This window comes from Balaenoptera physalus (genome assembly GCF_965194825.1).
Source record: "Balaenoptera physalus genome assembly, chromosome: 1".
Lineage (NCBI taxonomy): Eukaryota > Metazoa > Chordata > Mammalia > Artiodactyla > Balaenopteridae > Balaenoptera > Balaenoptera physalus.
The window spans coordinates 182,359,880-182,880,673 of NC_138882.1; the positions used below are offsets into that span (position 1 = coordinate 182,359,880).

At 49.8% G+C, this 520,794-nt stretch overlaps 1 protein-coding gene and 2 long non-coding RNA genes across 4 annotated transcripts; all 3 read right to left on the reverse strand.

The window, feature by feature from the left end:
• Positions 1-14,821: 14,821 nt before the first annotated feature.
• LOC309655882 lies at positions 14,822-28,109 on the reverse strand. Its single transcript, XR_014261037.1, has 3 exons — positions 28,084-28,109; positions 15,446-16,601; positions 14,822-15,100 (listed from the first exon to the last, which is right to left on the reverse strand). It is a non-coding gene; the product is annotated as an uncharacterized lncRNA (long non-coding RNA).
• A 2,718-nt stretch (positions 28,110-30,827) lies between these two features.
• Positions 30,828-278,599, reverse strand: IGSF21 (immunoglobin superfamily member 21). Of its 2 annotated transcripts, none has more exons than XM_082451740.1 (10): positions 276,874-278,599; positions 170,741-170,853; positions 112,186-112,307; positions 72,746-72,864; positions 45,509-45,624; positions 42,105-42,579; positions 32,813-32,898; positions 32,212-32,404; positions 31,756-31,794; positions 30,828-31,058 (listed from the first exon to the last, which is right to left on the reverse strand). In XM_082451740.1, exons 1-10 carry the CDS (start codon positions 276,947-276,949, stop codon positions 30,985-30,987), a joined length of 1,413 nt encoding a protein of 470 aa, XP_082307866.1. In that variant the 5' UTR covers positions 276,950-278,599; the 3' UTR covers positions 30,828-30,984. The 2 variants fall into 2 exon arrangements, with proteins under 2 accessions (XP_082307866.1, XP_082307867.1); XM_082451741.1 differs by lacking the exon at positions 276,874-278,599 and adding an exon at positions 276,179-276,613.
• On the reverse strand, positions 96,063-103,366 carry LOC309655884. Its single transcript, XR_014261038.1, has 2 exons — positions 101,952-103,366; positions 96,063-101,645 (listed from the first exon to the last, which is right to left on the reverse strand). It is a non-coding gene; the product is annotated as an uncharacterized lncRNA (long non-coding RNA).
• Positions 278,600-520,794: the final 242,195 nt, after the last annotated feature.

A 520,794-nucleotide genomic window follows, 5' to 3' on the forward strand; every position in this document is an offset into this window, starting at 1 on the left:
GGGAGCTGAGAGTTGCGTGAATAATGACCACAGCTAGAAATCAATACAGGACAGGTCGGGGTTTAAAAACAGGCTTGAGAGTTGAGTCATTCACTTAGAACTGAATGGTATGTAAATTATTCCTCAATAAAGCTCTTAAAAGAAAATCGAAATCAAAACCAATAAACAAAGGCTCTGTTGGCTTTTCAGAGTAAGAAACATTTGTTACGGCCAGGGACATGGTGATCACGGAAGTCTTCCAGGAAGAGGCGGCATTTGAATTGGCCCTCCAGGAACAGGGAGAATGTGGACACTGGAGGTGATGGGAGGCAGGGACCCTGGGCAGTGGGCCTGGTGTGAAAAGCCTGGGTTGATATCCACATTCTGCTATTCTCAAGCTGTGTGACCTGGGGCAAACGGCTTTACATCTGAGCCCCAACTTCCCTCATCTGTAAAGTAGGAAGGGTCTGTGGGGAGTGCCCAGAACAGGCCCACAGAGCACCTGACACACAGGAGACAGTTTTTCAGGAACAAGATAGGCAGAGCCAGGGTGGGGCGTGGTGGTGGTATGTGGAAGGTCCTCCGTTCAGTCAATAAACCGTCACGGAACCCCTGCTGTGTGTAGGAGTCGCTATGGTTCGTGGAGCTGAAGTTCGAACGGGGGCTCCCCAAAGAGGACCAAATGGAGATGTGCAAGCAGCTCGGACTGGCTGGAGCCAGGGGTGTATGGGGGGGTGGTAAAGGGAATAATATTAGGGAGAAGTTGGGGTTTAGTGGAGGCCTTGCTAGGTAGCTTTGATTTCTCTGCTTGCACTGGGGAAGCGGTGAAGCCTGGTGTAGAGAAAGATTTGTAATCAGCTCACGGTTGACTCCCTCCCTCCCTCCCTTCCTTCCTTCCTTTCCTCCCTCCCTCCTCTCCCCCTCCCTTCCTTCCCTCCCTCCCTCCTTCTCCTTCCCTCTGTCCTTCCTTCCTTCCTGACATGCTACTGTGCTGGCCCTACAGTTGCCGGACACAGTCTGTCTTCACGACACCCCCTCCTAACAGGGAAGGCAGACTTTAATCAAATCACCCCTGAAAAAAAAGTGAAATTTGTGAAATCACAGCTCTCGATTAGCAGTAAGAGGAGAGGGGTCCGGTGCTATGAGAATTGATGAGAGAATAGATCTAACCTCGTCAAGAGGGTCAGGGAAACTTCTGGCAGACACCACCGCTGGGTGAGAGCTGAAGGACGAACATGAGCTACAGATCAAAGGAGGCGGGGCAAAGGGCTCCAGGCAATGGGCACAGCGTGGGCAAAGGCTCTGTGGCAGGATGGTCATGGTGAACACGAGGGTCGAGGGTCCAGTAAATGACGGGGGACAGGGTGGGAGGAGTCAGATGATTCGGGGTCTTGGGGACCACGCTTGGGGGCTTTCTTTGATCCTGAGGGTACTGGGAAATCTTGGAGGATTTAAGAGGGAGGATGACATGATCAGATGTGTTTGTGAAGATCATTAACATGGTGGGGAGAACAGAGAAGAGGGCGCCAGAGCGGAAGCAGGATGTCTTAGCTTGGGATCCCTAGCAAGCAGAGCCAAGACAAGGACTTGGGGGCAGGTAGTTTATGGGGAGTGATCTCTGGGAGCAGGAGTGATGGATGAACCAAGGATGAGACAGGGCTTGTTGGGACACTGCTCTCGGCCACAGGGGCTCCATTCAGCTGGGACCTCCTGAGCGCAAGGCCTCCCAGAATTGCCCACCCACCTCAGATAGGAGGCTGGGACAGCATCCATCAGGGGTGCTGATGTTCCCACACTTCTGAGCTGGGCATGAACACAGCACCCGCCCCTCCCTCCCCTCCCTGCAACATCAGAGGAGCCCCGGGGCCGGCAGGGAAAACAATGATGGCGCACACCTGAGACCAGACTATGTCAGAGGGCAGGGAATCACATCTCACAGGAACAGTCCACTCCAACCACAGGTGAAATCAGAGAGGCTGAGAGGATGAGGCAAGAGGCCAGAAGTATCTGATACCTGTGAGGAGGCTACGGGTGTCATCCAGGTGAGAGAGGAAGGCGGTGCGGGCTAGGGTGGTGGGCGAAGGACATGGAGGGAAGTGAGTGCATTCCAGAAATGTTCGGGAGTTAAACCAACAGGTCACGGTGATAGATTTGGTTAAGGGTGGTACCCTTCATTAAGAAAGAGGACCTGGGGGAAGACAGGTATGAAGGTAGGGAGGATAGGGGATGGGTGGGCGATCCTTTGAGTTGGAGGTGCCTTTGAGATAGCCCAGAGAAGGTGTTGAGAAAGCAGCTGAATACATGGATGGGAGCTCTGGGGAGAGGTCCAGGCTGCAGCCATGGATGTGTGAGTCATCGGAGTCTAGGTGGTAATTGAAGCCATCGGTGAGCATGGATCACCTGGAGAGAGGACAGAGAGGAAGGAGCCTCCCAAGGGCGTAAAGAGTCAGGCCAGGCTCCCAGAGACACCCCCCTACATCCACCTGCAGCCCCTCCCTCCTGGACCACCCCGTGCCTGCCTCCCAGGAGGGAGTGACATTTCAGCACGTGATGCTAATTGAATTTAATTGTCTCCTCCAAGTTGCCTAAAACCTTTTCAAAGTCCCCTGAAATTAGGGAACATCGATAGATAACACCACTCCTCGGGGTTTGAATCTGTGTCCTCCCCAAGAACAGTGATTAATTTTTTACAAGCTAATCATATCTCTTAGGCAGGCTGTCAGCAGAGGACCCGTCATCTCTCATCAATAATGAAGCAATCCCAGCTCTGCATCTCCCACAGCCTCCTGCATAATTCACCAGGAGGACTTAAAACAAAGAAGCCCAGGGGCTGGGTCCTCTTAATCGGTGTCCGATGCAATTATTCACAGGGGCTGGGAGGGGCGGGGAGGGTGGGAGGGAAGGGCAGGGGATATAAAAGCTGATTGATGAGTCCACATCGAGCTCCCGTTTTCAACACGCTCTCACCTGTCTCGCCAACTGTCTTCTCCACCCAGCTGGGCGCCCTCCTCCGAATACCTCATCTGTAGCCCTGTCACTGCTCCCGGCCCTTCCCCTTGCCCTCGTTTCCTCCTGTCTGTGACACTACCTCACATCATCTTTTGGCCAGACTCTGACCTTGGACCCCGCAGCCAACGTCCCATGAGATGCTATGGGCCTATTTGACAGATGAGTAAACTGAGGCCCAAAGAAGGGAAGCAACTTGCTCGGGGTCACAGAGTAAGTCAATGGCTGTACAAGCTAGACCTACAGTTTGGGGTCTTCTGGCCCCAGCTGACCTTTGCACCCTCCAGTGCCCGTCTCCCCCCGTCTCCTGTAGGTGCCACCTAGGGTCAGTCTTGCTGGACAACTGCCCATTCCCTGACCCCTGACTCACATTCTCTAGCTGTTCCCTTCCCTGCTTCCCTCCCCTGTCCACCCCCAAGGTCCATTACAAGGACTGCCTTTTCTAAGAGGCTGTCCCTGATTTCACCCCCAGGGTATGAAATCTATATCCCCTCGAAATCCCCACAGTGTGTAGTCTGTGCCTCTCTTAGGGCTGGGACTTTCTGAGTGTAGAGTAATTAATAACTGTTGCTAATATTTGTTAAGTTCTTTCTATGCACCAGATACTGGTCCCAGTTCTTTGATTCATACTAACTCCCTCATTAATCCCCAGATCCAAGGTCCTATGAAGTGGATACTATTATTAGACCCATTTTAGATCCAGAAAAACAGAAGCCCAGAGAAGTCAAGTCACTTGTCAAAGGTCACACAGGAGCTGAATGGCAAAGCCTGGAGAAGTGGTTAGATCTGGGAATCAGCTAGACTTGGGTTCAACTTCTCCCCCATGAGTGACTCCACAGGCCCCTCACCTCCCTGAGTCCCTCTGAATTTCCCCCTTTAGAAATGAGGATCCTAAAACCTACCTCATAAGGTCTTGGGAGGATGAAATGGTTCCTTCTCTGCCTGGCACATAGTAGGTACTCAATAAAATGGCCCCTGTTGCTATTAGCTTAACCTGAGTGGTAGGTTTTTCTTTGCTTTCACCTCAATGACTATTTCCTGGGCCCCTTGCCCAGAGGACCCAGGTGGTGTGACTCGACACAGAGTCTGGCCTTCCTGAGGCTCCAGAGCCAGGCAGGCAGGGGATTGAGTCCTGGTTACAGGATTTCCCAGCTGTGTGTGTGACCTAGACAAGGTCAGCCCGGCGGGCTGGAGATTAACATCTGAGCTCCTGCCAGGGCCAGGAAAGGCAATGATGGTTGAAGGAAGGCGAGGTGTCAACTCGTGTGCATCTCTGCGGGCCCTGTCCCCTGTCCCCCCTGGTTCCAGCGGGTGTCCGCAGCGCCCCTCAGATTAAATGGGGGCCCGAGGTGGCCCAGCGCAGCGGGAGCGAGGGGACACGGTGACTTTATGGCTACTCAGACCCATGGTTCCAGGCAGACGCTGCATTTGCATTTAAATGGAGGTTTGGAAGTCTGTAAATCTCCATTTCCCAACAGAAAAGGCCTAATGGTTGTTTAATCATGTTTAGATGAACCCCTGGAGCACTGAGGGTTGGTGCATCTTAAATCCACGCAGCAGAGACAAAGATCTAATGAGGGGCGTGCAGGCAGAGGGTTCTTCCCTCATTGTCCAGTGGCTGGGCCAGCACTGCCTGGGAGGCTTGAGGGCTGTTCAGTGCTCTCCCGGGACCTGGGTAGGCCTCTGACCCCCACCCCTTCCAAGAAGGCCTCTGGGATTGCTCAGAAGTAGCTGTCACTCAAAACTCCTGCAGTCTTCCCTTTACACTGCAAAGTGGAGAAGCAGTGGCAGAGAGTTGGTTTCAGAGAGACCTGGATTGGCAGCCTGATCTACCCCTGATTTACTGTGGCCAAGAGCAGATCACTCAACTGTTCTGGGCGTCCCCGTTCGTATCTAGAACCTGAAGGGCATATACTTCCAAATCATTCATGTGAAGTAGGTGGCACACAGTAGGGGCTTTCAAATGATAGTTAATATAACTCCAAATTGCCCTTAAACTTGAGAAAGAATTGGCCTTTGGGGGTCTGCTTCATGGCCATAATTCTCAGACTTCGTGGTGAGTTACTGGAAGGCGATGGGGTTTGTCTAAACTGCTGTCCCCACCCCGTTCTGATTCAAACCCCAGGAGTTGTGAGAAAGGGGGCTTTACAGTAAGAGTTAATGACGTGCATTTGGCCACTTCCGCATCCTCTGAAGTGCACCAGCTGCAGTGACTTACCCTACCACGCGTAAGTGAATTCAGGTGGTACCCTACTGTGTGTGTATGAATTCAGGTGGTACCCCATGTGAGGGGCTGTGTGCTGAGTGCTTGAAAGAATACCTGATGTTTCTGTGGCCCCTGACACCGCACAAAGCCCTGTACTGTTAACAGGACATGGCCACATCCACAATCTCGTGAGACCCTTGTCAGAACCTCATGATACATATGCCACTATCCCCTCATTGTGGCTGAAGATCCAGGCTCAGAGAGGGAGAGTTGCTTCTTGAGATCCCACAGCTTTGGAAGCAGAGCTCAGGCCGTGAAGGCTTTACCGCCCACTACAGGGTTGTTAACTGCGTCCTGTGCCGCCTCTCACAGGTGCTAGACGGAGCATTTCCTGGTCTGTGTTTGGAGGCTCTGCCAGGGGCAAGGTGCATTCCTGACCTGGCTGGATCCCAGGCTTTGGGACAGGGCAGGTGACCTTTTCAAGGTGGCATTTCCAGCCTTCCTTGTCCCCTGGAATTCAGGCCAGGCCTGCCAACAGCAACCAGGTCAGTAGGAAAGTCTCCAGTTTCAGAGAAGATATTCAGATGCTTGCCGCAGAAAGCAGTAAAGCTTGGCCTTGGGGTCTGGCCCTGCCACCTGCCCTGTCCTCGTAGCCCAGAAAGGGCTGGGGGAGGATGCTGGAGGTGGGGTGGGGTGGGGTGTGAGTGAACACGGAGCTTTTATCACCTTCCTCCCATCGCTTCCACCCCACACCTCCCAGAACCTGCCTCATTAAACACACTGGGAACTCTCTGCCTGCAGACTTTCGCCCCAGTTTCCAGCTCAGGTCAGGCCCACCTCTTTGAAGGAGCTTTCCCTGGCGAAATTCATTTCCTTCTCCTGTGATTTCACAGTGCTTTATTTGTTCCTATTTCTCCTACCTGGAGCTCCCAGGGGAGGGCGGAGGGAAAGTTCTGCAGGTGAGCTCCAGGGCTCCCACCCCCAGTTCTAAATTTGGGGATTTGACATCAGCTTTTTTTTCTTTTTTTTTTAAAGACTATTTTCTTTTTTTTTTTAGAGCAGTTTTCAGTTCACAGGAAAACTGAAGGGAAGGTACATAGATTTCCTACACTTTCCCTGCTCGACACACACAGTCTTCCCCACCAGAGTGGTACATTTTTTATAATTTATGAACCTCCACCTTATAATCAGCCAGAGTCTGCAGTTTACATTTAGGATTCACTCTTGATCTTGTACACTCTGTGAGTTTTGACAAATGTAAAATGACTTGTATCCACTTTTGTAGTATCACACAGATTAGTTTCACTGCCCTAAAAATCCTCTGTGCTCCCTCTTTCCCAGACTCTGGCAACCACTGATCTTTTGACTGTCTCCATAGTTTTGCCTTTTCCAGACTGTCATATAGTTAGAATCATGCAACTTTTTCAGACTGGCTTTTTATGCGTTTAAGTTTACTGCATGTCTTTTGATGGCTTGAGAGCTCATTTCTTTTCAGTGCTGAATGATGTTCCATTGTCTGGATATGCCACAGTTTCTTTATCCATTCACCTACCGAAGGACATCCCGGTTGTTTCAAGTTTTGGCAATTATGAATAAAGCTGCTGTAAACATCCATGTGCAGGTTTTCGTGTGGACATAAGTTTTCATCTCCTTTGGGTAAATACCGAGGAGCGTGATTGCTGGATGGTATGGTAAGAGTATGCTTAGTTTTGTAAGAAACCGCCAAACTGTCTTCCAAAGTGACTGTACCATTTTGCATCCCGCCAGCAGTGAATGTGAGTTCCTGTGACTCCACATCCTCACCAGCATTTGGTGGTGTCAGTGTTCTGGATTTTGGCCGTGTTAATAGGTGTGTAGTGGTATCTCATTGTCTGGCTTTTCTTTCAATCAGAGTTTGGGAGACTGTGTGATTTCCAAAGTCACTTCTGCTCAGGAATTATGTGATCAGAGCCTCCAAGAGGAGCGGGATTCCTGACAGCCAGGGACTGACTCTCCTCTCACACCCTCAGAAGCCCCTTGTGCAAAACGGGAGTCTGGAATTGTTTGCTGAATTGGATTGACTTGACTTTGTCATTTTAGAAATGATGCAGTCCCCATGAAGGGTAGAGGAGCTGGCACCTTGAGACTTTTTCCTAAATGAGAAAGAAAGACTCCTTTCTCACGTCATCCTGATGTAGGATTGGGGTCTTCCCTGCAGACTGGAGCTACAGTACGGGGACAGCTCTGGGGCCTCAGGGTTTGGCGGACTGGGGTTTGAATCCTGGTTCCTCCACCCACTGATAGAGAGATCATAGGCAAATTCCTACTTCCCTGTGCCTGAGTTTCCCCATCTGTAAAATGGGAATAATAATAGTATGACAATTTGGTGAGATGGTACACAGAGCACTTAGGCATGGGGCCCAGCTCAGGTCATGGCAAGTGCTCAGTTAATGTCGGTTACTATTACTATTATTATTGCCATCCTCAGGTTGCAGGCCTCTCGGGGCTTGAAGACACGGGAAAGAGCAATGGTCACATGGCCTTCCCCTGTCACCGCCCTGGCTATGGCACTCAGAGATGTTTCCTGAAGTGTTTGTCCCTGGAATGCTGATCACAGGGGGTACTCATGGGTCAGACGAGGCATCTGGGGTCAGATAGGTTTGGGGGTACTAGGCTCAGCAGAAATAAGCAGCTTTCTTTTCTTTTTATTTATTTATTTTTTAATTGAATTATAGTTGATTTACAATGTTGTGTTAGTTTCAGGTGTACAGCAAAGTGATTCAGTTATGCATATATTTATGTGTATATATCTTCTTATACATATATATAAGAATAAGGCTATGTATATTCTTTTTCAGATTCTTTTCCATGATAGGTTATTATAAGATATTGAATATAGTTCCCTGTGCTGTACAGTAGGACCTCGTTGTCTATTTTATATATAGTGGAGTGGCAGCTTTCTTTACTACAAGGTTTCTCAGACACCCATGCAGCTTCTGGAAGGAACAAAAGTGTGTGGTGCTTCCCAAACTTCCTTGGCCACGGAATCTCATGGTTCTGGGAGCATCCTGTCAAACCAGATGACACTTGAAGGAAGGCTAGCACTGGGGATTAGGGGCGGCCTTCCGCTGGCTGCTAAGGCCCATCATGATGTGATCCTGCCACCTTCTCACCATGGTCTCCTCGTCCTGCTTGACAGCCCCCCTGTGTCTTGGTCACAGCAGGCTGTTGGCTGATCCAGAACATGCTAGCTACTGCCTTACCTGAGGACCTTCTACATGCTGTTCTGCTATCCCTTTCTTGGCCTGTCCAGTGAAATCCAACTCATCCTTTTAGCCTCAATGCAAATGTGGCCTCCTCTGCAAAGCTCGTAAAGCCTAATCCTGTAACCTCTGCGGGTAGAATTAGGGGCTCCCACCCCATCTTGTTCACCTTTTCAAGCCCTTATCACTGTAATGTTCCATGTACGTGTTTCTCTTCCTCATTAGATCATGGGCTTCTCAAGGGCAGGGGCCATCTCTCATTCCTAGCCTGGCATGTAGGTCTGGGGGCCTAGCACAGAGTGACAACAAATGGGAGTCATTACTTTGATGTGTGCAATAGTATTTAGGGATGTTGCCAGCTTTGTGGTTAAAGGTAGAGTCACTGGCATCAGACAGACCTGGGTTTGAATCCCAGACTTACCCTTTATTCATTATATGAACTTCCAGTACTTTTAAAACTTCTCTAAACTCAGTTCCCTCATTTTCTTATCTGTAAGATGGTAATGCTATCACAGGGCTGCTGTGAGGATTAAGTGATTAATTCATGTAGAGCGCTTAGCTCAGTGCCTGATACACAGTAAGTTCACAGTAAGTGTGAGATACCATTCTTCTTGCTGTTGTTGTTAAAGATCCAGGTGAGAATGCTTCTCCCCACTCCAGTGGCACAGACTGCCCTGCCCTTGACCTGAACTGACCTGAAGGGCAGAGAGCCTGCCCTTGCTGCTGCCTTCCCCGGGGGTACTTCCAAGTCTCCAGCTCTTCCTCTCAGCTGCCTGCCTCCTCTCTCCCCAGGGTGAGAACCCACGGTTCTCAGCTCAGAGCCCCCGCCACCAGCTCAGCAGCCCTGACACAGCCGATTGGGAAGTTGTTTTATTTCTGAGCCTGCCCCCTCCCTCTCTCCCCTCTGAAAAAGCAATTAAACTTGTGTTTACTAGAGTGGGCGGCTGTAATCTGTCGTTTGCCCATCTTATCCTGTCGAGCTGCCCCACTTCCAGCCTGCTTTGCTTAGGCAGGGATGGGAGAGTTTGCATAATCAGTAAAAACGGAACTTGGAAAAGGGTGGATTGGTTTCAGACCAGCAAAGTGTGAGTACAGCTCTGGGGACCCGGATGGACCGGGGTGGGGGTGGGGGTGGGGGCTGGTGATGGGCCGCGTCTTCCCTAACTTGGACATGCCTTTGCAGGGTCTTGTCTTTCTGTCCCTATTGGGCAGGTCAGGTCCCCACCCCTGACGCAGCCTGGTCCATCCCTGAAGTCAGGCCAAGGCTCAGAGGGGCAGGAGTTGTCTGCTGATCACGCCCCTCTTTGCATACAGCTTTCGGGGGCTCCCCAGCGCCCCAGAAACCGTGTTCTCATTCACTGTGGCTTCTCCCCACCTGTCCCTCCCAGGGGCCAGTAAGGCAGAATCAAACACATGCTGGGGATTCTGATTCCTGGCTGTGCTACGGTCCCCATTTAGGTTTCCCCAAAGCTGACCTTGACACAGGGACTTGAGTGCAGGTGGGTTATTTGGGAGGGGATTTCGGGAAGCTCAGTGAGGGAGTGGGAAGAGTGAGCCAGGGAAGAAAGAAAGTCTTAAAAAAACGTGTTTGTGAGTGGGCTGCAGCTGGGGACACCTGGGCTCGAGCCCTCTGGGGACTCCGAGAGACTAAAAAGAACACACCTAAGAATTGTCCCACTGAGGGCTGAGGAAGCCAGCATCCTTACCCACTGGGGTAGATTGCTTGTTAACAGCCCCCTGTGAACCTCACCTCTCTGTGTCCGCGCCCTGGCTGAGGCCCTGCTCCCAGTGGCACTGGGCTGGGCCATGTGACTTGCTCTGGCCAATGGGGCTGTGAGCACATGTGATGCAAGCAGAGGCCTGGTGAGCACTTGCACTTAGGGGCCGGCTTTCTGGGAACACGGCTGCCATCATAAACGCAGCCTGGACTCTCCTGACAGGGGACGCCGAGGCATCCAGCCCGCAGCTGCACCTAACCACCAGGCACCTTGAGCCACCTGGTCCAGGGCAGCTGCCAGATGACTGCAACTCATGAGTGACCCTGCGAGACCATTCCAGCTGAGCCCAGCCCAACTGCAGAATCACCAGCAGATAAACAACTGTTAAGCTCCTGAGTTTGGGGTTGTTTATTATGCCGCAGTAGATAACTGATACATCCACGAACTCTCATCCTTCATTGTTGTGGGTTGCTAGGGTGGGTGGAGAACTAACTCCCCGACACTCCTGGCTGGCCCTGACACAGATTCCTGTGGCCAGAGAAAGCCTGCAGTCAGAGACATGTCCCGTTGGAGGCAGGATGGCCTCTCAGTGTAGGGAACCTGTCCATCCGAGCGGCAGGCAACTTCCAGGTAGGCCAAGGCGATGGGGCAGAGCCCCCATAGCATCTGCTACAGCACCTGGCTCTGAAAATGATCCAGGGAGCTGCTCTGCAAATTCTGGAAGGCGCACCTTCAGAATTCAACTCCACATCTACACTACACTACAAGGTAAATGCTACCTTCCCTCCCTCCCTCCCTCCCTCCCTCCCTCCTTCCTTCCTTCCTTCCTTCTTCACTGCACCTGGCACCCAGCTCCCCTACCATATTAAACACCCACCCCCCGCCCACATAACAAAGAGATGTTGTGGAAAATGGGAAAAAACACAGTATTTGGGTTCAGATGGGTCTGAGTTGGCATCTAGCTCAGCTGGTGTTACTAGCAGTGACTTTCTGTCTGGCTGAGTCTCAGTTTCCTAGCCTGAAAGATGGTATATGCACCGACAGAACTGATATGAGGAGAGGCATTTTCGTAAGTGTGTAGCCCATAGTAGATCCCCAGCCAGAGAAGCCTGCTTTAGACTTGACCCCCTCCTAGGCTGAGAGGCAGGTTTGATGGGGCAGGAAGGAAGCAGGCCTTCTGCCTCTCTTTCCTCTTGTAAAATGTGCAGCCTGGCTTTCTGTGGTGGTGGAGTGTCTCCTTATTAAATAAGGAGCTCGAGTGATTAGGCTGTTCTCTGTGGCCTGGTTTATGTCTCATTTTCAACTCTTTTCATTTGTGAAGCCAGTTAGGAAGAGGCAGTTTTGTTTTTTTTTAAATTAAATTGGAAAAGTTCTACTGGAATCTTTGAAATGTTCAGAGCGGTGGCTTTTTAAAATAAAAGGGAAGATAAAGGAAGCTGTCTCAGTCCTTGGGTCACACAAGAATTGTGCGGCCCCAAAAGTTGTTGGAAATGACAACCATCTGCCCTTATCCAGGGACCGGCTTTGTTGTAGAGAGAATCCTAGGGTTTGTTGTAAGGGGTTTGCCCTCCGAGTCCTCTCTGGAGAGCACTTCCAAGGAGCCGTGCATTTTATAACTATTAAGAGTTTCACTTGTCACATCAAGGATGTAATAAAACCAGTCTCCGATGCTTCACAGGGAACGTTATGTGAAGATGATTTGATAAAGTTAAAAGTGTTCTGCACATGTAAGGTATTATTAGTGGTGGCTGGGATGTCCTGAGAAGGAAGGTGATTTTCCCAAGGTCACAGAGCAAGTTGGTGGAGGAGCCAGAAAAAAAAGCAGAGCCTCTTCAACTGGAGCGTTGGGACCTTGACTCATTTTACTGACATGATATCCACAGTACTGAGAAGAAAGCCCAGCATACAGTAAGTGTGCTGTGAATGTTGTTCAATGAACAAATGAATGAATGAATGAATGATGCTCTCACAGTCCTAGGAGCATGAGGGACCACCATGACCCATCCCTGCAGGACCTTCCAGCCCCATAACAGGCATCCTGGACTGGCTTCTTTGTCTGGTTATTCCTCTGTCCTCCCACCCCACAGAGCAACCCCTTTCCCCACCTCCCCTGTGCCCACCGGTGAGAGGTTGTGATTTAATCCCACTACCTCAGCCCTCCCTTTGCTGTGTGACTCTTCAGTTTCTCCCATTAAAAGGCAGAGGGTATTTCCCACCCTCTGACTTTGAGTTGGGGGATAGGACTTGCTTTGGCCAATAGAATGAGGTGGACATAACAGTGAGCCTAATTCTCAGCACGGGTCTTTTTTTTTTAGTTTATTTTATTGAAGTATAGTTGATTTACAATGTTATGTTAATTTCTGCTGTACAGCAAAGTGATTCAATTATACATATATATTCTTTTCCATTATTGTTTATCATAGGATATTGAATATAGTTCTCTGTGCTATAGAGTAGGACCCTGTTGTTTATCCATTCTATACATAATAGCTTACATCTGCTAACCCCCAAGTCCTACTCCATCCCTCCCCCACCCCCCTCCCGCTTGGCAACCATAAGTCTGTTCTCTATGTCTGTGGGTCTGTTTCTGTTTTGTAGATAAGTTCATTTGTGTCATATTTTAGATTCTACATATGAGAGATATCATATGGTATTTGTCTTTCTCTGTCTGACTTACTTCACTTAGTATGATAACCTCTAGTTGCATCCATGTTGCTGCAAATGGCATTATTTCATTCTTTTTTAATGGCTGAGTAGTATTCCATTGTATATATGTAGCACAGCTTCTTTATCCATTCATCTGTTGGTGGACATTTAGGTTATTTCCATGTCTTGGCTATTGTGAATAGTCAGCACAGGTTTCAAGAGGCTTTGCATGATTCTACCTCTCCCCTTGGTCCTCTGCCAGTCTCAAGAAGAACACACCTGAGCTAGCCTGCTGTCCCCAGGAGAAGGATAAGAGACCTGGGGAGCAGAGCCCTAGCTGAGCCGCCCCAGTACAGCCCAGCTCATCCCAGAGCCCCAGCCAATCTGCAGTGAGGAGCTTGATCAATGCTTTCTGTTGTCCGTCACTGAGGTCTGGTGCTTGCTTGTTCCACAGCATAACTGAAGCCATAGTTAACTGATATACCGTTCAAATCTTCCAAATCTTCTCCAGCCTGGATCAGTATTTATCTCCCCTTGGAAGCCTTCCCTGACCTCCCCAAGCTCCTTAATGCATGAGTTCATTCATTCACTACAGTTGACCCTTGAACAACATGGGTTTGAACTGCGAGGGGCACCTAACATGCAGATTTTTTCCCGTAAATACTATAGTACTACACGATCTGAGGTTGACTGAATCTGCAGATGCAGAACCATGAATATAGACGGTCGGCTATAAAGTTATATGTGAATTTTCAACTGCACGGGGCAGGGGTGATAGACGCCCCTAGCCCCCATGTTATTCAAGGGTCAACAGTGAATGCCTACTTTATGTCAAGCCTAATGGTAGAAGCCAGGAGCAATAAAGAGATATAATACGGTCCCCCTAGGATCTCCAGTCTAGCGGGGGAGACACATGCCAACAGATGTCATTGTTATTACTCTAATTATTAATGTTCCTAATATATTAGCTTATATTTGTTGAACATTTCCTGTATGAAGCACTCTGTATACATTACTTCCTGTAATCGCCACAATAATTCTAGGAGAATATTTTATACTCATGTTACAGCTGAAAATCCTGAAGCTCAGAGAAGTTGACTTATTTGCCCAAACAATATATCCGTAGAGGATCAGGGATTCCAGCTGGAGTCAGCCTGAGTCCGGAGCCTGGATTCTGCTTTGGGGATGAACGTGGTCCAGGTGTGCCCAGGTGGTGGTGACAGGGAGGGTGTAATTGGCTTTTCCGAGGCTGGTCCTGAAAGGTGCACACAGAGAAAGCCAGGCAGAGAAGAAAGAGCCCTGAGGTGTGGAACACCGCAAATGCAAAGGCCTGGAGGTGTGAGGTCAAATGGTCCAGGCCTGGGAGCAGAGGGAGGGCAGGTAAGATTGGAAGCGCCACCTGCAGCCATACCCTGGGGAGCTTGCTGAAGGAAACTGCCTGGGCTCCTCTCCAGGATGGGTTGCGGTGGAGACCAGGCACCTGAAGCTCTGGTCATGCTCTGCCTTTGGTGAATCTGATACTCCCTCCCATTAAAAAACCTCTACCTGGCTGAAGCCTTTCCGTTCTCCCTACATCAGCTCTCTCTCCCTCCTCTGACCTCTCATGACTCCTTGTCATCAACCCCCAGCTTGGCACGGATCTGCCCCCGACTGTGTGCCATGAGCCTCTTATCTGTAGCCAGACCGTGGGTCCTTGAGGGCAGCTGGGAGAATGGTACTTTTTGCAGCCCCAAAGTACTTGTACCCAGGATGGGTGGCCCACCAGATTTGTCAATTGATTACAGCAGTGATGGAGTTGGAAATGACGATCTGGAAGCCCCTTGTGTGAGGCCTAGAGTCTGTATAAGCATATCATCATCATAAACAATGTATTGTAATTACAGAACACATCTTTCCCCGTTGCTTCGTTAAGTGCGTTTTATTCTTGACTTCATTCCATCCTCGCAGAAACCGTATGAGGCACGTGCCAGTTTCCTCATCTCTGAAATGTGGATGACGAGGCCCAGCGAAGGTGAGTCACTTGCCAAAGGGCTCAGACAGAGCTGGCAAACCAAACACCAGAGCCCCCTTAGCTTCAACTACCTTCCTCTTTGGTGGGGGCTCAGAGGAGGGGCTCCAAAGCAAGGAACGTTCTGAGAAGCCTTCAGGGTCAGGCGCAATCAGCCTCAAAACCAGCTGGGTTGGTGGGTAGCAGGCAGGACACCTAACCAGGGTCAGGGCCCTGGGTTGCAGTCCTGCCTCTGTCACTAAGCAGCCTGGGATCTTGAGAAGCCCCTCTCTGCTCCGTGCCTCGGTTTCCAAACCTGGGATAAGGAAGGGGATGAATCTATCTTCTGTGTTGACCTTGCAAAGTGCAGGGGTGATGTTCACAGTTCCCGGGAGCACCTGGCAATCGGAGAAGTGGGGTCCCCTCCCCTGGGCTGGGGTGGCCCTCCCCTGGTCCACCCAGGTCCCTGCTCTGGCCAGGTCAGTGTCGGGGGCACCATGAGTATGGAGCCAGCGACTCTGCCAAGGACATCACCCCCAGCCCACCTTCCTGGTTCTACAAAGGCCCGTGCTGAATGTTTGGCTGCTTCCAGGTAACGTTGTGAAAACCCTTCGAAAGACGAGGAGCTAATTGATGCTCATGGGGACAGGCAATCACTTACCTTTGTTATGTCAGCAGCCTCTGCGTGGGCCGTGCAGAGAGCGGTCCTCCTGTACTCTCTGCAGGGCAAGGGCAGAGTGTCATGGTTTTGCTGCCATTGTCACCTCTGTTTGCTGAGCTTCTTTGCAGGCCTGGACTCAGTTTACCTCTTGGTGTAATCACCTCTGCCTTCTCAGCTTCTCCAGGGGAACCAGGCTGCAGGCTGTCTGTCTTTCCTGGCTTGATTATCGGGCCAAACCTGGGACGTGAGCTGCTAGGCTCACAGATTATCATTAGCAGAGAGGTTTGACTGCCTGGAGACCATAATAAATCAATGTGCTTGAATCATCCCGAAACCATCCCCGCTCCGTCCCCCGGTCTGTAGAAAATTGTCTTCCACGAAACCGGTCCCCAGTACCAAAAAGGTTGGGGACTCTTGCTTTATAGAATGTATTTTCTAAGGCATATTTTACTTAGTTACTTTGCTTATTGTCTGCCTCCCACGCTAGAATGTCAGGTTCACAGGGGTGGGGATTTTTGTCTGGTTTGCTGACTGCTGCATCCCCAGAGTCTAGAATAGTGCCTGGCATGTAGTAGGTGCTCAGTGAATATTCATTGTATTAGCATGGCTCTGAATCAATTCAATGAATCCGCGCAGCTCTGAAAAAAAAAAAAAGGCATTGATGCTGGAGCCCACTAAACTAAGGCACACTGAAGATGACTTAATCTTTTTAAGCTGGAGAACTGGGAGGAATTTGGGCGTGCACAGAGGTCAAACTGCCGGCCAGTGTAGATGCAAAAGCAGACAGTGACATGGCCGAGTCAGGACGATTGGGCATTTCTATCAGCCGCCATTAGCACCTTGAGAATGATGTTTATTTGGCCAGAAATGGCCTTTGATTGCCCCTGCCTCTCCAGCCCGGGCAGGGAGAGCCACCAGATAGGAGGCTTGAAAAGGCACTGCCATCCCAGCGTCCAGTTTCCCCTCATCAGTCCCATTTCTTTGGCAGCCGGTTAGACCCCTCTTCCCTCTCCCCCAGCGCTCCTCTGAGCCTCTTCATCTGACAGCTTCCAGGCTGTGATTAGGGAAGGTGCTCTTCCCACTGGCCACGATGAAGTGCAGTCAGGACACAGAGGCAGTGCATGAAAATAGCTTCAGGCTCACGCTCTGGGCTCTCCTTCGGAAGAAGAGAGGAATAAGGTGAAAAATGGGAATAAGCGGAATAAGGCAGAAAATAGGTGACGCAGTATCTCAGAGATAACTCCAAAGTTTTCTGGTCCATTCCCCTGCCCCATGGTCCTCCTTCCCCAGAGAGCTGCGGAGTTTTCAGAGAAAGGCTCCCCAGGCAACACTTTCCTTAATGAAATGGCCACCCTAGAACCAAGAGGTGGTGTTTCTCTAAGCAAGGTTTGCAGACCCCTGGTCTCAGAGCCATCCAGAGTATGTGCAAGTGTGCAGATTCCCGGGCCTCGTTCCCAGACCCACTGATCATAACTCATGGAGCCTGTGACCCGGAATCTGCATTGTAACATGTCCCCGTGGCTGGGCGGTGGGGGCAGGACCACCTCCAGGTGTGATGGTTCATTAGGAGGACTTACAGGACTCAGCCTACCCCGGCTCTGATTTACTACAGTGGAAGGAAACAGCAAAATCCGCAAAGGGAAAAGGAGCCTGGGAGGGTTGTCCAGAGGAAACAAGGTGCAAACTTCCAAGAGCCTTTCCCTGGAGTCCCTCAGGGCGAGCTAATGCCCCCAGTACTGGGTTGTGAGAACACATGTGAAATGCTGTCTCCCAGAAGAGTTCCTCAGAGACTGGGTGCCCAGGGATGGTACCAGGGGCTGGTCATGCAGGCATCTTCTGCCTGGCATATTCCAAAGTTCCAGACTCCCAGAAGAAAAGCAGGGGTTCAGCCTAAAGCACGTAGTTTGCACGACAGGTCAGGTAATGTGAGCTGCTCTTATCAGCTGGAACCTTCTCCAAACCCAAGTTCCCAGAGGCCAGCCAAGGGCCAAACCTGCAAGCAGGCCTTTCAAAGGACAGCAGTCTCAGGCCTACTATGTGAATGTTTGTCTGCACCACCTACTTCCTTCCAGAGGATTCCTAGGCACTGTAAATTATGATGGATAAAGCTCAGTCGACCAACTCCATCTCTGGTTACTGTGTGACTCATGGTAAGTTAATTGCTCACTCTGAACTTGGCTTCCTGATTTAAAACAGAGAGGATACGTTTCCTCCCAAGGAAGTGAAATTCATATCTCAGGTAACCTCCTCCTTAACTAAGCAGAAAGGAGAAGCCCCCTCTTTTAAGGAGTCCTGCCATGCCCAGGCTGCTGGACCAGGATTTGACCTTGGCTGGGACGTAATGAGGAAGAAGGAGAGAAGTAGCTGGGAGGGGCAGTTCCTTGGACGCACGAAGATTTGGACCCCAAGTTGCCCCTTTAGTGCCCTCCCCTGGGGGACTCTGCACCAAGAGCCGGGGCTTCCCCCTGGACAACTTGGCACTTGGGGTGGGAGTGGTGGGACCACTGAATTGAGCAAGACCCAGGTCCTGCCCTGGAGGGCAGGGGCCAGAGTGTGGATGGGGAGCCGGCCAGGGCTCAGGATCTTGGGACACCGGGAGGGACATCCCTGCTCTGGCATCAATGGGACCTGAGACCTTGGACAAATCACATCGCCTCGTTGAGGTCCATGTGCCTTCTCTTTAAAATGAGGCTCTAATGCCTAAGATTTAAAGAAAGGTTGTAAAGATTAAAAAAGATAATGACAAAATTTTGTTAAAGAAAAGATAACGAATAGTTTTGAAAGAGCTTTGGAAATGTTACAGGCGAGTTATACATGATGTAGCTCTGCTGATTCCTCCTCCCAGGCCTGGTACACAGTTTGGACACTACATCATTCCCACCAAGGAACCCTGAAAAATCTTCTCTGAGTAGATTTCCACCCACCTGACCTTGGCCCTGGGCAGTGGAAAGAACACTTTGCTGAGACTGAGGGCTGGCTCTGGCACGAATTTGCCTGCTGACTTGGCAAGTCTCTCTCCCTCTCTGAGCCTCAGTTTTCCCCCTCTGCAAAATGGGAACAGTAGTACTCCTGCCCATTACCTTACCACCACTGCAAATTCTTTCCTTTCTCATCTTGTTCCAGAACTGCCCCCGAGACACATCTGTGCTGAAGGCCTGGAACCAGCATTTCTCTGAGGGACTGTCCAAAGGAGAGCAGAGAACACTGTCTTGGATGGGTCCATCTTGGAGACTCTGCAGCATATTAGCACCATAAGGGCTCTGAGAAGACCTTCAGTAGTGGAAAATTTCTCCAGCCTGTAAGCTCGCAGACCTCCTTTGGGCAGAGCACATGTCAGCATCCTGCAGAACAGTCTATGGCATTTTCTGGGTGGTTGCCAAGCCAGGAGGACCCAGACAGGTTGAGTGCCGGGTACCAAACCCGGAGCCACCGGCTCCCCAGGTCAGCGGCGGCTCATCTTCGCCCTTGACCTCAGTCCATCTTGAGGGACGAACTTTGAGGCTGGAGTTATAATCACCAGCTCCCATTCCTCCAGCTGTTCTTTGGCTCCCAGGTGCCTGAAAGTCCCTAAAAGTGCTGCTTGAGCCAAAATTCAGAGGACGTGCTAAACCAGGTTAATGTTAGGACCCATGACAATGAGAAGGAGTCCTCCCTACTGGGTTGGTTGGATAAATGAGTTAATTTTGTTCAAGCTCCAAGGGTCTCGGGGACTTCGGTGCTGAGGGCGTACAGATGTGTTGCAGGGAGGGGGCCCAGCATGCAATGGGCTTCAGGGTCCGCGGGGACCCGAGGAAAGAGAGCTGCATACTCAACACTGCAATTAATGGAGCTAATAAGGGTCCGAGGGTCAGTGCCAGCCAGGGTGCTTGGCAGGTGGGGCGGACATCCCTTGGAAAACTCTACATCGGCATCTTTGTGAGTCGGAGTGGAGGGCGTTTGGGGGGGGGGTTGCCCCACGGCAAGGCTGGGCAGGGCAGTCCAGGGCAGCAGAGCAGGGAGAGGTGTCCTTCTGAGTGGCCCAAGCACAGGCAGGGACAAGAGCAGGGGTCTTGAAGCAGCCAGCATTGGGTGTGAACCTCCGCTGAGCCCTGAATGAGCTGTGTGTCATTGGGCAGCTTCCCTTGCCTCTCTGAGCCTCAGTTACCTCATATGCAAATGGACACAACAGTGACCGCCCCCCAACTCAGAGTAATGAATGGGTTAACTTGGGTTAAGTGCCTAGAAATATCCAGCACGTAAAATGTACTCCATGAATGCTACTTCTCTCCTCTCCTTTTAGAAAAGCTCAGAGACTGGCAGAAGCTTTTTTTCTTTTTTTTTTTTTAACTTTTAATTGAACTGTAACATACACACGGAAAAGTGCATAACTCTTTTGTTTGCTTTTTAATTTAAAATTTACTTCAACTCCTCTGGGGCTGGAAGTGTTGCAAAACCTTAAAATAAACCTAAAATGTCTTGCTTTTATCATTTTTACTTAGAGCACTAAAAAAAATGATTTTGAAATAATTTGAGACCCACAAGCAGTGGTAAAAATAGTACAGGGTTCCCACGCTTTACTCAGCCTTTCCCAATGATATCTTACATAACCACAGAGCATTGTCAAAACCAGGAAGTTGACACTGGCACAATACTATTCACTAAACTGAAAAGTGCATACACCTTCGGTGGATAGCCCAGTGGGTTTTCACCAACGGAACTCAGCCCTGGAACCAGTGCCCAGATTAAGAACCAGAACATGACTGGCACCCTGGAAGGGTCTCTCATACCCCCTCCAGTCACCTCCCCTTCCTCCAGGGTAACCACGGTGAGGCCTGACTTCCAACAGTATAGACTTGCTTTGCATGTTTTGGGACTTTGTGTGTGTGGACTCAGGGCATGTTCCTTTGTGTCCGGCATCCTCTCCTCACCTGCACGTCTGGGGCCTCCATCCACTCTGTGGCCTGTAGCTGTAACTGGCTTGTTCCTATCACTGTGTAGGCAGAGTTTTATCAAGGAAACAGCCCTGCATGAACAGGACAGAGCCCCTCCCCGCTGTCCCCAGGGCGGTCCTTTGCTGCCTTGCTTCAGGGGGGCCAGAGGAGTCGGTCTCATGGCCTCTCAGTCTGAGCGGTGCTGTTATGGGCTGAGTTGTGTCCCCCCAAATGCATATGTTAAAGTCCTAACTCGCACACGACTGTGTTTGCAGATAGTCTTTAAAGAGACAGTTAAGTTACAATGAGGTCATTAGGGCGGGCCCCAGTGCAACTTGATTGGTGCCCTTATAAGAAGAGATTAGGATATAGGTAAGGAGGGATGACCACGTGAGGACACAGGGAGAAGGTGGCCACCACAAGCCAAGGATAGAGCCCTCAGAAGGAACCAACCCTGCCGATACTTTGGACTTCCTGCTTCCAGAAGTGAGGAAATAAATTTCTGTTGTTTAAGCCCCTCAGTCTGTGATGCCTTGTTACAGTAGCCCCTGCACAGCAATATAGATGTCTCCTCCCTGGTCCTCTCCTCTCGATTTGTAAGCCCCAGGCTGCTGGGCTGGTGCCCAAGGTGACTGGGACGTGGTGTTGCCTGCTCCCAAGATATGGTCTCTCTGCCCGTCCCCAGGCCTCATACCAGCTGAGCCCAGAAGAGGTTTAAGCGGTTCTTTTATTGGAAGTTTAGCACAGCACAGAGGCTAAGGAGTGGGAGTTGCTCAGAGGCTCCGGCGGCCCCACAAGGCGGGCAGGGCCGGCCTGTTCAGGCCTCTGCTGGGGACCCCTGAGCTGATCTCTGATTTTCTCCCCATTACACTCCTCCCTCTGTCTCCTCGTGACACCTGCTCCTGCCCAGGCCTGGCCCCAACCTTCAGGTCACATCTCTCTCCCCGAGCATAGCTCAGTCCCAGCACCAGAGCGCCCCAGGCCACCGGGGAGAATGCGTGGCTCAGGCTTTCTGTGTGGCTCCATTGGCCACCGTGCCTCTCTGGGCCTCCCCTTCCTCCTGTGGGATTGGGGCTGGGGGCAGGGAGTTGGTCCAGCTATTGGAGGAAAATGTGGAAGGCGTCTGGGGACACAGGTGCGACCCTGTGCAGGGAAACAGTAGGAGTGTGGGGTACAGAATGGTACAAGCAATTCAGGAGGCCTCTGTCCACTTTTCATCCCCTTCCCAGCCAGCTGGCAGAAGGTAAAAGAGCCTCAAAATTGGGCAGGGTGGAGGCCAGGGGCTTCCCAGAGGAGGTGGCTGATGAGTATGGCAGGTCCCAGGGCCCTACTGAGTTTGAGTGTGTTTTGTGGGAGGCAGAGTGGGTGATGGGGGAACCGGAACAGAGGCGGGGCGGACGTCCAGAAGTGATGTGTGGCCAGGGGCTGGGGCTGAGGGACTAAACCAGCTGAAGCAAAGCATTTGATGACAATGTTAGAAATAAGGCTGGTGATGATGGAGGGGGAAGGGCCTGTGCGGTGAGAGCAGGACTCTGTCCTGTCTCTTTGCTTGATCGGGATAGCTTGCTTTTCGTCTTTTTCACAATGGCGTCCCGGGTACATCAGTCAGCTCTTGCTGTGTAACAACCACCCAAACCTCAGTGGCACTTAACAAGAAGCCTTCACTTCTTACTCATTGTCCACGGGGCTGTCGCTCAGGCTGGCCTTGCTGGACTTGGCTTCAAGCTGGGCCTTGGGGCCAGGTCTGCTCCATGCATCCCTCATCCTCTTTGGACCTCGGCTACCCAAGGTGTGTTCTCCTGGTGATGGCAGATGTGCCAGGGGGAAGGCCTAACAGTCAAGCATATTTGAAGTCCCTGCTCCTGGTTCATCCACTAACATCCTGTTGGCCAAAGCAAGCCACATGGCCATGTCTAACATCAATAGGGCGTGGAAGGGGAAGTACACCCCATCCTGAAGGTGGTGGGGAGGGAGGCAATATTTACTGCGCAGTCATCTAATCTGCTACATTCTATTAGCTTTTGCACAAAAGAAAGATTTTTTTCCCCTTTAAAAAATTAAAAAACCATTGATTGGGATGATTGCATTCAGAAAATCTCCATGGAGCATCATTTTGGGGTCTTATTCTGCACCTGGAATATCCCCTGGTGACCTTGTAGCTGACATTAATACATCCATGAACACATCCCACTCTGCCAAGGCTCCCTACTCTTTCACTGCCTCCCCCTGCTGGCAGCGGAGGGCATGGATCAAGCTTGACCTGGACCTGACAATGGACCTCATTCATTCTGGCAACGAGTTGTTAGGAGACAGAGCTTTAAAAAAACAGTCACCTGTGTTCAAACGCTGATTCTGCCACTTAGTGGCTACATGATCTTGAGAAAATTCCTTAACCTCTTTAAGCCTCAAGTTCTCTGTGTATAAAATGGGCACAATACTGGAACTTTTCTCTTGGAGTTCTTATGAGGATTGAGAACAAGAAAGTAGGCCTCGCTGTAGGAGCCCAGTAAGTGTTTTCTGTTCCTGGGCCAGGGGCTTTCTAGGTCCGAGGAGATAGCAGTTAGGTCCTCACATCAGGACCCACCATGCCCTTAAGCCCAGGGAAGGATCCATCTGTGATGCTAGCTTTCAGCCCCGAAGCTAACTGCCCGCAGGGGCTGCCAAAATCACTCCCCATCCTCTTGGCCCAGAGCCCTGACCCCAGAGCACCCTGTGTTAGCCACAATCAAAGATGCTTTTCCTTGGATTCTGGCCACTCATCTCAACCACGGACAGAGCCTTGAATGTCATGTCCAATTTCGGAGCTGGCCCTGTCTGTAGGCATGGACCATCTGGTCCCCAGCTTAGGAAGAGAAAAGCTGCTCAGGGTCCTCCTGACACGCCCCTGGGTGCCATGGGCAACGTGGCCCGCATGCCAAAGTGGGCAGTGAGTCCATGTGCTGGGCCGGCACCGCTCAAACCTGCTGGTGCACTGCAGTAAAACAGCCTTCAACTTAATATATGCTAATTAGATTTTAATGGGATTCAGATTTCCAACAGTAGTGCTGTGTTAGCCATGGCAAGTTATAATCATATCTAATTGGTAATTCTAACATAACAAATTTCTTGGCTAAATTATTCTTAGTTAATAGTCTCCCAGGAACAACCTCAAAGCACACACACACACAGACACACACACTCACTCATATATATATTTTAGGGGAAATTGAGAAAAAAGGACAAGATGGAAGCAGGTGCCCAGTGAAGCAAAGTTGTTATTTCAAACCTGGACTCCTGCAGGACCTCAGCCAGAGCCTCCAACAAAAGCCCTTGGAGTTGTTAGAACCTGGAACAGAGTCCTGAGCCTAGGAGGGTTCTGGGTGGGATAAAGGTCACTGCCTTTGAGGGTGGGGTACCCCCCGAGGTAGACGGCTCCCATCCCAGGAGGTGGCAGCAGGAGGGGCCACCAGGCTCAGACCTTAGCCCCTACTCAGCATGGTCCGCATCCCTTGGGGAAGCCCACCCTGGCTGCAGAAGCTTTTTACCCTCTCTCTGAGACTGGCCCGCCCTGGAACTCCTCCCTGGCACAGATTCCTAGGTCCCCAAAGAGGTAAAAGGGGCACCTAATGGCTGAGTTAATATTTTCTTTTTTTTTTTTTTTCTTTTTTAAATGGCACTGCAATGATACCATGCTTGAGAGTGAGCTGCTTTTTCTTCATTTTATTTTATTTTTATTTTTATTTTTGGCTGTGTTGGGTCTTCGTTTCTGTGTGAGGGCTTTCTCCAGTTGCGGCAAGCGGGGGCCACTCTTCATCGCGGTGCGCGGGCCTCTCACTATCGTGGCCTCTCTTGTTGCGGAGCACAGGCTCCAGATGCGCAGGCTCAGTAGTTGTGGCTCACGGGCCCAGTTGCTCCGCAGCATGTGGGATCCTCCCAGACCAGGGCTCGAACCCATGTCCCCTGCATCGGCAGGCAGACTCTCAACCACTGCGCCACCAGGGAAGCCCATATTTTCTTTACCAGGCAGAATCACTGAGTATAATTCCAGAAAAAGGGATGGGGGGGTGAGTCAACCCAGTTTCTGATCTTCACGTCACCACTAAGCTGCTGTAACCCCGGATGAGCTGCTCGGGGCCTCTGTTTCCCAGCTGGGATATGGGTTGAGACTCAACATACATTTCTGCTTTAGCTGGAAGGAAGCGGTCTTTTCTCTGGAGTTGGGGTCAGGACCTTAATGTAGCACCCAGAGGGTCTGGAGTGCAAGCCTGCCCCTTTCCTTTCTCCCTTTTCTGTTGGTCACTCTCTGTCCTCTGAGGCTGCCACTGGAAAGTGTGTCTGTCTGCGTGCACTCGTCCCCCTGCTGGCAGTACCCTCAGAGGGCGGGTGGTGCAGTGGCCCTGTCCTCCCGCTTGGGAGGGGAGGGGAGACGCGTGTAAAGAGGATAGGATTTCCAGCTGGGTCACCACTTTACCCACGTGATTCTGGGCAAGTCCCCCTCCCCCTTGAGGCCCCCTTCTTGCTCCATTTATTAAACGAGCATGATAGGTCCTATCTTATACGGCTTGTAAAGAATCTGAGTTCGTAACTCTAAGTTTCTCTCCCTTTGGTTCTCTTCCTTCTTCTCCATTCCCCTCCCCTTCTGCTGGCTTGATTTAAAGGCACAGAATGACCTTGTGGGGGAAGGACCACGTGATCTCTTTTATCTAGTACTAAAGGAGGGAGATTAATGTTAGCATCTCGTGCCAAGTGAATGATAATGACAGGTGACATTTACTGAGCATATACTATACGCCAGACATTTTTCTAACTACTTTATATGCGCTCTCTCATTCAGCCCTAAGAGGTGAGTACAGTTATGATACTCATTCTAGAGACAGGCCACCCAAGCACAGAGAGGTTATGTAAATAGCCTGAGGTCACACAGCTAGTCAACAGCTAAGCCAGAATTTGAACCCAGGAGAGTTTGGCTCTAGAGCTCACCTCTTTAACCACCTACCACACAGTCCTGCATCTTGGACTGACCAGCTTGAGATCAGTAGACTATCTAGGAGAACCATCTGCCTTGGAGGAGCTTCCAGGAAGAAGGAAGGAAAAGGAATTGAATTCACTGAGTTTCTGGTCTATACCTGACTCTGTGCTAGGCTTCTGACCTATGGAGGCAAAATTACCTAGTGCATCAAGCCTAGGTCCAGATCTCTTCTCCAGGACTTATTTGCTGTGTGACCTTCAGCAAGTTACATAACCTCTCTGAGACTATTTCTTTACTTGTAAAATGGATCTAATGCTTCCTATACGGCAAGGTTGTTGTGAAGATCAAACTAGATGATACATGCAAAGTGCTTAGCACAGCCCTTAACACGTAGAGAAGATCTGGTATATGGTAAATTCCTAAATATAGGAATGTTGATATTTATGCAAATTCTTGCATATGGAAACATTGCTATTTAATTTGTTACACACATCCTGTAAGTTGTGTAATTATCCCCATTTTATAGTTGGAAAAACTGAGTTCAGATGGGTTAAGCCACTTTCCCAAGATCCCACAGTGGGAATGTGGTAAAGCTGCAATCTGAACTCTCAAACACTTTCAACCCCAAAGCCTTTCAAAACTATGGCTGTCACTGGGGAAGGACTGTCCCTGTGGTCAGAGAAGGAAGGTCTCTGGGGGAGGTGGAGTTTGAGAAGGCGGGGGTAGGGGTACCGGTTTAGGGAAGGGCTCCTCCAAAATGCTTTTTGTCTGTGGCCCTGGGATCTCCAGGATCGATGGAGGAAGAGGTGGGAGGGAATGGGAGCCTGGGGTGGGGACCACAGCTGCCTGGGGCAGTAGGAGAGGGGGAGGGGAAGGAGCAGAGGGGAGGCGAGCCTCCTGAGAAGCTCAGCCCCAAGGTCAGATGCAGCTGGCAGCCCAGGGCTCCGCTGTGTGTGCTGACATTTAGGCCTGTCGCTGATGATTGGGCCCATTTGGAAAAAATGCATGTATTTTGCACATCTATTTCCTTCCACCCATCACTCAGGGCTGTCTTCCCTAGAGGAAACCAAGGGCATAATACCTGACATAACGGCTTAAGCGCTTTTTGGAAGACTCCCCAGCTCTGGGCTGGGCCGCAGGGCTAGTCTCTCTAGCTCCATCTCTGTCTCTGTCTCTGTCTCTCTCTCTCTGTCTCTATTTCTCTGTCTCTGTCTGTTTCTCTGTCTTTATCACACTCTCTGTTTCTCTCTCTTTGTCTCTCTGTGTCTCTGTGTGTGTCTCTCTCTTTTTTCTGCTTTTTTCTGTGTGTCTGTCTCTCTGACTCTGCGTGTCTCTGTCTCTCCTCTATCTCTTGTCTCATTTCTATCCACTCCCCACTTTTTCAACACTTCTCTTCATCTCATTCAGTCCGAATCTTGGTCTCTTTCGAAAGTTTCACAGGAGCCCAATTGGATTGGAGAGTTCTCTTCCAGAATCCCTTCCTCCAGGGACCCCCTTCTCTGTCCCCTCCATCCCTCATCTCCAAATGCCTCCAAGGAGACTCCTGTCTCTCCAGGATTTCCGATCCCAGTGTGAGCCTGACCTCTAGCACCCCAAACAGCTCTCCTCGGATGGCTGTCCCTATTCCCTCTCTCCTTCCTTTCCCTGCCCCCTTCTCCAAGCCAACCCCATCCTCGGTTTCCCTCTCTGCTCTCTCCAGATCTCCCTCCCCACTCGACCCCCGACCCACCTTCTCATCACTCAGAACCACAGCCCTCTCCCTTTCATTTTCATCAGCTGCCAGGGCTGCTGGGGGCGTCAGCCCCGACACTGGCCTTCCCATCCCTGCCCCCCATCCTGGAAATGTAAAAGTGCGCATCCAGATCTGGGCGTCATGTGGGGCTGTCAGCTTCCCTGCAGGGGCAGAGCCCGGAGACCCTTGTTTTTGGTTTTGTTTTCTCTGCTCTGTGTACATGTGTGCACTTCATAAAACGTATAGCCTTCCTGGGGTCAGGATGGCTACTCTGAAGCCCTGGGTCCTCGTGTAGGAGCCATGGTTGACGATTCCATGTCTCCCCTCAGCAAGGTGGCTGTGACCCCTGGTGGAGACGGCTGCTGGCATCACAGTAGCCTGCACGGTGGGCAGGTCCCCAGATCTGTTCCTGCTCAGCCAAGAGCCCAGCTGGGGTGGAAGCAGGAGGGCTGGACGCCTCCAGCCCCATGAGGTGGGTTGGGGTAGAGGAGGCATGTGACTCCTCTCGGGAGTGTGTGGGGCCCCGAGGCACAGTACCCCAAGGCTGAGAAGACGGTGACCCCAGACCTCGCTCCTCTCGCGGGTGCACAGGCGGAGGGAAGAGGTACAGCAGGCGCCGAACCCCCGCCCTGGAAGCGGCAGCACTGGGAGAGCGGCACGTGCCTCCTCCACTTCCTGTGACCAAGCGTTCGTAGCTCGGGACCCCAGGCCAGGGAAGGGTGGTCTTGCCTTGGGGCCGCTGCGCATGGGACTGCCAAGTTCTCCTTGATGAGCCCAACAGCGAGGGCTCGGCTGACCAGGAGGGGGATGGAGGTGGCCCCCTGGAGGCCTAGCATGGGTCTCTGCACGGACCGACAGCTGGACTGACTGACCTGGAGCCAAATGGTGAAGGTGGCAGAACTGACTTTGATGCCCCTTCCTCTCCTTCAAGACCTGGCTGTGAAGTCACCACCTCCTGGAAGCCTCCCCTGACCTGTCCAGTCAGGACAATCTTTCACCCCTTCTGTGACCCTATTGTATTCTTTCACGTTTTTGTTCCAATACTTACTACATGGCATTTCAGTTGTTCTTTTCCTCGAATCTGTCGTTCTGGATGGATCAGGTGCTCTTCACAGTAGGATCTGCTCAGCTTGCCTTGGTGTTTCCCCTGCCTGGCGCAGAGCCCGAAGAGGGGGATGGTCAGAGTCTGTCAGATGAGTGAGTAAGCAGGTGGGCAAATAGATGAAGGATCCGCCTCCCTGTCAGGCTGGGCTCGGTGTCACCCAGCCCTCCTTCCATCCCTGCAGTCCTAGGTTGAATAAACCATCAGGCTGGGCTCGGTGTCACCCAGCCCTCCTTCCATCCCTGCAGTCCTAGGTTGAATAAACCATCCTTTTCAGCCTGCTCAGGGCTCAATGTCCTCAAACTCAGACCCCAAAGCAGACGGCCACCCTACCCTCTATGGACCTCAAGCCTCCCAGTTGGCTCTCTCTGGGCACGTCCCCTGCCACTTTCTGTGGTTCATCCACTTGCTGCTGAGATATTAATGCACTTTAGGGGTCAGTTGAGCCCAAAGACCACACTGTTAATAAGGGAAAGCAATTCCAATTTCATGCCTACATGGGCTTCCCTCTATTAAGACAAAAAGAAGGAACAAATCTTTTTTTATTCCTTCCAGAAAACAGGCAGAGGCATTGTGTAACATTGGCCTAGGTAGGATTGCTGGCAGGTAACAGAAGGGGGGTCAGCTGGCTCATGTGAGACAGAGCAGGGCTTTGGGGAAGAAGGAAGTCGGTTGAGGAGGCAGGTGGTGCAATGTAGTTGTTGCTGCTGACCTGGCCTGGATGTTTATATTAATCGATATGATAGAACTTTCAACACTTGAAAATCATCTTCTTTACTGTTGCTTGCAAGATGCAGGCAGGCAAATATGTATCAAATGAATGGATCGTTTAGTTGTTACATTTTTGAAAGAGAAATTGCAGTGAAGAGCCATCTGGGCTTCCCAGTTGAAATGAGAGCATGTCATGGTGTATGGGAAACCACAATTCTAGAACATCAAGTTCAGAATGTGGGGTTGTTGTAGATTGTAAACATGGCCCTAATTCCGCCTCCTGACCTGTATCTGCACATTATACAGTATGGCTTTGCAGTTCTTCTCATCTAAAAGTGGAATAGATTCCTGCACCCCTTGGATCTGGGCTGGCCTTATAGCTTGTGTTGGCCAATACAGTGCAGTGGAAGTGACAAGAGGGCAAGTTCCCCTAGGTCAATGGGGTGTGACAGAAGTGGTCTATGCCACTACGAGGCCTGACCCTTAAAATCATCCTGTGTGATTATATGAATTTCTTTTCGCTGCTGTTAACAAATTACCACGAATTTAGTGGCTTAAAACAAGGAAAATTTATTCTCTTAAGAGAGTCCTGGAAGTCAGAAGTCTGAAATAAGCCTTATAGAGCTCAAAGTGTTGGGAGGGCTGGTTCCTTCTGGAGCCTCTGGGGTTGAACCTGGTTCTTTGCCTTTTTCAGCTTCGAGGCTGCCTGGATTCTTTGGCTCATGGCCCGTTCCTTGCATCATGACAATCTCTTGCTTCTGTCATCACATCTCCTACTGCTTTCTTGCCTCCCTCTTTTAAGGACCCTTGTGATTACATTAGGCCCACCTGGACAACCCAGGCCAATCTTCCCATCTCAAGATCCTTCAATTAATCACATCAGCCAAAATCCCTTTTGCCAGGTAAGGTAACATATTCGCAGGTTCTTGGGATTAGAATGTGAGCATCTTTGGTGGGGGGGCTATTATTCTGCCCATCATTCTGATCCTCCAGCCCTCTCTTTCCCTGCCCTGCAGATCGTAGAGGCCACATATTCCAGTTGGTCTAGCTACAGGATAGAAGAGGACTACCCAACCTGCCTTGGGCTTTTCATGAGCCCCAAATAAGTTTTTATTGTGTTAATCCAGTAAAACTCTGGGGTTAGTGTGTTACTGCAGCCTAGCTTCTCCTATCCAGATTAACCCAGTCTTCCAGGGCTCTCCTTGGTGACCCTCAGGTTTTGGCCACAGCTCAGAGAGGCCAACCCCACCCATCTCCAGACACTCTCAGCCCTTCCCTCCAATAGCTGAATGGCATGGGGAATATTCTAGTAGTTGAACAGGAAGTTCTGGAACCTCTACCATTGACTTACATGTGACCTTGATTGACGTTGGCCTTGGCCATGTGACTTGCTTTGGCTAAAGGAGTGTTCAAGGACCTGATAGGCAGATGCCTTAACTGCGCTTGCATGGTTTGAATTTTTTTTCTTTAGCTATGATGATCTACCATAAGAGGATCAACTGTCAGACAGCCACAGCCCCTTTAGCCTGGGCCCCAGAACAAACAACCATGGATGAGACCTGTGCCCAACCCATACCCTAGAATTCAGCCCAGATAGCCTGTTGCCTGAAGCAGAGCTGCCCAAGTGAGTCCAGACTATATCAGCTGAACCACTTTTTCCTAAACGTAAACACAATCATAAATGCTTGTTGTTGCATGCCACTGTGATTTGGGTCCCTTTGTTATGCAGCATTATTGTGGCAAGAGCTGACTATTACACTTGGCCCTGAGGGAACTTGAATTTCCTGAGTAGAGTCTCTGGCCACTTCCCACAACTGGATTTGTGTGAAACAAGGAGCTGCCCCTCCACCCCTCCTCCAGGGAAGAGCATGCCCTCCATGTCCTTCATCACCCCCCTCAGTGCCCGTCCCAAGGCTGCAGGTCCGGAGGTGCCCAGTTGCTGCTATAGAACAGGAAGAATACAGAGGCACAGACCAAGGTGGGGAAAAGTGTTCTGTTTTAATTAAACTGACCAAAGAAGCCAAGACATGGACAGAAAGAGACTAAGAACAAGACTGGAAATAGTTTAGAAAAGAAATGAAAACCAATTGCAGAGATGTCAGTGCCAGATGGAATGGAGGGAGCAGGGCTGAGCCTTCACGTCAGCTCCAGGACCACTGTCAGGGCGAGCACCAAGGTGAGCCGGATGCCAGCAGGGCCAGACGTGGAACCTGTGCAGGGAGCAGCGTCAGGGCCTGTGACCCACTCGCTTTGCTTTCTGGCGGGGGGCATGGGTGGGTGTGGAGCCTGGGGACCGCAGAGCTTTGAAGGGCCCCAGCCAAGAGTCTGGACTTCAATGTTGGGATGGGCTGGGTTCAAATCGTAGCTCTGCTATCTGTCCCACCTGATTGTGCGTGATCTCTTCCCTGTCCCAGGCCTGCTGGGTGGAGGTCAGGCTCCCTGGTGGCCATCAGGACGCTGCGGTGGGGATTAGGAGTGGGGGGCCTCCATCATAAACTGTGAGATTGGCTCACTGTGGGAAAGGGAGGGCTGGCAGGCCTGGGAGGAGTGTCTGTGTCCCATGGGGTGGTGCCCAGCTCGGGGGCAGCTGAGGGAGGGCAGTATAAAGGGCCCCACCATCCTATGAAGTGGTCAAGGGCCCCAGATCACAACCCCACAGTCAACGCTAGACACATCTTGGGACCATGGCAGCTGAGCTCTCTGAGAGAGACTTGGTCCCTAGAAATCCCTGGCAGCTGCTTAGGGATGCTTAATTGGTTTAGGGCCCACTCCTGACCTTTGACCCAGACTCTGCCCAACTAGAGGTCAGTTATGTGCCTACGGCATGAGGGAGGGGCAAGGTCATACAAAGGGGCTGTTTGGGGGACCAGAGCTTTTAAGCTAGAAGCTCTGAGAGTGGAGACTTACCATTGGAGTCCTCCGTTCCTTTTGGGATATTTGGGTTTTCTGTTGGGAAGAACAGAAAGAGAACTAGAGCGTGGATGGCATTTGGAACTCGGCAAAGGAGGCCCCTCATCCAGCACCCGCTGTGGGTGTCATGTGCACCCTCTCAGGGCAGCCACACAGCCTCTGCGGGCTGGGTGGTATCAGCCCCATTCTACAGATGGAGAAACTGAGGGAGGGGAAACAGTTTGCCCAGCGTTGCCCAGCTGCGAAGTGGTGAATCTGGGATTTGAACCCAGGGTTCTCTAGCTCCAAAGCTGTTATGGTTTTAACCACTGGACTGTTGTGCTTCCCTGTGGGGCATCCTCTCAGGACAAATTTACGGGACTTGGGCCCCTACTGCTCCCTCCTCCTTGGGAAAGCTCCAGCCCGGGGCCTCCCCGGGTAGCCCTCCCGATCCCCTAGTTGGGCGCAGCGTACCAAACACGATGAGCCGGGTGTGTGTGTCGGTGGAGCCCAGAGGGTTCTGGGCCATGCAGCGGTACATGGAGCCGTTGAGCTCAGCGGGAACCCGCTCCAGCACCAGCTCCCTCCCATCAAACTCAGCGCTGCCATCCAGGAGGCGGCTCCCGACCCGCGTCCATGTGAACATGGGCTCTGGGAAGACTTCGTTCTGTTGGCCAGAGCAGGAGAGAGTCGGGTCACAGGAGGGACCATTCTGCCAGAGCAGGAAGGGGCCAGAGGCATGGCCTGGCCAGGGTGGGTGACACATTTTCATCTGATGGGCTGGGACTGGCTGCCCAGACCCCAGGAAGGAAAGGACTCTAGGGCTGGAAAGTATGTCAAGATCCATGTGCCATGTCTGCTCTAAGTTGTAGGTGGGCGAGCAAATCCATGCGTGCACCCCGTGCCATTCCTCGTGGAAGCCAGTTCTGCCATTACACAGATTAGGAGACTGAGACCAGCTGGCTGTGCTGGAGGTCAAGGGGAGGGTCTCAGAGCATGCTGCCAGGGATGCTGGTGCCCCGCTGGTGCCTGATGACCTCCCGCCACCCTTGCAGATGCTCAGAGAGAGGCTGACCTGAAATCCATGGACCAGAATCCTCACTGTGTCCCCGACCCGGGCTCTGCTGGGCGTCATCATGATTTTGGGTCCTTTGGGGGCAACTATAGGGAGAGGAAGGCCAGGTCAGAGAGATGTGTGTTTGTGCGGGGGAGAGGAGACTAAGCAAAGAAAAGAGGTGCTGGGGGAACGGGAGAGAAAGCTCCCATCCAGATCATTCATTGATGCCTGCATTCATTCATACACGTTTCCCGAGCCCTGGCTGGGACCTGGGGATTTAATTGTGTACAGAGCACAATTCCTGTCCTTGTGGGGTTCACTCTCAGTGGGGTCAAAAGACAAGCACAAACCGGTGTAACAAGGGGTCAGATTGGAGAAACCCAGGGGACAGTGGAGTCAGGGACACCCAAGGGAGGTGCCACCTGGGAGACGACTCAGCAGCTAACAGGGAGAAACCTGCTCCAGCAGCCAGTTCTACTCAAAACACCCACACTCCTACCTGCACTAAACCCTTGTGAGGTGGGGTCCTGCCATTATCATCCCCATTGTATAGCTGAGTTAACTGAGGCTCAGAGAGGGGAAGTAACTTGCTGAAGTTCACACAGTGAAGAAGAACTGGGATGAAATTTCTGGTCTCATTACTCCTACTCCAGAGAGCCTTCTACCAGGTGAATATGCCCAGTGGGGTTTTTCTGGAATCTCTGGGTTGGAGGTGAGTGGAAGGTGGCAAAATGTGGGGGGAACCATCTCCCTCCTTGGACCTGGCCTGTGTCCTCCCTGCCTCTCTTCCTCACCTGCTTGTATCACTTCTTTCAAGCCCCTTAACTTCTCTGAATGTGGGAGACAAGATGCCCAAGGGTGCTGCCCTGCTATGAACCAGAGAATATCGGGGATGGAAGAGCCCCTGGGATCACTGAGTCCATCCTCTCAGGTTTCAGATTGGGAAACTGAGGCCCAGGGGTAACGAAGAGGCTTATCCAAGGTCACCCACGGAGCCAGTTTCTCCTGTCCCATGACTTTTGTGCCAGGCTTCTTTCTGCCAGATCCATTCATCACTCATTCATTCATTTAACAAGTAATTATTGAGCCAACTGTGTGGCAGGCTTTGGGGCAGGGCTGGGGACGCAGTGGTGATGGAGACACATGCCTGCCGACACACAGCTTACACTTTAGTTGGGGAAACATTTGATACACAAATAAGTACATGAATAAAAAACTACTGGAGAGCCATGGCATTGTGTGGAGAATTGGACAAGTGGGGAGTGATGGTCTGAGTGTCTCTTCCAACGAGCTGACATTTCAGCTGAGATGAAGCTCCTGAAAAGGGTTCCACGTGGAGGGAACAGCCAGGGCGTGGCGCTGAGGTGGAAGGTCAGGGGTGATGGGGGTGGGGACGGGGCCAGACCCCATAGAGCTTCCTGGGCCAGGGGAAAGCGATAGGGTTTGGATCAGAGTGCCATGCTCTGTGCCACTCTCTTTGGACATCTTCCAGGGGTGGCAGCAGGAGAAAAGCTTTGTCCCCAGGCCCTGGGGCTGGCCTGGGTTCTCCCCATCTGCCCCACCTGCTACCCGAGCCTCTCCTTCCCACTCAGAGCTCTCAGAGCAGAAATCAGAGCAGCTGGCAGATGTGGGTGATTTCCTAGGCACTGCCAACCAATTTCACTCTCTGAGAATGAAACCAAAGGACTATTAATTAAACCACAAGCAAGACACCTTAAGGGCCGTGTGGGGCGGAGGGAGGCATCAGCAGGAAAAGTCGGGCCTGTGCGAGGGGAGGGAATGGCAGGGAAGGCGCGGGCAGCTTCCGCTGCTGCGTCCACCCACATGAGAAAGGAGTCTAGCCTATGTGCCCCTGGACCAGTCACTTCCCCTGGCTTTCCCCAAACACAGGGTGGGAACAGCCAAGGCAACCCTTGCCCACCCACCACACTGGGTCGTTAGGAATATTGGGAGATGGTGGGTTTAAGGGCTAACATTTGTCCAGAGCATCCTAAGTGCCAGGCACTCTGTGACACACTTTATGCATGACCTCATTTACACTTCCAACCTCTTGAGATTGTCCCCATAAGGCAATGAAGGCTTGGGGAAGTCAAGTAACTTTCTCGTCTTTTTAATGAACATTCAAGTGCTGTCAAGGTCCCTTTGCAGGTGAGAAGCGCTGCATAGGGCCGTCTGGCCCTGGGTTATTCTGTCTCCTCTTCTTGTCCTGCTGGGATGGCACTGTCCTGCTGCAGCCAGCAGGGGGCGTGGAAGGGCATCCCTGTCCCGGAGAAGCGTGAGCCGGAGGACCAGGGCAGACAACTTCCTCTCCTAGGTCAGATTCCTAACTGTCTCCGTTTCTAAAGGTCCTGCCCACCCCCTTCAGGCCGCGCCTGGGTCTCCTGGCCCCAAAGGGAGGGAACTCACATTTATCAGGTGCCTGACATGTGCTAGACCTCATTCTAGGACTGTCTCACCCATCTTGGTGCTTACGAGGCAGGTTGCCATGAAACCCATTTTGCAGGCCGTAAAACTGGCTCCCAGGAGGGCAGTGACTTGCCCGAGGTCACACAGCAAAGAAGTGGCAGGGGCGGGACCTGAAGTTACATAGGTCTTTAGAGCGAAGCTTGGAACCCAGGGGTGGAGGAGGGGGAAAGCTGGATGCCTTCTTCCACGTGGGCAGCCAGACCCCTCCCCTACTGCCCTGAGCTGCCAGGTCCAGAGGCTCCTGTGTGAAGGTGACCCTGAGAGGCAGAGGGTGGGTAGGCAAGGGGTCTGCTCTGCCCTCACTCTTCCAAGCTCGATCCTGGCAGCTGCCGACCGGCAAGAACCTTGGTGGCAGGTGGCCCCTCTGACTCCTGCCCTCACTGCTGCATCAAGATGCTTCTGAAAGCCAGGCCAGCTGGTATCACCCTCACGCTTCCACCACGTGCTGACACCCATTAGCAGCTCCTGGCAGTCAAGTCCTGGCCCCTCTCTCCTGCCCCTAGAACACATCACTGAAAGTACCTGAAGGGAGGTTCTCAGCCCCTGGGACTTCCCTCCCCTCAACCCCTGGACATATGGAAAGAGTGGGAGTCAGGAGACCCAGGATTGAGGCCTGTCTTCTACTCTCCAGTTACGTGACTTGGATGAGTCAATTCAACTTGTTGGGCCTCAATTTTCTCACCTGTAAATGGGGAGAATAGACTGCTATCCTACTATTTGAGAAGTTGCTCTGAAAATGACAAAGGGGGAGAGATATGAGATGGAAATGTGAAATGTGAAGTGGTGTGCATCTGTTCAGGGGTGTACAAAAAATCCTGATTATATAACTGCTCTCTTTACTCTCCTTAGCATTTTGCTGCAAGGAGAGCCTTGTGAAATCTCACGGAAAGCTCCTCTAGGCGCCCCACCACAGGAATTCTAGGTGTTCACTAAGACAACCACTCACTCATCTACCCACTCAGCCACCCACTTATCCATCCATCCATGCATCCATTCATTCATCCAACCAAGCATTCATTCTATCCATCCATTCATCACTCTATCATATTATTCATCCCTCCATCATATCATTCAACAATCCATCCATCCATCCATCCATCCATCCATCCATCCATCCATCCATCCATCCAAGCATTTGTTCTATCCATTCATCTATCATTCCGTATTATTCATCCCTCCACCATATCATCCATCCATCCATTTATCCATCCATATACCTACCCATAAACCTACTAATCTGCTCACGCACCCATTCATTCATCTACTCTAACCATCTAGTTCTTTATGCCTAATCTGTGTCGATCACTATGCAGGGCAATGTTGGGGACACAATAATGAATAACAACAGTAGCTTATATTTACTGAGTACTTACTCTGTCACTATGCTAAGCACTTTGTATGCACGCCTTGTTTAATCTTCACAACAACCCAGAAAAGTATTAACTAATTGATTATTAGGGAAGTGTTTATTAAGTCATAGGTTACAGATTGTGCTGAGCCCTGCACCATGTGAACAAGGCAGGTAAAGACCCTGCCCACGTGCAACTTAAATTCTAGTGGAAGGTCCAGGCAATCAGAAAATATATCATATACTTGCACGTGGAGCTAAACGCAATGCCAGAAAGCAAAGCAAGGTAAGGAATTGATGGGGCCAGGAGGAGGCGGCTGAAATAGGGAGTTCAAGGAGAGAGCCTCTGAGTAGAAGATTTGAGCAGGGATCTGATGAAGGAGGGATTGAGAATACCTGGGGTAAGATTAATCTAGGCGGAAAGGAAGGACAGTGCAAAGTCACAGAGGTGGGTCTGAGCTGGGCATATTCAAGGAAGAGTAAGGAGAAGCCTGTGGCTGGAGCAGATGGGGCAGAGACGAGTGTGAAAGATGAGCACGTGGGGAGGTAATTTTAGATGTGATGGCAGTCTAGAGGATTATTTTGTTTTGTTTTGACTTTCATATATTTTTAAATTGTGAGGAAACTCACATAAGGGGAATGCGCTGTTCTTAAGAACACAATTTGACAAATCTTCATAAATGTGAACATCTATGTAAGCACTATCCCAACCAAATTCGAGAACATTCCCATCCCTCCAAAGGTCCCCTGATGCCTCCTTCCAGTCAATTTCCACCCTCCATAGGTAAACACTGTTCCACTTTCTATCCTCAGAGGTTTGTTTCATGTTCTAGGAGTTCATATAAATGGAAGCGTGCAGTTTGTACTCTTCTGCCTGACTACTCTCACTCAGCACAATGTTTCTGAGCTTCATTCACGTTGTTGGTGTATTAGGAGTTCATTCATCTGTATTGATGAGAAGTGGTTCATTATATGAATATATCACAGATTTGTTCATCCATTTTCCTAGTTACGGACATTTGGGTTTTTTACAGTTGTTGTTGTTGTTGTTATGGGTAAAGCTGCTGTGAACATTCAGGTCTTTGTGGACATGTTTTCATTTCTCTTGGGTAGATACTTAGGAGTGAAATTGCTGGGTCATAGAGTAAGGAGGGGTATTTTTATCTTTGTAAGAAACTACTAGTTTTCCAAAGCAGTAGTACTGTTTTATACTCCCAGCCCTGTATGAGGGTTCTTATTGTTCTATGACCTTGCCAACATTTGGTGTTGTCCGTCTTTCCCATGTTAGGCATTTTAGTGGTTGTGAAATGGTATCTCACTGAGGTTTTAGTCTTCATTTCCCTAATGATGTTATATATCTTTTTATATGCTGATTAGCCATTTGTATATCCTATCTTTAAAATTTGAGTTGTCATTATTGATCTGTAGTAGTTCCTTATATATTCTGGATACAAATCCCTCATCATATATCTGTACTGAGAGTATTTTCTCTGTTTGTAGTTTGCTTTTCCATTTCACCACATTTCACTTTCTTAAAAGTATCTTCTTAGGAGCAGAAGATTTGAATTTTGATTAAGTCCAATTCACCAATTTTCAAATTTGCATTTAGTGCTTTTTGTGACTCTTTAAGAAATCCTTGCCTACCTCAGTGTCACAAAGATATATTCCTGTGTTTTGCTCTAGAAGTTTTATGATGCTGGGTTTTACATTGAGGTCTGTGATTCATCTCAGGTTAATTCTTGTGTGTGTGTGTGTGTGTGTGTGTGTGTGTGTGTGTGTGTGTGTGTGTGTGTGTGTAGGGGTCAGGTTCATTTCCTCCTTAAGTGTATCCAGTAGTTCCGGGGCCATGTGTTAAGAAGCATTCTCTTTTCCCATCGAACAGCCTAGGGACCTTTATCGAAAATCAACTGACTATATGTGGGTCTATTTCTGGGCCCTTTTTTTGTTCTATCAATCTGTCTACCATTGGAGGGTTTTGGGTGGGTGTGTATGTGGATTTATATTTTAGATCAATCAGAGTGGAGAACAGAAATGCACACAAGTGGAAGCAGAAAGGCCAGTTTTGGGGCTACTGTAATAACCCAGTGTGAACTGCTGGTGCTTAGATTGGGTGGTCGGAGAGGAAACCATGAGACAGGGTAGATGTGGGATATATTCTGAGGTTGAGCTGCCAGGGCTTAAGAATGGCTTGGCTGTTGGGTAGGAGAAAAGAGGGGGATAGTGGGTGACTCCAAGGGTTCTGGCTTGATCAACGGGAAGAATGTAGTTGCTGTCTACTGAGATGGGCTCTAGGATCACCAGGCGTCTGTCTTCTTAGGGGCAGTGGCGTCTGAGCTGGGGAGGGCATCCCTGGCGGCGGGAACAGGAGGAGCAAAGGGCCATCACAGGGAGGCATGCCCCAACCCTTGTTGGCCTAACTTTTAAAGTCCTGACCAGATGACTGGATTCTGTGCCCCGGGGTCATCTCGTGCAGCCCTCTGTCTCACCCCCATGGCCAGAGTGCAAGTGCAGGGTGCCTTGATTGTGTGAGGTGCAAGCACTCACTCAGGACCCCTCTGGTTCACACCACCCTCCACCAGCTACACCCACGGGCTCCACAGGTCCTCACCGCAGCCCCACCGGATGGGCAGTAGAGCACAGTGGTTAGGAGCGTGGCCTCTGGGGTCAGACCTGGCTGGGTGACCTGAGGAGGGTTGCTCTAAGCTTGGGTTCCCTTACTTATAAAATGGGGAGAATGATGGCATCTCTCAGCTGCCTGATAGGGTCACTGCAAGGAGATCTTGGAGAAAAGCATCTTGCATAGAGCCTGGCTGCCAGCACATGCTCCAAACACGTATGAGGTTACTATCATTCCCCCACTCAGCAGGTCAGAGAACACGGCTCAGAGACCTAAGAGGCTTGAGATCTCACCAACTGACAGCAGCTGGGGTAAGACGGGAAGCCAGCCTGGGGGTCTCTTCACTCACCCACCCAATTTGGCCCCTTCGCCTGGGTGACCCTGCTGTGTCCCCCAATTCCCCGTGGGCACACACACATCGGTCATGCCCACTGGCTGCGAGTGGGCCTTTCTCTTGCTCTGATGATGGAGGTTGGGGGCGCACACCAAGGTGGCTCCGGTCAAGGGAACAATCTGGAATCTGGGACAGGGCAGGCAAGTGCTTTACTACGGCTTGGGATAGGGGATGGCAAGGGGGTGGAACAAGCCAGCGGCAGCACCCCGTCCATCACTGGGAGATGTGAACCGCAAGCTCACCTTTCCAGATGTTCGGAAGTCCTTGTCTGGTCTCGTCTTTCTCATTCTCTGTGGGTGTGGGACAGGGAGCCCTCCCAGCGGAAGTTGAGCCTTGGGCAAGAGAGGCTGGGGGCGGCTTTCATGGGCAAGGCATCCCCTTGAAGCGCCGAGGCTGCTCTGCCTCCCAGCCTGGAAGCAGACTGTATCTTGGGGACAGGGAGGTTCAAATGAAAGAAGGAGCTCTGGGAAGGATGGAGGGTCCAGAGAAACTGGGGGCGGGAGTTCTGGCAAGGTGGGAAGGCTGAGAGAGGGGTCTGGGCTGGCTCTGCGTGGGGATCATCCCAGCGCCTGGCACAGGGCCTGGTCATAAGGGGTACTTGTGAAGTTTCTATGGCATGACGAGCAAATGGTACTCAGGGGGCAGGCACCATGACAACAGATGCCCTGAGGCAGCACAGTGAGTGGAGGCGAAGGGCAAGACACTGGGGCCACACTGTCTGGCTTTGAACCCTCCCCCACTTACCTTGGGCAACTTACTTAACCTCCCTGCGCCTCAGTTGCCTCGTCTGTGATATGGGATACTAATAATGCTGACCTCACTGAGTGACCATGAGGATTACCAATTGGGTAACTGGATTATTAATTGTGTTCATATGAGAAAAGCAACGGTCCATGGTACATAGTAGGTGTTCAGTAAATGTTAGCCCTTATTATTATTTTCTGTGTGGGCAAGTGGCCTGTGGGAATCAAAGGGCCATTTTCATCAGACTTCAGACAACTAACCCCATAGCCAGCAAGGGTGCCCAGTCCTGGGGCTGGTAAGTTCAGTGGTTGGCATAAGGGAATTGGAGAAGGCACCAACAGACCTGGCTGGAAATCCCAGCTCTGCTACTTATAAGTTGGTGACTCAGAGAAAGGGACCCCACCAAACTGAGCCTCAGTTTTGCTCACCTGTAAAATGGGACTGCATGGTAAACTTCTTGTGAGGAGTGAATGAGAGAATCCTTGCGTATATTCCTGGCACAGAGTAGGTGTTATATGTACATGAAATCCTTTTCTTGGTGTTTAGTGCAGAGTTGGTGCTGGGTTTTCTGGTGGACTCGTTAAAAACAGAGACAGCCTTTGGACCCCCAGGCACAGGCTGGGGTCTCAACCCTAGTCAGTCATTGCTATCTGTCCTCGGTCATGAGGGGCCTGGGTTAGGGGCTGTGTATGTTTCCATGCAGCTCTTCACCACTGCAGGAGATGCAGGGGACAAGCCCCGGCATCTTGGGCTCTGGGTTGAGCTGCTGGGTACTGAAAACCAAGGTCCAGAGGGTTGTGGGCAAAGAGGGCCAGTACTGGGTCAGTGTGCCCATCTCCTTGCCCCACCCCATCCCACCCCAGTCAATACAAATCCTGGTTCTGAGAGCCTCATATTTCTAATAGAGAAGATTCCACATGCCCCGTCTCCCTGCCTTTACTCAGCTGGGAGGAGATGTACAAGGGGAAACAAGGATCTGCTCTGGGGACATGCAGAGTTGGGGCTCTGTGGGAAGAGGAAGCAGGTCCCAGATGGGGATTGGGTTCTCGGGCTGAGCTATCCCTGGGTGTCCAGTGTCCTGGTTGTGCCCACATCCCACATCCCTGCAGATGACAGGGTTTCCATTTTACTTAAAAGTGTAAGCGAGAGCAGTATCCTCCCGCGTCCTGTATGTTCCCTACCCCAGGCCGGCAAAACTACCTTCAGTATTCCTGACCCTAATCCGAAAAGCCTCCGACCTGCCACGCTCATGATCCTTACCCAGTAAGTGTCCCTGCACTCATGGGTCTCTTATTCCAATCGAGAAAACCCCTTTGTCACCTCCTATGTTCCCATCCTTCCCTGGATGTTTCCTGACCTGACTCAGCAACTCTCCCCTATGAGTCCCAACTCCTGTGTCTTCTTCACTCACCCAGCAAAGTTCCCTGGGACTGTCCCGTTCCATCTTCAATCCTGAAAACCTCCCATGTTCCTAACACTGATCTAGCAAAACTTCCGTGACTTCCATATCCTTGATCCTGCTGGACCAAACTCCCCAGATCTCCCTGTAATTTCCCATGTCCTGCAACACAGCTCAGCAAACCTCCCAAACAGCCTGACTCTGGCCTCCGTGCCTAACCCCGACCCCGGCTTGCTCCAACTCCTTCCCATCTCCGTGGTGGCCGGCAGCCCACCCTATTCCAAGGCTCCCCACCGCCCAGCTCTGCAGGGGCCCTGCAGAGTGGCTTCCATCGAGCCTCACCCAGCGTGACCTCTGCCTGCATGGGCATCGACAGTGCCGGGTGCTTGACCTCACAGCTGAAGAGGGCTTCGTTGTCGATCTGCGGGTTGAGCGTCCAGGTGAGCAGGGCGCGCACCTCCACGGTGCCGTCACTGCCCGGCGTACGGCTGTGGCTCAGGAAGTAGACAGGCTCGGAGCTGTGGACCCAGCGGGGGAACTCGCGGCTCACCACCGTCTCGGGGATGTTCTCGGTGGTTGGCTGGAGGAGGATGCTGGGATCCGGGGTCAGGCTGCGGGAGGGGCGCTCTGTGTAGGAATGCCCGCCCCGGCCCTCAGCGTCCAGCAGGGACAGTGACCTCTGCATCTTGGTGTCGTCTAGGTCACGGTGCAGGAGGCCGCGGAAGGGCCTGCTGTCCTGGAGGGGGCCAGAGCTAGCAGCCGGCGGCTCTGACAGGGGCACTGCGTCGATGGGTTCCCCATCTCGTTTGAAATAAACCTGAAATTGCAAGGAGGGTGTGGGAAAAGATTTTGCCCCAATGACATGGATCTCCCAATGGGCTCTCAGAGGAACTGGCCACAGGAGTCCAATCCTTCAGGAGCCTCCTCCTCCTAGTAGCCCTCCAGATGGACCACTCTCTGTCCCTCTCCCTCCAGCACCCCAAGCGCTCTGAGTCAGCTCGGTTTAATGGGGACACGCAGGCTTGGGTGGCAGAGACTGAACTGGCGAGCCTCTTTGAGCCTCAGTTTCCTTACTGAGAACACCTACTTCATGAAGGGAATAAGAACACTTACTTCACGAGGCTGTTGGATGCTTAGAAACAGTGTGTGGAAAAAGCACCCTGGATGCGGCCCTGGCAGCCCCCCTGGGCTCCAAGGGGGTGGTCCGTGCCCACCTGGGGAGAGCAGGTGGGTGAGAGCGAAGGTGGAGGAGCACCAGAGATTCAGTGAGATGTCAGGAGGAGGAAAAGATCTGTGTGTGTGTGTGCACATCTTGGAGGTTTTGGAGAGGAAGGCAGGAAACAGGTGCGCGTGTGGGAAGGAGCTAGGTGCGGGATGAAGCGAAAAGCCGCATCTTCTCACTTCCTCCGCTAATAGGGAATTTGAGTTTTGAGAGGTGGCATTTAATTTAATTTGCTGTCTTTTTATTTTGGTACATACGCCAGGGGCCTGTGGGGATTCGGTGTATTTTTTTTTAATTTTTTAAATAAATCGATGGGAGACAGGGAGAGAGGAGGCCAGGAAGCAGCTCTGGGGACGCTGGTGCCAGCGGGGAAAGGGAGACGGAGGAGGCGGGGGAGGACCGGGTGGGGGGAGGGGAATGAAACATGGGATGTGCAGAATCTGTCAGAGTTTATAGCTCCAACGAAGAATCTCTTATGCACATAATAGCGTGCTTTGGGGTTTTTCTTTCTTTCTTTTTTTTTTTTGTTTGAAAAATGCTTCAAAAGCAGGTTTGTAATTTATGTCAAAGGATTCTTTCAAGTTCTGATATCCCAGGCAAACGTAAGGTACCTGGAATGTGGGGAGATGAGGACCTTTCAGATATATATATATATTTTTTACATATATATATTTGAATATTGTACTGCTATGTCTTAAATGGCAGGAACTGGCCAGCTGGGGGAGGAGGGGGTCTTCCTGCAGCCCCAGGGGAGGTGAGGAGACTTTCTTTGTGCCCTGCAGAAAAGGAGTTTTTCTTTGGGGAAAAAGACCAGCTTGTCTCATCTTTGAGAGGACAGACCTCTTTCTGGGCTCCAAAGGGAAATCTTGGGGCCATGCTCTTCTTTCACCAATTGCTGGCTTTGAAGCTGCTTTTTGGTCTGTGTCCTCAGGACTGTAAAGTGCAGGTGGAGGGAGATGGGCCTCGTCAAAGGCTCATCTCTGCACCCCTGCCTACTGCCCCCCTGTGCCTCTGAGCACCTGCTTACTGCCCTGTCTTGGTTCTCTCCACTCCTGCCCTGTCCTGGACAGCTGGTCCTGGGGTGGGGCTGGCCCAGTCCCAAGGTCACCCCACTGGACCCTGCCTGTGAGACAGTCAAGGGTCTGGAAGGAGGAGAGCCCCTGCCTCCCCACCTTGAACTCTAATCCCCCTGCCCAAGGCTCCAGCCCCACCCCAGTGATGTGTGAAACTCACAAGGTCAAGACTCAAAGTATCATATAAGGTCAAAATTGGCCTTGGGAGCATGTAGCCCATAGGTTCTCAGTATGGTTCAGGGAACTCTAAGGGTTCCACAGAGGTGCCTCAGGGACCCATTAGGGCAACTTGCCCTTCCTTCACTTTTAAATGTTTTCAACATGGGGCTTCTGTGTATTTGAATCAGACCAAACAGGTCCTGCTGCTTCTAAAAATGCTGAAAAACTATAATGGTGCCCACGCCCTAAACCTCCTCAAAGAACCTGAGAAGCAGAGGGGAGGTCTTCCTGCTCAGGGTCATTTGGTGCATGTGACATTAGGGGCTAGAACCCGGCTCTCCACATGCTCTCCCATCCTACCCCCGCCCCTTACAGCAGCCATGACAATAACTCGTGAGCTGCACTGACAGACCCCAAAGTGGTTAGGGTGGGTCTAATAAGGAGTTGGCCCAAAAAGGGATTTCTCCCTCTTCCCTGCTTCCTTCCTCCCCCTTTTCCTCCCTCCTTCCTACTTGGAGCTGGACTTGGAGCTGGAGGACATGACCTTGAGTCCCAGCCCTGTCAAGAACACAGTGGCGGGCTTCCCTGGTGGCGCAGTGGTTGAGAATCTGCCTGCCAATGCAGGGGACACGGGTTCGAGCCCTGGTCTGGGAGAATCCCACATGCCGCGGAGCAACTGGGCCCGTGAGCCACAACTACTCAGCCTGCGCGTCTGGAGCCTGTGCTCCGCAACAAGAGAGGCCGCGATAGTGAGAGGGCCGCGCACCGCGATGAAGAGCGGCCCCCGCTTGCCGCAACTAGAGAAAGCCCTCGCACAGAAACGAAGACCCAACACAGACAAAAATAAATAAATACATAAATAAATTTTGAAAAGAAAAGATGACTACTAAAAAAAAAAAAAGAACACAGTGGCTGACTCCCTCTATATCCCTTGCCTTCTCCGGACCTCATCTGTCTCCATCCTGTTCAATAACTGGGGTGGCGGTGTGCTTGAGGCTGGGCTCCCCTGAAGACCACCCTCACTGTGCAGTTCAAGGATTTCAGGGTCCGGGAGAAGTGGGGGTTCTCAGCACCAGGGGGCTGGGAGCAAGAGGGGCATATGGACGCCTGGGTAGGTCAGATGAGTAGACGGGGTCAAACCAAGGCAGACGGGGCAGAGTTAATTTATGCAAGCTGTGGCCTCCATCCTTCATTCTGCAGAGTTGAGCACTGTGGTGACAGGGGCAGCTGGACGAGCCACGAAGGAGGGGCGCCCAGCGGGGACGAGGAGGGACGACTCCAGGGGTACTCACCATGGGAGCTGGTTTCCCTCCCGACACGACGCAGACCAGCGTGAAGTTCTGGGCTTGGTAGCGGCTGAAGGGGGCTGGTGTGTCAGCGGCCACCACCTCAATGGAGGTGGGAGGAGCTACCCAAAAGAGAAGCACAGGAAGACCAACGCTTAACCGGAAGGTTCGGGAAGAGTTCACTGATTACCTAGGATGGGCCAGGTCCCACAGTGGGCATTGGGGGGGGGGGGGACAGATATTGCACAATTCCAGGGCGTGCCACTGGCAGCAACGACAGTGAGAAGGATGTCCCTACTAGGCATACAGACGAGGCCCTGCCTCACGGGGCTTACAGCCTGGCACGGAAGACAACCATGAATCAAGTGATCTCACGGTCAACTGTGCTAAGTGCATCAGATACCAAGGGGTATAACAGGGTGTAAAGGGACCCACTCAAGCCTGAGGAAGCGACGCTGTGCCGTGCCTGAGGACGCAAGAGTAGGCAGAGGACAAGTGTGGCAGGTGGAGGGAACAGCATGTGCAAAGGCCTCGTGACAGCTGGCTCAGGGCAGGGGGGGTGGAAGGCAGGCTGTGCGGTGGGAGGGCAAGGAGGGGCGGTGTGGTGCCTGCTGGGGCTGGGGAGATGTGCAGGGCACCGCTGGTGGGTCACCACTTGCAGCGGTGTGCTGGGGCTGGTTCCTACCAGCTCCTGAGAGCCGACTGTGACATTACTGGGAATTTTGTGAACCAGTTCTTAAACTGCTGCTAGATCGAAACAGGCCACGGTGGGCATCTTTACGCCATGGAAATCAGCCACCACTGCAAATCAGGGCTTTCTTGTTTGTTTCCTTCCCCTGTCCCCACCCCAGGCCCCCAGAGAGCAGGTTTACCAGCCCACCGCTGGTTGTGAGTTTTTCTTCTTTGTCCTGAGAGCAGGAGGAAGAAGGCTTCAAACAAGAGCAGAGACATGATCTGAGCTGCATTTTGAAGAGACTGGAAACACAGAGTGCTGTTTAAGCCAGAGAGATGGGTCGCTTAGACCGTGGTGAGGGCAGAGCGGGAGAAGTAGATGACTTTGAGAGATATTTAGAGCCAAGAGTCTTCCCTCTTTCTTCCCCACCCCCCAAAGTTGGCTTATTTTGACCCCGCTTCCCACCAGCTCCCCTTTCTGTTCTCCTCACCGCCCACCGCTGGCTGCTTTGCCAAAGCCGGCGTTCCCAGGCACTGTGGGTTATTGAGAGGTCAAATGTGGAGCCATCGGGCCCTCCTGGGTCCAAGTCCCAGCGAGGTCACCACCACCTCCATGTCCTTGGGCAAGTTACCAAAACTGTGAGCCTCAGTTCCCCGATTTGCTAAGTGGGATTAATCCTTGGCAGACACATTTGAAGGATGAACCAGCTAATCGATACGAAAGGGCTTAGCACGTGCTAGGAATTCACTAGTCTTGTGATTCTTGAGATTATGTCCCCAACTGCCTTGTCATCAGCAGGACAGGAGCCGGAAGCTTACAGTTTTGCTTAGAAAAGCTGTCAGCTCTGGCTTCTTGTAGCCTTAGGTCAAGTGCAGTGGGGGACGCAGAGAAAATGAAGAGGGGTGGCCTTTTCTTCCTGCAAGGGGTTTTCACTCCAGTTAAGTTTAATTAAATCCGACAAACACTTCCTGCCACCTACTAGGTGCGGGCATGGTGCCAGGTGCTCACCACAGGCGCCCAGTGATGAAATGGATACAGCGCGTCGAGAAGCTCACAGTCTGGCGGGGGCGACAGACGCCTGGCAGCTCTATTTTAAGGTCTAGTGAAACGAAGCCAGGTGTGAACCATTCATCCACTCAGACAGCCACCATGTGCTGTCGCAAGGGAAGCAGAACAAACGGGAAACAATGGGAGAACAATAGATGGAGAACTGTAATTAAGTGTGAGATGGTAGGAAACAGATGGGAAGTGGGGTAAGGAATTCCGAGGGGGGAAAAACTACACCAGAACACTTCAATTATCCACAAGTCACAGTCTGCAATCTAAATTTTCTAAAACTCACTGAAAGCCTGGATCCCACGGCAAGAACCAACAATGACCAACAGTTAGGAGCCAGGAGCTGTTCCAAGCCCTCAACGTGTGTTAATTCATTTAATCCTCACCATGCGTCTACATGGGTTTATTTATTCCCATTTTACAGATGGGGAAACTTAAGAGGTGAAGTGACTTTCTGGGGTTCACAGAGTTTGGATTTGAACCCGAGCGCCCTGGCTCCAGGGCTCAAACACCGACACTAAGCTGGAACACTGACATATCTTTGGAAAGAAGAAAGAAGTTCGTACCTATTAGCACCTTTAGCCCTAAGTGCATATCTTAGCTGCTGGGGATGCTCATTTACCTGACACATCTCAACTCTCATGGATACCTTTAATCCAGATCCTTGGAGGAACTCTTCCTGTGGGTGGCTCTACTTAACTCGGATGCCCCAAAGATCAAGGGACCATGCCAATTAGAGCCTAGAATAATTCTCTGTCACTGCTCATGGTGGCTTATGGGTAGGGATAAGTATACCCTCCAAGAATCCTAGGCAGCGGTCCTCAACCATTTTGGCAGCAGGGACCGGTTTTGTGGAAGCCAATTTTTCCTCGGACGGGGTGGGGGGATGGTTCAGGCGGTAATGCGAGTGATGGGGAGTGATGGGGGGCAGACGAAGCTTCGCTCCCTCGCCCACCGCTCACCTCCTGCTGTTTGGCCCAGGTCTTAACAGGCAGAGGACCAGTACCGGTCCACGGCCTGGGGGTTGGGGACCCTTGTACTAGAGGCTCAGGGCTAGTCAGGGGGCACCTTTAAAATCACTCATTCCTTCTTTCTTACTTTTACTGAGCAAACAGGAATTAGACACCTAGAACCTTCCTTATAGGATTGCTTTGAGGAATAATTGAGATGATGTTTACAAGATGCCTAGCACATAGTAAGCCTGCAATGCAGTTCAGCAATTTTAATTAATATTATTTGTCTCACTATTATAAAAGAGATAGTGTGGGACAATGGTTAAGAATATGGGCTCTAAATCACACTACCCAGGGTTTAAAGACCAGCTGTACCATTTACCAGCTATGTGACCTTGGGCAAGTTATTTAGCCTCTCTGTGCCTCAGTTTCCTTATCTGCAAAGTGGAATTATAGAGTACCTGGGAGGATTCAATAAGGAAGTACCTGAAAGTGTTCTGAAAGTGCGTATCAGATGCATTTATCAGCAGAATTTATTAACTTCTTTCTTTGAGGCGCCTTGCTACCGTCTGGGAAAATAAATCATCGTCTCTGCCTTTGGGGCATTCACGGTTTAGCGAGGAGACCAGAAATGCTCTGGACCTGCACTGTCTAATACAGTAGCCGCCCACCCCTGTGGCTCTTAAGCACTTGAAATGTGGCTTTTTCAAGTTCGTATGTGCTGTAAGTGTAAAATACACATTGAATCTGGAAGACAATTTTTTAAAAGCGTGTTAAGTATATCGTGACTATTTTTATATTGGTTACTTACTGAAATAATACATGGGATACATTGGATTGAACAAATATACTATTCCAATTCATTTTAACTTTTTAAAGCCTTTTCTTAATGTGGTCTTTAGAAAAGTTACAATTAAATATATATATATTTCTATTGGAGAGGGCCAGTCTAGACCTTCCATTTTACAGGTAAGCAAACTGAGGTCAGAGAGAGGGAGAGATTTGCCTACAGTCACACCGTCACACTGGCACCCAGGCCTTCCAAATCCTGACCAGGGTTCTTTGTACAGCACGAATGCTCCCCCCAACACACACACACACACACACACACACACACACGCACACACGCATACACACACACATCCCCGTTCTGGAGATCTGCACCCAAGTCACGCACACCGCCCACACAGACCCTGATTGGGAGCTGTGTTCTTGTCCCTCGTTGTATTTCTGAGCAGGTGTTAGCAATATGTACAGTTAATCAAGCTCATAAGACAATAACGGATTTCAGTTGTATGGACCATGACACAGCAGAGCTGCTAATATCAGCGTGGACAGCCCAGGCTTCCCGCACTCTCCATCAACGTATTCCTCAGTTGCTGTGTCCTAGGAAAATGTCACTCTGCATCTCGCCTCCTGTTGCCCGCCGGAGGGCTCTGAGTGCGGGTGGTCAGGGAGCTGTCTACACCCGGGAGTCCCTGGCTGCCTCGGGATGCTTCACTCCACACGACATCCTCTCCCCCTTCCTCCTCCCTTCCCTTCCGTTGACTACGTGCAGCACTCTTTCCCCCACAAACTGCTGCTTCTTAGGCTCATGGTCTAGAACCTTCCCTTACTCTTAGTCTTCCCCATGCCCATCTTCTTCTCTACTTCCATCTCTCCCTCCTTTTCCAGTCCCATTCTCACCTGTATCCCCACATCCATCCCCATCTCCATCCTTTTCCTTCTCCAACTCCAACTCCATCCCCATCTCCATCCCCACCTCCATCCCCATCTCCATCCATCTTTTTTCTTCTCCACCTCCATCCCCATTCCCTTTTCCATTCCTATTCCCACTTCTATTCCCTTCCCCATCCCTAACTCTGCTCCATCTCTATCCCCATTCCCAACTCAATGCTCATATCTGTCTCCATCGCATCCCTCCTCCAAGCCCAACCCCGTCTCCATTCTCATCATCCCCATCCCTGCTACAATCTCTGGCCAAGGTCAAAGTGAGCAGCCCCCTTATGACTCTATGCCTGGACTAGGTCCCGTGGCCCCAGAAGCAGTATCCAGTCAAAGACAGATGGCCAGCTGCAGTCACGGGTATAAAGGCCCTGGACGAGAATAACCCCAATTCAAAGCTGGGCCGCAGAATGAGCCGTATGGAGCAAGGTCACCTGGCTATGATCCAGGCGGCATATAATGGCACAGAATCATTAACAGAGACCCCTAGATCTCCAATTTCTCCCCACTCTTCTGAAACAGTACCCAATGCACCCAACATAAGTGCCTCATTCCTGTGGACTCTGAGAGTGTGTCTTCAGGGATGTCCGTGCTAGTGCAACACTCTCCTGGGGCGAGGGTGGGTACCATGTACCTGAAATGACCCTCCTCAGAGACACTGAGCAGGCATATTTGGCCTGGGCAAGGGAGAAATAGTAGTAGTCATAGCAGTAAGACCCTAGACAAAGGCAGAGCTTCAGAATTTACAAACCACTCGTGGACATACCACGGCACTTGTGTAACCCCAGCCCTGTGTGTTAGGAAGAGCCCCTCAGTTCTACAAGTTCACCATCATGGTCAAACAGAGGCCACTGCCATAGAACTCCCCTGAATCCACTGCGCCCAAGTCAAGCCAGTGGACTTCCCAGTTTATTTTTGACTTTGCCTTAAGCAGAGAGAATTGCTGCTAGAAGTTTCTTCGACTGATTTTGTCCAGCATCCGGGAAGGTAAAGCAGCTTCACATCTGACACAGCCACACAGCACAGCACGCCTCTGTTCCAGGCCATTGGGTGGGGGGTGGGGGGTGGGCAGGAATCGAAGTTATTTTAGACTCTACTGTTAACATCGACACAGTGAGGCAATGGTTGGGTGATTGGTTTTATGAAATTAACTCTGAAATATTGCCTGTTTTTCTCTTGAAAGCAGAACTTTGTTTCAGTCATCGTAACTCACTTTACAGATAATGTGATGGCTCTTAGCTCTGTAAATCCTCCTGTGGCTTTTGCAATTCAGGAACACAAACCTGTTGTGATATAAACCGCAGCAGATCTGGGTCTAACAGTATCTACTAGAGTTAAATTCTCTCCCCACATGAGGCTCCCCCAACTTCTCCCAGAGAACCAGCTCAAATAGAATCAGGCCAAGGTTCCAGCCCAGGCTCTGTTACCAACATCCCATGGGACCTTGGGTAAATCAACTGACCCACACGGGCATCAGTCTTCCTATCTATAAAATGGGTTCAATAAAACATATCCTGCCAAACTTTCAGCTTCCAAGATTTTGAGAGAAGAAGCAAGTGAGAATACGGACATAAACCTTCTACAAGGATGGTGAAGTAGAAAGGGATTATTTATATTACCTCTTCAATTGCTCTCACTTCTCCCTGGGCTGGGAGGGACATAGAGGGGAAGTTCATCTTCCCCTCAGGGGTGGCCACTGTCTGGAGGAAGGGATAGTCTCTCCTTTTCCTTGGGTATCTTGTGCTAAATTGGTCTTAGCACACTCCTGCTCTGGGTGTCATTTATCAAAGGGCGGTAATCAATTAGATTTTGGAGAGGAGTGGGGGAGGGAAAAGACAAGTTCAAAATTATATTATTTGCAAAAATCCATTCTTTCCTCTCAGCATGCCTGCTCTATTGACTGCCTTCTGTTTCAATCAGCTCCTAGTCATTATACCATATTTAAAAAAAAGAAAGAAAACCACCCTCAATATAAAAGTGTTCATGAATATAAATATTCCTCCATGCTTCCTATTTTAATCTTTCTTTCTTTCTTTTTCTCTTTCTTCCTTCCTTCCTTCCTTCCTTCCTTCCTTCCTTCCTTCCTTTCTTTCTTTATTTCTTTCTTTCTTTCTTTCTTTCCTTCTTTCTTTCCTTCCTTCTTTTTTGTCCCACATCTCTGTGTCTTTCCCATCCTCTCTACCAGTCTCTCTCTGCTTCTTTAAGATGCTACTCAAAACAGCATCTCTTCCAGGAAGCCTTCTCTGCTCCAGCCACACTGAAATGCCCCAGGTTCCTTCCTCACCTTGCTCACCTCCTCTGTGCCCCGGACATATTAGTCCTTCTGCTGGTTAATTCAGCTTCATCCTTCAGGTCTGCCCTTAAGTGTTGCCTCTTCCAGGCAGCCTTCCAGCACTTTGCCAGACTGGGTTAGGGCTCATCCTCTGGATTCCTGGAGCATCCTGTTCTTGTCATACCCATAGGTGCTTGTCATTCTGTCCCGGGCCCACATCTGTTTCTCCACTAGGCTGTGTGCTTTCTGAAGGCTGGAGCTTTGTCTTTCTTTAACCTCAGAGCTAGTGCAAGCCTGCCACGCAGGGATTCAATTTCAATTCCTGTTTGCTTTCTTCCTTCTTTCACTTCTCCTAGTACAGACAAGCACACAGCCTGTGGAAGGAATCCCGAAAGACCTTGCAATGCCGTGGGCCCTGCCACCACCTCTAGCCTTGTCTCGACCCTCCCCCCAACACCATGCTCCAAACATACGGAGATTTTTTTGGTCTATAAACACCCTAAGCTTGTTTCAACCCCGGGGCCTTTACATCTGCTCTTTCCTTTGCCTGAAGTCCTTCACTCAGCTTTGAGCAAGGCTGGGTCCTGCTTATCTTTCAAGTCTCAGCTCAAATGCCACCTCCTAATCTAAGTGAGGTACCTCTTCTATTCTCTGTCACAGCACCTTGTTATTTCTTCATAGAACTCATCATACGGTATAGTTATTTCATATACTGGTTCTCACACTTGTCTTTTTTTCCAACACACCCCACTAGTATGTAAGCACCATGAGGACAGGAATTCTGTCTACTGCTACATCCAAGGGCCTGACACACAAGGATTTGCTCAATAAACATTTGTCAAATGAATGAGCTGGGAGGAGGGACTTAAGTGCCCTCCCATCCCTGACCAATTTGGAAGGGCTGAAATCTTAGCCATGTCCACGCCCCTCTCTCCCAGCAGAAGCCTGTGGAAGCAAGAGTCCACCAGCAGAAGGGGGACTCCAGCAAGAAAAAGAGAGAAGGAAAAGCACAACACTTTGGTTTATGGGAAAATTAAATATTGAACTGAGTAGTAACGGCAGCCAAGGGGAAAAAATACTGACAAAAAGCCCCCAAATGGAGCCGCCATCAGGGACAGGAGAGATAAACGCAGTGTCTGTACTTATATGAGCTGCAATGGGGCCCTTTTATGTGGCATCTGCCGAGCCAACTCACAACCCCCAACCTTGAAAGCGAGTGGGAGCCCGCGTGCTGATGCACCGGCGAGGCGTGGGAATCTGGGGTCCAGGTCATTGCCAGTGTCGGTGGCCACTGCCCAGACCCTCCCTGCCTGGAGACGGGGTCCTTTCTGAGTGGAGTGGGGTCACAAGGGTACCCAGTGGCTGCGGGCGTAGCCCATTCACCCCGCCTTCCTCTCCGAGGAGAGCTGGCTGGCAGCCCCGTTCACCCGTTCACCCGCCTCGCCCCTCTCCTGACAGCTGTTGTGCTTTCCCAGTGGTGGGAGATAAAATTAACAACCCCAACTGAAGGCCCTGGCTGGCTGCTCTGGGGGGAGCAGGGGAGTGCGAGGCGGGTGGTGCAGCGTGGGAAGTGGTGAATCGGTGAGGCTGGGCCGAGCAGGATGCAGCTCGGGTTACTGCTGATGCAGAAATAAAATCCTGTGAGCGCCTGTGCACACACACAGACACACACACACACATATATGCACACACATATATATGCACACACAGACACAGACACATACACAGACACATAAACACACACAGACACAGACACACATAAACACACACATATGTATACGCGCACACACACACAGAGACACATAAACACACATACACACAGACACACACACGTATATATACACAGACACACACATATACATACACACACAGACACACACACATATATGCACACACATATATATGCACACACAGACACAGACACAGACACAGACAGACACATAAACACACACAGACACACACATATGTATATGCGCACACACGCAGAGACACATAAACACACATATGCATACACACACACGTATATATACACAGACACACACATATACATACACACAGACACACACACACATATATGCACACACATATATATGCACACACAGACACAGACACAGACACATAAACACACACAGACACACATAAACACACACATATGTATACGCGCACACACACACACAGAGACACATAAACACACATACACACAGACACACACATGTATATATACACAGACACACACATATACATACACACACAGACACACACACATATGCACACACATATATATGTACACACAGACACAGACACATACAGACACATAAACACACACAGACACACACATATGTATATGCGCGCACACACAGAGACACATAAACACACATATGCATACACACACGTATATATACACAGACACACACATATACATACACACAGACACACACACACATATATGCACACACATATATATGCACACACAGACACAGACACAGACACATACAGACACATAAACACACACAGACACACACATATGTATATGCGCACACACAGAGAGACACATAAACACACATACGCATACACACACACGTATATATACACAGACACACACACAGACACACACATATACATACACACACAGACACACACACATATATGCACACACAGACACAGACACATACAGACACATAAACACACACAGACACACACATATGTATATGCGCACACACACAGAGACACATAAACACACATACGCATACACACAGACACACACGTATATATACACAGACACACACATATACATACACACACAGACACACACAAACACACACATAGGCATACACACAGACACACACACACAAAAGGGTAGTGAGGAGGCCAGGCCCAGGTCTTGATGTTGGATCTGAATCTGCATGCTAGTGCTATTTTGTACCTATGCCTTTAACCTGGAAGTTCTCAAAGTGTGTTTCCCGGGCCAGCAGCTTCAGAACTTGTTAGAAATGTAAATTCTTGAGCCCAATTCCAGACCTGCTGAATCAGAAACCTGGGAGTGGGGGTCCAGCCACCCAGGTTTTAACAAGCCTTCCAGGAGGTTCTAATGCAAGTTCCATAGGGGAATTACTGCCTTGACCTTTGTAAGCTTCAGTCTTCTCGCAGGGACAAGAAGACCCACTGCAAGGCAATGTTATGTGAGCTAACGATTAGGTCCGTAGTGGGTGCTTGGTAACAGTTGTGAAAATTATTACCAGCTGGGAGGACAAGGCTCAGGGGGGCTGCAGAACCTCAATCCGGCTTCTCCCGGCCTGGGCAGACAGGGCACAGGCGGAGATCCCTGGAGGCTTTCCGGCTGTATGCACTGATTCGATCAAAGGACCTCAAATCCCCAAACTACCTGCCCCTACAAGTGGAGCAACCTTCTGCTTGTGCCCTGATTGGCTGCTTGCCCACGTTCCAGGTCCTCTGATTGGCCTCCTAGGCTGCCAGCCCCAGGTGGACCCTCCCCACACCTGGGCTTCACTGTCTGGAGGCAGCCTGTCCAGCAGCCTGTACTGCGGCTACCACGTGTGACTGCCCCAGCCCTGCCACGCCACTGTAGTTTATGTGGCAATAGAGTGAATGTGTTCAGGCCCACGATAAGTGCCATTTCCGCAGAGATGAAATCTATGGGGTGTGACACGAACCCATTTTAAATAGCAGCAAGGCTGGCTATTTGGGGGATGTTTTCAATGTATCCCAGAGGTATATATTATACGCATGGGCGATTTCACCAGGTGCCATCGTTTTAGCTTTATGAAAGAAGTCTCCAGAAGCCTGCGGAAGCTTGGGGAGGCCCTGGCAAGTGGGCAAGCACATTTGAGATCTGGCCAGTGGCAGTGACACTCAGCTCAAGTTCCTCCTGCTCAAGTTCAACTTCAAGTTCAGGCTACTCTATTATCCTCCTCCCCCCCCCCCCCCGCCGCTCCCCTCCCAAGCCCCTGAGAACAATGGGCTGGAGCTTGGAGGTTCTGGGTGGGTCTCACGCCCTCTTCCCCAACCCTGGAAGACCTCTGTCCCTTCCAGCAGAACTGTATCCCTCTCAAGCATCGGGTCCTGGTGTTCTGGGGCTTAGAATAGAGCTCACCCCTGGCCTTCCCCACCCAGCCCCTGGGGCACCTGGCTCCCAGGTCACAGGCTTTCTGCTCACAGGCAATGTGTCCCTTAGGCAGGTGCTAGCTTCCTGGGCCTCCCGCATAGGACAAGGGTGACACTGGTGCCTGCTGGTGCCTGTGAGGACTGAAGTACTTGGCTGGGCATACTCCCACCAGCCTCCCAGCAGAACTTCCCAAACCCCCAACCCCCCAGCTCAGAGCCCTCCCTTCCCATAACGCTCTGAAGCCATAGTCTTTCCTGTCCCATCAGCCATTTAGGATTGATTTCCTGAGTCAGAGGGCAAGTAAATCATTCTTGCTGCTCACTTCTCACAAAGCCATTTCCAGGGGAAGCAAGTGGGGGGTAGTGGGGAGGGGAAGAGCCGTGGAGAAGGGGCGTTTTGTGGGAAAAGGATTGTGTAGTTTTTCCTCCTTGACATTTTACTATGAAAATATTCAAACCTATCAAAAAGCTCAAATAAATGTACAATGAACACTCATGAATCCATCACCCAGTTTCATCGATGAACATTTAACTCTACTGGCTTTATCACACATCTATTGGATTGTGTCTTTTTCAAGAGCAGGGCGAGGCAGAGCCAAGCTCATTCCTCATGGGATCCAACTCCTGGCCAGGGTGGTAGGGCTTGATTTGGGGGTGGGGGAGTCTCAGAGATCCAGCCCTCATGATCTCTCCCCCTGGTCTTTCCATGGCCCATGTGCTGAGGCCTTGGCCACCTGTCTCATCTCTGACCTCTCTAACCTCATCCCTCACCAGGTCCGCTCCAGCCTCAGTTCTCTCATCTGTAAAATGGGCATCACAACAGACCTATTGCATAGGGTTCATGTTTGTGGCACGCTTTGCAGGATGCCTGGTACTGGTAAGTCCCTGTACCTACTGGCCATCATATTTATGAACAGTAACCGGACTTTGCCGACACCACTCACTCTGGCCGCTGGCCTGGGAGCTTCCTCAGGTAGAGACATTGGGTCATCCTGCTGACGAGGGCCGCAGCTAAGGGCAGCACAGAGCAGATCTCAGCGAGCATGGGCTGAGCTGATGTTTGAGGGGGTGACTGGGGGGGCTGGATTTACTCAGTGAGTATCCCCCTCTGCACCCTGAGTCTGGGGTCCATGGGGTCCCCAGGCACACAGTGGGTGGGGTGAGGCGGGGGAGGGCCCTTGACCATCACTTCTGCTCACTGGTCACTCTGAGGCAGGTTCCATGCTAAATGCTTTAATGCATTAGAGCCTTACAGAACCGAGAAGCAGGAATTATTATCTCCATTTTACAGAGGCAGAAACTGAGGTTTTCAAACGCACCGGTCCATGGCTACTCAGCCCATAAGGACCAAGGCTAGGCCTTGAACCCATGTCTGGCTTAAGCCCTCATCCTGGCCCTGCTTCTCGCCTTCAGTGGGGTCTCTCTCCAGGCATCGGTTTCCTCTGTGGTCTGGTGAGGGGGGCTGGCCTAGGTGGGTCCTAAAATCCTCCTCCAGTTCAAAAAGTCTATGGCTCTATGTGGGAGCTCCAGAGGCAGCAGCAGGAGGGTTCAGTGTTAGAGAAGAGGAAAACCGTCCTAACCAGCTGTCAGACAGCAGGACTGTTCAGCAGAGAAGGGCCCAGGCTCTTCCTGAGCTTCAGGAGTTGGGATCTCTCCTCTGATGGGCCTGGGATCCACGGGAAAATCAGCTGGGAGGCATGCCTGGCACCAGAGTTCCGCAGTGAATACACTCTCTACCCTCACAACTGCTCCCAAGTCCCCCGGCTGCCACGGGGAGTTTCCCAGGCCCATCCTGGCTCCCATGGCATCCCTGGACAGACGTCACTGGATTCAGGGCCCCGCCCTCACCTCACTTTTCCTCTCTGCCTGTGACCAAGCCCGGTGGACAGAGGGCAGGCAGGACCCCCAGCAGCTTGGCATGCGAGAAGAACTTTCCCAGGAGGCTCTTACCTCACCTCCCCAGCTCCCACCTGGAGCACAGCAGTTGGCCTTCTATGGGCTCAGGAGCCAGCCTGCCCAAGTTCACATCCTGGCTCTGCCACCTGTTAGCTGGGTGACCTTGGCAAGTCACTTACCCTCTCTGTGCCTGTTTTCCTCAGTATCTACTTGATAGGGTTCTTGTGAGCATTGTATAAAGTATTTAGACCTTTAGATCCTGGCCTGGCACCCAGTAAGCACTGAATAGATGTCAGCCATTGTTGTTATTGTTGCTGTTATTATTATCGTTTCTTACTACCTGCTCCTTCCTGTGCCTTGGGGTCCCGCCACACAGCAGTGCTCTCTACTTGCCATGCTTTCCTGTTCTCACACCATTGCTTACAGGGCTCCTTCTGCCTGAAATTCCTCCTGTCCTGTCTGCCCCAGCCTACTCGGCCCAGCTCTACGCCACCTCCTCCATGAAGCCTTCCTGCTGCCAGCCCCTGGGGGAGAGCCTCCGTCCTGGGAGCTCCCACATCCCTCACCTTGCACCCTAGTCCTCCCCCATCGTTCTTATTTTCCATCTGCTGGGATTCTAGAAACCTGTGCCCTTCTTTGTCTCCCCATCATTCAGGGACTCCTTCAGGGCAGACACTGGGTCTTATATCCCTCTCATTATCCCCGGAGCATACAGGTCAGGGTCTGGATTCAGAGAGAGGGGCTGAGAATTTCCATTTGGTCACTTGTTAGCCATGCAATCTTGGGCCAGTTGCTTCATCTCTCTGAGCCTCAGTTTCCTCTTCTGTAAAATGGGAATAACCATGATCACTCTCTCACCAGCTGAGAATTAAACAAGAGAACGCTCATAAAGAACTTAGTACCATGCCTGGCACATAACAAGCACTCTGTCAGTGTTAGCTTTTGTTATTAAGATTATCTGTTATGAAGATGATCACTCCTAGGCAGTGAGCAAGGTAATCCTGCCTCCTTGTGTACAGATGGGGAGACTGAGTCCAGGGCTCACTGCAGGCTGGCAGCAGAGACACCAGTGCTGACCCCAACACCAACTACACTTGGAGCGTGGTCCTGGTCTGCTTCCCCTTCTGTACGTGAGGCGGTGGGATTACTTCCCTTTCCCCAGGAGCGGCTATAGGCAGCAGACGCTTTTCCAGGGACCGGCTCACCACCTCCCACAGCTGCCATCCCTGCTCTCCCAGCTCCTGATATAGCTCTGTTAACACCTGTAACTTTAGCCTTGTGCCTGTTCCTTAAATCACTGGGTCTGAGGCACGACAGTTTCGGCGGCCACATATCCCTTGTAATTAAGGGGCCTGTCCCAGGGAGGGGAAGTTTACCTTCTGCCAGAGACACTAAATCCAGCTCCCAGTGGTGGAAAGGATAAAGCATCGCATGGACCTAACACTTGTCACGGTTTAATGATGCACCTGCAGGCCCGCTCTGGTGGGGTCGGGAGGCTGGAGCTGAGATGGGTGGATAGTAGGTGGAGAGAGGAAACCCTGGAATGAGAGGCGAGCCCTGGTCTGTGAGATACAGAAGGTCCAGGGAGTTGGTGAGAGCCTTGGGGGACTGTAGCCACCTGCTTGGACAGTTCCAGGGAGCAGATGAATTTCTAGCTCAGCTCAGGAGGGCATGACAGGCCATTCCATGAGAAGCTGTAAAGTGGCTCCTTAGCCAGGCGGTCTGGGTTTGAAAACAAGCTCTGCCACTCACTCGCTGTGTGACCTTGGGTGAATTACTTAACCTCTCTGGGCCCCAGTTTCCTCATTTATTAAAATTAGTAAGTACCTACCTCCTAGGGTTGTGAGGAGTAAATCAATTAGTACATTTAAAGTGCTTAGAGCAGTGGTTGGCCCCCTGTAACTAGAAAATTCACCACTAACATTAAGATGGATCTCTCTCGGTCCTTCCCCCATGGCAGGCACATAATAGGGGCTTATAAATATTAGTTGAAACAAGGACTTGTAAGTGTGATGAATGAATAAGCAAATGGTCTGTCTGTTTCCCTCAGAGACGAGCTGGTGACATCAGCTCTGTGGCCCCAGGGAAAAGATGCACAAAACAGTGCATATGCTGCTTGACTAAGCACTGCACCTTCCAGCCATGATCACTGGTCAGAGGGGTTACATAGCTTTCCAAATCAAGCCCTTTGTGTGGATGTGCTTCAAAGGCCCTGTTTCCATCCCCAGCTCAGGGACTCAGGTCCCCATGGAGGGAGAGTGGTAATCAGAGAACATTCAGGTTCCTACTCTAGGCTTCCCTTTATTAGCAGACTCAGTGTTCTCTGCTGTAAAATGGGGACACTGATATTGCTGACTTTCCAGACAGCTAGGAGGAGCAGCTGACAGTGCAGCCCAAATATTCCATGCTGTCCCTATCGAGAGGAGCTTTGGTGTCTGGCCGAGGCCCAAATGGCTGCCCACACTCAGAGAGGAGCCATGTCCCTGAGTGTTCCTGGAAGCCTTGTGTAGGGGAAAAATTGGGGGCTCTGGCTTTCAGCAGACCTGAGCTCAAAGCCCAGCCCACTCACTGCTGTGGGACATCAGGCAAGTTCCCTGCCCTCTCTGAGCCGTCTGTAGTTTGCCCCCGTAACGGAGGCAGCATAGGGCCTGCCGAGGAGTGGGTAGACGAGACGGAGGACTAGTGAGCTAATGGAGTGTGCTGGGCCTGTCGCTGAGCACACAGTGGGCTGCAGTCAAGCGCACTCCTCCTTTGCGGGGCTGTGTTCAGAGAGGCAGGGACAGAGGATTCTAGAAGCCTGTCCAGGAGGCAGTCAGCAGGCTCTGGCCTTTGAGGCTGAAGCTGGGAAGTGACCGTCCTTGATACATGACCCAGTTAGCTGCAAAGAGCTCCCCTGAGCCCCAAACCCATCTGTTTGGCCCCTCTCTGAATGAGCTCTCAGCCAGTGACCTCAGCTGGCTGAGGGCCCGTGCGCGGGCAGGTGGGCAGAGCGAGCATCTTTCCTCCAGGTCCCTGGCCAGGTCCAGGCACTCAAGACGGCAGTGTTCAGTCTCCGAACAGGCTTTATGTCCATCCTGGAAGACCCTGGCCACTCTGGCCTCAGTCCTCTGGGCTCCAGCCCCACCTCTGGCAGCCAAGCCCAGCCAGCTGCCGCCGGCCCCCGATGCCCATCTAGAAGCTCTGACTGGTGGGGAGGAGGTCTTCAGAGGTCCTGAGGACTGCAGCCCTGGCCTCTTCACTCCAGCGGCCCATTTTCTGCGGTCGCCGTCTGCTGAGTGAAGTCACGTGGTTTCACTGGTACCTTCCCAGGGGAACATCTCCAACCTGTGCCAGGTCCTGTCATGTCCTCCACATCTGCCCCCGTCTTTCCAGTTGGTCCCCACGCCCTGTGGCTTCTGTCTGGAAACGCCTCACATGTTCAGCCTCCCCTGACTGAACCCTGGGCTGGCTCTTGTCATCTCTCCCCTCCTAACTGCCCTCCCTGCCTTCAGAACCTGCCAGCAGGCCAGGCTGAGCATGATCTTCTTTAGTTCCCACAACAGGCCTATGAAGTAGGAACCTTCATTACCCCCAGTTTCTAGTTGAGGAAACTGAGGCTGGGAGAGGATAAGTCGCAGTAAGACTGTGGAGAGATGGGATTGGACTCAGGGCTGCTGGGTCGGTCCCTTCCTGATCTCCTCCACCAGGGCCCAGGGTAGGAGGCCACAGTTGTCACTGCCTGGCTTATAAGGCTCCCACTGGGCTGATGTCACTTCCTGCAGCTCTGACCCTATTCCCTGGCCCTACTGACATTTCCAGGGTGAAGGTTAGGGCAAAATGCGTGAGAAGTAAGAACAACTGCTCTTTTCATGAGTGCCCAGTGTGGGCTTGGGACATAAACCTTTACATTTCATGCCTCAACAGGGGAGATGCTACTGCAGCCCCCATTTAGCAGATAGGAAAACTGAGGTTCAAGGAGATTAAATAGCCTGTCAGTGTAGCATAGCGGTTAGGCCTCTAACCACTGCTTCTGGAGCCAGCCTGCCTGGGTTTGAATCCCATTTCTAGCCTTGCTGGACCTGTGCCCTCAGGTGACATTTTTAACCTCTCTATTTTCACACCTGTAAAACGGGGAAAGTAACCGAACACCCCACCTGAGAGGTCTGCTCTGACAATTAAATGTGTTAACAGGTGTAAAGCAGGGCCGTGCCTGGTGTGTAGTAAATGCTCAATAAGCATTTCCTGCTTTTATTACTCATAGTTGCAGAGCTGGGTTTCAAATTCATGGCTGAATCCAAGGCCTATACCCTTAAACACCCATCAATTCTCTAAGGAAGTAAATGCTGTTTCTAGCCCACCTACTGAACAGAGGTGTAGTTCTTCAACTGGGGGTTACCCAGCTGTCTGTTCCCAGTTTGGAGGACCACGGGCATTTACTGTCACTCACCCAGGGTGGGTGGGAAGGGTGATGGGGGAGGGGAGAGGGCTTGGAGGTACCCAGATGTTTGCCTGGGGGACAAAAGGCCCAGGTCTGGTCTTCAGGACCCTGGGGGCTTCTGGGGTGGGAGGTGGAGATTTGGGTTTGCACCCTCTTCCCCTCAGCGCCCCAGGACTCCTCGGCAGCTCTGGCCGGGATCCCAACCCGCCCTTGCCTCCTTGCCCGTGGCCACTGCAATCGCCTGGGGCCGGTTCAAGCCCAGCAGGTGGCTCATCCTCTCCTGCTCCAAGACAAGGGAATGAGTTGATCATTTCTCACCCAGCAGGCGTCCTGGGCTACGGAGAGGGCTACAGTGGCGGCTCTGAATCTTGCCTCCCAGCTACCCTGCCTGGGGACCCCCAGGGATTCTCAGACCAGCCGTCTCCCTCCAATGACTAACCTGTTCCCTGGACCACACCATTTACACCAGCTGTGCGCTGGTCCTGCAGACAGCCTCCCAGGCCCCCACCGCTGTCCTGCCCCACAGGCAGGCTTTGAATTCTACCAACTGAAACCCACTTTCCCACTGGCATCCTACAGAGAGGCAGGACTGTGCTTCTCCTGCTCTGCTCAGGCCTGGGGAGAAGCAGCAGGTCTTTGAGGGATGCAGGGTCTGCCCTCAGCCCTCACATCTCCCCGTCCTACTTGGAGCCAGAGACATTTCTCCTGCCCAAGTCAAGAGAAGTCCTCAACATTCCAATTACTGGTCCTGGGAATGTGCTCCGCTTTTAGAGAGGAGTACTGGGCTGGGAGTTCAGAGACTGGAGTTCCAGAATCTGGTCTTACTGTTTTCCACTGTGGCTGTACCCATTTACACAAAACTAAAAACAGAACTACCATAGAACCCAGCAATTCCACTCGTGGGTATGTATCTGAAAAATCCCAAAACAGAAATTCAAAAAGATACATGCACCCCAATGTTCATAGCAGCATTATTTATAATTGCCAAGATATGGAAGCAAGCTAAGTGTCCATCAACAGATGAATGGATGAAGAAGATGTGGTATATATATATATATACAATGGAATACTACTCAGCTGCTAAAAAGAATGAAACTTTGCCATTTGCAGCAACATGGATGGACTTGGAGGGCATTATGCTAAGTGAAATAAGTCAGACAGAGAAAGACAGGTACTGTATGATATCGCTTATATGTGGAATCTGAAAAATACAACTAACTAGTGAATATAACAAAAAAAGAAGCAGACTCACAGATACAGAGAACAAACTGGTGGTTACCTATGGGGAGACGGGCAAGATAGGCGTAGGGGAGTAAGAGGTACAAGCTATTGGGTATAAAATAAGCTATAAGGGGTAGGGGGAGGGATAAATTGGGAGGTTGGGATTAACATATACACACTACTATATATAAAATAGATAATCAACAAGGACCTACTGTATAGCATAGGAACTCTACTCAATATTCTGTAATAACCTAAGTGGGAAGAGAATTTGAAAAAGAATAGATATACATATATGTATAACTGAATCACTTTGCTGTACACCTGAGACTAACACAACATTGCAAATCAACTATAGCCCAATACAAAATAAAAATTTTTTAAGAAAAGAAGAAATAAGCTACAAGGATACATTGTACAACATGGGGAATATAGCCAATATTTTATAATAACTATCAATGGAGTATAACCTTTAAAAAATAAAAGAATCTGGTCTTAGAAAGCAGAGCTTCAGAACTCTCCAGAAATCCTAGATTCTGGCCTGGCCTCAAGGAAGTGGGCTCAGCCTTCGTCACCCTGCCAGGAATGCTCTTAGCCCTCACCAGCCCCAGGGTGAGTTTCTTCTAATGGGAAAGGTCCAGGAACTGGCCATGGGAGAACTTCCCATGAACTTGTGGCCCAAAGTCACACAGCAGGGGAGCAACCAACTCACACTGGAGAAAGACAGACCAATAGAATCACAATCACAATTTTCTCCTGTGTGTTTCTTCTAAGAGTTTTATAGTTTTAACTCTTATATTTAGGTTGATGATGGATTTTGAGTTTAGTTTTGTACATGGTGTGAGGGAAAGTCTACCTTAATTATTTGCACGTGGCTATCTGGTTGTCCCAGCACCATTTTTTGGAACAGACTCTTCTTTCCTCATGGAATTGTCTTGGCATCCTTGTCGAGAATCAGTTGACTATCAATGTGAGGGTTTATTTCTGCACTCTATTTTATTCCATTAGAAGAAACTCACTCTGGGGCTGGTGAGAGCTACAGGCAGGCTGGGGGATGACAGAGGCTGAGCCCATTTCCACAAGGCCAGGCCAGAAAACCACTGAATCGTGTACTTTAAATGAGTGAATTATATGTTATGTGAATTCTATCACAATAAATATCAATTTAAACAAAAACAAGGGGGAAAAAAGCACCAGATGCACTTAATAAAAATTCAGTAAAACACACTGAAAAAAAAAAGACAAGCTATGCAAAGTTTATTAACAACTGTTCTCCGTGTCCCCTGGCCTCAGGTTTAGAAAAGCATAAAGTGTGGTTTGGTGCCATTGTGGCCTCGGGTTGCAAAGTTCTACCTTTATCTGCCAACCTCACTTGGAAGCCTCCAGAAGAGACACAGGGATCCCAAGACAGAACATTTTATTAATGCCTAACAATACTCTGTGACCTCTAGTAGAGTGGAGTGGTTAAGCGTATAGGATGCATTTACCCCTGCTCTGGCACTAGCTGGCCGGGTGGCCTGGGTAAGTGATGTAACCTCTCAGATTCTTCATCTGTCAAAAGGGAAGTGGTGGTACCTTCCTTCCAGAGCTGTCGCGACTGTTCAATAAGTTAACTTATGAAAAGCTTAGCACGGTGCCTGGCAGGTGAGCAAACACACAACGAAGAGTTACTCTTGTGGTTGGGAGCCAAGAGTATGGGCTTTGGAATCAGACAGTGAATCTGCCCTGCTCCCTCCTGAGTCAGTTACTGTTGTGGGTTTAATTGTGTCCCCCCAAAAGATATGTTGCAGTCCTTACCCTGTGAATGGGACCTTATTTGGAAATAGGGTCTTTGCAGATGTAAAGTTAAAATGAGGTCATAATAGATCAGGGTGGGCCCTCATCCATTGTCTGGTGTCCTTACAAGGAGAGGGAAATTGGGACACAGGGACACAGACGCACACAGGGAGAACGCCAGGTGAGCATGGAGGCAGAGATGGGAATGATGCGTTTACAAGTCAAGGATGCTGAGAATTGCTGGCAACCACCAGAAGCTGGAAGAGGCAAGGAAGGACCCTTCTCTAGAGCTGTCAGAGGGAGTATAGCCCTGCCGACACCTTGATTTTGGACTTCTAGCCTCCAGAACTGCGAGAGAATACATTCCTTTCGCTTTAAGCCCCCAGATTATGATCACGTGTTATGGGCGGCCCTGGGGATGCAGCACAATCCCCAAACCTTGCTTCTGCATCTGTACCATGAGCCACCTCCCTCAATGGGACGTGTCCTCAGCACCTAGAGCTCTGCTTGGCACGGGGGAGATGATGAATAAGTAAGTAGCCGTTGAATTGGTTTCATGAAGGCATGAAACCCACAGGGCTCGGGCCTCACCTTCTTTGAGTGTCACCTTCTTAAAGAGGCCTTGCTGTCCACCTTGTTTACAATAGCCCCACTTCCCTCTGCTTTGCTTGACTGCCCTCTGACATATCACAGGTCCCAGCTGTCTACTTGTTCGTGTCTGCCTCCCTTCCTGCACTGACCGTTCCTTGAGGACTTGGAATTTTGTCTGTCTGATTGCCGAAGCTGAGTTCCCATGCATACGACAGCACCTGAATGTACCAGGTGCTCCATAAATATTTGGTAAATAAATGAGTGAATGAAAAATGAATGAATAAGTGAGATTTAGAATGCCTGTGTGTGTGGACAGCCAAGTCACCTTCTAATATATCTCAGCCAAAAAGACATTCTGATATTGTTTTCACCAGACAGGAAACTTCAATACTGGACTGTCCATGTCACACGTGGGCACTGACCTGGATTGGGACCTAGGTCGGCTGGACTCCAAGTTCAGGGCTCCGTTCACAGGGTCTAAGCAGTGAGGGGGCGCTGGGTAGGCGCGGATGGGGGAACCACTCACGGGGACTGGGGCACAGGAATGGAGAGTGGGGGGCACTGATGGACGTGCTCTTCCTGCCCCCAGACTCCTGCCAGCCCCCTAGAGGGACAACAGCCCCACTGGCTATCTGAGTTTTGAGTGCCAAGCGCTCCCAGTTGGGGCTCAGTCTCCCCAAGGTCTGCACTCTCTCTACTCTGCACTGCTCCCCCCCCTTTCCCCGCATGCTTGCTTGACATTTGTTTCACTAACAGCTTTTGTGCCAAAGGTTGGGATGTTTCCCCTTGGGAGCTCGGAGATGCTGTTAGGAACAGCAGCTCTGGTCTCAGGCAGACCTGCTGGGAGCCCCAGCTCTGGCACTCATGTGGGTGAGCCCCTTAAACTCTCAGAGCCTCCGTTTCCTCATCTGTAAAATGGGGGTGACAATGCCTACTTCCGGAGGTGCTCCTGAGGGTCACATGATGAACCATGGATTGAATACTCAGCACACAAGGCTGGGCAGATAGCCGTGCTTGATGGCTAGTGACCTTGATTATTAGCTCTGGGTTAAAGGCCCCCTCAGTGGCAACTCTGCACGGCGAGGGTGGCGGAGAAACCCTGTGCCTTGCTTGGTCTTGCGGCGAAACCAGAACAGCCTCTTTTGGCTTCAGCAGGTGGGAGTGTCTGGGCCTCTCAACATTTAAGTGATGGTAACGTCCCAGCCTGAACACGCTCCCCCGCATAACCTACACCCCCAAGAAAAGCCTCCGAGAGCCTTCCGTGACTGTGCACAGTGTGTTCCCAGGGCCCAGCACGCAACTTTCAAACTGGCTTACAATTTATCTGCTGCGCAGATAAAAACATTTTAATGACCGTGTGCAGCACGAACCCTTGGTGTCACCCATGGGGCTCCCAAATGTCTTTCCCCACCACGCAGCGGGGATGTTATAGGCGTGAAATTACAGCTGCGCTCGCATTTTGACATCCACCCAGAGGCCTCTGGAAACAGCGCGTTAGAATGTTCTGGATGGATGCAGGCTTGGCGAGAGCGGGCTGCGGTGCCCGGTTCTCCGGCGGACCTGCTCTGTGCTTTTGATGTAGGTGGGGGCCTGGGCGCTGCCCACCCTCTCGGCTGCCCTCTCCCCACTGTCCTGGGAAGTTTCCCTTTGACCCCCAAATTGGACAGGGGCCGTCTTGCCCCACTGTTCCTTGCACAGACCTTAGGGTCCCTTAGGAGACCTCAGGGCTTAGGCCCACAGGAGACCCCAGCTTTCAATGACCTCCACTTACCTGGAGGGAAGGTCTCTGTGTGCGTGTGTGTGACAAGAAAGGGTCTTTCTATGCAATGCCACAGACAGGCCAAAACAATGAGTTGACTTTAATTTTTGAAACCTGCCTTGAAATATATTTAAAGGAGACAGTCATGGGGGAGGAAGGGGGAGGGGGGGCAATTTTTAAACCTTTCTAATTGTGTCTGATTTTTAACTGACCCGATCACTATTTGTTGTGAGTGATATTATTATTCATTTATTTATTTTGAAGTATAGTTGATTTTCAATGGTTTTTTAGAGATTTATTTATTTTTTAAAATTATTATTATTATTATTATTATTTTGGCTGTGTCGCACGGCTTGTGGGATCTCAGTTCCCTGAACAGGGACTGAACCCAGGCCCTGGGCAGTGAAAGCATGGAGTCCTAATCACTGGACAGCCAGGGAATTCCCTGATTTACAATGTTGTGTTAATTTCTGCTGTACAGCAAAGTGATTTGGTTATACATATATACATATTCTTCTTCATATTCTTTTCCATTTGGTTTATTACAGGATAGTGAATATAGTTCCCTGTGCTATACAGTAGGACCTTGTTTTTCATCTCTTTGATATATAGTAGTTTGTAGAGAGATACTATTTATGGGTCACTCGGACTGTGCGTGGGCTCAGAACATTCTGTGCTGTGGATCATCTCATTTAATCCTCCCAACCTTGGCTAAGTAAGCCACTTCCTTCTCTGTGCCTGGGTCTATGCAGTGGGCACAGTGCAGTTTCTGCCTCATGGGCTGATGTGGCTGCCGGGGTTATGGGAGATACTACACGGGAAACTGCCTTACACTCAGCCCCACTGTCTCTCCCAGCCCTCCCCTCACCAGTCCGGACCTTGCTGGGCCTCAGAAGCCACGCTGCTCTGGGACAGGGACAGCCACAGCCCTGCGGGGCCCAGAGCCAATCCTTTCCTTTCCCTGAGCCTCAGTCTTCTCATCTGGGAACTGCGGATAATGGTTATTCTGCCCCTGAGGGGCCGTGGTGAGGATCAGGCGACATGCTCTATGGGAAGCACCGTGGAACTGTCACAAACTGGCCAAGATTGAGGTGTGGCTGTCATTTTCAAACTTGGTATGTATCCTGGCTCCTCCCCTGGACATGGGATGCCTGGATAGGCAGACCCACAGGCGGATGGTCACACAGAGGCCGGCCACCCTGACAGCCAGAAACAGGGCAGGACTGAACACCCTTTCCAAGGAGCCAGTGGGCACAAAGCTGTGAGCATTCATTTCTCAGACTGGCTTAAAGCTCCCTGGAGGCAGGAATGGTGGATGGGACTTCTCTGCGCCAGGGCTAAAACCAGGAGCAAGAAAGAGGCAGCCACAGCCGTGCCCAAGAGCAGGCAGGCCGGAGACAATGTTAATAAAGACAGTAAAATCTGACCTACTGAACCTCTTAGCTGCCTCGTGCTGGGCCAGATGTTTTGCAAACCTTTTCTAATTTAAACCTCACAATCATCCTAGGAAGGAGGCATCCTTACCCCTATTTTACAGATGGGGAGACAGAGGCCCAGGGAAGCTAATGAATGCACGGTTGCATGGTGGATCTGGGACTCAGCTCCAAACCCGCGTGTCCTTAACTTGTATGCAGATGGGGCATTCTCCTGTGTCTGGGGTGAGGTGAGAATCGTAAGGAGGAAGGAGAAATACATTCGCATATAGATAAGAGTATAGATACAGCTGTTGATGCATGTATTGATATAGATATCAATAGAGATATATACAGAATTGGTATTTTTTGAAGACTTAGAGGTTTAGACCAGTGGTTTAGACCAGTGGTTCTCAAAGCACGGTCCTGGCACCTGTAGCATCAGCATCATCTGGGAACTTGTGAGAAATGCAGATTCCTGGGCCCCGCCCCAGATCTGCTGAATTAGGAGCTTTGGGGGCGGGACCCAGCAATCTGTATCTTCACAAGCCCTCCAGGCAATTCTGATGCTCATTCAAGTTTGTGAACCACTGGTTTAGACCACGGGCTTTGGCCTCAGATGGCTGTTATGACCCTAGACAAGTCATTTCCCCTCATATAACAGGGATTATAACATCTCCCAGCTCACAGGCTGTCGCCAGGATTCTGTCGGAAAACGCGCATGAAGCTGGAAGCTCACACACTGTCAGGCACATGCCGTGGTGGGGCAAGGCATCAGGTCCTGCCCACGTGGCAAGCACCGGTGGACTTGACCCATCACGGGACAGCTAGGCTGTAGGGACCAGTGACAAGCACGGTGACCTCTGAGCACTGGGGACAGTCAGAGGATTGATTGAGATGGGGGGGTTGCTATTCCAAGGAGAATCCCACCCCGGGATGCGCTGAACTTCTAGGGGTCAGAGCCTTCCTGGGGGCACTGGGGCGGGTGAGGGTGGGACTCCTGGCCCTGCCCCTCTCTGGCCCCTCCTGGTAGCCTCAGCCTCCTGCTCAGTAAGTGGGATCCCGGGAGCTGTCTGCCCCATCCCTGGATTGACTGCCACCTCCCTCTGGGAGGAGCCCAGAAGTACAAAGTCCCTTGCTCCCCAGAGCCTACTGGGAGCACAGCACCTTCGTCAGCTGGGAGTGTCAGGCCAGCTGTGCAAGCCGGGCTGGTCCCACGAGACCTCTTTGTGCCTCAGTTGGAACTAGCAGAGGAGGTTTAGGGTTATCTGGTTCTACCACCTCATTGTACAGATGAGGAAACCGAGGCCACAGAGGGACAGTCACCTGCTCAGGAGCCTTTGGTGAATGGGTGAGGGGCATGAACCTCGTAGCCGAGGTGGCTCTGAGGACTCTGGCCTTGCTCACAGGCACCAGAGAGCAAAGCCTCAGCTGGACCGTCCACACTGCCTCCGTCAGTGCAACAGAGCTGGCCCAGGAGTCAAGACACCTGGGTTCTGGCCTCAACACTAAGCAGCCTGGTCTCACAGGAAGGTTTTGTGATCCTTGCTGTGTGACTTCAAGCAAGTTGCTTGCTTTCTCTGTGCCTCTATATCTATGTCTGCAAAATAGGGATAATAGTACTAGTACCTCCTCTTGGGTTGGCTGTGAGGACTAAATGACCTAAGGTCCGGAAAGCACTTAACCCCGTGGCCTCCAGGGGCCTTCCCTGAGCCCCCTCCCTAAACTGGCTGCCACCTCCCCTGTAGTCACTCGTGACCCATTACCCTGCGTGATTTTCTTCCCAGTATTTATCACTCTCCATAATCACCTCACTTACCCATCTGCACATGTGTTTTATGCTTGTCTCATGCACTGGATGCAAACTCCCAAGGACAAAGATGTTTCCTGTTGAAAGTATATGGCCATTTCCTGGCACGTGGTAGGTGCCCAATAAATATCTGATGAATAAACATTTGAGTACACATCCCTCATCAGACTGGGAGCCCCTTGATGGAACAAACCGAGTTTCATCTGCACCGGCCTCCCTGGTGTGACCAGCCTAGGGCTGGGTACCAAGAACACTCCTTGCCCAAGTATTACAGAAGCCGTTCCGTGGGCGGGCGACTGCAAGAGGGGAGGTTTTCCTGGCACTGCCACCTCCTGGCCATGGCCTGTCCCCCAGGAAGCCAGAACACACCGCGTGCTGCTGCTTCTACAGGATTCAATGTCCCTCTGGAGGTTGGGCCTTTGGAGGTTTTCCATTTCCCCAGAAGCAGTGGCTTCCACGAGGCCTTTATGCTTTCACTGACTGCCCGAGTATGGCAAGCTTTGTTTCCCTGATAAATATCATTTGATAAGAAAATCAGGGAACACAGAGTCCGGAGTCAAGGCCAAGTGCCTAGAATCCTGGCAGCAGAGCTGACCCAGAACCCAAGATTGTGCCCGGCAAGAACGTCAGCGCTGGAAGGGGCTTCTGAGACCGCATGGAGAAAGGCTTTGTTTTATAAGTGGGGAAACCGGGGCTGGGTAGGGGACACAGCCAGCCAGAGACAGGCACTAGTATTCTTATCCCCATTTTACAGATGTAGAAGTGGAGGCACAGACACAGGGTGGGAACCCAGGAACCCTGACATCCAGTCCAGCACGCTTTCTAACTTGTCCCCTGATGCTTCAATGTCCTGGAAAAGGCTTGGGAGGCACAGGGAGGGAACGTTCTCTCTGCAGTAGGTAGGCATCATCACTGAGATGCTGTCTCAACCCCCTCCCCCACCCTGGAGCCTCCTGGATTGTCCTCCCCCCGGGGGAGTGCCCACCCCCACTGCACTTTGCTACAGGTGTTTCCATGAACGTGGCTCCTGGCTTTCACCTGGGAAAGGTGCCCATACAACTCAGTATTTTCTCCCCGTGACCTCACCAGGTCGCAGAGCCTGGGGCTAGGAGATCCATGAGTGATCCACTAGGCCTGCATCCCACCCCCATCTTACAGAAGGGGAAACTGAGGCCCAGAGGCTGCGGCAGGCTGCTGCCCCTCAGGAAGTCTCAGTACCCCTCATCCATTCCAATCAACATGTCGGAGCCCCTTCAAAGTGCCTGGTCCATGAGGCTGCAGGGATGAGGCACAGCCCTGCCTTCCTCAGGTCCGGGTGTCAGTGCCGGTAGGAGAAGGGGTTCCTGAGAGGCCACACCAGTCACACCTCAGCATGGCTGGCCTCCTGCCCTCGAGGGCAAGGGTGGGAGAGAAGAGGGTCCACTGCCAGCACAGCAGGCATTTTGGCAGGTGGTTCCCAGGACAGCCCCTCTGTGTGCGTGGGTACGCGTGCACACACACACACACACAGGCACACGTGCACGCACACAGTGACGCCAGTGCCAAGAGCCCTGCACTCACCCATGACGTTGAGGAAGATGTTGCCTGATGCCAGGACCACCTTCTCCCTCGTAGCGCGGTCGTAGATGCCCACGTGGCACTCGTAAGGACCGTTGTCAGAGATGCGGACCTCGGGCAGCCTGCGGGGAGGCAGAGGAGCAGGATGAGGGTTCGTTGTCTGGGGCTGGCAGTCACAGCACTGCAGTAAACCAACCCCAAAGCCCCACCATCCAGCCTTCTCTCAGCAACGCTCCTGGACCCACCATCCAATGCCCACATGCTGTGCTGGGCGGAGAAGAAACGTTTATGGAACACCGACTGTATGCCAGGCCCTGTGCCCGATGCTTCAGAGGATGAAGGTGTGGGCTGTGTGTTCAACTAGAGGAAAATCTGTGCTCCTTTCAGCTGCTGGACCAGGGATGGTGACGTGCCCACTCCCAGGGGCCCCTGAGGATGACATGGACTGAGGCGCCTGTCATGCGGTTCAGGCTCAAAACTGTCACCTAGTCCATCAGCTCACTCATTCCTCACAGCTGCCCCCCGCCACAGGAATCGCTCTTCCCATTTCATAAACATGGAAACTGAGACTCCAGAGGGGATGTAATTGCCGCTCCCCCCCCGAATATGGCTATTAAGAGCCAGGATGGGAATCTGAACTCCTCTCTCCACACGGCCATGCTATCACTTTATGCGTGGCCCTGGAGACTTGAGAAGAAACACAGTAAAATTCTTGTCTCCAAGGACCATCCCCCATCCCAATGGACAAGGAGGCAGGGAAGCTATCAACGCCCCAAATCCCATGGGACTATGGAGAACAGGATGGAGGTTCCTTAAAAAAGTAAAAATAGAGTTGCCATATGATCCAGCAAACACAGCCTTGGGCATATATCCAGAGAAAAATATAATTCAAAAAGATATATGCACCCCAATATTCATAGCAGCACTATTCATAATACCCAAGACATGGAAGCAGCCTAAATGTCCATCAACAGATGAATGGATAAAGAAGATGTGGCACATATATGCAATGGAATATTACTCAGCCATAAAAAGAAACGAAATTGAGTTATTTGTAGTGAGACGGATGGACCTAGAGTCTGTCATACAGAGTGAAGTAAGTCAGAAAGAGAAAAACAAATACCGTATGCTAACACATATATACGGAATCTAAGGGGAAAAAAAAAAAAAAAGGCCATGAAGAACCTAGTGGCAAGACGGGAATAAAGACACAGACCTACTAGAGAATGGACTTGAGGATATGGGGAGGGGGTGGGGTGAGATGTGACAGGGTAAGAGAGTGTCATGGACATATATACACTACCAAATGTAAAACAGATAACTAGTGGGAAGCAGCCGCATAGCACAGGGAGATCAGCTCGGTGCTTTGTGACCACCTAGAGGGGTGGGACGGGGAGGGTGGGAGGGAGGGAGATGCAAGAGGGAAGAGAAATGGGAACATATTGTATATGTATAACTGATTCACTTTGTTATAAAGCAGAAGCTAACACACCATTGTAAGGCAATTATACTTCAATAAACATGTTAAAAAAAAAAAAAAAAAAGTAAAAATAGAGTTGCCATATGATCCAGCAAACACAGCCTTGGGCATATATCCAGAGAAAAATATAATTCAAAAAGATATATGCACCCCAATATTCATAGCAGCACTATTCATAATACCCAAGACATGGAAGCAGCCTAAATGTCCATCAACAGATGAATGGATAAAGAAGATGTGGCACATATATGCAATGGAATATTACTCAGCCATAAAAAGAAACGAAATTGAGTTATTTGTAGTGAGATGGATGGACCTAGAGTCTGTCATATAGAGTGAAGTAAGTCAGAAAGAGAAAAACAAATACCGTATGCTAACACATATATATGGAATCTAAAAAACAAACAAAAAAATGGTCATGAAGAACCTAGGGGCAAGACGGGAATAAAGATGCAGACCTACTAGAGAATGGACTTGAGGATACAGGGAGGGGGATGGGTAAGCTGGGACAAAGTGAGAGAGCGGCATGGACATATATACACTACCAAATGTAAAATAGATAGCTAGCGGGAAGCAGCCCGCACAGGGAGATCAGCTCAGTGCTTTGTGACTACCTAGAGGGGTGGGATAGGGAAGGTGGGAGGGAGACGCAAGAGGGAAGGAATATGGGGATATATGTATAGCTGATTCACTTTGTTATAAAGCAGAAACTAACACACCATTGTAAAGCAATTATACTGCAGTAAAGATGTTAAAAAAAAAAGAAAATGTGATATACACACACACACACACACACACACACACACACACACACACACACACAATGGAATATTACTCAGCCATAAAAAAGAAAATAAAAAAGAAATAATGCCATTTGCAGCAACATGGATGGACCTAGAGATTATCACACTAAGTGAAGTAAGACGAAGTCAAATATCATATGGTATTGCTTATACGTGGAATCTAAAAAATGATACACAAATGAACTTATTTACAAAACAGAAATAGACTCACACAGAAAACAGATTTATGGTTACCCAAGAGGAAAGGTGGGGGGAGGGATAAATTAGGAGTTTGGGATTAACATATAACACTTCTATATATAAAATAGATTACCAACAGGGACCTACAGTATTGCACAGGGAACTATATTCAATATCTTGTAATAACCTATAATGGAAAAGAATCTGAAAAAGAGTATCTATATATAAATATATATAGATATATATATATATAACTGAATCACTTTGCTGTACACCTGAAACTAACATAACATTGTAAATCAACTATATTTCATAAAAAAAAACCCAAATCCCATAGGAAAGGGTGAGCTTATCCGTGCATAGAGTGAGCGGGTAGCAGCTGGTTCTGCCCAAGGTTGTCAAGAGGCCTTCTCAGAGGAGTCGACCCACGAGGACAGGAGATGCTCCCTCAAACCTTCTTCCAGACATGTCCTATAAAGAGTAAAATATTGGGACTTCCCTGGAAGTCCAGTGGTTAAGACTTCACCTTCCAATGCAGGGGGTGTGGGTTCGACCCCTGGTCGGGGAGCTAAGATCCCACATGCCTCACGGCCAAAAAACCAAAACATAAAAAAAAAAAGCCAAAACAAAACAGAAGCAATATTGTATCAAATTCAATAAAGACTTTAAAAATGGTCCACATAAAAAAATCTTAAAAAAAAAAAAAGTAAAAATAAAGAGTAAAAATTTTAGGCTTTGTTGTTTTTACAGTCTCTGTCACAACTACTCAACTCTGCTCTTGTAGAGCAAAAGCAGCCATGCTTAGTAAGTGAACCAGCGTGGCTGTGTTCCAATAAAACTTTATTTATAATCATCAAATCTTGCATTCATACAATTTCATGTGCCATGAAATCTTATTCTGTTTCTCCATTTTTTTCTAACCATTTAAAAATGTAAAAAAATTCTTGGTTTACAGGCTGCAGGCTGTAGTTTGACGATTTCTGTTCTAGATCCTTCTACAGGGTCTACAGGGTCAGACCACGATAAAATGAGTTGGTTTGTTGTTCTCTCTCCCCATGGAAGTGTCACCGGGGAAGCTCTTTCCTCACTCCTCTCTGACATTGGGTTAGAGAGAGCCAAGTTCAAATCCTGCCCCCACTGTTGGTACGCTGTGTGACCTTGTGTAAGCCATGCTGTCTCTGAGCCTCCACTTCTTATCTAAAATATCGGGCTGATGCTTTGCAGGACTGCAGTGAGGATTAAATGTGACGATGTTACTGCAAGACCTCTGCGAGCAGGAATGTCACATTAAAATGGTCGCAGGACCATTACCTGTTGTTCCTGGATCCTGTGATGCCCTATGAGGGAGAGGGGATTCCTGGGAAGTGAGATCTGGACACTTTGAAGGGGAAGAGCCTTGACCTGGAGTTCAGAAGCTATGTTGCTGCTGCACCAGGGAAATCTGTGTGTCCTCCAGCAAGTTCTAGCCTTCTCTGGGCCTCATCATGCAGCCGAAGGGGAGCCTATTCTGGCCACAACTTAAAGAAAGTGGGGTCTCTGGGTTTGGGTCTTGGAGGTTCTCACGCCACAGCAGAAACCCAGGGGAAGAAGCTCATGTTCATAGAATCCTAGTAAATGCCAAGCATAGTGCTCTACCCATCAAACTGGCCCAGCAGTCCTATCAGAACCCCGGTGGAGGAAGAGGGCGTTGGCTGAGAGCACAGGCTCTGGGTGCCTGGATGCCTGCACCAGCCCTGCCGCCAAGAAGGGGGGTCCCTTCAATTCTGCTCTTCGTGTCCATCCCCGAAGCTAACACATTTCCCTCTCCATCAGCTAAGCCTCTCTCTCCATCTGTTTCTACTGAGCAATCTAACCTCAGAGTCACTCCTCTCTCCTCTCCTTTCAGCTGTCCCCACCCCCATCTTTGTCTTCCAGCTACTTTTTCCTGTGACTCACTGTCCCCCACCCTCCGTGCCCACATGCACACACCTGGGCGCCCAGCCTCTCTCTCCATCCCCGTGTCTCATGGAGGAAGCCAGCCCATCTAACAGAGTCTCCTTCCCTCCCATCGCCCAGCCCACATTAGCATAAACAAACACCTTCATTTACATAGAATACACAGAGGCTGACATCTGGTCTACCGACTGTTGCAAAAGGACTTAAAGAACGGGGAGCTTTTGATCAGGGAAGCTTTGTGGGAAAGATGTTGCCTCCCATCTCAGAAGAAAAGAACACTGTGAGCGCGGAAGCAGCAGGGAACTGTCTCCCCTCTGGGAACTATTTTCTTTGTTTGTAACTCAGCTAGACTGAAAAAAAATAGCCTCTCTACTGGGCAGGTTGCTGAATGACAGTCATCTAGAGTGACATGTTTAGGTGACACTCATAGGTGCCTGTTATAGAGGCAACTTTCTTAAAGGCCTTGTGTAGGGGACATGTGTACAGGTGACATGCTCAGGTGACAGCTCTGTAAAGAAACAGGCTCGAGGGACACATGGAGCTGGCAGCTACAGATAATAACGACACGGTTGACACACAGGTGGAAATGCACAGGTAACCGCCACATAGGGTGATATACGCAGAAGATGTATTTCTGTGCTAGGGACACAGGTGACGTGTTTAGGCAATCACTACACTCGTGTTCAGGTGACAGTAACACAAGCAATATGTTTGGGTGACACAATACGGGTGGTATAGAAGACAGCTCAGGGGCCATCTGGATTGGTGCTTTATGAAGGAGGCGGCTTTTTGCTTAGGACTGTTTCTACAGCCTCGGATGTTTCTTCCTCCACGAATGGTCCTGTTCTCTGCCAGAGGTCCAAGTCACACTTTGGGCACCATCCTTGATATCTCCCATTTCTATACTCCCCAAACACAGTCAGTGACCGAGTCCTGGATGTTCTGCATCTTAACTATGTCCTGAACCATCCTCTCCCCTGTATCTCCACTGTCAACATCTTTTCTCACCTGGAATATGGGATGAATAGCTAACTGGTTTCTCTGCCCCTGCTAATCTCCCTCCTGATCTGTGCACCAAGGTAGAACCCAGATCTTTTCAAATGCAAATGGGATTAATGGTACTCCCCTACCTAAGGCCCTTCAAAAGCTTCTCTCTGCTCTTTGAATAAAGACCAGAATCCTTATCTGGGCCAACAAGGCTCAGCACAGTTGGTTCTTGCCATATCCCAGCTCCCCCATCCTCCAGTGACAATGGCATTCTTTCCATTCCTCCCATGTGCCAAGTTTCTTTTTTTCAAAAAGAAACTTTTAATTATGAAATTATTTTAGATTTACAGAAAAGCTGCACAGAGAATACAGTCCCCAAACACCTCTCACCCAATTTCTCCCATTGCTAACTCTTACAAGACCATAGTACTGTTGTCAGACTAAGAACCAGTGTTAATACATCGCTATTAACTCAACTCCAGACTTTATCCAAATTGCACCAGTTTTCCCACTAATGTCCTTTTTCTGTTCCAGAATCCCATCCAGGATCCCTCATAGGTGACAGTCCTAGGTGAATTGAGTCAAGTATCTTTTTTGATTCAGCACTTTTGATTGCAGCAGTCTGTTTTCCTGAGAATATTGCATTTTCTTCCCCTGGCTACATCCTTCAAGTTACAAAGGTCACTTAGAAAGTGACCACCAGGTCTAGGTGGCTGTGGTAGATCGACTGCATTGATGGCCTGGATTAACAGCCTCCCTGTATCCTGCGAAATGCCTTTATAGTTCCTCTCACCTAGAAGTGGAGTCTATTCCCCCATTCTTGGCCTTGTGACTTGCTTCGACCAATAATATGGGGTGAAAATGATGGTGTGCAAATTCCAAGTTTCAAAAGAATTCTCTCTCTCTTTCCCTCTGCCTCTGTCCTGAGAACAAGCCTCTGATGGAGGCTGAGAGCAAGTGGAGGGAGGCCCCACTTGGCCCAGCTGGTCCAGCCAAGGCCACACTCAGGATTGAACCTAGCCAACTCCAACCTCGTGAGCTATAATACATTGCTTTAAACCATCCTCATTTGGGACTGCTTGTTATGTATCCATAGCTGACTGATACAGCAGGTCTCTGCGTGCCTCTCCTGAGCAGTTCTTGTCTACATTGTAACTTAATGACATGTTTGTAACTCACGAATGTCCTCCTCCCCCACACCATGCACAATAAAATCCATGAAGGCAAGGTCTGCATCCAGCTGGCTTACCAGTGTATCCCAGGGCCTTGCACAGTGCTTGCCATCATGGTTGGTACTCAATCAATAGTTGCTAAATGGGTAGATGGTGAGACCTTCCAGGAGGCTATGGTGTGAGCCTCCCTCTGCTGCAAGCCATGCAGCACCCCATCCCCTTCCCCACCCCAAGGCAGATTCTGGTTCTTGTCTGCAGATCCAAGAGCTTCCAGTCACAGCTTTGATTTGGACCAATCCGCCTCTTCTCAGCGCCTCATCTGAGCTTGTGCCTTCAGTGTTATCCTTCTAAAGTGGATTAAGTGGCCCAGAGACCCCCTTTCTCCAGATTTGAGTGGCATTGATCTGCATGCTGGCTAGAAGGCCTTCCGCAGATAGCAGGGCCCCAAGGGGGCTGGGGGTGAGAAGTTCTGCTCTCATCAGCCATGGGCTGCAATCAATAAACTATTAATAATGGCAAAGGTTTCCGGCGAGTTCAGCGTAATGCAGTTTAGCAGCTGGAGTTTACCAACACTGACAGTGGTTCCGAAGGGCAGGCGAGTAATTGTGATTTTGAAAAGCTGGGCACAGAGATAGCGGAGACCCCACTGGCTGTCCCTGTGGCTCCAGTGAGGCCAGGCAAGAGCTGGTCACTGGGGCTTTACAAGGCCCAGGGCCAGGACTGTAGGCTGTCCATATTCAGCGCAAGTATTTACACCTACTGCGTACCAGGCCCTGTGCTGAGCCTTAGGGGTGGGGGAAGGGGTAGACACAGAGATGCCAAGGATTTGTCTCCTGCCTCTGTGCCTCCTTGCCCAGGCTGTTCCCTCTGCTTGGACCACTTTTCCTTTCTTATCTACACAGCAAGCCTCTAGCCATCTTTCAAAGCCTAGCATTTGAGTCTCACTTTCCCCATTTATGATCCCTCCCCATCAGATAATTGAGAAGATTACGTGGGATACTTCAAGGACTTAGCGCAAAATGGCGTGGCTTGAAAGTCCAATGGACTAGAATCACTAGATACATCGTGGTCCTAAGGCTTTACATTCAGATGCTGCCTCTGCCAGGCAGGCTGCCCTGACTGCCCGCTGCTCCCTGTGCAGACAGAGTCCCTCTCCACCTCCCCAGGGCTGTGTCTGTCTGGGAGCACCTACCTATCCATATCATGCTACGTTGGTACCCTTTTGTCTTCCATCCTAGAGAAGCATATGAGCTACTTGAAGGCGAGCCTGGCCATGTGGTAGGTGCTCAGGGAATATTCACTGTATGAATGAGGGCGGCAGAAGCTACCAGGGCCAGGAGTTAGGTGCCCTGGGCTCTGGTCTGGGCTCTGCCCCTGACTAGCTGCGGGAGGTTGGGTAAGGCCCTTTGGCTTCTTTGTGCTTCGGTTTCTCCATCTGATAACCGGGTGTTATAATATCTGCCTTGTGGGATTACAGCCTTTGGAAGGAGCTGGTATTTATAGAGATTTACAATGAGAGGCGTTGTGCTAAGCATTTTACCCTATCTCCCTGGATCCTTGACACTACCCTATTACAATGCAGTATATAAAACCTGCTCTGGTATGTATTATATAGCAATAATAATATTATTATCCCCATTGTATAGATGAGGAAACTGAGGCACCCAGAGAAGAGGGAATGTGAGGAGGTCACAGAGTGAGCAGGTGGGTGCTGTGATTCGAAACCAAGCCTGATGGATGCCAGAGCCCGTGAAAGGTCTCTGGAACCCCACTGCCATCCCCACACTGTAAGTCAGATCTTCCTTTCCCAGCAAATTAATTTGAGCTCCTTGGGACCGGAATTTGCCTTCACTGCTCTTGAGCATATTTCTGTTTTGAGCCTTGCCACCTCTCCAGGTTTTGAGAGCCATCTGTTTCCTCCCTGCTGGGAGAAATGGGATGGTCTTTTATTTTCCTAAATTCCCTTCTTCCAGCTTCCAGTGGGCCCCTTAATTCTGATGCCTGGAGTTTGCTGAGCCAGTTGTATTCACATTCTGCACACCTGATAACGACTCTACAGCCTCTGATCATCTTTCCTTTCCTGACTTTGTCTTTCCACTGGGAAGAGTCCTAGATTCTCCCAGACTGGAGATCGTGGACTTGGGAGCAGAGGGTGGGGCTGGGATGAAACAGGGAACAGATCTCTGAGTTACTTTTCCTGTACTGTTGGCAAATCAGATGATCCAGTAAGTGACTTTTGCTGAGACCTGAAACCTAAATTAATGACATGCAAATGCACTTAGAGCAGAGCCTGGCATGCTGTAGGCGCTTGTCAGATTTTTTCCCCCTGCACCATTAATGTATTAAATTTTTAAAACAAACTATTAAGCGTCTACCATGTTTACGGTGTTGAGTACATAACATGGAAGAAGACAGAACAATAGTGATCTTCCTCAGTTTACAATGAGGTTACATCCTAATAAACCAGTTGAAAATTAAGAATATCCTAAGTCGAAAATGTATTTAATACACCTAACCTACTGAATATCATAGCTTAGCCTCACCTACCTTAACTGTGCTCAGGACACTTCCCTTAGCCTATAGTTGGGTAAAATCATCTAACACAAAGTCTATTTTACAATAAAGTGTTGAATATCTCATGCAATTTGTTGAACACTATACTGAAAGTGAAAAACAGAATCGTTACCTGGGTACAGAATGCTTGTAAATGTATCGGTTGTTTACACTCGTGATCCTGTGACTGGTTGGGAGCATGCTGTCCTGCTCAGCAACATAAGAGAGTCTGGTACTGCGTATGGCTAGCCCGGGAAAAGACCAAAATTCAAAATCTGAAGCCCGGTTTCTACTGAATGTATGTCGCTTCTGCACCATTGTAAAGTTGAAACATGGTAAGTCGAACTATCGTAAGTTGGGGACCGTCAGGCATCACTATAAAGGTGCCTTTTTTTTAGTTGAGTCTACATATATGCCTCCTCCTTCCTAGGAGAAATCAGCTGAACATTAGTTAAGTTGACCCTGGATCAAGGTCATCATAACAAGCACCGATCTCATCCCGCCATGGCTTAGGGGTAGTGCAATGTGTTAGGTTAGTTTGCCCCTGCACTATGTCTCCTGGGATCCTTGCCTTTAACCAAAAAATTTATTGACAGCTTTATTGAGGTCTGATTGACAAACAATAAACTGTGCATAAAGTTTACACATTCGATGGGTTTTGCCACATGTATACACCACCGAAACCATTTGCCACAATCAAGATAATGAACATATCGCCCCCAAAAGTTTCCTTGTGTCCTTTTGTAATCCCCCCATTCTGCCCCCAATGCCAGGCAACCATTGATTCACTTTCTGTCACTGTTTCCTAGGATCACGTTTTCAGGGTTTCATATAAATTGAACCATGGAGCATGTCCTATTTTTTGTTTGGTTTCTTTCACTCGTCACTGTTATTTGAGATTCATTCATGTTGTTGCCTTTATCAATAGTTCATTCCTTTTTAAGGTTGAGTGGCCTCCCATTGCATGGATATACCCCCTCCTATCTATCCACTGACCTGTTGATGGATGCTTGGGCTGCTCTCTATTTGACTATTACAAACAAAGCTGCTATGAACATATGCGGACACGTCTTCGTATGAACGTATGCTTTCATCTCTCTTGGGTTCATACCAAGGAGTGGCACGGCTGGGCTTATTTTAACATTAAGACGTTGCTCAACTGTTTTCTACAGCCAGGACTTCTCCACTTTTTATGGCTTTTTGCCTTTGCACACTCTGCTTGGGGGTGCTTCCTTGAGAAGCAGCTCATTCTACATTACGTTATTCCTACTATTAAAATGCTCCTCTCAATCCGCGGTGAGCTCCAAGCCCAGATAACAAGTCCTGTGGGAATCGTGTGGCCACGTGGATAAAAAGGTTGGGGAGGAAGGGTGGGGGCTATGGGATTTCTCAAAGAGAAAAGTGTGCATGACATTTGCCTCTGACCCTCTTTTCTTCTAATCTTCTTTCTGGGGATGGGAGCTGGCAGGACGGGTGACACAATGGTCAGTTCCTTCCCTCCACTCTACTGATTCTGCTCTGTCTGGAACTGCTCCATTTTTGTCTTCATTCTTGCCGTGCCTCCCTGCCCGAGGCCCTCCAGTTTGTCCCCTCCCCACCCTGCTGCCAGAGTGACCTTCTCACAGTGAGGATCTGGCCTGTCCTTTCCCAATTTAAAACCTTCCCGTGGCTTCCATACACTGGAGGATCAAGCCCAAACTCAGTGTGACTGTAGGTCCCTCCTTGATCTGGCCCCAAACCCAGAAAGGAGGAAGGGAGGGAAGGATGAAGGGATGGAGGGAAGAAAGGGGTGTGTGGCCTCACATCTTCTGCCAAAATTCAGCAAGTGAATTTGCTGAAGAAGACTTGTCAGAACCAAACTTTTATAATCTACCCTATTTAAAAAACATTTTGTCATGCAAAGGTCTTCATTTATATAGACAGTACCTCATTCTGGGCTAATGAAAAAGATTCAGGTAGCAATTGGCCCTTTGAGGCTCCGCTTCAATGAAGAGATGAGAGCCTTTCATTTGTACAACCATTGTTTGCATAGAAACGGAGCTTCTAAGGGGCCTGGGAATAGTTCATTCTTGCAAGTAGGTTAAGCACACCCCCTGCAATCCTATTAGCCTAATGCTTGCCCAGCTTTCCGTGATGCCTGCTGGAAAACTCTCAAGTGGAAAGCAATGAAGTTTTACTGTTCCTGCGTCTGCCATGGTTCCTTGATTGGCGGCACATTCCCTGAGGCCTGGCTCTTGTTTCTCCCTCCCTCCAACACCTGCTTACTCTCCAAGTTCAAATGTCATGGCCCCATGATGCCAGGGCAACTATTACAGAAAGCCCACTCCACTTCTGCAGAGTCTTGAGACAGAATTAATAAAAATGGCCGTGAAGTCTGGCAGCCGTGGGTGCTATTGGGATGTTTGCTAACAAGACACTTGAAAAAGGTTCGCTATTCTCTGACAAAGGATGGGGGTGGGGGCTGAGGCATCTGCCCTGCCCCCTCCCTCGCACCTGTGCAGTTTGCAGAGCCTGGCTGGGAGCCCGTGGGCAGCTCAGGTCTGTTTGTTTGGCCCAGTTGCCCAGGTGTGCACCTGCTCAGCTAGCCCCAGCTGCTTCCCCTCCCTGGCTGCCCTTTTCCTTCACAGGCCCTGGATGGCTGCACGAACGCCCCCAGCACTCAGAAATGGACTGGCTACTGGGGGTAGCATTTGTGGCAACTAGTAGGTCTGGGAAAGCACCTGGGGACAGGCAAGAAAGGGTCTGTCTAGACCTAGACCCTATCTTGGGATGGGATCCTCTATAGGAGACCCTGGGAAGGTGCTGGGGTATAAGGCTCAAACTTGAATGTGTTCAAGAATCCCCTGGGGATCTAGTTCAAATGCAGGTTCTAGTAGGTTTCTGGGGCGGGACTTGAAAGTTTCGAACAGGCTCCCAGGCGATGCTACTGCTGCTGGTCAGCAAGCCCCGAGCGTCAGGTCCTCAGCGCTTCTCCCTCGCCTTGGGTCCATCCATCTGTTTAACCTTGCCCTCCCCCACCAGACACACTGGGAGGTCCTCTTCCATTGGCTTCACCAAACCAACCAGAACCTAGAGCTTGGAAGGCCTTGACACATGGCATGTCCCTCATGAATATTGTTGAATGGAATTTGCTTGAGATGGATAGATTTTGCAGCTCTGCATGGGTCCTTGAAACCCCCAGGGCCTGCCCCAAAGCTGGCCACGTGGCCTCCATCGCCCTCACTCTACACTGACTTGATGCTGAATCTCACTCTGCCCTCCTGGACCACACCTGCACCTGCTCCCTGTGCCCCAGCTTCTGAAAGAGATGATGTGTTCTCAGTCGTTCCTGGCCTCCTGGAAGTGAGTCTACCCTCAAGATCAGCTCAGAAAATGGGACCCAGAGACTAGACTTAGATCCAGGGCAAATGGTTTCATCCCATTTGGCGTGAACTTGGCTAAAGTCACCTGAAATGGTAAGACCTGCGCCTCCCCTGGTTAATACACTCCTGGGGAAGCTGCCTGTGAAGAGAAGCCTCAACCCCAAGTGGTCAGAAATGATTCCCTCGTTTCCTTTGGGCCAATCCCTGGATTTTCTCCTCCAGCAAGCCCTTTCCAGGAGCAGACTGGGGAGACATTCCCCCGGCAGGTGGGCAGCTATGGGGGCTGCACCAGGCAGAGATGCTGGCGGAGGAAGGAAACTCTCCCTTGAATGAATGGATTCGTCCTATGGGCACAGGGTGTGCATGGAGGAGGCTGGGAGTTTTGCTCCTTTAATATCAGATCTTCCGGTCCAGCCTGGTCTTAACTAGGGCGACCAGCTAGCAAGTCCTGGTTTGTCTAGGACTTTCCTGGTTTTAGCACTGAACATTTCTTGTCCCAGGAACCCTTCAGCTCCAGGCAAATCAGGATGCTGGTCACCTTCCATTTAACTAACGAACATACTAGAGAGAGGAGTGACTTGCCTTGGTCCAGAGAGCAGTCAGCAGCGGGTCAAGGATGGAGAGGCCAGGCCACCTGTGCCAGGTGACCCAGAAAGGGCCCCGGGAAATAGACCCAGATGGTCCCCTGCAGCGTGGTTTGAGGATTGGTGATGGTGTTACAGAGCCCCTCAAATGGGGTGGGGATGGGGGACACATAATAGGTGTTCACTGAACTATCGCTGTGATCGCCATGAGCCAGAGTCTCAATGAGTCAGGGTCTCATAGAGCCAGAAAAATCTGGTGTTATTTTTACAACACAAAGCTGGAGAGTGTGGGTCCAACTTCTTCCCCGAGCCAAGCAGGAGAAGGACATGTCAGAATCTCTCGATGGGGCTGGGAGCCCTCAGCTGGGGACCCCACCACCTTCCAGACATCCTCTCTGGCTGGGGAACCAGTCAAGGGTCTGGCCAGTCTAACTGTGGTGGGCTCACCTGAGGACACATGAGCAGCACCCATTAGAGGTGAACAGGCTGTCTCGAACCAGGCAGGGGACGGAGGGAGAGGGAGCTCTGGGCAGGGGACCTGGGGCAGCCGAAAAGCCCCCTTACCTAAGAGCTGAGCCCCTCCCTCAGCGCTGAGAGCTTTATTACCTTCTTCTTTGTGTGTTTTTCCCCTTCTTTTCAGAAACTGCCTGAACTCTTTTTTTTTTTTCCCCCAGAACCTTTAAAAAGCCATTAGCGTGGGGACTTCCCTGGTGGCACAGTGGTTAAGAATCCGCCTGCCAATGCAGGGGACACAGGTTCAAGCCCTGGTCCGGGAAGATTCCTATACATGCCGCTGAGCAACTAAGCCCGTGCGCCACAACTACTGAGCCCGTGAGCCACAACTACTGAGGCTGTGTGCTGCAACTACTGAAGCCCGTGTGCCTAGAGCCTGTGCTCGACAACAAGAGAAGCCACCGCAATGAGAAGCCCGCGCACCGCAACGAAGAGTAGCCCCCGCTCGCCGCAACTAGAGAAAGGCCAAGGGCAGCAATGAAGACCCAACGCAGCCAAAAAAAAAAAGTTCAAAAAAAAAAAAAGCCATTACTGTGATTTTCATCCCCTTTTCAACCTGAAAATGGTTTCCATCATGAAACCACTCAGTGGGTATGAAATATCTGTGGCTTCCAATCAAATGCGGGGCTGGTAGTTGGAGGGGAGATAACAGAGAAGAGCGGCCAAGGGGGAGAAGGTCCAGAACAGGCTAGCGCCCTTCCCAACCCCCTCCCTCCATTGGTCTTCCCCTCCCCCATCCAGGGAACCTCAGACTCATCTCAGGACTTGCTCCTGGCCCCAGATTTGTGGATTGGCGATTCTGGCCCATGAGCATTAAGGTGTTGTAATTGGGGTCCAATTACTCACTACACTGACAGCTAGGGTGAGGACAAGGTGAGACCCCATTCTGCCCCTCCATTGACTTTCTGAGGGAAGGGGCTTGCTTCCCACTGGCCCACCACTGAGCTGTATCCTCCTAGGTCCTAGAATTTCATGCTGACAAGGGACCCTCTGTGCTGGATGGGAACTTACTGGGGAGGGGAGATGCTCATCCAAATCTAGCTCAGCCTCCTAGGACTGTGTGACCTCAGACAGGTCCCTTGCCTCTCTGGTCCTTAGCTTCTGCATCAGAGCCACAGTGAGTCCTTTGTTCTGAGGCTCAAACAATATCACTGTGGAAGGCCCCCCTCATTCCTGCCCAGAGGCGTGCTCCAGAGATGGCAGCTGGGATTTCCCAGTGGGCAAACAGGGAGTGACCTGTTTCGAATGTGGGAAAACGCCCCTTGGAAATCAAATTTTATCTTCCAAAGATGAATTCCTAAGAAATCATCTAGCTCTAGGGATCCTAATGTGGGATCCCTAGATTACCCAAGCCCAGGAAGTTAGTAACCAGGATGCTGGATGACGACATTTAGAATCAGTTGTCCCTGCTGCTCTGGCCTCGTTGATGCCCGGTTGATGCAAGATGGGGGTCACTGTGCCATCCATCCTGGCCCTCCCCACCCTGTTCAGCTGCTACACTGAGCCTCAGGCCCCGAATCCCTATCCCACCTCCCCGTCTCTCTGTTGACCCCATTCCCCTGCCCCTCTGGCCAGCTACTTCCCCCTCCCCTGCTCCTCCCATGGTGACCCCTCCCCCTCTCTCCCCCTCCCCTTCCTCTCCTGGCTTCTCTTCTCTAGACTCTTGCCGCTGCCATGGAAACCGCTTTCTCCTCCACATCCCGATTGATCCATTTAGCACCTCACAGTCAGCCTGCTCAGCTCAGGGTCTGGGCTGGGAGGTGGGCAAGGGCGGGAGGGGCCAAGGGTTCGTTCCTTCCACCTTGTCTCCACCCCATGCCACCCCAGGCCCAGCAGGCACATGGCATGCGGCATGTGCCCCGTGGAGAAAGACACTGGGCAGTGGGGAACTAGAAACCAGGCAGCGGGCCAAAGGGAACTCGGACAAGGGAAGCTGGGCAGTGAGCCTACTAGAAGCAAGGCAGAAAGGCTGAGGGCGCGAGGCTGTGCCCGCTGCCTCCTTTCTAACCCTGGGGGTGCTTTGCTTTTTAACAAGAATCTCTGCCTCTCCGTCTTTGCTTCTGTACTTGGCAGTGGGTGAGAGTTGGCATCAGGAAGACGCCAAGCCCACTGGAACCAAGCCTGCCTTCAGCAGGAGAGGGAAGGTGTGAACTGTGGCTGTCCCAGGGCTCCCTGTACTTCCCGGCACCAGTGACCACTCTGATCTTGTTCAGTGAACACAGCCGTGCCCCTACTGTGTGCAAGGCTAGGGTTAGGCCACAGGACCAAGAAATTCTAGGGGACAATTCGTGCCTTGCTCATCTCTGCGTGGCAATTGAACACCTACTGTGTGCAAGACCCTGTGGGAGGCACGTGGAACACTGATCTCTTTCCACCCTCACAGAAGCCCTCTGAAGTAAGAAAAATAATAGTAGTAATAATAAATAATAGAGCTTCCTGGGTCAGATGCTCCCAGCTTTAATGTGCTATGGTCGAGGGATCTGGGACAAGTAATTTCACATCCGTGCCTCGGTTACCCCATCAGCAAAGATCAATCTTCACAACCACCTCATGAGGTAGGTATTAGTATTATCAGCCCAGTTCACAGAGGAGGAAACTGAGGAACAGGGATGTTGTCTAGAACTTGTTGATGGTCACTCAGCCAGAGGATGTCAGAGCTCAGGCTTGCACCCTGGCAGTCGGGCTCCGGAGTGGATGCCTTGGGCCCCCGTGCTCGGTGCCTTTCTAGGTTCTGGGCTTCTGCAAGTTCCCTCCCCCGGTCAGCGGTCAGTGGCTGGATGGAAACACACTCCCACAGGCTGTAGAGTCATAGAGGGGAAGCAGAATGCTCAGGAGCTCTAAGGCTCTAGAGCAATGATTTCTGCTCCAGGCCTCCTGTCAGCTGAGGGCGGCAGCATGGGGCCCTGGGTGCATAGCCTGGCTGTGCCTTCTGGTGACCAAGAGCAGACTGCATCATCTGCAGGGACCACTTTTTCCTGGAAGCGAACTCCAGCAAGAATCTATCACCTGGGTCCCTTTAATATGGGACCACAGTGGCCCAGAGGCCAATCTCTTCAACCACAGTTTGACAAAAGGATCAAAAAAGAGGCTCAAAGAAATGGTTCTTTACCCTTAGAAAAGCAGACAGCATGCCAAAGCATTGCAACTCGGAGAAGCCTCACCTGCTGGGGCCGGAGCCGGCCTGCCCCTCCAGCGTGGCTGTCAATCAGCCTGGCTTCCCGCAGGGAGAGAGTCGGGGGAAATACCCTCAAATTCTGAGATGGACACGGCAGCCAGCCGACATTCTGTCATTTGTATCTACAATCACCCAGCAAGATGAAAATGACGAACCTCCTTGAACAGATTAGGAAACTGAGGCCCAGAGAGGCCAAGCAATTTGTCTAAGGTCACACAGCTAATGCCTGAAAGAGCAGGGGTAGAGACTCAGGTCTGTCTGGCTCCTGGAGCCCATCAAGAAGGCCACGCATCTGAGTGTGGCCTAGTGTTCCCTCTCTCCTTTGGGATGGCCCCGGGGCTGCTTCGGAGCAGGACCAATTACCCCGGTTGAATAAAGCATACCTTCCCTCTCCCTGCAAACCTGCAGCTCAGCCTGGAGCCCCTCAGGAGGCCTTTCCCAACCAGGTCAGCTGATGGGTGACCCAGGGCCGAACCTGATTCCTGCTGTTTCATCAAAGCTGAGCTAAAAACAGCCTTGCTTTGGCAGTGGAAAATTGAAACTCCCAGCGTCCTCTTAAGGCTCTTAAACAGGTCAGCGCATCAAAAACCCAATCCTTCAATCTGGGTTCTCTTAAAAAGTAGGGCAGGCCAATTATGTTTTACTGTCCTGAGCAACGTGGGGCTGGGAGGGGGAAGGTCAGGCCAGGGCACTCAGGGCTGCCGGCAGATGGGAGACAGAAAAGCCAGGTAGCCTCTCCCATCAGCCTCTTTGTCAAAACAAAATTAAGACTCCTGGACTCTCATTGGCACCGAGATCCCATCCAAGGTAACAGGTATTTATCTTAGTGTGTTCAGCTTTGGGCTCGATGCCATGGGGATATGAAACCTGAAAGGCATCTTGTTCCCCGCTCTCTCTCACACCCAGCACAGTGCCTCGTACATAGAAGACATTCAAGAAATATCTGTTCATACCGTCATTCATTCAATATATTTTTACTGAGTACCTATTACGTGTCAGGGCCTGCCCTAGGTGCTAGGGATACAGCTGTGAACAATACAGACAAAAATCACTGTCCTCATGGAGCTGATGTTGTAGTTGAGGGAGACAGACCATAAACAAAGCAATCTTACATTCATCATCTCCTTGGGAATTCCTCGGAGCAACTCTATGAGATGAACAACAGTATGTAAATTACCAATGCAGTAACAGAAGCTGAGAGACAAAGTCAAAGACAAGGTCTCCTCTTCATGGGCTTACTTATGGTCTGTGTAAGGAAGTTCAACATTTCAACAGTTATTCTCTTTTCATAGTAATAGAAGCCCTAATGGCTGGACACATGACTACATGAAATAAAGACTACATTTCCCAGCCACCCTTGCAGGAGGGGTGGCCATGTGACTACATTCTGGCCAATGGGATGTAAGTAAATGTGTTATGTACAACTTCCTGAAGGGTCCTTAAGGGAGGGGGTGTGTCCTTCTCCTTCCTCTTCCCCCTTCCTCCTGGCTGGAATGTAGTCCCCAGGGCTGGAGCTGGAGCAGCCTTCTTAGACATTGAGGCAACCTTGAGAATGGAGGTCACACACAGTAGACCATCAAAAGTGAAGGAGCTTGGGTCTCTGACACCATGGAATACCCTACATGCTCTGGAGGTGTTACATGGGACTCTTAGGAGAAAGAAGACTAAATTTTTAACTAATTTAAGACACATTTATTTTGAGTTTTTGTGGCTTGTAGCCACAAAACTAATTCTAATGGATACAGCTTCAGACACCAGAGAGTGGTGTGGACTGTGGGGAATAGAGAGGTCATTCTCTGGTTTAAATCCAGCTACTACTTAAGGCAGTCAATTGCTATAATTTGGAAATAACTGGTAAAAAGGCCACATCATCGTTTTTTGAAGAGAAGCCAAAAATAAAGATCTGTATGTGAAATTTCAAAAGTTTGTCATTGATTTAATTTTAAGCTTTTTTTTTTTTTAAATTATAAAAATCCCTCAGGGTCAGTCAAACAGAACTTGTTTATTGCTGGCTTTGGCCTGTGAGTCCTGGTTTGTGAGTGAGGCCCCATGAGAGGAAGGACTTACAGGGGAAACGGAAGGAGCAAGGGAGGGGCAGAGCTGGGACCGTCAGATGCTCAGAGTTGATCCTGCCAGGGAAGAGTTGGTGTGGCAGCCACCTGCAGGGTGAGCCCCCACTTCAAGCCCCCTGGGTTTAAGCTTCTGAAATAAGCATGCTGGATTCTCAACAAGGCTGAAACAGAAACAGCGCTGTTTAACGAAACACACACACACACACATTCTCACACCCCTTATCAGCAGAAGCAAGGCCCGCAAAAGTGAGCAGTGGCCGGACAGCCTGGTGAATGTTCACGGACACATCTCTTTCAACCAAAGCCTCCACCATCTGTTCCTTCCGCTAATCACCAGCGTAAGGAGGAGGTGAGTTCTTGGTGGTGGTGCTGGGAAAGTGGGGATGAAGAAAGAAGCAACTGTCCACCCACCTGTGTTTGGGAGGGAGGGGCAAGGGCTCTCCCTCATGTCCACAGCAATGTCATGTAATAGTTACGCTCACCCAAGGAAATGCCAACAACTGGGTGTGGTGTGACCCACAGTCCTGGTTTTGGAAGAGCCATCTATGGTCAACATGCCCGCCCCCTGGCTCTGAGGAAGTTCTTCCATGTTACAGGTTACCTTTCCCCATGCACTCTCCAGACCCACCACGGGTCCCTGCCTGAATACTTCAGATGCCAAAGATGGTGATGCTAAGAGCACGGACTCTAGCCTGGCTTTGAATCCTGACGCCTCCACTGACTAGCTGTGTGACCTTGAGCAAGTTACCCTATCACTCTGTGCTTCTATTTCCCCACATTAAAATTCCCCACTATGGAATGGAGGGGCAGGGCTCGCACACAAGATAGTAAGAGAATTGCTCATGCCACTGTTCAAGGTCAGAGAGGACAACTGACAAAAAGGAGAGTTTGTGCAGAGCTCTGAGCAGGAGAAGGACCCTCTCGGTCTCTGAGCAAGGGGTAGGAAGGCAGCTGTGGTTTCTGGAAGGCACTGGGGTACCATCCCCAGCAGCAGCAGGAGAGACCCCATTCCTCAGTGTTCAGCTTTGGAACTTACACTCTATGGCTCTGGCAGGATCATGTCCCTGCTGGGAGGGAGAGGACAGATGACAGCTCTGCTCTGACAGGGCCCAAGGTCTCCAGGGCATCCTAGCCCCTTGCTCTGCATCATTGCCTGGCAGAGCCCAGGCCCAGTGACTGGCACAGGATGAGGACCCCAATTGCCCTCTGTCATACTTCTGTCTCAGACTGGCTGTGGGTCTTGGTTTCCCATCAGGGACTCTGCCTTCCAGAAAGTGAGACTGAGAGGCAAGCGGGAATCCCTACACTGGAGCGTGGCAGAGATTTGTGTTTCCAACCTAACAAACACTGAATGACTTTTCTGTGCCTGGCACTATGCTGGGGGCTTCTACACAGGATCTCCTTAAACCTCCGGTGCATCCATCCATTTGCACTTGTCTATCCATCCATCATCTATCCATCTACCCTTCTGTTTATCATCCATCCTTCTGTCTATCCATCCATCCAACTACCCATTCACTCATCCATCCAACCATTCCTCCATCCATTTGTCCATGCATCCAACAATTCTACATTGGGTGTCTACCGTGTTCCACTCAATGGCACATAGAGTAACTACTAGAGAGACAACAGTGAACAAGACAGGCGTGATCCCTGCCCTCATGGAGATTACTTTCTAGCGCTCCAGACAGGATTGGAACTAACCACCTAAATACGTGTTTAATTAACAGTGTGATGAATTTCACGAGACATCCAGGGCACTCCTAGAATTGACAATGGGAGGACCTGACTAAGCTGCACTGGAACATCAGGAAAGGTTTGCTGAAGAAGGGACATGAACACAGAGGCCAGAAGAAGGAACAGGACTTGGCAGGTGAGGTGGTGGGGGGAGGGCAGGTGGAGAGGGTTCCAGGTAAAGGGAAGCAGATGTGCAAAAGACTGGGGAGGACAGAGGAGTGATGGTCACTAAAGAAGTGAGGGAAGATCCAGGGAGCGAGGGGCAGTAATACAAGATGTGGAAGGTGATGAAGGTAGGGTCGGGCCATGACCTCCTGGGTCATGTTAAAGAGTTTGGCTTTTTTCTCAAGAACAGTGGCAGTCACTGAAGAGAGTAGAGGGGGAGTGAGAATGGAGGCATGACATGATTCGTCTGCATTTTCCACTCTGCCGAGTTAGACAGTGGGAAGAGGAAGGTCAAGAGTGGGGATGGACAGACTACTTTGGAAGCTACTGCAATGCTGTCAGATGAGAAATGCCATTGGCTTGGTCTAGTTGGGGAAATAGAGAGAAATGAGCTATCTTGGAATTGATTCAGGAGGTATAAGGGATGGGACACAGTGGCTGATTGCACGTGGAGACTGAGGGAGACAGAGGCACCTGGATAATTCCCGTTTCTAGCAGCTGGCAATGGTGGGGTGCTTCACTAAGCAGGCAGCAAGGAGCAGCTGAGAGGGGACCACATGAGTCCAGTTTGAGTTTAAGTTGCCTGAGAGACATCCAAAGAGCAAAGTCGGATAAGGGGCTGGATGTGCAGGTCTGGAAAGAATTCAGGCTGAGGATAAAAGCCCCTTGATATAGGCATCACCACTCCTGTTTCACACTCGAGGAGCTGGCCTCAGGGAGTTGGCATAATGTGCCCAGGAGCTGGGCCAGTCCCAGTTCATCTCTGGGGAGGACAACATCATCAAACCCTGGATTCCAGTGCAGCTACACTTCCTGCCCGGAGCCAGAGTTTCCCTCTTTTCTTGGATCCAGTGGCTCCAGATGGGCCAGCTTGTGCCGGCTTACAGACAGCTCTCAGCTGCCAGTGGTGTCATTTCTTTGGGGCCGAGTGGAAACAGCCTGGGAGATGGTGGATGGACCAGGGCACATGCTACCTGATGCTAAGATTCCCCCCAACACGGCACTCCTGCACTCCCCACCCTCACTCCAGCCACAGGCCTCTGGATGCACCCCTGGCCTTTGGTCCTGCTGTGCCCTCCACCCAGGATGCCTTCCCCCTGTGTCTTTGTTTGGCCATCTCCCACTCCCCGACCCATCATGGTCTCTGATAAACCGCTCAAGCCCCTTACCCTCCTGCACCTCCATCAAGAAGGCCAGGTAGATACCTGTGCACTCCTGGGGTCCACAGTAACCATTGTCTGTTTGTCCAGATCTTCCCCTTCACCAATCCCCACCCCCCAGGCTGTGAGTACCTCCCACAGCTCAAGAAGTGTTTTCTGTTGGTGGGAATGTAAATTGGTGCAGCCACTGTGGAAAACAATATGGAGGTTCCTCCAAAAACTAAAAATAGAACTACCGTATGACCCATCAATTGCACTCCTGGGTACATATCTGAAAAAAACAAAAACACTAATTCAAAAAGATACATGCACCCTAATGTTCATAGCAGCCCTATTTACAGTTGCTGAGATACAGAAGCAACTAAGTGTCCATCAGCTGATGAATGGATAAAGAAGATGTAGTATACACACACACACACACACACACACACACACACACACACACACACACACTGGAATACTACTCAGCCATTAAAAAGAACAAAATTCTTCCATTTGCAGCAACACAGATGGACCTGGAGTGCATTATGCTAAGTGAAATGAGGCAGACAGAGAAAGACAAATACTGTATGATATTGCTTATATGTGAAATCTAAAAAATACAACAAACTTGTGAATATAACCAAAAAAAAGCAGACTCACAGATGTAGAGAACAAACTAGTGGTTACCAGTGGAGAGGAATGGGGAGGGGCAATATAGGGGTGAGGGAGTGGGAGGTACAATCTATTGGGTGTAAGATACGCTCAAGGATGTATTGTACAACGTGAGGAATAGAGCCAATATTTTGTAATAATATATAGCCAACGTTTGTAATAAATGGAAAGTAACCTTCAAAAATTGTCTAAAAATTTTTTAAAGTTAAAAAAATTAAAAATTAAAAAAAATAAAAAGGCATCACAATTAAAAAAAAAAAAAAAGAAAGAAATGTGTCTTATCGCAGCCAGAATTCCTAGCTGCCCTCCCAGGCCTGATGTCTCCTCAGCATTGGTGCCAGTTTGCTGAGACGTGGGAGAGGACAGTGGTTAGGACCAAGGCTTGGCCTCAGACCACCCTGCCTGGGTCCCAGCTCTGCTCCAAGTCATCCCCTCTGTGGCCTCAAGCAAGTCACTTCCCTTCTCTGATTCCCTGTTTCCTCATCTGCAAAGAGAGACTCATGAAGGACGGCCCTCGCAGGCTTATTTGACGATTAAACGAATTCAAGTGTACGGAGGTCATAACAGAGGGCCCAGCACATGGTACCCACATCATACACACTCCATAAACGTTTGCACTATTATTATTATTAATTAGGCACGAATCATCTTTCTACGTAAAAGATGACCTCCGCTAGCCTCCGGGGAATGAGTCAAATCTCTAAAGCTGGAATCGTGATAAGGGAGGATCAGCCAGGCTGGGCTGGAGGATGGAGAGGGCTGAAACAGACTAGATATTTTCTTCGTTAAAAAAAAAAATGTTGGTCCATGTTCATGAGAAGGCAGACGCATGAGGATAGGTTTATCAAGGTGGTTTTCAGTTCCACTGCAATTTAAAATAAATAAGTCAATTTAATGTTTATAGAGTGAGTTATGCCTTATTAGGGACACGGTGAGCTAAGGAAATTTGGCCAAGGAGAAATTTGAGAAATTGACCCCGGCCGTGAGAGTAATTACAGCAATGCTTTAGTGTGCAGACTTGCCCAATGATATTTTCATTCTGTCTAATTTATTAGCTTATTAGCTTTATGGTGAATATAGAAAGCTATACCACAACATGGGCCTAATTTGATCAGAGCCAAATAGTCATGTCTTCCCGAGGTGGTCTTAATAAAGGAAGAGACCCCTGTTTTGAAATTGTTTCCAAGTTTTCTAGAAAGATTCAGGGCAGAGTTCCAGGCCTCTGGGTCCTGGGGCTGTGAATTAGAAAGGCAATAAAGGACAGTGGTCCAGAGTGCAGACCATCTGGTTTTAAACACCAGCTCCTCTGCTTTCTGGTTATGTGGCCTCAAGACCTTAGCTTGTCCAGGGCTCAGTTTTCTCACCTGTAAAATGGGAGCAATAAATATTCCTACCCATATGGTAATCCAGAGCCCTATGGAACAGGGCCTGGCCAGATTGCTCACCACTGTCTCCCCAGAGCCCAGCACTGTGCCTGGCTTGTCACAGGTGTTTGGTAAGTATTGTTGGATGAACGTGGCAAAGGCCAACATCCACGTAAGGTGCTTAGCACATAATCTCCACTACCCTCGTATCTCATGTGCATTGTGCCAGTTCTGAGGGCTTTACTAACTCATTTAAACCTCACAAACACCCTACGAGGTGGGTACTATTATCATCATCCCCATTTTAGAGATGGGGAAGCTGAGGCACAGAGAGGTAGTGACTTGTCTAGGGTCCCACAGCCAGTAAGTGACAGAGCTGGGATTCAGACACCAGGACCCTAGCTCCAGGGTGACTCTATCATGTCACCTTCTGTCTTAAGCGTTCTTTATGTTGTAGCTTTATTATTCATAACAAAGTTTCAGGTGACACCTTAATTTCAGATGTCTAACCTCTAGAATTGTGTGAGAATACATTTCTGTTGTTTTAAGCCCCTCAGTTTGTGGTATTTTGTTACAGCAGCCCAAGCAAACCCATATGGGCAGCCTCCACACCAGCTGAGCATTTGCCTTCCTGAGGCTCTAGCACTGCCTCTCCCAGGAATACATCCAAAAGAAATGAATGCTCAAGTTCAAAGCAACTTCACTTGTCATTGTGAAAAACTGGAAGCAACTCTCTGCGATGTCCCTCCATGGGAGAATGGGTAAATAAACTGTAATCGAGCCAGGCAGTGGAGTACTATGCAGCAGTGACTTGCTGAGTGAGAGAAGCTTGACGTGGAAAGTGTGATCCTATTTGTGTGCAGAGCAAAGGTAGGAAAAACTAGTTTAAGTTGATTCAAAAGTCAGAATCACGTTTCCCTCTTGGTGGATGGAAAGCTCGTGGGATGCTGGAAATGCTTTATATCCTGATCTGGGCGGTGGGTGGGCAGCAAGGCGTATGCCTGAGTAATGATTCCCTAAGCTGGGCCGTTTAGATGAAGCACTTTCCTGTGTGTATGTTATACCCTAATGTAAATAAAAGGGAAATACATAGATGAGGAGCCCCCACTGGAGACCTCAAAAGTCTCACACAGGCATCTGGAGTTGCTTCTGTTCGTCTCCAAGAGGCTGAGGATGGATGATTGTTGAGCAGCGGAGGAGGTGCGTATAGCCATGAGCAGGACGGGGGGCACTTAGTGGCATCTAAAGAGGATTTATGACCAGGGGCCCCCTTGGTCCCTCAGCAGCTGGAGCAGCTGGCAGGGCCTCCACGTGCCCCTCCCCACCCTAGATCTCAAGGGCTGGCACCACAGCCTCGGCAAGCAGGGGGGAAACATTGCGGGGAGAGCTAATGGCGCAGAGACGCAGCCCGGGTTCTCTCTCTTCCCGTGCCAGCCTCTCCTTATCAGCTCCCTCTGCTGGGCCCTGCTCTGTTCCCATCAACTCCATCATTCCTAGGACACCCTGGGATTTTCCCCATCAGACTTCAGCACCTCCAAGCCCTCATGGCCTGTCTCCTGCACTGGTACATTGCAGAGGCAAAAAGGAGGCAGGCCTTCAGCAGCCAGCTAGAGGCAGTGCAGGGAACGGCCACCCAGGGTATACCCCAGCACCACAGGAAGTGTGGCGCAGAGGCTCAGAGATGCTGAGTGATCTGCCCAAGGTCCCACAGCTCTCAAGGGACACATCTGGGCTCCCCACTCCAGTCCTCTTGACCCCAGAGGCTGGTCCCTTCCTCCATACTCCCCAGACTCCTGCAACAACCAAACAAGTGAATGAACTTCCAGGCCCATGGTGATTGGTGGTGTGGTCTCGTGGAGAACAGGTACCCTCGCTGCAGACTGCCCAGGTTCAAGACTTGGCTCCACCCCTTACCACATGCTTAACCTGGGGCAAGGCATTTAACCACTTGGCCCCTCAGTTTTCCCATCTGTAAAATGGGACCAATAGTGGTTATCTGCCCCATAGCTGTGAGTTTTTACCTGGCACATAGGAAGTCCCAGACAAATGTTTGCTATTATAATGAGTTGGTGTTTTTATCATTGGTGGCTACAAAGATGAAAGCAAAAAAGGTCACATTTCTGCTTGGGAGCCCTTTGAGGGCATCAGACCCACAGAGAGATCCTTTGTGGGCACTTCCTGTTCTTTCTCAACGACTCTGGTGGAGAGAAGCCAGGGGTGGCAGAGTCCAGATCCCACCCAGCCACAGCTTCTCCAACGTGGCAACGTGACTGTGGGCTCCTGGGGCACCAGGCACCAAGTAGGATCCTGCCAAGACGGCTCCAGGCAGTGTTCATGAGCACTTGGGCCTGAGCTCTGGCCATTCCCAGCTGCTCTGATCCAGCTTGATGCCTGCTTCAAATCCCAGATCTGCCCCGCAGGCTGCATGGGTCCTGGGCATGGATTCAAGCTCTGCTGGGCCCATAGACCTCACAGGGTCATCTGGGCCATCCCCCTGCCTTCCTATCACACTCACATCAAGCCAGAAAAGGGGGGGCTCCTGCCCCTTGTCTGAACCTCCAGAGGAGGGCCCCTGGGGGAGGTGGGAAGTGGGGAATCGGGGGTTGTAGGTGGGGCACCAAGTGGTCAGGCTTGTCTGGTTGGTGAAGGAGGCAACAGGACAAGCACGGAGATGAAGACTCTGGGTTCTGGGCCTCTGACCCCTCAGGGAAGAGCCCACAAAGCAAGTTACCACCTCCCCAGCCCCCCGGCCCAGGATGCCCACATAAGCCCATGCTGCAACCTTGGCATATGGGCACCTGGGCATGGAAAGTCCCCACCCGCATGCCCTGGACCCTACAGTCCATCCCACAGCACCACACACTGTACTGCAACTGTCCCTTTATGCATCTGTCTGGGCCTCAGTTTCTGCATCTGTAAAATGGGATGTGAGGCTTGGCCTACCTCATGGGATGTTGTGGGGATTGAATGACACAACCCATGTAAAATGTTTAAACCACATCAGTGCTCAGCAAATAGCCCTTCCTTTGGGGGATGGGGAGGGGTTTTTTTCTGCCCTCGTGTCATCCTGCTCTGCTTAACTTGGCATCTGGCTCATCAGAGGCGCTCAGAAATGTTCATTGAATGAACAAGAGAACACAGTGTTCAGAGATTCCTTTCTCCACTCACTCCCCAAAAATCTCCAGGCCAGACTGGGGGTAGGAGCTGTACTCAGGAGGGTCACCTGGGAGGAGGGGCCAGGGAAGAGTCCCTGAAAAGCAGAAGGAAAAGCCAGATCCTTCATTCATTCTTTCCACCCTTCCTCTGTGCTGAGCTCTGCCGGGCCCAGGTGGGTGTGGGTGGGTGCAGACCTGGTCCCTCCCTCCAGGAGCGACAGTCAAGGAAGGGTGATGGGAGAGACCCTAGGGAACAGCGGTCCTTGCTGGGGCAAATGGAGAGGGCCTCTTATGAGCCAACAACATTTCGCCTCCATTATTATTATTATTTTGCATTATGGTATAAAATTTGTCTCATACAGAAGTATAATACGTTATGAAGCATATTATAGACATGCACCTGTGATTCAGCCGTCTTTTACTTAATACCACCACGTGCTAGGTGTTAGGCATTTTGATGGTAAGAATTCCTGCAACACTCACCATAGCTCGGGGTCGGGGGTGGAATCATCATTCTTCTCCTACCAATGAATAAGCTGAGGCTCAAAGTCCTCCCCAGTGTCACCACAGATAGCATCTGATAGAGGCAAACCATAGTTGCATATCTACCTGCATCATAGCCAAGAGTGATGGGGGTCCCATATCCTGGTACCCTGAGCCTGCTGGAGCACTTACATAGCAGTGGCTGAGAGCCTGTATTCTGCCTCTGACCTCTCCCGTAGCTGGTGGGTTTGAATCCTGGCTCGGCCACCTTCCGGCTCTGTGACCTTGGGCAAGTCACTTAACCTCTCTGAGCTTCATCTTTTCACCTACCAGTGGGGCTAGTAATAGCCCCAACAGTGCAAGGATTTATGAGTCAATGTGTGTAAAGCACTTCCAGCAGGGCATAAGAGCTTGATAAACACTGGCGTTGGCATTTTTGTTAGTTCTCAGATCTCAGGGCTCTGGCTATAGCATCACTCTCGTGGGGGAAGCAAAGATCCGGTCCATCAGTGAGTCCTGCCCGCTCTGCTTCCAAATTCTTCTCCCATCACTTCCCTCCACCTCCACCCTAGCCACCTCTCCTCCCTGGTCCCTCTGCCTTCACTTTCACAACCTCTCCAATAGCTAAGGTGGGTCTTTTAACAACACACACGTAGAAACAAGATCAACCTCGATGGCTCCACATCACCCCTAGAATACAATTCAAACTCTCTCTAAAGACCCAGAATGATCTACAACAGCAGTTCTCAAACCTGCCTGCATATTGGAATCACCTTGGTGACTTTGAAAAACTGATGTCCGAGTCCCCACCCCCTTGCCCGCAAAGTTCTAACTTAACCAGCGGGGCTTGGCCTGGGCATCAGGAGTGTGTAAAGCTCCCGGATGTTTCTGATGTGGACCATGGATGACGGCATTGGCCTCACCTGGGGGATGATTGGAGTCATAGGCCCTGGGCCCCTCCCCCAGACCCACGGAATGAGAATCTGTATTGTAACAAGCAATTCCTGGGTACGGTCAGGTTCAAGAGGCCTGCACCCTGAGATCTGGCCTCTGCTGACTCCTCCCCTCATCTCCCACGTTGCTCGCGGGGCCTGTCAATTCCCCAGCCTCTCTGGGCTTGTTTCTGCTCTTCCTTGTCACGTGGAGCTTGCTCCCATCCCAGGCCCTTGCTTCCTCCTCTGCCGGAATGCTCACTCCCTGGCCTTGACGTGGCTGCTTCATCTTGCCATCCAGGCCTCAGAGAGCCCCCTGTCCTCTCCCTGTGTTGCCAGCATAACCCCAGGAATGTCAGCTCCGTGGGGACAGGGTTCTTGTCTCCCTTGCTCACGCTTGTCCCCCGAGGTCTTCAGTTAACAAACACTTTTTAGGGCTTCCCTGGTGGCGCAGTGGTTGAGAATCTGCCTGCCAATGCAGGGGACACAGGTTCAAGCCCTGGTCTGGGAAGATCCCACATGCCGCGGAGCAACTGGGCCCGTGAGCCACAACTGCTGAGCCTGCGCATCTGGAGCCTGTGCTCCGCAACAAGAGAGGCCGCGATAGTGAGAGGCCCGCGCACCGCGATGAAGAGTGGCCCCCGCTCGCCGCAACTAGAGAAAGCCCTCGCACAGAAACGAAGACCCAACACAGCCAAAAATAAATAAATAAATTAAAAAAAAAAAAGAAACACTTTTTAAACAACGAGTGAATAATTAGGGCAAGCCCTGACCGTGGTGCATGGGACCTGTCATCAGAACTTCATTCCACACCCCCCTACTCAGGGTGCCGCCTGACACTGGGCTTGCAGTTCCTCGGGGTTGATTCTGGGTGAAGACACTGTCTCCGAAAGGCCCCTGGTAAAAGGCAAACTGCCAGAACCCCCTCCCCACCCCATCCCATCGGCATAGGGGCTCAGCCCCATTCACGGGGGAGGCCCCCAGAGGAGGAAAGTTCTGTGTGATGGGGAAGCTCTCCCAGCTCTTGCGATAGTCACTTCCTCTCTCTGTGCTGAGCTTGGTCCCCATAAATAGGGTCTAAGATCTACACTCCATAGGGTTTAAGCAAATGATGGATGGGAAAGTTTTGCTGACAGTTTGAAATAATAATTCTACATTTGGATAATCTGTCAGCTCATCGGTTTAACAGATCTCTACTGAGACCTTGTGCTGGACGCTGAGGTCCTAGAGATGAAGAGAGGAAGGTCCCTACTCTTGAGGGACAAGACCCATCCTTGGTGATTGAGCGGGCACAGGCAGAGGGCTCCCTAGTTGCAATACCCCAGGGTATCACCAGAGGGCGGCAGACAGCTTTGCAAGCACTTCCCTCCCCTGGGAAGAAACTGGCGAGAAGGGTGCGTTCTGGGAGTCCCAGTGGCCTCCTAGTGGGCCTGGGGACAAATGCAGAATGGGGGTGGGTGGGTGCAGTGTGCTGCTCTGTGCCAGCTGTGGACTCAGCAGAGTACACACATCTCAGTCACTGTGTCTAAGGTCTCCACTAACCCAAGACCCAACCACAGAGAAGTACCCAGGATCCCACCCCCAGTGTGGAATGGGGACCCACCTGGAGCCTCGGGATCCAGGGTCTGTGCTGCTGGGGAGATTCTGGGGCCATAGAGGGATTCCAAGCCAAGAGATGCAAGAATGTGCAGGGAGAAGAGAATGAAAAGCATCATGCTTGTGTGTGTGTGTGCACGTGTATGTCTGTGTGCACAGAACAGGAGGGCAAAGCCCCTGCACGGGGAGGGGGAAATGAAGGAAAGATGAAGATCGCACTAAGAAAGGGAAACCATAGGAAACACTGAAATTCAAGGAACAAAAGTAGAAGAAGGTCGACCTTTACCAGTGGGAAGTGAAGGGAGGCAGGACCCACCAGGACCGGTCCTTCGGGAGGGTACCGAGTTCCAGCCTGTGCCACCAGTACTGGCCCACCTGGGCTGCTCATGGCCTGGGTGGGGGCAGATTTGGGTGAGTGAAAAATTGCGACCTGGCATGAGAAGAGCTGAATGCAATGCACAGGGTTCTCCTGGAGCGCGGTCGGTAGCATTGATTCTGCGCGGAGGCAACAGGGTCGGGGAGGACCGGGCCTGGACTCGCTGCTGGGCTTCAGAAAGGTAGAGAGGGAGGAGAGAAGTGGAAACTAAGACGTCAACACCAGGCGGAGGGGCAGGGAGAGGAGAGGGCAGCAGGGGCAGGTGGAAAGTGGGGGGACAGGGGACGCCATCGCGCTCAGTGAGCACTTAGGCAGAGCAGCGGAAGCATGTTCGCCTAAATGGATTTCTCAGCAGGTAAATGGAATTGATGCCACCAGCGGAGGCAGCCAAGGAGACCTGGGAGTCGCATTTCTAGGGCCAGAATTGGACATCACTTGGTCTCCTTGGCCAGGGAGTCCAGGGGCCTGGAACTGCCAGGCAGTGTCTATTTTTAAGGTGGTGACTAACTCTGGCAGCTTCCTACCTGGAGGCATCGAGCATAGGGGGCCACAGATCCACTGCGTGTGTGCGCGTGTGCACGTGCGCTCACGCGGGGGCATGTCGGGATGAAGACACAAGGTCACGTACTCTCACTAAGTCACTTGAGTCTCCAGCGCCTGGCAGAGGTCCTGGCACGGGGTGGTCACTCATGACTGCTTGTTGGATGAGCCTGCCCCTGATGGCCCAGAGACCCAATATGACTCCAGTGGCCGTTTGAACGCCACGGCTTGGGTATGAACCCAAGCTTCCCCATGTGCAAGCTGTGTGACCTTGGACAAGTGACTGTACCTCTCTGTTCTTTCGTGTCATCATCTATATAACAGGATTCAATGAGTCTGAGATCTGCACTCCACGAGATGGTTGCTCGGGTTAAACCGATGATGGATGGAAAAAAGCTTTGCTGACTGTTTGAAATGATAATTCCATATCTGGATAAGCTGTCAGCCTATTGATTTGAGAAACCTTTAATGAGGGCCTGGGCTTCCATCCCAGGCCTTGTGTCAGGCGCTGAGGACCTAGAGATGAAGAAGGGAGGGTCCAGTTCTAAGAGACAAGACCCAAGAGTGAGAGCTGAGAGCAGGCGTCTCTGCAGAGCACTTCCTGCAGGCCCGACTCAGAGGGTGGGTCCAGGAACTCTTCCCTAATGGAGGCTCTGGGGGTGGGAGGCTGGGGATGGGGTCCAGTGAAACTTCTGGCCCAGAAAGTGTGGGTACACTCCACCTTTGGGGAGAATTCCAGGGGGCTGTGGAAAGAACATCTTGCTCCTGAGCCCCCTGCCCCCCAGTCAAGGCCCTACATCCTGAGAAGCTTAGCACGGGGCCCAGCATACTGTTATTGTTCCATCGGCTGATAACTCGTGGTATTTGGTGTGGGGACGGCCCAGGCTCCTGAAACGGCTGGTGCCTGTGAGGTCGCCCTGGACTGGGAGGTCACTGGCTGGTCCAGCTGTTTTGTCATCTTTAACCCAAACGAGTCTGGCCCCTGGGGGGCCTTAGGACATCGTCTGTCGCCCACCGGCTACCACCGGCAGCAACGAGAATTATCTGTGCCTTGCAGCTTCCCGCTGAATTCTTTGGCCCCATCTGCACATCGGAGCAGATGGGAGGTGCTGTGTGCAGAAGAGCTTTCCAAATCTCGCTGCCAATATCTTTACCTGGAAGACGATTTTAAAAGACTGCTTCCCCAGGCCTTGCTCCGGGATGCTTGAATCAAATTCCATCTTGGTGGGGCCCAGGAATTGATATCTTTAAGCAACTCCCAAGGTGATCCTAACGCAGGTGGTGCACTGATTGGCTTGCGGTGTAGACACCACGGAGGGTAGCTCGTGCTCAGGTGGTGTAGCTGGCAGCCTCTCCTTCAGGGCGCGGTGGGCTGTGAGGGGAGCACTCAGCCGAAAACTTCCTGGGAGGCAGACTGCAGCCCCGACTCCTAAAATAATCCCTGGTTTTGATTTGGGGACCAGCTGCCACTCGGGGTTGGAGACCTGGGGTGTTCAATTCTGATGCTACTCAGAGGCAGCTGTTACGAACAAAGCGCTGAAAGGGCTCACGGGTATCCTTACAACGTCACTGGCTCATTCGCTTCCTGGGTGGGAGAGAGAGGAGTGGGTGTACAGTGGGTCGAGGACTGGGTGTAACCTTGATAGTTCCCTGTGGGCAGGGTCTGAGCTCATCCACTCTCCCAGCACCCAGCACCAGCTGGGCACATAGTAGGTGTCCAATGTCTGTTTGCTGAGCGCTCAAATAAATGAATAAATGAAGGACCATGTCCTGTGCAAGCAGCACGGGTTATGTACGTTCTGGAGACAAAAGATGTATGGTCCACTGTAACGTGCAGAGGGAGGTGAGCTGTGGAATTCACACTTGCAAATCAACAAGGGTCAGAGGGCACTTTTTTTTGTACCAACGCTGGAGAAGGAGTTTGCCCTGCCCGCTAACAGCTGACACTACAGAAGGGACACGGAACATTTTCAAAGGGAAACAAACCCCTCTCTGATCTTTGGACCCAACAGTGAATATGTCTATTTTAAAACCAACCCCAGTTTTCCTTTTGAACGGATTCCAGAGAGCTGTGACTTTGAAACCTCCGTCTGCCTACCTGGAGCAGCCTTGCTACTACTTCAGCACTTCCCTACCTGCCTCCGTGCCTTTGCACACACAGTGTCCGCTACCTGCAGTATCCGCTCCCAGGCTCCTCTTTGTCTAAAACTTACTTATGCTTCTAGGGCCGCTTCAAATGCCACCTTCTCCACGATTTGCCCGGGCTCTCCATCTCTGATTCATCATTGCGTTACCTCTGAATCCTCCCATGATAGCCATCACTTGATTACCTGAATTGTTAGCTATTTATCTCCATGTTTTATCTCCTCTTTCCTTTCATCCCACAAATATTTAGAGTTCCTCTCTAAATGCCAAGTAGGTTCTGAGGTCACTGAGATGAAAACGATAGAGCAGAGCCTTGGAGGAGCTTATGGGCTGGTGGGGTGGGGGAAGAGGGAGAAGGCTTTAAGCTCCATGGTGGCAGGGGCTGCGTCTTGCCCACCTCTGGGCACTGTGCCCCCCGCCCCCCAGCTCTGTGCCTTGAATGCAGCAAACACTCAATATGAGCTATCAAGAGACTACATGAACGGATGCATCTCAAAGTAATAAAGGAAGTGGCATTTCTTTCCGTGTCCTCAATCCTCCAGGCTCTTTTTTCGTTTACTTGATTTCTCCCACATCTCCCTCCCCTGATAAATATGAATTAGGAAGGTGTGTAACTGTGCACTCACATTCTCCACGAATCCCCCAGGCTCTGCCCCATTCCCCCCCACCCTCTCAGCTGTTCTCAACCTCCTGCAGGTTTGGGGGCGGGGCGAAATGGAGCATGGTCATATGTTCACAGCCTATGGAAATCAGACCCGGGTGAGAGAGCCAGCTTTCAGGCTTCACCTTTGCCTCCTGGCCCCTGCCAGCCCGAAGCGGTGGTCCAGTTCCCCCTCCCAGCTTCACTCAGGTTTGGAATCTAAGTCCTGAGACCTATGAAGAGACCTCTCTCTCCCTCCCCAGACCCCTCTGAGGAAAGCTTTGTCTTCCTTTCCTGACCCCTCCAACCCATGCTCCGCTTGGTAACCAGGGTGAGCTTTACAAGACACATCACATGAGACCCCAACCTTCAGTGGCTTCCAGGACGTTGAGAATAAAAGCCAACTTGTTTCCTTGCTCCCTGAACTCTGGCCACGCTGGCCCTCTGGCAGCTCCTAGATCATGCCAAGCTGTTTCTCACCTCAGGATCTTTGCACTTGCTGTGCCTTCTACCTGGAACGCCCTCCCTACCTCCAGCCTGGTCTGTCGGGCTTCTTTTATCCTATAGATCCCTGCTCAGATGTCTCCTACGAGAAACCTCGAGCACGCTCCCCCTTCCCCCCACCGCCACCACACATACTCCATGACTCATCATCTCCGTCACATTCCCTTATTTCCTTCATCACCTACTGAAGATATTTTCCCGTATTCTTTCAAACACATTTTTATAGTCTGTCTCTCCTCACCCCCTACATCGTAAGACTCACCAGAGCAGGTCTGATTATGTCTCGTTCACCATTTTATCACCAGCACCGTCCCTGACATACAGCAATTGCTCCATTCCTTTGTGATAAATAAATGATGCCCGGGTTGGGGGAAGGTGCGGAGGCCTGAATTCCTTCTTCCAAAGTTTATCCCGCAGCCGTGAGAGCGTCAGTGGAAGACATCCACCAAGCCTTCTACCACTAACTCATCCACTCCACAATTATCTACAAATTGTCCACATTGGGCAGGGGGTGCTGGGCTGGGCAGCTGGGGAGATGGCAGTGAAGACATCACCCCCAATCCCCATCCTCGTGGGGCTTCTGGTCGAGTGCAGGAGGCACTTTGAATACCCGGTGTCAGGGCAGTGAGTGTGGGAGGGGAAGGGCACTGGGGTGCCTGGCCCAGTCTGGGCCGTCAGGATGGGCTTCCTGGAGGAAGCAACATTTAAGCTGAACCTGAAAGGATAAGCAGGGCCTTGGCAAAGAGAGGTGGGCAAGGCGTGGGAGGGGCTCACTCTTGAACCCTTGAGTCTAGATTTCCCTCACCACCAAATGAGGGCCAGTGAAGCCTGCTTGGTGTTCCTAGGGACACCCTGGGCTGATGGGATGGGACATGGACTGCAGAGGACTTCGGGAAACGGAAGGCACAACGTGTGGGGGTTGGGGGGGGACAGGGGCTGGTGAAGGCTCGCTGTGATTCACCCTGACCTCCAAGGAGGTCACAGCTGCCATTTGGGGATGGCCACGTTCTGCAGGGATTAATGAGTTTTGCCCACACAATCTTCCCCTCAGTGAGGGGGATCCATCCATCTGGTCCACTTGCGCCCGGCCTGATGGAACAGGTGAACGGGGCCCGAGGCAGGGCCTGAGAGGGCAGGGGTAGAGGATGGCAGATGTGCAGGTGGGACTGTTACTAATATCCTATGTCCCCACTTAGGGGCCCCTGAGAAACAGAACCTGAGACAAGGAATCAATTGGGAGCCAGTGGCTTATTTAGGAGGGTATCCCAGGCAGCTGGAAAGGGAGTGGGGATTGAGCGGGAAGTCAAGACAGGTGCATCCTGGAGGTTATTCAGTCCCGCTGGGGAACTCGGGGACAGTGGAGAAGACACATCTGAGTTGCCCCACTGGAGGGACGAGGGGACTGGGGTTTCATCTAACACCTCCCATCAGTCATTGGCCGAGGCTGCTCCCAGACATCAACTCCCTGGCACTTGGGCTCCGATGTCTGCCACACCTGCCTTTTCCCCGCCATGGATGGCTCCTTCCCAGCCCACAGGTCTCAGCCCAGGGCCATCTTCCTGGGAGGCTCTGCCTGACACCCCAGCACCTTAGTCCTCCCGGCACTGCAAGCTGCTCGCCCCTCGTTACGTGATCACCATCGGACTCACATCTTTGTGGAATGTGTCATGATAAATTTATTGATGTCTTGCTTCCCTTGCTTCCTCTCTGTCTCCCCCACGAGAGTGTAAAGCCCTGTCTTTCTTGTTCCCCACTGGATCCCCGGCACCTGCATCATACCAGGCTCCTAGTTGGTGCTCAGTTAAATATCCTTTGAAGGAATAAATTATTGTCAATTCCAAACTGGGAGTTCTGGGCTCTGAGGCTCAGAACTAGAAAGGCATTTGATCGATGGAATCTTTGGGGTGCGTGGAGGGGCAGTGACCTGCCCAAGAGGTCATGAACTGGGGCCCCACCAAGAGGTCATGAACTGGGGGGGGTCATGAACCGCACCCCCCAACCTGGGGACAGAAGCCCTGTCACCCCACCTGACTCCCATCCCTCCGGGAACCCCACTAGTGGGAGGAAAGGCTCTGGGAGTCCCTAGGGCTCCCCTGGCTGCCCAGAAAATTGCTCTCTGCCAACTCTTGGTAATCTTCTCAGCCTCATTCTCTTCCCACTTTCCCCAGCTGAAGAGGAAGCATCCCAGACAGCTGTGGAGCTGGGACTCTCTCTAGATGAGATGCATTAATTTGTAAACATCTTCATTTATATGTAAATGTGGAGTCCGCACCCCTCACCAGCCCTAACGAAGCCCTGCAGCTGCTCCTGCGGCTGCAACTCTCCGTGACTGGATCAGACTCTCCAAGAGGGTCTGCTCCTTCCTTCCCTTCTTCTGTGGCTTCCCCGAGGCCCCCTGCCCTGCTGCTCTCTGCCTGGGAGACCCCCCCATGGTAACCAAGTTTCCAGGAGAAGGCTGGGGAAGAAAAGAGCACTGGCCGCAATTGAGCTGCTGTGTGACCTTGGACTAGTCTCTTACCCTCTCTGAGCCTCGGTTTCCTCAGCTGTAAAATGAGAAGGGCAGTGTGGTGGAGGGGTAGGATGAGGTGGGCTGAGGTCCAACCAAGTTGATGTTGTTATAGCAGGGGACCCTTGGGCAAGTCCCTTGACCTTGCTGAACTTTGACCCCATCTGTAAAATCAGGACTACAGAAAATAATAATAATAATACCTGCCTGCATTCCAGGTGTTGTTAGTGAGGATCAAGAGAAAGAGTGCACAGGGAGGGTTTTATGAGATTTGGGAAAAGGTGAGGGCTTTTTTTTTTTTTTATGATGAGGAAAGGAGGGCTTTTCTAGGCAATAACAGCGTGCACGCACCACTCAGCAACTGTGGCTGCACTTTACACAAATTATTAACTCAACTCACGAGGTTGCAGTGAGCTTCTTCCTGTTGTCATTCCCTTTTAGAGACTGGGAAAATCAGACACAGAGTTACCAACCCAAGATTACACTAAAGCAAGGGGGTGGAGGAGCCAGGATTAGAACTCAAGCCATCAGACATAAGTCTCATCAAACCCCACAACGATTGTTTAAGCCAATCATATTAAGCCTGCTTTACAGGTGAGGACACCAAGGCAGAGAGAGGTCAAGGTCCTTATGGTCCAAGGTAACTCAGCAGGAAGTATCTGAGCTGGGATTTGAACCAGGTCTTTGCGTACCAGGGCCGTGCTCTGGATACATGAGATGGTGGGGGTCAGAGCCAAGGAACCACCCTGGAGACCATACCTGCAGCCACGGGTGGGGGACTGAAAATGATGGTATGTGGGGAGCTGTTGCTTCTCAGAGACCTTGGTAACCAGGCAGAGGTGTGGCAGGCGGAGACGGGTTTCTGGGAAGCCGGAGGTGATCTAAATGTCCACTTGTGCAAAATCATCTGTGGCTCCCAGGATAGCTATTTTCTTCTCCAAAATGAGTTTTTACCTTTTTTTCGTTTTGATGGTAACTGGTGGGTCTTAGGTGTGCTTTAAGGCACCCCAAATCATTTTTGGAAGTGGGTATAGGAGAAATCATAAATAGATGGATGAAGGTATCTGTGTGGCCATTTGTACACCTCTTCGGAGCCCCTTCACATCCACATTCTCACCAGATTCCCCCAACAAGCGCTGGGTCTGAGCTCCTAACACAAAGCCCAGAGAGACGAGCACCCAGGAAGGTCCTCCAGGGGAGCACATCCACCTTCCGTTCTTACCAAAGTGGGCACGGAAGGACCACCGGCCAGATTCCCTATGCGGGGCTGGATTTACCCTTTGCAATCTTCTTGTCCCATTTTCTACTTTTATCCACAGGGAAACTGACACCCAAAGGGCCAAGGAGGGTGCCCAGGGTCATCCACTCAAGTTGCAAATTTTCTTGTGTACCTACTGTGTGTCAGGCCTCGTGTTGAGAGCTGAGGATGCCAGGTGAAGGGGGAGTACGCATTCTGTCCTGATGCTCATGGTCACAGAGAGAAGGACCAACCTGTGTGTGGACAGTGGGGCCTTATCCTCCTGGCGGGTCAGGGGTAAAGGCATAAGCGGGGACGCGGCAGGCACCCCACGGAGCGAGCCAGCTTGTCTCCTGCAGCATCTCCCTGCGTGCCTGGTGTAGCCAGGCTGTCCTCTAGCTTTGGAGCAGACTGCCACTTTCTGCCTGGCCACCAGGCAAAGCATTTGGCTGTGTAGTGTGAAAAAGCATGCACACGTGTGTGTGTGTGTGTGTGTGTGTGTGTGTAAAGCTGTGCAGGTCCAGTGCCTGTGTGAAGCTACTCAAGCTATTAATGCAGTGAGACCCCCCTCTCTCACGGTGGGGGGAGGTTCTGGAGGAGCCGCAGCCGTTGGCTTTGGTGGAGGTCAGTTCTGCTGGGGTGACGGGCTGTCTAAAGAAGGTGTCCCACAGGAGGACCTGCTCGATTGGGTTCTGAAGGCTGATGAGGAGTTTACCAGGTGATCAAAGGGAACAGCACCTATCAAGTGTAAAGGGTCAGAGCAATAAAATAGGATTGGGGCCTTTCAGGCAGCGGGTGGGAGGGGAGTGGGGCCGTGGGCGCCCACACGCCTAGAACACAGCAGGGCCTAGAATGGGATCCGCTACCTTAAAGTCTTCTAGGAAAGGGGTAGGGGTAGAAATATTAAGTATCTCCATCCCCAAGGGCTCTTCCTTCCCCATCCTGTTGCTGCTTTGAACCTAGGGTCCGGTTGTTTAGGGTCTGTTTTCCTTCCCAGGTTTAGAGCCCGTGGGGAACAATAGGACGTGTTCCACAGGCTTCTGAACCGGGTGGAGCTGGTTTACGCCCCACCTCTGGCATTTCTGGCCGTGTGACTTTCGGCATATGGCTCACCCTCTCTGGACCTCAGTGTCCTCACCTGGAAAGGGGTTTGGAAAACCCACTTTGCGGGACTGTTGCAGGAGCCGTCTGGAGAGGCCGACATAAAGGGTCTGCTCCATGTGGCAGAGCTGCAACTTGACCCCTTCCCGCTTCTTCCCTCCAGGGGGTGATTCCCCTTGGGAATGGGTCCCCCTCCTGCAGCAGAGCCCCAGCTCTGCCTTCCAAGCCCATGGAGGGTGATCCTGAACCCCCCCCCACTCCAAGAGCATTGCGTGTGGGATAGACATGAAAGGGCTGGAGAAGGGGCCCCCCGGACCCCGCCCGGCCCTCACCTCACGGTGGACTGGTACACCAGGTCCTCTCGCTTGCGGTAGTTCTCCATGTGGGAGAAGTTGGTGGAGAACATGGCGTCGAAAGTAAAGATCTTCTGCTTGATGGTGCCGCCATCCGTCACCTGCAACAGAGCACAGAGGAGTCACAGGTGAGTGCTCAGCCTGCCCTGCCACGCCTTTCCTCCAGGCGGTGAGTGGGCTCCTGGTATGCTGGGGAGATGCAGGCAGCCCCAGGAGAAGCCTCTGGGGGGAGATGTCACAACCATCACTATTATCCTCCCAGGTCATCCCCACATTACTGATGTGCAGGCTAAGGCTCTGAAGTCAAGTGCCTTCCTGAGGTCCTACAGCCAAGAAGGAGTAGGGCTGCCTCTTCTTCTGGCCCTTTCCGATGCACCAGGCGGTCCCACTTCTGCATCCCACTTGTTGGCCTTGTGAAAATGACGAGCAAAACTTGGGGAGCCGCAGACAGGGCCAGAGAATGTGAATGTGTTTTGCAGAGTCAGCCAGAGTCCCAGAGCCATCCCCGCCCAAGGAGAGAGGGAATGGGGGAGCAGGCCGGATAGAAAGAGAGAAGAACTGGGGCCAAGGGCAGTCACCTGTGCCAAGATCTCATACGGATTCAAACAAGCTAAATTGCAATAGTTTCCGATAAGTTCTTCAAGGGAGAGGACCAGAATAGCTAGGGAGCCCAGAGGAGGGGCAGGTCCCATCCTAGGGATAGGGTAATCATGGAGGGCTTCCTGGAGGAAGTAATATGTAAGTTGTCTTCTGAAGGAAGAGTAGGAACCAGCCTGGTAAACAGAGGGAGTGCTTTCTAGGCAGAAGGGACAGCAGGAGCAAAGGGCCTGGGGTGGGAAAGAAGCATCTGTGCTCAGTGAAAGGAGGCTGTGTTCAGAGTGCCTGGGGCAGAGAGGAGGTGAAGAGAGTAGACTCTAAGGAGTGAAATGGGAGCCACATCAGGGAGGGCCTGGTGGGCAAAGGAACTCAACTCGCCCGAAGGCCAAGGAGGTGCAGTTTCAAGATCTATTTACAAGCTCCCTCTGGCCTTAGAAGAGATTGAAGGGACTTGTCTGGAGACAGGGGAACCTGGGGAGGCTAGGGAGAACCCAGTCTACTGACACCAGTGATGGAGAGAAGAGGACCGTGTGGGGGACTTGCCTGCCTCTGGCTGCCCTTGGGACAGGCCAGGAGGGGGGTCAGGAAGTCCCCGTTTCACATAGGAATACGAAGGAGGCCCGGAGAAGGCAGGGGCTCTCAGGAGGTGGTAATAAAGCCCACGCTGGAAGACAAAGGCTGCTCAGGTGCCCAGCTGTTCACAGCTGATTAGAAGCCGGACCCAAGTGTGCCCTAAGCCCGCCTGCCGCCTGTCCGCATCCCCATCCCCACGGCTGCGCTGCCTCCCGCTAATGAACGTGTTACTCCACAAAGCAGCAAGGTATGTGTTGTCACTCTTTCAATTATTTATCTGTTTACCCGGCTGCAGTTTTCCGCTTGTCTCAGCAACTCTATTACAGAGTTGCAGCCTCTTGCCGCTCAGCTGGGCTCCTCGCTAACAGCCTGCAACAGGGAGGCCTCCACTTCCTGGAGAAATGGAATTAACTCCCTGTGGCTCTGTGTGCTGGAGGCAGGAGAGGGGGCTGGGGCTGGGGTTTCTCCAAGGAGGTTGGGGGAGGGGGGAGATGCTGGGGTGGGGTTTCTCCAAGGGGCTTGGGGGAGGGGGGAGATGCTGGGATGGGGTTTCTCCAAGGAGGTTGGGGGAGGGGGAAATGCTGGGATGGGGTTTCTCCAAGGAGGTTGGGGCAGGGGGGAGATGCTGGGATGGGGTTTCTCCAAGGGGCTTGGGGGAGGGGGGAGATGCTGGGATGGGGTTTCTCCAAGGAGGTTGGGGGAAGGGGGAGGTGCCAAGAGGTGCTTCCCCAGCCCAGCAACGGGGGCCCTGGAGCTCGGGTCTGCCACCTTCTTGGGAGGACTGGCCCCCGGGGCAGCTGGCCTCCTTTGGGCACATCGGGACCCCAGCTGACTTGGACCACGTCTGTCTGGCCAAGGTGGTAGTGCTGCTGGTTTAGGGAACACAGATTCAGTGCAAGCCAGCCAGCATTTATTGAGTGCCAGCTGTGTGCCAGCTGTGTGCCAGCTGTGTGCCAGCCACGAGCTACAAGAGCATGGCTCACGCTCCCCAAAACGCAAGCTCATGAGAGTAGGAGACCTCTGTTAGCACCGGGGTCCCCGGGAAGCCCCGGCTGGTGAGGGTTAGAGTGATGACAACACACTCACCAGCTCCAGGACCCTGAGAGGGATCAGCGGTGGGACTTCCCACTACATGGTGTCTCCTCGCTGAGCTCACACCTCTGTGTCTCCAGCAGGCTCACTCACCGCTCATACACTTCACTTGTTCCTTCTCTGAGGGCTTTGCGCTTTTCTGACTGTGCGTGGGTGCAGTCAGAAGGCAAGACATCTCATCCTCTGGTCCTCTCACATTGCCTCTCACCCGCTTCCCAAACAGGGGATGATGAGAATGGAGGAAGAGTGAGGAAGAGGAGCAAAGTACCTTTAAACCAGGCCCCTGAACTGGGGGACAGTTTTGCCCCCTCCTCCTCCTGGGGACATTTAACAATGTCGGGAGCCAGTTTTGGTTGTCACAACTCAGGGGCAAGACGTGGTCCTCGTATCTACCAGGTAAAGGCCAGGGATGCTATAACCATCCTACGAGGCACAGGACAAGCCCCCAAAGAATTATCTGGCCCCAAATGTCAACAATACCAAGGTTGAGAAATCTGCTTGAAGCACATCTCTTTGTATAGAGCGGAATAGACAATAATCTCCCATTTTGCAGATGAAGAAACTGAGGCTTGGAGAGGCAAAGTGATTCATCCGAGGTCCCACAATGGGCTCTTGGCAGAGCTCTGGCTCCCAGACCAGGGTTCACATCCCACCCACTAGGCTGAAAAGCGCTGAGGATGAACTAAGTGCCTCTCAGGCCCTCTCTCTCTACACTCAGCGGCTGCCTCATTAGGAGGCAGGATGCCAGAAGCCCAGTGGAGGTTTGAGTAATTTTCCCCTAAAGTCCTAAAAGTGGAAGGCATCCTGCCTGTTTGACTTGCAGCCTCGCCTCCCTTCAGGTACTGCTTTTTTATCTCCTCCTAAAATGCGGCAGCCTTTATCGTCCCAATTTCAAATTTCACTCCTTTTTTTTTTTTTTTTAATACAAAGGAGGAAAAAAAATCTGTCAGTAAAACTGTCTCCTCAAATTTATTCTCCGGGACTGAGGTTTTTATTAGTGGGAAAATACACCCACACCCCACACGTACTCACACATACCAACACACCCCAGATAAAGCACCGAAGAATTATCTGAATCGTAAATCACTGTTTCAGGCCCAGGGACAGGGGAGTTTCAAGGACGCACCTAGTTTTACTTTGGTTTTATTTACATCTTTTTCTCTGGGGCCCGCCTCTGGCTGCTGTGGTTAAACTGGCCTCGGGCAGCCCGAGACAAGCACTGATCTCCTTCCAGTCAAGGCATCCACTGTCCCAGCTCCCTGCAGCTGGCTCTCAGACCTCCCTCAACCTTAGGGAAGGTAAAGGAAAGTAACAGACTCCAAATTCACTCTCAGGCCCCAGGCCAGTGGGCAAGTGGCTATTTGCAAGGAGGTTATTCTGTAGTTCTTGGAGGTTTGAACCCCTCAAGACAGAGGCTGGGAGGGGGTGGGGGTAATCACAGGCTGTGGGCAGAGGGCATGGTGTAAGCCTGAGAAGATGCTGGAAGACACCTTCCCTTTAGTTCTAGGAACATGTCGCCAGGCCTAAGACACGCAGGCACAATTCCAGGCCCCATGGGAGAGAAAGAAATGAATGTCAGACACCGTTGCAGCCCATCACGAGCTTATTCACAGTCTGGTGGGGGAGATAACACCACTCACAGTTAAGTGAGAGGCCAAAGTCTGGGAGATCATGGCTGTAGCAACAGGTATTTGCCAAGTGTCATCTGAGGCTCATGGCGGAGCCAAGAATTCCTTTGGAGGGAGGGGTGATCACGGGAGTCTTCCTGGAGGAGGTGGGCCCTTTTCAGGGCGTATCTAGTCTCAGGCTGCTTCTCCCTGCCTATGGGAGGCTTTTGAGCAAGAAGCAATACTGATTTCCCATACCCCAGTCGAATTCTTGATTTTTGGTTACTACTTTGTGCTTTTGAGCAAGCTATTTCACCTTTCTAAGCCTCAGTTTCCTCATCTGTAAAATGGGGACAACTCAACCCATCTTCTTGGGAGGATTAAATGAGACAAGGCTTGGAAAGATTGCCCAGTGTGCGGTCAATGCTCAGTGGAGACAGCTATTTTTATGAATACTGACACTTCTCTGAACCACCTCTTTTTCTGTGTCCCTTCTCACTCTTCAGGGCTGGAGAGCAGAGTATCTCTTGCTGAAAAGCCAGAGGATGCAAAAAATCAGTAAATGAAAGAAGGGGGTCCATTTCTGGGGAGGGAGGCGGGTGGGAGGAGCCAGAAGCCAGTGTGGGCAACTGAGAACTGGAGGGCTGGGGGTTGTGTGTGGGGAAAGCAGAGGCCCAGGAACTTGCTGAATTATTAAATTATTATATCAGCCCAAAGAAGGAGCTCGAGGAGGCTCAGATCAAGGACGTGGTGGCAGGCTGGTCTCGGGGGCTCCAAGACAGCCCCCCGGTGCCCATAGTGGGTTGGGACCAGGAGATCAGGGCAGACAGAGAATGACAAAGCTAGCGGGGGCAGTCAAGGTGCTGTTGGAGAGCCAAAGATGTGTGGGTTTTCCCTTCCCCAGAGGGAGATGTGCTTGTGTGTTCATTCACTCATTCATTCATTCAACAGATTTTCAGTGAATCAATAAACAGGGCTTGAATGTGAGCTACTTCTAGAACATAAGCAGGGCAGGGTCTTTATCTGCCCTGTTCATGCTCTGCCCCCAGAGTTGGGCACGTGGTTCTTACTCTGTAAATATTTGTTAGAGTGAGTTGAATCCTTACCACATTCCAGGCTCTGGGGGCGCCATAAGGAACAAGAGAAGCCATTCCTGCTGCTCTACAACACAGACCTGCCCCCAGAACAGCCTGCTGCACCCACGCCCCAGTTTGATGGGGCTTCCCAGTAGGACCAGGCCCGGGGGGGAAGGTGGAGGGACCATCCAGGCAGGGACGCTCCAGAAGGAACCAGCATGGATCTGAGGTATTTTTTCTCAGAGGTCATTCTGAGACAGGCTGGGACCTGGGACCCTTTGCTGCAGTGCTTGCACCTGGACAAATTTCTCCTCAAGCAACCAAATACAAAGAAACTATATGGGACTAAAAATAACTGAATGCATGCACAGTTGGGGCAAATTCTGGACCAAAAGATACAAAAAGATCAAAAAAAAAAAAACCCTATCTACCACTTCTGAAGAGCCCAGAGCAAAAACTGGGTGTCGGGAGCAAAAGCAGGGTACTGTGCATGCCCCCTGCACACAGAACACCACAAAGGGACTGGGGCAGAACACCTAAGCCACCTATCTGGACACACCCCTACCCTCACCCCATCTAAGGAACCAGCTCGCCCCCTCCCCCCCCCCACCCCGCTCAGAGAGCGAGCAAGGGAACCTCTTACTTGTTCTCGCTCCCCCCTGCTACAGCAGGGGCCCCAATAAAGCCTTGCCGGAATTTCTTGTCTGGCCTCTAGTCAATTTCCATTTATTGGGAAGGTCAAGAACCCTGGTCGGTATCAACTCCCCCGACTGTTCAGCTACACTGGATGGAGACCTGGGTTCTAAATCTCTCTGCACGTCTCCCTTCTCCAGGCCTCAGTTGCCCTAAATGCTCAATGAAGAGACGTGGGGCAGGGTGACCTCTGAGGGCCATTTCTACCCCGAATGCCCAAATGTTCTGATTCTAGAACAGCTGGCCCTAGAGGCCACACCTATTCACGCTCTGTTTGCCCAGCCAAGGCTCAACAGCTGCCCACGGGTCCCAAGCCTGCCTGACCGTGTCCCAGGGCGCCGGCTGTCGCCGACCAGCAAATCTGGCTTCAGCCAGGCTGGGTTGATTTTCAAGTGGAGCCACCAAAGCGTGGCAAACGGACTGAGTCCAGCCAGCAGCGTGAGAGCCTGCAGGGCCGACCGGGGTTTTCCATTTGAAAACCAAATAAGTCTCCAACTCTAGCCTCCTCCCAATGTCCCTGGGTGCCCTCATCCGGAAGAGAAAAAAAAGAAGGGGGGAAAATCAGCTCCCCCATCCCCCAACCTCCTTCTCTTTGTGTTCCACAAAACCAATTACAGGTTGGAAATAGCTGTAATAAACGTGATATCCCACTTATGGGCCAATCCCGCCACGGCTGGAAAGTGTAATAGTGGCAGAGAGTGAAAACTGCTGGTGTATTTTGCTGGAGCTGTTTAAATTGCCTGCCTACATCATCCCAACTCCTCTCCAGCCAGGAAGGAATTTGCTCTCCTGGAAATGGAACAGCTGAGGTTTCTGTGGCTGGGCAGTGAGAGGGAGAGTTTGCAAGGAGGGTTTTTAATGAACTGATTAGACATGGAGGAGTGATGGCGCCTGGGCTCCAGAGTCAGGCCAGCCCAGGTTCAAATCCCAGCACCGGCAGGTTCCAGGCGGCTCCCAGGCTATTAAAATGGGCAGCTTCCCTGGTGGCGCAGTGGTTGAGAGTCTGCCTGCTAGTGCAGGGGACACGGGTTCGAGCCCTGGTCTGGGAGGATCCCACATGCCGCGGAGCAACTAGGCCCGTGAGCCACAGCTACTGAGCCTGCGCGCCTGGAGCTTGTGCTCCGCAACAAGAGAGGCCGCGATGGTGAGAGGCCTGCGCACAGCGATGAGGAGTGGCCCCCACTTGCCACAACTGGAGAAAGCCCTCGCACAGAGACGAAGACCCAACACAGCCATAAATTAAAAATAAATAAATAAATAAATAAATAAAATGGGCAAGAGCGGGCTTCCCTGGTGGCGCAGTGGTTAAGAACCCGCCTGCCAGTGCAGGGGACACGGGTTGCAGCCCTGCTCCGGGAAGATCCCACGTGCCGTGGAGCAACTAAGCCCGTGCGCCACAACTACTGAGCCTGCACTCTAGAGCCCACGAGCCACAACTACTGAGCCCGTGAGCCACAACTACTGAGCCCACGTGCCACAACTACTGAGCCCGTGCGCCTAGAGCCCACACTCCGCAACAAGAGAAGCCACCGCAATGAGAAGCCTGTGCACCGCAACGAAGAGTAGCCCTCGCTCACCACAACTAGAGAAAGCCCGCGCCCAGCAATAAAGACCCAACTCAGCCATAAATAAATAAATAAATAAATTAATTAATTAATTAATTAATTTAAAAAAATGGGCAAGAGCCGTGGCTGCCTTATAGAGTTGTAGTTGCAGAGAAAGGGACACTGAAAATGATGAATGGTGGCTGGAATGCTGGGCCAAGTGTGAGGAGGCTCGGTTCCTCCTTGGGGGCTGTCACTTCCTGGCTCTGTGTTCTCAAGCAAGTCACTGATAGTCTTGGAGTCTCAGTTTCCTCATCTGTAAAGTGTTCATCGGACCTATGCCCCAGAGTTGTTAGCAATACTTTTTAAAAACCCAAATATATGTGAAAGCTTCTTGTAAAATGTGATAAGCACATCTAAAAACTTCTGCCATGCAATCGTCACCTAGAAGTCTCTTCCCCACCTCACTCAACCCCGAATGCCTAGCATGGGACTGGCACATAGTCTGTCCTTATAATGTACGTTTGTGTAGTGAATCAACAAGTCAGCGAAGGAAGGAATGTTCTAAAGTCTACTTAGATGTGTCTCCATCCAACCACTCAGAAATTACGCTGAGAAAGTTGCCTCCGAGGCCCAGTGCAAAAGATCAACTAGTGTTAGAGAAAGGCTTAGATCAAGTCACCCTCAGCATAGGGCTCAAGCCATTTGTGCATTCAAGCATTCACTTACTGATTGAGTTCCTTTCATGAGCTGAGTTCAATTCCGGGAGGACAGCCATGGACACAGCAGATGAGACGGGGAAGAAACACAATCACCTCACTTAAATGTCTGCAATGGGTGTCTTCCAGCTCCTCCAGCAGAACCTGAAGCCCAGGTGGGCTGCGACTTTGTTTTGTTCAGTGTTGTATCCCCCACTCCTAGGACAGAGCCAGCTACAGAGGGGGCTCTCAGTCAATATTTTTATAGAAATGAACATGTCTTCTATAGATGCAAAAACTGAAGCCACTGAAGGGCTGCCACTCACCCAGGCTGCCCAGTCTGTCAGTGGAGGAGTGAAGATTTGAACGTGGGTCTGATTCTGAGGTCCAGAGTGGAAGTGGCCCAGGCAGTAGGGATGATGAAGTATTGGGTTGGGGCAAGGAAGGGAGCAGGTATTCTAGGCAGAGGGAAACCAGGGTGGGGTGCAGGGCACCTGCTCAGAGAGGAGCAAGGCGAATAAAAGTGGAGAGGAAGAGGGGACAGAGCTGCAGCCTCCCCCTGGCTTACTGTGTAGCAGGAGGGGCACAGGGTTCCTACCTTCCTTGTTGCCATGGTGACCCTGGACCACTCTTCCTCTAGAATCCCTGCCCACCTGTTCTCCACCCTGAGTCTGCTCCTGCATCTCCTGGGCCTGGGAGCTGGGCCAGGGGAGCAGTCACAGAGAGGAGAGGGCAGGCTCCCCTGGAACCTGGGGGAGGAGGATGCCGGATTCCCAGGGATAGCAGAGAGGGGTGGGAATCATCAAGTCAGGTGCCACTCACCACTCCGGGTGGCCAGATTCCACCCCCACTCCATCTCCCTTGTGAGTCCTGGCTTCTGGCAGGGCTGGGCTTGGGGTAATTGGTTTCCCCTCGTGTGTGTGTGGGAGATCCGGTTTTTAACAGGGACAGCTGGTGTCATAAATTGCTTGTCTCATCTGGTTACCGCGCAAAGGCAGACAGCAGCTCAGGGATGAGGTGTGGGGAGGCCCGGGGGCCTGGGGGCTGGTAAGAATGGCAGGCAGAGGCGCAGCGGCTGGCTTTGTGGGCACACACATGGGCAGAGCCTATGCAAGTGTGAGGAGGTGCGTGTGCAACAGGAGTGAACACAAGGGGGTCCCAGGGGCTGCCGGCGGCCAGCTCATGTGGATGAGCATGAGTGCAGATAAGAAAGCCTGTGTTCAGGGGGTGTGGGGATGGGCATCTGTCAGCAGGGGCGAGTGGACAAGTCTACATGCCTCTAGGCTGCATATAAGGATGCATGTGTGTGTGTGTGTAAAGCAAAGTGATGGTGAGAATATTTAGTGTCGTTCTAGATGTTTGGGGAAGAACGTGAGGGTTTGTGGGTGTATAAGAAAGATTGTGCGTGTGCACAATCAAGGTTGTGTGTCAGCTGTGGATTCATGGTGTGTGTGCACGTGTGTGTGCATGAATGATGCCTGTACCCACGGAGTAAGCCCAGTTTACACAACCTGTTCCCTGCTCTGGGCCGGGGGATAGGGGGCATCAGCTGGGGTGGGTGTGTGGGGGGCATGTGTCTGAGAAATGCCAGGCTGGGAGACACCATCACGCCAACGCTGTCCTCTTGCCATTGTCCCCCCCCGGGCAGGCTCCCACCAGCAAATGCAAAACCACAGTCAGGACCCAACCACCTGAGCCCCCAAACTCCGCCAGACACAGGATGCTCTGAGACCTCCCTCGCCATCTCCTGTGTACCCCCCAAAAGCCACGCTGCAGGGGCTGGCGGGCAAGAAGCAGGGGAGACTGGAAGGACCTGGGTAGATGCTAGACACTCAGACTTCTGTGCACAGCAGAATCACCTAGCCAGGTGGGAGTAGGGTTTGAAAATGTCAACTTCCCTGGAAGCCCATCCCAGAGGTTCAAATGCAGTGAGTCTTGGGTTGGAGTCGGGATTTGGGATTTTTAACAAGCCGCATGGAGTCAGTTGAAAGCAGGCGTTGCGGACCACAATGGGGAAACACTGCCCTAACTCCCATGGACCCTCCCCCAACCAAGGCCTCTGCGCGGCTTTCCCAGGTTCCATACCCTTGGCGCCTGAGAGGCCCGGCCACTCAGCGCAGGAGGGACCCTTGACTGTCTCATCTAGAACCTGCACGTGATAGAAGGCCAAACCAAGGCCTTCTGTGAGGGGAGAGACAGGCCCAGGGCCACACAGGAAGGAGGTGACAGGGCTGGGAGCCAGGTCCTTGGCTCCGAAGCACCTCCTCTTTGCACCACACCCCACTGATGCTTGGGACCCCAGAAACCAAGGTTCACCATCAAGTGCTGTACCGACGCGGCACCAGGGATGTTCTTGTCCATCCTCTGCCTTTGGGTCAGGGTGGTCACACCCCAATCCCTGCTGTCTCTTCCCTGCCTCCTGATAATGATCCCCAGCATTAGAGATGGGCCCCATGGTCATGTAGTCCCCCCCAAAGACAGGGCTCTCCCCAGTATGGCTAAAGCTCTCCCCTGCCATGTTCTGGAAGCAGTGGGGCAGGGAAGCAGGAGGAAGGAGGAACTTTTTCAACCATCTTATGTCTCCCTGACATACCTGCCCTCAGCCTTCATTCCTCGAACCCAAGTGACTACACTTCTCATTCATTCATTCATTCATTCACTTTGTTCATTCGTTCAGCACCTCCTGGCGGCCAGGCCTGTGGACAGAGGGTGCATCAGACAAGGTCCTGGCCATCAAGGAACTCCTAGAAAGGGCAGGGTAGGGGAATCACGGAAAGAAACATCAGCAGCACGTGCTTGCCTGCCATGGGCTGCTCGGCGTGGAACGGAAGTGGCACAGGGCAGACAAATAGAGAGCTCTGCCAGGGAGAGCTCAGGCAGTACCCACAGAAGAGGGTACACTGAGCTGTGCCTTGGAGGAGGGAGAGGAGTCTGCAGGGCAGACAAGAGGACGCAGGAGGGCACTCCAGACACAGAGGATGCCAGACAAAAGTAAGAGAAAAGGCCAGGCATGGGTGAAAAGTGATGGGGAGTTTCAAGGTGGATATTGCGGGATGCTCTGTGGGATGCCGGGATGTGGAGTGTGGCCGTGGAGCTGGACCCCGTGTGAAGGGTCTGGGTTTGGTCAGAATGCTAGGTTCAAATCTAATGCAAGATCTTGGGCAAGTCACTTCACAGCTCCCTGCCTCAGTTTTCTCATCTATAAAATGGGGATAACAGTAGTACCACCTCATAGATGGCTGCAGGATGATTTTTGTTCTTCCACGTAAATTGCTTAGAAAGGAGCCTGGAATACAGTAAAGGCTCTATAATTGTGTGCTATTTTATTAGTTCTAAAATGCTCAGCACGGTAGATATTACGTACTAGATATTATTATTGATATTATTTTGTCAGAGGGAGATGGGGAGACACTGAAGACTTCAAGCAGGGGAGTGACGGCTCCCACCAGGGTCAAAAAGATCCCTTTATCTGCAATGTGGACAACACAGCTAGGGGCAAGCAGGTCTGGATTGGGAAGAGGCCTTTGGAACAGAGAGAAGAGATCACTTTTCCAGCCCCCTTTTCAGGGCTGTGACTTGATTTTTGGATCCCCCAAGCTGCCTGGGCAGGTGTGGGTGTGGGTGGGGGCGTGGCAGAGTCTTGTCTGATCCCAGCATCTGCGTGTCTGTGTGCAATCCCCTGCCTGTGACACCCCAAACAGCGTCCCGCAGTGCCGTGCTCAGCGCTCGGTCCCCATGCCACCCCCTGGGCTGCCTGTCAGCGAGCACACCTGTCTGGACAGGTTGCGTCCAGCAAGGGCTCATCCTTGGGACGGATGCCCAGTTTGTGCCAGTCTGGTTGACTGACACAGTCAGGAGGGGCTGCCCGTAGTGTGGAGGGACCTCGCTGTGCCAATCTGCAGGCCCTCCACACTCGGCAGGCGCTGCAGATGACCAGGCTTCTGTCAGCGTGATTGGGCGCTGGCAGACCAGTGGACATGACCCAACAGCCGCCTGCGCCAGGCTGCCCACCTGCTACCCAGGGGGCGGGGCGCGCCAGCGAACACTGCTAGGCTGGCACATCCTGCCCACTGTAATTAGCACACGGCATGCGGGCAGCCGGCCCAGTGGAGCCTGTCTGTCTGTCCGTCTGCAGCTGCTCCGGTCAGCCCCAGCAGCCTGCCGGAGAGAAAGAGTAAGAGCCTGGGCCCCCTCTTGGCTCAGCCACTAAGTGGCAGTGGATGCTGGGAAATTTGCATTCTCTCTCTGAGCCTCAGTTTTCTTATCTGTTAAATGGGGCGGAGATGGCTATCTTTAAATTCACTCCCTGCTATTTCGTGCAGGTGGTGTTAGCAACAGGCAAACTCCGAGTAGCATAATTCTGCTATCTGAGGGGTGACACTAAGCTTATCCAGCCCTGCTCATTTATTTCTTCCTTCAACAAAGATTCACTGTGTCTCTACTATGTGCCAGAGACTGTTTCAGGTGCAGGGGATAAAGTCATGAACAAGCCAAAGACCCTCTTCTCCTGGAGACCTCATTCTAGTGGGAGGAGACAGATAATAAACCAAATTAAGGAATATGGAAGAAACACATCAGATCAGGACAAGTGTCCTACAGACAATGAAAACAGAGTGATGGATGGAGGAGGTGGGGACCACAGCAGATTAGGCGGCCAGGGGAAGCCCGTTTCTGGAGCTTAAATTTTGTATTTAAGCTGAAATCCCAGTGAGGAGGTGGGGTCAGGCTGCTTGGAAAGAATCAAGTTGCTTTCTGCCAGCTCCTTATGAAGTCATGTTTGTTCAACGCTTCTGGCTTCTCATTTAGTCCCAGCAACACCCCTGTGGGCAGTGCTGTCTGCATTTTGCAGATGGGGACACAGAATCACAGAGTGACTGCATTTGCCTATGTGCCCACAGTCCAGATTCAGCTCGGGGAATACAACCCTTTTTCTACTGCGTCTTCACAACTGACTTCTACTTTCCTGAAAACCAGCCTTAATGTTTGTCAAAGACTGTGTGACCTTGCACTTGTCGCCCCCCACTACCCCAGCTTGGTCTTACCAGCATCATATTTTATTCCCCCAACATTTAACTATGAACATTTTCAAACATAGAGAAAAGTGCGAAGAATGTTAAAGCAAACATCCATATTCCTACTGCCTACCTTCTGCAATGAACTTGACCATGTTTGCTTTATCATATAGTTCTCTCCCTCTATCCATCCATCCACTTGTATTTATTTGGTTCATTTCGAAGTAAGTCGCAGACACCAGTACACTTTACTCCTACGTGCTTCAGCATGCATATCATTAATCAGAGTTACACTTATTTCTAATTCTCTTTTGGTAAAATTTACATAAAATGAAATGCACAAATCATAAGTGCACGACTCAATGAGTTTTGGCAAATGCATCTGCCTGTGTAACCCAAACCTCTCTCACGATATAGGACATCACCATCACTCCAGAAAGATCCTCTGCCCTGCCCAGTCAATCCTTGCCCCCAAAGGCAACAATTATTCTGATTTTTCTCACACCAGTTTTTGCCTGTTTTAGAATTTCGTATAAGTGGAATCATACAGTTGGTAGTTTTTAGTGAAGGCTCTTCTCTCCCAGCATAATTTTTTTGGGATCCACCCTTGCTGTTGTGTGTGCCCTTAGCTCATTCCTTTTTATCGCTGAGTAGCATTCTATTGGAAGATGAGACCAGTTTGTTCAGCTGTTCTCTTGTTAATAGACACCTGGATAGTTTCTGGTTGGGCTCTACTATGTATATAGCTGCTAAGAACATTTTCATACATGGTTTTTTAATGGATGAATGTTTTTATTTCTCTTGCTACTGCTTTGTTTGCCAAGCAGCCAGTTCGTTTCAACAAATGTTTTCTGAGCACCTACTATGTGTCAGACCCTGTGCTAGACATGGAGGTGAGTGATCCCAGCTCAGACTGGGGTCTTGGGCTCTGAAGGCTCCAAGGAGGCACAGAAAGTCAGGAGTGCCTGCTAGGAAACAAGCGATCTGCATGTCACCGTGTTTTATCCTCACAATAGCTCAGTGGGATGCTCATTGCGACCCCGGTTTTCAGAGGAGGCAACCGAGGCCAGAGTGTTGAAGTGACCTGTCCAAGACAAGTGGCAGAGCTGGGCTTCAAACTAAGGGTGACTCCAAACCATGCTCTTTCCTTGTCCTGCATGATGCAGAAGCAGCAACCCAGGGAGGCTGGTGATCTGCTCAAGGTCACATAGGCAGTGTAGTGACGAGAACACAGGCTCCTGTTCTCCCAGTGCAGGGCTCTTTCCTGACACCATGGTGGCTTCATCTTGGGACTCTTAACAGATAAGTTCTCGGTGTTTGTTGAACCAGCATTCCCTCCTAGAAATAAAGCTGGGAGAGCTGTGTTATACAAAAGCCTGGGTTATCTGTGTGTATCTGTGTCCCAGTGCATGAGCCCATCAGACTAAACTTGTCCCCTGTGCTTGCTAATCTAGGACAACAGAGTGACAGGCCCCAGAAACCAGGCAGAAGCCTGAGTGTGAGCCTCTGGCAGATAGTGAGAAGTGGTGGGACCAGTGTTGAGATGGATAAGCTATGTGGGTCCGAAGTCATTTAATTAAAAAAATAAAACACCCAGTGTATATCAAATTAATACAATCTTCAGGGTGAATTTGGCCCCAGACAATGGTCTTGTGGGCCCAACATTAAGCAAATGAAGACGGTGATGACAATTGTTGGAAGGATAATTGTTGTGTAGAGGATTAAAGATGGCGCCACATTCTTTGACACTCCCACATTGAGAGACAGGAGTTTATGCTCTCTCCTTCCGAACGGGGCATGTTCTGTGACCGCTTTGACCATCGGGATACGCAAAAGTGCCAAAGCATACCAGTTTCCATGCCCAAGCCTTAGGAGACTGGAGACAGCCACTCCATCTGTCCATGGTGCTGGACAGACCACGTGGAGAATGAGAGGGACCCAAAGCCCAGCCTTGCCTGCACATGAGTGAAGCTCCCTTGACCCCTGCAGACCAGACCAGCCGCCAAACTGAACATGACCCAGTGACCCCTGGTGATGCCATTCAAAGCATCAGAATCACCCAGCCTAGCCCTGTTTGAATTCCAGACCCACACAATCATGTGATGTAATAAAATAGCTGGTGTTTTAAGATGCTGCATTTTGGTGTGATTTGTATGCAGCAATAACCACAGCTGCATGCTTCTCCTCTTGTCAAGGAGGAATTCCATCTCAGCCCCCACCTGCACACACAGGAAATGCCAGTGCCACCTCCATCACATCGTGAGAGCCTCTATTTGATTGGAGCAACATTTGGGTGTGCAGGGGAAAAGGTTGTATCAGGTGGGGTCCAGCAGGAAACAGATAGCCCATGCAAAAAGGGTAAATGAGGAGGGTTCAACACCAGGTTTATTTACAAAGGTGTGAACAGAGCTGAGGGATCCCAGCAAGGCATGGGTGGTGGCACCTGGGGCAGGGACCAGTGGGAGCTGCTAGTTTTTTAAGGAGCAAAGGGAAAGGGGCAAAGGAGTGGGAGTTTTACCTGCACCTGAGAGAGTGGCAGATGAAGGAAAACGCCACCCAACAAGAACTTAGGTAGAGGGACACAGGGAACCAGGAGGGAAGAGCTGGAGAATAAATACACTGTCCTCTCAATTTCACCTGTCTACCCCCATCTCCTGCAGGTGCCTTCCATTAGCCAAATACAACTGGGAGTCAGCCGGCAAGAAAACCCATTGATGCTACTAGTACAGGTCAGCTTTCAGGCACAAAGGATGGAGAAGGTAAGAGTGGGTCTAGGGGGTGGGAGAAGACGTCCAGTGGACCAGGAATCCAGGGAGCCAAACTTGAGTGGCTACCTAGCTCGGCAAATTTCCATTAAACCCTGTTCCTTGTCTGGTTGACCCATAGCTGCATAAAGCATGGTCCCGCCCTCCACCCCACCACTGCTCTCCCATCAGACAGTTCAGATGAGTTTGTGGGAAACAGCGGCATCAGAGAGGCTCCCATTCAACTGTCATGTTTCTTCCCACAGCTGCCTCATGTCTGATCACCAAGATGCAGCTGGTGGGGGAGAGAGAGCTGAGCCCGTCTCTGCTTCCTCATCACCACCAGGCGCCGTGAAATAGGGGTGCAGGGAGCTGAGAAAGGAAGGCTGGTCCTCCACCCCCTTGCCCTGTGGAGTAGGTCCCGCCTGAGACAGGTTCTCCTGGGAAGCTTGGAACTTGGAGACTCTGAGCCCCAACATAGAGCCCTGGGTCATGATTTCTCCCTATAACTCTGCTCCCAGGGCAGTTCTCCAAGAAAGAGCATGAGAGGGGCCTCTAACTGACCCCACGGCTGGCTCCACAGCCTGCCACCCATGCAGTCATACGGGGCCCTGTGCTGAGAAGGTCTCACTCTTGGTTTAATGCTTTGCTGTTGCCATCTTGAAATTTGTAATCATTTTCAAAGGAAGGACCCCATATTTTCATTTTTCACCGGGCCACACAAGTTAGATAGCCAATCCTATTTCCAAGCAAGCAAGAGGTCTCTGGGACTGATTCCTTTGTCTTGATCAAGACCCAGCGAACTTTCTCTGATTGTAAATATTTTAGGATTTGCAGGCTATACAGCCTCTGTTGCAACTAACCAGCCCTGCTGTTATAGTGTAAAAGCAGCCATAGACAATCTGTAAACAAATGAAAGGACATAGCTGTGTTCCAATAAAACTCTGTAAAAAAAAAAGATGGTGGGCTGGACATGACCTATGAGCTATAGGTAGCCAACCCCTGGTCTAGATTGTAAGCCCCTCCTCTCCGTGTCTGCCTGTCTGATTCTGGCTCATTCTTGATGACTCAGCTCAAAAGCTTTTCCTAGCATCTCCAGGGAGAGCTCAGCTGCTCCTCTTCTGCCCTCACCCACACCACACCTGTACACGTTTATTTATTGAGCCTGAGCTAAAAGGCAAGTTTTGTGCTGAGCACAGGGGCTACAGTGGTGAGCAAGAAGGCATGGTTACAGCCTTCATGGAGCTTTGTGGTACACACCCAGGTGGGAGTCCTAGGCTAAAACCTACAGAAGGGCAGGGCTGGGATCGTTTTGTTCAATACCATTTTTCCCCAATCCTAGTGTAATAATGTGGTGACAAAATACACAAAGGCAAGGTCTTATGCTTACAACTTTTTTTTTTTCTAGTTGGACCACTTGAGCCCCTGAATCGTCTTTGAGGTGGACCTGGTAGGTGTCTTTAACAGAGAGGTTGAGCAACTTGCTCCAAGACACACAGCAACAGACTAATGACAGAGCTAGATTCAAACTCCCAGGCTGGGCCCATTTCAACCATGCTCAGGAATTAGCACTAAGCCCTGATGTCCTAACAGAGCCAGGAGGGATGCCATGGGCAGCTGGAGTCATGGGTCCCAATGAGGGGTGTGTAGATATTCTCACTCTACACTGGCTCAGCAGGGGAGGGGTGGCTGGTTTATTTCCTCTGGGGGAGAGAACATTGAAAAGTCTGGTGCTGGTTCCTATCACAAGGAAACTGTTCAATAAAAATCACCCAATATATTTAAAAAACATCTTTACCTGGCTTTGAACAAACACTTGGTGTTATTACAACGAAAAAAAAGTCCCATTTGCTTTTCATTATAGATCTGGTTGTATTTTGTTTTCTTGTCCCCAGAGAGTGAGGATTTCACTGGCAGGGTGATTAAAAAAAGAAAAAAAGAAAACAGTGGGCTTTGGAGTCCAACAATTTTGGGTCCAAATCCCAGCTGGACCACTGACTAACTGAGAGGCTGAGACCGTTCATTAACTTCTCTGAGCCTCAGTCTTCTCATCTGTAAAGTGGGTATATTGCTACCTCCTTCCCAGGGTTGTGGCAAGGATGAAATGATGATGTTGCCAATAGTTACTACTCTGTGTTAAGCACCTTCACCAGACACGTGGCCCCTGCTCTCAGGGAGCATGCCTTGTACTAAGAGAGATCAATCGTGCACAAATAAATAGAAAATCAAAAGAGAAAGATGATTTCAAGTGATCATTGCTATGAAGCAAACAAACCAGAAAGTGAGGGGCTGGAGAGGGACCTGGGGATTCAGTAAAAGGCCAGAGGAGGCTTCTCTAAAACCCATATGAGGACGGACCTAGAGATTGTCACACTGAGTGAAGTAAGTCAGACAGAGAAAGACAAATACCATATGATATCGCTTACACGTGGAACCTAAAAAAACGATACAAATGAACTTATTTACAAAACAGAAATAGAGTCACAGATGTAGAAAACAAACTTATGGCTACCAGGGGGTAAGGTGGGGGAGGGATAAATTGGAAGATTAGGATTGACATACACACACTACTCTATATAAAATAGATAACTAATAAGGACCTACTGCATAGCACAGGGAACTCTATTCATTACTCTGTAATGGCCTATATGGGAAAAGGATATTAAAAAGAGTGAATATATGTATATGGATAACTGATTCACTTTGCTGTACACCTGAAATGAATGCAACATTGTAAATCAACTATACTCCAACAAAAATTAAAAAAAAAAACCCCAAATGATAAAGCACCAGCCTTGGAAAGGCGTTTTCCAGGAGGAAGAGGTCAGAGCAACTGCAAAGGCCCTGAGATGGTATGGAGCTTGTTATGTGAGAGAAGAGAAAGGCAGCTAATGTGGCAGAAGTGGAGTGAGCAAGGTGGAGAGTTGTGGGCCCTCAATCCAGAGAGTTACCTGGAGCCAGATCACACAAGGTCTTAAAAGCTGGTGCAAGGAGGTTGAATTGCTGCAAAGGGAAGGCGTTGTTGGGTCTTAAGCAGGGGAATTCTCTGACTTGATTTACCTGTTTAAAAGATCCCTCTGGCTGCTGGTGGAGAAGGAATTGTAGGGCCCTATGGGGGCAGGAAGACCTGGCCAGAGGCTCCTCAGTCATGGAGGGAGACAGCGGTTCCCACTGGGGCATGAAGTAGATAGAGGCTTGGCCCCTGATCTATTTCCTCCCGCATATCCCTGCCATCGGAGGAGTTTTAATGCACGTCTAAAGGTCAAATGGGGAAGATTCTAAAGGATTTTCAGACCTTGGGCAACTTTGAATTAAAATGCCTCTTTTGTCCAGTGGGCAAGGCTGTGAAAGGCTTGGGAAGCCCCCTTCCCCCACTGCCCCTGGGCAGCCGGGCCCCCCGCAAGAAACAGGGGACGTGCTTAGTCCACCAGAGATCCAGTTCCTTCCGAATCACTCATTTCAAAGCCAGAAAATGCTAGAAGGGGCTGTCATGGTCATATAGGCAATGAGTCAGCAGCGTCAATGTAACAGTGACACGATAGCAGTAATGACCACAGTGATGATAAGAGTATGTCCTGAGAGCTCCCTCGGTGCCAGACATTGTACTAAGTGCCTTATATGTGTTTTCTCACCAGATCCTCCCAACTACCTTATGAAGTAGGACTCTTACTATTCCCACCTTACAGATGAGGAAACTGAGGCCATGAGAGGTAAATCGACTGGTCCAAGGTCACACAACCAGGAAGCGGCAGAGCCAGGCTTGGAACCCAGTTGTAACACCAGTCATGTTGCCGCATCTCTCACTGGGGGCCTTTGAGTACATTCATCAGCCATCTCCCCTCCGAGCCTTGCCCCTCCAGCCTCTCAAGAAGCCCTCCTCCATTGCAGCGACTCACCGAGTGAGAGCCTACCAGGAGCCAGCATGGTCTTGGAGTTTCCCAGACCTGATCTCCTTGAAACCTCTCCACATCTGTGAGCAAGGATACAGCAATCTTTGTGTAAGTCAGAGAGGTTGTGGCCACCTAGCTGAGAAGTGGCACAAGTGGGTTTGAGCCAAAGACTGCCCGGTCCCTCCACCATCCTGCTCCTTCTAGAGACTGGACCAGCCATTATTGCCCCTGGTTGGTCATTCCCCACCTCCCACAGTGCCTGGGGGCACCGTGACTGCGTTTGAGCCTCGGGAAGGGGGTCTGGTGGAGGAGGAAAGTGGACAGAAGCTTTTCTATGTAAGGTGGCCAACTCTCTGGGTTTGCTTGGGATTGAGGGGCTTACCAGGATGCAGGACTTTTGGTTTTTGCACCTGGATAGTCACAGGCCAATCACAAGTTGGTCTTCCTAAGTGGAGGCCTTAGATGTGGGACATACAGTGCTAAAACTGGGAAAGTCCTGGGCAAGTAGGGATGAGTTGGTCACCTTAACTCTATGTCACCCATGAAACAGATTGAGGTTATAGGGTGACAGAGTCCATCAGTGTCAAGATATTGCACTTCTTAACTGTGAGAGATACTCAGTGATGGACCAGGTATCTAGCTATAGAGGGTAGTGAGCTCCCCATCATCAGAAGCATGTAAGCAACAGTTAGACGACGCTTGGTGGAGAGCCACTGAAACTCCATCCTCTGTCCCTAACTCTGTGAGGTGAGGCAGAGGAAAGGTCTCTCTGAGCTCAGGTGGGTTGTTAAGACCCCTTCTCACCATATTTTAGCTCCTTTTGGGCCTGCTGTCTGAGATGCACTCCATCCCTGCTTTCCTCTACACCCCACTGGTCCACTAAGTGAGGCCTGAAGATTACTTGCACGGTTAGGTAAGTATTACAGCAGTCAAAAGTGCAGCTTTGATGGGGGAGAAAAATACGTAATTTGCAGAAATACCAGTGCATCAAACTACACGTGGCCTGCGAGTGAGTAGCAGTGACTGACAGCTTCAGTGGCGCTGGTTCGGGTAGTTTTTTTCTTTTTGAAATCTCTGATAGACACCAATAGGAAGGAGCCTGAGATTCCCTCTCTGGTGGTGGGGACTGCCTGGAGGGCAGGAAGCCTGTTGTCACTGAGCCTGGCCTGTTTCTAGGGCGGCTATGGTCATGGTCAGAAATCTGGTCTCTAGTCAGTGGTGAGAATTGAGCAAGCTCAAGGGGGGCCTGGTTCAGGTTCTCTCCCTGGGGAAGAGGGCCTGCCTCTGCAGACCACCTACTGGGAGCCAGCTGTGTGCTAACGTGTCTCTATCTGAGTTATGGTACAAAGGGCGCCCTCCGGCACGCAGCTGCCCCGAGAGGGATGAAGTAGAGGCCACGTGTTGGCAGAACCTTGGGGGGTGTGAGTCATCCAGGGTGCCCCCCTCCCCAGTCCTCTGCCCATTCTTCCTAGAATATCTGGGGCTGGAGAAGAAGTAATTATGAGAGACGGAGCCAAGTGAACGGGACGGATATCTCAGCATTGTTTTCTCTCTTGTTTGAATTGAAGTCTTCAAAGAGCCACTTCCCTGAGCTTTGGGGGTGAGGGGAGAGAGGGGGTTTGGAATCTCTTAATTTTGGTTCCCTGCAGGGCTGGCAATTCAGCCACCAGGAATGCTCCGAGCTCAAAGAGGTGGGAAATGAAGCTGCCAGCAGCCAGCACCAGGGCAAAGACGCGGTCTGGCTCAGCCTGGGAGCGGGTCCTTGAGGAGGAGACGCATGAGGGTGGAGGATGGGGGCCGATGCTGCAAGAAGGATCCCTCTGGAAGGTGTGTGGCAGGAGTTCAGAGAGCCAGAAGCATGCTTCTGAAATGCTGGAAAGCCTCTTGGTTTATGTTGAGGGGAACTGAGCTCCAGAGAGGGGAAGGGACTTGCCTAAGGTCACTTGCAAATTACAGTTGCTAAGTCCGTGGCTGTCTTTGCCTTCTTGGAAGCCTCTGTTCTTTCTCAATGCTGCCCTGCAGGGAGGTGAAGGCCTGGGATCATCAGAGGAGAGCAAGGAAGGCCTCCCCTTGCTGCTAGAGTGATGGGGGAGACATATCCTCTGACTGGGGAGATTCAGCACCTGCCCTCCGGGACCTGCTGGTCTAATGGCACACAAGTACTCCCTAGTCTGAGGGGAACTGGCAGACTGATGGTGGAGACACAGCTCCGACCCTAATGGAGCTCTCAGTCTGATGTGGGAGACAGCTCTGCACGAAGAGGTGCAGTCTCTGGACTTGGGGAAGCTTCCAGGCTGAGAGGGGACTTTCTGTTCAGGCCTGCTCCTTGGCTGAGGGGAGCCCATGATCAGCTCTTTCCCGTGAACTTGCTGACACTCCTCTTCCTCCTTCAGGAAGTCCTCTGGCATCCCACCCCAGGACACAGGACCATAGCCATCTGGATCCTCCTTCATCCACTAGGAAGGGACTGACAGTCACCCCAAAGCCTCGGGTAAATGTCCAAGCGGTCCCTCAGGGCATCCCACTTACCCCAGGCCTGTCATCCCATCAGCATCATGCAGCCTCTCTCACCCGTAAAGGATATCAGAGCCCATCAGAGGCTGCAGTCACCCCAATTCCATTGGACCCTCCCTTCTCAGCGCTGCTCCAGCCTCACTTGCACCTTAAATAGCCATGCCTTTCACGTCCTGACATGTTTGTTTACAGCTCATTTGCTCCTGGACTAAGAGGTTGCATTCAGGAGCTGGAGACATTAAGAACAATTGACCCACTCAGGAAAAGATTGCCCTGAAATGACAGTGGTGGAGGATTCTCTGTACAGAAGGTCCTGGAGCTATTGCAGAGGAAGGCAAACCCGTGTGTGTTTCAACCTGTAGAAACTGCCATCAACAGGGCTGAGGGGGATTCCTGCCTTGGGTGGCACGTGTGTGACAAATGACTATCTTCCACCCAGATAAGCCTGTGGGACAGTTGTCCGGCTGCTTCCCTTGCCCCCTGCCCTGGAGCCCCCAAGAACGGAGGCCAGTTGCAGGTCTGATGCCTCCTGTCCTTCCATCTGCTTCTAGCTCTGGGAAGAACTAATTGGCTTTGGTCTCACAAGTTGGTGACAAGTAATTTCCTCCACTCCCAAGCCATGTGTGTGATCACCCTGAGCCGGGCTGGAAGAGAGACAGGCAAACCACAGCCACAGCCTCCAGCCTCCCACCTGAGTGCAGGTGTTCTTCTGGAGGTGCCACAGGTAAGCCATATCTCTGGGCCCATTTCTCCTTCAGCTGCATCCCCTGGGGACCCAGGAGTCCCTAATACCCCATCCACAGCCCCAAAGTACTTACATCACCTGGGAACCTCCTACAAAGCACCAAAGAAGGAAACCTCAATGCTGATGACTCAGGGGACCGCAGGGAGAGAGGCTTTGGGGTGTATTTTAGCATTTTAGAAAGACGTCTGCACTGCAGGTCAGGAGACCTGCGTCTCAGAGCTGGCTCTACTACTAACAGGCTGGAAGATTAAGGCTGTTCGCTTTGAACTCAAGTTCTGTTTTCTCAACTGTAAAATGACCAGCTGAGGCAGAGTAAACAAAGGGACGGAGTGACGGTGGGAAAGGGATTCCTTCCTCCACCACTGGGCTGCACATGTTTGGAATCATCAGCAGGCATCCTCTCCTCCTTTCTTCATGTTTCACAAAGGGGCCCAGGGCCTTCTTCTCCAAACCCCCCTGCACTTTCCCTTTCCCCACAGTGGCTGCTGTGGAGGAGGAAGGCAGAGGGAATCCAGAAGACTCTCAGAGAGTGGGTTCTGAGCAGGAGGACAGGACAGGGTAGATAGGAAACTCACAAAAGGCCAAGGAGGTGGAAAATCAGCTCCCCGCCTCTTCTCCTGAGCTTCCTGATTCCACTTTCTAACCCTTGTCCAGCTGAGAGCTTCCTCTGCCTTCCTGACTGTGGCCAAGCGTCACCTCCTCCTGGATGCCCACCCAGGTTGACTCTCTTGGATCAGGTTTTTCCAGTATCTCTCCAAATCTTCTGGCCCTCAGTGCTCAGTGGCATTTGTTTTCTCATGACATGGGTGTTCCACCTTACCCATTAAACGACTCATTCCCATTAGGCTGAGAGCAACGTCTATGGCAACCAACAGTCAGCCAACCCCCAGACACATACATGTGTCTAAACAACCAAGAAAACAGAGCTGCCTAGTTCACCACTCCAGACATGTGAGCGAAAAGTGCTTATTGTAACCACTGTGGTCATTTTGTGCTCATCTGTTATACAGAATTACCATGGCAATAGGTAACATATATATATGGCTAAGAATTTGGGCTCCAATTTCCTGGGATCAGCTCCTGGCTCCACCATACACTAGCTGTGTGACCTGGAGGAGGTAACCTGGTCTCTCTGACCCTCAGTCTCTTCATCTATAAAGTAAGAGTAAAAATAGAAGTCACCTCATAGGGTGTTGTGAGGATTAAATGAGACGCTTCATATAAAGTGCTTAGAACAGAGCCTGACACATAGCAAGTGGTCAATAAACATTCACTCAATATTGTGTTCCAGGGCTGATCCAGAGCCTGCAAGGATAAATTTCTGGGTCATTCCCACCTGCTCATAGTCTGATAGAAAGAAACTCTCACCCCCTGTCACTCTTGGCTCCACCATGGTTACACTAAATTGCTGAAAACCCTTTCTTCAGTGGCCACTTCCAAGCTCTTAATCTCTGCGGCTCAAAAGAAAAACCTATTGAAGAAAATGCCTGCGGAAGGTCCGGGACCTTGGACAGAGTCGACAGGCTGGGCGTCCGGCTGCTCTTCTGTCTGGGAGCTTTAGGAAGGAGCAGGCCTGCCTGGGAAACGCATGCTTTTGTTTTGAGATCCTGGCTGTGTGATCCTGGTGCCAAAAATCTGTGTGAAGAGTGGAGACTTCAGGCAGCCGCGCAGCATGGGGGTAGGCAAACATGTGGACACCGGGCAGGGTGGAGGCCTTCCTTGCAGCTGCCCGGTGGGCACAGACATCAGCCTGGAAACGGGTGACGCTGCTGCACGTTAAAATGGAGACTCAGGGGCTTCCCTGGTGGCGCAGTGGTTGAGAATCTGCCTGCTAATGCAGGGGACACGGGTTCGAGCCCTGGTCTGGGAGGATCCCACATGCCGCGGAGCAACTAGGCCTGTGAGCCACAATTTACTGAGCCTGCGCGTCTGGAGCCTGTGCTCCGCAACAAGAGAGGCCGCGATAGTGAGAGGCCCGCGCACCGTGATGAAGAGTGGCCCCCGCTCGCCGCAACTAGAGAAAGCCCTCGCACAGAAACGAAGACCCAACACGGCCCAAAAATAAATAAATAAATAAACCCAAAAGTTAAAAAAAAAAAAAAAAAAAAAATGGAGACTCAGCACCCCAAAGGAGGGGCTGACAGGGTAAAGGGATGCTGAGAGAAGTTGGGGGGCGGGGCATGGTAAGAAGGTGTGCCTGGGTGGGTGGGTTTGAACTGGATCTGTGTGCCTGGGAGTAAAAGGATAGCATATAAACAATGATTTTCCAAGAGTGGGAGGTACACGGAGGACACATGGGGGTGAGAATCTGTGCCTGACAGTAACACTGGTCCCACAGTCCACATCCAGAACCCTGAAGCCAGATGTGTTCTGGAACTCAGGCCTCATTCTCCTTCTGGAAGGTTGATATGCTGCTTGTTCAGTATATTATATAACCCACCCAGGAGGCCGAGGAATCACTCCGTAATCACCTACATCAATATTTCTGCAGTGAAACGTCTGGATAGTAACACTAAGTAAGATAAATAGAGACCATAATAAGCTCCCATTGGCTCAGGCTGGGTTTTGCCACCAAGACAGTTCAGATCAGGTCCAGTTTGGCCACCAAATGGATTACCAAAAAAAACCTTTCAATTTTCAGATCTTTTTGGATTTCTGGGTTACAGGTAAGGGGTTGTGGGCTTGTGAAAATAGAGTAAGAATTATGACGTTCTGCTCAATAACCACTACAATAGCTGCTGTGTATAGGGTGCCCACTGCGTGGTTGGCCCTGCTCTTGGGTCAGCTGGACGATTCACCATAACCCTAAAAAGTGAGCATGGCCTTCTCCATTTGATGGAGAAGGGGAAAGGTAGGTTAAGGGAGTATCTAAGTCAGCACAACTGGTAAGAGGAAACAGAAGCTCATAAGAGGCAAATTGCACTCTGAGAAACATCTGGAATAAAGTGCCTAGGAACAGAGAGGTTTAGTTTAAACCAAATGGTCCATCAGCTGAATTTGCCCCTGCTGGCCTGTGTGTTTCTGTTTATAAATAGAATAAGAGCATGACGGGGCCTTAAAGGTCTCTGACTCTTTGCCCAAAGCCTATCATGGTGTCCTCCTGGAGAGGGATGTCAGCATTCTGATCCCTGCTCTGGGCTCACTCCGTCCACACCCTCTCTCTCCATTTCACAGCCGGAGAAACTGAGGCTGGTGCACAGTGATGTGCCTGAGGGCACATACTGTCTTTGTGACAAGAATCATGGGATTCTGGGAGTTCCCTGGTGGCCTAGTGATTAGGATTCTGGGCTTTCACTGCCATGGCCCGGGCTCAATCCCTGGTCAGGGAACTGAGATCCTGCAAGCCCCGTGGAATGGCCAAAAAAAAAAAAAATCATGGGATTCAAATGCACCCTATACAATATTATTATTAATGGCATTATACATTAGTTGGGCACTTACTATACGCCAGTCCTCATTCTTTGTGCTTTATGTATATTATCTCATTTAATTTAAGTGCTGGGGGTTAGGCTGGAAGCAAGCTTGCTAAAGGTGGTTCTTAAATGCTGGGCTTCTTGCTGGTGGGTTTCAACAGGAAGCTTGTAAAGTGGAAGAGGCCTCAGAGATTAGAGACCCACTTGGAGACAATAGGAGATGGGAGAGCAGGACAATCCCTTTATTCAGAGGGAGGGAGGGTGATGTAGGTTCCTGGGAATTTAAGTTAATGAGCAAGGAAAACAATCGCTTTATTTAAATGAATTGAAAAATATTTGGCTTCACTCTGTAAGAAGAAGCAGTTAAGGGGTTTTATTTTATTTTGGCCCTAGTAATATTACAACCTCCAGGCTGGTTATTATGTGTCACTTCCCAGGGAAGATTGAAAAGAAAATAGTTTCATCCCAGGCAATTGTAAACCGTTTGATTTGATGAGTTGCTGTTCCCACTTAGAAATTACAAGCACCAGTGTCAGGTGACCTGGCCCGGCTGGGCGGCTTTGTTTAACTGGTTACAGAAAAGAGGGAAGAAGAGAACATTTTCTTGTCTTTTCACCAGGAATTCTCAAAATGCAGTATATGTGAGTCCTGGGGGGATGGGCAGGCAGCGAAAGACAAATTTCCAGGCCGCTCAGCGGTAAAGCCTTCCTAAGACAGCAGCAGGTGGAATGGACTTGGTTCTCTGCAGAAAGGAAGAACCTCCCTTAATACGTGACTATTCCTCAAGGCGATGAGGAGCCAAGCAGGGGGCCAGGCAGGGCTTGTCCGCAGCTTCCAACTCTCTAGGGCCCACCCCTCTCTCATTCCAGTTCTGGAAGAGTGCTGCTACAGGGTCAATACACCCGCTGTGTGCCAGACGCTCTTACTGCATTAATCTCATTAAATCCCCATAATGACACTGACCCCCATTTTACAGTTGAGGACAGCGGGGTGCAGAGGGGTGACAGACTTGCCTGAGTCCCGCAGGTCTTAGGTGACATGGCCAGGATTCAAACTCAGACTTGACCTTGTAGCAGATGTCACTGGTGCCCATCCCCTCGGCACCTACAGCTACACGCCCGCTTGCTGCCATCCCCTGCCACTCTCTGCCTCAGGCTGTTTCTTTGGTGGCCAGGACGGCAGTGTTTATAACCCAGACGCAGTCCTCACCAAGGGCAGACAGGGCGTCGGTGGACAGATACCCCAGTGTCCTTACCCCTTTGTGGAGGAAAGGATGGCTCCGAGTGTGGTCTACACCGCTATTCCAAGTCTGGTCCCTGCAACATCAGAGCCAGCATCACCTGGGAGTTTGTTAGAAATGTGAATTCTTGGGCCTCGCCCCAGACCTACAGAATCAGAAGCTCTAGAGGTGGGGCTCCGGAGTCTTCTTTTAACAACGTCTTCGGGTGACGCCATGCACACTAAAGTTTTAGCAGCTCTCCTCTATACCATCACCCAGAGCTCCCTGGGGGACTGGCCTCATTTCCCACCCGCTCAACAGCACATTCTTTACTGGCTGTCTTCCCTTCCCTGTGTCACTTCCCTACTCCCCTACAACACTTCCTGGGATCACCTCTGATAGAAATGACTTGTAGTCAAATCTTTGTCTTGGGTAGGGGGATGGGGAGGTTTCGGGGAAACCTCCTAAGACAGACACAAATCCCATTTCTTTCTGCAGCATCTTCAAGGCTTAGGTGGGGAGACACTCTGGGTGCTGACGCTGAGGATGACTTCTGAGGGGTACCAGATCATTCCGTTCTGGCCCTGGCCACCAAGGTCTAAGACCCCTAACTGACGCTTCTTCTATTTCTCCTCCTCCATCTTCATGCCTGACATTTATAGGACACTTTTTCTGAGCCAGCCAATGTGCCAAATGCTTCACATGTGTCATCTCATTTAATTGTTATGACGATCCCCCTGGAGTAGGTACAGTGATTAGCTGCTTGATCTGATGGAGGAGCGAGGCTAGCTTGCCCAGGGTCAAGCAGCTTGGTGCCCCTGGCTTCCAAGCCCCTATCTGAATCAGTACGTAAGAGCTATGATTTGACATTGGGGTGCCTCTGGCTGTTTCTGGCCTAAAGGCAAAGAAATCACCCCAATCCTTTCACTCTGGCTCCACCTGCTGACCCGTCACCCTCCACATCTTCCCTCATACAGGTGAGCCTCATCACCTCCACCTGGACAAGGCCCATGCCAACCGAGACCAGGATGGATTCCTGTGGCAACCGTATGGAAGTCCCAAGGATAAGGCAGAGCCCCCAGCGAGCAGCTCTGGGTCTCTTGGTTCTTTACCTGCTTAGGTCCTGGGACCAGCCATCTGGCCTTTCCCTAGACTTGGACAGGGAGTCATTGGGGAAGGGACATTGGACTTTCATTCCCCATTAATCACCCTCAGTGTCTCTCCTTTCTACCCTTTCTGCCTCTTCCCTCATCCTCTCTTGATTCCTCCAGCTCAGAGGGTAAAGGGAGCTAAAATTTATTAAGAACGTTCCAAATGCCAAGCACCATACTAGAGCTTTCTCATAAATCCACCCTCCCTAGATTGAAAGATGGAAGCCTTTACATCCATTTGAGAAGAGAGGACGCTGAGCCTCCAAGGTGAAGGGGACTCACCAAGGCCATGCATCTAGCAAATGACAGAGCTGGAGTTTGAACCCAGGTTTGCCTGCACCAGTCTATACATTGTCCAGCCCCCCATCCTGTCCTAGCACATGAGCACGCCCATTCCCTCTGGCGGTGAGCCCGCTACTTGAGCGCTTGAGCCCACCCTCTCCTCCACGCGCTGGGGCCTTCTGCCTCTTCACCTATTTCCCATCTTCAGCTCCAAGATCTCCCCAACCCCTGGCTCTGGCTCTTCAGCCTAGACGTGTGTACAGCTCCCCATCCTAAACACTCTCACACAAACACACACACACACACACACACATACACACACACACCCCCACACACACCCACACCCCCCCACACACACATACACACACACACACACATACACACACACGTACACACACACACATCTTGAAGCTACTCCCTCACACTCTTATCCTTTCTCTTCTTGAATATGAACTTGTCAGGAGAGACAGTCCCTACCCAGTGGCATGGGTGAAGACTAGAATGTTCTGGGAGGTGAAGATGGCATGAAGGCCACTCCCAGTGGACTTCCATCAGAAGCTTCATGGGCACCAAGCCCACTGGCCTTTTTCAGACCTTCTCTTTGTCCTCTTACGTGGATGACTACTTGATTTGTGAAAATCTCCTCTTCTGTTCCACGGCCTTGGAGGAGGGTAGAATAGTCTATATTAGGCCTCTACTGGATGCCATGAACTTTGCCAGACACTTTCTCTCTAATCCTGACAGTTAGGAGGTGGGTATGGATCTTTCCATTTCACAGATGAAGAAACTGAAGCTCTGAGTGTCCCCATGCAACATCACAGAGACGCCCCAAAGGAGAATCAAGACAAAAACCCAGTTTGGCTTGGCACCAAAGTACCTGGTCTTTGCAGTAAACCAAGCTTTCCCTCACAAACCAGCCTCAGGGGATCTGGCAGACACCCATCCCAGGGTCAGTCTTTTCCCGTTTGCTGTTTTATTCATTCATCCAAAGGCTCAGCCGCCAAATCTGTTTCCTTTCTTTTAATATTTATTAGTGTTTTACCTGCTTTCAAAAGGATCCCATCAGAGGCTAAGGGAAGAGGGAGGGACGAAGGAGCTAGGCCTGGCTCCTTGCCTGATTCTGTTCACCATGGAACTCAGATGAGCATTCAGGCCTGGCCCTGCCTTGGGATTCAGTTGCAGAAAGCTTCTCTGGAACCCAGATTTATGGGAAGGGGAGAGATGAGAACTATTGAGTACTTACCAGGTGCTGAGCACTGTACCAGAAATTTGACCTGGGTCTCACAAAATCACATGGAAGGAAGTATCTTCCCATTTTACAGATGGGGAAACTGAGTCTCAATGGGGTGAAGCAAACTCCTAAGGTCACCCAGCTGGCAAATGTGAGGGCCAGGGCTCGAATGCAGGTCTGAGCTCTATAACACCTCCACCCTAAAGAAGGGTCCTCTCCTTAAACTTTTGCACTGGGGTCTTCATTCTACACATGGGGAAACTGAAACTCAAACAAGCCCAAGATCAAATCTTGTACTCATGACAAAAATCAAGACTAGACCCCAGGTTTCCCGGCTCCCATTACAGTGCTCTTTCCACCCTCCTGCCTGGCTTTGCCAAGTGCCAAGGTCAAGGTTACTGGAACCCCAAAGACTACAGAGTCCACCTCACCCTTAGAGGTCATGGAGTCCCTTCTCCTGCCTCTGGGACATTCTGTTCCTTAATCACCCTGGACATAGAAGTGGGGAGGATGGTGGGGAGAAATCCTTTTAATTCTCAAATGTCCCCTAGAAAACATTTTGGGGAGAGCAAAGCCCAATCCAGGAAGGAAGTCCCTTCAGCAGACCCACAGTCCTGCCTCAGCTCAGTAAAGAGTGCCATTCACTTGTAAGTGAGCAGGAGACTGCAGTGGGAGCCTCCTCTCCCAGGGGCCCCTCAGAAGACACCCATGGCAAGGGCTCATAGGGAGGGGAGGGAAGGCTCCCATGTCCTGGTACCTGTCTTGATACTGAGCAAAGAGAAGAGGCCTGTAAGGAAAGAATGGCTTCTTTTTAACTATTCTTCCATCCCCTTTTCTGTAGCAGTCTGCGGTCTGTGCCAAGTCCCCCCAGGCTGTAATGTGTGGGTTGACACACAGTAGTCACTCAACAAAAGCTTTGCTGGCCTGAAGGCTCAGTGCCTCTGCCACTGGTAGTTGGTGTTTGTTGATTGGAATTGAGCTCAGTGAGTTCGGCATCATAGAAACTGGAATCGGGAGCTTTACTTCCAATTCCCCCCATGACTCAGCATATGATCTCTCCAAGCTTCAGCAGTCTTGACTGTCACTTGGGGAAGAGGCCTGTCCTGGCTATAGTGTTTCATGGGGAAAAAATTAGATGACAGATGGAAATGTGCTTCATATATATAAAGTGTAATGCACTGTCATTACAAGCAGCTTTCATATGCATTATCTCTACTGACACTGTTAGGAAGTCCTTCCTTCGGTCTAACTTCCATCTTGCCTGCTGTGGTTTGGTAAAGATCTATGTATTCCAGGCCAGTACGCCCAAAACTGGGATGGCACTACTGGTCAAAAAGAATATAGAGATAAGAATAAAGTGTGTGTCTTCTTTAAAAAAATAACTTCCTCCACTTTCAACGTTGTTCAGAGTAAAGAGTATAATTTGCTTGACTGCCCCAGCCCATCAGCTTATCACTGAGGGCCTAGCAACTCCAAGAGGGGAGGATTATGCAAATAGAAATCAGCTTTCAAGAAAGTGGGCTAATCCAATATTACCAAAAGGGCTGAATTTGAGAGAAAAGGGAAAGCAACTAAGATATGTGTGCCACAGAGACAGTGAGCTGGTTCCTGGTGTGATATGGAGCAAAGAGCCCTGACTGGCACCTGAGCCAGGGTTGTCGGAAAGGGGACCTGGTCTCCATTTTCCTGATACTCAGAGAGGGAAGGAAAGGGAATTAGGTAGTGGACAGAGAAACTCTTTATTACATTATTTGCTTCTGGAATAGCCCCTTCTCCTTCTCAGAAATCTGGCCAAATGCCAAGAGGTAGGTGTGGTATTAGAAGGCTTGAAGCTTTCCCATTGAGCTTTTCACATAAAGGCAAACTCAAATCCACCAGGTAGAGCATATTGTAGATTCATAAGGTCAGACCAAGGCCTTTCCTGCCCCCTTGGGAAATATCCAAGAGCACAGGTCACCCCCAAGATGGTGTCTGACCGAGGGCACTTGTCAAAGAAAATGGGAGCCGGCAGCACCATGGACAGCTCCCAGGGATGGCCCTGGGAACCTGGCTCCCTTGGTGACCTGGGATTGTGACTTAGGGATCCAGCCTTAGGTTTTCTTTTGGGAAACTGGAAGCCTATTGGCCTCTAAGCCTTTGTGGCTCCAGCACTGAAGGCAGCCAATTAAACAGGCAATTCAGATGCACTTTGATAAATGCTATGATTTAGAGGAAGTGGAGGGGACCATTGAAACTCAGAGCAGAAACACCTAACCCAGATTTAGGAGTGGAGAAAAGATTTCCAACCTGAAGGATGAGTCAGAATAACCCTGGTGAGAGAGGAGAGTGAATCTGTTTCAGGGAGAGAAACAGCACAGGCAAACGCCCGGAGGTAAGAGAGGGTGTGGCTTATTCGAAGAGCTGAAAGAAGCTCCTTTGTATGGCTGGAGCATCCGGTGGGAGGGTCTGGGTGAGGACTGTTGAAAGATGAGGTGGAGAAGTGGGCAGGGCCCAGATTCTGTAGGACACGGAACAGAGCAAGACTCCATTCTGAGGCCAATAGCGGGTTGCTTCAGGGTTTTGTGCAGTGAAATGACTTGATTATATTTACATCTTGCAAGTTCCCTCTAGCTTCAGGATGGAGACTGTATTGGGGCCAGGTAAGCCCATCACACTGGGCAGGTCAGGAGGTGACAGACATCCTGATTAGGGTGATGATGAAGTGGGCTAACAGGTGGGGGCTTCAGCATAGAGGGCAGTGGACACATTTGAGAGAGATTTAAGAAATGGAATTGGCAGGACTTAGATGGAGATTGCTTGGGAATGAGGAGTGAGGAGGAGGGAGGGCTTAAGGATGACTCTTGAGGTATAAGAAGCAGGGAGGAAGAAAAGGAATACAGGGTGGAATCAAGAGGAATTACAGAAAAAGGGAGAGGGAGTGACTTAGAACAGAGAGAGACAGAGCCACAGAAATGAGGGCGAGGAGCGTAGGAAAGGGGAGGGGCACGATAGAAGGATCAGAGTAAGGAATTCAAGTCTTTATTCTGTCACCCGTGTGTCCTGCCAGGGTGTGTCATTGTCTGTCCACAATCACAGCCTTGCAGCAGGACTGCACCAGACTGTGAGCAATATTGAACTTGACAAAAGCGACTCTGCTTGGATGGATGAGGAAATCCTCACAAGCCCAGCAGGAGCACCAAGTGGGTGGGCGCCGAGCGGGCAGCCAGGGAAGTGAGAGTGAGTTTGGCTCCTGATTGCCAGGCACCTGGGGCAGGTGACCCTTCCTCCAAGCCTCAGTTTCTCACCCTGTAATTCAGAGGCTGGGTCACTTCTCCATCCACTTCTCTACAGTGGAAGGGGCCGGAGACTGGAAGAACACGTCCGGGCAGGGCCAGGCCTGTCACTTGTCCCAGGGTTAGTATATTTCACTTTGTGGATTCAGAGCATCTATCACTTGACAAAGCCTAAAGGGAGATGGGTTGGATAAACTAACTTCTCCATTTTCCAGAAAATCCCAGCCTACAGTACTGAGTGCCCAGTATAAGGAGGACAAGGCCACTAGCTCAAAATAAGTACTGGATGAATGAGTGGGTGGATGGATAGATGAGTAGGTGGATGGGTGGGTGGATGGATAGATGAGTAGGTGGATGGGTGGGTGGATGGATAGATGAGTAGGTGGATCGGTGGGTGGATGGATAGATGAGTAGGTGGATGGATGGATGGATGGGTGGGTAGATGGATAGATGAGCAGGTGGATGGATGGGTGGATGGGTGGGTGGATGGATAGATGAAGCGAGGGATGGATGAATAAATGGATGGGTGTATGGATGTATGGATGAACAAACACCTGAATGATCACCATGTTCTTATGGGCTCTAGGCACAGGCAAAGCATCTTTGAAGGTTTCAGAAGTGGTACAGAGCCACCAGCCTTAGGCAGCCTATGTCCAGGAGCAGTGTAGGCAACAGCCTACTTTGTGGTTGATGAGAAATTCCAAGGCCATTAGCCACAACCTGACAAGGTCGCCTGACATAACATTCCTTTGGGAGTAACAGTTTCCAAAGGCACCTGCTAGAATAGAAAGGAAGAAGAAAGCTGATAAGAGGAACCGGGGCCTAGGCCAGGTCAGTTTACGTGGTAAGTCTAGATCTGGTGAATGGGTAGATGGATGGATGAATGAATGGATAGATGTCCTTGGGAGGCTCAGAAAGAGGGACATGGGGACCTTTGGGCTTCAGGTAAAGACAAACGCTACCACCTTCACAGCCCCCGTACTCCTAATCCCTCCGCATCTCTTCCCCCACTTTTCAGCCTAGGGGTTAAAAGCAGAAGTACTGAGACCATCTGTCTGGTTCTAATCCAAGGTCCAGTACCTTCTCGAAGCATGAATTGGACTGAAATACCTAAGTCTCAGTTTCTGTATCTACAAAATGGTGACAACAAAAGAACCTGTGTCTTCGAATTGGAAAGATTAGAGATCACTTATAACGTGTTTAGCACAATCCTGAGACATAGAAAGTGCCCCCCAAATATTATTTATCAGCTCCCATGAACCCTGCTTTGCTCCTGCAGGGCCCCTTGCCCACCATGCCCTCTCCTTTCTCTCCACTCTCCCCTAACTTTGCTTATCTTTCACAGCCCAGCTTAAAGTCTGCCCCTTTCAGGAAGCCTTCTTTGACCAACCTCACGCCATTGCTTTGCGAGCTCCTAAGGGTAGGGAAAAAGTCAAGGAGTCCTTTGGCTTCTCCCTGGAGCCTTCAAGGTGGGAGGCGCACAGTTTCTGTAGATGACTGTCCCTGTCAAAGGAAGCTGGGAAGGCTGTCCCAGAGCCTTCACTGCCCGCACCGCCCCCCGTGCCTCCTCCTCCAGATAAAATGCTAGTGATAAAGTCATATTGAACTGGCCCGTCCTCTTAACTGGTGATTTGGCAAAGGACAGACTCCCTGCTAAGCATTAAAAGGCTTTAAAATCCTCTTTATTGAACTACCTCTGAGAGCCCATGTTGGATCCTAGGTACTGACACGATCCAACCTGGAGTTTCCCTGGGCAGGACCGTGGAGAGATAAAGGCCCCCCTGCACCTTCTAAGAGGCTGACGGGAGGTGGCCAGAAGCCTGGGGTCTGGCCCGATTCTCAAGGGTGTGGGTGTTCTCTCTCCCTTCCCCTCTTGATTTGACCCAAGGCCAACAACAGAAGCCTATTTAAGGACATTTGGGTGCCAGGAAATAGTGCAGCCCCTCAGGGGACTCAGGAAAGTCTGGGTTTGCTGTGGCCCCTTTGATCTCTGGGTAAGGTGGCAAGGATACTCGGTGGCATCTTACGTAAAGGCAAGGTGGACCATACATGGTGGATGAGGTTGCAAGGGAAGGCCATCTGCTTCTTGAAGGGAGAAGCATTCATTATCGAGGAGTGGAGTGACTTCCTAAACTTGTCCTGATCCTGGAAGAGTTTTGACAAGATGCTACAGAGTTAGCATGCAGGGTCGTGGGCACAAGGGGGTTGGAATGGAAGGTGGCTTGGTAATTCTTCCCAGCAATTATTCCCATTGGTTGAGCACCTCCTAGATGTCAAGCTCTGGACTTAGGACTTTTTACCTACACTATCTCACTCAGTCCTAATAACCCCGTGTGGCCGGTGTCATGAGCCTCCTTTACTAAGAAAGGAAGTCTAACATTCAGAGAGGTTAAGTAACTAACTCAAGATGTAATGGCAAGAAAGTGGCAGAGGTAGGATTAGAACCCACGATCTTTCTCACACCCCACACATTGTTTCTCGGGAGCTTGGAGACAGGCAAGAGTGCGGCAGCTTTGGGTGAGCAAGCCCCAGTCCCCTCTCCTCCCTTCCTCCCGTTCTGCTTAGATCTCACCAGATATGACCAAGAGAGGAGCTTTGCCCCAGGCACTTCCCCAGCTGTTTGTATCTTGGACTTGCTGGGGAAGGAGAAATCCAGAAGTCACTTGATCTGGATTTCGATAGAGAGGCACGTGTGGTCCTGGCTCTGGCCCCTGGCCTCTGCTTAGCTAGTGATAGCTGGGGCAAGTCCGTGGCCTCCTCTGGACCACTCCTTCCACCTGATAAGTACAGAGGGTGGTCTTGGACATCTCTAAAAGCCATTCTAAGGTTAAAACTCCAGGGTCTTATGACCGTGTCTTTTAAAAGCATTGGTTAGAGAGTATCTCAGCATATCGACTTTATGGAATCAGAAAAAAAGCCATTTGGGGACTTTGACTTCATCCTGTGAAGGAAAATTTAAATGTTTTCATTGCAAGGGATTATAATAAGAGAGATTATTTAGTAGAGGCCTCCTGGTCTGGCATAGTACCAGGTGCGTATCAATGTTACAATCTCTGTCCGTTTCTCTGCATCCCCGTCACTACCATCCATGCCTAGGCCACCATCATCCCTCATCTGGAAGACTGCAGGAACCTCCTAACTCTTCTCTCCACCCAACTCCTGTCCTTAGCAGAGACACTGCTGGGTGATCACCAAACCTCAGTGTTATCCTCTTCCTGGGCATCTGGTCAAACTACATTTCCCAGGTTCCCTTGCAGTTGCAGCCATGTGGCAGGGTTCTGGCCAGCAGAAGATGAGCAGAAATGGCCTAAGCCACTCCCAGACCGGCCCATAAGAGCAATCACATGACTCTCTTGCTTTTGTTACCCCCATTTGGTGGTAACCATGCACAACGTGAGAGTAGAGCCACAAGATGAAATGAGCCTGGATTCCTGAGTCACTTCATGGAGGAGAGCTGCCCAGAAGAGGCATGACCCACATTCAACTTCTTGTGAACAAGAAACAAACCTTTGTTGCATCAAGCTACTGGGATGTGGGGGTTATTTTGTTAATGCAGCACAACCTAGGCTATCCTGACTCACACGCTCTCCTGTGGTCCACTTTCTGCACAACAGCTGGAGAATTATTTGCAAAACATACATTTGAATTATCTTCAAAACATGTCGTTCCCTACTTAAAACCCTCTACCACATCTGACACTACACAATGAATAAAGTCTACAAAGCCCTGTGTGAGATATGCCTGTCTCCTCTCTGGCTCATGTGTTCCAGGCACACGTCTGATCTCTGGATGGTGTAGCCAAGCTCAGCCCGTCCGTAGATACCCTTTTTGCCTGGGACACTCCTCTTCAGACCTTTGCCTGGCTCCTCCTTGTCATACAGAGCTCAGTTTCATTGTTACTTCCTAAAAGGCACCTTTTCTGACCAGCCAACCTCAGAAGCCCCAGTTACTCTCTGTCACAACATCCTAAATGATCTACACCACACTTATCACTGTCTGATACTTTCTTGCTAATTAATTAATGAATGGTCTGTCTCCCCACCCCACTGGAGCAGGGAGATTGTTTGTCTTATTCACCACTATATTTCGGTGTCTAGAACAGTTCCTGGCATAGGGTAGACACTTTGTGAGTGCTTGTGGACGGGGAACACGAGCTTATAAAAGCTATAACTTTTATAGCTCTGTGAGGTGGGAATGACTATCCCCATTTAGCACAAGAGGAAACTGAGGCCCAGAGAAGTCAAAGCCAGTAAATGGCAGAGCTCAGATTTCAGCCTGGCTCTGTCAAACTCCACAGACATCCTCTTTCTACTCTATAATTTTTTGCCTCTTTTGAAGGTATTTTAATTACATGGGGTTTATGATCCACCACAGAGAAGGGAAGCTACTCTGTCTTTGGTAACTTCTTTTTACTCAGCCCTTGCCCTCAGGGCTTCCCTGTCTGACGGGGGAGACATGGTCCTTTTCTCCTGAAAGAACACACAGGCTGAGGCTGAAGACAGAATCCCAGCACCTGCGAGAATCACAAGGGCATTTATAAAGTAACCTTTAGGTGAGCGCCAGTGGTCAGAGCACTTGCAAATTCACCAGGAGAGGGAGAGAGGGAGGGAATGAGAGGGAGAGAAAGAGAAACAGAGACAGAGACATAGAGACAGAGTGCTGTGATCAGGGGACATCCACACCTCCCTCCCCAGTGAGAGGAGGAGAGCAGACTGTCCCACGGACCAGCCGGCAGAGGACTCAGATGCTGCTAAAGTTCCCCCGGCAACAGGAAATGAGTCTGAGGACACACAAAGGGGAGGTGGTGGGGAGCCAGGGCCAGGGGTGCAGGTCCTGACCGTTGCCAACTCCTGCACCAGTGGGTTTCCACTGCTGCATCAGGCGCCCCGACCTTTCCCTTGTGTGCCAGTGGGGGGAAGGGAGGCAAGATCTAGAAAGAGAACAGGTTTTGTTTTTTAAGGCTGGAACTTCTTCTCTTGCCACATGGCTCTTGGCCATTCCTCTGGTCTCAACCAGAGAGACATAGGATACAGGGTGAGGAGAGATGCTGCTAGCACAGAACTGGGCTTGGGTTGTGAAGTGGCAATCTGTCTGGCCAAGTTCTCCAAGCTCAGAAAGGCTGCCCAGGATTCCCACGCTGCTTTTGCACAGAGAGCTGCCCCTGCCAGGACCACCTTTGCATCTCCCCTCACCTTCTCCATCTGGTGAAATGATGCAGGCATCCGTGCCTCCAACCTACCTGGATGTCACCTCCTCTCTGAAGTCTCTTCATATCCCACCACTCAGCAGCTTACTCCCTCTGCTGGGCCTCCAGCAAGCCCCTGGCCACTAATCTATGCCCCGCACTCCACCCACCACCGCCAACTCCCTAACTCGGCTGCCATCTTCGATCTCTTAGATTGCTGCAGCGGCCTCCAGCCCAGAGCCCCTGACCCACTCTGGGGCTCCCCAACCTGCACCCAGTCCCAGTTCATTGACCTCACAGCTGCAAGCGATCACATAGACCGTGCCTGCCCTTCCTCTGTGTAAAAAAGCGTTCCCTTCTTTGCCCTCAGGGTTAAGTTCAAGCATCTTATCAAGATGAACACCTGATCTAGTGCCTACTCATCCCTCCAGGTGCTTTCTGCTTCTTTGCCTCTTCCCATCTAGACCCCAACTAGCTGGCCCACTTTAATTTTTGGGCTTGCCACACTCTCTCCCATTTTAGGGGGCCTGCACAGGCTTTGGGCTAAGTCTGCCTCATTCTTCAAACCTTAGCTCCTACTTTCCTTCCTTGGGAAGCCAACCCTGACCACTCAAGTCTGGGTTGGGCATCCTCGCTACATAACCCCTTCATCATTTGACAAGAAGTTCTGATCTATGCCTTCTGCATCCCCCAACAAGATGTAAGCTCCTTGCGGGCAGAGAGAACCTGTCTTGTCCAGTGCTGTGCTCTCAGCATCTACCACAGAGCCTGGCAGCCCCGGGTGTCCAAGAAATAGTTGTTAACTGAATGAATGATGTGGGGATGTTGGATGAATGAATGAGTTTCACCCAGGGCACCTTGCCCGAGAGAACTCGCCATGTGGCATCATCAGACCTTGTCTAACCTATATCTGTGTCCTAAGGACCATGGTGGGCAAAAGCAAACATACTGAGTCATTTCTCAAGGCCCCAAGAAGGAGGCTGGCTGTCTGCTTTGCTAGCATTTTCCCAGCCTCCTCCCCTCTAATCGCTCAGAAAGCCACGACTGCAAGTTGCCCTGGTCTAATGGAAAATCCCAGCATCGCTCTTCTACAAAAGCAATCTAGAAATCACACTTGACAACTTTGCCAGCACCACAGAAGCCAGGCTCCGACTATCTGCCCAGAGCCTCCCACATTGTGCAAAGTTTTGAGCTATACAGAGGGGTTAATTCCGGCAGCTTGAAATGAATCACAGTGTCTCCCTTCAAAGTCAAGTCAGCCAGCACTGGCCCTGCTCCCACTGTGTGCACAGCCCCGTGCGGGAAGCGTGGAAGGGACGGAGGGAGGGAGAAAGCCTAGACTCAGCTTGCAGGAAATCTGCAATCCCAACAAGCTGGTTGCCTCTCCTTTGGCGTGTTCTGCGGGCATCTCTCTTCAGGGCTAGGGAACCATCCGTGCCCTGTAGACACCTCTGTGCCTGGGCTTTTTCCTTTTAGCTCATGGTCTATTGGCCTGGGCAGACCGTGAGTGCATGAGAAGAGGAGGAGAGGCTTGGGGAAGGAACTAATATTCTGAAATACTTAATAGGAGTGTGGCCACTGAAGCCAAACCTCCAGGGTTCGAATCCCACTTCTTTAATGTACCAGCCGTATGATCTTGAGCAAGCGGTTGCCTCTCTGTGCCTCAGTCTCCTCATCTGTAAATGGGGACGAGGACAGTACCTTCCCAGAGGGTTGCTATGAAGATTAAATGAGCCAACATATGTGAAGTGCTTAGACAGCGACTGGCCTAGAGTCAGTGCTCAATAAACATTCGCTCCTATTGTTGTTGTTATTGATATTATTTGCCAGGCACTATGGCATGCACTTGCCAGAATGATCTCATGTTATAGCCACAGTACCTCTTAGGGGGGTATTATTCACTTCATTTTCCAGGCGAGAGAACAGAGGCTCTAGACACCAGTGACCTGCCACACCCACCGCAGGCTCCTTCCAGCCGAGGCTCACTGGCCAGAGCACTGGGGCAGCTGCAGGGAACTCGCCATCCCCTGAAGAACCTCTCTGCCAAGCGCTCTGGAAGCTCACACTCAGAGGACAATGCCCTCCTTCCCCGCTACTACCCAGGATGACAAAGACAGGTAGTGGGTGGGACTGCGGCGGCCCGTCCCAGGTGGGGTCTTGATGGCTCAGAGGAGGAAGGGGGTGCACCTCCCCCAGCATAGGTCAGAGCCCCAGTCTTGTCTCTGGAAGCCTAACAGAGCTGGCCCCATCCTCGGGTCCTCAAGGCTGGCAGCCCTGTGAAGTGGAGGATTCACATCAACTGACCATCTCAACAGAAGAAGAAAACGGCTAGCGTGGGGCTCGGAGTCAGAAGGACCCGGGTTCGAGTTCCAGCCCTGCAACTTGTGGGAAATCCCATCACACATCCGAGCCTCAGTTTCCCCATCTGTTCGATGGAGCTGCTCATAGCTCCTGTTTTGGGTGGTGCATGGACAACCCTTAGCTTAATGCCTGGCATGATATGAAGCATCAAGAAGGATTCGTTCTCCCCTCCTTGAGTCCCAAGCAGCTTCCAGAGGGCCTCGGCAGCTGAGGAATTTCCTATAATATTCTGAGAGCCTAGGGTGGGGGCTGAGCCTCAGGGTGACCTGGGGCTCCCGGAGGCGCTCAAGTCTGTGACTTGCGTGGGCAGAACGGCTCTCTGGTGCCACAGTGGCATGCTAGACAGGCTGCCACAAACCCACACAGTGGTTTGGTGTGAATGAATAAGAGATGTCCCAAGAGTGAGGCTCGGTAACTAGGGCATATGCTGAGTCAGTCCTCTTTGCCTTCTCAGTCAGGCATAACTCCAGGGACGTCACAGCAAGACACCCGCTGCCATCTTTGCAGGAAGCCCAAGGTGACGAGACCGCAGAGGGTGAGCCTGGAGGTTGCAGGCCTGAGCTCCACAAGGATAATTAAGTTGACTGGTGTTAGATGGAGGGAGATTACAAGGTACATGTTCCCAGGGGTGCGAGACGCTGGGAAGAGGGAGGGGGCCTGTCTGCAGAATGATGAGATGGTGTAATTAGCTCAGAAAAGCCAAGAGCAGTACTGCAGGCGGGAAGACGTGGGGCCTGATGCAGCGGAGCGCCAGGCAGAGTGGAGCCTGCTGGGGACTGGGATGCCAGCGGTCTCTCGAGACGCTCACTCAGGGCGCACGAGAGCATCGTCCACAGGCTCGGGGGGAGCGTCTGGGAGCACGGCACGCTGCAACTCCATCCCAAGCCCCTCAGAGCTGAGATGCTGCTTGGAAAAAATATGAACTGAGATATTTTCTCCTTTTTATTTCAAGCAAGTCCCAGATTCAAGGGCAGAAAGAGGGACAGAGAGCTGGCCAGAGCTGGACAGTTCAAGGCCAGATTTCAGAATTAGGGCATCAATCTTCACTTTCCCTGCAAGAAATAACCCTTGCATTTCAGAGGTCTGGCTCCCCGTTGGGTTCAAGGCTAACTACTCCTGCCCCTGAAAGGGGAGAGGCATCAGTCAGGAGGCGGCTTGGCCTGAGGGTTAATGGTGCTTGAATCCCAATCAGAACCTAAGTGGCTTTGGGAACCTGGTGGGATTCCTTCCCATCTTCAGGCTGCTGTTCTCAATACGTCTGCAGAGGACGGTACCCCAGCCACCTCACCCTGCCAAACACAACACGAGTAATCGAGGAAGCAGAGCCTGGCTCAGTGCCTGGCACATAGTAGGAATGCATCGCATACTTGTTCGCTGATAAATGCAACCTATCCAAAAAATACAGAAAAGAAAGAAATAAAAATGTCAGCTGAGGAAATTGAAGGCCTAAAGAATACAAGGAAAGCCACCACATGCTTATTAAAGAGAATAAATGAATTCACCTAATTTGTAGGATGTAAGATAAAGCCACAAAAAAAATCAATTGCTTTGCATTCTTACATCCCAGAGACCCACAGAAAATCCAATGAAAAAGATTCCATTTATAGGGCTTCCTTGGTGGCGCAGTGGTTAAGAATCCACCTGCCAATGCAGGGGACACGGGTTTGAGCCCTGGTCTGGGAAGATCCCATATGCCGCGGAGTAACTAAGCCTGTGAGCCACAACTACCGAGCCTGCGCTCTAGAGCCTGCGAGCCACAACTACTGAAGCTTGTGCACCTAGAGCCTGTGCTCCGAAACAAGAGAAGCCACCGCAGTGAGAAGCCTGCACACCACAACGAAGAGTAGCCCCCACTCGCTGCAACTAGAGAAAGCCCGCGCGCAGCAATGAAGATCCAACGCAGCCAAAAATAAAGTAAATAAAATAAATAAATTTTTAAAAAGATTCCATTTATAATAATAAAAAATAAATACTTGAGAGTTCTTTTCATTTGGGACACAAGATATTTGTTCAAAGAAATTGTAAAAACCCAATGGAGGCTCAATATTAGGAAAACCATCAACATAATTCATTATGCTAGTAAATTAAAGGAGAAAAACCATATGATTATTTCAATAGATTCTTAAGAAGCACTTAATTAATTTTTCTTTATAAAAACTCTAGGTGAAATTAGAATAGAACTAAACTTCCTTTACATGACAGAAATAGTATTTATTGGAAACCAGCAGCAAATACCATATGCAATGTTAAATGCAATTCTACGAAAAACAGAAATAAGACAAGGAAACATATTACAAGCATCCTGGAGATTTTAGGCAATGGAATAAGGCAAGAAATTATAAGAAATTCAATGAGTAACAACAACACCAACATTTACATAGTGCCAGACACTGTCTTAAGTTCATTATGTGAGATGAGAAAACGGACATGGAGTTTCAGTAACTTGTTCAAAGTTACAAAGCTTCTAAGTGGCAAAGCTAGGATTTGAATCTCAGTGATCTGGTCCCAGGACATGTGCTTTTATACATTATGAGATACTGTCTCTCGGGTGTTAGAAGAGAAAGGTTATTATTTGCAAATAATATAGTTACATAACTTTTAAAAATCCAAAAGATTGAAATTAAACAAAAAGCCTATTAGAAGGGACAAGTGTCAGTAAGATGCTTGCGTAAAAGACAAACACGCAAACATCACCAGCTTCCTTTATTCCGCTAGGCAGAACCTCTACAGCAGCACCTTGCACCTTGCCTGGGACATAGTGGACACGTGATAACTATTTGTTGAAAGATGAATCAATAGAGAGTACAGCGTCGTTTGGAAAGGCCAAAATGGTTCAGCAATGCGGTTGGATTTCTTCGAGGGATCCACTGAATGATTTCCCTTCAGCCTCCATCTGGTCCCCCTCTAGCACGTGCTCTCAGATGCAGAGGAAGGCCTCCAGCATCACCTGCAACAACCCCTTCAAAGCAGGGACCCCTGCCCGTCCCATCTCAGCCTGACACTGTGGGATCATGACACACTGTGTTCACAGAAAACTAGAGCATCATCATGCTCTAGTTAACATATGAAAAGCGCTTCCTGCAAGCTGGGAATTGGCAACAAACAGTGTAATTGATTGTCCAGATTGGGATGATTTTGAGAGGTTGGTGCTATTATCATCAGCCCATTTTACAGGCACTGACGTGGAGGCTGAGAGAGGTGACAGAGGAAGAGGCAGAGCCTGGAATCGAACTCAGATCTTTCTGCTTCCCGCATCCCTTTTGCTAAACGGCCTCTTCACCACTGGTCCACACACTCCTTGGGGCACAGGCTGTTCTTCTTTGGAACACCACCAGACACAGGGTTCTGCACATCAGGAATCGGGTCGGGTCAACTTGGACTTTTAGGAAGAGTGGACTTGTAGGGTATTTACGGAACACTAACCAGGCTGGGTGGTAGAAGGCAGCAGAGGGGAGACTGCCACCTCTACGCAGTGATAGAGGCTCCTGGTGGCCAGGAGATGGGAAGAAGCGAGTGGAGTCAGGGCATGTTTTGAGGGCTGACTCAATGGAAGAGCTGTAGGCTGAGGGTGGGGCACGGGAAGGGAAGAACAGAAAAGATCCCTAGGTTTCTGGCTGAAGTAACTGGCTGGATGGTGGTGCCACTTACTGAGATGGGGAAGAATGGGAATGGGTTTGGGGGAGAAATACAGAATTTTGCTTTGGCGGTGTCAAGTCCGAGATGCTTATCAGGTGTCTCTGGGAGGGGTCCAGAGGTTTGTAAAATTGGATGCTGCTGCCCTTTTGCTTAAAATTCTTCGAACGCTCCCTGTGGATCCAAGCCAAGCGCCACTGCCTGGAACCCCAACTGTAGCTCGCTGGGTCCCTGATTGCCCTCAGCCTTCTCTTCCTCCATCCTTCACCAGCGCCCGATGGCATTTCCATGGGCCACCCTCAAGGCCTTTGCACGTGCCCTTGGCTCTACTGGCCATGCCCTTTGTCCCCTCCTCATTCCGGAACAGCCCCCAGACTAGGGTGGGGCTCCTGCCCTGTGGCTCTGTGACATCCCGTCTCTCCCCACAGAGCGTGAGCCGGGGTCGGCATCTCAGTGTTGCACCCACAACTCCGCGCAGGTTTCCTGTAGGTGTTTGTTCCGTACGTGAAGGAAAGAAGGCATGAAGGGATGATCTGGAGATCTCACTAAGTCCGAGCCCGCACATTCAGACAGGACTCACTCCTCTCCATCTCCAAATATCAGGCCTGGCGTGATTTGATATTCACCGAGTACACCTGGTTAAAGGGGCATGTTTAAACCACGTAAGGAAAGCAACGACTTTCCCACGCCCTCAATTATTTTGGCAGCATCTGCTCATGTATAATTAATGTGCCAATTGAAGTGATTATTATAACCATGAAAGCAGGTCCCCCAAGATCCACTACTTGACAACACTTGTTTTGACTCATCTGAGTTACTCCACTGTATTGCAACATAATAATAATAATAGTTAATAATAATAATCAACAAATTCATTTCTTGAAGGATAGTCTCCAGTTCAGACTTTCCACTAATCCAGGTCACCCTTCTCCCTCATTGTTGCGATTCCTGAGGGCTGTGTCCCAAGACCCGGCTCTGGACGGTAGCATCAAACGTTTTCCCAGGTTCATCCAAGGGACGTGGGCAGAAGCCCTGTGTGAGGGGGGCGAGCAGGGAGGGGCGCGGGAGGGGAGGGTCCTGTCCTTTCCACCTGTCTGCTCTGCTCTGCGTGTTTGTCTCAGGGTAGGTGAACCATGCTGTCTGCGTCATCTCTGCAGGTGGAAGCTGTGTTTTCCCTTGGGTCCTCCTTTGGTGTTGACAGCCCCTGCCTGGATCTGTACCGCTGCCTCTGCAGACAGGTGGCTCTGGCTGTGCGATGATGAGAACATCCTGAGGCAGCCCGCCCCGCCCCGTCCCCTGACCCTCTCTGTCTCACTCTGTGCCAGAGCTAAGGAGCTTCCCAAAGGAGGATCTGGAAGGCCTCTGTCAGTTCTGTGGACAAGCCTGGATGCTGAGAAGGTCTGGCTGTAAGGGGAAGTCAGGCCAGTGGATAGATCCTGAGCCATCTTACTGTCTGCAAGGCTTGGGGTCGGTTACTTTACCTCTCTGAGCCTCAGTGTTCCCACCCCTAAAATGGACAATAATGCCGGCGTCACATGGTTTCTGTGAGGAGCCAGTGGGATGATTTTGTAATGGCCCTGACACAGCACCAGACCTAAACCACAGCGATGGCATTGATGAGGGGGAGGAGGAAGAAAGAGGCTCCCCAAGCCAGAGGGGCTCAGCCCTTCTGAGGCTTCAGCCCTTGGGTTGCCTGTCACTCGGGTGGAAATCCTTCCCACCCCCCAGGATGGTATTTACGACCTTCAGCGGAGCCTAAAGAAAGAGCATTGTTTTGGAGTCAGAGAGTGGGTTCAAAGCTTGACCCAACCTCTCTTTAGTAGCACAACTCACAGCAAGTTGCTTAACCCCATCTAACCTCAGTCTCCCAGGCTCCGACATGAGAATTAGCGGATCCAGCTTGCAGGACCCTTTCCGCCCTTCCCCAGTCCTTCCTTTTCCTTTGGTCAAGGCTCCCTGAGGTCTCTGAACGCCCGCAGCTTCTTCCGTCACGGGAGCCCACGGGAGATGAGCCTGGAGAGGCAGGCAAGGGCCGGACCCTGTAAGAGGACACCAGGGTTCGGGTCTTTGTCCCAACAGCAACAGAGAGGCCTCGGTGATGAGTTTCAGGCAGGGTGACATGAATGGAGATGCATTTTACGACACCTTCAGCTGCGGACTGCTCTTCTGTATCTGGTCTTGCTAACTCCCTTCGCATTCTCCCCCCACCTCTCTGCCCCCAGGTGTCTGAAGCCTCCTCTCTTTTGAATGTTCACTCAAGGGTAGGGCACCCACATGAAGCAGATTCCCAGAACATCCACAATCACCCCTCTCCTGGGGAATCTAGAACTTTCTGGATACCTGTTGTCCCACACTTGATGTGTGGGCTAGCCAAGCTGGCTGGAGGCTCCATCCCTACCTTGTCATGATGTCATCGCTGGGTGGCTGAACTTGACGTAGCACAGAATTCCACAGCTGAAATGGACAGTGTCACCCTGTTCTGGGCTCCCTTGGGCCAGGAAGCCAGAAATTCTTTCTATTGCATTTGTGATAGGAGGCAACTCTAAAATTTGCTTAGACACTCTCAGGGGTAGGGAACTCACCAGTCCTCAGGTCATGCCATCCATTTTTCTAATTGTGAGAAAATTACTCACCTCATCAACTAAGGGTTTACTTCCATGTCACTCGTTCGCTCATTCATTTATTCATTCTCTAAGCTATGTGCTCAGATACAAACAGGACGCCTGGTCTTTACCAACAAGGTGCTTACATTCTGGAAGGGAGACATTCAACTATTAGAATTAATCCCCCTGTTGTGAGCTCTCAGCTAGCAGGCACCTGTCCTTTTGGGGGCAGTTACCACAATTTCAAAGAAATTTGACAGTCTTCCAGGCCACGTCTGTTTCCCTGCTTAACTACAAGATCCATAAAGACAAGACCCCACTGTTCTTACTCAGTGCTCTAGTCCCAATGCTTGGCACATAGTAGATGCTCAAGAAATATCTGCTGCATAAATGAACATGTGTGTCCAGTGTGTTAAGTCCTAGGGTAGAGTTCTGAGTATTTTAAGATGCCTGGGTCATGGTGATTGCATGAAGAAGAAGATGGAAGGGAAAAAAAGGATGGGGAAATGTCTCTGGGGGTGACACTGCAGCTGACTTTGGAGGGCAAGTTGGAGTTTGCCAGATGGAGCGGGGAAGGGCGTCGCGGGCAGAGGAAGTGGCATTTACATTAGCACGGAGGTGGGAAAGAGCGTTGGCATGTTCCAGGAACTGCAAATAGGCCGTATGATTCCAGTGGTGGGCCCATTTGGGAACGTGGTAGGAAGCATGGCTGGAGAAAATCAATCAATGGAGCTTGAATCAAGAACCTTGCATGCTGGGCCAATGACCTTGAACTTGGTTCTTAAGGCAATGGGGAGCTTTTGCGAAGCGTGGGGCAGCCGTAGTGTGTTTTAGAAAAGGGCCAGGCTGTGCCTGTCTGCATCGGGACGACTGTGTGATGACCCTGGGGACATCTCTGAGCCTCTTGGGAAGAGGACACAGTCACTCTTCATATAAAGACGACACACCCAACCCAGAAAAGGTGAGGAGAGGAGGAGGAGGAGGAAGGACTTAGGAGGGAGAAGCGTCCTGAGCTGGTTTTCTGGGAAACATCTCTCATTTCAGTCATGTTCTTTTACGTCACTGGTGTGCTGGAGCGGAAGTTCACCTTTAATCCTCCTCCCACAAGTTAAGTCAGCCTCCTTGTCATTTAAACCCAGCAGGGCTCAACTAGGCAGAGTCGGCTGGAAATCACACTCTGGGATTAATACAGCTCTGGCTTCCACTGGCTCAGAGGGCCCGACAGCAACTCGGGCCGGGATTTCCGCCCTGATGAAGAATTGCCCAAGCCCCACCCCAGGGAGCACCTGGCCGTGAAGCGCCAGCCTCTGCCACCACCCCAGGTCTGCTGGGGGAGAGGAAAGGAAGGGGGGGGTTGGCTGTAAAATGGGAAAGAGCACATCCTATAGAGACCATCTCACTTCATCCTGTCATTTTACTGATGAAACTCCTGAGGCTCAGAGAGGGCAAGTGATTTGCTCAAGGTCACACAGCAGGACATTTTGCCCCAAGGCCCCTGCTCTTTTCTTTTCTGTGCATTTGGTAAGTGCGGACAAACTCCCCATCAATGCGTCTACCTTGGATCTGCCAGTCTACCCTGTCTTCTTTTCATGACCATCCAGTGGGACGGCCTGTGACAGGTGGAGTCCACATGTGCTCCAATAGGACATCTGTTATTCGGGCATCCACTCCAACTGTTGGTACTCTCCCCGTCACCCCACCAACAGTCTGGGAGCCAAGAGCTCTTATAAGCCTTGTATGAGCACCTCTAGGCAGAGAAACGGTCTCATTGCCAATATCAGAAACCTGATCTTAATTCCCCAAAGAGGATCGATTTCTCTGGTCAAAACACCTTCCCTCATGCCAGAGTGAGCGGTGAATTGCTGCCAAAGCAAGCCATTCCTTTTCCCCCTCTTATCTCCTTCTCCCGTCCCAGAGTGTCTGTGCACACATCCGGGTTGGCTGGTCTGTGGCATCTGGACTAAGCCCATCCCCCCCATCGCTCTTTCCATCTAAAGCTGAATGCAGTACCCCTCCCCGCCAGGTCCCTGGAAAGCTCAAGGACCACAGGCTTCCTGTCACAGCCTTGCAGCCCCTTGGTCTCCGAGACCCAGCCTGAGTACCACCTTGGTGACCCGCAGGTAGAGGTAATGACGCCCTCCATGTTTCACCCTCACAAGCCCTGGACACCTGCTGTTGCCATGCTTGAGCCTTTTAGGGGGTGTCACAGACCCTTTTGAGAATATTTGGTCCCTTTCCACTAAAAAAATGTACACAACATATTAGGCATACTTTCTGCACCTCCAGAAGCCTATGCACCCACTCTCTAGGGATCCAGAGATGCCACGTAAGGACTCTGGGCCAGGGCCTGTGGGTACCAGCACATGTGGGAGAAGCAGATAAATAAAACTCAGCCACAGACACAAAGACAAGACGGGTAACTAAAATACCAGGTGATACATCTCTAATCGAAGAATGTACAAAATGCTGAGGGAACATAAGCTGGAGGATCTCTGAATTCTGCTTGATGCACAAGGTCAGAAGGCTTCACAGAGGAGGGAATGAGTAAGACTTGGCCAGGCGGAAAGGAGGATAAAGGGACATGAGTGAAGCCTATTTCTCCTGCACTGAGGGTGATGGAAATGGCTTTTCTGTAGGCATCTCCTTTGTTTCACACAAACCCCTGGGAGATGCTTAGGGGGTGCCAATCAAGCCCATTGGCTAGATGAGGAAACAGATCTTTACAGTTTAATGACACCTGGACTTGGAAGCTCTCCCCTGGAGGGAAGAGGGTCCTCCTTGGCATCTCCAGCCTCGTGTACCACGCACTGGGCAGGGTTATGTGAATGGCTGTCATCCACAGGCCACGGAGTTAATTGGACGGTTAGAGCTGGGATCTTTCCTCCAAATACCAAATGCACTGCTGAATCACCCTAGACTCCCCTAAACTCTCTGGGCAGCCACTTCCACATCCTTGAAGAGGAGAGTGATGCTGCCATCAGTTGCGGATTGCAAGACAGGGCAAGTGTGGAATAGATAATGCACTTGGTAGCTTATGAACGACATGCAAACGGAGATGGGCCAAATAGAAGCAACGGTGTCTTTATGTTATCTGCAAGGTTTGTCCGGAAGTTCAAGGTCAAATCCTTTTAATACTCAAGACCTCAAGGCTATGCCACAGCTGGTCTTAGCGCTTCCCTCAGCCCACTGAAGCCAGGCTTCTGCCCCGACTAACTCTGAGGAGGCTGCTTTGGTCCAGAACATTCCTTGGTTCTTTTAAGTCCTCTCACTGCAACATTGGAGGCAGCTGACTATTCTCTCTTTCTTGGATTACTTTCTTCCTTCGGGATCTGGGCACCCCACTCTGCCAGCTTTCTTTATATCTTGCTGGCTGCTACTTCTCCAATCTCTTCACCGGTTTATGTTTCTGTCTCTAAATCTTGAGTGCCCAGGGCCCACACTGGGTGCTCGTCTGTGGCCGCCTCCCTGGGGGGATCACCTCATCCAGGCCCGTGGCTTTGGATCCAGCCATAGTCTGATGATCCTCAAGGGCAAATCTCCTGTCCTGACCTCGCCCCAGGATCCCGGATTTAGCTTCCCCTGCTGCTTTGACCGCTCCATCTCCATGTCTTAGAAGCACTTGGAACGTACCATGACTGATAAAGAACTCCTTCCATCCTTCTCCTCCGCCTACCCTCCCAATTTCAGGAAACAGCGCCATCCCTCACATCTAGCTGCGAAAGCTCGAAAGCCAGGAGCCATCCCGAATCTTCCCTTACCCCTCCCCACCCCCCCCCACCAACCCCGCCACATGTCAGCAAGCCCTTGGGACTCTACCTGCAAGTCACAGCAGAATTCCTTTGCCCTCCTATCATCTCCACCACCGCCCTCCTGGTCCTCACCAAAGCCACTGCCACCTCCTGCCTGAACTGTTCTAATAACCCTGCTTCCAGCCTTGCCTCCCATGGTCCATTCACCCAGAAGTGACCTTTTAGTAAAGTTAACCAGGTCCTGTTACTTCCCTGCTTAAAGTCCTCCAAAGTTTCCTGCTGCCCTTAGAATCACTCCAGACCCAGTCCTCTGGAGCTCAATGCCTGGCATGAATGGGCCCGCTCATCTGTCTCACCTCATCTCTTAACTCTCCTCTGTTCACTTCATTCCAGCCATGCAGTAGGCTCTCTTTCTGTTCTTTGAACATACAAAGCTTGTTCCCAACATAGGTCCTTTGCATTTGCTCTTTCCTTTGCCCAGAATACTCCATCTCCTCCCTTTGGCATGGCGGAGTCCTTGTTGCCTTTGAGGTCTCAGCTTAAATGAGAGTCTTTTCCTGACCATCTAATCCCTTTCCAGCCCATCATTCTATTATAATTAGATGTACTGCCCTTATCATTATCCGGTATTTTCTTGCTTGTTTATCTTTTTAACCTGTCTCCCCCCCCCCCCACCCCGGCCAAGGTAAACTACATGAGTTCAGGATCTTCTTCTCTTGTTCCTTGATGCGTCCCCCCAGTGCCTAGAACCATCTGACTCAGTAACCACGTGCTGAATTAATGTTGAATGGATGAATGGAGCAGCTCCCTCTAACAGTTTCCCAAACACCAGGACATGGTCCCTGCCTGAGCCAAGCGCATTATAATCACCTGAGGGAGCTTGTTAAACGTACAAAGGCCCTGAGGCTCCAATCCTGGGGGTTCTGATTCAATAACTGTAGGGTGAGGCTCAGCTATCAGTATGTGTTTACAAGTCCCTCTGGAAATTCTAAGGAGCAGTTAGAGTGGGCAACTCCTGCCTCTTTGCAACCAAACTTCCATTAAAAACCAAGGATTGGGGATGCAATAGTTGCAATTCACACTCTGACCTCTAGAGGGAGCTTAAAGTTGCTCCCATCACTCCACCCCCAGAAGGAGGAACTGTCTGACATGGGATGGATACAATCTACGGTTGAGGGTGGAATAAAAAGATTGCAATGGAACTAGACTCAGAAAGATGTTTGTTCCCTCCTTATGTGTCACTACATTTATTGTACAATCCGCTGTCCTTTGGTGGGCCTTCTCTCTGGTACTTTCTCTTTCCTCTTATGTGACTGGTGTGATAAAATTAGGTATGGGACATTCCTCATCAGGGAAAGCCTGCTCCTTTGGGAGGCTAGGGGCAAGAATGGAGAACTGGATAAGGCAGCTCAGCCGGCTTAGCCCTGGCTCAGGGAAGAAGGCTTCTTGTCTTCCTTAATCCCTTCCTCCTCCAGATCTTGGAGCTGCAAGACCTGTGAGGGGGTAGCAAGGAGCAGCCAGGTTGAAAGGCTGCCAGGATGGGCTCCAAGCCAGAGGGGCCAAAGGAGTGATGCAGCCCAGTTCTCTGGGACTTGGGCCCTAGTCTCTACTCATCACCAAGACTGTACCTGCCTTCTTGCCCTTATGATATCATTAGACTGTAATGTCCCTTTATGATCATCATTTTCCATTTTGTTTCAGACAACAAAACATTGTGAAGGACTGAGACTAAGAGAGAGCCAATGCCAGTAAAGCCATTTTGAAATAGCTTCTGGCTTCAGGGAGAGCTAAGATCCATTGAAAGGGCTTAGCTGTGTGATGACCTTCCAAGAATTAAATCCAGTGAGTTCACCAGCAGAACCACATAGTGACAAAGAGGGTACAAGCTTTAAGTATTATCTCTGCCTGTCTGTGCTGGCAAGGCAGGTGGTAGGATGGATCTCAAGGAATCCCATCTTGGTGATCCTCCCACAACACATTCCACTCTTGTTCTATAATCTCCCTCTCTGGATCCCTTGTTACCAAGAGACATGAGAGGACAATGGCTGCCATTTGTTCAACAGGTCCCATCATGAGTTTTTGTTGAGCGGAATAAAAGGATTGCAGTGGGACTGGGCTTCTTTGGTTGCAGACATTATCTCATTTATGCCTACAATGTAGGTGGTTTCATGCCCAATTTCAGATGAGGTTTCTAAAGCAGAAAGATTAGGTCACTGCCTGAAGTCGCATGCCCTGAACACGTATGCAGGTATTCTGACGCTGAAGTCCTCTCTCCCTTCCATACCCTTCCCAGCCTCCAGGCTTCATCCTTTCTCTAATGGTTCAGAGCAGCCATAAACCCTCACTGCCGAGGCAACCAGCAGAGCCCTAGGGCGGGAGCTCGCCCCGGCCAGGTAGCATCATGGAGGAGGAATCTCCACCATTAAACAAACACTCAGGCACACGTTCCCCACAACGTGAAAGAGACGAGATAAGGGGCTCCTGAAAGTGGTGGCGTTATCACTCTCCTTCTCTCTCTCCTTGCTCTGTGGCTCTCTTTTCTGTGGCCTTGTAACCTGAGCCCAGCGCAGCTCTTGGGAACAAATGGTGAAGGAAAGAGACGAAACAAAGGAAAGATGATAAAAACTGCTGTGAAAGGTTAAATTCCCAGGATTCTCCGTGGCTGTTTAATGGGTTTCTATGATATAAACAGACCTTTGGCTTTGTCTGTTGGGCAGGTGACCTCCAAGTAAATGAGTTTAGACAGTGTTCCCTAATAAGAAATGTTCCTTTTTTTCCATACTCCACAAAGCCCCCTGAGTATACAAGGACTCACACTCACTCCCCAAGCAGACAGATACGATCAGCTAGACACAGATGCCCACCTGAAATGGCAGTGGGCTACCTGGCATGGTCTGTCAAAACGTGTGTCTGTACTTCCACCTCTAACATTTGTTCATGCAACAAATATTTACTGAGATGACTCTCCACTAGGCGTTGTTGATATAATGGGGGAAAGACGTGGCCTTTGTGCTTGAGATGCTCATGGCCCAGTGGGCAGACAGATATTTTGACATAATGAGGTAAGAGCTGGAGTATAGACCCGCAAAGAGGAATCATGGAGGAGGAAGTGTCTAGAACTTTCTGTGGAAGTCAGGGAAGGCAACATGAGCTGACACAGTCTTTTTGGATGGCCTCAGTGTCTTCATCTGAAAAACAGGCTTAACAATACTACCAACCTCAGTGCCAACATGAAAATGAAATGCAGCCATGTATGTACAGCCCTGAATCCAGTGCCCGGCACAGAGTAAGGGCTCAATAATGTTAGTCATTCAGATTAGTATTAGCAGAATTACTGAATGAGTCCCCAAATTTAGGTGTAAATGGATAGAAATGATTAAGTAGAGGATATTATTTATCATTCGTTTTCTATAACCAGGTCCCAACCTTAATGCTAGAATAGTTTGGTTGTTAGGCGACTGCCTCCTACTGGCCAAGTGTGGAATTGCATCCCTACTCTATTAGCTGCTGTATATTTTCTAGGGAAAAAGGAAAGGTATGTGCCTGAGCTCTGAAGAAGCCCGGGAAACTCAGATCTGGGAGGGGAACCCACGCAACAGTGAAGAAAACGTGGGAGATGGTGAAAAGGCTGTGAAGCATCCTTAAGTTGAACAGGGCTTTGATAGATGACTATGATACCAGCACCTCAGGGGCCTGAAAACTTTCTTGACATCTTCCCTATGTTTTCAAAGAAATCTTTTGAGAATGATAATCCCTCTTCCAGCCCCCAATTCTCCGCAATCCAATGATGGCAGGTTACACAACAAATAAGATTCATTTTTCTGAAATTCACTTTACAGTGAATTTGCCTAGAAAGCTGGCTCAGTGAGCAGTCACTTTCATTCCCTTGCCAGGAAAGTACAGTACATTCCAGGGAGGGGCCATAACATTTTTTTTCAAATATTTACAGCAGGGTGTCCAATAGAACTTTATGTGATGATGGAAATATTCTATACCTGCTCTGTCCAATACGGTAGCCACTAATCATATGTGGCAAGTCTGACTGAGGAAACAAATTTCTAATTTAATTCAATTTAATTAAATTTAAATAGCTATATGTGACAAGTGGTTACCATATGGGTCAGCACAGACCCAGGGGCTCTGATCATGTCCACTTTCTTGAGTCTCTTCTAGAATTTTGTCATCTTTTTCTATAATTTGGCCTGACCATGGGGCCAGGTGTCCAAGGTGCAGGCCCTGACCACTTCCTCCTATTTCCCTGCCCACCTACCCCATCCCCAAGGGGTCCATAGGCCAAGACCTTCCCAAATGTTGAGACAGTGTTCTTGTTAACCCTGAGGGGGTGATCCCTTTTGCTTCACACAATTCCATCAGCTCCCCCAATTTACCCAAAGAATCCAATCCACTTGCTTCTGAAAGCTTCTGAAAGCTTAGGATGACCCCATTGCTAAGATAATGTCTTTAGGACCAGAGGGGAGGCTGCTGGGCTTGACACATGTTTTGGGTCATTTTGTGCCCACTGGGCTGAGTGGGCAGAGGCGGCCTCATCACAATGCCCTGCTTTTCCCTGCTAAAGGGATTGGCGACGCAGCCCTGGCTGGACTTGTGTAATCTATTCATTTCCTTCCAAGCCGGGCTCTGTAAGCTCTTTCATGAAGGACGGGCAAAGGAAGCCGGGGAGGGAAGCAAACACACGTACAGAAAACAAACAACGCTCGGCAGCTCCCTGTTTGGGAGGGTGGGCAGCTGGGGAAGACAGAGATGGGGGGACGAAGCTGTGGGGGCTTGTCTGGGGGGGATCCAGCTGGAGAAGGAGACTGGGGTTTCCACTGCTGCTTCTCCCACACCCTCCAGAAGCCCTGCCCTGGCTTTGGCTCCTGGAGCCCCCGTCTCGGTAAGCTCTTATCTCTCCATTCACCTGGCTCCTTGGGAAAAGAGGTGATAGGTGTCAGAAGGCCAGAGTGGCAGCAGGCAAAGAGAGAACTGGCAGCATGGAGCCATTTCCCTGCAATTTGCTTCCGTCCTCTGCCCCATCCTCACCATCAGAGACAGGGCATGCAGGGCTCCCCTGGTCCCAGGGAGAGTACCAAGTCGGCTGAGCCCACTTCCTCAGTCCAGCTACAGAATGAAAAGGGCCCAAGTATTTGGCTCCAGTGGGCAATTTGCATGTGATTTGCATACATCTGCATCCCCACCCCCACCCCCCATTCCAGACGCTCTCAGTCAAAGGATGTGAAATGAAATAAAATAAATTAATTAGTGCAGCCTACCATAGCCTGATATGCAGGGCCTGACACCCGTAAGAGACTTAACTGACGCTTAAAGCGATCAATGTGATCGCAGGCCAGGATGGAGACGGGCGGGGGCGGGGCAGTGAACGAGAGTGTTCAGCACTGGGGCAGAGAAGGGGAAGGGGAATCTGTCTGCACTGGAAGCTGGGCATCTCGTCCTGCCCCAGCCACGTCCCTGGTCTTCAGAGAACACAGACGTGAGCCATGCGGAAGCCTGCTCTTGGTTTCCTACACCTCGGTCTGGCACTGCTGTGGCCCCAACCCTGATAGCTACTTCTGCAGGGAGATTTTCACCACTGATGAGGGAACATTTGATTTCAAACAAGAGTGAAGAGAGTTGCTTCAAAGGATGGGAAGGCAATGAGATGCCTATTGGTATTTTCCTGTTTCCAAGCTCCCTCCCACCTTCACTCCTATCAACTGTTCCCATTGGGTCTCTGTATTTCTCTCAGCAGGTCTCTCACTACCCCTCACTCAAGGTTGAGGAAGAGACGCAGTACCATCCTCAGCAGTGAGCTGGAGTTAATTTATCCCAGTCCTTCTGCCAGGTGCTAATGAGAAGCTCACAGCGTGTGTCAGCCAAGCAGTTCCCGTATCATGTACATACACCTCTTAGTGATTCAGTTCATGGCACTAGTTAACATATGCCTTGACTTTCTCTAGGCCCATTGATTTATCCAGGGTGGAAACCTCTTCTAAAGCTGGGGCCCTGTGGGGATCCGAATGTCGGAGGTGATTCTAAGTAGGAGGGGCTACAATGCTACGATGGAGAGCAATGATGTGGGTTAAAAGGAGCCCAGGTCACCGCACCCAGCAAAATGGCAGCGACCAGCAAATGATGAATCAAAGGCCAAGAAAGCAAGAAGGAACGGTAACTACCGGATGCTTCAAAGCAAGACCGGACCAACAGCAAGGAGGCTGAGGATCCCAGGTCCGAGTCAAGGCGTTGAACGGTGAGCGCGCCCCAGCGGGATCCTCGAACACTGGGTTTCCCTGCACTGCACCGCGGGCATGAATAGCTTGAAGGAGCAAAGGAACCAGTTCTAGATGCCTCATCACCAAGCTGCGCCCACCCAACCCCCCAGCTTCCACCTCCTCTCCCCACCCCCCACCCCCTACTTCCACGCTCCTTCCAGAGCAGTTACACTTGACTGTGTCACCCATTGGTTTCACTTGAAGAAAGGGCAACACAACTTACAAAGCTTAGGGAAGTGTTGGTTTTAGATCAGGGGCCGGCAAACTAGGGCTGGTGGACCAAATCAGCCTACAGCCTGTTTCTGTATGACCCGTGAGCCAAGAACGTTTTTTTTACCTTTTTCAGTGGTTGAAAAAATAAAAAAGGAGAAGTAGATTTTGTGACACGTGAAAATTACATGAAATTCAAGTGTCCATGAGTAAAATTTTATGGGAACCCCGCCATGCCCTTCCAGTCTGTGGCTGTTTTCACACTATAACAGAGCTGGGTAGTTGTGACAGAGACCATATGGTCCCCAGAGAGGAAAATATTTACTATCTGGGCCTCACAAAAAATTTTGCCACCCCCTGTTGTAGCTCATGGAAGAGGAGCTCTCCGCCTAACCCGTTCCCCAGATGGAGGCGGTACCTTGCTCTGTGCAAACCTGAGTGCGGCATTGCAAGAAAGTCAATGCCAACTGGACCTTCTCCTGAGCCCAGCCAGCCCCGACTCCCTTGCGGCAAAGGGAGACCAGGCTGGGATGCCCAGTCCAGACACATAGAAATGTCTATTGGTGGCTAAAAAGGCCAACACTTGTTTCCGTGACCCAAAGCTGGTTCTCCTGTTGCCAACACCTGGGCCTTGGGCAGGCGGGCATCTGCTCATCTTTATCAACATCCCATCTCAGACCTCCTTAGACCTTGGGGTGCCAGACACCTGGACTAATCCTATGGGTAATTGGATTAGAAGGAAGACTATGTCTGTAATTTGATTTTTAAGATGGCAGGAAGCTGTCCTGTTCTCTCTCCTGCGAAAAACATTACCCAAATCCTCATGCCCCAAATTCCACCCTTCAGTGCTCTTTAGTTACACTGTAATCAGGGCCTGCAGCATTCTTAGTAACTAATACTAGGTACTACTGGGGTTTCCTGAACATAAGGGCATGTTGGCGACACAAAAGATGCCAGAACGAGATAGGTACTGAGGGCAGAAGAGAAGACTGGGCAAAAGGATCTTCAAGGAGGGTTTCAGCAGAGGATGGGGACCTGGCCGAGAGCACAGGACAGCTCAGGGCTGGTTAAGGCTGAGTACATAGCCAAACCTGTGAGGGTCTCCAGAGAGGCTCTGGGGACTCTACCCTCAGCCCTGGCCATACGTATAGAGGGGACAGTGGGGGTGACTTACCCGGTACCACACGACCTCACGCATGCGGCCATCTGTCTTGAAGTTACACTTCAAGGTCACAGCATCACCAGCCACCACGGGTGGGAGAGGCTCAATGTTGACAGTCAAGTAGCCTATGGAAGAAAGGAGATGGGGTGGTGAGGGCACGAGCTGATCTGGAGGGTTGGGCTGACAGGTGGGGTGGGGGAAGGAGCCGGCACAAAGGTAGGGGGCGCTGTTCGCACTGTAGTCTGTGTGAATGGTGATGGTGGGCCTGAGTGGGGCTCATCACCCTCTTCTACCTTCTCACTGATGCCTCCCTTTTCGAGAAACTTCCTGGCTCCCATGGATCCCTCCAATCCTGAAAACACTTCTTCTGGGGATGAACTGTCCCATGAAAGTAGGACCGGTTGGCACCTGGAGGAAGCGCCTCAATGTATTTCTACAAGATATCCCAGAGAAACGGGTCTGTGGTCCAACATTGCACCTCCATCCCCGCTTTTAGAAAGTCGCAATGTGCATAAGCTTTGTCGGAAATGTACATGCTGAAATGCATCTAATCCAGTGCCTCCAAATGTATTTGAATATGGGTGCATGGCCATCCCTTAAACCCCATCAGCATCTCACGCAGCCAGGGTCCCTGGAACATCAGGATATGGTGTTCTAGGCACCCATACCCCTCCACTCCCAGCCTCATAAAATTACTCCTGGTGAGAAAGGAAGAGAGAGCTGGGAAACTGGTGTTTGCTTCCTGAACCCCCAAATCTCCCATCAAGCACACCCTGCCGCCCAAAAGGATATGTAGTTCCAACCCTGGGCCATGGCGGTGGTGATGGTGGGGGGGGGGGCGGTGATAACGGGCTGACTGCCTGGGAAGGAGTCTCAGTTGTCTGCAAGCACAGATGATGCTTCTCACCCACCAGCTGTCCCCGGAATCCCTGCCCAGCTCCCAGGAGCTGGGGCTGTTCTCCTGGTAGATACACCCCGGGCAACACTGATGCCTTCACACCAAAGTCCAGCCTGCTGAGTCCTCTGACCCACCCCCTCTGCCTCCCAGAGCCCCACCCTCAGGGCGTGGTGCCCACTCCAGCTCAATGGGGGACCTCATTCTTGGGCTGATCATCCAGGCTCATTGGATGGGCTTCCTGCTGGCTGATGTCCAGCCATTGATCTAATGGATCAATCCAGTCTGATTGTCTTAATGAGAAAACTAGCCAGAATGGATTTGGGGATTTCAGTTGTGCAGGCAACCTAAGCAGATGGAGCCCAGGGGTCTGACCCCTGCCTGGAACTTAATGGTTACAACACTCTACGGAAAAAGAAGAAAGAAAGAAAGAAAACAGAATCAACCTAGAGGGGGATCAATTTGGAAGCGGGAGGCAGACTTGACCTGTGCGATCCAAGGCTTCAGGTCCCAATACCCAGGGTAAGGGGGTAAACTCGGGGCTCAGCCCTAGGGGGCCTCTAACTTAGACCGAAGGTCAGGCTTGCAGGGAGCCCCACAGAAAACACGTGGCCCATGAGAGCAGTGATCAAACGAACCAGAAGGAAGGACCCATCTTCTGCCCCCTCCTCTCCTCATTCATTCTGCCCCAGAGTTTGCTCCCACCTGCTCTGAGCAGGCCCCGGGCAGGAAGCAGGATGGCTTGAGCATTGCCCTGCCCTCCAGGAGCATACAGTGGAGGGACAGATTCACAACACGATCACACTAAGCCGGCGAGGGTAACGGTAGGGTTACGGTGAGGGACTGGGGGAGAGGAGAGGGGAAACCTGGCCCAGCCTGGATGATCAGAGAAGTCCCCAAGCCCAGCCAGTGCCGAACCATGACAAACAAGGAGGCCACCTGCAGGGGGATGAACCCCAATGGGAAGGGGGACGCTGGGGAAAGCCAAGTCAAGTGTGAAATAGTAATAATGGCTCACATTTCCATGGCGCCCACTGTGCCAGACACTGGGCTCCGTGCTTAATACACACTCACTCACTTAATTTTCACAACAATCCTAGTAGAAAGGAACTAGTACTATTCTGACTTTCCACGGGGAAACAGAGAGGCGAAGTAACCTGCCAAGATCACACAGCTGTAAGTGGCAGAGCTGGGATTCAAACCCAGACCTTCTGGTTCAGTTATGACCGCCATGCTACACACAGCTAAGGATGGAAGAGGCGAGAATGGGCCAGCAAACATATCCCATCCAGCCCTGGGAAGGATGGGAGTGTGTTGCTGGGGGATCATGGCAGGAGACCAGGACCTGATCCCCTCTGCTACGGTTCCCAGCCTTGGGATGACCCCCCTGCCGCCGCCCACCTTTCCAGCAGGGCTGGGAGGCGTGTCTCACCTTTGGAGCTACAGCTAAGATGAGCATCCAGATGGCTGAGGAGCTCACAAACAGAGAACGGCCCCTCCCACCAGAAGGAGATGGGAAGGACACATTTTCAGATGTATAAATCTTCCAGCCAGCCCGAGGCAGGTGCAGATGGTGCGTGTATGTGAGGCGGGCCAGGGCGGGATGCCAGCTTGCAGGATCACCGTTTCTTGGCGAGCCCTGAGGGAATCACAGGTGTGAGTCTGGTGGGCATTGGAGAAAGTGGTGGAAACTCCAGTGACTGGTGGTCGTGCTGGGAGAACCAACAGGTGTAGCAGGTGCCTGCGGCACAGGCTTCACAGGGGCAGGCCTGGGTGAGAGCAGAGAAAGCCCACTGCATAGCAGAGAGAGGAGGTCCTCGGGATACCGGCAGAGGAGAATTAAAAGGTGGGGGCGTGAGGGTGGTTCTGATGCCTTAAGACAGCATTTTCTGGGTTGTTTAGAGAATGAGCTGCTAATAGATGTATCAGGCAACAAGATTTCCATTATCAACTAAGTGTGAGAAATTTTGGTTTAAACAAAATTAAACATGGTCCTTCCCTTCAAAATGTCTCAGAAACTTTCTCTCCTTCCTTCTATCCATCTTGCCTTCTTCCATACAAATTATTGAGAATCTATTAGGTACCAGGTACTGTTCCAGGCACTAGGGATACAACCGTGAAAACAGGCAGGTCCTGTTCTTTGCAGCCGATGGTCCAGCAGAGGAGATGATAATCAAAGGAACAAACGATGGGAAATATGTCAGGTGGTGATAAGTGTAATGAAGAAAAGCAAATCAGCGTAAAGCGAGGGAGAGTAATGGGGGAGGGGTTGCTCTGGACAGGGCATGACCCAGGAGGCTCCCTTGAAAGGGCCAGAATAAAGGAAAGTGTGAGCCACGTGTGACTCTAGAGGGAGAGAATTCCAGGTGGAAGACGCCACATGTGCAAAGGCCCTGAAGCTGGAGTGTGCTTGTGAGTCTCCAAACTTGGGCAGTGGTGGGAAACTTTTCTGTAACATTGTACACTCTGGAGCCCATTGTAGGATTAGAACCAGGGCCAGCACGAGGGTGGGGCAAGCGAGATGCCTCAGGTGCCAGGTTTAAGGAGGCCCTCACTCCCACTGTGTCTCTCATTCCCGAGGTCCCCTTACTTGAAGTCACAGAGGGAGGGGGATGGGGGTGAATCTGCCAGGCCGCAGAGCAGGCAGGAGACCTCAGCTTTAAGGACTAAAACCTCCTTCCCTGGGCGCATGGCACTTTCTAGTTTTCCCAGAACTTTCACTCCCATTTTTCCATCGGCTCTTGGAACAGCCTGCGCGTGACTTCCTCGTAAGATGCTGCGATTACTGCGTATGTCGCACTGGCGTATAATTGTCTGTTTGCACATCTGCCTCTCCTTCTGGGATGTGAGTTTCATTAATATCAGTAGAGCATTAAAATAAGAATATGAGTGCTGCTTTTTTGAGCTTTCTTCTGGGCGGGCAGTCTCAGTGCTCATGTCACCCTGTGAATATTTCTGTCACAAAGGAGGAATGGCAGTTCATTGGGGTGAAGGGCCTGGCTCAATACTGCTGCCATGTAAGCAGCAAAGCCGGGATTTGAACCCAGATCTGTCCGAGTTCGAGCGAGGCCAAGCTGCCCACCACGTTTGCTATCGTCGGAGCAGAGTCATGGGACTTGCTGAGGTCATGTGAGGATTCTGGGGGTTGCCCGCCATTGGCCGCTGCATTGATTGTATCTTCATCAGACGCCTGGCTCTCAGATGGGGTAGATGATGATGGAGAGATGGAGACTGCAGACACAGAGGTCCGGGGTGGGATCAGGTCCCAGCGAGGGATGTGGGCAGAGGGGAGACCCCACTCCCTCCAGGCTCGAGAGCCTCACAGTGAACTGTGGGATGCCTGGACCTTTCCTACCCAAGGCCAGGACAAGCCTCAGGCAATGCATGGGCTCTAAGTCTTGGGTTTGGAAGTAGGATCACTGGCCGGGGTAGGGAGGGAGAAGCAGGTGGCAGGGTGATTTTCTGACATACGTACCAGGCAAGGATTGCATCAGCCCTAGTCAACACCTGGATCACAGGTGAGAATTCACCTTCCCAGAAACAGACACACAGGAGAGGGGATAACAAGAGTTCATGGCCAAGGAGTTTTTTGCAAAAGAAAAACACAGGGAAAGTTCTCCTCTAGGTCTAACATTCCTCCAGCTCCTTTTTCACAAAATCCCATCATCTTCTGAAGATTCCGTGTTGGTTCTTTCTCTGAAAATACCCTCCCCCTCACTTTCCTTGCTTCTCCCACCCACATGCTTCCAACAAATCTGAAGTCAGTTATCTGGTTCAAGTTACTCGCCCCACCACTCAGTCTTGACCTGGGCAAGTTATGTGGCCTCCACGGGACTCCGTTTCCCCATGTGTAATGTAGACATGGGAACGGTCACAGGGTCCAACATGGTGAAGCATGTTCTAGGAGTTTGTTCATCCCGAGCCCTGCCCACAAGGGGGCACCCCTGAGCAGGGTGAGGCATCCCCGTGCGTCCTCGTCCCCAAGTCCCCTGATTTCCTCCGAGTCCCCACCGTCCAGCTGAGGAAGGACGGTCCTGGGATGGAAGTGGGAAGAGTGGGGTCTGACATTCGAAGCTGGTCAAGGAGTAGGAGATTCAGAAATGTCCAGCTCAGCCAGACATCCCATCTGGACTGGGACCAGAGCCAAAACACCCACCAGAAATCCTCTCTACAAAGCAGAGGACAGAAGACCAAAGGGAGGAGATCCAAAAAGCCCCCTGCTGCCAGGATCCCTGAATCAAGCCCCTGGGCTGGTGAGGAGGGGCCGCTGTGCAGGCGGGGGTGGGGAGAGATGGGCTCATCCACCAGCCAGGAGGCAGTGAATCCAGTCGGAAGAGCACAAGAAACGTGAGCTGCGGGCTCAGCTGTGCTGCCAACCAGCTCTGGCACCTCCGGCAGGTTGCCCCTCTCTCTGGGCCTCAGTTTTCACATCTGCAAAATGAGGGGTGAACTGCATTTTCGGGGTCTTCCAGCTCTGATCAACCCCGTGTCGGATGTTAACTGAGCCTGAATCCCGACGCCATCGTTGCCTATACAACTCAACGCCATTTCTCCGGGAAGTGAACTTGTCAATGAATCAGCCACCAGTTAAAGATGGAGCTCTGTCTTTCTCGGCATTAAATTTGCCACCAATCAGCCGCGATGCATGAGCCCCGCCCCCCGCCCCCACCAAGCGCCCTATCGAGAAGCAGGATCAGGAGTGGAAACGGATTCGCCTTAACTAAGCAGTTCGTTATCCTGAATGGGGCCATCACTCTCCCCCTCTATCTCTGACAGCAGTTACACCGCTCCTGTTAAGATACCTTTAGCAAAATCGCAGGCAATATTTAGGAACCAGGAACCCTCCCAATGTGGTGATGACAAATAGTTCCTCTATCTGGAAACTCTCTTTGCAATATCCCAGCATCACTCCTTTCCCTTTTTCCAGCTCAGGGAGGGTGTTTCTAGAGGGTTGGCTCATGTCTGGCCCCAGGCTAGACGGGAGTCAGAGAGGGTTTCCATGGGAGGGGTACAGGTAGTGAAAAGAGGCACGAGTTATATTAGGGTGACCAGGTGTCTCAGTCTCCCCTGGGACCAAGGGGTTTCCCGGGACAAGTGCTTTCAGTGTTAAAACTAGAAAGTCCCTGGCAAACCAAAACAAGTTGGTCACCATAGTTACAATTCCACCATGGTCCACGATGGCTAAACCACTAGACCTCTTCACCTATTTCAATCAGAAGGTAAGGATAAAAATCCCTCCCCACTATAAGGATTAGTGAGAGTAAATGCTGCCCTCCCCACTGGTACTTGCCCCCTCGTGGGTGTTCAGTAGATGATGGTGCTACCTGAGGATGTAACTTGTGAGATTAGGATTTGTCTTGGGCTTCCTGCACCCATGGATGCCCTTCAATCATCTTCCACCAGCAGCCAGAGGGCTTTCTCTAAAAGGCATGCCATGGCCTTCATAAGGGCCTTCAGAGCTTCTCACTGCTCCACAGAAAGAGGTGCAGATGCTCTCTGGGCTGATCTGGCCCAGGCTTGGCCCTCACCCCCTATCCACGTCCTGCTGTGTTCTGCTCTTCCTCATGTGCGGCCTCTGTCTCCCCTCTGAGCCCCAGCACAGGCTGTCCCTTCTTTCTCAAGCCCTTACTCTTTGCTTGGGCAACTCTGTTCATCCTTCAAGGATTCATGGAAATCTCACTTCCTCAAGAAAACTATCCTGGACTCCCCAGGTCATCACAGTTCCCCAAATACCCCTCCCTTCCTACCACTTAGGACACTGAAATTTACTTGTAACGATGTGTTCATTGTACATTCTCAGTACACAAGGCCACTAACTCTTTCTATTTGCCATGTTACTTGTGTGCCTAGAACAGTGCCCAGATCCGAGCATGTGTTGAACAAAGAAACAAATTAATTCTGCCCATCCTCTAGGCTGTTCTATAATTAGAGTGGGTGGTGTTCCCAGGAGGTCCTTCTCAGTAGCACCTCTTCCCTGTGGTGCAGCCCAAGCTCAGGGCCGCCGTGACCCCAGGTGCCTTCTGAACCTGCCTCTTGGATCACATCTGCTTGGATCGATGTTGGTTTTCCTGCAGAGTGTCCCCTAAGGCTCCTCACAGAGGTCAGGAAGAACTCCGTCCAACAGAGGAAGTCACCACTGGGTGGTGAGCGGCAGCCCCATCAAGGATGGTAGGACATAGGACCTAATGAGTGAGTCAGCAGAAGGCACAGGCGTAGAGCAAAGACCACAGGCAGCGGGAGCCATGAGTAGAGGCAGGAGAATCTGTGGACAGCAGCCCTGGCTGAACCAGCAGGGCCCGGGAGCAGGAAAGTGGGCGTTCAGCTGAGCAGGGTGACTGCCAGAGCTGGAAGACTCAGTATCCGGGCACCGAGGTGCTGCTGCTGCATCTGAACAATGCCCTGCTTCTCCTGGGAACACTGGGCTGAGCTGGGGTCTCCCTCGCTTCCCCCAGTAGCCTCCCCACCAGCAGAGGTAACCAGGTAGCTTGTAGCAGATGGGTTAGGAACCCCTAACATAGAGCCCCACGTTACTGCTTGATGCACCACTTGGATGTCCTTTGGCCTCCCAAATGAACAGGTCCAACACTGAAGTGATGTGTCCCCTTCCTTCTCCCCACTTCAGGGAACACCAGCAAGGCCCACAGGCTCTACAGAATAAATCCAGAATTGAACTCTACACTACCTTCCTGGGCCCAGCCACCGTTGACTGCTGGTCTATTGCCCTGCCTCCTAGATGGTCCACCCACACTCACCTTTGTCCCTGCCCACCCCTCTGATTTCATCTCCCCTCACCCTCTCCCTCATTCACCCCACCCACACACAATGAACCCTGCTGATCCCTGAATACTCTGAACACATCCCCACCTCAGGGCCTTTGCACCGGCTGCTCCCACCTCCCAGAACGATCTCTCCCCAGACACCCACTTGAATTGGCTCAAGTCCTCAATTCTTTCTCTGCTCAAATGCCTCTGCTGTGGAGAGACCTTTTCTCATTATCCTATCTATATAAAACAGCATCATAGTGATTCTCTAACTCTTTACCCTGCTTTATTCTTTTTAAAATATTTATTACTGCCTGATACATGTTTATTTGTTTATTGTCTGCTGATATATCTCCCCCCCCCCCACTCCCATACCCAACTGGGTCGCAAGCTCCATGAGAGCAGAGACTTTGTGTGTGAATATATGTGAGTGTTTCAACCTTTTTCTTTTTCCTGTTGTTCAGATTGGATAATTTCTATTGATCTATTTCAAGTTCACTGACTCTTTCCTGTCATCTCTATTCTGCTACTGAGTCAATCCAGTCAGTTTTTAAGTTTCAGTTATTGTATTTTTCATTTCTAAAATTTCCATTTGGTTCTTCTTTATAGCCTTTATTTCTTTGCTGAGTCTTTCTATTTTATTATTTTTTTCGAGATGATTTGTGATTGTTTGTTCAAGTATTTTTGTTACTTTAAAGTCCTTGTTAGATAATTCCAGCATAGGTGTCAATCTCATCATTGGAGTCTATTGATCGTCTTTCCCCTTGTGAGTTGAGATTTTCGTGGTTCTTTGTATGTCATGTGATTTTAGTTTGTATCTTGAACATTTTAAGTATTACTTTGTGAGACTCTGGGTCTTGTTTATATTAATTCTTTTAGTAGTTCTTTTAATTCTGATGTTCTTCCCCAAACTGCCTGCTAGTATTTACATATCAGATTTTTCAAATAGGTGTCCATACATTCTGTCCAGGTCTCATAGTTGAATTAATGGAAGATAAAGGGAGGCTGTTTATCTCATCATAGCCAGAAGTCCTTGAGTTTGTGGTTTTTAATCACTACTTTATCTCTTAGAAATTAGAACAGGTCCTGGCACTTAATAATAGCTCAATAGATATGTATTAGGGACTTCCCTGGTGATCCAGTGGTTAAGAATCCATCTTGCAATGCAGGGGATGCTGGTTCGATCCCTGGTCAGGGAATTAAGATCCCACATGCTGCAGGGCAACTAAGCCTGCATGCCGCAACTACTGAGCCCGTGTGCTCTGGAGCCTGCACGCCACAACTACAGAGCCTGCACACTGCAACTAAGACCTGATGCAGCCAATAAATAAATAAATAAATAAATGTTTTAAAAATAAATATGTATTAAATGAACAAAAAAAAATGAGCAAATGAACATGTGGTCAGTGTTTGGCAACTTTCGAAGTCTATCTATAATTATTATCTCATTGATCACCATTGCAACCCTGGGGGATAGTGTCCCCATTTTAGAGGTGAGGAGACTGAGGCTCAGAGATACAGAATGACTTCCTCGTGATCACTCAGAACCAGGCTTGGCAAGCAGGTCCTTTGATTCTGTTTTTTTTTTTTTTTTTTTGAAGTATAGTTGATTTACAATGTTGTGTTAATTTCTGCTGTACAGCAAAGTGATTCAGTTCTTGCTTGGGGTGTAGTGGAATCACACACCAGGTTAGACCAGCAAGACACAGCACTTCCACAAGGGAGCAGCAGAATGACTGTGGTTGGGGCCATTTTCAAGTTCAAAGCCAGCAGAGGATCCCAGGAAGGCCAGGGAGGTGTGTCTGAGACCCTTTCTGGGACTGTGAGAGACCTGAGGCTGGATGGATAAATTTGTCCCATCACATCCCTGACATCTGAACCCAGCTCTGGACAGTTCCCTTGGCCCAGAAGTGCCTATCTTGTGTCACCCAAGTTATCACTTGCTGATACAAAGTAACTAGAGAAGAATCAAAAGCAGTGGACCACCGTCTTTCTATCAGAGGGCAGGGCTGTTTCTGCCATCAGACTAGGAGCTCCCTGAGGACAGGACAGTGTCTCACCCTCTTCTGTGTCTGAGCGTGTAGAAGTGGTGCAGAGAACTCAAGGACCCCTCTTCCCTGGGAGAACCAGCTTGGACCACACCAAGACTTGACCTGGGGCAGACAGACAGTCAGGTGGTGGCAGCAGCTCCACCAGCTTTGTTCCACCTGCCGGAGTGGACCGTGGGAGTCAGGGTCACATAACTTCCTCATGCCACCCTCCCCTTTCTGTGGGGCTCGGATTTATCTCCACGTGATAACAGGAGCTCCATGCACCACCACTCAGGAAGAAAAGAGGTCACCCCATCTCATGAAGATAAATACCATAGCGTGGTATGACAGCCTCCCTGGGCACCCCGCACCGTGTACTTAACTACCATAATAAATATTATTACAACAACCAATTACTGCAACCATATCTTTCAGGCAGGTATAGAGGGTTCTGTGAAATACACCCTTCCATGCTGGGCTAACAGGTGCACCCAGCCATCACCTCCTTGTTAGCAGAAATGGGGGCAAGAGGTGGGGCAGAAGATGGAGGGGGGCCTTTTAAGAAAAGAAAGCTTCTGAGCAAAGAGGGGAGGTTAATAGCTCATCTGTCTCTAGGATGGATCAATTCTTCCTCTCCAATAGCTCTCAGAACTGTGACTGCCCTGCACCAGCCCTGCCTTGGTTCGGGCCCTTAAAATCCCCACCAGGACCCTGCACGGCCGCCTTGCTATTCCCAACCCTCAGGCTTTGTCCCTCCAATTCACCCACAACATTGGAGTCACAGTGATATTTCTGAAATGCAAATATGATGACGCCACCTCTCTGGTTAATGCCCTGCAATTTCCCCACCCCATTGCCTTCCAATTCAGGATCAAGTTCAGCCTCTGTCATGGACAACCGGGCCCCTAATGATCTGGTCTCTCTCAGCCTCTCCGACTCAATCAGTCTCTCACTGCGTTTGTGCTACCCATCCACCAGCCCTCCCAGATATCCTCAGATTCTTCTTTTTGCCTGTGCCACTTCCTCTTCCTGGAATGCCCTTTTGCTCTGAGTTCACCTAGGGAAATTTGTACACGTCCTTCCGGGTTCAATGCCACGATCACCCCCTCCTTGATTTTCATGAGTCTGACACTCTCTCTTATAAGCACACAGCCCCCTGTAAACATCTCAGTCATAGCCGGTCCACATCGCTCTGTAATATAACATATGGTTCTTTGCGTATGTCTCTGCAATCAGGCTGGGAGCTTCCTAAGGTCAGGGACCTGGCATTCATCCCTGTAGGATATTTGGCACGTGGTGTGTGCTCAGCCTGTGTGCTGCATGCATGAAGTAACGAATGAACCAACACACGAGCACTGCATGGGACAGGGCTTGGTGAACCGTGTAGCCCTGGAGCAGTGTGGATTAGGCTGCAGCCCAGTGTACTGATGTCACATCTCGGATCCAAATCCTCCTTTGTCTCCTCACTGCCTTTGGGATGAAGTCCAAACCCCGTCCCCCACACTCATGGCCTGCCTCTTGTCCCTCTGCCTTTTGCATGCTGAGCCTCAGTCATCCTGAATTCCTTAGAGCTCCTTAAATATGCTTTGTCTGGCTACTGGGTCCTGGCACCTGCCATCCTTTTGCCTGGAACACCTACCATCACTTTACCCCCATCGCTTTGATATACCCCTCAGGTCTTAGTTTAGACATCACTTACTTTAGAGGCTGCCCAACATACACCCTAACTTCACCTACCCTGCGCCCAGAACCCCCAAATCATGGTTAAGTGCCCCTCTCATGGCATCTAAAATAACCTTAACACGTTGCATGGGGTGACCCTTTATTTTGCCGGTCTGTCTCCCAACATTGCGAACTATGAGCTCCTGGAGTGCCAAAAACATGACTCAGTAACTGCATGCTGGCCATGCTGTTGGTACTGAAGACATATTTATTGAATGAATGAACGGATGAATGAATGAATGAATCTACAGATGAACAAATAAATTCTACAGATATCTTCAGCTAGCCTCGCCTTAGCAATAGCATCAAATTCTGTTGGGGCTGGAAGGCTTCTTTGTTTTTTTGCCTTATTGGGTTATGGATTTCCACTCTAATTTGAACCATGGAAAGACATCTAGACAGGAAGGCCCCACCCTCAGACTCCTGGTTCTCACCTCCCCCAGCAGAAGGTCAGGTCAGTTCTGGGCCACCAAAGACCTCAAACATTTTACACCTCTGCAGGGAGACGTGCCTGCCACTTTCAGGTGTCCAACCCCTGCCCCAACCTCCCAGACTCTTCTGGAATATTCCCCCTCTGTGTTCTCCAGCCAGCTAATCAAATTCCCCTCTGTCAGAGGCAATAGATGCTCAAAAGCCTTGTAGTATTAATGTATTATTCATGACATATGTATTATTTATCATTAGTTTGTTTATTTATTATTAATTTGTGTTTCATTATTGATAATGTTGTGGTTCTACTATTAATAAGAAGGATTGGGAAGGCTGTTCTGTGGCCCTTTGAAGACACCTGATGCTTCTCTGATTGATTCTCCGGAGAGCCAGGGTCGGTCAGTTTTCTTCCCAATTCATGGATGGGAGACACTGAGGCCAGAGAAGGACAGGGCTTGTTCAATCATTCCTCTTGCCTCTGAGATGTAGGCAAGGGAAGGTGATGGGACTGGGGAAATGCTTCATTAGGCAGCATGTCCTGGGCTGACAACAGGGCCAAGTGCATAGGCTCCTGCAGGATACTGATGCTGGACCTGCCAGTCAAGTCTCCATCTGGACCAGCTTGTCCCAGGCTCCTTTGCCCAAGTTCACATTGGGGTCTGAAGGTGTCTTTGCTATGCTTGTACACAGTGCTGCTCTGTGCTCCCCAAACCCCATTTTTTTTCCTTTTCCTCCCAGGGATTCAGCTGGACTACATTTCCCAGCCTCCTGTGCAATTTGGTGGGGTCATGTGACTAAATCCTGGCAGGGGAATATGGCTTCCAGGCCCGACCCCTAGAAACCTCCTGTGCCATCCTCCACACCCTCTCTCTATATCAGCTGCCTGGATGGACCCAGACGAGAACAGAGCCAGAAGATGGAAAAAACCTGGGTATTTGAATGACAGTATGGAGTAATGTCCTCCTACAGCCCCTGACAGACAGTAATATGAGTGAGAAATAAAATGCTATTGTGTTAATTATAAAATAATTTTTATAATAAATATATTTTATATAATAAACACAAATTATTAAAAACAAAATCTCTGAGATTTTAAAGTGATTTGTTACAGCAGTTATTCTACTAATACTTTCCATTAATATATTGCACATAGTAGGTACTCAGTAGGTTCTTCGTGAAAAAAAAGTGAACAGGCAGATAAATGAGTAAGTAACAAAATTAATCAGTGAGTCCGGCTATACTGTCACTGAGTTGGATTCCCAAACCATAGTTCTCCATCACAGAGGATCACAGGAAAGTGGCTTTTATGATCTTGAATTGAAATCTTTTTGTTATAAAGATGGTAAACTGAGGCCCAGAGAAAGGAAGGGCCTTGGCCGAGGTCACAAAGACAATTAATAAGCAATTTAAGACCAGGATTCAGGTCTCCCGAAGCATATCACACCATTGTCTTTTCTCCCATGACCTTTCATCTGATAGCTTGCCATCACCCTCTAGAACTTTCTCAGTGCCTGTGGGGGTTGGTGAGGGGAATCATCATTTCTTTATCTCTGGGTCAGTCCAGCATCCAAAGAACAGCTGCAACTGCCAGAAGGGAAGAAGGATGAGAGACTGATGGGATACAGGATGCTCGTGAGATGCCCGACCAGCCACGGCTGTCTCTGTAGTGCCCTCTCTGGTCCAGGGCCACCAGGTCAGGGCTGGCTGTGCAGCCAACCACAGGGAAGCTACAGGGGGTGCAGGAGGAAAAGGAAATAGCTCCAGACCTTGAAGCCAAAAACCCAGGTCTAGCTCTCATTCTGCCATGGACACAGAGGGCAAGTCCCTCCCCTTCTCTGGGCCTCAGTCATCTCATCTGAAAAAGGGGCTCATGGTGATTATTACTGAGAGTAATGGTGATGCAAGATGAGACAATAGAGGGGAAAGAGATCTGAAGAGCACAATTGGGAAGGCCTCCTGCTGTGCATGAGGATATTGTCAGGGACCACCGGTGCCGAGAGGTTATGACCTTGGGCTTGGGAACCAGATAGACCTGGGACAGCTTCTGACTCTGCCACAGGCCACCTCTGCAGCACTAAGTTGTTTCATTGCTCTGAGCCTCAGTTTCCAACTGCCAAATGGGGATAATTATCCTTACTTCTTAGTGCTGGAAGGGGTGGGGGAGAGGGAGGGAGATGGCCCAGGCAAGGGGCCCAGTGCAGTGCCTGGCGTATGGGGACAGTGCTGACACAGATATCCTGGCCATCACTCCCCTGCCTTGACTGCCCCACTTCTCCACACCCTCAATCCTCTTTTACCAGCAAGACTCCTTTAAGGAGTTTGCTAGAAAGCTTTGGGGCCGATGACCCATGTTTCTTTTTTGTCTGTTTCAGATCAGCCTCAGGAGCACGGAGGCTGAGAAGTCACCATCTCCTAGTCAATGTTTTTTGTGTCCTCTACGGAGATTTTTGAAGCAAAGTGCACAGAGGGCCTGGCAGCCCTGCATCCTCTGACATCACTCAGCACCACGAGGACAGATTTGTGAACAACAGGGAGGCTCTTCCGACTTAGAATAAAATTTAAAATGGATGAGAGGTTATTAAGGAATATTTTAAAAGAAAAATAGTTATTACTCAAGGAACACAGTCTAAGCTAGGTTATAAACTGGCCTTAATCAGTAAAATGAGGCAACTTAATGAAAAAATTACAATTTAAAATAGGCCTACATTCAATAATAATGTCTCATAAACACAGAAGTCCTTTAGCACGTAAGAATTAATTGCTGGACTCAGAAGCTAAAGGCACAATAAAGGAACCCTTAATTTTTTGATCTTTTATTTTTCTCTTCCAAAAGGCAACCAAAAGGAAGACTAGACTTCCTCGCTTCGACACCAAAGGGTCTGGAAATTTGCAAATGGAATTTGCTCGGTAACAATTCTGTTTCCTTCAATCTATTAGTTTAAGACACGGTCTGAATGAAGTGTCGCTTTGTTCTCTGGATCTGAATCAGTTTTAAATAAATGCATGTGACAGTTTTACCTCTGATGAATTAGGGAATGAACTCATTTTGCAGAATCAAAGCCCCTGAGTTTAGACCCTTCAGGCTGGGCAGCTCAGCTATCAGGGTAACAGCCTTACTGGTCCAGCGAGATATTGCATCTCTATTACAGCAGCCGTTAGAAACAGTCCAATAAAGCAGAGTGGTCTCATCCAGGGATGATTTTTGCCCCCCAGGGGGATATCTGGCAGTGTCTAGAGACACTTTTGGTTGTTACAACTGGTGGAGGTGGGGACTGCTACTGGCATCTACTGGGTACAGACCAGGGATGCTACCAAACACCCAACAATGTACAGGACGTCCTCACAACCAAGAGTCGTCCAGCCCCGGATGGCAACAGTTCTGAGGTTGAGAAACCATGCAGCGAAGGGAGAAAAGCAAAATTCTGGAAGGAATGAATGTGCCCTCAGGAGTTCCCAGGCACAGGAGACAAAGAGAGTCTCCAAACATCAGGACTGGCTATCTGAAGCTGGGAATGTAGGCTGCTGGAGAATTTTCCCTCAACATGACCCCAGCACCAGCTGTGTCTCACATCTGACCTTCACCCAAACCTCTTTTCCACCCAAATGGATCAACTCTCTCCATCAGAGCGTCTTTCTTGCCCTCTGGAACCTATTTTGATTTTGTGATAGGAGAATCCTAGGAGAAAGTTTTTGTTTTTGTTTTTGTTTTAATTTATTTATTTTTACTGATTTAGTTTTGGCTGCGTTGGGTCTTCGTTGCTGCACGCAGGCTTTCTCTAGTTGCGGCGAGCGGGGGCTACTCTTCGTTGCGGTGCGCGGGCTTCTCATTGCAGTGGCTTCTCTTGTCACGGAGCATGGGCTCTAGGCTCGCAGGCTTCAGTAGTTGTGGCACGTGGCCTCAGTAGTTGTGGCTCGCAGGCTCTAGAACACAGGCTCAGTAGTTGTGGTGCACAGGCTTAGCTGCTCCGCGGCATGTGGGATCTTCCTGGACCAGGGCTCGAACCTGTGTCCCCTGCATTGGCAGGCAGATTCTTAGCCACTGCGCCACCAGGGAAGCCCAGGAGAAAGTTTTTTCACAGTCACCCTTGGCGAAATGGATTTATTCTGCAAAGCAAGAATCCTAGCTCATAAAGGTGAGAGTCTTGAGGGCTCCTTCCTCAAAGGGTAGCACTCAGCGCTTCCCTCCTTGCTAATCTGGCTCTCCCTGCTTGGCAGGAGAAGCAATCTGGTCTTCATGTTAATACTTTATAAACGCAAACGTCCTACAAGATAAACATCAGTCTATTACACCTGTTCGGTTGTAGAGTGCCTGCTTGTCACCGAAGGCTATTTGGGCCTGATTCGCTCACGATATAACTTCTTCCTGCTGGAGGCCAAGGTACAGATCGTAGACATCTTATTGAGTGGAGGGGTTAGGTGGGGAGCAAGTGGGTTAGGGTGGGATGAGCAGGAGACATTTTATTCCCATCCTCCAGGGCTCAAGTTTTCTGCTTCCTAGAGGGGACAGAAAGGCATGGGGTCCCTCAACAAGAGTTGCATGGACCATGGGCCAATTTGCCACCAGGACAAGAATTCAGGAACAAGGCAGGGCACACTCCAACAACTGGATAGTTTTAGTTTAAGTTATGAAAGAATGCTGAGTCTACTGTGGGCAAGTATTAGGTAAGTCCTGCCCAACCAGCCAGTCTTTCTGAAAACAGGCTGGAATCTTGCTCTGCCACTTCCTAACTCTACGCTTTTGGAATATGACACATCAGTCTTTTTATCTATTAAGTAGGAATCCTGACGCCGACCTCCCAGGGCTGGAGATGATAGATGTACCGAGCTAACGTATCACTGAATACATGATTGATGTTACTACTGTTAGAACAATTCTATTTCTTTTTATAGGTATAATTTATAGTAAAATACTACAGTAAGATACAGTAAAACCTCAAGCAAACAACTTGATGCATTTTTTACTTATCACACACCCAAATGAACCATCATCCAAATGAAAATATAAACAATTCCCAACACCCCAGAATGTTCCCTCATGCTCCTCTCCAGTCACTCCCCCCAACCCCAAGGATAACCTCTATTCTGGCTTTTCCATCCTAGATTAGCTTTGCTTCTTCCTGACCCTCCTATATAAGTAGAATCATGCAAGAGGTGCCCTTTTGTGTCTGGCTACTTTTTTCTCAGTACAATGTTTTTGACATTCATCTATGTGTTGCCTTTATCTGGAGTTTACGCTTTTAAAAAATGTTTCCTGGGTAGTATTCTGTTGTATGAAATACCACAATTCATTTATCCATTCGACCATTGAGGGACATTTAGGTGGTTTCTAGTTTGGGGATATTATAAATAAAACCTATGGTTGTCATTAAAATATTAATCCTAGACCCAAGGGACAACTGGTCAACCCCTTTCTTCCCCAGGGAACTGATCCCCACCCTTGGCCAGCTCCGGGCAGAGAGGCCCTCTGTTGTGTTATGAAGAAAATGAGTTCGCCCTCAGCATGCCCACGCAGCCCTCTGCACCCTTGCCCTTCCTCCCAGGGGCACTCGGGGCATCCCTTAAGAATCTTGGCCACTTACATGCCTTTGATGTGAACACTTTTCCCCCACTGTTCTCCTAGGGGCATGTTGAAGACAATCTCTGACACCCCCCATGATAAATGACATGACATTTGATCCTGCTTTGCTTTTTACAAATGTACACATCCTTCTGATCTGGCGGGAAGGACAATAGCCCTATTTTTCTGGTAGGAAAACTGAAACAAATGGATTCATCCACTTTTTCACTCACTGGACAAATACTTACTATTTTGGATGAAACCCTTGCTAGTTACTGGGCCAGGCATGAGCCATGAACTGATCTGGTGAGAGATGCGTAAACATAGGATCACACCCCCTGCCAGATTCTTCCCACTTTTGCATCTTCTAGCACTGAGTGCCCTTGTATTTTACCAAATCCACTGCTTGCTTTCTGCATTATTAATCTCAGCTTCCTGGTGAGATGAAGTTTTCTGTTGCTAGTTGTTTTTTTTTTTAATCCTTCCATAACACACAACACTCTTAGGAATACAGAAGTGCTTAATAAATGCTCTGAAAGAGTGCAATAGAGACTGGTATTGTCGACTTGACTTCATAACTCCAGACTTACAAGTTCCACATTAGAGAGGCTTGCACATACCCAAATAGCTTTCTGGCAAGTACAGCTAAATCATACATCACATGTGTGTAGGTCAAGGAGATTCAAGGTCCAAGAAGGACTCAACATGCCCTTGCTGGGTGTGAAGAAAACATGCCAGCAGCCTTTAGGAGCAGAGAGCAACCCCCATTGACAGCCAGCAATCAAACACGGACCTCAGTCCTACACCCACAAGGAAATGATTTCTGCAACATCCCTAACAAGTTTGGAAGTGGATTCTCCCCCTGAGCCTCCAGATGAGAGCCCAGTTAACTAACCCCTTGGTTCTGACCTTTTGAGACCCTGAGCAGAGAACTGAGCCTGGCCCACAGGGACTTCTGACCTACAGAAATGTGAGGTTAGAAATGGGTGTAGTTTTAAGCTGCTGAGTTTGTGTAATTTGTTATGTAGCAATAAAGGCTAATATAACATGTTTATCTGAGATTGCAGTAGCCAGGAATCCTTATGAAGCATCAATCAAATTATGCCACTCCCCTGCTCCAAGCATGTTAATAGCTCCCATCACACTGGACAGCCAGAGCCAAAGCTGTCTCATGGTCCAGAGAAGTCTGGCCTGGCTCTCGCTACCTTGCTTCTTACCACTCCCTTCCTCTCACTCCATTCCAGCCAAACTGACCTCTTTGCTTTTCCATAAACATTACAAGCTCACTCCTACCTCAGGACCTTTGCACTTACTGTTTCTTCTTCCTGGAATACACTCATCCCAGCTATGCACATGGTTTGCCTATTCATTTCAGTTTGATCTTTGCTCACTGTCCTATCCCCATGGATACCTTCCTTGACCACCCAGTCTAAAATTCTCTAAAATTCCCACTTAGCATCTCTCTCTATCCCTAAAATTGCTTTATTTTTTATAACACTATTTCTCTGCTTAACAGTATATTTTAATTTATCCCTTTGTTTATTACCAATTATATAGACCCTCCTACCCCACTGAATAGGATGTCACCCCTAGGAGGGGTTGGACTCCCTCTGTTTTATTCAGTGCAGTGTCTCCAGTACCGAGAACAGTACCTGGGAATCATCAGTATTTAATAGGGTTTATGATGAGCTAGGCATTGCATTAGGTACCATCTATTGCTTTAATGAAAACAACAAATCAACACCGCCATTCTTTAACATTGATAGGCCATCTCACAGAGCAAGATTTTAAAGAACTCCCATAGATAGGATTTTGTACCTTTCTCACTAGTCCTTAACAGAATTCATAGTTTCCCTAGCTCTGATTCTGGGCTACATTTTGATTAGAATCCTGCGTATAGGTCACCTTGATTCACTTGTCCCCTGGTTCCAATTGGACTGTAGGGTTTCAGGGGAGCTTGGAATCAAAATGCTCAAGCATCATCTCCTGGCTACAAGACCTGGAGTTGTATTTTATTTCCAAACCGATTCTTTTGATTACTTCCTTTCACAATGGGCTGCTTGAGTCATGCTCCCATAGGCTTCAATTGCTCAGAGCCCCCATCTCCATCCTTCTCCTTGTCAGCAAGATAAGAGGGAGTTGGGGGAAGACCTGGATGACAAATGTCCCCTGTATAAACTGGATGGTTCCTCCACTGAGAAGGTAACTTCCCACTGGGTTCTGGAAGAAGAGACACAGCCCTATTCTTATCAATATTTTTATCTTTAATGACTTCTCCCTTTGGTGATTTCAAGAGTAACATTTGCTTATTGTAGGAAATAAATAATACAAGAAATTGTACAGAAAAAAAAAAATCCCCTCTTGTAAACAACCACACAGAAAAAGCCATTGTTACTATTCTGAAATTCTCTCTCTCTCTCTTTAACATGACTCCGAGATCCTAGTAGCACTTGACATGAAGATGCAAATCCTCTTATGCCCAATTGTGAAGGTTAATTTTACGTGTCAACTTGAATGGGTCATGGGGTGCCCAGATTACACATTGTCTCTGGTTGTGTCTGTGAAGGTGTTTCCAGATGAGATTAGCATTTGAATCAGTGGACTCGGCAAAGGAGATCACCCTCCCCAATGTGTGTAGGCATCATCCAATCCCTGAAGGGCCTGAACAGAACAAAAGGCAGAGGGAGGAGGAATCTGCCCCTTTCTTTTCCTGCCTCACTGCTTGAGCTGGGACATCTCACCTATCTTCTCTTGCCCTGGGACTGGGATTTACATCATCAGCTCCCCTGCTTGTCAGGCCTTTGGACTTGGACCAAATTACACCACTGGCTTTCCTGGGTCTCCAGCTTGCAGACAGCAGATCGTGGGACTTCTCAGCTTCCATTATATATATATATATATATACATATTCTGTTTCTCTGGGGAACCCTGACTAATACAGATTTTGGTATCAAGAGTGGTTCTAGAGGAAGAGCATTTTAAAGACGAGTTTTCTGAATTCGTTCTGGGGTTTCTGGAATTGGCTCTCCAATCTGATTAGATTTAAAGATGCTAATGACTCTATTTGCGTCCTAGTCAGTTCAGGCTGCTATAACAGAATACCACAGACTGAGTGGCTTACAAAAACCAGAAACTTATTACTCACAGTTCTGGAGGCTGAGACGGCCAAGATCAAGGTACTGACACATTCAGTGTCTAGTGAGGGCCCACTTCCTGCTTCATAGACAAATGTCTTCTCTCTGTGTCCTCGTGAGGGTGAGGGAGCTCTCCGGGGTTTCTTTTATTAGGGTGCTAATCCCATTCATGAGGACTCCACCCTCATGAACTAACTACCTCCTAAAGGCTCGACCCCCTAACACATTGGGGTTTAAGATTTCAACATATGAATTTTGGGGAGACACACACATTCAGTCCATAACACCAACATCATAATAATCTAAAACTTTTCCAGACTAGCCGAGAGAACGAGAGATTTCGTAAATCCTCTCAGATCCTGTATCTCCAACCTCAGTCTATATTTTAAAAAATTTAAAAGGGGTTTTTGAAAACCCAAACTGTAAGGAGAACATCTGCACCTATGAAGTAGTTTCCGCTGTGGGCTATACACTCCCCAGCTCAACAGGGAGGCAGGATGCAGCCCTGAGAGATCACCTTGTCCATCCCCCTGCTTCCAGGCTGAAACCAGGCCATGAATTAGATGTGAATTCCATTTTTTAAAGGACTTCCCTCTAGTTCCTGTTCTGGCCCCCGCCCCTCCGTGTCTTTCTTTTCAGAACTGAGAGAAACCAACTCATGCTCCAAGGGCAATCAGACAGATTGCCTTGTCTGCATGTTTGTAAACTGGATGTCTCTCCTACTTGACTCAACCATCCCCAGTTCTCCTCCCCTTCATCTCCCCTCCGTCCCCGAGCCTGTGCTCAGAGATGTCAAACCAACAGGCCCAAGCAATTGTAACTCAGGGAGTAAATCAGTGGCCAAATAAAAGAAACACATACACACCATAGCCAAATAGGGACGCTTGTGTGTCATTCATTGTTCGGAGAGGATCCGTGTGCTGGCTCACTTTAGATGACCTTAGGATGATTGAGAATGAGTTAATAGCAGCAACAAGGACTCCTAGAGCAGTTGACCATGGTTGTTAAGTGCAGGTACTCTGGAGCCCAACTACCTGGGTTCATATCCCAGCTCTGCCTTGGGCAAGTGACTGTACCACTGAGCCTCAGTCTTCTCTTCTGTAAAACAGAGATCATAATAGAACCCACTGACTTCATAGGGTCAGAGGAGTTCATATTCTCAGAGCAGTGCTGGGGACCTGGTAAGCCTTCCACATCATAGGGCTTTTAGGATTGTGTTGTTAACATGTACTAAAGGCTGCCAGACACCTTACCTCTGGTGTACGGACTCTCTCCAGTCCCAACAAGACAAGGGTTGGTCACAACTTGCAGATAAAGGAAACAAGGAGCAGTACTCGCCGAACCGTGGCCCCAGGGTGAAATCCTGCCCATCACCTGTTTCTGTAGGGCCCACCAGCTAAGAGGATTTTTATATTTTTAAATAGTTATATTTTTATATTTTTAAACGGTTATGTAAGTGCTCACATAGTATGTTCGATTTTACCTCTTGGCCTGCAAAACCATCTGGCCCTTTACAGAAAGTTTGCCAACCCAAGGCTTTGAAAGGGTTAAAGGCTGGGAATGGGATTCTGACCCCCAAACTTGTCCTCTTTCATATAGCCTCTGTTGCTTCACTTCGAATGAATGTATGTCTTTCAGCTCAGACTGAAGGATATTCAAATACTATTCATTCATTCATTCATTCATTCATTCATTCAACAACTACTTATTAAGGGTGAGAGGCAGAGGAGGAGACACAGGCCAGCTCATTGCTGGATGCCTGGAGCCTCACCCCGCTTAGCCTTGTAACAACCAGGAGGAACAAAAGGTCTCTAGTAAAACTAGATTGATCAGAAAACACCTCCAGTGACTGACATCTGATGTCCTCCAGAGAAAGCCCACCTACCACCCACCCAGAAGCTCAGTAGCTTCCAAATCCCACTGTCACATGCCTGGCCACAATGCATTCTGTTGCTTCTCAAATTCTCTGGAATCCTGAAGGGCATCAGGAATGGTGTCTCTGGTCCAAAGCCCAACCCAGTAGGTCCACCAGATCAGGCCCAAAGTGCCTCTCCCTGGGGTGATGAGGGCTCGGGTGATCCAGGCTCTACACCCTCCCTGGGTACCATTTTTGGTGTTTGTCCATTTCTTTGGCTTTATAGTAGTCTAGCAGGTGTGACAACTCCAATCAGAAATAATATAGTCATTTAGGCATGGAGAAGGGCCACCTAAAAGTAATGAAAGTGGTCATTCAGTGAACAGTAAAGCCAACACCTGTGAGTTTTGGTTCCTAGCGCTGGCCTTGGGCCATCTTCGCCCCCAGCCTCAGCCACCCTGGGGTGTGAGACGGCGCAGCTCAGCTATTTTGAATACTTGGAGGACTATAATAGGCTTCGGAAAATATGGGTGTTTACAGCCTTATTCTCATCATGGGAAAACTGACATTAGGAAAGTACATGACAGAAATCTTATGTACTTTCCAGAATGTAAATAGAGTTAAAAGTGAAATTGTCAGGAGGCAGCGGGGCACTCAGCAGTGGGAAATGAGCTGGGCAGGCCCGGAATGGAATTTTCCAATCGGTCGGTGCTCTCCTGGACTACATTGGCCGCTCTTGGGGTGAAAGGAGGGAGGGAGGGGTCAGAGAGGGAGGGAGGTTTGAGGTCATGGATTTAGTATCTGGCTCATTTGCAGGTGAGTTTAATCAAAATTGGAGGACAGAAATAAATGATTCTACTTACTTACAGGGCACAGAAATGGATGCCTGGGCCTTCTGGAGCCCTCTCGCTGCTGATTGCTAGGAGGTTCTAACAGAAAAGCTTAGACTTAGATGTAAAAGTTAAAATCTTGGGGGTGGGGTGGGGGAGGGGTGCCAGTGAAAACGGGCACATTCTCATGCCTTGATCAGGGGAGAAGGGGGCCAGGCCCCAGGTACACGGCCCCCTTGTTATTTCCTTGAGAGTCTCAGCGCCTGGATACCCTGGGCCAATTCTGATGTCCATTGTCAGTCAATATGAAGAAGTAATTAGGACCAGAAGGCTGAGTCGTTGCGGCTGCTGCCTGCCCAGCTGGGCTGAAGATCCCACTGGGAAAGTTCTAGCTGACAAATTTCTCTAGCTCTTTAAAATTCCAGTGACAATCGTGTGCCTAAGTGGGAAAGCCTTCCCTTCAGCAAAATCCTTAAAATGTCCTTGTTGCTGGATTAGCCCTGTGAGCCACAGTTTTGATTTCACCATTCCCTCTGCTCTACAACCTTCACTGGCTCCCCAGTGTCTGCAAGATCAAGTCCGTACACCTTAGCCTGGCCCTTCCAGGTGTCCGTCCAGCTGCCCTTAGAGCCACATCTCCAAAGAGCTCCATCCCCCCAGCACACGCTCAGTCGCCGACCCAGCCACCCAGGGCTGCCCACCCACTCCAGGACGGCTCAAGAGCACTTCTTCCTCCAGCCCTTTGCTCAAGCTGCTTCCTCTGCCCACAATGCCCTTCGCATCCTTCTGCATCCTTCCAGGCTCAGCAACTGGTCCCTTGAGAGCTTTCCTGATTACGCTTCTCCCTAGTGTGGAAGAGACACTCTATCTTTGCTTCCATTAATGTTCATCTCTCTGACATGGCCCCCGGTCTCATGTGAACACTATTATCTATTTACACACCCATCTCGGGCTTAGAACAGGCTGAAGCAGCAGGGGAGAGAATGGGGTTATCCATTTACTGCACATCCCTCACGTGGGCCATGCTAAGACATGAGATGACGCACGTGCAACTGAGCAGGTGAGCTGAGTGACAAAAGCTGCTTCCAAGGACAGTGGGGTCCTCATCACCTGAGTCAGGAAGGCTTGGCCGAAGGGTGGTACTGTGGGATGAACTGTGTCCCCCCAAAATATATGTTGAAGTTCTCATCTCCAGGACCTGTGACCTTATTTAGAAAGAGGCTCTTCGCAGACACAATCAAGTTAAGATGAGGATGGGCTCAAATCCAATATGACTGGCTTCCTTAGAAGAAGAGGAAAATTTGCACACAGAGACACAGATGTACAGAGTGAGGATGCCAGGCGAGGATGGAGGCGGGGATGGGAGTAATGCTTCAACAAGCCAATGATGCTAAAGATTGCTGGCGACCACCAGAAGCGGGAAGAGGCAGGGGAGGACCCTTCCCTAGAGCTGTCAGAGGGAGCGTGGCCTGGACAACACTTTGATGTTGGACTTCTGGCCTTCAGAACTGTAGAGAATAAATGTCTGCTGTTTTAAGCCACTTTGTTATGCCAGCTCTGGAAAATTAATACAGGTAAGATGGAAAGGAGGAAAACCGTTTACCTGCTAGGCTCCAGATAATTCATGTCCATAATCTCATTTAACCTCATTTTGTCTGGGAGGCAGATGGCTTTTTTATAACAAGCTGACCAAGACCCAGAGAAGGGACGTGACTTGTGCACAAACCCACAGTTAGGAAGAGGCAGAGGTGGGATTTGAACCCAGAACCAATGCGAGCCTTCCCCCTGCCCCACACCTGACGGAGTCTCAAGGAGTCCCTGGCCAGGAGGGGAAGCAGCAGAACCCGTGAGTGTGAGTGGCCTTTGCCTGGGTCCCTGGAGCCCCCTAGAACTGTCCTCACCTATCTCTCCTGTTCTCCTGCAGCAGACAACGCAGTTACCTGGGGACCAGTTCCTGTGGGATCTGCTGCCCAAGTATGAGCCCAGGAAGCTCGAGCATCTTATCTGACGAAGCAGGGAGGGGCGGCTGGCTCCCGATAAACTTTGCCCATTTGTTAACATGTGTTCCAAGCTGAGATTACCCGGTGTGGAGCAGACAATGGAGACAATTAAATAAAGTCGGGAGTGTTGTGGCTGTGACTGCCTGAAGTGAAAGATAGTGAAGGAGGGGGATCTAGGGTGCTGGGGAGGGGAGAAGGGGGGCCGCTGCCCGCTCCCTCTGGGCTCTGTTACCACAACCACAGGGAAAGTGGCACAAGGCACAGTTTCCCATCACGCAAAGGCAACATCGTCAAATAAGGGACCCAGGGAGTCAGTGGGTCCAGGATGCTGAGAACTTCAGAGTCAGAGGATGCGCTACGTGACAAGCCTTCTGGGAGATGTCTCAAGGGGTGGTGCCCAAGCTGTACTCAGCAGACCTAAGGGATCTGAGGGGGCGGTCCCGGGCACAAGGGAGTCCCATAATAATCACTGCCGTAACGGGGATCTTTGTGGAGGTTTTACTCTGTGTCAAGCACATCTTTTGTCTTATTTAATCTTCACCGAGTTCCAGCATTATCCCCATTTTACAGATGATGAAACAGAGGCTTGGAGAGGTCAAGTAATTTAAACCCATCACCTGACAGGTAAGTGGCAGGAGCAGATTTAGGGGCATCTCGTAGATGGGGTGCAGGTCCCAAACCCGCTCTTTAACCAGAGAAGCTCCCTTTTTATCTGTTTGATATATTCGGGTGCTTCTCAAGTTGTATGTAAAAAAAGTTTGCTTTAGAACAAAGGTCTACATTTTTCACCTCATTTACAGGCTTTGAGACACAGAGCATCCACATTGGGTCTGGCATCCTTCCTCCCCACAGCTGAGCTGACAGGCACCCCAAGAAAGCTGCTGCTGGACCCCGGCGATGCCAGAACCTTCCGTCTTCTGCTTGTATTGTCTGTCTGCTTCTCTGCCCCGCGTGCTGCTGCCTCACACCCTGCTTAGCCCCTCGGGATTCTCCGCCTGCATCAGGCTTCTGTTCACTCCGAGATGCTCCTCTCCCCCTACACAGGCCACCAGCCTTGCATGCGGCCCACACCTGATATGGCATCCCAGCCTCAGTCCATGACCCCCTGGGGAGGGGATTAGGCAGACGGAAAGGGAAGAATGGACCAGTCAAGAGCCCTGCCCACACTGTGCCACGGAGCCTGTCACCATCACAGGCTTCTTCTTGCGGTGGGCGTCTGGGCAGAGAGGGAGGAGGACAATCTTCCCGTTGTCATTTTATGCCACTTCTCGGCAAAGAGCAAATCTTTTTCCCTCCATGATTTCATTAGATCCTCACAGCACCCCAGGAGTTAAGTGGGGCCGGGAGAGAGGTGACAGACCTGGGGTCACCCAGCTATCAAGTTATGCCTAGGCTGTGTTCTGCCTGGCACCCATTCTTGGACTCTTTCTTTAATACTCTGCTCTCTCTTTTGATCCCGTGCATTTTGTACTGCCCACCTGCTCCCTAATTTTAGAATATTTCCCGGCTGGGGAGGGCTGTTTGTTTTGCTACAGCATGAGGACAGCTCCTGGCAGGCCTTGTCTAGTGTCACAAACTCATCTGGAGACTGTCTGTATGTTTAAAGGCCTGGCTCTATGGTTTCTCTGTGTTTTCGAGCCAGAAAAATAAAAATGGGGGTGATGAGTGACGAATGTCCCCTGGAGCCTGGATGACCGGCTGCTCCCCCATCTCTCAGCGATTGCTCTAGTGGTCACTCCCCTCCGCGCGGGCAGGGGCCACCCTGCCCCAGCCCACCGGCATTCCAGGAAGCAGGGCAGGCAGGACCCCGGCCCCAGGGGCACTGGAGCTGGCATCTGAGACCAGGACACGTGCTACCTCCTGGGGCCTGCTCTGGGCGTTCTCTCGGAGTCCTGACCTCCACGGGGCCCTTATTCTGGTGGAGTTTCCCCCCGGCAGGGGACCCTCATCATGGCCACTTGGAAACAGGGACCTTTTCGTCAATCCAGTGATGATACTGAGATAGATGCCATTAGACATTTCTTCATTATAAATGTTCAAAGGATCGCAAAGTATCAGCTACACTTAAAAACTGAAATTTTAATCCTGCGATAAACCATCATGGAAAGGAATTTTAAAAAGAACATATATATATGTATAGCTGAATCACTCTGCGGTACAGCAGAAATTAACACATTGTAAATCAACTATACTTCAATTAAAAAAAATTGTTAAAAAAACCCACAAAAACTATTTTTCTGTAAAGAGTCAGAATAATGTGTGTGAGTGATTAAGACCCTACAATGTGCCAATCATTGTAAGTACTTTGGATTTTTAAATCCTCGTCCTCTTTTTACAGATAAAGAAACCAAGGCCTGAAGATGCTAGTAGACCCGCCCCATCAGCACGGCTAAGAAGCAGCCACTGTGACAATACCGACACTGACTGAGGATGGACCCACGTGCCAGGCATCGCTCCAAGCCCTTTGCTTCACCACAGTCCCCTGGTGAGGTAGTCTTGATTATTTTCCCAGCTGATAGATGAGGAAATAGGCTCAGAGTGGGAAAGCCACAAACCCAAGGTCACACAGCTTGAGTGGCAAGACCAGGATTGGAACCCAAGCAGGCCACCCAACCCAGAGCCTGGATTCAAGCCCTCTCCAGTGTGTTCCAGAGTCCATCCTCTTGCCTTACACCCAGTGGCCTCTCAGTAAATTCCGCTGCACTGAGCACCAGTAGGCATAAGGCAAACCCAGTTATTAGAACATCCGGCTGGATGAATGGCAAAGTTGAAGACAGAATTTGTGGGGCTATATACACAGGGGGATTCCCAAGGTCCGGAAAGGTTAAGTAACTCATCCAAGGTCACACAGGTCACCGTGGGCAGATGGAGACCTGGAATCCCAGGCCAGCCTTCCTCCCGGACTCTTGCATCTTCTGCATCCGAGGGACTCCTCTTGGGCCCAGAGCCCCACAGGCTTGCTGTCCAGGGCCACCTCATCTCTCCTCTCCGGGCCTTGCTGCCCTCCAGGTGCTGACAAGGTTGGGTTGCCTGCCCATGACCTTGGGAAGGGACAGGAGTGATTTTAGCAACCTAAACACACTCGTTCCTTGCCTCGAGACACCCGAGCACTGAGTGATTTGTATGCTCTGAGCACGTCACCTCCTTTCAGGAGACAGAGAGGCTGCCTGAAAAGTCATTTTTCAGCATTTGACACAAAGTCTCTTTTGCTCTCTCGTGAAGCCAGATAACCATCAGCAGCCAGGCCGATTAGAAAAAATATATACTTGGTGTCGGGAAGCCAGGGAAAGAGAGGAAGCCGGCCCGTCAGTCTTCCTTCCTTCACTCATTCGGACGGGGGCGTGGGGCGCTTTCCCACCCGACTCTGCAGCTCAGGGAGAAGGTTATCTTCTGGAGAGATCAGCATCCTGGGTAAACAGCATCTTCCTGGGGTTGGCGGTACAGGTCTGGGCTTGGGAGTCAGGAGAACAAGTATTCAAGTCCAGCTCTCCCACTTCCTAGGGGTGTGACCTTGGGCAAGTCACTTCCCTTCTCGGAGCCTCAGTTTTTGCATCTGACAAATGGGTATAAGAGTACCCACCTCATGGGGCTGTGATGTGGCTCAGATGAGATACTGCATAGAGCCACAGGATAGGGTAAACAGTGAGCTGTCCATATATGTCAGCCCTGACATGGATTGTTTCGGGTGGCACCTCCAGGACCTCATGGAGCCCCCTGCTAAACTTTGGCTGTGAAGACAGAGCCTGGGCTCTCTTGCTGGCATCTAAGTATATTGGTTGTTAAGCTCTTGGCCATGCAGTGTGTGTGGATTCTGCAGACACACCAGCCCCTGTCCTCTGGGGGCTTTTGGCCACAGGAGGGAACCTACCACATGGGGAATGGGCAGTCCAGCTCCATCACTAAGCAGTGGCAGACAGAGACTGTTTCTCTTCCTTCCCCAAGCAGGCCATACGCCCCACCCCACCCCCAGCAGGAAGGACCCTCCCACACTCAGCAAGGACTCAGACGGTACCCAAGACATGGCCCTTCCTCCCTGCATTGAGATTGAATTGAGTCCTGCAGGTCTCGATTATAGAATTCAGTTCATTGAGCATTTGGTGATATCCAAATCTCCCCCTTCTTTTCCGCCTGACACCACCAAATCCATTCAGCCCACTGGCATCTTTCTCCTGGATCACAGCATGGCCTCCTTCCTGCCTCCCTGCCTCCAGCTTCACTCCACCCTGCTACTAGGAGAAGGCTTCTACCACACTCAGTCCCTTGCTTAAAACTCTTCGATGCCTCCTCCCACCCCAGTGTGTCTGTTTCAAGGGAGGGATAGCCCAACCCCCTCACCTTGGACACCTCCATCAACACTTCCTCTTCCCACCTGCTCTCTGGACACACCTGCCAGCTTCATCAAGCTGCCTGCAGGTCTGGAAAGCTCTGAGCTCTTGCTCCTGCCTGCAGGGCTTTGCACCTGCTGCTTGATCTGGCCACAGTGACCTTCCCTCTCCTTTCCATCACTGCACTGCTCACCTGTCACGGTCTGGGAAGCATTCTCTGCCTCTGGGCTCCCCGCTGAGCTCCCACAATCCCCTGCACTTCTCCGGTGGCCAGTCTGTTTGCCTGTCTGTCGCCCCACCAGACTGTCTCTCATTCCAGGCTACATTTCCAGTTTCCAGCACAGAATCGTGCACGATAACCCACTGTGGGATAAATGAATTTACAGTGCACCGACGATGTGCCACTCCCCGTGTTAGGTGCTGAAAACACAGAAGAATAAAGCAGGGTGCCTGGCCTGTAGCAGGTCAAGACTAAGCACTGAGGAGAATGAGACTTATTGTCAGAGAATAGAAGGTGCAAAGAGAATGGAATTGGTTCCAGAGAGAAACAAGCACCAGGGCTGAGGCAGCTCAGAGCAAGGGCTGACATCTTAGCAGGGTGAGGGGATTGGGGAGGATTTAGAGGGAAGGTGGTCTCTGAGGCAGGTTCAGAAGGATGGAGAAGGAGGGGCTCGTCTGGCCCTCCCAGCCTGTTCTGATCCTCTTTCCAACTCCATCTCAGCTGATCTCCCACCACTGCACGCTCCAGCCACCCCCATCCATGCGTGGAGCCCCAGCACCTCAAGCCGCCTTGCGTCACTCCGCTGGCTGACATGCCAGTTCTTCCACAGGAGGCTGCCTGGTGGTGTGGAACAGAAGTGAACCTTCATGAAGATGCTCTTGGGTTAGAACCCAGCTCCCTTCCTTTGCAGCTGTCTACCCTCAAAAGAGTGGGCAAATTGGGTTTAAGAATGCCCCCCCCTCCGACAACATTCATGTCCACCTGGAACATCAGAATATGAGATCTTATTTGGAAATTGGGTCTTGGAAGATGTCATTAGTTAAGATGATGTGTCCTTTTAAGAAGAGGAGAGATAGAGACAGACACCCACATGGGGAATGCCACGTGGCGATGATGGAGGTTGAGACTGGAGTGATGTGTCTATAAGCCCAGGAACACCAAGCATTGCTGACAACTACCAGATGTTATAAGAGGCAAGAAAGGATTCTTCTGTGGAGCCTTTGGAGGGAGCCTGGCCCTGCTGACACCTTGATTTCAGACTTCTCGCTTTCAAAGCTGTGAGAGAATAAATTTCTGTTGTTTTTAGCCACCCAGGTGGTGGCAATTTGTTAGGGCAGCCCCAGAAAACTAATACAGTGGGTGTAACAGCCAAAAGATGGAGTTCATGTAAAATGGTTAGCACGGAGCCTGCACGTAGTAAGTGCTCAAAACACGTTAGCCCTCACTGCTTTTTATTAATTCAGTATACGTATCTGCTTTCTCTTCCCTCCGCAAGAAGCAGAGACCTCGTGTTCTGCAGAAACAGGAATTCCTACGGCTTTCCCTACTGCCCTGTTTGCTACATCTTTCACATCCAGCTTCATCCTAAATTCCTCCTATTAGTTTAAATTCACTTATGGTCTGGGGACTTGGAAAACAAGCCACTCGACTGTTTCTTCATAAAATCAGAGTCTCTGGGTCAAAAGAAATCTCAGAGGCCACTCCTCCAATCCTTCTCCAATTCCTGATCGTCCTCTAAACCACAGCACTCTCCCCACAAATAACTTACACACACACTTTTCCCTTCAGCTCGCCCACGGTAGGCTAATTAGTATTTGTATATTGCAAGAGTGTAATAGACAAACATCCTGCCAGATCATGTCCCTCCCATATTCAAACCCCACCGTGATTCCCACCTCCCTTGGAACAGATTCCAGACTCTGAGCCTGGCCCACAAGGTCCCCAGTGGCTGGCCCCCGACCACAGCTCCCTCCATGTTACCCACGAGCCTAAGCAGACCCTCTCCCCCCACCTTAAGGCTGCATTTCCTTCTGCCTGTCATTCCCTTTCCTCGTATGTCTGCGGGCTTGTCACCACTTTGTTCGGCTGTCATGTCAAATGTCGCCTCCTCACACTGCCCCCCCGGACGGCCCCCTGACACAGCCCTCTGCCCCTCCCGTGCTGAACACTTATCTTAGCCCCATGAACTTGGGGAGTTTTTTCCTCTAGAGTGAAGGTTCTTCGAGGATTGGGATCCCCAGTACCAGGACAGCACCTCCCCCTCAGGAGATGCTCAATAGATAGACGGGTATTGAATAAATGAATTGAGTCAGTCCCCTGCACTTCGTTTTTCAAAACATGATCACATTTATTTTCTTGCTTGGTTTTCACAAATGCTTTAGGAGGGAGATTATCCCATTTTTCTGGCAAAAGTAGACAAAACCTGAACTTGTAATGGAATTTGGTACAGAGGTAACCAGCCAGAGTCTACCCAGACAATAGCAAGGGGAGAAACTCAAATCCAGGTCTTCCGATCCTTACCCATCCCACGCCCCGGCCCCACCACACACATTGATTCAAACCCTAATTGATCAGTGTGACCTTACCCAGGTGCTGAACCTCAGTGTGCCCCACTGCTGACTGAGTGGTGGCCTCTGTCCTCTCTGTGGCCCCAGGGCAGCCACAGGGCAATGCTCCTGGATGCTAAGGATGCTGGTGATGATGATGATGAGGAGGAGGAGGAGGAGGAGGAGGTAGCACCAGCAGTGCTGACTGCATCAGGCAGGGGTCTAGGTGCTTTATAGACACACAAATTCACTGACTACTCCCATCAGCTCTATGAGGCAGACCTTGCTCCCATCTTGTGGATGGGAAAACTGAGGCACAGACAGAGGTTAACTAACGTGTCCCGGGAAAATCAGAATGCAGCCTCCCGAGGCCCAGCCCAGAGCTGTGCTCAGGCCCTGTGTGCTCATTCCAGGCAGGGCAGCACTGCAGGAGCCGGATTCCAGCGCACTCACAGAAGCCCCAGGCAGGGGGAACTATCCTCATTTTGCGGAGGTAGAAAATGGGCTCCTGCAGTCTGAGCTAAGAATTCTCAGCTGGTAAATGACAGAGCCAAGGGACAAAGTCAGGACTGTTTGGTTCCAAAGCGAGTGCTCAAAATGGCCGGGCTTTTCTGCCCCTGAAACCTGGGGGAGGAGAGACAGACACACAAGATGGAAAAGGGAAAGCCTCAGGGGCCCCGGGATGCAGGGGAGGAAGGCAAGCTGCTCCCTGGACTCTCAGAGAGGCAGGTACCACATGCCCGGGTCAGGCAGGGCCACCGTCTGTCACACAGGCCTTCTGCCCTCGCCCCACCATCCCCCACTCCATTTCCAAGACCCGCTGAGGAAGCCGGAACCACCTACTGCCCTAAGCCCAGATGCCCAGGTTGCAAACAGATCTGAGCCTCAGAACACAGGAGGCAGGGACCGGATAGAGCCCCAAACAGATGCCAAGTTCAAAAGAGAATCTCAGGGAAACAGTGACAAATGGGAGATTCAGCACAAAAGCTTCCAAATGACAGGAGAAAAACAGAGCCAGATGGACCTGGCCTCCCCAGCCAGCAAAGCTGCCGCAGGCGCGCTCTGCTCAGCCTGTCTGCTCCTGCATGACTGGTGAGGGCCCACCCTGAGTGCCCTCTGCCCAGCCAGCCTCTGTGGGCACCACTCCCCTTTGCCTGGAATGCCCTCTCTATTTTACACCAAGTCCTCCCCAGGGTCTTCAGCAAATTCTAGCAGAATCTGTTCCCACTTGTGAATCCTGCTCTGGTTCCTGGGACTTCCCTCATCCTTCTCTTTGCTATTCCTCTAGGCATGTCATCCCCACACAAGCTTACCCTTCGATCACATCTTTCCTATGGGCACAAGACTTCGCAGTTTGTAAGGCAGCTCTTTCACATCTACTGTCTCCAGGGACCCCGATAATAACCTGGTGAAATGGTTACTGCTATTCCCATTGGACACATAAGGCTCAGAGAAGGCAAGTGACTGGTCCAAGGTCACACAGCTAGAAACCATGCGAGGCAGAACTAGAAGTCTGAGACTTCACTCTAAGTCCAGCTCTCTGGCCAGCGCCTGGCACACAGTGGGTGCTTAACAAGGAATGGGTGAATGAAAGGGGTCCCTGAGGTTGATGCAGCCCTCCTTTTCTTCCCCCCAGAATTTTCTCCTTCTTGGCTCCTGGAGACTCTCGGGGTCACCCCACGGTCTGAAATCCCTCTGCAGGGAAGAGAAGAGGGAAAGGGAGTTGTGTGCTCTGCTTGGCCCACTCCAATGTCACATCAGCCTCCGGCAGGCCCGCCCCGATGCCCCCACCCCAGCTTTCCCAGCGGACTCGGCAGCCATCCGTCCAGCTCTCCCCTCAATCACAGGCCAAGATCGCCCCATGATAAGGCCCAGCTGGGAGCACCTTCACCCAGGGAGCTGGCATGATAGCCGGCCATGTTTTACAAGCTCACAAATCCCCGATAAGAGCTGGTCAGTCAGCTGGCTCCAGCGAGATAAGGAAATGCCCCCCTCTCCCTCCCTCGGCCCTCACTGAACACCCGTGCCAGGGAAGAAAGATGGCGCCAGAACACATCTGATGAGTATCGCTCTGGCTCGCAGGGACCCGCCCCCCACTGCCCTATACAGATGGACATTACAACAACCCACAGGACAGGCTTTTGGTCCCACTGTGCAGATGAAACGAGGCCAAGTGAATTGCTCCTTGGTAAGGTCCTCAGCCGGGGATCGCCCATGAGGGACTTCAGCGAATGTTTACCAAATACTTACTGTGCACCGGGACTGAGCTAAGCCCATCACACACACACACCATCGCACGCCTGCCTCCAACTATCCTGGGGTAGGTGAGCTCACATCCCCATGCTGTGGATGAGAAACAAGGTACAGAGATGCGGACAAGTGTCTGCTGTAGGTTGGGCCCTGGGGACCAGACCATGAGACGGAGAGTTGTGTGCAGTTCTTGGGGGTATTGGAACTGGCATCTGTGGCGGTGGGCGGGGTGTGTGTGGGAAGAACAGGCAGAGGGGAGTGGGGCTGTGTGGGTCTGCCAGTCCCACTGGGACTCTGGAGCCGAGATGACCCTTCAGAGTTGCTCTGTATTGAGGCAAGAAGACAAGGCTCTTATATCCATCAAGGAGCCATTGGACTGGGTGGTCTCTGGGGAGGCGTGACCTTGGGTTAGGTGGTGGCCTTCAAGGGCAATTCCTGCAGAGGCTCGGCTGTGAGTGGCACCTGGGGGCATGAGTGCCGAGTCACATGGTTACCAGGTGTGAGCCTGGAGTCAAACCCAGGTCTGCCTGACCCCGCCAATCCTCAGAAGGATTACACCGGAGCATCTTGCTGAATAAACTCAGCATCCAAATTTAGTTTTCTGCTCCTTTCAGGAGATTTCTAGAGTAAGTAGGAGCTAGTTGCCTCAAAGTTAGAAGACGTTGGCTTCTAGGCCTGGCTCTGCCACTGCCCAGCTCTGGGCCTGAGCTTCTGGTTAAATCGGGGGATGAACCCCAATTCACGGATGGACCCCATGTCTCTCTGGGCTCTGACCTTGAAGTTCTCTGTTCTGCTCCTCACCTAGGGTGATCCAGGGTGACCCAGCTCGTCTCTGACTCTTGCAGGGACCCCCACCCCCCATCCCTGCAGCAGCAGCTAGCCCATGGGGGCCACGCGTCCCCAGCCCCACAGGCCAGGCCGGGAGAGGCATCAGTTCGCCCAACCAAAGGGCAGTGGTTAAAGGTTAGGGTTAGTCTCGAGGGGCAGATGCCCCAGGTTCAAATCCCAGCTCTGACATGTTCTAGCTGTGTGTCCTGGGGTAAGTGACTTCACTTCTCTGTGCCTCAGTTCCCACCTGTAACTGGGAACTGTAATAATGTCACCTCCTTCTTGGAAACTGGAGGAGCTAAAACTCATAAAGCATTCAGCATGGTGCCCGGCACACAGGAAGCCCCCGTGCATCAGCTATCGCCACCACACTGTCACCAGCTGAGGATGGTGCCAGCTCAGCAGGCTGTCTCCATGCCTGGCTCTGTCCCCATCTCCTCCCCTCACGCTGACAACCTCCAAGGAAGTCCAAGTTCCAAAATGTCGCCGTTATTCATTTACCTTCACTGCTTTCTCTTCCTCTCCATATATTTATATTTTACTTTGTGAGGATGTGGTAAAAGGCCCCACTCCCAGCTAGCAACTCAGCTTTCCCTGCAGTGATCTAATCAAAGGCCATATATTACTGGCATGCACTAACCCAAAGGCCATATTTCATGGGGGCGATCTCATCAGCAAACTGTATTTCTAAGGCAGGGATCTAAATTCATGGGTATATTTCATGGCTTGAGATCTAATCATGGGGCGGTATTTCACAGCAGGGATCTAATCCCAGGGGTGTGTTTCATGGTTGGGAGATCAGAGCAGTTCAATGTGACTTTTTCCTCCTCTTCTTTTTTTTTTTTAATTTATTTTTTATGTTTCGGGAAAAGTGAAAGTACCCTAGCCAGCCACAACTTTGCCAACAGTTAGGTCACTGCTAATAAGAAGTAGAGTGTTTGCTAAATGGTGATTCATCCAGCCCTCTCTGGTGTCACAGAAACCTTTTGGGACATGATTGGGTTTGCAAGTTTCCTCTCAAATCTAGGCTGGACCTCCAGATTCAGTGTCCAAGTAGCACTATAATTCCTGATTCCTTTTTTCCTTCCTTCCTTCCTCCCTTCTTTCCTTCCTTCCTTCCTTCCTCCCTCCCTCTCTCCCTCCCTTCCTTCCTTCCTTCTTTCCACAAACGTTCTGAGTGCCTGCTTAGTGCCAAGAACTGTGCTTGGAATCGCTGATCCAGCAAGATATACACCACCTGTTTTGAACTGAATGTTTGTGAACCCCCAAAATTCATATGCTGAAGCTCTAACCCCCTAATGTGATCATATTTGGAGGTGGACCTTTGGGAGGTCATTAGGTTTAGATGCAGTCATGAGGGTCGGGCCTCCAAGATGAGATTTGTGCCCTCCTAAGAGGAGAAAAACCAGCGCTCTCTCTCTCTCTCTCTCGCTGCCATGTGAGGATACAGCGAGAAGGTGACTGAATGCGAGCCAGGAAGAGGGTTCTCGCCAGGAACCGAACCTGTTGGCACCTTGGTCTTGGACTTCAAGACTCCAGAACTGTGAGAAATGAATGTCTGTGGTATTTTGTTAGAGCATCCTGAGCTGAGACACGACCCTTGCCATCATCATATTGCTCTATTAGGAGAGACATATTCAGCAAAGAGTCATAAGAGAGAAGATAGTTACAATTAGGATATGTGCACTGAAGAAAGAGAGAGTGGCTCTGAGTGTGTAGACCCCAGACCCAGCTGGGGAGGCCTCCCTGGGCAAGTGTCATGGAGACGGTGACCTGGAGGAGGAGCAGGAGTTGCCCAGATGACGTTAGGTGGAGTTTGGGAGGCAGGGAGAGGAGGGAAGAGAATTCTAGGTGCTGGGAAAGGCATATGCAAAGGTTATTTGGAACCTGTTCAATCAGAGGGACAGAGAGAAGACCAATGGCCTGAGAGGAGGCTGGAGAGGTAGACGAACTCAGGCTGCTGGGATCATGATACCAATCCTGAGACTTCTGAGCTGGGGGACCTGGGGCCAGAGCTGCTTACCTGGATTGGGCTTCAATGTCTTCATCTGTAAAATGGGATAATAAAGCATAATCTATAAAAACATTGAGTCACTATGTTGTGACACCTGTAACTAATATAATATTATAAATCGGCTATACTTCATTTTTTAAAAGGGGATAATAATAGTACTTACTTCAGAGGATGTTGACTTTTTTCTGTAAGCAAAGGGAAGCTACCAAAGGATTTGGGGAAGGATTGGATTAACACTTTTTAAAGACCATGTAGCAGCTACTTGTAGAACAGATTCCAGGAGGACAAGAAAGGAAGCAAGGGGGTCCAGCTAGGATGCTGGTGAACACATTCAGGGGGAAAGGCGCTGGACTCTGTGGCTGAGGAGGCGGACAGCAGGGGGCAACTCTGTGTGATGGTAGGGAGAGATCTTTACAGGCCTTGGAGAGTGAGGGGAGGGAGGTATGGAGAATGACTTCCAAGTACCCAGCTTTGAGACAGATGGTATCCATCTTATTCCTCAATGGTTCTATGGGAGGGAGGGAAGGATGGAGAGAGGGAGAGAGAGATTGAGATTCTACAATCCATTTCCCAATCCTCTAGCAACTCACTGTTGGGGGAAGATTTACAAGTCCCCCTCCCTTCATGCCCTACCCCTAATAGCTATGTCTTCCCCAAGCCAATTTCAAGCAAATCAGTCTCCCAGGTAGAGCACAGAAAGCTGTGAGATGTTCCAACACAATAAGTGTTTGGAGACAGAGAATAAAAGGCTTCTGGGAGGCTCAGAAACTCTCATTTAAATATCACAGCTCACTTACCTTATTGCCAGTACATCTCTCTAACAATCTTTCAAAATGTACAATGCTTTGCCATTTTGCGAAGCACTTTCACCCACTTTATTTCACCTGATTCTCACAACAGCCCCTGGGAGACACGTAGACAAGTAGCAGCATGCCTATTTTGTAGATGGAGAAATTGAGGCTCAGAGACCAGACATGGTTCATGCAGCTATGGAGACAGGGTAGGAGTGACAACTATAACAGTAGCAAATGCATACCGAGCCCTTGTTCTGTGCCTGGTACTCTCAGAGGCACTTTTAGACATTTTGATGTATTCACCCTTATAGCAACTCTATGAGATAGGTGTTATGCCCATTTTTCAGAGGGGGAAATGGAGGCACAGAGTGACAGCGTGACTTGCCCAAGGTCACGTAGCTAGTAAGTGGGGGAACTGGGATCCTGACCCAGGAAATCTCATGCCAAAATCTATCTTTAGCCACCAGGTTATACATCCTCCCAGTTAGGAAGGAGGAATGCAGCTCAGGTCTGCTCATGTCCGTGTAACAATACTTCAGCTGTCAGTGGGCAACACAACCTGTGAGTTAAATGCCTGAGAAATGCCATTAGGAATTACAAATCCACGTAGATCCTGCTGCCTGGAGGAACTCGGGTCTGGAACATGCTTTGTTTCTGTGTTTCTCTCGATCATTGACTTTTATATTTAGAAACCATTTCAAAGCTCAGTCTGGGGAATATTTCCTAGAAGGTCATAGAAATAAGCAGCCAACTTCTAAACCTACATCCCAGAGACTGACAGAAGGATGGGCAGGGCATGTACCTGGCATTCTGTGAGTCCCAGATCATGGGTGCAGCCCCCAGGTGGGCCTATTCATCCCACTTATTTTTCAGTCTGTGGGGACGCCTTGCTCCTTCCCGCAAGGGTGAGCCAGGTAGGTGGGACCACCCCAGACTTTGGAACTCTACAAGTGGATGGGTTCTCATCTCTTAGAATTAAGATGGAGGATTAACCCCATTGCGTACAAGACAGGACATACATCCATATAAGGGATTAAGGGTGGCCAGCTGCCACAGAGGGGCTGGGTGAGGGGGCACACACGCGTCCGACCACCCATGCCCCTTGCAGAAAACACACAGGTACAGACGGTCCTTCCACCTGTAGGCAGGACACCAGCAAAAACTTGGGCTGGCTTCTGGTTTAGGGTCAGGTTTCCAATGCCCGAATCTCCTTATCTCTGGGGCAGCTTGCTGTGCCTTCCCTGCAGGACAAGAACGCTGTGATCATGACAGCCTGTCACCAGGCTGCCACCTGTGTGTGGTGGGAGCCCAGAGATGTGTCTCATTTGAATCTCGTTCGAGGAAAATGATTAAAGGTTCAGAAGGATTAATTTACGAGGAAAGATTAAAGACACTCAATCCGTGTAGCTTGGCCGAGCCATGACCAAAGATTGGGGACTTCGGGGATGTTTCCAAATATTTGAAGAGAGTGACGACCCTGGGGAGGGGGCGAGTGGGGTGATTTGGTCCAGAAGAAGGAAATAAGGGGGAGGGGAATCAGGGATGATGACAAAGATAAAACTGGAATATCTCTCGGCATCTTTGAAACAATGGCTGACATAGGTGCTCATTCTGTGTGAAGCCCGACCTGATGTAATTTAATGGGCTATGTCTGATGGTATCTGCTTTTCAGATGGGAAAATTGAGGCACAGAGAGGGTCACGAGGTTGATGAGTGTCAGAATGTGAACGCACGTTGGCCTGACTCTTAACTCTCACGCCAAATTACCTTGTGATCACTTGGACTATTGTTCGGCAAATACCCATCCTTTCTCCCTTTCTCTGTGGGCAGAATGTACTCCCCACCCCACCCATCTAGGGCATGGTCCTGTGACTGGTTTTGGCCTATGGGGTGATAGATGCCAGGAAAAGCTTGAAAGGGGCTTGCACAGTGGGATTTGCCCCTTGGATTGGCAGAAATCCAAGGAGAAGGCAGAGTCTCCTTGAGAAGAGCTTTCCTCTGGAGCTGCTGTTCTCTCAGCTGGGACCCCAGAGTGAACACACATGAGACAGAATTGAACTCAACTTGCAACCCAGAGCCAAGCCCAGCTGGACTCATAGCTTAAACAAAACTGCCCAGCTGAGCCCAGCGCAGATCAGCCAACCGCAGCTCCATGGTCATGAGGGTAAATGATTGTTTTAAGCCACTAAGTTTGGGGTTGGTTGTTACACAGTGATAGCTATTGCATATCTCATGATATTTGAATGCTGCTCAAGGCCCTCCAGCACGGGGCTTATGCCAGCTTTCCAGGCTCAGCTCTGATCTCACGCCCATTGGTACCATATGCACAAGATTCTTATTATTCCTAGAATATTCTTTTGATTGCCATATGTCTTGCTCACGCACATTCATTTTTTGCCAGCTGTATTGAGGTATAACTTAACATAAAATAAAATTCACCAGTTCACAGATATGGCCTGTTCTCATCAGGTTTACCTTAATGGGGAAGAGAGAATCCCCAAATCTCAGAGATAGACGGTACTGCAAAGTTCGTGGAATGAAGCCCCTTTATTTTATTTTCACCGGGGAAACTGAGTTTCCGAGAGGAGGCAGTGGTAGAGCTGGGCCACTTGCCTCCTAGCTTAGCGCTCCGTCCACCAGCCCAGCAGCATCCTCAGACTGGGCGGCAGGTTCTGACACCGAGTGTAAGGTAAAATCATGCCTCAGCTGGGGCAATTACCCAGCCCCCTCTCGCGGGGGCCTCTGAGGCTGCTTTTAGAACAGCACACACGGTTCAGGTTACTCTATTAGAAAAAAGATATTACCGAGGCAAGGGCAGCCCGTCTGGGGAGGGCGGGGGTGGCTTCCTGCAATGCTTGGGCCTCCCTTTTGCAGCGGGTGAAGAAGGGCGATGTTGTGTCTGCAGGATAAGGACAGTGATGGCGGCTGGATCACAGGGACTCAAGTGATTCATCAGGGGAACAAGAGAGGAGGGCATGGGGGCCCAGAGCCCGGGTCTAGTGGATGGACACGGAGGTAGAATCCACGGGCAGCTTCCCCAGGTGGAAAGGCCTCCAACCCCATTTGGCACATTGGCCCCAATGCCACCTATTTGTACTGATGCCCCCTCCCTGGCAGTAACCAAGGGGACAGCTTGGGGTGGGGTGAGAGAATGGAATTCAGGAATGAGTCTCATTTTCATTCATTCATTCATCCATGCATTCATTCATTCATTCATTTATTCATGCAACAGTGGTTACCAAGACAGACACAGAGCCTTTTTTCTCATGAGACTCACAAGTTACCTAGTTCCAGCTCTGGACCTGCTCCAAGAGAAAGGACGGGGGTTCTGGGATGGCCTGCAACAGGCGAACGGGGCCCAGGCCATGGGTTCAGGAAAAGTAGTATCAAGTTACCCTTGAGAGACACCCTCTGGAAATTGTGGTGAGCCTTCCACTTTCTGATGGAAAGGAAGCGTGTCCTGCCGGAGGTTCAAGGCTTTCTCCCCATCAAGAAAGGGTTCAGACCCGACTTAAAGGATAACAAATGAGGTACCTGGCGTAGGCAGATGTCCAGATATCTGCATCTCAATCCAATTCTGGAACTTTCCAGCTGGGAAACTTTGGGCAAGTTTCTGAACTTCTCTGAATCCACTTTCCTTATTTATAGCTGAGCTCACCAGATACAAAATGAACCTAAGTCTCCATCACGCTCCATGTCTGGTCTAATGACAGCAGTGGGTTCAAGATATGCTTAACAGAGGCCTTCACACTGGCCTAGATGCTGCCTGGGCCCAAGGACCCAGCCCAGGTGGCCCAGAGACGCTGCCAGGCCAGACATGCCCCTGGGTCGGGGTGGGATAGGGAAGGTCAGTGTCTTCAGAAGGCTTCCCCCACCACCAACCTCTGCAAATACTTGGAAGACGAATTCAAGAGAGAACAAGCTGACATTCTGCCCTAATGGGGTGGAGGGCACCTTTCCAGGGCATGGTGGGGCCTCGGGAGCAGGGAGGGGCTTGCGATGGAGGGCGGGTCGCTGGCTGCCCCCGCCCTCTGAGAGATTCCTGCATCATCCATCTAATCCGCGCCATAACCCAAAGGTCCTTATTGTCACCATCACACGCAGAGAGTGAAAGGGTGGGAGGGGTTATTGGGATAGAAAGGTCAGGAAGGACCCCACTAGGGGTGGTGACATTACAGAAGAGATCACCCAAAGGAGGTGAGGGAGCGAGGCACGTGGATGCGGGGGAAGAAGGTTCCAGGTGACGGGAGGGAAACACCAAGGCCCTGAGTCTGCGGCATCGTTGGCAGTTCTAGGGCGCCAAGGAAGTCAGGGCGGCTAAAGCCGAGTGAATTACTTGTTACTGTCATCATTATTATTGCTATTAATTTATTATTATTGCTTAATATAAATATGATATTTGATCTGGGCCTGAGAGATGGGGGCCTAGCTTCCAAATCCTCACAACCCTAAGGACCCTCACCCCCAGGACGGCCCCTCTTCACCAGTCCCGGCTTCCCCAGGTCAAGCAGCAGTCCCCACCCAAGGCAGGGCGAACTGATTCATCCATCCGGGCCAGTAGGCACAGTGCCCAGGGCCCACAAAATATTCTCATTTTGATTCCTTTTACCATCAGGGGGAAAAAGAATATAACAATAATGAATATAAAATCTTCAATCCAGCCTGGATTATATTTGCTTTTATACCAGTGTGGTCATAAAATAGACATTTTAATACTTTCACATTGAGGAAGGGGGTCACAGGGACAATCGTGCTAGACTCATGCATCAGTGTGGTCCCCCCTCTGAGGAGTGGGGAGATGCTTCGGCTGCCCGTGGGTGGCCCCTTGGTGCCTCCAGGGCCTCAGTCAGGGAAGGCTGGAGTTTGAACGCGCTGCCTGTTGAGCTGCCATGAGCCCCTGCCACCTGTCCGGCTCCCTGACAGATGGAGCCCCTGCCCGGCTCGGACAAGAATGGGTGACCGATGGCCTGCTTCTCCCGACTCCTGCTCCTGTGTTTCACTTCTCCAAACCATACGTAGTAGCATCTCTGAGAGAGCTGCTGTCTCCATTTCTTGCTGAGTCCCCCTTCCTTCCCTTTAAATCTAGAGAAGCAGTGATTTAATATTAATATTTATTCATGTACTCAATCCTTTCCCTGTTAAATAATTTCTCAGCTGTCGGAGGCTTCTGAAGGCTAATTTAAAGCAGATGTCACGGTTATCTAACTTATGCCCTCAGATTCTCAGAGAGAAGGGGGGGGGGTGGGGGCATCTGCATCCCTGCCCCCATCACCCACACCGCTCCGCCTGCTACGAGGGGTCTGGGTAACATGGACGGATCTGTCCCCCAGGAGCCAAGCCCTCAGGCTGCGAGGTGGGGAGGCGCCCACATCTCTAGCTCGCTGGGGAAGCTGACACTAGGACTTAACTCTAAAAGGGAGAGGGAGCTGTCAGGAAGGGGGAACTGGGGAGAAGGAGAGAGGAAAAGGACATTCCAAGTGGTGTTAAATAAACTACCCACTTAGAATAACAATAATAGAATAATAGTTAATACTTGTACAGAATTTAATATGCACCTGGCACAGTTCCATGCATTTTACATATATTAACAGATTTAATGCTCACATAACCCCAGTGAGTTCTGTAGTATTGTCCCCACTTCACAGATGAGGAAATGGAGGCAACATGAGGTTAGATAACTTGTCTGATATCACGTGCTAGTAAGAGTAGGATCGGGTATTTGAACCCAGGAAGACAGAGGTGGGGCTGAAACCTGAGTTCCCTTTTGGTCGCCAAGAGACATCTGCAAGGTTCCACTTCCTCATCTGTAAAACGGAGGAAATACAGCTTGCTCACAAAGGTTATTAAGGGGGTAGTAAGATGACCTGGGCAACACCTGACTGTAGCATCTTTGGGCTGACCTACAGCTGGTCAGCAACAAATGGATGGATAATTGACACACCAGGTATTCAGGAGACATCCTCCTTACTGTCTCCTTCCAGCCTCCATCTCTCTCTCTCTCTCTCTCTCAATGCCTTCTTTTCTTCTCTTTCCCCAAAACCTCACACTTCAAGGTTATGTCTGTTACAGCTGATTGAAATCTCAGTGATTGCATCAGCACCAGCCAACGAGAGCTGACAAAACAAAAGAAACGTGTCCCATTGTGGCTACCTTCACGACCCACCAACCTGCAATCCCGGCATGTTGACTGGGAGGCTCCCCAGCCTCAACCCCTGCCCCTTCAGGTAAACCCACTGACCTCAAAAACTCTCCATTCAACCCCCAGGAGGTTCAAATTCAGATTTTTAATCCCTTCTCCACCCACCAAGAAGCTTGGTTTGCTATAGGATATACTTTGAAGACAATGGGCATATTGGACATTGCTTTTAAAAGTACATGTGCCACCTCCCCAGTTCAGCCTCTAAGACCCAAGCATCCTCCCATGCACAGGGTCATTGCTCTAAATGGAGGGAATTCCCAGCTTGAGTGACGACGAGACAGGAGTAAGACAGTCAATCATTTCTCCGGCACTGTGCAAACTCATGCAAATTAGCAAAGTGCAGACCACATCAGTAAGTGTTTTTGTGAACAGAGATGAGGGGACGCGGCAAGGTAGTAATCAGCTGGAAAAAAAAACTTAGAGAAATACACACACACACACACACACACACACACACACACACACACACACACAGAGTTCTTGCCCGCCATCTCTGGGCACGTGCTCAGAGCTCTGTATGGACTTTTCTGGGCAGAGGCAAAATCTCGAGCACTGGACCTCCTGCCCTGTGGCTTGGACCCTTGAGAATGTGCCCACTGATTGGATTACTGCTGGCTCTTGATCCTCCAGGCCTCCAGAGTCCGTGGCATCCTTAGTTTATGGAAGGGTCTGTCCTGAAAGTTCACTTACAAGTCAGCTCCTTGGATCAAGTAATATATCTCCCCAGAGAAGCAGTGTCAGTGGGCGCGATAAAAAAAGTCGTGGAGAAAGGCACAGCCTGTGAGGCTGGCACACTTCAGCAAGTCATCGACCCGCTCTGCTTCCTCATCTCTGAAAGGGGGAAGAAAAATACCTGCCAACCTCAGATGAGTCTAGAAAAGTTAAAGGATGTAATGCACTTCAAGTGCTCACACCCAATAAGCTCTCAGTAAGCCGTGGGCGTGGCTTTGGTATCATCACTGCTAATGTTGTAGCTGCATTGCTGTCATTACTGGTGGTCGTTGGAGCCCCAGGGTAAACCCCCAAGCCCCCTGCATGCTGGGTGTAGCTGACAAAGTTTTTATCTGTAATGGTGGCTGCCCAGGATGGGAAATTGTTTCCTTGGGGAATTGCTCTGTGTTCTAAATCCTCTACTGGGACCACGGAACTCCTCCTGCCTCAGCCAGGAAGAGGAGGAAAGCCCTCCTGAGCTGGTGTGGTGAAGTGCGGGGAGGGGAGAAAGATGGGGGCTGGGAAATACTCCTAAACCCCAGTACAAGGAGACTCTCCACCTCAATGGAATAAAGCATTTCTCCTTGGGAAATTCATTCCTGGGAGCGTCCACCGTGTGCCGTGAGGGACCCTACTTACACCGTAACCCTCAATCTCAACAACAGTTCTGAGGGGGCAGGCATCATTGCCCCATTTTCCAGATGGGGCCTCTAAGGCTCAGAGAGGTAGAACCAGTCACTGTCAAGATCACCCACGTAGAGCCTGGTGAAGGCCAGGCTGGAATTCAGGTCTTTGGCTCCAGAGTCCATGTTCTTCCCTTCCCTTTGCCACGAGGCCTCCAGGTGTCTAAAAACTGAAGCCCCAGGGGTCTAGTGTTCACAGCTCAGGTATTTGTAGGCTGAGGATGCGCCCAACCCCCTCTCTGGCCGTTATTTGGCCAAATGAAGAGCTCTGTCTTTTTTAAAGTTGCTGCCCCATGTGACACTGCCTTCCAAACCCTCCTTGTCGCCGCCCTCCAGACACAGCCCGTGGCCCAGGGAGCAGGAAGCCTGCTTCCTAACCAGGCTCATTGCTGTGTGTCCATAGTTAAGTCCTTCGACATCTCTGAGCCTCATTCTGCAGGTTCAGAAATCCAGGCCAGTCAGGGGGCCCTTCCTGCTCCACAAGGCGGGGGGCACACACCCAGGGGGATAAGCCTACACCCGGGGGTGCACCGGGACTGGCGGAGAGCCAGCACCCTACAAACACGCCCGTCCACTGGGCATGATGTAGCACCAGGAACGGGGAACGAGCACTGGCCCCCACCAGGGGCCCATGTGCCTCTCCTCCGAGCGGGCTGGGAGAATTACTATTAGCATGATCATTTTAATCAGGGTGTGATTAACAGGCGCGTGCATAATTCACCGGGCTCTTCCCTCTGCCCTGCTCTCTGCCTTCAGACGTGGAGGGGACACAGCACGGGCTCCGCAGCTCTCCCTGCACCGCATCCCCCCTCCTTTGTCCTGGGTGAGGGGCTGGGCGAGAAGCGGCCCCTGGAGAGTGGGCCCTCTCGGGAAGCAGAATTTGGAGCAGCCTCTGCTCAGGGGACCCCACATAAGGGATCAAACCAAGGGAGCCTCCCCCAGGTTCTCCCCAGGTTCTCCCCAGGGCACCTCCAGCCAAGAGGGAGAGATCCAGGCTGACTCTCCTGCCCTTAACCTTGGGCGTCTACCTCGCCCTCCCCAGCCTCCCACCCCCATTGTCTCTCTAAGGGGCTGCTTTGTTACTTCATGGCCAACTTGCCCTGAACCCTTCAAAGACTCTCTCTCTTCTACAGGGGCTGACTCTACACATTGACTCCACACTGGGTGAAACAGGGGGGCCCATTATTTGTCCTAAAACCACCTTCTTCAACCTTAGATTTCACCAAGTGTCAGAGCTAGAAGGGCCTGTTTACATCAAGCAATCCAATCCCTCCAGGCTCTAATGGAGAAATAGAGGCCAGAAGGACAAGTGACTTGCCTGAGGCCACACAGTACATCTATGGCTGAGCTGGGACAGCACCCCAGTCTATGGGCACCCAAGATAGAGAGCTTCTCTCAAACTCACACAGATATTCAGGGGCAGGGTGGGAGGTAAGTGCTGGGAGGTGGAGACCTGGGTTGGCCACTTGACTTGGGATAAGTCACTCACCCTCTCTGGGCCTCAGTTACGTCATCTGCAAAATGACGGTGATAGCACGGGTCCCACCTCAGGGGACTCAGTGATAAGATAATACAGAAAGCATCTAGCCCAGAGCCTCACAGACCCTAATTGCTCAATACATGGTCCCCAGAAGCAGAACCGGGTCAAGGATTTGCATGCATGCAGTTTATTTCGGGGGGGAGGTGCACAATTCCAAGGACCACAGTCAGGAGCCTGGAGAAGCCGAAGTGTGTTTTCAGGCAGCTTACCTTGGAGGGTGACTGGGGCTCAGTCCCCTGGGAGAACTCTGGGAGCTGGTGTAAATGGAAGTCTCAAAGTTATCCTGCCCGAGGGGAGAAGCAGACGGGGATGGGGTGGGCAAAATAGGTCCTGCAGGCAAAGATAGCCCTTCGGCAAAGAAATGCAGGAGCTGGCAGGTGAAAAGTGGCCGGCGCACTCTGATGTGAACAGAGCCTGAGCGAGGGGTATGAGTGGGTACCACTAGCATCTGTACACTATTGAACAGCTTTTTATATAACCAGGGACGTGGGGAGGGACTGCTGGGTCTTCTTATCAGTTCTTCTCCTCCTGCCTTCAGAACTGTACATTTCCCTCACTTCAAAGCTTCCATTTCATCAGCAGCAGGAAGCATGGTAATGAAGCAGGAAGGTTTGGGACCAGATAAAAGAACTGCCCATCTGTGAAGATGCTTAAACCCTGACTACAAGGATTGGGAGGACATGTGGAATCCCTTCCCTGGAGCGTCTCAGAGGCTCACTGGTGATACCAGGGAACTAGAGAGGTTTAGACTTAGGGCCTCAGCAGAGCCGACGGAGAGCAGCTCAGACCCCATTGCCCCGGGCCTTTCTGCCTGTGATGTGTATTCCCTACAGGAGCTCGGTGGAGAGGGGTATCCAGGAAGCCACAGGACAAATGGGGCTGAGCTGCCTGCAGCATCCATGGGTGAAAGGCATTATTTTTATATTCAAATAAACCCAGAGGTAGTGGATCCTTATAATAAACTACTACTCAGCAATAAAAAGGAATGCACTGTTGATACATGGAACCACATGGGTAAATTGCAAAAGCATTATGCTGAGTGAAAGATACCAGATCCAGGAGACACAAACTGTGGTTCCATTTACATGAAATTCTAGAAAAGGCCAAATTACGGTGGCTGAAAGCAGATCAGTGGTTGCCTGGGCCTAAGGCTGGGAATGAAGGGACGGGGTGTGTGTGTGTGTGTGTGTGTGTGTGTGTGTGTGTGTCGGAGGTGGGGGGAGTGATGGATTTGTTCTGTATCTTGATTGTGGTGGCGTTTACACAACTGCAAACGCTTGTCAAAATTCCTCTAACTGGACGGTTCAAGTTGATGACTTCTTTTTGTAGGTAAATTATACCTCCACTGAAGCTGATTTAAAAAATAAGGAAAATAAGTAAATCCAGTGTATCTCAGAGTGGGATGGCTCATGGGTCAAGACACACACAGACCCCCAGCCTCCTCAAAGGCACTTGACTGGTACAGACAACACCTACCTTGGAATCCAGACAGGTTTACGTTCAAACCCCAGCTCTGTCCCCTTGCAAGCTGTGTGACTTTGGGCCAGCCACGTCACCTCTATGAACCTAAATGTTCTTGTGTGCGTAACGGTGCTATGGACTGAATTGTGTTCCCCTGAATTCACACATTAAAGCCCTAACCCCCAGTGTGACTATATTCAGAGACAGGGTTTTTAGCAGGTAATTAAGGAAGTAAGGTTAAAGGAGATCATAAGGATGGGGTCCTAAATAGGATTAGAAGAAGAAGAAAAAGGGATTTCTCTTTCTTTCTCCATCCACAAACGTGTACCGAGGAAAGGGCACGTGAGCACACACCGAGAAGGTGGCTCTTTACAATCCAGGAAGAAAGTCCTCAGCAGAAATGGACCACATTGGCATCCTGATCTTCCAGACTCCAGACTGTGAGAAAATAACTGTTTGTTGCTAAAGCCACCCAGTCTGTGGCATTTCATTATGGCAGCCCAAGCAGACTAAGGCAAATGGGGATACCTATTTTGTTGTATTATTGTGAGGATAACATGAGATGATATGTACATAAGTGCCTTGCTCTGGGCCACTTAGGTGCTTAATAAACTTTAATTATTTAACACAGGTGTTAGGTAGATACCTCCAGTTCAGGTAACAAGAAAGGTCAAGTTGGCTAAAACAATATTGAAAATGTATTATCTCACATAAGAAGGCCTGAGCTAGGGGAATTCTAGGGCTGGTTAATTCAGTAGCCCAGGCCTTCATCAAGTTCCCAAGTCTTATCTATCTTTCTTCGCTGCCCTCCTCAGCCTGTCAGCCTAGCTCCCCTCACGACTGCAAGATGGCTGCAGTGAATCCAGCCATCAACTGCAGACACAACTCTGCCTTGGGAAGAAGAGGGATCATTTCTTTCCATGTGCTTCTTTTTAAACTTTCTTTCCATAAACTTTTCCCAGAAGCCCCCTTGCAGACATCCTCTCATTGGCCAGAACTGTGTCAAGTGCCCATGACTCCACTAGTCACTGGCAGAGGGAATGGGATAGCTGAGATTGGCTTAGCCTTAGACCAATCGTGACTCAGTCCTTGGGGCTGGAGGTGGTGCCGCCTCCCATGTCCACATGGAGGAAAGTGAATTCCTGCACAATATTAAGCTCTTGCTAGAAAGGAGAAATAAGCAAGGACGATCGTTAGGTACATGACCAAGAGAGTTTGTGACAAGAAATCACAGTAATGGCTTTTGTTTATTGAGTGCTTGTGATGTACATTGTGCATCATTTAACCCTAGCAGGAAATATGAATTCCCATTTTGCAGCAGAGGAAACCAAGGCTCAGAGAGGGAAAGTCACTGGAACATGGCTAGTGAGTGGCAGAGCCAGAACAAGACCTTCTCATTCCTGAGGACTGGGCTCTGAAGCACTCTGCTCAGCATGGCTATTACCTTATCCATGATTATTTTTACCCTTGCTGGGAATTCATGGACCATCAGGCGCTTCCTGGTCCAGAGCAGAGAGGAAAGTGATTTCCCCTCCACTTACTGTAAAAGCCTCAGTTCCTTCACCCTGTCCCACAGGCCCCTGACTCGAGGGAGTCTGGACAGCCCTACCGATGAGTCTTTGGTGGAGAGAATTGTTTCTAAATAAAGCGATGGGTGTTCCTTTTTCGGACTGGTCTTTGTACCAGGGACAGATTCTCCCTGAGCCTGGGGAGGTTCTGGAACAGAAGGGGTCTTGAGGGCCTAGAACCCAGTGACTCCTCCTCATGCTACATGTGGACAGAAATCTCTCCAGAGCCTTTCAAGTCCACTCTATGCACCCAGCCTCACCTCCCCAGGGTCTTCCTCCCCATTGGCCTGCATCTCTGTCCTCCCCTGGCTTTTGTTCATGTTCTGCCTCTTACCCAGAATGCCCTCCTCCCTGATTCCCTGCATCCACCCGAGCCTGGCACCCTTAAGTCCACCTCCTCCAGGAAGCCCTTCCTGATGGTGCTACCTACTCCGTCCTCTCCCCTCTCTGAATGCAAGGACACTCATAGACAATGCCAATGGGGTCCAAGTCTGTAGCCTGTCAGAATCATCGTGGGTGGGTGATGCCAGTAAATAAGATTTCCCTAGGTTACATCAGAGCTAGGATAGCCGTGTGGTTAAAATCATGGGCTCTGGAGTCAGGCAGCCTGGGTTCAAATCCCGGTCCTGGCAATTGCTGCTGTGGAACCATGAGCAAGTTACTAATCTCTCTGTGCCTCGCTTTCCACACCTGTAAAATGGGAATAATAACAGTACCTACCTCAATAGGATTGTTATAATGATCATATGAGGTTAAAAAAAAGTAAAGCACATAGAATAAAGTGAAGCAAGTAAAAGCCTTTTGATACACATGAGGTTTCTCTACCTATTGAATCAGACTCTTTAGAAGTGAGACTCTGGATTCTGTATTTTTATGTATCACCCCAAGTGGGTCTTTTGTAGCCAGCCAGCAAGGATTCAGGAGCCATGGATCTGTCTTACTCTAGAATCCCTACTCAAAAATGGTTGTTGGCTCCCTTTTGCCAATAACATAAGACCTCATTGCTCATCTAGATGCCTGGTCCCCAATATCCTTTTCTCACCTCACCTCCCTGCCTTGTCCCCTGACATTGCATCCTTTAAACCTGTGTATGAGTCCCCAAATGCAGCATCTACGTTCAGGTATGCCTTTGCCCACGCTGGTCCTTCTAACTGGAATGCCTTTCCCTGACTTTTCCAGCATCAGCACTACTACTACAGTACTACTACAGTACAGTACTACTACTACAGTAGGTACCAGGTGCCTACTGTATGCCGGGGGTTGTGACAGAACCTGGGTTTCAACACAAGGCCTGTTCCCTTAACCACTCCCTCAATGTCTTATTGGCACGGCTGCTCGATCGAACCCCTCCTGATTCCATCTCCTGCAGAGTAACATACCCCCCAACCCACACTCGTAAAGACCCTGCCCCACTCCTGGCTTAGAGCCCACACATTTTCAGATTCGTCTGCCACCCCCACCAGACTGTCAGCTTATCTCCAGCACCAAGCACCCACATGTGGACCCCAAACTCTCTAGTACCAGGAACCCCATTTCCAATCCTTTCCCTTATCCCCAGGACTCTGTGATTTGAAAGCTCGCTCTCCCTACCCGACAAGCAGTTGGCAATAAGCTCATCTTCCAGTTTTATTAATCAGGCATAACTAACTGCCCGGGAAAACTCCTTACCCTGCGCTGGGGGGAAGCCGGGGCTCCAGCCGCAAGCAAAAGTGCTCGCTAACTTGGCCGCCTGTGCCATGGTCCTCAGGCTGGGGGAAGCAGCAGAGGAAGTGTATGATTTCCCTGAGGTCTCATGACAAAATGGAATTAGCCCTTGAACCCCTGGGCTGCCTTTGTAAATTGGAAAGAGCAGGAGATCCCTGTATAATGGCTGGCATCTCGATCAGCATTGCAAAGGGAGGAGGGGGAGGAGGGTCAGAGGAAAAGAAGAAGGAAGAAGTACTGCCTGGGCTGTCTTTAGCTGCTACGGAGCAAAAAATAGAATTCCTCAAGCAAGGCGATTTGACTGCGCGGTTCTCTGCTCTTCCCCACCCCCAGGACCTAACACTGGACTAGGCGCACTCAACGTGTGTCTGAGAACATGCCTTTATGTGAGTCCTGCCCAGGCGGACCTGAGCCGCGGGGTGGGGTGGCTCTGCTTGGGCCATCAGGGCCCTACCTGGGTCCTGAGACCCCAGCTGCGCGAGGATGGGGAGAATCGCTGCGTAAACAGCAATTCCCCCACAGCCTCCTTGCTCATTAAATATTAACGCTGTCCATTTGCTCCTACGTGAATGCACCGCCCGGCCGAGCACCCCGGCACCCTCGCCTGCAAACCCGGAGAAAAGCTCGGGAGCCCTCGCTTCCCTGCTCTCTCATCGCCATTTTTACAACATCTACCGGGCTCCTAGGCCCCTCAGAGCCGTCCCCCAGCACCAGTCCCTGCCCCCTGCCCCAGCTCCCGCCCCAGAGCCTCAAGTTTCTTGCAGATGACCTCTACGCAAGGCACAGAGGAAGGGTTCAAATCCCAACTTTGTCACTTGCCAGCTGGGTGACCTTGGGCCTGTGACTGGTTTCTTCAGCTATAAATGGGCGAACTTTTACTACTGTGGACCTGATGTGAGCATACCTGTAGAGTGCCTGGCACATGGTAGGTTAATTCCCATATAAGGCAATGCCTCTCCTCTGCCATCCTCTGCCCCTCCGAAACATGAAAGAGTAGTTAGAGAAAAGACTGAGTTAAAGGAAGAAGGAGGGGATGGGGAGATAGAGTGACACAGTCTCCAGCTGTGGCAACATTGTGGGGATCCAGTGGTCCAGTTCTGGGTCAGTCCCTTTGTCCTCAGTGCCCCTCGTCAAGTGGTGATGACTGCGGATGCAGGGAGGGGGTTCTGTGCCACTAGGAAGCCCAGACATGGAGCTGAGTGGTGCTTTGATATCACAGCGATTCTTATTTATGCAACAATGTGTGCGTTCAGCGTGCCACTAAGTCCTTAACCTGCCCAGTACCAGCCATAATGGCCTCCATATATCACCCTGAATTCCCTTCCTGGGTAGTTTAAAAGAATGAGAGGTGACTTAATGGCAGTGTTTAAGGGTTATTATATATAAGTTAATGGCCAGATGCTCTTCTGTGGCGGGTAGAGCGGCGCGGAGGGGGCTCTGGCAGCAACGGAGACCCTGGATGGAGTTCAGAGGGTTTACTGCATCTTCACCCCATCCCACCCCAAAGTCAGCAGGTTGGACCACTGAACTCTCAAGGTCTCCTCCAGCCCCCAGGAGACATTTTGGACCATGACGCTAAGCTTGTTGGTCTCTTCCAACCAGCAATGAATGCAATCTTTAAAAGGAGAGCAGATATCCCTACAATAGACGAGATTAATGTGTTTGGCTGAACTGGAACAGAGAGAAGAGTGAGGGTCCTATGGGAGGAGACCTGGCTCCGGGATCCACAGTCACACAAAATAATTTAGAATGGCGCCTGGCGCCCTACAGAGAGTCATTGGCCTGGCCACCCAGCCCCTCCTGCTATGGGGAACCGAGAGAGAGCGTTCGCTGGGGGACCCCTCCTCTCCTCTGTATCAGCAGGGATGGGGTCAAAGGTGAGGCCCAGTATATGTTCACCGCCATCAGATCAAGAGGGGGAAGGTACCAAATGAGGTTCCAGCAACAGATGGAAAGGAAGGTGTCCTTTTCTCCTAAGAAAAGAATCAGAGAAGGCACACCATAACCCCACGCTGGCTTTGCCAAGTCCACGCTCTGCGGGAAAGGAGGGGATTTGGCAATGCAGATGGTTGGAGGGCACTGAACCCTGACACGGGGATTGACTTCGCTAGGACGACCCCCATCTGAGACCCTTCCCAACCAGCACGAGGGTGCACGGAGAGGAACGCCGGCGCCCTGGGTCCTAAGCCCAGCTCCTGCACCCAGCCCCTAATTCAACTATGGGAAAACTGTTCCACCTTGTTGATCCTCAGTTTCCTCCCTGGTACAATGGGGTCAATAATAAGCACTTTGCAGCTGTGAAGCAAGAATTAGATGAGATAAAGTGCCGGGCACTGAAGTTCTTTCCTTCTGTTGTCTTGCTGAGCCACCTGGAGCCAATAGGGGCTCTTGGACCAGTCTTCACCATCTTGCGATGTCTTTGGTCATCCTTTACTCTGGCTTAAGACCCAGCCCTCCAGGGTCCTCAGCGGTCTATGCCAGGCTGTGCTCTCCCTTTCTGCAAGCTCAGTCTCAGCCCCAGGCTGCCTATGATTGACCCTGTGGCCACTGATGTGGAACTTGGACTACCTTTGCTTGCTCATGTGGCCGTTCGTTCCCTCTGCAAGCACTTACAATCTCACGGCCACGCTCCAGCAAACACTCGTGTGGTCTGCTTGTTTCAGGTGAGGGGGTTCTATTTCCCCAACAGATGCTCCACGCCACCTCCCACTTCCAACCACTCCCATTCCTTCCAGATACCCCCCAGATGGAAGGAGACACCATCAATGAAGGTGGTCTCTGCTTCCTGCCCTTGCCCTTGAGCATACCGGGCCCTCCCCTGAGCAATGCCCTCCCCCCGGCTCCTGCCACCTGCAGAAATTCTCTTCCACTTTCAAGACTCAGATATGTGCCAGCACATCCATGAGTGCCTCCCTTCCCCATTTTGGCTTTGGAAGACAGCAGGGCCTGGCGCAGGTATTCCAGCCACCCCTCTAGACTGTGAGCGCCTGAGAGCAAAGACCCAGACACACTCACCTCTGCATCCCCCTCCCCTAATGCCCTACATGTGCCGGAGGCTTGATAAATGAGCCGTTATTCAGAAAGAAAATTACAACAGCTACAGCACACTGAGCCCCTGATATGGGCCAGATGTTTTATAGACATCATCTCATTTTATCCTCAGAGCCACCCTGCCAGCTTGCTATTATTAGCTTTATTTATAGAAGCAAGACTGAAACCCAGGTACAGTGACTGGCCCAAGGTCACCCTGCTGCTGTGTAAAGTGCCCAGACTTCAGCCCTGGTCAAAGTGACCCCAAAGTCTGCCACACCCTTCCCCCTGGACCACACTATCTCAGAAGACAAATTAGAGGACCATGGCAAAGACAAACACTCAGTCTTCTAGATCACACCTGATTGTAGATATTCAAATTCAGGGATTTGAGGAGGCTTTAGGACATAGTGAGAAAAAATATACAAGTAAAGCTTTAGAAAAAAAAGATAAAGTGAAAAAAAATATGTGGGACTCAGTTATGGGCTGAATTGTGTCCCCTTAAAATTTATATGTTGGGGCTTCCCTGGTGGCACAGTGGTTGGGAGTCTGCCTGCCAATGCATGGGACACGGGTTCGAGCCCTGGTCCAGGAGGATCCCACATGCTGCGGAGCAACTGGGCCCGTGAGCAACAACTGCTGAGCCTGCGCGTCTGGAGCCTGTGCTGCACAACAAGAGAGGCCGCGATAGTGAGGGGCCTGCGCACCGCGATGAAGAGTGGCCCCCGCTCGCCACAACTAGAGGAAGCTCTCGCACAGAAATGAAGACCCAACACAGCCAAAAATAAATAAATAAAATAAATAAATTTTTTAAAAAATTTATATGTTGAAGCCCTCACCCCCAGTGTATCAAAATGTGACTGTATTTTGGAGACAGGACCTTTAAAGAGGTGATTAAGTTAAAATAGAGCCTTTAGGGTGAGTTCTAATCCAATCTGACTGGTGTCCTTATGAGAAGAGGAAATTTGGACTCACAAGAGACGCCAGGGATGTGTGTGCACAGAGGAAAGACCATTTGAGGACATAGGGAGAAGGCAGCCATCTACAAGCCAAGGGGGGAGACCTCAGAAGAAACCAAACATACCAACACCTTGATCTTGGACTTCTGGCCTCCAGAACTGTGAGCAAATAATTTTCTGTTGTTGAAGCCACCCAGTCTATAGTATTTTGTTATGGCAGCTCTAGCAAACTAATATAGTTTCCTATTATAAATTTTATCCTTAATATATAAAAATTTCCTAGAAATCAATAAGAAAAAGGCCACCAAGCTAATATTAAAAACAGGCAAAGCAAATGATAGATATTTCCAAAAAAGGAAATGCAAATGGCTCATAAACACATGAAAAGATGCTCAACCTCGTCCATGATAAAACTGCACTGAGATATTATCTTTCACTTATCAGATGGACCAAATTTCCAAAGGTTTGCTAATGTTTGGCAAGACTGTGGGGGAATAGGGAGGGACTCTCCAACAAGGCTGGTGGGAGTGTAAACTGGACAACCCTATAGATGGTGATCTGGCATATTCAACTGAAAGAAAGAAGAAAGGAAAATGAAGAAAGGAAAGAAAGAGGGAGGAAGAAAGGGAGTGAGGGAGGACAGAAAAGGAAGTACGTGTGCTCTGGAGTCAGTCAAATCTGCATTCAAATCTCAGCTCTGCCACTTTTTAGCCGTTTAACCTTGGGCAGTTACTCACCCTGTCTGTGCCTCCGTCTCCTCACCTATCAAGGGACTAGTAATGGTACATCCCACATAGAGTGCTATAGAGATGGAGCTAACGTCATTCTACTGTTATTATTGTCATCGTCGTCCTTCAATGTTCCAGCCACAGGGGGTCTCATACTGATGGATTCTGTCCTTTTCATGTTCTCCACTTCTTTTCAGTAAAGTGATTCACCGAATCAGCAACTCAACTGGATTGATACAAACAATGGCTATCACTGCATTTCCCTTTTCACAGACTAAATACATTTTCAGGAATCGGAAAACATGTCTTGTTGGATCCTGAGCCTGACATTGGGTGTGGGAGGTCTGATCTCCATACTTAACCCAGGAAGCGCCCCAAGCTGTCATCAGGTTATACAGGCAAAGAAGACCTAGGTGGACACTTCCATCACCTCTGTCCCTTCCCCTCTCCCACCCCAAAGTAGAGGGGGATGCACTTCTCTACCCATCAAAGCTGGCTGCACCAATGGTGTTTCGGAGAGAAACTGGCAAAGTGCAGGTCTTCAAAATAAAGCTGAGTGGATGGCAAATATAGGCTTGTCTCAGGAGACTTGCCTCCTGCTGGGGAAACCTAGGCCAATGTGCGTGAAAAGAACGAGGCTTGTCCAGAGCCTTAGAAAGCTGCCCCAGCCCTGGGTAAATGTGCCAGGTCCATATCAAAGAATCTCTTCCCCAGGGCCAAGGACACGAAGGTTTAGGTACAGACCCACCTAGCCTCCCATCCTGCACCCAGCTCTTCCCTCTGCCCTCTGACCCGCACTCATTCCTTTTGCCACCTCCACCTCATTCCTGGACCTCCTCCTGTGACATCAGCACCAAAAACAGGATAATAATCACTATTTGCTGAGTACTTACCACCTGCCTGGCACTTAACTTTTTTTTTTTTTTTTGGCAACAACCCTACAAGGTAAGTGTGGTGATCCTCTGTTTATAGTTTAGGGAACAGCTTCGGAGAAGTGGTGTAATCTTGTCCAAGGTCAGCAGCTAGCACTCAGCAGAGCCAAGCTTGGCCTCAGGACTTCTGACCCCAGAACATGGGGCCAGCCTCTGCCACAGTGCCCCAAACCCCCATGGAGACCTCTTCAGTTTAGAAGTCACCCCAGGGTGATCAGGAATCTAATTTAACCTCCCCAAATCCACATCCTGCCAACCAACTTTAATTCACCCTCCACGTACTGCCCTGACAGGCCCCTTCTACAGTGTGACACCATCATGGGTCTCCCCAGGTCCCTGACATTTCCTGTCTTGGTCTCCCCCACCCAAGTCCAAAGACTCCTCTGGGGTATAGCCCTCCTGCCTTCAGGACCTCACTTTCTGTCACCCTTCCCTGAAAGCAACCCCTCCTATGCACCTGGGCAGTAGGGCAAATACTGGTAAGTTTCATATCCTTAGCTTGCTAAAGCTTCTATAGTAAGGGGAATGGAATGAACATTTATTGAGTACCTACTATATGTCAGGACCTATGCCATGTCCCTAATATATATTAATAAACCCTATAAGGTGGGTCTTTTGCAGCTGAGAAAACTGAGGTTCAGAGAGGTTAAGGGATATGCCCAAGGTCACACAGCACTCAGGAGACGCTGGGATGCAAACCCAGGCCTGCTTCATCTGCTTGATTCCAAAGCCTCTGTGCCTTTGGCCCCATCACTCTGCCTCTGGCAGTAAATGCTTAATAAATATTTGGCTCCTGAACACAAGGACAAAGCCTCTTTCTACCCCATTAGACTGTTGTAGCATGAGTTGGGAGCACATCTGTCTGGCGTCTGCTTTCCATTCAAACAAATGTTTTGTTTTTCTTTTTTTAACTTTGTTTCCTAGCTTTTCTATTCTTTAAAATGCCTGGCAGGTCTCTCAGCCAGGGAATTTCTGAGGGCACAGATTTGTTTGTTCTCCTGTCACTGGCGGGGCATTTGGAAGAAGCTCTCGAATTCTGAGCAGCTGCCTCTGCCCAATAAGCCCGAGGAATGTGGGCTGGGACGAAGGTAAATAAGGCTTTGGGTGCCCTGGGTACACTTCTGGGAATCGAGCAGGTGTCTGCAGGCCCCAAGGAGAGAACACAGTGCTGGAGTCACAAGGGCCCGGGCTGGCATCCCAGCTCGGACATTCACTCATGGTGCCATATCCCATAATCCACCTCAGTTTCCTCATCTGTAAACTGGGGATGATAGCAGTGCTTAGAGGAGGACCTGCTGTAAACAGCAGGTGTTCCATAAATGCTGATTGTCCCTCCCCCCTCAGCCCAGTGTGGTTGGGAGGACCTCATAGGGACTCTGGGTGGAGAAAAGGAGGGCAGCAAGGTTGAGAGTGGGGAGGACAGAGTCTTTTCCTTATCTTCATCCCCGAAGTTGAGGAGTTTGCTGAGCTCAAGAGCAGGCCCATGAGACATCCCCGCCAGTCCCTGGTAGACCCAGAGGCCCAAGGTTTATGCAGCTGGTCTCCTGTGCTCATGATTGCTTCCTGGTTTCCACATGAGTGCAGGGGATGCATGAGGTCATAGCCGCCGCCCACCTGGCCCAGTGCAGACAGCCCATAGAAATGGCCACCTCCACCCCACAGACCTCACCCACCACGCCCTCTGTGATCCCAACCCTCTGAGCCTGCATTTGCCTAGCACTTTACAGTTTAGGAAGACTGCCCATAGACCCTTTCTGCTGGTTTTGCAATGATTCTGGGAGAGCGTCTGTGCAGGAACTGCGATCCCGGATAGAGCGGGAAAGCAACTTGCTTTTTCCCCTGTAAGTGGGTGATAATCACCAGGGCAGCAGCAGCTGTCAGCTCGCTGAACAGCCTCACTCTGAGTGCCAGGCGCTTCCCATGTGTTTCCTCATTCAAACCTCCCCAGGCCCTGCGAGTAGGTACTATATGAGTCCCATTTTGCCAATAGAGAATTTATGACTTAGAGAGGGACATTTAGGCAAGGTCACCCAGCCAGAAAGTGGCAGAGGCAGATGTGTGCTTTAAGTCACAAACACCTGTGCTTCTCCTCAGGAAGCTGCACCAAGGAGAGCAAGCCGGGTCTCCCGGGAATTAAGCCGGCACTCACCTCTTCTCTCTCTCATTGTGGGAGATTTAATAAATATAATATCTACCATTTGTTGAACACCCACTATGTGCTGAGTACTATGCTGACTGTTTGAAATACTTTGTCGTTTATTCTCTCAATCTATCCTGTAAAGTAGGTTGAGCCCATTTTACAGCTCAGTCTACTGAGGCTCAGAAAGACTACAAAGCTGATTAAGTCTCAAAGGTACGTTCAAACTCCAGTATGCTTTTCTGAGGAGATGGGTCTGCGTATTAATAAAAACTCAGGCTGCAGCTTTTCTACCTGTTTATAACGCTCCTCAAGCCAGTTTGGTGAAATTCCTGGTGAGAAGGAATTTCTTCTCTCCCTCTAGTCATGCCCTTCCCAATTCTTCCTCACACCCTGCCCCTCCTAGAAGATCCATAAATGCTTCTACATTTGTCATCTGGTGACCTGGGATCATGTCAAGATTTGGATGTTCAAAGGGGAGGGGAGTGCGAGAGGAGGCACAGGGGACCCACGAAGATGCCATTTATCACAGCATTTCATCAGCTCCCTGTTTGGAGTCCTCCGTGGCACCCTATTACCTACCTTCTCCAGAATCTAAACTGCAACCTGCCTTGGAATGTCTTCAAAAGACAGATCCAGCCTGAACCTGGCCCTACTTACTAATCGTTCTTTCACAGGACAAATTCATCTTGGATGAATAGAGAGTCGCAGAACTGTGCTGGACACCAGCATACAGGACAAAGAAACAGACTAGCCCTATCCCCCATGGAGCTGGCAGTCTGATGGGGTGGTGGGGGGGAAGGATGCATGCTAAATGTGCAGTGACAGCACCAAGTGACAGATACTATGATGGGAGGTGGTCACAGAGAAGCCATCAAACCCAGCAGTCCTCCATCAAACCCAGGGTAGGGACCCTCAATCCAGGGATCCCAGGGGGCAGAGGAAGTTCTGAGAGGAGGAGTCACCCAAGTAGAGCCCTGGGGAATGAGTGGGAGGGGATTGTCCTCAGCAACCCCTAACTCTGAGGTTGCGCCCATCTCCCAGCTCTCCAAACTCCCCGCATTCCTCTCTCCTCCGGACTCTTTTCCTGGGCTGCCCTTTCTTCTGCCATCTCTTGATGCTAAGTATCTTTCAGGACTTCCCCGCTCTGAACATTCTCTCCTAACTGCCCAAGCCTGACAATTTCCCACTGCCCCTAATTCATACTCTTCAGCACTTAACCTGAAGAACACAAGGCTCAGAGAGGGGAGGTGACTTGCCCAAGGTCACACAGTAAGCAAGCAGCACAGTGGGGATTTGAACACGAGCCTCAGGGCCCTGCAAAAGGCAGAGAGGAAGAGAGAGAGAAATTGCAAGCCTCCATAGGAATTCCAAAGGCAAAGGCGGAGGAATGCCCAGCATGACCCTTGAGCAAGGGCAGGCGGGAAGGCTCCCGGAGGTACTGTTAGCCTACGCTGCCCTGTGTTGGGTCAGCAGGCACCTGGGCCTGGGTCAGTGGGCAGCTCCGGCTCAGACCACCCATCAGGAGGATATTAACAAGCCGTCCAATCAATTAGGAGCCAATAATTAAAATTCATCTTCCTTCCTACCGCACAGTATTAAACCACAAACACTTCATTATATGCCTCTTACCTCGCTGATTTGCATAAATGGGAAGAAACACTTAACGGTGGCAACACTAATCAATGCCCCGGGGTGCACTGTGGCTTTAGCGGCCTGTTGGCAGCTTCTGCTTGGGCTGAGGGTGAGTCCTGTGCAGGACGCAGCCAGGGTCAGGGATGCCACAGGCAGGGCGTCCTCCGGTTGGAGCTGGGGTGCAGTGGAGGGCACACAGAGAGACAGAGACACTTCAGACTCACCCCTGCCCTCAGGGAGCTCCCAGTCTGATGGGGGAGGCACTGAGCTTCTCCTTAAGGAGATCCCAGTCTGATGAGGGAGAAAAGGGCCTACAGAGGATACTCCTAGTCTGATGGGGGAGACACAGGTTCTACCTTTGGAGGGTCCCAGGCAGATGGGAGATGCACAGCCTCTGCCCTTGGGAAGCTCATGGTCTAGTGAGAGAGACAGAGTTCGCGCTCTGAGCAAACGCCTACTCTGATGGAGGAGACAGAGCTCTTTCCGTACAGGAGCCCTGAGTCTGATGGGGTATCAGCCCGTGCCCTGGAAGTGCCATCCATCAAAGAGGCAATCTGATGAAGGAAAATCTTGGTGTTTGGAATCAGGCAAACCAAATATGTGACCCCGGGAAAGTTACTCTTAATTGCAATTTCCTCATCTGCAAAATAGGCACTTAGCATCCCATTAGCGGCTACAGCCCAGGAGGAAGAAGGGCCTGGCTTGCAGCGTTTCTAAAGTCCTGGCTGGGAGGCAGGAAGCCAAGGGCAGGCGCTGGGAAGATGATGATGGTGCCTAGAGAGGAATGAGTCCCCTGCCTGGGGAGTCCCCATGTTGAGGCTGCACGGTGAGGTCCAGGGACCTGGAAGGATGTGGTGAACCAGACTTGCCTGGGCCCACCTTGCAGGTGAGTCACCGTGATGGGGGCCTGCTTCAGCCCCGCCTGGGGACAGACAGTGAGGCAGCATTAGAGCTCCCAGGAGCTAGAACCACCCCCTCACCCTCAAAATGTTCTCGAGGGGCAGAGAAGGTGGAGGGCTGGGAGCCTGGGTTCTGGACTGGGAAGGCATAGCAGGTAGCCAGGGCTGTTGAAAGTTATTTGGAATCTTGACTCCAGGTCTCAGTCCCACCTCTGCCCCACTTCTGGCCTCACACCCACTGCCCCTTACACCCATGTTACCTCCTGGCCATGCTCTGCTTCCTGGGCTACATATACTCAGAGACAAAAGCCACGTAGCTGGCTCTTAGGGAAACCTAGAGTTGCTTGGGGTCTTCCCCAAGCTCTCTTTATGAAACCGGGTTACTAAATTTTAAGTGACATTAGGGAGAGAAACTCAGGATGCTATAGACCTCCCTGAGGACCCTCATTACAGTGGATCACAGGGTGGGACTGGTGGCCTTGGTCTTGCCTTCTAAGCAGCAACACTCAGGCTTGGAGTCAGGTGGGCCTGAGTTGAATCCCAGCTCTGTCACCCATTTGCTGTGCATCCTTAAGCAAGTTACTTACCCTCTCTGAACTTGTTTCCTCATCTGCCAAGAGGAGAGGATGAGATGTAAATAGGAGCATGAAGTGGGAGGGTGTATGCACAACACTCGGCCCATCCTGGTCTCCTTCCTTCCCTGGCTACCACCTCTTAAAGGTCTAGGGTTCCTGAAGGCCCTGGAAGCAACCCCCTCCCACCAGCCAGAACAGTCCCCCGGTAGTGGGCAAAGCCAGGCAGAGCCCAGCCCCTTCCAAGAGGGCGGAAGCTGTTCTGCTGTGTCCGAGAGGGGCATGCAAGCAGCCCACTTACCTGGATTAGTTCCCAGCTGGGTAACTATTTACACAGATTGCCAGGCCAGTGGTACATCATAATTATATGTATTAATACTTCACCTTTTGCCAGCACTGCATCCGAGCCCGTCAAAACACGTACCAACATTAATCAGTTAAGCTCGCAGCCTCCTTGACCGCCCACAGTTATTAGCTTCCCTTTCCTCACCCTGGAGGGGGCTGGGGGCCAGGTTCACCCAAGGTCACTGCCCAGGCCTCAGGGAAGGCTCGGCCGGGTCTGGGCCTTTAGTACTGGCAGAGGGACACCAGCTCGCCCTCCTCCGGCCTGTCCCTTGCCTGTCTCTGGCCTGTCCCTGCCCCATTCAAGGTGCTCCACTACCTCCTCACCAGCACCCAAGGCTGGGTCACTCTTTCTTGATTTCAGGGTTGCCAAGCTGGTCTCTGTGTCCCTATAACTTGTTTCGGGGAGAGACTGGGTCCCTCTTTCAGGCACCCAGCTCTTTGGAAACCCTGGACCCCACGTGCCCTGTGCCCTTCCCCTTTGGGGGCTCAGCAGAATTGCCCTTGGAGGGGGTGGGTGAGCTGGCCCGGGTCAGGCCCCCCTTTTGTCTGCTCTATAGCTATGTTTGGTGAATCCTTAACAAATGCCAAGCATACACAGATGCCGGGTTCTTATTCCCATAGCAACCCTACAGAGCAGGTATTATTATCCCCATTTTACAGACGAAGGAGCAGAGGCCCGGAGACTAACGGCTCATCCAAGGTCACAGGGCCACAAAGTGGCAGAGTCCAGACTGAGACTCGGATCAGCCCTCAAACAACTTCCACGCACGAGTGAAGGGTGTCTCTATGCCGCCGCCTCTGCGGGGTGCTGGCGCAACGGGCAACCCCCTCCAGGCATCACAGTGTGGGGGGCAGTGCCGATGACAAAGGCAGGGGGTGAAATCCAGGCTCATGCAAAGTGCCATGGGGCCCAGGGAGCCGGGGGGAGGGGAGCAGGGAGGCAGAGCAGTGGCTTCTGGGCTAAAACTTGAAGGACATAAGGAGGGGTCGGGATGGGGTGCATTCCAGGTGGGAACAACATAAGCTAAGCCATTTAGGGTCAAAGAAAATGGAGCTGTCTTGTGTAGCCAAAGTTCATCCTCTCCCCTCCCCTGCGCTCACTTTTCCCCCTTTGTTCCTGTCCCCTTGTTTCCTTTCCTCTTTCCTCTCCCTTCCTTAGAGGAAGAATTCCCTGGAGACCCTTGAGACTGGCTAGAATCAGGAAAGGTCCCGGAGGGTTGCCTGGAGGAAGAGCGAATCTAGTAGTCCTGACCTCTTGACTCTGTCTGCTTCAGCTGGGACCCCCAGGTAGCATGAGTGACACCTCCCTCTGCCAGCCCCTACCCATCACCAGCCCCTCACAGCTGACCCTCCCTGGGGACAGAGCCCCTCTCTCACCTCTGACGTAGCCCTCCCTGCCATGAAGGGAAGGTTTCTCAGCACCAGATGCATTGTGGTCAGGAACACACATGCATTGTCTCCAGGCAGGACCCAGCACAGAGTCAGGGAGGTGACAGGGCTGAGCCCAGCCTGCTCCTCTCCTTTGCTTTCCTTCAGCACCAAGCAGAGTCAGAGGAAACAGAGCGAGTGGACTTTGAATGGGGAAGTTTTCATGAAGGAGGGAAGTTTGAAAAAAGGTGTAAAATGGGAGTTGGGACTGGCAGGTCTTGAAAGGGGCAATGGTGTGCTCAAAATAGGGGGCAAAGCAGCAAGGTCGGGTTCTATCAAAGTCCCTGTAAGGGGAGCCCAGGCAGGGAGGCACGTTTCGATGGTATCAGGCAGGATATATGAACGGGAGAATCAGTCCAGGTGAAGGCAATAGGGAGTGATGGGGACTGAGCTGAAATGGGGAGTGTACGCCCTGCCTAAAGGCATGAAAACTAACACACACAACACAGACAGGTGATAAGAAACTGACCTGGAACCTAGAAACTGATGGGCACCTACAATTAACTCACTATGAGACAGTGGAAGGCTTGTCCCGGCTCTGGGCCTCAGTGTGTCCATCTGTTAAATGAACGCATGGGCTTGTTCCTACAGGAGGGCTCCCGATCTACCAGCAACCAATGAAATGAGATAAAGCACCGGCGGTTCTGGGTAAATGGTGATGGATTACACAGACGCTGTGCCGGACAGCGGCAGCAGCACACATCTGGGCCTCAGACCACCTGGCACTCAAGCCCTGGTCCCTCCTCCTCCCCCAGCCACCACCCCGTCCCCATCCCTAGCTGTCCCACCTGGAAGTTTGCTTCACTTTCCTGACCCTCGGTCACTGCATCTGTACAGAGGGAATCATAACACGTAATCCACAGGGTGATGAGAATTACAGGAGGAAATTCCCGGTCCACACCGGGCTCAGAGTACACACCGCCCTCCTCCCTCCCCCTGGGCCCCACGGCTGCTGCTGTTGCACTGGCAACTGTACCTTGTTCTTTCCTCCCTGTTAGTGAGCCAAGTCACCAGGGCTTGGCTGAGCAGGGATGGTGTGTCCAGCCCCACGCTGGGGCTTTTTGATTCCCAGGGACTGTGGATTCCTGAGCTGCTCTGAGCCCCGCCCCAGCCTTCTGGCTGAGTCTTCTCTGCTGAGAGGATCTCTCTCAGGACGATGCTGGTGGAAGCCTTCTCAAAGCCCGTTACAGCCATCTGCGGACCATAATGGGACGAACAGCTCAAGAGGACAAAGCCATCCATAACTGCTCCGCGGTTTACGCTGAAGCTGAAGCAAGGCCCGGGCACGTCTCCATCACTCTCCCAGCCTCCTCGCCATCGGCCACCTGTTCTAAACAGCAGAGCACAATAGGAACAAACCTCAAGACACGCTTCTTCCTTCGGTGCCATGGAGCCCCGTGACCACTGCTGCGGGGTGGGACCTGGGTGCCCTTGGGGGCTCACACCCGGAGCCCCCGAACCTCGGGATGTCACCACTGTTGGCTGGCACACTGAGAGCAAGCAATAGATGTCAGCCCCTGTGCTATTACATCATAGCTATGGGGCAGATACTGTGCTGGGCTCTTTACTTGCATTATCTCTTTTAATCCTCACCTTAGCCCCGTAAGATAGCTTTTCATATCCTTATTTCAAAGAAACAGGTTCAGAGAGGTTGAGTAAGCTGTATAGGATCACACAGCTACTAACTGGCCGTGCTGAAACCAGAGCGTATGGCCCTACCCCAGAAAGCAGCATCAGGTTCTCAGGGGCGCCGTCGCTAGGGACTTGGGAGATTTAAGGGGATGCATAATGAGTAGGGCAGGAACTTCATGTCCCTCACACGGCCAGAGGCCAAAATCATAGTGATGGAGGTTCCAGTCTAAAATCTACATAAGAGAAATAACAATGATGACAGCCAACACCATTTGCTGGATTCCCACCAATACCAGCAAGATGGCAGTCTAACATCGCCTCCACCCTGCAAAGATGCAGACACTTGGTCGCACATTCCAGGTGTGGAAACTAAAGTTCAGAGAGGTCAAGCAACACACTCGGGCTCACACAGCATCTAAAAGGCCAAACTGGACTGTGAACTCAAGGCTGTTTAGAACTGAGTCCGCGGTCTCTGCTTTCGAAACATCCTCAGCCCAAACATCGTCTCCACAGGGGATCTGTTCTGACCCCACCCAGAGCCCCTGAAATTTACTCTGCCTGATTCGGAGTCTGCTTTCCCGACGAGAGTTTAGTTCCGGGAGGGCAGAAACACTGGGGGCTGACACACAGCTGGTTCCCAAAATGAATCTGTGGGATGATTGTGTAAATTCATTCATTCATTCAACAAGCACATAATGAGCACCTATGATATGCCAGGTCCAGTTCTAGGCACTGAGGAGACAGCAGTCAGTGTACATAGAAAAGTCCCTGCCCTCATGGACCCCACATCCTAGTGGGGAAGACAGACAATGGAACATAAATAGATGGTAAATGTTATGTAGAGACAAGGGTGAAAAAGAACAATAAAGCAGGCCCAGGGATGGAGAGTAGGTGACCACACATCCCGGAATGCCTGGAGCAATCCTGGTTTAAGCCTTTTGTCCAGGTGCATAATCATTATGACTCCTTTCCCTTTAAAATTGTCCCATATGGATGACAAATTGTCTGGCACCCTTGTGATGGGAAACACTACGAAGCTATCTTTGAGTAGGTGATGGGGCAGAAACTGTTGGTTTTCACCAATATTGCAGGTCTGGCCCCAGACATCCTGTGAGCCCCTCTGCCCTAGTGTGAATCACTGGTCAGCCAATACTCACCCTGCTCCCCCTGCCCATCGTGGGGGAGTGCACTTCCCCTCCCACTAAAGTCGGACGTGACCATGACACCTGCTTTAGCCACTGGAATGTGGGCGTAAGTGATGTGTGTCACTCTGGACCTGGTTCCAGACACACTAGTTGAGATCCTCTGTGTATTCTTTCTCTTCCTCTTCAGCAGAATGCACACAGAGGAGCCAGTGAGGAGCCCCAAGGGTCCCCCAGGAAAGACAGAGGCACAAAATGGAAAAGGCTGGGATCTCTGAGCCACTGCTTGGAGGTAAGCCACCCGGGGGAGCCTCTGAATAAAAGCAGGAATAAATGCTCTTGACTTGGCCTGAGCAAGAAATACATTTTTATTGTTAAGTTACTAAGAGTTTGGAGTTGTTTGTTACAGCAGCTAGTGTTAATCACCCTGACTATTACAAGTTGTCCATGAAGGCCTCTCTGAGGAGGTAACATCTGAACAGAGACCTAACTGAAGTGAGAAAATAAAACCACACACAGAGGACGTGGCACGTGCAAAGGCCCTGGGGACCCAGAAGTCTCAGTGACTCATGGGGGCTGAGTCACATCCTTCACCACCTGGCCACCTTGCTCAGGTCACATAACCTGCCTGAAACTTTGTTTTCTCTAGTGCAAACTGGGACAGGCACTGCCCCTGCTTTTTTCCCTTAAGGCACCAAGGTGGGGAGGCTGATGTGGTAACAGAGAAAGACAAGGGCTGTCAGCTCAGAGGCCGGCAGGCAGACCAGACACTCTCCACTTGGAACAGTCTAGAATGCACTGACATTTGTGACCCCACTTGGTGAGATCATGGAGAGGTGGCAGCTGCCCCAATGAATGTGCTGGTGGCCTTGATGGGGTAGCTAGATCACTGGGTTGCCTGGAAGATGCTCCTCTGAATTCAGGGATCTCAGCTCCTGGGGAGGCTCTGAGAAAGGGATTTAGACCTTCTGGAGTCCAGGGAGGAGGGCAGGGTGGAACATTTGTGGACTGCCTGGTCCCAAACTAGTATTTACAGCCCCACAAGCAACTCTTCAAGGCGCCCAGTGTTTCTGGCCCTGGTCACCCTTCTTCAAACACCTGGAGCTAAAACAGAATCCTGGGACCAGTATCTCCAGGGTGGGGTACAGTGATTGGTGCACAGTAGGGACCTAACTTTAAGCCACCTTAAGTATCTCGGGCCAGGTGTTAAATATGGACTATCTTTAATCTTCCCAACCCCTCATAAAATGGCTATTATCCCCACTTTCCAGATGAAGAAACTGAGGCTCAGAGAGGCCCAGGTTCAGAGTGAGTGGCAGCAGACTCCATCCCAGGTCAACCTGGTTCCAAAGCCTACATTCTTGCTATTGAATAAATGAACACGTGACTCATCATAACAATAATTAGCATATAGGAAACCTGCACCAGGTGTGCCACTCAGCACTGCATTCACTTTATCTCAGAGACTCCTCAGAACCACCTTTGAGGCTAGGCATTACAGTACCCATTTTACAGATGAGGAACATAGGGGAGAAACGACTCGCCCAAGGTCACACAGCTGGGAAATGATGGAACCAGGATGGTGAGATGGATAAATGAAGCCAGGGCCCTACCCTGGAGGAACCCTCAGAAAAACACCCAAGGTTTCCATGACCGGCCCATGTAACAAAGGCCTATTAGGGCCAATTGTGGGACTGGCCTGCTACTGACAGCCCATGAGCTGTGCTGTGCTGGGGAAGCAGGTCCGGCTGGCCGGGCACCCAGCCAGAGGGGTGGAGTCAGAATATATCGCCTCTTATTATTAGCAACATTAGCTCCATGATTCGAGAACATTCACGGTATGGACACTAATGATTAGCACAGTAATGTGTCTGAGCCTCTGAACCGTGCCAGGATGCTCACCCCCTCCCTCTGTGTGTGTCATTCTTGCCTTGAAAGGCCGCTCAAGTCTGCCCCTCACCCTGAAACTTTGGGGACTGTCCCAGCCCCAGGGTCTCCCCTGAACACCAAATGTTCCCCACTATGGCCACACATCTCCCCCGAAGGCTCTCTGGTTCTTAGTGCTGACCAGCAGGGGCTGGGCACACAGATGTAGGCACTGTGGGTGACACACATCTGGCCGGGCTGTTAGTGCAGGAGAGGCGGGCTGCTGGGGGACGACCCCGGAACCCCCTCCGTGCACCTAGCCGGTCATGAGTCCCCGAGACAGCACCAGACGCACGCCGGGGCGCACATCTTACTGATGCTGTAAGAGCTCTTGGATGCGTAGTTCAAGCACTGAGATTATGCTCTGGCTTTATAAATGGATATAAAACATTAACTTGTTTGCAAGGGGGCTGGCAGGCTACTCTGTACTTGAATAGAAACAACCTCGCTCATTCAAGGATAAAACATTCATTCTTTAAATTATACAGGCTTGTTTTTTTCCACTTTTTATTTTTATTTCCCCTTACTTCTAAGCAATGAAATAAGCTGAATATGAGATCACTTGCTTGCCGTGACCCACGTTCCTTCACTCAGCAAACATCTATGGGACACCTTCTCTGTGCCAGAACTCGCACCAGGCACTGGGGACACAGCGGGGCTGGGGGGACAATACCGACCTGGCCCCTGCCCTGGTGAAGCTTATAGTCTGCTGTTGTGGCCTAGATTCTAGAGCTGACTGACTGCCTGTGTTCAAATCCCAGTTTTACCACTAACCAGCTGTGTGGCCTTGGGCAAATTACTTAACCTCTCTGGGTTTTAGTATCCTCATCTGTAAAATGGAGATAATAATAGTACCTCTCTCACAGAGATGTTGTGAATTTAAATGAGTCACGTGTATAAAAACATAGAACAGTCCTGGTGTGTAGGAGGTACAAAATTTTCAATCATAGCAATCATATATGCTAGCAGAGAACCAGATGATGAACAAGCAGAGAAACGACCAAACAAAATTATTAATGACATTGACAAGTGCCCCGAAGGATGGCTCAGATGTGTTAATAAAGTGGGAAGAAGGAGCTATTTCAGTGGGGTGGTCAGGGAAAGCATGTCCTAGTCTCTCTGACTTAATTTGAGCCCTGCAGGAGGGGAAGGCGGCAGCCATGGGAAGATGCTGCAAAGGGTGATCCAAGCAGGGGCAGCTCCAAGTTCAAAGGCCTACAGGCTGGACAGCTCCTAGCCGCCTAGAAGAAAGCCAGGAGGCCAGCGCGGCTGGAGCAGCGTGAGCCTGGAAGAGAGCCTGACAAGGTGAGGCGAGAGGGTGGCCACCGCCAGAGGAGGTAGGGTACGGACTGGGACTTGACTTCAAGAACAGTGGCAAACCTTGGTGGGTTTTAAGCCTGGAAGCGGTCTGGTCTGATTTACATTTTAATAACATCTCTCTGGACTCCTTGAGGAGCTGAGAGAGGCGGGGTGAGGGTGGCAGGCACGGAAACCAGCTGGGAGGCTGTGACAAACGCAGGACAGCAGTGGCGGTCTGGACTGGGGTGGCAGTGGCAACAGAGAGGAGCAGCCAGATTTGGACGTGTTGGGGGAAGAGCGGCCAGGACTTGTTCTTAGACTGGATGCACGTGCCGAGTAACAGAAGGAGAGGAATCGAGGGTGACGCTTTTTTTTTTTTTTTTTTTTGGCATCTGCTAGGAGGCGTATGTTTTATTTCTGTTCTGATCCTGCCATTAACTAGCTGTGTGACCTTGAGTACGTCACCTAACCTCTCTGAGCCTTGCTTTCCTCACTTATTAATCAAGGGTGATGTTATCTGGCCACTTACAGAGATGTGAACGTGCTGTAGATAGAGAGGCAGTAAAGAGGGCTGGGGAAAGAGGGGAGAGGAGTTTGTTGGGCCAGACTCTGGTCCCACCTGAGACCCTCTGTGCTGACTTTGGCCAGAAACCAGTTCCAGTTTCCTTACCCATCAAATAAGGCTGAGCAGAATAATCCTCTGGTTTAGTTCCTCCCACCTGGACCAAAAGCAGATATTTCTACCCCCAAGAGCGGGGGTGTGGCCGGGGAGTGGCTGGGCTGGTGGGAGGAGCAACCTGACCTCTCAATATCGTCACTCCCCCCTACCTTGGGGTGACGCTCCCTGGAGGGCCCAGGAGAAAGGGCAGTGGCTCAGTTCCAGCCTCTCCTGAGAGAAGCGATGACTCAGCCAAGGTCACCTGCTGAGTCAGTTAAGGACCCAGAGTAGATCAGAGTTGCCCCACCTCCTCTATAATCCCCACCCCCCTTCCCCACACCCCATCAGCCTCTTCTAAAAGAGAGGGAAGGGCAGTCCCCAAACTGATTAAGCCTGCTAGGCCCAGGGCTTCCAGCTATGGGTTCTGAGACAAACAGGCAAGGGTTCTATGCTCTCTCACAGTTTGCAAGAAATTGGGAAAATGATGGAGGATGAGGAAAAACTGCCATTTATCATGCGCTCCCCCTCTGCCTGCTTCCTCATAGTATAGCACTCAATCTTTATAATATTCTTGTTTTCTTCAATAGATGGATGTGTAAACGGGATCAGAGAGGGCAATGATTTGCCCAAGGTCACACAGCAAAGGCAGGTTCAGTGCCACATCCATGCTTTGTTCACTGCCCTGGCAGAAGACACACATTTCCCCCCTAAAAGACCAAGCCAGGCAAGGTCTTTCCCTTTCTGCCTGGGAGGGCTTGGACAAGAGATGGAACGGAGCCTGGAAATATTTATTGAAGGGATGAATAACGGAGTGGCTAAATTCCTTCCCAGTCCTGGGTTCCATCCCCTGACAGAGCCTTGACCTCAGTAGGCAAGCCCAAGGGCAGCGGTTGGATTTATCTAACCTCCATCCTCAGGCTAGCAAATGTCCCCACGTGTTATGAACCTGCTCTGTTCCCTGCCCCGAGAAGCTGACATGAGGGGTATCATTTCGTTAGCCCCTCCCCACCCTTCTGTTTGGACTCCAAAACGTCTACATAAATTTCAGTCCCGATATTTATTGCTTCTGTGTTGCGCTGGCAAGAGTATGCGTGCGCTCCATGTCCTGGCGGAGGGAAGGTCACCCCTAGGACTCTCTCGCTGCCCCCCACCCCCGTCCCCTGTCCTAGGACCCAATGCTACTGGGACAGCAGGCAATGGGCTGCCTCGCGGGACCTGGGAGGGGCATTCAGGTTCTGGGGAGAGGAGGGATGTGGATTTTACAGGAGAGTTTTCACATGGTTGGTTTTGCCACTAACTCTGAATGCCTTTGTGGGTCTATAAAGCTCCCCATGGTGGTTTATAGGGAATATGAATCGACGAAATTGGTGGCAAAAACAGGGTAATGGGTGGCTTTCAGATGCCCACGCAAGGGTCAGGGAACAAAGGCAAGAAGCTGCCATCTCCCCACAAAACCTAAGCCAATGATAACTTAAAAAAAAATTTCACATAAATTCCTTTCTGTTTCCCCTGCAAAACCCTCTGTCTCCATGCACAGAAACGGCTGGCAGGATGATCACCGTGGAGTTAACAGTGGTCATCTAAGTGGTGGTATTCTCCTTTTTGTACCTTTCTAAATGCTCCAAATTATCTCCAGCTTTTGGGTATTACTTTTGTAATAGAAAAAAAAGTGGTTTTTTTAAAGTCAGATAACTCAAAACAGCAGGAAGGAATGTTTTCCAAGGCACCCATGATTCACCCACGATAATAATCCATCACTGGCGCTCCTAGTCTGGCATCTTGTTCTGTTTTCTCCGTGATCCTCCAGCTTGACCGATGGGGAAACTGAGGCACCGAGAACTTAAATGTTTGACTCCAGGTCACACAGAAAAGGGGCCTCAAGAGAAGCCAGCCATCTGCCCCTCCCAGCCTGGCCCTCATCCCTGTCTGTCCAGGCTCTCTGGGGCCCAGGGCTGGGAGGTTACAACTGACAGTCTTCAGATAGCCTGAGGGGCTTTCACTTTGCAGGGTTCTGGGCATTCTTTTTGGTGGTCTGAGGGCTGTGTTTACTGGAGGCTTCTCTGGTCAGACTTAGAATGTCCTGCAGATGTCCTCAGTGGACTGAGGGACCGGACCTAGATGCTTCCAGTAGCTTCCACAAGGTTCCAGACCCAGGCTCGTCTAGGTCAGGACGGAGCAGAGGCAGGAACCGGCTGTGGAAGGAAAGGTGGGCCAGTTTCCCTCCAGGTTGGGGAGTGGAGCCAAATCAGCTATTTCAGGCAGGAAGGAAATGGGGAGCAGTCCCGTCTCTGGGCAGGACCCGGATGCACGGGGTGCAGCGGGTGTGAGGGCCCTGGCTCCATGCATGGAGCAGAGGAGGGGGTGTCGGTGAGTCACCTGTGGACCCTGGTCCTTCCCACTCAATTCAGACTTAACGAGAGGCTGCCCTGTCCCAGGGAGACGGGGACAGACAGCTCCCCATATCCTGCTTTCCTTCTTCTGTAGGTGTCTTTTCCGAGGCAACCATGTGAAAACATCGTGGCACAAAAACAGAACAGACACTCACGTTCCCCTTAGATCGAAATGTGATAAGGTCTAGGGCCATGGACTCTACCCTCAGGGGCTCCCACTCATGTAGGGAGACAGAGCCCCTGCCATCATAAAGCATCATGTGTCTGATGGGGGAGACAAGGCTCCTCCCTGCAGAGGTCCCAAGTCTGACGGGAGAGACACAGCCCCTTCCTGGGGAGGTCCCAAGTCTGATGGGGCAGACACAGCCCCTCCCTGGGAGGGTACACTCTGATGGAGGAGACACACCTCTCTATTACTTGAGAACTCCCAATCTAACAGAGAAGACAAGACCCTCACCCAGAAAAGAGACCTAGAATCCTTTTATAGAGACATAGAAATGAGGGCACAGGCCCACCAGGTCATCTGCATTAGACGATTCCCGAGGGACTCAATCCAGAAAGGGGGGGAATCTCATGGAGAGCATCCAGGAAGGCTACCCTGAGAAGGTGATTTCTCTGCCAGGCTCTGAGGACAGGTCAGCCAGCAACGCTGGGTCCTGCCCTCAAGGAACTTGGGGGGCTGGAGCAAAGTAGAGGGTGCTAGACACTGACAAGAAAAGCTGGGATTAGAAACCCATGTAATGAGTATAGGCCAGGTTAGGAGCTTGGACTTTATGGCTGGGCACTAGGGAGCCATGGAGAGTTCTAAACAAGGGAAAGGGTGGTCAGATTTGTAGTTTGAAAAGCTCAGCTGGGCTGCAGGGAGGAGGAGGGAGTGGGGGACGAGTGGAGGCAGGAGGAGGGACGAGACTGCTGTGATGATCTAGGCAGGCGATGGGGGTCCAGCCTGAGGGCTTGGCTGTAGGATGGAAGCGCTAGACCTGGTGGTGGAGGACGTTGGACAGAAGACGTGAAGCCCCGTTCTCTGAGCCCAGCCTGACAGAAGGGCCAGTGAGTTTCAATGATGTCTGAGCTCTGAGCAGCTGCCTGGCTGGGCTCGAGGACACAGGCCCAGGGTCCTCCTCTGCGGATGCCCATCGGTCTGCGGGCACCCTCGCAGCTGGACAGCGGACACCTGCTGTTACTAGGCCCGTGTGGGAACAAGGTCAGAGAGGAGAAGGCCCAGGGCAGGCCCTGGGGGGTATCCTGGGGTGCCCCAGTTTGGAAGAGCCAGAGGAACGTCAGACCACAGCCTCTGGTACCCCCATCAAAACACTCAGGTCCCAGTTGAACCCCTCACCTGCTAAAGCCACGGGCCACGCCTGCCTGCTGAGTCCCCCATCTGGATGGGCATTTGTCCCACTGGCTAGCGAAGCCTTCAAACCAGGCAGTGCAGTGGTCAGCCTGAGGCCTGAACTGACCCATCTGGGAGAAGAGCTAATAAGCCCCTCAATTTGCATATATGCAAACAAGGTCCACTGTTGACAGAGCAATTAGCATAGCCCACTGCCTGGCAAGGCCACCAGGCTTGGCTGCGGTGCCTGGGACCTTATCTGTTGGGCTCAGCGCCCAACTTCTTCTCAGCTGAGGCCTGGTTGGGTGAATGATGAAGTCCCAGACTGGGCTCGATGCCCCCTTCCAGAGGGCAGGGGACCCTGTGCAGGGCTTTCTGGGGAGGAACAGGGAGGCCTATGGAATTGGAAAGATTTCCTGGGTCGTGGCTTCTTATCTTTTATTTTGGGCAGGGGGAGAAGGGCCATCAGGTCATAAGATGCGCATGGGACATCTGACCATTGCAGCTCTGATAATATGGCAAAAGGAATGAGCCAAGGCTTTGACTTGGAGGAGCAATGAGTTCTAATCCGGACTCTGACACTTGCTGCTGAATGACTCCGGATACCTTGAAATGACCTCTCTGGGTCTCATGAGTCTCATTTGTAAACTGGAGGCACTGCCTCCGACATAGGCTATTGTGCGGATTAAAGGAGTCCTCATAGTGGAGGGCTAGGTGTAAAGTAGCTGCTCATTAAATAGCATCCCTGTGTCACCAGCCATGGTTTGCAGCAGAATCAAAAGCATATACTTGGCTTTCTTCTGCTTCTTTTCTCCTCACCCTGTTGGTTTTTTTTTTTTTTTTAACATCTTTATCGGAGTATAGCTGCTCTACAATGGTGTGTTAGTTTCTGCTTTATAACAAAGTGAATCAGCTATACATATACATATATCCCCATATCTCCTACCCTGTTGGTTTTGTTTTGTTTATTTTTCGTCTGAACTGTGTTTTAAATGTTGTAAAGCGTATTTCCATCCAATAACTTAGGATACAGTTGGTGAAGCTGGCTGGCGACGTACCCCCATTTTACAGACAAAGAAACTGAGGCCCAGAGAGGTGAAGCGACTTGCCTGAAGTCATCCAGCAAGTTGGCAGTAGAGCGGGGAATTTCGCCTCCAGGCCCCTCCCTCTCATGAGCTTTTTCAGCTGTAGCAGTTGCTGGAGACCCACAGCACTCTACCTATCCTCTGTGCTTCTGCCTCTCCCTGCCTCTCTCCCCTCTCTCCTTCGGTCTTCATTCTCTGTCCACATCTCTGTGTTCCAGGCTCTCTTTTCCCTGAGTCTATCATTCTGTCAAGTGCCTGCTGAGAATCTGATGACAGCCAACCCTGCTCAACCAGAGAGTGGGAAGTTCCTTCTTGCGTCTGACTGCAACTTCTCTTGCTTTAAAATCCATCTGTATCCTCTTTTGTCATCATTGGCAGATGGGGAAAACTTTGGCTCACCATCTTCTTCATTGAATAACCATCATCATCATCATCATAAATAGAAACAAAGCAAAGCACGTCCCAGAGCTTTTAACTCCCCCTCTCTCTCCCTCTGGTCTTCTCCTGACCAGATGAGACCTTGACTTTAAGGCCCTTTAACCCTTCCTCCCGAAACCAATTCCCATCACCTTGGATGCTTCCCTTCCTCAAGCTCTAGTTGCCCCAGCATCCTGTCCCACTGGGTGACCCCAGAGGTGGTGAGGAGAGAGGAAAGGGTGGGGAAAGAGCTGGGGGTCCGCAGTCCTGTGCTCTAGTCCTGCTCTCCTGCGTGGGCTCTAAGCCATCAGCACCCCATGATTGCAGACATGTGCCAGGGACCGTGGGAGCAGAGGGATGTGCATGACACACACCTGCTCCCTCCTCTCCCAGAGAACCAGAGAGCAGTTAGCGTGTTCTCTGGCCTCAAGGAACAACTGGGGACAAGGGACGGTCAGTAGAGGATTATAATCCTGGGTGTAAATGCTATGACAGAGGAAGGAAGCCTGTGGGAACATGGAGGAAGGATACCCCAGCCAACCAAGTGCAGGGCATGGTCAGTGAAGGCTCTCATGAAGAGGTGACTTCCAAGCTGAATCCAGAAGGACATCTTGGCATAAGCCAGGTCAAGAGGAAGGGAAAGGCAGAGCAGGCAGAGGGGACAGCAGGAGCCAAGGCACAGAGACCGTGCTGAATCTGGTGTATTTGACCAGCTGGAGTACTAAGCATGGGGGTGTTTGCTTCTATGGCCTGGGCACCGTTCTATGCTTTACAAATACATACTCGCAAAATCCCCGCAGCTGTCCCCAAAAGTAGGTAGAATGATGGCTTGGTTTGGGTTCCCCCAGATACAGACTCAGAAAAGAATTCAAGCACAGGTAGCTTCTTTGGGAGGTAACCCAGGAAACTTCAGTGAGGGAGTGGGGAAGAGAAGGCAGTCAATTCTGTTGTGTTACCACACCAACTACCACCGCGGAGCCCAAGCCCACTGTGTATCTCTGGGATCCAGTGTAGAAGACACTCCCGGAATGAGTGTCCAGGTGTCCAGGCCAGGAATGCTGCCCCTAGGCAGAGGGTCGCTGCGTTCACAGTGAACAGATTGTGGTCGTTACAGAAATGCCAAGGGGGCTATGGCTGGGTACTGTCAGTGTCTGCTACTGTATTAACCCCATCTCACAGATGAGGAAACTGAGGCCCAGAGCATCCAGGTCTCACAGCCAGCACACCGTAGGGCTCAAACCCAAGGACCTGCCCAAGAGCCTGTGGTCATAACCATGGAGCCACACTGCCTGACAGGGTCCACTCCCAACAGGAGGACAAGGGGAGCGGTGAGAGATGAAGACAGAAGAAGGAGGGCAAGAAGCACAGGAGGCCAAGACTTGCTGGGAGGAGAGTGGGTAAGGTGCATCACCCAGGCAGCCCTGCTGTGTTCTGAGCACTGGAAACGCACCGGGGAACCCCACGGACCTCATCAGCAATGCAGCCCAGGCAGCGCCTCTCCAGAGCCCTGGGTTCTGAGCCTGAATCAGATGCCCCATCCTCTGGTTCAATGACCACATTTCCCCAGCCCAAATTAGAATTTCTTAGACGTGGCTTTCCCACTGGGAAGGGAAGAGTGAATTTATTCATGCACACAGTCTTACAAAGGTTTAAACATTAGCATGCATTTAGTTATGTATGTCACAAATTGTCTTTATTGAAAAAGATTAAAAAAAAACTTGCAATGGGGACCATCCTGGAGAATCTAGAAAATACAGTCTCTGTACACGGAAGGGATGAGAGCTTGTCCGCAGAGGGATCAATGGTTATGAATATGGGTTTTCGAGTCCCAGCCAGAATCGAGCACATAGTAGGTGCTTATTAAATGCTCGATGACTAACTGACTGGGGCTGAATCCCAACTCTCCCACAGGCTCTGTGCGTGGCCCTCTCTCTGCCTCAAGTTTCCTCATCTGTAGGAAGGGGACAGTAATGTCCGTGAAATGGGGATGTAGGTGAGATAACTCAGGGAAGGCCCTGAGCAGCAGCCTGGCTCATAGAAAGTGCTCAGTTAGCAGGGGTGGTGGCAGCAGCACAGTAAGGGGACTGAGGGAGGGGACGCTCGGCTGGCATACATCCTGCGCTTCTCCATCTAAGAGGAGGCTATGTGGGCGCGATTGGCCCGGGTGTGGCAGGGAGAAGTAACGTCCCTAAGAGACCCTCCATCAGTGAGGGACGGGGATTGGTGGATAAACGTCCCAGCTTCCTGGCGATCCTGAGGCTTGTCCCCACACTGCCTCTCAGCCCATCCAGCCGCAGCTGTATCAGCTTCCTTCCTTTTTCCGTCTCCCTTGCCCCCTCCTCTGCTGGTGTTTCCTGGGGTCCTTCCCAAGTAAACTACCTGCGCCCGAATCCTTGTCTCAGGCTCCACTTTGATGGGAAACCCAAAAAGCAAGTGATAACGATGCCCGAGGTAGTCATAGTGTCCCAGCACTAAATCCCTGAGAACTGAGGACCACACACCACCACCCTCCCTCCCACTTCTCAGGCTGGTATCGGAAGGAATGACTGAGATAAACAGCAGGACAAAGCTACAGAAAAGAAGCAAGTGAGGCCACATGTCCTGGGAGGGATTATTATATTTCCACAGTGAGATAAGGACCTTAGAGCTCGCTGATTCTGTAGCCCGCATGTGGGGTTCAGGCACTGACAGTGTCCAGCTCTGTTAATCCCTCTCGCCCCCGCCTGTCACTTAGAGCTCCATTCTCTTCAGCCCCAGCCCTGGGGCAGGCAAACTGAAGTGGATCCAGCCTCATCAACCTTGGCTGTGAGACAAAGATCACCCTCCAAGCAGGGGACCTGGTATGCCCAGGGCAGGGGAAAGAGGGGGTGTCCCTCGGCTCCTGTCCCCAGGTCAGGCCCTGCTCAAGGCTCAGCCCTGCCGCTAACCCACTGCCCATTCTGGAGCAGGTCACTCCCTGCTCTGAACCTAACCTTTCCTCCTCTAACATGTGGCGGACAAGGCGGCAGACGAGCGAGGGGTAAGAGCCAGGAGCTAGACTGCCAGAGATGGAATCCCAGCATTGTCACTCACTCGCTGTTCAGCCTTGAGTCAGTTACTTAACCTCTCTGTGCCTCTGTTCCCTCATTTACAAAATGAGGAAAATAATAGAGCCTAACTCATGGAGTTTTTAATGCAGGTTAAGCACATTAATATTTATGAAGCGCTTAGAAAAGTGCCCTGCACACAGTAAGTACTACACAAATATTTGTTGAATAAACACCTATATTGCTTACTTCAAAGGGTTGTGGTGGTTTCACCAGATGATAACTACATAAAAATCCTTCAGATGTGGTAGAAATCCATGCAAATATATTATAGTCATGAATTCTCTTTATATCTCCATTTCCCCGAAGTGGCTTCCCTCCGTGGGCTTTGTAGTGCTAAACACAGAGAAGGGACTTTGAAGTCGCCCAGAGCCAGGTGTGAGATACGGCACTGCCCCTCACCAGTCCTAAGTGACTTCATACCCCAGAGCCTCAGTTTCCCCATCGGGGATAATAATGGTGCACATCTCCTTTTTTTTTTTTTTCCCTTTTAAAAAATTTTTTGGCTGCGCCGCACGCAGTACGCAGGATCTTAGTTCTCCGACTCTGCAGTGGAAGCACAGAGTCTCAACCACTGGACAACCAGGGGAGTCCCAGCATATCTCATAAGGTGAGGTGAGCATTAGGGGAAGACAGGTCAGGAAGGCAGCTGGTACAAGGTCTGCCCCCCAAGGAGCCCAGTTAAAGTCAGTTTCTCGCCCCAGTTCCCCAAGGGAAGTCCCTTCACTTCTCTGGGGATGTGCGTACTCACCTGCGATGGGAACCTGATGCACCAGTTCACTGGGCTGGTGGGAGGTGCGTGGGCTGACGCCCATGAGAGCTCGAAGCTCAGGCCTGGGGGAGACCATATGCTCAGTGACAGCCCCCTTCTCGTCTGGAAAAATCTGTTGATTAATCTAAATCGCAGAGAATCCCCTAATCTCCCAGGCATGGCCGTGGAAGTCTATGTAGGATTTCTCTGCCTCACCGTGATTGGCTGAGGCCACAGTTGGGGTGCATCTGTCTGGCCGGAGCTGGCCCGTGGGGGACGCAGCAGCCCAGGGCTCTTACTCCACACAATCCCAGGGCGGAGGACTGGACGCCGGTGCCTGGAATTTTCAGGACCCGAAGGTGTGGGCTGGACGGGCCTTTGTGGGCGGGGCGTTGAAGAGCACAAGCCAATGTCTGGGAACATCCTCCGCGGCTGGTCCTGAGAGAAGCCCAGAGATGTTTGTCAAAAGGCTCTGGTTCCCACGTGCCTGACCTGCTTTGGCTTAATGTGTTAACCTAAATGCTTATGTCCCAGATAAGAGGCCAGGGAGATGAGCAGATAGCACCTGTGAGTAATTCCCCCTCCCCCGGGGAGTTGAACTGGCATCAGACAGATGTAGAGAAGAATCAGAGCAGGAGGAAAGGGGTGGTGACAGGACTTCTGCCCTGGAAGCTTCTGAAGCCCTGTCAACAAGGGACCAGAAAATCCTCCCAGCTCAAAGAGAGTCTGAGATGACAGCCCCACCCCCTCACCTTAAGGATGGGGAAATGAGGCCCAGAGAAGGTGAGGGACACAGCAGAACAACACAGCCAGAGTGGGACCAAGTCTCTAAACTGTCAGCACAAAACTCAACTCCCCCAGATGATGCGCAGTGAAAATGCTACAGGTGAGAGTTAAGAACAGTCACTGAAGGGAGATGATTTTCCCTCCACGCATTCATTCATTTGCTCATTCATTCACTCATTCATTCATTATTCAAGTGAGTAATTGGCAGGTACTCTCCTAGGTGCTAAAACATACATTATCTCTCGCTAGTTTGTAGCTCCTTAAAGGTATGAACCACACCTGTGGCTGCTCACTGCTCTGTCCCCAAAGCCTGGCAAGTAATATGAGCTTGATAATACGGGATTTATCACACTTAATTCTCACCTGCGAAGAAAATAATTCTTATTCACATTTTACTGTTAGGAAACTGAGGCTCTGAGAGGTAAGGGGACTGGCCCGTGTGGTCATTACGAATTCATTCATCAAGAAATATATAATAGTTGTGCACCTATGATGTGCCAGCAATGAACAAGAAGACAAGGCCCTCAGGGGCTTCCAGCCCAAAGGAGGAGTCGGCTGGGGTCAAATAGTAAATATGCTGGCAATGGGTAATTATAAACCGAGGTGGGGGTCATGGTGGGAGGACCATCATTTCATATTCTAAGCTGTGTGGGCCTGAGCCTGTGTCATGGACAGTCAGGTGGTAGAGGGAAGGACTGATGGTGAGAAGGTAGCATTCATCTGATGCAGAAATTGCAAACTCAGAGAGGTGAAGTGACTTGCCCAGGACCACACAGCAGGTACGCAGTGAAGCTGGAGTTCAAGCCCAGTCTCTCTGCAAACCCACTCCTACCATATCAGAGAATTGGGAAAGACCTAAGACAGCAGACAGCAGTTGGACGAGAAACGGTGTGCTGGTCAGGAGAAGCCAAATGGAGCTGGGGGCCCTGCTCCCCACGATCTGGGCACCGCAGGGCAGAGGCCTGGCATCATCCCCAGCCTCAGTGAATGGGTGTCTTAAAGCCAAATCCAGCTTTCTCTTCCCCTTCCTCCTCTCCCTTTATGGAGACGCTAATTTTAGCCAGCCACATAGGCAGCCTGAGCTTTTAAAAATGGACTGATTTAAGCTTTTCCTTAATTGCTCCAAAAAAGCGCTTTGCATCTAGTGGGGAAGAGAATGAATATAACTCTATTTAGGTTAAAAATTTAAAGCCAAATTCTCACTGGTCTGGCAAGAAGAGAGGAATGCACTTAACCCCGTCTCGGTGGTCTCCCCACCCCCAGCCCTTCCCCTGCGGTCTCCCCACCTCCAGCCCTTCCCCCGCCACTCGGAGCCCCTGTGTCTGCCTCACAGGCCTAGACCCTACCAGGGGAGAAAGCAGGGACGCACCGGGAGCCTCACCAGTCACTCAAGTGAGGGCAGGGCACTTTTGAAGAATGCACAGGGGAGATTTGCAAAATCTCCTTCCCTGACAGCCCCAAGAGGTGGCCAGGGCCCAGAATCCACTGATGGGGCAAAAGTCTGCAATCATTTCCCAGTTCTTGAAGTTAGCCCATCCCTGGGTCATCTCAGCCATCCTCTGTCTGCAGGCTGGGGCTGCCAAGGCTCAGCCCAGGTTCAAATGCTGACCTTCCCAAAGGTTCTCTAAGAATTCCATTCAATAAACACTGAAAATCTGCCATGTGCCACGTACCATGCTTAGTGATGAGAATCCAACAGTCAACGAGGCAGGAAGGCCCACAGAGCTGACCATAAATGTATGTGTTCCCCTAGTCAAAGTTCAGTGTGGTTTGGCTCAGTAACTATCATTTCATCCATCTACCCATCCATCCATCATCTATCCATCCAGCCATCCTCCACCCATCCTCCATCCTCCATCCTCCACCCATCCACCCATCCTCCATCCAGCCTCCAGCCTCCACCCACCCATCCTCCATCCAGCCTCCATCCAGCCTCCACCCACCCATCCTCCATCCTCCACCCATCCTCCACCCATCCTCCATCCAGCCTCCATCCAGCCTCCAGCCTCCACCCACCCATCCTCCATCCATTCATCTTCTATCCATCATCCAACCATCCTTCCATCTTCCATCCATCCATCTATCTTCCCATCCATCCATCAATACAAATATTTAATACGTACATATACTGTGCCCAGAACAGTGCTAGGTACTAAGGTTACAAAAATTAGTAATACAGAGTAAATAAGACAAACAGAGACACTGTCCTTATTGATTTCATGGAGTGGATGAGGCACGCAAGTAAACAAGATATTTACTGAGGCAGAGACAGCACCTGGCTACCAAAAATAAACACACACACGCACACACACACACACACACCCTGGCCCTGCCGCATAACATGGAATTGTCTCTGGAGGCAACTGCCACCCCCACCCATGGATGACATTTCCTAGATGCCTCTCTATTTTCTCTTCCCTCTTCCACTGGCTGGAAAGGAGCCCTATGGAGCCCCAGGAGATGGCAGAGTCATAAGATATAAGGAGCCTGGATCCCTGAGTCTCCACATGGAGAAAAAAGCACCCACCTTCAAAGATACCCACAATGTAAGTTAAAAATTCTATTTTTGAGACTGTGCCAGTGAAATTTGGGGGTTCATTTGTTACAGCATCAAGTGTCACCCTATCTAGTATAATTACATTTTACAAAGCACCTTTCTGTAAGTGAATGAAGGGACAAAAACATGTGATTTGATTCTTATAACAACTGCATGTGGTAGCTAATCGTTGCCCCCATTTATGGATGAAAATCCTGAGGCAAAGAGAGGCGAAGTAACTTGCTCAGAGTCACACAGCTGGTAGGTGGTGGGCCAGGCTTTGAACCTGACTCCCATATCCATTCACTTTATGTGACAACGTGCTCCTAGTTGGGGTACAGATAGGGAATCTCAGCGTGAACAGGAAGGGCGACGTCTTCACCTCCCTCTGGGTGCAGAAGTTGAGGCGGGGCATTTATCCCAGGGCCATCAGTGTGGTTTCTGTTACCAAGACACATGGAGAAGAAAACTAAAAATCTGCCCTGGGTGTTTCCCTCCCGATGCCAGACAAGAGGTCCCGAGCTGGGCCCCTTTCCCCAGCAGTCGCTGTCTTTCTGCAGGGGCTTTTCTCAGTCCATAAGAGGAGCCCCTTTCCCTCCTCTGAGGACAAGAAGAGGCAAGGATAGGAGACACTGGGTTTCCACCCCTGGGAGGCAGCCGGCTTCCTTCAGAGGCCTGGCCCAAGGCTGGTTTCCACCCCTGGTTTGGCAGCCCAGGCAAACCACCAAGACATCTCCATTGGCCGGCCCAAGGCTGCCAGAGCTGAGGGGGCTCCGGGTCCCCCCTCCAGGCTGTCAGAGCCATAGTCAGAGCTGGTCGAGCCACTGGAGCAGAGTGGCTGACAAGAGGCAGCCAGACAAGAACAAGTCCTGGACTTGGTGGTGGCAGGAAGCCCCACTGCAACCCCACAGAAGGGCTGCTGCTCTCCACTGAAGGCCTGGAGTCAAGTTCCTTCTCAGATGACATTTTTTTCTGCATGATTGTCTGGCTATCAGACAAGGAGATCGTGCTGTGAAATGAAGGAGGCTGAGCTTTTGAGAGCAGCATCTGGGTGTGAATCCAGGCTCTGACACTCACCGACTGTGTAACCTCGGGCAAGTCACTAAGCCTCTCTGAGCCCCTCAGTTTACCTATCTGTAAAATGGGACTAATAATGCTTGTGTCACAGGGGATAGGGAGAGGATTAAATGGCATAGCAGGCAACTGATAATTTAAGAAGGGAAAAACAGAATCTGAGAATGTTCTAGCTAGAAGAGCCCTGAGAGATCTGGGAGGGAAAATGAGGCCCACAGGGAGTCAGCCACTAACCTTGGGTGGAAGAGAAAGGCAGGTGCTTATGATTTATCCTTCCTGCTTTGGTTTTGCCACCTTTTCCTCTGCCTCCCAGTCTCCTTCCCACAGGAGCTCCTTGTCCTGGTGTGGAGAGTGGAACCGAGGAAGGGGAGGGGGAAGCAGCGGGTGACCCGTCTCTGAGCCCCTCGTCACACTCACAGGCTGGATCACATGGGTTTTCCCAGGCTTTTGCCGGGGGTGGTCGATGCTTTTGCTGGTCAGAGGTGGCGCCAGATGCTGGCGTTGCTACACCTGAGCTGGTCCCTCACGTCTCATGTCTGTTCCCCTCTGTTCATGGGGGCCAAACGTCCACCGCAATGGCTGTTGGGAGGACTAAAGGCCGTGCACGCAGGGCCTACCATGCGGGCCACTGGCCCTGATCACGCCGTCCTCTCCCTCACACCTCACACCCACCCAGAGGCACCAGCTCCTGCCCTCCACCCGCCACCTATTGCTCAGCCTCTGAGCCTTCAGTGTGGGCGGGTGTGTGTCTGGGCCGAGAGCCCAGAGAGGGTCAGTGCCTGAGTGAGAACCTCTTCCGGGCCCGGCAGTTGAACCAACGTCCCACCCAGAGCCCTTCATTCACGGGAGGGGTGGAGGGGGTACACAGTAGGACTAAGTCTATGGCGGAGGCCCTTGGGAAGACTGGAGGGGTCCCCCCTGCTGACCCAGTCCTCCTTTCCTGCCTCTCACCCCTCTCCCACCTCCCATCCTTCCTTCCTATTCCCAACAGGGGTCAAAGTTCTCCATCCTGGTGCCCTCCCAGGTGGTCCAAGGTCCTATCACTTTCTCTCCCTCCTTCCTGCCCCAGGCTCCGCAAGTGAGGAATTCTCCTGCCTCGCTCCCTGTAATGCTATACCGCTAGTAAGATTTAAACATACCTCCCTCTTACAGCATCGATTCATAGCACTGATTTACTGTCGCTTCTCGGCTGCTACAAAACGGATGCAAGGGCCGCAACCTTAATCTCTATCCATCTCCTCACTGCTGGGGAATAACTGCTAATTAATACCTTTCTGCTTCCCGACGCCTGCCAGCTTTGAGGGCCATCGATACTCTGTGGGCTCCCTGCCACCCGGCCACTCACCTCCCCACTCGCTTGGGGCTCCAGCCCCAGGCCAGAGGCACCCTGGAGGTCCAAGGTGGAACAAGAGAAGGTGGGCTTTTCCTCTCTCTTGGTCCTCCCACTGGACACGCAACACAGATAGACACAGCGAGCCAGCAAGAGGCGGAGCCTAATGCAGAAGGAACCGAGTCAGACCTCGGTTCAAATCCCAGCTCTTAGTCACACCAGCTCTGAGATTTTCACCTCTGAGTCCCAGGCTCCTTGTCTGCAACATGGAGAACGCCACAGGACCCACCTCCTAGGGATGTGCAAGAATGAAAGGAGAACAGATCAAGAATGTACCGAACACTGTCCCTGGCCTCCTGCTTCCTTGGGGCCTTTGTCCCAAGCCTGGAGGGGGTGCCGTCACCATGGGCCAGCTGAGTTCACAGCACTGGTGTCAGGGAATGGCAGGTGGTCATTCCTAATGCTGGGAGCAGGGTCCAGGGAAGACCCCATCAGAAGAAGTTAGCTACAGACATGCAGCCCGGTCAGGAGATGCCAATGCCGGAGCTCAGTGAGACTTTCCCTGCTTCTTTTCTTCTCCCTTTTCAGCTCAAAAGGCACCTCCTCCAAGAAGCCTTCCTGGACCATGCAACCTAGAGAAGCTGCTCTGTCCCTAAGTCCCGCGTTCTCCTCACAATATGGCATCATCCAGAGTTAGGCTATTTACCTATGTGTTTATTTCTGCCTCATCCCAGGATGTCAGTCCCATGAGGCCTAAGCTCTTGACTGTCCCATTCACATCGTCTCCCTGGGCACGTAGTAGGAGATCAAAAAGTATCTGATGAATGAATAACAAGTTCTCCATTAGTATTAGCTAATAATAACGACGATGATGATGATAAGCAAGGTTATCACTTCCCTCTCCCCTCAGATGAAGAGCTGATTAAATGCCCTCTCTCCTTTAGTGGGGGATCCTGTTAAAAAAACCATTGCTGGGCTTCCCTGGTGGCGCAGTGGTTGAGAATTTGCCTGCCAATGCAGGGGACACAGGTTCGAGCCCTGGTCTGGGGAGATTCCACATGCCGCGGAGCAACTAAGCCCGTGAGCCACAACTACTGAGCCTGCGCGTCTGGAGCCTGTGCTCCCAACAAGAGAGGCCGCGACAGTGAGAGGCCCGCGCACCGTGATGAAGAGTGGCCCCCGCTTGCCACAACTAGAGAAAGCCCTTGCACAGAAACGAAGACCCAACACAGCCATAAATAAATAAATAAATTAAAAAAAAAAAAAAAAAACATTGCTACTGTGTATTCAGTGTCTACTAGGTGTCAGTTGAGAAACTGAGGCTCAGAGCAGTTACACGCCCTGCCCCAGATGACACATCTAGCGGGTGACTCAGCTGCCATTCAGAACGCATTCTAAGCACTCTGCCCGGCCCCCTGATGGGGCACAGCACGTCTTACCAGGAGGGAAAGGGAGAGCTGCTTCTCTACCAAAAATATCTGGATGCCAGTATTTTCCTCCCGGAAGCCTGACAGCCTGCTGAGAGCAAGGCATTCCCTCTGGTCGCTGGTGGCTATAACATGACCAGCCTGGGGAGGAAAGTCAGCCAGATCTTGGATGTGCACGGTCGCACAGAGAGGGTCAAGAATGCAGGACCAGGTTTATCTAACTTTGGACTCGCTCCTCCACCTCTCTGAACCAATTCCCTCTAGGGGTAGCTGCAGGACCAGATGGGGTTAGGGATGTGTGAACACACAGAATGATCATTCTCAATCCCCCAGTCTGCCTTTACCTGCGGGACAGCCGGACTGGGGGCCCCGTTCTGTGAGGGAAGGAGGTGGCAGTGTGGTGGAGCCATCTGCCTCCCCTGGCAGTGAGAGGTGGTGGTGGGGAGGGAGAGGAAGCCCTAGGACTGGGCCTGACAGATGTGCCAGCAGAAGCCAGCACGGGTGCTTTTAATAAAACATAACGAAGCGTGGGATCATAAAATATTTCGTCTAATTCCAGGCTCCCATGGGGGTGGGGTAGACCAGTTGGGCTGGCAAAGGAGAAAGGTTTATAGGGGGTACCCTGAGGCTGTCTGGGGGTCGGGGCAGGCACAAGTTGGGGGGGGGGGCAACAGCACCCAAGCCTCTGGGCCAGGGCTGGGGTGGGCGTGGGGCTTTCTCACAGGCCTCCCTTCCAGCTTGGAAAGAGGCAGAAATCAGAGGCTTTTCTCCCAGAAATGGTCCACTCCTGCTGGGGACCTGGTACAAGCCACTGGCCCCTCTGGGCCTCAGTTTCCCCGTACGTAGCATGAAACGAGGGTTGAATTTAACAGAAAAACGCTAGAACCTCTTCTAGCCCTGAAGAGGTCGACACTTCCTCCCCATCATGCAATACACTCATTTTCAAATTCCTTCATTCAGAGTAAAGCTGAAGTAGAAGCCAGTCTGGAAAAGAGGCAAAGCAGAGCTCCTGGCTCGATTTGGGGACAAGGGCCCCCTTAACCATTACCTTGACTCACATTCTGGCTGCCCAAAGTGGTATGGGGGGTAACTCCATGGGAAACTGGGGTTCCAAGGAGCCCAGTTTGAAAACCATGGGTCTGCCAAATCCTGCCTAAACTCCCCCATCTCCAAGGCCCAGCTCATGTCTCAGAACTTCACTGGAGGCCTCCCTGATCATGAAACTCCCCTGGTCACTACCAAACATATCCCAGCTCTCGCCATCCTAACATTCACTGTGGCCAGTGATTATGCTTCTTTACTTGTTTGCAGCCAGGGCTGCACAGGGTCTGAGACATAGTAGATGCTCAATGATAGGGCCCCTCCCTGACCCCACACATCTACACTTGGCCAGCACACTTACCAGGCCCTATTCTTCTTCATAGCAGTTATTATTCCTCTTGTTATATATTCATGTATGTACTCTGGAAGGTAAGCTCCAGGAGGGCAGGCTTTATCTTTATCTGTTTCTATTCACCACCATATCTCTAGTGCCTAGCACACTATCTGGAATGTGGTAAGTGTCCAGTTTGTCAGATGAATGAAAGGATGGGTGAATGGATGGATGGATGGATGTATAGGTAGATGGATATATGGCCAAAAAATATATGGCCAAAGAAAGAAGGAATGAATTCTCCCTTTCTTCCCTGAGTGGGTATGAGTCTGCCAGGCATAATAGGTTCATTCAGAGCTCAAAATGTCTTTGACATAAATCTCCAAGGACACTATAAGCACTGGAAAGGCAACTCTATCCTTCTTCCAGATCCCACAGCATCCACACGGGCTCTTATCAGTTCCATAAACACTTACTGATGCCTGCTCTGTGCCAGAACTACACCAGGTACAGGAAGCATGGAGATGAGTTACAAATGGCATCTGTGCCCCATGGTGCTGTGAACATAGTAGGTGCACAGAAAATGTTCGTTGAATAAATGATGTCTAAAGTGAGACCTGAATGATGAATAGGACTTAGTCCGAAGAAGGAGGTAGTTTCCAGCCAAGGGAATGACAAGTGCAAAGGCCCTGGGGCATCTAGGAGCACCAAGTCTTTAGTGCTGAGGTCCTATGTGGCAGGAGGGTTAGGCTTTTTGTCCAGATTCATGTCCTCCCAAGTGGTTCCCCGCAGGTGGCACCCAGTGCTCTTCCCAGAACTCTGTGCACAATAGGTCCCCTCTGACGTCATGCTTTCTGGGGAATGAGAGGGAGGGGTGAAGAGCCATAGCCCCTCCCATTGCCGTGAACATCCCCCTGGCCACCTCCACGCCCACCGAACCCCACACTCGTCTGCTCAGACCCACACACTGCACTAATTTAACCACTGCAAATACCTATTCTGTCTCCTTTCCAAGGGAAATAACATTATTTAAGTAAAGCCCTTTAAATTTTCAAGAGCTAGGTTGGACTTCCCTGGTGGCGCAGTGGTTAAGAATCCGCCTGCCAGTGCAGGGGACACGGGTTCGAGCCCTGGTCCGGGAAGATCCCACATGCCGCGGAGCAACTAAGCCCGTGCGCCACAACTACTGAGCCCATGTGCCACAACTACTGAGCCCATGTGCCACAACTACTGAAGCCCGTGTGCCTAGAGCCTGTGCTCCGCAATAAGACAAGCCACCACAATGAGAAGCCTGCGCACCGCAACGAAGAGTAGCCCCCTCTCGCTGCAACTAGAGAAAGCCCGCACTCAGCAACAAAGACCCAATGCAGCCAAAAATAAATAAATGAATAAATAAATTTAAAAAAAATAATAAATTAAATAAATAAATAAAGAGCTGGGTTGTGTGCTCTCTGCGGGAAGCTTTTAGCAGCATGCTGGAAAGAAATAATAATAACGAGGCCAGAGACAATAGAGCAGAGCTGAGCTGCCACCCCGTGACTGCCCAGGCATGGGGCCCAGGGCCAGGTCCTGCTGCTGCCAGAGCCCCTGACCCCCTCCCCCAGAGGCACGTAGGAGCAGGATGGGAGGTCCAGAGAGCCCTAGAATCACAAAAGGTCAAGTTGGAAGGGATCTCTGGCAGAGAAGCAAAAAGGCAGAGACGACAGAAAGCAGTTAAAGCGTGAGACATCCTACGTTCAAAGCTCAACCACTTAGTAGCTGTGCAAACCTGAGCAAGTGGCTTAACCTCTCTGATGATATAGGACTTTCCGCAACACCTCAGTGGATTAGTCATCCCCTCTTCTTACCTTCACATAAGGACTTGGTAGCTACTTCAATTTTAGAATTTTCAATATTATTCCATAATTTATTTGTTCGCCTGCCTATCTGCCCCAGGAGACTGTGGACTCCCTGAAGACAGGCACTGGGTCTCATTTGCACCTTAGTGCCAGCCCTGGCACAGGGCGCGACTCAGAGCAGGTGCTCAGTAAACGGCTGCTGAATGGAACTGAAATGAAGCCGAGTTTGTGCTCCAAGGACATGAGCAGCTATCGGACAGACAGCTGCTCTCAGCAACACCGCCCGGAGGCAGGATGCTTCATCCCGAAGGTGGGAATTCGGAGGCATCAAATACGTCTTAAAGGAAGTATTTTGGACCTAGACGACAGTACTCTCCTTCCCAATCTTATTATCCATCCAAGAATCTTAGAACTGGGTCCTCCAGACTCACTCCTTTGTTTTATGGACCTAAGGCTCCGAGGAGTGGGGGAGGGTAAGCGAGTGATGGTGCAAGTTGATGGAGGAGTTGAAATCAGATCCAAGGCTGGTGTCCTTTCTACCGAACCGATGTTTTCTATGGTCGCTTGCAGGATGAGGCCAAGTGGCACAGAGAAGCTTTTTTAAAAATTCAAATGGTCACATGTTTAATATGAATTAAGAAAAAATATGTCTACTCAGTACAACAAGCCTATACATTATTCCTTTGTAAAATACAAATGAAAATAGAGGGAATCAGTTTAAATTTGATTTTAAGAAAATCATGATGTAAGAAATAACCTGGGTGGGATGTAGATAAAGTCATGAAGGAGGGGACTGAAGTTTGGCAATCTCTGCACTGTGCCCCAGGGCATGGTTCAGAGCTGGTGACCAGAAAGCACCACTCCACCACCCAGGGACATGAGCATGGCGGGCAACAAAAGCTCCCCCTGAGACCCAGGCCCGTGCCAAGGAGTGGCCCGACAGCACTACGATGGATGTCCCGCAGCCCACACGTAGGGCAGGTCCAGCCTGCAGGACACGGTCCCATATTCAACTGGAAACGAGTCTCATCTAAGTTAATGTGAATAGTCAGGTAGATGGAAAGGCGGCTGAACAAAGGGATGTCCCCTCCACCAACTTGGACACTGAGACCCGAGGGGGCTGTTGGAGTTTTTCCTAAGGAATATTGACCTCCAGTGAGCGATCGACCCCCCCCCCCCAAAGAAGCACACTGTCACTGAGTCAGTAGGCAGGGCTGAGACCGACCTGCAGGGGGACAGGGCTGTAGCAGGGCTGGGGGAAGATGGCAGTGTCGACAGACGGCATGCGGGCAAGGGGCAGAGGGGCACTCTGTCTTGCCCAGAGCACTTCAGAGAATAAATAAGCCAGGGAAGAAATTGCCGCTGGTATTTGTCACAGCTATTTCAGCAAAGCACCGAATGTATAAGCGTCTAGAATTTCAACTGGCAAAATTAGTCCTCATCAAAGTCAATTTGAACAGTCAAGGTAGATGGAAAAAAGGACTGGACAAAGGAAAATAGAGGGACACGAGGACAGTCCCCTGAGCCAACTGAGAAGCTGGGAACCAAAGGGGCTGTTGGTGGCAGTTTTCCCAGGAAACAGTTACTCCATTTAGAAGCCAGCCACCACCCCCCCACACTCCAGCGACTTGCTGAGAAGGTCCCTCTAAATGTAAAATTGGCACTCTCAGCTTTCAGATGAAGGATAAAGGTCTGATAATCCAAAGGGCTAACTTACTCACTGTTAACTCCCTTCTACCCCACCTGCAAGGGAGGAAGCAGCGTCTGGCAAGAAGAGCTAAGACTTGGAGAGCACCTGCCTTTCCCCTTGGGAGGAAGGAACTCTGAGCCCGTTCATGATGGATGTGGACCAGACTGCACATGGTAAGAGCCAGTGGGGCTGGCAGGAAAGATTACCTAAATGGATCTAAGAAGAAAGAACCTCTCTGTGGGAAATGGGGTGGAAAATAGACTGGGGAACGAGGCATCAGTGTGCCCTGGGGTGGAGTAATCAATCGGTGCGATGGACCAGGGGACAGGGACGTGTAGGGACATTGAAGAGTCTTGAGCAGAGATAACACATCACAACGGTCAATACCAGCAGTGGAGGGTGCAGGCGTTTCCTCTCTGCAAACTGCAACGTTCTCCCAAATTTACCTGTCCCTTCAAGTTCACGTGCCCCTGAAAGGCCAGTTCCACGTTCGTAAAGCCCCGTACTCATATGCTACATTTTGGCTCAGGAAGATCTAGCATCTAGCACAGGATGCAGCATAAGGGCAGGCATTTTATTACCGTGATTGTTATTAATATAAGTAGTGACCAATTATTTATTGGCATCACACGTCGTCTCTTTCCATCATCTTAGCAACTCTGTTGGGTATGCAGTGCAACCTCCATTTTCTAGACAGGGAAACTGAGGCTTAGCTTGGCAGGATGGTGTCATATCTCTGCTGTTTGCTCCCCAGCTCACTCTTTTCCCTTCTCCACCCGTTCTGTGCCTGGGAGCCCAATTGCATGCGCTTCCAAATGAGTTTGGTCAATGCGCAGCATCAGCAAGAGACCCAAAGGCAGGGGAAGGATGAAATTGAGGTATTTCTTCCTCCAGCTCCCTGCCAGGTCCCCAAGAGTGGGCTGCATCCCTCTACCCGGAGCCACAGTCCTGCACGCAGCCCTCTTCACACAGCCCTCTCTCCAGTTGCTACAGGTGGTAGTAACTCCCCACTGTTCCTGGCCCCAAGGGCTGCCCTCCCTAAACCCTAAAGCCAGTAGTCCCTTTAATAAGCCCTTCACGGACCACTCCCCCAGGTTGAGCTTGGTGTTTCCTGCTGGAACCTGGTTGGTACGGAGAGAAGGAAAGTGTCCCCAAATTACAGAGCTTACAAACAGTGGCGCTGAAACCCCAGCCCTACTCTGCCTCCAAAGCCCATGTCGTTCCATCCGATCTGCGGTTTCTCAGTCACAGACATTCACACCCGCAGCTGCCCGGACTGGCCACATCTGCACGCCACCTGTTCCACTATGCACTTAACATTTTTCTTTATCTTGACTCATTTTTTTTTACTTAAATAAGCCATTTTAAAAAGAGAGAGAGAATTTAAATCACTGCCCCAAATGGCCAACCAGTCTCGCTTGCCTTAAACAGAGGATGACTGAAAAAGAACTATAATGAAAACAAAACACTGTTATTAAAACTTTTACTCCCTCTGGCTCGCTGCAGGCACGTTGCCCCGCACCTGTTTTTGTTGCAAAGAGAGATTAGCAAGCGAGGGGGCGTTAAAGACATGATGGCATCAGCCTGAGGCTTTCTCCTTGGCACAACTAGGAGGACAGCATGAGAAAAAACAGGGCAGACCCCCCCTCCGTGATTCCTTGGTATTTATTGCCCGTGGGGAGGCCCCACCTAAAGAGGAACATCGCCCTAGACCTGCTCTGTCCAATAGAGCTTTCCACAGTGACGGAGATGTCTTACCCACAGCTGTGCTGCCCAATACAGGAGACACCAGCCACGTGTGGCTATTGAGCCCGTGAAATGTGTCTGTGGCTGAAGAACTGAATTCTGTTTAATTCGGTTAAATAAAAGCCGAGACACCTTGTTGAGTTTTAATGTAAATGTCAGTTGTCACACACAGCTCCATGTTGAACACAGCTCTGGACTGTAAGCCCCATGAGGGCAAGAACTCGCCTATTCATTCTCCTCTGGATTTCTAGAACAGCACGGTGCTTGATTGCCAGGAGCATTCAATTAATTCTCGATGCACCAGTGGATGAATCAGTAAATGAGTGAATGAATGAACTGTACTGCTTCTTGCAACGAGAAACTGCTCTGCATTCAGACTGTCCTGGGAACCACTAGCTCTTCCTGGTTAAGTAACTCTATTCCTCCCCACCGGGTTGCTTGCCTCTCTCCTCCCACCAAGCTCCTCAGTGGGGAGACAGGCTTAGGAATTCGACTTCCAACGATGCCTCTTCCTCTCCAAGCTGAGCTCAGGTCCACTTCTCTGCTGCCACCGAGCAAACAAAGAAGCTTTTGTGATGCGGTTGTTTTGCTGCCCCCATCTCACTCCCTCCGCCCCTGCCTGGGATATTAGGTGCTTGGTGACAATTAGCAAGGCATCACCTGCTTCCGTAGAACCAGGCACCCGGCCTTGGGTTATGGTATGGCCTGAATACCCACTTGACAAACTCCTGCGCACTCCGGCACTGAGCACCAGCTCTCGATGCGGACGCCACCCACCCTCTGGCCATGCCAGCCTCTGTCTTCACCTTGCCAGGGCATCTGAGCCCCTGCGTTGCCCCCTCCCCATGCCCAGCCCCGCACGATGCCAGCGCAGCTGGTGATGGACGCCTTCCTTTGGGGCAGCATTAAGGAGCGGGGAGGAAGAGATGGTGCCCGGGAGATAATGGAGGCGCCAGTGATTGGTGACAAACAGCTCCGCTGGAGGAGCGCTGAGTGCCTCTGCAGAAAGAGAAACAAAAGGGCAAAGGGAACAGCTTGGCAAAGGAACAAAAAAACCCAAAAGCTCAGCTGCCTCTCTCCCTGATGACTCCCAAGCTGCTCCTGTGATGTATGAGACTGGGGGTTGCTCTCTGCTGGAGTGCCGCCAAGATCCCCACCCAAGTCTGGGGCACCCTGATGCTCCCCACGCAAGGCTCTTAGGTGGTGGGTCTGCCTGACTGAGCCCTGGGATGGCCCCCAGGACCTCGAGGGTGAAGACCTGCACCCCACTCCACCCCCCACCCCCACACACACACACACACATCACGCACGGTGTGGGCACCAACGGGAAAGTCACTCTCTTCTGGCCTCAGTTTTCTCAGCTTTAAAATGGGGGAAAGGATATAGTGCATTTAATTTCCCAGCTCCCTCCTGGCCGCAATGCTCTGTAATTCCGAACCTGAGGACTCGCTCCATGTGGAAAACCTAAAATGTACCCCTCCTCCTGGGCACTGGGGCTTAGTAAACACTTCTTCCTCTTCAGACTTGGGGGCATTCCAAACGTCATTATAACAGCAGCAGCCACTTTTCCCACACCTGCTGTGTGCTAGGTACCCTGCATACAGACCCCTAGTGTTATGTGAATTTCCCTTCCCAGCAGCCCCACCCCACGAAGCCACCGTGACGAGTCACGTGTTCAGTTGGAGACATCAAGGCTGAAAGCAACAAAGAGGTTATCAGAGTTCACACACTGGATAAGTGGTGGAGATGGAGTCTGAACTCAGGCCAGACCCCAGAGCCCATGCCCCCTGGGGATCTAGATGCTTCTCCCCAGGAGAAGCTACCCCCATCACACTTGGTTCAGGCTGAAGCTGGAACAGCTCCATTCCAGGCGGGGGCCTGGTTTTCCCTCCTTGCCAGCTCTGGACACTGTGGGAGAGGTGGGTAGCGTCCAAATAATGGCATTTCTGCCACGAGGCCATTGTCTCTTTGGGCACCCCAGAGCAATCATTTATAACACAATGGTGTTCCAAAGAGTTTCCGGCTTCAGGTGGCCCAGAAAAGCCAAATTAATCTTCCTAGAGCCCTGCTCTGGGAATGTCACTCCTCTCTCTTCAGCTGCCCCCCGTAGCCCCCAGGCTCAAATCCAGACCCCTCGCCCTGGCGAGCAGGCCCTGGCCAACAGCTTCAGCCTCATTCCCCGTTTCTCAGTGAGCACCGGATGCTCAAGTGAGGCCAGCTGCCTCTCTGTCTCCCGTCCTCACACAGCCTGACGGCGTCCTCATTCCCCGCTCCAGGCCTTTGCACGTGTTGTTCTCTGGCCTGGGATTCCCTCCTTACCTCCCAAGATTGCTTCAATCCCTCAGAGCCTTCCTGGGCCACTCCCTTTAGCTTCCAAGGATTTATTCTTGGTGTCCTTGTATTGGCCATTTATTATACACAATCTTTTATTGTTCTCAAATGAGCCCGTGCTGTGTGGGGTGGCCAACGAGCCAAAACTCCTTAAGGGAGGTCTCCGCCAATCCAGAACGAGGTTGGCACAGCTGCTCAATTAACAGGAGTGACTGGATCCCTTGACTTGACTCCAAAGTCAGCTTCCAGGGGAGGGAGAAGAAAGCGTGAGCTTACTGAGCCTCTCAGAGCGACCCCATGGCCAGCTGACCCCATCCTGAGGGTCAGGAGGAAGGGAGGGGTCAAGACTGAGGGCTAGTTGCATGCCAGGGGCTTTCATGTATTCATCTCATTTATCGCCACAACGCCCTCTATTTTCAAAAGATGGGGAAACCATGGCTCAGGGAGGTAGTGACTTGCCCAAGTACACACTCTGCTAGGAAGTGGCCGGGCTAGGCTTTGAACCCAGTTCACATGAAAACCAAAGTATATTAATTACCACCAGGTGGCTGTTCCACAGAGACAGTGATTGAGGAAGGATGGGCAGGCCCAGCGGCGTGCTGGTAAATGTTTAACAGCTAGCTCTGGGCTGGGGAGAGCTCTGATCTGCAGTGTTTGCTCATTCCATGGTATAAATACTCCCGCCCTGGTCAATTTCAAGCCACCAATAAGGTAAACTCAGAGCTGGGGAGAGATATGTAAATCAATGCCAGGGTGTGAATCCAGCTCTGTCCCTCACTAGCAGTGGGACTTTAGGCAAATCACACGCTCTCTCTAAGCCTCATTCCTCATCTGTAAAATGAGGAGACTGTTATCTCCCAAATGGGAGTTTCTGGGAGGATTTAATATGACTTTGTGTGAACATGGCTAGCACAGGACTTAGCACATAATAGTTGCCCCTTCCTTCCTTCTTTCCTTCCTCCCCCTCCTTCCTTCCTTCCTTCCCTCCTTCCCCAAACCCTGCACCCATCACCAAACAAGGAGAACCCAGAAGGAACAGGAAGCCCTTTAGTCTTCCCTCCATCTTCTACTGTTGGCTCATCCCCCAGTCGCCAGCCGTGATGCCAGTTTGAGTGATGGTGGGCAGAGCTGGACAATGGGCACATTCTCACACCAGAAAGGACTTCCAGAGGTGACTGAGCAGGGCCAGGAAACAGGCTCCGGGCTCAGTGTCTGGACCAAACCCCAGACTCCGGGGAGACATCATTCATTCATCAGTCAGTCATTCATTCAACAAACACATCTTGAAGATTTGCTCAGAGCCAGGCCTTGTGCCAGAGCCAGTGGTGCAGGGATGCCTGCCCTCAAGGGCTCTCTGTTCAATGGGGAGACCAACCGATGACCATTTCCAGCCCCAGAGGAGGGTTGTTTTAACAGCATGTTGCCAAAGTGCTGCTGGCAGCACTCACAGGGGACACCTGAGTCAGCAGGGGTAGGGGGGTTGTGGAGGGCAAGAAGTGGGTGAGCAGAGACTTGGAGGGAGGTGTACGGGGAGTCAGGGGCTGTGCTGGCTGAGGGCAGATGTCTGCTCTCTGAGCCAAGAAAGGGCAGAAGTGGGGGAGGAGGTGGAGGACACGAAGCTAAGGCCAGAAACCTCTGAGCAGGCCAAGTCTGTGGGGCAGAGCGGTGGCGGCTCTGGTCCCCAGGCCATGTGACTCCATCAGCAGCCTCCCCTGTGGACTGGGGATATAATACCCAACTGGGCAGCCGTGGAGGAGGGAGGAGGTCACATCAGCAAAATGGCTACACCAGCACTCAGCTCACAGGGCAAGCTTTCTGGTCAGTTTACTGGCCGTGAGCTCATGGGGAGCTGACCTGTCTCATTCCAAAAACCTAGGTGGGGGGGTGAATGAAACAGCGCAATGGGTTGGGGAGGGAAGGAAGGATGGGCATGCAGCCACAAAATCCAGATTCCGGTCCAGACACTTCCTACCACCATCTTTTCATCTCCCTGAGGCTCAGTTTCCCTGGTCTATTCAGTGGATACAAGAGTAGCCTCCGTCACGTCTGATGTGAGAACTAAATGGAAGGACGGGGGTGGAAGCATCTCGTCAACGCTCAAGTACCACCAGCAGGTAGAGAGTTAGGATGTCTGGAGTCAGAGTCTCCATCACTTTGATTATCTGAGAGTCTTCAAGAAAGACAGAATGTAGTTCTAGGAGCAGAAATTTACCAACAGGAAGTTCACCTGTGAATCCAGCCTAAATTTTACACGCCATAAGCCTTTGCATACACTTTTCTGTAGAAAGCCACACACCCAACACCTCTCCACGTACCCCAGCACCAGGACGCACATGTCTAAAGGCCAAAGATGCTTTTTTTTTTTTTTTAATTAATTAATTAATTAATTTATTTATTTCTGGCTGTGTTGGGTCTTCGTTTCTGTGCGAGGGCTTTCCCCAGTTGCGGCAAGCGGGGGCCACTCTTCATCACGGTGCGCGGGCCTCTCACTGTCGCGGCCTCTCTTGTTGGGAGCACAGGCTCCAGACGCGCAGGCTCAGTAGTTGTGGCTCACGGGCCTAGTAGCTCCGCGGCATGTGGGATCTTCCCAGACCAGGGCTCGAACCCGTGTGCCCTGCATTGGCAGGCGGACTCTCAACCACTGTGACACCAGGGAAGCCCCAAAGATGCTTTATTCATCCAAACAACCCACCATGAGCGGGTTGTTGGGGAGCATCCACCATGTGTTTTGTGGGGAAGAGTCAACAGTGAGCAGAACCACACAGGGTCCCTGCCTTCATGGAGCTTCTAGTCTACTAGGGTAGGGGATGGGAGGGTCACAGTGAGACTGGTTCTATCCCCAAATTTCACTGGGAGAAACAACTTGGGTCTTGGGTCTTGACTGCACCCAGTGTGGGTGTGGATGGGGCACAACGCGTCGAGCCTCCAGGGAAAGTCAGGGAGCAGGCGGGGGAATCAGTCACCCCCAGGCAGCAGGCCGTGAACCATCCTCCAGGAGTTACCAAGAGTGGCTAATTAGCAACTCTAAGGCTCATCATGCCTAGGGAGGGTATCAAGTGGAGTCCTTCTCTTGTAAGAGGCAGAAATCAACTCCAGACAACTCAAGCCAAAAACAGCAACTGGTGGAACATTATGGGGAATTCATGGAACACAAGGACAAACTGGAGGCCGGTACTGGGAGGACCCCTGCTGCTTGAGCTGGAGCAGCTCTGACGTAACCGTGGTGAATACTGGTAACAGTCATCTGAGCCCACAGGATTAAGCTAAGAGCTTTGTATGTCATGATTCGTTCCATCCTGTCAACACCCTGGGAGGAAGGTCCCATCATTATTAGCCCTGGGGAAACCAGAAAAGTACAGCGTCTTGGGGGCCCCCATTGATAAGGGGGACTTTCCAGTAGTTCTCTGTCTTCCTCTGTTCAATATTCAGCTTTGTCAGATGGGCTCATCTTGGGGGTGACTTAGCTGATTGTGCCACCTACCAAGATGGCGTGCAATTAGTAGGGTGGTGAATAATTCCCCAAAGCAAATCTGACGTGTTGCCGGGAGAAGTAGGAATGGCTGGTGGACACGCCAAACGCCAGATTCCTTTCCTGGGTGTCACAATGTCCTTTCCTGCTCCTTTGGGCTGCTACTCTCTAAACCTCTAGCTCCGTACATACTGTATTTATTTGCTCCATCCATGGAATCTTGGCCAATAGGTCTCGGTGATCACGAGCCCCCTCTGCCACCAGACCTCACTGCAAGTGTAAAGGTGGGTTCCAGAATCTCACCCACCTGGTTCCTTCCCAGGAACTTCATGCTGAAGACAGACACCTCTTAGGAATTAATGTCCCATGTTTCACCTCCACTGACATTTATCGTTTAAAGCGGGGGCGCTTTGCACCCTCTTGCACATGGTAGAAGCTGCTGCATTCCTCCTTCCAGCGAAGAAAAAAATAAATCCTTTCTCCTCTCCTCCAGGAGCAGCAGTGTCTTTGGATTGCTTCAGACCTGGGTTTGAAACTCCTGGTTCTTCCACTTAAAAAAGATTCTGAGCCTCATTCATTATTTAAGAAAGAAAAGAAAGGAAGGAAGGGGGGACGGAGAGAAAGAGAGAGGTATCTTGGGCCTCTTGTCCTCACCTGCAAAACATGGCTAATGATACCGCCTCATGGATTGTTTAGAGCATTTAATGCATAAAGAACGTCTAACAGGTGCGTGATAAATGGGAGTTATCAGTAATATCACTCTTCTTTCTCCCAGTCTTCAACTAGACTCAAGAAAGACAGCCTTGAGTTGAGCTGGTCCCACCACACACAGTCCTACCTCCAGTTCTTTGCTCACACGGGTTTCCCTCCCTGGCACATTAGCCCTTGGCTTATTAATGTTCTCCCTTTGCTTCAAGGTCTAGTTCAAGTTCTCCCTCCTCTCTGAAGCATTCCCTTTATACCCCCCAAGTAATCACTCTTCCCCCCGAGAACCTCCTGTAGGGGACATCAATCCACTTGGCATCTAGCAGATATCAACAAATTTCCACCTGGATTGTCATTCATCTTTATGGGTACATGCCCGACCTCTCGCCCCACTGGAATGACGGTCACCTTCATAGGTCTTTCTCTTTTCAGATGTGCCCTGCCCACAACAGATGCCCATTCATTCTCTTGATGATGACAAGGGCTTTCAGGGACACCCCGTCTCCCATCTGTACAGATGAACATACTGGATAATTTTATCTCACTGGGATTTGGGAAAGAGTAAGGCATCCAGACTGGGCATTGGACACACTACAACTGTCTGTGTGGCTGGAGCCGAGGAAGTGACTGAGATTCCTTCTCACCAGGAGACAGCAGAGCACGGAGGGAAAGAGACAGTCCTGGGTCTGAATCTCAGCTTGCCACTTACTGACTGGGTGGCCGTGGACAAGTCACTTAACCTCTCTGAGCCTCAGCTTCCTCAACTGGAAAATCACTTTAACTCTCAGGGTGGTTATTAAACAACACAAGAAGAACAAAGCACACGGCACAATGCTGGCACATAGAGCTCAGTCAGGGCTAAATACATGAGTTTCAAGTGGCCTGGGGATGGAGCAGAGGTGGACTGCGTGGCAAGCCAGGTCAGACGCCTCCATGGATCCCAGGAAAGCCAGTTAACAGAACTAAGCAGCCTCCTCTTTGTTTGGCTCTTTGGTCTCCGGCTTTGCAGTCACCACTGCTATAACCCAGAAAACCGAGCAAATCACTTAATCTCCTACACCGCCCCTCCCCCACCGCCCCTCCCTCCAACCGTAGCAAGGTTCGGGTCTGGGTGAGACAGATGTTCTGAAAAGCTGGGGTAGCCAGGCCAATCTAAGGCATCACTGGTACCTTGCCAGCCCTTGCCCACACGCCCTGTCCAAGGAACACTGGAAGGGAAGAGGGAGCCTGGCGCTGGACCAGGCGGGACCCGGAAAGCGCCAGTACTCATGCCATTAACAAATCTTAAAACTCTGGGCCTCAGTTTCCTGATCTGTGAAAAGAAGAGCTTCAACCCACCTTGCAATGCGCGAGGACTGTGCAGCAGTTAGCACGTGCTGGCCACACTGCAGCTGACCCATGTAATACTGGCTATTGAAAAAAAACAAAAACCCAGCTATGATACAAGGAGAGGAGCAATGTTAGATTGTTTACGGGGACTTCTGTGGAAAGATCGTTCGATGCCAGGTCTCAGTACCCGCTTCTACCAGAGCAGCTGTCCTTTTGTGCCTATCACCTTGTCCAAGGCAACAGGTTTAGGGGGTGGTAATCAGTTCCTACACTAAAAGTGTTCTCCTGATAAAAATTAGAAGTTTCAGAATCAATGAAGTAAGTGATCTCGGAGGTCGCTTTCAGCTCTAACATCCCCTGCACTTAAAAAGCAAACACCAATTCAACCTCTCAGGAAAAACTCCAGTTTGCATCTTGGGTGGGAAGGGAGTGGGGTTTATTGCTGGCGGAGGGGCCAGTCTGGGGGCGGGGCGGCAAGGGGAGCAGGGGCGGAGCAGCCTGACCTCGGCAGGGCCCTTCACTCCCCCGCCAGGGGCTGAGAGGGAGCCCGGCGGGGCCTGAGCCCCGCCCCGCGCCCCCGGCGTCCGGTGGAGATGGTGAGGGAGCCTAAGTACGTAAAGTTTTCACGCCAGCTTGCGCACGCACAGCCCCCCCACCCCCGCAGTCTCGGTGCTGCGGCATCCTCGGCCCAGTCGAGTCCGCCCCCGCATCCCACCCACCCGCTGACACGCGGCTGCCAAGAGAGAACCGGAAGGGCCTCTGGCTGGGGCCTTTGGCGCGCCCTAACTCGGCCTGCCCACCGCTACCCTTCGCGGAGACTTTCCCACGGCCGAAAGAGGCAGGTCCATGAACCACTCTCTTCCCCGCGCCCCCAGTGCCCGGTGCCCTCTCTCTCCCGGGCCACCGCCCAGGCACGAGTGCATGACTGCCTTCCCAGAAGTGCCCAGGCCAGGTAGAATGAATGGGACCTGAGGAGTTAAAAACCAAGTGGGTTTCTCCTCTTGGAGAGTCAGATACTGGGGAGCGGGAGCAGGGGCAGGAACTCCCAGCCCAGCCGGTCCTGTGTGCAGCCGACTGCTTTCTCCTCCCAATGCACAGACCCACCTCTGCACAAAGTGGAGCTCCTTTGCTCTGCGGCCCGTAGCAACAGAACCGGCGAGGGCGCACTGGCCGTGCCTCTCCCTAGTAGTGACCGCCATCGCCCCCCACAGGGCAGGCGTGTTTCTGAATACCTGCCCTGGACTCTACCCTCCCCGCCCTCCGAAGCAGCCCCTGGCAGGTGGTCCGGCACAGCCAACTAACAGTCAGGTGCACGGCTCTCGGTCACGTCCGGGAAGGGCGCCCTCCCCCGGCAAGCCGGCCTGTTGCATCTCGTACAGACGCTTCTCGTACTCCCACCCCTTGGTGGGCACGGATTTGGAGCGGGTAAGGAGGGATCCCACTCTCGAGTACTCTCATCTCTGCAGGGAAGGGAGGGGTCCCCGGCCGCCCAGGACCCCTGCGCGCGCCCCACGCTCGGAAAGTTTCCCATCTGCGAGCCGGATCAGCGCTCTTCCCTCACCCTGAGCAGCGGAGCTCAGAGGCCATGCCGGCTCCCCCCGGCCCAGAGGCGCTCACCCCCGGCGCCCGATCCCCCAGCCTCCAGCAAGTTGCAGAGGCGGGCGAGGGGAGTGGAGGCGCCAAGACGCCGGCTCAGCTCTCCGCAGCCCCGCAGCCCGAAGAACGCTGCTCGCGGGTTCCGGGGAAAATCGCAGGGTGGGGTCCTGACGGAGCGGGGTTTCCCACCAAAGCCTTGACCACCAGTCGCCATCCTCAGCCCTGCCGCGTCTCTCTGCTTCTGCGCATTCCGGGGGAAAGGGATGCTCCCCTCCCGCCCCCAACCATCCCGCTCCCTTCAATGCCCAGGTGAGGGCTCCAGGTGCCGTTCAACAAAGCCCACTGCCCCCTCCGTTGCGCTGGAACCGGGACACCACCCCCTCCCCACCCCCATATAACCTTTCCCTCTAGAGGCATCCGAGGGAGGGAGCCGTCACCCCAAAGTTGGGGGGAGATTTTCATCCACTTTGGAAAGTCTGTTGTTCCAAGGATAGGGGGACAAAGTTACAGGGCTTGCATTACTTCTGGTTTACACCAGCCCCTGCCCGCTCTCTGCCAGCAGGACCACCATTCAGGGTCGAATTCTGCAGCTTCTCCCATCAGCAGACCAAGCACTCTTCAAGGATCTCGGGGTAGAGGGGGTGCGGTTATTTTAGGGGGGACACCCCTTCCTGGAAGGCACTCCCAGAGTTTGGCTAAGCACCTCCCGGTGGGGCAGGGCACACACACGGCAGAGGACGGAGATGGTTCCCCCACCTTCATCACCCAGTTGGGCTAGGGACTGAGACCCTTCTGGTCACAATGGCTACGTTTTGCCACCCCGCATCCTCCTCCCCCACCGCGGCAGAGCCAGGATGTAACTCCAGACGGGCTGGTTCTGGGCATCCAGGTTTGGTACTAGGCTTAGGGTGGAATCGCGGACGCGCACCCTCTAGTCTCCGCGCCCACGGCTCTTTGCCGGTCCAGCCTCCCTCCCGCCCGGCTCGTAGCGAATGTGTTGGCTCGCTGCCCGAAAGGTGCCCGGGTCGCCAGGTTGGACTGCCGCGCCACTTAAGACCCACCAGGCGGCGGCGCCGGGCTGGAAGCATCGAGGCTTCGGCGAACCCTGGACCCTGCAGCTGCGGAGGCACCAATCACTCTCTCTAGGGACCTCCTTCCAATGGGTTCAGCCCAGCCGGGACCAAGTCCATGCGGGACGCACACACACCGCTGCTCACACCTTCTCAGCCCCCGGACGCGTCCGTGCCTCCCTCCACACTAGAACCACACACTCCACTGCACGCACACACACTCCTGGCCCACGAAGCAACACAACCCCCGCATGCCTGCACCTCCACACATCCCAGAGACGTACACTCCTGCTCAGGTGTCACATTCCCACCTCCTATGCACACACGCCCTGTGCCCCCCCCCAACAGAAATACAGCCACTCCCTGTCACACATCCCTAAAGGGACCCATACACTTGGGACACGCGTGCAACACCACACCTTACACACTCATCCACCCTGTAACACGCTCACACACACGATGACACAAGCTCACACACTTCACACCCTCACCGAGAAGCTGGCACCCGCTCACACCCCCAAACACTGGCTCACACGCTTTCTCACACACACACCTTCTCTGTGTAACTGACACAGACACTCAAACACCCCTCCAGACACTCGCTCGCTCACACACACTCACATCTCCAAATGCACTCCAGCACCCTCTCCACACACAGCTCCCTCCCGGACACCCTCACACACAGACGCAACAAAGACACACGCTCATACACACGCGCGCACACACACCCTGGCATAGACCCACGAGCGTTCTCTTCGAAGGAGACATCCTCCCTCCCTCGTCTAGCAGATCACCTCTGCAGACCCCCACGCCGGGAGCGGGGCTCGGACCCGGAGCCTCTCCGGAGCGACCCTGGCCCGCGCCCTCCGCCAGCTGCCCGCCCCCGCGCGCATCCCCAGCCGGGGCTCCGGCCCGCGCCCGCGCACTCACCGCGCGCCAGGTCCAGGATCGCTGGGAGCAGCAGGCAGACGCAGCCGCGGAGGCTCGGGGCGGCTCGCATGGTGCCCGGCAGCTGGCGGCGGCGGCGGCGAGGCGGCGGCGGAGGCGGCAGAGGCGGCGGCGGGGCCCCTCGCCATGGGCTCAGGCGCGCTCCTGCCTCCGGCCGCCGGCCGAGACAGTGGCGGGCAGCACGGGGCGCCGCGGGGGCGCCCCCATGCCGTCGCGGCCGGGCCGCCCGGGCACTGGGCTCGACTCGGCTCGGCCTCTGCCGGGCGCCGCGACCCTCGCGCTCGGGGCGACCTCCGGGCGCGCCGCAGCTCCCGGCCCCTCGGCTCCGCGCGGTGTCCACGGAAGCCCGGAGTCGGATCGGCGGCAGCGCCGGAGTTTGGAGCCGAATCGCGCTCTCTCCGCCTCGCGCTCGCCTCTCCCGGCTGCGCGAGCGCCCCCCTCCCCTCGCCCTCCCTCCGTCCCTCCCCCTCTCCCCGCCCTCCGCCCTCCACTCGCAGCTCTCTCCGCTGTATTATACAGACTTTTCTTTAATCCTTTCTGCGCTGTTCGGTTCTCGTCCGCTAAGCCGATTTATTGCAGGGAGAAGGAGAGCCTCCCCCACCCCTCCCCCTCCTCGCGGTCTTCCACCCCTCCCCCTCCCCCCGCCTCTCTTCCCCCAGGTTCCCCTCCTCACTCACAACTCGCTTGCAGCGCGTAGCTCGGTAACCCTCCCCCAGCTGACCGAGCGCCCCTGCCCTCCAGCCCAAGCGCCATCTGATCCCGCCCCACCTAATCCCATCCCTGGGACACCCTCCCCTGCGCGCCGACCCCCAGCCTGGTGGAGGGAGGCAGCCTCCCCCTTGAAAGCGAGGCCATCCGTGGAGCCCAACAGGCAGGGTGTGGCCCGGGAGCCGTGGTCTTACCCCCTGTTAAGGACTAGGGGCATCAGTGTTCTGAAACTTCCCAAATTACGGCTGCCCTCCCCCAGGCACACATGGAAATGGGATATGTTTTGTTCTTTCTTCCAAGAATAGCCACATTCTTGGACCCAGCCAGAAATGGGTAAGGAACTGGGTGTTTCCTTCTGGCAGAGACCACAGTTTCACCTTTTTGGCAGACCTGATTCCTTTTCTCCCTGGGCCTGAGGATCGGGGTTTCGGACTTGTGTCATATCTTTATCTCCCCACCGACACACACACACGCACACACACACATCAACCATTGAGCCTCAGGTCTGGCTGTGAACCCTGGGAGGGGAGAGGTACTCCAGCCCTTGGAGTGGTCGGGGGTGAGGTTAGATGGGGAAGTTCAGAGCATGGAATTTCACTCCATGGCATTCTAAGGAGAATTCCCAGCTTCTCTGTCTCTGCCAGGTTGCTGCATCAGGCTGTCACTCTGTTTACCTAAATGGACAATGGGTACAAAGCCAGTTCCATCTCCAGCAGCCCTTTGAAGGGGTGTAGGGGGTGGAGTGGGCAGTGGGTGGCTACTAGGCTGTCTCTTGGTCAGCCTTGTGCAGAGATGCCCCATGGCAGGGAGCTGGTCCCGCCAAATGCCCTCTCCAAGCCTCACCACATCACTTCCCGAGGCTGCCCTGCTGCAGCTCATGCCCGCCCGCCCCAGGGAAGAAGCGATTTGCATTTACGAAGTCTGAAAGCATACATTCACCTGACAGGCTTTAGAATGATCCTCTCAGTAAAATAATAATAATGATCATAATAAACCCTTATAAATAGGTGTTTGATTACAGTTTGTCCCTACGTGGTTTTTTTTTTTTTTTTTTTTTGAATCAGACTAATTGGCTGCCAGGCTGATTGGGCTGGATATGGCTTGAACACTGGAGTCTTAGACCCTTTCTTCTCCCTTTCCTGGCTGTTCTTTGCTCCCTCTTACCCCCACCCACCTAGGTCCACCCTTCTCCAAGTTGCTGAGGGTCAGCTTGAGGTCACCTCTCCCCCACACCTTCTTTTTGGGCTGCCCCAGCTGTGCCATGGGACACAGTCCCTGACTGCCTCTTCTCTGCCCCTCCCCCTCCCCATCCCTGGCCCAGAACAAAGCCGACAGAACCCAAATCCATCGCAGGTGCTAAGCCCTCTGTGCAAGGGCCTTCCCTGCTGGGAAGCAGCATCCAGCTGGGAAGACCCTCACGTTGGTCTGAGTTCCTCAGGTAAATGCCAGGCACCCCTGTACGGGCATTCCTGCTCTGTAAGCCCAGCTGCAAATCAGAGTGCAGCGAGGCAGCTGGACAGGCAACAGTTCGCCAGGTGAAATCCTGCATATGTGAGGCTTACTGTCCGTACTCACTGTAGCCCGGCTGTTACCCAGGAGAGCCAGGGATCAGGTGGGATTCCAGGGCCTTTCTTGGTGACACATCCTCCTAGTCCGGGTCCGTACCACCAGATGGGAAAGAGACCCCTGCAGGGAGCACCGGAAAGGCAACAGCCAATCAGTCACCTCCATTATTCCAGCTGCAAATGACACCTGGCAAGAGGCTAGCAAGGAGGAAAGGAGGCCTGATATCAAGAAGAGGTTTCTTCCTAGGGCCAAGGATTGGGCTGGGGAGTGGGGTGGGGGATTGGAGACCTCAGTTAACCCTCCTTCACCCCAAGACATACGAATCTCTCTTTTAATATCACCCCGTATTATAATTATTAGTCCTCCTAGCCAGTGCCTGGCACATAGTAGGCCCTCAATAAATAATTGTTGGGAGAATGAATGAATGAATGAGAGCAGGGCACTTTGTGGTATCCGCTCCATTCCTCAGCTCCTAGCACAAGGCTGGCACCTGGCAGGTGCTAGCATGCATCCTGTGGCCGTGAACCTTTTCAGAGAATAAACAGCCCCCTAGATCATATGTTCAGAGAGAGGACAATCCTGCCCAGGTGCACACTGGTTTCCCCAAAGGGGCTCAGCTGCAAAGTGCATGTTTGTTACCATATGGTGATTGTTCTTAGTAATACTGCTACCTCTACACACCCTCTCCTGGGGGCACACGCTCCTCCAGCTCCTGTTTCACAAAACACAGCTTTGGAGGCTTTTCTCTTGCTCCAGAGAAAGGTATATCCGCAGCATTGAGAGGCATGGTTAGCAGAGGGCACAAGGTGACCTAGCCAAGGGAAAAGTCACTCAGGGCAGCCACAGGCTTTTAATTTGCTTAACGTCTCTCCGCGCCTGTCTCCTAATGTATCAGCCGCCAGCAGCGGGGCATCCACTCTGCAGTCCTGGCACTGAGACCCATGAGTCATGGCGGGACATGCCTCTTCCTGGGGCACCGGCTGAGTGGGAGCCCTGGACCTCCCCGTGGCTGATGGCTGGAGGTGTGGCGTCTGCCCGCAGCCTCCCTCTGTCCATGGTGCTGAGCTAGGATCTCCCAACAGAGGGCACTAGAGCACAAAGCAAATTTCTCTTCTCCTTACCCTAGGGAACAACCCCAGAGGTCAAAGGGGCCCTGGGGTCCTCTGTGACCTCTAGTTTGTTTATTCCCAAGAGAGGGAAAGGGTATGGCATAGTATTACCTCCCACAGCCTGGCTTCCAAAGGGATGGGTTCTGTTGTTTCCGGTAGGACCTCCTATGGGGTTGGATAATGATGCTAAGAGTAGTAAGCCTTTGTGAAAGTGCTTCTCCTATGCCAGGCACTGATCAAATACAAACTGTGAATAAAATCAGTGAATCTTCACAATAGTGTATGGTGTGAGTATTATCATTATTCCTATTTTACAGATGAGAAAACTGAGGCACAGAGAGGCTAAGCAACTTGCCCAGTACAACACAGTAATAGGGCCAGATTTAAACCCACAAAAAGTGCAGAGCCAGAGGTCTTAAATACCCTTCCAGGCCAAGATGCACACATGCATACAGGCACACACATGCCCTGGAAGCCAGTATTTCAATGGGAAATGAGTTAAAAACAAAATTTTCATAAGCCCAGTGTGCTCCACCTCTCTCATCTCATTTAATTCTCATAAGAGCCCCCTGTGGCAGCTTTATCTAAGCCCAATTTACAGATAAGTAAACTGAGTCTAAGAGAAGTGAAAATAATTACCCAAATTGACAAAGGTAGTACCCAAAGTGACAAATGTTGTATTCTGAGGACAGGAACCTAGTGTGGGCTTTCCCCAGGCTCTGTTCCAGAGAGCCACACATTCTTTCTCTCTCCCTCTCTCCCTCTCTCTCTCTCTCTCTCTCTCTCTCTCTCACACACACACACACACACACACACACTCACTCATGCAGTCCTCTGACTCCTTCTTACCTTGCCCTCTGCCTCTGTGTGCTGGGAATTAAACATCCCCCAGGCTACATCCCAGAAAAGACCGAGTTTTTTATTGTTTGTTTAAATTAAACGCAACTGAAAGTGACACCTTAACACCAGTGACCCAAATCGATACGGAGTTGGCTGCTTGGAATTAAGTCCAGTGCTGCGTCTTTAATGGACCTCAGCCCTACCTGGACTCAACCAGCATGTCTCCCCCTGGGAGGAGCCTGGCAGGCTGTCCATGGGGAATCTGAGCCCTGCCGTTGCTGAATGAGCTGCAGCATCACAGGCCCGGAGAAAGGAGCTGGACGATGTGAAGGAGTCAGCCACAGGAAGTTAAGGTCTGGGGGACAGCATGGGGGTGGGGAGGGTGAGGGAAGAAGGCCAAGCTGACACTGGAGACCAGCATCCCCAAACTGGGCCCCACTGATCACTTGTTTTGCAAGTTTGTAATAAACATTCCTTGAAAGAGGGTTCAGTGGTTCAATATATTTGAGAAGTGCTGTATATTAGCTCATTCTCCACATCTTGGTGATTTACAATTCACATGAGCATTTAAAGGCTATGAGAAATCCTGCAGAGTTTTTTGGTTTTATTTACTTGAAGTTCAAACTTGTTTGGCTTCAGAACCCTCTTTGCATAAATACCTATTCATATCTCACATCAAGAGTTTTGTAGATCATGGGATGGATGGGAGATGCCGCCCTGACCATGGACAAGGCTTCTGATCTCTTCCTCGATGACCATAGTAGTTGTGATAAGGATGAGGATGGTGATGATGATGATGATAAGAAAAAAAATAGCCACTGACAACCGATGACATTTATTGAGTGCTTACTATGTACTAGGTACTTTTCTGAGTATTTTGCTTGTACTAACTCATTGAATCCTCTTCAATACCCTACGAGGAAGGCTCTGTTTTTAACCCCGTAGAATAGACAAAGAAACTGAGACACAGAGAGGTGAGGCCCCTCGCCTAAGGTCATATTGCTTTTATGTATTTCTGAAACTGTAAGCAACATGAAGATAAGGACCACATCTGACTCATTTCTTTATTCCTTGTGCCAGGCAGGTGGTAGGTGCTCAAGAAAGGGATAGAAGGAAGGAAGAATGGATGAATAGAAAGATGGATGGGTAAGAAAATGATTAGATGGATCTTTGATGGATAGATACATGGATGTGAGAATTACTGGGTGGATAGATGGATGAATGGATGGGTGGATTGTGGGTAGATGATGGGGGGATGGAGGAACAGATGGAAAGAAGGGTGGATGGGTCATGGTGGGTGGGTGTGTAGAGAGATGGATTAGAGAAAGGACTGATGGGTTAATGAGCACATGGATGGAGGAGTGGATAGATGAATCAAGATTAGAAAGCATCAGCAAGATTTGTACTTTTTCCCGTATCATTGAATTTGCTAAGAATGAGACACCTGGACTCACAGGTGTCAGTCATAGTTGGAAGGTAGCAACAGAGGTAGTCAGGAGCAGTGGCAAAAAGCATGGGCTCTAGAGTTGGTCTGCCTAGACCCAAATCTCATCTTCAACACTCAGGAAATAACTGTTGGAGGGAGGGAAGGAAGGAAGAAAGGAAGGAAGGAAAGGAGGGAGGGAGGATAGAAGGAAGGAAGAGAGGAAGGAAGGAAGGATTTGCTGTAAGAACCCAAACAAATTATTTAACCTCCCTGTGCTTTGATTTCTTCATCTGTATAATGGGGATGGGAAACAGATTACCAACCTCACTGATTAAATAAGACAATGCTTCAAATGATGTAAGCACTCAATAAATATTAGCTGTAACTATTACCCATGACCGAGGCAGCCGCAGGATGCTATCATTACCCCACTCTGTGGTTCCTTATTTTCATCCTTAGCTTCCTGCACTTTGCAGTGGATGAGACTCCAGGGTTATGATCTCAAGGGACTCAGCAGGCAGTTGCCGTGACCATGAACCAAGGAAAAAGGTCAACGTAAACGGGGTCTGCAATTCACTTATCTTCTATGGCATTCTCCAACATTAGGCAGTCTATTCCTGGCTTTGGACTCTTGTCTCCATGATTGTCAAGTCTGGCTTGGAATCTTATGAGGTCACCCTTGGAGCAGCCCTTTTCTACTTTCCTTGCCAAGCCGCAATACCACCCATAGACAACAGGTGGAGACATCCAATATGTGATTTGTTCTATTTTTACAACCTTTTAAGTGTGAGGGCCTATATTATGTAAAACAAACCAGTTTCCTATTTCATGAGTCTGTTAAGCTTTAGTATATTTACAATGAGGCATGCTGTCACAAACATATATACATAAGGTCCTTAGTTAGTCACAATTGTGTGATGGGTCCATAATACTATAGATGAGAAAATTGAGACCCAAAGCAAGATTGTCCGCTCCCTGCATTCTCACTATTTGAGGTGCATATAGTCTGCACAACACAGAAGTAATATTCTCTTCAGTCGGTTCACCTGTGTGTCTTGTCTTCCCAGGTCATAATGTAAGCTCTGGAAGCTCTGGGCACTTTTCACTTTGCCCCTTGGCACCTACAGTGCCACTCTGCTCAGGCCTGAGTCACAGTACCGGAGAGGCCAAGAAGCAAAGAAGGAAGATCTAGCTAACCAGGCTAGTTGTTCAGTTGTGAGTAAAAGGTATTTGTAATGAAAATGCTCTGGTTAATTACAAAGGCATCTGGTAAGACCTGACAATTCCCTCCTCTGTCCATCAGCCTGCTTTCTGTCTTGAGTTTCTAGGTCCTGAAACATTTGAGGAAAAACTCAAATCAATTTATAGTACAGGGAGATGATTCCATTTCTCTGGGCTTCAAAGTTCTCATTTCTAAGAGGCAAAAGGCCAAACTAGTTCCCTGAGGCCCCTGACAGATGATGTCTTACCTGGGCATGAATCTACCTCCACCTTCCTTCTCTTTCTCCCTTCCTGTGCTACTGATGCAGCAGATACCCTGTACCTGGCACTGAGGTTGGACTTGGGAGGAGGTGAGACCTGAAGCTCTGAAGGATGCCTAGGCGTTAGAGAAAAGCTTTTGGGGCAGAGCCATGTGCGCAATTCCTTACAAAGATGGAACAGGGATTGCCATTCAGAGAGCAACAGGTGGTCCATGAAGTGGGTCTGGGGTTGTGTAGAGAGCTAAAGCTGTGAGGTTAGGAAGGGTCTTCGAAGACCACAGAAAGCAATGAATGGGGTGGCAAAGGAACAATGAAAACTACTCTAAAAACCTGCTTTGACAATAATGACGTGGACACATCTTGCCCATCTTGAGATTCTGTGTCTCTTGACATTAGATCACTCTACACTGACCGGCCCTTTCCCAGCCCGCAGAGGGAAATTTGTCATCACTGTAGCCTTTACATCTCTGCAGAGATGCTCTTCATTCTCCCCCTTTTCTCCCCAACTATTGATTGACAGAAACAATCCTGCTAACCCCTTAACGCCTGAGCCAGCTCTCTCCCTGCCTTCCTATGTTGCCCCTCTTCTGCCATGCCCAGCTTCCTGTCTTTCTTTCCATTTACCCTGTCAAAAGGCTGACTCTGCAGAGAGACAGCTGGTGAATCGGGCTGGAATATTTCCCCGGAACTGGAGAGTATTGGGAAGCACAGAGGGACCCTCAACCCTCAAAGTTATCCATCCCTTAAAAGGAATGCTGGGCTTCCCTGGTGGCGCAGTGGTTGAGAATCTGCCTGCCAATGCAGGGGACACGGGTTCGAGCCCTGGTCCGGGAAGATCCCACGTGCCGCGGAGCGACTGGGCCCGTGAGCCACAATTGCTGAGCCTGCGCGTCTGGAGCCTGTGCTCCGCAACAAGAGAGGCCGCGATAGTGAGAGGCCTGCGCACTGCGATGAAGAGTGGCCCCCACTTGCCGCAGCTGGAGAGAGCCCTCGCGCGGAAACGAAGACCCAACACAGCCATAAATAAATAAATAAATTAAAAAAAAAAAAAAAGAGTCTCAAAAAAAAAAAAAAAAGGAATGCTGATGGACGATGGGAAACACATAGGCATTGTTGAAGCTTTGTATGATTCCAAGGGAAGGCACCCCAGGCTTTGGGGGCATGACAGCTCAAAGAAGCACAGGAACAGGGGTCCCAAGCTCTAATGGCCTTACTCTAGTGCCCTTAAATAAGTGGTTCTAGTGGGTGTCCACCTCCACTAAGGGCATTGAGGCCACGCATATGCTTTGGTCTTCTCCTCTGGACCAGGTGCTGAGCTGGGTGCCAGGGATACAGAAGCGGAAGGACACAGTTTGTGCCCTCGAGGCGCTCACGGTCAGCAGGGATTGGTACACTACCAAGATGCCTGAATGCCAACATCAGGGCTGCCCACCTGCACCTGTTCACCCAGCCTCTTCGCCGTCAGGGTCCTGCACCCACCTGCCTGCTCACTTGGCTCTTCCTTCCCAGATGCCTCCCCAGGCCCCCTAGCTCCTGCTGTGGCCCCAGTCCTCACCCCATGCAGGCTTACACTAAAGGAAAGACAGTTGAGTCTCCTCAGAATTGACTACTGGACAATTCCTTGCACCTTATCCTGCAGATAAAGCACAACCCCCGCCTATCCACACCCCAGGTCACCTGGGCACACCAAGGACTACAGCCTGATCGGGACATCCCCCTTAAAATCCTTCATTGGCTTCTCATGGCCTGAAGACCAAAGCCAACACCCTTGGAACAGCTTACAAGGGTCTTCGTCTCCACACTGGACCCACCTCTGCGGTTCTTAGTGCCCACTAAGCTCTCTTGATTCTAGGCTTTTATACATGCTGTTCCCTCTGCTTGAAACACCCTTCCAGCCTCCCCATCCTCCTTACTCCTACCTCCCTTACCCTGCCCCCATGTACCCCATGTACATCCTTTAGGCTGGCTGGCTCCTACTCATGTCCCAGGGCTTAGTTTTAGTTGTCAGTAGTTCTGGAAGTCTGCGTTAGATGCCTTCTCTGTGCTTGCCCCAGGGAATTAAGAGTATGGTGGTAAAATGGGCAAAGCAAAGGGAGAAGAAGGAAGGGAAGGAGGGAGAGAGGGATGGAGAGAGCCAGAAGTCTAAATCTAGAGCAAGGCTCAGCATCAGCAATCAGAACAGAGTCAAGATACTGTCGAAAGATTGGAATGGCCGGAAAAGATGCTCAACTTCTCCAGAACGATTGCCTTCTTAACCAGGGCTGCCTTGAATGGACCACAGACAGAGGTGCTGGTTCTTGCTCCAAAACGTGTGAGATCACTGAAGCCTCCTGACACCTTCCCTTAGAGGAAGAAGCAGTACGTGGTGGAACATTGGGCCCAGGAGAAGAAGAGCAGGCCTGCAGGCTGCCTCTCAGGGAGTGAGGTCCAGGGGTGCGTGTGAAGGGGCCCACACTCCTCTTTAGACAGTACTGTCTCCTCTGGCAGGACCGGCTCTCCATCCCAGGGAGGCTCGAGGGCGTCCTGGGTGCCTGGGGACCACTCATCTTCCTGCTTCCAAGTCTAACACTTATCAAGAGAATTAAATTCCACCTCCTTCCAGCTGCCCCCTTGCAATGTCATGAGGGACACGACACTCTCCCCGAGAGCTTTCCTTGTCACTGTTCGATAAGCCCCATATTTCACACCGCGAGTGGTTGCATTTCAGCGGTGGGTGAAGTGGTTTTATTTTTATCGTGCACGCGGGTATATAAATATGCACGAGGTGCTCACAAGCACTTTAGGGTCTCTCTGGAAGGCAGGCTCGATGTGAGTGTGAGGGAGCATGGCAATTAGTTCAACCAGGGCACAGGCTCCGCGGGCTCCGAAGGTGTCGCTCTTCCCAGTATCCTTAGAACGGTGCCCTCATAGGCTCCTGAGAGCCAGGTGGTACCTTGGCAAACTTTCCAGAACAAAATTTTTTTTAAAAAAAGGACAGATCTGTGATCTCACCTTAACTCTGCTACTTACCAGCTGTGTGACCTTGAATATAGACCTCTTCCCTCTTTTGGTTCTCAGCGCTGATGTCTATAAAAATGGGGTTAATCATGCCTGCCCTGTTAATCAGCCTCCCAGGTCTTTTTGAAAGAACAAATACGATGAAGAATTTGCAATGGGCTCTGAGAACTGTAATATACAACTGTAAGAGGCTTATCATTATTCCTCCCCAGCCATTCATTTGGAGCAGGTTAGTGAAAGTACAAGACCGTATCTTGTAATACAGGCAATGGATGCTCTAGAGGTTGCAGGCTGCCTCACCCATCATGGAGAGGAGGAGGGGAAACAGCATTTGTTGACCTGCTACAGGGCTGGGTGCTTTATATATATTATGACATTTGGACATGACAGTGACACCTTGGGGGTGGTGTCATTCCTGTTCATTGACGAGGAAGCTGAAGTTCAAACTGGTTAAGGAATGTGTGCACAGTCACGGGCTAGGGAGCGGTGGAACCCAGCTTTGAACGAGTGGCAGGACCAAACTTTCCTCTCGTGGCCATAAGGGAATCGCAGTCTCTGGGTTGACTGCCTGCCGCTAGGGATGGTCGGGACACTTGGGCTGGGGGATGTGCCATTCCATGGTGTGTCCCCCTAAGCAGCCCCATGGTGACGCTGGCGGGGGTGAGCCTGTCGTCCTGAAGGGAGCTTGTGAGGCCATCAATGCCTCTGAAACCTGGGTCCAGCCTTCATTCATCACACACAGGCTGAAGCAGAGAGATCATGGCTTTCATCTGCCAGGTCTTCAGAGTCAGAGAGAGAAAATCCAAAGGCTTTGGTGGGGGATGTGCCCCGGTAGAGGATGGATTGTTGAGCACTGAGAACTCTCTAATGGTCAAGGTCAGGGGCAGGGGGTCAAAGGATGCTGAGCTGTGACCTCTCATCCCTTGAACTCACATCCCAGCATATGGAAGATCAGGAAGGGAAACAGGCTGCTCTCTTCCCAGGGACTAAGTCATCCCGGAGGCCAACAGGAAGGTCAAGGGCCCAGGGGCTCTGTGCCCGCTGCCCTTCCTCCCCCAAAGTGCTTCCTGGACCTCACAGCCCTGGGTAGGGAGACCCAGCAGCTGATGAGGAAACGCCCTGAGACTGTAACTTAAAGGTCCAGTGGAGGCACAACCCAGGAGGTCAAGTGCCGAGTTTAAGGGCCCAGAGACCAGGCTGGATTGGACAAGGAAATTACCCAGTGCCACTGACATCAGTGTGCCAGGAGGGAGCCCCCCAGGCACGATAGGGAATGTAGGGGCAGACTTCTGATACTGCGGTGGTCCGCGGACAAGGGGAGCCCTGGCCGTGAGAATGAAAGGGACTCAGTGATGGCCCAGCATGATTTAAATGATAGGAAAAACCATCTTGATTTGTAAATGGAGAATTAAGGGAGGCTGTCAGAGGGGGGCCCATGTGGAATCGGCAGGGCTCAGAATCTGGAGGAGCAGGCTGGCAGCTGTTGGATCAGAATCCTGTTCTCTCCAGTTTGATTTTTCTCTATTTTCTTTCTAATTTATTTCTGTTTTCAGGAAAGCTGGAAGCACCAGCCTCAGTCAGCTGTGGAAAGAAGGCGCAGCCACACTCGGGCTACTGAGACAGAGGAGATGGTTGGCCAGACTGATGGGAGTAGACGTCAAAGCTGGAGGACTCTCAGGAGGAGGTGGTGCTCAGAGGCCGAGGTCAGATCCCACAGGGCTATCCCTACCTACGCAAGTGCTATTTCCCAGGAGGGCTTCTCTGCTCCCCTCTGTCTCTCTTTTTAAACATTCTTTCAATTATGGTCAAGTACACATCACATAAAATGTACCATCTTAACTATTTTTAACGGTATGATCCAGTAGTAAGTATATTCCCATTGTTGTGCAACCCATCTCCAGAACTTTTTCATCTTGCAAAACTGAAACTGCATCCCCATTAAACAATAACCCCTCATTCTCCCCTCCCCCCAGCCCATGGCAACCACTACTTTATTTTCTGCATCGGTGAATTTGACTAAATACCTAATACAAATGAAATCATACAGTATTTGTCTATTAGTGACTGGCTTATTTCACTTAGCATAACGTCCCCAAGGTTCATCCATGCTGTAGAATGTATCGCAATTTCCTTCCTTCTCAAGGCTGAATGATACTCCTTTGTATGGATAGACCACATTCTGTTTAATCAGTCATCCGTCGTTGGGCACTTGAGTTGCTTCCCTCTTTTGGCTATTGCTATGAACATGGGTGTACAAACATCTCTTTGAGGCTCTGCTTTCAATTCTTTTGGATACATACCCCGAAGTGGAATTGCTGGATCGCATGGTCACTTCTCTTTAAAGAGAGAGGCTCTGTGGCATCGCCTGCCAGGACCCCCAGCTACCTCTGAAGGTGGTGAGCATGATCAGAGAGGCTGGAAGGCGCACAGAAGCCTGGGAGGCAGGGAACTCCTGCCGCCCTCACGGGCTGCAGCAGATCGCGGCAGACTTCACGGTCCTCTGCCCACATGGCTCCTGCGTCTCGTGAGCCTCCCTGTAGGCGCAGAGAGGAGCTGGAAGGAATGATGCTCAGAAAACCTGCAGATACAGGAAAGGGGGACCCACGTGTCCTTGGCAACCACTAACCACTGCTAAGAGGCTGGAGATTTTAGTGAGGCAGCTAGTACCCACACACTAGTCCTGGTAGATGTGTGTTGACTGAATGAACGATGGCAGTTCCAAAACTGGAGAAAGCAAGTTCCACAGAGGCGTGAAATATGGCTCTCTTGTTTACATGATGGAAGCTCAGTGAATGAGTGAATGAATGAATGAATGAGCATACAATTGTATCCGGTTGCTTTCTCTATAAAGGAAGAATATCCAGAGAAGAAAAAAGGTCAAGAGCATTCAACGAACTCTCCCTGGACCCTGCTTGGTGCAAAGCAAGCACCTCGGTAGGCAAGGTAAGGGGATGGAGAGGGAGCAGGTGTGGTCCTGCCCAGATGTGGCTCATGGTCAGTGCGGACAGAGGAAGACAAGTCCACCACCAATGTGCATCGAGGGAAGAATTAAGTGTGAGGGAGAATCACGAGTCACCAGCAATCACAGAAAGGGCCTCTGACATCCATTCTGCAACAGCCCTGGGCCAGGCACTTTCTTATAATGTGTTTCATTCAGCAACCCTGGCAGTCAGGACTGTTCCCACTGCACAGGTCCAGACACATGGAGTGACCTGCCCAAGGTCGCACACTGAAAATGGCAAAACCAGGACATGAATCTAGGCTTGACTCCAAATCCCAAGTTCCTCCCTCTTCACCAACCGAGGTGGTCAAGGATGGCTTCCTGGGGGAGGTGACTTGAGCTGCAATGAGAATGTACATCTGCCTCTAAAGAAGAAAAATGTTTTCCAGGTGGAGGGAGAAATACCAGCCTAAGCCCAGAGATAGAAAAGGGCAGGGAATGTTCAGGAATCAGCAGACATGTATTCCAGTTGAACAGAGCATGGTGTACATGTAAGGGAATGTTAGGAAATGATTGGCCCCAACCTTGAACCTGAAGCCAAGTGTCCATATAATGTTGGGCAGTCAGGTCTAGTGCTCAGAGCTATGCTTTACCTGGATTCATCTGGAGGCTGTGTATAGGGGGAACTGGGGGAGGTGAGCCTGCAGACAGAAAGGGAGGCTGGGACCGCTGCTGCAGTCCTCCAGAAAGGGGGAATTCATTTGTCCCACAGCGCACTGGTCCCCAGGGGACAACGCTGTGACCGATCAGGCATCCTCCTGGCCCTCATGGAGCTGACTGTCATGGGGAAAACAGACAATAAACAGGTTAGCAACTAAACCAAAATGATGACAGGCTGTGACCTATACCAGGACATAATTAAACAAGACGATGTGAACAGTAATGATGGGAGTATAGTGCAATCAGGGAAGGCTTCCTGGAAGAGGTGACAATTTGGCTGGATAAGTAGGATCAGAAGGAGCTGGAACTGCAAAGAGCAGAGGGAGAAACGCCTTGAGGGAGGAAGAGCTTCCTGTGTTCCAGAAACTGGCTGACAGTGCCTGGGGCGAGTTTTAGAAGGTGAGCTGCGAGAGGAGAGGAAACAGGGCCAGGGAATGGGTAGGAGTTGGGATTTTATTCCAGAGTGACGGGAAGACATCGGAGGGCTCTGAGAGGGAGAATGATGTGATCCGATTTGCACTTTTGAAAGACCTTTCTGGCTGCTGCGTGAAAAACGGGAAGGAGGGGGGGCCTGGTGGAGATGATGATACTGGTTAGGAGAGGCCACCACAAGGGCCGGAGAGAGAGCTGAGGGTGGCGGGGGGCCAGAGCAGAAGCCATAGAAATGGCCAGGGGTTGGGTGATGGGGGACTGATTGAGACTCATGGGCTCTGATTCCAGGGGGGAGGGGCCACGAGTAAGAGGTACCAATTGGAGAAACACTCTCTGTTTCAAAGGCAGGTGACAGCCGGGATAAAGCACTGCAAAGTTTGACCCTGGCAGCAAATCCAATTTTCACACATCTCCTTCTGGGTAGAATTTGCCTTCCCTCCGAGTGGGAGGTCAGAGCGAACCACTGCAATGCAACCACAGACTTCTTTGGGGGGTGGGGGAAGGCTGTCCTGGGGGGAGTATTCTGGGCTCTGGGCTGCAAAACCCTGTTGGGGTGCTCGAAGGAGGGCAGAGGGGAGAGAAGGCCCCTCCCTATCCAGCTCCTGCTCCGAGGGAGCCCCACTGATAATCTGGACAAAAGTGCCAGGCATTTTTCTAGGTGCTGAGGATGCACGGTGAATGAAAAAACAAACTGCCCCTTTCCCCCAGCCCTTCCCCACAGCCCTCCCAGGTGTGTAGGTCCCCAGCGATGGATGACCGCGTCCTGGTGTTCACACCTGTGTAATCTCCCCTTAATATGAGCTGGACCGAGTGATTGGCTTCTGACAGACAGAATAGGCAATCATGATGGGGTGCCACTTCTGAGATGAGGTCACAAAAAACTGTGGCTTCTGTCTTGGTGGTGCTTTCTCTGGGCCCTCCCTTGCTCACTCTGATGACGCCAGCTGCCATGTTGTGCGCTGCCCAATGGAGAGGCCCACGTGGCAAGGCACTGAGGGAAGCCAACAGCAGGATGACAGCTCATGAGGAGCTGAGGTCTTAATCCAACAGCCCATGAGGGGCTGAAGCTGCCAGCCACCGCGGGAGAGGGCTTGGGGGTTGTTCCAGGCTCCTCTTCCAGTCGCGTTTGATGTCACTGCAGCCTTGGCCGATTACAACCTGGGAGACATCCTGAGCCAGAGGCCCAGCTAAGCCACACCTGGAGTCCTGACCCCCGATTCTTTTGAGACAATAAATGTTGTTCTTTGAAGCTACTAGGTTTTGAGGTGATTAGCTATGCGGCAATGAATGACTAAAGCACTGGTGAACACTTATTAGATACTTAATGCGGGCCTTACATGCATATGTTTTACAGGGTAGGTGCCATTAACCCATTTTATAGATATGAAAACTGAGGCTCAAAGAGGCTAAGTAACTTACCCAAGGCCACACAGCTAAGAAGTGGCTGGAAAAGGAATCAAACAGAAGCAGTTGGCTCCAGAGTCTGTGCTGTTAAACATCACACTGAGGAGCGAGGCACAATCCCTCCCTGGAGAGTGCCTAGTCTGATGGAGGAAGCACACACCCCACACCAAGGGCATCTAGTCGGGAAGATGGCTTTGCAGCTTGTTTTGCACCCACCTTTAAATCAGCCAACGCACTCTCGTGTCCTCCAACCCGAAGGACCTTCCCAAACTGTCTTACCTCGTCCTATCTTTGGCTGGGTTTCCTCCTTGAACCCTGATAGAACCCCAAATGTACTCCTTGGACCTACTTCTGGATCTGGCACCCACGGTGTGCCAGGCCTTTGCTATACATGATACACATCATCCTATTTAATCAGGAAACAGACCCTTTACAGGTGAAGTAGGTGAGGCCCAGAGATGTGAACTTCAATATCACGTGGCCAGTAGCCAAGATCCACCTGACCTGCTGGGCTGTGCCGCCTTCCTGGTCCTGACCCCACTGGGATTTGAAATTGTTCTGGATGTCACAACCCGCAAACTGCAGATCACTTCCCATCCTTGGTGGGACCTTGTGACCCATGTGCCCTCCACAGTGTGCTATCCCTGGGAGATGCATGGGGGGGGGGGTCTCTCTGATCTCCCCAAGATGCAGCATCTAGTAGGCACCTACCACATCTTTCTTTGTTGAATGAAAGAAGGAAACTTGCTCACAAGGTAGGCCAAGGGAGCATTTTACCCTGTTTGCCCAGCATATCTTCCCCCTTCCTAGCAGGGCTCCATCCTTTTGAACAAATTAATCCTTCCATGTGTCAGTCTATGGGACTGTCACAACTGCCCCACTTTTCATTCCCTGAGGGGCAGGCAGGGAACTCATCTTCTTCTTTAGAATTTGAATCTTGAGTAGAAGAACAAATTGCCTAGAGAAGGCAGGCGCTGAAGCGAGAGCTTTGCCTCTGCTCTGGCTTCCTGGTCTCCCAGCCGGCCCTTGACCATCCTCCCTGCTTGAAGCCAAATAACCCTCCTGCTGCCCTAGACCCCCCGGGAACTGCCCAGCTGGCCTCTGCCTTTCTCAGCAGGACTTTGCATCTGTAAGCCGGGGCTCTCAGAGCCTGAACAGGGTGGGAAGGGGGTTGTGTGGTCCCACCCCACCCCACGGGGCACTGGGCTCAAGTTTGGAAAGCCCTCTATGCCCCAGTCTGAGCTCCAGGGGCCAGTCCAGGGGAAGAAGAAGGCGGAAGCAGGACATTTCCCTCATCTCCTGTGAGATTCACCACCCACACCCAATCCCCCTGGAAATCTCAACTTTCTTCCTTTCTCCTGATATCTTCCCTGACCTTCCCCCCATCTCCCACCCCAAAGAAGTCTGTGTACTAATTAGCTAAGTAATAACATGGCAAGACTGATTCCTCATTAGCTTGGGAGAGATTCCTTGCTACATGACTGATAGGCATCTACAAGAAAATTAACGCCAGTGCAAGGACTCCCTAATCAAGATTAATGAGGGGGTGGGGAGGGAGGAACAGGGGGCCCAGAAACTTCCAAGCATCTCCAGGGACCAAGGGATCTGTACCATGCAGGGGTGTTGGGGAATGGAAGTGGGGAGACAAGAGGCCACAGGGCTAGTCTGAGAGTTCAAGGCTCCATTATGTCTGCTTTAGGCAAAGCGACCCACTAAGTGAAATCAGGAATTACAGCCCACTGTGTGCCAGGAGAATGGATACTGAAATGAGTAAGTTGAAGTCCTTGCCCTTGAGGAGTTCACAATACAATTAAGCAGATTACTACAGTGCAGGGTGATAAGTGAGCTGATGCAGGGAGTAGTAAGCTTTTACTGAGCACTTACTATGTGTTTGGCAACATCCTAAGTGGTTAACAAGTATTCATGTCTTTAATCCTTATGACACAACTATTAGTGGCCCCAATTTGCAGATGAGGAAACTGAGGTCTGGAGAAGTTAAGCGAATTGGCCAAGGTCACAGAGCTAATGAGACAGAGGGAGGATGTGAACGCGAGTAGTATAACCTGGAACCCAAGCTCTTAAGTACCATCCTATAGCATGTTGATGGGCACACTGTGGTGGCGGTTGGCGTGGGGAGTATGGGGTATGATGGGAAGCCAAAAAGTGGCCCTCAGTGCTGCCCAGGCAACAGCCAAGGTTTCAGAAAGAAAGAGCCTTTGAGCTGGGTCTTGACAGATAAATGGAATCTCACTCAGTGGAGAGTTATCGATTTAGTCCTTGACTAATTCATTCATTCATCCCCCAAATAAGTGCCAGACCCCATAGGGAACACTGCAAATACAGTGGTGAAAGAAAACAGACATGGAATATCCACGTAGATGGAGAGGCTGACATTGAACAAATAATCACACGACCAGTTAGTCTACCCCAGTGCCAGGACTAGGGTCGTCCTGAACTTCTGAGAGTGAGGGTCTCTTTAAAACTGTGCCCCCAGATCCCTCACCCTGGTCCCAGCCCTGGTCTACCCATGCCCTGCCACTGGGGGCTGTAGGGTGGTGAAACCCCATTCATGAGGCCAAACTACGTTCCAGAGTTCAACCCATAACTAAATATTTACATGTGTCAAGTGGCTCTCAGGCACTTCCCTGCATCTTGCTTTCTGCCCTCTGAGTTCCCAGCTCCTTCACACTTGCTGGTCCAAGGCAAGACCACTAAAACTTATACCGCTTTTCCCTTCCACATGCCAGAAAGCATCGAACTTAACCCTACCTCGCCAAAACAAGAAAGTGACACTCCTATGGCATGGAAAGGATTCCCCCGTTAACCTTCTTAAAGAGGCTTTAGGGGTTTTTTTGTCTTTTCTCTTCCTGAAGGTGTTACTTGGAGTTGGAGGACTTGGGGCCAAGAGGTCTCATGAAGCATGAGAAAGAGTCAAATCGGATGTGTATCAAACACTGCCTTTTCTCCCAAGTTCTTTGCATTATTAAGATGCAGCACCCATGGGGTAATTGGCTGACACAACTCCCTTTAATAGTAATGGGGCTACATCTGTTGTCAGTTTCCCCTGCATTGTTCTCCCAGGGCACCTACCCCACAGGGTTTGCTTGATTGACCTACATCACATTCTTCCAAGTCTCCGTTTCCCATTTCTCGACCCCTTTCTAATGGAGAATCTTGTAAGAGTCCTAGAAGGAGAGCTGTGGTCTCAGGTGGCCCAGTGAGGCCAAGAGAACAGTGGAGAGGAGAGGTATGGTGAGCTGCTTCTAGAATGGTTCCCAGTGGTCCCCATCTCCTGCCTCCACACCCTGGTGTAATCCCCTCCCCTTGACTGTGGGCTGGACCTAGTGCTTGCTTCTAATGAGTTGGAAAGGGCAAAAGTGATGAGACGTCACCTCTGAGGTTATAAATGACTGTGACCTCTGTCTTGCAGGTGCTTTCTCTGGCCCCTCCCTGCTCATTCTGATGAAGCCAGCTGCTATGTTGTGAGCTGCCCTATGGAGAGGCCCACATGGCAAGGAACTGAGGGAGGCTCCCAGACAGTAGCTCACCAGAAACTGAGGCCCTCAGTCCAAAAATCCGTGAGGAGCTGAATCCTGCCAGTGACCTCCGGCTTGAGCCTAGACACAAATCCATCCCCAGCTGAGCCTTAAGATGATACCGCAGCACCACCTGACATCCTCAGCCAGGGAACCCATCAAAGCTGCACCTGGATTCCTGACCCTCAGAAAGTGATATAATAAAAGTGTGCTGTTCTAAGCCTCTACATTTTGAGGTAGCTTATGTTGCAGTGGATAACTAATACAGGGAGTGAATGGGGAAAATTATCAAAACATGTAATAGAAGATATTCTACAGGCGTGCAGACCTTAAAGAACCTTAGCCATGAATTGTATAAATGAGCACATTTATAGGTAAGAGAAATCTAAAACATTGCTGATTTGTGGTTGAGCTGGGTCTGGACAGATAAATGGACCTTGGGCCTTCTGTCTCTCTGTCTAGAACTCTTTCTGCTGGCATACAAACTGTTGAAGGTTGCCATTCAATTCCTTTGAGATTTAAAATATGGATTTAGAAAGTACTTACATCTCTTGCTGAGGATGTGTTTAATGTGTTGAAATATGTTCTGTTTTTATCAGGCCCGTACTATATTGGACAGCCCTGGGGTGCAGGCCAGGGGGTGCTGGATCTGAGATATTTCTCTACCATAGGGATTTTCAAAGTAGTATTGTAGCTCACTGGGAGGCCTCAAGGGTCAGTTGATGGAAATTCCTAATGCAGATCTTTCCTTTCATTCTTTGAGGCAAATGGCTCAGGTTTCCATGAGCTTTTGTTTTGACATCAGACTAAGACCTATTTATGACTAACCTGCTCAGTGAGTTATTAACAGGGACCATCAACTTGGACTTGAGATGCATCTTTCTTTTAAGGCATCTGGCTGCCTCACACACGGGACAGCATCACGCAGCTCCTACTCTGCACGTGCTCACACAAACAGCGTCAGTTCCCCCACTTCAGCGGCAGGGGTGGGAAGGATACCCTGTTATCAGCGAGACAGCAGGGTGTTCTTGAGTAAGCTGTGATTTTCAATGGCTTCTCTCCTTGCTTTGTAATTAGCGGTGCCTTCTAGTTTAACTGCACCATTCATCAGTTTAGTTTGGGAGGGGTGGTTTGGTTAATTTTACAACGTTCAGTTAACCCTACTAGATTTTCAAATATGCACGCTACAGTTAAAAAGGAATCATCCATGCGTCCCTGGCCAAAGCAAATGTGGAGAATTTCATGATGGTGATATTTTGCTGTTATTACCATCTTCATTTTTTCAACTGCAAAGTGGGCGCCCATAGGAGCCTTTTGTCCCACTGAAGTCATCCTTGTCCAGAAGAGTCTGAGAGCATCTGTTACAGCTTAGTCATCCTGCTTAGGTTCCAACCTGCACCTCCAGATGTAATTGGATGTATCTTTTCCAGGCAAAGACCCAGCAGGATTTGAGTCCCGCCCATCCCTCTAGCTTCATTCCCCCACCTATTCCCAGAACCCCCTTATTATGGGCTGAATTATGCCCCCCCAACCAAATTCATATGTTGAAATCCTAATAACCCAGTGCCTCAGAATGTGACTACATTTGAAGACAGGGTCTTTAAAGAGGCAATAAAGTTAAAATGGGATCATTAGGGTAGACTCTAATCCGAAACGACTGGTGTCCTTATAGGAAGAGGAAATTTGAACACAGACACACACCAAGGGAAGGCCATGTGAAGACACGGGGAGAAGGTGGCCATCCACAAACCAAGGAGAGAGGCCTCAGAAGAAACCAACCTTACCGACATCCTGATCGCAGACTTCTAGCCTCCAAAAGTGTGAGAAAATACATTTCTGTCCTTTAAGCCACTCAATCTGCAATACTTCGCTATGGCGGTCCAAGCAAACTAGCACACGCCTATGTGTGGTCCCTGCGTACAGTGTGCTGCTCAGCAGCCGGGGAGCATAGTAGGGCCACACTCTAGTAGGACCCTTCAGTTTGAATCCCAGCTCTGTTGATTATTAGCTCCTTCAAGTCACTTGACCTTGAGCAAGTTACTTAGTCTCTCTGTATTTCCCATCTGTGAAACGAGGTCAATAATAGAGCCTGCCTCATAGGGCTAATGTGTAAGTTAAATTAATAAGTAATATGTAAGCATTAGCTTTATCATTCATCTGACGAATGTCTGTTGACCACCTGCTATTGCCAGGCATTGTGCTAAGTGCCAGAGGATCACGGTGAACAACATAGATACGTAGACCAGTTGACCACGCTTTTGATTTTTTTTTTTCTTTTTCTCTTTTCCTTCCCTCTATTAAGAATATCTTACTTATCTCTCTTGGCCATCACTCTTTCTAACTTATTTATTTGGGGGGATTGTCTCAGGGGTCACTTCCTTTGGGCTAGTCCCTCCTCTGGCTCCCATAGTGTCCCATATAGACCTTTGACTTAGCCTTACCACCTTGAATTGCCAGAAATGTCTGTCTCCCACTGGCCCAGGGCAGGGACTCAGTAGTACTCATCTTGGGGCCCCCGGCCCTCAGCCCAGTGCTGGGGGCTTGGCAGGGTGTTCAATACATCACTTTTACACTGACCTGGAAGAACTGTCTCCTGTCACTGTCAGTTCTTCGCTGCTCATTCTTGGGCTGTTCTGTCAATCTCTGCCCTCATCATCACTATTCAGAGTCTTTGCCGAGCCGCTGCTGTGACACAACCGTACCGTGGAGCCTATGCAGAGTGGGCCCAGGCCTCAACTGGATCCAATGCAAGTCATTTGAGCAGACGTTGACATTCATCTATCTGAGAGTCAGGGAAGAGCAGAGGTGACTCAGATAGGACAGAGCTGTCAACATAGAATGGGACTTCAGAAGCCATCCAATTCACCTCCCTGCCCACAAAGAATCCCTCCAAATCATCCGTACCAAGTGGTCAGCTAGCCTCTGCCCACTGCTCATGACCCCCAAGACAGTCCATCCCATTGTGGGTGGCCCCAAATGTCCATCTCTTGTTCCTCGCCCTGTTCTCCAAAGATGCAATGGTGAATTGCAGGAGGCAGTGTCAGGGGACCTCGGCTGAACCTAACTCTCTACCCATATTGGTGGATATCATTTACTTAATGTCTGTGTGTGACTAGGCATGTTTAATCTTCGCAATATCTGTGGAGCAAGTCTTACTATCCCGATTTTACAGATGGGAAAACTCAGGCCCCAAATGGGCTCAGTATCAGGAAACTAACCACCAAAATCACACCACTGATAGGTGATAAGATGGGGGTTTGTCTCCTGTTTGGCTGATTCCCAAGTACAGGCTCTGGGTGGTCTCCCAGGCTGTCTCCCATTGTTGCCTTCAACCTCGAGGGATGGATGAGGGAGGTTGATTCCATGTTTGGAGATGGCTGGAGGGGTACCCACTTTCCAAGCCGTGGGCTGACAGCAGAGCAAGAAATCAGGCACCTGCTCTTCCAAGGGCCTCACCCACTTTCTGGTGCCTGTGTGATAGGCCCTTCCTCCTGCTGGCCTCAAACACCCAGGGCAAGGCCCTGTCCTCTCCCCCGTCCCAACCCCTGGAGGTTCCCTGGGCTGGTATCTTGGTGTACAGCCAGCTGAGCTTATAACGCAATGCTCAGTGTTCCTGGCAGGGCCTATGGGTACAGACCCTGAGGTCCCCCTCTCTGAGGCCAGCTGAGACAAGGTCATTACCATTGTTGTCCGTCTTCTAGTGCCCTACAGGGAGACATTCCAGAGCCTCTGGGGAAAGTGGTGCCACAAAAAGGGACAGTAGTTCTAGAAACACTCAGAGGTCACTGGGCTGGTGCAAGACTGGGGACGGATGACCAGCAGAGAATATTCACAGGGGGACAGGGAAGTGGGGCCGTCAAGAGGGGTATGATACTTCCCACACCCCTGATGACAAATGAGTGAGGACAAAGAAGGTGCAATTGGGGGTCAAGTAGCTGGGGCTCCAGTCCAGACCCAGCCACTTACTGTGTGTGATTTTGGGCAAGTCATTTAACACTCTCTGAGACTCAGTTTCCCCATCTGTAAAAGGAAGATCATAATGCTTCCCTTTTAGGGTCCTTGTGTAGATGAAATAAAATGTTTTATGCAAACGGCTTAACCCCTACCTGGCAAAGATGATATACTCAATGCAAGTACTTATTATCTCGGTCATGGTGGTAACAAAAATACTTCCCTCCTAGTAGTAATTAAAATAGTCACATTGTCAGGAATAAAGACGCAGACATACAGAATGGACTTGAGGACATGGGGAGGGGGAAGGGTAAGCTGGGACGAAGTGAGAGAGTGGCATGGACATATATACACTACCAAATGTAAAATAGATAGCTAGTGGGAAGCAGCCGCATAGCGCAGGGAGATCAGCTCGGTCCTTTGTGACCACCTAGAGGGGTGGGATAGGGAGGGTGGGAGGGAGACGCAAGAGGGAGGAGATATGGGGATATATGTATATGTATAGCTGATTCACTTTGCTATAAAGCGGAAACTAACACACTATTGTAAAGCATTTATACTCCAATAAGGATGTTAAAAAAAAAAATAGTCACATCGTGTGGCCCCTTTGCAGTCGACAAACCTGTCTCTGACCATTGTTTCCTTTCCTTTGTCTGAGACCTGCCGGGCTGGCCAAGCTGGGGTAGGGGTGCAGAGCAGAGCAGTGGGCAAAAGGGGGGTCCAGGGGCTGCACCTAAGAGATTCCCATTGTCATGGCTGGTTTCGGTCCACGGAGGGAGGCTGCCGCTGGATCTGGGAGATGAAGAGCTGGGAAAACAGGTCAGTGTGTAAGCCGCAGGGGCTGACGCTGGAGTTGGTGACCACAGTGCTATGCTGCCATAGCTCGTCTTTGTAGGCCAGTCCCCCGGGTTCTCCCACTGTCCCCAAGCACCACAATCCCATCCAAATCCCTTCCCTGATCTTCCGCAGCTGCATACACAGCCCCCAGTAGCCTCTAGCTGTCCCCTTTAAAGTTCAAGGCCCAAGTTCAGCCCAGTAGGCTCTGACCTTTTGGAGGCCCCAGCAGGTACGAGGTCAACTCTGAACAGGGTCCGGGAAAGCAGCCCACCTGCCTGCCAGGAGGAGGCCAGGGTTGGGTGGAGGGAGGGATCTGGGGTCTTTGTCTGGGCCTGGGCTGCCCAGTGCCCCGCTGGCTGCAGCTGCTAGAATGTCGATCGCTCCTCAGCTGCCTGCCGCCCCTTCCCAGCCCCGAGAAGGCAGCGGCTTCATCGTTTTGTCTTTCCAGGGTCTGTCAATGTCTCCTTTGGGGAGCTCGTTCGATGACAGCTCCAGAAAGCTGCGTGGAGCAGAGAGGCCAGAATTCAAACAGCCGCAAGGAGGGACCCCCGCAGACCCCCAATTTCCAGAGGCATACAGATCAGAAGGCAGAAAACACTGCTTCTGTTCTTCTGCAAACGTAGATGGTTTTATTCATCGTGCTCCCGCCCCCTCTCGCCCCTGCCCTTCTCCTCTTCTTTATCCCCAATCAACGCAGTGCTGCAAAGAGCTCCTCTCATCTATTCTGCACAGAGGCCTGGGGATGAGAGGGCTGACAGGTGTCTCGTTACCAGTCGCCAAGCATTGTAAGGAAGCTGCTGACCCATTGTTCCTGGGCTCTGCCTACAAAGAAGCAAGAGGAGAGCAGCCAGCGGCTGGAAGGTGTGTGGCCACTCTGTGGGTTTCCTAGTGTGCGCCCCTCCCGCTGGAGCCCGCAGACCTGGGAGGGGCACCTGCCCTGTGGCAAAACTTCCCAGGCTTCAGTCGAGAAAATGAGGCCACTGATCCCTTCCTTCCTCCCAGGTTGACTCGGGTACCCAGCGCGATAGTGGGTGTAAGTCACCCTGCACAGGAACTCACTACCTCCCATGTCATCCCTCCAGCTCAACATCACCCCACCCCATTCCAGGCACACAGCACCTCTTTCCTCTCTTCCTTCTCCTTTCCTTTCCGCTCTGAACACTTAGTCCTTGATTCCCGCTTCTGCCTTCCATCTCTGCTAATCTCCAGCCCTGACTGCAAGTCACTTACTCTCCTTCTCCAACGATCACCTTCCTTGATTGTAGAGCTGGTCATGGAATCCCCCCCACCCCACTCAACCACCACGTTGTGGAATGAACTAATCCCTGCACTGGACTGAAAAAAAGGAGGGCCTGGGACATGGTGGGTGCCCCATACATGTCTGCCATTGCTTTCATTTTACGTGTGTGTGTGGGTGTGTATCTCAGAAGAAGATGAATCCAGAAATAGACCCTTCAGAGTGAAAGAGGCGTCTCTGAAAAAGGAAGACAGGACAGCTACCCTGTACCCCTCCCGACCCCGTCATGACTCTTCATGGTGGCCACCCCCCCTCCCTCTCCATCTCCCTCTCTTCCTTCTCTCTCTCTCTCTGCGTCTCTCTCTCTCTCTCTCTCTCTCTCTCTCTGCACTTGCTAATGCACGGGATTCCTGTTTCTGAAAACCCCCCTGGCAAGCAGATTTAGGGGCTGGTTACCTCCCCTCTCCTGCCGGCCTTGCCCTCCTTCCTGACCACCCCTCTTGGGTCTAAGCCACTTGTCTGCCACTGCTTGGCACACACGGGGGAGGAGGGGATCCCAGCACCCCATCCCCCATCCCGCTGCCCTGCAGAGCGCCTAGGAGAGTATTCCTGTGCATCGTTGGGAAACATAGCTCAAATCCGCCTTTTCCCCTCCATGTTGTGGACTGGAAAACCACATGTGTGCATGGATGCACGCTTTTCTTAACACATGTGCATGTTTGTGCAACTCACACAACCAGGTCCGCATGCACCCTCTTCAGGTTCCTGTATTTGCACGTGTGTGACATGCATACGCATGTGAGAACATGCATGTGCCAAAGCATGTGCTCACGTGTGCCCAGGCAGCCCTTCGTTTGGACCACTCCACTTGCGTGGTGCATGCTGGCGTGTGGGCGTGGACGTGCCCACAGCTGCTCCTGCCTCTTCAGCAAGTGAGTAACAAGACAGCCCCCTTGTTACCATGTCGTCTTATTAAACACGCGGCAGTTTAATAGCACCGACGAAGTCGGTTATGAAAAGCTCTTTATTAAAAATAATAAGAAATGGCCCTCTTGTTCCACAACTTCTGAGCCACGTTTGGCCGCCCAGGCTGGCAGGTTATTAAAGTGGGAGCAAGCATCTTTAATATGCCTTCTGCGGCGGCTGTTTGGTGGATCTGCCTCATTACCAGCTGGCTGGTCCCTGCTGCCTCGGTCTCCCCAGCTCGTCCCCTCAGACACAGGGGCAGGGGAGTGGGAGGAGGCTTATGGGAGATGTGCCCCGGGGGAGCAAAGGCTCTGCTCCGCTGGCCTGACCTCTGAGGATCGCTTGCTGTGTGGCGACATGGTCCCCTATAGCTGCAGGGCCCCTGGTCCCAGGGGCGGTGAGTGTGAGGGTAGCAGGCAGGCTGCCATCCCAGAAGGAGTACCTCCATCCCAGATGGTGGCCCCCTTCAGGATCATCTCCTTCCGCTTCTGTGGGTCTGAAGTAACCATGCCCTTTCCTTCCCTCATTGCCTTCTTGACCCAGGAGAGGGCAGCCCCGTGGCAATGCTGAGCCGGGACATGAAGACGAGGATCGGTCCAGCGCTCCTCAAATCCGGCTGCGGACGCGAATCCCCTGGGATCTTGTTAAAGTGCAGATGCTGATCCAGGAGGCCTGGGCTGGGCTCGAGTCCACATGTCTAACAAGGCCCCGGGGGATGCTAGGGATGCTGGTCCACGGACCACACTCTGAGGAGCAGGGCCCCATGTGCCTCTTGGGCAAGAACAAAAGGATGTCACCTCAATGGCTAAAGGTTTCAGCTCACCACTCGCAGGGCTTGGCACACCCCTCAGAGCGAGAGCTCCCCCAGGGTGAGGGGTTACCTCAGCTGCTCTCCATTGCCTGCCTCCTCGTGGTGCCCAAGCCAGGGATCTGCTTACAGGGCTGCCTGAACTCCAAGAAGGAGAGGAAGGAACACTCATGGTCATTGAGCACCTACTATGTGCAGGGCACTTTGGTGTAATCGTCACTACTATAGCTGGCAACGCAACTATTGTCCCCATTCTAGAGATAAAGAAACTGAGGCTCAGAGAGCACAACCGTTTCCCAAGGACCCCTGGCTACTTGGTGTCAGACCCAGTCTTTGATCCTAGGTCCGCAGGTCTCCCAACTCCTGTTTTTCCCACCAGAGCAAAACAGGAACTCCCCACGGTGTACTCTCCACCTCTCCCCCAGCAGCCGCCTTCCCGGAGATGGAAGACGTCGATGCAGGGACCATGGACCTGCCTCTTTACATCTTGCAGCATCCACTCCCTAGTGAACCCTCAAACCCCTTTACCAGCATTAGTTGCAACTATAAATATGTCTCCCCACCTCTGTGAGATGCTCGGGGCAGGCAACACAGAAGCTTGGTTTGCGGATGGATTTCAAGGTGTGAGGTGCCCAAGGGGATGCCTTTTTTAGCCAGGCAGCTGGAGCCCAAGAAGAAGGAGCCCTTTTCAGCATCCTCCTTGCTCCAGGTGCCAATGGAAAGGAGATAATAGTAGTAGCAGTGGTAACAGTAGCAAAGCCAATATTCATTGAGTGCTTACTATGTGCTACTTTACATGTGTTATCTCTCTTCTCCCAAAATCTCTAACATATAACTACTTTATTCCCTCCTTCAGATGAAGGAACTGAGGGTCAGAGAGATTAGGTTATTTGCTGGAGGACACACCGCTAATATGACCCTGAGCTGGGCTTTGTACCCAGGCAGCTCAGCTACGGGGCCCAGGTATTTCACCATGCTTCACAGAAATACCTGAGACTGAAAGCAGTCTATGGAAAATCCTTGCCCATGTTGAGAACCACAGAATCACATAACGGTGGGGCTGGATAGGGATTACAGAGCACTGAGTACCTCCTTATCATTTTACAGATGGGTAGACTGAGGCCCGGGGGAAGGGACCCTTGAACCATGTGCCACGGAAAGTTAACCGGAGAGCTGGGACTCAAACCCAGTTCTCCTCTCATGCAGCCTCGCTGCAACCTTGGGAAGTATCACCAGGATCCTCTCGGGGTGCAGTTATCCTGAGGCAGGCTGCTGTCTTCTGGGAAACCGGAAGACAGTGTGTCCCCTGCTTAGCACAGATCCTGGTACATCAGCATTCAATGACTGTGAGTCATTACCTCATTGTGGTTCATGCTATTTCTCCATCATCCTGGTTTGGGATAACACCCTACACCAGTTTCAGGACCCCAATCTCCCTAAGGAGCTGGTCCAAGGTGGCCAGTGTACTCCTGAAGTATGAGAAGCCAGCTTTTAAAAAGAGAGCTGTGAGCCCTCCCAGGTATTCCCAGAATATTCTCAGGTGCAGACTTCAAAAGAGACGCTTGCCAGCCCTCTCACCCATTAGTGGTGAGTGTGTAAATAGATGCTACTTCTTTGGAGGGTGATTTGACAATAATATCAAAATTTGAAATGCACAAACCTTTCAACCCATCCATTCCTGAGCTAGGAATTTACCCCCAGACTCATTCTTGTATTTGTTCAAGATACACACACACACACGCACGCACACACTCACACGTGTGGGCAGAAATATTTATGCAGCATTAATTATAACGGCAAAAGAGTGAAAACAGCTGGAATGGCCATGAAGAGGGAACTGGTTAATAAGGTCTAGTTCACTTGTACAAGAAAATGCCACTGGGTCGGGGTGACAAACTAAGAACACAACGCTGGAGCCCAATTCTTTGGGTTTCGGTTCCTGCTCTGTCACTTACCATCTCCGTGAACCTGGACAAGTAACTGAACCTCTTTGAGCACATTTCTGTATAAAATGCGGGTGATTATAGGACCTGCTTCAGAAAGTCTAGGAAGATTAAATGAGTTATCTCATGTTAGTCACTTGGAATAATACCTGACCTAGAATAAGGGCTCAAAAAAATGGACACTCTTCCTAGGAGTGCGGAACTGTTGAAAAGAATGATGTAGCTTCATGTGCTGACTGAGAAAGATCTCTAAGGTATTGTTCAGTGAAAAAAGCAAGACCCAGAATGCTGTAAAAAAGATCCTTTTTGTATACATTTTTAAAAATAGCTCTAAATTATGCTTTTCTGTAATGTTTAAGTATTCTAATCATTTGTGCACATTACCTTTATTTTTAGAAATGTTCAAAAAATGGTGTCTGGGCTATGGAATTAAGAGCCTCTTCTGTTGTCTTCCTTGTATTTTTTGCATTAAAAAAATCTAATAATGTATAATGCACACTTTTTAATTTTTAATTGTGGTAAAAACCACCTAATGTGAAGTTGACCATCTTAACCATTTCTAAGTGTACAGTTCAGGAGTATTAAGTATATTCACACTGCTGTGCAACCAATCACTGGAACTTTTTCATTTGCAAATCTAAAACTCTGCACCCATGAAACAATTCCCCATTTCCCCCTCCCCCCAGCCCCTGGTAACCACCCTTCTACTTTCTGTCTTTATGAATTGGACCACTCTAGGTACCTCACGTAAGTGGAATCACACAGTATTTGTCTTTTGGAGACTGGTTTATTTCACTTAGCATAATGTCCTCTCAAGGTTCATCCATGTTGGAGCGTTATGTCAGAATGTCCTTTCTTTTTAAGGCTGAATAATATTCCACTGAATGTATATGGCACATTTTGTTTATCCATTCATCCATCAGTAGACACTTGGGTTGCTTCCACATTCTGGTTAGTGTAAATATGCTGCTATGAACGGAGATGAGCAAATATTTCTTCGAGATCCTGCTTTCAGTTCTTTTGGATACATACCTAGAAGTGGAATTGCTGGGTCCTATGGAGGATACACTTTTTTGAAGGATGGCTTTAGAGCTTTTCTGAGGCTGATGGAGCCCACTCCCTCCCCTAGAGAGAAACAGCCATCGCTCCAGCCTTGGAGAGGGAAGCTATCTTCCCCGGGGCCCTCAGGGAGCAGACAGCTCTTACCACATTCCTTGGGAATCCAAGAGTTGTCCAAACCATTTTAGAATATTCAGGAACATTTGAAAGACACTTCTCTTTGGTTTTGAATGTGCTTCGGGGCTAATGTTGGGCTGGGAGTGTATCTATCCATAATATTTGGGATGGCTGGTGTTTTGGCCGATTCAATGCAAATGAAATGAAGCTATGTTGGTAGCTTCAAGGCAGCAGTGCTTTCCTCCTTCCCACCACGTTGCTTGGGGATGGCCAGAGTTTTCCAGACTGGATTTAGACAGGTGCAAAAATTCACCCCATGGAAAATTGGCTTGTTCACTGCCTCTCTCTTTCAAAGAAAAAAAAAGGAAGATGTTAAATTAGGTGTTGAGTTCTGAAAAGCCTCTGTCCCATTTTCTCCTGGACCTGAACCTGATTGCTGGCTGGGCAGAGGTGGTAATCAAGAGATGACACAGGCAGGCCAGAAATAGAGTGTCTTAGTCACTGCTCGCTCTACTTACAAGAGAAGGGTTTATTGCACAATCTTGAGAGGCAAAGCCAGGGATGAGCCGCAAGAATCCGCGAGAAGCTTGGGAAGGTCTGTCCAGGGGGTGCTGCGAGCCTCACACCAGGACAAGCGGGCCTCATGTGTGGGGTACGCTGGGGTTTAGGGAGCAGCGTGATGACTCTGTCTCCATCACCTGGGGCTGTTCAGGAGCAGCCTTCCACTCCCACTCCTGCAGAGGGTTTTGCCCTGGGGGTCTCAGAGATGCTATTCTAGCTCAGACAGCAGTTTGGGTGGAAGGGAGGAGAGACAATACAGATAGGCTGAAATGCCTCAGCTGGTCCCTGGGTTTAGCAGAGTGGATGGCAGAGAAGATGTAGGCATTGAAACATCTTTCCTTAGGACTCAACTTGCCCTTGCTGCAGGCAGCTTCCATGTCAGTTATCAGTCATAACAGGAGATGATGGTAGGATCTGGCCAGTGAGAGGTGATGATGATGGCAATGGTGTTGACCATGAAGACGACAGTAGCTTCTGCTTACTGTTTGCTGTATACCAAGTGACAGTGTGTTTGCTTTTGAGCCCAGAAGGCAGACTGGACCAGAGACAATCATCGTAACACAGCATGCAAAGGTGCTGTAATCGGGGACACATGGGGTGGGCTGTGGAGGCACAGAGCCAGGGATCTGACCTGGGAATCGGACTCCCCTGAGCCCGTGACATATTGGCTTGGCTTTGAGGATGAGTAGGAGGGAATCAGGGGAAGATCGGATGGGGGTGGAGTAGAGAGGCTCACACAGAAGGGTCTGCACTGTAACAGCGTGGAGGGCATTGGGGAGTTCCTGAAGGTTTTAATCAGCAAAGGGGCAGGATCCCATGATCCAATTTGTGTTTTTAAAAGCTCACCCACTGCTGCTGCGTGGAGAATAGATTGGAGGCAGGTAGAAAGGGAAGCAGGGGCACCAGGCAGGTGTCATTGTACTGGATAGAGTGACCTGCACTCAGTGGGTAGTCATGGAGATGGAGAAAAGAGGATGGATTTGATATCTGGGAGATAGAATCGGCAGGGCTCAGTAATGGATTGAATACAAAGAACGAGGAGAAAGGCATCAAGGAAGATAACAGTGAACGTTGATTGAGCACACACTGTGTGCCAAGTGCTGTTCTAAGCATTCTACATGTGTCATCTCACTGACTCCTAACCACACCCCTAGGACACATGTGTATTGTGGCTCCATCTTACAGATTAGGAAACTGAGGCTCAGAGAGGTTAAATAACTGGCTAATGGTCACACAGCCAAAGTGGTGGAGCCATGTTGCAAACCCAGGGGACTGACTGCACAGCTTAGGGCCTTAACCCTTAATCATTAGTGGTACCTACCTTTTCTGGCTTTTGGAGGGATGGAGATACCGTTTACTGAGACAGAGAACGCTAGAAAGAGGAGTAAGTTTAGGGACAAAGATGAGTTCCCTTTGCGGTGTGTTAGTTTGGGGTGCTTTAGAAGAGTCAAGTGTTCAGGTATGGAGAAAGGAGTCTAGGAAAGGCATCTGCCTTTGAATGATAAACCCAAGAAGGCATCATCATGAAAGAGGCAGTGATACCAAAGTCCCTGGCCATGAAATGTGATGAGAAAGGAGAGTGGTACAGGCGGAAAACATTCCGTTGAACAGCCTCCATGATGGAAATTCTTAAGCATGGGTGCAAATTGGAACCACCTGGGGATGGAGGAAAGCTTAAAAAATAGAGCCCTGAGCTTTAAATCAGAGGTTTGGGTGGATCCCAGACTCATGTATTCTTTAAAGCTCCCTTAAGCCCCAAAGACCTCCACGGAGACTGCTTTACCCTGGCCAGCCTCATGCAAAACCAGCCTCTTATTCTGCCTTGTCTGTTGCCTCTCTCCTAATGGTGTTGCCTGTTAACCGTGGGACCTGACTCCAGAGTCTGAAAATCCTCCTGGAGATTGTCCCATAATGTGCACCCAGAGACCTGTCCTCAAATAAACAAACAACTCACCCCCACCCTGCCGAGGGAGGGGATGTTGACACCGTGAACCTGGAGAGTGTGCAGCAGGCCTTTGAAAGTCACTGAAGACTTTGATGGCACCGTGGTGGCACTTGTCTCCTGAAGGTTCCAGAAAATGTTTGGGAGTGCAGAGCTAGTCAAGGGAGAGACAAGGCAGTGGCTTGAGAGCTGGAGCTCTGGGCTCAGGTGGACCTGAGTTTGAATTCTCGCCCTGTCACCACTACTTGTGTGAGCTCAGGCAAGTTAGGATTCGATTTCCCCATCTGTACAATAGGGATAATAGAATAACCCTCATTATCGTAGGAAGATTGAATTCGATTCTGGATGCTAAGTATCGATACTTAGCCTAGTGCCTGGTCCAGAAAAAGAGCTTAATAGTAATAATAACAATCATCATCATCATCATCTATGGTGTGGGCAAAAAGACACACCCAGAATCTAGGATTGTAATAGCCTGGATTTTCATTCTGGCTGTACCTGTCTTAACCTGGTTCTCCAAAAGCAGATCTAGTCCCTGCCTAACAATGGGCATATTTCTGTCCCTTGAAGACCCCAGCTTGATCCTGTCTCAGAGTCTTTTTTTTAAATTGAAGTATAGTTGATTTATAATATTGTGTTAGTTTCAGGTGTATAGCCAAAGTATAAACTTATTCAGTTTTACATATATAATTTTTTAAGATTCTTTTCCATTATACGTTATTACAAGATATTGAATATAGTTCCCTGTGCTATTCAGTAAGTCCTTGTTTATCTGTTTTATACATAGTAGTGTGTAATGTTAATCCCATACTCCTAATTTATCCCTCCCTGCCCCCTTTCCCCTTTGGTAACCATACGGTTTTTTTTCTAACAAACAAGTTGAATCTGTTACTGTTTTGAAAATCAGTTCTTTTCTATTTTTTAGATTCCACGTATCAGTGCTGTATATATAATATTTGTCTTTCTCTGACTTTATTCAGTATGATAACCTCTAGGTCCCCAAATACACAAAGAGCTCATACCACTCAATATCAGGGTCTTTTTCCTTGCCCTTCCCTCTGCTGGTATACTCACTCCATCCCCTACCACCTTTCTGCCAAGAGAGTTAGGCAGTGGCCAGATCATGCAGGGCCTCATGGGTCAGAGTAAGGAGTTCAGGGTTTCTCCTGGTTTCAAAAGGGAGCTATAATAGTCAGGTATTGCCACATAACACTGCATAACAAACCACCCAATGGCTTAAAGTAGCGATCATTTGTCCTCACTCATCTGCGGGTTGGCTGGGGGTAGCCTAGTCTAGCCTTGGCTTGGCTGGGCTTGCCACCAACCATAGATGGGGGCCAGGTTTGCCCCACATGTATACGTCCTCTTCCTGGAGCCAGTGGATGCCTCCAGGCGTGATCTTCTTGAGGGAACGGCAGAAGCACGAGGTTTAAGCTGAAATAGGTGATGTCTCTAAAGGTCTAGTCTTGGAACTGGCACACTGTCACTTCCACTCTCATTCAGTTGGCCAAAGCAAGTCTCTGGCTGTACCCAACATCACCGGGATGGAAACGTGTATTCTGCCTCTAATGGAACGGACAATAAAGTCATATGCCTAAGGGCATGGATGAAGAATTAGGAACAATAGTGCAATCCAGCATAGAAGACACTGGTGGGTTTTCAGTAATTTGGCAGTGGTTCTCCAACTGGGGGCAACTTTGCCCCCAAGAGGACGTCTGACAATACCTAGAGATATTTTTAGTTGTCATAACTGGGGATGGGTGCTGCTGGAATCTAGTGAGTAGAGGCCAGAGAGGCTGCCAAACATCCTTCCATGCACAGAACAGCCTCCAAAGCAAAAAATTATCCAGTCCTAAAGGTCAATGAGAAATGCCGCAATAGAGAGAGATCTTTATGTTTACACATCAGAGTTATGTTTCTGGCCGCTGTGCTGGGAGTGTTCTCTAAGAGGGCGCGGGAAAGAAAGAAACAGGCCATTATTTCCTCCTCGTCCTCTTCCCTCCTTCTCCACCACCTCCTCCTCCCCCTCCTCTACCCTTCCTTCTTCTTCCTCTCCTCCTCCTTCACCATCTTCTCCTGACGAAGTTATAATCACACCTCTTCTGGATTGGCTCTATCCCTGCCTGCCACACTCTGGGGATGTCAAGCTAGAGATGAATTTGATCACAACATAAGAATTAATAGGACAAAATTTCTCCACCTCTTAAGTTCCCATATCATGCCCTGGGTACAGGCACTATGGACAAAAAATTCCAATCCCTGGGGGGTCCCTCCACAATGATGTTCTAAGCCGGGAGGCAGGAAAGAAGCTGCCTGGGCACACCATTTGCAGTAGAACAAACCAATTCCCTCACTCCTTAAGGAAGGGACCTTAGGCATGTGGGGAAGACCACCCCCAATGCCAGGTCTGGAGGGCCACGTTCATAACTGTGAAATGAAGCTGAGCTCCGAAGCCGAGGGAGGCTGGCTCAGAGCAGGAGCTGGTCTGGAGCACGTGGGAGGGGGGCTGTGGGCAGTTTCTGGGTGCAGCTGTAGAGAGAGTGACCCTAAAAATGCAAGTGTCCTACCCGAGACCACTGAGCGGAAATCTCCTCTGGGGTTGGGTCCCTGAAGTCTGTATTTTGGACACGCTCCCTGGGTGATTCTGCTGTGGCTCATACAGGCAACAGCATTTGAGAACCGCCAGTGGAGACCCTGGCCTCCCCATGCCGCTGACGCCTCGTCCCTCTCTTCCCCAGCGACTCCCCCGAGCCAGTGCCAGCGTCCATCCCAGAGGCCCTCTTCCAACATCACCCACTGTCTCCCTCTCCCCCCACAGTGCTTCGTGGGACAGACTAGGAGCCTCCAGGAGGGCTGGCAGCTCCACTTAAGGAAAAGGAAACTGCCACTCACTGCTTCCCACAAGCCTGAGTCATACCACTGAGGACGGCTCATCTGTCTGATTTGGGAGTAGAAACCCCGCCCCCATCAGAGGAAACCCTGAGATTGGGCTCGTGCATCAGTCCAAACAAGACGATTCAAAAGAAAACAAAATTCCTCATTCTAACAAACAGTCCCTCAGTCTTTCTCTCTGCGTAGCTGCAGCTCATGGACAGCATGATAGGTTGCCCCTGACCCTGAGGCTTAGGACTGATCCTAATCTTAACCAGGGGGTTTGTGAGGAGCCCTGCACCAGTGTCAGGTGTCTATGTATCAAAGAAAGTTTGCTCTGACCTCTTACCAGGGAAGGGGTCCCCTGCCTTGGCTCTCTGATCAAGCATCTGTCCAGGTCTCCATATCGACAATTGGTTCCACCAAGTCCTCACTCTTAATTGCCTCTACACAGCATGTGGGTTCCTCCAAAACTCGCCCTTGCCATCCTTTCCCCGTCCAAGCTCCAAACAGTAGTCATCACAGCCAGTGTAGAGGTACTGACAGTTCAAAGTCCTGTGAATTAGCCCTGTTTAATAGTTCAGATGGTCCACATGTCAGCCCACAAGCCTGGGACCACCAAGGGTTTGGCTGCCACCTATGTGGGCATCAGAAATCCACGTGACACTCCAACTTCCCACCTGGTCTGTTCTGGTAATGCCAAGTGGGCACAAGGAGAGTCTGCTCTTGCCAGGTTTCACTTTCCAAGAAGATTGATGACAGTTGCCTGCGCCACCCAAGGGACCCTGGGAGGCATCTCGGGTGTGGGCACTGGCGTCATCAACACCATTGTCTTCACAGATGTATTAGTGTTCTTGTTGCTGCCGTGACAAATGACCACAAACCAGTGGCTTAAAACAACATGAATGTATTCTCTTCCAGTTCTGGATGTCAGAAGTTTGAAAACAGGGCTAAAATCAAGGGGTCAGCAGGGCTTGTTCTTTCTGGAGGCTCTGGGAGAGAACTTGTTTCCTTACTTTTTCAGCTTCTAGAGGCCTCCTGCATTCCTTGGCTTGTGGGCCCTTCCTCCATCTTCAGTGCCATCAGTGTAGTGTTTTCTCTCATAGCTTCTATGGTCTCCTGGCCCTCTCACTCTGACTTCCCCTGCCTCCCTCTTATAGGGATCCTTGTGATTACATCAGGTCCACCGGATAATCCAGGATAATCTCCCCATCTCAAGATCCTTTACTCACATCTGCAGAATTCCTTTTACCATATACATAACATTTGCAGGTTCTGGGGATTAGGATGAGGACGTCTTGGGGGACATTATTCAACCTCCCCCAATAAGTACCATTTACTGAACACTAAACAAATTGCAGTCCTGTGCTAAGCACTTCTACACACATTAACTCATTGTGTTTCCCAACGTTCCTGTGAGGCAGGTGATATTATTTCCTCTGCTTTACGCACAAGGAATGGATACTCAAAGAGGTTAGGGAGCTCATTCAAGGAAGTGGCAAAGCTGGGATTTGAACCCCGGCTCTTTGTGATAACAATACTGTGCTCTGAAACTATATGATACCGCCTGTCCATAGCACCCCTCAACCCTCATTCAAAGCAGCAGACTTTCCAGTTATGGCACTTCAAGTCATCTCCTCTTCCACTACCCTGCCTCCCTTCCCGACTTGCATGGAATGGAGACAAACTTCCACCCACAATCAGAAAGAAGTCCCCAAAGGGGACCCGACAACCTTCTCCTCCAAGTCCTTCTCTTAGTAAGGTACCTACCTGGCCAGCTAAGCTGCACCTCTGCTCCCAGGCCAGCCTTCTCTCAAGGGGAGGAAAGACAGACCATCTGCACTGTCCCAAGATTCCTCCAAGAAGGAGGTGGAGGAGGAGTTGTCAGAAGAGATGAGATCAAGGCTCTGGAGAACGCCAGCCCCTTGCAGCCGATATGGAGAGGCCGACCTCATTGAGTTTGTCTTATCTCTGGGGCTTCGGTCACCTCACTCTCTCCTGCCACCTGGGCTCACGAGCTATTTCCGTCTCTGCTTCAGATGCGGGACCGTGATTTATTGATTGTAATAAACATTGCTTAACCCGCACTTTAGCCACACAGCTCACTCACCATATAAACAAATCCCAGCCCTGAAGGCTGATGGACCCTCAGTGCTATGGACGGATGGACGGAGTGCTGGGTTAGAAGGAAGGTGGGATGCTGGGCAGGGGGAGCCACTTGGGTGAATGGATGGGCTCATTTGCAGCCAGAGAATTAAGGCTCATCTGCCCCCCACCCACGTGTCCTTATTGCCCCATCAGTTATTCCTTAATGGGATCTAGTTCAGGTGCTGCTGTAAGCGGAGGGTGCCAGAGTCCATCGCAATCCCCAGCGCCCTCCTCAGCCCCTCTCTGGCATCTCATGGGCATTTATTTAATTTAAGAGAGCCCAGTCTTTGTCTTATTTCCTTTCCTGCTGTGGAGAAATGCAGCTGCCTTTGAGATGAAGCGTCAGCTCCTCTTTTTGCACTAAAGGATTTCCAAGTAGGTCAGACAGCCTTACAACCAGCAGCAGGCTTTGAGGGGTAACATCTGGGGGAAAACTGGAGGGGTATCCCTGTAAGGAGGGGTTTCCCTTCGTGCAGATGACAGAATAGGAAGCAGCACATGTACTGCAAGGATGGGGTACCTTTTTACATGCTCAGTTCCCAAACTGGGGTGTTACACATAGCAGGTGCTCACTGAATAATCGTTGATATTGTAGCAATGGGGCTGATACTGACACTCAAGGTCATGGAGGGAGGGGGTGAGGATGATGAATGGAGATCCCTGAGGGCTGACACTTGGTTTTGTTTACTGCTGCATTCCCAGTGGCTATGAGAGCACTTGGCACATAAAGTGTGCTCCACAAATATTTGCTGAATGAATGAAGGTGGTGATGTGGGAGGTGGGGTGGTAAGGGTAGGCCAGGTGTGAGCGGGATGGAAAAGACATCTATGCAAATGATATAACAAGGATGGTGATGGAGATGACCTTGGCTGGGATGATGTCACTGAAAGGTAGAGTGTGATGGTGGAGTTGGTAGTAACAATGTCATTGGCTATCTTGGGTTGCAAGGGATGTAGGTGGGCTTGGGGTTCCTCAGGGGATGTGAAACCCTCCGGCTACTGCTGGACCAGGCCTCATGGAGAATGGAGCTTCGTTCAAGAGCTGGTGACTGGCACGTGGCTCCCGATCTCTGCTCTCAAGGCTTCTATCATCTCCTGCCTCCCAGCCTCCATCCACATTTTTTTTTTTTGGCCATGTCTGCTCCTCTGCATTCCTTAAGCGTCTGTCTCTCTGTGTCTCTCTCTGTGTCTCTCTGCATCTCTCTCTTCCGCACACACACACACAAACACACACACTCATTTATGGTAAGCAGGGCACTCGGAGCTGGATGGTTCAATAAGGCGGATTTGTGCTCTTCAGTTAATCACCACCCCAAAGGAGAGGAGAGGGTGGTATTCCCAGCGCCTTCTCTGGAGTCTAACAGAGCTGGCTCAAATCCTGATGCCAGGCAAGTTCCTGAGTCTATTTTCTGCATCTTTGAAATGGACATGATAATAACAGTGCTGGCCTCAAAGGACGGCTGTGAGGATCAAGGAGGTCACGTGCGGGGGAGTTCTTGACACAGTGCCCAGCACGCAGGACACGTTCAACACGAGTCTGCTAGTATTCCCAGGTACCTCATGGGCTTTCCTCCAGCCTATCCACAGGGTGGGTGCGGATGCCTTTTGTTCAGGCCTTGATCTTGGATCCAGTCGGCCATGATCAAGTGTGGCACCACATGTGGGAAAGCTCAGTGACCCATGTAAGCGGAACCCCTGAGCCAGGTGCAGGGCAAGCACTCTATGGGCAGCTGGTGTCTGTGTGAGGACAGGCTGGCTGCAAGGCAGGGGACCCAGGAAAAATAGAAGGAGAAGCTGCAGCTTTGAGGCCTAGACAGACGGGGCCTTGCAAATATGGCAGGTGCTGGAGAGGCCCTCAGCTGGCCTCTCTGTCTGCTACTACGGGCCAAGGAAAGGAGCAAGCTGCAGAGGCCCTGGGTGCATCCCACCAGAGGACAAGAGAGGAAAGGCACTGAGTAGGTATTATCCTGAGGCCTAAGACCTCAGTCTGGGCCCCTAAGGAAGGACCTCAGTGGGGAATCTCAGAGGAAGCAGGGTTCAGTAAGAGTCAGAGTTGACCTGGGAAGCCTCCTGGGCTGTAAAGGATGAATAGGGTTAGATAGAACAGGAATCCAAGGTGACGAGAACAGCTAGAGCAAAATCAGAGGGAGGAAGGAACGAAGCAATAATGTTCACTGAGCAGAATGCGCTTGGCACTGTCCAGGGTGCTGAAAACCAGCCGTGAACAAAAGTGACAGAGACCCTGCTCACGGAGATGATCTTCTAGATGGGGTAGGACAGTCTATGTGAAGAAAGACCATACACAAATCAATTTGAAAAACCCTCCATGCGTAAATTGGTGCAGCCACTATGGAGAACAGTATGGAGGTTCCTTAAAAAACTAAAAATAGAACTACCATATGACCCAGCAATCCCACTACTGGGCATATACCCTGAGAAAACCATAATTCAAAAAGACACATGCTGCAATGTTGATTGCAGCACTATTTACAGTAGCCAAGATATGGAAGCAAACTAAGTGACCATCCACAGAGGAATGGGTAAAGAAGATGTGGTACATATATGCAGTGCAATATTACTCAGCCATAAAAAAGAATGAAATAATGCCATTTGCAGCAACATGGATGCAACTAGAGATTATCATAGTAAGTGAAGTAAGTCAGAAAGAGAAAGACAAATACCATATGATAATCACTTATATGTGGAATCTAAAATAGGACACAAATGAACCTGTCTGTGAAACAGAAACAGACTCACAGATATAGAGAACAGTCTTGTGGTTGCCAAGGGGGAAGGGGTTGAGGGAGGGATGGAGTGGAAGTTTGGGGCTAGCAGATGTAAGCTTTTATATATAGAATGGGTAAACAACAAGGTTCTACTGTATAGCACAGAGAACTATATATCCAATATCTGGTAAGAACCCATAATGGAAAAGAATCTGTAAAAGAATATATATATACAACTGAATCACTTTGCTGTATACCAGAAACAAACACAACATTGTAAGTCAACTATACTTCAATACAGAAACTAAAATTAAATAAATAAAATAACCTCCATGAAGAGGGTAAAGAGGACTATGGAATAAGCCTAAGCCTAGTAAGCAGCCAGAGAGAGGCAGCAGGTCCTCCCCATCAGTCACCTCATGCCTCTAGGGGGCAGGAACTGTGACTCTATCCCTACTTTACAAAGGAGAAAACAGGCTCAGAAAGTTTAAATAATTAATTTATCACTGTCTCTTAAAGCAGGATTCAAATACAGGTGGAGGTAGGGGACCCCGGAGTCCAGCTCTAACCACTCCCCACTCCATCTGGTCTTATGCTGGGTTTTTCCAGAAGGAGACCCCAAGACAAGGATTGGAGTGCACAGAGTTTATTTTGAAGGGGATCCTGGACACACTTGTAGGAGCACGAGGGAGTGAGACAGGGAAAGAAAGAGAAGAAAGTCAATCAATGGAACAGGTTTCTGCTGTGGGCAACCAGGGCTCCAGCCCACTGGGGCACAGTGAATGAGAGTATAAAACAGACCTATGAGTTAGTCCAACAAAGGGGCGAGGGAGTTGGGGTGCTTATGCATCACCTCCCTTCCGTCTTTGGTTGAGGGCTGTTACCCACTCCAGCCTGCCCCTCTGGCAGGTGAGTGGGCTCTGGCCCCCAGTACGCTGGCTGGTGGAAGCTGTTGGGTTGGTTTGAACAGGAATAGTGGGCACCAAGGACAGACTGAAAGGGCATCAACAGCATCAACCATCCCAACGCAGTGATACACTTCCAGGCACAGCGAGAGGATAATTTCCGGGTGAAGGAAGACCAACAAAGATCACATAGTTGAGGACCTCAAGTGCTAAGCCAAATTTTAACTTTATCTTATATGACTCCTGGAGTCACATAGTGGGAGAGAAGGAAGAAAGAAGAGAATGAAAGTAACCACCAACAAAGCACCTGCTAGGAACAAACAGCTTTAAATCCATTAAATTCACTAAAGTTTGCGACAGCTCTGTAAGAAAAAAGACCTCTTTTAGCTGAAAAATCTGAGGCCCAACTCTGGATTTTTTCCCCAAAGTCCACAGCTTCCCAGTGCAGAACCTGGATTTGAACCCTAGGCTAGCTGAGCTCCTGCACTTTCTGCCACATTGGGCCCCGAGTCAAGGAAACTGAGTCCTGGGGAGGCCTGGGAGAAAGCCAGCATCTTGCTGACTTAGCTCCTGCATTCCCATCACAGTGTGAATGTCAGCTACCTAAATAGCTTCGGTTATTTGGATAAATTAATCCTCCGAGGAACTGCATAAATATAGCTGGGAAGGCACCCTCATACACACAGAGATGCATATATATTTAACACGTACGAGGGGTGCATCTCTGCGTGCTGATAAACAGCCTGATGACAAGCAATGGAAAGAAGATATAAATACAAAAAATTATAAGCAGGGGCTGCATGTAGGGCGCCGACAGCATGGGAGGACATGAGGGCTCCTCCAGAAATGGCCTACAGGGGGGTCAGTGAAGGATTTGTGTGACCCATGCAGGGAGAAAAGGTAAAGCTTCCCCAGGGAGGTACCCCTGTGGCCAGGCACATCCATGCTCTGAACTGGTGATCCCAGTCTCCTCAGTCCCCTTCACTGTGGGACTTCGGGAAGCCACACCCCCTCTCAGTTTCCACATCTGTTAAATGGAAACAATAAGACATTTGTAAAGATGAAATTAAACAGCAATGCGTAAAGCACTCAGCCTTTGTAGAATAAGTTGATGGAGTCAGTGAGTGAACCCCAAAGCCATGGTCCTACCAGGGTTTCTAGGAGTTTGGATTGTAGTGATGAGGCCCAAAGGCTTTGAACTCACCCATCTTTTCACTACCTCCATCCAGAGTAAAAAGGATCAGTGGACGTGGTCCCTAAGGGAAAGGACCGTCCGCCAAAGAGGAATTCATAGCAGCTGTAGTTATTGACTCTATTATCTGCTAGCCCTGGGCTAACCAATGTATATACGTTGTTCCATTTAATCCTTACAACATCTGCATGTGGCCTTTGCTACTTTCTCTCCCATTTTCAAAATGAGCCTTTTTAAGGCTTCGAGAGGTGATATGACTTGCCTGTGGCTACACGACTAGTGCTACGGGTTGGATTGTATCTCTCAAAAATTCAAATGTGGGGGACTTCCCTGGCAGTCCAGTGGTTAAGACTTTGCTCCCTAGTGCAGGGGGTGTGGGTTTGATCCCTGGTCGGGGAACTAAGATCCTACATGCCTTGCGGCCATAAACCCGAAACATAAAACAGAAGCAATATTGTAACAAACAAACACGTCAATAAAGACTTTAAAAATGGTCCACAGCAAAAAAAAGAAAGTTTTTCTAAAAAATTCAAATGTTGAAGTTCTAACCCCAAGTACCTCAGAATGTGACCTTGAATTTTGTCACATTGAAGATATAATTAGTTAAGATGAGGTCCTATTGGAGTACGGTGGGTCTCTAATCTATTATGATGGGTGTTCTTATAACAAGGGGAAATTTGGACAGATGCACCCACAAGGAGAGCGCCATGTGAAGATGAAGGCTGAGATCTGAGTGATGCTTCTACCAGCCAAGGAAAGCCAAAGCTTGCCAGCAAACACGAGAAGCCGGTGGAGAGGCCTGGAATTGATTCTTCCTACAGTCCCTCAGGAGAAAGCACAGCCTGATCTCAGACTTCCAGCCTCCAGAACTGTGAGAGAATACATTTCTGTTGTTTAGGCCCCCCAGTTTGTGGTGCTTTGTTCCAGCAGCCCTGGCCAGCTAACGCAGCTGGGAAATGCAGAGCTAAGATTTGAACCCAGAGTCCTCTGGTCTCAGTGCCTGCTGCTTCTCCGTGCACCAAGACATCCCTTTCACCCAGACCTAGCCTGCCCAGCCAAGGGGAGTTGGACAGAGGCTTTGCTTAGCCAATGCTTGGAGGAGGCAAGTCATAGAAGGAAAGGGTCTGCTGCAGGAAAGAGCTCTCCAAATACCAGTCCTGGCCCTGCCAGGCTTCCTAATAAGAGAGCAAAGAGGACCCAGGTGGGTTCTGGGGAGCAGGGCCACAGCAGGGCCCAGCCTCCACTGGCAGGGGAGCAATAGGACCTGTGCTGGCTGAGAAAAGCCCATTAAGCCCACTGAGTCTTAAACCCCTTAAAATCTCTTGGCAGCCGGGGGTCAGCTCAGAGGATGAGCCAGCTGTGCCCACCACAATCCAGCTGCGTTGGTAGCTGTCCAAGCTGGGCTGGGTGCAGGAGTGGAGAGGGACGGGTTTGGGCGAACAGGGACCTGGAGCTGCACAGCCCACGAGTTGCCATAGTTACCATGATCTACCAAGTGTGAGCCAAAAGAGGCTGAGGTCTAAGGGGATTTGGTGAAGACAGCGGTACATGTGCAAGGGGCTGGGATGGGGAAGGCCAGCGTCTCCAGAGCATAGAGTGTATGCCAGACACCAGGCCGGGCGCTCTCCTTAACTTATTTTGTTTAGAATCCAGAAGCAGCCCTTTGAATGGGATATTTTTATCTCTCTTTTACAGATGAGGAAACTGAGACCAAGAGAAGAGAGAGTTCTGAGTCAGGTCACACAGCTGCTGAGAGAAAGAGCCAGAAACTGGAACCTGCATTCTGTCTCCAGAGCCCCTGCGTTTTCTTCCTGCTCCACTAGGCTGCCGCCGGGACTCAGGGAGGGTTTACTTTGAGGGCCAGGGAAGGGATGCTGGGGCTTCCAGCCTGGCTCTGGGGAGATAAGGACCCAAAAGGCAGCAAGCCCCTCTACGTTTCGGAGTAAACCCAAGAGTTAACTTGATGGTAAAATTTCCTCGGATCCTAAGGCTGCCGGGTAGCACCCTAGACCGCTTCCGTGAACCAAATTAGGCAGACAGTTGAGAATAAAGATGTGGTCAAAAAAAGCACTCAACATTTCACACAGGCCATGCCAGGGCTACTCTCTAAGTGCCAGCGTAAACCAAGGGGGTGCCGGGGAATGGGCTCAGCTGGAGTCAGACCCATCCTGTACACTTCTACTTTCTGCCGATGGTGGTGACAAAAGACAGCACATGAGGAGGCTGGAGGCTGGGATCTAGCCCCAGCTCTGGGGTCAGGTCTCTGACAGATGTTGTACATGACAGATCCTGCCACACTGATGAGGAAAGTGAGACACAATCAAGTTGCCCAGGGCTGCAGTGACCACAGCCCCATGTACAAATCAGGGAGGGAGTGAATTCTGAGAGTCCCTTCCAGCTCTGATGCTCTGTCTGCAATAGCCAAGCAGCTGAAGTGGACAGGAAAGATTTTGTTGCTCCCAAAAGCTGAACTAGGACGTATGGATAGAAATTACAGAATTGTCAATTTGGTCTCCATCGAAGGAAAACTATGTGAGAGTCAGGCATCTCAGGAGTGGGCTTGCTCTGCAGGTGGTGAGTTCCCTGTCTTTGGAAGCATTCAAGTGAGGTGGAAAGAGGTAAGCCCTTGTAGTCATTTCCATCACCATGCCCAACCAGTAGGCTGCCTTATCATTCTCTGATGAATGATTTTCCTCCCAAATATGATCAGATCTGGAGCCAGAGGCAGGGAGAAGTCAACAAGTCACCGATGTTCATTCGTAACCCTCACCCTAAATCCTGTGCCTCCTGTAACCTATCAGATGGGAGAGGATGGCCTGTGGGTCACCTCAGCCAGGTTCCTGACCATGTCACATTGATACTCTGTTGTAAGCTCCAGGAAGGCAGCCTGCTTAAGGTGCAAATACATCTTGCTTTTTGTTATGAAAACAATCTGATAATTAACACACAACTAGTCGCTTTTGTTTTCATGGCACATCTATTCACACCACACTGAGACCACACACACTGGTATGATTTGGGGTTTTGAGTGATCCTGAAGGAGGATAAGAGGAATTTTACCATCCTAAAGGGGCAGGTAAACATGCTCAGGATGAAGATTTGAAGATCTGACAAGGATGGTGAATGGCAAGAGGAGAGAGGAAAGCAGGTTCCCGGGGGAGGGCTTGGAGGCTCAGCATGGCTTGAGCCGGTCAGGAAACCTTCCAGGGGAGCTGATTCCAGAACAGAGACCTGACTGATGTGTAGGACGCACCCAGGATCAGGAGCAAGGAGTCACTGATATGACGAAAAAGAAAAAGTAGAGTCAGATCAGATCTTTTTCAGAGCCTTCCTTCCGGTACCTCAGGTGTTATGCTTTTTATTTTCCTGGCAGTCCCTCCCCCCCATCACCTGGTTGAGGGGACCACCCCCCGTCCTCTGCACCCACTACCGTGTGCTCACGTGTTTCCATGGCTGCATTGAAAGTAGATGAAGTCTTGTTAACAGCCTTCTACTCTACAAGACTGCAAACTCCTTGAGGACAGACGCTCCATGCTAATTCCTGATTTGTCCAGCCCCAGCCCCAGCAAAACTAATTACTAAATCGACGCATGGTACAGTGGTAATGACGCAGTCTCGGGAGGTGGGTGAGACGACAGATCTTGGAGCTAACTCCAGAAGCCCATCTCTGTCCCTTGCTGGTTCTTCTCTCTCAGGCAAGTTCTGAATGTTCTAAGCACATTTTCCTCATCTATAAAATGGGATAATAAATAGTGCTTACCTCATACAGTTATTGACAATATTTATTGAGTGCTTTTTTTTAACATCTTTATTGGAGTATAATTGCTTCACAGTGTTGTTAGTTTCTGCTGTATAACAAAGTGAATCAGCTGTATGTATACATATATCCCCATATCCCTTCCCTCTTGCGTCTCCCTCCCACCCTCCCTATCCCACCCCTCTGGGTGGTTACAAAGCACTGAGCTGATCTTCCTGTGTGATGCAGCTGCTTCCCACTAGCTATGTATTTTACATTTGGTAGTAAATGTAAATTGTATGTCAATGCTACTCTCTCACTTCGTCCCAGCTTACCCTTCCCCCTCCCCGTGTCCTCAAGTCCATTCTCTACGTCTGTGTCTTTATTCCTGTCCTGACCCTTGGCTCATCAGAACCCTTTTTTTTTTTTTTTAGATTCCATATATATGTGTTAGCATACGGTATTTGTTTTTCTTTTTCTGACTTACTTCACTCTGTATGACAGACTCTAGGTCCATCCACCTCACTACAAATAACTCAATTTCATTTCTTTTTATGGCTGAGTAATATTCCATTGTATATATGTGCCACATCTTCTTTATCCATTCATCTGTCGATGGGCACTTAGGTTGCTTCCATGTCCTGGCTATTGTAAATAGTGCTGCAGTGAACATTGTGGTACATGACTCTTTTTGAATTATGGTTTTCTCAGGGTATATGCCCAGTAGTGGGATTGCTGGGTCATATGGTAGTTGTATTTTTAGTTTTTTAAGGAACCTCCATACTGTTCTCCATAGTGGCTGTATCAATTTACATTCCCACCAACAGTGCAAGAAGCTTCCCTTTTCTCTACACCCTCTCCAGCATTTATTGTTTGTAGATTTTTTGGTGATGGCCATGGGCACAAGTATGATTTCCTCGTTCTTCATGATAAGCTAAAGGCAAGTATTAGTAGCATCCCCATTTCATCAATGAAGTCGTGAGAGTCAGTCACCTGGCCAAGGTCACAGAGCTGGAGGGGACGGTCTGCGATTCAGAGTCAGGCACTTGGGGTCTGTGTCCCTGAGCCCTCTGACCCTGGCATCTATGAGAATGACATGAGATCACACACGGGAATCAATCCCAGAGGGCCTGAGGTTAGCTCTTCTTCCTCTTTCTCTTTGCCTTCGTCTCTGACTTCTCTGAAGGCTTATCCTCCTCCTGCGCATCCTTATAATTGATAAAGTTGCCCTCTAATTGGGCGGGGAAAAAGCTAACATCCACTCCTTTCATTGATGGCTGAATTATCACAGGATCTGAGCATCTGGCACAGGGCAAGTCACACAGCCAGTGCTGGTACATTTGCATTGAATAAATGAACGAATGAACTCATGAACGATGGAGAAAATAACTTATAGTCCCCGTAGTGGATCCTGGGAAAGATTGACCCAGTGACAGGAAGCTCAGGACACACACAGAGCCTCCTCTCCACTTCTGCGGGCTTGGAGGAGGGCGTCCCTTGGAGACCCCTGACCCTTCTGTTCTCTTGGGGGAGCTACCTATGGTCTCTGAGCCATACTTTCCTCACCAGTAAAACAGGGTCATAATTGGCACCTACTTTGTATGGTTACCAGAAAAAATATTGACTGAATAACATTCAATCACTGTTGTGCAGAAGAGTGGTCTCTTTATTCCTGGACAAAATAGAATCACCAAGACTTCGCTGCCCTGTTCTTCTCACCAGAACAACCACCAAAATCCAGGGTCCCTGGGCGGAACCACCACTGCCATCTGTCTTGGAGGCAGAAACACCATTTCCAGGTCCAAATGCTCGCGTCTTCAAAGAGCAGAACAAATCCCACGGGGGTATTGACTGAAACCATTACGGATTTGTGGAAGCAACACGCCGGCTGGGAATGGGAATCAGCTGCTGCAGTCTATTTCCATAAGGTAATAATAATGCACGCCTTTGCTTTATGAAGTAGAATTTGTTACGGACGATGAGCCGTAAAAATTGCCGGGTGGGGAGAAAAAAGAAAGGAAAAAAAAACGATAAATAAATTTGTAATTTTAACAGGGATTACCGTGTAATTGAGAGGGGAAGACAGCTTAATGGCAGAAGCAAAGGCCAACTCAGCCCCCACGATGTTAGCCGCACAGCAAAGCTAAGATGCTGAAGCAGAGTCATTGGAGGCAAGTTCTGGAAGGAAAAGTTAGCAGGCGTAAAGCCCAGAGAGCAGACCCAAGGAGAATGGGGAGAGAATTCATTTGGTAGCTCTTTGCTAAGTGCCGCCTACATGCGGCTGGAACCAAAGGGAGGACACAATGGGGGCCACCCCCACTGACCATCAATGGAGCGCCATGATGGATTTTAGACAAAAGAATGATGTGACTGGTTTTCTGCTTGAGGAAGCTCATTCTGGCTATAATATGCAAAATGAACTGGGAGGGGCAAGAGTGGAGACTGGAAGCTGAGTTAGGGGACCACTGCCGTGACTCGGGTCAGAATGAGTGGTGGCCCGAATTAAAACAGAATAAGAGGAGACAGAGAGAAAGGAGATGGTCCAGAGGTATTAAGAAGTGGGGGACATTGGGGCTGGTAAGGAATGGGTGTGATAATGTGGAAGGAGTCAGGTATGATGGCCACGGTTTCTGGCTTGAGCAACCTGTGTGGGTGATGGTACCCTCACAAATGGGATGTGTAGCTCAATCTTCGCCAGATTACGTTTGAGAGGACGACAAGACTTCCCAGTGGAGATGTCCAGTGGAGGGATAGTCAGGAGAGTGAGCTGAGGTGGAATGGAGATTGGAAAGTTGCCAAGAGAAAAATGGCCATTGAAGCTGGAGGTTGGGGGGTAAGTGAGTGAGAGTCCAGAAGGAATGAAAGGAAGAAGAGAGGAGGTCCAAGTCCAAAGTGGGGGGAATATTGATGCTGAAGGAGCAGAGAGAGGAAAGAGGCTAATGGCGATTGAGGAGGAGGACCAGAGAGACAGCAGCAAAGATACAGAGGGTGTGGTACTGATAGGGCTAAGGCTTACTCTAGACTGTCCCCCTTATGACCAGAGGTGGGTGTCTGTAGGACACTTGGCCAGGCCACGGTTGTTGTCAGCAGACGTCTATGGGGCTACTCTTCTGGATTGGAAAAGTAATCGGCATCTTCAAAAACTGACCCACCAAATCCAACCCCATCAGCTTTATGAAATATTGGAGGAAATGGAGTCTTTGGAGATTTGAATCAAGGCTTTTCCTCTTAGCAGCTCAAGACCTTGGATGGGTACCTTGACATTTTTGAGCCTCAGTTTTCTCTTCTGTAAAATGGGAGAATAAATCCCTACCCTTCAAGACTGTTGTAGGGACTAAATGAGATGGGTTAAGGAAACTTGCCTGATGTATCATAAATGCTCAACAAATTTCGATTTGGTTTCCTCCCACTCACTGAGCTACCTGGCCTAGGACAATGTGATCTTAAAAGTAACCCAAAGAAAAATCATCTTCAAAATGGGCAGAGTGTGGAGGGTGCCACAGAGAGTGGGATGCTGGGATGCTGGGATGCAGCTCTGAGCAGTCATGGACACTCCCTAAAAGAGGTGAGTTGCTAGTAGTTCCAGGAATGATGGGGAGGAGCTTAAAGGCCTGGGGGGAGGGGAACGTTCTAAAGGGATCCTGAGGTCCCTAGGAGCAGACAAGTGAGTAGAGAGGAGGATGGTCTGGCTGGACCAAGAATTCAACCCTAGGAGAAGGTGATGATGATCTGAAAATAGAGTGCAGGTGACCCCAAGGCAGCCAAGGACAGCGTCAGCCTCACAAGATCTCAAGTCTATCCGGGAGTTAGTTGAAGAATTCCTGACTCCAGGGAACTCACTCTGAGAGGAAGGCTACATTTTTCATTCCTTGTCTGCACTTTGGAGTTATAAAAATTCGCTTCTTCCCCCCTCCCAAAGCCCATGGTGTCTATAAGCAAACATCCCGATATACAAAGATAAATGGAAATCGTAAATTCCCAAGCTTCAGAATCCAAACAAAGATGAAGAGAGAGGGCAGGGGCTTGGAGGAGGCAGACTTCGATGAAATCTAGACCATGCCAGCCCCGGTCTCTGGTCATGATCAATATGTTCTCCAAAGTGCCTTTTAAATTACTGTGGGAGGCAATGTGCCATATTTATGTATATACATGCTTAGAGGTGACACAAGGGAGAAATGCAATTTCTATTATGAAAGCATAATGTGCATTTATCTTCAGGAATAACACATTGAAATGTTGGAGTGAGGAAAGTTGAAAAGCAATCTGTCTATAAATAAAGACCGCAGACATCCTGACATTTTACGATGCGGGGAATTTCAGCGAGAACTTCTCCTTTGGATGTATCACCCAAGGGATCGTGTTCAAACTCCAGCTTCTTGGAAGACAGCATTTGGAAGTCCAGAAGCCTCCTTGCTGCTGTCCAAAGCAAAGGGAGTAGAACTTTGCTTCTCTGACAGAGATGAGGATGGGGTTGGGTTGGGGTCAGGGGGTATATGCCAATTCACGATAAATTCATCTCTTACCCTAGCAAGAGTATTTTGGGGGAGGGTTGTTTGGAATAAGGAGCATGTATAGATTTCTGCAGTCAGGTACCCTGGTACATGCGTTCTCTCTTCTCAGAGAGAAGAGCCAAGTGGCATGAAAATGCAGGCAAATTCAGGGAAGTCTTGGGTCTCTCAGGAAAGGCCATCTCTTGATATCTCATGTCACACTGGCCCCATGACCTCGAAATTGCACCCTTGGCCAGTGGCTGCAGAGTTCAGAGGTCACTGTGGTGTTGACCTTCTAGACTCATGACCAGGCAGCATCTTCGACAAGGACAACAGGCAAATTTAAATGCTGAGGAGAGGAGCCTTGGTAGGGGTGAGGGTGGGGTTGCCTGGGGATGGGGAGCCTGTCATCTGTGTCTCTGACCCCAAATACGGCAGGACAGGAATGCCACTCATGCTGACTTCCCTGTCATCCATTCGTTGATTTATTCATTCATCTGCTTACTTGTTCATTCACTCTGCAACCGTATCCAAGCCCTTTCCGAGTGTTGCACAGCACCAGGAATGAGCAATGAATACGACACCCTCCCTGCCCTCAGGGACCTCGCTGTACTCCAGACAGACGTGTAATTGGCAATTACCAGCAAGACAGAGATGTTAAAGGTACGGTGCAGCCCAGAAGGGGAGGGAGCACGTCTAACTCAGACTAGGGAATCAGACAAGACTTCCTGAGGAACCATCTGGAAGGAGGAGTCTAAAATGGCCAGGTGGGAAAAGAGGCAATTCCAGGCAGAGGGGAAGGTCCCCAAATACCAATGGGTTCTGGCTAAATGCAAGGGATTCCCAGGACCACAGAAAATAGTCAACACTTACCCTTTGTTGGGGGTGAGTTGGGGGTTGCACCAGCCTCTTAATCAACCAACTAACCACACACACATGCCCATGAGCATCCCTAGGTACCATGTATATGGCATTCTGTACCATTTATGCAGCAGCAGGATTTGAACCCAGGTCTGGCCAGCCCCAGTTCTCATGATGACCCCCATCAAAGTGTGCCCAGGTCTGTGCCAAGCCTGAAAGGGGACACAGTCTCATGAGAAAATAAATGACGGGTCCTGTATGAGGTGGTCTAGCTTCTTAAAAAGAACATAGATTTCAGAGTCAGATTCAAGTTCAAAACCAACCCTGCCGCCCATTAGGTGGTTGAGCCTGGGCAAATCCGGGTCTGCGTGTTCTCCTCCTATACACTGAGGCTGGTGAGATGATCCCCTCCCAGAAGGCTGCTGTGGGGTAAATGTAAGCTGCCAGGCAAGTGTCTGGCACAGAGAGGGGGCTCAGGGTGGCTCGCTGTAATGGTCAGTATGATTGTTGCTACTACTACTGCTGCAGCCACTGGAGGGGGGGCGGACAGGGGGTAATGGGACAGGGCTGGAAGTCAGAGGTTCCTGTCCCTCTCTGGGTCTCAGTTGCTCCAGCTGCAAAGTCTGGGCTTGCATTTGCTGGGCTCAGAGCCTCTGCTGTCCCTTTGTCCCCACCCTCCCAAACCCCTCTGAGGTACTCCAATGGCGGAGCCCAGGAACCAGGTTGGCACCAATGCCACTTGAGTCTCCAGGTGCTTTTCCATCAGACTTGCTAATTTCCTGGTCGCTCCAAAGCGGAGTGATGCTGGAGCCAATGATCTCTGTGCCCTCAAGTGGCAGGATGGACCCTATGGGGAGAGGACCCAGCCCCTGGACAAGTCCAGGCAACCCCCGGGGCTCTGGCACCTTAACCCTCTGCAGGCAAGGCAGGCTTAGCAGCCCCTGGGCTCCTTGGCAAATCTTAACCAGAGTGCTGTCTTAATCACACCCCAGACCCTGTAGGCACTGGCACCCATTTTACAGATGAGAAAACTAAGGCCCAGAAAGGGCAAGTGGCTTGTCCAATGACACCCAGTGACTCACTGCTGTGGATTCAGACTGATGTCCTGCTCCCAAGGGGCTCCGTGGGCTGGACAGAGTCACTCCACCAATCTGGGACTGTCATGTGAGGAGAAGGAGTGGTCAACGGTGGCTGCCTCAGTGGATCTGGCGGAGATTACGTGAGCCCATTCGTGGGAGGCACGTAGTAACTGCTCAATAAACGGCAGCGGCATTATTATGGTTACTGATATCATTATTACCATTCCTGCTCTTAAGAGAGAGCAGCCGACTGCCTGTGAAGACTCCGTAGTTTCTAGAACCTGGGACTCATTTCCCTGCCCAGGGTTGGAAAGAAGCAGCTAAGTTTGGAAGTGAGGCTGGAGGCAGAAGGAAGTCTGGGACAGTATGACCACCACAAGTAATGGCAGCAGTGAACACTTATCTATGCATATTTACTATATGCCAGGCATGGAGGTAAACACTCTCCATTTGTTTTTTTCTTTGTTTTTTTTTAACATCTTTATTGGAGTATAATTGCTTTACAATGGTGTGTTAGTTTCTGCTTTATAACAAAGTGTATCAGTTATACATATACATATGTTCCCATATCCCTTCCCTCTTGCGTCTCCCTCCCTCCTACCCTCCCTATCCCACCCCTCTAGGTGGCCACAAAGCACCGAGCTGATCTCCCTGTGCTGTGCGGCTGCTTCCCACTAGCTATCTATTTTACATTTGGTAGTGTGTATATGTCCATGACACTCTCTCACCCTGTCACATCTTACCCCTACCCCTCCCCATATCCTCAAGTCCATTCTCTAGTAGGTCTGTGTCTTTATTCCCATCTTGCCACTAGGTTCTTCATGACCTTTTTTTTTTTTTTCCTTAGATTCCATATATATGTGTTAGCATACTGTATTTGTTTTTCTCTTTCTGACTTACTTCACTCTGTATGACAGACTCTAACACTCTCCATTTGTTAACTCATGTAGTTCTCCCAGCAGCCCTGCGAATAGCTACTGTTACCTCATTGCATAGCTTATGAGACCGGAGGTCTGGGACCCTCCCCTCCCCAAACGTTCTTGAGTTGGGAGTGGGGGAGGTTATGGGGACAGCACTTGGGCCCCCTTGCATTTGCTCTGTGTCTGGGCAGGAGGTGAGGAGTGGCGACAGTGAATTCGGGAGTGGGGGACACGTTCTCTGATGAGGAGGTCCCTTGTGTCAGGGAGATCGTTCCCTAGGGAGGCTCATTTACTCAAAACACGCTCTGCCTAAGCTCTGATACTGGACATTGGGCAGAAGACGCATATGCGCAGGGCGTGGTCCTTTCCCGCTGTGCTGGGGAGGACAGAGAAGCTGGGCATGTGCACGGGGCAGGGGTGCTTCCTTACTGAGCTCACTTCCTGGAGATGGGGTGGCGGGTTTGGGGAGGGATGTGAGGGAGGGGAGCCCCTGTTCACTAAAGGACGGACTCTTCCCTGGGGCTGTGGGCTGGAATCAAAGTGAGGCTTCCCCAAGTGACTGAGGCTGAGACAGGACTCAGGACAGAGTCTGGGTCCTGGAGGGGCCACCGGAGGGTCCAGAGAGAGGCCAGTGCAGTGTCATCTTGAATAAAGAAAGGCAGAGTCAGCTCTGACAGCAGGAGGACAATAGCTCCCCAAACCTGGAGGGAGAGAGCAAAGGAGATTGTCGGCACTGCAGAAAGACGGAGAAGCTGGAACCTGCAGACAAAAGCCAGCCAAGGGAAGGCGCAGAGAGGGAAGGAGAGAGGCTCAGGGAAGAGATAAGGCCGGGAATGAAAAGGTTGGGGAAGGAGAGAAAGGCCAGGAGTTGTCAGGGTTCGGAGGCTCGGAGCTGAGCAGAGCTGCTTTGTCTGGGGGCCAGGCGGGTGCGGAAGAGGGGTAGAGGCGGTTTATGCCAGTACTAAGTTGGCGACTTTTGTCCCCACCCCCAAATGTCATCCTGGCCCCTTGGTCTGGACGCCTCACTTCACCAGGATGCTAAGTGGCCCACCTGCGTTCCCAGGGCTCCCATGTGCAGAGCCCTGAGTGGCACCAGGCCCTATTCCTGTGCATCTCTTATGTCATTTCAACCCCCAGGTGAGGTAAGAATGATCATCCTCCATAAATTGATGACAAACAGAGGTACCCACCTAGGATCCCACAGCTGTGTTCGCCTCCCAAACCTTGGCATTCCTTCTTGGGGGGGAGCAGTCAGGCCCCCATCTCTTCCGGGGATCTGAGCTCACAAAAGCAGCAGTAGGGGGCCCTGGAAGGGGGCAGCAGTCCAGAGCTCTGCCTGAGAATTCCTATTCTCCTTGACCTCAGTTTCTGCATCTGTTCAATGGGTATCCCAACCCTAGAAACCTTGAGACTGCCTGTGGCTCCAATGAGGGGGTGAGTGTGAATGTCCTTCTCACAGAAGTCACTTCAGTGTTACCATCATCATCATCGGAAACATCACTATCCTTCAGCACCTCCATCTCCCACCCCGAGCCACCCCTACCCACTCTACCAGCTTGGACCATTGGTCCATAAGACTCCCCGAGCTTGGTGCCTTTTGGGTGGGGACTGGGGCTAGGTGCTCTCGTTCCCCCCTCCCCCAGTCATGGGAGCTTAACCTCCTCTTCCTTATTTCCTAGAGGCTGTTACTGTTTTTACTACACAGGTTTTTTTCTTTTCTTCTTTTTTATTTATTTATGGGGATTACTTTACAACCAGAGATTTTGCTTTTTGCAGCAGCAGACTTGGAGCCAGCCAGGCTCTGTGTTTATGAGAGCGTTCAGGAAGGTTTATGAGGCTGCAGCCTGGACCCTTCCCTCTGGCTCTTGCCAGTCCAGGGCAGTGCGAGGTGGGGGCAGATGGAGGTGGAAAAGCTGTTGGTGGGTTTCCGCTTCCTCTTCCTTGGGTCCTAGGCTCTTCCCTAGGCAGGGATCCCCTGTGACTTGTGTGGGAAGAGGACATCAAGAGAGATGTGTGTCCCCAACTCACACATGGTCTTGTGTGTTTCCTTCCTCCCTCTGGGACTCAGTTTCTTCATCTGTATAGGGGGTGTGTTAGGAGTACCTACCTGAAGGTGGTTGTGAGGAGTCATGCTCAGCACAGAATTTGGCAGATCTGAGTCCCTCCGCCCTTCCCCTCTCCCTGGGAAAGACAGGCAGGCAACCAGCCTCACTTTGTACTTGTAACTTTCCATGATTCCATAAAAATAACAACCAACTGTTATTCAGCCCAAAGTCAGACTCTATGCTAAGCCCTGAATGTTCTTCATTGTACTTAGTCCTTATAATCACCTCATGAAGTGGGTATTATCATCATCATCCCCACTTCCAAACAAGGAAACTGAGGCTCAGAGAGGGTCTGCCACTTACCCAAGATCACCCAGCTAGTAAGAGGGGAGACAGGGGTCAGCACCTGGGACATCTGACTGCAGAAACCATATCCTCGGATTTGAACCCCAGTCTAGGAATTGTGACAGGAGAGGGGAAGAAGAGTGGGGGCCCCGTCTGCAGCGGGGAGGTTCACCCCAGTTTATGGCAGGGTGCATCTGGTCCCCAGAAGGACACCCAGTCCCCGCCCCAAGGACTTCTTTCCAGATAACAGAGGGCACGGATTCCCAAGGACACTTAGATCCAAGACTGGACCTCATGGGGTGACTCTGCCTGGGGGAGGATGTCCCGCCGCACGGTGGATGCTGGTCCCATTTTGGCCAAAGACAACACAGCAGCAATAGGCCTGTGCAAAGGCAGGCCCACTTCTGTTTAGACCTTAGGGAGGACATCCGAATAAAACGAGCAGCAGAAGAAACACTAAACAAAGATGCTTCCAAACGTCCTCCTCTGGAAACTTTCTAAAGGAAGCGCTGAATTTCAGGGGTGCCATGCGGAGGAGGAGGCTGGAAGGGAGGCCTCAGAGCCCCTTCTCCTGGGCGGAGGGCAGAAACCCCCCACTGCCTAACAACTGCGAGATGACGGAGTCCCGGCCCCCAGGGCCTCGTCTGCCCTACCCACCCTGTGGCCCCTGGCTCCCCTCCTAGCCCCCTGAGCCCTGGAACAGCTATTTAATGGGTGGTGATGCCGCACTGATCACACACGGTCTTGTCTGCCAGCAGGACGACTCTGGGAGCGGGATGTAGCAATGCAGCTTGTGTATCCTGCTAAGAGATATTTAATAAATATGCAAATCGCTACCTCTTCCTCCTCAGGCAGGTAAGGAGCGGGGAGAAGCTGGAGTGAAGTATTAAATCTCTGCACAGCGAGGATGGCTCAGCACAGAGGCAGAGACTGGAGCTGAACTTCCTGGGAAGATTTCCATCTGGCATCTCAGAGCCCCTGCTCGGAGGATGGAAGAGAGCAGGAGAGGTGGGGGACTTAAGGGTAAGATATAGGAAAAAAGAGGAGTACAAAAGGGCTATTTTACTTAGGGAGGCTGAGTGTGATGCTGGGAGATGGAAAGACATCTTTTTCATCCATGCAATCGTTACCCCACCAGCCAGCCACCCTCCCACACCATGCAGATCCATCCGGCCTTTCACCGCCCATACACGTAACTCACCCTCCAAACCATTAATCCACCCACCCAAACTTTCATTCATCCACCCATTCACTGACCTGCTCACTCTCCCACATCCAAACACCCAACCATCCACGGTCCTTCCATCCATCCATCTGTCCATCTACAAACTCATCCATAAATCCACCATCTGTGTATCCACTCACTTAACTATTAAACCACCATCCAAACATATGCCTATCATATGTCCACTTTCCTTCTTACCTTTCCATCAACCATCCACTCACCCATCCATCCATGCATTCATCCTTCCATCCGTCCATCCATCCATCCATCAATCCATCCAGTCATCCATCCATCCATTCATCCATGTTCTATTTCCTGTATGCAAGAACCTGTTCTAGGCACTGAGAATGCAGAAACCACTGGACTAGGCCCCTTCCCTTGAGGAGTCATTGGTACCTTCATGGAGATCAAACATGCAGATGGAATGTGGTCGGGGTACACAATGCCTCCTGCTACACGTGGCTTAGGGAAAGATCTCGTCTAAAATCTCTTCCTTCTGGGAAAATCAAGAAACTTCCTGAACAAGGTCATATTCAACTGGAATGTTGTGGATTGGTTACTCTCCCGTTGCCAGTCCAAAGTTAGCTCAGAATAATTTGGCCGAGCACCAGAGAGAGAGATGAGTCAATTATGATGTCTGCCCCTAAGATGTTCCTGGTCTAGTGGGGGAGAGAGATAGAGAAAGAATACATTGCATGCAATAATAGAGGACCACAGGCACTGGGGCAGCAAAGTGGAGGGCGTGACTGTCCTTGGGTGCCCGGGGATGGGTGTGAGGAGAGCAGGGAAGTTGCCAGTTAAGCCTTGACCCAAGTGGCACACACACTTTGCAAGTCAGCGATATTCTGCCAAGGGATTTGGGAAGAGAACTAGTTTTAAAGTCTGGCAGACTTTTGTACCAATTCAAGCTCTGCTCTTTACTAAGGGTGAGACATGGGAGCCTCTGTTTCCTCCTCTTCTAAACAAGGAGAATGATGTTCCCTTTGAGAGGGGCGGACTATGCGATGAAACGTGCGGCCCCACGTGGGGAAAGCACTTAGGAAACATGGGCACACAGTAGGCTCGCAGGCAGAGCGGATGGGCGGCTGGGCTCCCGGGGGCAGGGGCTGGGTCTGCGCACTGCTCTGTAGACCGTCTGCACCACTCCCTCCTCCCCTCTGTCTACCTCTGCTTGAAACAGCAGCCCCTCCTGAAGGAGTCTCAGGGAGCCCCACTCATTCACTATTTGATTCACTAATTTGCCTACCAAGTACCAGAACCCAGGTCAGACAGTCCTCCCTTTACCCAGTAACCAGCAGAACACCCCCTTTGCATCCCTTCTCCAAGTGCATAAGGCATTGAAATTTCCTACAAATACCCTCCCTCCCTGAAGCATTCCTCCTTCCTCCCCCCCACCCCGGCCCTTGCAAGCTGAGATGAAATTATATATATATTTGCCATCATCTGCTATAGACTGTGCCTCCCAGAGAACCATGGGTAATCTCAGATGCAAATGTCCTATGCAAATCCAGCTGCTGGTTAAAATTAGGAGGAAGCCCAAGGCAGATGCGGTTCTGGGCTGTAACTGGAATCTCCACAGAGCCGTGATTTAGATGTGCAAGTAACGCTGGCAGATTTCAAGATGGAGGTCCCAGCCAGTCCGGATCCTGCGGTTCTGTTTCTGTGTGTGTGTGTGTGTGTGTGTGTTTGTGTGTGTGTGTGCATGTGTGTGTGTGTGTAAAGCAAGTGTGGGCCACTTACTTGGAAGATTTGGAGCAGTTTTCCAGGCTTTTATTCCCACCCAGTGGTTCTCAACCAGGGGCGGTTTTCTCCCCCAGGGGACATCTGGTGATTTCTCGAGACATTTTGTTTGTCGCAACTCAGTGGGTGCTGCCAGCAGCTGGTGGGTAGAGCCCAGATGCTGCCGCCGAACATCCCACGATGCACAGGACGGTCTCCACGGCAAAATGTCAATAGTGCCGAGGCTGAGAAATCCTGTTCAAACCTATTCTAACCCGCTGGGAATCCACAGGTGGAAGGGGAGGTGGAAGATTGATCAGTTAGTCAATTGTTACCTCTACCTTGAAAGGAGAGTAAGTCAAGCCCTCCGCACCCCTCAGCTCACCCCTTATCATCATGCTCTTTCACAGGCTTACTCTTGCTTTGCTTTGTTCGATTTTCTCCCTTATCCCCCCACTTGCCCCTCCAGAACCCCACTATAACAGCTCTAATGTATGTCCCTAGATATGGATGCTTCCTGTAAAATACATAGTGCTGTTGATCATGTGAATGTGTTTTAATTTACATAAATTGTATTGGACTATGGATCTCATTCTGTTGCATAATTTTTCCTCTTAATGCTGCGTTTTTAAGATCTACCTGTGTTTCTGTGTGTAAATCTCGTTCGAGGACTAACTGCTGCAGAGGTTTCCAGAGAGGTACCTGCTCCCCAAATAGTGGACACCCAGATTCCCCCAGGGGCTTAGGAGAGGGTTTCCCTGGGGTCTCCCAGGAGTGGAATGACGGGGTCACAGGGATACAGTACTTCATCTCCCTTAATACTGTCAGGTTTCTTCCAGAATATGGTACTCCACACAGTGTCAGCACATGGCATTAGCAATTTCAAAATGTTTTCTAATCCGATTGGTATGAAGTGATATGATATTGGGGTTTTTTAAAATTAATTAATTAATTTATTATTTTTGGCTGTGTTGGGTCTTCGTTTCTGTGCGAGGGCTTTCTCTAGTTGCGGCAAGCAGGGGCCACTCTTCATCGCGGTGCGCGGGCCTCTCACTATCGCGGCCTCTCTTGTTGCGGAGCACAGGCTCCAGACGCGCAGGCTCAGTAGTTGTGGCTCACGGGCCTAGTTGCTCCGCGGCATGTGGGATCCTCCCAGACCAGGGCTCGAACCCGTGTCCCCTGCATTGGCAGGCAGACTCTCAACCACTGCGCCACCAGGGAAGCCCCGATATTGTTTTTTTTAATTGAAGTATAGTTGATTTACAATGTTGTGTTAATTACATCTGTACAGGAAACTGATTCAGTTATACATATATATACATTCTTTTTTTAATATTCTTTTCCATTATGGTTTATCATAGGATATTGAATCTAGTTCTCCGTGCTATACAGTAGGACCTTGTTGTATATCCATCTTATATATAAAAGCTTACATCTGCTAACCCCAACCTCCCCCTTCATCCCTCCCTCAACGTCCTCCCCCTTGGCAACCACAAGTCTGTTCTCTATGTCTGTGAGTCTGTTTCTGTTTCATAGATAGGTTCATTTGTGTCATATTTTAGATTCCACATATAAGTGATATCATATGGTATTTGTCTTTCTCTTTCTGACTTCCTTCACTTAGTATGATAATCTCTAGTTGCATCCATGTTGCTGCAAATGGCATTATTTCGTTCTTTTTTATGGCTGAGTAGTATTCCACTGTATATATGAACCACATCTTCTTTATCCATTCATCTGTCGATGAACATTTAGGTTGCTTCCATGTCTTGATTATTATAAATAGTGCCGCTATGAACATAGGGGTGCAGGTATCTTTTTCGAATTACAGTTTTGTCTGGATATATGCCCAGGATTGCTTGATCATATGGTAGTTCTATTTTTAGTTTTTTGAGGAACCTCCATACTGTTTTCCACAGTGGCTGCACCAGCTTACATTCCCACCAACAGTGTAGGAGGGTTCCCTTTTCTCCACACCCTCTCCAGCATTTGTAGCATTTGTTATTTGTAGACTTTTTAACGGATACTGTCATTTTAATTGGAGGAAGGGAAGTGGAATTTTTAAAAGCATTTTCTAGGACCTAGGAATAAGAAGTCACCTTCACAGTGAGCTGGTCCTGGGGACCTATTTTCCACTTATGTACACCTGAGGCAGTTGAAGTCCAGAGAGCTCTAGGTGCACAAAATCAGTAAGGCGTTCACTCCTCAAAGAGCAAGTATCTCCTGGGGGTCCTCTGTGAACCGGCATCCACGCTGAGCATTCAGGACAGAGAGGTCAGCAATGTAATTATGTTCCCTTCCTGTGGATGAGCAGGGAGAGAGTGAACCCCCAAAGAAATGATTAATTCAATAACCCTGTAATTAGTGCTATCAGGACACTGTGTGGGGGGCAGGTGGGGGGAGAGTCAGAAAGAACTTCTCTAAGGAAGGGCCATTTAGCCTGGGACCCAAGGGATGACGGGAATTACCCAGGCAAGGGGGCAGCAAGTTCCCAGGCTTCTCAGAGCCTCGGTATCACGTCTATGGATGAGATGATACACATGGGCCCGGCACAGAGCACGCGTTTAATAACAAAGAGGTGAACATCACAGCTGGCCTCTGTGTGAGGTGTGCTAGGAAGAGGAGGAACTCAGGAGCCCTGCCCTGCACGGGTCACGGGCACACAAATGGGGTTTCTGCTACAGGAAGCCACGCGCAAGGTGAGGACACCACGGGGTAATGGGGTGGGCGTGATGGGGATGGATGGGAAGGTGGGGGGTTAAGTGGGAGTGAGATGGGGTCAGAGGGACGAGGGACAGCCAGAGAATTGAGGACGGATTTGGGGGAAACCAAGCCTGGAGGTCTAGGGGCCACGTCGGAGGCAGCACCATGGAATCGAGAAGCAGAGTGGGCGCCTCTTTCCCAGGAGGTCCCTCCACGGAAATTTGGGAGCTAATGATAAATGCCGGGATAAATGCCCCGTTTGGTAGATGAGGAGTTGAGGCTGAGGAATATGTCTCCTGGGTCAGTGGCCGTCATGTTTACGTGGGTCCTCTGTGGGCTGCAACTTCCTCCATCAGCCTGGGAGCTCCCTGTAGGCAGAGCTTTTCACCCCTTCAGGACTTGGGGACTGCTGGATCTCTTCCGCTGTACCAACAGGGCTTGGTGGTCCCAGTGCTCTGGCTGAGTGTCTGCACTTGGGGTGCCATCCCCATGCAAGCAACTCTATAGAAAGGGGCTGATGGAGCCAACTTCTGCCCCCCAGCCCCATTTGCACACATGTACCCGTATTCCACAAGTCCGTGTGAGCACAGAACCTCAATACCTTCCCATCTTGATCCTTTACCTGGGTACAAAGATGCCCTCTGAAGCCTTGGGGTGCACAGAACTTTCCTTTTCCCCTCCCTGTTTTGAGAGGGAAGCCCCAGTTACCCAGCCTCTGAGAGATCAAATCCTTTTTCATAGGGCATCCATGGGGACCACCTCCCTCTGGGACCCGTGCACCTCTCGCTGCCCTCCCCCGCTCCCTGTGGGGACCCACCGCCCCTCAGATGGGCCCAGGCCTCCTTCCCGTGGGCTCTCCTCCCCTGCCCTGTGCTCCATGAGGCTGTGCCTGCAGAAGGTACTTCTTCCCAGCTCTGGTCTGCACTCTATCTGCATACTTATCAATCTGGAAACCTGAGGCCATTAGGCTTCAAAGACTATATAAAATGTGTTTAGTGATTGTGTGTTTCTTTTTAATATCAGCCAACTGTATTTTCAGGGAGAGATGGCCGGAGCCACAGAGAGAAATGAAGGAAAAAACCACCCAGGAAAAAAACTGTAGCTGTGAGCCGGGGTGAGATTTCCTTCTGAGAGCAGCTGTGGGCTGCTTCTGAAGCAAACCTGGGTGCATCCAGGGGGGCAGGGGCGTAGGGGTGTTGGGGACCCCTCTCTATTTCCAGGATGAAAGGGAGAGGGGAAAATGGAAGTTTCGAGCCTGTGCTCTTGGAGCCAGAATCCACCTCCAGCCTCTTTACAGACCCAGCGGTAAAGATCGCAGCCCTGGAATCAAACAGCTCGGCCCGGTGACCATAGTGACCAGCGTCTCTGGTGACTTCAGATTTCTAAACTTTGATCTCCTCATCTGTAAAATGAGGCCATATCAATGGTGCCAGCCTTAGTGTTGTTCCAAGAAATCTGTGGGATGATGGCTAGAGAAAATCTGGTCAGCGATAGGTCATTCTTGGAGAATGGATGCTGAGCTGAGGTTTCTTGGCATCACTGTGATTCACCAGGACAGGATAGACAGCCCAGCCAAAGGTGTCAGGCCCTGGGATGTCTCCAGGATGGGTTGTAGGCAAGGGGGCTTGGAGGCAGCGTCCCATGTCTTTGCATCAGCTGAGCCCCAGACAGCTGCTGAGCGCCTACTCAGCCTGGCTTCAATTCAGTGCCATCTTGACGAGAGCCAGCCTTGGGAAGAGGCTCCCTAGATGCCTCCTTATAGACTGTGCATTAGGGAAAGGAAAGTGAGAGTGTATTGAGGACAGACTGCCAGGAGACGCTTCCCATGTGCCATCTCAATGTATCTTCACCACCCTGAGAGGTAGGTTTGTGACTCCCATTTTTCCAGATGAGCTGACACTCAGGGGATGGTACCCAGGATGCAGGGGAGCTCCAGCCATCCCTGTTTCTCCCTCTCTCTTAAAAGTCCCCCTCCTCTGCCTTCTCCAAGCCCCGCCTTTCCTTCAAGTGCGTTTCAGCCTTGGGTTGTCCAAACCTCCAAAGGCAGCCTAGGGTTGTGCAGCTAAGCAATGTGGGGAGGCTGGTGGGGAGGAAATGCTACGTGTCATCCCTGGCACCAGGGCAACGCCTGCCAACAGCCACACCCGGGCCATGAGTAATGGCCGATTACCCACTGCAGAGGCTTTATCTCTGATAAGGCTCTTTATAAGCCTCTCCATGACTAGAGAAAAGGTAATTGCATTTTCAGTGCCTGAAAAGGTAAAGAAAAAGGTTTGCTGGGCTTCCATCTGTGTAGGCGTAAGGTTTGATTCTGAGCAGGATACTACTCTATGCATGAAACGGCAGGGCTCTGTGACCGCTGATTTGTGACTTTATCTGGGAGAATCAGCAAATGTGAATTATAAACCAAAACAAACTCCGTCTCTGCCCCCAGCTGCCTGCAAGCATTTGAGGGGCCAGGCCAGGCCTGAGCAGGGTTGGGGGGGGGGCTGCATCCGGCAGTGGTCAGGCATCTACCCTGAATTGGGGGGGGGGTTCAGATGCCAGGTTGAAGGGGTTTTTCCTGATCCCGTAGGTGATGAAAAACCACCAAAGGCCCTTGAGTACTTAAGTGACATTCAAACAAAGTAGAAGTTAGACTTGTCTGGAAGGGTCAGGTAGGGTTGCCAGATTTAACAAATAAAAAATACGGGATGAATAATTTTTTTTAGCATCCATACATCCCAAGTAATATTTGACCATGCAATATTTGGGACATACTTATACTAGAAAATTATTGAAGACTGAAATTCAAATAAAAATGGATATCCTGTTGTTTATCTGGCAACCCTAACTGGAAAGGAAGAGAAAGAAAAAAAGGAGATTAAAAAATTCATAACTGGGACTTCCCTGGTGGTGCAGTGGTTAAGAATCCGTCTGCCAATGCAAGGGACGTGGGTTCGAGCCCTGGTCCGGGAAGATCCCCCATGCCCCGGAGCAACTAAGCCCTCGAGCCACAACTACTGAAGCCCAAGAGCCCTAGAGCCCGTGCTCCACAACAAGAGAAGCCACCACAATGAGAAGCCTGCGCACCACAATGAAGCGTAGATCCCACTCACCACAACTAGAGAAAGCCCACGAGCAGCAACAAGGACCCAACGCAGCCAAAAATAAATAAAAAAATTTTAAAATTCATATCTATGTTTTCTGATATTTTGTTCAGTATTTTTTCTTACTCATTTAATTTTATTTGCTGGTACCTTATATTAAATGTGATATCGTCCCTCGAGTTTCTGTTACAACTACATAGAAACACATTCACATTCTCTCTGTCATATACATAAATCATGGATTCTTAAATGTATTCATTTAACAAATATGCTGTATAGCACAGGGAACTCTACTCAATACTCCGCAATGGCCTATATGGGAAAAAAGTCTAAAAAAGAGTGGGTATATGTATATGTATAACTGATTCACTTTGCTATACACCTGAAACTAACACAACATTGTTAATCAACTATACTCCAATAAAAATTTTAAAAAATAAAAAAATTTTAAATTTTAAAAATAAAATAAAAAACCTTCCATGTGCACTGCCAAAAACAAACAAACAAACAAACAAATATGCAGTAAGTTTCTGTTATATACCAAATGCCTTGCAGGCACTAGATCTAGAAATGACTTCAAGAAAGCACCTAGAAATATGTTGTCTCTATCTCTAGATCTCCAGTCTACTTTCATATCTCCATTTATCTTTGTAAAATATACACACATTTATTATGTGTGTGTGTTTCTACTGTGTATGTATACCAATGTATACATGTATGCAACACGTAGCACTTTAGGGTGGGGTGGGATAAGAAACATTCCAGCAAATAACAGTAAATAAAAATGAGGTGTCCAGTTCCCAGTGGCTGGACACTGGTATTTCTAAACCAGCGATTACAACTCTGAAATCCCCAGCTAATCACTGGGCCACTGGATTTTTTCCATTTTTACCACGTACCTCAGACCTCTCTCTCTCTCTCTCTTTCTCTCAGTTACAGTTTCTTGTCTTGGACTTTCTTTTATTATTATTATATATTTTTTTGCTTTAAAACAAGTGTGATGCCATATCAAGTCAATGTTATTCTCTCACCATGTACTCTGTAAGAGGTGTGGGTGTTTATTTGGTCCGCATGAGAGCAAGTGTTAAAGTGGCATGGGCATGATCAGTATACACGAAAGGTTTTTAGGAAGTATGGAAAGAAGTGTTGTCTTGGCTGTGATGGTGACATGGTATAGTCAGCTGCCTTTTAAGAGGTCCTATCTGTTAAGTGTTAAGTGATCTTTAAAAATAATAACGTGTTTTTCTGAGTAGCTTAAAGATGGATTTGAAAATGGTTTTGGATGCAATTAGGTTATGCTATTTGGATAATAAACTCACCTTGATCTAAAATAGAAATAAAGATAAACCAGCCATTGCACCAACACTTACTGATCTCTTGCAGTTTGCATATATATATATGGTCTCAATTTTCAGAGAGACTGTGAATGAGACTCAAGGGCATTATGTGACTTGTTCAAGGGCATACAGCTAAGAGCTGGAAAAGCCTGCATATGAACCAAGCCCTGTATCTGTACAAATGCATGGCGGCTGAGCAGCAAATTAGGACAATCTGACTCCCAAGGACATTGCCTTTCTGCTGTGTTACATAATCCCAGGTAGCTGTCTGTCCTTCTTCCTGAAGCCCTCCTTCGGACCACCACATCCCCATGCTTATCAGGTAAGGTGTGAATTTTTAAAGAGTCTGGCTTCTTGGAAGACGCAGGCTGACGTGGCCCCGTTGCATGGGGCTTTGCAGGCGCCAGTGGGTTTCTGAGGTAGGATTTGGATGTGCAGCTGTGAACATAGGCTAGATCTGCAATGCGAAGCCTGATGTTTCTGGGGCCCAGAGCAAGATTAATAAATCCAGGGGAGTAGATCGTCCAGGCGAGGGCTTCCAGCCTCCCAGTTCTTGGGAGAGACGGAGAGGGCTGATCCATTTGGAGAGGAGAGTGGAGGACATCCCTGAACAGCCAATTAAACCACTTGTAATGGTTTCAAAGAATATATGTTCAAGCTCCAAACCAATCTCAAGGCTTAGTGAAGCAGAGATAACTGGGGCTTTGGCCGTGCAAGATAAACTAGCAAATTCCAAAATGCAGGCAATCCTGTTTTACATTAAGGCAAGCGAAAATCAACATGAATCCAGGTCTCCCTCTCTCGTTTGATGCATGGTTACCCACAAGAAAATGCTCCGGCATCTAAGAGACAGCCTAGCACAGAAAAGATACGGAATGAACTAGTGAATGAATGAATGAATGAATGAATTGCCCTAAGGCTCTGATCATTACAGTCAGAAGGGTAGAGCATAAGCTGATTAGAGGATCCAATAAGGAAAGTGGATATTTGGGATTAAAGAGGAAAATGTGAACAGTATACTGACCTACTCGTTGGTTTGTAAAATGCAATATCAAGCAATTAATTTCATAAATGCTTATTGAACTTGTGTAAACTGGGATTATGTTACACAGGAAAGTTTTTATATCAGGCCCCCTGATGTGCTGCTATCCAGTCTGTGAACTGTTTGTCCTTGAGTTGAACACTTGCCCCAAATCCAAACATTTCTGGTCCAAGGGACAGGTTACAGGCACAGAAAGGTGTCCTTCTTGCTCTAGAAACAACCCTGGGTGGGACCTATCCGGGGGTGGAGTCACTTCTTTAAGAGGAGTTTGTGAGGAGGGCAAGTGCCTGGTAGCATCTGCAGGTGCTTCCTAACACTGCCTGTACCTTCTTCCTTTTCCCAGGGCTCTAAGGATGCTCTTTCTTCCCTCTGTTCATTCTGTGCGCTTTGTGGCTCAGCCCAGGTGCTAGAGTCAGACTGCCTCAGCTCAGATGCTGACTCTACCTCTTCCTCGCTGTGTGTCTTTGAACAGGCAACCTAACCTTTCTGAGCATCTGCTTTCTCATCTGCAAAATGGGCTCGTTAATAGTAACCACCTCCTAGAGCTGATGGAAGGATTAGATGAGATGAGGATGAAATATGCTCCCCACCTTGGCTAGACACTAGTCACCTGGAGAGCTTTAAAAAATGCCTGTATCCGATTAAACCAACAAAAGCAGCCTATCTGGGGAATGGAACTCTGGCATTGGTATCTTTTCAATCTCCCGTATGCACCGGAGGTTGCACGTATGTGAAATTCTTAGCAGAATGTCTGGTACATAGTGAGGACCCAGTGAACACAAGCTACTGTCATCACACAGCACCTATTTTTTGGAACCCCCTACTATGCTCCAGGTCCTGTGCGAGGCCCTAGGTCTGGGAGATTCAGTGGTAAAACAGGTAGACATGGGTTCTGCCCTCCTAGAAAGCACAGCCCTGATCAGACGGTGTCTCAGATGAGCTGGCTCAGCCATGCACAGCCACAAATGCTCCTACTCCCTCCCCAGCGAGGTGTCACCCCCGAATCACATCTAATGGAGCGGTCACACTCCATTAGAACAATTCAGTGTCCCCAAAGGTGACACGCCTTCTCCCAGATCTGCTGCCCCAGCAGCTCATGGAGTGCCTTGGCATTTCATTAAGAAGTTTGGAAAGCCCACTGTTAATTCCCAGACCTGATGGCCATCTTGGTTGTGAATGAATTGTGACCATATCTCAGAAGGTTCTGGCATGAAAGAACCTGGCTGGTTAGTGACTGTGGCAAAGATGGATAATCTGGGGCTACATCAAGCTTTGTAGCCTGAGCTAAGCATCATCTGGACCCAGTGATAGGTTAGGGGTGGAGGGGTGGGGCTTTGGAGCCTGGTTTTTACCCTAGCACCCTGCCTTCTAGTTGTGTAACCACAGGTAAATTACCTGATATTGACAAACCCCATGCTCCTAACAGAAGGAAGGTACTTTGCACAGCTCTGAGTTACTATGAGGATTAAATGATGCATGAAGACACTAGCGCAGCACTCGGCACATAAAAGGGGCTCCATGAACACCCCATCCTGCCAACCCCATGCCTTGCTTCCTTTCCCCACTGCCTGTGTGAGCCCATACTACAATTTCAAATTGCTTTCTATGGCTGGTGTGATGCCCAGGGAGCTGCTAATTGGAGGTGACTTTGATGTGTTCCTTAAGGAGGGTCCACAGGGCCTCTCCTTGGCAGCATTTTGTGGGTGGCTAATTTGAGCCTACAAGAGCCTCCGGCTGCCTCTCTCATAAGACACTCCCTAATTCAGAGTCACCACGAATTCACACTGACGTTATCCAAGTTGGGCTGCCTTCCTGGGGGCCTGTGCTCCCCCTTGGGAGTGGTCTGGTGCCTTCATTAGGGACACAGGCTCTGGAGTCAGACAGACCTTGGTTTTTCCAATACCAGCTGTGAAGCCTTGGGCAAATCTCTATACCTCTCTGGGCTTCCTTTTCCACATCTGCAAGATGTTCTAAATCCCCTGGAGAGATTTTGAGGTTATGCTACTCTCCAGCCACAAGGATCTTCTTTCTTTTCTTCAAACACGTCAAGCTACATTCCACCTCAAGGCCTTTGCACATGCTGTTCCCTCTGCCTGGGGCTTTCTTTTCTGGACTCCTTTTGATATTTTACATTTAAGCTTAAAAGTCACCTCCTCAAATAGGCTTCCCTGACCTGGCCACCTAGGTAATGGAGTTCCTGTCTATCCCATCAGCCTGTTCATCTTCTTCCCAGACCTACGGCAATCTGAACTGTTTGTTCATTGACTTTTTCAATTAGTTTACTGTCTGTGCCCCAGTGGAGGTTCCTTGAAGGCAGAAACTATCTTTTTGAGTTTCATCACTGTACCCCACGGTACCTGTCCCATAGTAGGCACTCAGTAAATATTTCTCAAAAGAATAAGTGGGTTCATGATGATGATGACGACAGTGATATTTATTGAGCTCATAGAACATGCCAGGCACTGTTCCAGGCACTGTCACATGCATTCACTTATTAATTCTCACCATCGCCCTGTTTTATAGAGGAGGAAACTGAGGCATAAGAAAGGTTAGCAACATGCCCAGGGTTACGCAGCTGGTCACCCAAAGTAGAGCCAGGATTTAAACTTCAGCTGTTCAGCTCCAGAGCCTGGAGGCTGGATGAATGAATAAATGAGTGAGTTAGTAGACAAAGTGCTTAGCACAATGTTCAGCACACAATAAGTGCTCAATACATGATGGCGATCATTAGCATTTCAATATCACAGCACTCTCTCCTCCTATGCACGAAACTATTCTGCATGTCCCCGAGGGTTCCAGCGCCCCACCATGCCCTTCCACCCCCATCAGCCTGTCTATGTCATCCAAGTTTCTGTGACCAAACTACAAAATATACATGTATATTCAAAGATGCTGCTCTCCGTGCTAAGTAGCCAGAGAGCTAAATATTTAAAGGGGTCGAGTGAATTATTGACTCCCCTCTGCAGTGGGTTCTTGGCTTTGGTCCCTCCCTGAATCACAATTGTCCTTCAGCCCCAGCTTCGTCTCCTCCCTGAGTCCCAGCATCTGCCTCCCTCACCTTCCCTCCAGAGAGGCTGGAGCCTTGAATTGGGGCATCCAGGCAAGAAACGGGATCCACCCATGGGATTGCATCTGTGCAGCCAGGGGTCTTGCCCACCCAGAACCACAAGGGGCCATCGGGGTTTCATATCTCTCAGTGGCTGGTGAACGTGCGCTGGCTGAATGTTTGCTGGTTTCAGTTGATTTCAACTCCGGAAACATTTAATGGCCACCTACTGTATGCAAAATCACCAGAAATGACCATTTATAGAAAACTTTCTGTTCTTCGTGTACGTGAATTAGTTAAATCACAGACCTTCCACTAGCTTGGCAGCTCAACACCTCATAAGTTACTTATCCTCTATGTGCCTCACTTTTCTCACGTGTAAATTGGGTAGACTACTAGCACTCCTTTATAAGATTGTTGTAAAGGGTCAAATGAGTGGTCACCCTTTAAAAAATTACTGTACTGAATTCTGATCATCCTTGGCTTGGTCTACTTTTTTCCCCCTTTCCCATAGCACTTATGACTTTCTAACAGACTATAAACTTTGTTATTGTTATTATATATATAATTTATTGGCGGTCTTTCCCCTACTGGAATATGAGCTCCACATGACTAGAGATTTACCTGTTTTATTCACAGGTATATCCCAAGTACCTAGAACAGTGCCTGGCCCATAGTGTGTGCTCAGTAAACGTTTATGGAAGAAAGAGAGAAAGGCCTAAATAGTACTGTAACCACTAAAAACATGTTCGCCTACCATGACTATTATGTTATTAAAGCCGCCCCACACCATGCCTATAGGAAGGTGCTGTCATTATCTCTACTTTACAGAGAAGAAAACTGAGGTCCAGGGAGAGACTTGGCAATTCCTTGTCTTCAAACAGCTGTGACCAAGGGGATAAAGGACAGGACATTCTTCTCTCTTGGGAGGGACCCCCTGAGGGGAGTGACAGCCTTAGAAACCAGTCTTCCTAAGCACCACTTCTATGATAGACCCACTGTGTGTGTGGGGTGGGTGTATTTTAGCCCCAGCCCAGCTCAGCCTTCTGGGTGCAAATATTCCCCATATTATAGATGGACACGCTGAAGCTCAGAGGCTTTGCAATGACTCCCTGCAGAAAGGATTTAGTCTAAACCTCTTCACCTCTTGGACTTTGCACTCCCAGGCCCACCCACCTCCCTCATCTCATTTCACACCCCCAATCCCTGGGCACTCCCCACATGATGATTATCCCTGGGGCTGGACTTTAGAGATCTCAGGGTCCACCCCGAACTCTCTAAGGTTCAGCCCCAGGGATGATCACTGATCTACCCCCAGAGCCCGCTGCCATGCCTGGGGCATAGTAGGCACTTTCTAAATGAATGGGATCTTGCCCTAGCTCATCTGAATTTCACACAATTCATGCTGGAATTCAGATCCAGGTTGGCTGGGAAGCTACCACCTCTGAATTTCAGTTTTTAGAGGTTCATTCCCGGCTGAGAAGGATGGGAGGCAAGACCTGGGGGGTGTACACAGTGTCGTCAGGCTGAGATCCTGAGGAAGGGCATTGCAAGTGGAGTGAACAGACTGAGCGGAGGTTAAGAGCCAAAAAAGGGCAGGGTTAGATTAAGGAACGAGGGCAGCTTAGTGTGGCCGGAGTGGAGATGCACGTCATACACATTCATCTGGGGACTGGAGAGGGAGGTTGTGATCAGACTGGGGAAGGCTTTGAAAGCCAGGTAAGAAAATGGGGAGCCCCTGCTGAGGTTTAATCAGAGCTGTGTTTTACAAGTGTCACTCTGGCCAGGGCGAGAGCGAGATGGGAATGAGATCCAACTGACTGGATATTCTCATCCTCGGGGCGTGCTGACCTAGGACAGCAGTGGGAGACAGAAAGAGGAGAGATCATGTGCCAGGGAGAGGGTGAGACTGGATTTGGGGGCTGGCTGCCGGCAGGGGCAGAGGCAAGCGAGAGACACCCATGCCACTTCCTGGAGCCAGGCGCTTTGGTCCCCGTAGTCAGGGTTAAGGAAGGGACGATCATCTCAGACATCGCAGAGGTCACCTCCAGCCTGGCCTCCCCACTGGCTGCTGCCAGGTGATGATTCATTACAAATAAGAAAGGGGGGAAGGAGGCAGCAGCAATGAGGACCCCGAAGCAGGAAAGAATTCCAAGTAAATGGGTCCTTTGATCATTGGACCAATCTCCGCAAAGGCTTGTTAGCTCCAAGAAGATCAAACGGGGAAGATAATGAGCAATTTTCAGGTAGTAGGTGCAGCATCCGAGGTGACAACCCAGTTTAGTCAGATTCTTAATCGAGTCGAATCCCTGACTTGACGCTGTTTGCAGAGTCTCCTCCATTATGCCGAGTGCTTTGCTGTCTACGGTCTCCAGATTTCCAGTCGTTAGAGGTATTTATCTCCATGCGATTTAATTAAAGTCTAGTGTTTAATGACACAATGTGCGTGAATTATTTCTTGTTGGTTGTTGAGAGTGCTTTTGTTTCTTTTTTCTTTTTCCTCTCCCCCCTTTTCTCAACAAAGCAAAAGTCTTGTTATTTCATTTGGCAAAGGAAAGGTGGAAGACGGGGCCTGGGCTGGGCTGGGTTGAACTGGTGACAGATCAGATGTTGAGGCTTCCGAGAAAAGCAGGGAGGTGGTTTGTCCCTTGGATCCTTGATGCTGGGCTATGTGTCCACATCATTCAGGGGATAAGCCCTCTCTCTGTAGCCTGTGAAAAACAGCACAGAGCTAGGCACCCAGGGAACACTCATGAAATGTTGGCCTGCACTGTGTCACTATTTTTGTTACATTGTACATTGTCATCAGCTGGTCTACACATATGGGGAGAGGATGGGGTCCCACCAGGGTGTAGCAATTCACAGATAAAATCTTAGCTCTATTGCTAGAATCCCTGGTGGTTTTATTCTGAGTATTTGTCAATGCAGTCTTGAGGGGAAATTCTAGACTGGAGAGCAGTTTAGTCCCCACCTGGAGCACTAAAGCCAGAGACAACTGACCCATCCTTAAGGAGGTGGTCCACTCACCTGTGTCCAGGGGATGGAGAGAGAGGTTGGGCTCCCAGACAGCCTGCAAGGTCAGCCCTGCCACCCTTCCACTCTCACAGCCTCAGTTTCCTCATCTGTACAAAGGGACCATGAAACCCAGTGAGGATTAGAAGAGATAAAACATGAAAGACCCAAGCCTTTGCTTGGCACGTATGCCTGGTTCAATGATGAACAACTTGGATTACCATTATTATCTCTGCTCACAGAAGTACGTGGCCAAAGGGCAGAGCCTAGAAGTTTATGCAGTCAGTGTTTGGGGGTCAAGGGGGTTTTCTAGGGTGAGGACAAGAGCTACCATGGAAGGAAGAAGCACCCTCACCAATGTCTGGGGTTGATGGTGGCCAAATTCACCCTATTCAGGGGGTAACTGGTGAACCCAGTGGGTGAGCAGAGCTCACATCTAGAGAAGGAACAAAGATACCTCCAAGGAAGATGGCTGAGATAAAAATGCATCCATGGGTCGGTGAGCCCGGCATGGGGGTACACTGAAGCTTGAAGGGTCTGTGGGTGACCAGGGTGGTCCCAGGCCTTTCAGGCAGCAAAGAACTAAGGAGCAGCACTTCCTGCTGCTGAGAATGGGGCTCACCTCCAGACACCAGCAGGCAGATGGGACAGAATGGTCCCCTCAGATAGCCCAGGGACACATGCAGCTTTCAAGAGCTGGTGCAGGCAGAGGCAGGTCTGGGAAGGTGCTGAGTCTGGGAGCCCAGGGCTGCTGGGACATGCCAGTTGGGCCATAGAGAACAGAGGTCCAGAGCATGGGCTTTGAAGTCTAACTGGGCTGGAGACCTGGTCCTTCCATGAACTCAAGCAGCTCATGTGACCAACCTGAGTCCCATTCCCACATCTGTCAAGTGGGACAGGACTAGGACCTGACTTCACCAGATTGGAAGGTGGGTTGAATGGAATAATACGTGCCTGATACAAATGAAGTGCTTAGTATATTTTTAGTTACTTTTGTCACTAGGGGATCAGGGCACTCTGGATACTTAGACCTCATCTATGGTAGCCCTGAACCAGGACAAAAAGAGACGTGTTCTGTTGACCACCTGTGGGTTTTGAGATGTCACAGGGACTCAATATTTATTTCCCTCAGTTCCCTCAGTGAGGCCAGATGTCTTCCCATCACAAAGCAAGAACCCTTGTGAGATCCTTTCTTGCCCTCATGATGAATGGCATGTAGCCCTGGAGAGGGGCCCAGGAGTCACTGTGCCCACTGTCTCCTTTGAGGAAAGATGCCCTGAGAGAGCCTTTCTGCAGAGTGGCTGTGGCCTGCGCCCTGAGAATGGAGACCCTGCTAACTCCAGTCATATCAGGTAGAGTCAAGGTCAGTGCTCAAGTCTGCAACAGAAGCCTATGTTCTCTGCAGAGACTTGGGAGGGTGGGAGGGATGCCCAGGAATGATGCTTTATTCCAGGTGGAAGCAAACAGGACAATCTGCTTCTCTCTTCTAGGGCTCTAGGTATTTTGGAACTATCGCTGAGCATTTGTTTCTGTTTTTCATGAGCCCAGCAAATTCCAGAACCCAGCATAATGGTATGGCCATGCTAACTCACTACCCTTTCTGTCCGTGCAGTTACCCCTGCCCCCATGTCACCAAAGTCAACCTGGATGGGACTCATCCTTGAAGCCCTAGGAGGCCAAATTGATAGAGTGCCTGTGAAGTACCAGGCACTGTGTATAAGACCAGCTCCTGACCTCCAAGGAGCTCCTGCCTAGTGGGAGATGGACATCCAGGCAGACCATTAAAATGGCATGTGAGAAGTGCTAAAGTAAAAGCAGGCCCAGAGGCAGAGCAGGGGACTGGACCTCCTTGGTGGTCAGAGAAGTGTTTGTGAGAAGGTGATGTTGGAAATGGGTCCATGGGAGGAAGAAGAGCATCCTGGGAGAGTGAGCCCTGTGTGTGAAGCCAGAGGCGTGAGAGAGGGTGGTGGGTTCCAGGGCTTATATGGAAGGTATGTGATGCATGAAGCACGAGGCCAGGGGAGGAATGGTGGACAAGGAAACCAGAGCAAAAGGCGAGACTGTCTTACAATGTCTTTGCTTAGGATCGGGGGCTGCAACCCACAGACAGAGACACCCTGGTGAATGTCATCTTCTCTTGAGCTCAGACAAAGCCCAGATGCTAGAAACTTAGTGAAGACACATTTGGGCCTTGGGAAACCTTCTGAGGGGGGTGACCACAGGTGAATGTGCCCTGATGACCCCTCCCCATCTGTCCCCTGCCCAGCATGCAGGCCTTGGCCTGGTGTCAACCACAAGGAAAGCAAACTGAGGGAGACCAGCTCGCCAGGTACCCCAGAGTTCCCAGGAGTTGGGCTCGCCCTTCCTGCTGCAGAGGAGAGACTTGGAAAATCACCCAACAAGGTCTGAAAAAAGTAAGGAAAAATGGAGATCCGAGGGGCTCTGGGACTCAGAAGCTGCAGCTTGAAAGGTTTTATGGGAGTTTCTGCAAGGAAACAGGTATCTCCACTGACACTTGCCGAGGCATTTTCTCCAGTAACAAGCTTCTTTATTCAACCAAACAAAGAAACCATCGCACACGGAGGAGTGAGGAGAGCTGTCAGATGCTGTTCTGGGGAGAAATGAAAGACGCTTTTGCAGAAGCTAAAGCACATAAAAGCTCAGGTCAAGACAGAGGCCCCACTCTTCTGGCTGTTTTGCAGCATGCAGGACACTGAAGACAGCCAGCCCACCAAATGATACTGCTCTCGGGGCTGCGGGATGTGCTGGCCGCTAGGGGGGGATTTGACCAGGCAAGAGTGGTCCCCCCTTGAGCCTCCGCAGTCCACTGGCCATCCCTGTGGCCTATACTGCTCAAGATTCTTTCTCTGAGTGATGAAACGAGTCTATTTCCCTCCCAAACTCAAGTCTTCCCAGCTTGGGTGGGAAGGCAAAGAAGAACCATCAGCCAACCCAAAGGCTAGTCCTGAGACCCGAGTTACCTTTGTCCTTCCCACTGTTTTTAACATTCCCACCTCTCTTTCTTACATAGGATCATCCACAAGAGCCCTGCCAATGCTTGGAGACATGAGTGTTTTTGCCTGGTCACAAGGGGGACCCACGCTGTCATCATAACAATAAAAACGACAACCACGAACGTGGCAGAGGTTTTGCCATTTACAAACTCTGCCCATCCCTGGTAGCACTGTCCGTCACAGAAAACTGGATCAAAGCATCAAGGAAAGTTTTTTCTCCCCCCATTTACAGATGAGGGAATGGAGCTTCAGGTGACTGAGTTACTTGCTCAAGGAGACACTGCTGATAAGAAGTCGAACCAAGGCTCTAATCCAGCTCTGACCTTTTGCCAGTCTCCGACTGTTTCCATCTCAACTCTATAAGCACAGTGCGGTGGCTTTGTTGCTAGATTTTCGCATCAGGGAGAAAGCCCAGGGGCCGGTCTGAGCCAACCAATGGGGAGAGAGCTCATTCAAAGGGCCCACCCTTTGGCTGCTTCTCTGCTTATTTCAGTCTGGCCATCTGAGTATGTGTGACGCCTGTGTCTTCCGATGCCATAGTAATTTAAACATTTGCTTTAAAAGCCTCCTCTTGCCACTTCCCTAGCTGGTGACAGACTCTTGGATCAGAGAGAACTGAGTGTAAATTTTGGTGCCTCCTCTTCCTAATTCTGTGACCTTGGGCAAGTCCCTTAACCTCTCTGAGCCTCAGATTCCCACTGCAAAATGGAGAGAATAATGGTGTTTACTACAGAGGAATGATGTGGGAATTTCACAAGGTAATGTATGTAAAGTTCTTAACAAAGTGCCTGGCACATAATAAATGCTCAATAAATGGTAGCTATTATTAATGGAATGATGGTAATGTTGACAATGATTGTATTGGTTAACCATTGCTCCGTATCAAACAACAAAACTTCAGTGGCATACAACAACAGCATTTAATTAGTTCATCAATTAGTTGGCTGGGACTTGGCTGATCTAGGCTGGATTCAGCTGGAGAGCTGCTGGGCTCTGTGTGGCTCTCATCTTTTTCCTGCGCCCATGGCAGTGGTAGAGTCAAAAGAAAGAGCACAAGCTGAATTGCACAAGTGCATTTTGAGTCTCTGCTTGTGTCATATCTGCTTACCTTCCATTGACCAATGGCTGAGCCCCAGCTCAAGAGACAGAGAAGTACACCCAGGCCAAGATGCATGCCCAAGGGTGTGGATAATCCTATTACTGGCCAGGGAGTGAAGAGGCAGACCTGTAACCCAGTCTTCTACAATGAACAACTCAGGTGGACTTCCTTTGACTTTTACCTACTCACACAAGTACAGAATTAAGATTGTGATTAAGTGGAACCAGTTTCTTATCTTTGTCACTGTGATTTTTCCTAACAGATTGTAAATCTTCTAAAACCTAGTCAAGTGAGATTTCTTGTCTCTACATATAACTGATGTACTGTTAGGCAAGTATGTGTTTACAGGCATAGGTGCATACCTTGTGAATATGAAGGCATTTTGTATGTGTACATGGAGACCAAATAGCCAGGATAAGAAGGCTACTTGGAACTAAACCATATAAGGAACAGTTAGAGGAGCAATGTAAATTCACAAAAACTACTAGTAGGTAAAAGAATTAGGTTCCAACACTTTGGAAAGCAGCTAGGAATCATCTAAGTTGAAGATACCTATATCCTCTGAGTTGAGAGAAACTCAGGTATATGACCAAGGTACACGTATCAGAATATTTATAACAGTGTTGTGTGCCAAAATCCAAACCTACACACATTCTAAATGTCCACCAACAATAGAATTGATAAGTAAATTGCAATGTATTCATATACTGGAATACTATAACCACAAGGAAAAGAAATGAAGTCTAGCTACAAGCAACAACATGAGTGAATCTTATAAACAAAATGTGAATTAAAATAAACAAGGCACAAAAAAGTACTTCCATGACTCCATTTACATGAAGTCCACAGACAGGCAAAACTAAACTGTATTGTTTAGGGATGAATATGCAGGTAATAAAACAATAAAGAAAACCAGGAAATTATTACCATAAATGTCAGGATGGTGGTTCCAGCTGGGTGAGGAGCAGAGATAATCAAAGAGACACACAGGGTCTTCAGGAGATGGCAAAACTCCAGCTCCTGGCCTGGAAGGAGTTTTATGAGACTGCTTTAGAGTTATTTATTAAACTGTACATTTATATTTCATGCACTTTTCTGTATACACTATTTCACCAAAAGATATGTTTTCTTAAGGACAGCTAGGAAGTAGAGGTGTTTAGTTCAGAGAAGAGAAAACATGGGATGAATGCAAAACCTGTCTTACAATATTTGGGAGATCAGGATATAGACAGGAGACCTCCAGCTTTTTACATAGTCCTCAAGGAGGAAACAGTCAGGATCAGAGAGGGACAGGTTTTGACTCAAGATAAGGAAGAATTTCCAGTAATCTTAAATGTTCAAAGGTGGAGTGCACTTTTGGGGAGGAGATAAATTCCTTTTAATTTAATTAAAGGACTCAAAGTCACAGAAACTTTGGCAAAGATCTTGGAGGATGAGTCAGTGTCACAGAGGCCCGGACCAGGGAAGTTTGAGGTTGACCAACTCCAAGAGGTGAGGGCAGCATGGATGAGTAAGGCTTTTGTAGTCAGCAAGACCTGAGGATGACACCCTAGTTCTACCACTAATTAGCTACGTGACCTTGGGCAAGTTACCTGACCACTCTGAACTTCTGTTCCCTCAATTGAAAATGATGCTGCATGTAAATTATCTAGCACAGGTGCCTGGCACTTAATAAGCCCTTGATAAGTGATGGTCATATTATTAACTTCAAAAAAGCTTCTTCCGAATTAGAGATTATGAGACTGTCCACCTCCATGAGTATATATGTTGTATTAGGTTTTTGTTGCAATAAAGCTGCGTAACAACCCCAAATTGCAATGGCTTACAAAAACAAGCATTGGCTTTGTGCTCACGGGTCTGTGGGCCAGGTGCAACTCAGCAAGGCCAGGCTCCAGGCTTCAGGCTCCAGCTGTGGGTTGGATTCAGGTCTGCTTCGCGTATCTCTCATCCCGAGACCACACAACCTGGGGCATGCCCCGTTCATGATGGAGGGTGGGAAGTTTGCTGAGGACACTTAGAAACAATGCCGCTCCATCACTTCCTCTCACACTTCATTGGCCCAAGCAAGTCACATGGCCACACCCAGAGTCAACGCTGCAGGGATGGCTGCGATGCCATTCTACTCTAAAGTCACATGGCAAAGGGGAATGCGGGTCAGTGAAGCATTAGGAGCAAGAATTCTATCTACCAGGTGCATGCATGTGAAATATTTGAGTGACTCGGTTCAAGATGGAAAGAATGTATTTTTTAAAAATCTTCTTTGAGAACCATGAAGCTATAAATTATGAGGTTCAGAAACCTCAGCCTAACAGTGAACAGTGAAAATCTAATTTTTCCATTTTATTGGCTCATATAATAAAATCATTGCATAGCTGATTAGTTTTAATGCTCCACGACATGTCATTGAGGAGATAAATTCAGAGCTCAGGGGGCTTTCTTCCTAATTCTGGTTCTCACCTGTTGACCAAAAGACCCTTAAGACTCTCCTATTCCTGGTTGAAAATTGGTTTCACCTTTTTTTCCCTAGGGCTCCTTGGCAAGTTGAGATTTCTGTCTAAGGATCTGTTTTGTCTCTTTGTCAAGCAGAGGTGTTTACAGAGGAGGCCACCTGTGTCTGGGCTTAGGTAGAGCAAGAAGCCAGGTGCAACCAAGCTGAATGGTCCCGTTCTCCTTTAAAGAATTTTAAGCAACTCCACCAGGTCCTAGCCCAGTGGGAATCCCCTCCCTCTGTTAACACTTCCTCACAGAAATGATGCTTGGGGTGCATCTCTCCTGCTACTATGTCTCAACTCGGATTCACTTCCAGATGTGCCGGGAGCAGAGCAGATCGGGTGGGCTCGCCTGTTCAGTGTGGGCTGGGTCTCTGGAAAGAACAGGGAAGCCTAGCCTGTGGGTGGAGCAGGAAAGCGAGAAGAGAGAGCCACGTAGCCTTGTACAAATCAAAGGCTGCCCCACAGGAGGGATGCAGGAAGCCTGGAATAGAACTGATGGGAGTGGACCAGTTAGTGGATCTGCCACCAGCTTTCCGTGGGAGTTAAAGGTCACTTTGCTCCTCTGTGCCTTGTCTCCAAAAAGGGCTGGAGTTGAGGACCCCTAAAGTTCCTTTCAGAGAAGTACAGAGTATAGTGCTTGGAAGAATCCAAGGCTCAGCACACAAAGCTCAGATACTGTCTCCGGAGCGTGACCTTAGGCAAGTTACTGCAATGCTCCGTGCCTCAGTTTCCTCAGCAGAAAAATAACCATACCACCTCTACGTGTTGTCACAAGGAGGAAACAAGTTAACTTGTCTGTAGTGTTTGGAGCAGTCCGTGGCACCGTCCCTGGCACCGTCCATCAGTGTTACCTCTTGTTATTGTTATTCCAGCTTAAGATGCTAAAGCACTTTGCTCCCTTTTTAAACGTGATTTATGCCTCCAGGCTGTGAGGGCTATTAGGTTGACTACGTGAGTGTATAGTATATGGGATGGGGGAAGCAGTAAAAGCACAGTCTGTGCAGAGATGCCGAGCAAGGTGGCAACTGGAAACGATTCAGAAATGAGGTGCGGACATGATTAAAGTTCTGAAGAATGGCACTTCCTGGCAAGAGAGGCAGAGAGTGGATTATTTACAAGAGCAGAGGTGGAGAGGTTACAGAGAAGAATTCCCAGGCACCAGCTCTTCCGGTACAGTGGGAAACTTTGGGGGTGAGACCCCAGCTCAGCTTCTGGATAATTACACAGGAAGCAAAGAGCTGGTTGAATTTTCACCCACCTGGCAGAAGAGTGTCCCTCATTATCTTGCCACTAAGATTTAAACCCAGGTGTGAGGTTTTCTCTCTCAAAGTTCCCTTCACTCCTTAGACCTCCCAAAATATGACATGAAGGTAGTAATCAGGTTCTCCGAGACCACCTATCTGGGGGAAATGTAGAGAAAAACTTTAGGGAGAGTCCAGGGGAGTTTAAAACAACACACTGTGTTGGGCGTGGCCTTGAATACGTGAGCCAAAGTTTCCCACCTCGTAATAAGGGGATGGGATGAGAACACAGTTCCTGATAACCACCACTTACGTTATGCAGGCTCTGGCCCCAAATCCACAGTGTTCTGACATCTGATGACCTTAAAAGTAATTGAAAAAGCAAAATTCAGTCAATAGGTCACCTTCTGTCTCCATGATACTGGACATCCCATCTAATTTTTATTTCCTGAATTGGACAGGGACTTGTAATTTCTGGATCAATGTTACAACTAGCAGAACAAAGCAATGCAGGGACGGGACCATGAGATGATTCAGGGTCAAGAGACTCATCTCCTAGTCTTGGAGGTTTGGGGACAGTTTCCATCTGAACAGGGAAATCATGAATGAGAGACTGTGATTCTGGACAGCTGCACGGCTCTGTGGTCTGGGACTTATATTCTTAGACTTTGGTCCCGAAGCAGGGCCCTCTGTCAGTCAGGGTGGGATGGGTAATGCTGCAGTAACAATGAGCCTCAGCCTCAATGGCTCACACTGACAAAGTCTGGTTTCTTTCTCCTGCTCTATGTCCATTGCAATGGGGACTTGACACTGCCTCTTCTTCACTCCGGGACCCAGGCTGATGGAATGTCATGTCGACATGCACTTCCACTATCACTGCAGCCGAGGGAAGGCAATTCTGGAGGGTCCTGCACTAGCCATTAGGGGCTCCCACCCAGAGGTGGCACACGTCACTTCCCCTGACAACTCAGTGACTCCACAACCACATGGGGGTCAGGACATGCAAACCTGCATGTGCCCGTAAGGTGAGAAGGGACATATCTGATGAACAGCAACAATGGCTACCACAACCCGCTTCTGAGCTCCCAGCCTCAGCTGCTTCACTCTCTGCCAGGGTCCATCCCCCTTCTCCCCACCTGGAGCGACATCCTTGGGGGTGTGTGTGTGTGTGTGTGTGTGTGTGAGAGAGAGAGAGAGAGAGAGGGAGAGAATGCAACCCTCAGCTCTTCCCTCAAGAAACAAATGACTCTCTGACATCTGAAGCCCATTATCAAGGTAATTCAGTCCCTGTAGACTTTCTTATTACACGCAAACCAATGTTATTATTGTTTATCACTTCTATGACACGGCAAGTATGCGCTATTCTCCTTCCTGCTTAAGATTGGCCCAGCTGGGCTCTGGGTTTCCAGCCTCACTTCCTTCATTCTCACCCCCTGCCCTTGGGCTCCCCTCCCTGCTGCACCAATGTCTATGTGCCACCCTCCACCCCAGTCTCCCTGTCTGCCCTCCACACCCTCAGCTGTAGAGCAGTTCCCAGGCAACCTCTCCTTCCTGGGACTGGCAAGTTAGCAGCGCAGACAGGAAAGGGGCAAGTCAGTCCATATGTCAGCACCTGCTGTTTGCACGGCACTGTGTCGGGTTATACACCTGTGTGACTATCCTCAGACGGAGCAGGTAAAGTGGAGACATTCACACACGCAGCACATGAATCACACTTGGCAGAAGAGAAAGCTCGGAAATGAAGCAGCCCCTCTACGGGCATACCTGATCAGTGTATAGGATCTTGGAGGTGAGTAGAGCTTCTGGAAGGAGGTGAGTGGGGCTTTTGGAAGGAGCCCTGGGCTTGGAGACGGAGCCCTGGGTTTGGGGATTGATGCTGCCCGTTCCCACCCATGTGAACTTGAGAGGTACATTACCTTCCCAAGCCTCTGTTTCCTGGACTGGGAGATGGGGGTCACTATTTCTGCCCTGCCTGCTAGGACAGATGAGAAAATAGCGCTGATATAATAACATGAAGCATCCCAGCTTCGAGTACCTCAAAGGCAGAGGGTTTGGGGCCGCTGCTCCTTTGGAACATTACTCGCTCAACAAGCATTAGTATCAGTGGGATCAGGTGTCCCCAAAAAGCCAGCAACTCTCTTTGTGGAAGCTCATGAGCTGGTAGATAGATGACCTCATCACAAGGCTGCCTTTGGGATTCACAGAACAGTGTCATTTACAGCTCCATTCATTTGTCCAACAAGCAGTAACCAAAGTAACCAGTAACCAGAGTAAACCACTCTGGATCAGATCACTTGAAGCACCGGAACTCAGAGGCTGCCCTCCTGGCACTTACAATCTAGACAGGGGAGAGGGACAATAAACAAGAAGGCAAATAAACATGACAATTTCAAATAGTTACAGATCATAAGAAGACCAGCAGGCTTGTGCAGTAGAGCGTGGCTGCCCGTTTTATACTGAGCTTTATGAACTGTGCGTTCATTACCAGGCGCTCTGCCCAGCCCCCCACCTTGCCCAGCCAGCCCACTTGGATTCTTAGCCATTGCCAGGCCTTCACCGGAAACTCAGCTCCTCAGGAAAGACTCCCACAATCCCCCACAGCTGGAAAGCATCCCTCCCACCTTGAAATCTGCCCCTCTTTTTATACTCTTCTTCTGGATTTTGGAGCTGCCTTTTTAAAATCCTCATAGCCTGATGCGCAGGCATCATACCATTCTGCAAATGAGGAAGCTGAGATGCAGAGAGGTGAGCTAAATATCCGGATTCGGACTACCACAGTTGCCATTGTTATCACAATTCTATACCAGCATCAGCAACTTCATCCTTTCCCGGGGCATCACAACCTCAGCCATTGTAACAACTCACACCATCACCATATCACCGAAAATTCTTGACCACTGCTCACAGCCATCACCCCATCACCACTCTGTACCCCGACTAATTTAACAATCTGCACCAATCACAGGCAAAACCTTCCAGGTTTACTCCTTTTTTCTCTCTGCCTCACCTCTGGGGACAGGGAACCCCGGATGGCATCTGTGCTGATCTTCTGTCACATATGGGACACGTTGACCCAACCACGGGCCTTGAAGGAACTGGGTAAGTTGGGTATGACCACGGGGTGGTGGTACTTCCAGGTGAGTGGTGCCTTCTCCTCCACCCAGGATGCTATTCCCAGGGCCCTTGGCCTTTAGCCCCCCCTCAGCAAATGGAGGAGTGGGGTCCCAGGGCCCATCAGTCTCGATGGCCCTTCTTTGTCCCCCCCATCACCTTTGCACTGATTCTACTGTCTGATTTCCATGTTCCTCTCCCCTTCCCGACTACCCACCTCTCGAGGGCATGGGCTCTGTCTTTTTCATCTGCCTTCCCAGCATGAGACTCAGAGCCTGGAACCTAGCAGTCATCGGAGAATGTCTACTGACCTGGGAGGTTGAAACAGGAGAGAACATTTGCTCATCAGACCCCTGTAGGTCCGGCTGGGCACCAGCGCTTTTTTTCCAGGAGAAACATCTTGCCTGGTGGAAGGTCCTGCTTGGGGAGGCCCAAGCCATGGCCAGCTCTGCCACGCTTGGCAGCGGGAGGGCCTTGTGTCAGCGGAGGAAGTGAGGTCACTTACCAGCCTACCTGCTGCCGCCTGAGCCTCGCACGCATTCCTTGTTCAATGAGATGTTGTTTTCAAATGCGTTTCCCAGGGAATCGGTGTGGGTTTTTTTCTATCTCCTTTTTTGTTTTTACTCCTCTCTCTGTCTGGCTGAGGGGCCCAGTTGCAGCTGCTATAGCAGCGGGCAAAAAACTGGGATCAGGGTTTGTGGGCAGGCCAACCTCAGAGCTGCTGGGCTTCCCTGGCTCGCCCAGTTCTGCCTATGATACGGCTACCTGTTACGGCCACTATCCTCCGCTGTCCTTTCACTGAAGCCACCACCGGAGCAGGGCCAGGCCCTTTCCCCTGGGGCCCAGGGATCATGGCTATTGTGCACAGTGAGTCTCACAAACTCTGCTTTCTCCCTTGTCCCAGCCTCCCCACCATCTGTGTTCAGGCCATCCCTACCCTGGAGGCATCTTTCCTCCAGGAAGCCCACTGGGATGAGCTCTTCCTTTCTACCAGGCACCAATGCCACCTGTGACTCCCTCCTAAGCCCCGCAGGGGCAGGTAAAATGTCTTGTGCGTGGTACCTTCAATCAGGACTTTCTGGATACCTACTGGGTTTCAGGCTCCAGAGATGTGATGGTAAACAAGACAGACATCGTTACTTTCCTCAAGAAGTTTCTGACTAATTGGAGAGAAAGAGGTGGAAGAAGCACACGAATAAGAAAATAATGGTGAATGATGCTAACGGTTATAAAGGAAACAAAAAGGATGTGAGGACAGAGACTGTTAGGGGAGGGGAGGAACCTCGCGACGGGGAGACGTCTGGGAGAGTGTCTCTAAGGCAGGACATTTGATCTGAAACCTGAAGGATAATGAGAAGCTCATTGTGGAAACACTGGAAGCGGGATGTCGGGGGGTAATTCTGGACAGTGGCCTGCGGCCCATGGGGGAGAGTGAGGAGGAGGGGTCGTAGGAGACAGCGTCGGGGTGGCAGAGTCAGATCGTGCTCAGTAGGAACCTGTACTGGGGCACTCGGGAGGACTCTAGGCAGAGATCTAAAAGGACCCCCCCCCCCCCGCGTTGTACCCCCAGGGCTCATGGCAGGCGCTCAGGGAATATCTGGAGAATAAATGAGGGCGAGGCTTTGTTGGTTATTTGTCTATTTCCACTCACTCCATGTCAGCTTTCCAATTCTATTAGAAGGTCATTTTGATGCTAGGTAGGGACTGGGCCTGTCTATTCACCAGGGCCTCTGAGATCTGGTCCCTCCAAGTACGTGGAGCATGGATGGATTGATTGATGCGCTGTGGAGCCTTCAGCCAGCCTCCCGGCCCCTTCTCCCTCTCCCCTTCTGCCCTTTTCTCCCCATCCCTGAAAATTGGTGATGGTCCCTTCTGCTTCTCCCATTCCCAGAGGCTGGCAGCTCCCAGAATGTCAATACGGATACTTCTGCAACGTCGGGCATGTACAGAACCTTCTCTGCACACACTGCAATCACAGCTACAATTGCATCTGGAGTCTGACTGAAACAAGAGTGTGTAGTACATACAAGTCTTCGGAAACAGACACGCCTGGCTTCAAATCCCACTCCACTTCCTAGCTGTGTGACCACTGTCAAGTCACTCAGTGTCTCTGAGCCTGTTTCCTTGCCTATGAAATGGGTGTTTTGGAAACCTTAGCAGAGTGTCTCACTCTTGGCAAATGCTCCGTCAATGTCAGTTGTCATTCTAATGACCGCTGCGGACAGGTAACCCTCATGGCAATACTGCAAGGAGGATACTGTTATCTCCACATTACAGATGTGGAAAATGAAGTCAAAAGATGAAACCACCTGCCCCAGATAACTCAGAGACGGAGATGGGGTCTCGGTTTAGGTTTTCTGACTCTGGGGCCCACACCATTCCCACGAGGCCCTAGCTCCCACCGTAGCAGGAAAGCAGTTCTCTCTGGGGGGATGTGAGCTGCAGCTCCCAAATGCCACGTATTCTGGAGCGTTCCTTAAGGGAACACATTCTGCCTGGACTCCCAGAGGGCCATCTTTTCTTGATTGTTTCCCAGCCGAGTTCGCAGTACAAGAGACAGAGCAGGCGGGGCCCAGGCAAGAGCTGGAGAAGCCGTCTGCTGATAATAACAACACATTTTTACCAAATTACCAACTCCCAGCATCTCCCATTAGCGAGCGATTCTTGCAAGGCAGACACGCTAACAAGATGCTTCTGAACTCCTGTCCACATCTTCCACTGCCAACGGGGGAGGCATGAAAGCTGCTGTTGGGGGGAGCTGTGCTCTTAATTACTGGGTGAGGGAGGAGGGTAGCCAGAGGAGGGCTTCTTCATCCTTTGCAGATCCCTAATGAACCTTTTAACACGCTTAAAAAAGTAAATGAAGAGAAAATTTGTAAAAAGCTCTTTTTAAAGATTTTGGCAGGTTTGATTAGTGGTTTTGAAAGCCCTAGACAGCCACTTAATTGGTGAGCCCCCTTGACAGCTGGTGAATAGAAGGTAGGGATGCAATGGACCGCACTGGCCTTTTTCTCTTCTGTGTACCTTTTCCAAGATATCTTGTTGGCCTCAGACTTGCTGACCCCTCCATCTGCTGCCCAGAGTGCCCTGCTGATACAGCCGTGCTAAGCAGGCAGATGGACATAGAGAACTTTCAGGTTATGAAAGTTCTTGCAGGATGTTGGAAGCAGTATCTAGAAGGGCAGTCAGAGGGAGTACAATGGGATTTATTTGGACAGGGCTTACACAGAGCTTACAAGGGGAACTTACACAATGCACAGTGAAATCCTCTCTGGGGTGATCTGGCTCCCTTGCCTTCAGTTCAGACCCCTATCATTAGGAGTAACTCATGGTGTTGCTATAAGAGCCTGGGCTTGGGGGCCAGGCTATTCTGGGTTTGAATCCTGAATCTTTCCCTTTTAAGATGTGTGACTTTTGCAAATGAGGAACTTGTCTAAGCCTCAGGTTCAACATCTGTAAGTTGGGGACAATTATACCTACTTTATAATATTGTTTGTTGTGCAACAGAAACTAACACAGTGTTGTGAAGCAATTATACTCCAATAAAGATCTATTAAAAAAATATTGTTAGAAGTAAATAGCTGAATGCCTGTGAAGTACATGGGACATAAGAAATGCTCCAGAAAGATTAATTTCCCCCATCCTCAGCTTCTACTTGAGTATCAGGAACCATATAAAAATTTAACCATACAAGTAGGGGATGGGAAAACCATGGCTAGGATATATGAAAAACCCAAGGGTTTTAGAAAACAATAAGTATATTGTGAGTCTCCAATAAGATATAGGGACTGAAACAATAATGGGATGTTGACCATATTAACAGAGGTAGAGTAGGCAGAAAGTGGGAGGTGATCATCTTGCTGTACTATACTCCAGTACTCCCACCTGGAGAAGTGGCACCACATTTTTTTTTTTAACATTTTTATTGGAGTATAATTGCTTTACAATGGTGTGTTAGTTTCTGCTTTATAACAAAGTGAATCAGTTATATATATACATATGTTCCCATATCTCTTCCCTCTTGCATCTCCCTCCCTCCCACCCTCCCTATCCCACACCTCTAGGTGGTCACAAAGCACAGAGCTGATCTCCCTGTGCTATGCAGTTGCTTCCCACTAAGTGGCACCACATTTTGAGCAAGGTAATGGCCAAAGGGATTAGGTTTAGAGAGAGTCTGGTTAGAGGGACTTGAAATCATACCATGTGGGAGGTAGTTGAAGGAACTAGTACTGTGTAGCCTAGGGAGAGACTGGATAGAGTAGAGGTGATAGATATTTTGTAGCCGCAAATGTCTGACATGTAGTCCCCTGAAAATGGTAGCGTTTTTCTGAGTGGTCCTAACCAGAGGGTAGAAATCCCCCCAAACTAAATTTTGGTCAATATATGTATATAAGGAGAAGTTTTTAAAGGTCAGAACCAACCAATTGTGAAATTTTTTGATTTATGCAGCAATATGTGCCAGGCACTGTCCTCAGTCCTGGGATTAAATAAGTGAACACAACAAAATCCTCACCCTGAAGGAGGTCACTGTCTACTGGACATGGGTAATTCCCTGGACATATAGACTAGTCAACCTCTTAGGCTGCAGTGGGAAGATGCATCAGGGGAAGGCTGGACTGAGTGACTTTGACATCTGTGATTCCCTCAATTTCAGTGGACCATTGCCAAGATCTCTGGCCCTAGAGGCAACCATCTTGATAAAGAAAGTTTTCCCTCTTTCGGGGTTGAGCCTGAATTATAGGCCAGCTCTGGATTTGAAATCCATGAGTATGGTGGTAGTAGGGGTTGGATGTGGAGCGGTTCCGTCTACAAGTGTCAGTATACATAGATATCCATCGAGGTTTTGCCTTTCCAGAATACAGATCCCTTACTCCTCCTAATAGTGCCCTGATTTCCCTGGGGACACTCAACCTTCCTCCCCTCTCAGTCCAGGTGGTTTGAGTGGGGTTGTCCCCGTTTTTGCTCCAGGTATGGGCATGTGATCCAGGCCTATCCAGTCAGAGCATCTCATCAGGTTCAGGGATGGGCATGTGACCTCATCTGGGCCAATGGGAGGTCAAAGAGTCAATGCTGGACTTTAGTAGGGATTGGTGAAAAAGAAGAAGGCTCTTGCACTAAGATGGTAGGATGGAAGATTTGAGCCACTGGCAGCCATCTTGGCACCATGAGGGGAGTGCCTGAGAATGCAGTCAACACAAATGAAAGCAGGGCTAAGCAATGGCAAAGAAGAATGATCAATATTTTTATATTTGGACTTATTACATGTTTATGTAAATAAAAATATTTATATTTTTATATTATTCTGTCAGAATTTTTAGGGCCACCTGGATCCAACCAGACCTGAAGCTCTCTCACAAACATATGTGTTCTGTGGCCTAAAACATAATCTGTGGTGGTTGTTGCTTGAGCCCATTAGAATTAATTTTTTCTGTCACTTGCTCCCAAAAGAGTTATTTCTGATGCAGGGGGTCCTTTTAAGTATAATATGGTTGTTCCCTCTACTGGCCAATCTCAGATAACCTGATGGGAGGGAACCATTTCAAAAGGAACAGGAGGGGATCCATTAACACCTCCGAGAGATCCCCAAAAGGGATTAGTGTCAACCTCTGGAATACATCCTCGCTCCTGAATAAACTTGAAACTGGGCAGGGGATTCTTTCATCATCCTGGCATGATTCTAGAAGCAGGGAGCAGATGAAAATGGAGCCACAAGGTCTGTTATCACCGTGGTTTGTGGTTATTTTAGGGGGCACATTTTGGTACCCTGCCCCTACCTCAGGCCCTCGCACTGGGCACCATGACTCAGGGTGTGGAGGGAATGCTCCTGTGCCCACCCATCACTGTCATTATTATTATTACATTAAAAAACATCTCCAGAGATTATTAAAACCTCAAGCAAGGACAAGCAGACCCACAGACTGGGCACCTGACGGTTCCCTTGTGTAAGCCCTGACAGAGCACTTGAGTTGAATAATAACGCTAATTTGTAGCTAATGAGCTCCCCTCTTCAGCTAGCAGGTCAGAAGGGGGTTGGTTCCAGGAGGGTTTCTGGAGGCCTGCAGTGCTGGTTCCCAGGACAGAGAGGGTGGCCCAGTCCCTGCTCCCAGATGCTTCAGGATGGGGAAGAGCTCGGGCGCTGTCCTAGGTAAGTGAGGCAGTGAAAATCCAGGGATCCCCAGCTAAGCCAGAAAATGTTTTGCTGTGCCCCCCTCCTTCCAGCACCTAATCGCAGCAGACCCTGCTGGTGGGGGTGAGGATGCAAGGACGAGGCGGGGCTGGGACCCGGCCTCTGCTGCCATCCTGTGAGCCCCTGGAATCCCTGAGCTGCAGGGGCAGCCTCTGGGGTGTCCGCCTGCAGTCCGAGGCAGGGGAAGCAGCCTCTGGCCTAAGTGGAGGAGGGAGGGGGCACCAGGGAGCAGAGGGTGTGGGCCCTCAGGAGAGAAGGAGGGAGAGGCAGTAGGAGTCTGTCTCATTGAGGTGTGGACTGTACACGAGCTGGGAGGCTCTCCAAGTGGGTTTAATCCAGTGACTTTCACGCTGTGAGCCGAGAAGTCAAGCCGGGCACTCTGCTCTCACCTGTGTTGTATATATCGGGGCTCCGCCTAAGGCGTCATTCAAAGGGAAGAGTCCATGGCACAAAAGACAAATGGTTTGAAAACCACTGGCTCCCCTGTGGCTGACATCTGAGACCCAGAGAAAAGAGCAACATTTTTTGGAGTCAGTGTACATTTAGTCCCCAACAGGACAAAGGAGCAGGTGTCCAAGCTTGAAAGTTGCTGAGGAGAGGCCTTGGGGGAATGTGGCAATGGTATCCCAGGGGATCCCACGGGGAGACGGCAGTGACTGGGACCAGGAGAGCTGAGCCCTGGGGACCACAGCGGTCTTCATGGAGGTGGGAGGATCAGAGTGAATTTCCATGGGTTCCTGCCAATGGAAGTCCCAGCAGAGGATCTTAGAGGCAGGATGCCACATCCTTGGGGCTGCAAGGAGCATGGGCTCTAGCAGCTGTGTGGGAAGCTCAGTCAGGAAACCAGGGAGATATGGAATATCCCAGGGGCAATTCACGGGGTCTCATGTGTTACTGATCCCCCCTGCAGACTGACAGGCTTGCTTTCCTAATCATACTATCGCTCTGTGGCAGCTTTAACATATCCTGGCTCTGTGCTCTCTGCATGGCTGCAGTCCACCTTTCACACAGCTGTCTGCACATCTGGGACAGCTGCAGCAGCCAAGTCAGCACCTCTGACGTGCCAAGCACTTTACAGAGTCATTTCTTCACAAGCCTGGAGGTGCAGGAAGGACACTGAGGGGGTTTAGAGAGAAGAGATGACTTTCCACGTTAGACACGGAGCTGGTGGCAGATCGGGATGGATAAGCAGATTTTCTTGTTCCTCTCTGAATATTCAAATCCTTCCCCACTGCTTCCCCTGTCAGCATTCACAGGAGGATGTCTGAGATGAGATGTCTTCCAGAGATGCTTCTTGAGTCTGCAAGAGCGCCCTGGAAGATTTTTGCTGCCATCCTGCTGGCCCAGGCAAAGATGTTCCACTGGTGGGAAGGATCGCTAGTCTATACATTTGGGAAACTTTGAATTAAACTAAGGAAAACAAACTTCTAATTTGTTTGTTTTTCAGGACCTCTCAGCTCCTTCACTGATAAAGTGCCCTGTAAATCTCTAAGAAACGGATCGGGTTTGTAGTATTTCCTTTTCTCATTGGATCATTTTTATCTGTGGGGCTAGACTCAGCTATGCTGCAGTAACAAACATCTCCAAAATGTTCCTGGCTTGTGACAACAAAGGTGTATGTCTCACCTGTACTGTGTCTCCACTGCAGGTTGACAGGGGGTGTTTGCTCATGGTTTTCACTCACAAGAGGTGCTTCCCAGCAGGGGGCCCAGAATTCCTGAGGATCTGTACCACCATTTAAATGCTTCAGTCCGGAAGTGATGAATGCCACTTTCACTCACAACTCACTGGCCAGGAAGAGTCACGTGGCCTCACACAAGGACAAGGGGTCCAGGAGGTGCACTGCTGCCCTGTTTCCAGGAAGCACAGAGCTAGAAAATGTGGGAGAGGACCACACCGGGGGTTCTCTGGTCTGCAGATCATCTGCCAACATCTCACAGGCCCTTGTGCTTGGTAGAGCCCAATTTGGGAAGGCGGCTCCAGGTTATCCAGTGCCCCGGGCTGGACCAGATGCAGCCCCCACCTTAGATTTCTGGAGTTCTTATCTCCCTCCTTCCACCGATGTCCCAAGAGTAGAATTTCCTGTGTCTTCCCTTCCTCTGTTCTCCCCACATTGACGCTTGCCCTTGTTAATTCCTGTTAGACACAGGCTAAGCCCACTTCATGAGCCACCTTCTGAGAAGGAAATCTCCCCCACAGGCATGCCATGATTGCCTGCCGACAAAGATGCCTGTAATTGCCAGGAATGCACAGTGGGATCTGAACCTCTCCGTCACCTACTGCAAACAGTCTCCATACGCTCCTGCCTGAGGTATAAATTTAGCCCACCTGAGTCAGCAGAATTGCAGAGAGCCACGGAGTCAGAAGCTGATGCCCATGGAGCCGGCATCAGTTCAGCACAGCTGGGATGAGAAGCCAGGCTGGTGGGGGTCTGCCGTGCCCAGCAGCTGGGATCATGGGCATTGGGCAGAAGAACACTCAGGTATGGCCTTGAGCAGAAAGTGGAACCTCTTTGATCCCTAGTTTCCTCATCTGCAAGTGGAGATATTAACAGGGTTCAATCAGGCAGCATTGGATAAATCAGATATGACTGGCTAACTTTGAAAACTGGTGTTGTTCAATGGTTGCTGTTGTCATTTAGATGAGATGAGAGGAGGACAGGTATAGTGGGATCCAGGAGGCCTGGGCTCCAGCCTCTGCTCTGCCCCTGACCTACCATGTGCCATTGGTATTGGGTTGGCCAAAAAGTTCATCCGGGTTTTTCTGTAAAAGATGGTTTATTTCAACTTCATGTGTTTTCTTTCTGGAGTTCAGGGAGGTGCTTCTCATGATAGATCACCAGAACACAATAATCCAAGCTAAACCAGGCCTCTGCTCATATCATATCTGGCCAAACCAAGTCACATGGCTAACGCCACTGGGCAGGGAAGTGCATACCACCCACGTGGAAGGTGAGGGGGAATGAACATTTATTGAATAATCATCCAAACTGTCACAGACATGCTTTGCCTTCCCTCCACCCCTAGTCTCAGGGCCTTTTTACAGACTGCACCATTCAGACCTCAGCTTGGAAATCACCATCATGAGAGAAGCTGCCTCTGACCCCACAGTCTGGTTTCATCTCATCATTATATACCCACAGCATCCTGTGGGCCTTCCTTCCCAACCCTCAACCTGGATTCTCTGGATATTTTCTATCGATACGTGGTACCTATTTTCCCCATACTTCCTGGTCTGCAAGACTAAAAGCCCCATATCCCAGATTCCTTTGCATCTAAGATCTGGGATAAAATGAGGTTTCCATTTGGAAGGCAAACATAAAGTGAATGCCATCTCTCTGTGGTTTCTGATCCTCTCCACTGGTTAAAATATCTGTGATTTTCCTGCAGCAAGTTCCTAGGTTAATTCATCAGCATCTTGGGTATCATGGAAGAGTGATGGTCACGAGAGCTTCTTGAGATGATTCCCTAACCATTGGATCGCAGCATCAGGTGGCCCTTCACCCCCTCCTGTCGTGTGGGGCTGGGTCATCAGTAGTGGTGGCTCCAAACCCAGATGGCAGGGCATCAAGGGTGGCCCCAGGGTCCCAGCCCCTCTCCTGATGAGGCCTACATTGTTCTGAGAATCATTCCCAGGGACCCAGCCTAGGCCCTGCTTCTTCAGACCGTCCAGTAGTTTTGTAAACACATAATCCCCTGTATTAAATCCCTTTCTTCTTAAAATACAGCACTGCACCCTGACAGATATGCTGTTTTAATTACTTGGTCAAATGCCATTTTCCCAACAAGACTGCAAACTTCATGCCAGCAGAAACCAAATGAGTTGTGTTCACAATGGCAACATCTATCACAGTGCCTGGCACACCATGGGAACATAGTAAATACTACTTCGAGGGACTGAATGCATGCACTGGCTACAGCAATTTCTTACCATGATAACCCAATGCTATACAGACATAGAAATGGTAACCCAACAAGGGGTCCTAGACTGCCCTGGAGTCCACCCTTACCCAAATTCCTGGAAAAAGACATCACAAACTCTTGCTTCCAATGCTACGTCCATGAAGGTATAATGAAGTTGTGCCTCTTTCAGCAGATAGGAAAACAGACCCTGTGCACATCACTGGGAAGCAAGAGGATGTAATGGTCAGAGAATGGGTTGTGACATCAGGCAGACTTAAGTTCAAGTCCTTGCCTGACTGCTTACAAGCTGTGTGACATTGACCAAGTGAATTAACCTCTCTGAGACTCAGTTTTCTCATCTGTAAAATGGGTGGGGGGGAATTATACCTATCTTGTACAGAAGTAAGTCCTTTGTACACAGTAGGTGCTTAATAATTGTTTGCTTTTGTCACAAAGCCTGACATGAGGCAATTACTTGCCTAGGGTTTCACATTTCAACTTGTCAGAGGTCTTAGGGTCCTTCAGGGGCTGTCTAGGCTAAGGTGCCCCATTGCCCTGATGCATGAGACTTTCAGGGGACTAACAGCCAGCCAGCCTTTGGTGGGGATGTGTTCGTGGGTTCTCTGGACTTCCTGCTGTCTCAAGACACAGCTGTGTTTTAGCCGATAAAGAGTGCTGTTCAAATGTGATCACACATGTGATCTTGTGACGGGGACAAGATATATTAGCAGTAAGATTCCCCACCACCCTCAACTTCCCCCAATGAAAATGTTGTCTTTGCAAACCAAGATCCCATGCCCAGTCTCCACCTCTGATGAAAGCCAGCCCTGTGTTTATAGCCTAGTGCTGGAAGTTGGATAAAGAAATGAGGAACAAAGGGGGAAACAGTTAACCAGAATGGCTATCTAGACTGTTCTACATCATAAAGGGTTGGGGAGGAGGTGGAAGAGTCTCAGTGCTTGAGTTTGGAGAGAGAGAGTTACGGATGGGGATGGATCAAATGATGATAGAAAATCGACCTCACTCCCCCTGCCTTCCAGCCCTACATGCTTCCTCTGTGAGTCTGCACAGAAGCTGACATCTCTAGCTTTGGAGACGTCCTGGGTTTAATAACACACAGATCACACAGGACAGGGGCTTATTGACTCATCATGGCCTGGGAAGCCGAGGTGAAGGACACAAAAACCTGGGTGTTTTGATGAAGGGAGGGGCTCAGGAAAGATTTGGAAAGCAGACCACACAGGAGAACGAGCAGGTCAGGGTCAAATATGGGATCCCTCAGAAGCCCTGGGTGCTGGAGGGAAGCTTCTTAGGTGTCTCGAATTTGCCTTTCCACTCAGGGCATCTTTGGAAGAAACATCCTTGGCAGAAAACTTGGCAGAAACGGTAAGGTTCTTTATAGACTTTAGAGGGCTTCCTGGCAGCCCCTCCAGCATTGCGATCTGCCCGGAACTGCCCCGGGACTTGGCAGAGACAAAAAGTGCACTTAGGGATGATAAGTGATAAAGCATGGTCTTTCGAATCAGGAGACCTGGGTTCAAGTCCCCGTTCTGCCCCGTCCAGCTGTAAGCATTGGGCAAATTCTCTTACCTCCCCAAGGCTCAGTGTCTTCAACTGTAAAATGGGCATAGCAATACTTACGTCACAGGGTTGCTCTGGGTAAAAAATGATAGGGTATTTGAAAAGGCTTGGAACAAGGGCTGAAACGTGGGAAGCCTTCAATCCATGATGTTACTATTTTCAGTGCCAGCGCCACTCATCCCGTCCCATCCTGTGTTCCCGGGGCCATGCCCACGCAATAATCCTGCCCTCCCCACAAATGTCCTCACACCCCCTCCTCACAGACCCCCAAGCCCTTCTCCCCACATTCACTGATTCCATGACATCCTTGGTTTGGGGAGCTAATTTTAATGAAAAAGATTGTTTAATACCAAATATTACCTTTCCTTTGTGTCCCTTTTGTCATTTAGAAATGGAAACAAAAGACATTCCTGAGCTCAAGTCAAACATTTACCAAATTAATTCTCCCTAAGAAATTGTTTGAGATTTCAAGGGTTGGTGGTTTTTTATTTTTTCCCTCTCCTTAACTATACTACATCATAAAGTAATTGCCTGATTAAGGAACGCACAGCTTGGAGAGTGACACATTTTTTAAAATTAGAACGCGCCTGCCAACGGACACAGTTATGCAACTGGTTTTCTTTTTCCCAGACAACTTGATTCTCAAGGAGAAATGACAAAAGTGACAAGGACATGTGGGGGTAAAAAAAAGCACATGATGCAGGAAGCAGGAGGTGGGTAGAGCGTGTCTTTGGCGACCTGGTCCCACCCCATTCCCCTGGGACCCCTCTCCTCACACACTTCTGGGTTCTGCAGCTGCCTCCCACCCCACCTACATTTATGCAAACCCGCTCTCAAAAAGGCCTATAATGGGCGTTCCTTTAAGACATCACTTCAAACAATGCTGACCCACTCCTGGTGGGAACCACTCCTCAGGCTGGGCACCGGGCATAAAGAGATCCCTAGGATTTGAACCCTGCCTTCAAACTAGCAAAGAAGAGGCCACCATGGACAAATACACCATGGACAAATAATTGCATTACAATGGATAAATGGCCTGGGAAGATCCAGGGGAAAGCAAACCTCACCTCCTGCCACTGTCCTCATACCATGAGCTCCAGCCACACTGGCCTGCTCTGCACCCCCTGTCACTCCAAACTCAGGCCTTAAACTCAGTTCCATCTTCCTAGAATGCTCTTCCTCTAGACTTTCACATGGGTGCCTCCCTCACTCTAAATATCCCCTCCGCCCGGAGGCTTCTCTGACCACCAAGCTGAAGTAGCACCCCTCCCCGAGGCCAGCCGTTCTCTCCCATTCCCCTCTTTCACTGTATTTACAGCACTGGTTGCAACCTGACAGCTCCTGTTTTGTTTGTGTTTCTGTGTTTATTGACTGTGGCTTCAAGCACTGGACTTCTCTGCCTTGTTCGCCTGCATCTCTCCATTGCCTGGACAAGAGCCTGGCGTATTATTGGTATCCAATAAATGCTTGCTGCTGAATGAATGGATAAATGGATGAATGAATGAATGAATGAATGCAAGCAACTGCTTAACTATGGCCCCATTGAAGGATGAAGGATGATCTGAAATATGAAGGATGATTTGGGAGATCTCTCCTAACTCTATCTGTGTAGAAGTCTACAAATAAATCTGAAGAAGCCAGTCACAAAAGGCCACGTAGTGTAAGATTTCATTTATAAGCAATGTCCAGAATAGGCAAATCTATAAAGCAATGTCCAGAATAGGCAGATCTATAAAGACAGAAAGCAGATTCATGGTTGCCAGTGCTTGGGGGGATGGGGATGAAGTGGGAAGGTAATGGCTAAATGGTATGGAATTTCTTTCTAGAGTGATGACATGTTCTACAATTGATTGCGGTGATGATTTTACAACTTTGTGAATTTACTAAAACCCACTGAGTTGTTAAAAAAAAAAAACAGAATAAAAAGTAAGTCTGACTTAAATATTCCCCAGGGAACTGGGAATGGGTGATTAGCGTGATGGTTCTGGAAACTGTATCCCACAGGCAGCCACCTGTGTCATCCATGTGAACCACTAGGACACATAGTAGGGCGGATTGGAGTCAGCGTCAAGAGTGGGCTTCCCGGACGCTCAGCCCCCCGAGGACTGAGCAGAAGACGAGAGAGAAGTGTCTGCCTGGCTCCTTCTGGACAAAAGACACCATCTCCCTGGTACTTCATTTCAAGACTCATTTGCAATTCCCTGTGGCGGGGTCGGGGTGTCAACCCAACCAGGAGGGGAGGCCCGCTTCCTCACGGCCTGGTCTGCATCCACTCGCTAACGATCCACGGGACCAGCTGTGTCCTGAGCTCTTTACATAGACTCAATCCTTCCTCTGACCCTGCGAGGTCAAACCTCATCTGACAGATAAAGAATTTGCCCCAGTTCATACAGTGGTGGCAGAACCAGGATTGGAACCCAGCAACCTGGGCCCAGAGTCTTGTCTTCTTAACCCTGACTCCTGCTACCCCTCCGGGGATAAGTGACGGCCAGTGAGCTAGAGGGGCTAATCGCCCCACCCCTCCCCGCTTGGGGTTCCAGTGCAAGAGAGGAGTGGGGGCTTTGGATTCTTGCTTGGTCTTCGCATACGAAGTGGCATTGGCAGCTTCAGCTCAGGAGATGAGGAGCCTGGGTCCTGCCCGGAGCAGCCCTGTGGTCCTGGCTTCATAGGGACCATGATCACAGCCATGATGAAACGGCTCTTACCTGGCAGCGGTGATGAGCCAGGAGCTGAGCGCTGCGCACACGCTACCCCAGGTGAGTCTTCCAGACGTCCTAGCAGGGAAACCACACCAGCTCCGAACGCTGAGGTTTGCGGAGGATGAGGTCTCCCTCTCGGATTCGAATCCAAGTCTGTCCCGCTCCCAAAGCCGCCTTCCTCCCACCGGGCTCCCACACAGCACTGCCCAGTTGCTCACAAGCTGTGAGCACTTAGCATGTTACTTCTCTCTCTGACCCTGTCTTCTCAGGTACAAAACGAAGCTAATATCTCCCTGGCAGAGCTGTTATGAGGGTTAAATGGGAATAGTATGATATGATATGAAATATAACAGAACATAAATTTTATACTGTATAAATTTTATATAATAAATTTTAATATAATTAAAATTTTATATAATAAAGTACACATAAATATTTTTTAATATGACAATATCTATAACTCCCTCCACTAGAACATAATAGAATAAAATAGAATATACTACCCCCTTCTAGAATGTAAACTTCATGACAACAGAGCAATCCCCAGCACTACTAAAATAGAACCTAGTAAATGGTAGGCATTCAAATGAGATTTATTGAATGAATAGGTGGATAAGTCTAGGGAAAGGAGTTGGCACACAGTAGGTGCTAACCCATGGCAGCTCTTACCATTGTTGAAAGTAAACCTACCCCTACCACCAACAACAAGGTCAACACCACGGCCTCCCTGGGAAGGGTTGGGTACAGGTGACACAGTTCTTGACGTGGACAGCGTTCTGACACAGAGATACCTGTTGGCACTGGTGACAGCCATCTGTCAGCTCTGTCAGGGAGCTCACTGGATTACCTGAAAACCTTTCACCACCTCCCCAGTCAGTTCAGCTGAGTCACTAAGATTGTGAAACAGCCCAGCTGATTCATGGTCATGGTCATTGATAATCCACCCAAGATCACCTGGCTGGTAACATCATCGAGGGTGGGGAACTGGTCAGTGAGTGTAGTTTAAATCCGTTTGACAAGTATGTGTGATGCCCTGCATATAGCAGACTCTGAGCCGGGCATACAGGGCTCAGAGCATATGAGGCCCGGGGATATGGGGGCTACCATAAACAGGTGGACGCAGCCCCTGGCTTGGCAGAGTTTACCCTCCATAAATACAGGCTGGATCAACTTTCCTTGGGGGGGAGACGATTGCCCCCACATAGGCTGGGACCTCTGCCTCCAACTGCTCCTTTCTCTGCCTTCCACGCTCCCACTCTCCCCTGCCCCAAGGATATCCAGGCACTGCGTCTGTAGAATGCAGGGCAAGGATGAGATCCGTAGTTGTCAGGTTAACATGAAGAAGAATAAGACCTGCCTCTGCACCCCAGAAGACCTGGCTGACACGTTTTGGCTAGAAGGACACCCAACGCTGACCATCCTGCCTCCTGGCCTCCCAGCCCACAGGTCCGAAGCCTCTGTGGAGACATACCTGTGAGTGGAGCGCCGCCCCTGCCCCACCTGGGCTGCGGGAAGATGTGGACACCGGTACACACATCTTAGAAGCCCAAGCAGATGCTGTGGGTCCCCAGAGCGCGGCAGAAGCCGTCCATCCCAGCGCTGAGGAAGCCGCCACGCCTTGAGAGTTCGGGGGACCAGCTGGTACGTGAGCAGCCAGAGCGGACGAACCTCAGGGGCCAGTACAGCCAGAGACTTGCAGGATCTGGGAGCAGAACTCCCACGACAGGAGCAGGAGGGGGGCTTGGCTCACTGGAAAACTCGATTTTGTGGAAATCTGGGTCTGAAATGAAATGACCCTTTGGGGACGGAATTTAATATTGTCTCGGAGCCTTTGTCTTCATTTAGGGCGACAGGATTGCATTTATTGTGGCTTCTCTCCCTTCGTCCCGGTTATATTTATTTTGGATTTATTCACTTACGAGTCTTGCAACAAGAAGTTGAAATGAGTAAATGTACTGGGTTTTGTTCCTGAGCTACGTTAATTTCAGAGTGAGATTTATCCCGCCTGCTTTTATGGTTACTAATGAGCTGCTGAGGCCCCACTAGAGGCTGCAACGAGACAGGTAAGGCTAGAGAGGTGGGTGGGAGGTCCCAGCAAGCCTGTGGTCCAGGAATTTTTCAGCTGAGCTGAGTCATCAGTCCTAGGACAGTATCCCCGATAGGAGTGTTATGGGGTAAAAGAATGAAGTCTCCATCCAACAGGTATTTTCCTCCACTGCCCATCACCTGGCCTGGCACATAGTCGTTATCATGGGTAAAACTGTGTCCCCTTCAAAAGGTTTGTTGAAATCTTAACCCCAGTGCCTGTGAATGTGACCTTAGTTGGAAATAGCGTTTTTTAAATATGATCAAGTTAAGGTGAGGTCATTAAGGTGGGCCCTAATCCAACACACTGGTAGCCTCATTAGAAGAGGGAAATTTGGACAGAGACACACAGGGGAAATGCCATGTGACGACAGAGGCAGAGACTGGAGTGATACAGCTGTGAGTCAGGGACTACCCGTCACCACCAGACTCTAGGAAGAGGCAAGGAAGGATTCTTCCCGGAGTGTCAGAGAGAACACGATTGGACACTTTGATTTAGGCCTTCTGGCTTCCAGAACTGTGAGAGAATAAATTTCTATTGTTTTAAGCCACTCAGTTTGTGGTACTTTGTGATGGCAGCCCCAGGAAACTAATAGAGTAGGGATATGTATTTGATGAATGAATGAATGAAAGAAAATCTTTACTATCAGCCCCTGCACTAGGTACTTGGAATGGAGAAGCCTAAGATATTCTTCTTCTTTCAAGGAATTCATCTAATAGGTACTAGGATCCCTTTCCCATGGCCGTGGCCCTTTAGGGTCTGGAGTAACTTAGAAGAAGTCCGAGGTGTACCTGATTTGCAGGAACTTAGGAGATGTTTGTATTCACACGAGATGCACAAACCGTACAGGAGCAAGGCAAGGAGACTCCAAACCTCTCTCAAAGGCATGTGTTTTTGACCAAGTTGTACGCAACTCTGAGAAGCCCTTCTCCCAAGCCAGCCTTTCCAGTCTCTTTTTTGTTGGACATCACCCCCTCCTGCATCTCCTGGTTCTCTATGGCCCTAAGGTCCTGCACACCCCAAGGGAGGTGAGAAAGCACCGAAACACACAGGGAGGGCAAATATCCAGACCTGGCGAGACAGAGGACTAGGATATTGTTTAATCTGGAGCGGCCGCAATCCCAGGCCACTGATGCTTAGGAGTCGGGAGCCCAGAATGTTCCCAAGTGTAGCTTCAATGTGCTCATACTTGGCCCAGTTGCTGTGCCTTCCCGACCCGCTCGCCCCACCTGGCCTGAGCCCCCGGTCTCTTTTTTTTTTTTTTTTTAAATCCTATTTTTGAATAACTTTTTTTTTTTAATTTTTAATTTTATTTATTTATTTTTGGCTGTGTTGGGTCTTTGTTTCTGTGCGAGGGCTTTCTCTAGTTGCGGCAAGCGGGGGCCACTCTTCATCGCGTTGCGCGGGCCTCTCACTATCACGGCCTCTCTTGTTGCGGAGCACAGGCTCCAGACGCGCAGGCTCAGTAGTTGTGGCTCACGGGCCTAGTTGCTCCGCGGCATGTGGGATCTTCCCAGACCAGGGCTCGAACCCGTGTCCCCTGCATTAGCAGGCAGATTCTCAACCACTGCGCCACCAGGGAAGCCCAGCCCCCGGTCTCTTACTCGCCCCGCTGCCTGCAAGGAAGCCCCAGGGATGTCTCATGCCGTTGCTGTGGTCACAGAGCCCTGGGCAGCCAGCCCCGTCAGCTTGAAGTGACCTCACCCCACGGCCACCACTGCCACTTGCACCCGGTCACAACGCCCAGTGCCCAGGCGATGAGAGAGCGTTCACGAATGTATAAACAAGGATTTGTGAGTGAAAATCTCACACATGATTGGAAGGCTGGATTCGGGAACCAAGGAGTGAGTGAGGATGTCAGTGAGGGCTGAGCGAGTGAGTGAGTGAATGAACGAATGCGGGTGGGGAGGGGGTGGTCGGTGGGTGGAGAGATTGTCTTTTCTGTAAGGTGCCAGTGATACCCTTGACCAAATCGGCCGATGTAACCTCAGGTCACCCAGGAGGTTAGGGTGCGAAGGATTTGAATGGCTTAATACCCAGTCCTCCAGAGAACTGCCCTTTTCCTTCGAGGTTAGATGTCGTGCTGGAGGAGGGGTCGGGCGCAGGGGGGGAGGGATGCTGGCCTCACGAGGACTACCTCTTCCACTGTTCCAGGAGCTCGCGGGAGCAAACGTCATTCTTTTCCATGTGATCAAAAGCAAAAATAACTGTGACGTTGTCTCATATTATTTTTCTCTCATTTCTCCTGGGGCTGGGCTCCTAGGGCACCTCTGTGCCCAGGTAGACCTGCTTAGGTGTTTACATAAGAACGTATCCTAACATGCACTTCTCACGCCAGGCTCATGCTTGCTTTGGGCAAATGGTTGGCAGGACTGGGGTTTTTTTCTTACTGAATTGACGAGCAACTTAACCGAATTGAGCAAATTGACAAGTGACTTCTGGGTTAGGTGGCTGCAGATTCTTCTTCTAAAGAAAAGACATGGCATTGTTGTTTATAGTAACAAGCTAGGTTTCTACAATCTGACCCCCACCCTGATCGCTAATGCTTGTCCTCCCACCCCTTTCCCTGCCTTGACGTCTTCCTGCTGCTGGCGGAGGCGGGGGAGGAGCTCTGCTGAGTCTGCCCCTCTCTCTGTCCCTCCTCTGCACCATCACCTACGATGGCCCCACTGCCCAGAACCCCTTCTTCTTTTCCACAAACCTGAATCTTGCACACCTATCCCCTTTATGAATGTGTGATTCTTAGTATCCATTTTTACTGCTACCTACAGTGTACCTGCCCTCAATGAAATAATAATATAATAGACTAACATTTACTGAACATTTGCTCTAGTCACTGTACTAATCACTAAGCCTATATTATCACATTGAATCCTCTCAATAAACCCATGAGGCAGATGCCCATTTTACAGATGAGGAAACCAAGGCCCAGGGACATTAACTAACTTACCCAATGGTACAGAGCTAGCAAGGGGCTGAACAGGATTTAAGCCCAGGAATGTTGTAGGACCTGAGCCATTAATCCCAACGCTCCTTCAAGTGTTGCCTTAAACGTTGCTTTCTCTGGGGATCTGCTTCATCTTCCCTCCCTTTACTTCCCTCCTCTGAGTTCCCGGCACCTCGGGTACATCTCTACAATACACCCCACTCCGTGGACATGACTTGCATGTATGGTGGTTAATTGTTAACTGGCTGTGAATTCCTCGGGGACAGAGATTGTGTTGGATTCATGGCTGTACCCCAATATCCTGACATGTTGCCAGGGCTCGCATTTCATGCTGGTGGCGAATCCCCTCATGGCCCCTGGGCCTGGGCTGGCACATAACAGCCAGAGAGAGTCCAACAGGGACTGGAGTCACAGCCGGTCCTTGTCAGAGGTCACTGGTTGTCTGTGGTGGAGAAGCCAGCTCACCCAGCTTCAGAAACCCAGGAGGTGTTGTAGGCTTGACGGCTGGGCAGTCCGGCGTGGCTAGCTTCTGGGCTCGGAAAGGCCTCTCGGCTCTGCATCTGCCTCTTGGGTTTTCTACACACAGGCAGATTCTTCCCATGAAGGCTCAAGGTTCAACTCCTGGGCCCAAGTCCATAGAGAAGAGCAATTCCTATCAAAATCCCAGGCCTGCCTCTCCACAGCCTAGGCTGGGTCATGTCTCTGAAACTGATCCAGTATCAGTGAGCAGAGAGTTGAGGTGCATTGACAGGCTCGGTTTAGATCACGTGTCCACCCAAGCACCAGGCCGAGGACCAAAGACGAGGGAGACATGGCTTCCCCGCCACCCGGGGAGGGGAGAGGGTGATCTTGCTGATGGTGAAGCTGAGTCCCCATCTCAAACCTGGGCTGTCCCTTTGCACTCAAAATCCTGTGACACCATCTCGCAGAGGGAGCCCACAGGGTGCCCTCCGGACTGCAGCTCTGAGTTATGAATCAAAGGCCAGGGCTCTGGCCCTCTGGGTACTGGGACAGGCAGTTTGGGCTACGGGTAAAATCACCTTTGGGTTTTTATCTACCTTTACCTGCTTGTACCTGTGGTATATGCAGAACTCCAGCAGAGAAACTGACCAATTAGAAGGTGAGATTCACCAACTGGTAATCTCGTCCAGTCCTTTACAGTTGAGGGTCCCTGTCCAGTGGGGAGAGGTGGAAACAAGCCTGCAGTTAGGAAGAGAGGCCCGTCCAGAAGATTCATCCTTCACATCTCAGCTGGATGATAATGAAACACACCTCCTTAGGAGGTAGTTAAGGCTTGGTCAAATGAGGTGTGCCCGCAAGGCTGGATGGCCGTCTGACCAGAATGCTTTAGTGCTTAGATGCAAATGGGATTCATTTCATATGCCAATCCAATCAATTGGTGGTGGGCACTCTGAGTATTAGATTTTTTAAAAATTGGATTTTGAGATGAAGTCCAGCTCAGCAGGAAGGAGTTCCGTCATTGATTGGTGATGTTTGCAATGGACACAGGAGGGGTAGGTGGCGGCATGGGCATTTTAGATTTCTAATCTTGCTGTAGAAGTGGCATTGAGTAGAAGGCTGGGCTCTAGATCCTACAAGGTCTTGGAAATCCTTTGGTTTTGTAACTGCATCTTTTGTACCCCTTGCAGAGCAAGGCAAGTCAGAATTAACATTTTCAGTAGGCAGATTAGACATCTAAAGCTCAGAGAGTTTACTTTTGATCTAGAGTGCCAGTGCCAAGCCGGCAATACTGGATGGGAGTCTCCTGCCTGGCCAATCCCAGATCCTAGGTGCACGCCAGACTCAGAAACTTCTGGCAGCAAGTGGGACTTGAACCAGTTGGGTAGGTAGCCCTGGGCTTCTGTCCTAATACAACCATTTATGTGCTGTAGAACCCAGGGCAATTCACTTCACCTCTCTGAACTCTGTTTCCTCAACTGAGACACGGGTGACAGTATACGTAAAATAATGCCTACCTTAAAAATTTATTGGGGCTTCAGACCAAGATGGAGTAACAAAGATCGGATTTACCCTCCTGCCCAAAGCAACAACCAAAAAAAACCAGACAAAATATACTGAACAATGGTTTTCAAGACCCTGGGCATCAGAGAAGGAAGGAGCTTAATCCCTGAGAAACAAGAAACAGGAGGCAAGTCCTTCACCTGCCAGGCTCACTACCGTGAGGGAACTTCCAGACTGTGGGCGAGGCAAAGATTTCTTAGATACAGCGTCAATAACATGATCCATTAAAGAACCAATTGACGGGGCTTCCCTGGTGGCGCAGTGGTTGAGAGTCTGCCTGCCAATGCAAGGGGACACGGGTTCGAGCCCTGGTCTGGGAAGATCCCACATGCCGCAGAGCAACTGGGCCCGTGAGCCACAATTGCTGAGCCTGCGCGTCTGGAGCCTGTGCTCCGCAACAAGAGAGGCTGCGATGGTGAGAGGCCCGTGCACCGCGATGAGGAGTGGCCCCCGCTCGCCGCAGCTGGGGAAAGCCCTCGCACAGAGACGAAGACCCAACACAGCCAAAAATAAATAAATAAATAAATTAAAAAAAAAAAAAAAAAGAAGCACTTAACCCCTTAGAATTTAAAAAAAAAAAGAACCAATTGAAAAATTGGGCTTCATCAGCATGAAAAACTCATGCTCTTTGAAAAATACTGTTCTGAGAATGAAAAGACAAGACAAAGACTGAGAAAAATATTCACAAATCATTTATTGCTAAAAGACATATCTGGAATACGTAAAGAATTCTCAAAACGCAACAGTAAGAAAATAAGCAACCCGGTTAAAAATGGGCAAAAGATTTGAACACGCATTTCACTAAAGAAGATATCTGGATGGCAAAGAAGCACACACACACAAATGCTCAACATTATTAGGCATTAAGGAAATGCCAATTAAAGCTGTGAAGATACCAGCGTACTTATTAGAATGGCTAAACGTGAAAGAGTGATGATACTGAGTGCTGGTGAGGAAGCGGAGCAACAGGAAATCTCAGACACTGCCAGTGGGAATTTGAAACGGTACAAAAACTACAGAAAGCAGTTTGGTGGTTTCTTGGATTGAACATGCACCCACCATATGATTCAGCCATTCCTAGGTGTTTACCCAAGAGTGAGGAAAGCATGTATTCATACAAAGACTTTCACATAAATGTTCACAGCACCTTTATTCATAATCATCAAAAATGGGAAAGATCCCATGTCTATCAACAGGGGAACGGATCCAGAAACCGCAGAATAGTCACAAGATCAAATATAAGCCATCAGTAAAAAGAATAAACTGCTGATACATGGTACAACGTGGCTGAATCTCAAAATAATTATACTGAGTGAAAGAAGCCACACCAAAAAATAGTCTGTACTGTGGGATTCCATTTATGTAAAACTCTAGAGAATGCAAATTAATTTATAGTGACAGAGAGCAGATCAGTGATTGCCTGGGGTTGGGAGGGTCGGTGAGGAGGGGAAAAGGGAGGAATTTACAAAGGTTCGCAAGGAAACTTTTGGAGGGTGATGTGTATTTTCATTGTCTTCATTGTGGTGATGGTTTTATGGGTATAAACATGTCAAAATATATCCAGTGTATCACTTTAAAGATATGCAGTTTCTTGTGGGTAAATTATGATTCAATAAAGCTATTATCAAAAGGGAAAAAAACAAAAGTTTATTGAAGTTTTTAAATGATGTAATGTGCAGTGGCTCCCCATTCATCTCTGTGGTGTTGTTGGGACTTTCACTACTAAAGGTGGAGACAAGGGGGAGGGGGAGGGCAGGGGGGCAGTTCTCACGCCAATGCCCTTCACCGGCTTTGTCCAAACCATCAGGCACAGACCAGGGCCAGACAAGTCCCTCCTCTTTATTATTCTGCTCCCACGCAGGAGGCCCTGCAATACGCTGGCACACAGTTCAACGAGTGGAGGGCTAGTAAGAGAGAAAGTGGCCAGGGACGGGGAGGGGAGGACCTCTTGGAGTGATTGAGAGGCCAGGCTTGGCCTGGGCCTGACTCTCATGGCAAAGACCCCAGGGTAAGGCCACCTGCTCCGCTTCTCCAGAGGAGGCTACTGGTCCTAGGTCTCTCCCCACCCAGCATCCCCAGCACCCAGGTATGTGAAAGATGTATTCACCTGAAAAGGCTGCTGATGGCTCATGTCATCCAGGTAGGATGCCCACTGACCCCCCAACTGCAGGGCTGGTCCAGGCGGCACCTCTAGATACTCCTTGGAGTATGAGCTCCTCGGAGCCCAGACAGATGGATGAGATTCAGGAAGCAAGTTTAAAGGTGAGAGCAAGAGCTTTAAAGCCAGAGAGCAAATCCTGACCCAATGCTGATTCTTCTGGGAGAGCCTCAGTGCCTCATGAGTAAAAGGGGGTAAAATACACTCTTTGGATGGTTGTTGTGAAGATAAACTGTAAATAATTTCTGTGGAAGAGTGGGATAAGTCTTTATCCAAGAAGAGGTGCTATAGGCAGCTGAAAAATAACCCCCCCACACAAAAGATATCCACATCAAACCCCCAAACCTGTGATGTAACCTTATTTGGAAAAAGGGTCTTACAGGTAAGATTAAGGGATCTTGAGATGATCCAGGAGTATCTGAGTAGGCCCTAAATCCAATGATGTGTCCTTTAGGAGAAAAACGAGGGATTTGAAACCGACAGAGGGGGAGAAGGGGGTGTGGAGATGGAGGCAGAGACTGGAGTGATGCAGCCTGAAGCCAAGGAGTGCTGGCAACCACCAGGAACCAGAAGAGGCAAGGAAGACTCTGCCCTAGAGCCTCCAGTGGGAATGTGGTCCCGCAGATACCTCGATATTGGACCCTGGCCTGCAGAACTCTGACAAAATTAATCTCTGTTGTTTTAAGCCATCCAGTTTGTCAATTTGTTATGGCAGCCGCAGAAAAGCAATAGGGGTGCTTTGAGATAAAACAGAAAGGAGCCCTAATAGCTAGTCCCCTAATAGCCAGGCTCCCCTAATAGCCAAACCAGGGTTTCCCAAATTTAGCACCACTGACATTTTAGGCCACATCATTCTTTGCTATGGGATTGTCCTGTAGGATATGAGCAGTATCTCTGGCCTTTACCCCCTACATGCCAGTAGCTACATTACACCCTCCCCATGACAACCAAAAATGTCTCCAGATGTTACCAAATGTCCCTTGGGGGAACAAAATCACCCCCAACTGGAATGGTAGCAACACTGTTTAGGCCAGCTCATCTGCCTCAATTTCAGCAGATGAAAGAGTCTGGGGGCTGGGGGGTACTACAAACATCTACCTCACAGGACTTTCTCTTCAACAAAAATTAATTGAGTACCCATGTGCCAGGCCCTGGGGCCACAGCAGTGAACTAAATAGATGTGATGTCTGCTTCATGAGTTACAGTCTAGTGAGTTGTTTTGAGGGTAAAGTAAAACAAGACATTGAAACAACCTGATGCAAGCCTGTCCCGTAATATGTACTCCACAAACACCTCCCTTTTAAGTTATTAATCATTTAAGCATCGGTTTCATTTTTAGCATAATCCTAATTAGCCTTATAAACACTTAACAGAATGCCTGGCACAGAGTAAGGTCAAGATAAGACAGAAATGAGATGAACTTATTTGCAAAGTAGAAATAGAGACACAGATGTAGAGAAAAAACGTATGGATGCCAAGGGGGGAAGGGGGGTGGGGTGATTTGGGAGACTGAGATTGATGTATATACACCATTGATACTATGTATAAAATAGATAACTAATGAGAACCTACTGTATAGCACAGGGAACTCTGCTTAATGCTCTGTGGTGACCTAAATGGGAAGGGAATCCAAAAAAGAGAGGATATATGCATAGCTGATTCACTTTGCTGTACAGTAGAAATTAACACAACATTGTAAAGCAACTATACTCCAGTAAAAATTAGTTTTAAAATTGTGGTATATTCATATAGTGAATACTACTTGCTAATAAAAAGGAATGAACCATTGATATAGGCAATGACTTGAATGAATCTCACTAACAGTGTGCTGGGTGAAAGAAACTAGACACAAAAGAATACATACTGCACACTTCTGTTTATATAAAAACAAAAATGGCAAAATCTATGAATTGAATTTAAAAAGTGATTGTGGAGTTGGGATGAGAGAACTGACCAGAAAGGAGCAGAAGGGGATTCTCTGGGGCGATGGAAGTCTTCTGTATCTTGGTTTGGGTGGTGGTTACATGGGTGTAAACAATTGTGAAAAACACATTGAACAACACTTACGATCTGTGCATATTATTGTATGTGATGATATCTTAATTTTTGAAATGTAATAAAAGGAGAAATACAGGGAAAAAAAGATAAGACAGAAATGGTGGTGATAAAATAAAGGATATGTGGAGAGCACTTAGCACAGTGCCTGGCCCACTGTAGGTGATCAGCCGATACCGGCTTCTTTCCTACTCCTCCAGAGGCACATAGGAGTTGGTAGAATATTTTGGATGAGAGTCCAGGTCTCCTGCCTCGCAGTCTAGAATAATCTGTTTTGTTGTATCATTTACCGAGGTCCCACCCAACCCTCTGTACTAGCCAGTCTTTTACAGCAGTCATGCTGTGTAATAAATAGCACAAACTCTCAGTGACTTCCAACCATAAGCATTTATTCTCATACTCATGGGGCTCAGCTTGGCTATGGTTTGGCAATGGTTTGGCTGGTCTAGGCTGGACCCAGCTGGGCTGCTCTACTCCAGCTGCAGGTTGGGCTCAGATCTGACCCCTGGGTGGTTGTTCTGAAGCCTAGCCTGAGGGGGCAGTGGCCACCCTTGGCATCTTCTGCTTATGTCAGGTCATAAGAGCACCAGAGATTAAGCCAACTGACACACCCATATTTAAAGCCCCTGCTTGGCTCATGTCTGCCAACTCTGCATTGGTCAAAGCAAGCCACATGGCTAAGCTCCTCGTTACTGGAAGGGGATGCTCTACCACGGTGGGAGGAGAACAATATCTGATTGTCTGCTGAACAGTAACCCAAAGTGTCCCACCTCCCTCCAGGAAGGACCCGCATTAAAATGCCTGAGGCTTAGAGAAATAAAATGATTAAGCTGGAGAGGGGGGCACCGGCAGGTCCAAGCATGGGCAGGACCCTGAAGGAAAACAGAGGGGACAGGGAGGGAGCAGAAAGCGATGGGGGATGAAAATGCACGAACTGGAAGTGTCACTCAGAGCCCCAGAGCCTGGGCTGTCTCTTGCCTCTGGCATCCTCTTTCTACAGCTGCTCTGCAACCATCCAGCTCAGGACCACAGAGGTTCACTTCACATGCATCTGTTATCAATATCTAATTAAATCTAATTGGGGGACAGAAAAGGAGAGAGGAAGAAAATGCAGCCAAAATAATAAATAGGGTCTAACTGTGATGAATCACCCCTTGACCACAAGCCGGGCAGAGCTCCCAGGCCTGGAGCTGAAACCCGCAGGAAGTGGTTCCATTGCCGGAATTAACCTATGTGGGTTTCAGAAATCATTGGAATAGGCTCTGTGTCATTACCAAGCGTTGTGATGCAAAGGCCATAGACCTCCTTTCCCCCCAATATCACCGCACCCTCACTGACCTCACTTTAGTCTAAAATGCCACAACCCCTTGAGCAGTCCCTTGGGTTCAGCGTCGCCCTCTGCAGGTAAGATATGGAATTACAAAACCTCAAACAACATTTTGCCCTGAAAGGGTCTTTTGTAGTTTACTAGTTTTTCCATCCCGGATTCCTCACTGGTGAAACTTAACAGATATATATCATGTGCATACTCTGTACCAGACACCTCGATGAACACTAGGATGCAACAGTGAGCAACGTGCCTACGCACTCAGATCTCGAGGTCTAGTACAGGATACAGACATTGAAACAGCCAATGAATACATTCTGTGACCAGTGCTATGCCAGGATGCACAGGTTGTGTGGGAACACAAAGATGGGGCATCGGTCATCAGAGCGTACTTCTTGGAGGAGGTGACATCTAGCTGAGACTGCAGTGGGTGTTGGCCAGATGAAGAAATTAGAAGAAGGGACAAGGGGAGGGGGAGTCAGGAGATGTTCCAGGCAGATGGGGTAGCTGTGGTTGCATCATAGGGACCTCATATGCCAAGTGCCCAGCCCAGGGCCTGGCACACAGTAGGAACTCAGAAAGCGCTAGCTCTCTGTACCCTGATGTTTACACCTGACTATCGTACGACTTCCCAACTGCCCTTTGAGTTGGATGGGGAAGGAATCCCTACATTCGTCCATGTAGGGAAACCAGAGCTCAGAGGAGGTGAACCTGCCCGTGGTCACAGAGGGAGCTGGTAGGGGGCTGGCCTCCCGCGGGAACTGATCACAGGGGTCAGAAGACTTGGGTAGTGGTCTTGGCTCTTCCAGGAAACAACCACCTCTCCTTGGTAGGCTGCTTCCCGTGCCTGGCTTTGGTGTTCCTGGTTGGAATATGGGTGGGGGCTGAACTGAAGCCACGGGGCCCCTTCTAGCCCTCATGCTCTGAGACGCTAAGATTCACTGCAAAGAAGGACGATTTTGAGGCTGCCGTGAAGAAATGAGGCCCTCTCCCACCCACCATGGTTGGGTGGCGGACACTTCCTCCACCTCTCCCCACTTCCTTCAACCCTTAAGAAGAGAAAGGCAGGTGAAGAGAAAGCCAGGTCAAGGTCTCTGGAAGGCAAAGTCATGCCATCACAGCCAGATTCTTAGCCTGGAATATTGGAAGTAAACCACCCTCCACAAACCTGTTGCCCATCCTCGCCCCACCCAGTATTCCTGGGTGGCCTGATATAATCCCTTAACCTCCCCCAGCCTCAGTTTTCCCATCTGTATATGAGGAAAGGCATTGTCACTTCTCCTCCTCCCAAGATTCTTTTGAGAATTGGCCCATGAATGAGATGGCTGAGTGACCAACACATCCCTAAGCAACCAGAAGTCTACCCCCTTCCTTCTGCCACCACGGACCTGGGTTCTGTCCCCTTGACTGCTTAGAGAGACACCCTGCCAGTGGCTTCTCAGACAGAAAACTCTGGCCAGAGCCTTCAGCTTCAGGAGGCTGGGATTCAGGGGCAGTGCAGAGCAGAGACTCTCACCCAAAGGCTACAGTAGAAAGAGATGGAGATGACAGCTATCCTTGGTTTGGAGAGGGAACCAGGTTGGCTGTCTCTCTGCTGTTCCCCATGACCGGGGCCTCGAGCATCCCCAAGTCACTACAATACCTGACATGTCTGGTTGAAAAGATTCAGCCAGTCTTCCAGATGCGCTTACCAGCGGCCCCTGGACATCTGGCTCTCGGAAGACTCCTGGCAGCATGAAGGAATGAAAGCTCACTTTCCCCAGCATGTTGTCCTCCAGATGTGCAGCCATCTACACAGAGCAGGCTTCTGGAGGACCAGGAACGTCTCCTACTGGAGTCAATGAATAAATGTGCAAGACCTAGAGGGTAGAAAATGGCAGCCGTCAGCTGCCTCATTCTGATAAGCTGTGAACCACTTTGCCATCCACCCCCCGCCTCTTCCTAGCCCCTCTCCCGTTCTTCTCCGTCTTCGCTGCAACTGCCAACTCCCTCGTGCCAGAGATGGTTGAGAAATGTCATTGGGAAAACAAGAAAAGGAAAGACAAAAGCTGATGGCTTTTGATGCCCACTAACATAAATTCACATGTTACGCTTGTTTTTCTTTTCCTGGATGGAAGAATCACTTGAATCATTTTTACTAGAGCTTGCCCTTTTTACTTAACCAAGGGTTGGGTGCTGTGCTGAGCTCTTTACACACTTTATTTCATTTAATCCTCGAGGCTGCACCCCAAAGTTGGTACTATTAGATGCACCCTTTATTGGGGAGGAAATTGAGGCACGGGGAGGTGAAGCGACTTGCCCAAGGTCACACAGCTATGGAGGCCAAGATTGACTCCAGGGTCTGTGCACTCCTCCCCCAGAGCACAAAATTCCTGCCAAATGGGTCAGTGCAGAGGGGAATGGTTACCTATTAAAGCAAATGGGATCAGTAATTCCCCAAAACATGCCAGAGGATGGCTCCATCTTAACAAGCCCCACAGGTAAATTTACAGCAGGACTGGGATTAAGGAAAGGCAGGTGAGGCAAGATAGTGCAGGATCAGATCTCATCTATACTTACAGTTTTGATATTTTGTTCATCATAGATTTTTTTGCATTAAATTTAATAATTTAAAATATATCTAACATTAAAATATTTTTACCTCAATTACTAAGATTTTTGGAACCCCCTTCAATTTTGCCCTTGTGGACCCCCCCTCACCCTAGCCCCACCCTGAGTTGCAGATCCCCTATTTTGTGTCCTCACTGGGTCAGGAGTGGGTAATGATGAGCTTCATCTTTAGGGAGCTCACAAAGTCTTGGGGAAATAAGGAAGCTCCTTGTCTAAGGAAGTACACAAGCAAGAGTGGTTTGTGGGAAGCAGCACCAAGTAACTTTAAGGGCAGAGGATGTCAATCAGTGCCAGGTCTGAGTCCTGCCTCTGTGGCTCACTAGCTGGGGAAGCTTGGGCAAGTTACTTAACTTCCCTAGGCCTCAGTTTCCTCATCATTAGAATGGGTCCAGTGATAGCACCTAGCTCTCAAGGTGGGCATGTGACAATCCACGCAAAGCAATTGGAACAGACCCCACACAGAGAGCAACCTCACGGTGTTAGGTGTTATTATAAACATAGCCATAACAACTCTGTAAAAACCATGAGCACCTGGGGAATTGAAGGCAGGAGAGCTGGAGGGGGTTGCAGAAACCTGCAGGTTTCTACACGGGGGAGATGGAAGTTCAGGTAGAGCTTGACCAGTAGTTTGGATTGGAACAGATGGGGAGGGGTGGTATTCTGTATAAGGGATATACTGCAGCCTCCTTGGGAAATCTGATAATTTTCTAAATTAATTAATTTGTAATTGTGATAAAATACACACAGCATCACAGTTACCATTTTAACCATTTTTAAGTGTCCAGTTCAGTGGCATTCCACACATTCACATTGTTGTGTAGCCATCTCCACCATCCACCTCCAGACCTTTTTGCATCTTGCAAAACTGAAACTCTATACCCATTGAACACTAACTCCCCAATCTTCCCTCCCCCAGCCCCCGGCAATCATGATTCTATTTTCTGTCTCTATGAATTTGATTGCTCTAAGTACATCATATGAGTGTAATTGTACAGTATTTGTCCTTTTGTGACTCTCTTGTTTCACTTAGCATAATGTCTTCAAGGTTCATCCGTTTTGTACCATCTGTCAGCATAAAATCTTATAATTTTGCAGGTCCTGGGCGCTACCTGGAAATGGATGGATGGATGGATGGATGGAAGGAAGGAAGGAAGGAAGGACAGAGTGATGGATGGATGGGTGGATGAATGGACGGATGGACAGATGCTAGTGGGGCAGATGGATGGATTCATGCATGGTTGGATGGATAAATGGATGGTTGGGCAGATGATTGGATGGATGGAAGGATGAATATCAGTGCTGGTATTCAGGTGGGTGGATTGAAAAAGAGATAGTAAAACGGGATACAATCCAACCCTGGAGTAGCTCGGAGCTACTCCAGGAGGACAAACACTCCCTAGACAATGTCACAGGGTCCACCCAGGACCACACACAAAATCCTACTGGGAGGGCATGACAGTGCCAGCTGAAGACATCACAGACGTCGCCAGCCTTCACAGCAACACTGCAGCCAAGTGGTGCGGGCGCAGGAGAAGTTTCTTTCTTGGGTGGAGGGAAGAGGATCGAGGTGCTCCAGACAGAGGGTGCGCATGTGCAGAGGTGCAGAGGCAGGAAAGCACGGGACAGAGAGGCGATGCTCATTTAAAGAAGTGACTCTCGGCCTCCGGAATAGGCGGGACCTGGGTTTAAATCCAGGCATGGCTAGTTGTTAACCATGCCAGGCACGTTGCTTCACCTCTCTGAGCCTCAGTTTCCTGAGCTGCGAAATGAGGGTTTTGATGGCGTCAAGCTTTGAGGATCCCGTAAGAACATCAAGGATGAAGCTCAGAGTAAACTTGCAGGAAAATGTCATCTCTTCTCAACTCCTCTCCCACCCGCAGGCCCCTTCCTTCCTGGGGGCATTCACTGGCTGAGGCCAGTCCGGGAGGGGGGTCGCTACACTGCACAGGGGACCAAACCCCAGGGCAGCTGTGCAGGTGGCTCCCTCCTGGGATGCCACCTCCACTGCCGACTGGCTGAGGCTTCTCCTCCCCTCTCACCCCCTTATTACTCCAACATGTACCTGCCATCACTTTATTCATGAAGAGTTACATCGATTTTATTATAAGCCATTATGAATTCAGCTTGTGGAAAAAATAACATTGATCCCCCTGCCTTGTAATTTGTCTCTGAGCTGAAGGGTCCACTAATGGTTTCCCCAAAGATTTATGTTGGGGGGCAGGGGATGTACCTTCCCTCTCTGGATTTTCTTTGGTAACTTTGACCCTTTGGTTTAAAATGGGCCAGTTCAGTGCCTGCAGCCCAGGAGCCCTGCCAGCTGTCATCAGCTCACTGCAGGGAAAGGAAGGAGAGAGGAGGACAGAAGAGCTGAGAAGGGAGTAACGATGGAGGTGGGGCAAAGAGGAGGCCTGTTCAGCAAAAAAGGTAGGAAAATAACATTCACCAAGCACCCTCCATGCATTAGGCACTTTGAACGTTTCTTTCCTTATGTGAACTTCATAATAATAAAACTGGTACCATCAGCTCCATTTACAATGAGGACAGTGAGCTTTGGAGAGGTTGAACAACATGTAGAGAATCACACACTATACCAGGGACCGAGCCAGTATTATAGCCTAGATGTGGCCGAGACACCATTCTCTCCCCTGGGCACATGGTGCCCCAGCACCCCCTTGGCGGGGTGGTTGTGCCGTTGACAGCTTCTGGCCAGTAGGATTGGGCAAGGTAATGTCTGTCACTTCCAGGCATGGCCCTTAGAAACATCTCTCTCTTCCTCTGCTTGGAGACCAGGGACAGTGCGGCTGGAGGATGGAGAAGGGTGACTCAGGCGCCATCAGATTGCAATGCAAATAAGGAATAAACAATTGTACAAAATCACTAAGACGGAGCAGTTTGCATTAACAGATATTGACATGTGGCAGAACCATGGTAAACATTTTCTATTATTTCCTCATCTCAACCTCACAACAACCCCGTGCGGTAAGCATTACTATTACAGATGAGGAGACCGACACCACAGAAGTAATTTACCTGTTCAAGGTCACACAGGTAGTAAGTGGCATGATCAGGATTCAAACTCAGGCCGTGTGTTGTTTACACCTGGGGTTGCTTTTCCATCTGTCTTGCCAGAACATTCCCTATTCCCCCGGAAGGAGGCAAAATGAGTGGGAATTGGGGCAACAACTGTGACAGGCGCCAGCATCCTGGTTCGTGATCCCTCATTTTTGTGCACTATTTTCACAAACATCACTTCTTTTCATTACACGTGCCCCAGAACTTACGCATTAAGGAGCTGACAACAAGTAGAAACCCTGTGGTGAATCCTGCGATGAGGGTGATTGCTCTCAACCTCATCCACCGTGGAGCTGTGTGGTCTTTGGCTGAGCACCGTCCCTCTCTTGTCCTCCATTTCCCCACATGCAAAACAATGGGAAGGTGAACAAGGTAAGCTCCGAGGCGCAGCTCTAGCATGCCAGGGCAGAAATGTGCATTTCCAAGAACAGTGGGGCTTGGCTAGAGGTGCTTAGGAGCATGGTAAGCCCCGTTCCAGAAGCAGGCTCTTGCCTACAGAGATCAACTTGTCTCAGAGAAAACTGTGGTCTCTTTGGCAAAATAATTCCCACAAGAATTGGGTAAGCTTTCCTTCTCTTTGCTTCCAGTCAGTACCATGTACAAGTAACCACAACCAAGATTTCTTCTAGGTATAGTTTTTCTGTTTAAAAAGTCTTCTTTCCAAATACCATACGATATTACTTATATGTGGAACCTAAAATATGACACAAATGAAGTTTTCTACGAAACAAAGAAAAAAACTCACAGATATAGAGAACAGACTTGTGGTTGCCAAGAGGGAGGCGATTGGTAGAGGGAAGGATTGGGAGTTTGGGATTAGCAGATGCAAACTATTATATATAGAATGGATAAACAACAAGGTCCTACTGTATAGCACAGGGAACTATATTCAGTATCCTGTGATAAACCATAATGGAAAAGAATATGAAAAAGAATATATACATGTACAACTTAGTCACTTTGCTGTACAGCAGAAATTAACACAACATTGTAAATCAACTATACTTCAATAAAATTTTTAAAAAATAAAATAAAATAAAAATAAACACTCATCTTTCATTTCCTGGTATCTTTTTCTTGTTCCAACCCAGAGGAGGCCTCCTGGGGGCCACCTGGGACAGTAGGTTTGGGTGAGGAGGCAACAGTCTGATCTGACTTTGGCTGCCATATTCTATCCTACAGTCTGGCTTGAGGTGCATGAGAAAAGGTTGGGGCTTCAGTCTTCTCTCCTGCCTATTAAGACTTCCTCCTCCAAATCTTGTTTCATAAGTAGCCTGAGATCATCTCTCTCATAGGATCTGCTAAACATGAAAGAATCAGCCAATACATATTGCATTCTGAGTTACAACAGACCTGGTAGAGTTACAGACACTGTTGGCACATGATCTGCTTTCAAGGAACCCCAGGCAATATCAGATGTTTATCATAACAAGGGCCACCATCATCCTATTCTGAGATACCTCCAGCTTTAACACCTGCTCCTTGGCCACTAAGCCAAAGCTTCATAGTTTATGTTTTGTTATGGAAGCACAACAGTCTGGTACCAAAGTTGGTTTTAGTTAAGATAACAGACTCAGTTGCTGTAACAAAAGTCAGAGGAACAGTGCTTTAAACAAGATGGAAGTTTCTCTCTTGGGTAACAGTTGATCCAGGACTGATAAGATAGCTTCACAATGTCAGAGTCAAGGCCTCCTTCAACTTTATTGCTCTGTTTTTGTCCACATGGCCCAGCATTCTCACCAGCAGGCAGAGGGGGAGAGAGAGGGAGAGATATCCCCTTTTCTTTTAAGGGCATGACCTGGAAGTTGATCCCATAACTTCTCTTAAATCTTATTGGTCAGAACATACTCAAATGGCCACACCTAGTAACACGGGACTATGGGAAATGTAGTTTCTATCTGGTGACCATGTGCCTTGCTAAAATTCACCAATTCTATTACTAGAAGAAAAAAAAGAAAAAGAAATTAACATTGGAGACAATCATCTGCAACAAAGTCAGCATTCCACAGATAGGGGAATGGAAGCTCAGAGAAGTTAAATAAGTCACCCAAGTTTGCACAGCTAGCAAAAGTGATAGAACCAAATCTCACCCCAGCAGTCAGTCCAGAGCCCATGCACAAAGCTACAACAGTTGTCTGCCTCATCAACACATGTAATGCTCCACAGATGTAGAAAACAAACTTATGGTTACCAAAGGGGAAGGGAGTGGAGGAGGGACAAATTAGGAGTTTGGGATTAGTAGATACAAACAACTATATATAAAATAGATAAACAACAAGGTCCTACTGTACAGCACAGGGACCTATATTCAATATCTTGTAATAAACCATAATGGAAAAGGATAAGAAAAAGAAAATGTATATATATATGTATATATAACTGAATCACTTTGCTGTACACCAGAAACTAACACAACATTGTAAATCAACTATATTTCAACTTAAAAATTTTTTTTTATTTATTTATTTCGGCTGTGTTGGGTCTTCATTTCTGTGCGAGGGCTTTCTCTAGTTGCGGCAAGTGGGGGCCACTCTTCATCGCGGTGTGCGGGCCTCTCACCGTCGCGGCCTCTCCCGTTGCGGAGCACAGGCTCCAGACGCGCAGGCTCAGTAGTTGTGGCTCACGGGCTTAGGCGCTCCGCGGCATGTGGGATCTTCCCAGACCAGCGCTCGAACCCATGTCCCCTGCATTGGCAGGCAGATTCTCAACCACTGCGCCACCAGGGAAGCCCTTAAAAATTTTTTTTAAAACACATATAATGCTCCTAAAAGAGTGCTCAAAAGTAATAGGAGTTCAGTAAAGGTTATTTACCCTTTGCCCCTGACCCTAGATAGCCAGATCCTTAAAAAAAAGAAAAGGAAAAAAAAAAAAAAAAGCTGCCACTACCACCACCTAGATACATTAAGTTTTTGAAAAGGAAGTGCAGAGAAAATAATTTCTGGAACGTGGTAGGAGGGTTTAGCCAAGTGACGTCATGGGTCTTTGGGTATCTTGGGAAAAGAGTATATAACTGTGTTTCTCAAGTGCGCTTCACAAAGCACCCACTTGACTTAATTACGGTTGTGTGGAACCCAGGGATCTGCATTGATCTTGATGTGCACCAAAGTTTGGCAACCACAGGTTTGAAGTTTCACAAGGTATATGGCACGTGGTTATTTGCGGGTTGGTTGCAGGTGGCAGCCAGCCAGGGTAAATACAGCTTCTGGCTTTTGAGCCAGATCAGCCTGAGTTCAGATTCAAGCTCTACCGCCTGCTGGCTTTGTGAGTGTGGACAAATCACTGCAGCTTTAGTATCGTCGGTTTTCTCATCTGTACAATGGGGGTAAAAATGCCTGCCTCACAGGATCGTTCACACAGTCAGCAGATATGTATTGCACACCCACCTCGTACCGAGTACTACTGGAGGCATTAAACAGAACAAAAAACCCCTTCACTCGTGGAGCTTATGTTATGGTGGGGAGACAGAAAGCAGACAGGAAAGATATGTAAAATGTGCAGTATGTCAGATGGTGTTGTGTTCCAGAGAAAAATGAAGAAGGGAAAGGCCATAGAAACTGTGGCAGGATGCAAATTTAGATCAGGTGTCCAAGGAAGGCTTCACAGAGAAGATGACATTTAAGTGAGTCATGCGGATATTCAGAGAGCAGAAGCATTTCCAGGGGAGGGATCAGCTCTGAGGCAGGATCAGACCTGGTGCGTTTGAGCCACAGCAAGGGAGCTGGTGTGGCTGGAGGGGAGAGAGCAAGGTGGGCAGAGCGGGGAGGGGAAGCAACGCAGGGCCAGACGAGGAAGGGCATCCCAGGAGCTGTGCTGGCCTCGAACTTATTGTTGATGAAACAGAAGCCGTTGGAAGGTTCTGTGCAAACAAGCGACATGATTGGCTTAGATGTTAACAGACTCTTTCTGACTGATATGCAGAGAATGTTCCCAAAGAGGCAAGCGGGAAGCAGGAAGCTATTGTCCAGGGAAGAGAGAAAAAAGCAGAGAAGATGAGCAGACATGCTGTGTGCGGGGCCTGGCTGGTGTGCCAGCACTGGCTCCCGCTCTAGCTCCCCGGAGCTCATCGTACCCACCCCACAGCCTCGCCAAGAAGAGGAAGACAGACGCAGGCTCCTGCTTGCAGGAGGCATGTCTGCCCAGCCCGCTGGAAACCTGCAAGCCTTTCTCTGAAGCTTGGGGCTCTCATGGCAACCTGGGCTGGGCTGTGTGCACGGTGAAGGGGATACGGCAGTGTTTCCCGTATCCAGACCTCTCACGTGGAAGCATCATCTCAGGGGAATTCCTCTGCCAACACAAGCACGGGGAATTAGCAGAAATTCCTCTTGCAGTCACTTTGAGGGGCTACAGACCTGATCCCGGGAGGGACGCTAGAGCTCCCGTGATCTAGGGAGGCTTCCATGAGGGTCCCATCGTGTGTCTCTGCTTTGGCTCTTTGCAGCCCCAACATACGGCAGACACGTCCTCACCCCTCATCCCAGGAGGGGCGGGGGAGAGTCGGGGAAGAGAGAGGGCTATTGGCTGCGTACCTGCCCAAGCACCTGTGTGGTACTTTAGGAACGTATGCCTGTTGGTCTGTATGTCTGTGTGTCAGGTAGGGAGTGGGGTGGGCTTTCCTTTTCTATTTCCTGGCTCACCTATGTGTGTGCCTGGCTGCACATAGGTGTCTATTTCTTTCCATGTGTATGCTCATGCGTAGATGCATACATGTGTGTGTACCAGCAGGTGGGTCTGTGCATGCCTACACATCTGGGTGTGCATCTGTATTTTGATGCATATGTATGGGGCCATGTTTGTGTGTGCACATGGTGCCTCTAAGGCGTGCCTTTGTATGTGCATGTGCCCACGTGTGTGTATTCCTGTGTGCATTCGTGCCTCCGTTCTGTAGCAATGCAAGAATGTACACGTGGGCCCACACCTCCAGGTGCCTAGCCCTTCCCTCCTGGGACCCTGCCTGTCTCATTAGTAGCTTGAAGGGCCCCCTGTCCCCTGGGGAGACCTGAGGTTAGGTGGACAGCTGAGGCACATGAAGCCTTTGACCAATTCCATTTTTTTCCTACTTGGGAAGCATCTGCAAGGACTGGGTTCAGGGCTGGTCCACAGAGCAGCATCTTTATGCCAAGGAGGGGAAGAAGAGGAAGGAGAGAAACACCAGAGGAGCGAGAGCAGATACGCAGGTGACAAAAAGCATCACATGTACCCCAGTGTTCACTGCAGCTCTATCTACAATAGCCAGGACATGGAAGCAACCTAGGTGTCCATCAACAGATGAATGGATAAAGAAGATGTGGCACATATATACAATGGAATATTACTCAGCCATAAAAAGAAACGAAATTGAGTTATTTGTAGTGAGGTGGATGGACCTAGAGACTGTCATACAGAGTGAAGTAAGTCGGAAAGAGAAAAACAAATACCATATGCTAACACATATATATGCAATCTAAAAAAAAAAAACGGTTATGAAGAACCTAGCAGCAGGACAGAAATAAAGACGCAGACGTAGAGAATGGACTTGAGGACACGGGGAGGGGGGAAGGGTAAGCTGGGACGAAGTGAGAGAGTGGCATGGACATATATACACTACCAAATATAAAATAGATAGCTAGTGGGAAGCAGCCGCATAGCACAGGGAGATCAGCTCGGTGCTTTGTGACCACCTAGAGGGGTGGGATAGGGAGGATGGAAGGGAGACGCAAGAAGGAGGGGATATGGGGATATATGTGTACATATAGCTAATTAACTTTGTTGTACAGCAGAAACGAACACAACATTGTAAAGCTATTATACTCCAATAAAGATGTTAAAAATTTTTTTTAATTTTTAAAAAGATATGCAGGTGAAGGGAGCAGGAGAGAGGGGGAAGAAAGAGGAACAGGTAGAGAGAAAGGGAACCAACTGAATAAAGAATGGTTCTGAGCGACACGTCCCCAAACTTACTAGTTGAAAAGCTGAAAAATTCTACCAAATTAGGTAACAGGTGTTGCATATAATATCCATCCAATCATTCATTCATTTGTCTATTTTTCAACCAGAAAACTTTAATGTCTCTATGCCTGACACCTCCCCTCTCTCAGTCCTGCATTTTCAGTTCTGCTACCCTTGCACTGTTAATGACATGCCCCCAAGACTCTGGGAGACTCCTGCCCAGGCGTAAGTTGATCAGTTCTGCTTCTAGGTTCTTCTTGTGACCCAGCATAAGACAAGGACCCCTGGCCTTTAATACTGAAATACATTGGCTCAAGTCCCCGATCTGACATCCTGCAGCTAGCCCGATGCTCTCCCCAAGTTTTCAGAGCACTCCTAGGGAGCAGGGTCTCACCATCACTTCCAGATCATAGTTCTTCTTCCTGTTGATCTCTCCACCTCTCACACCCCCTCCTTATAGCTGCACTGGTCCAGCTGCGGGACACCACCCTATTTTCCTGATTCCCTCCAAACCCAGCGGATGAGGCATCACGTGCAGTAGCCATGACTACATCTGTGCAGTGCTGCAGAGAAGGTTACTCCACTGCAGCGTATACTTAGAGGGGAACTTCTGACACCCTTCTTATTAGAGAAGACACCCTTCGCCATGGTCACGTGGTCCACAGACTGTGCTGCCCAGTCTACTATCTTTCTTTCTCTTCCCCTTGTCTGGGAGGTGGGAGAGCTGGACGGTTTCTGAAGTACCACCCAGCTCTGAAATTCGATGGGACTCAGTCCTAGATGATCCTTTACTCGTTGGCTCTGGAAAAGAGCGCTGTCCAGAGACATAACAACAAATTGTGGTTTGGTCGCATCCCCTTCTTACCTACATATCCCTTTCATCCTCATTTCCCAGTCCATCTCTCCCCTCCTACAGGCAACCCTTCTGACGCATTTTATGTGTATCCTTCTGTTTGTATGTCTTTTTGTAAAACGCATATATTTGTTTTGTATGTGTGCATTTTCAATGTACTTAAATGGAATTTCCATCCCGGCACTGGGCTTTGCAGTCAACCCATATTACTGTGGGTACATCTGGTGTGTTGCTTCTGACTGCTCTCAGCCTCATGGTGGCCATACTCTCATTCTGTCTATCCAGTTGCCCTGTGGAAACTAACATTTTGAACATCTGTCATTTGCCAGACACTGGTCAATAAAGGCTCAGACTTGAATTATCAGACTTTATCCTCACAGCAACCTCTGCAGGCAGCTCTGTTATCCCTGTCTTATGGAAGAGGAAATGGAGGCAGAGGTTAAGAACTTTCCCAAGATAACTGAGCTAGGAAGTGGCAGAGCAGAAATTTGAATCTAGGCCGTCTGATTCCAATATCCTCTCTTTTAATCAGTATGCAAAACAGCCTACTCTGGGCCAAATCCAACAATCTAGAACTGGTTGTGCCTACTGCATACCTACTATGTGCCAGGGCCTTTATATCATGCAGAGCTACCATGTACAGCTGCACAGGTAGTGCACTGCGTAACTTCAGAGAGCACCATCTACCTAGAGTACAGTGTGAATGGCGCCCCCTGGAATTAATTACAAATTGTGCAGTGGGGTGACGACAATCATATAAAGTTAGAATTTTTACTCCCTTTTTACAGCCAAGAAAAGTGAGTCTCAGAGAGCTTATGTGACCTTCCAGAAGCACAAGCCGAAGAATAGAGAGTGTAGATCCAAATCCATTTGACAGCAGAGTATGATTCCCTGAGGCCATTAGACTCCTCCCCAGCCTATTGCTGCCATGCCACACAGTCAGTTGCAGCCAACCTCTCAAACTGAGGGTGTCTCCAGTTTACCGGAGGACTGTTACTCAAGTGGAGATGGTGACAGTTAAGGTGTGTCTCCAGGAGGCGGGTGTTGGCCGTGGCGGGCCTGTCACCCAGACGCTGGGGGCTGGGGGCGTGTTCTCATGCTCACCGCCCTCTCCACGCTTCTCTCTCTGGGCGGGGGGCACATGCTCCCCTCACAGCAATGCATCATGGGCTGGATCCCTTCCACCCACCAGGTGGTTGCCAAACTCGTCATGGAGAAAGGCCACGGAGAGGAGCAGTAATTCAAAGGAAGAAGCCCTTGAGAGAGCTCTAGGTTTTGTTCACAGCATTAAGACAGCTTCAGAGAAAAGCCTTTATTGCAGACAGAAGAATATTATTTCAGAGCTATCCCCCTGGCCCGTTGCAGCAAAATAATAGAACTTTAGTTTCTATATATTTGTCATGCTTAGCACACATGTATTTCAAATATATTTGCCGGCATATAAAGTTGAGGTGAAATATCGCAAAATTGGCCAATTCTTGTACATTTTAAATGTAGTTCCTTTATTTGTTACACTTATTTTACATATCTACACAATCCATCTTTGGAACTGGAGAAGCAATAAGTGATAAATCGATACTGAGGTTTTCCATGGTGAAGAGACTCGCCTTGGGTGTGAAATTTTCTATTTGCCTGGCATCTCCTGGTTCTGACTACAGAGAGAAATGGCTGCCTTCCTGCATCTTCCTGGGCAGTTACATCTCTCAGCGGCAGGGGACTGCAGTTGTAACTTTGAGGCAGTGTCTCAAAACCCCTTCCCTTCCCGTCTTGGCAGGGGCTGGGTACCAGCTTTCTCTAATGATAGTAGAATGTCTTAGTGGTCTGAGTTTGAAGTCTAATTAGGTGGAACTAATCTAACTCCTAAAGTTAGAGTTCTTTTTCTGGGACTTTAGGAGTCTCCCTAAAATTATATGCCTAATTTTGAGTACTTGCACATCCTTCTGTGGCTGCAAAAGTAGGTTAAGCACCTATCTGGGAGTCTTGGGTGGGCTCTGTCCTGCTAAGGAAGATGGTCTCTCCTTTATCTGGTCCTTCCTGTCCTTGCCTCCACTCACCCTGGCAAGGAGAGTTGGGTGGAAGATGGAGTCCAGAGTCAGAGTCTCATCTACACAGCCTCTTACCTGGATATTTCAGATTGGACCAGTTACTCTCAGGGGAAAGCCCCCTGGAGCGTTGATGCGGATAAACTCACCCCACTGGCTGCTAAGCAACCCTTCCCAAGATGGCCACAAAGCAAGAGAGCTCAGGACCTTTGTTTATAACTGATCAAGGGCTCCAGGGGCAGGATGGAGTGACCATTCCCTCGGTCCCAGGCCACACAACAGAAGGTGTGGAGTTCAGACACATGGGTCCTGCATATACACACTCCAACACCATGGTGTTCTCCCATATGGACTCCCTTGGGTTGGCTGCTTAAATGTAAGCCCAAAAGGTCAGGGCTCTGATCCTCGTCCTCTGGCTTGGGGTTACCCTTCATCCTTTAGATGATGGAAGGCAGTTTTGGACCCACGACCAGATGGTGTGAGCCTGCAGAGAGCCAGCCACGTCGTTTCCCTTGTGCTCAGTCTGGATTTCACTCCCTCTTAGACCTGGGGCAGAGCTGACCTCTGCTGGGCTCTTTTCTCCATGCTTAGCTGCACCCAATACCCAGAATGGTCCATTGACTGCTTACTTGTGTGTCCTCCCCCCTTGAAGGCTGGGGCTGTGTTTTATTCATCTCCGTGCTATCTGTATCTGCCCTGGCACATAGGAGATCTTAAGAAGACTGTGGATGGATGGATGGATGGACGGATGGATGGATGGATGGATGGATGAGTAGATGGATGGATAGGTGGATGGATGGGATAATTCCATGTAAGCAGGTTTCTACAGGTTTCAGCACATGGGGCCTGTGAGATAGTCCTATCCTTTGTGTCACCCTCCTCAGTGAAGCGTAATCCATAAAAGCCTCATTAATATCTCAGACAATGGAGAGACAGGATCAGACACGTCCCTCTATCCATTAAAGATGCACACTCCTCTGGGGGACAAGGGGGTGCTAATACATCTCTCCCCATGGTTCTGCCGCAGCCACCAGCCATCAGGGAGCCCATTAGAAGAGGAAAGAGCTATTGATCCCTGATGAAAGATGCCTGGGATCCTAGGGTAGGCACTTCCTGGGCCCAGTGGAGGAGGAACAGAGGCAAAGGCCCTCTCCTCACTATTACCAGCTAGAATCCAGCTGGGCCCTGGAGGCCTGAGATGAGGTACATACTCAGGGTAGCTGAGCTGGAAGGATCATCCGTGCAACCTCCTCTTTTCAGAGATGACAAAGCAGGTCTGGACAGAGTGGGCGACGTACCCAAAGTCACACTCTTATAAATTAATTGCAAAAATGGTCCTATCCTTCACCCATTCTTCTATCCATGCCCTTTGCAAGGTGACTGTGCAGCTCTACCCACTGCAAGAAGGAACCCAGATCCCCCCACCTCCCACCACCCACCACCCTTGATTCTGGACTTAGCCAAGTGACTTGTTTGACAAACAGTGGCAGAAATGCTTATACGCCAGTTTCAAGCCTATGTCTCAAGAGCCCTAGGCATTTTGGGTCTCTCCCTTGCTTTTCTACCTTTGATAAGAACATTCCTGAGCTAGCCTGCTGGAGGAATGAGCAGAGTCCAATCAACCAGTTATCCCAGCCAGGCCCAGACACATGAGAGCCCAGCCAAGATCAGCAAAGCCGTCTAGCTGACCTGCAATTGACCAGACGGATGAGTGTGCCCTGCCCAGGCCCGCTCAACTTAGCAAACCACCCAGATGACCCAGAGACTCATGAGCAAACATACATGTTTACAGTCAATCGTATTCCACTGAGGTTTCATGGCTGTTTGTCCTGAAGCATCTCTACGGCGATAGATACCTGATACCTACGTCTTGCACCCAGTCCCTGCTTGTTATTCTCCCTGGCGTGCCAGGCACTCTCGCTGGGGCAGCCACAGTTCCCCTCCTCCAGCCACCTTCCTTAATCTCTCTTCCACCACAGAAACCTCAATTGATGACTCATGGCCTCTAGATTTTAATTATTTCCTTTCCTTTTCTTTTCCTTGTTCTTTCTTTTTTCTTTCATTTCTTCTTTTTGCTCACAGTGTGTTCACCAAAAAAAGAGTTTGAGCCAACATTTACACATCGGAAGCCCTCATGCTGGCCCCGCTGGTGCACCCTCTCTTCCATTACCAGCCCTGCTGTAGACTTATTACCAAAAGTAGCTTTGGACTGAAATTGAATGGCCATGATTTGCATCGTTTTGCATCTCATTTGCATAGCGCTTATTTCCCATCCAAAAATACTGACATTTGCTCACAGTTTGCTTCTGACTCTCCGGGGCCCCCAACACTGGTCTCTGTGCTGCTGTCTTCTCACCTTCTGCCTCCCTCTGCCTGTGTTAACCATACCTGGAGAAATGCCTGGCTGGTCCAGGCCTAGTGGGGATGGACCCATCTCCCTCTTCCTCCCACAGTGCAGCTGGAAGCCTGCCTCTGGTAAATCCCCTCTTGGCTTCTAGGCTTGATGTTGGCTGAGTTATTACCTGCTGTGACCAATGCCCAGCATGGGATCTAGGCATGCCAGGAACTTATGAAGTGTCTGAATGAATGAGTACATGCATGACTGAATGAATGAGTAATTGAACTAATAAGACAAAGATCAAGTGAGTGAGTGGGTGAGTGATGAGGGAATGGGGAAAGGAGAGGAGCTGGGGAGCTTTGGAGGAGAGATGTCTCAGGCAAGCAAGATCTGCAGAAGCAATTTGCACAGCATTTTTGGGCTCAGCACTTGGAGGGAGACAGATCTGGGTCTGAATTCTGGAGACATCAAGCAGGTTTGTGACCCTTGGGCAGGTCTCTTCATTGCTGTGTGCCTCAGCCTGTCAGATGAAAATATGGGCCCTGCTATATCCCAGTGCCTAGGGCAGTGCCTGACTCACAGAAAGCGTTCAAGAAATATCTGTTGGGTGAATGAATGAATGACTCCCCACCATAAAGTTGCTGGGAAGATTAAATGAGATGTTGCCCACAAGGCACTTTGCATAGTCTGGTACTTACTAGTCATTCACCGTGAGTTCAGTCTACCCATCCAGCCTCCAGTAATCACCAGGACGCAGCCACACATAATCTACATGTAATCACCGGGAGGCGTGTGTTCCCAGCCCTGCACTGAACACAACTGGGAACAAAACTGTGTGTCATTCAACAGCGTGCCAGGGGCCAGCTTTGTGCCAGGTCCAAGCCAGTTGCTAGGGAGCCAGAGATGAACCCGAGTCCTGCCTCTGGGGTCTTTACAGTCAGGTTGGGAAAATAAGGCTGTCACTAGCATGAAATAATTAGAGAGAAATGCAGGGGGCTGGAGCCCCCCAGGCTGTAACACCAGGCAGCCAGGTCTCCATGAGCTGGGGCTCCCCTGGGTGGTTTCTTAGAGGATCCAGCTTGCCTTCATCCTTCATCTGTGTGGCTATTTGGAATTATAGAGGGAAAGGATGACAAGCAGGAGGGAGAGCAAGGACAAAGGAGTTAAGCTGGAAATACATGTGAAGGATAGACAGGGAGGGGAGTGGAGGTGGTGCTGGGGAAAGGGGGCACCTGTGACATGTGCGCTTAGTTGGGGGCCATCTCCATCTCTGGCTCCAGACTCTGCCACACTGAGAGCTTATTCTCTAAACTGCAGCCTGTTTTCTCAGCATCAGCATTTACTGCATGGAGCAGAACATAGTAAAGGGACCAGTCTCCAGCTGTATCTCTGACTGGTCCAGCTAGCATCACACAGAGGAAACTCCCTCCAGCTCATCAGCAACCAAAGGAGCCACAAGAGCCCAGAGGTGGAAAGTCCAAATCCAACAGGGCTGGAACAAAATCAGAAGGGCTTCCCAGGGGAAGTGAGCTGTGTTAAATTTTGAAAGATGTTTGGAGCCAGTGGGGGAGAAAAGATGTTCCAGGCAGAGAACCACCTGCAAAGCCTGGGAGGTAAGATGGAACACAGTGAGCTTGGAGGTAACAGGTTTGGGAGCTGGGAGGGCCCTGAGACCTCTTTTGAGGCAACCAGCATAAATCAGAGGGGAGAAAACTGAACTCCAGAGAGAGTGAGTGACTCCCTCAAGATCACACAGCATTTCAGCAGCAGAACTTTGATTGGAACTCTCATAGCTCAGAGCTCTGGGAGCAGAATGAGAAATATACATTTTTTTGCCAGGGATCTAAGCAGCATGAGGCCTCATGATGGCAGACCCAGCCCAAACTGGCCTAGGCCAAGGGACTTTACTGGCTCAACGAACTCCTAAGTCTGGGAGAGGGTGGACTTCAGGCACAACCTGATCCAGGGGCTCAGACTGTGCCTCCTAAGCTGGGTTCCTCTCATTTCACTAAGCTTGATTTCTCTTATGTTGGCTTCCTTCTCAGAAAGACTATCTCCTTGTCTCTCTCACATTTGAGCTCAGCTTACCTGGAGCTCAGAGAAAACCCCACTGATCTCTGGTCTGACTGTCTCACATGCCCTTTCTGAGCCAATCACAGGGTCCAGAAAGAAGGTGTCATGAGCTCTTCCCTTGAGATCAGGGGTGAAGGGATGTGACCCGGGCACACATCAACCCCAAGGGCAGAATGTGAGGAAGGGTGGATTGCCCAGCATCTGTTTCTAAACGTTGGGTGAATGGGGTCAAAACCACAAAAGCCCTCCTCGAGGCTCTCAGAGTCCAGCCATGGGAGGGCAGCAGCCATGTAACCATCCCTCTGGGAACCTTGATGAGGATGAGATGAGTCAGCCAGGGCAGCAAGAGGTGGAGGTCACCTCACCCAAGGGCATCCCTTCTTTGAGCCTCTTTTTGCAGCCTCACCATTATCCCTGCCCAGTCCTGCTGTCTCAAAGATTCATGACATCTACTGTGATGTGATTTTCTGACTAAGGGGCCCGGAGAACTTGAGCTATACATCTTGGCTCTACCCCTAACCAGCTGTGGTCTTGGCCAAGCTGCTGTCCCGCTATGAGCCTCTGTTTCCTCATTTGTAAAATGAGGAGATTGGAGTAAATACATGGTTTTTAAACATTGTTTAAGCGGCAGAACACATTCTTTCAATGAAGTCTTATCTAGCAGGCCAATACAAGACAGATGGATGTGGAACAGTTGATGTAGGAGTGATGGGGGCAGAGCTCTGGTGCTCAGTCCTCCCCCTTCCCCTCGCTCACCAGTCTGAAAAACACCGACAGCCTAGAGGGCCCTCAGCTCTGGGACCACATGGCACTGAGGAAAGCACACTGGCCTTAGACACAGATGGAACTGTGGGTCTGGGTTTGAATCCTAATCCCACCAATATATTAGTTGACTCTTGCTGCCTCAGCCTCAAAACTCAGGGACTTACAATGATAATTATTTATTGTACTCATGCACTTACAGGTCTATTGGGTGTTGGCTGATCTAGGCTGACCTGCACTGGGGTGACTGCTCTGCCTGCATCTCCTGCTCCTTCTGGGACCAGAAAGTAAGACTGGGCATTTTTTGTCACTTTTGTCAACATGCCATCAACCAAAACAAGTTTTACGGCCAAACTCATAAAACTTAGTACGAGCACATAGCTACTAATCCATGAGAATGTGCAATGAGGAAGCCTGGTGTGTGCGTGTGTGTGTTGCATGAGTGTGCACGTGTGCAAACACAGATGTGGGAAGCGCACCTCTGAAAGGCAGATGCTGCAAACCCTGCTTTATGATGTTACTCAGAGGCTGAAGTTGCTTTCAGGGCTCAGCTCCCAGATTCTGCCCGCTGCAAAAATCATCATGTTATAATTACAAGTTAATTAAAGCAGAAGAGATCAAAGGCACTTTAGACAGATTAATGATACAGCGGGTGCCAGAAATTTCACCATTTTATGTATTAACCACATTGTCGTTTTTATTCCTCTTTTTTCCCCTCTTTTGTGTCAGCCGAAAAGCCTTTCATATCCTTTCTGTGTCCCCATCAATGCATGAGGAATTTGAAGTCCTAACAGCTGCGAGGAGCTGTCTGTGGAGAAGGGGCCCATTCAAAGGATATCAGAAAAATCAACGAGCCTTTTAGCTTCTGAACTAGAATGAAGCTGCCACCCACCTAACCTTCCTCTACCTAAAAAAAAAAAAAGAAAGAAAAAAAAGACCTAAAAAAATCAGTCATTAAGATAAGGCCAAAGCAAAGGGAAGCTAGACTCCCCAGCTCTTCACCTCTCCAGGGAGCCTCTGGGAGGAAAGGCATTTTTGCATTTCAGGTTCATCACTGTCCTAATCTGTCCGGGCTTCTCTAACAAAGTACCAGAGACTGGGGGGCTTATAAACAACAGGGTTTTATTTCTCACAGTTCTGGAGGCTGGAAGTCTGAGATTGGGGTGCTAGCCTGGTTGGGTTCTGGTGAGAACCCCGTTCTGGCTTGCAGACTGCTGACTTATTGTACCATCAACTGGCCAAGGGGAGAGAGTGGAAGGAAGCTCTCCCGTGGCTCTTATAAGGGCACTAATCCCATTCACAGAAGCTCCACCCTCATGACCTCATCTAATCCTAATTACCTCCCAAAGACCCCACATCCTAATACAACACACGTGGGGTAGGGTTTCAACATATGAATTTGCATGCAGTCCATAACACCCACCTGCTGAGCAAGACAGCTGAGTCATCAAAGTTTAGCCTGAGGGTAAAGTGTGAGTCAGATAATTCAGCCGGAAAATAAATAAATAGCCCACACACTCATTCACTCACTGGTATTTCCCAAATGTCTGCCACATGCCAGTGCCAGGCATTGGGTTAGGGCTGGAGGTGCAATGGCGAGCAAGTCAGACGATGTCCCTGCCCTCGTGGTGTTAGCAATCAAGCTGGCAAGAGCACACAATTTACAAGTGGAGTGTTAAGGTAACGTGCACTAGAGCCACCACACCCCCTCAAATCTCAGTGGCTTAGAGTAAAAGTTTATTTCTCTCCTGCATAAAAATCAATCAGTGGGGGAGGGTGGGAGTTCTCCTCAGGACCCAGGCAGATGGGAGCATCTTCAGCGGATGGCTCCAAAAGTCACATCTAACGGACAGGTAGAGAAAGACCACCCAAAACATTTTTGTAAGCCAGTGGGCGTGATGTACATCGCTTTTACCCATAATCCACTGGTGAGACCTCAGTTGCCTGACCTACCAAGTTGCAAAGGGAGCTGAGAAACGTTGTCTGGCTGGGTGACCACTTCCTAACAATTACACTACCCTGTGGAAGGGGAGAAGAATCTTGGTTGACTAGCCCACCTCTCTGCCAATACAAGTAGGCACAATAACTCATGATGAATGCTTACTAGGAGAAGCTCAGGGGCCTGTGGGTGCACACAGCAGGGGGGCCTGTTTCAGTGACCTGTTACTCTGTAACAAATCACCCCCACAACTGAGTGGATTAAAATATAAATGTATTATTATCTCCCGAAGTTCTGTGGGCGGACTGGGTTCAGCGGGGCAGCGCTCACTTTGGTCTCTGATACAGTTGCAGTCACACAGCTACTGTTGTGTCTCCAATGCTTCTTCATTCACAGGTCTGGTCCCTCACCTGGGACGGCTGGGGCTGGCCAGGCACCTGTCTCTACCCAAGTGGCCAAAGTGACCTTCCTCACAGCATGGTGGTCTCAGAGTAATGAGAGTCTTTACATGCTGGATGGCTTCCCCTGGATAAAGAAACCCAGGTAGCAGTTGCAAAGCTTTTTACAACCTGGACTTGGAAGCCCCAGAGTGTCACTTCCACTGCATTCTGTTGGTCAAGCAAGTGACTAAGACGAGCCCAGATTCAGATTCTTCTAGTTCTTAATGTTCTGTGATTCTTTCTCAGAGAACAGCAAGATTTCCAGAAGATTAATCCGGCTGCTGTACAGAGTAGTTTGGAAGAGAGCAGGGAGACAGGTAGGAGGCTGTCTTATGGTTGCCTTTTTTGTGCATTTGAAGCTTCCCACTCACATTATCCTCCGCCCCCCACCATCCTCAGAGGAATGGGGGGCTGGAGGAGTTGGCACCCTTGGTTTGATTGGTCACCCTGCCCCGTTCATCACCCTAGAGTGTTTCTCCTAGGCCTGTTCCTACAAGCTGAGTCTGAAAGAGCTTTTCACACTTGGAAAAATTATTGTCATGGGAGGATCCAGGGAGTCTACAGGGGACTATGAAGACATCAGTGGAGTACAATTCCCTTCCTCTTTAGTGAGAGTGAAGAGAGAGTGAGTCAGTACCATGGTCAGCTCCTGCTCTGTTCATTACTATGGGCTTAGTTTGGGACATCTGGGAGGGTCAGGTGACCAGTGGGGAAGGAGAAGACCCTCTCCCAGGGAACTCCCAGTCTGAGAGGGAAACTTGGATCCTGCTTTGGGGGTGGGAGGGCTGGTGTAAGAGAGGAGAGCACACTAGGAGTCTCCAGTCTGATGCAACACCATGCCAGGCACCAGATAGATAAAATCCTCACAGCCACTACAGAAGGGCAATATTATTATGCCTGTTTTATAGGTAAGGACACAGAAGATCAGAAGAGCAAAGAAGCTCCCCCAAATCTTACACCTGGTTATTGCAAGAGCCAGGACTTGGACTCAGGTCCATCTGAATCCAGACTCCATGCCCTTTTGTAATGTTCCACAAGCTCCTGAGAGGCCAGGAGCCATCCTAAAATATGACACTCAGCAGGGGCTCAGCAACTGTTGAATTACTGAATGAATGAATGAATGAGTAGTGAGTGCATTGGGTGAATGTGCAAACAAACTGGGAAGAGATGCATCTCAAGCTGCATTCAGTTGTTGGACTGCAGAGGAAGATCAGGTGATCCTGATTCCCCTCTCCCCTGAGGAAGCTGACCATCTCAGCCAGGTCATGGGGTGAGTTGAGTTGAGGGGTTCACACTGAAGCACGTGGGTTTAGTTGCTCCTCCCTGTCCTGCCCCACAAAGGCTCTGCCTGACTTGATGGGCTGGAGAGGCTCAGGTTGAGGGGAGGAAGGAGCACATCCTCTCCCCTCCGTGGTTCGTTTTGCTCAGCAACAGCATAATAAAGCCATCAGTGGCATCTCTGACGGGCCTGGACAGGCCCCCAGCACGTGATGGCAAATTTGAGCCTGGGATCATGTTCTGACTTAGTCTGGCATTAAGAAAAAGACACAAAGGATCCTTGAGGAAGGAAGAAAGAATGGGAGAGAAGGCTCTTAAATTATACAGAAGGAAGATCTTCCCAACAATTGGGAATTGGAACAATTCCAACAAGTTGGAATTGTCCAACTCCAGGATGGGTAAGAAAAACTCCCTGGAAAGCAAATACCTGTGAAAAGTACAGGGAATTCTTAAGGGGCCATTCTAATTACATTCTAACGTAAACCTGTTGGGAAAGAAAAAGAATTAACAGGGGCAACTCTTCAAACCCCCAAATGTCAGAGCTGGAAAGGTCTTTCAGCGAGAACATTACTTAGATCAACTTCTCCTTTTTTCAGATGGGGATTCTGAGGTCCAGGGTAGGGCTGGAAGAGGCCAGGGTGACACATCAAGGAGAGACTGACCCCGTATTAGAACTCACTTGTCTTGCATCCTGTCCCAGGCCGCCAGACAACTGTCCTCTCTATGCCCCCTTGCTCTGATCTTTTCCCCTTAGCTGTAGGATTTTCCCACAGACTAACATCATTTTCCTAAATCACATTTCATGAAACCACTTCAAATCTAGTCTACTTCTGACCCTGGGGCCCTCCACCGAAGACGTAGTAAAGAAGATTTTCTTGAAAGGAACTCAGTGGCACACAAAGCAATTAGACCGTAAGTGGATGACTACTTGAGGACAGTTGGCTCCGGTTCCCTTGAAGCTGTATTTTTCTAAGCTTCAAGACACTGTGGACTCTGGAGCTCAAGGATCTGGGTTCAAATTGTGACTCTGCCATTTCCTAGCAGGATGACTTTGTGCAAATTATTCTCCGTGACTCAGTTTCCCCATGTGTGAAATAAGGATAATGCTATTAACTACTTCTTAAGAGGTGAGATAAAATAAGTTAATACTTGTAAAGCACTTGGAAGAGTGCCTGGCATAGAGTAAGTGTTCAATAAATGTTAGTTACTGGGATCAGCTAACAATTAGCAGGGGCGGGGACGTGGTCACGGGAGGCTGGTTCTGCACAGACCCGACTGTGGCTATGCTTGAAAAGCTCTCTGAAGGCACACTGGTCTGTGATTCTAGAAATTCAGATTCTAGGTCCAGCTCAGTCTTGCAAGATGTGCTGTGCGGCCTTGGGGAAGTAACCTATCTATCTCCAAACCTCAGTTCCCCCATCTGGAAAATGAAGCAATTGCACCGAGAAATCTCTCACTTGCGCTCCCAGCTCTAAGATTATGGGAGTCAGTGGTTATAATTCCTGGTACAGGGAAGGGAATTTAGCTCAGCAGACCTGCTTTACCTTCCTTACCCAAGCACAACTGCATTTATAAGTTCTGTCCTTACACTCTACTCCATTCCCTTCTGGCCCATTCTGAGGGATTCGCTAATGAATCCCAGAACCAAAACAGACAGGCTGGGCCATCAGAGCAGACCCAGTTGTCAAGGCAGAAAGCTTGCCTGTGGGTCCCTGGGCTGGCCACTACCTGAGCATCACCCATCCCTCGGTCCCGTCATCTACACTCGGGTCCCAGTCACCTGGTCCCTGAGCCTGAACACAGTGGGCAGCCTGTCAAAGAAGTAGGGCAGAAGCTTCCCCAAGCGATGGATGGGGCAGCTCCATGCCAGCTGCTTTCTTCATCTGAGCTGGAGTGATCTGACAGTCTGAGGGGCAAGGAGGAGGGTGGCTCCCCTTCCCAGCTGGCCTGGCATGAGATCAAGGGACAGAAATGTCAGTGTGAGTTTGGGAAGCGCCACGAGCTTGTCTCAGTAAAAGGATTTTGGAGAGTAAGGGGGACCTACAAGGGGGCTTCAGAACAATTTTCACTTCCTCCTTCTCTCTGTGCTTACTTAGGCAATGCCCAGCCACAGACATGGGCAGCAGAAAGGGTGCAGTCTGAGCGTGAGACAGGCTCGGGTACATGCCCGCCATGCCCTTCCTCAGCCATATGGCTTTGGGCAGGTCACGCCTCTCTCGGAGGCTTGCTTCCTTCATCTATAAAATGGGGGTGCTAATGGGGTTTCGGGAGAGTCCAAAAGCAGGACCACAATCACAGCTAATACCTGCACAGCACTCACAATCTGTCAGGCCCAATTCTGAATGCTTCGCAGATATGCTTTATTTAATCTCCACAACAACACTTTGAAGTAGACACAGAGAGGTTAAGTGACTTGCTCAAGGGAACACAGCTAGTCGGAGCAGAGCCAACATTCAAACCTAAGGAATCTGGTTCCAGACTCTGCTCTTAACCACTCCTCGGAGTGAGCGTTTCCAGCACAGGCTCTGCAGGAGCTTGACCAATATGAACTCCCTTCCCCCTCCCCTCACGGATGCCAGGGAAGGGCTGCTGCGGGAAGGAGGCTGTGGTCAGCCCAGCTGCAGGACAGAGAAGGAGCAGAGATGCTTCTGGAAAGCTGCCTCCCAGACTGGGCTTCAGTGGTTCCAAAGAAGTGCCAGCAGCAGCCCACGACTCCTCAAGCTGCCCCGGTGTTTCCTGGGCTGACTTGATGGGTCCCCTGAAATGACCCTGCCTGGGTCTCCCTCAGAGTCCTCCGACAGAGCAATCAAAGCTCCATCACTCAGGGGGACATGTTTTCTCAAGCACATCAGGATATAGGAGCTTCTCACCCCGACCATATCACAGGGTGGGGTGGGCGGACGGTGTCTATCTCAAACACCTCCAAGAGCTGTGACCCTCCTAAACCACCACCAGCCAGGACGTCACCCAAGCCTCTGCTTGGGACCCCGGCATCCTTTGAGGGCCTAACCCTCCCAGCCCCAAGTTTAATTCAGTCCAGGCAGAGTAGCGGGAAGGCTGGCCCCCAGCTGGCATTGGAACGCTCAGAAGACAGCTGTCGTCTCATGCCCAGAGCATCCCTGACTTCCAGAAGGAATGGCAAGATGGGGCAGGGATGCCTACAATTAATTCGGTTAAAACCCAAACCCAGGCCCATGACATCAAGGGCCATTTTCCTTTAATTATCCTCATGTGTCAACACGAGAGTGGGAGCAAAGCCCTCTGTGGAGAGAGCTCAGAGCTCTAGGGACACAAATGTTTTCTCCGGAACCCCAGTCCCATGGCTCTAAGGAAACCAAGGCCAATGAACGCAGGGAACATCACCAGCGGATGGCCCCTCCTTTCTTGAATTTCTGTCTTCTGCTCCCTGGGTCAGCACTTTCTCACTCCCGTCTCTACCTCCTAACTTTGTCTCCCTTTCCAACCCCATCTTTCCACAGTTCCACTGCTCTGTCTCATCCTCTCTGTGCCACGTATTCTCCATCTGCCCTTCCAGATCCATGCCCTGCTCTTCCCTGCCTGGCTCTGTGCCCCAAAAGTCTGACCTCCCGGGTGCATCACCAAGGTCCCTTGACTCTGGATTCTGCTGACCCAGGAGGCACTGACCGGAGGTCCGAGGCCAGAGGAGAGGGTGTGGAGGACGTATCCCCCAGCCCTGGCCCCTCTATTTCCTGCTGTGGCTCCCATCCATGGCCCCTCCATCATTTGCTGGATCCTGGTACCCACTCCCTCACCTTGGCTTTTGGCTCCTCACTGCTGCCCCTCCCTGGTGCTCTGCCCTCCCTCACGGGCTCCCTCCAAACCCACAACATCTCTGTGAATGGTCCCTTCCTTAAACTCTCAAGTGTGCTCTGAATGTGCCCACTGTCTCCCCCCGGGACCCTGACTGATAACGCTCTCCGTCCGCATTTCCATCTCTCTCTGCACACCTGCTTCTGCTTCTTGAGCCCATCCCCACCTCTACCTCCATGTCCATCCTCCTCTCTCCATCCTTCTGCCTCATTATTCTAGCTCTTTCTAATCCCACCCCCTCCCATTTCTGCCTTAGTCTTTCTGCCTCATTCTCTCAGCCCCCTCTTCTCTTCTTTCTTCCTTCCCTCTCCCCAGACCACATAAAATCCTTCATTTCAGAGGTGGGATCTACCAACCTCCACGACAGCACAGAGGGACTTTCTGTGAGGATCCACAGCCCCTAAAGAAAGCACCCACTTGAATGAGCCCCCCACCTGCTCTCCACGCCTGCTGCTTGGATTCTACCTTCAGACTCTCTCTGGAAGCTTGTGTGGGAAGAATAATCATCCCTCTGGCAGGGATGGCGCCCTGGGCAACCCTTGAATATGAGCTCAGGCAGTGAGGGCAGGGCTCGGCTCTCACTCCTGAGCCCCGGGCTCTCCCGCCAGCGCTCCTGAGCGGTCTCGCTAGCAGCTCAGCCTCCACAGGCCCCAAATAGAGTCCTCCTCTCCCCTCTATATCTTCCTCCCCAGTCCTCCCAAGGAGTCACACTTGATTCTTTTCTTTCTTTCATCCGAACCTCAAAACTAGTGGACTGTCTTGGAAATTCTATCTCCAAAATAAATCTCCAATATACCCATTTCTCTCCAAGCCCCATCACCCTGGTCCTGGCCACCATCACCTCCCGCCTGAATAATGACGCAAACTTCTCACTGGTCTCTTTGCCTCCACTCTGAGTTCCCTAGCCTCCATTCTCCACCCAACTAGAGTGATTGATCTTTTAAAACCTTAAGTCAAATCAGATCATTTCCCCGCTAAAACTCTGCCAAGACCTCCCATTACTTAGAATAAATGCCAAACACCAGCCCTAGCCCATGAGGCCCTAATGAGCTGCCTGCCAACCTCTGCCTCGCTCTACCTGGCCTCACCCAGCTATCCTCCTGGTGTCCCCCACCCATGGTGTCAGACCTCTGGGGCCCCCAGATGCAAAGGACCAGAGGGTGCCTAGACCTTTCTCGTACCAAGGCTCAGTGCCTGCTGTCATGGCAACATGCTTTCCTGTGATGCGGGACAGCTGCATGAAAAGACACAGCCGCCAGCCCCGCACTGCCTGCAAAAGCAGCAACTCTGGGACTTCCCTGGTGGTCCAGTGGTGAAGAATCCACCTTCCAATGCAGGGGACGCAGGTTCTATCCCTGGTCAAGGAACTGAGATGCCACATGCCGCGGGGCAATTAAGCCCGCGCGTCACAACCGTTGAGCTCGTGTGCCTCAACTAGAGAGCCTGCGTGCCGCAAACTACAGAGCCCATGCACTCTGGAGCCCACGTGCCACAACTAGAGAAGAGAAAAACCCACACTCCACAACTAGAGAGAAGGCCGCACACCACAACTAAAGAGAAGCCCGCGTGCTGCAACGTAAGATGCCACGTGCCGCAACTGAGACCCGTATCAGCCAAAATAAATAAATAATAAAAATATATATATTTTTAAAAAGCAGCAGCTCCTCCAGGAAGTCCTCCCTGATCAGCCCAACTCCCCATACTTTCTCGCTAACCTCCCACCCAAGGCTGGCCTGTCTACTACGTCCACATGTGGAATATCTGCCTGAGTTTGTTCTTTGGTCATTTGGTGGGGAGAGTATATAAATCTATGGTCATCTGATATACCTAAATCTCACATATGAAGTCAGATCAAAGGCTCCTAGTTCAAGGGTGGTGTCTTATGTATAAGGAATCCCCAGGGGGCTGCAAACCCACCCCTGTCTCAAGTGGCCCTCCTCTACTCACCCCTGCCTCTGAGGACACCCTCTGTATCCCTGACGTCTCCCAGATATTCCCCCTCTTCAGCCCATGCCTTCAGACTCAGGTGAGACCAGTGAGAGCGAATGTCAAGGGCACTTTCGTGGGGAAGGAAGAGAGGAGGAGGAAATCAGGAAGAGGCTCTGTGGGACTCAAGGGGTGGAGTAGGAGGTGCTCAGGGCCAGGGTCAGCAGGTGATGACAAGCCGTGAGCACCTCTAGAGACAAAGCAAACGCCTGCCCGTCCCTGGGACCGCAGGGTGTGGGAAAGGCCAATGCACAGTCCTGAGCTGGGGAAGGAGACTTTGATTTAGACCATCCTGGTTCCAATTCTGGACTCGGTCACCTCCTAGCTCTGTAGCTTGGTCAGCAGGATAATAACAATAACTGATATTTATCGAGTGCCAGGCACAGTGCCCAGCAGATTAGTCATGTTCATTCATTTCACGCCACAAGTCTAAGGCTTAGGTGCCATTATTACTCCCATTTTACAGATGAGGAAACTGAGGCACAGGGAGATTAAGGGACCAGTAAGTGGTAGAATGGAGGCATAGACTGAGGACTGCCCAGCTTAGCAGCCCCTGTCTTTAACAGTTCCCTGCCCCGACCACCACACAGTCAGGGACCGAGTGCCCCAGACAGGCCCGGCTCTGCAGGCACACAGTAGGGCCTTGGTTTACAGCTGTGCTGTCGCTGTCTTGAAATTCTTGACAATTTTTTAACAACGGTCTCTGCATTTTCATTTTGCACTGGGTTCTGCAAATTACATAGCTGATCTGCCTCCGGATATCAAGATAAATTTGTGGGGTGATTGTGAGATTGGGGGACAGCGACGTGTGCTCTGAGCCCAGTGGCCGGGCCTATCGCCATGAAGCAAGGGAACTGAGCTCCACCGGCACCCCCTGGAGGCGGGCAGTCTGGCTGAGAAGCCAACGACTGTGACTTCGCTTCCTCCCAGGTTCATCGTCAAGCGCCTGCCCCGAACGAGCTAACAGATCCTCACACGGATGGACGAGCAGATGCCAACCGTCCTCCCTTCATTACGGCTCTGCCTCTTGTCACTCAGCTCCCCCAGTCGCCGTCAGCTGGGTGCCCGGGTGCCTGAGAGTGATCACCGCCACTCACAGCTGCACAAACCTCCCGATCTCGGAGACATCCCCGCTGCCACCTCTCATCGTGACCTTGGTCCACAGCAGGCTCTCGGGTCCAGGGGAAAAGCACAGGCCTGGTCAAGTCACAGGGTCAGGAAGCAGAGAGCTGAGGCTCAAACCCACAATCCCTACCTCCGGTCCACGCTCTCCAGCCACTCTGCCTCCCTCTGTACTGACTCACCCTTTACTCAGCATCTGCCCATAAAGGCAGACACAGGCAATGTGGCCCTGCTGCCCACAGAAATTTCCCTTTGGCCCCGGCACCCCTCAGGCACTGAGTCAACACAGGAGCCGGTCTGTCTCACTAGGACTGGGTGACAGCAGAGGAGGGAGGCGGAGGGGCTGCGTGCACAGGACACCAGCTGTCACTTATCCACCTATTTATCTGCCTGCCTGGCAACCTGCCTGTCTGCCTTTTCTCCCATCTTCTATTTATTTATCTGTCACTCTATCTTTCCGTCTGTCTTTTCATCACTCACCTGTCTCTCTGTGTCAGAGCTGCCCATGGCCCTCACTCTCTCATCCGCCTTCAAGCGGGAATCCGAACACACCTGTGCCTCCGTGGGCCCTTTCCTTCCTCCTGCAGCTGGTACAGCCCCACCTATGTCCTGGAACTTGCACCTGCTCCTGCAGGTAGAGACACTGGGCTTCAGAGAACCCTACAATCTATAGCAAAATTATTATCATAAATGGCCATGGTTTGGACACCCACACTCTGTGGGTTCTGAACCCCTTTTTTCCCTCAACAAATGTTTCCTGAGCACCTGCCATGTGCCGGGTACCGTGATTGGGCCCTGATGTTAGGTCAGACAAGGCAGCCAAGGTCCCTGAGAAAATGAGTTTCCACTGGGGACCAAACATAAAAACCATCCATCTTTTCCACATGAGAAAAGCTAGGCTCAGAGAGGCTAGGTGTCTTGCCCCAGGTCACACAGCCAGTGAGGGGCACAGCTGTACCAAACCCTGGCCAGACACCTCCCAAGCTGGTCTGTCTTCTTTCCAAGACGGTTGCCAATGGGTAGCTTTGCACAGAGAGGCCCTGCAGAGCCCAGGAAGGTGGCAGAGAGGCAGGGATGGGTGGAGGTACGCGCCTCAGCTGCTGGCAGGTCGGGATCTGACTCTCCAGGGCCACGCACTGCATCAGCTATTAATCCCTCCGCTCAGCCGTGTGATTCTATAGCATCATGTCACCCAGGCACTGTGATGGGCAGGTGGTTACTACGAGCACCACGCTCGGGAAGGAAGGGGTGCATGGCCCCCAGCATCTCTCCCAGAGCCAGCTTCAGACTAGCCACAGGCCTGGAGGGAAGGTCTCAGAGTGTCGGGGATGGAGAGGGACACAAAGGTCATCAACTCCACGCCCACCCCTGTCCTGGAACCTCAGAAAGAGCATGAGGAATCTTTACTGAAACATGCTTTGAAAAAAGAGCCATTTTGGTCTAGAACAGAGGTGAGCAAACTTTCTGTAAAGAGCCAGGAAGTAAATATTTCCGGCTTTGCAATCATACAGTGTTGCAACTGTTCAGCTCTGACCTGGGAGCAGGAAAGCAGCCACAGACAATGTGTAAGCGAACAGGTGCGGCTGTGACCCAATAATTCTTTATTTACCAAAACAGGTCCCTCAGGCTGTACTCTGCTGACTCCTAGTCTAGATTCTATGCCAATAACAACAGCAATAATAATAATTACGAGAGCTAATATTTATTGAGCACTTACTATGTACCAGGTCAGATCTCATAATACCCTTAGGAAGTTGGGACTGCTATTCTTTCAAATTTACATTTAAGGAAACTAAAGCACAGAGATGTTAAGTAACTCGCTTGCCCAAGGTATCCCAGCCAGTTAGTGGCAGAGCCAGTCAGAAAGTTCTGCTTTACATCCTTTGCATCTTGTTGCTCAGAAGCCTGTTGTCCTCTTTGACTCTCTCTTCCTCTCACACTCCACATCTAACCATGAGCAAATTCTATCAGCTCTACCTTCAAAATATCTTCACGAATCTGATGGCCATTCATCCCTACCCCTGCATCCATCCTGGTCTGAGCTTCCATCATCTCTCACCTGATTACTGCAACAGCCCCCTCCCTTCCCCCCTTTAGAAACATAAGTTATTATGCTATATAATTTAGTTAGCCTGTCACTCCTCTGCCCCCACTCTCCCATCTCTCTGACCTCCTCTCCCCTGTCTCTCCCCCTTCCCTCTGGTCCAGCCACCGTGGCTTCCTTGTTCTTCCTGGAATACACCAGCATCCCCCTGCCCCAGGGCCTTTGCACTGTCTGTTCCCTCTGCCTGGTATGCTTCTCCCTAGACATCACAGGACTGATTCCATCACTCCCTACAAGTCTTGGTTCAAATCTCACCTTCCCCTTGAGACCCTCCCTCAACATCCCCTGTAATTCTGCAACTTGCCTCCCACTCCTGTTCCCTCTTACGCTCTACTTTTCCTTTTCCCATATCACCTATTACCTTTACTACACTATGTAATTTAGCTATTTATTGTTTTTATTTAATTGCCTGTCTTTCCACACTAGACTATAACTCCACAGAGCAATGTATTATTTGTTTTGTCACTGACCTAACCCAGCCCTTCCAGCTGCACTGGTCCACAGAGGGTGCTTGGTGATATTTGTTGAATGGATGCATAAATCCCGCCTAAGCCTTCCTTGTCCGATGTCTGCTATTTCCTCAGGCTCTGAGTGAGGATAGAGAGTTGAATGGACCACATGTCGAGGAAATGCCACTTTTGCTGGTTGCCCTAGAGAATGTCACCACTAAATTGTAGATGTCAGCCCCTGAACAGGAATTTTCACACTAGCTGGGCCTGCATGAGCTCAAAATAAGACCATGTTGGGTGTGTCTTTTTATTTGAGCACACAGATCAGGCCAGTCCTCAAGGAATAGGTCATCTACCTCCATGAAATCCCTTGCCCTGCTCCTAGAACAGATCAAGAAGAGAGATTCCCGGCTCCCTTTGCACCAAAGGAGGCCGAAGAAATCCAAGGGGCATCTGGGGACCAGCAAACGGGGACTCTGTCTGAGGATCTGGGGCCAATCAAGTAACCAACTGATGAAGCTTGGGTAGAGCCAAGCTGGACCAGAGGGGACAACAGGAAAAAGTATGTGATTCCCTGAACAGGCCCTGCCTTGGTCAAAGGCTGATGTGGATCAGGCATGTTTGGAATGGCAAACATTCAACCATTTAATTCTTACACCCCCGTAGGTATATCCCTGGCCATCACCTTGTGCCCAAGCCCTGTTAACGACCCACTGGGTTGCCTTTAACAAATTGCCTGACCTTTCTGGGCTTCGATTTCCTCAACTCTCAAGTGATCTTTAGGACTCCGTCTAGTGAGGACAGTCTGTAGTTCTGGGATTCCATATCTGATCCATCACCAGTAACCTGGTACAAACATTAGCCCAAGCAGGGAAAAGAGAGAGGGAGATGATTCCCTACAGTATGCCCTGGCTACAGAGGCAGGAAACTGAGTCTGAATTCCAGTTCCATCCCTTGCCAGTTGTACAGTCTTGCTCCCTTGTCTTCAGTCTCCACATCTGTAAAATGGGGATAATCATTTATCCTAAGGTTGTCAGAAATAGGTAAGATGATGTGAGTTAAGTGCTGATGGCAGACTGGAGGCGGGTAGCTACAATTACAAAGAGACAGGGACCCTCAGTAGAGAATGAGTGTGACTCCAAGGCTTAAAAGGGAGCACCAATCATCTTGGGTTTCAACCTGGGACGTGAATATTATTGCATTTACCCTTGTAGTTCTAAAAAGACACATATTCCACTTCAGGGGAAATCAAGAAGTATTTTTGTTTGGAGATTGAAAAGAGGCAACATGATAAAGTAAGGCAAGGTATCTGCAATGCTTTGTACTATGTCAACTTAGTTAAGCTACAACTACATTTCCCAGCATCCCCTTTTCTGTAGTTCTGGGAATGAACCCTAAGTATGCTGGATCAGAGAAAACAAAAATAATGTAGTGTTGGATCTGGCCAAATTCATTGACCTGGATGCATTAAGCAGAGATTCTGGATTCCATGCATTAGCTCAGTCAGCTGGGACTGATTCTAATAGTTCTTGGTTGAGTGACTAAGACCTGGATACAAAGGTGGCCTGCACTAAGTGACGTTCTCATGCCAGCATTTGCCTGGTAGATTGCAGAGGAAGGTATCCAAAGGCTTAGGGATACTGGAATGCTGAAGTGGATTTATCATGCAAGACCTGCTCATCCACCCCCAACATGTGCACGCTACCATGCAAGCTGCTCTGCCAGCTGGGCTGTGCAACGCAGAAGATCTGATGATGCCTGAAGGGTCTGAGGTAGATAGGGCTGCTGCATGGAGACTTAGGCAGGCCCCCTGTGCGAATCACAGAACAGACTCAAGGTTTTGGAGAAAATCTATGCCACTGTCTGGAGATAAATATTCTCCTGCTGAGAAATGGCTTCTGTGCTGCTGCTGAAACTTGTAAGGAAAGTTTGATGATGGGCCGCTGCTGAACCTTGTAAGGAAAGCCTGACCATGGACCGCCAAGTTACTGTGCCTTCTGAGCTGCCCATCATGTACTGGGTGTTGTCTGAGCAACCAAACCATAAAACTGGGCATTTGTGGAAGCCATTTTATCATAAGATGGAAGTGGCATAAACAAAATCAGCTCAAGCAGGTCAGAAAGACACAAGTAAGTCACCTGAGGAAATACTCCAAATGCCCCCTCCCTTCTCATACTACAATACTTCCTGTCTCTCAACCCACACATGTGGCCTCCTGTGGAATTCCCTGACAAGTTAACTGAGGCAGAAAAAAATGGTTCTGGTTTACAGATGGTTCTGCAGCACAGGCTGGCACTGCCCAAAAAGGGACAGCTGCACCACCATAGCCCCACTCTTCGGGACAGTGATGAAGGAAAATTCTCCCAGTGGCAGAGCTTTGAGCAGGGAGCCTGATTGTTTACTTAGCCTGGGAGGAGATACGGTCGCAGGTATGAATCTACATTGATTCATGGGCCGTGGCTAACGATTTGGCCGAATAGTCAAGCACTTGGAAGGAACATAATTGGGAAATTGCTGAAGTGAGGTCTTGAGAAGAGGTATATGCTAAAACTTTCCAAATTGGAAGATTGGGTGAATGTATCTGTGTCCTGTGTACACACTCAGCAGAGAGTGACCTCAATAAAGGAGGACCTTAGTAACTACATGAGTAAAATGATCCATTCTGTGGATTTCAGTCAAACTCTTTCCCAAGACCTCCTTATCACTGCCCAATGGGCTCATGAACAAAATGGCCATGGTGGGAGGGATGGAGGTTATGCATGGGTTCAGTAAATTAGACTTTCACTCATCAAGGCTGATCTGGCCACATTCACTGCTAAGTCCCAAGTACCAACTGCAGAGTCCAACACCGAACCCCCAATACGGCACCATGCCTGTTCTCTTTTACTTATCCAGACCCTTATTTTGGATATGGATTTGGCTTCCCATGCCACAGGGCTTTTGCCAAAACCACCATCTGTGGAGTTACAGAAAACCTTGATCACCATCAAAGCAGCCAAACAGCTTTGCTTCAAATCATTTACAATAAGTAAATTGTGGCAATGGGCCCATGTTCAGTTAATTCACTAGCCTTACCATGATCTCCATCACCCTGAAGCAGCTGGTCTGACAAAATGGCAGAATGGCCTTTTGAAGGCTTGGTTATGGCATCAGTCTTGTGACAACATCTTGCAGGCCTGGGGCAATATCCTCTAAGAAGCAGCCGATGCTCTAAAATCAAAAACCAATATACAATGTTATTCACTTCATAGCCAAGATTCCCAGGTCCAGGTATCAAGAGGTGGAAATGGGTGTGGCTCCTCTCACTATTATCCTATGTAATCCACTAGCAAAGTGTTCGCTTTCTGTCCGCATGACTTTAGGTTCTGTTGGTCTAGAGGTCTTAGTTCCCAAAGGAGGAACGCCAGGAGACACAACAACAGTCCCATTAAACTGGAGTTGAGATTGCTATCTGCCCACTTTGGGCTCCGCATGTCAATGAATCAGTGGGTGTAGAAATGAGTCTCCATACTGGCTAAAGTGATTAATCCTGAATAGCAAGGGTTGCTGCTATACCATGCGGATAAACAGGAAGATACACTGAATTCAAGAGATCCCCTGAGGTATTTCTTAATATTCCCATATTCTGTGATGAAATTCAATAAAAAAACACAACCACCCATTATAGGTAGAACAGCTGGTGTCCCAGACCCTTAAAGAATAAAACTTTGAGTTACCCCAAGGCCAAGTTTATTGCTGAGGGCAAACGGATTATGAAATAGTTAGCAGAAGAAAATTATAAATATCAGCTACAATCACATATATGACCAGTTGAAGAAATGAGGAAGATAACAGATTTGAGTATTTTTTCTTGATTTTATATGAAAATATTAATGTACATGTTAATCGATTCTTTTTTCTCCCTCCCTCATTCCTCTATTATCTAACATAAGATGTGTTAACAGTAGCTAACTGATCATTCAGCATTTAAATGATGGGATACCTAATAAGGAGTTTGACTGAGCTAGAAAAGGTATGAACATCTCCCAAAGATGAATAAAGAGATTTTGTATCCATTTTGGGGAAGAAGGTTAGTGTGCTTTCAGTTGTACCAGGGATTATGTGAGGTGGAAGCATGATTTTACTAGGATATTAATTTGGAAGTTAAATATGGTTAAAAGAAGTATGTAAATGTGCCAAGTTGTTATGGGTAATCCATGGTGGTTTGTACTAGGTCAACTTAACTAACCTGGAACTACATCTCCCAGAATCCCTTTCGCTTTAAGGTTCTAAGTTTGGTTGGCAGTAGAGGAATTTGCTTGGGGTTTGGAAGACAGACGTGAAGCAGCAGCCATGCTTGCACTCAGAAGTTCACAGTGGGATTAGGCACGGTTGTTCTCACACATGCCTCACCACGTTGGGTGGGGTAGCTCCTGGGCCCTCAGCAGCCCTGCTACAAGTCCCCAGGGTCTCCAGACCCCAGGCTGGGTGCTGTGCAGCTCCAGGGTGAAGTGTGCCAGCTTCTTCTGCAAGTCGGAAGCTTGGAGATGGCAAGAGATATACACGAGTTCCAGTTCATCACTGTGGGTTCTGGCTTATTCTTGCAGAAGTCATTGTTTTGCCCACTGCCCATCCATCTTTCTGTCCCAACTGCCTGCCCAACTGACTTCAGGATCAGCACCAGAGGCAGAGGCCACAACCCTCTATAGACTGTTTAACCAGTACCCAAAATTGCATTAAGGGTCAAATCCCTATAACAAATCCTGTATTCTTTAGTTCTTTTTTTTTTTAATTTATTTATTTATGGCTGTGTTGGGTCTTCGTTTCTGTTCGAGGGCTTTCTCTAGTTGCGGCAAGTGGGGGCCACTCTTCATCGCGGTGCGCGGGCCTCTCACTATCGTGGCCTCTCTTGTTGTGGAGCACAGGCTCCAGACTCGCAGGCTCAGTAATTGTGGCTCACGGGCCTAGTTGCTCTGTGGAATGTGGGATCTTCCCAGACCAGGGCTCAAACCCGTGTCCCCTGCATTGGCAGGCAGATTCTCAGCCACTGCGTCACCAGGGAAGCCCCAAATCCTGTATTCTTTAGCACTCTTATTTGCTCTGCTTCCTTGAACAAACCCTGAGTCCATGTCGTAGGTTGGGTTCCCTACAAGAAGAGCCTGGGGTGGAAATTGCCATGTAAGTGATTTATTGAGAGAGATCTCTCAGGAGAAAACTGGGAGTGACTAAAACAGGATGGGGGTGAGGAAGAAGCTAAATGAAGATGTAGGCTCAGCCAAAGTCTAGCTTCAGCCTAACCCCATGGGAAGTTCTGGAGCATGAATGACACCGCAGAGTTGTCCCACCTAGAGAAAAGAGGGTCAGCACCGTGTACTTTTACGCAATCAGTTATTTCCTAGGGGTACCCCTGGGAGAGGCTGTAATCTTCCAGCCATTTCTTGATGAAATGGCTCTTAGAGGCCAAGGGCAATTCTCAGGGGAAGAGGGCAGCTGTGAGCTATTAGCAGTCAACACTCAGAGCAGCTGCAGACGGGTGTACTGGCCTGGTAAAGAGGGTCAGGGTAAGGCACCAACAGCCTCTACTACACATGGGTTTTCATATTAGGAGACCTGGGTTTGAGTCCCAACTTCACTACGTAATGGCTATGTGACATTGCACAAGTTTCCCAAATTCCCTAAACCTCATTTTTCTCATCTGTAAAATGGGAGTAATAACAGTGCATGACAGATATACAGCAGCTTAGAAGAGTGCTGGGCACATCACAAGCATTCAATGAATATTAGTATTATAGAAGAAGAAGAAGGAGAAGGAGGAGGAGGAGGAGGAGAATAAGAAGAAGAAAAAGAAAAAGGAGGAGGAGGCGGCGGGGGAGGGGGAAGGGAGGGGGAGGAGGAGGGGAGGAGGAGACGGAGAAGAATAGCTTAGAGTAGGAGTCAGAAGTCTGGGGTCTGGTCCTGGATCTGTAATCTACTGCTCTCAGTTTCCTCAACTGTAAAATGGGAATAACTAGGTAATAATATCTGGTTTCCCTACCATGGAGGAAACATCAGGGTAACAGAATAATTACCCCCCAAGATGTCCATGTCCAAATCCCTGGAAACTGTGACTATATTACCTTGTACGATAAAAGGGACTTTGCAGATCTTAAGATGGGACAATTACCCTGGGTTATCCAGGTAGACCCAACGTAATCACAAGGGAGGCAGAAGGATCACAGTCAGTAGTAAATGTGATAATGAAAGCAAAAGGATAGAGTGATGAGAGGAACGGGTCGTAAGCCAAGGAAAGCAAGTGGCCCCTAGAAGTTAAAGAAGGCAAAGGAACGTATTCTCCCTCAGATCCTCCAGAAGGAGCCAGCCCTGCTGACACCTTGACTTTAGCCCGGTGAAGCTGATTTCAGACCTCTGATCTCCAGAACTTTGGGTGAGTAAATATGTGTTGTTTTCAGTCACTAAGTGTGTGCACATTTATTACAGCAGCAATAGGAAACTGATGCAGGGACCAATGAGACAACATGTCTGAGTATCATAAACCATCCGGACCCATTCATCACTGTAGTCATGGCCCTGGGGTCTTAGAATTGGGACATGAGAATGAAGAAAACAGGCCAGCAAGATCTTAGGAGATTTTATTGGCATGTGCCAAATCATGGGAGTTAGGCAATGCCCAAACCAAGCCTGAATCCGAAAGAAAGACTGTCATAAAGATTGTAGGCTCCAAAATTACAGAAACTTTCCAAGTTCCTTCCCACCATTTCCATCTCCCTCTCAACACACCACTGATCCCACCCACACCCATATGACAGATTCAGGGAGCTGGAAGGAGAGGACACGTCAACCTTTCTTCTGAGACATCTTCCCTCTCTGCCTAAAATTTCAAATAGTCCAAACCAGACTCCTCCATGCTCTGTATCAAACCATGGAAGTCCTAGCTCTAGATTAAATATGCTAAAAGCCACAGAGGGGACAGGCCTTGCCAATTCAGATCCTTTCTTCTAGAAAGCTATGACCAAGCACTTTATTTGGAGGCATGTTTGATTAACAGAGGAAATGAAACTTCACTAGCTATATGACAGCTAGGACAAAGGGCCACTATACTGGGCCAGATACCAGGCATCTGATCCATCAAAGTCTTCCTCCCCAAGATGTTGCATAGCAAGGATTGGGGGAATTTGGGAAGTTTGAGTGTTATCTGTTTGCTCAAGGGTCATTGTTAATTTGACTTTAATGTTAGACCTCTATATGATGAAGGACAATATAATTCAACAAGGATGCTACACTCACACTGGTCTGGTGCTTACTCTATATATTGGTCAGGTTTCCACTCTACTAAGGCTGTATAACAAACATCTCCAAATTCCCAGTGACTCACAATACCAAATATGTATTTCATACTCACAGATCTGTAAGTCAGCTACAATTCAGTTGGTTTTGGCTGGGTTAAGTTGGGTGCAGCTGGGCTCCAAGCTTTAGTAGGCATCGGGTCCGTCCCACACGTCTTTATTCTAGGACCTCAGGTCTCAGGTTCTCTCATGTAGAACAGAAGCTCAAGAATGCTGGCAGGAACTTGCCATGGCTCTAAAAATCTTACCTTGGAACTAGCACACGATTATTTCCACCTACATTCTATTGGCCAAAGTAAGTCACATGGCTAAGTCCAAAGTCAATGGGAAAGTATATTCCCTCTACAGGGAAGCCATGGGAAGGATGAAGAGAAAAGAACTGAAGAAAAACAGTGCAATATAACAGGGTCCAGATAGAGTCTCTGATATTTTCAAGCTGACACCCCTCTCCCTGCTCATCCTTCCAGACCAAAACTGTCCTAGAAACAAAAGCTTGCTGGTACCCTCCTCTCGCAGTTCTATGGGGTTCCAATTATATTTCTACAAGGTGGAGATGGCTGTATGGGGCATCATCTCTGGAGAGAAGACAAACAAAAGAGATTCCTCAATGAAAGAGTTCTTAAATATTATCTCACCCTAACAATTCACTGCACAGATGGGGAAACTGAGACCCAGACATATGCAAAGTCTTCTCAATGTCACAGAGACATTCAGCCCAGGGGCTCCAAAGTCAGCTTGCCCAGGTTCTAGTTCTGGTTCCATCAGTTATTAAGGTATAATCTTGGGTTAATTACCATAATCTCTCTGCATCTGTTTCCTCATCTATAAATGGGGAAAATAATAGTTCCTACCTTATAGGGTTATTATGAAGTCTGAAAGCTGAAGCACTTAGAAAAGTAACTGATGGGTACTGAATAATTTGTAGTCATTATCATTAAAATAATTCCACATACAGTTATTAGTCCAATAATTCCCCAATTACCACTCCATCTTAGGTACGCAGGAATTAGTTTCTGGTCCAAGGAGCTCCCATATCATGAAGGAGACAGAGAGAAATAAGCAAATTCACCATGTGAAATATTCTTCCGTAGAGGGAGTCACAAGGGGAAGAGGGTGAGTCTAATTTTGCCCCGAATGGGAAGAACAAAGACTAGGAAGACTTCCAAAAGGAGGAGTAATCCAAACCTAGTCCCAAATAGTGTGCAGAATGTTTTCCAGATGGACAAGAGGATAAAAGAGATTCCTGCAGGGGAAAGAGTAGGTGCAAAAGCCCTGAGGTATGGAAAAGTAGCTCAAAGTGTGTTTGGAAAGTGTGAGCAATTCCAGATAACTGGATGATCTGTTGAATAGTGATAGGAGAGAAGGATGAGGGTCAGATGTTGGAGAGCTCAGAATGCCAGATAAGGTGCTTGAATTCCTCCTATTGGCCTGTGATCTCAAACTTTTCCTCATAAGAAGCACTAAGGGCATATGGAAGGAAATATTGCCTGTAGGGGTCTAGACAATGGCATTTCTTTATACACCTTGAAGTTTCCAGTATTATCTTAATTCCTATAAATTTGTATCTTCTTAATGTTATACCTATGTTCATTTACTCGTTTAACAAATGTTTATTAAGTGCCTACTGGCACTTAGAATACCAGTAAATAAAACCAAGATTCTTGCCCTGTGGATCTTTTATTCTAGAGGGGCAGGGGAAAATGTTGGTTTATTGAAAGGCAATAAATAATAATGATAATAGATGATATATATAGATAGATGATAGATAGATAGGTGATAGATAGATAGATAGATAACTGAGTATATTAAAATGTAAGTGCTCTGGAAAATAGGAAATTAGAGAAGTATAAGGTAAGCTTTCATTAAATGAATTAATGAAGTAGTCAGTGAATTAAGATGGATGGATGGAATTGGGATTAACCAAGATGGCGGAGTAGAAGGACGTGCTCTCACTCCCTCTTGCGAGAGCACCAGAATCAAAACTGGCTGCTGGACAATCATTGACAGGAAGAACCTGGACTTCACCAAGGAGGATACCCCACATCCAAGGACAGAGGAGAAGCCACAGTGAGACGGTAGGAGGGGCGCAATCAGAGTAAAATCAAATCCCATAACTGCTGGGTGGGTGACTCACAGACTGGCGAACATTTATACCACAGAAGTCCACCCACTGGAGTGAAGGTTCTGAGCCCCACGTCAGGCTTCCCAACCTGGGGGTCCGGCTACGGGAGAAGGAATTCCTAGAGAATCAGACTTTGAAGCCTAGTGGGAATTGATTGCAGGACTTTGACAGGACTGGGGGAAACAGAGACCCCACTCTTGGAGGGCACACACAAAGTAATGTGTGCATCGGGACCCAGGGGAAGGAGCAGTGACCCTGGGGGAGACTGAACCAGACCTACCTGCTGGTGTTGGGGTGTCTCCTGCAGAGGCGAGTGGTGGCTCTGTTTCACCGGGGGGATAAGGACACTGGCAGCCGAGGTTCTGGGAAGTTCTCCTTGCCGTGAGCCCTCCCAGAGTCTGCCATTAACCCCACCAAAGAGCACGAGTAGGCTCCAGTGTTGGGTTGCCTCAGGCAAAACAACCAACAGGGAGGGAACCCAGCCCCACCCATCAACAGTCAAGTGGATTAAGGTTTTACTGACCTCTGACCGCCACAGCAACAGGGAGGGAACCCAGCCCCACCCATCAACAGTCAAGTGGATTAAGGTTTTACTGAGCTCTGACCGCCACAGCAACAGTCAGCTCTACCCACCACCAGAGCCTCCCATCAAGCCTCTTAGATAGCCTCAACCACCAGAGGGCAGAGAGCAGAAGCAAGAAAAACTACAATCCTGCAGCCTGCGGACCAAAAACCACAGTTACAGAAAGATAGAGAAGATGAAAAGGCAGAGGGCTATATACCAGATGAAGGAACAAGAAAAAAACCCAGAAAAACAACTAAATGAAGTGGAGATAGGCAACCTTCCAGAGAAAGAATTCAGAATAATGATAGTGAAGATGATCCAGGACCTCGGAATAAGAATGGAGGCAAAGATTGAGAAGATGCAAGAAATGATTAACAAAGACCTAGAAGAATTAAAGAACAAACAAACAGAGATGACCAATACAATAACTGAAATGAAAACTACACTAGAAGGAATCAATAGCAGAATAACTGAGGCAGAAGAACGGATAAGTGACCTGGAAGACAGAATGGTGGAATTCACTGCTGCGGAACAGACTAAAGAAAAAAGAATGAAAAGAAATGAAGACAGCCTAAGAGACCTCTGGGACAACATTAAACGCAACAACATTCGCATTATAGGGGTCCCAGAAGGAGAAGAGAGAGAAAAAGGACCAGAGAAAATATTTGAAGAGATTATAGTCGAAAACTTCCCTAACATGGGAAAGGAGATAGCCACCCAAGTCCAGGAAGCGCAGAGAGTCCCATTCAGAATAAACCCAAGGAGAAACACGCCGAGACACATAGTAATCAAAGTGGCAAAAATTAAAGACAAAGAAAAATTATTGAAAGCAGCAAGGGAAAAACGACAAATAACATACAAGGGAACTCCCATAAGGTTAACAGCTGATTTCTCAGCAGAAACTCTGCAAGCCAGAAGGGAGTGGCATGATATACTTAAAGTGATGAAAGGGAAGAACCTACAACCAAGATTACTCTACCGGGCAAGGATCTCATTTAGATTTGATGGAGAAATCAAAAGCTTTACAGACAAGCAAAAGCTAAGAGAATTCAGCACCACCAAACCAGCTCTACAACAAATGCTAAAGGAACTTCTCTAAGTGGGAAACACAAGAGAAGAAAAGGACCTACAAAAACAAACCCGAAACAATTAAGAAAATGGTCATAGGAACATACATATCGATAATTACCTTAAACGTGAATGGATTAAACGCCCCAACCAAAAGACATAGACTGGCTGAATGGATACAAAAACAGGACCCATATATATGCTGTCTACAAGAGACCCACTTTAGACCTAGGGACACATACAGACTGAAAGTGAGGGGATGGAAAAAGATATTCCATGCAAATGGAAATCAAAAGAAAGCTGGAGTAGCTATACTCATATCAGATAAAATAGACTTTAAAATAAAGAATGTTACAAGAGACAAGGAAGGACACTACATAATGATCCAGGGATCAATCCAAGAAGAAGATATAACAATTATAAATATATATGCACCCAACATAGGAGCACCTCAATACATAAGGCAACTGCTAACAGCTATAAAAGAGGAAATCGACAGTAACACAATAATAGTGGGGGACTTTAACACTTCACTTACACCAATGGACAGATCATCCAAAATGAAAATAAATAAGGAAACAGAAGCTTTAAATGACACAATAGACCAGATAGATTTAATTGATATATATAGGACATTCCATCCAAAAACAGCAGATTACACATTCTTCTCAAGTGCGCACGGAACATTCTCCAGGATAGATCACATCTTGGGTCACAAATCAAGCCTCAGTAAATTTAAGAAAATTGAAATCATACCAAGCATCTTTTCTGACCACAATGCTATGAGATTAGAAATGAATTACAGGGAAAAAAACGTAAAAAAGACAAACACATGGAGGCTAAACAATACGTTACTAAATAACCAAAAGATCACTGAAGAAATCAAAGAGGAAATAAAAAAATACCTAGAGACAAATGACAATGAAAACACGACGACCCAAAACCTATGGGATGCAGCAAAAGCGGTTCTAAGAGGGAAGTTTATAGCTATACAAGCCTACCTAAAGAAACAAGAAAAATCTCAAGTAAACAATCTAACCTTACACCTAAAGAAACTAGAGAAAGAAGAACAAACAAAACCCAAAGTTAGCAGAAGGAAAGAAATCATAAAGATCAGAGCAGAAATAAATGAGATAGAAACAAAGAAAACAATAGCAAAGATCAATAAAACTAAAAGTTGGTTCTTTGAGAAGATAAACAAAATTGATAAGCCATTAGCCAGACTCATCAAGAAAAAGAGGGAGAGGACTCAAATCAATAAAATCAGAAATGAAAAAGGAGAAGTTACAACAGACACTGCAGAAATACAAAACATCCTAAGAGACTACTATAAGCAACTTTATGCCAATAAAATGGACAACCTGGAAGAAATGGACAAATTCTTAGAAAGGTATAACCTTCCAAGACTGAATCAGGAAGAAACAGAAAATATGAACAGACCAATCACAAGTAATGAAATTGAAACTGTGATTAAAAATCTTCCAACAAACAAAAGTCCAGGACCAGATGGCTTCACAGGTGAATTCTATCAAACATTTAGAGAAGAGCTAACACCCATCCTTCTCAAACTCTTCCAAAAAATTGCAGAGGAAGGAACACTCCCAAACTCATTCTATGAGGCCACCATCACCCTGATACCAAAACCAGACAAAGACACTACAAAAAAAGAAAATTACAGACCAATATCACTGATGAATATAGATGCAAAAATCCTCAACAAAATACTAGCAAACAGAATCCAACAACACATTAAAAGGATCATACACCACGATCAAGTGGGATTTATCCCAGGGATGCAAGGATTCTTCAATATACGCAAATCAATCAATGTGATACACCATATTAACAAACTGAAGAATAAAAACCATATGATCATCTCAATAGATGCAGAAAAAGCTTTTGACAAAATTCAACACCCATTTATGATAAAAACTCTCCAGAAAGTGGGCATAGAGGGAACCTACCTCAACATAATAAAGGCCATATATGACAAACCCACAGCAAACATCATTCTCAATGGTGAAAAACTGAAAGCATTTCCTCTAAGATCAGGAACGAGACAAGGATGTCCACTCTCACCACTATTATTCAACATAGTTCTGGAAGTCCTAGCCACGGCAATCAGAGAAGAAAAAGAAATAAAAGGAATACAAATTGGAAAAGAGGAAGTAAAACTGTCACTCTTTGCGGATGACATGATACTATACATAGAGAATCCTAAAACTGCCACCAGAAAACTGCTAGAGCTAATTAATGAATATGGTAAAGTTGCAGGATACAAAATTAATGCACAGAAATCTCTTGCATTCCTATACACTAATGATGAAAAATCTGAAAGAGAAATTATGGAAACACTCCCATTTACCATTGCAACAAAAAGAATAAAATACCTAGGAATAAACCTACCTAGGGAGACAAAAGACCTGTATGCAGAAAACTATAAGACACTGATGAAAGAAATTAAAGATGATACCAACAGATGGAGAGATATACCATGTTCTTGGATTGGAAGAATCAACATTGTGAAAATGAGTATACTACCCAAAGCAATCTACAGATTCAATGCAATCCCTATCAAATTACCAATGGCATTTTTTACGGAGCTAGAACAAATCATCTTAAAATTTGTATGGAGACACAAAAGACCCCGAATAGCCAAAGCAGTCTTGAGGCAAAAAAATGGAGCTGGAGGAATCAGACTCCCTGACTTCAGACTATACTACAAAGCTACAGTAATCAAGACAATATGGTACTGGCACAAAAACAGAAACATAGATCAATGGAACAAGATAGAAAGCCCAGAGATTAACCCACGCACCTATGGTCAACTAATCTATGACAAAGGAGGCAAAGATATACAATGGAGAAAAGACAGTCTCTTCAATAAGTGGTGCTGGGAAAACTGGACAGCTACATGTAAAAGAATGAAATTAGAATACTCCCTAACACCATACACAAAAATAAACTCAAAATGGATTAGAGACCTAAATATAAGACTGGACACTATAAAACTCTTAGAGGAAAACATAGGAAGAACACTCTTTGACATAAATCACAGCAAGATCTTTTTTGATCCACCTCCTAGAGTAATGGAAACAAAAACAAAAATAAACAAGTGGGACCTAATGAAACTTCAAAGCTTTTGCACAGCAAAGGAAACCATAAACAAGACGAAAAGACAACCCTCAGAATGGGAGAAAATATTTGCAAATGAATCAACGGACAAAGGATTAATCTCCAAAATATATAAACAGCTCATTCAGCTCAATATCAAAGAAACAAACACCCCAATCCAAAAATGGGCAGAAGACCTAAATAGACATTTCTCCAAAGAACACATACAGACGGCCACGAAGCACATGAAAAGCTGCTCAACATCACTAATTATTAGAGAAATGCAAATCAAAACTACAATGAGGTATCACCTCACTCCTGTTAGAATGAGGATCATCAGAAAATCTACAAACAACAAATGCTGGAGAGGGTGTGGAGAAAAGGGAACCCTCTTGCACTGTTGGTGGGAATGTAAATTGATACAGCCACTATGGAGAACAATATGGAGGTTCCTTAAAAAACTAAAAATAGAATTACCATATGACCCAGCAATCCCACTACTGGGCATATACCCAGAGAAAACCGTAATTCAAAAAGACACATGCACCCGAATGTTCATTGCAGCACTATTTACAATAGCCAGGTCATGGAAGCAACCTAAATGCCCATCAACAGACGAATGGATAAAGAAGTTGTGGTACATATATACAATGGAATATTACTCAGCCATAAAAAGGAACGAAATTGAGTCATTTGTTGAGACGTGGATGGATCTAGAGACTGTCATACAGAGTGAAGTAAGTCAGAAAGAGAAAAACAAATATCATATATTAATGCATGTATGTGGAACCTAGAAAAATGGTACAGATGAGCCAGTTTGCAGGGCAGAAGTTGAGACACAGATGTAGAGAATGGACATATGGACACCAAGGGGGGAAAACTGCAGTGAGGTGGGGATGGTGGTGTGCTGAATTGGGCGATTGGGATTGACATGTATACACTGATATGTATAAAATTGATGCCTAATAAGAACCTGCAGTATAAAAAAACAAACAAAACAACTAATACTAAACTTTCATTGGGTTATTTGTATGGAAATATGTTAATATAAATGTTTCAGACATTACATGAAATTCCTAAAAATCTTATATTTGTATTTGTATGGAAATATGTATGGAAATATGTTAATATAAATGTTTCAGACATTACATGAAATTTCTAAAAATCTTGTATTTGTATGGAAATATGTATGGAAATATGTTAATATAAATGTTTCAGACATTACATGAAATTTCTAAAAATCTTATATGTTCTGGTATAATGTTATAAGTCATAATCCTAGTTATTACTTTAAAATGTATATCTCAGAAATAACTAATTTTCTTGTCAACTGCATTATTATGAACTTTCATCAAATCTTTTACCGTGGTCATTTTTAAGTCTTTTGTCATTTACAGACAGTTCTGGGTGTACTCTGATGATTTTGCAAATATGTTCCTATAAAAGGGTTTCATCTTCAAGAAATTCATGGAAAAGACTCTGACAAGTACAGGTTTCTGGTAACTGACTGTACTGCTGAACTGAATGAATAAGCATTTTCAGAACTCTGATGAAAAACTGATGAACTCATAAAAGTGCTAACAAAAGATCAAGATGAAAAAAAACAATTAATTACATGGGACTGAGTGAACTGATGAGGATGAGTATAATTTTTGTGACTTTCTGTCTGAATTAAAAAAAAAAAAAAATCCCACAAGGACTCAGAGGCAAAGAATATACAAATCAATTTTCACTGCAAAGTAAAGGAGCTGTTACAGTGGAGGATTACTGGACTGAATGTCAATATTATGACATAGTATGAGTGTGTTTCATGTTTGGTAATTGCAATCATTGTTGTTTTTGTTGTGGTCATCCATGTACAATGCTTGGTGTCAGTCTATTTATCTCTTGTAAAAATAAAATACAGTGTGTGTGTGTGAAAAAAAAAAAAAAAAAGATGGATGGATGGATGGAAGGAAGGAAGAAAGGATGGATGGATAGAAGGAATGAGAAGTCTGGGTAGATGGTGGGGAACCACTGAAAGGTTTTAAGAATGGGAATGACAATACTCACATCTGCCAATCCCCTGCCTCCTACAAGGCTTCCACTCTCAAGGTAGCAGGGTGCGGTTCTATACATTCAGGGTCAGGCAAAGGTGTGTTCTGCCAGAGCAGGTTTCTCAGATACCACCTGGTCTCCAAGCAGGTCATCAGCTTGTTACCCACACTTCAAATGCAGCTGAATTTCCAAATGCGCAGTTGATGTAAATACCTTCTGGGCACATAGCAGTTAACAAATAACTTGGTTAAACTGCAGCAGAGGGAGGAGGCTCCAAAACTGGAGGTGGGGATGGGAGACTAAGGAACGCGGCCCTTATTAATGACCGAACTGCAATCTCTGAAAAGAGGGGACTGATACTTCAGGAAATGAGTGTATGATCATCATTATTCTGTCAGCAGCACCCCGATGGCTTCTCCCAGACACGCAGCCTCCTCTAACCCAGCCTTCTAGGGAGAGGAGGCAGGAGCCCAGGGTTCCTGGCTGCCAGTCAGGGTGAGTCATTCTGCCTTCCTGGGCTTCAGTTCCTCATCACTAAAATGGGAAGGCAATTTCTCAGCCCTTCTCATAGGATTGAGTAAATTAACGGGTGGAGAAACTTTGGAATCTGTAAAAAAAAAAAAAAAAAAAAAAAAAAAGCCTGAGGAATGGTTCTATTCATTAAAAAGAAAACTAAATATTTCCCATTTTCCATTTTATAAAGCCTGGGCAGTGCAGTGGTTAAAGGTGGGATCACACACAGCTGGCTTCAAATTCTGCTTCTGCTTCTTTCAAACTATGATGATTTGGGACAAATTGTTTTAGCTCTCTGAAGACTCGATTTTCTCATCTGTAAAATGGGGTTGTCACCCCTCCCTCATAGGATTATTGGGAGCATTAAAAGAGATACTGAGCTTTGGTGCCCAGGACATAATAAGTGCTTTATGAGCGTAGCTCTAATGACTGTTGTTGCCATTGCTCTGTGGTCCAGCCTCCTGTCCGTGACCCTGTGATTTAGAACAAGGCTGTCCCAGCCTGGCTCATGCCCCACTATCAGATACTGAGTGGTGGGTGCAGGTGTAAGAAGGGGTCTGTGTACAAAAGCCTGGAGTAGACACTGCAGCCCCTGCTTCCTCAGGGGCTCTCTTCCAGACTGCTTCTGGGGGAGACAAGAGTAGACAAAGGGCAGGAGCAGGAAGGAGAGGGCCATGGCTCTGATCCCTTCATGGGGGTGTAGCCACTTCCCCTCCAAGCCAGAGGAGATGCTGATGGGGTTCCCAGGAAAGACTCATCAGCTCAGGCCTCTCTTTTTTTTTTTTTTTAAATCTTCATCCTTCCTGTTTTTAAATTTATTTATTTATTTATTTATGGCTGTGTTGGGTCTTCGTTTCTGTGTGAGGGCTTTCTCTAGTTGCGGCAAGCGGGGGCCACTCTTCATCGCGGTGCGCGGGCCTCTCACTATCGCGGCCTCTCTTGTTGCGGAGCACAGGCTCCAGATGCGCAGGCTCGGTAATTGTGGCTCACGGGCCCAGTTGCTCCGCGGCATGTGGGATCCTCCCAGACCAGGGCTCGAACCCGTGTCGCCTGAATTGGCAGGCAGATTCTCAACCACTGCGCCACCAGGGAAGCCCTCAGGCCTCTCTTGATACCTGACCAAGTGCCTCAGGCTGAGCGATGATATTTCCTGAGCCCAGACCCTCTGCTCCCTGTGCCTGTCACATCGCATGAAGTTCAAACACAGGCTGCCACTGCCCCCAGCACTGCAGGCCCCAACTATGGGCTCCACGCCTGGAGCCCAGGGGCCCGTGACATTTCACAGCCAGTAAAACAGCTGGTTTGTGAAGGGGAGGGGTTGGTGCCATGGCCCGCCTCTGGGCTGTTTTCTCCCTGGGCCGCTGTTTTAGAAACTGCCCAGGTCAGAGAGGCCTCTTTCTCTGGGCAGGAGGGCCTTGCTCCATTTTGTTGTTACTGCTGTTCTTTTTAAATGGAATGAGATGCAAGTTTCAGGACACCGAGAGACCCAGAGACCAGAAAATTTTACTCTCCTTTTATTCTATCAAACTGAAGAATTACTACCTGACTTACTGGACTCCTGCCCCCTGACCGATGTTATGAATACTGTGAATAATAATAATAATGGCTTACATTTACTTTCAGTCTGCTAGGTGCTAGGCACCAAGTGCTTTACCTGCACCAACTCGCTAAGAGTCTGGTAGGTTCTGGGCCCCTAAGCCAGCGAGACTCCCATCTGTCAAGTGCACATGCCAAGTGCAGGGAGCTGGTCTGATCTCGTATATTGCTCCCCTCAGGGGAGAAATGGTGGGACCAGAATGACATGAAATCCCAGCTCCTTTAACTCATTGGAAACTCCCAGTGGCAAGTTTCACCACATTCTCCCATGGATCCATTTTTTTTAAAACCCCCAAGGTGATTTCTAAACCAGAAGAAATTTCTAGCAGGGAAGTTGTGAGCCTTTTGGGGTCTCATCTCCTGTTGCAGAGACATCAGCCATCTTCCTGGAAAGAGACACCGGCTGCTTGCAAGCAACTTGGTTGAAAACAGAGTCAGTGGTCACAGCTATTCACCTCTCTGCTCTCCAAGAGAAGGAAAAACACTGCATGTTGGTGCGGGGGCGGTCTCAGGTCCATGCAGTGGTTTCTGAGACCTCCTGGGGGAGGTGCCCACCCCTTGGATCGCTCTCAGCTGAGGACTTTCGGAGTTGGGCAGGGAGGCCAGCCGGAGGGGTGGAGGGGACGGGGAGTGGGCATCACAAAGAAGCAGGGTCACGACATCACGTGAGGTCTTCCCCGCTCTGCAGGCTGGAACGCCAAGCTGAGTAGCAAGAGGCCACTCGCTCTGTGTGACTTCAGGCTAGTCTGAGCCTCCTCCAAGCCTCGGTTTCCCCCTTTGAAAAATGGCAATAATCCTTGATTGACCTGGTCCTGCCCCAGTTCACGGGGCTGTTGAGAGGATCACAAGAGACGATGGCTGTGAAAGCGCCTGGAAGACCTCAACGTGTCGTTCACATACAGACGGTGACAACAATGGTGGGGTGGGGGGTGGACAGTGGCCTTGCACCCTGAACCCTTCACAAGAGGCTGGAAGTGTGGGCTGGACCAGCATGCTATATGACCCTACACGACCCACCGAACCTCTCTAGGCTTTGATGTTCTGTCCTGTCAAGTGCGAATAGTGAAGGCCACACTGAGATAAGAGGTATGAAGGACTCTGAACACCTGTTGGACGGGGTTTTGCTTTAGTCAATATTTATTTGGCAAGAAGAGCTCTTCTGACAATTACCAGAGGGAGAGCTACACCCAGGAGAAGAAACTGCAGGTCATCAGAAATACGTGAATTCAAATCCTCTCTGTGCTCACCCTAATAACAACAACAAAATCAAAGCCCTGACTTTTGAAGAGAGCAAGAGAATACCTATTGACTGATTTGTTGGCACCTGCTAAGTACCCAGCACATAAAAAGATGAAGATTATAATAACAATAAGAGCCAATAAGTATAAATTACTTATGTGCCAAGCATGGGACCAAGTGCTTTCCATGCATTATCTCATTTAATCCTTGCAGCAAAATAATGGGATTCAATTATTATTTTTCCTATTATTTCCATTCTATAGATAAATTGATGCTTAATAATATAGAGTCGGCCAAAGTCACAGCTAGGAAGTGTCCGCACCTGGATTTCAACTCCCTCTGAGATACCAGGCTCTTAACTGGCCTCAGATTTAATCCTCACAGCAATCTTTTGGGATCGGAATGACTACTACCCATTATCTAGATAAGGAAACTGAGGCTCAGAGAGGTAAAGACACTTGCCCAAGGTTTCATGTTGGTAAATGGTGAACTGAAGCCAAGTCTGTCTTTGGGAATAAACCTTCAGACACTAACAAATAGAATGACAGGCATAGGATTTCTCAACAAGATGGGACAGACACAGGGAGAGGGGCACGGCACCACCGCTCAGGGTTCCTGGACGGGAGGGCAGAGGCAGAGGCTGTGGAGCTGTACACCCAGACTGGCCGTGGCCCAGAGAAGCCACTGGCTCTCCTCCATCAACCCAGGCCTGCTGGGTGGCAGGGGAAGCAGTTAGGACTGGGGGAGGGGGTCAGTGCAAGCCCCCAGCCCGTCACGTGTCAGGCACAGAGCAGCCTGGACAGCTCAGATTTGTCATTTTACAGCTAGAGAGACAGAGCATCCCAGGGCCAGGACAGGAGGTAGGGGTTTCCACCCTGCCAGGAGACAGACGGGCGCAGGGTGAAAGACCCGAGTGACCACTGTGGGCATCCCATGCCCCAGGAAGGAGCTGCCAAAGCCATCCTGCCTTCATTCATTCATCCATTCATTCAGCAAGTATTTATTGACCACCTGCTGTATGCCAGGATTGATGCTGGGCACTGGAGATGCAGCAGTGAACAAGACCAAGGCCCTCCCCAGAGCGTGGTGGGGAGAGAGACAACACACAAGATAAATCAACTTTGCAGGGAGGTAGGTAGTGATACATGCTGTGGAGGACGCCAGTGGGTCAGGGGCTCGAGGGCTTACGTGCTAGTTAGGTGTCTCCTCTCCCTACTCGAATGTAAGCTTCCTGGGGGCCGGGATCTCACAGGTTTTGTTGGGTCAGGCCAAGGTACAGACTCAGAAAGGAAGGCAGGCGTCCGAGGCAGGAAGAGAGGGCGGTGCCAGCAGAGGGCAGGAAGAAGGGAACTTCCTGAGCAGCATGTCTTGGGGGTGACCATGAAGTGGAGAATCCTCCCTACCACCAGGAGCACGTATGTCAGGAGGGGGGACCAGGAGAGGAGGGAAGGGGAGGGTCTCGGGGAGCCCAAAGGGAGAGCGCCAGGAAGAACATTCCAGCATGGCCTGCTCAATAGGGGCATCCTGCTATTCAGCATTTTTAAGACCAAAAAGACCTTTTCCCCACATTGGGGTCAATTCTGAAGCTGGGCTTCAGGACTGCTCACCCCAACTATTCCATCTCTGGACAGCTCAGCCAACTTCATTGATCATTAGTTTAGTGATAATTCGTGGTTTGGGGAAGGGGCATAAGACCTAAGACTAAAGAAAATTCTATCCGTTCATAGTATGACCAGACCCCATCTCTAGCAAAACCTAAATTTTTTTAAATTATTCTTTTAAATGACAGCCCATCTCCAAGGTGTAAACCAGTGACATTGATCTTAGGGTCGACAGTCCAGTGGTCCAGTCCAAGTAGTGCTAACACATCACCAATCATGTTGCCCCTTCAAAGTAGTCATCATGGAAAGCTCAGGCCTGCCAGGGCTCCAAACATGGATCTGCTTTGAGAATTGCCTTCTGAGCTATTTCTGAGACCCACAGAAAAATCCATCTCATGATCTCCTAGTCTGAACTAACGTTTGCAAAGCTGGTCTCAAGGTCACAAGATCTGTTGTTGGGATAATAGGAGTGGAGGAAATGGGATCTTTTTGCAGCAAGAAGGATTCAGGTTAGATCCCAGAGTACACTTCCCAATCAAAATGGCTGGGCCAGGGCCAACTCCTGAGCGAGGCTGTGCCATCACATTCTCAGAAACTCCTTTCTTGTTTCTCAGCTCCTCTGGCACTTATATCTGTACCTCACCACTCTGCTCTAGATTTATTGCTCCCTGGGAAGGATTCATCATATCCCAGAGTCCAAAGCCGCCGTTTGGTTTAATGCGTGTCCAGTTTGCACCTCTGCTCTGAAAGCAGGCACCTCCAGGTCTGTCTTCCATCTCCACTCCCAGCACCTGGCATGATGCCGCAAGCAGCAAGTGCTCAACAAGCGCTCTGGTTTGCTGGAGATGCTCAGGGTTGCAGTACCCATCAGTTGGTAGAGGGTGGCAGTGGATGGAGGGGAGAGCCATGCACCAAAAACTTCGTGTTGTAATCCCACTGAATCCTCCTGACAGCCTTGTGTGTGAGGCTTAATTAACTCTGTCTTAAAAGAGATGAAACTGAAGCACCAAAGAACTCCCCCAACCCCTTCACTATCTTAGACATGGAAACAGTTGGCCACGATGGTGGACTCTCCTTTCTAGAGTCACTTTTGATGGAAACTCCAGACTCATCCTCTAAAAACAGGCTTCAGGTTTCAGTCTCATCTGAAGGCAGGGGCTGGATCAGATCAAAATTAGGAAGAAGAATAGTTGACACCTATCAGGTGCTGATTATGTGCTAAGCACTGTTCTGAATTCTTCAGACATGCGAATTCATTCGATCCCTCAAGGAGGGGAGATATCACCCCCATTTTAGAGTCAAGGAAATTGAGGCACAGAGAGTTAACCACTTGCTTGAGTTGGGCCAGGTGGGAAACTGTAGAGCCAGGGGGAGGATGAGATGCAAACAGCCTTATGCCAGACCACACGCTCTTTACCCCTGTACCATTCCGCCTGCCTCCAGCTCTCTGCGGGACACGATTTATGCAGAGAGGCAGCCATAGCTTTCCTTTTTGCAGAGACCAGAGAAGTCAAGTAACCAGCCTGATGTCACACAGCTCAGGGCCCTAGTCCCACCTACCTTAGGAGTAAGAGGGAACTAGGTAGGATGCATCCATGGCAGGCACTGTGCTTGGCACTTTCCTTACACAGATCTCATCTGACAACAGCCTATGAGGTAGGCCATGTGACCCCTGTGATATGGAGGAGAAAACAGAGAGGTTAAGATACCTGCTTTCAACAGCTCAATGTCCTGGCTGCCCACCCCTGAACGCACACGCTCCCCAGTGCTGCGGCTGGCCCCAACCCTTGCTAACAGGAGGGTCTCCCTGTCCCAGGGAGGAATAAATGGACCATCTGTCCCTTCTTCCCGCCTTTTATCTTGGCTTCTTAGTGCTAACTTATGGACGGCAGGAAGAGTCTGAGATGACGAAGGCGAGGAATTAAGAGAGGGCGGGAGGAAGGAAGAGAGGGGGCGGGGCTGTAAACACTAATTGTTCTAACAGGAGGTTGCTTTCCATTTCCCTGCTGAAGGGAAGGCTGTGTTTAATTAACTCTGCTTCTGTGCTGGGGACGGGGCCTGACTGAAAATGAGCTACAGGGCCTCTGTTACAAGGCAGAAGGCCCAGCGGCCTCACAACCGCACCAGCCCCGTCGACATCTGGGCACAAACTCTGAGGCAGAGTGGCCCAGGGGCTCTGCGGTGTCTGTGCTCAGTACCCCTCCCCGTGGACCCTTCCCACCGTTCGTACCAGCCTGCAGGTTTCCAGGCCTTTGCATGAGCATCTCTCCCCCCTCATCTCTGCCTCTGCCCTTTCCGGTCTTCTCTGGCTGGCACGACACATTCGCTCCCCCGTCTTAGGACGGCGTTGTTTGGTGGCAAGAAACTGAAGCTTGCCCTGGCTTCACTTAAGTAAAGAAGGCTTGATTATCAGGCCACAAGGGTGCCCCCATGAGCCCCAGAAGCCCGAAGAAGCAGCTGGGCCTCTAGAACTCAGAAATGGGAAGGGATCGGATCTGAACCGCTCTGTCCTGCCCACCGTAGCTTCTTAGCCCTGCTTCTTTCTGGATCTGCTCCACGCTCCCCCTTCCCTCTGCACTAGCTCCGCCCTTCCAGTCTTCAGAAGCTATGACTCCCACTCTCCGGATGCAGGTTTAAATACTCGAGGGCGAGAGTTCTGATTGGCCCAGCTCATTGCTCAGGTGCTCATCCTGGTCCAATCAGCCAGGGCTAGGAGACTGGTCACATGACTGCCCCTTCAGGGTCAAGAAGGGCTGCTCTCTAGGCGGCAGGAGGAGCACAAAAGAAGGGGATTAGAGTCTCAGGATTCAAGACCACCTCAAAACTCTCCCTTTCAGATGTGCCCCCCTGCTTGACTCCCGCTATGGAGTTAGTAACCCTTCCTCTGTGCTTCCACTGCCCTTTTCGCGCACCAGCTGTGTGACCTTGGGCAAGTTACTAACTTTCTCTGTGCCTCAGTTTCCTCATCTGTAAAATGCAGGTAATAACAGAATTCACCTCATGCAGTTGTTCTGAGAATTTATTAAGGCAAAAGGGACAAAGCACTTAACATAGCCCCCGCGCACATAATTACTGCTCAGGTATACGAGCTCTAATTTTGTTGTGACCATTGTTTCATCTTTTAGAGCATTTTTTGCATCAATTGGAATAACCTTCTTATGTGTGTCTCACCCGCCATGTTACTGTCTGGAGACACCTGTCACCTTACAAGTCTAGCTATTTGCCTCCAAACCGGGCACAGCACCTGGCATAAGGTAATTGCTCAGTAAACACCCGATGGCCAAATGATACAGACAATCACTTCCACTTACTGGTCATATACCATGTGCCAAGGCAGGAGGACACACAATGCAGTGCCCCTTGGAACCTGGGTCCTTGATGCACGTTTGCTGAATAAATCCAGTAGCGGGTGCTTCATAAACCCTCAGATTTAATCCCCACCACAGCCTTGGGAAGTAAATTTCTGTCTTCATTTTACAGAAGGGGGATTCACCATACTTGGTGAGTCCCAAGGGGCCCAGAGTCACCGGCCATCAAGGCAAGAGGAAGGTGTGGAAGCCAGGCTTGTCAGCACTGCCCACTGAACTTCCTGCTGTGCAAACAGGTTCAAGGACCCGGGGGCACCAGATTGAGTAGCAGGAGGCAGGTGGGCAGAATCCTCCATCCAGCCAAGACAATCCAGGGAGAGGTGGTGGGGAGGGTCACTCAGTCTAGATAGATGTCAAAAATCACTCTGCTCTCCAGGGATAAAAAACAGAAGCAAGTCAGGCGCCAGCTCCACGTGCCGATGTGCCTCTGCGTGTAAATGTGTACAAGAATGTATTGGCGTGTGTTCCATCTGTGGCCCGCTGATGGGGCCAGTAGATGTGATATGTTTTCCTTTTTTGTCAAATTATTCAAGGCCTTCAGGTACAGAAAACTCTTTATCCCTTAGCCCCAAACTCAGAGTTTGAACTCAGGGTTCAATCCCAGCACTGTCACGACCTTGCTGTGTGACCCTGGGCAGGTTTCTCCCCCTCTCTGAGTCTCCATACAGTAGTGGAGTTGAGTGAAATTATTTGTACAAACCCTTCCAGCTCTGAATGGTGGAGAGACCCAGGGGGTCGGGGTCAGGTGCGTGCCTTCATCCCTCCATGCAGAAAAGTCCTGCCCTGAACCTCGGAGGGGAGAAGAGTGGGGGGCTAGAGACTGCGGTATTTTCAGTCCCTGATTAGGAGCCTCTTGCTGGTCTCTAGGCCCTCTGACCCTACGTTCGCTCATCTGAAGGGTGCACCAACTGCTTAATCAGACCGCTCTCAGCACAACTGATTAATAGAGGCTCCTGCTTTCAAAAAAAAAAAAAAAAGAGAGAGAGAGAGAAAGAAAGAAAACGCTTCTGTAAATCAGCTGTTTATTTAACTTTCCCTGGCATTAATGATTGTGAGGCTTGGGAGAGGGGGAGAGATGGAAAATTAATTTGAGTCTCGCCAGAAAAGCCAGTCAGGGAAATAATGAACTTCCCAGTCTTATGGAGAACAGAGAAGGGGGAGATGCCAGGGGAGAGAGAATCCCCCCAGCCTCCACATCCTGGGCTCAAGCTGGGCTGTGTCAAGTGATGGGCAGACTGCTGGCCCTCTCGGAGCCAGAGAGTCAGGCAGGGATTCGGTTCCTTTCAAGATGCAAAACCCCATCAAAAAAATAATTCCCCCCCAATCTTCTTAATGGAGGGAAGCAGAGGTATAGCAAGGTTGAGCCAAGAAATTGCAGATAACAATTATGTTCTTGTGCTTATGTGCTCAGAACTTCGCCCCCCGCACATGCACATACACACACAAGAGAGATCCTTCTCTCAAGGATGGAGAAGATGGACATAAGAGATGTATGGTTTCAGAGTGGAAGATCTGGTAAGGCCTCGAAATACATCTAGTTTGAGTTCCTTTTCTATAAACATGGAAACTGAGACCCAGAGGGAGGTAGTAATGTGTCCAAGACTATTCATGTTGAGTATGAAACACAGCTGGAGCTCAAACCCACATCTCTCAGCTCCTGGTCTCCTTGTCTCCCCATTAGAGGATGTGCATAAAATAACTCTGCTATGGCCTGAAAGTTTATGTCCCCCCCGCCAGATTCATATGTTGCAGCCCTAAGCCCTAATATAACAGTATTTGGAGATGGGGCCTTTGGGTTTGGATGACATCATAGGGGTGGAGTCCCCCATGATTGAATTGGTGCCCTTATAAGGAGATGAAGGGAGCAGAGCTGTCTCTGCTCTCCACCATGTGAGGACACAGCAAGAAGACAGCCATCTGCAAACCAGGAAGAGGGCTCTCACCAGAACCCAACCATTCTGGCCCCCTGATCTAGGACTTCCCAGCCTCCAGAAATGCGAGAAATACATTTCTGTTGTTTAAGCCACCCAGTCTATGGTTTTCTGTTAGAGTGGCCTGAACTGACTAAGACAAACTCCCTCAGTTATAAATGACATAAGCTGTGGGGGTGATTTCAGCAAAACTCCCATGGCTGATTCTCATTGGACCATCTTGGATCATATGTCAGTCTGGAACCAATCACGTAACCAGGAGAGTGGACTATACTGATTGGCCAGATTAGGTCAGGTGACCCAGCCCTCCTTGACAACCATATCTGCCTCAGCACCCCTGCCCAAACCACTTACCTTAGCCAGATGGTGGGCTATGCCTTGTACTCACCCACCTCTGGGTCCTTGTCCACACTGTCCTCTCCTCCTGGGTATCTTGAGATACCACGAGGCCCAGTTCAGATACCATCTCACAGAGGAAGCTTTCTGTGATCCTCCTGGTCCCAAGTGTCATCTATTCTCTCTCTCCTCTGAATTCCTGTTGCCCTTCATTGCTCCCTCTATGATGACACCACCAGCTTCAGCATGTTATAGTTAGTTGGGCTTGTCTTGTCTCACTCACAGACTCCTTGAGGGTAGGGACTTTGTCTTATCGAATGAATGAATGAGAGTTCATGCAGGTAATTTAGAAATCAGAAATGACAGCCTCCATGCAGGTATCCACATTCCTCTTTAATAATACAGTTCCCTGTTTGACGACTGGCCATGTCAGGATGTTCTTCTTGGTATCCGACTTAAATACCTCCTGCTTTTTGGGGAGTGGGGGACTTTATAGAGACAGTCACCACCTTCTTATAAAGGCCTTCCTTTTGCGCTTTGCTCTGACTTCTTCCCTCCCCAAGCCAAATCCCTTACTTCAGGATTCAGCAGGCACCAGCTGTGGAACGTGGGAGGTGGGAACCAGCCCGGCAGCAGCCTTACTGGGCTGGCGTGTTCCCAGAGAGGCGCAGAGGCTAGTGCCCAGGAAACACCACTGCCTCTCCCCTGGCTCCTCCTGGCAAGCCCAGTTCTGCACCCCTCCCTTCCCTTTCAGCGGCCTGTCAGTGGCTGAAGGACGGGAAGCTCACATCTTCTTCCCCCACCCAGCATCACCACCAAGTCCCCCACCCTGCACCCTCCTGGCTCCAGGAAGCTGTGAAGCTATTCCTGATGAGATGGCACTCAGCCTGGCTCTCACCACTCGAGGGAAAGCAGCTCCTTGCATGCCGTGCCAGGATGCTGATGAAGGAAAAGAACCATCACCCCACATGGAGCAGCAGGGAGGGTCAGTCTCCCAAGCCTGGGGCTCTGTTTACTCTTACCCGGACTCCAGTGCTGAGCTGCCCCTCATTGTTCCAGCTTCCCCCATGATCAGGAACAACCAACACCTCTGTCTCCCTGAGTTCTTCCCAAAAAGCCACAGAACACGGAAGACGAAGTTCTGAAGGGTCATCTTGTATAAATGTCTCACAAGACAGAATACCAAGGCTCGGGTAGAACACGGATGAGGGGTAAAATCTCAAGAGGCAGATTTGTTCTCAAACTGAACACAGGGGACTATGTCAGGACCATCCAAAGATGACCCAGAGACCCTACCAGTGCAAGCGTCCCAGGACCCCACTCTGTGAAAACTATTGGCTCCCCAATAATATTGTGTCTCCCCAATAATATTGAGTCTCAAAATGGCATGAAGATGTTTGTCTCTCTCAGCAACATAATCCTAATGGTTGGCACTGTGCCTGGCACATAATAAGTGCTCAATTAGTGTTTGCTGAATGAATTATTGCAGAATAAACTTCATTTATTAAGCTATAACCAATATGGTTTTTTTAAAAACATCTTTATTAGAGTATAATTGCTTTACAATGGTGTGTTAGTTTCTGCTTTATAACAAAGTGAATCAGCTATACATATACACATATCCCCATATCTCCTCCCTCTTGCATCTCCCTCCCACCCTCCCTATCCCACCCCTCTAGGTGGTCACAAAGCACCGAGCTGATCTCCCTGTGCTCTGTGGCTGCTTCCCACTAGCTATCTATTTTACATTTGGTAGTGTACATATGTTCATACCACTCTCTCACTTCGTCCCAGCTTACCCTTTCCACTCCCCATGTCCTCAAGTCCATTCTCTACGTCTGCGTCTTTATTCCTGTCCTGCCCTTAGGTTCTTCAGAACCTTTTTTTTTTTTTAGATTCCATATATATGTGTTAGCATACAGTATTTGTTTTTCTCTTTCTGACTTACTTCACTCTGTATGACAGACTCTAGGTCCATCCACCTCACTACAAATGACTCAATTTCGTTTCTTTTTATGGCTGAGCAATATTCCACTGTATACATGTGCCACATCTTCTTTATCCATTCATATGTTGATGGACACTTAGGTTGCTTCCATGTCCTGGCTATTGTAAATAGAGTTGCAATGAACATTGTGGTACATGACTCTTTTTGAATTATGGTTCTCTCAGGGTATATGCCCAGTAGTGGGATTGCTGGGTCGTATGGTAGTTCTATTTTTAGTTTTTTAAGGAAACTTCATACTGTTCTCCACAGTGGCTGTATCAACTTACATTCCCACCAATGGTGCAAGAGGGTTCCCTTTTCTCCACACCATCTCCAGCATTTATTGTTTGTAGATATTTTGATGATGGCCATTCTGACTGTTGTGAGGTGATACCTCATTGTAGTTTTGATTTGCATTTCTCTAATGATTAGTGATGTTGAGCATCCTTTCACGTGTTTGATGGCAATCTGTATATCTTCTTTGGAGAAACATCTATTTAGGTCTTCTGCCCATTTTTGGATTGGGTTGTTTGGTTTTTTGATATTGAGCTGCATGAGCTGCTTGTAAATTTTGGAGATTAATCCTTTGTCAGTTGCTTCATTTGCAAATATTTTCTCCCATTCTGAGGGTTGTCTTTTCGTCTTGTTTAGGTTTTCCTTTGCTGTGCAAAAGCTTTTAAGTTTCATTAGGTCCCATTCATTTATTTTTGTTTTTATTTCCATTTCTCTAGGAAGTGGGTCAAAAAGGATCTTGCTGTGATTTATGTCATAGAGTGTTCTGCCTATGTTTTCCTCTAAGAATTTGATAGTGTCTGGCCTTACATTTAGGTCTTTAATCTATTTTGAGTTTATTTTTGTGTATGGTATTACGGAGTGTTCTAATTTCATTCTTTTACATGTAGCTGTCCATTATTCCCAGCACCATTTATTGAAGAGGCTGTCTTTTTTCCATTGTATATTCTTGCCTCCTTTATCAAAAATAAGGTGACCATATGTGCGTGGGTTTATCTCTGGGCTTTCTATCCTGTTCCATTGATCTATATTTCTGTTTTTGTGCCAGTACCATACTGTCTTGATTACTGTAGCTTTGTAGTATAGTCTGAAGTCCGGAAGCCTGATTCCTCCAGCTCCGTTTTCTTTCTCAAGATTGCTTTGGCTATTTGGGGTCTTTTGTGTTTCCATACAAATTGTGAAATTTTTCGTTCCAGTTCTGTGAAAAATGCCACTGGTAGTTTGATAGGGATTGCAATGAATCTGTAGATTGCTTTGGGTAGTATAGTCATTTTCATATTGTTGATTCTTCCAATCCAAGAACATGGTATATCTCTCCATCTGCTGGTATCACCTTTAATTTCTTTCATCGGTGTCTTATAGTTTTCTGCATACAGTTCTTTTGTCTCCTTAGGTAGGTTTATTCCTAGGTATTTTTTTCTTTTTGTTGCAATGGTAAATGGGATTGTTCCCTTAATTTCTCTTTCAGATTTTTCATCATTAGTGTATAGGAATGCAAGAGATTTCTGTGCATTAATTTTGTATCCTGCTACTTTACCAAATTCATTGATTAGCTCTAGTAGTTTTCTGGTAGCATCCTTAGGATTCTGTATGTATAGTATCATGTCATCTGCAAACAGTAACAGCTTTACTTCTTTTCCAATTTGGATTCCTTTTATTTCTTTTTCTTCTCTGATTGCTGTGGCTAAAACTTCCAAAACTATGTTGAATAATAGTGGTGAGAGTGGACAACCTTGTGTTGTTCCTGATCTTAGAGGAAATGATTTCAGTTTTTCACCATTGAGAACGATGTTGGCTGTGGGTTTGTCATATATGGCCTTTATTATGTTGAGGTAAGTTCCCTCTATGCCTACTTTCTGGAGGGTTTTTATCATAAATGGGTATTGAATTTTGTTGAAAGCTTTTTCTGCATCTATTGAGATGATCATATGTTTTTTTCTCCTTCAATTTGTTGATATGGTTTATCACATTGATGGATTTGCGTATATTGAAGAATCCTTGCATTCCTGAGATAAACCCCACTTGATCATGGTGTATGATCCTTTTAATGTGCTGTTGGATTCTGTTTGCTAGTATTTTGTTGAGGATTTTTGCATCTATGTTCATCAGTGATATTGGCCTGTAGTTTTCTTTCTTTGTGACATCTTTGTCTGGTTTTGGTATCAGGGTGATGGTGGCCTTGTAGAATGAGTTTGGGAATGTTCCTCCCTCTACTATATTTTGGAAGAATTTGAGAAGGATAGGTGCTACCTCTTCTCTAAATGTTTGATAGAATTCTCCTGTGAAGCCATCTGGTCCTGGGCTTTTGTTTGTTGGAAGATTTTTAATCACAGTCTCAATTTTAGTGCTTGTGATTGGTCTGTTTATATTTTCTATTTCTTCCTGGTTCAGTCTCAGAAGGTTGTGCTTTGCTAAGAATTTGTCCATTTCTTCCAGGTTGTCCATTTTATTGGCATATAGTTGCTTGTAGTAATCTCTCATAATCCTTTGTATTTCTGCAGTGTCAGTTGTTACTTCTTTTTCATTTCTAATTCTATTGATTTGAGTCTTCTTTTTTTGCTTGATGAGTCTGGCTAATGGTTTATCAATTTTGTTTATCTTCTCAAAGAACCAGCTTTTAGTTTTATTGATCTTTGCTATTGTTTTCTTCATTTCTTTTTCATTTATTTCTGATCTGATCTTTATGATTTCTTTCCTTCTGCTAACTTTGGGGGTTTTTTGTTCTTCTTTCTCTAATTGCTTTAGGTGTAAGGTTAGGTTGTTTTTTGAAATGTTTCTTGTTTCTTGAGGTAGGATTGTATTGCTATAAACTTCCCTCTTAGAACTGCTTTTGCTGCATCCCATAGGTTTTGGGTCGTCGTGTTTTCATTGTCACTTGTTTCTAGATATTTTTTGATTTTCTCTTTGATTTCTTCAGTGATCTCTTGGTTATTTAGTAGTGTATTGTTTAGCCTCCATGTGTTTGTATTTTTTACAGATTTTTTCCTGTAATTGATATCTAGTCTCATAGCGTTGTGGTCGGAAAAAATACTTGATATGATTTCAATTTTCTTAAATTTACGTAGGCTTGATTTGTGACCCAAAATATGATCTATCCTGGAGAATGTTCCATGAGCACTTGAGAAGAAAGTGTATTCTGTTGTTTTTGGATAGAATGTCCTATAAATAGCAATTAAGTCCATCTTGTTTAATGTATCACTTAAAGATATGTTTCCTTATTTATTTTCATTTTGGATGATCTGTCCATTGGTGAAAGTGGGGTGTTAAAGTCCCCTACTATGACTGTATTACTGTCGATTTCCCCTTTTATGGCTGTTAGCATTTGCCTTATGTATTGAGGTGCTCCTATGTTGGGTGCATAAATATTTACAATTGTTATTTCTTCTTCTTGGATTGATCCCTTGATCATTATGTAGTGTCCTTCTTTGTCTCTTGTAATAGTCTTTATTTTAAAGTCTATTTTGTCTGATATGAGAATTGCTACTCCAGCTTTCTTTTGATTTCCATTTGCATGGAATATCTTTTTCCATCCCCTCACTTTCAGCCTATACATGTCCCTAGGTCTGAAGTGGGTCTTTTGTAGACAGCATATATATGGGTCTTGTTTTTGCAACCATTCAGTCAATCTACGTCTTTTGGTTGGAGCATTTAATCCATTTACATTTAAGGTAATTATCGATATGTATGTTCCTATTACCATTTTCTTAATTGATTTGGGTTTGTTATTGTAGGTCTTTCCTTCTCTTGTGTTTCCTGCCTAGAGAAGTTCCTTTAGCATTTGTTGTAAAGGTGGTTTGGTGGTGCTGAATTCTCTTAGCTTTTGCTTGTCTGTAAAGGTTTTAAGTTCTCCGTTGAATCTGAATGAGATCCTTGCTGGGTAGAGTAATCTTGGTTGTAGGTTTTTCCCTTTCATCACTTTAAGTATGTCCTGCCACTTTCTTCTGGCTTACAGAGTTTCTGCTGAAAGATCAGCTGTTAACCTTATGGGGATTCCCTTGTGTGTTATTTGTTGTTTTTCCCTTGCTGCTTTTAGTATTTTTTCTTTGTATTTAATTTTTGATAGTTTGATTAATATGTGTCTTGGCATGTTTCTCCTTGGATTTATCCTGTATAGGACTCTCTGTACTTCCTAGACTTGATTGACTATTTCCTTTCCCATATTAAGGAAGTTTTCAACTATAATCTCTTCAAATATTTTCTCAGTCCCTTTCTTTTTCTCTTCTTCTTCTGGGACCCCTATAATTCGAATGTTGGTGCGTTTAATGTTGTCCCAGAGGTCTCTGAGATTGTCCTCAATTATTTTCATTCTTTTTTCTTTACTTTGCTCTGCAGTAGTTATTTCCACTATTTTATCTTCCAGGTCACTTATCTGTTCTTCTGCCTCAGTTATTCTGCTATTGTTTCCTTCTAGAGAATTTTTAATTTCACTTATTGTGTAGTTCACCATTGTTTGTTTGCTCTTTAGTTCTTCTAGGTCCTTGTTAAACGTTTCTTGTATTTTCTCCATGCTATTTCCAAGATTTTGGATCCTCTTCACTATCATTACTCTGAATTCTTTTTCATGTAGACTGCCTATTTCCTCTTCATTTGTTTGGTCTGCTGGGTTTTTCCCTTGCTCCTTCATCTGCTGTGTGTTTCTCTGTCTTCTCATTTTGCTTAACTTACTATGTTTGGGATCTCCTTTTCACAGGCTGCAGGTTCGCAGTTCCCGTTGTTTTTGGTGTCTGCCCCCAGTGGCTAAGGTTGGTTCAGTGGGTTGTGTAGGCTTCCTGGTGGAGGAGACTGGTGCCTGTGTTCTGGTGGATGAGGCTGGATCTTGTCTTTCTGGCGGGCAGGACGGCGTCCGGTGGTGTGTTTTGGGATGCGTGACCTTATTATGATTTTAGGCAGCCTCTCTGCTAATGGGTGGGGTTATGTTCCTGTCTTGCTAGTTGTTTGGCATAGGGTTTCCAGCACTGGAGCTTGCTGGTCGTTGAGTGGAGCTGGGTCTTAGCATTGAGATGGAGATCTCTGGGAGAGCTTTTGCCATTTGATATTATGTGGAGCCAGGAGGTCTCTGGTGGACCAAAGTCCTGAACTCGGCTCTCCCACCTCAGAGGCACAGGCCTGACACCCGGCTGGAACACCAAGACCCTGTCAGCCACACAGCCATGTACGTGGGGAGTTTCTTGCCTTTTGGGAAGTCTGAGGTCTTCTGCCATCGTTCAGTAGGTGTTCTGTAGGACTTGTTCCACATGTAGATGCATTTCTGATGTATTTGTGGGGAGGAAGGTGATCTCCACATCTTACTCCTCTGCCATCTTGAAGGCAGACCACCAATGTGGTTTTAATCCACATTGAAATACTTGATCCCCTTTACTCTCTTTGAACAGCTAAGGATAGCTCTAGAATCCCTGGACAGCCTTTGGCACCCTCTAGAGAGCTGGAGCACTTGTGTTAGGAAACAATGAATCTGAACAAATTGTCTCACACAATAAGTATGCATTCACTGATCAGTTCATTCATCCAGTAATTGCTTACTGTGCACCTACTATGAGCCATGCACTGTTCTAGGTCCTGGGGGTACAGCAGCTAAGAAGACTGTGTTGTGAAAATTGTTACCTATGCAGTTAGACTCACAACAAGCAAATAAGCAAAGAAATACGTAAGGGAATGTAAGGGAAAGGTAAACACTGTGAAGAAGGGAGTGGGGTGCCATTTTTGCTAGGGTTGTCAGGGAAGGCTTCTGTACTGAGAGGACACTTAAAGAGATTTGAAGGGAGCAAGAGAATGAACCAAACAGATAACTGGGAAGACCATTTCAGAGAGAGGAGCAGTAAGGGCTACAATCTCGAGTTGGGGCATGCCTGGTACGTTCCAGAAAGAGCAAGAACGCGCATGTAGTGAAGGTGGATGAGCAAGAGGGAAAATAACAAGAGATGAGGTTAAAGAGCTGGGCAGGGACAGATAGGTCCCACCGAGGCAAGAGGGGCCACAGGAAGGACTCTGGGTGCTATTCTGAGTGTCGCACAATCAGTTGAGCACTTACTATGCACCAATCACAAATAGTGCCCCTATAGCCCTGCCATTTCTAGGGCTGAATGGGCCAACAAGTTATAAGAAAAACCATGGCTCAGGTTCAAGCTCACCATATGGTTCTTTCTTCATCTTTAGCTCATAAACACGAGGACTTTGAGGACAGAAAGGGTTGGGGTGTCACCAACATGCCTCAAGCACCCATTATGTGCCAGCACACAGCCTCCTGCCTGTCCAGCAGAGCCATGCAAGGCAGGGATTACCATTATCCTCAGTTTAGAGATGGTCCAGAGTATCTCCTCATCAGAAATTGCTTCCCAGCCTCCTGGAGACAGGAGGGGGCATGGCTGGCGTCACGGTGATGATGCTGGGTGGGGAAAGAGGAGGACAGTTTTCCATCCATCAGCCACTGACAGGTTGATGAAAGGAAAGGGAGGGGTGCAGAGCTGAGCTTGCCAGGGGAAGCCAGGGGAGAGGGGTGGCATTTCCCGGCACCAGCTTCTGGGCCCCTCCTGGGAACATGCCCACTTGGTGGGGCTGGTGCTGGGCTGGACCCCACCTCCTCTGGAAGAAGACATTCCAACAGCCTGGGCCTGCTGAGTCCCAGAGAAGTGAGGGATTTGTCTTGGGGAGGGAGGAAGTCAGAGCATATACCAAAAGGTCACATAGTTGCCAGGATTCAAACCCAGACCCACCTGGAGCCCAAACCTGAGATGCTTCATGAAGCAGCCAGCATCCTCTCCTCCTGCTGCCCTTCTTAATTCCCTCCCCACTAGTTAATTGAAGGAAGGTTCTCGACTATCCCAGTCTGTCCCAGGAAGCCTACTCTCACCCAAAGGAAAATTATTTTGAACTCAGGAAATACAAACTAGTTTCAATATCCATCAAAATTCCCTCCCTCCTAGAAAGAAAGGACATAATCTGTTAGGCCTCCCTGATGTATTGGCATTCTGAAATAGGGACTCAGGAAAGGCATGACTATAGAATGGTGAGACTCCAGGCACTTTGGCAGCAGGATGAGTGATTGAGATATTTTGGGCAGGGGCCCTTCCCAGCAGCCATCATTCACACCATACAGGCTGCCGCCTACTCCATTTATACATAAAGCTGGGCTTGTGCATATGTGGGTTCTTGCCAATAGTTTTTAAAAAGCATTAGTCCCAGGGAGAGTCTATTCATAGACTCTTAAAGCTGGAGGATCCTTAGAGAGCATTCTAGTCCAATCCTTCCATTCTCACATGAGGAAACTGAGGTCCAGGGAGACAAAGTTTCTTGTCCAAGGTCACACAACCGCAGTTCAAGGGCAGAGCCGAAATCAGAGCCCTGTTTGGCTGACTCTTGCCCAAGGCTCCTCCCCACATCATGCTAAGTCACCTATGAAGTCAGACAGACACTGAAGCTTGGTTTTGCCACTACTTAGCTATATGACCTTCAGTAAATGCTTTAACCTCTGTGACCATTGGCTTTCTCGTAATAATAGTACCTGCATCACAGGCTGTAGGTTAGATGTGTGCCTGGCACAGGGCAAGTGCTCAATAATAATTATGAAGTTGTCCAACTGCCTCATGTCTCAGGACCTTTCTCTACTTCTTTATCTCCTGTGACTCAAGGAACTTTACCTCCTGCTCCCAGCAAACACAAGCCCCTCCAGGAGAGAACTAGCACCCCAGGATAAGAACCAGGCCATGGCATCACCTTCCCTTCTACTCCACTGCCTTGTTTCTTCTGGGTGCTAGCTCCGAGCCTCCTGTAGTGGGAGACTAGAAGGGTGGCGGAAAGGAGGAGAGGACTTGGTGTTTGTTCCTCAAGCCCGGCAGTGCAGACCTCTAGGGGGAGAAGGAGAGTGTCTGTAGAAATACCACAGAACCCGGCAGTAACACGAGGTCAAACAGAAAAGCAGGGCAAACTTCCATCTCAAAGGCACAGCCTCAGCCCCACCTGCTGTGATGAGAGCCAGAGGGTCTAGGGCTTGGAGAAGTGAGTAAGGGAGGAATGATGGCCAGAGCAGAGATGTTCAGGGTACAAAGATTCCACTCACTGCATTGCGCTGAGAGATCCACAGTGGTGTCCTAGGGAGGTGCCAGTTGGAAAACCTTGCCCTGAGGGTGGACACAGGATAGAGGCTGCCATCTGCTGGTCCCTGGGATCCATGGCCTCCATCCCCAGAGGCCCACCATGCACCCAAAGCATCCCCGATCCTGAAGAGTCACCCTTTGCTTTATAGATGAGAAAAGGGCATCCCAGAGCAGGGGGGAGGACCCACTCTCACTGTTCCCACCCCCAAGTACATGCAACTATAAAGGCCGACTCAGGACTCAAATTTCCCTCTCACTGGCTCCTTCAGATCTTTTTGTGTTACTCCTGTGGGAATCAAGGCAGATAACCTCAGAATTGCTAGACTAAAAGCATCTTGGGCTGTTAGCTAGCCAGGAAGCCTGGGAGACAGCAGTTGACAGAGTAAGTGTGTTTCGTTGTTCTTTGGAGGAAGAAGAGTGCTGTGGCAATGGTGTGTGGGATCTGTCTGTGGTGCTGAATCCTCTTCTTAGCTGCCCTGTCTACTGATCTACTTGGTAGGACATCCATGGCAATCCTTTAATGTCAGGACAATTTCTTCTGCCATTGCAACTTTTCCGAGTCAACCCCAATTAAGTGAGGATGACACCAAGTAAGAAATGCATTTTAACAAAACTCTCTACAAACATCACCATCAAGGCAAACATCAGATTTCATTTCTTGAGCTGTTATTGTGTACCATGCACTGCTCTGAGGGCTTGACATGTAATGGTTTATGTAATGTTGACAACAGTTCTATGAGATAGGTACTATTATCAAACCCTCCTTGTTACAGATTAGGAAACTGAGGCACAGCAAGGTTGAGTATTTTTTCCAAGGTTGTGCAGCTAGTAAGTGGTAGAGCCAAGATATACACTCAGGCAGTCTGAATCCAGAGTGCACACAATTCCATCACACTTTTCCCATCCCCTTGTAATCACGTAATGCAACTGAAGGACAAATGTAAATGATTTTGCATTATCTGCTGCTTTGCATGATTGGTGACATGGCTCCCTTCCATAAGTGCAAAAATCCAGGAGCTGACTGATGAAGAAAGGGACTTACATCCTTCCTCTAGAGAAGGGTGCACTGGGGTCAGAGTGAAGCCCAGAAACAAAGGCAGAAAATCCTTGGGCACCTAGAAGCCACATCTGGTTGCCAGGTTGGGTCTGAGGCAGAGCAATCAAGTGGGACCCTGAACACAAAAGATGCAGCAAACAGGAAGTGGGGCCTGGAAGACCAGAGTCAGGAGAAGCAGGGCTAGGTCCCAGGATGGATAGGTCAGCACGAGATTAGAGGAGACGTTCTGGGAGCCTCGGTAGTAAACTCTGTAATGCAACACCCAGAAAGTCCTTCAGGAAGAAATGAAGGACTTGGTGTCCAGCTACTACCCACTCACAGACCTTGACTGGCAGCCCCCTTCAGGGATGGCCTCAGCTGAAGAGTCACCTCTCCCATGTCTTGCCCCCTTCCCAGAGTGGCCCACATCCAGTGACTGATTGGCCCAAGGGTATAGAGACCCAGCACCTCCCCCCCAACTTGGGCAGACTCTGAAGCATCGTTCCAGCTTTGGCTGGCCAAGGTCATCTGGGCGCTGTGTCCCAGCTCTCCCTCTGCCCAGTCCTGCTTCCTTTCTCTCCTTCCCACGGGTGCTGCTCCCAAGAGCACTTCCTAACACACATCCTGCACACCAAGCCCCATCTTGGGGTCAGTCTCCCATGGAAACCAACCTGTAACAGCCTCTGATACCCAACTTCACTTAATGGAGATGCCAGCCAGCCCATTCCCTGGCCATGTACATACTTGCACTTTAAATTAGCTATTTATTAGTAAGTTGATTTTTCACGCAGGAAAAAAGAGCACAGAGAAGATTTTTCAGCAACATTATAGAAAGGCAAAAACTTCCCCTCCTGGACCCATTGCATCCATGTGGAACACTGCAAAGGAGAAAGATGAGTGGGCGGCCAAGAAACAGAAGGTAGTGCCAGCTCGAAAGGGTGATCTGTGCCAAACTCCACATCTTTGTGAAAGGTACCCATGGAAGTGACACAAAGGTTTGAGATGTACCACGTATGTGACAAAAATATAACTAAAGTTAGTAACTGTACGATATACACAACCGTAGTTGACAATGGAAATGCACTCTCGCATCACACTCACTGCACCACTGTGAGGTCCACATTGCTATTACACCCATTTTGCATATAAAGATATGAACATACAGTCACGCAGTTGGCCCGTGGTAGACTGGATTTCAAATCCATGTTTCATGGTTGCAGAGTCCAAGTTCATTCTACCATACTGGGCTGAAAGAGAAGAGAGGCCAAGGCAAAGACGGAAAAAAACAAGAAAGCGAAAAGCAAGGCGAGCGAAGAAAGCTGTGCAGATGGTGCGGGGAGGGTGGCCAGCGCCAGCTCCAGGAGCTGCTCCACCATCTCTGGGCCTGGTGTTGCCAGACAATGGCAGAAAGGACGGAGGCACGCGTGTCTTTGCTTCCCAAAGCCAGAGACTGATGAGGAATTTCAAAATTCTCTTGGCTGCCCTGGGGGGACTCACCACTGACAAATGGAGAACAAATGAGACCATTTTGCCAGTAATTAAGCAATAATGGCCTACTCAGAGGTCTCCACCAGGTGGGAGGCAGCCAAAGAAAGGACCTAAAAGTTCCGTAGAGGAACAGGGGAGGGAGGAGCCATCTATCAGATTACTACAGGGAGAGAGAAACTCATTAACCCCACGCCAGCCTCCGGGCTTTCCGCTCACAGCGTGGACAGAGGGAGGCCTTGGCAACTCTGTGATCTCTTATGGAGGGAGCCCAGCCTCCAAACTCAGCCTCCTTCTTGGGTCTGACGCAGGGCATGAGACACCCCATTCACTACTCACGTGCCAGAGCACCTCCCAGCCCCCAGCCCATAATGTGGAATCAGAGGGGGGATGTAAGTGAGGTCAGTGCTGCTGACCTTCAAGTTAATCTCTATGGCTAGGGACGCACTCCAAAGGGCCTTTTGGTGTCCTGGAACCGACTGCAGTTCAATTCAACAAATAGATATGACACCCCTAACAGTGGTAATAATAACAACAACAGTAACAAGTAGCAACTGTCACTCATTAAATGCTTACTCTGTGCCATACACTCTGCTGAGCTATTCATGGGAAAACGCTGCAAACAGATTCTTTTATTATCCTGTGTTGCAGATGAGGAAACTGTTTACACATGGAGCTCAGGGAAGTTGAGGAACGTTGTCCAAGGTCACCCAGCCCATAAGAAGTAGTACCAGGCAGGACTCAAACCTGCCTCCGAGTCAAAGTTCATCTCAAGCACCATGCCACCCAGTGTCTGCTCCAGAGTCATTCATGAAAGTCCCTGACATGAAGATTCCTAGAAAGGAAAGATTGTTTCTAGCTGAAAGAATCAAGAAAAACTTCCTGGGAGGGCTGGGATCCCAGTGGGACCCTAAAGAGCGAGTCAGTTCTTAGGCAAAGGTGGGGTGATTTGAACAGGTGTGGCTATCTCACGTCAAGGTTTGTCCTTAGAGCTTCTTTGGGATGTTAACTGAAGTCACAAAGGAAAAAAGTAGAGTCCAATAGTCAAATACATTTGGGAAATGTTAGATTCAACAAAACTACACCTGTTTGCTTACCCTGAGATTTCTCAAGAAGGAGTTATCAATGTGGAGGTTCCCTGAGGCTTTCAACCAAGGAACTCCTTTCTGGGGGACCAACTTACAGAGTTTGGGTTACTGGAACACACATCAACAAACTGTTTTATGAGATGATGGAGCCCTCCGCATTCCTCTGTGTTCTGGGGACCCCTGGCCTGAGAGCCACGCAGGCCCCATGTGGGTTCTTCTGAATGTGTGCCCTTGTAGAGGCATGCACCATCCGCCCTGAGAATGATGTGTGTTGAGAAAGGGAAGCAGGATGAGGGGGTCATGGAAGAATGCGATCGCATCCTAGGAGGAGTGACTTTAAGAGGCAAGAGGAGAGGCCAGGGGTCAGGGTCAGGAGGAGGTCAGGGCAAGGGCCTGCAGAAGGTCAGATCAGAGGCCCATTTAGAAAGTTCTTCAGCTTGAGGAAAGGCAGATCTGGAGATCCTGGAGAACTGCCTTCATTCCTATCACGGGGCTACACTTGATGGAGGCAGACTGCCTTCCCAGAGCCAGGCAAAGAGGGTCTGGAGGAGAAAGGGTACCAGATGAGAAATGCTTCCCTTAGAAAAGAGAAAGGATGGCCTGAAGGTTAAGACCTCAAGCCCTGGTCATTTGAATCCCAGCTTTGCCAGTCAGGACTCAGGTACCTTGGGCAAATTTCATAACTTCTCTGAGCCTCAGTTTCCTCATCTGTAAAATAGGGATCATATTATCTCCTTCCTAGGGTCATTGTGAAAATTAAATGAGATAATCTTTGTAAACTACTCAGCCCAATTTCTGGAACATGATAAACTCTCCATAAAAGGGAGCTATTGAGGGAGTTATCACAATCCATGAGGTTCTGAGCCTAACCCAACCACAGGTATAAGAAACCTTTTGGCAACCCAAATGGTGGAACCACAAGAGGGACAAGCCAGCTACCCAGTCTGGGAATGAGAACACACCAGGGTGTGGTGCTCAATTGGGATTTAGGGAAGCAGGAAAACCTAGACCAGATATAGTGGGAGATGTGAAAAATTTGGACACATGACAGGGACCATAGCTAATATCCCTCTGAACACCCATGGCCTTGCACACAACACTCCTCAGAGCTTGCATTCATCACTGCACGCTTACTATGTGCTGTTATAATTAATTCATTAATTTCTCACAACAGCCATGGAGGCAAGTACTATTTATAGGCCTGTTTTCCACATGAGAAAAGTGAGGCACAGAAAAGTTAGCTAAGTTGCCTGAAGTCTTAGAGTTCGTGCCTCACTGGGCCTCGTTTACAGTAGGAGCTCAGTAATGGCTGAATCTTCTGTGAATCTGGGGATCAGAGAATGATCATGAGTGGTCACTGATGGACATGGCAACAAGCGTTTGGATTTGGGTTGCAGAATCAGACCTAAGCTGCCAGGAGGGAAGGACTGAGCTACCCACAAGACAGAGCAGTGGGCGTAACCATGAAAACCAAAGCCATGTGTATTTCAGCACTTACTGCATGCTATTGTTCCAGGCACTTTCCGTGAACCAACGTTTAATCCTCCCAACAGCTTTGTGAGGTGGGTCCTCTTATCATCCCATTTTACAGACGAGGAAACTGAGGCACAGAGTGGATATGTCAGCTGCTCAAGGTTGGGCCGGCTCCAGAGCCACCTCTTCCTCACTTACTGGGCTTGTAGTCATGGCCTGCAGCTCACCTACTACAGTGAAATTCTTACTGGATTTCTGTTGCTTAAATTTGGGCATAGCTGGGACATTGGGATAGGGATAAAGGGGGCTGAAACCCCAAGGGCTTGGAAGAGCACTATTGAGGCCCTTAGGGGACAGTGGCAGGGGCCAGTAGGAGTAGCAGGTGGGGGATAAGTGATCAGTGGGTCACACAGGAAGTGCCTGTTTAGGACACGTACCAGGACCATTCTGCCATCAGTTGACTTTGGCTGCTGGACCAAGGTGTCTCAAAGGAGGATTTCGCTGGATGCTGAGGCTCTGCCATGTACCCACATGGCCCAGCTGCCAAGCCCAGGTAGTCTCAGAGGAAGAGGCTAGAATGGGGCTGGCATTATGGGGCTTGTCTCTTGATGAAGAACAGTGTAGAATGTGGGACAGGCTCTGTGCCAGGGTCATAGGCCATGAATAAGCCATGATCTAAGAGAAGGTGGGACAAACAAAAGGGTCAAAGTAGAGAGCTCCTCTCAGGGATGATTCCCAGGGGCCTTGTCAGACTTCACAGTGGGGAGCCTCCGAGGGTCCAGTTAGACACTTCTTTAGAGCCACAGTGGCCATTATAATGAAGGGAAGAAGCAGAATCCACCAGAAGTGCCAGAAGAAGGCTGGAATGCTTTCTCCCATGGCATTTTAATGCCTAATGGCTGAAAACAAGCCTTTTTCTGTTGCTGGCTCATTGGTGGCCTTTTTCTATCTCCTACTCACCATGGCAAGTCTTTGAAGGGACATGACATCACTTTAATTCCCAATATCAGAATAGCTCCTAAAGGCATTTCCCCCACTGCGGTAGAAAGAACAATGTCCGAAGATTCTGGAAATCTGAGCACTAACCCCAGAGCTGCTGCCCTCCATCTGTGTGACCCTGGGGAAGTCAACTCACCTCTCTGGTCACTCTGTTTGTCCAACTTTAAAACAGGATATTGGCATGATTGTAAAGGACCCTTCTAGCTCCGGACTTTCAACTCTAGTAAACTGTTGGCCCCTTCATGAAAGGGATCATGATTTATCTTTGTGTGAATGACTTAGCAGGGTGTTCAGAACATAATGGGACCCAAAAACAGTTGGAATAAGGGAGGCAGGCAATAGGGGAGGGGAAGAAGAAGAAAGAGAAGGGAGAAAAGGAAGGAGGGAAGAAAGGAAGGCAGGAAGGAAGGGAGGAGGGAGGGAGAGAGCAAGGAAGGCAGGTGGGCAGGGGGCTCTCTCAAAACCAGGAAGTTTTACTTCTCTTTGTGCCTCATCCTACCCAGGCCTAGCACTGGAACTTGCCCTTAGTAGGCCAGATGCTAATTATCAGTTGAATCTGAATGGAGGCCCAATCAACCTGAAACCTCAGTGAATGGGATCCCGCAGCACACTTTGGCAGAAGACCTGATAATGCTATTCCAGTCTTCTCCAGCTATGAGTAATGGAGTTGTTGTTTTAAATACAGCTTATCCTGGCAACCCCATAATTCAAAGTCATGTACATTTGTATGTTTGTCTGCTACACAAATAATCACATTAGGACCTGTAAGGGGAAAAAAAGCTCTGCGCTCTCTTCAGAAGAAAAGGCAGGAGAATTAGAAGAAATCACAGCAATATTTTCAGTTGGTCAGCAACAGTCCTGCTGGTGTGGTTGATCAGATGGACAATTGACGCATTGTTCCATGCTGGGAGCTGCAGGAATCAGAAGTGCCTCAGCAGGAGCTGGAGGGCTGGCTTCTCCACAGACTCAGGCAGCAGAGACGAGACCACAGCAAGGCTGGTCCTTTCTCTGGCCTCAGTTTCCCCACAGGAGGGATTGGAACCCCATGAGAGAAGCAATAAAGTGCTGTGGTTTTGATGGTTGGCTCTAGGATGAGACAAGTCTGAATTCAACCCCAGTTTTGAGCCTGTGAACTTGGGGAAGTGAATGACCTCTTTGAGCCTCAGTTTCTTTCTGGAAAAATGAGGATGATGATAGTACTATCCCCACAGGGTTGTTGTGAGAAACAAGGTCATGTAAAGTCCTTTACTTAGACTCTGACATTTAGTAAATACTTAAGAAATAGTATGTATATAATATACAATATATCATATAACACAATATTATATATATATATATATATGTAGGCGTATGTATTTAACTTAGGTATCTTTCCCTAAACATGCCACCATGTAGACAAACATCCACAAACACCAGTAATAGCATAAAACTGTGTCATTAAGTCATAAATGTTGACACAGACGGCAAGCAAGTTGTAACTATTTATAAGGAACTGTTCATAACTTAATCATTAAAATGTTGTTTTTAAAAAACAAACCTAGCATTTTCACAAGGTGGAAGAGTAAACATGAGCTGTCTTGGCCCTTATTCGGTGAATAAAGTATTCAGAGGAATTTCACTCATTTCTGGGTGGTGGTTTAATTAATAAAAGCGTGTGGAGTGTCTTTGAGCATCCACTGACTTCATCAGAGATTTCAAAGCTTTAAGAAGTGTAGAAACTGGTGGAGTGGTACAGAAGGACTCTGATAAACACGCGGGGGTGGGGAGGTGCCTAAAAAAATTTTAGAGGAGAGATTAACAGATCGTATGGAGAAAAGTAAGCCCTTATGTTGGGCTTCCCAGGGTGTGGGATGTATCCCTCTGGTGTGACAGATTTAATGTGATTTCAGTGTGATTACAGGTGGAAAGAGAAATGACATCAGTGGCATCAATAGCTTCAAATCACACAGGGTGAGATCGAGCCGCTTCCGATTGTGTTTCAGTCCTTCTGATGATGTCAAGGAGAAAGTCTCCTCTGGATGCTCCCCTTCCACACCTCTCCTCTTTATTTTTAACATTTTCCCTTCTTCACCAAGAGCTCATACTCACGGCCTTTGCCAAAGCAGCAGGCAGAATCTGATTAACAGTGATTCAGTTTCATGGTATTTATTTAAATGGATGGCATATGATCCCGAGTTTCTATTTACAGCAGTGATATAAAGTTTTATTTGTGACGGGATGTGTTAATGTGATCAAAAATAGAGCCGAGAAAAGCAAAACAATGGTACAAGAAGTCTGCAGACATGACAAGAGTCAAGAAGGTGGTTTGAAGTGATTCCTGGGTATGGAAACATCAAGAAGGGGGTCGGGGAATGTGCGAAGCTGGAAAACTGTCTACACCTCCACAACCACGAAGGAGAGGAAAAGAATGACAGGAAGTGAGAACCAGGGCAAGACCACTTAGGAGTAATTAAATAGAAGCTGAATGCAAATTACAAATCAGCAGCAATGAATGTGGACCCATATCTCACAGGATATATGCCACCAAGGTGGACCCGGCAATGAACTTGGACGTGGTGCGAGTTCTCATCCCCTGATCTAGACACACTTTTATGGCCCCAGGCACTGAGCTAGTCAATGGCCTTCAGAGGGACTGACTTGGCAGAATCTGCTTACAGCCCCTGGCCAATCCTGGGCCTGTTTGCCCTTCCCTCATTTGCTCACCCTGCCCAGGTTCAGGTCCAGAAAGCAGAGGAGGGCCAAGCGCTGCAGGCTGAGTTTCAGAGACTCCCCTGGGAGCCAGCTTCTGGCTGGGTCCAGCCAAGAGGAGACACTGTTGCAAAGTGAACGAATGGAGGAAGCGAGAAACCAAGGCACTTCTCCCCTCACTTTCTGCCGGGGCAGCTCCCCGGGAAGTGGCCGCCTCTCCTCCAGGACACTAGCACCCACTGGACAGAGCTGCTGGGGTCCCAGCTCCCCTGGACCCTGGACCCTGGGCTCCAGGAACACCCCCTCCTCCCATTCCCTCCAGCCAGGGGGTGGTGGCACCCTCCCTTCTTCTGCTTGATTTTTGGGCCTTGCCAGCACCTGTAGATGACAGTTCCTTATATTAAGACACCTCTCCCACCCTAGTTTAATAGTAGTTTAAACCCTTAGAGCAGCTTCTGTTTTCCCGGTAGGGGCCTGACTGATACACGTCCCCAGACCTTTATTTAGTCAGAAACAACCTGACAGGGAGCCCTCTCATTATACTCATTAAATGCTGCATTTCAGAAGAATAAGCCGGTTGGCTGTGTTTACAACTAAATGGATCACGGGTCAGCAAACGTTTCTGTGAACAGCCAGCTATTTTAGGCTTCGTAGGCCACGTAAGTCTCTGTAGCATACTTTTTTTTTTTTTCTATTAAGCCCTTTAAAATGCAAAAACTATTCTTACCTTGAGGGAAGGACAAAAACGAGCAGTAGCTTGCCCACCCCCGCAATAGCTGGTGAGTAAATACACCCCCTCCCACTCCCCAGCCTTGAGTGGAGCCCACACCTCCCTCCAGGACCAAGGCTGGTCATGTGACGTGGGTCTGGCCAATCAGTGCATTCCATTTTCCTGGCCCTAGATTGCTTCCGAGCAAAGAATAAGTGCTTTGAGAAGGGCACCCCCAAAGGGAAATAACATTTGAAATAAATTAACCAGGAAGCCAGGCACTATAGTGGGCACTTCACGTGTGTTATCTCTTTTAATCCTCACACTTAGAGCTTAGAGGTGTAAGTCTCCTGAGGTAAGACAAATAGTAAGTGGCAGTGTCAGGTTTTGGAAGCAGGTGATTCAAATCTTTTTACACCCTTTGCCATCCAAAAGATAGCTTGGGGCTCAAGAGAGGGGAGAGGAAAACAAGTCTTCCTTGACACATTGGAGTTGTCCAGCTATAATCATCACTCATATTTATAAGCATTTCATGGTTCCCAAGACACTTCCATGCACATAATTTCATTCCATCCTCACAATGATCTAGTGAGGTAGACAGAGCAGGAATCCTATCTCCAAACTTACAGATGAAAACCCTGAGGTTCAGAGAGGTGAAGCACCTTGCCCAAGGTCACACAGCTCATTGGTGGCAGAGCTGGGGTTTGAACTAGACCATGGGCAAAGGTGAGAGAACTTGTGAGGTTTCAAACAGGGCCTGGGGATTTTTTCTAAACCACAGAATTGCAGAGGCAGGAGTGCCTGGGGAGCATGCCCTTTGACCCATGTGGGAGGCTCAGGTCCTTCCTCACTGCCTCTGAGAGTCCCCCCGTCTGTCCTTCAAGCCCAAGTTCAGAGTCTCTCTCTTTCAGAAACGATTCCCTGACTGCAGCCCACAGTTCCCGCTCTCTCCTCTGAACTCCTCAAGCAATTTCTGTCTGTACCGCTCATTTAGCAATTAATCACCTCCAGCCTCCTGACAGCTCTGCTCCTGCAGCCTCCACCTACTGTTCAAATCCATTGTTGTTTTTTAACTCTGGCTTCCCCAGGTGGATTGTAGACGCGCCGTCGGCCGGGGCTGGGTCTCCTGCTCCTCTTTACAGACTTGCACACAGTCGGTGCTCAATAACTCTTTAACCATTCCATCCCGACGAGCCCTGTGCTCTCAACACTCACTAGAGTGAGTCTAGATGAGATGGCCATGGTCACTTGCCAACCACGTGACATGGACAGTTGCGTCATCCTTTCCGACCCTTCGTGTCCTCACCTATAAAATGCAGAATGTCACTGTACCTTTCTCATGGGGTTGGGTGAGGTTTAGTGGGACTGACCACGTGTCTTTCGTCTCTTCTGTGCACAGTGTTAATGATTCCAGTGGGGCTGCCCCCATCACACGGGCAGCCGTGAGCATGTGACCCCGTTGTCCTAGAAATACCAATCAGTCCTGGAAATACTGATCCGCCCAGAGGTGGACTTATGCTCCAGGCGAAAGCCAATCAGAGACCTTCCCTGGATGGCTAGACACACATTGGGTGAGCGATGGCCTCTGTTCCACTCTGGTGATTAAGCTGAGAGAATGGAAATCTGCGGGCAGCCACGTGGGAAAAGCCCCACCCTAGCGGAAGAGAAGGCAGTTGCACAGGGAGGAGAACGGAGTTGAGCAGAATGGAATGGAGAAAACAGAAGACAGGATTTAGGTGCTAAATATGGCTCTGCAGGGATCCACCCAGGATTTACCAATTATGTGAGCCAATAAATATTTTGCTGGAGCCAGTCTGAGTTGGATTTCTTCACTTGCAAATGAAAGGTCTAAACCAATACAGAGACTTTCATTGCACATAACATCTCCTAGAATAATACCTGACAAACAGGAGATGCCCAGTAAATGGTAGTTGGCTGATGTTTACCACCACTAGCAGCAGCAGCAAGAAAATAAATGCTTTTTCTTAGGGTGCTAGAAGAGGGATCTACGTTCAAATCTTGCTTCCATACTTTAGCAACTTTGGGTCTTTGGGCAAGTTGGCTAACCTCTAACCCCTCAGAGCCTCTGCTTCTTCATCTGTGAAATGGGCTGAGTCGTGCCAGCCTTACAGAGCTGTGAGGACAAGGAAGCCTGTGTGATGCTCATCCTGCCTGATGCAAGGTATGTGGCAGGTGCTTAATAAATGCGAGTTAGCCACTCCGCTGCGATGCCTGGCCAGGGACCCAATCAGAAGACAACAGTGTGTGTGCAGCCCAGCCCCCACCTCCTCTATGGGGAACGCTGAGGCTCAGAGTGGGAATTACCTGCCTGGGATCTCATAGCGAGGGATGAGCCTGGGTTCAGATTGGGTCTCCAGGTCCTGATTCAGGGCTCCAGCTACCATCTTAGAATCGTGCTGCAGCTCACTTTCCTCTCAGAGTCACTGGCCTCTCTCTCTAGGTGTGAATGGGAACAGGGGTGCAGCTCCACGAGCTCCGGCAAGTCACCTCTTCTCCCTGGGCCTCACTTCCTCCATCTGTAAAATGGGAACGCTCGTGATCATGTTTAGGACACGAGGGCTGTCTGAGTGTTGTCAATCACCACCCGTTTTCTTCTGCAAGGAAGGGGAGGAGGAGATGCTGGGTCACATGCCACAGAGCTGAGCCACTCACCCCCAAAACCCTGCCGGCATTTCTAGTCCAGCAAAAGTTTGGTCCTGCCCAGTGTCCAGGGTATAAAACACTTTCAAGGTCTGCGATTTTCCTGTCTGACTCTAGAAGACAGGTTATTTCTCTAGTAAGATGCAGCCAGGAAGAAAAGGCACTGCGGGCTCTCCCTCTGGCCCAACTCTGCCACGTGCCAGGAGCCAGCCAGCCAGAGGCACTGCTGACAGCCCTCTCTCTCTCTCTCTCTCTCTCCCTCCCCCACAGCTCAGCAACAACACTGGTGCGCAGTGACAACACTCAATGCCTCCTCCCCTTCTGTGGGGAAGACAAGGGGATGAAGATGGGGAAGACAAGGGGATGAAGATGGGGAAGACAAGGGGATGAAGATGGGGAAGACAAGGGGATGAAGATGGGGAAGACAAGGGGATGAAGATGGGGAAGACAAGGGGATGAAAATGAGCAAGACAAGGGACCATTCTCTCAGAGAGGATCCTGCCAGGACTTGGAAGCAAAGCCCTCAGTGTGCTTCCAGCCCCTGACTGTTCCTGGGCCGCTGGGACTGCACCAGTGGATGAGGAGGGTGATATTTGTTGCTCATCAGGTAGATGATCAACCCCATCAAGGACTCATTCATCTGTTCATTCCCTCACTCACTGCTTCCATCAACCACTCAGTTATTCATTTACACGTTCACCCACTCACCACTCACTCATTCACTGATTCACACAGTGTATCAGGCGCCTCTTGGGCACCCAGTTCATATCCTTTCAGCCCCACCTCTTACTCCAGCCATCACTGTGGTGACAGTTCTGCACAGACTTCAGTCAGCTTGGTGTGCGTGCCACCTGGAGTTACATCACCTCAGGCCTACCTGTGTCCTCTCACTTCCTGCCCAGAGCTTTCCTCACTCTGTGACATGGGCTACCTGCAAGGACCCACGTGGCATGCACACGTGTGCAAACCACAGTGCAGGAGCATCAATGCCCAGGAGGCAACCCTTGGACAATAGAATATGGAAGCCACCGGGCAAATGTTCTCCCCTGGGCAGACCGTCTTGAAACACATTTTACACGCTTCTCAGAGGTCCCTTGGAATCAAGCAATCAGTCACCCATAGCAATGACATATTTAGTAAGGAAACTTTAAAAAAGTTATCCAAAAATTTAGTGGCTTAAAACAACAATAAACATTTACCATCTCAGTGTCTGTGGGCCTGAAATTTGGGAGCAGCTTAGCTGGGCAGTTCTGACTTGGGGTCTCTCAATTTGTCAGCTGGGGCTGTGGTCATCTGAGGGCTTCACTGTGGTGGGAGAATCCGATTCCAATATGGCGCACTCACATGTGGCAAGTTCATGCTGGTTGTTGGCAGGAGGCCTCGGTTCCTCACCAAATGGACCTGCCCATAGGGCTGCTTGAGCATCCTCATTACATTGCAGCTGGCTTCTCCCAAAACAAGTGATCCACGAGAGCAAGTTGGAAGCCTCAATGTCACCTATGAAGCTTCAGAAGCCATACACTATCAAGTCTGCAGAATCTTATGGTCACAAAGATCAGCCCTGTTCAGTGTGGGACATTATGAAGCTTCAGAAGCCAGACACTATCAAGTCTGCAGAATCTTATGGTCACAAAGATCAGCCCTGAATTCCAGGAGGCAAGGCTCATTGGGCGCCATCTTGGAGACTGGCCACCAGGCCTTCCCTCCCTGTTTCGCTCCCCTGTCCTTCACCCCTGTCCTGGGATCACATTCCCAAATGAACTATTTACCCTGGAGTCTTTGTCTGAGGCTCTGCTTTTGGGGAAAGGCAGACAGACTAGAAGACAACCAAAAGAAAACCAAAAGACACTCTCTCAGCCAATGACTCACACATTCAACAATTACTGAGCACCTAATGTGTTCAAGCCACTATCAGAATCTTTCCCCGTCTCCAGACAGGAAAACGTAGCACCACTACTCCCGTTGAAAACAAAAGGAGTCAAGGCTGGGGTTGTTGCTGGCAGGGGAGCAGACTGGGAGAAGAGGGAGCCTGCGGCCTGGGGCCAGGAGGAGAAAACCCGCTCCTAAGAAGGCAGGTGAGTTTGAAAACATCTATTCACTCCTCTGCACCTCCATTTCCTTAGTTGCAAATTTGAACTACTAATAATAAATTAATTTTATTCCCTGGACTCCCTTCCTGAACTCAGAAGTCAGGCCCCTCAGAGAAGGTCCAGGTCCCTTGTGTTTGTTTCCTCACCTACCAGGGAGATCTCAGGGAAAGCATTACCCATGTTGGCAATCTAGTTCAGGGACAGTTATTCTCCACAGGCTGGAGGGAGACTGAATCCCCCAGGACCTCGAGAATCAGCCTCCTCAGTTGTGAGGCCTTAAAGAGGCAGGGATGGCAGAGGGCACCTGGCACACAGCACATTTCACTCAGTTCAGCGCAGCGCTCCTTTCACAATAGATAGACAAAAAGGGTTTGCTGGTGTCCATGATAATGATGCTGGGTGTGTCCTTTAAGTCTCTTGATTTAAGCAAAAAAGATATTATTGGCTCATGTAAGAAAAAAATCCAGGAATCCACATCAGGCATGGCTGGATCCAGGGGCTACAAAGATGTCTCCATCACCCAATCTCTTGTCATCTCTTGACTTTATGTTCCTTCATATTGACCTCATTCTCCCACCCCTAGAGCCAGAGACTATTCCCACCTGAAGTGAACTAGGGAGGCAGGCAGAAGCGGGGTGATTCCCATCCCAGGGGGAATGGACACAATAGTAGGAAAGTAGCAGATGTCTGCCAAAAGGCCTTGGCCTCTGCATTGCACCATGCTTGTCTTTCACTTCTCTCCTTGGCTATTGCCCTTGTTTAAATCCAAACACATTGGCAGAGCCTTCTAAACAGTTGTTCAGAATCATCAAATCGTAGGCCAGCAGAGCTAGAAGGGGACTTCAAATGTGACCAGTCCATAAATGGCAAAGATACAGCACACTTGCCATCACTCCCCTCTCCCGTCCCCTATGCAGACATCACTAATAGATCACAGTTCTCTCTCTTGCTGAGCTGAGATACAGATCCAGAATCCCTTTCACTACAGCACTCCAGGAAGCCACTACTGATTGATCACAGCTAACTCCTGAGATGATATCTATGTCTATTACTTTATCTACACCAACAATTTATAATGGGGAAACAGGCCTAGAGAGAGAGGTTGCTTTGCCCAAGACCATGCTGTCAGACGGGTTGTCTTGCTGCCTTATCTTCCTGATTGGAAACAGGTAGGATTGTTGATCTCTCTGTTGCTAAGATCCCTTCTTAATAACACTCTGTGGTTCTCACACCTTCCTTCCTCCTTTTCTCTGTTACCGGGCTCCCTCTTTAATCCAGATGGACCAGCCAATAATACCTACAGAAGCAATAATAGTAACAAGAGCTCATTTTTTATTGAACATTTACTCTGTGCCAGGAACTGCCCTTCAGAGTACCTCCCTCACAGAGGAAACAGAATTTCAAAACCCTGGTCATGGTTTCCATCTGCTAGCAGACCTCTGAGTAGACAGCCCCAAATCAGGAGTCAGGAAACTTGGGTACTTAGCCCAGCACCCCCGCTAACTATCTACATGGTCTGGGCAAGGTCCTTGTCATCTAACTTCCCCAGGCCTCAGTTTATCCATCTATAGGATGGGGGGAATATTCCAGCCAGGCAGCCCACAGGAGTCCAGACGAGCTGGGCCCTCGGCTCAAGGAAAGAGCAGCCTAGAAAGCAGTGTCCCTGGCAATCATCTTACCCCATCCAAATTGCTTCCTTGCTCCCTACTGGGAGGAGGAGCAAGCGGTTAGGTGCCATGCTGACTGTAAATGGAAAGATCACCTTACATATTGGTTTCCACTTGGGCCCTGGCCCTGGACAGGGGGGCCCTGGGACTCAGGCCAACAACGCCAAAGTTGAGGGTGAACATTTAGGTGTGGGAGCTCCTGGAGGCTGGCTGGGGATTCTGTATCCCAACACAGCATCCCCAGTGCAGCCTGGAGGGCAGATTCGCAGAGGTGGGAAGGGAACTACATTTGTAGACTCCTACTCTGGGTCCAGCTTCGGCTTGAGGCTGGAAACCGGAAGCTGGCAGGATTCATTTCTTTTTTTTTTTTTTTTTTTATATTGGAGTATAGTTGATTAACAATGTGTTAGTTTCCGGTGTACAGCAAAGTGATTTGGTTATACATATACATGTATCTATTCTTTTTCAAATTCTTCTCCCATTTAGGTTATTACAGTATATTGAGCAGCATTCCCTGTGCTATACAGTAGGTCCCTGTTGGCTATCTGTTTTAAATATAGCAGTGTGTACATGTCAGGATTCATTTCTTTCTTGGGCAGAATAAGTCCACTTTTGTTTCATTAAGTAAATTCCCGGTATCAACTTCTGGGATGCTGTTCCCTGAGTGCTGGAGGAGAATCTGAACCCAGGGAGAGATTTCAATGATCCTGGATGGTCCAGCCCTGAGACAAAAATGCATAAAATGATTTAAGAGCATAAAAGGGACCTTGGGGGGTGCCAGACACCTACGATGTGGCACAGGCCAAGTGCCCTTCCCATGTTGTCCCCACTAAACCTGACATAATCATGGAGAAAGGAATATTATCCTCCTTTATACAAACAGAAAAGCAAGGCTTAGAGACATCTAGCCACTTGCTCCTAGTTGCTCGGCCAGTGAGTTGCTGGGAGCTGAACCCAGAACTTTTCTATCTCCAAGGCCTGTGTTCATGACCTGGAGAATCTCCACAATGGGGAGGCAGAGTTTGGGGGCGACCTGGAAGCCCTAATATTGGGGAGCCTCCAGCTCGGTGGAGAAGATGTTGGTGCCCAGGGGGTATGTTGGTATTTCTCTCTCTCTACAGGGAGAGAACAGCCAGGAGTTTCTGGGCCCCCATCTGCAAATGTGGGGAGGCTCTCACAGGCTGCCGGTGGTGGTTGGGGAAATCAGGAATCCATTAAAAGCAAGAGCTTAGGGGCGGGTCCCTGGTCACAGTCTACTGAATACTGATTTCTCAATGTGGAGAGGCATGGCAGCCAGGGATGGGGAGAGAGAAGTGGAACAGGGTACCGAAAATAACTAAAAAACTAACTCAGTCATCGGGCATCTTGCAAGCATGTACACGGAGGCCAAGGCATCCTGAGAGGTAGGAGCTGAAGAAGGATATTCTGACTGAGCTGAAAGCAGAGTCCGATGGGGTCTGGTTGAGGCCACAGTCTCAAGTACACAGATCAACCCCAGCCTCCCCGACACCTGGCACTGCTGCCGACCTGCTGGGACCAGCCTGGAGGGGAAACAGGGAGGCACTGAGAGCCCCCTTCCCAGGCTGGGCTGTCTGCCAACTGGGGTTAGGGGCTGGGAGTAATTTAATATTTACTGCGCACCCAGACTGCCCTCCAAGAAACCATTCAATGCCATCACCCTGGCCTGACTCTTCCCAGCCCATCACCTACTGCATCACCAGCACCCAGGTCAACCAGCACATCCTGAGCTCCTGCTGTGTGCCAGGTGTTTACACACACACATAGACACATAGACACATGCATGCACATGCGCACACACACACACAACGTCTCATTTCATCCTCACCCCCAGAGGGTGCTGTGTAGAGTGGGTATTGGTTGTTTCACCTGCCCACCATCCACTTCTTTTCCTTCTGGAAATATCGCCACGCTTTTCCTTTCGGTGGGTCTATACAGGTGGGTGGGGCTAAAGCCCTTCCCCACTCCTGGGAGTGGGCATGTGACCCACATCTGGCCAATCAGCATAGTCTATCCCCCCCGGCCACAGAGATTGGTTCAGAAACAGGCTAGAAGGGCAGGTTGCTGAAAGAGCTTGAGGGACTCGCCAGAGATGACACAGTTTGTAATGTTAGTTCCAAGTAGCATGACATCTGCCTCGGACTCCAAAGCACGTTGGTTTGTCCATCTTTTTTTTTACATCAGAATCTGGCCAGGGTGACAGACAACTTCCGTGCCTTGTGAATTTCAGTTGGTCTACTTTTGGCGAGCTTTGAAGCACTACAAGAGTTTTCACTGGGGCAGGGTCACTGGCTACAGATGGAATTTAGCATCTAGACAAAGGTTACAAGGAGCGAGGGCTCACTTCATCTTCATATAAGCATCCGGGACTTTTACCACAGCCTATAAAACTGGTATTTGGTGAAAACTGTTTTGTTGGGCTTCCCTGGTGGCGCAGTGGTTGAGAATCTGCCTGCCAATGCAGGGGACACGGGTTCGAGCCCTGGTCTGGGAAGATCCCACATGCCGCGGAGCAACTGGGCCCGTGAGGCACAACTACTGAGCCTGCGCGTCTGGAGCCTGCGCTCCGCAGCAAGAGAGGCCACGATAGTGAGAGGCCCGCGCACCGCGATGAAGAGTGGCTCCCGCTCGCTGCAACTAGAGAAAGCCCTCGCACAGAAACGAAGACCCAACACAGCCAAAAATAAATAAATAAATTAAAAAAAAAAAACAAAACTGTTTTGTTTCATTGTCTTTGCATCAAATAAATGGTGCCCCCTGTACTGACCCCCAGTTCCTCCCTCATTTTCCAGAGTCCCCAGCTTGGTCCCCCTGGCTTCATAGTGACTCCCAGAGCTATGCTCTTTTTATTTTGTTCGGTTTGTTTTTTTAGATTTCACATATAAGTGAGATCGTATAATGTTTGTCTTTCTCTGACTTATTTCACTTAGCATAATGCCTTCCAGGTCCATCCATGCTGTCACAAATGGCAAGGTTTTCTTCTTTTTATGGCTGAATGATATCCCACTGTGTACATATATCACATTTTCTTTATCCATTCATTTATCAATGAGCACTTAGGTTGTTTCCATGACTTGGCTATTGTAAACATGCTGTAATGAATATGGGGGTACATATATTTTCCAGTTAGTGTTTTTATTTCCGTTGGATAAATAACCAGAAGTGGAATTACTGGATCATATGGTAGTTTTATTTTTAATAAAAAATCCTTAACTTAATCACATCCACTAAGAGCCTTTTTCCAAATAAGGCCACATTTCTAGGTTCCTGAATGAAAACCTGCTATCTTTGGGGGCCACCGTTCAGCCTGTTACAGGGAGTAGCGTTTCATTTTCCAGCTATGGAAACTGAGGCCCTGAAGAGTTATAGACTCGGCCCTGGGTGATAGTCGGCATCATTCTCTCAGCCCAGCCTCCTGCGGGGGAAGGGACTTTGAAAGAATAAGGAAAGAGACTTCCACTGTGAGAGGGGAGAGGAGGACACGGGTCAGAGAATCTTTTGAGAGATGCCCCAGGCGAGTAAACTTCGGGGAGGCTGAGCTGCCTGCAGTTACCCTGGACCAGGCTGGAAACAGCTGACACCAGGACTGTGCCCTGGAGCTCAAAGGCGGCTGCTGGCACATGGCCACATTCAACTCTATTTGTAACATCTCTCGCCCCAGGTGCTCCTGGAGCTGGCCTGGAGTAACCCTGCAGAGCCCGGAGAGCAGAGTGGGGAGCTGATGAAGAAACTGAGGCAGAGAAACCTCCACAACATCTCCAGAGTTGAGGGATGCAGGAGGGTGAGGTGACATAGGGAGGGTCTTTTTCTTGGTTCCAGCAGCAGGTGTGCTGCCGGCTAGCTGTGTGAGTTTGGGCAAGTCACGGCACCTGGGTCTCAGTTTCCCTTCTGTAAGTCGGAGCCCCTACTAGCACCCTGGGAGGGCTGCTGTGAGCATTCAAGGAAGCGGCAGGTGTGCAGGGTCCTGGCCAAATGCCAGCGCTCAGGATGTGTGTGTGTGGATTCCGAGGGTGGTAGTGCTGATGAGGAGGCGAAGACCAGTTGGGGTGGGGCTTGGGGTGCATTAGGACAGAGGCTCCCGGGAGGCTGGGGGTGGGCATCTCAAGACTTTAAATGGCAGCCAACTTTGGCTCCCTGGCCTGGAGGTTCTTAGGGAACATTAGTTCTCTTCCTTGTCCCTGCTCCCCAGAGGGGACCACCCAAGGGCAGAGCGGTCATGGCAGGCAGCTGGGGGACAGCCCTTACAGAGCCAGTCAGCAAGTTGGGCAGAGAGGAGGGGAGTGTCCCCCCAAACCTGCCTGTGCTATGCACAGGGACAACTTCCCTTCTCCAGGAAATCCTTTTATTTCTTCCCCCAATGCACCGACGTGGGCAAACTGTATTTCAGAATCGCCTGGTGGGCTGTGGGCACCAAAATGGTCTAAACATTGACCCCTTTGGAAATGCTTCAATATGTACCTATCAGCGTGGCTGCTCTCCTTCGTCTGACCAGGAGATTCCAAAGTCTAGGCGGGGCCATGTCCTCACCCATCACATTTGGGGTCCCAGAGAGCAGACCCTCCTCAGAGCACTGATTTGTTCAATCGGCATGTATTGAAAATCCACGGTGCTTCCAGCGCTGAGCCAAGTGCTGGGCAGAATCAAAGATGGATATGAAATGAGTGTCTGCCTTCCAGGGTCCCCAGGTCAGCCATCCCAGAGGTAAATAATAATAACAATACATAGCCTTTATATAGCACCTACTTCCCATTAGGCGCTGTGAAATCTCTTTACATATGCGAGGGGTATTATGATACTTCCCAATTTATGAATTCATAAACAAGGCACATAGGGCTTGGTGATTTGTGCATCACATTGCTTGTAAGTAGAGGATGTGAGGTTTGAATGCAGGCAGCCTGGCTAGAATAGGTGCTCCAGGGGATGAGTGCCTGGCCTGGCCCAGGGACTGCAAGTCTGAAGTGTGGGTGCGTGAGGGCAGGGGTGAGAGGTGAGGCCTGAGAAGAGGGGAGTCCACATCTCAGAGGGAGGGCTGTCTGCCAAGGGAAGGACCTTCAAGTTCACGTCCTACAGGCAATGGGGAGCGATGGAGAGGGTGGGAGCAGGGGCCAGGCATGGTCAGATATAGAGACATCACCCTGGCTGCACCAGGGAGAACAGCTGAGGCATGTGGAGGAGGTGTTCATGGGGTCTCGGTGCTTGATGCTCAGGGCCAGAGCTGAGTGGTGCTGTTGAGATGGTCGGGGGGGGGAGGGCTGGAGACAGATACTGGAGATGCTCCAGGGAAGGCAGGCAGCCTCAGCGCAAAGCCCCCACCCCCTCCCTCACCAACTCCGGAAGTAAGAGCACCCGCTCACAAGCATGGGCAGGGGCGAGTCCCCAGCTCTACTTGAGCATCCAAGAGGAGGCAGCTCTCACGTCCAGGCGCCAGAGCCCATCCCTATTCGCCAGCACATCCCCACACATGATTCATCTCCTGACCTACATTCTCTGCCCGATTGTCCTCGCAGACAAAGGCTGGGCAGGCGGAGGCCCTCAGCGCCAGGGTGGCTCCCTCTGGCCCAGGGAAGGGGGGCTGGTGATAAGCAATGCAGGGAAACATGTGCAAGTCGGGAGGGGAGAAAGTGGGGAGGAAGGGTGAAGAAGGAAGGAGAGAGAACAGCACAGAGCAGGAGGCTGAGCCTTAGGGGTTGCAGGAATTCCTGGTGCCAGGGAACAGAGCTGGCTCCGGAGTCTTGGAGCCCGGGATGCCAGCCCTTGCCCCCACTACCCCCGCTGTGTGACCTTGAAGAGTCACTTTAAGAACACTCCAGCTGAGCCTCAGTTTCCTCATTGGAAAATGGCCAGAGGGCTGGAGCCAGCCTGGTTCCAAGGCCACAGCCTCCAGGACACCTCTCACCCTCACCTTCCCCCAAGACCCGGCTCTGAAAGGAGGCTTGCGTCGTGAGGGCCGCAGTGAGACCAAACCCCACCTCTCGATGCCAAGCAGGTGGGAGCAGGCACACGCTGCTGCCAAGATTAATGGACCAAAGAGAAGGCATTAATTACAACAAACGGCTCCCAGCTTAACGGGCCCCAGCGCTTCCAGGTGAAGAAGCCCGCCCCGCCTCTCTCTGCCCAGGAAGGCTCTGAAAGGCCCCATCCCTCCCTGGAGCAGAGCCCCACTGCCATGTGCCCCTCCCAAAGAGCTCAAAGCACCTTTTCCATCCTCTGTGCACTTCTTTGATCATCCCACAGTCCTGGGAGCTGAGACAAGAAAGGGCTTTGAGCTCTAATCCGGGCACTGTCTCCTTGAATCTTTTCAGAAATTCTCCAAAGTTGGTGTGCTACAGGCTGAACTGTGTGCCCCCCCAAATTCATTTGTTGAAGCCCTAACCCTGCCCCCCCCCAACAAAGTGATGCTATTTGGAGACAGGGCATTTGAAGATGATTAAGGTTAAATGAGGTCATGAGGATGGGGCCCATATGATGGGTTAGTTAGTGCCTTTATAAGAGGCACCAGGGAGCTCACTCACACTCTCTAGGTCGTGTGAGGACACAGCGAGAAGGCAGCCACCTGCAAGCCCAGGAAGAGGGTCCTCACCAGGAACCAAATTGGCCGGCACCTGCTTGGCACCTGCATCCAGCCTTCAGAACTGGGAGAAATAAGCATCTGTCATTTAAGCCCCCCTGTCTGTGGTGCTCTGTGACTAAGACATTAGTATGCTCACAAACATGCCCTGGTCTCCTCTCAAAACCCTTTCCTATCAAACTACTTGCAGCTCCTGGACATGCTGGTCTGAGTCAGCCCTCACATGCTGTTGCCTCTGCCTGGAATGCCCTCTCCCTCATCCCCTCTGTCTTAGTGCTGACTGCCTACCTCAAGACAAAAACACAACAAGCAACTTCTCCTTAAGCTGTCCCTGATTTTGTCAGATGGAACTAACCTCTCCCCACTTTGCAACCCACGGCCCCCATGAGCTATCTGTCCAAGATGCATATGGTGGTGAGGGCATAATGTCACCTGTGCTGTCATCCTCATAAGAACCCAGTAACCTCAGTGTGCCTCAGGGTCCCCACCTGGGAAATGGGGCTACGGACAGCACCTATCTCACTGGGGTGTTGTGAGGATGGAATTACTTAGTATACAAAGAGCTGGCACATACTCAGCTGCTATTACTATTATTATTATCTTTGAATTCCCATGGTTAATGAATAGTGAGATGAATCATTATCCCCACTGCATAGTTGGGAAAAGTGGGACTGAGCAGTGGTGGGGGAGGGAGGGTTTGTTCATGGTTGCTCAGCCAGCCACCAGCAGAGCAGGATCCAACCCCGAAGTCTAAGCTGCTTCTGCAGTTCTTTGTGCCCCCACTTATGGGATGGAGACACCGAGGCCCAGAGAGGAGAAGGCCCTTGCCCAAGGCCATGCATCAGTCAGCCCTCTGTAGAAGGGAGATCAGAGACCAGGCCCCTGTCTGCCGGGCAGACAAGCACCAGTGGTTTTCTAGAGGTGATTTCATTAGCCTTTCCATGCTTCTCCCTCAAGACCAGCCCCCAATTGCCAATAGCAGCGACAGGTGATGGAGCAGGAGGTGATAAACACAGCCCCTGACTTCCGTAACTCCCATGCAATTTGCCATTCCCAGGCTCATGCCAAGACTGTGTTAATAAACCAAATGGACTTTTCAGAATCCACCTACAATGACTAATGGTGGATACAGTGTGAAATCCTGGCAGCTCTGCTGTCTCCTTCCTACAGAGCCTGAGGCAGGTTGGGGTACCGGGCACAGTGTTCTGGGGTTTCCCAGCCCCAGGGACACTTGGAGGTCATCTCTTCCAATGCCCTCAATGTACAGGTGAGGAAACTGAGGCAGGGACATTGCTGGGACCAGCATCCAGGATTACCAGGTCGTGGTCTGGGTGTCGGTCAGAACTGGGGTCTGGGGTGGTGGTAGTGTTTTGATGAGCCTGGGACCCCTGGGCAGGGAAATGGATTGGAAAGAAGGGTCACAGTGTGGAACAGAAACTAGGGGCTCAAGCATTTATCAGAGGAGGGGGTTTGGGATGGAAACCCACCACAAACCCGACCGCAGAAGGAGAACTGTTCATCTCACTTTAGGGGGGATTTGAATCGTCCTCCACAATAACCTTTCCCAGCACAATCTGAGCCCCTGGAGGGACTGTCAACCTGAGGGGTCTCTCTGATTCCCCCCACCATCACTGACCTCCTCCTCCTCAGAAACCATGCCCCCTTCACTGAGCCCCTGGGCTCTTTTTGGAGTCTGTCCCTCATCTTCAGGACCAAGTGACATGGACTCCAGTGACAGCCCAGGGGAAATCCTTGCCCACATCCTGAAATCCCCCAGGCCTGGGGGTTGTTTGCACCTCTTTAGGCCAGATCACCAGCCATGCCGGCCTCATCCAGCCCCCAGCTCCATTTCTGCGCAGCTCTGGGCCCTACACCCCCAGGTTCGGCCCGGGGCTCCCCCGAGCACGTGCAAGCTCCCAGTGAGCCCTGCACAGACTCTGGGTGACAAGTCCAGGGGAGGATGGAGAACCAAGATCCTCCCACAGTCCCCTCCATTTCTGCCATCAGAGGGTCAAAGGGCAGGCAGTGACTCCAAGCTGCCCCTGCACAGCCCCTGCAGAGGAGGTGGCTGGAGGGGTCCAGCCTGGATAATCCAAAGTCCCTGCGTTACATACGGAGAAGCAGGTGGTAACACTCAAATGTGGCCTGATCCATGTCCTGAAACCCTGCGGGGCCTGGGTCCCCGCCAGCTTGGGAGGATGGACTCATGAACATTCAGGTCACCACGACCCTCCAAGTGACCCCAAGCTCACCCCAAGGGAGGCTTGACCCCAGCTCAGTCCCCATGGGGCCCTGCCTGCTGCAGGGAGCATCCAGGGCAGTCGAGGCAGGACGGGCCTGCTGACCCCTTACCCACCCACCCTGCTCCAGCTTCAATCAGAGCCTCTCTGCTCTTATCTGTTTCCCGTAGAGAATTTCCGTGTAAGATTTTGTTTGAACAAAGCTTCCCTCTACTACAAACATTTTGCAAACCTCAGATCCAGCCCTGCCCCTCGTGTCTGGCAGCCAGCAGAGGTTTTCAGTCAGGTGGCCTGGGGCCAAATGCTATTTATAACACTCACTAGCAGGGGTGGAGGGGGCAGGGGGGTAGTCTCTTCCCCTGAGCCCCAGTCTCTCTGTCTGTAAAATGGAGAACTTTGCAGGCTTGTTCTGAGAATCTGAAACATGCAAGGAAGTTGTCTAGTGCCTAGTAGACTGTCAGGGACCGCAGTGAAATTCTTTTTAGTTACAAACAAGGAAACAGAGGGTGTGCTGAGATGCCGGCCATTTGCAAGGTCACAGAAGGGCTGGCAGCAGCGCCCTGCCCCACCTCCACCCAAGACTGGACGCTGGCAACCCGGCTTCCTGCGGCTCAGGCTGGTTCCTGCCCCCAGCCCCCTCCAAGGACCGCAGCCTGCGCACCCTCCGTGTTTGTGCAGCCTCAGCCCTCGGAGCGCCTCACTGGCCCTGACAAGGTGTGGGCGCTAACCAGCCTTCTAGAACAGCACCCGGAGCGGGGAGGAGGGGAGACAGGAGATGGCCAGTAAGCCTGCACATTGTTCATGGAGCCCATCCGGCTGCTACTGCCGCTATTTAGCATGTAGATAACACTCTATATCTCCGCTGGGTTTGCTGCCTGTGCCCTCAGAAAGCAGCCAGGAAGGCGAGATGCTGGCTCCAAGCAAGGACGAAGAACTGGCCAGAGGCAGCCTGTCTGCCCCGAGCCTCGCTCCAGCTCACGCATTCATTCATTCATTCATTCAACACAGAACGGCAAAGCCCCTAGAACATTCCATGTCCTGCCCTCAGCACATGGTGGTTAGACCCAAGCCCCGCCCTCCAGGAGGACACAGTCTCGGGAGGGATTCGCTCAGCCTGGAAAATGTGGTTCTTGCTGTCGCCCCCAACCATTAAGACAAACACAAGTGTACACATGCCCAGTGGGGCCACACCCTCAGCACTTTGGGGTAGTCAGGAGACAAAACTATCACCAAAAGGTGACAGTATTCAGCTCTTGCTCGAGGCTGCTGAAACAGACGTGGAGGGTGGTTCCTCCAGCAGTGCGTGTGGGTTATACTGAGGTGCCCAGACCACCTCACCCCTCCGCAGGGCCTCTGTGTTCTCCCTTCCCATCTGCGACAATAGCACTGGTGGCCCTGGAGCCTGTGGGAAGCAGAATCGTGAATGACGAGCACTTGACAGACTTCTAAGGAGGTCTGGGCTATAGGCCTAGACTATAGCCAAGGCTGGGGGGTCAGTCTGTGGCCAGGGTTGTGGTCAAACGGGGGATGGCTACTAGAATGGAAGCTCCATGAGGGCCCAAACATTGTCCTGTTCACCACTGTAATCTCTAGTGCACAGAACAATGCCTGGTGCTCAATACAGACACATGGAATGAATGAATGAATGAATGAATGAATGAATGAATATGTTAATCAAGGTTCCTTGTATAGCTGGGGCCCTGGCTCAGGGTCAGCCTGTGTCCAAAGATAAGTCAGTCTGAGAAGTTTGTTGGAGCCTTTCTGTAGCAGGCATTGAGGCCAGGGAACTGAATAGAAACCAAAGGACTCACTTGGTAATTAAGCCACCATCTTGGTTGCTCCAGTCCCAGGTCCTACACCAGTTCCCAGACTCACTGACACCTCCAGCCACTGAAGACCTACCACGGGACAATGCCCATTCTTCATGGGTCTCTGGCCCATCTAACCCTCCCACCACCACCACCATCACCTCCCCACACACGCAAAAGAGCTGATACCATCAGGTATCTCTGGACCTCTAGGCCCAGATGATCTGATTGTGCTGTGTTTTCAGTACCTCCCCATCATCATAAGAACAAGGCCAAACTCCTTGGTGTGGCATTCAATGCCCTGCCTACCTCTCCAGCCCCAGCCCAGCCTTCATGCTCCAGCAAGTGTGAACACCCTGCCTTTTCATGCTGCCAAGCCATTGCACATGCAGATTCCCCTCCAGGCAATGCCTTTTACTTCCTTTCAAATATGGGAAATAATTGATTTTTTTAAACAAGCATTTTCTTGAAGAGTTGACCATTTCCATTTGATGTTCCTCTGTGATTGCCCTTGTCACACAAAGTATCGTAACTATCAAGTATGTGTTTATCTTTCCTGCCTTTTTTAAATCTCTACAACCCCAGAATCCAGTCCCAGGCCCAAAACTATATCACCACTGTCACCACCATCACCACCATCATCCCCACCATCACCATCACCACCAACAACACTACCATCACCACCACCATCACCACACCTCCACCATCACCCCCACCATCACCATCACCACCAACAACACTACCATCATCACCACCACCATCACTATTACCATCATCCCCACCATCACCACCACCATCACCATCACCACTACCATCCCTGCCATCACTGTTGTCACAACTAACATTCATTAAGCACTTAATATGTGCCAGGCAGTGTACTAAGATATTTACATGATTTTCTCTGCTAATCCTAATAACATCCCTGCTGACTGAAAAAAAAACTCACAACCTAAAAGTTAAGAATTATGTTTTATTTGGTGGACTTTCTGAGGACTTCAAGCCTAGGAGACAGGACTCTCAGATTGCTCTGAGACACTGCTCTGAAGAAGCAAGCGGTGGAGGAGGAGCCAGGATATACAGGGGGGTTTGCAACAAAAACCAGGTGGTCCGAACATCAAAAGATTACTGTTAATTAAAGAAAACCGGACATCTCAAGTTAAGGAATTTAGCACTTTTCCATGTATGTGAAGATGCAAGAGTCTGGGTTCACTGAAATCATTCCTTTGATATGCACCTCAGCTACCTGGGGCCAGCATCCTGTGCTGTCTCATCCTGAGTCTCCTCAGGGTGCACCCTCGTGGGTGGCTTGCAGCAGTTGACGGGTAGATGATGGGCATCCTGTTTCCATCCTGAGTTCCCTCAGGGCTCACCTTCGGGGAGGCTGTAATGTGATGGCTTGATGGCTGCAACATCCTTTGTTTACTGATAAAGCAGGCAATGTTTTTCATTCACATCCCCATTGAAGAGGAAGGTACTCCATCATCATCTCCATTGTATGGATGAAGAGACAGGCTCAGAAAGATTCAGTGATGCCGAAGGATTCAAATTTCAGCTGCTTCTCCCTTATCCGGATAGGGTAAGAGCCTGGATAATTCCAAATTCCTCATAATACGTTATTTCTGTTTAACTTTAAAATGTCTTGAGAGGTCAGCCACTCACAGGGCCACTTATTTCTGTGGATTCCAGTACAGCCCCAGACACCACATCCCAGGAAGTAAACTTTTGGAACAGAGCTCTGTGTTGCCACCTGCTCCCCCACCCCCCTCCCCAGCCCTGGATTCAGGGTCAGCATCAGGCCAGTCAGCCTACAGACTCTGCCCACAGTCTGGTTCTGCGCAGCTGTGCCATGAGGAGCTCAGCCCTGGAAGGGTCAACTCCAGGCAGCACCCAGCTGCTCAGACAGTGCGATGGATTCTCACACAAGAAAGAAAACCTCCCAGCCGGCCAGCCAGCACTTTCTCCTCCTCTCGGTCTCTCTCCCTCACCCTCTAGGCTGGAGAGAGATGGGGAGAGTCTTCTCTGGGTGATGTCATCCTCCTGCCCAGCGTCCCAGCACCCCTGGCATTGTCCTCTCCATGTCCACAAGCCTGCCTGCCCATGACGCTACCCAAATGCCAGGAAAAGTCCTTTCCTCCAGTATTCTCCAAGCCGTGGAGACAGGAGGAGGGCTCTGCCAGCGGCTCTCACGCCTCACAATGGCATCAGGAATCCCTTCACTGCAGACGGCACTCTGTAACCTGTGACTCGCCACAAGGTGCATTTTCTCCAGAAACTCAAGGGTCAGGGGGGTCACTATGTCCCGCCCTCTCCCAGAATCAGATTGTATTAGAGAAGCATCAGGATAAAGTCTCAGTTCCTTGCCCTTCCACTGATCCGGAGTCTTGTGCTCTGTTGATGAGGAAGATAATTAAAAGTAGAAGCCGATATTAATTAAGCTCTTGCTTTGAGCTAGGGACTGTTCCAAGTACTTTCCAGATATTAAATCATCTCATTCACACACAGGCCCGAGAACGAGAATCTCCCATAATCTCCATTTTACAGATGAGAAAACTGAGGCTCAGAGAGGCTAAGTCATGTGCTACTTGTCTCCCAGTTACAAGGTGGTAGCTCCAGGGTTTCTTTTATATACCTGAGGAGGGAGGGGGACATCTTTCCCTGGTTTCCTGTCTTCTGATAATACCCCCTCTCCCCTCCCCAACTTGCCCCCTCCCCCTCCCACTGGTGAGGGGGAGTAGGCACTGAGCATGCGTGATACACTCCACCCTCCTCCTCCGTTCCGCCAGCAGAGGGCGCTCTCTAGACTCAGTTGGAGACCAACTGAACCAAGCCACGCCCTCCAGACCCCTTCATCAACAATCAGGGTGACGTCTGACCTCCTTCTGTCTGGCTCAGGCATCTGTTTCTCAATTGGTTCCAGGTTTGGCACAAAGCGAGGTGTTATTTGCTGTCCTCCCTTAAACCCCAGTAATTATAAATACATAAATAAATCAATAGTGTTCGCCCCTATTGGAATTCATCACCATCTAAATATATCCCCTTCTAAACATAAACATTACCATTCTTCTACATCACATTTCGTTTAATAATAGAAATAATAGTAATAAGAAAAATTGCTGCTACGTTTGGTGTCTGCAGTACGCCAGGTGCAGTGGCACCATTAATTATTACACTTAATTTCACAATCCCTGCCCAAGTAGACCCTATTAGTCCCATTTCTGTAACTGAAAAAATTTCATCTCTAACAAGGTAGGTGGCTTTCCCAAGGACACACAGCTGGTAAGTGTTGGATTAGAATCTTTACAGGATTCAATAGTGTCTCCCCAAATGTCCATCCAGTACCTCAGAATGTGGCCTTATTTATAAACAGGGTCTTTGCAGATTAATTAATAAAGGTAAGATCATACTGGATTGGGGTGGGCCCTAAACCCAATTCTTATAAGGAGACAGAGACTTGCAGAGACACAGAAGAGCTACAGGGGGGACCTGGCCATAGGATGACAGAGACAGAGATCAGTGTGAATCAGCTAGAAGACAAAGAATGCCAAGGATTGCCGGCAACCACTAGAATCTCAGACAAGGAAGACAAGAATCTTCCAGACAAGGAAGGATCCTCCCCTAGAGGCTTCAGAGGGAGCATGGCCCTCCAAACACCTTATTTGGGACTTCTAAACTCCAGAACTGGGAGAGTATAAATTTCTCTTGCTGTAAGCCAACTGTTTGTGGTACTTTGTTACAGCAGCCCCAGGAACCTCATACGGACTCTGAGAGTGGTTATTCTGATACCTCTCCCAAACAAACCTCCTTCCAGGGTCACACAAGTACTTACTGAGAGCCAGCAGGTGCCAGGCACTGATGACATGGAGAAGATACGGCTCCTCAGTCAAGGGCTCACACACGAGGACAGCACAGTTGTCTCTTGTCCAAGTTGCTTTGGCTCCTGGTGGGGAGCAGAAGGGGAAGAGGCTGTTAAGGGCAGATCTTGCTTTTGAGCCTTGGCACCATCACTTCCTGGCTGTGTGGTCAATGGCAGGTCACAGCCCACCTCTCTGAACCTCAGTTTCTTCATCTGTAAGATGGAGGTACTTATGCCAACCTGCCTCCTTCAACTAAATAAAGGGTCTAGAAACACTTTAGAAACTCATACCTGCACTTTTGAAATGGGAGATAAACACGGCTTGGTTCCTATTATTCTTTAGACCTTTCTGCATGTGGAAATATTTCATATTAAATTCAAAAGAGAAGGAAAGGGGGCATGGCGGTGGAGAACGCCAGGCAGCGAGGTTCTGCCCTGGATCTGTGTTCTCCGCAGACGCCACTTCCTTTGAGAGCAGAGTCGTCCTCAAAGGGCATCTTGAATTGCAAACAGCCAGAGCCACAAAGGAAAGAAAAGGCCCCAGGGAAGAAGGCGCGTTTGGATCAGCTCCCAAGCGCGCGTCCCCACCCCCCCACCCACCCCCACCCCTGTCGTCAGCTGGCCAATTTCGGTTCCTCCTGCCTCAGCTGCCAGCATCAGCCATGCCGGGGACTGTGCAGTAATCCTGAGATTTGTCAAAGGCAGCGTCTGATCTCTGCCAGTCAACTAGAGGGGAAAAGAGACCCACAAGATCAAACAAGACTCCTTTGAAAACCACTCTGTGCGGGAAAAGCCTTAGAGCGCAGGCGCCGAAGTGACAGCCTGCAGGCTGCCTTGAGGTGGGAACATTCTGCTGACGGATTATGGGAGGATGGAGGGAATGGGGGTGCTGTGGGTTCCGGGGTGGGGGGGTTCCAGCCTGCAGGGAGGGCTTGGCAACGCCTGGCACCACTAACCCGGATTGAAAGAGAACACTGTGCTTTGGAGCCTCTGGACCACACTGGGCAGCCCAGCCTCCAGGACGGGCTGCGAGCATCTCTCAGAGGCCATGCTGCCCAGTCTGGTTGGAACCACATCAGGGCCTCCCTCATGGGAGCGTGACTTCACTCCCTGAATCAGAGTCCAAGGAAAAGATGGATGTAGTCGACTCAGCCCCACAGGGACTCATGAAAACTCACCCCCTGGCAAAAATCATTCAGGTGATCTAATTCAATCCAGTTCAGCCACTATTTATTAAATAAACAGACAGCTGAGCATAGAGGCTAAGAGCAGGGACTCCAGAGCCAGGCAGACTTGGTTTGAATCCCAGCTCTAATGCTTAAGCCAGTCACTTAGCCTCTCTGGGCCTCAGTTTTCCCATCTGTAAAATAGGGATAATAATAGCACTTACCCGAAAGGGCTGTATGAGCATGAAATGCAGTAATACTTGTAAAGCACTTAAAATTGTTTCAGGCGTACATTAAGTGTTAACTAAGGGCTGTCTAGGGGATTGGTAAATGAAGCAGTGTGGAGCACTGGGATAAACCTCCAATGTCCCTGCACACAGACATCTGGGACTGGACAGAGGAAATGCCTCGTCCAGGGTGGCACAGCTCCAAAGTTGTCTAGGCAACCTGACAGCAATTTGACCCCACCCCTAACCACTAAGTCTTAGAGACCCTATTCAGCTGACTATTCCACCCCGGAGGCTGGCCCGGAGCAGACTCCGGGCACATAGGAGACATAAATGCTGAATGAATGACAGTACCTCTTCATTCAAATCGTCATCCCTTCTTTTAATCTTTATGTGACCTTGGGCATGTGACACAGTCTGTCTGAAGTGTCAGTTTCTTTGTGTAAAAGTATGTGTCCGAATATCCAATTCACAGGGCCGTTGGTGAGAATCAAATGCAAACACGCCCAGTGGGGTATCTGACAGTTCATCCATGTTAAATAAATGTCATCTTGATTTTATTTCATTTCCTTAACTGTGCTCAGTTCTGCCCAAAGACCCATGGGGAACACAAGAGAAGGAGAAAATATATTCTTGTCCTGAAGGAACTTTACACAAGACAAAAAACTAGGAAACTGTTCACTTAAAGGACAAACTACAATTAGGTGTCGAAGCAGAAGTCGCCTAGGACTTCAGAGAGCTCTGTGTGGACCGGGGCAGTCTGGCGGGCCTCTGGGAGGAGGTGTTTGAAAGAGCCAGCCACCTCATTATCTGCCACGCGAAGGGCCTCACGGACCATGTTCCCATTAGGCAAGGTTGCACCAGCAATGCGGGTGAGGGCATAAAAACGCTGCCTTGAGGTTTGAAAACCGCTGCCTGTGAGGGGGAGAAGCAGGCTCTGATCAATTCCCTCCAATCAAAGGATCGGGAATGGCAGCGGAACCAACCAGAGTGCTGGCAGCGGGCGAGACCTAGAGAGTGATGTTCAAAACCGCAAGCATTGGGCCCAGACATTGATGTCCTTCCAGAAAGTGTCCCATGTGGATGTGAAGACCAAAAGGATGGAGGAGATAGAAAATGCTCAGCTGGGAGAGACAACCCAGAGCCCAAATGAGCCAATTCCACGATATCCCAGCTGGAAGGAAACCTGAGCATCCCCAGCTCACGAGTGTCAAGGCTAGGCAAACTCTCCAAGGTCATTCCATCCTGAAAATCCCTCCATAACACCCCTGTGTCCAGCACCCTCATCAATTAGGAGAGGACACTGGGGCCCAGGGAATTTATGAGCACTGCCCAAGTACATGGTGATGGTCAAATGCCCAGCATCCAGGCCCCTCCCCAAACTTCAACCCATGTGCAATTGACTCCAGGAATAGACATGTGGCTGGGCTGACCAACCCAAGCCCTACAGCCCCCTGGACACAGTAATTCATTCTGGGATAAGCTCACAAATTTAAGCAACAAGATACAAGGTCTGAGGCTTTGTTCAGACTCTTTAGAGGGCAGTACGCAATCTTTCCTGATGGCCTGTAACCTGGGAAGCAGACCTCTAGAGTTGCTGGCAGCCATCCTGCCGTCCTGTGGAGCCTAAGAATGAATAGCTGGAGAGGGAGGAGGGCCTGATGATATCTGTATCAGTTAGGATAATGCTTAGCTGCTGTACGAAATAAACCCCTAAATCTCAGTGGCCTAGCCCAGTAAAAATTTATTTCTTGTTCACATAACAGTCTGATGTAGGTCTTTCTGGTGATTCAGGATCCAGGATCCTTCTACCTTATGCCATACCTTCCCCTAGTGCCTTGGCATTCTCTGCAGTCATCCCTTGGGGGAAGTTGGAGTGGAGGACACACTTCTGTTTCTTAAGCTCCTTGGTCTGCAAGCGACTCATACCACTTCCACTCTGTTCCATTGGTAGGAACCAGTCACATGATCACACCTGAATGCAAAGGAGTCTGGGAAATGTAGTTCGTGGCCAACAGCTGCCTCTTGGCAAACAGTCTGCACTAAGAAAGAGGCAGCCTGAACCTTAAGTGACCAGCTAGCCACCTCCACCTCTACATCATCGAGTGCTTCCCTCAAGTGGCTTCTGAAGCCTGATCTTTTTTATTTATATAAGCTATTAAATTTTCTACTTCTACGTAAGTCAGTTTGGGCTGGATTTTCTGCTATGAGTGCCGAGAGAGTCCTTATATGGAATAAAGTCCTGCAGTCCATTTGTGCAGATCAGAAGAAAACCCAGTCCTTTCTTTCCCCAGTCCAGTGCCCATCCCATAATACCCTACAACCTCCCCTCAGCCAAGCTCCATGGCCTAGCCCATCCCCCTCAGAGTCAGTTAGTAATGCAATCCTCCCCAACGATGAAGGGGGCTGGTCCACCTGGAGAGCAGAGACCAGAGACTGCACATCATGTTCTCAGCTGTGAACCTGCATAGGAGAGGCACATGAGAGAAGGATCAATAGACTCCCTTTTTCAGTGAAGGAACAGTTGCCCAAAGAGAAATGTTAAAGGTGGTCAGCTTAAGGATAAAACTCCAGAACGAACACCAGGAGGTTCCTCCCACCCTTGCGTACTATCAGCATGTAGGCCAGGGCTGATTATGGTGGTATTAAAATACCACAAATTCTTTAACATTTCCCTCCTTTACAGAACCTAATATTCTTCCCCAGAGTGTAGGCTGTATTTAATGACTTGCTTCTAACATACAGAATATGGAGAAAATTACTTCCAGGGGAAGGCTATCAAAGGCTTTGTGTTTTCCGTCTTTCTCTCCCTTGGATCACTTGCCCTGGGGGAAGCCAGGTGCCATGTTCTGAGCAAACCCAAGCAGCCCTATGAAGAGATCCACATGGTGAGGAACTGGGACTTCCTGCCAATAGCCATGCCAGTGAGCCTTCTTAGAAGCAGATCCCCCAGCCCAGGTCAAGCTACCAGATGACTAAAGCCCTGCCCAACATCTTGAGGGCAACTTCATGAGAGACCCTGAGTCAGAACCACCCAGCCAAGCTGCTCCTGACTTCCTGCCCCATAGAAACTGTGAGATAATGAACATCTGTTGTTTTAAGTCACTAAGTTTGGGGTCATTTGTTACACAGCAACAGGTAACTAATACAGCTGCATAAGGGGATAGCTGAAGTAAGGCTTTGTGCCTTGAGGACACTCAAGAGCCCACAGATATATGTTGGCTGAGCCTAGGTAATTGCTAAGAAGTATAAGACTTATGGACATGCAGGCTGACATACATATTCATGCTCTTCATCAAAACAGGAGCTGATGACTCAGCTAAAAGTAAATCACCAATAAGAGGGTCAAACTAAAACATGGCAGATGGTTTTGTTGTGATTAGATGAAGGGTCAGTTATCTGACCCAGGGTAATCTATTAAGTTGAACCATATGAAAAAGCCAATATGCAACCACTTTTTTACTAAATCAGAATGACAACTTCATATGATTCAACATGATCCTTCAACTCTCTGAGCCTCAGTTTCCTTTTCTGTGAAATAAGGGTAAGGACGCTCATTGTGAGTAAGCTGATAACCAAAACGACTTTGCAAACCGCAAGTGAGCTGCCTCAGAGCACAAAGGATAGCCCACAATCATTGAGGTATCACTGAGGGCCTTGCCAATGACACAGAAATAAAGCTTGTGGGACTTAGAGAATGAAAGTGAGAAGTTGCCAGCCATTGGAGACTTGAGATCTGACCTTGGTTTCCTAACATGAAACAGAGTTGGAACCTGAAGATTCCTGCTTCCGTCTTCCCACCTGTATAATGAAGATGATACCCGCATGGTGCCCCTGTTGGGCCATCCTTGCCCTGCTGGCCCATCTCTGGAGGAAGAAGACAGAGAGGGCAGGAAGCTGTGTCCCTGCTGCCTTCCACCCATCCCTATCAGGGGGAGGAAGGAGGGCAGGGGTGGGGAGGAAGGAGGGCAGGGGTGGGCAGGGCTCTCATTGCTGGCGCAGGCCTCAACCCAGAGGCTGGATTTGGCAAGATTGTTCCAGCAAATGTCTCAAGTCCCTCCGGTTTTTGTAGTACAAACAATTCCAGACAAGTCTTAGAGGGAAGGGAGAAAAAGAGTAATTTGTGTGGCGTGAAAACGTGAAGCATAGAACATGGCCTTGCGAGGCATTTGCATTTCTAAACAAGAAAAGCTGCGACTGAGTGTGGCTGTCACCTAGTTATCTCGTTAACTCCCTCCTGGCCCAGGCAAGCCGGGCTGCAGTCTCCCAGCCCCTGAGTTCAAGTCCAGCATTGTCATTAAGTCTGGAGGTGTCCTCATGCAGCCTCCTCTTTGGTCCTCAGTTACCCCTCATTTCTGTAAAATGGGGCGGTTGGACTGCATGGCCTCCAAAGGGCCTTCAAGAAGAGACAGTCCCCTTATTAAGATTGCACCGCCACACCCCCGTCATGTGTTCCAGCAGAACTACCCACTAGAAAGAGTGGAATGCATTTCCTGCCCCTTGGATTTGGCCATGGTCATGTGACTTGACTTGGCTGATGGGTTACGGAAGGAGCAATCGTGTGGCAATTCCGGGATGAAGCCTCAATGGCATCGAATGTTTCTACTCGCTTCCTTGTACCCTGACAGCTGCTGCCCTTTAGCCCGAGCCCCAGTAGGAACACACGTGGGACAGACCTGAGCCCCACTTGCAGCCTGGAGCCCAGCCCACCTGACCTGCAAACAGAAACAGAGCCATTGAGCCTGCCCATTTTCTCAGCTGAACCACAGCCTTGTGAACTTGAGAATAAATGCTTATAGTTGCAATATGACTGAGTTTGGGGATGATTTGTTATGTGGCCCTACTGTGGCAATAGCTAGCACCTTATTATTTATCAGTTGCAAGTTACTTGTGGCACCCCCAGCTGATTGAGACACGCAATCTACCACCACTGCTGAAACCAAACCTTTGCCTGACCGTCTTTAGAGATGCTGAGTAATGGCTCATAGGGAGTTCCCAGTCTGATGGGAGAGGATAAAGACCCCTTTAAAATATCCAAGTCTACCAAGAAAACTTGAACTTAAATGACAGCCTGGCTTCCTGTCATCTCCCAGTTCTCCAGTTCTGGTGCATTCCCACCCTGCCCCCTGGACCTCGACTTCCAAGTTCATATCATCGGAAAGATGGGAGAAGAACTTGAGGAAGTTGATGGGTGACTTGGAGGGTCAGTGGTGAAGTTCTTTCCCCAAGCCAAGGCCTCACTATTTCCTGTGAATGTTCATGTCCATTAGGTGGTAGTCAGGCTACAGGACGGCCCCCAGTGATCTCACCTCCTGGGATGCATGTCGTTGTGTGGTCCCCTCCCTCATTGTGCCAAGGCTTAAAGAACATGACAGAATTGATGACATGATACTTCCAAGAGTAGGTTATAAAAGACATTGCCTAGATCCCAGCAGGCTTTTTATAGTAATTGAAACTGATCTCCAAATTTATATGGACATGCAAAGGAGCTAGAACAGCTAAAACCATTCTAAAAAAAGCACAGAGTTGAAGGATTTACACTTCACAATTTCAGAACTTACTATAAAGCCACAGTAAATAGGACAGTGTGGTATTGGCACAAGGATAGACATATAGATCAACGGAACACAATTAAAAGCCAAGAAATTAATCTTTACATTTATGGTGACCTGATTTTCAATGAAGATTCTAAGATGCCAATGAAGAAATGATAACCTTTTCAACAATTGGTGCTAGGACTGTTGGCTATCCACTTGCAAAAAAAAAATCAGTTTAGATGTTTGCCTTACACCATACCTAAAAATTAACTGAAAATGTATTGTGGATCTAAATGTAAGAACTAAAGCTATAAAACTTTTAGAAGAAAATCTTCATGACCTTGGGTTGGACAAAGAGTTCTTATATATGACAGTAACAGCATGACCAGTAAAAGAAAAAACTTGTTAAGTTGGACTTCATCACAATTAAAAACTTTCACAGTTTAGAAAAGACCACCAAGAGAATAAAAAGACAAACCACAGACTGGGAGAAAATATTTGTAAATCAAACATCTGATAAGGACTTGTATTCAGAACATATAAAGAATTTTTATAACTTAACAATAAGATAAAAGGCCCAATAGGCAAAAGATCAGAATAGATATTTCATCAAACAAGATATATGAATCGCTAACAAGCCCATGAGAAGATACCCAACACAATTAATCATTAGGGAAATGCAAATGAAAACTACGATGAGATACTGCTACACATCCACTAGAATGCTTTCCATCAAAAAGACAGATAATACCAAGCGTGGATGCAATGCAGAGAAACTGGAACCCTCGTGTATTACCTGTGGGAATTTAAAATGGCACAGCCACCGTGGAAAACAGTTTGGTAGTTTCTGATAAAAGATAAACATAAATTTATCATGACCCAGCAATTCCACTCCTAGGAATCTACCCAAGAGAAATAAAAAAATACATCCACACAAAGACATGTATGTGAATTATTCATCACAGGGAAAAACTGAAAACAATCCAAATGTCCATCAACAGATGAATGGGTAAACAAAATGTGGTATATCCATACAATGGAATCCTCCTTGGCAATAAAAAGGAATGAACTCTTGATCCATGCAATAACATGGATGAACCTCAAAAACAGTTTGTGAGGTGAAAGAATCCAGGCAGAAAACAATACATATTCCATGATTCCATTTATATGAAATGACTAAAAAAAGGCAAATGTATACAGACAGAAGGCGGAATAGCAGTTGCCTAGGGCTGGGAGTGGGAACAGGTATTAACTCTAAAGGGGCACAAGGTAACTTTGGGGGATGATAGAAATGTTTTAAAACTGGATTGTGGTGATGATTGCACAGCTCTGTAAATGTATTAAAACTATTAGGCGTGGAAGGCATTGTGGCTTCCATCTTGGTGGCTCTCTTGATCATTTGCTTTCCATTGCCATGTCATAAGCCTACAGAGAGGTTCATGTCAGGAGGAGAGGAGGCCTCCTGGAACTGCATTTGAATGTGCCATCGTAGAAGTGGGTCCTCCAGCCACAGGCAAGCCTTCAGATGCCTACAGGCCCAGCTGACATATTGACTATAATGAAAGACCCTGAACCAGAGTCATCTAGCTAAGCTGCAACTATTGATAGATTCCCCCCACCCTCAGAAACTGTGTGAAATAATAAATGTTCGTTGCTTTAAGCTACTAAACGTGGGGGTCATTTGTTATGCAGCCGTAGATAACTGATACACATTATCACACGGTGATCCACATAGCCCAGTCCTTGGTAGATGTCTGCATCCCCATTGTAGAGGTACAGAGGCTGAGCCTCAAGTGTCTGATTCAAGGTGATGCAGCTTCTAAGAGGTAGAGCTGGGATTTGAACCAAGCCAGCCTGACTCCAGAGCTGCATTCTGGCACAACACATCACTTAGCATCCTGAACCAGGCACCAGGGGAGACATCAGAAAGGAGGAAGAATCAGATTCCTTTGCTGCAGGACCTGCCAGTCTGATGGGGGAGGCAGGACAGCAGAGCAGATGGCCCTCTTAGCCGTGTTCAGTTACTGTTCCCCATCCTGTGTCTCCTTTCGGTACCGCCGCTGCCAAACCCATTTCATTCCATTCTGCAAAGAGCTCAGAGCACCCGAGTGGGGGTTCCTGCCTCTCTCTCAAAGCAGAGAGCAGCAAAATTGGACAGTGATGTTTTGTCGTTCAAATATTTCCACGCCAGGGTGAATTATGATGCCGTCCCACTTTATTCAGTGTAGCATCTTTCTTAAGAGCCGTGTCTCAGAAACACTTTGGAGAAGGAAATAATAAATAACTGCCCAAGGGGACAAAGCATGAGATGAAAAGCCCAGGGCTGGGGAGGGCTGGAGGTGGGAAAGCTCAGTCTAGAGGAGTTGGCATGTCCAGGGAGCTGGGCAGCTGAGCCCCAGCAAGCAGAGCCCTGGCCTTGAGTGTTGGGTTCCAGATGCTTCTGGGGCTTCCTGGAGAGGTGGCTACAGGGTCCCCACACTCCTGCACTGGATGTCTCTGTAGGAGACCACAGGGAAGGAGTCCTAGAGCACCTTCCATCTGAGGTAGGGCCCCCGAATGGGCTATTGTGTCTCTCACACATCCAAGCTCCCTCTACTCAGAACCCTTCATGGCTCCCATCTCACTCAGAATCAAGGCCCAGGTCCTTACTCTACCCCACAGAGCCTTTCACAATCTTACCCCCATCACTTCTCTGACCTTCTCTGACCTCTAAAACTCTTGCTTGTTCCACTCCAGCCCCATTGATCTCCTTGCTGTTCTCGCAACATGCCGAGCACATGCGTGCCACAGGGCCTTTGCACTGACTATTCCCTCTGCCAGGACACTCTTCTCTCCACTGTCCATGCAGCCAACTCCCTCACCTCCTTCAACTCTTTGCTGAAATACTGTCTTCTTGGTTAGACCTACCCCGACCTCCCTATCTAAAATTGCCCTTCCCTTTTCCTCACTCTGGATCTTCTTTGCTCTGTCCTCCACCCACCACTGTACTTCTCTCCTTTCTTCTCACGTGCTCTACCGTGCATGTATTATTTTGATTACAATCTGTCTCCTATTACTAGATTGTCAGCACCACAGAGGCAGTGCTTTTGTTCCCATCGGGTGCCTGACAGAGCCTAAGTGCTCCACAAACATTTGTTGGGTAAACATAGGTATGCATATGCAGACCCTCAGGCTTCTTCGTAACAGGTGAGCACTTAAATACTCCTACCTGTGGACCCGCCTGCAGTCCTGCACACTATGTACCCTCAGTACTAATCCACTCTAAGTTTCTCCCAGGGGTTTTGGAAAAAAAGCTCTCTGACTTGGAATACCATGTCCCCAAATGGGTCAGAACCTGGGCTCTGGGCCCAGCATACCTGGGTTTAATCCCAGCTCCACTACCTGCTATTCTGTAACCTTGGGCAAGGCATGTCTCCCATCTCTGCTTCCATGTCCTCATTCACAAAGAGCGAATAATACTACTACCGCTCTATTCGCTCTATTAGATAGGAACTATTTATTATGTTCATTGTGCAAATGGGAGAACAGAGTGCGGATGAACTAAGATCCTCAAGTACAAAACTCACACCCATCACTCAGGTATTTGCTGAGTGTAGAAACTGAAACTGAGAGGATGCAGGAGATAGAAGAAGCCTGGAGTGAAAACCTCAAAATACAGCAGGAAAGCTGAAGTGGCATCAATTTTGCCTCAATCGCTGTACAATGGAAAGTAAATTTGCCTGGACAAAGCAAAGCAAAAGCCAATGCCAGCCATGTGGACTAAAAATAACCCTCCAACATCAGTGCGGGAAGGTCTTAGAGATAATCAACCCAAATTCCCACTTTCCAAATGAGAAAGTGGGGTTCAGAGAGGGAAAGGCACTTATTGGCGATCAAATACAAGATAAAAGTGTGAAAGCTGGGATTTGAACAGCTATGTCTGACACCAAGGACCCTGTTCTTTTTGCTCCCCGGTTTCTGTTACATTCATCCAACAGACAGCCAGCTCTCCTGATTCATCCAACAGACAGCCAGCTCTCCTGATTCAGCCAGGTTCCCGGGACCCAGGGGATGCCAGCTCTCTGGAGACCGTGAAAATCCCCAATCCTGGGTCTGCCCTGGAGGCAGGAGAGCCGCTCAGAGGGCCAGGAGAAGGGGTCTGTGGGGCAGCAGGCAGGATGTCTGTGTGCCGCCCACGTGTCTGTCAGACTCACAGCTGCTGGAGGCTGGAGAGGGAGGCAGAGGCCAGGGGGCATCCAGGAACATCTGGCTTGAGGCTGTTCAGAGACATTTTAATCTCCCATGTTCAGAAGCAGTGATTTCTAGCTGGGAGGTGAGGGAGATGGTTCAGCACTGTCTGAGTTTAAAATAATTAAAGCTGTCCCTCGGGGCCTAAAAGGAGATTTAGGACTGGGTCCTAGAGTGAGCTTTGCACACCATGGGAAGGGAAATTGAAGGGGCCTCTATCCTTTCCTTCTGTCTCCATTCAACCAAACTGTTGTGTACCCAGCACCAGGTGGGGTAAGGGGGGACCAGACCAGGCACTAGGGGGCCCAAGGGTGAGTAAGACGAGGCTAAGTACTCACAGAGCCCACATGCGTTTAGAAATAGGGTGATCGCATGGCATTGGTGTCTGAACGTACACAGCACAGCTCCCTCCAACTCAGTGCTTCTCCGCTGGGGTGATTTTATCCCTCAGGGGACATTTGGCAATGTCTGGTGACACTTTTTGATTGTCATAACTTGTCAGGTGGCATGCTACTGGCATCTAGTGAGGCTAGGGATGTCGATAAACATCCTACAACATGCTGGACAGCTCTGTGATAAAGAATTATCCGACCCCAAATGTCAACAGTGCTGAGGTTGGAAAACCCTGCTCTAAACAAGGAGTTTTTTTTTTTAATTTAATTTTATTTGTCTTTATATCTTTATTGGAGTATAATTGCTTTAGAATGTTGTGTTAGTTTCTGCTGTACAACAAAGTGAATCAGCTATATGTATACATATATCCCCTCCCTCTTGAGCCCCCCTCCCATCCTCCCTATCCCACCCCTCTAGGTCGTCACAAAGCACCGAGCTGATCTCCCTGTGCTATGCTGCTGCTTCACACTAGCCATCCATTTTACATTCGGTAGTGTATATATGTCCATGCTACTCTCTCACTTTGTCCCAGCTTCCCCTTCCGCCCCTGTGTCCTCAAGTCTGTTCTCTACGTCTGTGTCTTTATTCCTGCCCTGCCACTAGGTTCATCGGTACCGTTTTTTTTAGATTCCATATAAACAAGGAGTTTTTAACCAGGAGTTCTAGGACCCTTAGAAGACCCATGGATGTCCTTCCAGAAATCCAGGCACCTCCTTGAAATCATAAGCAATATTTGGGACCTTTGTGTACATATGAATTTTTCCCAAGTGATCATCATTTTTAAAAATCTTAGTCCAGTTTTGAGGCCAGGCATGATGCTGAATGATTTGACTGCTTTATGCGCAGTACCCAGCGTGGGGCATGCACACAGTAAGTGGTTGGTACATACTGTTTGGATGAATGGCAGGGGTTCCTTAACAAGACCCAGAAATAGCTTTCCTCTTCTCCGCGCAAGTTCTGAACACATTGGGAAATAAGACAAAGGAGTAGCAGATGGAGGCCAGCATGTCACCTTTGGTACAGATAAAGGCTAATTTGGAGAACAGAACATAGCTTTCTCTGAAAGCCAAATGGACCTGCTCAGTGAACCCCAGGATTAGACAGACCAGCCCACCTTGTCACAGACAACTGAGTGAGGACAAACCACCCACCTCCCAGCCCCAGCACAGGAGCAAAGCTCACATCTAGACTAGGATGGTCCAACAGAAATATAACACAAACCAGAAATGTAATTCTAAGGTTTTAGTAGCCACAATAAAAAACATAAGAAAAACAGATGAAATTCATTTTAAGACACTTTATCTAACCCAATATCTCCAAAATGTGATCATTTTAATACATAAGCATAATGATTCATGAGATATTTTACATTATTTTTTCATACTAAGTGTGCAAACTCTGGAGTATGTTTTACACTATCAGCACATCTCATTTTGGACTAGCTACATGTCAAATGCTAATAACCTCATGTGGTGAGTGGCTGTCGTATTGGACAGTGAAGGTCTCAGAGGATCAGGGAATTATGCCTGCTCCCTATGGACGAAACCCAAGCAGGAAGAAGAAGGGAAGGATGAGACTACCTGAGCCAAATTCACTGATCAGATAAATAACTCCACCTGCCCTAGGACAGAATGAGGAGAGGCCAAGAGGTACATTAATTAAGCTACCTTCTCATGAAATGAAATATTGGAATTGGAGATGCACTCCTCTTGAATGGATAAATGGAGGGATGGATGAATGGATGGACAGATGGACTGATGGATGATTAACAAACAGATGATGTGAAATCATGGTAAGACAACACACCAGAGCAGGGTGTCAACTTCTATTTTAAAAAGCTCCATATGTCAAATACCCTGTGATATCACTTATATGTGGAATATAAAATATGACACATATGAACCTATCAATGAAACAGAAAGAGACTCACAGACATAGAGAACAGGTGTGGTTGCCAAGGGGGAAGAGAGGTGGGGGAGGGATGGATTGGGAGTTTGGGATTAACAGATGCAAACTATTGTATATAGAATGGATAAACAACAAGGTCCTACTGTATAGCACAGGGAACTATATTCAATATCCTGTGATAAACCATAATGGAAAAGACTATGAAAAAGAATGTATATATATACATGTATGTACATGTATAAAAATAACTGAATCACTTTGCTGTACAGTAGAAATTAACACAATATTGTAAATCGACTATACTTCAATAAAATAAATTTTTTTAAAAAAGCTACAGATGTCAAACCCCTATGAAAGAGAACACTGTGCTTTTGGTAGCACTGTGTCTTTGTTTTAAAAAAGACCAGAATCCCATTCACTGTTACTTCATCCAACTTCTGTAGGTGGAGGAAACAATAATATCTAAATAATAAACCTAAGTAATATCAATTATATATAAAAAACAGGCAACATACCTACTATAGGGCAGACAATTGGATACTTCGTCCAGTAAGAATATAAACTGTATGCACAGAAGGATTTTTATCTAGTTGTTGGCTGCTCTATTTCTAGTACCTGGCATATAGTAGGTGTTCAACAAGTAATTGTTGACTTAAAAAATTATTTAATTTACTTAAGGGGCTCAGAGGAGTTGAGTAACTTGCCCAAAGTCACACTGCTACCACATGGTAAAACCTGAATTTGAACCCAGGTCTAGTGGAGGCCAAAGCCCATCCCACAATTTGCCTCTTATGTGAGTGATGCAGAAAATCACATTTTCCCATCTATTCTTCATGAACATGGCACCAGGTCAGTCCTGCGGATTACTCACCCTGGAAAGTACCCCAGCAGAAGTTCAAAGCCAAGGTGGTTTTCTCCATTTCTCCATCTCAGACTTCAGTGTGATGCTCTGCCCAGCCCGCTGCAAATGAGAATGCAGAGGAGAAACAAATTCATTTGAACTATTGACAAAGTAAGTGGAGCTCTTGAGAGCCAGTTGTTAAATTTTCAGGAATTTTTTGAGCCGGTTGTTAAACACGGTCATTATTTTAAAATTAAAGTCTACAAACTTACCATTAAATAAATTACATGAAAAGCAAAGATAATACATACTCCAAATTCATCACTTCATAATTAATTTACTATATTTTGCTGCTATTTATGCTCTGAAGGTTATTCATGTCCATTGTATTTGTATGATGAAAATACTCTCTGATGATGTCCTACTGCCCATCTGTTCCAACTCCACATTCAAAGATTTCACATCTTTGTGAAGCTAATAGCTTGTAATCAGGCATAGTGGGAGTATTTATACTACGGAAATTGGCAACTGCTGCAAACCAGTTCCTGTTTTTATTAGTTTCTCAGAGAGATTGTTTTCACACATTTTTTTAAATAAATTTATTTATTTTACTTATTTTTTATTTATTTATTTTTGGCTGCATTGGGTCTTTGTTGCTGCGCGCGGGCTTTCTCTAGTTGCGGCGAGTGGGGGCTATTCTTCATTGCAGTGCGCGTGCTTCTCATTGCGGTGGCCTCTCTTGTTGCAGAGCATGGACTCTAGGCACGCGGGCTCAGTAGTTGTGGCGCACGGGCTTAGTTGCTCCGCAGCATATGGGATCTTCCCAGACCAGGGATCGAACTCGTGTCCCCTGCATTGGCAGGCAGACTCTTAACCACTGCGCCACCAGGGAAGTCCCTGTTTTTACACAATTATCAGCATACTATGGCTGGTTTACAACCTAGGATGTGGTCACAAATCAGAGAGTGGCTTTATGATTCTCTACTACACCACAGGATAACTAAGAGAAAGCCATCTTTGCTCAAAAAGGACATTTCACTGCAGAAAACAGCACCAGCTTTGGAGTTTCTGAGCCTCCCTGTAGGAGGTGGAAAATTCAGTGCACATTCCCTTTGGGGTCCAGCTGCCCTGCTCATCTCAGTAGGGAACCTCTGTGACCACAGGATTCCGGTAAAGGGCTTTCCCACACACAGTCAGCTCCCTTTGGAAATATCAAACCCCAGCCCTCTGGAGTCATTGCTAGGCATGTCAGAGCAGGTCTCTTGTCTCTAATGAACAGTTGGCATGATGCCCATGGCTTCATCCTGGGCCCCTGCTGAGATGAAGTTGCTTTAACCATATCCTACTGTCCACACTGCCCACCCTTTGTCTCTGCTTTTAATACCTCTGGTGGGTGTATCAATGGCTCAAGTGGAGACCATACCAAGCAGAGAACAAAAGCAGAAGTCAGCCTCAGGAAGCATGCCTGTCCCAGCCAGCCATCTCATTTGTATACACTGAGAGTCTAGGAGGATCTTTGATTAGTTTTGCATTTCCTCTTCAGTGGAGTCAAACATTTGTTGAGAATCCCCTGGATGCCAGGTATGTGCTGGGCACCTTATAGATAATCTTATTTAATGCTTTAACTACTTTACAAATTAGGTATCATCAACTCCTTTAACATATGAGGTACCTTATAGATAATCTTATTTAATGCTTTAACTACTTTACAAATTAGGCATCATCAACTCCTTTAACATATGAGGAGGTGGAGACTTGGGGAGGTTGAGTACCCTTCCCAAGGTCAAGCAGCCAGTGAACGGCTAAGCAAGAATTACACCACTCGTCTCTCTGGCTGAAGATCCACGTATTTTCTATGCTGCACTTGCCTGAAACAGTTACCCTGGAATAAACCTTGAAGAGCGAGTATGATTTCAACAGTCGGAGTTGAGGAGGAGGATGCTAGTGGCATGGTATAGAGCATGAACTCAAGGAGGCAGGAAACGATGGGGCTCATCAGAGAGCACGGAATAGGCTAAAGGTTTTCCATAGGAGAGGAATGAGTTCATTCCTGGAAGGATATGTGGACACACAGAGAAGTGGTAAGAAAGGATGAGTGGGTAGAAGAATGGATGAGTGGGTAGGTGGAGAGGTGTAAGGGTGAACGTGAAGTATGGATAGGTGGAGGGATGGAAGGGTAGACAGTGAATAGCAGATGGATGGATGGATGGATGGATGGATGGATGGATGGATGGATGGATGGACGGACGGATGGATGGATGGATGGACGGATGGATGGACGGATGGATGGATGGATGGACGGATGGATGGATGGACAGATGGATGGACAGTGAATATGGTGGATATGGGAAGGAATGGATGAGCAGATGGGGAGAAGAAAGAAGGGAAGGGAAGAGAGGAAAGGAGAGATGGGTGAAGGGAGAACTGGTAGGTAGGTGGAAGGGTGGTTAGTGAAGGGTGGGTGGATGGATGGCTAGAAAAGTAGACAGTGAAACATGGATAGGCAGAACTGATGCTGGATGGGTATTAACATGGGCATGTGGAAGGGTTACGTGTGGACACGTGGCCAGTGGAAGATTGAAGATGTGGGAAGGTGGATGATAGAGAAGTGAATACAGGTGTGAGGGTGAATGAGTAAGCAGGTGACTGAGTGGGAAGGAGCATGAACGGACGAAAAGGCATTTGGGTCGAGAGATGGTAAGGTGATTGGATGGATGAACAGATGCATGGGCATGTGGATAGCATCACGATGGAAACAATGAGAGAAGGAAGGGAAGGAGGGAGAGAAGAAATGAAGGGAAAGGCAAGAGGGAAGGGCTCATCCCAGCCCATGGGCGCTGCAGAGGCACATTTTAAGGTCCTTGGGGAAAGAGAGTCACCCTCAGATCGGGACCAAGAACCAATCAGAGCCAGGGGTGACACAAGGAGCTGCACAGCTAAGCTTTCGCCTAAGCTCAGCCTTGGGGCAGTCCCCTCTGAGGCCCTGGTCAAGAGCTGGTCTCTGTACCCTGCCCTCCCCTCCTCCCCTCCTCCCACTTCCCACCTCCCTGCCCCTCCCTCCACCTCTCTACACACGGCAGCCTTCTCTTGGCAAGAGGCTCACTGGAGTCGAGCAGTAGGACCAGCCGGTTTGACCTTCTCTGTTCTTGGACGTAATTACTGTTATCCCAGATAATCACTTTGAAATAATTCTGTCATTACACACCTTCGTGCTACTTGGCCCATTTATCTGTGAACAGCCCTGTCCTGGGGAGCAGGGATTTGGACGGAACAGCCTGCGGGATTGTTTTTTTCTCTCTCTCCTCCTCCCATGCACCAGGCTTACCTTAACCCTTCCAATCACTGCTCTTGCCAACATGGAGTTCAGAAAATCAGACAGACAGCCCCACCAGGCCAGGGACCAGACACTTCCGGAGGCTCAAGGAGCCAGTGGGTTTAGGCACAGACTCTGGTAGCATGTTGGGCGGGATATATGTTCTGAGGGGCCAGGAGTAGGTAGAGGTGGGAGAGCACATCCACAGCCAAAGGCAAGAGCTGTGCAGTCAAAAGGGAAAAGCCAAGGTCGGACCTAAGAGAGAGAACCAGGAGGCAAGTCCAAGGTGAGGACCCTCGTGAGGACTGACCCAGAGCAGACTCACCCCCGGAAGGTGGTTGAGAGTGTCACAAGTGCCCCAGTTCTCCTCTGTGAGCTGGCAGGGCCCGGCGTGTCTGGAGCACTCCAAGGCATAGGGCCAAAGTCGGGGGACTTGAATGACCCTGACCAGGAAGGGACCCTTACTTAGGGTTCAAAGAGCCGTGCCTTTAAGCCAGAAGAGCCCCATCATAGAGACCTATCTCAGGGTCTGTGGAAGGGGTGAAGGTACAGACAAGCCCCACCCAAGGAGAGGACTCCGGCTTCTAGATTCCGCTTCCACTGGCTCCCACCCATCAGCAATGTTCCCAGGAGGGTTTGACCCAGCCTGCCCATGGGCTTTCCCTCTAGGACTAGCCCGCTTGGAACGCTGCCTTTGGAATTTTCCAGGCTTGCACCTGAATCCTGGCTCCATCTCGGGTAGCTGTGTGACCTGAAGAAAGTGACTTTACCTCTCTGAACCTATTTCCTCATCTGCAAAGTGGGAATAACAATCGCACCCACTCACAGGGCGGTTGAGAGGATCCGATGTGATGGCACATAATTGGCACAGCCTCCAAGGCAGAACAACTGCTCAGTAAACGAAAACATGGGGAATCCCAGCCCCGATCACCACGGCGATTTCTCTCTTGCCACACCAGACTTTGGGTCCTGACCCTCTAACTTTCCATTGGTTTCCATCTGGCCCCACCCATCCCAACAGCAACAATGCCCATCAGATCCTCCTTGGGACCCAAGCCACACATGGTGGGGGCTGGAGTTCAAACAGACAAAAGGGAGCCAAACCATGAGTCACTTGTGTCAGGCAGCCTGGAGGTCAAGGCCAGAGAGGTCCGCTTAGGGAGGCTGGACCAGGCAGTGACCAGCCCTTAGGCCTGCCAACCCATCCACAAAGAAGGGGCTCTGGAGCTTCCAAGCCTTTCCTGCCCTCTGCAGTTCCTGTTTGCTGCCTCATCACCTGTCTGGAGTGTTTGCTAACACTCCGGCGTCTGCCAGCCTGGCCTGACTCCAGCTTCCAATTTGTCTGCGTTGAACGTGGCCATGCAGGTGAACAGAAACGACTGATGTGGCGATGCATGGAGTATTCATGACTGGGGAGCACAGGGGGCTCTCAAACCTGATGGCTTTTCCGCTATAAGCTGGACCCTCCATCGGGCATCTTCTGTCTCCTTAATTACCTTCATTACACCTTTCCATTATAGCCTTTAAACACATCCTCTTGCTTTGAATGCGTCATCACCCCTGAGCTGCTTGGCTCAGCTGCCTTGGAGAGGTGCAGGAAGAGACAGTGAGGCCGGCAAAGGCTGAGAAGAGTCCAGGGCAGAGATCTTCCAGGGGAACTTAGAAAGAAGCCCAAGTCCTCGAAGTCCAGCCTGGGGTTCTCCTCCTACAGGAAGCCCTCCATGACTTAAACCTGCCCAAATAAGATAAGAGTAGCTACCATGATTTGGGTGCTCAGAGCCAAGCACTATACTTGGGGCTGCATGAGTATTAACTCACTTAAATAATTTCCCTGTATGTAGTGAGAAAATAGGCTCAGAGAGGCAAGGTAACATACACATGATCACACAGCTTGTCAAGGGTTGGGTAGGGATTCCAGCCAGACTCCAAAGCCTGTGCTCTTCCCACCGAGCCACATGGCCCATCATGTCACTCCTTGATGTAGGTGCCTCTTTCAGTGTTTTTAAGCAGGTTTCTCAGTGATCGAAAACTATGTCAAAGTTTTCTAATATTTTTCTATCAATCATCTTCTCTATGACACTGAGAGGTCTCCAAGGGCCAGGACTGTTACTTACCTCACTAGACTGGGAGCTCCTCGAGGGTAGAAGCTCTGCCTCCCCCATCAGGTCGGTAGTTCCTTGCAGACAGAAACTGTGCCTCCTTCACCAGACTAGGAGTTCCAGTTCACCCTTCCCACCTGGCCCCTGCCCTGCCCTGCCCTGCCTTTCTCTGCCCTCCAACTGTCAGTTACTTTATGAAGGAGGCAGTTGGGGCACCATCTTCCCCTCCCAGCATATGGCCCTGGTGCTGCCGCTTCCCTGGGGCCCCCTCGTGTGGCTCCTCTCTTTGAGATAAAGAGCACATCTACCATCTCACTAACAGGTGCCATACACAGCCGTCCACAGCCTCTCCGACAGCTGGAGAAGAAGGGAATTTGCCTGCTTGTGTGGGCTGGCGGAGGGAGGGTCAGTGCAGCCGAGTCCTCCCTCCCAGGAGCCTACACCTGGACCAGGCCGTAAGCAGAGGGTAGGGAGGCTTGCCTCCCCCCAGCTCCACCCCTAAGAGAGCACAAAGAGGAAGTCCTCCCTACACCACAAATACTGCTTCAAACACCCTATTTTGGAGCTCTATTCCCAGGTTTAACTTACCAGCGGCATGGCCTTTGGTAAGTCTCCTCTCTGCTCAGCCCCAAAATCTCCATCCCAGCCTTGGCCCTGCCCCTACTACTCTACAACCTGGGAGTTTCCCCATCTGTGAAATGGGAATGACACTCTGCCTGCCCTTCCCGCCATGGGCTGCTTCTCAGGATGGATTAGGCTGCGGTCGTATGGCCAGAGGCTCCTGCCAGGTTGGGAGGCCAGCATCCCTGCACCCCAGGATTTTAAGAGCAGAAACCTTGAAACGGTGGGGAGAAGCATCCAAAGGAGGACAGATTAAATGCGGTATCGGGATCCGTGCTGTCAGCCACTAGAAAACTACAGAAGTCATAACCTGTATCCATCACATTGACCTGAGATGTACAGAATACATTATCAAGCAAAAATAAATCGTTCAGGAAAAATCATATTAAAGAAAAGCAAAGTTATGGAGTAGCATAGCAGAATCCCACATTTTCCCCAGTGCCTCTCTATATGTGTGTATATATTTGTATATATTTATAGGCATAGAAGGATCATTGAAGCCTCAGGTGGGAGGCCAATGTGGGGGACAGAAAGTAAACGAAGGGTGAGACAGTCTAATCATATTCTACATACTTTAGTATTTGTTTAAACTGTCCTAATGAGGATGTGTTTAAAAAATAAAGCAACAGCAATTTGTAAAACGCCCATCTCTGTTGCTGATTTACAATGGGACTTGGGCATATCATTTCGATGATCCTCAGTTTCTTCATCTGTAAAATGGAAATAATTGTATAAGATAAGAATGTCTGTCTGATAGACTCAGTATATGGATTGAAAAGATCACAGCACAGAGTAGGTTCATTTCCCTCATGTGAGAGGAAGGAGAAGAGAAGGGGAGGCTATGTCCCTGCGGCCAGTGGTCCAGCTCCCGTGGGGCAATCACTTTGCCTGATATGGGGAAGACTCTGCCTTCATCCCCCTGCCACCTTCCCTGCCTTCCCTAGTCATTGGAAAGGCTAAGCCAGCCTCCATCATTTTGCAGCCAAATGAACTAGACAAATGTCCATCCCTCTCTGAACTCCAGTGGCCCTACCTGGGAAAAGGCAAGTGTCTCCCGCTGGCCTCCTAGGTGTGCCCCATGTACCTGGCTTCCCCGTGAGGCCTGGCGTGACTTCAGACATGGGCAGGCTCTTCAGTGGAGCCTCTGAATGGTGACTGAGTGAGGGAGAGGGCAGAGCTCTTGGGTAAACACCGCTTGTTATGCAAAACCTCAGAGCTCTGCCCAGCAAATCTCACCTGAGATGTTTGAAACCAGCCAGAGATTCCGAAAGCGCTTTGCAAACACAACTGGAGCAGGCTGCTGCCCCTGGGGAACTGGGGTTAAATTCTGGCCTTCTGCCTGGAGGAGCATAGAGATTTGCTGGATTCCACCAGGGAGGGGAAGGAGGAGAGGGAAGAAGGAGGGGTGGGGAGGAGGAAGGGGAAGAAGACAAAAGCAAGGAAAAGGGAGGAGAGAGAAGGAAGAGAAGGAAGAAGAAGAGGAAAGCCAGAGATGAGGCACAAACCGAATTCCTGGAGACGCCCAGCGGGAGGAGCAACCCCGCCGAGCACCAGCTGGACACTATCCACCACGGAGGAACCCCACGTGGACAGACGCTGGCAACAAGGCACGGGATGCAGCCCGCTGGCTCCATGATGCCTCTGGAACTTAGCTCCCTGAGGGGCAGAAAGGGGCCGCAGCCCTGAATTGAATTGAGCGTGAACCCAAAATGACTGAATTTACCTAGAATTGTCTGGGATTACATTTTCTGCCCGCGGGCAAAAAGGGAGCTTGGGACAGAAATTTTGTTCAGTGAGCAAAAACCAGAGTTACAGTTTTCGGCACACCAGAGTAGGTGGCTTGGAAACTCATGCTCATCTATACACAGCCCCTAGGTTTGAAAATAATAGAAAGAGTTGCTGGGGTGAGGGGCAGCCCCATACCCCCGCCCACTCAGCCTCCCTCTTGCCCCACGTGAAGACTCCGGAAACACCGTTTGAGAACCTCTCCCCCAGGCCAACGGGGGATGGGGCCGGTGGCTGCAAGCAACTCATCCCTGCTCTTGGGCTGCCTCTCTTTTCCCACATTTGAGTTGTCACCACAAATCATAGCAGATGGTGGCCCCAGGGCGTGTCCCAGGAGCCGGACTTGGCAAGCACGCATCCCCTCAGAACCTGGAGAGGACACGTCCAGGATGTGTAGAGCAGCACTGCCCGCCCTGGATGCCGTGGGCCTCCACAGCTGGGTTTCTCAGCCTCAGCGCTATTGAGTTTGGGGCTGGACCATTCTGTGTTGTAAGGCTTTCCTGTGCATCGTAGGATGTGTTCACCAGCCTCTCTGGCCTCTCCCCACCCATGCTTTTAGCATCCCCCCAGCCTCCAATTATAACAACCTAGTGTCTCCAGGCATTGCCAGATGTCCCCTGGGGAACAAAGTCCTCCCTGCCCCACTTCCCCCATGCTGAGCACCTCTGGCCTCTTGCTGGTTTTCTAGAAGTTTCTCCAGGTCAGGGTTGCTCATCTAAGCCTCTCGCAGACCTGGTACCTCGTCACTTGATGGGACCCTTCAGACAGTTGGGGGGGTCTGGGTCTTTGCCAGCCCACTTGATCATGTGAGGGGAAACTGCCCATGTAGACCTGGACATCTGTCCTGGGGAATTCCTACATGGAACCAAATGGTATCAGACCCAGCACGGGGCCTAGAGCAGCAGAAGCAATTCCAGAGGTGCACAGAAGATAAATGCCAAAGCAGGCACTCTGACCCTGGCAGGGTAGGGGTGATGGAAGGAGAGGCCCACACTGCATTTGGGGGAGGTCTTTCCCAACCCCTCCCTGGGCCCAGGAGATGCAGTCTCTCAGCATCAACCAGGAACCAGGACCTGGTACTGTGTGCAGGTGACCCTGGTCCTGCAGCCAACTACATGTGACAGATGGGATGGTGACACAGCGCCACTGGCTCCAAGAAGCCTGATCTGGTGGAGCTGGGTTGGCGGGGAGCAGGTGGCTGTCGGTTTGGGAAGACCAGCTGAGGGGGTGGAGATGTGGGGTCCTCCACACCCCCAAGCCGGCCATCAGGTTATGCCACATGGCTCCAGGCTCCCACCTGCCCACCGTGCTCTGCCTCGCACCCACCCAGGAGCGGCCTGCAGCACAAGACCTGAGAGCTGGGGCTCAGTCACTCCTTCCACAGACATCCCTGGGCAGGCCTGTGGACCTAGCTGCACACTCGGCATGGGGGGCCTGAGATTGACACAGATCTAAGGCTTGGTCTCTCATGGGACGTCAGGGAGACAGGCGTGTGAATCACTATTTGGTCTGATAGGAACTAAGAAGGAGGCAAGCCAGGGGTGCTGTTGAGATACAGGGAATACCTGGGTCTCCAGACCAACATCTCCCTTGAGTTACCTGGATGCCCTTCAGGATCTCAAATTCATCACATCCCCAAAGGACATCCTCATTTTGCCCCCAAACCTGGTCCTCCTCTGGCTTCTCCATCTCAGGCTCTGGAACAACTTTCAACCCTGGGTCCAAGATGGGAACAGGGGCGGGAGCCTGGTGGCGTCTCCTTCTCCCTCACTCGCCCATCCAGTCGGGTACCGAGTCCTGTCAACTCCAATTCTTAAACATCTCTCAAATCTAACTCTCTCTACCACCCCGACCCCCAGCACATACCTGAGTTCCCAAGCTTACATCTCTGGCATTGGCAGGCCTCCTGGCCTCCGGGAAGTCAATGTAACATAGTAGTGAAGAAATTGCCTGGGTTCAAAACCTAGCTTCACCATGAACTATTAGTTATGGGATACTGAGCAAGTTTTCCAATCTTTTTCAACTTCTTTATCTGTAAAATTTGCATATAATTAATAGAGAAATGCATATCAAAACTACAGTGAGGTACCACCTCACACCGGTCAGAACGACCATCATTAAAAAGTCTACAAATAACAAATGCTGGAGAAGATGTGGAGAAAAGGGAATGTTCTTACACTGTTGGTGGGAATGTAAATTGGTGGAGCTACTATGGAAAACAGTATGGAGGTTCCTCAAAAAACTAAAAATAGAGTTGCTATATGATCCAGCAATCCCACTCCTGGGCATATATCCAGACAAAACTATAATTTGAAAAGATACATGCACCCCAGTGTTCATAGCAGCACTACTTACAATAGCCAAGACATGGAAACAACCTAAATGTCCATCAACAGATGAATGGATAAAGAAGATGTGGTGTATATATACAATGGAATATTACTCAGCCATAAAGAAGAATGAAATAATGCCATTTGCAGCTACATGGATGGACCTAGAGATTATCATACTAAGCAAAGTAAGTCAGAAAGAGAAAGACAAATACTGTATGATATCACTTGCATGTGGAATCTAAAATATGACACAAACGAACCTATCTATGAAACAGAAACAGACCCACAGAAATAGAGAACAGACTGGTGGTTGCAGGGGCGTGGTGTGCAGGGGAGGGATGGAGTGGGAGTTTGGGACTAGGAGAGGCAAACTATTATATAGAGAATGGATAAACAGCAAGGTCCTACAGTATAGCACAGGGAACTATATTCAATATCCTATAATAAACCATCAAGGAAAAGAATATGAAAAAGAATATATATATATATGTATAACTGAATCACTTTGCTGTACACCAGAAATGAACACAGCATTGTAAATCAACTATACTTCAATTTTAAAAAAATTAAAATAAAATCAGCATAGTAATAGTACCCACCTTATAGGGTTGTTTGGAGGATTAATTGAGTTAATACATGTGAAGCACTTGGAACTGTGCCTGACACATAATAAATGAACAATAACTAACAGATATTATCATTCCCTACTCTATCCTCTCTGCTGCAGCTGAAATGACCTTCCTAACCTGCAAATTTGCCTTCATCTCCCACTGATAGGGCTCCCCACTAGACCCTCATAACCGGGGTTCTGCTAACTGCTTGTACTAGTTATCAACTGCTGTGTAACAAATTATCCCCAAAATGTAGCGGCTTGAAACAAGAAACAGCGATGATCTCACCCAGGTTCTGTGGGTTCAGACATCAAGAGCAGCTCAGCTGGGTGGTTCCAACTCGGTCTCTCATGCAGTTGCAGTCAGTGTGTCGACTGGGGCTGCAGCCATCAGTAGGCTTGACTGGGGCTGGAGGATCCACTTCTCAGATGGCTCGCTCACATGGCTCTTGGCTGGAGGCCTCAGTTCCTCACCACAGGGGCCTCTCCATAGGGCCGCCTGACACGGCAGCAGGCTCCCCCCCAAGCAACTGACCCCAGAGCAAAGCAGAAGCCACAGTGCCTTTTAGAATCTAGCCTCAGGAGTGACATACCATCACTTCTGCCATCTTCCATCAGTCACATACACCAACCCTGATACAGTGTAGGAAAGGACTACACAAGAACAGGATACCATTTTGGAGGCTGGCTCCCACATTCCTCCACACCACATCTTTCACCACTCCACAACTTTCAGGCAACACTCTTGGAACAAAAATTACTGCATTTTCTGACACTACCCTTGCAATGCCTCTATGCATTTGCACATGCTGTTCCCTCTGCCTGGAATGCTTTTCCCTTACATCTCAACCTAGCCAAGGTCTACACGTGTTTCAAGATTCAGATAAGGCTTTTCTTTCCAGAAGAGTTTCTCTGACCCAGCTAGGAAGAGGTAGAGTCCAACGTTGAACCCCAGCTGTCTGACTCTTATCCATTATTAATACAGTGCTGGGTCTCTCTCCTTGACCATGAACTCCAGAAGGGATGGAATTTTGACTGATTTATCTCTGTGCTTCCAGTGCCCATGACATTTCTGGCTCATAACAGAGAAGAAAAGGCTTAAGAAAGAGAAACAAAGAAAGAAAGGAAAGGAAGGGAGGCAGGAGGAGTCAGGCCCTGAGCAGGCAGCCTGGGTCCACCTGTGCCACTTCATCTGCCTCCGGGAGAATTGTGGGATTCCCAAGGCCCCAGACTGTTCGGTGAGCCCCTCCCCTGGCGGGAGAGGGAAAAGTGCCCTGCCTCATCACACCACCCCACCCAGCAAACTTTTGTAAGGCTGGTTCTTCATTTTTATGTCTGCTTAGGCACTTGTCCTATTAAAGAAATAATTTAATTAACTCCAAGAAATGCAATTAATTTTAATTGTTCATGACAATTCATTGTTTAATACTCTATTAATAACTATAAAAAATCCTAATGCCCAGTCGCTGTCCTATAATAGGATAATTAAACAGTTGTACAGGAGACACTTCATTTTCAAGTGCTTTGACATAATTTCAGTCTTCGGAGCAAAGCTTCCTTGACTCAACCAGCCATGTGCTCATGTGGAGGCTCCCAGCGGTGGTGACTTCTTCATTCTTAAATTTTTTACCTTGAGGAAGGACGGGGTGGCCCAGAAGTTGGCAAAGAGCTTTACGGCAGGTAGAGTGCCGCCACATCAGAAGTGGGGAAAAACCTGGGGAGGTACCCTGTGTCCTCCCCTAAACCAGGGCAGGCCTATCCTGACCTGGTCACACAGCACCTCTGTGACTTTGGATTAGCAGATTAATTAGCCAATCAATTAACACACATTATTGAGCGGGTACCATGTCCATTGCCTCCCATAATTCTTGATGGTGGGGCCATGTTAGATCAAGACAGACAAATGATGCTCTGGTGGAACTTACATGCTGGAAGGGAGAGTTAGACTATGGATGGATGGATGAAGGAATGGATATATGGATGCATGGATGGATGGACAGGGAGATGGACGGATGGATGGATGGATGGGTAGATGGATGGATGGATAGATGGACGGATGATGGATGGACGGGTAGATGAATGGATTGATGGTTGGATGTATGGATAGATGGATGGATGGATTAACAAATAAATGAATAAGTAAATTCAGTGCTCTGAAGATAACATAACAGGATGTGATAAAGTAAAAACTAGCAGGGAGGATGATTTTTAGCTAGACTGGTCAGAAAAAGCTTTCTGAGGAGGTGACTTTTGCCCTGAGATCTGTATTTTGACAGAGGGTCAGTCTTATAAAGACCTGGGGAAAAGTATTCCAGGCAGAGAGAAGATCGAGTGCAAAGACCCTGGGTTGGGGATAAGCCTGGAATTTTTGAGAGACATAAAGATGGATGAAGTCACCTGGGCAGAGACAGTAAGGAGGAGAATAGGGGGTGATGAGGTAGGAGAGGGAGGTGGGAACTGGGTCATGCAAGACATCGTAGGTCGGGGTCAGCAAACTCCAGCCCTGGGGATAAATTCAGTCCACTGCCTTTCTTGTAAATAAAGTTTTATTGGAACACAACTATGTCTGTTCATTTACGAATTGTGGCTGCTTTTGTGAGCTGTTTTGTTTGTTTGTTTGTTTGGCATGGTTGTGACAGAGACCATATGGTCCACAAAGCCAAAAATATTTACTATCTTGTCTTTTACAGAAAAGTTTGCTGAGTTCTACTGCAGGGATTTTATTCTAACTGCAGTGGAGCCCCTGGAGGGTTCTAAGCAGGGGAATGTCATGATCTAATTTATATTTTTAAACTATGGCCCTGGCAGCTGGGTGGAGATAAGACTGGAGGGGTGGCGGGCAGGGAGCAGCTAGGAGAGGCTTTGTAGCCTAGGCTCAGGCTGACGGAGGTTTACTGCCATGCAGAGGCCGGGTGGAGGGGTGGGAGGCCATTAGGAGGCCCTGCAGCCTTCCAGCGAGAGGGAATGGGGGCTGGGACAAGGATCAAGGTGGCCAAGAAGGAGAGAAGTCTGAGCTGAGAAGTCTCCAGAAGGTGCGACTGACAAGCTCTTTGATGGACGGGAATCCATCAGTCCCTATTCTGAAACTGCCAAATAAGTGACTCATATGTGATATTTCCCCAATCTGGGACTTAGTGTCCCCATACTGACAATGGGGAGGTTGGACTATATCTCTGAGAGCCCTTTCAACTTGGCCTTCCTGGGTCCCTTGGTCTACCCGGGAAGCTGAGTCTGGAGCAGTCATTCCAACCCTTATTCCAACCCTTAATCCAACAGTGCTTCCCACGGCCTCCCACCCGCTGCAGGAGCCTGAGGATGGGGAGGGGCAGGCTGAGCAGGGGGGGCTGGCTGGGAGTAGGGGCCTCCTGGGGGAGCTAGGCCAGAGCCGACCTCAGAGGACCAGCCAGGCTTGGCTAGGCAGAGAAGGTAGGAGGAGGGCACCGCGGGAACCAGAAGAAGGGCTGTAGACTCAGGCCAGGGGTTCAGTCCAATTTCTTGGAGTAAAGGAAGGAGATAAATATCGGAACTCCACCTGGACCTCTCAACTCCAAAGACTTCCCAGGAGCAGTAATTCATTCTTTCCAGAACACTGGTTGGGAATCTACCGTGGACATAGCAGTAAACAAAACAGACACAAATCCCTGCCCTTGTGGAACCCTAAATTCCACAAAAATCCATGGAATACCTATTGTGTGCCAGGAGCTACAGCAGTGAACGAGATAAACCCCACTTCACGAAACTTCCATGCTCACAGGGAAACCACTGTCCTTCATCAAAATCCCCTGCCTAATGCCTGAGAGGTAGAACATGGTCCAAGGAGTCCTATGGTCCCTCTTACCTGAGCTGAAGAGCCCTTGGAAGACATCTGGTCCAACGGCCCCAGTATACAGGTTGAGAAACTGAAGCCCAGACCCAATAAGGGACTTTATTATGTTCACAGGGGCAAAGACAGAACTTGAATGTGGACCTGCCCGTGCCAGAAATGTCCCCACGCTCCCTCAGTTGAGCATCTAGCATTTCATCTGAGTCCAGGAGTCCCTGGTAGAGGGAGATCTGTGAGCCTGGAACATTCCATAAGGAGGCAAAGCAGCACCCCGTCGCAAGCCTGCCCACCCACCCAGCACAGTTGCCTCTGCTGTCAAGAGCCGCTCACCATTCATCCCCGGCTGTCTATCGCATGTGCCGGGGCCCTGGCTGGGGTGGAAAGCGCTCCACATTTTCCAGGCCCTTGGGGAGACCATTTGTCATTGGAGACCAACAGTGGCCTAAAGAGCCCCCAGATAAGCTGGTTTCCAGGCCTCTTGGGACCCCCATTCCTAGACAGACCATGCCCTCCCACCCCACAGACCCAGCCCAGCCTGCCCAGGCTGGCTATGGGACAGGCCTTAAACTGGGGGCCAGGAGAGGGCTGAGGAAGGGATTCAGCAAAGGGACAGTTGGATAACGTGGGTCCACTCAACCCGGGGCTGCCTGATCTGGGGAGGTCAGCAGAGCCATGCCTCTAGGGGGCTGGTCTGGCTGGAGTTTGGAGGGATAAAGGGGGCTGGGCCGAGGGCTTGTTTCTGAGACAGCCAATTGTCCCTGTGTGTGCACGCACATACATCCAGATATGGGGGTGGGGGGCGTAAGAGCAGAGAGGGACATTGTCCTTAGATACCCAGAGAGAGACATGGCATCCGACACAGAGACACAGAGAAGGGCACTGTAACACACACACACACACACACACACACACACACACACACACACACAACCACAGCCAGCTTCCCTGGCATTCTCCCCCCACCTGTCCATCCCATGCCCTGGAAGGGAATGGTGGATTTGCACCCTTGAAAGGGACCAGGGTGGAGAGGTCCCCAGGGCCTCTCACCACATCCCTGCCCTTGCAGAGAACCTGGACCCTGCTCCTTTCAGAGCAGAGAGCAGGTTTGAAGGGTGGGGCTCCTCTGCAGTCGGCCTCCTGTCTCCTCTTGCCTCCTCCACCTGCAGGCAGCATCTGGACCCGGGGAGGGAATTGGGGGTGTAGGGTGCAGGGCGGGGGACTGGCTCATAGAGGGAGAACTAATGACTCCCCATGGTCCCCTAGGCCCAGAATGTGGCCCACTCCCACCCTGACCCAGAGGCCACCTGGTGGAAGCAGGGCTGAGAGAATCAAGGGGACACAGGACCTGGCATCTCCTGCCTACTACTACTCCTGGCATCTACTACGTGCCAAGGCCTGGCCCTGCTCTAAGGTACCACTTCCAAGAATCTCCTTAGAAATCCCTCACGTAGGCGTTCTTCTCTCCCTTCCACATACAAAGGAACCAAACCAGGGATCCAAACGTTTCAGTAGCATGCCCCCCAAAAGGCAATGAAGCCCTTACTACCCCTCTTCTCCTAGTCGTATTCAGTCAACGCACATTTATTGAGCACCTGCTGTATACCTCATGCACAAGCCAGATGGGGCCCCTGCCCTCCTGGAGTTCCACAAATGCCTGAAGATCCTGCTCTTTCCTGTGGACACAGGGGCAGTGAGGGGAGGCTGAGCCCTGAGGAGACCTGGGGAGAGTGTCCCCTGCTGGGGGTCAGTGGAACACATGGCCCTGAACCCTCTACCCTGACCCGGTCTTTGGGGTCAGGCACATCCATCTCAGAGGAGGGCAAGGGGCGGACCCCATGCTGCCTCAGAAGACAATATAGGGGATGCCATCTGCCCCCGCCACCCCCAGCTTGGGCTGAGCCCCCCCCCCCCGCTGCCTACCGCCCCCAGCAGGAGCTCCAGATACAAGGGCCCAGCATCTTCCTAATTTCCACATAGAAGCAAGTACGGCGGCTGCATCCCCACCCTAAGCGCTTAAATATACTCTTTACTTGAAGGAATTATACACTGCCGGCTGCTTTTAAAATAGAGAAAAGACCCCCCACAGAACTGTTTCCTTTCCTCAAGTGGCATCACTTTCTGCAGAGAATCTGTCCAATCTTCTAATTGCACCATCTGTGCTGGGGAGGGCTGGGGCTCGGCTCTACTCATCCTCTTCGCTCCAATTTGGTTTTTAATTCCGCATCCCCACCTGCAGGGCTCCTGCTGGGCGGCCCTCCCACTCTGACCCCACAGCTGCCAGGGCCCACTGCCCTTGGACCTGGCTAGACACCTCGTCTCTTGGACTCTCCTCATTTTAATGTACACAGTGTTAGCCCCTCGGCCCCTGCCCTGTGGGGTCCTCCAGCCCTGGATTTGGGGTCAGCAACATTTCTTTTAAATTCTGCCCCTTGCAGAATCTTCTGGAAGCCAAGCCCAAGGACCTTTTGCTGCCCTATAAACAAGAGTTTAGCAAGGCTTTGACTCCAGAAACCCAGCTCCTCTTTCTTCTCTCCACATTACCATCTGGGCCTCGTGGACCAAAACAGCCCTGGGTTCTGAGACTGGCTCCTCCCTTCCTGGCTGGGCGACATGGGGGAAGCTGCTTAACCTCTCTGAACTTGTCTTTCTCCATAATAAAAACCACACACTCCATCCTCTTCTATTCTCCCAACCACCTTTCTTGCTTGGGGTTCCCCCCAAAAGCAGACAGGATTTGGGTGGTCAATTATGAAGGAGGTGACCCCAGGACACCATGTGCCCAGCAAGGGAGTTGGAAGGGAGAGGAGTGGGCGAGGGAGGCCATGAAGGTGAGCACTGAGCACTTACCACGATGGACCCAAGGGACCCTCTGAGAGACTGCACGGAGCACAGCTCAGGGCTGCCACCCCCAAGGGATGGGCGAGGAAGCTAGGCTGGTCCATCAGCCCCCACCCTTCCTGGAAAACCGACTCCCAGGCACATTGGGCCCAACCCGGGTGAGGGCTGCAATGTTCTGGGGAGTGTCTGCTCACAACCCCAGGGAGGTATATACACACGCACCCGCCTCACCTCCCTGCCAGTTGGTGGCTAGCGCAGCAGTGAGCACACAGTAGGTGCTCAGCTGCCCCATTGCCCACCAGGTAAATGGCCTCATTTAAAATTCTGATCTCATTAAGATTAGGACAGGGACTTCCCTGGCCGTCCAGTGGTTAAGAATCCACACTTCCACTGCAGGGGGTACGGATTCGATCCCTGGTCGGGGAACTAAGAGCCCACATGCCACGTGTGGTGCGACCAAAAATTTGTAAAAAGATTAGGACAAAGAGAAATGTCTGTGAGCTTCAGGCTGGGTACTGTGTCCCGAGCCACTAGGCCACTCTCCTCCACACGGGTTGAAGCCACGCCAGCCAAGGGAAGCTGAGACCAGGGCCCTAGCCCCTGAGGAAGTGAGTCTCCAACTCCTTCTCCCTTGGCTAGACTGGCTTCCTCTGCCCGGCTGCCCACCTGCCTCAGGGGCTGTCTGCACCACCCGCCTCCATCGCTAGTCCGATCATTCTCTCCCATAGTGCAGCCGACTGGGATGGCTGGTTCCCCCCTGGGTGAAGCTCCACTTTCCCCACCCCCAGACCAACCCCGCTCACAGCTGGGCCTCCTCTCACTCCTGGGCAACCTCAGGGACCCTGCATGGCCTCCACCTGGGCAGGGAGGTGGTCAGCAGCTCATTGACACCTCACCTCCCTGCTTCTTCCTGTTTCAATGTTCACACTCACCTCCCCTGGCCCTTGAGTTCCTGCTTGGGGTGTGAGCATCTGTGTTCCAGCTCCTGACTCATCCAGTGTAGAAGAGGACCCAGGGATAGCGGGACAACCTGGCTCATGCCACTCTGACCAGTGACTTGCCTTTGCCACCTGCATCAAACAGATGGACAGAGCTCTGCAGTCCCTGTTACCTGGACCCTTCGAGATGTCCCGATGTCTTGATCAAATACTACAGGCTAGACTGTGGACCCCTTGCACTGACTGATCAGAGTGGAAAGATCACCCAAACATATTCTTACTGAGTATCAGCTTTGGGCCAGGCACCACTGTCAATGCTGCGGTTACAGTGAACAAAACCGACCAAGTCCCATAGAGTTAATGTGCTATAAGGTCAGTGGAGGAAGGGGGTGTGGCATGGAGACAGACAATAAGCAAGCAAACAAACTAACCATTTCAGGGCCTGATAAGTACTCTTTAGGGGTAAAAAGGGCAGGGTGACTTGATAGCGTGACCAGTTGGGGAGGAGGACATGCATGACAAGGGGAAATATCTGAGGTCATTATATGAGGCCTCAGCCATGCAGGGATCGGGGACAGGAGATTTAGGCAGAGGAAGCGGAAACAGCACGTGCAAAGGTCCTGGGGTGGGAACACTTGCGGTATGTTTGAAGGCAACTGGATGTTAAAATGGAACTATTTGGGTCTCCCTTTCGGATAAGGTTCAAAACCAATACATAATAGATGCCAAGCACACCTGTGTTCTGAGATGAGGCATGAGCCACCCAAGCAGGATTTCAAAGGATGTGGTGAGAGCTGGCCCTGCCACCCTGCACTCCCACCTCCAGCTTCGAAGATGTT

What these genes read in the sequence shown, in the direction of transcription:
- IGSF21 (XM_082451740.1), bottom strand. Translation starts at nt 276,949, where the DNA reads ATGGCGCTTGGGCTGGAGGGCAGGGGCGCTCGGTCAGCTGGGGGAGGG. An exon ending in CATCTTCCTCAACGTCATGG is followed by an intron (nt 45,625 to 72,745) that starts GTGAGTGCAGGG and finishes TCTTTTGGGTAG; the next exon opens with CTCCTCCCACCTCCATTGAG. An exon ending in TTCTGGTCCATGGATTTCAG is followed by an intron (nt 32,405 to 32,812) that starts GTCAGCCTCTCT and finishes TCTGGCCAACAG; the next exon opens with AACGAAGTCTTCCCAGAGCC.